Source organism: Carassius auratus, chromosome 17, assembly GCF_003368295.1.
Source record: "Carassius auratus strain Wakin chromosome 17, ASM336829v1, whole genome shotgun sequence".
NCBI classification, from domain to species: Eukaryota; Metazoa; Chordata; class Actinopteri; order Cypriniformes; family Cyprinidae; genus Carassius; species Carassius auratus.
In genome coordinates, this window is record NC_039259.1 from 23117408 (window position 1) to 23574668 (window position 457261).

General features: G+C 36.4%; 11 protein-coding genes, 2 long non-coding RNA genes and 6 other non-coding genes across 31 annotated transcripts; 14 read left to right on the top strand and 5 right to left on the bottom strand.

Moving 5' to 3' along the window:
• Window positions 1-3850: 3850 nt before the first annotated feature.
• Window positions 3851-124122, top strand: LOC113116905 (histone-lysine N-methyltransferase SMYD3-like). The gene is made up of 10 exons (XM_026285205.1): window positions 3851-3901; window positions 4002-4065; window positions 9812-9952; window positions 39291-39298; window positions 91337-91396; window positions 101124-101175; window positions 109193-109358; window positions 117875-117884; window positions 123037-123134; window positions 124020-124122. Exons 1-10 carry the CDS (start codon window positions 3851-3853, stop codon window positions 124120-124122), a joined length of 753 nt encoding a protein of 250 aa, XP_026140990.1.
• Window positions 124123-127376: 3254 nt separating this feature from the next.
• Window positions 127377-214913, bottom strand: kif26ba (kinesin family member 26Ba). Of its 3 annotated transcripts, none has more exons than XM_026286459.1 (15): window positions 214504-214913; window positions 213884-214273; window positions 186476-187093; window positions 176860-177029; window positions 154990-155173; window positions 145538-145750; window positions 144526-144619; window positions 141171-141433; window positions 138882-139065; window positions 137098-137257; window positions 134754-134916; window positions 131244-134637; window positions 129789-129991; window positions 129565-129715; window positions 127377-129353 (listed from the first exon to the last, which is right to left on the bottom strand). In XM_026286459.1, exons 1-15 carry the CDS (start codon window positions 214558-214560, stop codon window positions 129205-129207), a joined length of 6393 nt encoding a protein of 2130 aa, XP_026142244.1. In that variant the 5' UTR covers window positions 214561-214913; the 3' UTR covers window positions 127377-129204. The 3 variants fall into 3 exon arrangements, with proteins under 3 accessions (XP_026142244.1, XP_026142243.1, XP_026142245.1); XM_026286458.1 differs by having other exon boundaries at window positions 134745-134916; XM_026286460.1 differs by lacking the exons at window positions 176860-177029; window positions 186476-187093; window positions 213884-214273; window positions 214504-214913 and adding an exon at window positions 159441-160237 and having other exon boundaries at window positions 134745-134916.
• A 1837-nt stretch (window positions 214914-216750) lies between these two features.
• Window positions 216751-219055, bottom strand: drc8 (dynein regulatory complex subunit 8). The gene is made up of 7 exons (XM_026286461.1): window positions 218997-219055; window positions 218611-218695; window positions 218404-218476; window positions 218240-218319; window positions 217480-217522; window positions 217239-217305; window positions 216751-217072 (listed from the first exon to the last, which is right to left on the bottom strand). Exons 1-7 carry the CDS (start codon window positions 219016-219018, stop codon window positions 216954-216956), a joined length of 489 nt encoding a protein of 162 aa, XP_026142246.1. The 5' UTR covers window positions 219019-219055; the 3' UTR covers window positions 216751-216953.
• Window positions 219056-220045: 990 nt separating this feature from the next.
• Window positions 220046-230065, top strand: LOC113117649 (heterogeneous nuclear ribonucleoprotein U-like). Its single transcript, XM_026286462.1, has 14 exons — window positions 220046-220612; window positions 222684-222798; window positions 223602-223675; window positions 223896-224035; window positions 224122-224221; window positions 224318-224430; window positions 225018-225281; window positions 225354-225473; window positions 225549-225677; window positions 226056-226224; window positions 226857-227129; window positions 227242-227480; window positions 227917-228012; window positions 228179-230065. Exons 1-14 carry the CDS (start codon window positions 220219-220221, stop codon window positions 228227-228229), a joined length of 2277 nt encoding a protein of 758 aa, XP_026142247.1. The 5' UTR covers window positions 220046-220218; the 3' UTR covers window positions 228230-230065.
• Window positions 230066-231137: 1072 nt separating this feature from the next.
• LOC113117650 (ADP-dependent glucokinase-like) lies at window positions 231138-240683 on the top strand. The gene is made up of 6 exons (XM_026286464.1): window positions 231138-231408; window positions 232917-233076; window positions 235572-235762; window positions 235895-235991; window positions 236091-236227; window positions 237664-240683. Exons 1-6 carry the CDS (start codon window positions 231216-231218, stop codon window positions 238332-238334), a joined length of 1449 nt encoding a protein of 482 aa, XP_026142249.1. The 5' UTR covers window positions 231138-231215; the 3' UTR covers window positions 238335-240683.
• Window positions 240684-241235: 552 nt separating this feature from the next.
• LOC113117652 (proteasome subunit alpha type-3-like) lies at window positions 241236-247688 on the top strand. The gene is made up of 11 exons (XM_026286469.1): window positions 241236-241381; window positions 242098-242180; window positions 243371-243494; window positions 244342-244443; window positions 244852-244925; window positions 245027-245099; window positions 245440-245505; window positions 245885-245931; window positions 246877-246944; window positions 247344-247408; window positions 247489-247688. Exons 1-11 carry the CDS (start codon window positions 241361-241363, stop codon window positions 247531-247533), a joined length of 768 nt encoding a protein of 255 aa, XP_026142254.1. The 5' UTR covers window positions 241236-241360; the 3' UTR covers window positions 247534-247688.
• A 288-nt stretch (window positions 247689-247976) lies between these two features.
• Window positions 247977-273352, top strand: LOC113117651 (AT-rich interactive domain-containing protein 4A-like). Of its 4 annotated transcripts, none has more exons than XM_026286465.1 (25): window positions 247977-249869; window positions 250815-250864; window positions 251210-251320; window positions 252456-252521; window positions 252933-253023; window positions 253165-253244; window positions 253375-253469; window positions 255022-255154; window positions 255944-256023; window positions 256240-256316; window positions 256409-256575; window positions 258591-258663; window positions 258877-258971; window positions 259350-259447; window positions 260495-260750; window positions 262355-262626; window positions 263660-263836; window positions 264819-264903; window positions 264996-265188; window positions 267154-267216; window positions 267860-269035; window positions 269575-269679; window positions 270063-270269; window positions 270662-270808; window positions 271546-273352. In XM_026286465.1, the coding sequence occupies exons 2-25, from the start codon at window positions 250859-250861 to the stop codon at window positions 271647-271649; spliced, it is 3957 nt and encodes a 1318-aa protein (XP_026142250.1). In that variant the 5' UTR covers window positions 247977-249869; window positions 250815-250858; the 3' UTR covers window positions 271650-273352. The 4 variants fall into 4 exon arrangements, with proteins under 4 accessions (XP_026142250.1, XP_026142251.1, XP_026142252.1 ...); XM_026286466.1 differs by having other exon boundaries at window positions 250818-250864; XM_026286467.1 differs by lacking the exon at window positions 247977-249869 and adding an exon at window positions 250463-250584.
• On the top strand, window positions 260896-260978 carry LOC113117975 (small nucleolar RNA SNORD53/SNORD92). The gene has a single exon (XR_003294271.1). It is a non-coding gene; the product is annotated as a small nucleolar RNA SNORD53/SNORD92 (small nucleolar RNA).
• Window positions 262774-262855, top strand: LOC113117976 (small nucleolar RNA SNORD53/SNORD92). The gene has a single exon (XR_003294272.1). It is a non-coding gene; the product is annotated as a small nucleolar RNA SNORD53/SNORD92 (small nucleolar RNA).
• LOC113117974 (small nucleolar RNA SNORD53/SNORD92) lies at window positions 263998-264079 on the top strand. The gene has a single exon (XR_003294270.1). It is a non-coding gene; the product is annotated as a small nucleolar RNA SNORD53/SNORD92 (small nucleolar RNA).
• LOC113117973 (small nucleolar RNA SNORD53/SNORD92) lies at window positions 269836-269917 on the top strand. The gene has a single exon (XR_003294269.1). It is a non-coding gene; the product is annotated as a small nucleolar RNA SNORD53/SNORD92 (small nucleolar RNA).
• Window positions 273353-274452: 1100 nt separating the features above from the next.
• Window positions 274453-275495, bottom strand: timm9 (translocase of inner mitochondrial membrane 9 homolog). Of its 2 annotated transcripts, none has more exons than XM_026286837.1 (4): window positions 275428-275495; window positions 275117-275210; window positions 274928-275023; window positions 274453-274820 (listed from the first exon to the last, which is right to left on the bottom strand). In XM_026286837.1, the coding sequence occupies exons 2-4, from the start codon at window positions 275153-275155 to the stop codon at window positions 274686-274688; spliced, it is 270 nt and encodes an 89-aa protein (XP_026142622.1). In that variant the 5' UTR covers window positions 275156-275210; window positions 275428-275495; the 3' UTR covers window positions 274453-274685. The 2 variants fall into 2 exon arrangements, with proteins under 2 accessions (XP_026142622.1, XP_026142623.1); XM_026286838.1 differs by having other exon boundaries at window positions 275117-275207; window positions 275428-275478.
• Window positions 275496-275974: 479 nt separating this feature from the next.
• Window positions 275975-379919, top strand: kiaa0586 (KIAA0586 ortholog). Of its 5 annotated transcripts, none has more exons than XM_026286470.1 (33): window positions 275975-276304; window positions 276393-276696; window positions 276781-276842; window positions 276949-277009; window positions 277332-277401; window positions 277484-277658; window positions 277761-277964; window positions 279054-279192; window positions 280022-280171; window positions 286012-286138; window positions 316029-316233; window positions 317553-317663; window positions 319597-319820; window positions 327919-327991; window positions 328383-328658; window positions 330735-330909; window positions 331115-331288; window positions 336969-337165; window positions 337666-337767; window positions 342159-342245; window positions 344985-345163; window positions 346487-346596; window positions 348465-348643; window positions 348726-348870; window positions 348968-349166; window positions 350191-350465; window positions 351377-351453; window positions 351842-351967; window positions 352447-352621; window positions 355275-355399; window positions 356232-356307; window positions 374598-374654; window positions 379524-379919. In XM_026286470.1, exons 1-33 carry the CDS (start codon window positions 276296-276298, stop codon window positions 379670-379672), a joined length of 4797 nt encoding a protein of 1598 aa, XP_026142255.1. In that variant the 5' UTR covers window positions 275975-276295; the 3' UTR covers window positions 379673-379919. The 5 variants fall into 5 exon arrangements, with proteins under 5 accessions (XP_026142255.1, XP_026142256.1, XP_026142258.1 ...); XM_026286471.1 differs by having other exon boundaries at window positions 276500-276696; XM_026286473.1 differs by having other exon boundaries at window positions 276605-276696.
• Window positions 290523-293377, top strand: irf2bpl (interferon regulatory factor 2 binding protein-like). The gene has a single exon (XM_026286476.1). It carries the CDS (start codon window positions 290675-290677, stop codon window positions 292658-292660), a length of 1986 nt encoding a protein of 661 aa, XP_026142261.1. The 5' UTR covers window positions 290523-290674; the 3' UTR covers window positions 292661-293377.
• Window positions 379920-396879: 16960 nt separating the features above from the next.
• dact1 (dishevelled-binding antagonist of beta-catenin 1) lies at window positions 396880-403441 on the top strand. The gene is made up of 4 exons (XM_026286477.1): window positions 396880-397468; window positions 399333-399462; window positions 400290-400445; window positions 400979-403441. Exons 1-4 carry the CDS (start codon window positions 397163-397165, stop codon window positions 402847-402849), a joined length of 2463 nt encoding a protein of 820 aa, XP_026142262.1. The 5' UTR covers window positions 396880-397162; the 3' UTR covers window positions 402850-403441.
• Window positions 403442-424434: 20993 nt separating this feature from the next.
• On the top strand, window positions 424435-425988 carry LOC113117939 (uncharacterized). 2 transcript variants are annotated; one of them, XR_003294240.1, is made up of 4 exons: window positions 424435-424492; window positions 424599-425113; window positions 425357-425480; window positions 425608-425988. It is a non-coding gene; the product is annotated as an uncharacterized LOC113117939 (long non-coding RNA). The 2 variants fall into 2 exon arrangements; XR_003294239.1 differs by lacking the exon at window positions 424435-424492 and having other exon boundaries at window positions 424503-425113.
• A 1794-nt stretch (window positions 425989-427782) lies between these two features.
• LOC113117940 (uncharacterized) lies at window positions 427783-429336 on the top strand. 2 transcript variants are annotated; one of them, XR_003294242.1, is made up of 4 exons: window positions 427783-427840; window positions 427947-428461; window positions 428705-428828; window positions 428956-429336. It is a non-coding gene; the product is annotated as an uncharacterized LOC113117940 (long non-coding RNA). The 2 variants fall into 2 exon arrangements; XR_003294241.1 differs by having other exon boundaries at window positions 427797-428461.
• Window positions 429337-431770: 2434 nt separating this feature from the next.
• trnal-uaa (transfer RNA leucine (anticodon UAA)) lies at window positions 431771-431853 on the bottom strand. Its single transcript has one exon. It is a non-coding gene; the product is annotated as a tRNA-Leu (tRNA).
• Window positions 431854-436312: 4459 nt separating this feature from the next.
• trnal-uaa (transfer RNA leucine (anticodon UAA)) lies at window positions 436313-436395 on the bottom strand. The gene has a single exon. It is a non-coding gene; the product is annotated as a tRNA-Leu (tRNA).
• Window positions 436396-457261: the final 20866 nt, after the last annotated feature.

A 457261-nucleotide genomic window follows, 5' to 3' on the forward strand; every position in this document is an offset into this window, starting at 1 on the left:
ACCCTCTTACTGTTATCCAGCCAAAGTGGTTGTGATGATTTTGATCAGAAGAATTGAGGATGGAGTTGTTGGATGCCTTTGGAAAGCATAGCCCTACTATCATCGACATTCGACCAGCTGCAGACGAAGACCACAAGATTAGAATAAAATGCAGTAATAGTAGGATTCTGTACTGTACTCCCAGAAGTGTAAGGTGATGAAGTTGAACATCAAAAAGAAAGATGCACTGTGAGTAGGGCAAAATGGTATGGAGGAGGTGGAGTGCTTCACATACCTTGAAGCGAATGTGACCCATGATAGAGGTGGCACAGCTGACATACAGAGGAGAATAGCTCTGGCCAGTGCATCTTTTCACAAGTTGGCCGAAGAATTTTATAGACCAAAGTGACATTGTTCAAGACCTTGGTACTTCGTACACTACTGTATGGGTGTGTGGAACTTGGAAGCTGACTAAAAGGGAGGTGAAAAAAATGGATACCCTAAAGAATAAGTGCCTCAGAAAAATACTGGCAACAACATGTCACCAAAGAGAGGGTACTGGAATTGGCAGAGACTGAGAGAGTCCGAGATGAAGTGAGGAGGAGAAGATGGACCTGGATTGGACACTTGCTGAGGAAACATCCAACTAGTGACTGTGCTATTGCCTTGGATTGGAGTCCAGAAGGAAGGAGAAGAAAAGGACTGCCAAAAACAACATGGTGTAGAACTGCTGAAAAGTAAAGAGATGGAGAAAGGTGGCCTTCATGGGAGAGAGCCAGACAAGCAGCCAAAGACAGGAAGCAGTGAAAAGCAGAGAAAAAATTTGCATGCCTTATTCACCTCCTGGCACTGAGAGGATTAAGGTTAAGGTAAGGTCTGTGCTTGCCAACAACGGTTTCTGTACCAAGTACTAAGTCATGTTTTGCTTGGGGAACAAATACTTATTTCACTCACTGAAATGCAAATAAATTTCTAACTTTTATATGTGTTTTTATATGTGTTTTTTCTTGATTTGTTGGTTGGTTTTCTGTCTCAGTTTGTTCTGTTTCTTCATGCCATTTCAGACAGACAGGATGATGATGAGCTTAGATGTGTATAGCACTGGCTGTTGTTTTACTGGATTATTTCTATTCATGGCAAAATCAATGTTTGGAAATGTAAACTGATATTTCCTATTGACACTACAGCAAAAGATAGAAAAAATTACTTTTTAAAAAATTACATTTTTTTTAGATTGTGAAAATAGTATATATATGATATATATATCACACATTAAAAGAGTAAAAATGTTATAGGGATGGGTCAGAGGGTCCATTCGTATAGAACTCCACTATAATTTGTGTCTGACACTCTTCAGCTTCTTTTAGGAGATTGACACTAAAAATCCCTCTGAAGTGATTTGTCAAGGGCCTGTTCAAAAATCACACCACCTCCAGACACCAGGGTGGTAAGATGAAGAATCTGGTGGTATTTCATACTAAACTCCCTGTGATTATGTTCACTCAGGAAGGAGCAATATAGATAAGGGCAGAGGAAGACAGACACACACTTTTTAGTGTTTTGATTGTAAGTATCTATGGGAAACATCACAATATATACAGCACAGGAAAGATTATGAATCATTTTTAATTCAATGCATTTATTCAGTTATTGCTTGATTTCCCCATGCAATTTGTTTGTATGGTGAAATGTTTAAAACGATCTGTTTTAAAAATGAACTCTTGACTGCATCAAACAGTAAAAAAAAAAAAAGAAGAAAAAAATTGTAACAAATAAAGCTGAGACATAACTACGTACACACTAAACACTAAGTGTTTAATATGTTTGACTCATGCATGTTCAGACGCAACATTAGCTCATTAAACTCATTTTATTTTTAAAGAGATTATTTGACATTTATAGATATACCTTAACCTTTTGTGTTCAGTATGTTCTATGCATCTGATCTCTGCATGTTAACCACATTCCTCACTTCAAGCTTATATGTTATAGACTAAGCCCCAAAGCAAAGGTGGTCATTAGACATATACTTTAAAGCAAGTGATGTTTAGTCAGGACAGGAATGCTTCATTATAAGCCTTGTAAATCAAACCAGACTTTCTCCTTTTCAGCCTGAAGATGTAGTTTCTTGAGAAATACACAAAGCACTGAGGCTGATGTTAATTCTGTCTCCTTTATTCTTAACAGAGGTATTGCAGCGTTCAGTGTCAGGTAAGAGCTCTTCACACAAGCTGTCATCAGAGAGCTTTCCAGACAAGATTATGGTGAGGTCTTTTTTCAGCGGAAAGATTACTTTCAGTTTTTCCACATAAGGTTTTGCACCTAGTGCTTTTGACAAATGCTTAAAGTGATATGCACTCACATGAGATGAATATTCCAGTCATATCAGCAACCTAGATAAAGCTATTTAATTTAATTGTATTTAATTTAATGTTTTGTCTATGGCAGAGACCTTGCAATGTAAAAGCAGCCTAATAGAGCTGTTTATAATATTAAATAATAAATGTTCATAGCAGAGAAAACTACGTTCTCCTTCTAATATTTTTCTTTACTAGACTATTTACTAGAAATAGAATAATTACTTGAAAGAAACATATGCATTGTTCAGTTAACTTGAAATAAAAAAAACTGACGAGCTACATACCATTGTTTTAAATATATTTTTTTGTATCTATTTTAAAATGTAACTTTTTTGAATAGATTGCATTTAATCGCACTTTCATGTAAAAGAACAATAATTGTGGAATTGAAACTGTGTTCAGCAATCACGATTTCACACATAAAACATGAAGAAAGTTTTGCATTTAAAATACATAATTTTAAACAAAAACATCTTAAATCAGTAACACTCTGTAATGCATTAAGTTGATGTATTTTAATTATGTTTACTATAAATATCAAATATTTTTTGCAGGTTTCTGTGGCAGAATGGAAAACTATAGAGTGAAATTCAGATATTTAAATGTCATGCACGTGTCCTGTGGAATTTGATACAGTCATTTTGCTTTATGTAGAATTTTACTGTCTATCAAAACTCTGTATAATGTCATTAAAATTCTTCAGGTTTTTTCTTTTCTTTTTTTAACCGGCAGTTATTGGAAACTCCTGCATGAGGTCCAGTGTGACTTTCCGTCAGAAGTATTTGGTGCTTGGAGCCATACACCTGTGGAACATGTTCACATTCACAGGATTTTTCTGTATTACTGTCCTTTAACTCTGTAAAGCCTGACAAGTTAAATATCGAGGAGAAAAAATATGAGCAAACATTTGGTGCAGTTGCTTATATTTATATGGCCAAAAGGTAAGATCCGCTCAAAATCTGGATTTTAAGTCAATAACGTATTAATTATTGTTCTGCTCCTCACACAAAGCTATCGTAAAACTTCAGAAGAGTCATAATGGACTTTGTCCTTCCTTATTTTTCACGCTATGCTGTTTTAAAGAGCAGCATGAGCGTTCTGCTAACCACAGAAGAAAGTCATTCAGGTTGGGAAATGACGTGAGGTGTAAATCATGACAGAATTCATTTTTGGAGTGAAATATCTCTTTAATGTGTCTTTCACAAGCTCTGCAGAAGTCTTTACAGTTCATGAACATCCAATCTTTCAAAACTAGACATCATGCTGCTCTAAAATAGCAAAGCTGTCACTTTCAAACCAGTGCCGTTCTCTCCAGGCAATCATGGTTGTCAAGTTTGTCTTTGTCTTTCTGTTATAGTAGGGCGGTCTTTAATCATAGTTCCCTCTAAAGGGAGACCACACAGAAAGCACGTTCTGATTGAAGATGTGTAACTTCATCATATTTATTTGTTTGTGAAAACTCTTTTATTTGTTCTATGCTTTATCCTCATGTTCACCCTTCAGAAGCAAGCATGGCCGGATCCCCACCGACTCGCCTGGTGGAGAGAATCTTTTTCAAACTGGTATGAGATATCAGACCACTTCAGATCCATTAAAAGAGTGTTTTGCATTTAAAACTGCCACAGGGCTTGAAATTGTTTCACTCATTCTGTCTCTTTCTAGCTTAGCCAATCAGAAAGTGACCAAGAGGAGCTGTACTCGATAGCCGAGCAAGAGTCACATAATTGTGTTTTTAATTGTATTGCACTGACAAAGCAAGTGGATGTTGCTATATTGTGTATTTTAGCACAACTGCAAGACTGTGTTGACCAATCAGCATTGGTAGCGGTTAATAAAGTAAAAAATTAATCATTAAAATACTGATAATAATAACATCTTAAAAATATCTTAATGTTCAAAAAGCATCCTAAAACTGCTAAATCTAGTTGGCTTGTCTCTCAGTCTAGTCTGACTGGTTTTAGAGTGGTTTTGGGCAATTTTTAGCTGCTCAGACCAGCTAATCAACCAGCTAAACACCTTGGCCAGGGTGGTAGAGTTTATCTTTAACCAGTCAAATCTAGTTTAGACCATCTAAGTCCAGCAAACCAGCTAAGATTGGTTTGAGAAGAGCTTTTCTTCAAGGAAATACAAAATGTGCTCTAATTAAAAAATGTAGTTGTAAATAGAATAGTGCTGTCAAACGATTAATCAAATAAAGTTTTTGTTTAGATAACATATATGAGTGTACTGTTAATATTTATTATATATATACAGTATAAATACACATGCATGTATATATTTAAGAAAAAAGTGTTATACAGTGTTATAGATTAAAGATATTTATATATTAATATAAATATATAAATGTAAATACATGTAAATATTTTCAAAATATATACTGTATATGTATGTTTGTGTGTGTATACATAATAAATATACACAGTACACATACATATATTATATGATTAATCGCAATTCATTGTTTGACAGAACTGAAATAAAAGAGTACGTCTTACTAGAAAATACTAAATAGGTAATTCAATTTAATTCAGTGTGTTTCAAATGTTTTTAATTTTAATTTTGTATTGGTCTGTTGTGTACTAATCTTTATTTTTAAAGCTAAAACAATAAAATCTTACAAAAAGAAACCTGAGTCAAATTTAATTAATTTAATCCAGTAATCAGGCATCACTCCTGAAATTCATATGAATGTATTGCCAATATTATGTAATGAAAATGAATTTCTGGAATTTACTGGTAATTTCAAATAACTTTAATTCAATATTGGCAAGAAATTATAAAGATTTCTGCCAATATTGTCCAAAAATACACTTTTGAATGTTGCCTTTCAGGTTTCACAGAAATGGACAATGTCCATTATCTTATTAAAACCCGGACTTTTTTTGCGTCATAAAAAAGTTCTATACAGAACAAAAGGCTGTGTTGTTAATGGACAGCAGTAAAAAGCACTAACTTATCCTGTGAGGTTGAAAGATTAGATTTCCTATGATGGAAGGTGATTAAATGTCAGAACCTGGCAGGAGTTTATTGTACCATAATGAATTTTCCTCTCTTTCTTGGTGCGGACCCTCTGTGAAACCTGCCCCGCGGCCACCGGTTTTTGAAAAGTAATTGGCTATTTTGTCACAAAGGGCCTTGGACTTTTCTTTGGCCTGACTCTTTTCTATTTAGTCATAAGTAATGTGCAGCCATTAGAGAGGTAATCCCGCTGATGGTCCTTAAGGAAGCAGTTGGCACCCCTTCTGAACTTGTGCTTTCTCATCACACTAACACCACTCGCTCTCACCTCAAAACCAAGGTCTCATCGGCTCATGTATTATTTCAGGAAATTCATCAGCTCCTCATTTTTATGTCTAGATTCATATGTAGCCCAGTTCCTTTAGACAAACAGAAGAGCGTTTAACAGAAGAGTGATTCAGCTGGTGGTCAGAAGAGGGGGTTTTCAGTGGCTGATTTAGAATTGAATCCTTTTATACTGTATTACAGTTAAACGGTAGCAAATGAAATGTGCAAAATTGCAGAAATTAAAGGAATCATTCACCCCAAAATTGACACAACAGATTTTTATGTCAGTTGTAAGTGGTCATGAGACATTGAGATGTTAATGTAATTACTTGCCGTATGTTCCCGTGAACTGTTTTCATTGCACATGTTGAAGAGAATGAAATCTCCACTTCCAGGGCAAATTATGGCAAAGATTATGGCAAATTATGTTTTTTAAATACAATAATTTATTTATTTACGGATATCCAGACTGCTTTGTTTTGAACTCTCTCTCACAACAGACACGCAAGAGAAGACAATGCTGAATAAAGTCGTCGTTTTTGCTATTTTTGGACCAAAATGTATTTTCGATGCTTTAAAAAATTCTAACTGACCCTCTGATGTCACATGGACTACTTTGATGATGTTTTTCTTACCTTTCTGGACATGGACAGTAGACCGTACACACAGCTTCAATGGAGGGACTGAGAGCTCTCGGACAAAATCTAAAATATCTTAAACTGTGTTCCAAAGATAAACGGGTTTGAAACAACATGAGGGTAAGTTATTATTTACATAATTTTGCTATCTGGGTGAACTAACCCTTTAAGTGCCCTTTTGTCAAAGCAAAATTTCCTCTAGTTTTTTTTTTTTTTTTGTAATAACATTCACTTTTGTGAATGCCTGCCCACGCCCAATCATAATACTAGTACAATTTATTAATAATAATTTAGCCGTAAATAAAATGACCAACATGATGACATTTCACCTGACAACGATTCCTCACTTCACACGTGCATTTTTTAATTGCTAGAGGTTGTTTTCAACACCGTGGCAACTGGTAAGTGGTGTTTCATTCTCAGCGAAGTGATTTTGATGTTTATTTACTTATTATTATTTTACAAGAACGATGTGTTGTGAGAACATGCAGATGTGTTGTTTATATTGCTGTGTGTAGCCTGTAGTGTAAAAGTAACGCTAGCGTGCTGTTTGAGGAAGAAAAGTTTCAGAGGCATCGAAGGGTCTGGTCTTTTTTATGTTATTTGACTAAACTATTATTATATTAAAGTACTTTAACACGTAGAGTGCCTTAAAAATAATTATCACAACACTGCTAAGGCTTATTCAGATTTTCTCATTCTCTGAATTATCATTATAAAAATAAAAGCAATTCAGAAATAAATTAAAATATTTTTATATTTTAAATGTGACGCAAATATTTTTTTTTCTTCTACAATAGCAACAGTATACCAGCAAGACCACTTTAGCCTGTAAACTCAATAATATCTCTCTGGAAATAAATGTAAATTTATCAATGTCAATAAATAATAATAATACGTAATATACCTGATATCAAAGCGCAGTGTGAAGGATATGAATAACAAATGTAGCCTGTCATTTGTTTACGTTGCAATGGTGTTCAATATTAGACAACTACAACAGTATAATAATATTAATCACTATATTCCAGTGTATCAGTTTTTTTATGTTTTGTATCAATATTTAAGGTGGACTTATTGATTAGGTGTGAGAGTAGTAGTGATGATTAAAATAATAGATTAAATAATGCTGAAATAGTAAATTGACCCAAAAGTTTGAGCATATTGTTTGCAAACTGCAATTGATTAATTCATTAAAAACAAAGTAGTTGATATTCTGTGTTGTTTTTGTTGTTTAGTAGCAGTAATATGCAGTTATTAGCCATGTCCAGTGTATTTTTTGTTGGTTTTCATAAGATCCCCCTTGAAATGACCAGGACCCCCCATTGACCCCCCCAATCAAAATTGTCTGAAGTCGCCACTGTCTGTAATGCTTTAAAAGGGTGCATTCATTTGATAATAATACAGTTCCACCTCAAGTGTGTACATGTAGTGTTATGCTCTTTTTGGAAATTCTATTTGCATATTGTTTTTCCTTTCAGCATTTTTATCTGCTATGCTAAAATATGCATAAAAATTCATGTATGGAATCCCAGCTAATCACATCAAACCTGGCTAAACATCTCAATGCTGCTTTTTTCTATTAAAAGCAAGTGCAAATCAGATATGAGACCTATTTCAAAGACAAACATTTTTATAACTCCTTTACATTTAATCTCATAAAGCATCACATGTATGTATTGCACAAATCGTATACAAACTTTTTACTACCAGGATATTGAAATATATTGTAAAACGTATTTTTCGTTCCACAGAAGGGTTTGGAACAACATAAAAATGTGAAAATGGTCACAAATCTTTAATTTGGGGTGAACGATCCCTTTAAGGAGAGCAACACCTGCTTGAGCCTCATAATTCCACACACGTTCAACCTCTCGTGCTCCTGAGAAGAGGGAAGTGTGTAGATCCGTCTGCTATCCAGCCTGATATTTTCTTCTCAGGAGAGGTTTCCGACCCCACCGCCTCTCATTTAGTGCCTGCTACTTTTTGGATTTTTGTAATTGACAATCTATCTATGAAAATAAATTGTGATTATCGTTTTGTAAAGATAGAAGAGACACTCGGGGAAGACATTCCAGATTTATGTATTGAATCTGCAGAGTTTTACTACTGTGTGTGTCTGTGTTTATGATGGTGAATGTGTGTGTGTGAGAGCGAGAGATACGAGCCGTGAGCTGTAGCCACGGGTCAAGTGTTCGCTCTATCTGCCGCTGGAGCAGTGAACACACTGAACTTCGTTGATGGTGCGTTTGGAGGAAATTAATCAGAGCAGGAAGGTTAATGAAAAAGCCCATATGTTTGACAAAGCTGACATAAATCACACATTCTTCCAAAGACACACTATCATGCTACAGCCAGGCCTCTTTTTTTTCCAAATACACACTAATTGGAAATCCATTTTACTGGTATAGCCAGAAAGACAAGCAAAAATGTTTTTTGATGTATCTTCATCGGCTAAACACACAGTAACAGGTGAAAACAAACACACACAAAAGCCTTTTATCCTCCTCTGGTTTCTTATTGTGCGCTTTCGGCTCTTATGAGCTTCATCATCCTTGATCATCATTAGTCTTTTTCACTGCTTGTGTTCGTTCAGCTCAGTGTTGTTGTTTTATATGCCATTGTCACTGATAACATAGTATGTGAACTTTTTTCAGGTAAATTAGGTTTCTTTCTGTTTTTTTGTTTTTCTATACCCAGTGTTATCTATGAACAGCTACTAGGATGATACATTTTCATTGAAAATAATAACCTTAAAATAACCAAGTTTTGTAGGTGGAACTTTGGTTGCAGAAAGTACAGATACATATAATTGAACGTAATAAAATTAAATAAAACAGTAATAATAAAAAGAAAAGACACAAAATGTAAATGTAAATATGGTAATAAATTATGGAGAAGAAAATCCATTATAAATGTTCCATTATAGTTTTACATAAAATGTTCTATTATAGTTCCATTATAGAATTAGCTTGTATTTACTTTTTTGAGTTTTCATTAAAATTTTTAGTTTACATTTTCATATTTGTATGAGCTTTCATAGTTTTTAAGTTTTTATTTCTATTTAGCTTCCGAATTAATTCAGTTCTAGCAATTTTACTTAAGCTTAAACTTCTTTATTTCAGTAATTAAAATATTTTTAACAGTTTGATTTAATTTATAATGACGACAATGATTTCATCATACCTTTTTGTACATTTACTATGTTAATACAGTGTTGTGTAGAAAACACACACACACACACACACACACACACACACACACACACATATATATATATATATATATATATATATGTGTGTGTATATATATACATATATGTGTATGTATGTATGTGTGTGTGTACCATGGTAAAATGTTTTTAAATGTGTAATAGAACCTTGTTTGTATTATTTTTATATTATGTTTATACCATATTTTTGCTCATGTATACTATGGTAATACTATATCATTATAACACTAGTTTAGTTTAATATTTTTTTGAAAAATATTTCTGCTTTCATATGTCGCTGTTGTTGAATATTAAAGCTCTGGGTTCTGTGTGTGCAGGTCTTGCATACATGAACGAGGAGAAGAAAGAAGGCCTGAGGCATCTCAGCACGACGCTACAGGTTTATCTCAGTGAGGAGAACCACGATTTGTCTCTGTTTCCGCCTGGCCTGGACCCCATCAGCCTCCTCGCCAGAGTAAGTGTCCTTTCGTTGTCATCTGTGGCAGTCAGCAGGGGTCGCGCTCTCGGATCTCACGCAGTGTTGTGAATAGAGTCAGTGTGTCACGTCAAGCACATACCGCGCCGCTCGGTTATCACCCCGTCCTCACATCACCTGCTGTGAACCCATGCTGCTATTTTTTGTCTTTTATCCTCATAACAGCGAACACGTTGTTCATAGATTCTAAATGAAGTCATTTCTTGTTCAAGGTTGAATTTAATTTTAACTTCCAGGAAATAGTCAAAATAGATTCAGTTCAGTGGAATCATTAAGTAGGATCACATCCAGAATCACGACATTCCTGACGATTCACATCTTAAGTGGCCGTTCCCATAATGTGCCGGAGGTGCCTGCTAATGTACTAGTTTATTTACAGATGTGTGAGATGGTGTGTTTGGATTGGATCTGTGAGGGTAGGTTTTATTTGCTTGTTTACCGCCCGTCACTCCGTGCTGTAATTGTGAACACGTTGAGTGAAAGATGCGTTTCAGAGTGAACACGGTCATCTTCTCTTTAGGATCGCATGTAAACACAGAAGGGGTTGCGCATCTGGCCCGTAACAAACAAATGCCTGTTGCATGTGAACACAAACACCTGTTTTATATGAGAGACAGCCAGCAGCCATCTTTCTCTTATAAAGCATCAAAGACCCAAATGTGGATTTGATAAGCATTTCTAATCCAACACTAAACACCACCGTAGGGCAAGTAAAACATGCAAAGATCATCGAATAAAGACGCTTTTGCATTTGTTGACCTTGATTTGCAAGTTGTTGTTTTATTTGTTGTTGCAGATTTTGTTAAAATATTGTCAAAAATGAATGATTTAGAAATACTCTTTTGGGACCAGTGTGTCGCTTTGCACTTGACTTTTCTGTCAGATGTATAGGGGTAAAGAAACATGTGATGGAGAGGAAGTGCACCAGGACTCGCATATAAATCGTGCTGCCATAATGTGAATCTCTCTCTTATTCAGTAATCATTATTCTCAGCATCTCTGCTCTAGATTATGTCATGTAGACCTGCGGGCGGCAGCAGGCTGATACGGGTCTGACCCAGATACATGACCTGAACCGACTGCTCCACATAGCACACCTCAAGAAAACACCACAGTCAGTAAAGATGACTTTGAATGACTGCTAAACTTTACTGTTTCATTAGAACAGTCTTGTGTGTGTATATATATATATATACAATTTTAAAACTAACACTAGCTTATCTAATATTTTTCTATTCTATTCAATTTGTCTTATTTATTATACAGTTATAAAAACAAAACCTTGCTAGGTGTACTGCGTTTAACTTGAGTCTTGTTATTGCACTTGCATTTCATTGCTCTTTTGTTTTGTTAAACGTAAATCTATATATACAAGGTGTTTTGTGTGTGTGTGTGTGTGTGTGTGTGTGTGTGTATATATATATATATATATATATATATATATATATATATATACACACACACACACACACACGTGTATATTGGTCCGTATATAGCTATATAAAATGTATGTATGTGTTGATATATTTATTGTTTTTGTTGAATGATTTGCAAACATTACCTACTCTTACAATGGATTTTCTTTTTTTTTATCTGAGGAGGAATCTGGGCTTCTGTCTTAACTTTCTCTCTCTCTCACTCTCTTTCATTCTTCTACGCTTCATTAATGTGATTCAGTTAACTCCTGGATGAATATTTATTTTTAGGTGTGGGTGGAAAACAAATGTGCAAACTGGAAGAAGTGCGCTGCTTTTGACCCTGACGGCTGATATATCTCCCTGTTCTGCATTAACTCAGCTCGTGAGAGTTTACTCTTGTCCCAGCTTCGTCTTTAGCATTACAAACATGTTCAGCCATGTTAAACCAACACCCTGCCCATCACCGAATCAATTAACCAGCGTGAAAACAAGCAGCCGTGGTCCAAAAATGATTTCCATTTCAAATCAGACCGATATTCTGTGCCATTTGCTGAAACTAATTGCTGAAACTAATTCTCTTATAATAATCAAAATTCATCCCTTACATGCAGTGGAAGCTCCTCAAGGGTATTTGAGATGTTTGTTGGCAGCGTAATTTATTTATTTATTCATATTAAGCAGGAATTACCCAAGAACTAAAGTAGGTAGGAGGTAAAATCTCCAATTACAGTAATCAAACTGAGTGAGGGATGTGTCAGAACATGTGAATTTAGATTCAAGTCCAGATCCGGAGGGATGTTCATTCATGCCATTCACATTGCAGAACTGAAGTGATGGTGAATCTGCAGCTTTGATTAAAGTTTCAGAGAATGCTAATGTTATTGTCCAGAGCTTTAGTGTAGTGATCGACCGATGTATCTGTTTACCGATATTTTTCCCGATATTTAAGCATTTTTCCATAATCGGGTATCGGTTTTGTAATATCGGATTCGCCGATTTACGGCGCCATCTTGTGGCCGTTTTGAGATTTCCGCCATTGCAGCCCGGGCGTCTGAGGAGATCAGTCAACAACAACTCAGTGCACAGGTAAATATATGTTCTACTTGGTTTGCTTTAATTAATCAACTTTATTTAACATAACAGACATGCAAAAATGAGATCTGAGACATAAATTCCTGATATAGTTAATTTATGCAGCTTGTTTCTAAACAATTGAGACGAACTCATTGAGTCACGTAGTGTAATTCATCATGTCCTGCCCCAATAAAGACGTATCTTTACATGAATTAAATAAAACAGACATGAATGAGTGCATGTTGAAAATAAAAGCGTTGAATTTAATTCTCTATCTGTTGTATTTGCTCACCATTAGTCTAGAAGAGAAAGTTTGTTCATATTGCTTAGCAACTGACGGATGATCTGGAGGCTTAAGCACGGCCACTGAATGAAACTTTTGACAAGATTATCTTGTTTAAACACCCTAGATTATATTATCATTTACTACATAACAATTATTTCGCTAATACACATATAAATATATAGCCTACCGCTTTGTGGAAATTAATTATTTATTATCTCCATGCGCGATCGCGGTTGATTAAATTATAGTCAAACAGCACTTCGTCAGTTGGCATTTCATGATTTAACGTTAGATTGAATCTAGATCATAAAATGCCAACTGACAAGTGCTGTTTAACTTTATATAGTCTCGGGGAAAAAAGTTCGTTCATATTGCTCAGCACCTGACTGGGTTGATGATCAGGAAGCCTCAAGCAATGCCACTGAATGAAACTTTTGACAAGATTATCTTGTTTAAACACCCTAGATTATATTATCATTTACTACATAACAATTATTTCGCTAATACACATATAGGCTACATATACCGCTTTGTGGAAATTAATTATTTATTATATCCATGCGCGATCGCGGTTGATTAAATTATAGTCGAACAGCACTTTGTCAGTTGGCATTTCATGATCTAAGGTTAGATTGAATCTAGATCATAAAATGCCAACTGACAAGTGCTGTTTAACTTTATATAGTCTCGGGAAAAAAAGTTCGTTCATATTGCTCAGCACCTGACTGGGTTGATGATCAGGAAGCCTCAAGCACGGCCACTGCATAACATTTTTGAAGGAAGCAGGCTTACAGGGCAGAATGCTGAAAGACTCTGTTTTCTACACTAAAACCTAGTTCTGCTTAACTGGGAGTATTAAGTTACACTACTATATAGCTATGCACTCCTAAATAGCCCTCCCGCCCCCACCAATATGTTAGAATCATTTTTGTGCTTTATTTTTTTACCTGTTTTTATTTTTTTACCTCATCAAAGCTTTTATTTTAAAACAAAGACACTTAGTAACAGTGCGCTTAAATTTTTTGGACTCAGACCCCTCTATTTATTTGTGTATAAATATAATGGGTTTTTTTTTGTATGCAAGGAGGGAGTGATTGTTATAAATAAAATGTTTTTTTCAGCTCATTTGTGTTGTAATAATTGTCAGAAACAGAAGTATAACAGTAAATAAATATCGGTTCTGCATATCGGTTATCGGGTACATAAACATACAAATAATCGGTATCGGTATCGGTTATAAAAAATCAATATCGGTCGATCACTACTTTAGTGTATACAGTATTCGGTTCTGTTCATTTTTGCATATGTGTGAACTCAAAAGAGAGCCTTTATAGTCAGACTGAACAGTTCTGATTAACTGAGCTGATGGGTTTTCAATATTCCAGAAGAAAGTGATTTGAGTCACAGCAATCTGTTAACCGCTTTATAATGAGAACTAACTACCATCCTATTTATCACGGTTTTGTTTTCTTGTTATTGATGCTTGCTCATTACGGTTAGGGATTTGAACAAAACCATAAGTATTAAACCCTGGCATGTAGTTTTACATACGTTCTATATAAGATCTAGTTTTCTTTGACAGCAGATGTGATATCATCTGCTACTCTGCTTTACCTTGTTTTTCCGTCATTCACAGCTGTTGTATTAAGCAGCATTAATATTTTATGTCCTCTTTTTTTTGTTTTATTTGTCTGTATTTTATAATGATCTGATGTGCCCAGGTGAGTTATCTGAGGTACCAAATCAAAGGAAAGCAGAAGTCCATCTGTGCATGACAGACCCAAATGAGGCAGCATTTATCAGTGCCGTATTAATACATAATGGAGGAGCTCTTCATGACATCACCAGCAGACAAACAGGTCCTTGACCTGAAAGAGCACCATCCAATTTAAATATTAGTTGTTTGTGACCAAGACTAGCCGACTAGAAGCAACTGTATAAAGCCTGTGTATATAATACCACATAAATTCTATAAAGCCTCTATTCATTAAGGCGTCCTCTTTTCATTGTATTGGCTTCTTGATTGCGATATTTGAAACATGCATTTTCAGTAAAGCTGTATGTACTGGCCAAAAGCGGTAACCAAAAGACCATGAATTTAAGAGGGTTGAATAATTTAGTAGTGCCTTAGAATTAGAGTAAACATAATAAAGCTATTCTTATTGCATTATTCATTGTAAATGTGCTGTATAATGTGTGTTGTGTGATCTCTGAATGAATGACTGGAGACAGTTCGTTTTAGTGAATCAAACACCTAACAAATGACTCTTATGAACCGGTTATTTTTAGTGAATCAAAAACACAATAAAATGTGTAGTCCAACTCCTTTACAGATGACTTATAAACTGGTTATTTTTAGTTAATCAGAAAATACTGTAAATCTTGTAGACCGACTCCAGAACAATTGTCTCATATGAGCCACTTCTTTTTAGATAATTACAAACATACAGTACAACATTTGTAGTACGACTTCTGAACAAATGACTCTTATGAAGAGGTTCTTCTTAGGGAATCAAAAACATATAATGAAACGTGTAGTCTGATATCTGAAGAAATGACTCCTATGAACCGGTTGTTTTTAATGAATCAAAAACATACAGTAAACATACACTCTCATTAACTGGTTCTTTTAAGTTAATCAGAAACATACAGTTAAACGTGTAATCCGTCTCCTGAACAAATGACCAATTCTTTTTAGTGAATCAAAGACCAATTTTGAGATCAAGACCAATTTTGTTTGATTCCAAAACAAATGTTTCTAAAGCTTTTAATAAAAAAATTGTGCAAAACATTGTGTACTTGCAGACAAACACTGTACATTTTATCAGTGGCAATTTATAAAAATAAATTAAATATGTAACAACTTTTGTGTATATTTTGTAGGCCTATTGTTGCTTTATATATTATAGACAAGGAACATATCTGAAAAGTATTAGCAGTTTCCTTTCCTTTCCTGTCCATCTCTCAGTATTTAACACCGAACTGTGCTCATACTAGCTTAGATGAGATTTGGCCATCAAACTGGACTGAGTCATGCTTTATTCATCATCCTTCCCAGCAGCTCCAGTGCTCATGTCAGCAGATTTGCAAAAAATCTTCACCTTTCCCCCCCAGTTTCAACCCGAGAGTCATATATGGATCAAGAGTAAAGGAAAGATGATTTGTTAGATGACATCTCTCCTCTATCAGAGCTGTGCAGAGTCAGATGCTGTCACTGAACATATGTTTCAGTTCTGACATTAAAGGAGCAGAGGTCAGAGGTCACACTGACAGGGCTCTGGGTGGTCTGGCCCTGGAACTTAATAAGAGAACCCCATCGTTACTGTGTTTCTCTCATCTTCCACTACTTTTTCATAGCACCCACCAATGACCCAAGTGACCTCAGGGTAATGTCTGATTATTCTCTGTCAGTCTGACTGTGATTTCACTTCAGGCACCTTAGCTTTAAGATCCACTGTTGGACAAATGACTGAAGTCATGATGAAAATCCATCTGCCTCTCATTTAGTTTGTATCTGATCATTTTATCTCCTGTTAGATTAATCTTGCAGAACATAAAGACAAAAACCTGGCAAACTTTATCATAACATGACAGATGTTTTATATACAACTCTGAGTCTGGAGACTAAGACTAAACCATGGCTGTCCTGAAGGTTTAGTCATTGTATTGCTTGGAACATTAAGGTCATTTTGCGTTCCAACCTCAGACAATATTAAGAGATTTAAAGCTGTTTCTGTGGTCACCCAAAACTCACTTCTGCTATTGCTTTCTTGATTGTTTTGCCATAGAATAAACCTTCAACAAGTCTTGTATACTTGGGAAGATATATTTCTTTAAACATTTTAATTGTCTGCATTGTAAGTACAGCTAAGAAAGCCTCCCTCCTTCCATTCATCCATCCATCTGTCCCTCAAAGTTTTTGAAAGAAATTAATACTTTTATTCTGCAAGGATTCATTACATTGATCAAAAGTGATCTCGCAGAAGTTTTCCATTTCAAATTTTCACCTTTATTCGTCAAAGAATCTTGAAAAACGCATCACAGCTTCCACAAAATTATTAAGCAGCACAACTGTTTTCAACACTGATGATGATACAAATATTTCTTGAGCAGCAAATCAGCATATTACAACGATTTCTGAAGGATTGTATGGTTTCTGTAGCCTTGATGAGCAGAAGATACTTAAAGAAGTTTTTAAGAAACTTTTAAATCTTCAAAGAATCAGACATTCAACTCAAAACTCTATAAAGAACAACAATGACAAGAAGAACCTGCAACCACATATAACTGACTTCTTTGAATCACATTGAAATCAATTGTGAATCTCACAGACAGACTGCGCCAACAGGGGGCAGCATGCTCTAAAATATCTACAGTGTGTGTGAATATATATATATATATATATATATATATATATATATATATATATATATATATATATATATATATATATATATATATATATATTATACAGTTTGTACATAAACAATTGAATATACTGTTTGTTTTGTATGTTGGAACTCTTGGCCTTGAATGTCTTTGTGTCTTCTGGCTATTGCTGGCACACTGAGGGTGTAATGTAAAAGCCTCCTTTTCTTGCATGTAAAGTGTACATGTTGGCATTTGGATGTGTTTAGTCTTCATATGCAAATTCTTTGCAAGTGTTTGTTAAGGAATTGTCCATTGGAGTGTAACTGTACCTGTTAATTGAGATTTTGTGTTTGTGGGAGCCACAAGGATAGTAAAACCTGAAATTAGCTTAATTGGACCAGCCAACAGTGCCCATGAGGAAAACGGCTGAACAGACATACTAAATGATGCCTTAATGAAATGTATAAATGCTAAAAGGTTTGTGTTAAAGGAGTAGTTCATCCAAAAATAAAAATATACTCCCTCTCAGTCCATCCAGGAGTTTGTTTCTTCATCAGAGGTTTGGAGAATTGTAGCATTACATCACTTGTTCACAAATGGATTATTTGCAGTGAATGGGTGCCATCAGAATGAGATGCTTGATCTGTGTATATTTCTCCCCTGATTCAGACAAAATAAAAAAAAATGTAAATTAAACATTTCTCAAAATCCGTTCTGAAAAAACAAACAACAAAAAAAACTCAATTACATATTGGAAGGCCTGAGGGTGAGTACCTTTTCAGCAATTTATTTTTTATTTTTGGGTCATTCATTCCTTTAAGGTTAACAGTAGGTTTAGAGGCTAGAAAATAGCATTAACTCGGAAAAAAACAATAGAATTCAATGGAAGATCCAGCCACATCATGACAGAAAAACAAACGTGTGCATGTGTGTGATGGGCTTCAGTCTAGAGGAGGATGTGGGTTACTGGAAGGAGAGCCAGTAAAATGGCCCATTACTATTCTGAGCACTGTGTGCGTGTGCATCAGTGCCTTCTAAGGAGGCTGACACACGCCTGGTAATTCCAAACACATTTTTATATGGGATTTTCAAAATCACTCCAACTGTTCCTGATATTTAATCTCAGATTGTGGTTAAAGTCATTTATTGCATATATTTACCATCAACAAATTTTGGCCAAGTGCATCAATTTTAATTGCCATGCATATTGGTCAATATCATCAACAATACCGTATCACATTAACGAAAGGGCGAAGATCGACAATCATATCCAAAAGTATCTTTCTTTAATGTACTCAAAGTCAGTCTGAATTACATTTACAGCTTTCTTTCTCACCATGCACTGAATCAGCTGCTGTATCCTGCTGATATGGAGCAATAAGCAGCAGATATTGAGCTATGACAGAGTTTAATTATGTCCTCCTGCAGCAGACACACTCTACAGACTCTACAGCTGCATCACCTCTCAGAAACGCCTACTCCATTCCTCATCCTGACCAGACCGTAACCCTGCAATACACACCACAGAGGCATTGTGCTGCATCTCCGACAATCACCTCCTTCCCACTGCAGGGAAAGATAGAAATGGGAGAGAGACAAACAGTAATTCATGTGCAAGACAGGCTTCCGAGACTCCTGGGATTGGTGCACAAGGCTTCAAGGCAACATGAATTCAGAATTTACTTTCTGAATAAATGTGCCAGGTCTTATTGTGCATGAATTTTTGTTGCTATGGCTAGCCTACCTTGCCATTTAAAAGCCTTGTGTTTTTTAGATACACATGATAGGCTTATTTATTAGGGACAATGTTTCGAGATTATTCAATTTGCTAGATTAACTTCAAGTAGCAGTTGGACTTGCATTTAACTCATATAATTTATTTCTGTTTTTATTCAGGATTTTGCAGTGCATTTTAAATGACTATTATATCAAATAAAAACATAATTTATTTGATCAAAAATATAATAGAAACAGTAATATTGTTAAATATTATTACAAATTAAAATAACTGTTTTCCATTGTAATATATTTTAGAATATAATTTATTCCTGTAATGCAAAGCTGAATTTATATCAGCCATTACTGCAGTCTTCAATGCAACAAAAACATTTCTTATTAGTGCTGCTTAATATTTGCATTGAATTTTTAAGATTTTTTGCTCAAATAAACAATTAATTTGAAATTGTAATGTTTTGCAGCATTATACATGAATTTATAGTCACTTTTGATCAAAAGCATCCTTACTCAAAAGTATCTTCTTTACAACAAATACCTTATTGAACCCAAATTTGTAAATGGTACTGTATAAATGATTATTCATGATATAAAAAGTGCTGTAAAAAATGGTTGTTGAAGATTAGTTCATAACACCTAATGCATTAACTCCCATTTCAGAACTGAATCTTGTTGTAAAGTGTTACTGATGTTTGACTATCATAGATGGAAGATCTAAGATCTAAGGACTATCATAGATGGAAGGACAGCAGGACAGCAGTTTTGTCCTGGAGAGCACAGGGAGAGTATTGATGAATGTGTGCCGTGTGCTGCTCAAAGCAAAGCAAACACTAATGGATGGGCTGTCCTCTCTGCTGTACTGGATTGCCACTCTAAGGTGACTGGTGTTTCCTTCGTGGTATTCAGGGCATGCTCTCTCAATCTGTTCAACATCTGGACACCATTATGAGTTTTGGAAGTGATCTGATAGATGTGCATTGGTTTTTAGTCCACCAATTTACCTTGATACTTTCCACTAAATTTAGCTTTTTTATGTCACAGGCTATAGAAAGTCAAAAGGGTTTGTAACGACATGAGGGTGAGTAAATGATGACAGATTTTCAGTTTTTGGGTGAACTGTCCCTTTAAGAAAAATCTTATTTCAAATGTAAAGGCAAGTAGATGAATTAATTTTAATTTCCCATGTGTCCTTTCAAAGGGCCCCGGTAACATTTCATTTAATCTTCACTTTAAGTGTTGATTGTCTCTTGTATCCGCTGAGATTGCCAGACACTATACAGGATCTCAATTAAAGTTCATAGTCAGGACCGATCGATCATACGCACACATAAGCTTATTGTACATTTTCCTGCCTGCCATCTTGCTCTAGATCAAGTGATATTTTCATTGAAATTATACCTCCATACTGTACTCAGGCCTTTTAATATCTCTTGTCCTTGCAATGACACAAGTCTCTCTAGAGTACAGTCTCTCTTCCCATCATCCTAAACAGTTTCTCGCACACACCTCGTCTGTTCGGACCCCTACAGTGTTTTCGTCTCTGCGTAGCTGTTTCACAGCACGTTTGCTTCTCTCTCACCCTCGCCTCTACACGTAATAAGATAATTAGTGATTTATGGTCGCCTTGCTTTGTTTGCTTGATTTTGACGCTTTGGGCAGAGGGAGTTGAGCTTTTTTGGCAGCATTCTGAGTTTGTAATTAATTATCTTTTGACGTTTTTCCTTTGTAACGAGCCATTACTGTAATGTGCTGAAGTGAGAGCGGAGTGTGTATTTAATGACTGTGTAGCTGTTGCTTTATACAGCCTTTCCTCTTAATTTAGAGCATCTGAAGATAGAGTATGTGTGTATACAGTGTGTAATGGGAATGTTCAGAGCTGGTCTCAGCGAGAGTAATAGTGCTCAGTTATTGTTGCATTTTTGTTCTGCTTTGTGTTTTAGACTGTCTGTCTATATACTATCTATCTATCTATCTATCTATCTATCTATCTATCTATCTATCCATCCATCCATCGGTCAAAGGTTTGTAGTAAGTAAGATAAAAAATACTTTTATTCAACATGGATGTATTAAATTCATCAAAAGTAACAGTAAAGACATTTATAATGTTGCAATAGGTTTTCATTTTAAATCCTGATTAAATAATTAGCATGGCTTCCACAAAAATGCACCAGTTTTTTTAACATTGGCAATAATGAGAACTGTTTCTTAAGCGGCAAATCAGCATATTGGAATGATTTCTGAAGAATCATGTGACACTGATGACTAGAATAACGATGCTGAAAATTCAGCTTTGCATTACAAAATATATTAAAACAGAAAACAATTTAAATAAGAATAATATTTCAAAGTGTTACTGGTTTCTCTGTATTTTAGATCTTTTTTTTTTTTTTTTTTTACCTTGGTGTGCATAAGATATATTTTTTTATACATTATAATTCTGTTACATATTTTATTTTATTTTATTTTATTTTGGGGTACTGGAAAAATATTTGGAATTAATTATTAAGGCTCAATTTTCCTGTTTTTATGTTTAGGTCTAATATTCACTTAAAGTTAATCTTTAATAACATATTTAATAATTCAGTAACAATTTTAAATGTAGTCTTTAGAAAATATCAGATTGAATATCCATCTATCATACTATACATTAAAATGTTGTAATGCCACTTTTAGCATTTTTAATTAGTGTATTTTGTTTTATTTACAGTTCAGAATTGTATTATTAGCCATTTATTGTTAATCGGCCACAGTTAACTGTCCATCTGTCTCTCAATCCATCTGTAGGGTAGTATAAAGCTGCAATACATTCATATTTTAAAAAAGTGACACTTCATCTTGTCAACATCACCTCTCACTTGTTTTCTGTTTCTTTTTCTCCTCATTGTTCTTGTGTATGTGAATTATTTATTATCTTTCTTAACTAACTGCTGTTTCAGTTGTTCCCACAGTAGACAGCACAGCATAGAAAATAATACAATAGGAACAGCAGTTACTGCATAGAGTGAAACTGCAGGACAAGATTAATTTCATCTGTTTAAAGATTTAGTTCTGGCAATATTCCATTTTGGGGATTTGATTTTGAGCGGGATGTCAGATCAGGCTTTTATTTTTAAATATCCTCCAGCCTGGTTCTTCGGTAATGAAGTACTCAGTGTTTGTTTATGTGCGTGTGTGTGTGAAGTGTTTATATTCAGATTGTCTTTTCCCATGTCTCGTGTGTGTGTGTGTGTTTGCTTGCGTCAGTGAACTGTCTGCAGTGCCCATAGCGCAGTGACAGATGCCAGCTGTGTGTCTGAGGAGAAGCTGAACACTGGCCTGTTGTTTCTGTCACATCTAGCCCCGCACACAGCTTTAACCCCACTGACACAGACCGTGAAAACCTCACACACTCATGTATTTGATGGCAAATGAGTTCATGTAACTTTGGAGGGCAACACTATTTTTAATCATATGTATGTCTCTCTGTAAAGGCTTCAGACTATCTATCTATCTATCTATCTATCTATCTATCTATCTATCTATCTATCTATCTATCTATCTATCTATCTATCTATTTATCTATCTATCTATCTATCTATCTGTCTATCTATCTCTCTGTCTATCTATCTCTCTGTCTGTCTGTCTGTCTGTATCTGTCTGTCTATCGTTCTAACTGTTGTCTCTATCAATTATAATATATTATATAATATATATATATATATATATATATATATATATATATATATATATTATATATATATATATCATCATCACAAAATGTTGGATGCTGTACTGTAACTGTTACGTCACATACTGTACAACGATTCAGTTATTATTGACTTTGCCAGACAGGTTTGTGCATATTCATAATTATATGCAACTTTATCATAATTGGTGCATTCCGTTTTTTATGCCAGTTGCTCATACAACCGCAGCATGTAATTTCTCCATCAAACTAATTTGAACCATAAGTCATGTAATTTTCTTTGTTAAAGACTGGTTTTGTCCTGTAATATGGCAATTTCCTCTTTCTGCTCTTTCCTGTGCATGTTCTGAATTAATTTCTCAATTTATCAATCCAGAAAAAGGTTTAACCCTTTCTGCCCTGAATTTCAGTGTAGCTTTATGTACTGTAGCAAGCACAATAATAGGCCTAATTATAAATGTTTTAAACCTAATGTATATTATCAAGGAAAGCTTTTGTTTTACATGTAAAAATCTCCTTGTGTCATGAATTTCAGTGTGAGGTTTGTGGTGAACATCCTGGGAACGAGACATGAGGTGATACACAGTGATGTAACTCTGCTCAGTGCTTACAGGTGTCTGAAGGGAATCACATCAGCAGAAATGAAATAAACAGAGCTTAATGGGGATCAAAATGATGTGACAGATCAGAGATCTCACACAGGTTTAGAACGAGTGTGTGTATCTCCCAGAAGAGCTGAAAGAGCATTATTTTTTAACTGTATGGTGTAGTTGCACTCTAGAGAAGCAGTGCAGCTTTATAACCATGATTGTGTGGCACGGAGCTCAAATCTCAGAGGTGTTTTTAGGGTTGAATTTATGACCTTGTATGAAATGTATTGACTGGGATTGTCCTTAATATGGACACACATTGCTCTATTTTAGAAAAGGTCCACTTCAATTCTTTGTGTGTGTTTTTCTGTGTGTTTTAGGTTTTGTTCGTTTTTTGTTATTGTTTTGTGTGTGTGTGTGTGTGTGTGTGTGTTGTTTGGCTTTGTTTTTTTTTGTAACATGGTTTATAAAATGGTTTTGTATAAGTACCATGGTAGATATATATGACAGTGGTATCATATTCCATGTGGTACCATTACAGTTCAATGGCACTGCCACAGATCTTTTTTTGTCATAGTTCCTGAATTCTATCGCTACATATTAGAAACAAAATTTACCGCACTTGTAAAAATTGCCAAACCTTTACCATGCAGTGTTCTGCATATATTGTTTGTAATGTATTAATATTATTATGAGTTCTGACATGCATTACCTACAAGCATCCAAAGCCACAGCCAGACTGTTACCATAGAAACCAGCTCTTTACATGGCATCAACTCTCTCTCTCTCTCTCTCATTTTCAGCACCTGCTAAAGGTCTTTTGTTTCACCCATTGTTGTTCATAGGTTACAGTATAGGGCAGATTTATTTGTTTATCTTTCTTTGTTTTATTACAAACATTTGTGCACGATTTGTGGTGGCATGACTTTGGTACTGAATAGATTTATATGATACCACATATCCATAGATTCCATTTAATGTGAATTTAGTTTTTCTTATAACTAATTTCTGTATGCATTTATAAAAAGAAATGTGCCTTTTGGCGCATGCCAGATTAATAAGCGCCATTGATTCTTCTAACAAATAAAAACACTAATCTTTTTTTCAGTATAACTTAAAATTAGGAGGTACAACATAAATCAATTTTTGATTAGACTGAGGAAAAACCCATCATGCCAGCAGTGCTGAGCATTAATTTCCCATCTAACTCTGGGCTGCAGCACAAATGCCATTGGTTACATGTTAATTAGCTTAACGACAGGCTTAGCTTAATAACTTTAATGCTATTGTTCGGGCTGTTTTGCATCATTTTTATAAAGACGATATAAGACCCTATTTGTTTAATTAACTGAGCATTTGTGTAGTTCATGTCTACTGAAATGAAGGGGCAATTTACTCTCTCTCTCTCTTTCCCTCTTTCCCTGCCATTTGTAAAATTTTCCAAGACTGCATCTTTCATGGAAATGAGTTTTAGCTGTGATAATCAACCTTTCCTTCTCTGCATTTAACTGTAATTACTGTGCAGTGGTAGTGTATTCATGATCAGTAGGAAAATATCACTTCTATTCATTAAAAATAGCAGCATTTATGCAAAGCGCCACCATATTAAACACGATTTTCCTGATGAATTCATTCAGTTTGCTGACTTCTGTATATAGTTTACAGTGTATATGTAAATGGTTCACCAAAGTTTGTTGCATAAATGCAATCTCTTGTTTTCTTTGTACCTTCTCATTATTCGAACAGCCTTCCATCGAGAGCATCATCTCAGTGGTGTTTCATATTTTAGCAAATGCATCTCCTTTGAAATTGGTCTATGGAGAATTTCTGTGCTTAATTGAAAGATATTAGCAATGAAAATGATCAGATGCTTTTAACTTTCCCAGGACTAAAGCTATTAGATGATGGACGTCTTTTCTGTTTATTAATATCTGTGTCATAATGGAACCTTCAAGTTTTCCCATGCCTTAGTCTCAAATGAAGTTAAGACAGAAAGGAGGTTTAAAAAAATGTTTTAAAATGCTGTAATATTAATGCACTGTGATTTTTTTTTCTTTTTTTTTTTCTTCTTCTTCTATTATGTTATATAGAAATATATCTTTCTCTTTTATTTGCATTTTGAAAATGGGATGGGTGATATAACAAAACATTATTTAAATGTTATAATGTTAATGTTATATTATTATCACAATATTCTCTGCAGTTTGGTAATGATTTAATATATCAAAATAAACTAATTTACATAAAAAAATCCAGAAACATGCTAGGCCTATCTTAATGTCTAAAATTAAGATGGGTCTAGCACACATTTAAAGAATTGTTGTTGTACATTGCAGCAAGCGATTAAACAATGGTTTAAGAAATCCATCATTTATTCCCAAAAGAAAATAAAGTATATATATCTCAAAATCATTGCAATAAACTTGGAGTATATACACATATACGTAGTTAAAAGGCAAAAGGCATAATTTTCTCTGAATGTACTGTTCAGACAAAAATCCTTCCAATAATAATAATTTCTGTTTCATTTCTCAGTGCATTAAAACCCATGTTCGTTGCTAGAGTTAAGAAAAGAGTCTTTGAACTTTGTAAATTTATGTTCTAGGATATATTTCTTGAACAATTTCCAGTATGAGCTTAAGAACAAAAGCTCCGGTCAGATCAGTGCCAGGATACTTGAACGGAAAACTGAATAATGCTAAACTCCCACAGTCAGCTTTTGGCTTAACTTTACTCAAAGATCCATCATGTAACACAAAAAGTTGGATTTCCATGTCTCTAGCGGTGGACCACCTCAAAACCTGCACTGGTTAAACTCTCATACTGTTGTAAATAATGAAATCTTGCAGTGTTTCATAATGATTTATCTGAGAAACCCAGTAATAAATTGTAAAAAACAGAAACGTTTCCACATTTTCTCTTTCATTTGCAGAACTTTGCTCTCTATTCCTTGTATAAAGCTGTTCAGTCATGACATCAATTTATGGGACAATTCGGCCCATAAATTCTGCCCAGTTCCCTCAGCAATAATGGTTTCATAATTCACATTTGAGATATTACTGATTGTAATTCATGTTGTAGAACAACACATGAAAGTCATTTCAAGTAATGTTCACCACGTAACTTATTTTATGCCAAAATCCAAAGCAACTATTTTAAAAAACCCATTAGAAATTCCAGAGGGAGCATATGGTTTTAAAATGCGAATTCTCTTCCAGATTTTGGGATTACAAACTGAACAGCTTTGTTGTACCACATATATGGCATTTCCTGTTAGTTTCTGCCATCTGTTTTTCCTGGCTGGTCTTTTATAAAGGGCAGGTATGGCTTTCTGTCTCGTTTTCCTCTCACATGTACAGTAGCCTCAGCAGAAAATCAATAACCTTTGATTCCAATCAATGTTTCATGAAGATTTTCTTTCATTGCTCATACTAATTGTATATATGGGAGTGATAGCAAGAGAGATGCTGCTTCAAGTTTTCTCAAAGGGCTTTTTCCTTCTTGCACAATTTATGGCAGGTCTCCTTCTTAATGGACTTGGAGAGAAAGCAGGAAGCAAAATGATCTTGAATATGGCCTCCGCTTCTTTAGGTCACTTTTTGTCTGAACCTCGCTTTTATTTTATTTTATTTTATTTTTTATCAAATTTCTATTCCATTATCATTTCCGTATCCTTATGTTATTCCAATTCTTATATGACATCCTGTCTTTTGCAGAACACAAAATGAAACGTTTTGAAGAATTTTCACTTGTGACCAAAGGCCATCAAGCTTGACTGGGACATTAAAGCAATTAATAAACTTTGCGTCAAGAGGAACAGAATGTCATTATTCACTAATAATCATCCCCTCTCCCCAGTTTCATTCACATTTAAACTTGGCATGTCAAAACATGTGAGAAACAATTCCTTTATGTGCTAAATTTGATTGCATGTATGTGCAAATGATATCGAAGCACCTGAGAGAGACTATTAGCAGAAATGACAACTTGACACATTTTTGCACTTATACAGTTATATCGCTGCATTGAAAAACCTGCCGGTAAAGTGTCATAGAAGCATCTTAATTAAGATTTTACACTGGCATTGGTTCATAAGTGACACTAGAGACACATTGTTAATTGTGATAGGACAGATGGAGTAATCTAGATTTAGCAGAATAGCTTTTCTCATCAGAAGTCTTCCCAAAAGACCTCTCTGTACTTGAATTCTAAGATCCAAACCAGACAGCAGTAAATCATTAGCTACAAATGTCCAAAAAAGCTCCTGACAGGATCTGTTTGCAGAGCTACAGTTTAAATATAACTGGGCCAGGAGCTCTGGGGTTCTTCCTGCCTCAACACACGAGCTTCTGTTTTTCTTATGAGGTTGCTCATCACATCTCGTCCTCTTCCAGCGGCAATTCATTCGTTCCTTCATCCTGAGATAATTCCGAGGCTGTTATCCTCCCCACCTTTTTCCATCCTGCTGTTCCGGCTCTCCTGCTGAGGGCTCTTGAGATGCTTTGAGGGTGTCTCGCAAGCCTCGCAAGCCGGAGTTGCCTTTGGGCCACCACCAACATCTCAAACCAGTAAAAACCCAGGAGACGAACATCTTGTTTTATATATATATATTTAGCACATGCACATTTTAATAGTACACTCCTCGCTTTATGAATTCACTTTTCGTTGAAGTCTGCGTGGGTTATTTCAGGTGAAGTTAAGTGCCTGTTTATAATAATACAAAAATTATTTCTTTGGGTAATAGCACTCCATTTTGAAAAGCCTTACTAGAAGGTGAAAGTATCTTCACAGGAAGCTACTGTACCTTTTTTAAAAGCAGGTTTTCACCCAAGCAATTGTTAGTAAATTTCAGAATTAATTACTAGGTACCACATTGAAATGAATGTGACATTTTGAAGTAGAATGAAAAAAAAAAAAAATTATTGTAAAAGATAGTTCAGTAATTGTATTTACTACTTGGTAGACATAAATAGATCTTTTTTTCTGTTACAGTATAACATTTATTTATATTCAACTTTTCCCCTGACTCTGCTCCATCCAAGTTTATTGCAATGAATTTTGAGATGCATGCAATGTTGCATTTGATTTTTGATGCAAGCAAGGTAACTTAAAGGGGCAGTTCACCCAAAAATGAAAATTCTGCTGTTCCAATCCTTCAAGACCTTTGTTCATTTTATAAAGGTATTTCTGATGGAATCTGAGAGCTCTCTGACCCTGCATAAAACACAACTACCATATTCAAGGCCCAGAAAGGTAGTAAAGACATTGTTAAAATAGTCTATGTGACATCCATGGTTCAATCTTAATTTTACAAAGCTACAAGAAACTTTTTGTGTGCAAAGAAAATAAAAATAATGAGTTATTAATGACATAATTTTATTTTTGGATGAGCTATCCCTTTAAAGAGCAGAGTTTTAATTTGGAGTGAATGCATGATGCTTTAAAATGTGGTCTAGGTTATCTAGGTTGCCAGCTCACTTAGTTTGGGAACAAAACCTAAAGTGTTCTTCGTGTGTTTGTTAATATGGAGTGTGTTATATGGATCATCTCTCTCCAGAGCTGGTCTGCCTATGTACTGTTGTGTGTCGAGTGCTGTCGTGTTTGGTTGGGCATTTGGATGTGATTCATGCTTAAATTGGCCTCCTTCCCGGTGTCTCACACGCACATGCATTCACGCACCGGTGCTCTCTTTGGCCGGACCGAGCGTCTCTGGAACAGAGATGTCACGCTGTTGAGTGCTATGCCATGCTATCTAGGGCCGTTATGAGGGTGTGGAGGTCTTTTGGTGCTCTGCCCAGACCTACAGAGAAACAAGCAGCCGAATGAAGAGCAAATATCTGCCGAAATGAGCAGAGGGAACATGGCATTTACAGAATTACACTTGACTGTTTTGTTTGCCAGCATGATGGTGGCCACAATCATTGGCTCGGGCTTAAACAACGCTGCCAAATTGCAGAAAACCTGGAATAACATAATATAAACTTGAGGATGTTGTTTGTCCGGGTGTCATGAAGAGGGATCCACAATAATCCACTGCGTCCAACAGTTTGTCATTGTGATTGGCTAACATCTATCTGCTTCATTCTCAGATCGCCAAGGCAACAGAACATTCATTCTCCACTTCTTTCAGTGCTCGCTTGCATGTAATAGCAGCTCATTTCCACATTAGAATAAACCTTTCTTTTAGAGTCCTTTTTTTTCCTTTGTTTTTCTTGCATACTAATTAAGTTAGCATTTCTAAACTGGGCTTTAGTTAAGGCAAAACTCTAAAGGCAAAACCATTGTTTTTCAGAAACTGGTCAGTTTTGTAATGTTGGGCCATTTTTCTTTTATATCTCTATAAATCTTATTTCAGGCTAGTAAAGAGAAAGCATTCAAAATAGACATGTATGTGTTTATTATATTACACTTCATCTACTGCTTTTGCATCTGAAGATTTCAATTATAATGCATTGTTTTCTGAAAATGATTTTTTTCTTATGCACTGAGCCATTTTTACGTCAGTTCCACTTAACATTCCATTTTTTTCCCTATCTATATTCTAAAGGTTTTGTACAGAAGTGTTTGTCCATAATTTGACATGTTATACATTTTATATAATTGTAACATTTTATTTCTAAAAACATGGTTCATGATTTTTTCTTTCCTCCTCCTGGCTGTTGACAGTTTTTTTCTGATTTATGGAGTGATAAAAAAACAGATATCCAAAGTGTTTTGGAAGTATATGCAAATTAGTGCATATTTTGTTAGATAATGCACCATTTGCATATTTAAGCATCATATTTTGTTAAGAAAGCTTGGAGTAGAAAACCGTTGTCTTACTGTACTGTGATTAATCAACTTGTGGAAAATAGCGTGATTTGTCTATTAGTTATAATTTTTAACAGGGGCGTAGCACTACATTCTGGGCCCTGTATACTCTCAATGTCAGTGGGCCTCCTACACATGCCATTGTACAATGTGGGTTAGCAAAATGAAAATTCAATTTTGAATGATTTTTTTTTTATTTGTATTATTTGAATATAAACAAGTATAAATAGTGTTTAAATCTATTTGGCCTACTTGTGCTCAAATACCTTTAAACCTCAGGCTACTGGACTGGCCAGTGCTGCTACTGCTACCACTGGTTGTTTCTGAAACTGGTTAATGTTGGCAACCTGACGTTAGCTGGCCTGACCCATAATTTACTTAAAGCAACAAGCAGTCTGGTTGACAAACTAAGCTAAAGATTTAACATTAGCATACATACATTAGCAGCAGCTGTCTGGAGTTGACTACGTTAATTTAATTGGATGTAGGTGGCGCTAAGGTGCATAACAAGCAAACTCAGTTCACCTTTTGGAAAGAAAGCAGTTATCAGCTGCTTCCCCTCATTCTGCCTCCTTTCGTTTTCCTTCCTTCCTGTCTTTCTTTTTTTGAAAGCCCGATTTGGGCTTTTTGCGCAGCATGATCAGGCTCCAAGGCTCTAGACTCACTGCGTTACTTGTTTGCCGCCGGCTGCCGTCTATGGGCGGACTAAACCATTTCGGGGTGGGGGGGGTCCAGAGCGTCTGGGACTGAGTTCCTTCTCTCAGTTGGTGTTATCAATATATGACATCAATTGGAGGGCCCAATTAATTCGAATTAGGCTACAAAAAAAATAAAAATAAAAAATTTATGAGATTTCAAAGGGCCCTCTCCCTAGATGGGGCCCTGGGTAGTCAGGTCCACTTTTCCCCCCACTACCACACCCATGATTTTTAATCAACAATAATCCATAGTGTCTTTGCTCACTAGTTAGGGTTGTGCATGGACTTCATTGCTTACAATTTTACATTATAACTATAATGTTATATGCATCTGGCAAGGTAATAGCATTCCTCTTGAAGGAAGCACTGATGTTGAAGGAAATCTATAATGATCCGGTTAGTAAAACAGACTCTTATTGGCACTATAGCTTTCAAAGAGCAGTATGTGGCTCTTCACTAGAGACCCTTATTTCTCATTGGTCGATTGTCACCGTCTCCATGGAGATTTGTCAGATAGAGGGACAGATAATAAGGAAGTGAGAGTCTATTGAAGTGAAAGTCTGAATGGGATTTGATAACGATTCCTACTGTGAAAAAAAGATGAGAAATTATCCCATAGTGTGCTTATAGACACTTTTCTTTATTAGATGCTTTTAAAAACTGCATTAGTATCCATAGATACAGAACTGATCTGCCCTTGATTAACTGTGTATTTTAGCTCACATATAAATGGACTGATTTCTTTCAAATACACAGGATATTCAAAGAATTCTTGGAAGTGAATTCTGGAAATTTCTTTATGATCATTGTATTAAAGACACTGAGCTTGGAGTGGTCACCTTTTCACAATCTCTGGTTTTACACTTTGAGGGTGATTAATTTAGGTTTGTTAGACTATATTAACATGACCTTCCTGTTCGTTGACTAGGCATTAGTAGAATTAGTCCTGGAGAGTTTGCGCTTATTCGTTATTAATGTGATTTTGAATGATTGACGTCAGATCACACTTCTCCGTTCTTACGTCAAAATATTTTCATTCTTTTAGAGTTTTAAAGATTGCTTTACAGATTGCAAAAGACGAATTGTGGAAATAAATACCACATTTATTTGACTTCACAGACTTCAAGACTTGAAGAAAGAGTTCTGAGTCACAAATCAGTGTGAATAAATTTGTTCTAAAAATGGTTTACCTGGACAATTCCTGGTGAAATAAAACTTTATCCACATTTCTGAAGTAAAAAGTGACGTGACATTCAGCCAAGTATGGTGACCCATACTCAGAATTTGTGCTCTGCATTTAACCCATCCAAAGTGCACACACACACACACCAGAGGGCAGCCATTTATGCTGCGGCGCCTGGGGAGCAGTTGGGGGTTCGATGCCTTGCTCAAGGGCACCTAAGTCGTGGTATTGCCGGCCCAAGACTCAAACCCACAACCTCAGGGTTAGGAGTCAAGCTCTCTAACCACTAGGCCACAACTTCCCAATGAGCACCAGCCACCAGTCCATGAGAGTCATGGCCATTTGACTAAACAGTGGCTCTATTCATGCAAAACAATTGTCAATGACATTCAATCCATTTATATATTGGTATTTGTTTGATTGTTTTGTTATAAACTAATTCTAATGTTACTTATCTTATTTTACTTACACTCAATCCAGATGCACAAAATTGAAAAAGTTTGCATCAGTTTTTATTTAATTTAATTTAATACTTTTATTCTGCAAAAATGCTTTAAATTGATTAAAAGACAGTACATGCCTTTACATTTTACTAAAAAAAAATCATGTAATTTAAATTGTATGCATTAACATGCATTTTAAATTGTAATAATAACTGCAAAATTGATAGTGCACTTTAAAAATGGTCTCTTTAGTAATGGAAAAATGATCAAAATGTTCAGCTGAGCAGTTAATAAAGAAATAAATACTGTTTTGAGTTGGAGTCTTTAAAACACAATGCTCTCTTGAAATAAATTGTCTCTGATGAGAATGAATTTAAAGATGAACAAAAATCCCCACTAGGAAATTGTGAAGAGTTCACTTCTCTAGTTGATCTCAATGATTAGTCGGTTGTTGAACTACATCCTAACCCATATTTAATGGAAAATTACTTTACTATTTTATATTATATCCATGTTTCTTATTTGATAGCACCCCTATATTAAAAACAATAGCCTTTTGTCATCTTTGGGATATTCAATCACCTCTTGCTTGGAATCGAAAGTCGTGATTCACCTTGGAGATGGTTGGTTTGGTTGAAGGCTTATAGATCACTTTACTGAATAACATTTTTTTTACATTTCCATGCACTACATGGATGCAAAAATACTACTACTGATCTTCAGGTCTCAGCATATGGACTGTTTGCTGAAAGCCAGGACTGATTTGATTAATTCTCTGACAGAAAAAGCCACTTCAATGCGTGTATTGATCTAATCTAACACCCGTATCCATGTGTAACTCTCACTAGCATACATCAGCACTTTCAGTTCTGAGGAAGCCAAAGGAGAGCAGCCTTCCGGAAATGAGGGCTCCATCTTTAAACCCACCGAGACCACAAATGCAGCGCTACTACACTTAGAGCTATGAGAAATTAATTGACTCTTCTGACCACTATCGGAGGGATCCAATAGATGTGTGTTGAGGTTAGCACTGGTGTGGGCCAGTGTTGCTTTAATGATGCAGGGGAGGTGCGCTCTTCTGCTAAGCCACGATGCGCCAGTACTCATGTAGCCGAGCCGAGAGGAGCAAATTAGAACAGAGAGCTGACGCAAGAATAAGGACATGGTCACAGTTTGGTCTTCCCAAGGGCTTTGGTCGGATCAGTAAGGTTGTTGTTGTTTTTTTCTGTGCAGAGAAGAGGGTCATTTAGCTCTTGCTCTGGGTCTTGTCTCCTCTTTTATTAGTGCACCTCATTGATCACCTTAAAACGTCCTTCAGTTTGTTGAGTCCATGGCTAATTAATTTGAATTTCACTCGGACGTGGAATTGAATTGCTAAACACCCCACAAACACAAAGGGACTGTTCTGAGGCAGTGCCAAAGGACTGCAGATGCCCCTCGTAATGTATAATGCATAAAGCATATTGTCAGATTGGAGAGCAGATAGTTTTAGGATATTAATTTCATTTTGCAGGCAGTGCAGTCAAACAGACCACTATTTCACTTAATATAGTGACATGCTGCAGATCGCTTGTATTTTTTGCATGTGATGAATGAAAAAATGCTCATATTAAAATTACATACATTTTTGTCTAAATAAATTAAAACAGGTTAAAGGAATAGTTTACTCAAACAGATTTTCTTTTAGCATTTAAATCAAATTTAGCCTTTAAATCACTTGCTCACCAATTTGTTCTGAATTGAATGGGTGCCGTCACAATTAGTCCAAACGGCTGATAAAAACATCGCAATAATCCAAAGGTAATCAACATTACTCCAGTCCATCAATTAATGTCTTGTGAAGCGAAAAGCTGCAGTTTTCTTGTTAGAAACAAATATATCATTAAGAAGGTTCAAATTTAAAAACATTACTTACATCTAAAATATAAGCTCTCTATCCATAATGTTGCTTTGTCCAGTCACTTGAATCAGGAGAGAAATAAGCACAGATCAAGCCCCATTTCCAAGTGAAAATAGTCCAAAGAGTTCTAAACAAATAATGGCGCTGGACTTGGTGTTAGATGACAACAGGGTATGGACTTTTTCACTGGAGGATGTGTTGTTATGGTATTTTGGCCAGAAGCAACTGTTTAAAAATTAAAAAACTTTAATGATGGATTTGTTTCTTATAAACATGCATATTTTCACTTCACAAAACATTATTAGATGGGCTGGAGTTGTGTTGATTATGTGGATTATTGTGAAGTTTTTCTCAGTTGTTTGTACTCTCATTCTGACGGCACCCATTCACTACAGAGTATCCATTGGTGAGCAAATTATTTAATGCTGTTCTGATGAAGAAACAAACTGAAGAAACAACCACCTTGAAGGTGAGTAAATTTTCAGCTTTAAATTTGGGGAGAACTAGTCCTTTAAGTCAGTTGCTTAAAGTTAATTTAGGAATCACAGAATTATAATGTACAGTAAGAAAATTGATATTCATTTTGAGATTTGATTAAATTTGCTGGTGATGTATTAGGATTTTGAATTGATGTGCAGAAAACAAAAGTGGAGCGATGTTGGAGAGGCTTTGACATCTTGATCAATAGTGTTTTGACGTTGGTGGTGCGTCTGTGCTGTAGGCTGTATGTTTAATCAGATCTCGAAACATGCAACACATCAATCATGTGTAAAGTTGATGATTCTGGTTCTGAGTGATCAAATTCAAAGCATGTTATCAGGAAAACTTTGGTGGTCCTTTTTGATTTCAGCCAGGATTTACAAACTTACATGAACCAAGATACATGTATGATGATCAAATCATTATGGCTAGCCAAAATTCTGGATATTAATTGATTAGGAGAAAATGGAGACTCATCCTGTCTAGACAATATTTTTAAAGAAATTAATTATGCCAAAGATGCTTAATTGTCATTAACAGACACAATGCAGAACATTCTTAATGGTCCTAAAAAGCTTCCAAACATTACGTTTCTCCTTTTAAATGTTCTTTTGATTTTTGGAGTAAGTTTAGACTGAGACAGCTTCTTGAAAGGCCGTGTTTTAAAGGGCATGGGGAAGAAGAAAGCACATCGTAAAATGCATCATAGCATATTTCTCTCTCAAAGAGAGAAGAATTAGTTGGATTGGACTGGATTGGTCTTTCCTCATAGGTTGTGCAATGCTAAGCCTCAATCTAAACGGCTTTCTGGAAGATGTCTGCTGTGATGAATCAGAAATCATAGTAGAGTAGGATTTGTTTATGTGTGAGTATGTGATTATAATTTAAGTCAAGCTGATGATGTGTTGCCCCTTTGCAACAATAACAGTTTTGGTTATGCTTTCCTCTTTCTCTCTTTATCACCTTCCCTCCCTGTGTCTCTCAGACCCCCTCGGCTGTGTTTCTTGCACATTCTGTCCTGCTCTCATTCTCTCTCTCTTCACTGCAGTGCCTCGGGGTCTCAGCAGCGATGTGTTTTATGAACAGTTCAACCAGGGGAGGCAGAAGAGGGAGGGAAGACAAATTAAACCTCCAACTCCACTACATATAAACTGTTTTGGCATCTCTTCACCTCCCATGGTTCTTAAGTTCCTCCGTACCACACACCAATCTTTATTTTCAGAGTATAAATAAATGCCTGATGAATGCTAGTTCAGTCAGTTCCCTGTCTTTATTTTTATCATTTTTTAAATTTATTTATACAAGTCAAGTGTGATAATAGACCTCTCTGTCTTGAAAAAAAGCTAATGTTTTTTGTCTGTCTGTCTTCTGTCTGTATGTCTGCCGGTCGGTCGGTCGGAGACGTCTGTCAGTCGGTTGGTCTGTCTGTCGGTCTGTTTGTCGTTCTGTCTGTCTGTTTGTCTGTCGGTCTGTCTGTCGTTCTGTCTGTCAGTCTGTCAGTCGGTCTGTCTTTCGTTCAGTTGGTCTGTCTGTCTGTCGGTTGGTCGGTCGGTCAGTCTGTCTTTCGGTCAGTCAGTCTGTCTGTCTGTTGGTCTGCCGTCCATCCATCCATCCATCCATCCATCCATCCATCCATCCATCCTCTACTACAGCATAAATGTAGATATGAATAGAATAAAAAAAATATCTTCTTTTACTTTTTTATATATGTATTTTAAATATGCAATATATAAAAATTCCTTTGCATATTAAACTTTGCATTGTGCCAGGTTAGGACCTGGTATAATGTCGAACATTGTACAATAGATTTTTGACAACTGACAGACAGACAGACAGCACATGATGATGTTTATGAGGCATGTGAATACTGTCAGTTTTAGCCTCTGCTCTCTGATTATGCGAGTGCGGTGAGCTGGGTCTGCCTCCATGTCCAATCAGCAGTGAGTGCTGTCATCTCTACAGCAGATAACACTGCACAACCTCCTGGAGAGGAAGAGAGGACAGGGCTCGTCCTTTAGGAGGAGAAGGATTATTTCTCACTTGCTCGCTCCCTTGCTCTCTGCCTCATAGTTGCAATAAATTAGAAGATAATTAATGCATCAAGGTTTCTGTCTTTTGGCCCTAGACTGAGATATAAATGTTGGCATATTTGTTAGTGAACAAACAGTTTTTATATGTCTCATTTCACCATTTTGATGAGAAAATTCTGTACAATGCAAAGTTATTATGAGCAAATAATGAGATGAACAAAGTGTTTTGTGATTTTATAGTATTTTATTTTAAGTAAAAAGAAAAAAATGTGTATGTCTGGCTTAAATATCAGTTTTGAGTGAGCCACACTTAAAGTAGTTACAGTAGAGACGGTGCACCAACAACAGATTGAAGCTTAGCTGTCTATTATGACAGGAGAGACTCCAATATAGAGACGCCCTCATCATTAAACGTTAGTTTGGACTGCCCTCTCACCCTCCTTTCCTTCATAATAACACTCCCTCATTCCTGCCCTTGAAGAGAGGGCATTAAAAATGAGGGTTAAATTATCTGCACCTGCTATTAGCTTCAAACCTGGGCGTTTCAGCATAACGCATGCATATTTTACAGATCTATTTCATAGGTGTTAATCGGCATTAATTGGTCCATTAGGGGGGATGAATTTGAATTTTAAGGCCATTCCTTTGTGCCTCGTTTAAACGGCAGTGCTAATCAAAGCCAGGTATTATCTCTCTCATCACGTGCATTACTAGAGTTCAGCTTCTCAGAGTTCAGCTTCTCAGATAATATGGTGTTAAAAAGAAGGCTTGATCATCTTAAAGACGGGGGTTTTTTTTTACACATGACTTAAAGCAAGCAGAATTAATCTACAGAGTATAATATAAGGGAATATTTCGATATTATTAATGAGGGAATATTATATTGTATTATTTTACTTTTAAACCTTTATATTTATTTTATTACATTTTAGATATGAATATTTTTGCAATTAATATATAATGTCAATGTTTTTATTTTTAATACTTTACTTTTTTTTCCTGTTTATAGCTTACATATATATATATATATATATATATATATATATATATATATATATATATATATGTTTATAGGTATACCATATATATTTCATATAAAATACTTAGTATACTTTTTTTTATTTCTATAATTTTTGGTCATTTTATTATCCTATCCTATAAATGTTCCATTAACTTGCCAGGTAGATAAGTTAATCTCATAATTGTTTAGAAAATGTATGTATGTATATATATATATAAATATAAATATATATATATATATATATATATATATATATATATATATATATATATATATATATATATATATATATAAAATATAGTAGTCAGAAAGCATTCATATGCTGCTAGTGCTATTTGCAGCCTTTTTCTTATCCAATACTCATTCTTCTTCCTGTCCCATAATGCTTTTTCTTAAAAAAGAAAAAGAGAAAGAAAGAAAGCTTTGCATCAATTATTCAGACTGTGGCTCTTATTGATAAAATCACTGGAGGATGTGATCCCCAGTTTAATGTGGTCCTGAATGTCCACCCTCTCCTTCATAAAGACTGCAATTCCACAGAGCTATGGAAATTCAGTTTTTGCTTTACATATTGCTAACTAAGCCAACCTTCCTTCTGAACTAGAGCTGAGCAAGACCATGGTGTAAGAGAGAGAGCAGTAATGAGCCAACCCACACTGAATCTGTCTAGCATGGACATATTTCAAACTGGCTTTGGGGGGAAATGTGCAAAATTCTGCTAAATGGATTTCAAAATGTGTTGAACTGAAAATACTACGCTCTTATTGATACCTGAAAGCATTATCAAATTGCCTGAAATATTAATAAATGCAAGGTTTGGGGGATAGAAATTGTGGAAATGATGAAATTACAGTGAGCTCTGCATGTGCAGATTCTGTGTTGACCTGGTAATGAGGGCCAAACCAGGCTGAAAATTATTTGGACGTTTTTTTTTTTTTAGGAAAGAGGTAGGCAGCGGACAGAGAGAAGAAATATAGTGTATTTTTTCATATTGTGAATTATTTGGTGAGACGTGGACATGTTAAGACTGTGGAACTCTCTTTTTCTCTTTTCTCTTTCCACTAAAACCTGAAATACACATTTCTTTCACGTAGACAAGCAGTTGATTTGGAGCTTTACCTAAAATATTGTCTATGCCAGCCACAATAAATATGACCGTATGGAAATTTCAACATGTTTTTTTTCCCCTGCATGCACTGACGCAATTAATGTCAGCATCTTCTCTCTTGCCATGCTCGTTTTCTGTCACACTTGTGTACGATCCCTTCATTGACAGTGCCCCATTCCCATTCAGTGCTTCTGTGTGACAGCGGTGCCACTGGAATGTTCACTGTAATGCATCAGATCTGTGGAAGAATACAGGAATTATGCAGTGTGAGACACTCTTCTTTTTCCAGGAGTAAATGAAGGATCGTTTGTGCTCCTAAGTTGTTTTTTATGTTTAGTCGTAAAAGTTATTGATGGTCATGGAACTGTAGCTGGTCAGAAAGTTCTATTTGATTTATGTGGAACTTAGTAGAACTCTGTACTGTTATATGACTCTAGTGACAAGGAGTCTTCCAAGTGCTCAAGTGGGTAATGTGAGTTTAAATCCAGCTTGCAACATTTTCCAATCTCACATTTACTAAAACCATGTTCAAATCCGGCTTGCAAAATTTCCAATTCTACTGTCCTCTCATTAGGGTTATTAGAAAAAAAGAAAATCATATTAACCTAATATTGTAAATACATTATTAGAATTTAAAATAACTGATTATGTGTAATTTATTCCAGTTATTCAGCATCATTATTCCAGTCTTCGGTTTTACATGATCCTTTAGAAATATTAAATATGTTGATTTGGTGCTTAAGAAACATTTCTTAATAGAAAGTTTAAAAGAACAGCATTCATTTGAAACTGAATCATTTGTAACATCATCTCTGTCACTTTTGATACAGTAAATTGAATGCATCCTTTCTGAAAGCAACAAACTCTTATAAAGCACTTTTATAAACATATACATACTTTTGAATACAAATACATATACTAAAAGATGCATACATGGATCCTGCTGATCTTTGTTCAGTGAAGCCTTCCTGTCGTAACTGGCTGGAGTGGTGACTGTGACCTCACTGCTCCCTGGGTCAACATTAATATCCAGAGCTTACTCCAGCTCTGTGAATCAATAACTGCTGGAGAGGACATTCTTAGCTTGGGAAGGAGCCCACACTTCTCTCTCTGATGGAATTTCATCCCTGTCAGATCTTCCAGAGATTGCTTGCGCTGTGCTGGTGATAGCAAAGCCCCCTCAGCTATGAGTCCAGAGTCCTCATCACAGAAATCCAATGAGGGGGTCACACTGTTCCAGCCTCCATCAAATACGGGGTCGAGAGCATAGAGGACACAGAGTAAACCCAGCCAGGGGCTAAACACGAGTGAATGTCGTCCTTGTACAACAGAGTGTGTCCTGTTCCTGTAGGCATGTTCCTTGTTTAGATTGACTGGTGCTCACAGGATGTAATCCTGTTACAGGGTTTTACATAATGTTTACTCTGATCACACTTTCAGTAGTGAGAGACCTTACTTGATTTTCAGAAGCAATTTTAAGTTTCTAAATCATTCTGTGAAATTAGGGGTACCAAAGTAACTTAAGAGAGAGTAATCTAATATGTTAAGTTTATAGTTAACACATCAACAACCTAATTTGACAGTATAATTGTCTGTGTAATTTTATATATATATATATATATATATATATATATATATATATATATATATATATATATATATATAGATATATATATAGATATATATCTATATATATATATTTATATATATATATAGAGATATATATATATAGAGATATATATATAGAGATATATATATAGATATATATATATATATATATATATATATATATATATATATATATATATAGATAGATAGATAGATAGATAGATATATATATATATATCTATATATATATATATATATATATATATATATAGATATATATAGATGTACACACACACATACTAGTGTTTTCAACGGATTAATTGCGATTAATCACATACAAAATAAAAGTTTGTTTACATAATATATGTGTGTGTACTGTGTATATATATATATTATGTATATATAAATACACACACATACAGTATATTTGAAAAATATTAACATGTATAAATGTATAAATGTATATTTATATAATTTATATTATATATAAATTGATTTAATATTTAAACATATTTTTCTTGTAACTCAATGTAGTTTTAAAGGGATAGCTTACCTCAAAATTTTAATTTGTCATCATCTGCTCACCCTCTTGTTGTTCCAAACCTGTATAGCTTTGTGTTTTCTGTGGATTATGAAAGTAGAAGTTAGACGAATACTTTAGTTAAAGACTAGACTGCTGACCCTGGCAACAACAGCTTATATATCATTTTTTATTTTAGTTTTATAAGCGGGCTGTTTCAAATACCACATTCGACATGCTGTGTTGAAGCAAAGTGAACTGATATCAGTACTCTGGTAAAACCAGTTAAATATAACATCAGATGTGTTTAAGCATAAGCCGAAAGACCTAAAAGCCAACTTTTCTACCGAGACCCCCAAAAACATCACCTCCCACCAGACTAAATATGTCTAAAGAGACATAAAGCAGATATTATTCTTCAGACAGTGTTAATTTGTTGTGTGCATTCATCTGTGATTCGAAATGTGCCCCTTTATCCCCAATTAACACTGAGACACACACTTATCTGTTTCTGCTTATTTGCTTAGTTTCACACTATATGAGGAAGAGATGCTTATTTTCTGTGCAGCTGGTATATGTGTGCTTCGTCAAGCAGAAATAAGGAGCTCTACCTCTCTCTCTCTCTCTGTCCTTCACCAGCTTACAAAGTCACCAGCTCCATTATGCAATATCACTCCTCAACCTATCAAGGCTTTATGTATGAATTATGCGAGGTAATGTTGTGTTAATGGCTATTTCAATGCACTCTTTCACTGTCTGAAAATTGCTATTCAAACATGGTGCTATTGGCAATAAAGAGAAAATATTGAAGGAACTTGTAAGAAGTCTCTTATGATATTTGTCAAGGTTTCATTATTGTCATTTTACCCTTTTTGTGTTGTGAAAACTAAAGTATTCGATTTAATTTTGAACGGAGTTTTAATATATTTTGAGAAATTTTAGTTTTATTAGTATTTAAAAATAACACCTACAGAAGTTAGTAAACATTTACTATTATTATTGTCAAGATTGAAAACAGTTGTCCAGATTCTTTGATGTATAGAAAGTTAAAAGAAACAGCATTTATTTGAAATTAATTATTTTAATCCTTATTATTGCAGCCTTAAGTATTAATTTATTTAAGAAAAAACATTCTACTCACCCTAAACCCCAATCATTTGAGAGATAAGTATTTTATTTATTTTTTCTGAATTTTGCACAATGCTTGCTACCTTCTAGCAAGGACAATCCTGTTTTCCATTATCGTGTCCGTCAAAAAATGGGAGTGAGATGAGGGTCTTCTGAGGAAGAATAAGTGCAAGATTTTCAGTGTAGCTTAAACAGGAAGCTTCACTTCATCATAAATACAGCTTAAGTGTAAAGTAGTACTTTTCCATGAGTTATACCAGCATCAAACCAGTGCGAACAAGCCTTAAGTAGCATTGAAAAAAAGTAATACAATTAATATTGTTCATATATATCATGCCTATAATATATAAGAACAATATTATCCTATAACATTTTGTGTTTATAAGGGAACTGCAGAAGAAAGAAATGATGCGTTAACAGTGTATGTGTGTGTGTGTGTGTGTGTGCGTGCACTTCGCAAAACTCAGAGGATCACTCTGATGGACCATTTTCAAAGTTTGTCCTCTGTGATAAATGTGGTCATTATTGAGCAGAATGGAAAAGCAGACCACCGTCATTATCCACACTCAACAGGGAGCCATCCCGTTTACTCTGTGTGTGATTTTAGCGAAACATCTTCAAACGTTCTTATTTTTGGCTGCTCCTGATGGTCCTCAGAGGGACTTTCTGATGAGAATGAAAAACACAAATATGCCATTAGAAACACACTGTCATTTGGCTCAGCAAAACAGCTCCTTCGATGCCAAACATAACTTCCTAAGAAATAGGGTTCAGGTGATTGTACAGATTTTTAAAGAAGTCAGAGAAGAGTTATTTCATGCAGTGTCATTAGGTGTTTCAATGGCTTTTCATGAACTGAGTGAAATGTTTCACGTATTTGAACTCCATTAGATTAGACATTAATATTGATCAGGCAGGCTAGTTACTTTTCACACATAAAAGAAAAACAGAAATAATTCTTGCAAAGCAACAAACAGCCAATAAAATCGATTATTCTAATCAGCTTTGAGAAGTAGTTGTCAGAATCTTTATTTGACTCTTAATGATTGGATGGAAATGAACTGCTTGATTAATTGCTGTTGTGACTTTTGGCTCCATCGGTATGTTTTGATCCAGGATTTCAGTCGCGACTGTGCTGTGTTTTCTCTCTTCTGTGCTGCTCAATACTGGATAGACTGAGTTTACTATTGTGCATGTTTTCTCTCCTGGGGATGGACGTAAAGGTCAAAGTCGATGAATAGATCACGGAGAGGTATAAAGTTTATGGCACTGAATTAGATGCACTTTTTTTTCAATCCAGTGTGTGTGATCGGTTGCAGTCACTGAAGACAGTCATTCAGGTGTTGTGTGAGGTGTAGTCGACTTAGAATTGTTAGTTGGAGGGACTCATCTAAAAGACAAGTAAAGTGATCAACCGTAGTTTGTTTATCCAGGTTCATTCCACATATGCTAATCGTTGATCAGTGTGGGTTTTTCAGCTATTCATCACAGAATCCTGAAAAAAAAAAGTTTTCACAAAAATAGTTAGCATTTTCAACATTGATAATAATAAGAAATGTTTGCTGAGCATTTCTGAAGGATCATGACACTGAAGACTAGAGAAATGATGCTGAAAAATCAGCTTTGCCTGAAATGCATTTTAGATATATATTAAAAAAGTAAACAGTTATGTTACATTTTTATTAATATTTTCAAATATTACAGTTTTTACTGTAAATGAATCCATCCTGTGTCTGTTTTCGGCTGGGGCTGGGGCTTTTATTTAAATGGAGTTAAACTTGAGGTATAAATGGTTCGGAGCAATCATCCAGTCCCTCCTGAAAACCACCGAGGCTCACCCCTTGCCAGGGCCCTCCACATACCCAGCCAAATGTTCCTCCCAGTACCATCTCTGTCCTCAGCTAGACCATACATTTTCATCCTGATCCAGAAGAGGAAACTAGGGGTGAGGAGAAGGGACCTGTCCTGAGGGACCTCCAGAACGCCCACCTCCCCTGTGGATGTTGTGGCGTGAGGTCATGCCTTCCGGAGGGGAGCTAGTCAGACTTTGTCCTGTGTTTTTTGCTCATGTCAATTGTTTTCATTCCTGGTGTTGCCCATTGGTTTTGATTCCCAGGTGTTTCTTGTCTTCACATTATCCTGTTGTGTTTAAAGTGTTCCCTGTGTTTAGTCCAGCGTCTGGTCTTAAATGTCTTTTGTGAGTTCCTGTGTTTTCCACGTCTTTGAATTAAAGTTCCATGTTGAAGAAATCTCCTGTGTCTCCTTGCTCCCCGACCCTGTGAAGCATGACAACATGTGTATATACAATGAAGTTGTTGCAAATGAAATGTGGGGGAAAAAAAAAACTGTGAAAAGTACACTTGTTTTATATAACATTTTGCTTTTTTCCCATTTTATCAGAGATAAAGGTAACACTTTAGAATATGTAACACCTATTATTTGCTTATCAGCATGCATATTACTAGAATATTAGCCATGTATTAGGGCTAATTAAGAATATATTAATAAGTTATTCTAGGAGGGGACTAGGAGGGGAAAACCAGTTAAACATAATAGTAAATATAATATAAAATCTAATTAAAAAATTTATAATTTTGCAAATCCAGCAAATCAGATTTGTGCTTGTCCTTTTGAGTAATGTCATCAGATGGTCCAGGAACATTAAATGGGTGCTCCATTTGAATTTGAATAGAGACTATTTTGGGTAGAGACTGTAAGTGCTCCAGAGAACTCAAGGAATAAATCTGTTTTCAATCACATTTATCTTAAATGTCTATAAAACCCAATACCGTCTGTTTTGTCCTTGTGAGATGGCCTATTGATTACTGTTTGCTTATGCAGTGAATCTGAAGGCAAACTCTTTTTGAGCATCGATCATTGTTATATTAGTGTTGTTCTGTGAACAGTGGGTGATATATCACCATTGCACAGATACAAGAGTATGGCTGATTTGATAGATCACACACACTGTATATACAGAGGGTGACCTTCAGCATTGACTTCAGATGCTGAGAGTGAGTTCAAAGCTCTGTGAATCCCTCTGTCAGAAGGATGGGACTAAATCGTGTCATGCTGTAGCTGATGGGAGCTTGTTATAGCCCCACGGGCCGCTTCAGAGGTAGAAGCAAGGTTATGACACCAGTTAGAAGAAACTTGTTGACAACTTTTAAATGTTTGTAGACATTTGCAATTTTAATGCACTCGCATTCTTTTGACAAAAATGTCTGCATTAATGTTCATTCATAAGCTACATGCATAGAATGGGAGGTGGATAAGTCGGTGGAATATGTGTTTGATGGAGCGCGAGTCAGAGAGGTGGCGGAGGTGATGCGAGCTTTGATGGCTGTTGCCCAGCAACGCAATCCATCTGTCTGACTGTCGGGGGCTTGAAAGGCCAGGTATGCTTTGTTTCATTTATTCATGCCACGTTTACCTGTTACTAGGTAGAAAAAAAACGGTGGACCACAGTCACAGCTCATTTTCCAAGATGAACATATGCAGGTTTTGAATTTGTAACATGAATAGAAACTGGGCAGATCAAAGGGGGAAAAGGCATTTGTATACAACAAAATTATTAGACTATATAAAAATGTATAATTGCTATACAGGCTTGAGGTACTATTGCATTTATCAGACTGACATGTACAATTGGTTTATTTGTTTATTTGGTTAGTTAGTTGGTAATTTATCATTTAGCCATTTGGACATTTATTTAGCTAGTCTTTCATTTATTACTGTTTGTTAGTTTGTTTATTCATTAATATTAATTTCATCATTTTTAATTCCTTTTTAAATGTAATTAGCAATTTAGTCATTTATTAATAATGTATTAATTAATTAATTAATTCATTCATGTAGTCATTTATTTAGTCTTTTATTTATTCCTTTTTTTTTTTTTTCATTAATTCATATATTAGCTGTAGTCATTTTTACCAGTTTTTTTCTTAATTAATCAGTTAATGTATTCATCACACCATTTATTTATTACAGTGTTTATTTATTTAGCCATTTAGTCATTTATGTATTAATATTTTAATTCATTCACATTTTCATGTATTTATTAATTTGGTTATTTATTTAATTAAGTAATGTATCATTCATTTATTCATTTAGATATATATGTTTTTATTTTAGTATTTTAATAAATAAAGTAATTTTATTTAAAATTATATTTTATATTATATTTTGCATCATGTTTTAGTTTTTATTTTATTTTTCTATTTTTATTTCCTTTTACAAGTTGCTGTGTCACACATTTATTTATTTATTTGTACTTTTTTTCTGTATTTCCCCACACTTTTCTGTTTAGTTTTGAAATAGTTGACAAAAAACATACCTCTTTTAAAGAATACAAATTTTTCGAAAACACGCAAAGCAAGGTCAACTTCACATATTTCAGTGCAGACTTGTTAGGGAGATTTTTGACTCAATAACAGTGTTATCTATATGTTTTAACTTGTTACGTGTATTTGTTTTTTCGACATGCTAAAATCCTACACCCCTTCTGTCCTGTTACATTGTTAGAGCATCTTTCATCATTTTGTCTGCAATTGAAGAACAATCAGTATAGGCATATTACCTCTAGTTGTTAAATGCCTCTGAGATACTCTGCTGTTGACCCGTGCTTAATTAATTTGTGATGGCAATTTGTGAGCTGCTAGCACAGGCTTGACTTGTTTGCTTATGCTGAAATATCCACCATGCATTATTTAGTGTTTGCAAATCTAATAAGCATGCATAGACTGTAATGGCTATAAAGAGGCAAACATTCCGTAAAGAAGCCAACTAACACATGACCAGATGAATTCTCATCATGAACACATTGTGAATTTTTGATTGCATATGCCCAAATCGTTTTTAAAGGGGGGTGAAATGCTCGATTTCACTCAATATCCTGTTAATCTTGAGTACCTATAGAGTAGTACTGCATCCTTCATAACTCCAAAAAGTCTTTAGTTTTATTATATTCACAAGAGAAAGATAGTCTGTACCAATTTTTCCCGGAAAAACACGACCGGCTGGAGGCGTGACGTGTGGGCGGAGCTAAAGCATCACGAGCGCCAGTAGGCTTTTGCGTTGAGACATTACCGTGAGGAAAAAACCATCATCCAAAACAAACCATGGCTAACAGTCAGATATTTATGATCCAGATATTTATGATCCAGAATCAGATCCAGAGGCTGAAATTTAACAAGAGCAGCAGCAGCAACGACGTCTCTATGTGGTATGTATTGAAACTGTATATATTTGCTTAGCGGTTTTGAAAAATGACTAAGTTCCACTTTATGTCATCTTTTTTTTTTTTTTAAGGTGTACATGTGGAAAGTGCAGTTTGATGACAACATCGCATGTTGTTTACTTGATGTACTTACACGCCGATAGTTAAGTTAACAACACAGAGATATTTGAAGCAGTTTACTCACCGCATGTAGTTCCAACACACGATCGTGACCCTTTTTCATTGGGACTGCATCATCCTTAAGAAATAAACGATGTGCAAATCCGGCGTCAAACTGGGCCTTGTTTGTAAAACAAGCATCTTCGAAATGCAGGGAACAAACACAAACACTTGCACAACTCCGTTGATGCTCTGTAAAAATAAACTCCATCCACTGGTCCCTTAATGCTGTTTCTCTTTTGGTAATCTGTGCAGGGTTGTCTTGCCCTGGCAACCAAATAGACACTTCTTTTGTGACATTTCGCGACGCTCTCGCTCTGATCAGTGAATGTCTCTGTTGTGCTCTGCTATACGGGAGCGCGCGCTCTTCCGGCAGACGTGCCTCAGGACCCATATAAGGAAATTCCGCTCCATCTAACGTCACACAGAGCCATACTCGAAAAAAACTTTCCGAAACTTGTGACAAACCAAAAGGAGTATTTTTGGAACAGAAACGTACAACTTAATTTTTTTAACTTTGTCCATGTTTAGCATGGAAATCCAACTCTTTAACAGTGTAAAAAACTCAGTATGCATGAAATAGCATTTCACCCCCCCTTTAACATGTCATATACTGAAAGTGAGGCATGGCATTACTTTCACCAGAGTTCAGATTTAACAAACAAACACTTCTAACATTGTTTTACATGCTGCCTTGAGGTTTCAGTCTTGTCATTTTAATGTGCAATTATGCATGATCCTTAAACACAATTTTTCATATTTAACTGCATTGTAGCTGAGCAGGTTAGTGCTTCTCTCTGGAGATAATCTAAAACTGGTGGTGCTTCATAAAATGGCTTTGCATGTGCACCCCCCCCCCCCCCCAGAAAAAAGTGACATTAAGCATTTATGTGCTAATTCTGTTTATAGACTGTGGTAAAGCTGTTTAATTAAATCAACACACTTGTGTAGGCCAGCCTCGTCTAGCTAATATATTACTCCCTGATTTGATTGATCTTCTGTTCTTTCCTATAGTGAGAAGTTACGGTACACTGCTCAACTTAATTTGAAATATAGTACCCAACATATTCATCTTAGAGTAAGAATATAACAGTCTTTATTTATAGCATTATTTATTTGTTGCCATGCAATTAGGATTTTGTTTCAGAGACTTTTAAGCCATAATTACCACAGGACAGTGTCTAAAAACCGATTACATGGACGATTTCTGGAGTTCACTTTTTTTTGCTAAGGGCACAGTGGTGATAGTCTGGGATCAAATAGGTGATCTTTTAGTACCTAGCCTTGAGTTTTATACAACAACTCCCTCAATAAATATAAAAATTGAGGATATTTATTAATTAATTCATTTTATATGTATTTTTAGGGGTGCCCAAACTTTTTAATATGATAGGCCAAAATTCAAACTTATTTAATATGGATGGCCATGGGGTAAATATTTTTTTTTTAATATTATATCCAATTATATTACATGGAATTTTATCACATTTACATTTTTTTATTTTACTAAATGTAAATATTTTTGTAATTTTTACAATTATTTAATCAAATGAACTTGTTTTTACATTTCAATGCAAAAATAAAAACAATATATATGTGTGTGTGTGTGTGTGTGTGTGTGTGTATATGTGTGTATATATATATATATATATATATATATATATATATATATATATATATATATATATATATATATATATATATATATATAAATCTCATTCAAATTAGAAATTAAGAATTTATATTAAATTACTTCAGTGCAATGTTTATTTATATTATTATAATTTTATACCTGTTCCCCTCCTCTTTGTGAAATGGAATGGTAGACGCAATTTATTTTTTTCTAAATATTAAATAAAATATAAATATTATTTAGAAAATGTGTTTATGTATAATATTTATGTAAATGTAATAATAATCAGTTTTTGTATTGTATATACTGATCTATTTCTTTTTTCCTGTGTTATGGTGCTTGTATGCACCAAGGTCACTAGAGAAAATGCATTTGTTTTTTTTTATACTCACGACCGAGAGCAGCTACAGTAAACCTTGACTAGGCTAGATTAGGCTAAAATCACTCAATCAGTCTTTTTTGGAAACTCATGTCATCACAAAGCAATCACCTCTCCAATCACATGACCTGACAGGAAGATGGCAAACAACCCCCAATTCACCAAGTGCACTGATGGCTTAATTATGTTGGCCATAATATTTCATCCAGTCACGGCAGTCTGTCTTAGACACACCAAGACCATTATTGTGAATTATTTACACTGTTCCAGAGCCTTATATGTGACTGCTGGCATGCATGAGGTCCCTGTAGGTATACTGACCCCATAGAGGATATCTAGCCATGTTTGGAGTTAAATAACCTCATTTAGCCATTTATTCCCAGCTATGACCATGCAGGATGTTGCATATGGAATTCTTGGATAGCATTTTGCAACCATACTATACAGAGAGCAAGATTAGAATTAATGTACTGAAAATAGTATGCCTGAGGTCCTCAAATGGTATACTACATTTTTGAAGTATGCATCTGTGCATGCTCTTTTGCAAAAAATATAATATAATATAATTTCATTTCATAAAAAATAAAAACACAAATTAAATGCATGTCCCAGATAAGTGGTGTATACATATTTCTTTAGTTGTTTGTTTATGTTTTTTTTTTCTTCTGATATTTACTTTAAGTATATTTATTAGTAGCAGTGAATTTTCAGGTGATGAGATGATAACATTTGTATGTCGATGCAAACAAGGGGCAATTTCTTTTTTTGATTGTCCTAATTCGATTGAATTTTTATGTCCCAATAGTGTTGCACTTTTTTAATAAATGCACGATGGTATTGAGATTTTGAGTAATTGCCCTCATCCATACACATTTAGCAACACCTTTAACCCCAGGCTGACACTGCGATATCTTGCCCTCGCGGCATCTGCTCGTGACTCGGTGCGGTGGATGCTGGTGGACAGCAGTCTGTCAGGCTGGGCTTAATGAGTTTTTTAGTAAATGAAGAAGTGAATGAGGCTCTATATTTAACACAAACACTGTGACTGTGGGTCGTTTTATGCAGCTCCATTTTGCATTGTTGCAAAGCTTTGCTTCACCGCAAGATGGATGAGGGTAATTTTTATGGCTTTGGGCAGCAGTTTATCACAAGGAAACAAACAGAAGGCCTTAAATCACCATGTATTATATAAAACGCTACAACACACACACATGTACAGGAGAGGCACGTGTACATGCACAGCTCCACTCTTCACATATTGACATTTAAGTGCATATTTATAGATTCAGGATCCTTGTATCATAGTTACAATAATCACAGATATTTGCATACAAGTTTTGGCATACATGGTTCTAGTGCTTCCGATTTAGTGTAAAATAGGTGAAATATAAACCAGTAATTGAAAGATAATAGATCAGTCACATTTCAATTTGCAAATATATTCAACAAAGAAGGCTAATTGCAGTTCAGAATGTATAGTAGTGTGTTTGCCATTATTATGACAATGTTCGCTAATGAGAGATGTAATATTATTTAGAAGTAGAAGAGGACTGTGGCTTGAACCCGAGGTCTTCTCTATAAGGAGCTCACCTTTATGTTCTGTCAAGGCTTAAGACCTGTCTGTGAGTTATGTAATAGTACATGATGACCTGGGCCAGACATCTGCAACATAATCATTCTAATTTACTGCACCGAAGCTACAAAAGCTTCCTGTCGTCTAAGGCATCTTTGTAGGCTTTATCTCAGACACAGAAGTGATAATAGCTTACAAAAGTCTATATATAGATTACATTGTGCTGCTGAGAACTGGTGTCACAGCATCCTTAAATGAGCTCAAAATCATAGTAATAATCTAATGTCCATAATACCATTTTCACCTTTACCTGAACAAAGGAGACAATACTAGTAATTACAGAGGCTGTGGAGGATGGCACATACCATACATCCTGCACAGACCTCTTAGTCTACATTGATTTGCAGAATTTGCACATAATGTGACTTATTAATGCTAAGCAAATCATGCTCAGGATATTTATTTTCTTTGTAATAAAATTATCAAATTACTGATTACTGATTACTTCTTTTAAAAGTAAACACTTTACTTTTCTGATTACTTTATTTGAAAAGTAACGAGTAATTAGTTACATTACTATTTACATTACTTTTTTCTCCATGAAATCTATGAAATCTCAGCATACACGCTCCCAATAAATATTTGTTATTAAAGCATCAGCATTCACATAGCACTGATATTTTTAACTAAAGCAAGCTGCTGCTGCATCCATGTATTGTTATTGCAGAATGCCAGCAAAGAGCGCTGCATTTCTAATTTTTAAAAGACATCCCAGTTCATTGCAATCTCACAAATCTCTTTTATAACACTAAAAATATGTGCATAATAAATCTTTCATAATGTATACATAATTTTATAATGAGAGGTTCGTGGGCACGCAAACACTTGTTATATCCTAGAAACTCTGTATACGCTTGCACCTGTTAATCGTTTATATTTTATAACAGTACATGTACTACATCCTTTTTTACAATCTCTAGATTATAAAACATTGCATTATGTCAGCAATGTAATGCAGCAGTAACTTATAGAGACTGCGGCTTGTAACTATACTCTCATTACTATTTTGAAAATTGTAACGTGTTAAATTACTCTGTTACTAAAAAAATATAAAATTACAGTAACGTGTTACCAAGAAATGCATTACTGTCCAACACTTGCAGGCTATAGATGGTTTAGATACTGCCGGTGTAATCGATACCACTATGTTTATTTAAAAGGGGAGTCATCTCAGCTATCATCAGTAAAGTATGGAGTGCCATAAGGATCTGTCCTAGGTCCTCTGCTATTTTCAGTATACATGTTGCCCCCTGGTAATATTATTAGAAAATACACGATTAGTTTCCACTTTATGCTGATGATACTCAACTATATATCTCAACAAGACCAGATGAAACTTCTAAATTATCTAAGATAACAAAGTGTGTTAAAAATGTAAAAGATTGGATGACCAAAAATTTTCTCCTATTAAATTCGGATAAATCTGTCAGGGTTTGCTATAATCTTTATTAAATAACAATCAGTTAACCAGTTAAGCAATAAAAAAAAAAAATCTGTTCTAATTCTGAAAATCATTTACTTACCTTCATATTTTTTGAAACCTATATGATTTTCATTTTTGAAACACAAGCATTTAAAATAAAAAAAGGTTTTACATTTTACACGTCTAACTGTTTAATATATATATATATATATATATATATATATATATATATATATATATATATATATATATATATATATATATATATATATATATATATATATATATATATCATGTCTCAGTGTTTTTTCTATTCTGTTGTTTAGCAGCAGATGATGTGAATTTCTGCATCATTTTCTGAAAGAGAAAGTCTGTAAATATGTGTGTGTGTATGTATATATATGCGTGTGTGTTAACATTTTGTACCAGGAGTGTGCTAGCAAATATATGGCTTCAGTGCTAACAGACATGGACTAAAAGCCATCCAGTTCTGATATTATGGGGTCTTTAAAGAAACTGGCATTTAAAGTCAGACAGGCACAAACACACACGCACACTTGCTTTATCGCATCAGTGTTTATTACTACATTCAAAGTGTCTAGGCCGTTTTGTGTGGAGCTTTCCTGAGGGATTATCTCCATTAGCATGCATAGCCTCCCAATATCAAACCACTTTTCCCTCATTGATCCTTGCTGTGCATGAAGGCTGCCAATTTGTTTATATTTGCATTCAATTTTTATATAATACACAGCAAAAAACGGTCAGCTGGGTGTAATTGGATTGGGCGCTGTTGGGCTTTCATATGTGGTCGCATTAGTGATTGCTCAAGTAGCAATGACCTTGGGCTAAACAACGCTCGCTTCCCTGTCTGACAAACCTCGCCGGCCCTTCTTGACTCGTGCCTCCTCGTTCCTTTTGAGATGCAAATGGGATCAGTGAACGTCCCATGGGGAGGTTTGTTAAGCTAACTCTACAGCGTACAAACATTTAGCACGTGTCGGGGCATGAATATGTGCTCACCTTGTGCTCTAATGGGGCAAAGATTCACCCAAATCTCATCAGGGCTCAAGAAATGCTGTTGTCAAATGTTACAAGGAGATGTTTATACAGTACTGTCATTCGAATTGAGGCTTAATGAAGTGTTAATCTGACATGACATGGACAATAAGGGTGTATTCACACCTGTCTTGTTTGGTCTGGCTGAATCGAACTCAAGTTTGTTTCTCCCCATGGTGCGGTTCTTTTGGACAGGTGTGAATGCAGAACAACCATATCTGAAGAGGTGATCTCAGTCTGCTTCCAAACGAACTCTGATACGGTTGAATGAATGAACCAATGAATGGATTACCTTATGGATGACCTGTATTTTAAGACAGTAAATACTACAGTACAATATTGTACATTATACTGGTAATGAGAATGGACTGCTATTCAAAATGTCTTAATAGCCTAGATAGATAGATAGATAGATAGATTGATTGATTGATTGATTGATTGATTGATTGATATGGGGGTATAATATGACTGTTATTTTATTTTGACATACTTATGAGTCTCACCAAGACTATTTGATCCCAAGTGAGATTTATTTTGCTTAATTACTTGTGAATAGAACATTCAGAACTGTTATTAGCATGTTTGGTTTATTGAAGTGATGCTGCCTGATGCTGCTTAAAATAAAAGTCACCTTGACACTTTCTCTGGCCTTCATACAGCAGAGAGAGAAAAGCAGGAAGGGAAAGAAGAAAGCCAAGGGGGATCCATCTAAAATTAGCTGCTATGAGAACAGCATCTTGATGGAGGAGTTCACAAGGTTCTCTATCTAATCCAATCAATCTACAACAAAGCCAGAAGTTTCCTCCAAACTAAGCACACCGAATGAAAGGAGTGAGAAATGTTTGATGTGTGAGTCCAAGCACAGCAGAAGAAAGTTTGCTGAAACAGACTCTTTTTCTCTCGTACTGCGTTCGCATGATGTAAGTTCTCATTACCAGAAGCATGAAATGATCAAAAGATTCATGGAGCTTAAACTCATTGACTTTAATCCTGTTGTTTTGTTTTTCCAACATCATTTGACCTGAAAAGCGTTGGTTTTTGAAAATGTATGTGGAATGGCCGACGGGCATTGCCAGAGCAATGTTTTCAAAGGCTAACGCATGCACCCTCGGTGGCCCCAGTGCATCACAGGAGCATTGCATTCTTGTTTTTGTTGAGTCATAAACATATACATACCCATGAGAACACAAGAGCTCACTGTCAGAATGACTAACTTGGTACAGTCATGCATCTGCTTCTGCACTGTTGTTCAGTTTTATCGGGGCGTGTTATACGAGACACAGCCATTTCGTCTGATGAAGTTTTGCCTGTTTAGGCTGTGATTGATTTTACTGGATTAGTCTGAAAAGTGAAGATAAAAACAGCATAGCTCCTTAGTGTGACCAATAAGTGACACTGAAACCTATGTGAAGGGTGAGCATGATTTCACCAAGTACAACATATTCCTGGATCAACATCCTTGTTGATCCTGGAACAACATTCCAATTAACCAATCAGAATTTTGATATAACTTTTCAGGAAATATCTGTTTTAAGCTTAAAATCTGCATCTTTTTTAAATAATGGGTAGGGTTAGGTTTAGGGATAGGAATTAGGTTCTATATTTTTGGACATTAATGTTGATCCAGGATCATGTCTTGGCAAAATCACGGCGATCATAAAATGTATACATTTGGGTGATAGTCACATTTAAAATAAAAAGTTGACAGTATTTTTTTCCATTAAAAAAAGGAATTTTACACAAAATTACGTAGATCTCAATGGTTACCCAAATATATGTGCATTTTTTAAATGCAAAATTGACTGTTCTTGTTTTTCTTTCTTTCATGTACTTATTTATATAAGTAAAATATGTAATGTGTGTATATATATATATATATATATATATATATATATATATATATATATATATATGTTAAATTAAAATGTAACATTTAACATGAAAATTTTACCCGACACGTGGGAGATTATTTAACATCATCATTAGATTACGGGATTTGAGGATAATTGTATAATATACACATGAGGGTCAATGCACTCTAAATCCCATAATCCACCAAACTCCAATACTGAAGTCTGTTATTAGAAGAGAACCATTCAACATTTCACTCTGAATGCATTAAAGAGGCTTTACTGAAATGCATTGTGGTGCTTCAAATATGCTGTCCCTCAGATAGTCTTCCAATGTAGAAATGTGATACATGCGTACATGTGCATAGAATGTGTTGCACCTTTGTACTGCAAAAACTAAAGATTGGTGTGGCTATTGACAACCTGCTTTTACTCTGTCTTGGTAATGATCCTATAATGAAGTTGAATGAAGTTGCATGCAACATTACGACCGACAATCAATAGTTTACAGTCCTATTGTGTTACAATTAACCTGATCCCCAGAGACACCCTAAAGGGCAAATGATTTATTCTGTTGCTGTGAAGAGTTAACAAAGATGAAAAAAGTGCATTTAGCACCATCAGGCCATTCAAAATGTAAAGATATCCTCTGCAGTGAATGGGTGCCGTCAGAATGAGATTCCAAACATCCGATAAAAACATCACAATAATCCACAAGACCCCAGTCAATTAGTTAGTGTCTTATAAAGTGAAAAATAGTTTTTTTTTTGTTTGTTTGTAAGTAACTAGTCCACTATTTATACTTTTTTAACTTAAAACCATTGGTTTTGGCCAATATATGAATCCATAATCCATAATAATGCTTCCTCCAGTAAAAAAACAAACAAACAAACAAACAAAAAACTTTCCCTGTTGTAATCTCACATCAAAATCTACCAACATATTTACTTAGAACTGTTTTGGACCGTTTTATTTTTTTATTTTTTTATTTTTATTTTTTTAACTGGAGTGGTGTGGATTACTTATGTATTATTGTGTATTTTATTAGCTGTTTGGACTCTCATTCTGACGGCACCCATTCACTGCAGAGAATCCATTGGTGAGCACTGAGCAAGTGCTGTAATGCTGAATTCCTCCTCATCTCTTCAGATGTTAAAACAAATCTTATCTTATCTATCTTGAATGGCCTTAAAGTGAGTCAAATTTTAACCTTTGGCTAGTGAGTATTGACCTAGCAACCACCCAAAACCTTAATAACCACCTAGATGCATTTAATAAACATTCAGACCTGACAACCATCCACAAAATTCTATTATCACAGTGAAGGGGTTTTGTGTTGGCAAACAACCTGATTTTCTTTAGTGAAATACTGAAGATCTAATTAATTTATTGTCTTGAAAGCAGAAAAGCAATATATAAAAATCGGTGTATTTATTATAGGAGGGATTCATTATATGATGCATGTGTATGGTATTATCTAAACATTTACTCCCGTTGGTTTCCTGCACCGATTTGTTTCTCTGAGCATCCATCAGTGCTGCATTTCTCTGGAGGTTTTAGAAATGATGAGATGTGCAATAACATGCCTAACATGGTTTAATAATCCTGCAGGCTTGCCCAGTGTTGCTGAGATAAATTTCCCAGTGCATTGTGGCAGCAGATCAACCAGCAAAACCCAATGGAAGACCTCATGTAAATTTCAGTGCATAGAAATCCACAGCAATGTGTCCAGCTGTTGAGAGATCCTTTGGGTGAAAGTCCTGGAAGCTGCACATATATTAATAGTCAGGTTTCTGACAGGTACATGAGAGCATCACATGTACTGATGAAGACGTGACGAGCAGAACTGGTTCCCTGGATGTTCTTATGTCAAACGAAGGCCTTTGAGGGGATTTACGGTTAAATGCTTCTCGCTCCTCTACATTAACATGAGCATATGTCCATATGGTTAGGAGTCAAACTCCCAGTGCAGAGTCACATGACCATGTAGTGACTGATGCATGAATACACGGTTAATAAATTATATAATTTGATCTATATTGGAATTTTATGAACTTAAAACTCTGCTATTAATAGTATTAGATCAATCTTTGGGTTGGGTGTTCAAAACCATATTGATTAAGTTGGGATTGTGAAATCAATGATAAAGATTGGGCTACTAAAAAAAAAAAAAAAAAAGATGGGGCCAATATACAGTGTGAGGCTTTCTTACCACACTGTTTTTGTAGAACATGATTTAAATGTTTTACTGTATATGTAACTGGTAAATTATGAAGATTAAGGTTTTGTTATGTTTTTATTCAACCAAAAGGTGTTAAATGAAGTATTCTATTTAATTTTTTCCAAAATAATAGCTATTGGATGAATGCTTCGGGCCAGTGGGCCAGTGGCTCAACTAATAGCAACAGTAAAATACAATGGAAATCAATGGCTACAATCAACTGTTTGGTCATGAACATTCTACAAAATATTTTATTTTGTGTTCTGCAGAAGAAAGAAACAACTTAAGGTTGAGTAAATCATGACAGAATTGTAATTTTTGCATGAATGACCCCTTTAGGTCTTATTTATATGGCTGTATATTATATTAATTTCTTATTTTCCTTGATAGCAGAAATCCTAAAATATTTCATTTGTATTATTTTAACCTCTGACATGTTTTTACTTGCTTTGATGAAAACTTACTCTAAAAAGGTGGCACAGCTTACCCCACAGCCATAGTTAATCAATTAGACTTTGAATTTGTGACTTCAATCTCTATTCTACTATTTTAAATCTTAAACCGCTACACTGTAATTTTAAGAGGAAAAAGGTGTTTCAGACTGTTTGAAGACATTCTGGAAATCCCAGAATCCAGTTCTCTTTTAACAGCCTAATCAGTTCAGAGATCTGAAACGGTTCCCCTTCATTTCCTCAGACAACCGAGTTAAAGTAATGCCGCTCATCTCTCTGGACTCCCACAACATGCGCTGTCTTATGGGAGAATGTGTCCTTAATAACCGACAATGAATTCTGCTCTGTTGTATCCAACAGACTAACTTGAACATTTCTTTTGATATTTCATTCACAGCCAAGTTTTCCAATCCAGATTTTATTCTTTACCCAAATGGTTTGATGTTTCTCGTAGTCTTTGTCAGTCACCCTCTGCATTAATGGAGTTTCAGGTTTTTGATCTTTTTCATTGCCTGTTCCAAATATTAAAGAACTATGTGTTTCCAAAGAATATTTGATGTAGTATTCATCAGTGCGGATTCTACCCCATCGTTAATAGCAGGATTTGTGCAGATTTACCCGTAAAGGCTCATCTGTCTTACTCATCTGCTTCCTGTGATTCTGATGCAAACATTTCTTTCTGCACATCTACCGTACCTTTAAACACTCAGTGAGACATGGTTTGAAGAAAAAAACAGAAGCCACCTATTAAAATAAATCTACTTAATCTTTAACTAAAGATATTAGTCTCTTAGTCTCACTACAAGTGGATAAGCTTCATTTTATTAGGAAAAGCAAAAAAAAATAAAAAAATAAATGCATTTGTTTTACATAATCCTTGTGTCTTTTTCTGTGTGAAGATGTGAAGACCACAGATGTATCAAATATGTTGTGACATTTCGCTTTGGTTGGTTTGAAAAGTGATAGTAGGTGATTGAGAGAGCCCGTGGAAGGTGACTTGAGATGACTGATGAATTGCAAGCATCATTGAGCAAGTGATTTCCGGATATTTTCTGTATTTATCCTCGGCCTGCCAGGTTGGAACTCACTTTAGCACAGTTAATTGCCCTTTAGGTCTCATTCAGTTGCTGTTTTCTGGATTTCTTTTAGTCACACGGTTTTGCTTATCAAAATAAGGACTGTGATTGTTCCCTGATATGGCAAGCAACTACATTTCTGACCTTTTATTTCCCCCTAAAAATAACTATTACTTGTTGCCAAAATGATAAATTACATTGTTGTTTTTGGTTTAAAAATGTTTATCTACAACAATTACTCATGCTCTAGTTACAGTAAACTCACAAAGCAGGTCTGTGAAACCACTCAAGAGCGTGTCATTAAAATTGCACTTCAATTCTTAATCTAAATTTGAATTCCAAAGTAGATCATGTTTTCCCAAAGAAGAAGAAAAAAAGAGCACTTCATTGTGAATACATATATGCATAATACAAGTACAAAAGACTAAAAGCTTCAAAAGACATTAGTGTGAGGAAAGCTCGGTCTGATTTCTATCATAGCTCCACACTTGGCACTTGGAAGTCTAGCGAGGCTTTTGATTTAAGTTCAGAGGGAAATGTGAGAGGGGGAGAGCTGCTGGTGAGACGTGTGCCGTTTAATGAAGTCGTGCTGGAACGCCCATGATTCGGGATCAAAGCCGCTTTGTGTCTAAAGAGGGCTAAACTGACAGGATGTCGGCCAGTTTCGCCCCTCTGACACTGAGTCCAGAGGAAATGAAGTTTTTACCTTGAGTGACTCAAAGGAACATGTTTCATATCACACCACCCCCTGCCATCAAGGGGTGTGATCCAACTGACCCAAGTTCTGTAATTATTTAACAGGAGATTGGAACATATTTCTATTTTCAGCATTACATTAATGTTAATTAATTAATTCTGTATTCATTCAAAACTTTATTTTAATCACAAATGAGGTTGTTTGAGTCCACCTTAATTAAATTGTCTAAGGCTTTACATTAAAATGTTGTATAAGCAGTGTACATGCAATTCTATATGCCACAGACCAATTATTTCGACCATTTAGACAGATAAACTCAGATCAACATGTCAGATAAACATGCTTAGTATCTAACAATTAAATGCAATTTAATTAATGATGAATTAATGAATAATTGAAGTAAATTTTTTTAATTTTAATTGAACATTTTTGCAAATAGGTTAAATCTTGCTAGTTCAAATCTCTTGCAAAAGTTTATTTAATTATTTTATTTATTTACTTGCAAAATACATTTAAAAAAATATAAAAACTTCACAAAATTGATAAATCAGTCGGTATTTGTTATATATATATATATATATATATATATATATATATATATATATATATATATATATATATATATATATATATATATATATATATATATATATATATATAGTTATTTAATTTGATCTAGTATTGTTTTTGTTTTGTTTTTTGTATGCGTGTTTTTATTTTAGGGGCTTTTTTACCATTAATATAAACTTATATGAAAGTGAAAAGAAAAAAATGAAATGAACATGATTGAAAAATACAGGTCAATGCATCTGGCATAGAAACAGCCCAAGTCAATGATTATCTTATTTAGGTATTTATTTCGTAATTTTGTATGAGAAATTACACTCATTTTGTAATGAAACCACTAATAGTTTTGCCCTTGATTTCTTATTGTTCCCCTCACCTCTAGTGACTTTTACTTAATTGAAACAACTGTTGACTATCATCCCGGTCGACTAATTTGACACACAGGGAGATACGCAGACAACCTTATCAAGACACACCAACACCCTGCTAATAAATCATACTGGGGCTGTCAAACGGGAAAAGGCCATCCAAATGTTCTTGCTAATTTTACAGATTGCCATTTCGAATACATCAGCTCCGGCTAATGTAGGAGCTCTGCTCTCCTGTCAGTGGCATCTACTACTGCTAGCTGGAGGCTGTGATCAGGTGCCTGATGTCAGGGCTTATCCGCGCCGAATGGTGATTGCTTTAGAACGGGTCTTCGGCAATAAGCCTGTGCCATTTGTTCAGGTAATGCAGGACAAGTGGAGTAGCCTTTGCATCTTGCAAGACTCAATAAACTAATGGAAGATGTTTTCGATATATAGGAGTGATTGCAATGAAACTGAGCAGTGGTATTTGAGATAGGTGAATTACTTACATTTGTGTGTTTTAATGGCATCATCTTGGGCTGGATGTATTATTATTATTATTTATTTATTTATTTTTGAAAATTGCTTTGTAGAATTCTTTATTGTTTTCATTCACAACAGTGATATCACAATTTAAATAATGGAAAATTGTCACATAATTGATCTGAGGATGCCAACATTTCATTAGCAATGGTGAAGTATTTCCTGCATAGAGACCGTTCCCGTGAGACATCTTAATTTCCCTCTGATTCAAAGGAATGAGTAAAATATATCACTTAAGAGTCTCTGATGGGTCATGAACTATGTTACTGAGCTGTCAAATTTGTTCAAATTTCAGAAATGGGGTATCAAAAGGAATAGTTCAGCTAAAAAAATTGTGACCAGTTTTCAAAAAAGCACCAGAAAACTCTTTAAAATAATAGCTCACACAAAAATTAACTATTACCCTCAGGCCATACAAGATTCTGAGAAGTGTAATATTAAATTCCTTGCTCTCCAGCGGATCCTCTGCAGTGGATGGGTGCCATCAGAATGAGAGTCCTAACAGATGATAAAAATATCAGTATGATCCAGTCCATCAGTTCATGTCTTGTAATCCACTGACATAACATTATGTTTAAAACTGTTTTTGCTTGCAAACTGTGCTTGATTTCTCTGTGCATATTTCTCTCCTTATTCAGACGAGGCAAATTTTCAATGGAGGAAGTAGTGCTATGGATTGAGGACACATAGTATTGAGCTAAGAAACAGTCTGAAGTTAATTCTTATGACGAATTTGTTTATTACAAACAAACAGCTTTTTAACTTTTCAGCTTTTCACAAGACATTAATTGATGGACTGGAGTCGCATGGATTACTTGTTGTGGATTATTGTGATGTTTTAATCATTGGTTTGGACTCTCATTCTAACGGCACCCATTCGTTGCAGAGGACTGATACTTGATCGGTTATGAGACATGTAATGCAATCATTGCCTTCGATATTGACTGTTTTGAATATATGTAATATGCATTCAGAATTATTTCAATCCATGTGCACTCCTTTTCCAATTCTCTCAGTCTTTCACTTTTCACAGCATTGCTCTATTATTGTTCTCCATGGTGGACTGGAGGCGAGAAATTGTTTAGCTAGTCATTTAAGCATCATGCACGGCAGGAGTGTGAGTTGGATGCTGTTTTTCATTATTATGGCGATCCATTCTGAACTGCAGCCTCCAGACTGTGTGTGTCTGTCTGCTATACTCAGACACTGACCCTGAGCTCGTAACTCACACACCATGGCCTTGCCGTTGTTTGTGTGTCTAGCTGATGCCGAGAAGCATTAATCGCTCCCCAGTGCTCCAGTTGTTGCTGACCAGGTTAACTGCCCCCTCTTTCAGACCATTTACCCCTCGCCTATTCCCCAAATAACCACTACAGTTTCAAGAGATAATGCATCGACTGCTGAACAGTGCTTAATGAATTTTGATCGCTATAGCCACCATCAGAGATACGCTTTTGCTTTATTGATTAAAGGCTACTGGGATAATTTTACACACACATGAACAAGAAATTTCATAGATGGATCACTGGGCTTTATCATTAGCCCCCTTTTAACCTTTCTGCATGTGTAGTTTTGAATGTAATATTGGAAAATTTGATTATTCTTCCTGTTGTGTCAAATGATAACCAACCATCCAAGAGAATTGAACATGTGAGTAATAAAGCAATGGGTGGCAATTTGATTTAAAAACTAGATATTTAAAAGCAAAAATCTTTTTTTTTTTTTTTTTTTTTTTTAGGCAACAGAAATGTATAATATTAGCCTTTAAGAAATTTGTAAAATTTCAAGGGACAAACAAGAACTATTTTTGTATTATTCTGTAATTCTATAAATTCAGTAATTTATTTTTACATTTACAGAAGGACTGTTAAAATGTTGCAGAATGAGTTATGCAGGTTGTTTAGGTCCTTAACCTGTATAAGGCATTTGAGCCAGTTGTATTTCATATTACTAAGAAACACAATTTAAACATATCTCAAATCACTTCTCTTTTTCTTTTCATGTTATTTCTGGTGTTTTAGTATGTCTGAGGCTCTTCAGCATCTATAGCCATGTTTCCTTCAGTTGTCAGCCTCAGCCAGTAGAACATTATTTATTTCCAGTCCAGCAGTATGGTTATGTGAGCTGATGCCTACTGATTTCCTTCATCCTCATCCTCATCCTCGGTGTGTGGGTCTCATCGAGCGTCAGAATGAAAGGCTTTGTTCTGAGTCACTCTGTTCAGTGGACGACTTCAAATGAATGAACTCATTGGTGCAGTACAAGGCCAAGTATGTAACACTATTCCGCCAACTCATTTGGCCTAGAAACATCGATGATAGCATTGTCAGTACACAGAGGATGAAAGACACAGTAAACTCTCATGTTGCCAGATTTTGGACTAATGTTCCACTCTGCAGCTTAATTGAATATTATGGGTACTAAACATATTAAGCTGAAATCAACTTTATTACCATGATAATATGATGTAATACACCACAACATAAATGTAAATAAATAATGATAATAATTTAGATTTATCCTTTTTTATTAATATACTTATAATGGAAGTGAATGGGAAACATTTTTGAGTATTATAAAAGCAATTAAATTTTCTGTTGAAACTTGTGTGTGTGTGTGTGTGTGTGTGTGTACCTTTTTTTGCACTTATGGAGGCACTTATGAAATTGAATTTTTATAATTTTATGAAAAGCACATTTTATAAAAGCGCAATGAATCCTTCTATTATAGTTTGCACATTTTATTGATGTATTAGTACTGTATTATTTATTTGATTATTTATTTATTTTTTCAAGATAAATACATACATTAATTATAATAGAATGAATCGGAACAATTTTTTAAAGAAAATGTAAAAATTTTATAACAGCACTTCAATGAATTGTTCTTATAAAATTTGTGTAGTACCTATTTGCTTTTTATGGCACTGAATTTTTAAAATTGAAAAAAAAAATTTGACCCCATAATCATGTCTATTGTTGGTGCCTCACTGTAACACATATTTTTGCTTTTTTATTTTTTAAGAAAATAAAAGAGACGTAGAAAGAATTTTTTGTTTCAATTACCTTTATACTACAGATGTTTAATTTGAATTGAACCTCTTAATATATTTAAGTGTCTCAAATAAAGTTCTGAATATCTTGATTATTTGATGCCATGATTTTTTTATCTTGTAACAGTACAGTATATGATCTTACATTCCTATGTTTTAGCAGAGACCCTCTTCAGTTTACAATCACAGTACATGTCCAGATCTCCTCTCCAATCTTGCCTAGAGGATCTCAGACCTGTGTGTCATCGGTTATGAAGCAATTTTAAAAAAAAAAGTGTTATCTTCCACAATTTCCATGTATCTGATCCCCAGCGTGGTTGACACTTCTGATAATGCTATTGTAAGGTACGGAGGTCCAGAGAGAGATTCACTGCAGATCAGAAAGCCACATTATGAGGTTATTTACTGCTTGGACTCTTTGCCCTTTTCACTAAAGGTTGACTGGCTCTATTGTTCTTCCACGTGTCTTCACAGACAGGAGGGAAATTAATGTTCAAGGCATGTGACGGACAGGTATCTGATGAGTCAGAACACTGTGATTACAATCTCACTAGACCCCTTTATTAAACACCTGTCAATCAAACTTGAGTTCTACAAGTGTAAAACTGTCCACTTGATGACAGCCATCAGAAAAACTGCATTAAGCATGAGCATTTCAAGTTCTTCAACCTGGCAACTTGTATGGTGATGTATTGTCAGTTGTATATGCTGTGATGTTATTAATGCGTTATATGAGCCAGTGTATGTATTGCTGTAGGGTTTTGGCGCTGTGGTATCTTGTCTTCTCTGCTCTGGTTTCTGTGTTTGCACTCTGGAAAAGCTTACAGCAGAATCTGACTCGAACAGGCTCTAGGGAAATATTGGTCAATTTTGGAACCAAAGGAGAACACAGATGAACACACACATATATACAAACGTCTCAAGCCTTCGAGTCTTTGTACCGTGACACTCCATGAAGGTCACCCTGAAAGGCAATGCAATATTCCTGCCTAACTGCATCCAGAAGCGTCCGACTCAAAGAGCCAATCTGGCCTTTAATCTTCCGAGAAGAAGTGCACATCGTTCCTAACCTATTCCATCAGCTGTCCCTCCCCCATTACCTGCCACATCTCCTTCCATCCCCTGATCCGCTGTCCGGATTAGACAAAACAACCTTGCTTTTGCTTTGGATGCAAATAACATCAAATGGCTCTTTTCTGTGCAGGCGTGCAGTTTCTGCTGAGAAAGCAGTGTTACATTGTTACTGTGTAATGGAAGTCTTTTGTGTTCTTTATTTCATTATTTTATCTTCACGGTAGAGAAGATTCAGTCACATATCTAAGTCAAAGAAGTAGTTAAAAACGGTTTATTATTATTTTAAATATACAAATTAAAATGAATGAAAAAAAATATAATATAAAAATAACTATTGTTTTCTTAAATTATATATTAATTTATATTTATTGTATATAAAATGTATTTGTATACATTTGTAGATGTAATGTAAAAAAATTAAGTATTTATTTATATATAACATTTAGTTACAATTTATATACATTAATGAATGTAATATATTTTAAATGTATTTATTTATATAAATATGTATATAAATTCTAAAATAATAGATAATATTTTTGATTACTTATTTGTTTGTTTTATATAAAATACATAATTTTGTATGACTACATTAATGTACTTTATATAACATTCATTTATTATATATACAATGATAAGTATTAACATATAAAAAGTTTATACATAAATCTATAAAATATATACATTATAAATATTAAAATGATTAATTTTACTTAAATTATATATTGATGTATAATTATTTTATATAAAATATATAATTTGCACACATGTATTTATTTATATATAAAACAATATATTTATTATATAATACAGAATATTTATAATGTAACAATATTATTGATCTTGTTTTTAATATGTATATTGTTTTATATATAAATACATTTATATTACATTAATAATTTAGTTTTTTACTTAAATTATATGTTGATTTATATTTTTCATGAAATATATAATCAAAATATTATATAAATTCAATGTATGCATTATTACAGTATTTAATATAGTTATTTTACAATTTTTAATATTGATGTGTGTATAATATATACACACATATATATATATATATATATATATATATATATATATATATATATATATATATATATATATATATATATATATATATATACAGTATTGTTCAAAATAATAGCAGTACAATGTGACTAACCAGAATAATCAAGGTTCAGTGTCTACCTTTGACTGTACAAACTCAAAACTATTTTGTACAAACATTTTTTTTTTCTGGGATTTAGCAATCCTGTGAATCACTAAACTAATATTTAGTTGTATGACCACAGTTTTTTAAAACTGCTTGACATCTGTGTGGCATGGAGTCAACCAACTTGTGGCACCTCTCAGCTGTTATTCCACTCCATGATTCTTTAACAACATTCCACAATTCATTCACATTTCTTGGTTTTGCTTCAGAAACAGCATTTTTGATATCACCCCACAAGTTCTCAATTGGATTAAGGTCTGGAGATTGGGCTGGCCACTCCATAACATTAATTTTGTTGGTTTGGAACCAAGACTTTGCCCGTTTACTAGTGTGTTTTGGGTCATTGTCTTGTTGAAACAACCATTTCAAGGGCATGTCCTCTTCAGCATAGGGCAACATGACCTCTTCAAGTATTTTAACATATGCAAACTGATCCATGATCCCTGGTATGCGATAAATAGGCCCAACACCATAGTAGGAGAAACATGCCCATATCATGATGCTTGCTCCTCCATGCTTCACTGTCTTCACTGTGTACTGTGGCTTGAATTCAGAGTTTGGGGGTCGTCTCACAAACTGCCTGTGGCCCTTGGACCCAAAAAGAACAATTTTACTCTCATCAGTCCACAAAATGTTCCTCCATTTCTCTTTAGGCCAGTTGATGTGTTCTTTGGCAAATTGTAACCTCTTCTGCACATGCCTTTTTTTTAACAGAGGGACTTTGCGGGGGATTCTTGAAAATAGATTAGCTTCACACAGACGTCTTCTAACTGTCACAGTACTTACAGGTAACTCCAGACTGTCTTTGATCATCCTGGAGGTGATCATTGGCTGAGCCTTTGCCATTCTGGTTATTCTTCTATCCATTTTGATGGTTGTCTTCCGTTTTCTTCCACGTCTCTCTGGTTTTGCTCTCCATTTTAAGGCATTGGAGATCATTTTAGCTGAACAGCCTATCATTTCTTGCACCTCTTTATAGGTTTTCCCCTCTCTAATCAACTTTTTAATCAAAGTACGCTGTTCTTCTGAACAATGTCTTGAACGACCCATTTTCCTCAGCTTTCAAATGCATGTTCAACAAGTGTTGGCTTCATCCTTAAATAGGGGCCACCTGATTCACACCTGTTTCTTCACAAAATTGATGACCTCAGTGATTGAATGCCACACTGCTATTTTTTTGAACACACCCCTTTCAACTAATTCAACTAATTGCCCAATTGCACAGCCTTAAGAGCGTGCATATCATGAATGCTGGGTCTTGTTTGTTTTCTGACAATCTACTGAACCTACTGGTAACTTGTTTGCCACATAGCAATAAAAAAATATACGAAAAACCTTGATTATTCTGGTTAGTCACATTGTATTGCTATTATTTTGAACAATACTGTATATATATATATATATATATATATATATATATATATATATATATATATATGTATATGTGTGTGTATATATATATGTATATGTGTGTGTATATATATATATATATATATATATATATGTGTGTGTGTATATATGTGTGTGTGTATTTATTTATTTATATTGGGCAAATTGGGCAGAGTGAAAGAAAGCACTCTGGTCATAGACTCAGATGATGAATAATTCCAGGCAGCGTCTCTTTGTACTGTGCCATTGCGTTTGCTAGCAGAGAGCTGATGAAGTCGTCTATGTGATATTCATGTGCAGCTGTACAGTTGTGTCTCATCTGATGTACAGTAAGAGTTCTGGGACAGAGCTGAGCGTGCAATGCTATAATTATATTTCATGTATGAAAGGCTTATATACCATGGGTGGTGAAATACTTTCCCTAATGGATTTTCCCTCACTGTAAAGTTTAACAGCGTCAGTCATCATGCTGCTAGGTCCATTACTGAAGCTTATTAAACTTTTTATAACCTTATAAAAGTTTGTGGAACCTGCACACCTTGCACATGCTCTCAAAGAATGTTTATGGACTTCATTATATGAAAATGTGGGAAAACCTTTACATACATGAAGGAAACATATTAACAATGTTATTAAAATTTACCAAATTTATATGCCTACAATTGTTTGTTAATTATTCTCATTGTGACTAAAACGTGGTCAAAAGTCATCATATTGTATACTAAAAATAAATGTTATTTTTGTAGGATTTTGTTTTAATTAAATATTTTTTACATTTGTTTTAATGACATGTTATTTTCATGACCAGCACATTTTACAAATCAGTTAATTTTAGTATCATTGAGATATTACTATGGTTTTTATTTATATTATAAATTTTTACTTTTTTATGTTTATTCTTTCTATATATTATTTTTTGAAATTTTTATTTTTGCTTTAATTTATATTGCAGTACATCTAGTTAAACTAAAATAAATGAGAAATGTTGCCTGACACTTTACCTGAAATGTGTATAAAAGAAAAAAAATATGTATTTTTATTTTTTAGTATATTTTAATATATTTCAGATTCAGATATTTCGAATTTTTTTTATATGGTTAACATTATTCTCATTAGTTTGAAAATGTAATTTAATTTCATTTAAAAAACTTAATTTCTCTTTTCAAAAGTAAGACAATACAACAAATATTATTCTATTTAGTTTGTAAATTTAATTTCATGAAAAAACTGAAACATATTTTCTTCAAAAATATTTAAAGTACAAATACTTTATAAAATGTATTAATAATCTACAATTACAATATGATTATTATTTAGATTAATAATAATAATAATAATAATTACTTTAATGAAAATTAAGGTTGAAAAGGTGCTAACATTTTTTTGTCAAACTTAAATTAAATCTAATTTTCTATTAAAAATCGAATTATTTTATGATTAAAAAAAGTTCAGTATATTTGGAGTCATTTTTGACAGGTTTCATGAGATTCAGCCAAATATATTTCTGAATGATGTTCTCTAAAGTCTGAAGCCTACAGTAGTTGTGGTTCTGAAGTGTTTGTGAGCAGCATGCACTTCAAGGTACTTTGCTGTGCTGATGTACTTTTAGCACTGCCACAGTCATTACATCCATCCCAGCAGTCAGGGTCACTTCCAGGCCATCCAAACACCAAGTCTTCTTTCATCCCATCACATTTATGTATGAAGACAAAACAGCTGCACTCACTTGTAAAGTATCAACATCTGTGTCCTACTTTAAAACCCTCTCCAAAAAACTGGAAAATGCATTGGAGCAGCATGGCAAGTGCATCCACATCCAAAAGTGCTGGACTCTTTCTCCTTGAGCACCAAACTGGGTCAAGATAAGAATCCATCATCATGGAGAAGATAAGTAGCTGCTCTGTTTTATCCTGGTTTTTGACGCACCACAAAGTTTTGTTGTTGTTGTTGTTTCGACGTTCTTTCTCTGGAACGTGTGTTTGAAGTGCTGCTCCTCTAATGTGGTGCAGGGCCAGATATGGGTGCAGACAGACAGCCAGGCGTGATGTTGAATCTCTCCAAACCACAGGAACATTGTCTTCTGGCAGACATCCATCACCCTCAGCGCTGTCTGGCTCAGAGCAGCTTCATTACTGCCAAAGTGCTTTACTTCCACAGCGCTGCGGACAGGCTTGATGCCTGCTTCTGTCAATAAGGCATCATATTTGAACTCCCTGCCAATAATAACTCAGCTTCTGTTAGGTGCAAATGGATGGAAATGTGGTTTGTCAACTCGGTTTCACAACTATTCCTTGCTGATCTGTTTTCTGAGCAAATTTATCCCTAAAATGTAACTATATAATTGAAATGTTATGTGTTAACACAGCACTGATATAATATATAGACTTTATGCTGAATTATAGATGAAAATGTTTAAATAAACAACATACAATGTAATGCAATTTTTCCCCATTTTTAATAGGTTTCTAGATCTAGATTTTCCTTAACATAAAAATCAATACAATTAATATAATGCAATTTTAATTATTTAGATGTATTTTTCCTTTTTTAAGTTCTTAGATTTTTTTTATCTTTTAATTTATGCAATTATTATTTAATTCTTTACACATTTTAATCTATTATAAATAATATATGTATTTTTATTAATTAAAATTTTTTCAAAAAGTTGATACATTTAGATTTTCTTAAATACAGTATATAAATCAAAACAAATGACACGATAAAATTAATTTTTATTTAATGTTCTGTTTTGTTTTGTTTTGCTTTGCTTTTGTTTTTTTGTTTTGTTTTGCTTTGTTTTGCTTTGCTTTTGCTTTGCTTTTGTTTTGCTTTGCTTTTGTTTTGCTTTGCTTTGCTTTTGTTTTGCTTTGCTTTGCTTTGCTTTGCTTTTGTTTTGCTTTGCTTTGCTTTTGTTTTGCTTTGATTTTGTTTTGCTTTGCTTTGCTTTGCTTTGCTTTGCTTTGCTTTTGCTTTGCTTTGCTTTGTTTTTTGTTTTGCTTTGCTTTGCTTTGCTTTGCTTTGCTTTTGTTTTGCTTTTGCTTTGCTTTGCTTTGTTTTGGCTGGTGTGGTAATGTAATTGATCAATAATAACAATTGATTGATTGATCGATTGAATTATTGATTGATAGTCCCCTCAGAATAAGGTTTCGCTAAAGCTACTGCAGTTTATGAACTAGGTTTTGTTATTCTGCGCAGCAGCCAGAGTCCTCTTCTTTCAGCTTCAACACAGCAGACATTTCCCAACTAATCTTGTTGATCCATAGTCTGAACAAATTTATCCTCGCATCTTTTCAACCTGTCAGTCAAAGGCGAAGATCTTTATGAACACAGGGCTGCTCAGACGTCCTGAGGGAGTGCATTTCTGCAAGCTTGTACGTGGAAGAGGCAGTGTTTTAAAATCATCCAACCCTTTAACCTTTACAAGTTCATTTTAGTCAGCTAACACGTTTTCCACTGGTTTTGATTTCATTTTTCTCCTGATGTTATGCGGTTCGCTGTGGTGTGTGGCCTGTTTTTCCAGCCCATTGTGAGAGGGGTCGTGAAGGGTGGATGTGGGCAGCTGGTATGTCCCGTCCACCGTCTGGGGTCAGAAAGCAGGATGGTTTCAGGAGCGGGCACACGTGTGCTGCATCAGTGCTGTGTCAGTGCACCTCAGTGAGAATCACAGTTTAACACTGTTTATTTATAGGCTGTGTATTTCGCCATAAATGCATCTGGATTTTTATAACAGTATCAAAGTTATCAGTGTTTTACAAGTTTTAACTTAATGTCTAAAGGCGGCGTCGGTAACAGTTTAGTATAAGGACCAATTCTAAATATTCACTAGATGCTTATTAGCATGCCTTACATTGACTTTTTATTAGTGTTTCTAAAACACATATTCTGCAGGAAAACATATACTACATCCCTAATATTACCAATACCTATACATATTCTTAACAACTATTTTATTAACTATTAATAAGCAGCAAATTAGCTGTTTACTGCGGTAAAATCATAGTTAATGGTTTGTTAATAGTGATTAAGCTCCTTAAAATTAAATTTGACCACGGCATCTGTAAATTAAATAATGTAATTAGAGATTTTGAGTTTATCGAATGTGACACATAATTACTTTATATTTTTAATAAGTTGTTAGATCTCTATTTTTCAATACAACTGATGCATTTCTTTTACTTATTTTATGCTTTTAATTTAATTTTATTATAAATTATTTGTATTGTATTTTTACTATACATTTTTCATTTTATTTAATATGCATTTTATTTAATATGTTTCTAGAGCTTGATGTTTTATCAATAACAAATTATTATTAACTCTTATATCTCTTTAATTATTATTATTTGTATTTATTTTGTTATTAAATTTTAATTGCATTTTATTATATTTATTGTATTCATGTTATTATAAAACGTATTTATAATAAATGTATGTTATTATAAAATGTATTATTATAAATGTACTTTATGTCCAACATAAAGTGTAAAGCAATACAATTAATATGATGCAAATATAATTATATTTTACTATATATGTATATATATATGTATATATATGTATATATATATATGTATATATATATATATATATATATATATATATATATATATATATATATATATATATATATATATATATATATATATATATATAATTAAGTTTTTATTTATTTATTTATTTTAAAAATATATATTTATTCCAGTAATTGAATCTTCTCAGAATCTGTCTCAAAGGCCTCATTTGTCTACGTTCCTCCTTGTTTTCGCAGACTGAAATAGACTTGTTTGAGTATTACGTCACTTTTAAGTCCCATAATAAATGATTGCTCGCAGCTCTGTGAGTTCAGATCATCTAGTCACCTGCCTTTGCCAAGAACAGTCAGTGCCAGACAACATCTCACCCTCTGCTATGAATATTAATGCCACACAGGTGCCAAGCTCCTAAAAGACTTTTAGACTGTTTTTCAGGCCTACTTTTAGAAGAATCAAGATCAATCACCCAAGTACAGCTTATGTGTCAGATATCACTTAAATGCATTGTCATGCAAAAATCAGCTAATATATAGTTGCTTCACACTTAGGGGACTGCAAGTAATTGCAAAAATGGCTCAGTAAAGTAAACTGTGTACTGAGAAAAGCTCTTACAGTAGAGCTTGCTGTGTGGTTTTATCTTTATTTTCTAAAACAATGAAATTCATGTATTTTACCTGTGACTTACGTGTTCAAATAATGGAGAGATTGTGTTTGATAGCCACCCTCCCGGGGACCGCAGTATTGAGTTGCTCTTTATTAATGTGTTGCTGGACTGTTGGCATTTATCTGTATGCCTGTCATTTCTGCTTATTGCTCTGAGGCCTCAGTTGCAGAGCGGTGTGTGCATGACTGATAGCTGCAGTGTTTATTATTTTAGTCATACTATTGTACAAAGACACGTGTGCATCGCTGTGCTCGCTGTAGGGGTTTTCAAGAATAAAATGCTCTCATAAATGACTAAAGGATGTACACACTATTCATCTTCAGTTGCTGATGACAGGTTTAAGATCTGTTGTTTGGTCCTCACACGTGTAAAGTAGTTGCTGCTACCTCTCTTGAATTTGTGATGGGGAGTTAGCAGTGATTAGTTAACTGATGGGTTGACCCAGAACGGGAATGCTGACCAACTTAATTTACGCCACTCATCAAAAGAGGTGTTGAAAATCCAGTCTGTGCAGAGTGAAAAGGAGTGAAAATGAGGCTGTTAAAGATAGAAATACAGTCTGTATTTCCGTACCGTATTTTTCCAGACTATAAGTCGCACCTGAGTATAAGTCGCATCAGTCCAAAAATACGTAATGATGAGGAAAAAAACATATATAAGTCGCACTGGACTATAAGTCACATTTATTTAGAACCAAGAACCAAGAGAAAGCATAACCATCTACAGCCACGAGAGGGCGCTCTATGTCTTCAGTGTAGACTACAGGAGCACTGAGCAGCATAGAGCGGCCTCTCGTGGTTGGACAAGAAAAGATATAAAAATTTAATTTAGTTTTATTCGTATTTATTCATAGAACTTTATTATGATGTCCTGTAAGGTCCTATTAATTAATATTGGTTTATGCATTTACTAACACTACCTTACAATGGGCAATACATTGTTGTAAAGCTAATAAAAATCCAACATGTTCATTGTTACGTAATTCTTCAGCCCAATTCAATAATATGCAAATTAACATACAATTTAAATTTTTTTATAGATTTCAATAAGGTATTAATAAATGTTGAGATTAACTTAACGATTAATAAATGCTTTTACAAAGTTTTTTTTTTCATTGTTAGTTCAGGTTAACTAATATAATGTTAAGTTTTACCCATTGTCTTTTATTTAATATTTTGTTTAGTGTTGTTTTGTATCTAAGTGTTTTTAACCCTCTCAGAAAATGGCATGAATAATATGTATATTATAATAAGTTGCTTTTTCTTTATATCAGTATAAAGCGATATAATTAATATGATGCAGTTATTTTTTATTTTATTTTTATTTATTTTTATATTAGTATATTTAACCCTCTTAGAATAAGTTTTGATGATTAAAATGCCATGATTAAAATGCATATTGTAGTTTTTATTTATTTTATTATTATTATTATTATTATTATAAAGTTGCTTTCAGCCCATAAACAAAATGTAATTCCTCTTAGAATAAGTTTTGATCATTTAAATGCCATGAATAAAATGCATATTGTAGTTTTTTCATAAATAGCATCATTATTGCTATTTATAATTTATTATTATTTATGTCTATTTCATTTGCATTACAGAAATATAAAATAATATAATTTATAAAATATTTGTATTTGGAAAATATAAATTATTATTTTTTAGAACTATAATTTTATTACTGCAATGCAAATGAAAATATGAAATAATATAATTTATAAAATATTTGTATTTGGAAAATATAAATTATTTTTTTTTTGAACTATAATTTTATTACTGCAATGCAAATGAAAATATAAAATAATATAATTTATTAAATATTTGTATTTGGAAAAATATAAATTATTATTTTTTGAACTTTAATTTTATTACTGCAATGCAAACGAAAATATGAAATAATATAATTTATAAAATATTTGTATTTGGAAAATATAAATTATTAATTTTTTTAACTATAATTTTATTACTGCAATGCAAATGAAAATATAAAATAAGATAATTTATTAAATATTTGTATTTGGAAAATATAAATTATAATTTTTTTGAACTGTAATTTTATTACTGCAATGCAAACGAAAATATTAAATAATATAATTTAAAAAATATTTGTATTTGGAAAATATAAAAAAACAATTGTAACTATAATTTTATTACTGTTACAATTATATTGTAGTTTTTTATTTTATTTTAATTATTATTATTAAGTTGCTTTCAGCCCATAAAGACAATGTAATTCCTGCACTGCTGTATTTTTGAGAGTATCTGATTTGTTCAAGTGCCCACAGAAGCCTCACACAGACAGACAAGCATGCACACTTTCTCTCTCGCTGTCTGGTGTAGATAGTTTATCTGATCAGAGCCCTCTTCGTTCCAGTGAAATCTGCACATCAGCGCTGCCATAGTGCTGATAAGATGGACTGTTGTCCTCTTTAGTGCGTGCTATTGTCATATCCAGTTCAGTCCACGAGACTTTCATCCCGATGAAATCAGTCACTCCAACTTTAAGAGAATAAAGCATCTGCTGACATTGTGTAACTCTTGTCACAAATACTTATGTCAGAAAGATGCTTAAAGAGTTTCCTAGCATGTGAATTCAGAGTTCTAGCTCCATACAAAGTTTTATGGTACTGTACCTCCACTGTACATACAGTACAACCAACATGATTGGTGATTACACATAATTAAATATGACTTATATGCCACTCTGTTTTGTATTTATGACAACATATATTCAACAATAATAATAAATGTTTCTTGAGCAGCAAATCAGGATATTACAATGATTTTTGAAGGACCATGTGACACTGAAGACACTGATGGTCCCTTGTGTGGGTCGAGCCAGAAATATTCCACAACCAGGAAGGGTAAGTGCGTATCACTGACCCTATGAGTCCCGCTGACAGGATCTGTCATTAGCTGTCTCCTTTCATTTCTCAAGTTCAAACAAAGTTCAGGATCCCATCAGAAAGACAGAATTTGACCTTGCGCTCCAGCGGCGGCACCAGTGATTTCATGCTGTGTGCTCTTCATAAAAACCAGCCTCTGCTCTCTGGTCAATCTCATCCGGAGCAATCAGTCACATGTGCTGTGGATTCTTTCTGGACCTACTGGAACATAAAGTTAAAATAAGCAACATAAAAATGATTTTTCTTGTTCTTATATGTAGAAACACAACGAGCTTTTGGAGGACACCTCTAGTGTGGCCTGCTGAGATATGAGTATCTGTGCTTCCTGCAGATCGGGGCATAAATATCCTACATGAGGTACAACTGCATTTATTAGACATGAGCTGCTTTTTCCAGAGGCATGCAATAATGTCACATGTATCACTGCAATGTCCCCAGACCTCAGTCATACATTTCACGCTTACTCTGTGCTTCATATAACACAAGAACATTAACATATAGAATAGCTGTGTTTTCGAACGATCTCATGAAAATTGTCAAGAAAATGTAACGGTTGAATATTGCCCCAAAATCCAAAGAAAAATAAATAAAAAGAAAATTGAATTTGCATAAATGGTTAATGGCAACAGCTTTTTCAAAAATATATGTTAAAAATATGAAATTATTTTATGTTCATATTGCATATTATTCATAATTGTATTTACATTTAATTATATTGCATATTATTCTTATTATTTTACAGATTAAAATTTTTATGTTTGATTTATATTGTAAAATCATTGAGGTTTGGCACTAGCATTTAAATTATTGTATTACAATAATGACAATAAAATTCATCATTATTGCTATTTATAATTTATTATTATTTATGTCTATTTCATTTGCATTACAGAAATATAAAATAATATAATTTATAAAATATTTGTATTTGGAAAATATAAATTATTATTTTTTAGAACTATAATTTTATTACTGCAATGCAAATGAAAATATGAAATAATATAATTTATAAAATATTTGTATTTGGAAAATATAATTTTTTTTTTTTTTGAACTATAATTTTATTACTGCAATGCAAATGAAAATATAAAATAATATAATTTATTAAATATTTGTATTTGGAAAAATATAAATTATTATTTTTTGAACTTTAATTTTATTACTGCAATGCAAACGAAAATATGAAATAATATAATTTATAAAATATTTGTATTTGGAAAATATAAATTATTATTTTTTTAACTATAATTTTATTACTGCAATGCAAATGAAAATATAAAATAAGATAATTTATTAAATATTTGTATTTGGAAAATATAAATTATAATTTTTTTGAACTGTAATTTTATTACTGCAATGCAAACGAAAATATTAAATAATATAATTTAAAAAATATTTGTATTTGGAAAATATAAAAAAACAATTGTAACTATAATTTTATTACTGCAATGCAAATGAAAAAAAATCTATAAAATATATACTATAGAGCATATATTCTACTAAATTTAAATTCAAAATTTTGACAAAACATTCTTTCTTTCTAATAATTTAAAAAATAATATTTGTAAAATAATGCTTCTCAAAGGCCACATTTGATTATAGTTCATAAAAATACAGTGGTTTAAAAACGTCAGTATTGTTCTGATGATAATGAAGTCTGGAAGTCAAACATCCTCTTCAATCTGAAATCACTTTCACTCCAATGGAGTTCGTATCCTTGTTTTGAATCTGTAATATCTTCATCACATTGCATTTTGATTCTGAAGCCTTTGAACAGAAGTGGACAGAGAGATAGAGACGTCCCAAGGCCCCTGTTGTCCCCACATGACCTCTCACCCTCACGGAGAAGTGACGACACTGATGAGACATTTGGAGTTCATGCTGCATGAGAAACTGTATGAAACGTTCAACCTCCAGCTCAACCTCCACTTCTTCCCTCACTGGAATTGACAGCCTTCACACTGATAAGAGCAGAAGATTGTAGACCAAGGTGAAACAACTTACTGTCATGACGAGACCACTGGGTCAGCATGGTGTCCTGAGAGCCCACTTCATGGTCAGATTGAGCATCATCTCACTTAAGGATATTCAAAGTCACATACATTATGAATGTAAAGTGATATAGCGAGCAAGAAGGTACGAGGTCAGCTCTGATTGGAGGTTAGAAGATTTGACTTGAGGCCAAGCTGAAAGTGCGTCACAAATCACCATCAGAGACATTCACGAGAGCCTCCCATGATTCTTGGAGCTTCTCGGGGATATTATATATTTAACAGACTCATTACTCTCTCTACACGCCCCGAGCTTCCTCAGACTTCAGCATGGGTAGAATGAAACACATTAAATGTTCGTGATTTAAAAACGGCTGATTCATATTGCATGCGCTTCGTCCCAGTCCTGCTCATTGGAGTTGGCGTTCTTAAGTGTCTCTGGCTGTAATCTAAGAAGCTGTAAGTGGATCCTAGAGCCCTGCGGTCATTGATATGTCTGTGTGTAAGAGATAATTCTGTGGATTGATTTAATTCTCTCTCAGAACATGATGATTATGGATCATGACTCTCTCATCATGCAGAGCTCAAGATTTCCAGAGCTCTGTGTTGTGGTCTCGCCTTGTGGTGAATGTATATGGTGAATTTGTGGAGCTGTTCTGCTTGCAATGGATTATTGTAGTGTATATTATAGTTTCTGCATGTCAGACTAATATAATCTCACTCTAATGTGTCCAGTTGGATTGAGTTTTGTGCCTTTTAGTCAATTCATTTTAATTTTGAGGCTATCCGTTGTTAAATATTTCACCTTTCAATATATATAAACTGTATTTTCTGGGAAATGCACATTTTCAGAATGCACACAGGGTCGGAATTGGATTGTTGAGAGAAAAACAACAAACAAACATACAAACAAAAGAAAACAGACAGGCTTAAGTCACTTTGGTGTATAAAAATATTTTATTATTATATCTTTTTTACCATTTAAAATACCAAATATTAAACATTAATTTTACATTAATTAAAATTAATTTACAATAAAACAAATAGTCTGCAAACACTATAAACATGTTTTTTTTTAGTTCACTACACATTAAATTATAAAAAATATAATGTATAAAACAATCATAAAATATTAATATAAATGACAGCTTAAACAAATGTAAGTGTGTTTTATTAAATAATTTATTTATTTATATATGTTTGATAGTTAAAAAAAAAAACTTATATTCTGGAAAATTGTCTATATATTAAAACTACATATAAAAAGTAATTATTCTATATTAGGATTTGTTTAAATAACTGCAATAACTGCAGTTCTCATTCTTCCTTGCTCTCACAAAGTATTATAATTTTTTGTTTTTACATTTTGGAAAATATTTAAAATTTTTAATAATATTTTTTATTATCTGAGTATACTTTTTAAATATAAAATATAATAAAAACTGTAATAAAAACATTTATAATAATAATAATAATAAAAATTATAATACTTATTTTTTTAAAGTATTTAAAAAAAAAGTATGAAAAAATATTTCTAGAATAATATTTCTGGAGAAAATATTTTTGATAATTATGAAAAATATGTATGTATCTTTCTTTCCATGTAAATGATTACACTGTGCATTATAATGCATTTTGTAGTAAATACCTGCACCTGCATGCTTTAAAATATTATGTGTGGCTATGTAGCTAAAACACATTGGGCAGAATATTTATTCATGAAAATGCAGTTCAGATAAATATTTTATTGAGAAGATAATTACACACACTGCGATTGTTTTAATGAGTCGCACAATGAGGACATGATTTAACATGAAATAATGCCAGATTACTCCCTGACTTTTCACTCCAATCTTTTTCTCTAATTGAGAATGCCGGCGTTTATTCACGCTGCTTGTAGATGGTCTAATTCCTCCTCCTTGTTTATTGTATGAAGTCTGTTCCGCCATCAGTCTGCAGTATTAAAAATGCTTTAAGCCATGTCTTCATAATACAAATGTCCCTTTCACAGCACGAGAAGCAAAACTGTATTAAACGTGAGTCCACAGAGTCATAAATAAGCCTCCTGTGAAGATGAGGTACGCCAATAAATCTAGAAGTGCATGTTGCCAACCCACGTGAAGTTTTATTCTTACTCTAAGCCTCAAAGATGCAAGGTAATTTCTCAGTGATGTATTGGCTTTCTGTGATCTAGTATATAGTTAAACAAGAATGTGGGGAGTTGTAAAATACTGTATATCCCAGCATCTTTGCATAAGGGGATACCAGGAAATACGATTGGCATCTGTTTTGAGTTTGAAGTTATTGATAGTATACACCATGGATTTGTATGCGTTTATACATCACAAACTGTATGCATAGTTATATGCTGTGTTTATTTACAAGGACGGGCTGTTTTACCTCTAGCACACTGGAGAGTTACATTAACTTCAGAGGACACTGTTGGCGAGGTAATGATTTCCTTACCTCTTGAAGTAGGACTTAAAATAACATGTTCTGTTGGAAACTCATTCAGTGTGTCTGTGTAGCTTTACCTCAGATATATAGTTTGGATTGGATCTCATCCACTTTCATGTTTGAATAAAAACTATGATATTTTTGGCAGGATGTGGATATTCCCTTTTTCCACTCACACCCTGCTGTGGATGTGATTTATTCCCCCGACTGTTTGATTCCCATCATTGATAACACTGACAGTGGCTCTTTATTTATAGTTTGTGTATATTTGCACACACACTCACACATACTTGCATTTGTGGTTTACGGTGACTCTCCATAGGCGTGATGGTTTTTATACTGGACAGACTGTATTTTCTATCACCCTACACCTAAACCTACCCCTTAGAGAAAACTACTACCAATTTTTGGATTTCATAAAATACTGTTTTGTATGTTTTTTTAAGCCTTTTGTTTTACGGGGACACAGGAAGTGTCCTCATAAGCCATGTTTACATTGTAGTATGTCATTATACACATTTGTGTCCTCATAAACCATATATACCAGTACACACACACACACTTTGGGGGTGGATGTCAGTATTTGGGAGGCATAGACCATGATGGCACAGATGGTGATGTCCAACCCTGAGATTTGGGAGTTGTTTCACACACACATAACATAGAGAATATTTTAATTTTTATTCTTATTAATCTGTATTTATTTAACATAAAATAATATAATAACTATATAATATATAATTACAATAAACTAACACAAAACCCAAATTCTGAAAAAAAAATGATTTTTATAACGATGTTTGTTTGTTTGTTTATTTACAATTATTATATTATTATAGAAATGATTTATTACACATATATTAAATTATTAATAGTTTCTTTCTTTTTTTTAAGTAGAGATAATTGTACTTGTAATTACTATTGAAATGTATGTCTCTAAAGGCACCTTGAACTGTGGAAAGGTGCTAAATAAAACTGTACAGACAAACAAATTATCTGTCATTTATATTTTAAATTATTTTCTATTTTACACAGGGTTTGTTATAATTACCATAGGCTAACCCAAAACCTTACCTCTGTTTTAATAATATATATATATATATATATATATATATATATATATATATACATACATACATACATACATACATACACACACACACACACACACACACACACACACACACACACACACACACATTATATATATTATATATAATAGTATATATAATACATAACACATTATTTATTATTTCAATATTAAATATTACTTTAAAAATGTTATTTTTATTTTATATAAGGCACATTATAATAAGACTCTCAAAGCCTAATCTCTGTAAGAAAAAGCACTTTGTGTGTGTGTAAAACTGTGCTGAGGTCTGATTTTGCGTTCATGGATCATCTGTTTACAGCAGTCTGTGCAGTAATGTGCTGCTATCAGGTGAGAAATACCTGAGATTACAGCACATCGCCACAACAGCTCTCACACACACAACACACTGCAGCCTGCATGTCATAGTTTAACAGATCGTTTCAAAAGGCAATACTCAGTCCTTCTTCTTCCTTCATATAGTCACCTGACACAGGAGCCAATGCTTCTCTTTTACCTTTGGAGGAGAAATACCACAAAACCAATTTCACAGAAGTTCTCCGAGTGGAAAAGGTCAGCAGGCAGGGAGTCTGTCTCTTCTGTTTTGGCCCTTTACAGAGGAATTTTGATAGTTTTAATCTTGTTGCTTCCAGGGTTATAATCAACTTTAACTACAGCTAAAACTTAAATTGAAATAAATATTTATACATACAAAATGACAAAAAAGGATTCATAGAATTTGAACTAAAATTAACATGAAAGCATAAAACATAAAAGATAAACTAATTTCAAATATGAACAAAATAATGATAGTTTCTCAGTGATGACTTGATCCCGCACTGGATGCAGAAGGAGATGCAGGTCCTGTCGCCGTGGGCTACGGATGTCACACGGTCCCTCAGATGTCAGAGCAGACAGGTGGAGATGCCTTCATGTGAAAACAGCCTGCTGTTTCTCACTCTCTCTCACACTGAGACACACACACACACTGATTCATCCTGCAAAATGTCCTGCCTTAGGAAGTAAACTCTGATTATGTGTAAACGGATCAAGATATGTTTTTACTGGAGTGAAAAAATATACAAACAGACACATTCCTATTCTAAATAATAACATCCAATAAAAGTTATATTAGCAAAATGAAGCTAAACTGTTACTGTTTGGCTAATTACAGTTTTTACCATCAATTTATTAAAAACTAACACTTAACATTAATAACACTTTAGAATAGGTAACACATATTCACTGTTAACTGAGAGTTTTCCATCAATAGACTCCTAATTTGCTGCTTATTAATATTTAAGTTTATGTACTGGGTCGGGTTAAGGGATCTAGAATATGGTCATACAGAATAAGGCATTAATATGTGCCTGTAAATAACCTAATAACCTGCCAATATGCGAATAATATGCATGCTCATAAGCTACTAGTTAATAGTGAGAATTGAACCTTAAAATAAAGTGTTACTAAATTTCTTGATAGCCATTCGTAAGCTTTAGTTCTTAATTGTTATGATTTAATATCAAAGATTAATATGAAAGATTATTGCGATTTAAAAAAAATTATGGTTTTAAAATTAGGCTTTCATATATTTTATGGAAAAAATACTGTAAAACAGGAATGTTACAAAATGTTAAAATAACTGTTTTCTGTTTTAATATATTTTATCATCTTCCAGTGATCCATAGCTGAATTACTTTAATTTTAGTATACTAATCTAGTGCTCAGTTATCAATAATGGTCCTAACAATGTAAAAAAAAAAAAAAAACAGTAAAAAAAAATTACTCTTTTTACTGTATTTTAAATATTTTATCATTATTTAATATATAATAAACTATTTCATTATTTAAGTTGCTTTTTTATTATATAAATATCTAATTTTTCATTTAGGCATTGTTGATTAATAATAATATAGAAAATATAGTCAAATAAATCATATCATATTTAAAAAAAAAAATGTTGCTCACTCTCTTCATTCCAGGCTGTGCTATAAGAGCTCCGATCTTACTGTAGTGTTTTTGTAAAGGCGACCCTCTCATCATCTCCTTATTTTAGAAAGCTCAAATCCTCCCTCATGTAGATCAACCTTAAATGGTGTCTACAGTCCATCCAACCACCCAACCAACCTTTATTTATACCAGCGGGCGCTGTGCCTGCTCCAAACTTACATTAACATTTTTGGCAGCTCGCCCTGTATTCCCAAACAAGAGAAAATCACGGCTCGCCATAGTATTAGCGCTCTGTAAATACTCGCTAATGGCCTGTTTTTTTTTTTTCAAATCATCCATGAACACATCATTTCAGTTATGAACACATCTCTCTCAGACTGCTGGCTCTTATTAAAGATGGTCTCCTGGAGGTACTCAAGGACCCCGGTCTGAATTTCAGATGTTGATGCCGTGCTTGAGTGCTTCTTCCAGCCGGAGGATTACGTCAGAGAGGAGCTTGATGCATCTAAACTAGCCAGCACTCCTCTTGTTGGTTTAATTGGTTGTTTTTCCACTTTTTTTCCCAGCTTAATTCCCTAGCCATTTAATAACAGTTGTGCTGCCTAATGGCCTGAGACTTACTACTGAGACTGAAAAGCCCTTGTACAAACGTAACTAGGTATGTACATTGTGCTGCATTTAGATGAGGGGGCCAAGGAGGCATGCTGGGATACAAAGACAAAGACCTCCACAGGAAGTACTGTCGTTTTGTGCACATGACTATTTGAATTAGCTTGTTAGCAAGGATGTCACCGTGTATTCAGGACCGGAGATTTGAGGAAGAAAAGTGATCAACCTGTAAATATTAAATATTGGAGGAAAAATGTGTCCACAATAGTGCAATCTTGAGTGCTTTATGTGCTTTCATCGAGTAGCGGAATTATCATGAAATAATTATCTCTGATTTCAAATCATGGAATCAAACAGAAATACTTGCAGGGTTTGTTGCTCAACATTAAACTGCTGGAGTTGTGGCAATCTACAATGTTTTTAAATTAAATTAATTACATTTATGCATTTAGCAGACGCTTTTATCCAAAGCAACTTACAGTGCATTCAGGCTATCAATTTTTACATATATGTTCCTGGGGAATCAAACCCCCAACCTTGCACTTGATAACGCAGTGCTCTACCAGTTGAGCTACAGGAACACTAATGGCCTGGGGTTTTTTTTGTGTTTTTGTCTGTGTGTGTGTGTGTGTGTGTGTGTGTGTGTTTACGTGCCATGCCAAATAGGAGAGGTGAGAAGAATGAGTATACAGATAGTAATTCAAATTTTCAACTTATCATTTGGTATTTATTTAAATATGGCCACTTTTGAACCTGTAGACTTTTGGAATTTTTCTTACTAATTTATTCACTCACAATGTCTAGAAATTGACACACATGCTTTATGTATTATTATTATTTATTTTATTTTATTTTATTTTATTCAATATTCAACCATATATTAACTATATTTACATTTTTACCACAATGTAATTCCCATTACATGGATTTGACATGGCATGAAATTATATATATATATATATATATATATATATATATAATTTTTTTTTATTTATTTTTTTTACATTAAACATGGTATTTCTTTTCTTTCCTTTCACTTATTATTATTTCTTTCTTTATTTATTTATTTTGTCACTTAATTTTAAGGTCCAATTCTTGTCATTAACCTTTTGCCTCGGTAAACTCCGGTCCTTGTTTTCTGCTTATCAATAGTTAGTGAGCTAGTTGTTAAGTTTAGCTATTTGGTAGGGTTAGGGACGTAGAATATGCTCATGCATGGCTGGAATACTCTATAGGCCAATGAGCATCAAGAATGCATCCTGCCCATTTTATAACTCACTTTAGATAGACCTTTAAGTTCTGTATAGAGTGATAAAAGAACTGATGTATCCCCTCGTGACACAATTTAATTTTCTCCCAAGATTGTCTAAAGAAAAATTAGCCCAAGTCAGAAACCTAATGTCTCCCCAAAGGCTACAAGTGTATAGATTTTTCCCAGTGTCCGTACCTCCAGTGGAAAGAGGAGACAGCCTTTGATTAAAGACATTCTCTCTGAGACCCGGCGTGTCAGATTCATCTGAAAAACACTCCTCACGTCTCAGGTCCGTGAGCCGCGGCGAGACCCCTGGGCTGCATTGCAGATCTGAGGGGAGGGCAGACCAGAGCAGAAACCTATTTATTATATTGAGTGGTGGAGGCTCCAAAGCCTCCTCGAAACCAGCTATCCTCCTCTCCATCTCGCCTGGATCCTGCCATCGTGATGGAGCCACCTGCTTTGATCCCGGCAGAAAGCAGATGTGTTGATGAGACGGAGACAAGACGGTGGTGTTGTTCTAATGTGATTCTGTTGCTGGCCATGTCTTTCTTCCTTTGTTTTTTCCCTTTCTTTTCTGTTTTCGATGGGCAGCCATTCAGTACATGTAAAACAGCCATCGGACAAAGATGTGCACTGTTATATTTCCCAGGGAGCCTCTTTGTTTTTGATGAGCTCTGACAGAGTTCTGGTTGCTGTCCAGGGAGCGTTTGCAGTTTGAGTTGCGTGTCTTCTGATGTGGATGGCATTTTTTGGGCTGACAGTAACAGCCTTGTGCTTTCGTGTCAGCAAGCTCGGGTTTTGCAGCTGATCATAATACTCGTTTAGTGCTCTTTCTGTCCTTGGAGACAAAGCCAATGTGACCGATGTATGTGTCTGTGATCCAGGCTTTAAAAAGAAGATTCCCATGCACAACAGGGCTGCATTTATCTAAAACTGTAATATTGTAAAATATTATTACAATAATAAAAAAGGTATTTTCTTTTTATTTCTGTAATGCAAAGCTGAGTTTTCAGCATCATCACTCCAATCTTCAGTGTAACATGATCCTTCAGGAATCATTCTTGCTGCTGAAGAAGCATTTCTTATAATCAATAATTTTGAAAACTTTTTCAGTAGGAATTTCAAAACTGCATTTATTTGAAATTGTAAAAAATTTAAATAAATATAAATTAATTTGTAACATTATAAATTACATACCCCCCCCCCAACAAAAAATTAATAAATAGAATAATAAACCTAAAAAAAAATAATAAAAAAATCCCTTAACTCTACCCCAAACCTAAACATAACAATGTTATATTTAATATAAAATTTATTTATGCCATGTATCAGACATTAAACTACATAACATTAAAAATATTTCGAACCACTAATCCCACTCATACAAACCATATTTTCCATAAAACAAAAGTACTGGGTGCCCTTTTAGTTAATAAAAGTAATTACTATTACTTCTGGAGCCGTATAATGTTTTTTTTTTTTGGGGGGGGGGGGGGGGGTTATGCCTTTTTTGATTTGGGTATAATAGAGTGACGACAGGAAAGCATTTGGTGGAGAGAGGGGAGCGAATCGGCAAAGGACCTCGAGACGGGAATCGAACTACACACCAATGCACTAACCTCGAGGCTATTGGCACTGACAAATGTAAGTTATACTGTATGATAAAAAAGAACACTTTCTATAGAAAACTTTTATGGTGGTTTTCTGGAGCTTAAGGGCACTGTATTCATTTCATGTAAAATTGCAGCATAAACATTCCGCATTCCTCCTAATTCCTTGTTTTCTGCTGAAGAAAGTAAGTCATACACTTTTGGAACAACATGAGAATTAAAATTTTTTGGTGAACTTTCTCTGTAAGACTGACTTGAGCAATTTTTGAGGGTTTTCAGAGCATGTATGTGGCAGCGTTGCTTCTCCATTGTATAGTTTGCAGGAATGTGAACGAACACTGTTTTGGGATTTGATGGGTCTCCAGTGCAGATGTGAGTAAGTGCCTTTGACCAATGACTTTCTAAATGCTAGCTATGTTTATAGCTGCCAAGTTCTGCACATGACTTACATTTTTCCATACCAGTCAACATCGTTAAAGTCCAAGTTTGCCGTTGTAAAAGCAAATGCACACAAGCTTTGCGTGTGATGTGTTGCATGTGCAGATGGCACACACTGGCAGGAAATGTGGAGGAGTGATTCACACCATTGGTAACAGGTCTGTAGTACAGTGGGTGTGATGTCAGTGCAGCACGGGGCGTCAGAGAAACTGAGCTCTGTAGAATGTCTCCTTCAGGTTTCAGATATTAGATTTCAGCACGGATGGCTGCTCTGACTTTATACGTTTAGTTTGGTGTATCACACTGGGATGTGTTCGTATTGTATACGTGTGTATTAAGATGGGTTGTTATTGTAGGGACCACAGTAACACTTTGCCCACTTTAGTTCCGTCTGGTAGATAGTGCTATCAGAAAAGATGACTAAGAAATTAAATAAATAAATAAATAAAGGATATATTTAGGTTGATTTTCCCATTTCTAGGTCTATTACTGGAAGTCCGAACATGGACTGATTTGAGAAAATGCTTGATAAACTTTCCAACCTGGAAGTCTGTCATAAAATTATTATCCCCTGTGGCATAATTATTTACTTTATTAGAATTTGCATCAAGAGAACATTTCAAATTTTGACGATTACATTTGAAGAATGTAAATATAAAAAAATATTCAATTACTTAAATATAAAATGTGAAATTAAAATTTTTAATAATATAATTTATAATAGAAATGTATGCAACTTGAAGAATAATTGGAATTACAAGTAAAATTAATTAATTAACATCCAAAACTATTAATAACACGCATGTCATGGGGAAAATGCATTTTGATTAAAATCATATCAAAACATCACAGTCTTTATGGTCCTTAAAATAGGCATTGATTTGATGCAAAATAAACTTTATATATATCAATATATATATAAATATACAAATGCAAATGGATACAGTGTGTTCTTATGTTGGACAAAGATCTTGCATTTACTTGGGCAGATGTTAACACTTTTTTTTTTCTCTTTGCATTCAGTTCTGGATGGTTTCACATTGGTTATTTATCTCACATCTTTCAAATCCATGTTTGTTTTTTGGCTCCTCTTGAAATTGCAAGAGGTCATTTGTCCCGCATTGCATGATTTTATTTCCAGTATGTGGAAAACAATATATGAAAAATGAAGTGACATATAACCAAAATAGAGTGAGTGGATATTTCTGAAGCATGACTCCGTTTTGGCTTTAGTTTCAAATGGAGGCTGACTTTCATGCTTTTTTTTCCTGCATTGCATATCTGAACAGTATTATGATATTGATCAGACTGACTACAGTAACAGTATCAGATAATACTAATAATCGTGATTCTTTAATATATACAATTGTGCTGAATGATTACTATATATTTTAACCGTGGATCCATTTCTCGAGTGTGTAGTGCAGATGCATGGAGCGAGACGCCTCGAGACCTCAGACATACTGTATGCACACAAACAGTGAGTCCGCGGCCAAGCAGTCGTTCAGTCACACCTTTTGAAACCCATCTCACGCTCCCCACATGAAAGACTCTGCAATGGCGCCACATGAAGAGCCGCCAGTCTTCCCAGCAGCTCCGCACATATATTAGCCATTAATTAGTTGGGCATGTGCCAGAAATATGTTTTTGACGATAAATATAAAGGCAACATCAATGAAGACTCCTCTGTGGGTGTTTTTGCCTGTCAACGGTTTCATCTCTTTCTTCTTGTGTGCGTGGTTCTGTTTTCAGTGTGTTTAAATCGATTTGCATTAGTCAGAATTTGACACTCTTCCCTGGCACTGATGTGATGTTTGCGCTCGATTGGGTCAAATTCGAGGTCAATATGCCTGTGGTTATGAATATTATAATGCAATCTCAATGGGTTCAATAGATTTTTCTTCTTAAAGGAATATTTTACCCAATAAATAAAATTGCTGAAAATATACTCACCCTCAGGCCAGATGTAGATGAGTTTGGTTCTTCGTTGAAACGAAATTTAGCATTACATCACTTGCTCAACAATGGATCCTCTGCAAGTGACTGGGTGCCGTCAAATCCAAACAGCTGATAAAAACATCACAATAATACGTAAATAATCCACACCACTCCAGTCCATCAATTAACATCTTGTGATGTTGACATAGTTTACCAAAACATTTGGAAAATGGTTTATTCACCCTCAGGACATGTCAATCTGAATATTTTTCTTGTAGCTCTCTAACTGCTTTTGAGTATTATATATACTGATATATAATTTATTATTTTTATTTATCTTTTATTTGTATTTATTATGCTCACTAAATATTTTTTCTTTTAGTTTTGTCATTTGCTTTTGTCATGTGCTATAGTTTTTTTTTATATTTCTATTTAGCTTCATATTTATTTTTATTGACTTCAGTATTTTAACTTATTTTATTTTAGTTAGTTGCCAAGGCAACATTACTCATTTTGATTAATTAAATATTTATTTTGTTATATCTATTTAGCTTTATTTTTATTTAAGTTTTAGTATCAGTAATTTTATTAACTTAAAAGTTATTTTGTTTTATTTTTTTATTTTAGTTTTTAGTTTTTCATCTATTATTTAGATTTGATTTTTCTACTTTACTTCAATTAACAAAACCTTTTTTTTTTACTTGATTTAATTTTAGCCTTTTTTTAACAATAACATTACTCCTCTCCAACCTTTGATGAAAAATCTGATGCAAGTTGCAATGTACTCAAATGAAAATAATATGTGTGAGTTATATTGAGTTACAATATAATAGTTTCAGACGATGACTCAAATTTCTGTTTTTAAAAGCAAGAACGTCTTATTTAAGAAACACAACTGATGAGGGTCATGTAAACACAAAAACCGAACTAATTCTAAAGGGCTTCCTTAAGACCAGTTCAGCTCAGCTAACCCACCAAATAATAGATTTTGAACATAGACAATGTTCAAAACATCTCGTGAACGAAATAAGGGCAAATACATGATGACAGATTTTTTTATTTTTTTTATTCATGGGTGAACTTTCCCTTCAAGAGCATAGTCATATTAAACTATGATTTATTTAAACATCCAGTGGCATCTTCGACTCCACAGCACAATCGATCGAGTTCATTTTTGGATGCTTTTTCTCAGTGTTAATAATTGATTGTGTTGTAATATTTGAAATCACAGACTGCTGTGTTCCCCCGTGACAGCAGTGCTCACACTGTCTATTTATGAGTGTGTTCTGTTTGCTTTTCTCCTTCCACACAACTTATGTATCCTGCAGAGCCCAATCTAAAAAGTCATCAGAATCACTGGTGCCATCCTCTGCTTTCTCATTTGGGTTTGTTGTGACTCGTTTTGGATGCATTTGCCCCATCTCTCCGGGAGATGGACTCTGTCCAGCTGGAGTTCTGCAGCGCACCGTCCTTGTGTCAGTCAGGCCAAATACACACTCACACACACACACACACACAAAAACACTCTTACCCAACAAGCCCCTCGTGCTCTTCCATGTGGGGAATGAAAGTGAACATCTGGGATCTGGTTGAAATCAGAACTGCTTATTCAAGTCTGGTATCACCAAATCATGAGATCATTTAGATCTGCATAAGCGTTTTTGGCAGGCTGCATAATTCTTTTCTCAATGGGAGGAAAAAGACACAAATATTCAAATGATCAGCAGAGAACTAATGATGAGAGGAGAATGTTAGGTCCTCAGTGAGACACAGAGATGTGTGTTTTACATCCGTTTTCATGTTTTCACACGGGTGACCTTTAACTGTTTCGGCATCAGTGATGGAGAGCTGCAGGTCGTGGGGGTGGGGCTTTACCCCAGGAGAGTCACATGATCCAGCGACATCCCAGCATGCTTTCCACTGAACATAGATTCTTTGCGAACATTATTAGAGCTAGTTGCTAAGAAAAGTGTCCCTGTTAATATTGTTCATACGAACAAACAAATTAACTTCATCATACAATAATTTAGTGAAATTATATTACATAAAAAATGTAGTTGTAGTTCAAATTAATTAAATTTCAATAATTAATGTAATACATTTTAATTAATAATAAAATCTTTAGATTGTTACATAAATTGAAAATGTTGAACTTAAAATAATTGAAAATTATTCCATAAATTAGTTATTATTAAAATATAGAAAATATGAATATATATAAAGTACAATTAAATTATACCAGATGAGTGATACAAAGGGACATCCCAGCATGCCTTGCTCTGAACCTAGACAAAATGTGGACATTAGTGCTGATATTTAATAAAAAAAGCATCACTGATAATATTGTTCATACTTAGAATTAATCAAATAAAAATAAATAAATGATTAAAACAATTCCTCATAAAATTGATGAAAAAGTGAAATAATTCGTACATAAAAATTCAAATAATGTAAAAATAAGTTATTACATATATCAAACAATTCAATTATACTTAAAGCAAATTAAAATTATATATTGAAATAAATGTAATTAATTTTAATTCATAAAATTATTCTAAAATTAAAACTGATTATACTTAAATGAATTAAAATGACTTCATACATATATATATATATATATATATATATATATATATATATATATATATATAATATAGAAGATATTGTAGATAGATTAATTGTTTAATTAAAAAAATAATATATGTAGCAAATTTAATAAAAAGTAAAATGACTGGAGAACATTATTGAAGTATACACAATGCTTATTCATTATTTTAGGCATCATTTTAACCACAAATAAACATTTTTCAACCCTTAGGCTTTCCCCCCAAATGATAGTGTGCTTGTTTATGAAGGAGACAACTGCAGTGAAAAGCATGCTTGAGATGAAATATTAAACGGGCTCTTCAGAAAATGTAATTTAATTTTACATTTACAGTTTGTAGCACAGTGCTTTCATTTTTCTTCATTTTAAAAATGACTTTACTCACAATACTCTTGTGTTTCAGTTGAGGCACTGTTCACCATGCCCAGCAGATTTGTGTGACAGAAAACATGTTTGTATTATTAGCTCTGCAGTCATAAAGAGGCATTCTGACATGAGTTAGGATTACATGCTACGCTTTGCTCTCTGCTACTGAACACGCCTGAGGGAAGCTCCCATTCACACACGAGGAGCCGAAGGAAACCGAGCACAAGAAACGAGAATAATTACACATAAACAGACATTCGGCTTTCAGTGTCACTAAATTACAACTTGCCGAGACACATTGTGAGTGCTAGAATAGAGGGGATTTCCTCGGCAAATTGCTTAGTAAGAATCTTCTGGGCTGAAATGCATCTCAGAAGAACCATGCCGATGCTGAATAAAACAGATGGAGAGTAGTTTATTTAGTATTGGTATATTAGAAATGTTCAATGTTAATGGTATATACAATGCATGCGAAATTCTCACAAATAATCGATGCAGCTTATATTTTAGCCTTCTGTAGGGTTATTTGATGGGTCTGTCTTACATCAAAAATGACAGGAACTGCATGTGTGCATACTTTTCTCGTAGAGGGTAATTGTAATTAAAATGTGACAGGCCAGTGTTAGAGCCGCATCTCGTCACACAAGACCCAGAGATGAACTGCTCTTAAATTACACTTTTATCAGCACTGATGTCTCCGATAATTAATCTTCATGACCACAGTTGTCATTTTTTTCACCTACAGATGAGGTCTAGATGGGGTCATGATGGTACGGGGGAATTTCCCGTTACTAAAGGACTATTAAAATACAACCCAGTGGCATTTCTTCAAGACGACATTGAATGACATCCACAAAGCACTGTGCTTCTGATGAAGTAGAAAATGTAGAGCATGGCATGATTTTATCCGCTGGGATTTGATTGATTGTTAAATGTTAGGTTATGATATTATTATTAGATTTTTTTTTAAGGCAGGTATTTTTTTTTTCTACATCTCTACTCTTAACCCTATTAAAGTCCTTTGGTGTTTTAAACTTTGGCATAACTCTTGCACAGTTTATTCTACAGACCTGAATGATATGTCAAATAAAATGAGTGAAAAATCCTCCAGTCATCCTTTCAACCACATATGATATACATTATGATAAAAACAGATCACCTTCAGTATAAATGTGTGTGTTTGTGTGTGTGTTTGTATGTGTGAAAAGTTTTGTAGAAGACTGGCGATATGTAGGTAGCACTGAGGTAGCAATGTTTTTTTCTCTATTTGGTTGAACAATGAACAGTGCATCCATTTCTAAAGGATAACAGGGTGTTTTATCCCTGTCTGTGTTTCTCTGCTCTGCTGCTGAATGCGAGAGCATATCGTGGCATGTTTCAGTCATCAGCCGTGGCGACTCCAGTGTAGCACTTGTTCTCTGGCTGGATGTGAAGCGGTGGTTTTCTGCTAATCCCTGTGGTTGTGTCTGGAGCTGGCTTGAGGATTTGTGCTGTCCTGGACTCCATGCTGACACTCAGAGCCCCGTCCGGACACGGTTATCAGGGGAAGAGTGTGTACATGCGGCGCCCACATAAAGCTCCAGCAAACCTGTGGCCAGCGGTCTGTTGAGCTGTGCCCTGACGAAACCCAGCAGCAGAAATCCATAAAGATTTTACAGACGCCCTACCGCATGCAGACGCTGTCATCCGTGAAACCCAGGAACATTTGGGACTATTTGTTTCCCACTTTAACACCCCGTTCAGGTCTGGGAAATTCTGAGGGATAATTGGGTGTTTCTTTAAGGTCCCAGGGGTTTATTAAAAGTAATAGAAACTATTAAAACTAATTGAATAACTTTATTCTATTAGATATACAACTGACTATTATGTGATTATAGATTTTATTGCGCTATCCTTTTTTAATCTTTAAAATATTAAATATTAAAATATTTTAAAACAATAATAAAAATAAACGTTCCAATATAATAAATCAGTATTTATTAGTGTATATAATGTGTTTAAATATGTATATGTAGATATGTATATATATTATAACACTCCCTGTTTTGTAGTAGTTGTATCAACATTTGCGACCAATTCTTACCAATTGCCAATGCTTTTTATTGAAAAATTTGAAGTTTTAATAAAAGTTAGTGAAGTGATACAGCAGCATCAAGTAAGAGTTTAAGATTAAATATGGTGCAAGTAATGTGTGAGGAAAATTTTAAGTTAAAATTTGATGTAATTTTTTTTTTTTAATTATGCAGGACAAAATAAATTTTTTATATGTTTTATTATCTATCTATCTATATATGTGTTTGTCTGTCTGTCTATCTATGTCTATCATTTATTTATTATACATTTTTTGTCAAATTTGTTATTTATTGTCAAATTATGCAAAAATGAAATACAATTTTTATTTGTTTTATTATTTACCCACATATCTATCTATTTATATTTATTTGTTTGTTTTTAAAATAAACTTATAATTCATTGTTTATTTCAAGTAATAGTATATAATATATATAATAATGTAATTTTTTTGTCAAATTTGTTTTATTATTTATCTACATATTTATTTATTTATCCTTTAAAGAAAAGTATTTATCTGTTTATTTTTTATTTTATCCATACTCATTTATTTTATTTAATATTATTATAATTTGCGTATTTATTTATTTATTTATTTTATTTTATTTCAAGATAAATGCTTATGAAATACTGCCATTTTATTCCAAAAGTGTCTAAAATGTTATTTACACCACCAAAATTTACATCTCATGATACATCATTTGAACTGTGATGGGAATGTCCAGTGTTCATACAGACGTCTCAGAACAGTGTAAATAAATAGCAAGCCTCGTATAAACACCGTTAGCAGACAAACTCAACTAGTCTGAGTGTGTTTTAAGAGAGTTTATTTATAAAAGTCCACACGCAGGGCCAAAAGCAGTTAGCGCTAAGTGGGTGACGGTGACATCATATCCTCGTATCAGTTGTGTCAGTCTGGGCTGTTGTGAAAATGCAGTAAACTGAGCTGTGTTCAGGTGTTGAGGGTGTGTTTTCCGGCACTGTTAATGGCTACCCTCACACTGTTATTTGGAAACATTAATAAATGAGCGCAGCGGATTGCAATTCGCCTTGTCTCTTGATGTTTCAGGCTGCTTAGCAATACCCATGTATTACGTTTTGTAGAAGATAAGAGGAATGCATCCCCTTGTCCTCCATATTCTCTCATTACCCAGCTCTGTTCAGCATTATTTCATTCTTTCGCTCGTCTTCTGTTGACAGAGCTCGGCGCTTACGGCTACAAGCACAGACTTGCTTTAATGAGATATATTTTCTTTCAGCATTACTTAGAGACCACATGTAAAGATTGTGTTTAGGCCGTGTGTGTGTGTAAGTGAGGAGCGTCGGGCTCTTAAGGGCTGTTTATGGGTGAATAATCAAAAGCACAGATTAAGGGAGGATCATAAAAGAGGGTTTCACTCAGGTTAAATAGTCTGCTTTGAGCTAAATGTCTTGTGTATGTGCAGACGAGGGCTTAGTTAACAGCTATTTTCTGACAGCATTGATAAGCTTAAATTGGTCACATTTTTTTATATGGCTTAAAGGAGACATGTCTTGGAAAACAGGATTTTCTTTGCTCTTTTAAAACAAAAGACTCCAAACTGCTTTGTAAGCGAATGCAACACAAAGCTCCACCCAGACCATTTATGGGAACTAAGCTGCAAAATTTAGTAAAATAGAATTCAGACATCATAAACATATGCACATTAGCATATGACCGCCTACATATATACTTCAACCTGTTCGACTAAGCAGAAACCTGCTTTTCTGATGAACAGTGTGAACTGCTACAGCATGAGATTAGACAACCGTAACAGATGTCGTTTATACATAGAAGTTTTAAAGGTACAGTAACTGTACAGTAGTTTAATATGACCAAAATGGTTACGTAAAACTAAATAATGTCAAAAAATTATGTTTTTGGTGCACATGTTTTTAATTTAAATTAATGAAAAGTTATAATTGAATATTTATATATCTGAACTAAATTATTGGATACCCCCAAAATTGTATGTTGTTATGTTGTTAAGTTATGTTATGTTTTTTGTTATTTTTTTGTTCATAAATCACTGTTCACTTGAACCATTTCTGAAAAATATCTACTTTTGTATTCTGCAGAAGAAGGACAACTATATGGATTTAGACTTGATGATTACAAATATGAAGGGGAAACTTTAAAATACTTTTTAAAATGATCTTATAATTTATTAAGTAATAATATATAATAATGTTATAATAATAATTCATACATACACACACACACACACACACACACACATATATGTGTGTGTGTGTATGTATGTATACAAACACGTTTATATATATATATATATATATATATATATATATATATATATATATATAAAATGAGCTCACATTTGATTTTACTTATGTTTTGATTTAATGTATTCTTTTTGAAATAATAGCTGGCTTTAACAATATAATGAAAATGTGCTAATGTGTGAAGCTTGATCATCTGAGCTCAGAGGGTGTGGCCTGTTGCCATGGTCTTTCAACAAAGCCATTTCATTGGCTAATAATCTGATAATTTATGATGGCTAATCGCGGGAGATTGCATTATTACGGTCTTGAAAGGAGAGCAAAATATCTCAGATTTAAACATAAAATGTTTTCAGAAATATCTAGAACCAGCCTCCCTGTGTGGGCCATTAAACTGTCACGACTTCTATATTCACCATCCATGGGAAACATCTCTAGTCTATGAATATGAGCCTCTGGGATTACAGAGAACAAACACAACCAGAAAGGCCAATGTTGAAATTGTTGTTTAGATATGAGCTATGAAGACTTCAGATCGGATGTGAGGCAGAATCAAGGCTTCAGAGATTGTTGTCGACGTCTCCGAGAAATTATAACGATGCAGAAAGATCGTCCCGTGAGAGCGAGGCCCGTTTGTTTACCGTCGGCTGGGTGGGCCGGCTCTAAGCCTGCTTTATATGCTGTGCTTAGGCCCTGCTGAATCTTCCCCAGACCATGACAAACACAAGTAATTTGTTGCTCTGGCTTCTTGAATGACTTCCGATGCATTAGCAGAAGCCTGGAAGAGCCGGACAGCATGTATTCCTGTCCGCATATAAAGGATAATTGTGCTTTCGTGCTTGATTTATAATTGCTGTGTTTGTTCTGTCATGCTTGCGTGAATGTAAATGCATGCATTCAGCTCACTATCTTCTGAAATCTCACCAAAAGGAAGTATAGCTGACATAAAGAGACTTAAAACATGAAGTTTGACTATATAAATATATGTAATATGTTTGAATTGTAACATTATAACTAATATAATCACTAATAAAAACACATTTACATTGCATGCATATACATACATTGGAAGAATTATTCATTTGAACGTCTGGTTTGACCAGATGGATGTTTGTAAATGTAAAAATAGCATTAGTAAATGAACAGTGTGACATCAGCATCCACATACACCACTAACAGCATCAGCAGTGAAGATCTCACCTAAGCACAAGGGTTTTAAAAAGATCATCGGTGTCACATCAGTGTCTTTCACTGCTGTTTTTCTCGCTTTGTCGCTTTCAGTTTGTTCTCTCCAGAAAGGCGGCAGGTTACATCATATCACATTCAAGAGGACAAATGTCCCGCTGGCAAACATGTCAGTTTGCTTGCTTTCTGTGTCTCCCGACAGTAGCAGCTTGTCTCTTTAATTAATTAGTTATGCCTGATTTATGTTGTTTTAGCCGTCATTTTTATTCTGCCCTGACCCAGACGAACTGAGTGAAAATTATAAGCAGTGTTCTCTGCTGTCACAGTGCCCTGGACTGAATATTGCCATTTGCAATTTTTTTAAAATACTTTTAAGCCATTTCTTCAACATTAAATGGAATTTAAATGACTCATCAAACATGTTTTCCAAACACATTAAAGTTTAGAATTTTTTTTTGTGATTTTTTATTAATTCTCACTCTATTGTTGTTATTTTTCATTTAATTTTAGAACTCTATTGTTTTTTGTTTATGCTTTTCATGTTTTTATTTATTTATTTTATTATTTTTATGATCGTCACATGGTCTAAATATTTACATTTATTTATAATATAAATATATGTTATGTTATGTTATGTTATGTTATGTTATGTTACGTTACATTGTTACGTTATGTAATGTTATGTATTTAGAGCTTTGGCTCTGTCAATTTAAACTTTTATCCCAATTGTGGATTTATTTTTTATTTATTTTTTTTTCATAAATCATTGTACAATTGGTACATTTCTGCAAAATAGACACACACCGAACGTAGTTCCAGGCAACTTTCTTGGCCACATTACAGTTTAGATTATTTTTTAATTTTTTATTCTCACTCTATTATTGTTCGTTTTAATTTAACATTCTTTAGTTATTTTAATTATATTTATTGAGTTTTGTAGTCATGAAAATTTATTTAAGTTAAAGATTTTCCAAGTATGTCCATTAACAAAATTTAAAAAAAGTTTTTCATTCAGTTTTCGTTAGTAATCATAATAACACAGTCTCCTTCCCCAAACTCACTCCATGTGTTGATTGAGCCAAAAAGTTGAGATGTCCGGCCGCTCAAATAAACATTGTAATATTTTCATAGTGCCATGCAGCCGCAGTGTTTATACTTTTAGCCCACAAATAGATTCCTTGCAGTTGTCTGTTCATATTAAATTGGTACAGGAGAAAGTATTTTAATTGCCATCAAATTCCACACATCACACCGCAGTTTCCCAAGTGCAGACACTTAATTTAACAGAGCCTCCTTCCAGATCAACTTCACTACAATTCAGTCATTTGTTGAATAAATCTAAATGCATCATCCTGCATGTACATTTACTGCATTTAACATCCACTCTTACTCAGATCGTCCTGCAGAACTCTTTAACAATCAGTCCTGACTAATCGAAGCACATTTAAACCTATTTGCCTGATCGCATACATCCGTCACACCACCAGCAGAGATCCAAGATATTCATATACATTATTCATCTACACCTGAATCCATTCGGCGGATCTGTGGCTCGATGTGGTTTTTCAGCCTCAAAGAAAAAGAAACTCATCATGCAGCCGTTCTGTTTATTTTTGCTCTGAAAGTTTAGATATTCCAAAGTAAATCAGGAAGTCATGCTTAATTTAGCTCTGACAGGGGGAGGGAACTTCGATAGAGGAAGTGAACTGGAGAATGAAATTACCATCAAGCTCTCTGTACACAGGAAGTAATGAGAATTCACACTGTAGGTGTAGGATATATGACGGCAGAATACATGAGCGCTCATCGTTCCACAGACTCTGTTTACACACACACACACACACACACACACACTCACGGAGCGATTATCATTCATACACCCACACACATCTGCACACTGTACACACGCTGCTGTTTGCCCATAAGGGTCATACTCATTTTGTATCTGTTTTTCGTTTTCTCCTCTTCCTGTTTCTGTTTTTTTCTGTGTTTACTCATTGTTTAGTTTTATGTTCTCTGCTCTTCCTCTCTGCCTTTCTCTCTCTCCACTCAATAACTCATTCATTGGAATAACTGTTTTCGATTCTCTCTCGCTCTCTATATTTGACATCACAGAGGTTTGGAAGTGAAATTGCTTTCTGCATACTATTATTTTGCAGCATGTTGCAGCAAAAACGTTTACAACAGTAATATGCTGCACTGTTGTCATATGACCTTACAATAATGCATATTTGATTAATCAAACCGTGTCCAGCTATCTTTGGAAATATATGTGGTTCTTTTACATTTAAATCCAATTGTAAGAGAACAATTACTTTAGGCATTGCAATCAAATGAGTCATGTTAATGTTAATGTTGCTTCTGATTTATTTGTCAAACTACCAGAAACAACAACAGTTTTTTTCCGCCGTATGGGGAAGTGGATGGTCAAGCACATTGCATTATTGCAGCTTTCTGATGTTTTATACTGCACAATTTAAGAAAACGATATGTCTGCACTTATAAATAATACTCATTGAAATTAAACATTTGATTAAATACATATAAATTTGATATTAATATTCTGTTGACACGGTATGCATTTCTTTAAAAAATAAAAGATAGTTTGTTACACCAAACACTTTTGTAATTGGATGTACATAAAGAAAATGGATAATAAATAAATAAATCTTTCCTAAACCTCTAAAGACACAAAGTCATCAGAAAATGCAATCATTGGTCAGATTCTCCTGAGTCACCTGTCACAGTAGATGATGAAAATGATTCAAACGATTAGCTCCTAATAATTCAACGCCTTAATAATTCAGCCTTTTCCACTTGATTATAGTTCTGTTAGCAGCCTTGAAGATGGCTGAACACATAAACACAAACATATGCATAATAAAGCAAAGCAGACACATCTTCTATTTTGTTTACATCCTGCAGAATTGAACCAAAAAGGAAACCATGGGGTTTTCAAATGTTAGCTCACCAGACAGACTTTCATTACTCAAGACAAAACTTCCACAAAACATCGACTACGTTCCCAACCCTAGTGAGCTGCCATTGTGTTAATTGTATATCTCTCTTAGATGATTCTGCTAGTTGTCTGGGCTTTTTTTATCTAACCATATCTAATCTCTTTAGCTCACTATAAGCTACACCGACATCCTCGCGACCAGCAAAGAGAGACGTTCACATTTAAAGGAGCAAAACCACTTCCTGTGTCAGTGCACGTGCTGTAGCACTAAAGACAAGGTGAGCCACGTGAACAGCCCTTCAGATCCCTTCCCTGATCTTTCTCATCCTCCCTTTATCCTCATTTTTCTATTCCTCACACTTTCACCCCATCGCCCCTGGATAAGGCTTCTCCCTGCCTCGCTGTGTCCTGGCGGGATCTCTATCTATCATCATTGTTCTCCTCCATGTTCTGTTTTCCGCGCTCTCTTGCTCTGTGTCTGTTCCATTCAAGCCTCGAAAGCATCTGATGATGTGTCGAGTCTGTCAGACCAGCCCTAGACCATCAGCCCCGGGGAGCCCGTCCTCAGCAAGCCCTGTCATCTGTGATCATCACTTCGATGACAGGAGCATGTCAAGAATAAAGCTTTGGATGGCATGCATGGGAGAGACAAGTACAAGAAAGCGGATGAATGAATGGAGTGTGGAAAGATGGGAATTATGAGGTGAAGTGTGTAATTTCAGCGATGTTAAAATGCTTTTCCCCCCATCTGAACAAACTACACTAAGTAAACAATTTGTATGTTGATTCCCAGAGAATTGTAAAGACTCTTTTTTTTTTCACTTCCATTTGGTTGAAAAATACAGCTCCATTTTTTTATTTTGTATTTTTTTTTACCAATGCGTTTCTGAATTTGACTGTGTCCCAATTCACATACAGTCCATCCTAAATAGATTAGATGCAACATTAAAGTTTATGGATTCTTCAATTAGTATTTTATTGTATTGGTTAGCTGTACTGTAATTTTTGTTGTATCGATTTATTGTTTTGTATTGCTACTGAATCTTTATATTTTATTTGTTTTATTTGTAACTGTTTGTAGTGCTTTAGATATTAGAAAATCTCATTATAAATAAAATGTATTAATATTAATTTTCATTATTATTATAAAAATATATATTTATATCTTTATATATCTTTAAGTATTCACTCACTCCACCTTAAAAGAATAATTCACCTAAAAGTAAAAATATGGTCATTACTTTCTCACCCTTATTTTGTTTCAGACCTGTCTTTCTTACTTTCTTTTGCAGAACACAAACATAAATATTTTGAAAAATGTATCTGTATGTTGCTTTGGCCATACAATGAAAGTCAAAATGGTGCAGTGTTATTTTGGACCCTACTGACTTTTAGAAAATATCTTCTTTTGTATTGTACAGAACAAAGAAAGTCATACAAGTTTGGAACAGCATGAGTGAATGATTTTTATTTTGGGCTGAACTATCTCTTTAAATGCATTGCGAATGACATACAGAATTTGTGGCACGTGTGCTCAAACATGTCACTGGAACACACAAGTTCCCTGCAGGCTTATGTTGTGATTATTTTGCACCTGCATGCAGGCATCCCATGCTAAATAACTGTGCACTGAGCTCAAGAGAAGAGGCTTTATCCCTGCTGTTCACACCTACACAGACTGACCTCTGCTTGAGTCATCTGTCAGATACTGCAGATAAGAATAAACGCTCTTGCTCAGGGCTGCTGAGATGGAGACTTGGGTTTCATCCCTGCCTTCATTTCCTTCTGGGTCTGAATCCAAAACAGTCAAAAGCTTTTTTCAGCTTGTTTTTTTTGGTAAGGTTTGGATTTTAGGACACCTGATATGTCTGGTACAAACTATGTTCATCCTCCTTTCAGTCAATCAACCAACCAATCAAATGTAAACCATTACTTAAATGAGTAGAGGTCTCTGCCTAGGCACCAGGATTTTGTAGAGATTTTGTATTATGGAAATATTAGTTTAATATATAATTGAAAATAAAAATAAAGTAAAAATAGATGTAAATTAATTTCTTAATGAATGTTGTTTAATGTGCATACAGCATATTAGTGTTCCAAATTTGCGATCTAAGAAAAAAAATCTCTCACACATGCTCACAAAAGCTTCATTTATTTGATCAAAAATACAGCAAAAACAGTATTCTTGTTAACATTATTACAATCTAAAATAGATGTTTTTATAATTTTAATATTTTTTAATTTTTTATGTGACACAGCTGAATTTCCAGCATCATTACTCCAGTCTTCAGTGTCACATGATCCTTCAGAAATCATATTATGCTGATTTGCTACTCAAGAAACATTTTATTATCACTTTTGAAAACAGTTGTGGAAACCATGGTACATTTTAAGGATTCTTTGACGAATACAAAGTGAATTTATATAATTTATTTGAAGTATCATCTTTTGTAACATTATAAATATCCTAACTGTCACTTTTGATCAGTTTAATGCATCCTTTTATTAATTTATTTAAAAACAACCATACAGACCCCAAACCGTTCAATGGAAGTTTTTTTACAATGTTTACAAACATTTTTGCCTCAAAAATATTCTTCTGAAAATCTGTACAATAAAAATCTAGTTAGTGTTTTTCTTCTCTGTTTTTGTTGTTCAGCACATTTCTCGGCATCACACTCCATCAAACCCCCTCATTGTGTGTGTGTGTGTGTGTGTGGAGGGGGTGCGTGAGGTAATTACAGGTGAGGTGTGTAAAGTGTTACACTGATGACATTATGATGAGAGGTACTTGTTGATTCACCACCGGCTTTGCGGTAATCTGACAACCTGTGTGAGTGCAATAGGACACACTGACATGCTAAAACAAAAGCAGCTGTATGTGCAGTAAAGTACAGAAGGATGCTCAGGTTATCACCTTCCCAGAACCTCCGGAGATGTGATTCAGGCTGACAGTTGTGTGGGGGGTCACAGATGTTCTTCTCTTCATGAAGGCTGTCTGGCCATACATTTCTCCACTTGTTTTCTGTTGTTTAGTGTTAATTGTTCTTTCACATTTACACCATGATCTCCTTCACAAACCTGCTGATTAGGGATAGGCCAGTATCAAATTTTTATGTTGCGATTAATTGCAAATGTTTTTATCACGGTATATGGTATTATCACAGTATTGGAATTTAGTTTTAAAAAAAAGTCATAAGACAGTATAACAGGTTAAATAACTTAAAACTAAAATAACTGAACATTTAAATTAAATAAAGCAATACAGAAAAATATATAAAGTTAAACGTTTTACACAGATTAAAGTGCAAAAGAACTATAAAGACCAATCGGTATCACTTTATAATAAGACCTCATTAGTTAACCATTAACATTCACAATGAAGAATAGCTACAGAAGTTATTCATCTTTGTTCAAAAATACAAGTCTTAGTTCATGCTAGCTCATTAAATAACACTGCTGCAACTTTCGCTTTTAACAATGTGTTATTAAATATTGTAATACCTAAGATTAAAGGATGTTTGTAAAAATTGGCAGTTTATGTTAACTAATGAATGAACCAATGTTAACTACTGAAGCCCTAATTTAAAGTGTGAATGAAAAATTAAGAATCCAAACACTTTCAAACAATATCTAGAGCATGTTGTAGTCCAGATTAAAAATAAATAACCTATTTAGTCTAAATATTTAAGTATTTGGTACTGTGATGAACACCATAGCGAATCCTAAAAACTGAATGGCTATTTAAATATGTTTTAGAAAGTAGCGCAGCTGCTTTATTTATGGGGTTTCAAGGCTGCATTTTGAGTAAATGTGTTTTTATTCAACGTGTCTCTCACGTGTTCCCCATGTGCTTCTCATGTGCTTGTTTACGTCAGAGCACACAAGCAGCATACAGCTGTATTGTGCATTTTGACCAGTTGATGGGAAAATTATTCTTAAAATGCATTCCAAATTCGGAATAATTTGTAATATATAATTATTCACGGTATTTAGAAGTGCCCACGATAAAAAATATTGTGCATTTTCATTACGGTGATATATAGCATTACTGAAAACTGGCACATGTCTACTGCTGATAATATCGACTGTGTTCCATTTCACATGTCATCAGTTCTAAATAGTATACAAGATATTTTGGGATGCATTGAAGGAATAGATCCCCCCAAAATGAAAATGTGATTACCCTCAGGTCATCCAAAATCTAGATGAGTTTGTTTTTAAATTAGAACAGATTTGGATAAATTTAGTATTGCATTTCTTGTTCATCAATGGATCCTCTGCAGTGAATGGGTGCCACCAGAATGAGAATCCAAACGGCTGATAAAAACATCACAATAATCCACAAGACATTATTTGATGGACTGGAGGGGTGTGGATTATTGTGACGTTTAATCAGGTGTCTGGACTCTCATTCTTTTCTTTTTGTGTAAGCTGTACCATTAAGGTGTCTCAAAGGAGGTGCGGCGGTCTGCGGAAAATTTGAGAGAAAAAAAGTTTACATGTTAAGTTAACAAGTCAAATGAAATGAACTATTATTATTATTATTATTATTATTATTATTATTTACAATTCTGCTTTATGAAGGGTGTCTTCTATATATTATACACCTTTATATTTGGTTAATAATTTTTCTGATAGTAGATAGTAGATTTTTCTCTACTTAAATCTGCATGTTTTTTCAGTGAATATCATAAGCATGTATATAAGTTAATAAATATAATAATGTGTAATATATAATAGTCATTTGCTGAAAAACCATGGATATATATGCATGTTTTTTCAGTAAATAATTATATTTATATAATGTTTTACCCAAACCTATATACAGATATTCACTGATAAATAATGTAGTCTCTTTTTTTTGTTTCTTCTCCTTTTTTTTGATGGCTGAACATTTTCTTGTTGTATCCTTATGAAGTATGCACTTTTACCAGCAAAGTGATTTTAATGGGGACTATAAGAGGATACACTTGATACAGCATTATACTTCCTGTCATGTTTTTTTCACTGAAATGTTTTAATACGCAGTGCACTCTAAACAGTGTTGAAATGAATAATATGATTATTGAATTTACACTAATAAACAAAGCCTGAACCAATTTGAATCCTGGCTCTCTCCTGTAATTAGGCGGTTTACGTTAACAAGAAAATGGCTTTTTCATTGAAAAGGAGCAGCAAATAGAAAAGTTTTTTCTTTGTGCAAGCAGATGTATAATTTCATGCTTCAAAGCCATCTTATAACTAGAGATCTGACTAGAATGTGAAATTGATTCAGGAGAAAAGATGTTTTCTGATGTCAATAAAGAAGAGGGTTTGGTGTGATTGACAAGTTGCAGCACGTTTAACATGTTTCATGTGCAGTTATAGTGATTTCAGCAGTAGAAGAAGAGGATTGTGGATTGTGAATGAAGTTAGCCTGTGGGTTTTTGGCCTCTTATGACATGCACATATCTCTCTCCTGCATTTCGGACAGCCTGCACTCTATCTGATAAATGATTTATAAAGCCTGCATAGTTTTTATGGACTGAGTGCACTGGAACAAAAACGCATAACAGGACACTATGAACAACTTACTGTGAATATCTGATATCATTTGGTCTCTAAAAATACATTTCGTTTCTCAACCTTTGGCTGAACAATACAAATATCTCCACAGAGTTACAACTGGCTTCATGAAATATCTCCTGCAGTAAGTTTGATGCATTTATTTATGTTTATGGGGCATACAATTTATTTTCTTCTTTTTGTCCCATTCATACATACATTCATGGTTGTCGTTCTCATCCAGAACTATTTTTTAGCAACATTCTGGAATGTTGTCTTTCTTTATGCTTGTGAAATATTTTTCCTGTTTTCTGTTTGGGATGTTACAAATCATGTCTATATTATGTAGTTAAAGACTATTTTACAAAGCATTGAGGAGACCATCATAATTAATGATAGGCCATATTCTGGTCCTGTAAGGTTAAATGCTTATAGAATAAAAATTAAAAAAGTCAAGCTCAATTGATCAATGAAAACTAAAAACAGTAAAATACCATGTAAAAAAAAAATTCGGTAAAACATTAATATTGTCAAATATTATTACAATTTAAAATAAATGTTTTCTGTTTTAAATGCAATTTATTATTTATTCCTGTGAATTTTTTTTTTTTTTTTGTGGAAGCCATGAGACATTATTTTTATTTTTCACTTTCTAATGAACAGAAATTTCAAAATGCCAGAAAAAAATACATCTTTTGTAACATTTTAAATGTCTTTACTGACACTTTTGACCAATTGAATGTGTCCTTACTGAATAAAAACAACAATGAACAAACCCCAATGAGTAATGAAGAGTTATTTAGCGAGAACGGCACAATGAAAAGGTGCTGTTCAGGTCGAAGCAGTTCTGCGAAAGACTTTACATTGATTCTGTGTGTGTTGTCAGCGCTGTGACTGTTCACCTCTGATGCATCACATGGCTTTGATGTCTCAGAGGCACTTATACGTGTTTCCCCAGGGGCCACACAAACACACACGTCTCTCCGCAGGGCTTTGAGTGTCTGACAGACCCCCCTATGGCTTCGACTCATCACTTATCCTGAAATAAAGTTGCCCTCTCAGAAACAAGCCCGTTCAGTCTTCACGCACCTCACGGCTCTGTAATCTTGACAGCTTCTCTCATTCTCCTTTGAATTTTTTTGTTGTGTTGTAGAGAGGAAGCTCTTTGATGTTTGATGACCCCTCCCCCTCATTATCCTTTACAATTTAAGCATCACTGCACCACACTGACAAATTTGAGCCATAATTCTGTACAAGTTCACATTTCTTTGCTCAAACTTTGGTCTAGGACAAACCTGAATGAGAACAATAGCAGCATTTGTGTGCAGTGAAGAATTGTGTAGAGTTGTGATGCATGGAGTATAATGTAATGTTTTTATTTTGAAATGTATATATGAATGTAATTATAAATTAAGTACATTTATAAAATACTATTTGAATAAATCTATTTTAGAAACATAGAAAGCAAATAGAGTATTTATTCACACCTAGTAAGAGTGTAAATAAATTAATAAATTATTCTGTAATATCTGGCATATTTTGATTGTACATTAATTAATTAATCTTTGTAGTGTTATTTAATTTTGCTCCTGTTTTTTTTATAATTAAAAAATAACATATCTAAGACATATGTATACATATCAATGCATTTTAATATAATACAATTACAAAATAAAAAAACCTATAAATACATAATATTTAAAACCAATTTTAAAATAACTTTTATGTAAAACTTAACAATTTTAAATATAAATAAATATATTATGAATTTATATAATAAATATGTACTTATTCACAAACTTTGTGCTTAGTTTTGTTATGCAATTCTTGCTCTTAATTAATTTTTTTCTTTTAAATTACATACATGTATTGTATGTAACAAACATAATCACAGTTAATACCAAGAAATACATTTATGAAGTAAATGATATTTAAAAATATATAATTTAAAACTTTATATTTAAAACTAAGCTAGTACATCTACTGTTTATTTATGAGATAAATCAATAAATTGAGGCAAAGTGTTATGTTATTCCTGCTATTGCTTCTGCTGGTTAATATATATATTATAAATTCTATATAATAAAATTCATTAATGTGACATTATTTTGCGAACTGGACTGTGACATGCTGGCTGGAGAGAAGACGGCATTGACATCCTTAAGAGAAGCCATCCCTCACCTGGAGCAGCTTCAGTCGGAGCAGTGCTTCCTTTACAGCTGAATCGAGGGCTGACACTCGGTGGGCGAGAACTAACTATATCTGTGTTGCAGAGTGATGTGAACTAGCCTATAGCAGTTTTGCACTGGAAAAAACAGCTAGTCTCTGTAAACTATGCACGATACCGTAGTCAGACACTCAAGTGAAAGGTGTGACGACAAAGCTGTCAGTTCTGTCAAGCTCGCCCATAGCTCTACCACACGTGTCTGATGTACTGTATGAAAGAAAAAGCAGGGTGTCTTCCCCATGAAATAATACATTTATTCATTTAGCTGACACTTTTATCCAAAGCGACTTACAATTGCTATATATGTCAGAGGTCACACGCCTCTGGAGCATCTAGAGGTTAAGTGTCTTGCTCAGTAACACATTGGTGTCTCACAGTGGATTCAAACCCGGGTCTCTCACACCAAAGGCATGTCTTATCCACTGCGCCAACACTACCAAATAGATTTGACTGTTTAATCAAAAGTCTGGGAGGAGTTGCTGCAAGAGAGCCAGGCTCTTTTGCACAGATATGCTGATGTCATCCCAGGCAGGAACTTCTATGTGCTCAGGCTGCTGAATCTGGCCATGGATGCCTGCATTAGTCTGGATGACTATGAATACAGCAACAGAGCTCTGGAATCTTACAAGTGAGTGTCTGCAACAAAAAGTTGTTTTCTGTTTCTTTACTGACAGATTTTGCTGGTAAAGCCCCATGGAATACACTTCCATCACATCCTCAAATCTATAAAAGTCCCATTATGACTGTGACTCACATAGACTCGCTCACGTCTGAAGACCAAAAACAGACAAGTGCAGATCTAGTCCTCCGAAACGCTAGACAGTATCGAAGAATAAATCCCTGTTATAGTATTTATCTCTAATAAGAGATTTATTCATTACCATTAGGGGAGTTTTTAGTTATTTTTAGAAAGCTTTCTGTGATTCAGTCTCATTTCTTTTTCAACTATACTTATAGTTCTGGTGAAAAATGACCTTTAAATTCAGAGATATCCTTAACAAAATGGTAACCTTAGTTTTAGCCAAAGTGATGTGATTACTACACTTAGTGGTGTTTACTATTTAGTGGTGTTTACTAAAACTATGCTACCTTTTGAATGTTTGATGTCAGTAAGATTTTAAATAAATTGATACTTCTGTTAAGCAAAGATGCATTAAATTGATCAGAAATTACAATCTAGACAATAAAACATAATTTTGAAAAATACAAATAACTTCGAATAGCATCATGGTGGCAAGATTTGGCAAATACCGCTTTGTTATACTAAGTTTTGCAGTACAGTTTCAGTGTTTTAACAAACTATGTTTTGGAGGAAAGCATGGGTGTTTTTATATGGGATTGTGCATCCTGGTTATGAAGTATGTTGCCTATCCTAATACCAGGGGTCTTAACCTTTACCAAAAAAAAGCTTGTTCAGCTGTGTTTAAATGGGACAAATGGATCAATTTAGGAAATGGCAGACCCCAGGTGAAATGCACCACAGGAAGGTATTCATCACAAACTACTACTGAATCAATGTGCACAACACCAATCTTAGCATTGTGCACTGTAGCCACTATCTGACTTCCCATGAGACGTTGTAGAACAGGGCAGCGGACGCACAAAGCGCTCTTCTTTGTTAGTGCATTCCTGTAGTCTACTAACACAGGAGATCTGGAGGAGGTTTGGGACTCTTCTACTGGTGTTTCATTTGTGGTTGTTGGAAAAAGCTGTTTGGAAAGGTCTCTTTCCCAAAGTACTGAGAATAATACATACCTCCAGGCTAAACGCAAAGAGATTATTGACTTCAAGCTCCTGCAGATGTCAGTTTGTAGCAGCGCTAGACCTCCAGTGACTTCCACTAAATCCAAAAGTAGGCAGTAAAGAAACAGTCGGATCAGAGCTTCAGAGGCATTGGACCTGAAATTACCCAACAGCTTTTCCCCTGTCAAATGGGGGGCATATGAATATGGTTGTTATTTTTCTACTGCGCTGGATCCCATCTTCCCATGTCAGCTCATGCAAAGCATGAATAAGTTTTTATATTGCCTGTTGGATTCTTATTCTCTAGCTTTATACTGCGTCTGATTAATGTTTATGGTGCCGAGGGAGGGCTGCCAATGCAAGGAAGAGGAAAAATGCTCCTAAAATGGCTCTTTAAATGCCGAATTGACATCGAGATTGATGCTTGCCAGTGTCAGCGGTGTTTCTGCTGTTAATACAACAAGATAAATGCACATTATAAAGAAAGATAAATACCGCACACCAGAATATTTCAACCACTTGGTTGCATATTTTTCAAGTGCTGATAATTGCTGCTTTCACAATGATTTCTTTACTTGTCTTCACAATAAATGCTGTTATTTTGAACGTTCTATTTTTTAAAGAAACAAAAACACTTCTTGGTTGTCTCAAAAATATTAAGCAGCACAGCTGCTTTGATACATTGATAATAATGACAAATATTTCTTGAGAATCAAATCAGCACATTAAAATGACTGCTGAAGGATCACATGACACTGGAGATTGGAGTAATGATGCGGAAAAAAGTTCAGCTTTGCATCACAGGAATAAATTACATTTTAAAACGTATTCAAATAAAAAAAAGTTATTTTACATTATAATAATATTTCAGAATATTACTGTTTTTACTGTATTTTTTGTCAAATACATGCAGCCTTTCTGTGCATTAGAGTTTTCTTTCCAAAACAACAACTTTTGAATGGAAGTGTATGTTGCATGCAAATAAATATCAGTTTTGTCCGACTGCAGCAACTTTTGAAAGGCCGTCAGTGAATAAAAAGCATTATGCTCTCAGAATGGTTTTTAGCACAGCACATTACAGAAATAATGTCCATACACCCAACCACCCGCTTTATTTCATTATCATTGAACATGCCCTCTTTATTCACTTGAAAATGGAGTTTAAGAGTCATCAGGAGTCATAAAAAAACAGTAAAAATCACAACATGGCCATGGAGGCTGTGAAAGCGGTTTTGTTTAAGTGACAGCTCCAGTCATCCTGTAACGCCGGGCTTCATGACATTCCATTACAGCTTGATTCATTATTTGTCATGCGCCTTTGTTCTGCATTTCAAAATTGTGAGGTTCATTATTGGCCTTGTCTGGGATCCCAAATTATTTCTGGAATTAGCTGGTCCTGTGTCCGCCGTGTGAATGCTTTCTAAACAGGCAATTATCAGAAGTGGTCCTGCCCCCCTCCTCTTGTCATTCAGGATACAAGAGGTTTGGAAAGAGATACTGGCTGACAAAGCAATAATAGATCATTCACATCACAAGAGAGCTTGAATGCCCTATCACACAGGAAGAAAATTAAATTTGGTTACCTTAAGAAACTTATATATTTTTTTATCTGTGTGGTGTGATTTGTTTGCAAAGGAACTGGATCCTGTTGTACGTGTTGCATGTTAACTAAGGTCTCTGCCGGCTACTGCAAGATAAATAGAAATGTATTTATGCACCGATTCTATTTGGGGATCAGTCAGGCAGTTTAGTGAGAGCCACTGAATTGTTTTAATTGCTCAAGTGCCTAATATATGCAAAGTGATTCATTAGTGTATGCTGTTTTTAGCCAGTCTTTTTACAGTAATTAATTTGATTAGAAAATTAGCATTGCGGATTCTCATTATTTATGTATGACAATGCTTTGCATTTTACTTTGAACTTTTATTCAGTCTTTAAAACCTAGACCTAGGAATATCCAATGACTTGACAACTTACATAGGAGGTGATTAGTCTGATCTGTGTTTTGCTTTCACAGGGACCAAAATTAATGCTGAGTTTAAAAAAAAGAAGAAGATAAATTTGCTTTTGCAAGTAAAAAAATAAAAAAATAAAAATGCTACAAAAAGCATAAAATACTTATATTTAAATATATTTTTGTATATTATTTATTATTTTTTGATAATTATAAAATAATGAAATTCGCTTCATGTCTTGTTATAGGTGTAGATGTACAGTAATATACAGCACAATATACTGTGTGTTTACATATATTATTATTATTGTTATAAAAATAATTTATTTTTCTAATTTTATATTTATTTATTTATCGAATAACACAAATTACAATTTCACTGCTGCTAAGAAACTTTTATAGCCAGTGAATTTTCTCAACCTTTCATCTCCAAGAATGGCAAAAAAATAAATAAAACAAGTTTACTTTTTCTTGTTAAAATATCAAACCTTTTTAAGCACTTTCTAAAGGTTTTATCAATTAAGAAAACCTGTAGAGAAGTGTTTCTTATAGAGTGTAATACTCTATATATTTTGCTCCTCACACTTGTGTTTTGTCAAGTTAAAGTCACGCTATATGACCCACTTACACTGCAGCCATCATTTTAGACACATCACAGGTTTCTGGTGCCTGCTGTTCAGCCTGGAAGCAGAAACTATTTGCATTTTCACATCCAGGTGACTGCGCTGTCAATAGCTCAACTGTGGTTCGCTCATTAACAATACATTAGAACATGAATGTTTTGGATTCCTGTCATTCAGTCATGCAGAATGGATACATGGCTTCATTCCTGTAATTATGGTGGTGTTTTGGCAGGTTTTGTTACAAAAATTCACTATATATTGCTCAAAGAAAAAGGATTTTTTCATCATCAAAGCAATAAAAGTTTTATATTTTGTTTCCCATAAAAAAATGTCCTGTGTCCTTTTTTTTTTTTTTTTGAGCAAAAAACAATAGCTTTCATACATTTTTACCATGATTTACAGAAGACACCCACTAAAATGTCATATAACAAAAGATTAAGATTTATTAAGATTAAAGGACTATATTTAAGGATCTATATTTTAATAAGCAGGTCAGAATATGCATACTGTTTCAAAGACACTTCAGATATAATTATATGTATGTGTAGACATCAATTAATAATAAATAAATAAGTATAAATAAATAAATAAATACAAAGACAACATATATATAAATATATATTTGAACTCAATAGTATGAATTAAAATAATATTTTTAATTCATATAATAATAATATTCCAATAATTTAAAGTATGATAAGGAAAAAAAACCATGCAGAAGAGAAGAATGTTTGTTTTTGAGGTTACAGTCTAGTTAAAGGTCACTTGCTTAAGCATTCTTCCTTACATTCCAGTCCAGTTCAAATCCTCTATTAAAGTGAGACAAGCAGCCGTGTCATTAATATGCAAATTAGAACATTAAGCAGTTAATCCAATGAAGTGGAAGAAGGAACATTCCTGAGAGTCCGGCTCCACACGATGAACCTTCAAGGGCATCCGGGTGCGTGGAGTTTCCCTTCATTCCAGCAAATCTCTGACCACTCGGCTTTGACAGTTTCGGATCTCTGCATGGGATGTTTGTTGGAGGTTCAAGAGTGATTTCACTCGAGTGTTTATGTTCTTTGTCTCATCGCCTGAAGTATTGCTTTGCCTCTAACTAGTTATAGTGCATCTAGTTAAGTTGTAAACAGCACATTCTTTAGACCTGACTCACAGCAAGTTTATCATTTACATGCTAAGTTTTCTGTTTCAGGCCAGACAAAACAATAGAAGCACGTGTCCAGACTTCACTAGATCACTTTGTTTTTTTATTATCTAGTTGAAATCTCCAGGACTGGTGGAGGAACCTGACTTGAACTTTTCTGTCATTTCTCATTAGATTGCAGAGTTCATGAATATTTAGTCAAAAGTTTAGTTTTTTTTTTGTTACTGTGCCCACAAAGGCATTTTTACACAGTGTATATATAACTGCTGTAGGTTAGTTTTCATCTGCGTTTCATGAAAATTTAATTGACTACTGACCAAGTCAAGCTTAGTCACTTCTGGGGCTTTTAGGGCATCACTTTTATTTCATGGCCAAATGTCATCGGATCTATTCACAGGAGGTTCAGTCATAGTTCATCAGTCTACACAGTCTGCAGTCTTTGCTTGAGGCACCTACGCTGATGTACAACATAATACTGCTCTCAAAGAGTTCAGTCTATTTCTGTCTCCAAATTGTCATTGAACAATGATGTAATTTTAATGCCACAAGCGACACCAATTAGAATTGCAGAAATATTGACCTATCTCCATCAGCATGTTGCTCAGAACAATGGATCACCTGAAACTTCCTGGAATATCTATTGCAATGGCATTCAAACCTTTTTAATTGTACCCATATACATCTTTAAAAGAAAAGTAATACTGAGTAACATTATTGATCTAACTGCACTGATAGCATTGATTCAGAACAAAATTGGAACTGAACTGAGCTGGAAAATGGCACTAACTTTTCAAAACATTATTAGACTGATTTTGAATCAATATCTCTGACTTTTACCAAAATTGAACTTGACACTGTTATTAAACATAACTGAATCAACACTGATCTAAACTGAGCTTAGTAATGGCACTATTGTCTTTTGTAGAGAAGCATCACAGCTGAAATTATTCTGATTCATAATTGATGGATTTTGACCACATTAACACTATTGTTTTGCTGTTTATTAAAGGAATAGTTCACCCAAAAATAAAAAGTGTACTCACCCTCATGCCATCTTGGATGTAGATAAGTTTGTATCTTCATCAGAACAGATTTTGAGAAAATGTTTTCATCAGAACAGATTTGGAGAAATTTAGTATCACATCACTTGCTCACCAATAGATCCTCTGCAGTGAATGTGTACCATCAGATGGAGAGTCCAAACAGCTGAAACAATAATCCACAAGTAATCCACAAGACTCCAGTCCATCAATTACCCTCTTGTGAAGCAAAAGGCTGTGTCTTTGTAAAAAAAAAAAAAATAAAAAAATCAAGCCATCATTAGGGCGTTTTAACTTTAAACCATTGCTTCTGGCCAAAAATACCAGTTCATTATCCATAATGTTTTTATCGGTTATTTGGACTGACGGCACCCATTCACTGTAGATGATCCATTGGTGAGCAACTGATGTAATACTAAATTTCCCCTAATATGTTCAGATGAAGAATGGTCTTGGATGGTCTGAGGTTGAGTGAGTTTTGGGTGAGCTATTCCTTTAATGTGAATTAAAACAATCTGTATTGTATAAAGCGCTATGTACAGCAAAATAAAAACTACATCTTGAACCCACTACACACTGTCTCTGCAGGGCAATGCTGTGAACTCTTGCAGCAAATACAGAGACGCTAAAATAATTTCACACATTTAATGGAATTGCACATCCATTTCCACTATGTTGGAAAGGCAAAATGTGCATTTAGGAAACATTTGCACAGTTTCAGCACTGTTATCAAATGTGGATTTATGCAGATCCAGCAGTGTTCTCAGCACAAAGCAGAAGATCCCGGGGCATTTCAGCTGCAGGAGTCTCTCAGCACTCTGTTCTTATCTATAGCTCACCTACTCAGTCTTCTATGGGGCTGAGATGCTCAAGGACAATTCACACCTATTTTATCAAGCCAGATTGGCCTGATGAAAACCTATGAGCTTTAAATATTTCAAGCTGTTTGAAGAAAACATTTTGGAGCATAATTATCAGTTGTGCAGATATTTATGTTTTGCCTATCTTCATTGCTGCTTTGTTCATGAACCCAGCTCTGGTTGGATGTGCACACTTTTCTCGATCTTTTACACTTAATGTATTCAGTCATGCCAATTAAAGCCTAATGATTTTATTGAGCTGCTACTGGTACAGTTTGTATATTTTACCTACTGCCAAAACACCAACAGGTTTTTAGAGAAGCTCAGAATTCTACACCAGTACTTCAGAGATGCGCATTTCTATTCATAGATGCTGTATGAAACAGGGCTGTTATATTTAAATATGTATGAAGAAACTCTTCTGCTTAGTGTGCTGCTTTTACCACAGATTTTTAGCTCTGTTCATTGCCAGGCAGAAAGACAAATAGAGGCCACTTTATTTCATGCATGTTGACCACAAAGTTAGAATTATTTTAAGCATCAAAAATACAATTTGGTCCAAAAAATTCGTAATTTTTGCTATTTTTGGACCAAATTGTATTTTGGATGCTTCAAAAAACTGTAACGGACCCTCTGATGTCACATGGACTACTTTGATGATGTTTTTCTTACCTTTCTGGGCATGGACAGTATACCATGCACACAGCTTCAATGGAGGGACTGAGAGCTCTCGGTCTAAATCTAAAATATCTTAAACTTAAACAGATGAACGGAGGTCTTACGGGTTTGGAACGACATGGGGGTGAGTTATTAATGACATAATTTTCATTTTTGGATGAACTATCCCTTTAAGTAAGACTTAAAAATGTATGAATATAAAAAAACAAAAAGCTGAAATACTTTTTGGGGCAGCTGTATATTACATTTAACATGTAGTATGCATGTTGTTCATGTTTTAAAATGATCTGAATTATTACAGTGCTGATATTGTCGGCCTTTAGTTGCACTGACAGCTTCCTTCAAGCCCTTCCTTTGTCCTCGTCTCACTGTCATGACTCAGAAGAAAGATTGGAAACTTAAACTTCTGCTGAATCGGTGCCAGAACTTCATTGCTAGAGCGTGTTCTCCACTTCACTTCACTTAGAAATGAGTGTAGGCCGGGGTCAAAGCGAACCCGATCTTGCTACACAACACAGTTATTTAATTAAAATGCACCTCAGTGTTTCAGGTTCAGAAAATATGAGTCGGTTGTCAGCGGTTTAGAGAGGAAATGGGTGTGTAATGTGTGAGAGGGACTGTTTTGGGGGCACCTACAGCATTGCTTCATAAAACAGATAAAAAACAAAACCACACACAGTTCTGAGAAGCTGCCAGAACGATCCGGAGGCCCAGGAAGGCATTAGTGACACTGAGACCGCAGCGTGGGAGTCTGGGTAACAGACAGAGTGCTGACTATACCAAGTATTACAGTACAGGGAGGGAAAGGGATGGGGTTCAGCAGGATTGGTTTGTAATGGAGGGCTTTGTTATGAGTCTGAGGGGTCAGAGATGGAGTCAAAGGTGGATGTGTGAGGGACAGGGCGTTTAAAGGCGATGTAAAAGTGAGCAGGCGGTCAGAGTGGTCATGTCATATAGGTGTAACCAAGCATGTTCCCATGCTCTGGAGCTGAGGGGTCACATAAAGGGGAGATGCAGAGACAGATGATTCTTATACATAATGTGTTCATGAATAAAAATGCTGTATTTTTAGCGGCAATATACAAAATGCTTTCAAAACAAGATTTTATTTTGTGTGACTGCATCATATAATAACTATTAATTAATACTTTTGATAATGTTCATCGTCTAGCTGACTACGTCTTGTATTAATTTTTTTTCTAAAATCCTGTCAAACGTGCACAAACTGACAGTCACCACGATAAGCTACTACTAAATATTGTACAAACATAATTTTCTGTAAAGTTGCTTTGTAACGATTTGTATTGTTAAAAGCGCTATACAAATAAACTTGAATTTTAGTGCTTAAGGGTTCATCTTTCATAACTCAGAAAGCTTAATTGAGTAGTTTAATTAAAGTTTCTAAGGTGAAATCTGTCATTTCTGCGAAAATGGTACAGCAAGAAAAGGTTTCCTGAATCCTCCTCCCTGTCTGCCATTGGTAGATGACTCTGCCCCAAATTTGTTGTTGTTGTTTTTAAGAACAAGAGATTTTTTTCATGTTTTCATTTTATGTTTTCAGTGCTTTTTTGTTTTTATTTCAATTTATTCCAATTAATGTATTCTTTATATTGTTTTATGTTTTATATTGCATGATTATATCATTTTGTAGTAAAAAAATATGCATAACCTTTATTTTATCTTCAAAATGTTTATGAATAATATAAAGTCATTTAGACATTTTAAGAAATTAGTTTTTCAAAGAGCACACCTCTTTTAATGTACATGGTACTTTTCTTTGATAAGTAATTGCATGGTTTATTATATAATATAATAATTATAATAATAAAAATATAATAATCATTTGGACTTGGAATAATTCTACAAAAAAACAAAATATTTGCTTTTATAAATAAAAATGTATCATGTTTGATTGTGGAATCTGAGCATAGTTTGAGAAGATATGTAAGTTTACTGGTGGCTTCACAAGAAAAAAAAAAAAATCTAAGTGCGATATGTTTCCAATTTATCAGTTAATATTACAGATGTTTTTAATTACTACTTTAAGGGTTAAGAATGATGAAGTAAGTAATGTAAACAAGTTGTCCCGTACTGAAACTACAGCCTTCTTGATCCAGTTCAGAAATGCATGTGTATTCAACACACGCCGCCATTAACGTTAAAGAGTCTCAGTGAGTGATTAGACATTGATCAAGCTGTCGTTGTATATGGATGAACTACAGCATCAGCACTACAAACAACCTTTGCATTGACTGATGCTTAGAGACTGATATCACATGACAAAAGCACTTTTAATGCATTAAGATGTAAGCTGCAGATTACAGCGCAGGGCTTTGTTAATGTGCCGGCCAGATTAATGATAAAGACTATGGTTTTTCCTGTGCGTGGTGCTTCTTCACTTCTCATGAACAAGTTGCTGTTTGTGAGGAGATAGAAATCACAATTTAATATTCCTCCAAAGTGGTCCCAGCAGAGATAGGGCTCTTTGTTCTTGGTAATGATCCAGCGTGGAGATGAATAGAAAGGCTGAGCTTACACTAATGGGAGTGTTAACAGGTTGCTGCGGTGTGCCTCCCCTCCTCTGGTTGTTGCTACAGCAACAGAAAGTGGCGCTCTAATAGTGATGATGGTTGAGACCAGACCAGTGATGGAGGATGGACTTCATCAGAAACATGCAGTAGATGTGTTGGTCAGGGTGATTTAGTTGTTCAAAGCTATTTCTATTTGGCTTCTGACTGTGGCAGGTTTCACTGAGGTTTCACTGTGTAAGAGTTGTGAGGTTGTGAATGCATTTGCACTGTGTTTCTTCTCACAAATCGTTTTCTTCTCATTTGGTATATATCAACAGGCCTATCTATCATACTATTCAATGATGTGCAGGAAACGTTGCTTAAGGGAGATTTTAATTAAAATAATTTCAATTTGTATCAATGGTTTTGGCTATTAAAGTTTGAGTCTTGCATCATTTAGGCTAATATGAAAAATTATAATAATCTCAGTCCTACTGTATGTCTCATAAATTAATGGTCATTTTTGCAAGACGAATACTGAAAATTTTAAATTGGATTGGATGTTAAAGTAGCCTACTCATGTTTTTTCTGTAATTAATTGTGTTTGAAAGTCGTGGCATTTGGCAAGTATGGCAACCCATTCTCAAAATTGGTGCTCTGCATTTATCTCCCACCCAAGTGCACACACACAGCAGTGAGAAGTTAACACACTGTGAACACACACCCCCCGAGCAGGGGGCAGATATATCCAGCGCCATGTTCCGTTTGCTAACGGAATCATCATTATTATTATAAGATTATATTTAAATAATTTCACTACTGATTTGCATGTTCTCTGATGTTGTTTAGTGATAACATTGACATGCATGTAAACAAATATAAAATATTTTGTATGCAGAAAATGTAAATGCATTCATCTTAATTGGCCATTTTTATGATTTCATTAATTATTATATTTTTGTCAGCTCATAAACCCTCTGCAGTTATTTCATGTAATCTAGTTTTGGAAACCCTGAAGCAATTTGATGTTTAATGCATTTAAAAAAAAAATTATATTTTATTTCTCTTAGTTTTTTCAAAGGAATGCAAAATAGTCAGAATACGTTCCCTAAAATAAGTCATCTGAATTACATGATACACAGAGAGAGAGAGAGAGAGAGAGAGAATGTAATTCAGGTTACTCATTTTATGTTCTGATTACTTGTGGATAACTTTTCAGTCTGTACTGCTTGAACTTCCAGGGCTTGTGTTGTGTTCTTTTCTGACAGTTGTTTAAATATTTCTCAGAACATAATTTCACATCCATCAAGTTCTTTCACATACCACAAGCGTTTATCCTTGTGAAGCTTTAATTCTTATCCTTTTGTTGTAGCATTTACAGGGTCTGATATTTCTAGACATTTTTACAACTAGCAAAATCACAAGGGTCTTTAAAACGAAACCTAAAGAGCTTAAAGCATCAGTCTCTGCTGGATAACCTTGGACCCATAACCCACTACGATAAAAATCTGCACTGTGTGACGAAGACTGTCCCGGCTGACGGATATTTCACAATACAACTGTGTCCAGACAAACCCCTGAGAGTTTTAAAGAACTGTAAGTTTTCATCTTCATCATTGCTTTTACTGCTAAGGGTTTGAACTTTAAGTGAAAGTCAGTCAAGGCCATGAAGACGAAATCTGCACAGCTTTACTGAGCTCTTTGAGTTATGATTTGGAACACAAAAGAAACAAAATGCAGAACTGTATGCTTTTGGTTGCATATTCTGGAAGTGCTTCATGTTACTGCAGTAATACCAGTTGCAAATGATGTTAAGAAATGTTTAAGAAATACTTAAAATCCTCCTATGTTGTTATCTTTCTCTTTGTGACTTCATGTGGTGGTTTTAGAGTGGCAGACAGTCAGCCTGTCTCTGGTTTGCCCGTCTCAGCAGCGGATCACTGTAAGCCTGGCCTGCTGCCCTCGGCTCAGTGCGGATGAATGGGAAATGTGGATTAAGGCTTTTCTTTCTTGCGCTCCTGACAGGGAGCATCTCCCTCACGCTCCTGCGCCTGGAATATGCTGATTTTTAGCATGTTTCCTGCCAGGTTCACCTGACACGTTCAAACACTATATATAAAAAAGTAATAGAAGAAATGTTGAATTCTTCAGAGACAGATGGAAGATACAGCAGTCTGGTACAGCAGTCGTCTGGTGTATTTATTTCTCCAGGGGAAGTTTTATTATTTCTACTTGCAGATGCTGATCTAAAGTACATTTCTTTACTACAGTTTCCCCTGGAATGACCTGAAGTTTAGAATTAAAGGTGACATATTATGCCCCTTTTTAGATTATGTAATGTAAGCATCTGGTGTCCCCAGAAGGTATTTGTAAAGTTTCAGCTCAAAATACCCCACAGATCATTTATTATATAATTATTCTATTTTCAGTGGAAGCAGACACACACTGTTTTTCGTGCCTGTTTCTTTAAATGCAAATGAGCTGCTGCTCCTTGCCCCCTTTTCCAGAACAGAGCTGCAACATTACAGCTCAGACCTGCTAAAAACATTTGTTTTGGGCCAGCAATACCATGACTGAGGTGCCCTTGAGCAAGACATTGAACCCCCAATTGCTCCACGTGCCCCGCAGAATAATGGCTGCCCACTGCTCTGGGTGTGTGTTCATGGTGTGTGTGTGTGTGTGTGTGTTCTCTGCTGTGTGTGTGCACTTTGGATGGTTTAAATGCAGAGCATGATTCTAAGTATGGGTCACCATACTTGGCTGTATGTCACATCACTTTCAATAATTCCACTGGTCTCTTGTCTCCTCTGAGACAACTCAGGACTCTAAATAGTGTTCTGTGCAAAGGCAGAACAGTACTTTCACCATGGCATTATAATTGGTACACCATTGTCGCTTACAGATTCAAAATGATGGAACCATGGATAGAAGTTTACAGATAAAGGGGCGGTCATTTTATAATGAGATCACCAAGGAAGTAGTCTCAAATAGTCAGACCTTCAGACTGATGACTGAAGGTCTGGAATTTATGGCAGCTTTCATTGGCCATGGCCCGCCCATGAGGCAGTTTGACTGACATGTCAAACAACCAATCACAGTTTATATCATTCAGCGTCACATTTCGGCGTGTGGAAATGTCACCACAATAACAGACCGATGTGTAAAACTCTCAAACATATTTTAAAGATTCTATGCCACGAACATTAAATATTTCACATACTTTTGAATATCCAGCGTTTAGTTGATCCTGATAAGCACTCATTGTCACATTTGTAAACTTGATGGCTTTCTTCTTTCATGAGGGCGTTTGGCACCACAGCATTTTTGTTTCAAGGCAGAACTGACACACAAGTCTCCCAGAAATCCTGTATAATTCAGCCAATCGATGAGGACTTCGAGACTCCTGAAGTGTTTCCACTTTTGTGTCCCATATTCATCAGACGTTTAGCCAATGGTCCGTGGGCGTGACGTCTGAGGCTGAGACTACCAAGGGAGCGAAATCTGACATGCTTGTAGAAAAAGGCTTGCCAAAACAAAGTTACTGGGTTAACCTATTTCATGTTTCCTTGTTTGGTAGATGCACCAAGGACATGATTATATCACTTAAAACCTGCAAAAGTCAGATTTTCATGATATGTTACCTTTAAGTGAACTATGATGGTACATATTATGGTGACCATATTGGTAACTACAAATATAATATGTTACCATTTATTTTGCCAGTGCTACAGTAATCTTGTGTTTCCTAGCACAGAGTGATCCTCATCTGTTCAGAGCGGTGGAGCTGCTGTGGGTGGGGAAGCTTCAGCACTACCTGAGCAGACTGGAGGAGGCTCAGGGGAGCTTCACACAAGTCTGTTAGCACCTGCTCTTTGGCCCTTTAATCAACTGCAGAGAGATCAGAAGCATGACGAGACCCTCAATGGTCATCGGCTGCATTCTGCCCTGCAGTCTGATTGTTGTCTAAACGGTGGAATGGATGTCTCCGCACTGACTCAGTCGGAGTCAGGCAGACTATGTGCAGATGGCAAAATAAGGAAATAATTTTTGCAAAATGCTTTACTATCTTGATGCTTAGAGGTTTATTATCTTAATGCTTAAATCTAGGGGTGTCCCCGACTATGGATTTTCATAGTCGAATTGGAATTTTCAAACCTTTGAAATTGGGTCAAAATTTAATCAAGTCAGACATTCGACAGCCAAAATTACTAAAGTTAACACACAGAAAATGTGTAACGAACACCTCGCAGATACAACAGGGGTAAATAATGTTTTATTTTTTTATTAAAAGATCAATATTTACTCCAATCTTTTATTTATAATATAATATAATAGGTCCCACTTTTTATTAAGTGTTCCTAATACCTGTGTAACTACATGTGTACACAGTTTAAGTACATACTGGTACATACTATCTACAGCTGTAATATTTCCACACATGTAACAACATCAAATTTACAGAAATTCACAGAAATATAATAAAAAGCACCAAAAGTAATATATTAATGTAATATATTATATTTTATCTTTTTTTACCTTATAATGGAAGAAGAGCGTTAATATGCCACATTTCTTTTACTAAAATTTCACCCGTGACGCTCTTGGTGCAGCAGCCAAATCCCACAGTAACATAACGGCTGCTTTGGACTCTCACAGCTCCAGTTTCAATCCTTTAAATGAATGTTCTTCCCTCATATGACAATCATTTAACTCAAGCATCTCTCCTGCTCCCGCTCCGGCCTATGACATCATGAAGGTGACCCACGGGACGGCTTGCACCCAGACTAATGAGGTGAGGAGAAAACTGAGCAAGTGCCAGACTGAGCTGGGTCGAGTCTAGGCTGATTTGTGCCATCATACAGAGAGCCACAGCCCCAAACTCCTCTTTCGCTCTCTGAAAATACTTTCACACACTGGCTGTCAATCAATACGCAAATGGGATGTTTCTGGATGGTTGTGTCTGCCACCTGCTTTTGTGCCGCTGTGTATCAAACCAGCTGCTTTAGAATTCAACTGAAAAAAAAAATATATATATTTCTTTCTCTGCTTCTTCTACTGCACTTGCCAGAGGAAAAAAATCTACAGCACTCTGCTGTGCTTTTTCAGTCCATTTCAGATTGCTCGTCCCATTTCAGATGGTTTTTGTTGTTGTTTTTCAATTCATTGCACTTTTTTTCTATTCTGAGTTCAACTCGCTGTCCCCTTCACCTTTAACACTCAATCCAAAGTATAATAATAATTATTAAAAAGAAAGTCATATGTCTATGTATTTTGACCCCAAATGAGTGGTTGCAAGAGGAAAAACCATGCTATATTTAAATGATAAACTTAAAGGTAGGATACAATGGTGTTTCGTATATTCAGAGTTGTTCACAGTGTTAAAGAGATGGATTCTCATGCTAAACATGGCCAAAGTAAAAAATAAAAAAAAATTTAGAAGAATGACTGAGAATTTCTGTGCCAAAAATCTTACTTCCAGGTTGGTTCAAGTGTCTGCGTTTTTTTTTTTTTTGATCGTGGATCTAATGACGTAGACGAGAATGGAACTCCTTATATGAGCATTTCTCCCGGAAAAGCGTACTCGCGCACACGTTGACCAGTGGAGAGCGATATCGCACACATCAACGCGCTTCAAAATCGCAAAAAAGAATCGCAATGCACATGGTTTGCTATTAAAACATGGAACCGTCCCTGTGATAAAAGACCCCATTTGAGTAAGTTACATTTGCATCAAATTTCTGTATTTTGTTGGAAATCAGCCCATTAGTGAATATATGTTAATGAAAACAACACAAAACATCAGTATTATAGCTCCGCTCACGGCACGCCTCCAGGAGCTCGGCTTTTTCCGGAAAGAACCGGAAAGCTGTATTTTTCTTTTAGAAATGTGATCAAACTAAAGACTTTTTGGATATATGAAGGATGCAGTACTAATCTATAGAAACTCTAGATTAACATGAGATTGGGTGAAACTGTGTATGTTACCCTTTAAAGAAATACTGTCACTTTTAAAATGTGTAGTCATGCAGCTGTTACAAAGTCTGAATGATTTTTTATAAACATATGTGATTTAATAGTACTTAAATGCATCTTATTGAGAATTTAGTAAATCCTTACATTTATATATTTCTTGTTGTACTGGTCACTTGGGAGAAATAAAATGATTCAAATATGTGTTATTCTTATATTATTTAAAGTTTACATTTTAGTAATTTTGTAGTTATGCACTATATATACATTAGTTTAGGCTTCCCAGATGTATTCAGATGCCATTTTTGTTCACATCATCAGCTGTTGTGAAAGGCAACACCTTTTCAGCAATAACTGCTGTGATACATAAAAAACTCCATACAGCACACACCTCAGATTTGTGCTTCAGCTTCTCATCATTAACTTCAATCTTCAGAGTTACCCTGGCATGACCATGCTTTTTGCTCTGATTTCATAAACGTATTTCAGCAGCTGCTTTTTGTTCTTATGCTCTGCTTTTACCATCTGGGCTGTGTTATTGCAGTAAGTACTTGATTTGTAATGTGGGTCAATCCTTCGTTTCAGTAAATATTCCCCTCATATGCCTTAATATGTTGAATCAAATACTTTTACAGTTTTTTGAAAATGTGAAACACATTAGTAAGTTTTCACACTTATCACAGTTAAGTGGATGTAAGACATAATTTAAATAAATTCAATACTCTGGTTTGAACAGATGCTGCCATTTACATGCAAACATGAAAAACTGGCATTTCATTTAGAAATGTTCCAGGTATTTCACTAATCAGAATGCTTTCTTGTGGTCCATTAATAAAGTGACTTAAATGTGACTTTCTTTTGTTATATACAAGGAACTGGCCTTTGTTAATAATATACTTTTTGTTATTAATAATATACACATCCTTCAGGAAGTGATGTCATTTTAGTGATGTGTAAATAATCAAATTATTAATAAAGTTAGTGGCTGAGCTTATACTGGAAATCTATGTAAGATAGAATTATGTCTTTGGTTGGTGTAGATCAGCACAGATGACACTTTTCCGGATATTTTTCCAGAGCGTGTTATTGTTGCTAAATCTTTTTAACCCTCATGAGTGTCAGGATACAGATAGACGGGATTACACGTCTCATTCCACCTCCTCTCCTCTCATAACTCTGGGACCACTAAAGCAAACAGCTTTTGGAGGTGCACTTCTCTGAGATGAGATAACATCTTAAAAAATGTCATTCTGTTGGATAGAATGGGGCTTAAGAGGAAATAGAGGAAGTTAGTATAGAGCAACGACTTGTCAGCAGTCCAATCTCTATAACACTCACACTTTGTTAAGCCTATGACATCATTCCTAACAAAACGTGAACGAGTCCAGCCACAAGTCTTTTTCTGTCATGTTTCACCAAAAGTCAAATAGAATAAAATTTTATTTTTATTTACCCTCAGGTGCTGTGTGCATGGCAGTCAAAATCGTTTATGAAATGAATGTACTATACTTAAGATCAATAATATTTTAATAGTATACAAATTGACTGAACAGCACCAGAAGTTTATGGAAAATTAGGTTTTATAACCAATAAAAGTCACTATACACACACACACACACACACATACTCAACATTTCTTTGTCAGTTCTAAATCTAAAATTAACTAAATTAGATCACTTTTATCACAAAGATAACTTCTACACTAAGCATCAGGATCACTGATAAGATGTGTTATTATCTGTATCTGTCCTGTCAGGGTGAATTATATACTTATAAAGCTCCCTTGTGTTCTTTTGATGTCTGATATGATTTTCTATCGAACTGTATCTGTGGTTGATGGCTGTTCATCAAAGCCGATGAAGATCACTCTTGTCTGCAAGCAGATTAAAACATCTCAAATTAAGCTTAGGATATACTGAATTAAAATAATGAATAAAAAAAGAGCAACTGAAGATTGCTTTCATTCTTTTTTTTTATCAAAAAACCCATAAAGATTTATCCTGCAGATATGCAAAAAATGTGGGCAACTAATAAAAATAAATTCTATATATTGTATCGCGAACTGTTTTAAGAGAGAATTCAAATTATTTTTGTTGTCACTTCAGAATAAGGCAGAAAATACAATGAAGCTTCCAAAACATCCTTTATTTACATCAGTCCATATGCCAATCAAACTCTCATTCAGGCTGTGTTTTTCCCCATAGAACAAGAAATCATGCTGACTGTCGCAGTATTAACATGAAGCAATATGTTGACAACTTTCCTCATCTTCCCTCAAACATCTATAATGCCAAACTGTCTTTGTCTTTTTTGTTTTTTCCTTTCTATTCACATGACATTAAAGCGCATTTAGGACGATATTCTTTTACACATTGTACCGCATATCACACAATGCATTACTTGAAAGATCCACAGATGCTGAAGAATGTGACGGGTTGTGATGAAAAAAACGTTTCATGAATAAACATGGAAATTGCTTGATCTCTTGTCACCCATGATTTGGCGATAGATGCGTTTACAAAGAAATGCAAAAACAATACCTATATAATATATAAAGAAGAACAAAAGTGAAATATAGAAGTATATTTTATATATATGGCATGAATTTAGCTACTGTACAATTTAAATGCATAGTGCTTTGCAGGCTAAATAAATTATAGAATATAAGCATCTCTGTCATACAGGCCTCCTGAGGTAAAAAATAAATAATATCCTTCATTCATTACAATGCCAAAAGGTCAAAGGGCAGCAGGAATGTCACTCCCCTTTGCTTTTAGCGAGGATCAGGGCAGGGAAGAGGAGTGAAGCGGGAATGGAAAAGCATATGAAGTCTTTAGTTAGTACCAGAAACAGGCTATATACTCAACGTTTAGGGCTGAAACTGTCTCAAGCACCATATATCTACTGTATATATATATAAACAGATTTATACCAAAGTGTCAGAACACTTACAATGAGACCACATAGAGTTAAAGCCAATGACCAGACATATGCACCAATCTGATCTGGAATGCAGCGCAACAGACTAAATTTGAAAGTTTTTATAAAAAATTGTATTGGGAAGTTACACTTTAAAAATGCCCAAGAAGTTGGCATGCGTTAAATTTTTTGTTTCTTATTGATATTTAAGATCCTTGTTGGTCCTGCCAGACTGAGGATTCTTCTCGCCTCTCAACCGTGACACACTGGAGCAGCCGAGCCCGAGGCGTCACATTGCTGAAAATGCCACCATAACCGCAGGGGATGTGAAAAATCAATGAGCCATTGCAGGAATCATTCTTCTAGATGTCGTGCTGCGCTATTTCATGGAATACGAAACACTCTGTGTGGTCTCAGTGTGTCCAAGAATACAAAAAATTATATAAAACACACGTAACAGTTCAGTTGAATGTGACTAGTGTATAACAATACAAATACAGAGACAGAATCAAAGAGATTAAACATAATTTAACAAGCAGTATTTTCATTTTCTTTTTCTTGTTACTTTTTTAACTTTTTTGTTTGTTTGTTTGTATGTATTTTTTTTATGCTAGCACCATCTGTACACAAACATGGATTTTTGCCCATAGATTTCCAACATATTGAAGTGTTCACAAGGCACTTGTCGTCCTTTTTGTTGTTTTTCATTCATCTTCTTTAACGATTTGTTCTTTTATCCACTTATGGCAATATAATTAGTTTGTTCACAGCAAGCGAGCAAGCCATTTTCGCAAACAACGACTCCATAGTTCCAAAGTGCGCATCCATCTATTTTGGGACAATGCTTTTTTTTTTCGTCAACTCTACAAATGTCCAACATTTTCCGCTCCCGACCAAAATCCATTTTAGAAAAAATATTAATCCTTTATATTTTCCCAATCATTTCAGCCATCATTTTATTGATTAAACTTGCTCACATACACCCTGCTGAGCCTTTTCCACTTTCACTTGTCCTTAATACTTGGCAAATTTTTTACCGTCGCCGACAAGTAATGTCAAAGCATGTGATCATCATCAGATGAGCTTTGCAGAAGTTCACCCGGTTCTCCAGTCGTTCCGTGACAAACTCCAGAGCTTCTAAGTACTCCAGAGAGTCCACTTCAAACGTCTGCTGAAGGTCAACTGCAAAAGTGAAAGAAACTGATGTTAACTGACAGAAGTTAAATCAAACAGTCAAAAAAAAACAACAACCTTTTTTCATTGCCTGCAGGTTGCATAGCTATAAGTGAATTTGCTATTAATTTTGTTTTGTTCATATATGACTATTTCTTGGACTTGAAACGGTTCACTAAAGTACCATTTATATCAACCCAAAATTGTGCAAATGGCTTACATTCAGTGGTCCATTTCTCTGGCTCCAGCATCAGATGTTGTTTGGTTTGCTCTAGTTCCTTCTTCAGCCAATCGTACTTGGCTCGCACCTCTGAGATTCTCTGTTGCCGATGCTCTAAAATCTTCAGTTTGGCACTAAAGTATACCAGTTCCTGAGGGCACAACAACAATAAGTATGAGCACTCTCAGAAGAAGTGCAGTTGAAACACTGCTGCTCCCTCTTACCTTATTGCCTACGGTTCGCCTCCTCTGTAGACGTTCCACATCATCAATCTCATAAACCTTAATCTCGAAAGGTTCAGCTAAACCCCTCTGTGTGGGCCGGAGGGGACCATCCACCCAGCGTACCCCTGGACTGATGACCGGCTTTCTCACTGGAGAGGAGGTGTCTAAGGTGAGGTTAGGGATTAGACGGCGTCTCTGGGACCCTATGGATGAAACGATGTCATGTTATGAACACTATGTAAACATATTTTATCAATCTTGTTTTGTAATGAAACCAGGTAAAAAAAGAGAGTTTCAAAGTGTGTTACAGTGCTGAGTCAAAGTTTAACCTACACAAATCTGCACTCCTACCAATTTGATGCAGACATGTAATCTGATTTATCTGACCAGTCTGGAGGAACGAAGTCTACAATGAGGAATTTGCTAGAAGTGGTTCCCTTATTTGCATAGAAATTGACAGTTCCAAGTCTGCTGATAAGTTATCTGATTTAAAAACCAAGGAACAAGGTAATATTAATGTGTTTCAGCTTGTCATTTGGTCTAAAAAAAACCAGCACCAAAAAGGTCAAACTTTCAGTCTTCCCTCATTGCCTTGGAGATAGAGTGCTCTGAGTCCAGAAGAACATTAGCAGTTGGCAGTTGATGTAAATTTTAACTGTACGTTGTGGTTTCATATCCTTGCAAAGACCTTTTCATGTAAGGTATTGAGTAGTATACATGATTACAATACTACTTTTCTTTGCGGTTTAACGTGTACTTGTCCAGCTTTTGTGTCTGTTGTTCCAGAGCCAGGATTTAAATTTTCAGTTTTCGCACCATGCAAAGGTTTGTGGTGGCAAGAAAAAGAGTGACATTCTTTGCCTAAAGAGACAGGAGAGGAGGTGGGTATTCAGGAATTTAGGCAGCACTAAATATTGAAAGACCACCCACAGCTAAGTTTGGCAACTGCTATCAGTCGGTATCATAACAGATCATCCAAGCATGTACGGGGAGTAGAGCTGTTTAAAAAGTTTTGTTTCTTCCAAGTATAATCTGGAATGAGTCCTGAAAGCTTTGTAGTACAATACATTTTCTTGAGCACAGTTCGTTAGGGATTACATTAATTTTGCTGAGATCTTTGTATTGCTGAACTGTAGAAAGATGGATGAAAAGATGAGCCACTGAATACACTTGTCAGACTTTAGAAGCAGACTATAAATACAGAAGAAAAAAAAATAGAAATAGAAAAATTATAAATGTCCGTCAGGGTGTGTGTGTGTGTACGTTGATATTTTGTATTGCACAACAATTAAGTAGTAAAATACATAACTACCAATAAATACCATAACAGTTTACTTAAAGCCTTCAGGTATAATAATAAAAGCTTTAAGTTTTACCAAATTATTATTTTTTTGTGTTGCATTCTTGATTTTAATCATAAAGAATCATAGTTTTAAGCATCTGATATTTGCCTACCTGAATTACTTCTTTTCTTTGAATTCTTGAGGCTCCTGCGACCACTGACCGAGCTGCTGTTTTCACTCATAGAGTCCTGAGCGGATGATGTGCTTCCTGTGGCCTCACTGTCTCGTATCATACTCTCATAGCCACTGCTGCCACCACTGTGGTAAAACAAAGCAGTTTTTCCCATTGCAGGAGGAAGCTCTCCACTTAGCACACTGCTGTTGTCACTGGCTTGTCCGCTACTGCAACGGTGAGGCCTTCTTGGGGCAGTAATCTTACTGTAAGGTGAGGGCAAAGTATGGGCCACTGGCCTTTCCTCTCCTTGCACTGCTGCTCCTCTCTCTTCGGTGTCCGAAGCCCCTCGTCCTTGGGCAGCACGAGAGCTGGCGCTACCTTGTAGGAGCTCAGAGATTCGTCCATTCACTGCTCTTAAAGGTAGCTTAGATGCTAACCCTGTCCCCTTGCTGCGACTTAGAGACTGGGTTGACCATGAATTTTGGTTCTGGTTCTTTCCGTTAGGAGGCAAACTTGAGCTTCGGTTTACTGACTGTGGAAGAGATTTGGTGGAGAAACTTAGGGTCTTAGTGCTGGAGGTTGATAAGCTTCGAGCTTTGGGACTTGCCATAAGGAGTTTGCTAACTGCAGAGATTTTGGATTGACTTGCTTTGGGTGATTGTGGTGCATTATTGTTACCATTTGGCCCATTGGTAGGTGATGAAAGCAAACGGGTGATGCTCCTACCTGTCCTTGGCATTGTACTGTCTTTTGCAACTCCTCCTTTAGAGCCTAGAGAGGTCAAACTTTCCGCCCTCTCTAAAGAATGACACTCATGATGTGCCCCATGAGACCTTCCTAAGGAATTGGTTCTGTTTGCTAAATGCTCAAGTTTGGCACTGAACAGTCTGCTGCTCTCTACATTTGGTCCTTTATGTTTACCACCCAGGTCTTCAGGTGTGCTGCCAAGGAAAAACAGATGATGGTTTGATGTCTGAGAATTTCCTGGATTATGCTGTGGACTTGCTCGATTCCTCTGGTCAAGGCTAGACTTCCTTACAGGTGGCAATGGTGGGATTCCTTTCTGACGAGCAAAGATACCTTGCCTCCCTGCTGAACATCTTCTTTCGAGTGTGGCTCTTGGACTGCAGGGAGTGGAGGTGGTAACCCCAAGGCTTTTATACTCTCCACTCATGTAACGGTATGTAGGGTCTTCCAGATCGTCCTGCTTATTTAAGCGATGCCATGCACGAGGGAGACTACCCGTTCTGAGGATGTCTGCACAGTACACTTGAGTTATGCTTTCGGGTGCATTGAATACTATCTCACAGCCATCCACCACCCGGTTCATGGAATCAGGGGAACATGCTGCTTCACTCGAGCTGAACTTGTCATCTTGCCATTTCTTTTTTAGAGATTCCGATGTTCTCTTCTCTGTCTTGACATCACATACCATGTCCAAAGGCTTGGTCTCTTCACATCCCTCCCTTTTCATCCAAGGGTCATCAAAATTTATCTCACTTGAGACTGGAACAGGTGGGGATTTGGGATCTTTGACTAGCGGGGTTTTGTTTTGCAAGTCCTGCACAACCATTGGCTTAACAGCAGCACAAGGGTGAGTTGTACTGTTGGTTTTAAAAGGAACATAGCCACTTGAGGTTGAGGGCAGCTTGTCTAGTTTATGTTTAGTTGTATTTACATCAATTTTATTGGAATCACTCTCTTTGTCTATGTTTTTTTGGTTATTTGACTCAGGGTCTATGTCTCCTTCTTCTTGAATTTCTAAAAGCCTATCTTCTGCTATTGCCTCACCTTGTCCAAAGCACTGTTGGGCAACAAAGCTATGACATGAATGGTCACCATCACTGCCAGTACTCATTTCACTCAACCATGAGCTTATTGAGGAACGACGACTAGCCTGGGCGTCCCCTTCGATCTTGCTAAGAGGCAGGAATTTAGCAATGTTGACTTGTGAGACAGTGGCAGGGGTAATGCAAGGAGCAGTAGTGTAATGCTCTAGGTCTTCACTCATGCTGCTAATGATACTAACAGGCCTTGAACCCGATGCCATAGCCTGCACCGAGCAGTCACTGTTAAAGCTGATAATGCTGGTTGGTCTGCCATTTTCCATCACCCCACTAATTGTCAGCTTTTCCACCAGGGTAAACACCAGCTCATCCTCTCCACTGGGTTCCAAAGGATGCTCCAGTGTAACTGTGGCTGTGGTGTCCTTCACATTTTTCTTATTGTCCAAAGGCAGCTGGGGAACATCATCACACAATGTCTCAGCTGATCCAAGGCTATTGGATGATGAAGATCTCTTTAGGACATGTGGGCTCATCCCCACCGGAGAGGTTCTAGACTCAGGATTAAGCAAAGACTCTGTAGATGATTTTCTAAAGTCTTTATTGAGATTATGTGAGGAGTGCGGTGGTGTGCTAGGCATTATTCCTTTCTGGGTGTACACTTTGCAGCGTTGAGAGGGAGAGGATGGTGGTTTGTACTCTGAGGTTTTAGTAAGACTGGCAATCCCCAACCGTGGAGAGCCCATAGGACGAGGCTTACTCTCACTGCTGCTCCCACCACTGATGGATTCTCTGCTGTCATGTAAACTGGAGCTCTTGGCTCTATGAAGAGGAGTTAGTTGCCCAATACCGCTGCTGCCAGACACGCTTCTGCTGCTGGAGAGTCCACAACTGCCTGTTGAAGACTGTGTCAAGCTTTCTATTATTGACTGAGCAATCTCTGCTTCTTCAACCACCTCACGGATCTCCTCCAGTTGCTGGTCAGATATTCTCTTGGGAGAACTGGACTGCTGACCCCCTTTTACTACTTGACCATAGCCAGGCTCAAATTTGGCAGCTCTGTTGGCAGGGACTTCTTCAAAAGGAAATTTCGTAACCTCTTCTCTTCCATCAATACAGTCCAGCCTCTCTTGGAGCTCTGCAAAAGTGTTGCACTTAAGACAGTCTTTCTCCTTTTTACCTGGCTCAGCACCTTCCTCTGGCAAAGGTGGAAGTGGCTGGGGATGAACAGTCTGCAAAGGTTGGACAGACTGTGAGACTTGAACTAGTGGGGCTACAACCTGTTGAGATGGTTGTGATGTCAAAGATGTCATGCTAAGATCTGCTTTATTTTTATGTAGGGATGGGATGATAGGAACAAACTCTGGAGGACCTTCGTTGTCTGTTAGTTCTTTGTCTGAGAGGGCGGAGCCGTTTGGACCTACATAAATAACTGTGTCACATGACTGTTCACTGCTAGAATAGTCTTCTGGGTCACTGGAGAGGTGTAGCAGGGGCATTTCTGAATCAACAACATTTCTAGAATGAATGGTTCTCAGCTGTGTTGGGCGACGCATTCTTCCTTCCTCACATGAGCTCTCACCACCAGAGGAACTGGATGTGTATTGCTACAGAAGACAAAAAAATACTGCATTTTAAACAAATAAACATAGAATACAATGATGCATCATTCTATACTAAAAGAAAGTTCAATCAAAGAAGGATAGTGTCATACCACGCTTACTTTAGCCTTCTTCTTCTTCAGCCTAAGAACACGAGAGGCAATTTGAAGGGTAGAGAGAGTCTCTGAGAAGTTGTTGGGGGACGAAGAAATGTGGGCTATCATGGTGGTGCGACAATTCATGTTTCCCAGGGACTCACGTAGCAGCATGGTTAGCTTACTATCTCTGTAAACAAAAAAAGGGAAGAGAATTAGCTGGCTAATCTCAGCCTCTGGCATCGCGCCCATGGATCGTTGGCTGAATGTCTGATGCATATGGCACACAAAATTGTAAACAATTGAGGAGTTTCGAAGTCTTCATCTGATTGGTTGAATTATACAGGATTTACTGGAGATGTGTGTGACACATTATTTTACATTCTTCCTGGAAAAGAGAAGCCATGGCGCCAAACCCCCTCATGGAAGAATAAGAATAAGGATATTGTGTTGCTAAATGCTGGATTTTCAAAAGTATGAGAAATATATAAAGTTAGTGGAAATGGACTCTTTAAAACACGTCCAATAGTTTTACACACACAGTCTCGTTGTCGGGACATTTCCACATCCCTAAACATAACACAACACAAAATGAAACGAGACTGGCTGCTTATCGCGTCAGTCAGATGGGGGGACCTTGGCCATTCAAAGCACCCAAGTTCCCATGATACTATTAGCTGGCAAAATTAAAGTTGTTAAACCAAATAATTAAAAGTGAAAATACTTGATTTGTAAAATAAGTTACCCATTTCAGAATAAAATGTATTTGGAAAATGCTAAATGCATTCAAAAATCAAAGCTTTTGGAAATAACTCTTGTTTCAATTAATACATGCAACACTTCTAGCAATCAAGCTAATCATTTAATGCAACCCACTTTAGTAATGAGATTGGATAGACCCATTTGGGCATTTTGCATTTTATTTGCTGACCTTGATTCTAAAACCTTGGCTGCCAGACAGTCTCTTTTTACAGAGAAAGAGAGACTTGGATTGGCATTTCCTGTTCTGTCTGGCTTCCTCATGGCAACCGTCAGAGGTGACATATAAAGCTGCTTATCAAGGATGAGTCAGCTACCATTATGATATGCACATGCACATTCTCAGTTCTCAGAAATAAATGACCTATACAATCATTTGAAGAAAAAAAAAACATTATTACAGAATACAACAGAGTGTACAGTAATATAATTACTGTGCTTATTAGCTTGAAGTTGGATGATGTGCTTAAAAATAGTTATTGAAATGTGAAGTCAATCTTAAGTGGTTATTAACAGTGATCACATGAAAACTGAGCACAAATTATACAAGCATAATTTACTAACCATGATGTAACAAAAATAAAGTTATCTGAAATATCCCATTTAATAACATTAACCCCTTGGCCAAATATGTAAAACACTTTATACAGATACAGTTACTACTACAAATATTATTCCACAAACTGGACAACACATTCTAGTGTGAAATCAATAAGTAATAATTAATTTATAATAATTATGAACAATATTGTACATTTGACATTAAACCAGAGAGGTTAAGTCATATAATTAGAGAGATCTTTTATTAAATCACTATCTGAAATTAGTGACTTGTGTAGATTTATATTCAATTATGATACATGCATATTAATTCAATTTATCTTGTGCAAATGTTGTATTCCTCCTAAAAGGCCCTAAACCCTAATTATATCTCAGCTCCCGCGAGCTGTTGCATTTCCAGCCTTAAACCTCATGATGCTCGGCAATGTAAATTTGGCATGATTAAATTAGGAACCCATGGCATAAAAATGCAAACGTGCCTTGAGGGAGCTAAATGGAAGCGCTGCAAATTTTTGGAAAAAAAGCTGCTGGAAGATGCAAGGCACCTTCTCAAATTTGTCTGTTTTACTGAAATTAACATGCTGCTTAAAGAAATAAAACAGCAGTTGCAGAGAAATGATCCGTGTTAAGAACGTTCCCAGTGAATGTGAAACTGCATCTGTCTCTATGGCTGCTTAGCACGAGCTAATTCACTTAGCTATTACCCCTGAGGAGCGATAAAGGTCACATTCTCTCTGCAGATTCAACATAGCATTAGAATCTACCAATAATTGCTCACATCAAAGGCTGAAAAATGTCAGTTTGTATATATTATTCATATGAGGTGTGCTTGAGAAGATTTAACAGCATGCAACACAGATATGAAGGCTAAACATGTTGCATCTTTAATGAGTTTTGCAAGTGGTGAGATGACTTCACCCATAACAGTATAAGCGTAATCTTGTCATTGAGGTTACAACATATCAGCAGGAGAGTGAGAAGTCTTACCCAGTGACTTTTTGACTGAAATTACTGTATATGATATGAGCAAAGTTAAAGGTATAAGTCTTACTTGTAAGGGATGTGCTTGCTGCCATTGACTAAAGCCAGTATGACGTTCCCCAGGGCAGACAGAGAGAGGCAGAGTCCTGTAGTGCTGTCACGGGTCTTACTCAAAACCTTAACACAGCTGCCTAAATCAATGAGGTGCAGTCGGCTCCTGCCTCCCGACACTAAGCAAAAGAGCCACAGAGTAAGAGTTAATAATTAAACTATAATAGGTGATTCTAACCTTTTTTCATTCATCATTCTCTTAACTAACATATTATATAAAATTCTACTTTATGGATACTTTGTACTTCAGGGAAGGCACCACTGTAACAATTTGAAGTGACTCAAGTAAATCATGTGTTACACTACCATTAGTAAATTTCTATTTTTTCTTTTCTTGTTTTTTTTTTTTTTTTTTTATAAATTAATAATTTTGCTCAGCAAGGACACAAGGTCACAGTCGAAAGTAAAGACATTTATAATTTTACAAAAAAATTCCATTTCAAATAAAAAATGTATCAGCACTTCCACAAAAATTATTAAGCAGCACAACTGCTTAATAAGAACAGTTTCTTAAGCAGCAAATCAGCATATTTGTAAGGATGAAAGATCATGTGAAACTGAATACTAGTAATGATGCTAAAGATCCAGCTTTGCCATCACAGAAATAATGTAAATTATTATTATATGACACTATTATTTTAAACTATAATAATATTTCATAATATTACTTTTTCTTTTTTTTTTACTGTATTTTTGGTCAAATAAATGCATGGTAGTGTACGTGTTATTAACAAAATTCCCTCAAAAAGGTAAAATTCCTGGAGGCAAGTATTGTTTATATATTTATACATAAATACATATATTTACACATAATAAAATAAGTAATTTTGACACTGCATTATGTCTTGTAACTGTTAGTGAAGTACAGGTAGTACCACTGACTAAGTTGGTTAATATATTTAAAAAGTTATAAAATAAGAAAATATCAAGCTTGCAAAGAAACTGGAAAAGAATTAGAAAGTAACAAAACGATGTTAGGTATAAACACTGTCAGCAACTTCATGATGAGCATCTAATTCCATTATGAAGTGTTATTGTGACCTAATGGTAGACTAATAAAGATAAATGGAACTTATTAGTGAAAACGCAGAGCTTAATGAACCTATATTTCAAATGGTGACATTATATCTCTGTGTGTTTCTATTATACAAATTAACATTAGCTATGGAAACATCCTGAGTGAATTTCATGACTCTGCTTACATTAGCTTCATTGTACACAGTTTGGAGGTAATTTGAGTTTCTCAAATACCCTAAAAGCCCATGCTAACACATCTGGTTTTACTTTCTATTCACTCTCAGAAAAAGGCAGGACTCACTTGTGCCAAACAGAACATTTTCTGAGATAAGAGAAATTAGCTCGTTCTGCAGAAATAGCTAGATTTGGCATGACAGCTTTTAGATCAGATTGTACATCTCACATTAACAATGCAGTTTTTTTTTTCTGTTATCACACCCCTCTCTAAGATTATCAGCAACAGACTATTTATAAACCTCACAGGCATTTGGAAGTATAATGAGAACATTCTAAAACAACCGTGGAAGAGAGCAAATACTGCTGATAACACAAGTACAGCTGATCACCAACTTATTTTGTGCTGTAGATGCAGGTGTACAAACTTTAAAAGTACTTTAACCAGCTAAACTTGCAATAGCCAAAATAGCTCAAAAACCAGTTGAGACCCCTGCTGTAGTTCATGTTGAGTCTCTTCTGAAACTCTATCTAACCTGTAATGATACTCACTTCCACCCTTGCCGGTCTTTTCCATTCGATACTGGTAGATGTGTAGGGTGAAGAGCATGTGAGAGTTACGGTGCTCCTCTTCGTCATAGTCTGGCTTACTGCTGTAACGTGCAGCAATGGCAGCGTCCAAGAAGAAAGCAGCCTTCTCAGCTGTAGGAGCGCGCAGTTCACTCTGATTCTGTAACTGTGTAAAAACAGAAAGGATGCAAATGTGAATTTTATTGCACAGTTTTGGCTAAAAGAGCGTCTGGTTTGAGAAACAATACTCACTGTGTACTAAAAATGCAGAAATGTTACAATTAGGCCGATAAATCACCAAAGGCAAGACTTTTACTTTGACAATATATTTTTTTCATATTTTCAATCAATTATGTCTAATTAAGTAAACATATAAAATCAATACAAAAATAATAAAATAAATGAAAGTGTTTTTTAAAGTCTGCTATACTGGCTATCGACTACTTAAAAAAAGAAAAAGAAAAAACTCCATATTGGTCGACCGCTATTAACAACACTAAAGAAAATAAAAGAAAGCATAAAAATGCTGCGAGTTTAGCTATGTCTTAATAATTCAAAAGAAATTCTTCTATTTGTTATTGGGCAATAATTATATCAGCAGAGCCTCGGGCATCATGTCTGAAGCCGGCTCGGTGTGATAAGGCTGACTGTCACAGGAACAGGAGAAGTGAGGGCATTACAATCCATTGCTGTGAGGTATCAGTCCAAGATGAGATTAGTGCACATGTCTGAGGATTACAGAGACAGGAGTTGTCTCTGCTCGACTAATCCTCTCATCATGTATTAGCATTTTACTCAACAATGGCATCTTTATTGGAAGTTGATTGCCAAGACGTTTTTTTTTTTTTTGTTAGTTTTTTTTTACACTGAGGTTATTCCCAGAACAAGGGCAGTTCCTTACAGGCGATAAGTGGGCCAATATTGTTAAACCTTTTTCTCCCCCCAATTTAATTATCTGAGACTATTTGAATTAGCAATAAAAAGAAAACCATGAATCTTTGAGATCATGTCATAAATAATCTTAAAGTTGAAATGTGTAATTTCTACATCACTAGCAAACAGAAGAGTAAAACACTTTCCCTGCCTACCATACACTTTCCCAGTCCTGCCCTAAACTGTTGTTAACGTTAACTCTTGTTACTGTTAATTAAAACTCAAACTATTAAAACTAATTTTCGGAAAAATAAAATAAAAAATATGAGATGAAAAACTCAACTGAGGGCTCTATTTTAATTATCTAAGCGCATGGTCTAAGCGGACAGCGCAGGTGAAATCAGGTTGTGTCCGAGTCCACTTTTGTTAGTTTAATGACGGGGGAAAAGTCGGCACACCTGGGCTCATGGTCGAAATGGGTTGTCCCTATTCTCAATGAGTAATGTTTTTTGGTCGTAACGTGCAATCAACCAATCCGAGTCTTATCTCCCATCCCCTCTAAAAGCCAGTTGCGCTTGCACCATGGCAGGTTCCCTATTTACATGGCGGAATGTAACTTTTCAGTTGTAAACATTTTGTTTGCTGCTCTGCGTTCCTGTGTGTGTTGTGCACTTGCCTATAGGTGCATATTTCTAAAGCGCTCTTTAAATAACAAAGAAAAAATATTGTCTATTTTCAGTTCCTTGAAATAGCAACGCACCAACAATGTGCCCGAACATACCTCTTTTTTAGACCAGCATGCCCTTGGGCACACAAATGGGTGCAAATGCATTTACTATTTCAACAACGCAGCGCAGGACAAGAAAATGAGAACTGCATCGGGCTGAAACTAGCAAACACATTTGCTTTGCGCCTTGCGCCACATTGTGCAGGGTGTATGATACCCTTAATGTTGCTTAATGTTAATTACTGAAATAACTTACTAAAATTACAAAAAAATTAACCTATGAAATAAAAATGTATTAAAGCTTTGTAGAAATAATAAAAAGTAAAATGACAAAATCACACAGCAAAATTACTGAAACATAAACTCAAAAATTAAAACGAAAACTGAAAATATAAAGATAAAAGCTATTTCAAAATAATAATAAATATTATAATAGTATGTAAACAATAATAAAATAACACTGGCCTGCACTGGTTATAGCACTGGTTGAGACAAAGTTAAGTTTTTCATAGTGCAACAGTTTTTACTTTTTTTTAGGGAAATCAAAAAGTCTTATTTATAATATTTACAATATTTGAACATTAATCAATGATTATAATCCCTTGCATTAACAATCTACAGTATAATTCAAGACATTATAACAACATTAGTGATCAGAACGACTATTTTACCTGCATCCCACAGATGGGGTCCTCGCAAAGGTAGACACCTGGAGACTGACCGTCCTGCAAACTGCCTGTCGCCACCTCCGACAACAGATCTTTCAGGTTCTCGTCCTTTCCCCAGACCTCCACAGCCGACACTCGTACGGAGAAACGAGCGCCTGTCTTTTCCTTGCACTCGTTGATCAGTTTGAAGAGCCAGGAGATGGCACACGGGATGATCCCTAAACTCTGCATGGAGTCGTCCTTGCCGATCATAGTGTAGGATTTGCCTGCGACCAGACCGAGAATCGAGTTAATGATGAATCGCTTTGCATACAATCACATCTCTTGCGTTATGAACAATTGGCAGGCCTTTCAAAGATCAGAACGATAGTTAAAATAGGTCAGGTGCTAAAAGCTACATGCAGTGCCTTTTTTGGCCTCGGGAGCATTACGCCAATACGTGTGGTCTATTTCACACTTTCTAATATGATATTTAGCTTACAGACCAGCACTCTGGCATAAGCCACAGTGACAGATGTCACACACACGCTAAACAAACACATTCCAATACAATTAAAAATCCATTAAAGCTGGAAAACTGACAAGATTAGCATAATCATGCTTAGAAATACGGTCAGAAAATGCACCGTGCCTAATCACGAGAATGTTTTGTCTGCCTTAAATGGGTTTTTATTTCCAGAAAAGCCCTCAGTTTGACAGTCCACTGACATTTGCCATATGTCTTAGTGTGGTTGATTAAGCACATGCACCGTGTGGGCAGCACTGGGCATTAAACGCAGGTTCACCCGCAGGACCAGAACCAGAACAACAGTCTGTTGATTGGCAGTGTCCCTGAATTCATTTCTGGACATTGCCCTCAAACACAGTCACATGAATAAATACCCCTGCTGTTGACATGAAAGGGGCCACTAAACAAAGCCATATGTCACAGCACACATTCAGACCAGACTGAACTTCAAAAAACCGATTCCTCTAGTTTGGGTGGGAAAGAGAGCGAGAAAGAGGAAACAGAAACAGGAATCCGCCGAGATAATCTGCTGAAATAGGACAAATACGCTCATTTGCACAGTTCATTCAAACATCACAAAAAATTCATAAAAAAACAAGCCAGTCTTGCATTGGTGCAGTTGTAGCAGATAATACATTTATTCATGATTTAATATGACACACCTGGAGCAGATATTTCATACTTTGTATTTTAAAATGATGGTTTTTCAAAAAATTTCACTTTCATGTTTATTAATAAAGTGTTTACTTTTGTGGCAGGCTCTTCATTTCACAATGGAGCTGTTAATGGAAAAACCTGGATCAAAACAAGTTTATCAATATACCTTTATATTCTGTTTCACTCCATATTTTCTCACAAAGTGCTGTTTTAGTGTTATTTATATACTATAATAGTATTTATTAATATCTTAAAAATAGATTTTATTTTAATATTTTCACTTTTTCACTTTAATTTGAGTTTACATTTTAGTCATTTTTATGTTCTTTTGTTGTTTTATTACTTTTTTCTAAACTATTTTCTATTCATATTTCCTTTTTGTAGTACTTCAGTGTATTTTATTTCAGTTGATTTCTGGTTTTTAAAATTTAAGTTTCCATCTAATATTTACATTTTATTTCAGTTCAGCTATATTTTAATCAATGAAAAAAGTTGCAATGGGTTTTAGTTTTAGTTCAAAATCACAACACTGATTCCACCACTGATAAAAAAAAGACAGAGGTAAATAAGGACTACACTAACAAAATGGTATATAAAAAGATTATGGTTTAGTTGCAGATGGTTTTTATCAGGCAACAAAATAGTTCAGAAAAAAACATAAGTGTGCATACATTACATTTACATGATTACATTTATTATATTTTATTTTTAATTTATGTACTTTTAATTTTATATATATATATATATATATATATATATATATATATATATATATATATATATATATATATATATATATATTTGTATATTTATTTATTTGTTTATTTTTGTGCATTTTCTTTTCTATTTTAATTATTCATTTTATGTCCTGGGTAACAGATCAAGCATGCTCTGTTGAAAATGGTCTTTCACATCAATTAAAGTCACTGGGCTTTTACTACCAGGCGAAAATAAGACAGATGCTCCGTCGCAAATGAACTGAGAGCCAGTAATTCAAAAAGACTGAATGTAGAGTGGCGTGATGGGAAGGCAGAGCTTATGAGATTCAATTACTACAGCATCTCTCTTAAAAATTTTACACACACAAATCCATTATATAGGCTTCAACTTGTCCTTCAATTTTATGGATTCTGACTTATTGCAATAAAGCATAAATAAGCCTCCAGGCTGATCAAGCAGTTTCAGGACAGGAGATAAAGCTTCATTCCGCTAGAGTATTTTAATATTCACCATACGTCCTCTGCATCCTCACAACCAGCATGACATACAGGATTTAGAGGTCAGGCAGTATTATGCATGATTAATATTGTGCTCTCTAGTTGATTTGAAGGTCAAAAACAAATCTCAGTGTTCAAGCAAGATAAATCTTAACAGATTGCATCTTTGGTACTCCCGCACTTAAGCACCAGTGGTGCACCTCGCACCCCTCAAGTTCACCATGAATCTTTTGTTTCTTGTTTTATACAACCACTTTTTCAAGCCAAATGTCCAAGGTAATAACTTCTAAAGCACTAACAAGCCAGTCTCTGGGTTATCATGGCTAGTTAATTAGCTTTGCACGGCTGACCAATGAAATCACCGTAGAATGCTTTTCCAATGATGTATGAGCCAGTCTTTGGCTTTCAAGTAAAGGTTAATGGAAACGAGGCATCTGAGGCATTACACGCTGTCATCAAATCACTGACCAGCAACCACAATGGCATTTTTCCATTGTTTTCCGAGCAAACGGCTGGTTACATTTTACACTAATCTTCCAGAAACAACAATGGACAATGACGGCGAAACAGGGTGAGATCATATTGTAGTCTGCCATGCGTGCTATAAAACTAATTCCATCTAATTCACAGGATATGAACAGCTGAGTATGGGACCGTCGGGGAGGGAATGGTTATTTATTGAACATAAAACACATCTGGGAGATGGAGATAGAAACATCACAGTGTGACATTCTGACATTCTTTAAAAAGCAAGAAAAATGTCCGCCTTAAAAGCACTTACAAAGTATTAGTAAAGGGCAACTGAAGCACTTTTATTTGTGATGGGCTGATTTATTAGAAAGACACTATAGTCTCTCTGAACCCTATATATATATATATATATATATATATATATATATATATATATATATATATATATATATATATATATATATAATTTATTTATTTATTTAGGTCACAGCTGTTGGTCTTTTACCTAGTTTGGAGTGTCCGAAGCAAAACACACAGCCGTCTGCTCCATTGACCACAGACTGGATGACCTCAGCCACAGTTCCCGCACAAACCTCTGCCTGCCAGGAAACATAGAACAGCCAATCAAATTCATGCAATGCAAAACTGAAAGGAAAAACTAGCATAACTTAAAGAAAATATTAAATAATTCTGACTTTTCTGATTATATATATATATATATATATATATATATATATATATATATATATATATATATATATATATTTAAACAAGCAAAACTTGAAAAGCAGCACTGAATAACACATTAAGACTTGTTTTGAGAGAATGTGCAGTGTATTTTATAAAAGTGTCTTCTTGCACTAGCAGATATTTTCACTTAATAGAAATGTTTTGCTCAAAGTATAAATGTAAGTCACTTTAAATAAGTGTGCTAAATGAATAAATGTTATTTTATTTAAAACACATTTTATTCATTTATTTAAAACTTCTTAAAAAAAGAGCAGCAATGACTTCTTATCCATGTTTTATCAACTACCCAGTAATGCTTTGTGGTTAAGGATCAGGGTTGGTAATCAAAAAATCCCAGAAGGGATGACATACTGTATAAGCATTAAGCAACTCCCATTTTGCTTTAAACCTTAATCAGCATTGTAAAACACCTCAGGCTGCTCCAGAGGGACTGTCCATTTATTAAGAGCATACTGTTGCTTTGTGCAATGAAACAATACATTTGGTGACACAAGTAGCAGAAATGACAACACAGCATGTTTAATGTTTAGCACAATAGTTCACCCAAAAATGAAAATGTTGGTATCATTTACCCACCCATATCATTTATCATTTTTGTTTTTCTCCATACTATGGAAGTCAACGTCTACTGTTAACCGTTTGCATACTAAAATATCTTTAATAGAAGAAACTCATACAGGTTTGGAGCAACTCAAAAGTGAGTAAACCAAGACGGAATTTTAATTTTAAGGTGATCTATCCCTTTAAAACTTGCAACAATCCCTCACCTGAGAGGCATCATGGGAGAAAGCCGCATCAAATGCGAACATCTTTGGAGGAACCTGGTTGGAGCTGCCGCGTTTCTGAGTTTGATTCTGCTGAGAATTAGCCGCTGGATCCATGATGGTCATTTGTTTCTTACGAGAATCAACCTTCAGGAAGGAGCTGGACTCTGCCGCACTGGCGGGCGATGAAGGACATACTCGTACCATCACTTTAACCTGCACAGAAACACAGCAACATCTGCTCAGTGATGCAGCATTGCAAAGCGTCATGTCGCTCAGCAGCAACCTCTCTGCGAGTAAAACCACAACCTACGTTTCTGTGAACATAACAACATGCTGCTTGAAGAAGAACAAGCTTTTAAGTAGGTTTATAGCTTTGTCAAGAGTTGACAAGATTGTGGAAAGTTTGCATCTCCTTTCCGAACACTTTTCCTCTAAGAGCACCTTGCCAAGTGGTTTTGAACAAGTTTCTAAGACTATAAACCCCCCAAACTTTAACATATTTATACCATTACTCATGCTTTTGACAAAATTGTGTGCAGTGATACTTAGAGAGTTATTCATAGCTCTTTAATATTTCACAGTCAAATATGTGGAGACAGCAGGCAAGCATTAAACCTCAATAATGCTGCAAGACGCAGGTGCAAGATTAAGGAAAAGGTACACCAAGTAACTTCAGCTGAAGTTTAGTTCTGAGAACTTATATTTACTAAAAAAGTTTCTTTAAATAAAAGAGATTAAGTTGGACTCGGACATATGGACTTGTGTAGAGTCCATATGTCTGGACTGCACATCCACCAAATGTTAGATAAATCTAATCTCTTACTGAACGTTTACTTGCTACTTGAAACTCATCCTGCAACTACATTTAAGTGATGTACAGTACTGTAATAAATCATCTTATATAACATATGTACCCTTCCATATCAAGTACATGCATATGAGAGACATCACACCTAGTGCCCTGTTTATAAGCGTGTGCATGTGCTCAGTAAAACCATCATTGACTGAATGTAATTACAGATTAGTGGACTAGAACACACAAGTAATTGTTGGAGCCCTGCAGAAAGACGGGATAAATCTTGGGTTTCCTGCAAAAGTCATCTTTCACCATTCCTTTGCAGTCTAGACATAGTGGTTATACTGTAAATACTTTGTAAATACTAACAACATAGATTTTCAGGACACCAAGGCTGCATTTAATAATAGAAGTTTTCTATTATTATCTATTTTAAGATGCAAAGCAGAATTTTTAGCATTATTACTCCAGGTTACACTTTATTAATATTATTTATTTATTAAGCTATTTATTTGTTTATTTATAACACCATTCATTTGAAATAGAAATCTTTTGTAACATCATGTATTTATTGTTGTTTTGAATTAAGTGGCCCATATTCGCTATGCTAAATAAATAGCCCCGGATGAAATTATGACCTATTGAATGCATCATCCCGTTTATAAATGCCTCCCAGAAATAAATGCTCCTTGGTTCTCTATAAACTGTGACTAATACGCTTTCTCTCTGAGTCCTTGCTTGTTATGGAGATACGGAAATGTGGTCACAGAGCAGCTCAAGGGCCAGTTAAAACATCTGTCATGCTGTGAAATGTTATTACTGAAATCAAAGCATTGAAGATTACATTTCTAGTTAAGCACATATTTAAACAACATTTCTTTTCTGACCATAGAACAGTAGAGCAGTTTCGTCTGTCTTCACAATGCAAAGCCAAAATCAAAGCAGCAGACATAATTACCACAGAAATCCAATCTCGACGCCATATGGATTAGCAACTATAATGCCATCATCTTTACATTGATAGACATTTTGATAAAACAGGAAAATCGCTTCTCTAGAGTATCAGTCACCCAAGCAACAATTTTTTTCTTAGGCACTGTGATTATTGGTTTATCTTGATTGTTTTAGTGCACAAAGATAATAAAACAGCATCTCTCAAGAATTTTTTCCTTTCTCATTTATGGATCAATAACAGATGAGATCTTATAGAGGAAATTTCCATGTTGTTGACTCTCGACAGGGGAAATAATCCTATAATAGTTCAAGTGGATTTCACTAATCTCGGTGTATTAAATGACAAATATTTTCCATTTTATTTTCAGTGATAAATCAGAACAATAGCTAGAATTAGTTAATATACATTATACTTTCCTTTCCTTAATGAAATTAAATATTTATGTTAAAAAATTATAATTTTAGAAATTTATGAAACCTCAAAGATGTGTAAAAGTAACATTATATAGAACATTATTATTATTATTATTATTATTATAGCAAATGATGTGTATAATAATTGTGCATTAAACATAAATGAATTTATATATATTATTTAAAATGTATTTAAATAATAATAAAAATATATAAATGGAATTTCAACTTGTCAGCTGTATCTTTAGCAGAAATAAAACAAAAAATACAAAAGAGAAATGCTGACATAACAGAATAAAAAAAAAAGAAAAAACAAATTAATTAATAATTTTGTCTGATTTTGATGAGAAATCCATGCGATCATACTGAAATACCGACTTTTTTATTGCAAACTTTAGTATCTTGGCAAATCTGAGCAGAACCGAGATGCTTCTAGTGTAATTCTAGTGTAAATTGTAGTATGTAGGAAACTACAAGGAACAAGTTAAACTGTACCTTTTTGCTTTTCCTGCATTGAAACATACTTCTAGGAATGTCATTATGGTGTGTTAAATATTTAATCCTGGTGTTATTTAATAGCAAAGTGAACCCTGCCTACAGTTTTTGCAGATTCCACCTGAATTATTCATGAGGTGCATTGTTAAGGACACATCACACACAACACTTCTGGACGAACCTGCTGAATATGTGCGCACAAATCAGGACAGCTCTTTTGTAGTCTGGGAAAAGAGGAATGCCTGAACTTTGACGCTGTAATGATACTGTCATTTTATGCATTGCCGCCTGTACATCACCCTAATCCAAGTGGCAGCATTTTCAGCCATGGAGCTACAGTAAATCCAGTACGATTTATACAAGCCAATACGGTCTACTTTTGAGATAAACCTCCTCTCTGAGCAATAGTGATAAGTCTCAACACCAATAGCCTCAAACCGGCTCAGATCTAATAACGTGCTGGCAGACAGAATTTAATGAAAGCCCTTTCTACACCCACAGTCCCTGCACTACAAAGAGCCATGTCTTTTTCTGTTCTTATAACCAATCCTCACAGGTTTGTTTAGTCACGTCCGGCATCTCAAAACCCATTAACACAAATAGACTTCCTTCTGTTTGGTGATTTGCAACCCATTGCCTGCACTGAGCCTCTGAGTTTCAGAAGCAGGAATAAGATCATGGTTGGGGGGGTTGGCTCATTAGAAAGCATATGCGGCAGGATGGAGGAGGAAGAGGTGGTGGTCTCTCTATGAGCTATCACAGCTCTTGTGGGTGAGAACAGTTTGGATAAAGCAGCACGACTAATTAAAGGAGATGCTCTCTTCTGGGTTATTACAGATCTTTAAGAACACTGGAACGAGAGCTAAACCCACATAGCCTACTGACTCAGTGGTGCCCACATAGCTACTACTTGTCATAATTACATTATAAAACCTAATTTTATTCATGCATAGATAAGATATAATAGCCCCCAAATCTATTTGGAAACTTGAATGTCACTGTAAAAGTTAACAAAATACCAGATGAAATATGCAAACAAACGCTGTTTTTCTCAATTCTAATTTAATTTGCTATTACCTTGAATCAAATAGTCTCAAGGTTATTTTAGGACATATATGAACTTGTTCTTGAAGTGCTTGAAGAGCCAGCATAGACTGCATCATTACCTGTACTGTTTCCCTGTACCTTAAAAAAACGTAATCTTCTTCATCACCAAGGCAAAATACTGAATTTTTTTATCCAAAGTGGTCAAAATGGGTCAAAAAATGTTGTTGTTGTTGTTGTTGTTTTTTCTATCGAGTTGTTTCGGTGGCGTACACACGTAAGCAAACATACAACGGGACAAGACTAGACTGATTCATTGACAAATTATTCTAATGATTCAGTTCTTTTAAGTGAGTCAAACACATGCTGTGCGGCAAGTGTAGTCCAATCACAATCGAATGACTCTTAGGAGCCGTTTTTTTTTAGTGAATCAAAAACATACAGTCCAATCAGTGTAGACCGATTCACAAACAAATGACTCTGTTTATTTTAGCAAATCGAATCAAAAACATGTTGTGCTACCAGACTTTAAAAACTGAACTGACCCTTATTAGTAGGGTGACCATATGCGCCGTTCATACGGGACATGTCCCAGCCAGGATTTTAATACTGCCTAAAATATCCAAGTTTTGGCTTTTTGTACTGTGCAGATTGATTGTTGTGAATCATGAGAGCTATAAAGAGCAGAGCAGACGGCTCCTTATGCTTTTGAATCGTTTTTACATGTATGTTCGTTCGTTTGACTTTAAGGATTGTGGCGCACTTTGTTTTTGATTTTTTTGGATTTGTGCGCAGAGACCATTCAAGTCAATTGAACACAAACACGTGCGCATATTTGCATAGCTTTGATTGTTCCCACTAGATCTCACCTTCTCACACGCAGCCCGACGATTGGTCGACTATGTACAATACCTGCATGTTATTGGTCAAGCTGCTCTGGATGTTTAAGGCATTATTAAAATGAACGGCGCATATGGTCACCCTACTTATGAGTTGGATCTTTTAAGTGAGTCCAAAATATAGAATGAACAGTGAGCCGCTTTTTTTAATGAGTAGTTCAAAAAGACAAGTTACAGCCAGATTTAAAACATTTTGACCTGAAATTAATCTATAAAATTAGTCACTGAATAAACGCCTGACATCAAAAACCAATTACACCTTAAAAAAATAAAATAAATAAATAACTTGCAGTTCAATAAGCGATGCAAGTTATCATTATAAATTTTCAGTGATGCCCATATCAAAAATAAAAATGTTTACAATAAACATTGATTGATCGATTGACTCATTTGTTAATTAACAAATGAGTCAATCAATCAACCAGTCAATCAAAAATCATCTTGGTTAGCTTGAGGTCACTTCCAAGTGAAAACATTTGCACACTTGTGGATTAGTTAATGCCTTATGATAACAGGTTCATTGCTTATTATATTTATTTTGTTTCTGTAAACAAAACAAATACACATGCTATGGTTTATTCCATGATATTTAGAGAAGAGTTAAGAAAAAAATTGTCATGGCGAAATGCCATTTGAACACTTTTCATTTCAACGATTGATTTGATTTATATCATCATGGCATTTGAAGAATGGACCGGGGATGCACAGATCTTATCCAGCTACTTATATGTGCTTGTAGCCATGCAGAGAAAGCAAGCTTCATATGTTATAGTGGGCTGAAAGATCCCATCTTGGATTACTCTGTAAATCAATAAACCTGCAGTTGATATGTCCATTATAATAGATATAAGAGCAGAACAGGACTTTATATCAACCTTTAATCTGTTATCTTCCAGGCAGGGTCTGCAAAGTTAATTAAAAAGACATTTACATGTAATATAAAGTTATGAATCATTCGCTGGTGTCACATTCCCTTGCGGTGTAAACTGATATTCTGTTTTACACAGTTAAATTATCACAGGAATATTGGGATGAATATTTCAGACTACTGAATTCCCATGTGTTCTGCTCACTCCGTGATGCCTGTGAGGTGTTTTTCTTTAACACCTCAGTTTTAGAAAGCGCTGTTAAAAATTGATTAGCCACTGAATATCATTTCTTTTTTTTAGGTCAGTGCCTGTACTGTCCAGAAGATTGATGAATCTTTTAAACTCTCAGGATTCCTATAAACCACCAGAAATGTACTAGAGAGGAGTAAGGATGAAATGGAAACAGTCTCAAAGATGAAGAAACAGGACATAGGAAAATATAGACTTGCTTTGATCTGTTAAACTCACTGGACACATGTACAAATTTAGCATCCAGACGTGTCTGAAAGACATCCATCAATTGCTTTATCATTAGCAAGATAATGGAGAACCCATTGGTTTTTGCTCTAGTCACACTGTCAAAAAACCCTGATGGTGCAAATCACCATCGCCATGTGAACTGGTGTGAAACGGCAAGGCAGAAGATGAAAGGGCAACATCATTCACACAAACATTTAGAGCGAACTCCTAATAATATTCACATCATCATGGAAGCAGAATGTCACATGTAAATTTGCCAGAGTGCAGAGCACAATTTTATTTCAGATACTGTTTTTATTTAATTAGTTCTATTCGGTACAAATACGAATGATATATCTGTCTTTCACCTCTATCTCAAAGCCGATCACTTTCTGTGAGCACCACAAAAGCAGCCGTATAGAGCATCTACACCCATCAATATCTTATCGCACAATGTTCTTATATCCAAAGGCCACTGTTACAGCCTTGTCCCTTGAGAAAGGTGACATTTTTCTGTTGCAAATGCCAGAATTTGCATTGCCCACCATCCTGCTTATGCTCCGGTTGACTGGAGAACGATTAATTTTAGTTTGCCAGTGCAACGCACAACATGCAGCCTAAATGTGGGTGTTGTTTACAGAAGAACTCAAGCTGTTCCAATGCAAGATGACTCTTTATGAACTCACTGAAAGTTCTCAATAACAACTCACAATGTGGTTAATAATGAGTCTCTCAAAATCAGCTTTCAGACGTCACGGTTTTGTTTGACAGAAGATGCTTTGGACAAACCCACATCCATATGAGATGGTTCTGTTAGGTGCCAGAACTAGATATCATGACCCGAATCAAGTCCAAACACAGAGGAATATCCCCCATCCTCTGTTGTCTGAGAGGAATGCCAGATATGCTGGTTTCCCTGCGATGCACTGGAGATCAAGATCAGCTTTCACCATGCGGGGCTCCTCTGCTGTCAGCGCTCGCACCAATGCATGCGTTTGACGGATTCTGTCTGTACCAGAGCTTGGTTTTAAATAGAAAAACAACAAACTGACAGAGAAAGCAGTGATGTGAATGCTTTGCTGACTGAGCATGTAAATTGATAAAGGAATGCAGCCATAAAGACAGGACAGAGTCAGACAGAGTGAAGACTTTCCATTATATTTTGTTGAGGGTACTGAAATTGCTTTTGCAGTGTATAATGATGCTGGTTTACTAGAGATTCAACTGAATGGTTTTCTGATCTGAAGTGTATGGATGAGACAAGTACGACCAGGCAGAGTGGTTAAGGCATTTGACTCAAGTTCCAACCCTTGTGGGTTTGAGCCCCACACTTGGTAGATTGATGTGAGCTTAATACAGAATAGGGTCATTTGGCTGTTTGAGTTGTTAATGAATTAGTTTCTCAAAACTGGTTCTTACTGTAAGTACCTTTAAATGGACAACTTTCCTTGTCTGCTGGTGTTGTGACCCTGCCTGTTTCATTGATCCCCTACTCCATTGCAACGCTCATCTGTTACAGAAGCATTGGACTTACGATCCAATGGATGAATGTCCCCATGGGTTTAAACCCCAGTCCTGGAAGATCAATGTAAATTTCCAACAGAATATAGTAAAGTTGGAAATGGAAATTAATTATTTGTTTTAAGATCCAATAGACAAATGAAGCTTCAAACCCCTGCAGCTAAGTTGTTTGCAATATTGAGTTTTGGTTATTAAAGGGTTAGTTCACACAAAAATGAAAATTCTGTCATTAATTATTCACCCGATGTCTTTCTAAACCTGAAAGACATCATTCAGAACACAAATTAGAACGAGTTTAGAACGAGTAATTAATGACAGAATTTTCTTTTTTGGGTGAACTATACCTTTAAGTTGTTGAATATCCTGTCTTTGTATTCATTCAAAATTGATTTTATCACATTTGAGGAACAAATCAGGATTTATAAAGGCAGAAACTGACATGAAAACAAAGATTTATTGTGTTTTATTGTGTTAGTTAGCTGTGTTTTTTAGTTATTTTAACCTAATCAAAATAACCCAAATGCAGTTTGATTGAGATTAATTGCAATGCACAATGAAAAAACATGATTTTAGACAACAAAAAAAATTAAAGTTTTAAAAATTAAGTTATCTGTAATCTTATACTAATAGTTCAACTTCAACAAACTGAACCATAAAGAGCATATTTGTGGGAATTACATTAGTAGACACACTGCGTTTGATTTTCTTTAAAAAAAAAATTGTTGTACATTCACATTAAGGATCATTATATTTACATTTTAACCAATGGGCCCCTGGAAGGTTCTGGCTCATGATCTCTTTTCACCATTGTTCTCTTGACCTAGACATTCAACTTCAGGACGACTGTTCCTGTTATAAACACCATGTATTTCCTTTCTTTAGGAAAGCATCTTCTAAATGACTGCTACTTAATATCAACAATACATCGAAAGTCTACGTTCCTCTGAATGCATCTTGCATCTTAAACCACTCCTCACCTGCATCTCTCTTACAGAAGAACACTTTCACCTGTGATATCTACATGTATTCTGCAGAAAACATTCTCTCGCATCCGCCCCATATGTTCTGTAATGCTGCCAAAGCGCAAATCTCATGCCTACATTTCTCAGCTAGCTGCGTTTTATGATGCCTGCATCACAAAACTAAAACTGAAGCTACTTTTATTATGTTCAGTTCACAATTTCAACAGCATTTCGGCCCAGTTTACACTTGGATGTTAAAGTAACAGATTGTCCAAAAAGCTAAATACTGTCATCATTCACTCACCCTATTTCAAACATGCATGACATTTATTTCTCCTGTGGAACAAAATGCATGAAATCCATATAAAATGTATATCCTGTAAGCACCTTTTGGGAAAGGACCTCTATTTGTGAATAGATATTAATGCCAGGCGTAAAGGTGTTTATTTTCTTATTTAATCATAATAAAATGTGTCTGTTTTGCCTCTCTTTTGTTGCTCAGCAGACTCTTAAATGCATATTAGAGAAGCTATTTCTAACCTACAGCCCTGTATATAAATACCGGGGTGGCCACGTGGTTAAGATGTTGGACTTATGATCCTATAGACAAATGTGTTAGACTTGTGTTCGTCCCCCACTCCTGGTATCAAAGCAATGTCTTCTATTCTACTAAAACTATAAACAGTAATGAAAAATCTCCAATACTTCTGTCCTAGAGCAGATGGTTAATTTGAACTGATGAACTGATGGACATATCAGCCACAAAACCAGATCAGGATTGGTTAAGTGGTTAAGGTGTTGGACTTAAGATACAATGAACAAATTTTCTTGTGGTTTTGAACCCCACTCCTGGTAACACGTTTTAAATCAGACAGTGAAGTGAGAGTCTGTGGCAAACTATAGTTGGTATATCTGTAAGCATTTACAGTATATATGATCATACAGTATGTTGGGTGAAAAACTGACTCAATGAGAGTAAATACTAATAAAACAACAAGAGCTAAACACAGGTGTTTTGCTACATTATTAAAGATCCTACCTTGCCCATGCCAGGAGTGTCTTTAACTTTGTTGACTGCCCGTAAGAGGCAGGGCGGAGCAGGGGGCGGAGACACCTGCAGGATGCCGCTGAAGTTGGTGGGAAAAAGAGGCGGATCACATGCCACAGGGGGTGCAGGGCGCTGCTTCTTCTTCTTGGAGGATAGATTCAATTTCTGGGCAGCCCTGAGGATAAACAAACATAAGCAAAGTTAAAACTAGAACAGATGTGTATGTGTGCATAAACGCTGCAATCCCTTGGCTGTTTACATTGATTTTGAGTTTTTTGTTTGTTTAGGGAAAGTGGTCTGTATTGCAAGTTTAAGATGCAGCTTGTAAAGTTCAAACGTAACAATGCAGACCAAATCTTATTTTATGAGCAATCAAGTGAAGCTGCACAGTTTACATTTTTCTGTTCGTTCCTAGTGTCCATCTCAAAACAGATTGATGAAGGTTTGTTGTTAAATGCTATGTCAAGCCATTAGATGCACGTCACAGCCAATCAGCAGAGAAAAGAGACATCTGTAAGATCTTCAATGCCACAACAATAGCATTTCCAGCATTCCTTTACTGTTGAATTTTCACAGAGAACAGGCAGGATCTGAACTTTCTCAGTGAGAACAACAGAGAGAGAGAGAACAAGACGAAAGAAGAGTAGTGATGTATATTTTTATATATTCGAGTTAAAGCTGACTTATTGTTTTGAAATGAAACCCTAAGCCATGCAGGTGTTGGACTTAAGATCCAATGAACCCCACTGCTGGTAGACAAATGAGATCTAAACTGCTTTTACATTGTCAATAAATTAGAAAAATCTGTCAGTATTTACTTGTCCTTGAATTTTGTTGACTATTCCATCACTGATCACCAATTCGACTGAAGTTTAACTTTGTCCTTACAAATTTTAATTTCAATCTCCGTGCATCAAGAAAAAAAAAAAAAATCACATACACAGTGGCAACCAAAGTAATTGAGTTGATCCACCTTCACTGGATGACTGTACTTGTGGACATCAGGTGAAATCCTTGTGTATTTAGAGCTTGAAGAGATATTGAGAATAGCTTTGACTCGGGAGCAGGAGAAGTGAGGGTCGATTGATTCTAACTGTGGTCTCGCATCCTGTTAGAGACTGTTTCAATTGGCTCTTAGAGAAGTATTGATCAACCAGTCCAGCATTTTCACCTGACCAAACATATCTGTGCAAAGGCTTATCACAGCCTCATTTAGACTCCCAGTGGATCAGGGATTGGATGGTGGAGGCTGAAATTGCAGTTAAAAAACTGAAACACCTCAAGTGAAACAAGGATTTTGGTGCAGGAATGTAGAGAGAGGTTATTTGAAAACATGTCATGGGGATAATAATTTGTTTATTTGTTGTTGGGGACCCAGAAAAGGACTGTAAAACATATTTTCCATCCCCTGATCTCTTTATCTAAAAAGATTTATTATCTGAGAAGTCATGTTTAGGGTGTGATATCTCAAGAAGTATGAATGCTTGCCTCTAAAGAATAATAGAAAAAGATAAGACAAATGTGTTCCCTTCAAGTCCAAACGGTTGCTGTATCCTCAGGCTAAAAAATGTTTCATAATGGGTCCTTAATGTGGGGTAAAAAAAAAATCAATTTACACCCATAATTATGCCCATAATAGGACTAGGACACAAATAAAAACGCCAATCAATGCTTATCTTAAGCATAAGCTTTGATTGGCTTTCTCTTGTGAGTCGCTATCATGATCAAAATGTGAAATGTGAACATTTCAGATAGGAAAAGTACAATATTTTGCCAGTTTTCAAAGATCTTGTTTTATATTGTAGATGCACTGCTTCAGGTGCATGAAATAAATGACTAGAATTACAATACTTACAATAAAGAATTATATACAAAAAAGATACCAACTAAAAAACCTAATAGTGTGTATAACAGACAGATTAACTGGTTCTCACCATGAATAAGCATTAAGAAGATAATAAACAAACACACAAAAAGCCTAGAAGGATTATTATTTTCAATGTTATTTTTTCTTTCAACTTTTTCCTTTTTTTCAAAGCTGTGGCTTTCCACTTTTTCTAATGAAACAATCAATATTAAAACCTTTCCATAGACTATTTTAGTCTGAATAAATATTCAGTTGTGTGAACAAATATTGTAAAGACCTTAGTGGTAAGAAAGAAAGAAAGAAAGGTCAACCAGTTTTTCCAAAAAGACAATGCTGCTCGACAACAGCAGGATACAGTAGCCCACCTACCAGATGCACACTAACCAGCCTTGCAATTCAAGCTGGAATAAGCAGTTCTTTTCAGCAGGAAAGACAATTTAGCTGCTCTTTCTGTTTGGGTGCAGTTTTTAAAGGTCTTGGTGGTGCATCTAGCAGTGATGCTTTAATGAACTCTCAAAAATTAGAGATATTGCACATAACATGACAGGGCAGATCTACACCCTAAACTTCAATACAGACATCATCACAACCTCCCTCCCAAGGGATCTAGAAGATGGATCTCAGATAAGCAGAAGGAAAGTGTCAGTTATTTCATTTTGCAGTCGTAGTACCTTCAGGCACAATCATTCATTTTGAAGCTCTCCACCTTTGCCAACTTGTGCAAATCTATTCAAGGTCAGAAATACAGAAAGGAAAGAAAAATAGCTCACAACACAGACATCTATAGTAGCCTAGGTCTCCTGGCAAAATCACTTCATATCATATAGAAATACACCTCAGCCTCTGGCAATCGTAGAAAAACTCAAGTGCTTTGGTTCAGAACTGCTATTTGATAAATATTTTGTGAACTGATCCCATTTCTGTCGAGAGAAGTGGTTACTGTAAGGGAAAAAATTGAGGCAACAATAATAAATACCCTGGCAGATAAGAGCAGGTGAAATATAGCTGGAAGTAATAATAACACTCAGTGTTTGTGTATGAATCAGGTCTAGAGATACAGTTACCGTGCAAGCTATGAAATCATCAGACTGAATGCGTTAGACGCCAACGGTATGAGCAAACCTTCTCAGAAATTAGACAAATTATCACCTGAATTAATTTTCAGGGATATGAAGTGTGTGTTTGTGTGTTAAACTTTTGCGTAACCCCCTAAGGGTTGTGACAAAGTACATGGCTGTGCTCCAAGATAACGTGTGAAGAGCAAAGTAAGGTAATTATTGTGACACTCATTAGTGTCAGGAAAACAGTTTTCTTTCTCACACACACTGTTAACAAACACACTGACCGAAACCTTAATGAGCTGGCAAGGAAAGTCTTGTAAAGTTTGACACAAACTGTTGTTTCCACCATGTGCTTCTAATTTGAGCCCTCTTGTCCTACATAAATAGCATACCATTGGTTGTTACCTGCCTGAGACAGACCTGAAGAGAATAGATGGAGATTATTCTTGTTAAAAGTCAAAACACATCAACGGGGAAATTGTATGAAAATTAGGAGGACACTTTGCTTGAATTGGCTTGATCCAAACTCAGGCGAGATTGTGAATGTGTTATTTTGCAGAGGCGTTAATGAGATTTCCTTAAATAGCTTTTTAGATGAACACTCTGATTAAGAAAACAGACAACATCTTTCCTTCTCATCATCTTCTCCAGAAAAGTACAATTTATATAATCCTTATGTCATCCTAACCATATAAGCACATAATGCATTATATAATCCAAATAAATAAAAAAATTTGCCATTCAATTAAAGCGCAGTCACAAATATATACACAATAAACTGTCCAAAACACACTGCCGTGATACTAGAGAGTTCTGGGTTGTTGCCGTGGCATCACTATAAAGTCGCTAAGGTCTTTTGTTTGTCAGCATGTTGCTATGGAGTTTGTAGGGTGTTCTGGGTGGTTGCCAGGGCATTGCCAAAGGAATTCTGGTTGCAAGCCTGTTGCTACGGAGTTGCTAGGGTGTTCTTGGCAGTTGTTAGAGAATTGCCATTCATTTACTAAGGTCTCCTCCCTCTCAGTATGTTGCTATGGAGTTACCAGGGTGATCTGGATGGTTGCCAGGGCAATATAATACATTTGCCAATGTATTTTGCCTGTCAGCCTGTTTTTATGGAGTTGCTAGGGTGTTCAGAGGGTTGCTAGGGAATTACCAAACAGTTGCTAAGGTCTTTTGGATGTACGCATGTTGCTACAGAGTTTCTAGGGTGTTCTGTGTGGTTGCCAGGCACTGCCAAATAACTTTTGGTTTTCAGCCTGTTGCTATGGAGTTGCTAGGGTGTTCTAGGCGGAAGCTAGGGAATTACATAAATCTACCACATAGACTCGACTCAGATATCCTGAGTAATGTATATCTAACTGAAGTAAGTCCAAATAAAACTATACAACAAATGAACTCAAACACATGTAACTATTTCAACTGCAATGTTAGAGAATACGTTCCGTCTTAGCAAACACCACCAGCAAGATATTTCAATCCACTGAGGCTTGAGAAAAAGATTACTTGTCTCTCACCTGTCCATCATTTAGAGGGCCTGAGGAGCCCTGAGTGTCCACTTCTGTCTTCCTGTCCGCTCTTAAACAGGTGTCCTCCAGATTGAATGTGGAGTCTGACAGCTCATCAGGAATCCATTAGCTCTCCGTGTTGTGCTATTTGTGGATGGTGGATAATGTTGAGCGCCCCTCCTCTAATGTATCCACACCAGATCAACTGAAGCGGTTCCTCGGCAAGGAGCGGATAGCTTTGTCCCCACACCTGAGCACTCCTGACTGCCTACGCGCCGGCTCGCCAATCTCATCTCTCCCTCTCTCTCTTTTTCATTGCTCTTCCCTTCCTCTCTCTCACACTTGACCATATCTTTCTCAGCCTCTCTCCTCCATGTCTCTGTTTGGCTTGTTCTTTTGATTACATTGTCCAGGAAAGGACATCCAGGCTCAAAACGAAGCGAGACCGGGTGAAGACATCCAAACAGGAAGCAGGGAAGACACAGACAGGAACACCATCACATTGCTTCCTCTCAGCCCCTGTGCTCAGCTGATAATGTCTGCTATTCAATCCTCGCAACAATCTCGTTCTCTCTCTCGCTCGCTCTTTCTCACTCTCTCCATCTGTAACGTACCTCACACTTCTCCAAGGATTTCTTTTCAACACCACAGGCAACAGTAAAGTTGGACCTAGAGCTCACGCTTTCCATACTGTTCCAGAAAATCATACAGCTGTGGCCACAAACTAAATGACACTAAAATAATGTCCAGGGTTCTGAAAGGGGATGTATAATATGAAATGCAAAGCCTTGGAAACTCTCTTCATGTGTAGGCAGCTTAAGAAGAGACATTTAACTGCAAACTGCAATGGAAGCTGAAGATGTGCACCTCGAACAAGAAAATTAAAAAAGGAAAAGTGAAAAAAAAAGGCAATATGATTCATTCATGACTTCCCAGCTAACAGGGAACATTCACAAAACTTTCAGTAATCAGTCAGAAATAGATAAGTCAGAAATTGTATAAAAAACTGAGACGGCACAAAAGATTACACTAAGGTCATGGCAAGCCTAGGAAGTAAGTGACTAATCCACTGGGTCAGACCTACCCAGCAGGCTAATAATGTCAGAATGAACGTCAGTTCTCTGTGTAGCCAGAAACTGAGCTGAACTTCACTATTAGTCTTAAAACAACCTTCATCTCCTCGAATGCAAAGGACTCAGAACATCCTTAGACATATCTGGGTGATGTCGTTTCAGTCCTGCGGCACTGGAAAGAAGGAAAGCCTGCAGCCAGATTTCCCCTGCAGTCGTGTTCTGGCGGCGCTTTGTGTCAGAGGGTCTGTCGTCTAATTTCCCTGTCACTTTTCATACATTCTGCTCTGAACCACAGTTGCAGAGCCTCCGCATTGAGATTCAACCTCAAACACAGAGCATGAAAGGGGCAGGCCACAGCGTTCCCATTGCTATAGCACACACCCTAGAGATTTAACATAACACACAACATTACATATCGCTTCTAATTAGTCAGCATTTCACCCATATGGTGCAGATTAAAGGGGATTCGCTTGCATAATGAGAGTAAGCGGGGACGAGAGATAAGCAGGCAGCGGTTCAGCCATTGATATACATATCTGTTTCATATATGTCAGCTTATTTGTGCTAATGAGTCTCATTAGCAAAAACAATTAGAACCGGTTCATGGTTTCAGTGGAAGAAAAATGTGACTTGATGACTTTGCATTCTTGTACCATGAACTCAAGTATGTACTTTGTTAGTAATAGGAAAGTGTGTGTAGCAGGACTCTGGATGAATTAGCATACTAGCACACTATTTTTGTATGACAGAAACAGAAAGAGTAATATGCATGTATTTATTTATATATATTTTTTTTTTATCATAAACTTCCATATTGATCACTGTTTTAGCTGTGTGTGTGTGTGTGTGTGTGTGTGTGTGTGTGTGTGTGTGTGTGTGTGTGTATTTGGATAGGACATTTAGGACACAGAAAATGAGAATCAACACAAACTACTTGTGGGCAAAATTTGCCAGTAAAACATGCACATATACAAGAACTCTAGAAAAGCATATAATTTGGACAACTGGCATATTTTTAGCATATAATGATTTGGGATGCTTAAATTCTTATCTCTATGGTTCAGTAAAGATAGTATGTGAATTAAGACACGGCACTGTAGCAAATAGAACTCGCAGTGGTTATTCATATTTAAATGAGCAGAACTCTGCAGCCAAACTCTGGCCTCGGGATTCTAATTAAATGCCTCACTCAATTAAAAACTTGACTGACACTATCTCTTAGCCTCTTTTATATGCACACTTCTGACAAGGTTTGGGTTTTGGGCCTGGTCTGAAAATTAATCACTAATTTATTAGCTTTCTGCACAACCCCATTGCTAAACGATGCCACGGTTCTCTGATGTCGACAGATCCTCTGCTAATGAAGTTGTTTACTTTAGTTAGTATCTGGAATACCTAATGAGCCATTATGAGTTAATTGACTGGGCTGAGAAGCATTTATTTTTGGGGTCTAAAGTCAGCTCACTCGGATTAAACCAAGGGTTAATCAAAGCAATCCAATGAGAAATGACTTCTTCCAAACCTATTTTTAACTATCAAATTATTTTTTTCTTTTATCTCTCTCCTCAATGACTTTGTTGCAGTAGTACTTTAAAAAAATAAACTTAACTTTATTTCTATTTTCTGTTATTAATAGTGACTCAAAGATTCTTTTTCAGTATGGTTTTTTTTTTTTGTAGTTCATTCTTGCATGTGGTTTCATGTAGCAAGTATTTTTCACACTCACATTAAAGACGAATAATTCAACTGTAAGTGCAAAAGTCTATAGATATATGAAGGACTGTCAAGAGGATGAAGATGCTAAAATAGAGCATAACCAGAGGAGTTGTACCAGTATAAATCATGGCGACTCTAACTTGTGGAGCTGTGCAGCTCTTGGAGGCTGTTTCTGCAGATAAGGTTCTTCCAAACAAACCAATGAGGCAGAGAGCACTCTGAATCAGTATTCTGCCTTAGTGAGTCAGCACTGGCAAAGCCATCCTTGTGAAAATCCAAAGAAACAGCCTAGTCATATATAATGATATAGAAATGTGAATCAATATAAACAATATTCACTGTAAATAATATTAAATAATAATAAAATTATAAAACATAAGGAGAAATATAGAGTATAATTATATACAGTATAATATATATATATATATATATATATATATATATATATATATATATATATATATATATATATATATATATATAGATTATAGATTAAGTTATACTCTATATTCTTATACTCTATACTCCTGTTTTACTCTAAAATACGTTACATGGATGCAAAATGGGTTGCTTCTGTTGAGCTACAAAGGCTGCTTGGGAATCCGAACATTTTTTAGTCTACAAACAAGACATAAACGCATAGCATAAGTGGTGCTGAGGTGAGCTGAGCCTCCTGAAGGCCAGATCCATTACTGCTGACTGCAGACCGACGAACACACCAGTACTGAATGTGCTGTTACTATGGTGACGCTAGTTAACAGCTGACAAAGGGACTGACTGATGGGCATATGTGACTCAGACGCTAAAGGACAAATGTAGGAATGCAACATGGTTCTGATGTTCAGCTTACTGAAAAGGCTGTTTTACCAAATAGAATTAGCTTAAAATGATGCTTAAATAGTCATTTGGCTATTGGTATTTATAATAGCTACTGGAACTACTAAGAAAAAAGAATAATAATTTTTTTTCTTTGGAATATCATGCACTGAACATCTGTGCACAATAAGACCTGAAACATGAATTTAAAGTAAATAAAGTCAATTTTTTATAAATCTTTTATCAGGCCACTGAATATTTGTGTTGAGAAACATATTGTAGATCTGGAGCGCATGCAGAAGAACATCAGACTCAATTAAGACCAAAGCCGCATTCATTTATAGTACCAAAGATCCTCTGCTTCAAAGGCTCCAGGCTGTCCTCCAAAATTAAAAATGTCAGCCAAGGCAGGAAACACGGGAGTGGGAGGCAAGGGCTTGTTTTAATTGGACAACATGCAAGTTCTTAATGTTCGATAATCATGAGTTTTGTGCCAAAACCTAGTGTGCTGCCTACATAAGCACCATTTTAAAGGTCCCCTTCTTCGTGATCCCATGTTTTAAACTTTAGTTAGTGTGTAATGTTGTCGTTTGAGTATAAATAATATCTGTAAAATTTTAAAGCTCAAAGTTCAATGCCAAGCTAGATATTTAATTTAACAGAATTAAAACAAATTTAACGCCTACAAAAAACAACCCGTTTGGACTACAGCCATCTAGTTCCTGTAGTAATGACATCACTAAAACAGTTTTTTTGACTAACCACCGCCCACATGAATTCACAAACAGGGGGGCGTGGCCTTGTTGCGCTCCGACGGAGAAGAAGAAGGAACAGCTGTTTGTTTTTGTCGCCATGTCATTGAAACGCTGTTTTTTTTTTATCTTGGAGTCCAATCATCTTTGTTTGGGCTTCCCAGGAACGCTGTACTTGGAGATTAATGGTTACAATTTATGTTTAACTTGGTCCCCGAAAATTATAATCCACATGTAACATTATATGCAGCAGATTTTGCCGAGGACAACTTTCTCAATCTCAATCAGTTTAATGCCGGATTCGCACAAAGATTATTCCTGAAAGCAGTTCCCTCTTTGTCTGGAGAAGGCGTTGTTTATGGACCACAACTGGTAAGTGTATTTTATTATTTAAGTTGGTGCGTTTAATAGTTTCTGTAACGTATTACACAAAGGGCAACGCTGTTTAGCTTTGTTAACTAGATGTTAGGGCTGTGCAAAAAAACGAATGCGATTTTCATGCGCATCTCGTCAGTAAAAATGCTCCTGTGACTATAAATACATCTCCAGCAAGTGCGTTCTAGCCCAATCACGTTACCAGGAGGGCAGCCTGTTCTCAGCTGCTGTCGAATCACAGCACAGGTACCGCTGGACCAATCAGAACTCGTTACGTATTTCTGAAGGAGAGGCTTCATAGAACAAGGAAGTCATCAGCCCGATTTTGTGACCGTGAAAACAGCGGTATACAGATAGGTGAACTGTGTGAAAAATACTGTGTTTTTTTACACGCGAAACATGAACACATGTTATATTGCACATTGTAAACACAATCAAAGCTTCAAAAAAGCGCGTAAAACGGGACCTTTAAGACATCATAGGAGACTGTTTTAAGATACTTCATTTTGGCGAAATTCTTATAGGGCATTGCGGCATGAATCAAAATAGGTGATTTATTATAAAGTATTATATATATATATATATATATATATATATATATATATATATATATATATATATATATATATATACAGTGGGGATCGAACGTTTGGGCACCCTTTGCAGAATCTGTGAAAATGCAAGTAATTTTCAAAAAATAAGAGAGATCATACTAAATGCATGTTATATTTTATTTAGTACTGTCCTGAGTAAGATATTGTACATAAAAGATATTAACATTTAGTCCACAAGACAAAATAAATGCTGAAATTATTAAAATAACCCCACTCAAAAGTTTGGGAACCCTTGGTTCTTAATACTGTGTTCTGTTACCTGATGATCCACGACTGTCTTTCTGTTTTGTGATGGTTGTGCATGAGTCCCTTGTTTTTTCTGAACAGTTAAACTGAGCAGAAGATTCTTCAGAAAAATCTTTAAAGTCCTGCAGATTCTTATATATATATATATATATATATATATATATATATATATATATATATATATATATATATATATATATATATATATATATATATCAAATTATAAAATATATAGAGTCAGAAAAAAAATATTTAGAATTTCTGTGTGAGCTGAATTTTCCATTGAGATGGTGCACAGGTTTGCTGCCTATGTAGAGTTCAAAAGCAGCCACTTATAAATGTACATTTCACTTGTTGCTGCTTAGAAGTCAGTTGTCTATGTAGAACAGCTCACTAACCTTTGGAACAAAGTGTGGGTGGAGAGTTTTTGCCATGCCTCTCTCCTATAATAGCCACTGGCAGTGTAAGGGAATTATGGGGATTGTAGGCATTCTTACCCTCTATTTAAATTTAATTAGATCAGGGAATGGAAAGAGGACCTGCAGGCTCTAATCTTAAATCCATCCAGGCTGACCTCTAGAGGTCAATTTCATGCCTCTGAGTGATAATGCTGATAGTAATTACCATGATTATCATCAGAATTATCGCGGCTCTCATCGATGGCTGACTCCGGGGCTGTTATATTATTAACCTCTGTGCTTAAGCATGTCATTTGGCCGTAGCTTGTTAGATAGTAACTCAAAACGATCACAGGGTCTGACTGTCCTGGTGAGTCAAATCATGTCTATTAATCACGGGGCTGTGGTCTAATTGTCCTCTATAGCAAAATCAATGCTAATAGGAGACCAAATGTGAACTGATATTCCAGTTTGGGACCAAATGTACTGTAAAAGACTGAAAATCAACCAAATAAAGCCCCTAAATGACCATTACTCTGAATATTAAGTTGGATGTCTGTGATAAGTAATGTCTGTGGTGGTCATGGTGCATGAAGAACTAATAATCATCTCTGGCTCTATCCTGCATTTATAATTTATGTCAGGGTCATTACAAGGCCTGGTGTCCACTTGTCAGTGCTTTGTGACGCTCTTTAAGTGATCGCTCACATCCTCTCACAGCTAAATGGATGGGATCAGGAGTTAATTGCTCTGAATTTTAAGCAGCCCCTCCTTTCTGCCAAACAAGATGAATAGGAAAGGCACATTTGAAAGAAAAAGGGGTAAAGTCCATCACTTCCAGCTTGAAAAAAATCATTGTCATCGTCACAAACTCTGAGTGTGTTTTTGTAAAATTCATAATCAGCTTCATTAGAAAATGCATTACTTATCACTAAAAACGTACCGAAAAATTGTTTGTTCTTTGTTATTTCTTTCACAATCACATGGGTTATTAATGTGAGGCATTTGGTGTGTATTAACATGTTGCAATGCAGTTGCTAGGGCATTCTGGGTGATTGTCAGGGTGTTGCTAAGTGGTTATAATGGTGTTTGCACACCTAAAGTGAAATTAATTATTAACACAAGTAAATTACATACAAAGTTGATGCAAATAGACACAAATTCATGCCATGTGATACAAATGATGTGAACTGGGCAATGCGTTTGTCACAAATGTGAAATATCTGCCTCAATCGGAACTGTTCCGAAAATTTCAACTCGAGCAGTAAATTTGCTTGACATGCTGTCGTGCAAGACAATCAACAAAGAGCTTATAGAAATGTCTGGTTGTATCAGAATTAATTAAAAAATTTCACGCAAGTAATCTAGAGAGAGTAAAGCAATGTAAATATTCACTTTGCTTTTGGTGTGACGTGTGAGCACACCACAGGTTGTTCTGAATGTTTTTGTAAAGAGTATAACTGCACACTCACAAGTTCATTCTAATGATATAATATAATAATTTTCCACAGCAAGCACTTTGTCAAGGAATATTTTTTAACATGTTGCATTGCAGTTGCTATGGTGTTCAGAATGGCTGGCAAGGTGTTGCAAAGATGTTCAGATGTTCAGTTTAGCATTTAGGGTTTAGCATAGGGCTGCACGATATTGGGAAAAAATGACATTGCGATATTTAATTTTTCTGCGATATATATTGCGATATGAAATCTAATCGAATTTTTTCTTACAAACAAAAATGGAGTGAGCAGATTTACATTCTCATTTTAAATGATTTAAACATCAACACCATCGTGTCAATTGATTAATATGCGTGAGGGAGAGAGAGCAAGACACCGCAAGACTCCCTCTCCCTCTCTCTCTCTCTCTCTCTCTCTCTCTCTCTCTCTCTCTCTCTCTCTCTCTCTCTCTCTCTCTCTCTCCCTCTCTCTCTCTCACGCGCGCGGACTCTCTCTCTCTCTCTCTCTCGCTCTCTCTGCGAATCACATTCGTCAAGGGCCGGGGAGCAGCTGGCCCGTAGAGTTAATGAATAACGGATCAGCTACGACAGCCTACATCGCACATCCTGCGATGTGGTTATCATGGATTCGTACATCGCGATATCAATGCTTAAACGACATATCGTGGAGCCTTAGTTTAGTAGGTTGCCAAGGTGTTGATAAATAGTTCCTAAAGCATTCTGAGTGTTTTTCAGTATGTTGTTATGTGGTTGCCGGGGTGTTCTGGATGATTGCTGGGGTGTTACTATGTGGTTGCCAAGGTGTGCTAAGTGGACGTCAGGGTATTACTATGTTATTACCTAAGTATATTGCTGTGTGGTTGCTAAGGTGTTCCGACTGATTTTAGAATGTGCTAAGGTGATTTGGCCAAAATCAGTGAAAGCTTTATAGTCCATAAAGCAACAGCTGCCTCCCCTCAAAAAGTCACAAATAAAGGAATAAAACATATCTGAAATGCTGCTCTGGATTAAAATAACAAGAATAGGCTAATTTAGAGCAAAAGTATCTATATATACACACATGCTGTAGTGAAATGCCTTCAGGAACAGGCGTCTCCTGAGGTGAATATTTATGGAATAAATCAGGCTGTGCTCTTTAGAGGGACACTAATGAAAGCTCTCACCCACAGCCAGAGCACTTCGGCAGTTCGATCCATCATTCCAGCGTGTGGGGGGAGAGACGGCTGCAGAGGAGGGGTCACTGCTGATGTGAGGGCTTTCTGAGGCGACCCTGCTTGTTTTAAGGGCCACGGTGAAGTAAAATGGTAAGGAGGTGGAGCGCTGCGAGGTCCAGGTCGAGGGGGGTGGCACTTTAGCTCCACGGAGATGGAAGCACAGGAGAGTTAATGAACGAATTGACACGCGCTGCACATAGTGACAGTGGCAGCGGTTCCGCATGGCTGCTCACATTATATCATCCCAGGGGTACGCTCCCCACACCCCACCTTCATTTGTTCACACAAACCATCTGTAGCACAGTGAAAGGATCAGAATACAGTGCATGGAATCTGTTTCTGATTAAAGCTTCTTCTTCAGGGGGAAAACGAGAATGCCAGTATTAGAAATGAACAGTAACAAAAAGGAAGAATGTAAATCGGCTGTTCTGAAGGGAAATTTAAGCAAACATTTTATGCAGGCAGGCAAATGTAATCAATTATTAAGGAAATAAATATATAATGTAAAAAAACCTTAAATTATAAAAATACAATTGTTTGTATGTGAGTATATATATATATATATAGACACACACACACTTACATATTAACTATCTATCTATCTATCTATCTAAACAGACAGACAGACAGACAGAATTCTTTATTTGTATATGCAAATACTGACGTGTTAAAATATGATAAATATTGAAAATATGCCATTTTAGGCAGGCAAGGAAATCAGGCAATAAATAAATTTAAATTATTATATTAAGAAAAATTAAATAAATGTAGGCAATAAATAAATATAAAATAATAAATATAAAAAATTAACAAAAATACAAATGCAATTGTACATATGTAAGAAAATAACTACTTTAAATAAATGTCTACTTAATAAATAATACAAAAAATAAAAGTGTGTGTTTATTTACATGCAAATACTGTTTTTTCAGGAAATAAATAAATAAATAAATATTTGTTTTTGTAATCTATTTCACAAATATATGGTAATTTAAATGTAATTCTAAAATTATAATTGCATGTATATGCAAATACTGACATGTGAAAACACATAGAAAGCTTTTTATGCAGGCAGGGCTCTGGGGAGGGTGTTTAGATGGGGGTACAGCAGGGCTGTGAGGGTGGAGGAGAAGCAGATGGATTGAGAAAGAGGAGGAGAACGACCTGTACTGGAATTGAGCCATAGCTGAGATGTCAATTTACCTTCTGCACGAGAGAGACCCATTCCTGTGCCAACACACCTGGGATGGCACACCTGAGTGGTCCAGGGAAGATCTAGAAATAGATCTAATTGATACGGCTACATTCATGGCTTCTGAAAGCTGGCAAGATCACCTTCCTGCACAAGAACCTTCTTAAGGAGTGTAAAAAATTGGAATACCACAAGCAAATCTAGGAATATAGTGTTCACATCCTTGCATAATCCCACTTTAAACAACGGGATGAAAGATTACTAATACAGTAACAGATAAAGATCTATATAGGAAAGCATGGAGAATATGATACAGAACAGACACAGCCTGAACTCTAGATAAGAAACCACAACACTGAAAGGCTCTACAAAAACGTTAAAAGAACACATCCATATGGGCTGCCCACTATACCATTTTAGGTTAGTGTGTCCTTACTTAAAGTGCAGCAACTGAGACCAGGGATCAGGGGAACCGCAGGAACAAATGAGAGCCACAGGAACGTGACATGGCTGAGTGAAGCCGGGGAAAGCAGAGGAGGGGTTGTTGAAAAGTCAGGCATGGTTTCGCAGGGGTGACAGTTGGCCCCTGACTCCAGCGAGCAGGGTTGATGATAGAGTCTCTCACACAGGCAGATAGCAGCAGAAGTAAGATCAACTATTCATCCTGTGCCAACAGCAGACAGCAACTCACAGACTGGAAAAAGCTCTTATTAAAAAGGTCCTCATATCGATATTCATGTTCAGGCATAAAATAAAATAAAATAAAATAAAATAAAAACTCTTAAAATAACTATTATTAAAGTTTCTTTATTTTAACATGACAAAAAATAGTATTAATTGTTTTATTAATAGTTTTACAGTTGAAAAAAATTCTAAAACATAAAATAAATTCACTTTTGAAAAACATTCCCAAAACACCATTAATAAACACCATAAATAAAATAAAATAAAATAAAATAAAATAATATAAAATTCATTGAATCATTCCCTCAACTGATACATTAAAATCATTGTTCATTCAAGTGTATTTCTTCATTAATGAGTCCATGAATCATTCATTCAAAGATTCGCTCAAAAACAAATTAATTTAAGTGCAATTAGTCACTTGAAAATATGCAACAGTTCTGTCAGTTGCAATGACTTTGTTTGCAATAATTTTTGGTAAATGTAAATTATAAATGTTTTTATAATAAACAACTGCAATATATAATATACTTTGATACACTATGAAATTCAAAGAGAGATGGAGAGAGAGAATCACATTTCAAAAGAAGAACAGAGTATGTTTCTGGTATCTGGAAAGAAGGTGTGTAAATTACAGATGCGCAGCTGAGTTTGACATCCCTGCCACATCTTTAACTGAACGCATCCGGATGGTCAGGTCATGACACCTGTCCCATAAAGCACAGCACTCTCTCAGGAAGGCATGTTACGACGTCTGTAAATTTTCAGGTGCACAGAGTGAGGCCAGAGGAAAAGCGCAAGGGGTGTGTCACGGTCCTGCTTCAAACGAAGAGAAAAATGTGTGCCAGGTGTACACACACACACACTTTGGCAGGATCGTCTTTACCTGTCAAACAACAGGCTGAGACACATATATACACAAAAAAGGGCTGTCCTTCATGTAAACCCGCACCTTGGGCTAAAATTTACAACCTTCTTTTTGCACTGCCGAAGGAAGGCTGACATTGTCTGCTACATGAGGGCACGGTGGTTATAAATCACGCGGCACACTTTCTCCTGCTCCTTTCCTTCTTTCACTGCTATGAAAGAAGAGATGAGCAGCAGACACATGTGGAAGAATGCAGAATCAATAGCAACACAAGAAGCATGGGAGGACCATTTAAAATATTTAAAACTATATAGTCAGTGGTTTTTAACAGGTTTTACGAGGGCCAACCCAAAACATTATCAAACAGTTTGTCATAAACAGAAATTTACCTATAATTTTATACATATATAGTGTGTGTGTGTGTGTGTGTGTGTGTGTTTTATTTCAGTTAACATTTAATTTCATTTTAGTTATTTGTTTATTTATTTTTAGTTTCAGCTTTCGTTACCAACAATATCCCAGGTGGGTAAGCCTATGTATTTGTTATTTTCCTAATAATTCATAATTAAAACTATAGTTGTAGATAGTTATTTGCATCTGCTGTCTATGGCACACCAGTTGAGAAGCACAGATCTAGTACATTCACTCGGTCTGGTTTCTGCCAGCATGGCTGATATGAAGCCAGTAAATCACACTGGACGCCTCTTAACCTCTCTGTGATCTGAGCATTAAAGAAATATTTACAGTGTTTGAGCAATACATCTACAGTAAGATCCCTCACAGGGATTAAGAGTGCACAAGCAGTCTAACAATTCATTCTGCAGATGAGGCTTAATGGCATCAATCATATTTGTTTATCCCTCATGTAAAACCATACTACATCTCAGAAACAGAGGCGCTGCCAAGTGCTTTCTACTGTAAATGTTTTCTGCCCATTGACACGTTTGATAGACGGCTATGAGAGATATAAAACAAAACAAGGAAAAATTTAAACTTTTTTTTTAACAGAAAATCCTCTCATGAATATTAACTATAAATGGAAAGACATTAGCATTTGAGCAGGATATTAATCATGTTCCCAGGCACTAATTGGATAAAACAACCAGCCAATCAGCAGCCAACAACATCAACAGACAACTAAAGTGATTTAAACAGCCAATCAGGAAGCTGAAGGTATTCTATCACAGACCTGACACTTGTTCTTCATCTAAATGTCAAAAAATGTACTTCCATTACTTTCTTTTACTTCTATAATCCATAAAGATGTGTGTTTTAGGAGTCCTTTCATATGTAGAGTAAGTAAATGCATTTTAATTCAAGATTACAAAGTCTTTCTTTGGAATAACATGCACCTGTAATCATATCAGATTACTTTGTTTTTACCGTACACACACACACACACACACACACCTTCAAGCTCTCTAGCTCACTTTTCTCTCTAACATATAAATTAGCCTGATGTCTGAATCTTAAAGTGAGCTAGATTAGTATCTAATATCACCCAAATGGCATATCAAAGGGAAATGTGTTTCCTACTAAAGTTGAAGCTGAGGTTAGCACTATACCGTCACATGTCTTCACTTTCAAAAGGGCTTTGCTTGCCCTCACCTGAGGACAACGAATCAAACCGCAGAGGTTTGAGATTGTGACAGGAAGATTAGTGATACCTCAAAGCCATGTTAAAGTCTCCGTTTAGAAACACGCTCAGGGTATGTTCTCTGACAAAGCGTGTGAAAGGATTCTGGCTGGGTATTTCTTAAGAGTTGCATCACAGTGCTTCACCTGGTGTCCGACTGGTAAAGTCCTGCTTTTCCTGTACAACCATGTGACTCACTGCTTACCCACCATAGTATGGGGCATTGTTGGAGAAATTAACTAGCTAATCAGCTGTTTCCCAAACGGTAGTAGCCTAACTGTTGCACATCCATCATTTGAATGTACTGTAGTTGCACATCACTTATTTGAAAAAAGTCTTTACACTAAGCATGTAGGATGAAATGTATGTAATGAAATATATGGCTTTTACTGCATATTAGCCTGCTTATGGTGCTCAAGAGCATTAACTATTTAGGGAAACACCAAATTACTCAGAAACCTGAGAAATCTGTATTTCCAACCAAACAACTTTGAATAGTTGAATGTTTTTAACAACACAACTTACAATCAGTATTTGCTTTTGGGCAACACACCCTTGGACAGCTATTTATTTATTCATAAAAGCGGACCTTCTCAAATGACAATTCACCAACTAGATGAGTAAAGATTTTGAACAAACTTTAGTTTGCTTAATAAAGTTAGCTTAATAACTTAAAGCAGTTGGGGAAAAAACACTGAAGTTTGAAAATCATGATAGACAGATTAGACCGTTATCTAGATAGATAGAATGTTGCAGCATGATTTAAAATTTTTGAACATAGTTTAATATGATTTACATGTTGTTTTAGCATGATTAGCATGTTGTTAACATAATTTGCATATTGCAAATATGTTTTAGTATGTTGCTAGTATGATAAAGCATGTTGTCCTTGATAGTCATTAAGCTTTGCTAGTGATAGAAAGCTGGTCCCTGGACCACAAATCAGTAATAAAGTTACATTTTTCAAAACAGCTGAATAAATGAGCTTTCCACTGATGTATGGTTTGTTACGATATGACAATATTTGGACGAGATACACCTATCTGAAATTCTGGAATTTGAGGGTGCAAAAAAATCAAAATACTTAGAAAATCACCTTTAAAGTTGTCCAAGTGAAGGTCTTAGCAATACATATTACTAATCAAAAATTAGGTTTTGATATATTTACGGTAGGAAATTTACAAAGTATCTTCATGCAACATGATCTTTACTTACTGTCCTATTGATTTTTGGCATAAAAGAAAAAAATTATAATTTTGACCCATACTATGTATTTTTGGCTATTGCTACAATATACCCCAGTGACTTAAGACTGTTTTTGTGGTACAGGGTCACATTAATTAAAATCGTACTTACTATGACAATTCTAAGGCTTAGATATTTTCAAAGTAGTCCATAAAGACCAGGCTATGTCTTGTTTTTCAATACAAATATCCAAACAGCCTTAAACCATGATACATTTGTGGGAAGTCCTGGCCTAGTGGTTAGAGAGTTTTTCTCCTAACCCTAAGGTTGTGGGTTTGAGTCTTTGGCTCGCTGTCACATGTATCATACATGTATGGTATAGATAAATGTATGGTATACAAAGAATAGGTGAAGTCTTGTTTTCTGAGAAATTAAGCAAAAATAAGTTATAAAAAAAAATATATCTGCCAATGAGGTATGAAAACATGTTTTCCCATTATTATTTTAAACCTGATGGCAAATATTTTTCATTTTGATCAGTTTCTAAGAAAACATAACTTTTTTCTTTTTTATTCTGTGATCAGAAAGTAAGGTAAACAAACATTCCTTCCATATTCTAGTTACGTTTTTTTGTCATGGAGTCATGGAGATCTGTTGAAACTTATTTTCTGCTCCCTAGACATTTACATTTATAAAATATGCTGACATATTATATTGTGCTCCATTCTAACTGGACCTAAAATTTTCTTTACTTGCTCTTAAAAAGGTCTTCAAATGACCTTCATAAAACCTGCACAAACCCTGAATAGCTTTAATTGAAAGGTGAGAATTCTTCCTTTCATTTTTGGCCTGTCGTTTGGCACAGTGGGCACAAATAATAAGATGGAGGAGAAGAAGATAAAATCACAGTGCTACCACAGCTGTAGCCCTCTGATACAAATACATTCATAAAATCCAGCTGTGTGTAGTAGGCCTGATTTATTACAGGCTCTCACGAAAACGAGAGGTTTTGAGGTTTCACATGAGCCATCCGTCTCCTGCTATCTTCCAGCGCTCTCCTCCTCGACTCCAGCTCTGATAAAAGCCCATGATCTATATCCTCGCCCCCTCCCACGGCCCCACCGAGCGACACAGACCAGAGCACGAATCACTAGACAGAGGAGAGGATGTATTTCCCATAGTGCAGTATGACATAATGTGTGTTTCAAAAGACAATGCACACAATCATAGCAGCAAATGATTCACACTAGATCGGATGATTCTTTATAGAAAGACAGCTATGGGAAAAAGTCACCCAGTGATCAGAGCATCTCATATGACACCATTAACATGACAACACCTGCCAGTGTCTGTGCATTTGTGCAAGTATGTTTACATATGTGAGAAATGTCCTGTTGACAACTGACAGCTGTGACGATGAGTGTGAGTGAAGGATCCAACTCGAGAGGACATGCAAACACTCTCAGTGTTTGACCCCAAATCCCTCTACACCCACTGTATGACTGTGAAGCGACAGAGTTTTTAGGCTGACTGCAGATGTGCGTCAAGCTTATCAGGTATTCAGACCATGGTACATAATATTAAAAAAAGAGCAGATTGTTGAAGGGAAGCTGTCATTTCTTAACACTGCGCTCTCTTTTAGTAGGAAGGACTCATTAAAGTAGATAAAAATCTATTACTTGTCTACTTGAATCATGCTTTTAAATTATATTCAGCGACTTCTGCTAGAAAATTAGCATGCTAACAAAACAAATCTCAATGGTGATACAAAATTATTGGCTGCTTTTGTGAGATTGGTATTGTGCTTTTTCATTGGACAACATTATATGACCAAGTGTCACAGAAAGCTGTAATACATTTTAGCTGAGCAAATTAATATTCATGCTACAATGGATTATTTTCATTTGAACTAATTAATCTCATATGTGTCCAGTCATAACTATAGTGTGTGTACGTCCTTATTATATTGTGTCAAAAACTATATATTGAGTAGTATGTACCAATACCAGGTTCACTGAAAAAAGGACCTGTAGCAACATTTATACAAAATGATATTGCATTTCTTTCAATATAATTTCAATATATTTCAATATATTAATATATTGAAATCAATATATTAATATATTGAAAAATATATATAAATGTGTGACTTTTTCAAAGTGAAATGTCCAGTAAGTAGTGCTAAAAAACAGGTTCAGTTTTACTGAAAACAGATAAATCTTGCGAAATTGTATTATAAAATGTATACGTGTCTTGTAATTTTGAATACTTGAAAATTTGAATACTGTTTTGAGTTTGAAAATAACTTACCACCTAAACTAAACCCTAACCTAAACCTATCAGATAGTGTTAACAACAGCAAACATGACCTAAAGAGCATTTGCTGTAGAAGCCATGCCATTTTAGCTTCAACAAATCTTTGAATTCTCTTATCGTGACTCATAATTTATAGGATTCATACTTGAGTGTTACATATCCCAAGTGCAGTGCTGTACCAGGTGTGCTATCAAGCAAGTTTACTATGTCAAAAAAGCCACACATATGGAGCTGCTTATGTGATGCACATGTGAAAATCTATTAGTTTACAAATCATTGCAAGTTAAAAGCATTTGAGGTCATAATTTTATTAATGAAAATCTGCCACTGTTCTCAGAATTTATGTGACAAGGAATAAAATACTTTTTTTTTTTTACTGCCACTAGTGTGAATTGTATTTATATGTATGTGTTTTATAGTTTTGCCAAAGAAATGTAGGTAGAGGCACATTTTTCAATCGAGTTTATGTTGCCAAATATGCAGTATGCATGAAACAGTAGACCAAAAATTACCATATGACGTACAGTCCTTCAGCTGAGTATGCATCCAATGGTCACATCACTATTCGATGAAGCCATAACAGCAACATAGCACTGTAGGTCACATGACAGTGCTAATGTTCAGTCGAAGAATCGTTTTTGGTTCCCTAAAGAACCTTTCTGTGAAACATTCTTAAAATAACCTTTTTTTTCTTCTTCTTCTTAGTGTGAAGAACATAAAAACATTTTTCCACTATAACTAATCTTTTGTGACATGGAAAGTTTCTATGGATGTGAAAACTAGGTGAACCTTAGATGCCAAAAAAGACACTTTTTTTAAGAGTGTAGCACAGAATTGTAACAAACCACAGTCCGCTAGGTCATGTGACATCAAGCCCAGAGTCTTACCTGGCAAAGAAGGATGCAGCAGCGGAGGTGCCACTGGAGGGCGCTGTGGTGACCGTGGCAGGAAGTGGGGCAGCAGGGCTGTTGTACGGACTGGGCCGGTCAGCATTGTAGCGATTGAGCGCGGCTTCGTTTAGACCCTCCCGGTTGCCTTCTGACACCATCTGAGAAATCTGTATGCAAGTAAACATGGGTATTAGAAAGTATCTGCAAAACAGCCAACTAAATGAGAGCAAATGGCTATATTTACAGATAAACAAATGCAATAAAGCTCAGGTAGTGTTCTCAGTATTTTATGTCCCCCATGGCTCTTATTTCACAGATATGCATGGGGAAAGGGGTGAAAACTCTTTCTATTTGTGTCTGAACTACAGCAGCGTTTCTGGAAAGTGTCCTGGGTGAATAAGTTTAGCGCAGAATCTGCCAGGCCTTCAGATAAACAACTCAGCTTAGACGTGAGTCATGAGAAACAGTCCTGATAATTGCGCTGTGAAGGACCCACGGCACGGCTGGCTTTCTTAAACAAGCATTCAGCCAGACCCACTCAGGGAGATTTGGAAATAATCCGGACTCCCTCCCCTGCCCCAGCTGTAAATAGATGGTGAGGGCACTGCTGTTGCTGTGGGCCGGGGTCTGTCGTTTCACCCCAAATAAGGACACACGGGTCCCCGAGGAGGATGAGCTCTGGTGTACAGTCAACCAGCAGCCCTCTATGTGTTTACCCAGAATGCTTCACAAATGTAGGAAAGTCTCACCCAGATAAGCTTGGATGGACAGTGAGAGAATCCAGATCTGTGCATTTGTCACTAAAATGCCCAGCATTAGACGACAGTTGTGCATGCATCACAAGATGACTTTTATGTATTTTACATATGATTTTATTAACACATTTCCACAAAAGAGTAGTTTCCACCAAATATATTGTTTAATTACACTGCGTGATGGAAATTACATTTTGATCATTATTAATATTTTTATAAGCCTTATTTCACTGCTAAATGCATAAATACATAAAATAACATCATATTTTCACAATTAATACTTTGATTATTCCTCACAAGGCCAAGCTCTTCAAGACACTATTGTTCTTAAAAATACTAGAGCTATGTTTATTATAAATTACATTATTATTAGATTGTATGCATAATAATAATAGTTACTATCATATACATTTTAATATAGAGATGAATGTAAAAAAATAAAGGTATTGTAACAAATAAAAATAAACAAAAAAATTAAAATTAATGTGATCATTATAAAAAATTATTATTAAAATAAAATGATAATTTCTCAAATGAATTTTATGAAAAGAAATAAAACTAAACAAAAAAAAAACTTAAAAAAAGGTGTTAAAACTGTAAGAAAGAAACAACCAATTATGATTTGTGTTATATATAATCTGCTTCATGTGTAAAATAATCACATTTTCCCCATAGCCCCTTTTATCAAACACAGACACTTTCTGCAAACAGGCCAACCAGCAACAACAGTGACTTTCACACTTCAGAGAACGAGAGTCTAAACTGAGCTGTTCACAGCCAAAGGCTCATGGTGTCTTCACAGCCTCGCATGTGTTATTTCAGTCTGGCTGCAGGTATGGTGGCAAAATGCACAGCCGTCTTAAAATACTCCGTGATAGCACATGACTGACAGGTATATTTAGCAGCGTTTGCACTCGTTACAGTTCCTTAACGCTGCATTGGTCTGGGCAGACATCCATGTGACCGAGCACTGGATTTACAGTATGTGTGTTCGCATTTGACAACTGCAGTAGCTGTTGGAGTAAAATGTATGGAATGAAATGTCACGGGAATAACCACAAACCATTAATAAACTTGATAATGTGCAGCTAATAATGAACACTATATTGATCCTTTGCCAACTAAAAATCAATATATATTTATATAACAGTGATCATCATAAACAATATTATCCTACGACATACTGAAGAACGTGTCGATCTAGAAGGCTCAGTACAGAGGGCAATGTGAGAAATATTAAAAAGCTTTTATCCCTTATTAATGAATGGATTAGGCTAGTACACAAAGCTAAATCTTGCTCAAACGATGATCTTATGAAATAATATTCATTATCTAATTCTAATCACGCAAATCTCCCTCCCTAAGCCAAGCCAGAACAATTATGGAAACTAAAAATGGGTGTTTCGAAGCTAGAATTATGAGCAAATTAATATATGTAAGCCTATTAAGTATTCAGAAACAGTCGATCATGACAGATCATTTATAAGTCTTAAAGAAACAGTTCACACAATAATGAAAATGTGCTAAAAATGTATTCATCCTCAAGCCTTCCAAGATGTAGTTGAGTTTGTTTCCTCACCAGAACAGATTTGGATCCTCTGCAGTGGATGGGTGCCGTCACTCTCAAGCCATCATCTACATCTTGGATGGCCTGAGAGTGAGTAAATTTCAGCAAATTTTCATTTTTGGGTGAACTATCCCTTTAAAGGTACAGTGGCAAAAGAGTCTGTTTAATTATCAAAAAAATCTCCATAAAACTAAAGAATGCAATAAAAGTGTACAATATGGACTTTATAAAAAATACTTCACAATCTTCAATAAATATTTGTTTTCCATGAGGCAATTCTATCTCATAGCCAGTCAGATCATCTGGGAACCGACGGCTGATTTGCCATCTGTTGTGCAGGAATGAGAAGAAGGAGCATTAAATACCAGCAGTGCCAACAGCACAGATTGCACCTCTCGGCCCATCCTCCCATCATCTCTCCGTCTATTCTCCTCCCTCATTTACTTCTCCTCTCTCTCCTCTGTCTGTTAGTAGCCCTTTGTTTGCCCAAATGTAATGCCCCTATCCATCTATCCATCCCCGTTTGACATTAATTTTAACCTTCATACTGCGCTGCTGGTCCATATGGCTCTGTAAAGCTAAATAAAAAATCATAGCATTTCTGGTATCAGTCAGATAAAGGTTATTCAAAGATCGACAGATAGCCGGCTACATGGCAAGTCTCCTGTCCAAGTTCTCCAGTTACAAATAATGCAGGTAATAATGCAAATAATGCATAATGTTAGACAGTTTTCTTACAGTATTTTTATATGAAAAAAATAATATGTTTAGGCTATTCCATATTTTTTAAATAAAATAAATTAAAATAAAGTCAGTTTAAAAACCATCCCTAATAAAAGTGTTATTAAACTATAAAAAATGTATAAAAATAAATTAAAATAAACGTAACAATGCATGTTAAAAAAACATGTTGTTAAATTATAAAATAGAATAAAACTGTTAAAGAACCATGCCTAATAAGAGTGTTATTAAAGTAAAGTAAAGTAATGTAAAGTAAATGGATTAATTTAATCAATGTTAGAAAAACTGTTAACTATAAAAATATTAAAACAAAAGGATTGTACATATCCAGGCAAATAAATGCTAATGCTAAATGCTAATCAAGTCTTTTTTTGAAAACTAAATGCAGATTAGGATCCTGTCTTTCATGAACTTGAAACTTGAGAAGATAAACGTGATATTTAATGTCATAGTTTGTTGTAAAATTACAAATACTAAAGAGAGGAATCTCCATATTGCAGAAATATCACTCAAGTGATTTATTCAAGCAAATTACAATGCCCTGAGCACAATGATAGCAACTTCATCACAGATGACGAATTGCCAAGTACGTCCCTGTGCGTGTGTGAAATCAATATCCAGCGCTTGTAATTTTATGGATGTCTCATTTCATGTGTTTCAACAGCAGGATGCCCACTGTGACTGCACCAGCTCCAGGTTTACATGAGACCGGTGCCAAGTGCAGCTGTGATGGATGAGGAAGGTAGAGAACATTTCTGAGAATGGACATTTCCTGATGCAGCAGAAATGCCCAAGAGAGGAACAGAAAGATCTAAAAGAAGCCCTTGAGTGGAGGTTTCCTTCCACCCCATTCCCCAGCGGCCCCCTTCACACCCACACATCTACACCCTCATTCATCATAATTAAAGCCAGAACACACTGCACTGCCTGGATATTCCTCTCCTGGATATGTTAACTATTCTTCACCATCCCCTGGGTGCTCTCTATATCTCTGTGTGACAGATCACATTCACTTCTCAATTCAGATGGGATGGAAAACTGGACTTACAGTCCCGGATAGGAATAACACACTGGAGATATAAAAACATGGGATATGTTTAAGGGGATGGCACATATTTTTCTCTGAGGTACAGTATAAAAAATACAGTACAATACAGTAGTTAGTGTGCCCATCCATCCAATAATCCATCTTTCTATTTGTCCATCCATCCGTCCATCATCTTTCTGCCCGTCCATCCATACATCCATTCTCTGACCTTTATATATTCATTTTTTAATCATCACTCAGTTTATCTGTCTATATGTCTATCTATCCATCTGCCCATCTGACAATCCAAAAATCAATCTATCTTTCATTCATCCATCTGTCTTTCTGTCCATCTATCCATCTGTCCACCATCTTACTATCCTCCATCCATTCATCCATCCATCCACCTTTATATTCATCTATTTATCTGTCTATCCATCAGTCTATCTCTCTATTTGTCCATCCATCCTTCCATCCATTCATCCATCTATTCATCAATCCATCTTTCTATTTGTCCATCCATCATCCATCCAACAATCAATGTCTATCTGCCATTCATCCATCTCTTTCTGTTCATCTATCCATCCGTCCATCATCTTTCTATTTGTCCATGCATCCATAAATCGATCCATCCATTTACCTTTATAATCGTATGTCTATCCACCAGTGTATCTCTATATTTGTCCATCTATTCATCCATCCATCCATCATCTTTCTGTTTGTATATTTGTCTGTCGAACCATCATTCTATCACTTTTTTATTTTTCAAACAAAGTTTTTTCAAGTTCAAAATGTACATTTTTCTAGTAAAATTTGTCATATGAATTTCTTCAACAATTTCTTTGAAGTTCTACATTTTAATTCATTTTAATTTAAAAATTCTGCATCATGTTTGCTACCTCGATTTAAATCAAATTCAAATTTGGGAATTTAATTGGCATTTAATAGACATTCTCAATCCAATTCCAAATGGCTGTTGTAAACATACGGCAACCATTAAGGCAAGACACATTTTGTTGTCAGTGGTGACTCGTGCAGTTCTCCTGTTCTTATTTTGGCAAGATTTACATTGATTGTGACATGAAGGAGTATGAGTAGCGAGTAGCCAGCTAGCTTGACCTAATGAATGTAAAATAGGGAATATTTGTACTCAGTTTGTGTACGATCTATGAAGTAGAGAAACTCTTTGAATGAATCAATTTAATAGCTCTTGACAGAGCAAAGTAGACCCCCTATGCCTTACAGAGGCTCTCTGCCCATAGCATAAACTCCAGCCAAGGAACCAGTTTAACAGGGGACTTTTTCTCAAAATAATAAACATAGATTCAACAGTTTATATAAAAACATATTCAAGACTGCAGTTGCCTCGTCATGCCTTTAAATGGTTTTGTGATGTAGGCCCGGACAGAGACTGGAAGTGTCTGTTGGGTGGGAGCCACATTCCTCCTCCAAGGAAAGGGATGTAGGTTTTAGAAAAGAGTCCTCCTTGAGGAGATTTTATAAGGGATAAGACCAAGTCCACATGGAATGTCAGAGCTCTGTGTGTGGCACACAAACTGTTTTTATAACAAGGTCCTGCGTCCAGGGTAATTGTCACTATCGGAGTGACTCTCCAACACAAGCTTAACGGCTTCCTGTCCACAAAACCAGCCCTTTGGGCAATGAAAAAGAGCGAGGGGTGGGGGCGGGGGGTAGATACAGAAAATAAAACACATCTTAGCCAAAGTAAACAGAAGTGAAAAGCAGAGGAGCCACAGAAGACTCATTGAGATGGAGAGGGAGATACAGAGCTCAGCTCAAGGAGGAGAAGAACAGACAGAACAAGGGAGAGCTGAGAGACGTGTGTCTAAAGGAAGACGAGATTAGAGTGAGGTGAAGGGTGTGCCCCATCTACAGCCTAAATGACTTCCTTGTTCCACCATGCTGTTTAACAATGATGCAATCAAGATTAGACCCACCAAACTCAGACCATGAGAAACTTGTGGGACCAAATCAAACACTCTGACTGTAACACACATTCAAGAGCAAATTCTCCGACAAAATGCTAGCCTTTTAAGGAAATGTTCACCCCCAAATGAAAACTCCGTCATTATTCGCTCATTATTTATTCTGTCAATAATTAATAATAAAATATATAAAAAGTAAAAAATACTAAAATAAGTAAATAAAATGCAGGTGTACGTTTATAAAGCATAAAAAGATAAAAATACAAAATATGAAAGTGTCATATTTATACAATTATTATTAATAATCTAAAAGTATTATACATGTTTACGTAATAAATAAATATAAAAGAATGAATTTGAAAGGATCTTGTATGAATTATAAAAGAAAGATTTTGAAAGGAACTTTAAAAAAAAATCGTAAAATGATAAAAGCATCACATAATTCAGAAAGTCATTTTTTCACTGCTAAGGTAACTCGAGAGCAGCTTGCAATTCAAATATGGCGTTTTGGAGCAAGTTTGACGTCAATAACATCAAACATCCATTGTTCTCGAGCATCTCTAAGCTAAATATCATAATGTCAAACCCAGTTAGTAAATAATGACAGATTCTCTCTCTCTCTCTCTCTCTGTCTCTGTCTCTCTCTCTCTCTTTGCTTAAAGTATTCCTTTAAATTCTTAGATGTGCCTGTGTTCAATTACAGTGAACTTTCTTTCAAAGCACTTAAATATGTGTTATTATAAAATGGATAGATTCTGACTCAACGAGTCAAGGACATTCAAGGACGTTGTCAAATGCAAACAAACCTGAGACCACATTTTTTATATTATGTAATGTCTTATTGCTTTAACACTTTCAAAAGCTTCGAAATAAATAATTTACTCCTGATTCACTCAAGATGTCAACATTTCAGAGAAGTTTTTTTCTGATAGATTAAAATCAACCTGTTCTGGATTTCTCCTTCTCTCTCAAAAACACATGCACTAACTAACACAATCCCCCAGTCTGTGGATTCAATATAAAAGACTATTGTTTGTTTAAACCACCACCAGAGCTTCCAAAATATCCCCTCTAGGTTAACAAGAAAAAAAGGTAAAGCCACACTTGGTCCAGATTGGTCTTCTATATGAAGAATTCCTATATGAAGTGAGTTGAGGGCTATGTATGACAACAAATTGGTGTTCATGTTTCTGTACCAAATAACATCTGTTCAAAATATGCTTAGTACTATGTTCTTGGTATAAATGTAATCACTGGAAATGTCCTATGGTATGATTGTGACATCACGTTATTATTTTCATTCCTTTATGGTTTCCCTAATTCAAATCAGCAGTTACTGCAAAGCTTCACCTTGAATCTGTGCATTCTGAGCAGAAGCAAATGTTTGAAGCTAATTCTGCAGATGTAAATGAGTGGAAAGTCTCATTGAGAAACAGACTTAAAAAGCATGCACAACTGCCTGAAGCAGAGCCATACAACAACAAACTCCACATTAAATATGCATGACAGATACAGTATCTGTTTCTCAAAATAAATCCCATAATGCAATGGGTTTCATTTCAATACTAAAACATATTTACAAACGTCTACTGTATATACACTACTTACAAACCCTACAATTCTTGTCGTTGTCAGATGAATCCCACACCTCTTGCAAGATCATACACAGGTCAAACTCATGACCTGCAACTGTAATTAGTTAGTTAGATCATTCTCATACAAAAGTGTCTTTGTTTCAAGACCCAAGTTCAGTGAAAGGACACATTTGCAAAACATTCCTCTAAATCTACATGGGATTTTAAAGACTTAATTTTTAAATTGAATCAAGGAACATTTACCCACTCAGCCACTTAAATGAAACCAGATCAAAGCATCGATTTTCAAACACAGCCACCTGAACATTCCTTAAGAGATTCCTGTTTATGTCTACCTATAAACAGCCTGTGTTCACATTGGATTCTAAATGGTTTTGAGACTCTACTGCATGCTCACAGGGGAAACATTTAAGTGCATATTCCTCTTGTGCCCCATGATTGTGCCTGAAAAAAACACACACACACAAAAAAAATAGTAAACGGCCCATAGCTATGCTCATGATTCAAATGCAGTTGCGGCCTCTAAAAAAAGGTTACTGCTTTCAGAGGGGAAAAAAATTGCATGCTTCTTTGGTTAATTTATAATACATTGCAAGATCATTGCAACAGGATTCAATATGCAGATTCATCCAAATGTTGTATTTATATAATGCTTTAAAAGTATGTACGTTAGTCTGTACTAAAAGGTATTGGAAGGAACTAATGAACTTAAAATACCACATTAAGAATGTGTTATTTCTATATGCACTATTTTGATTAACCAATTATATGGTATATGCATTTTTTATATTCTATTTAATACTGTTTATGCGCTACAATATGTTATATTTAAACAAATATATTAATCATATGCAAAACCCATAGACATAGAGAACAATTTTGACAAGTGAAATGAACTTAAACAAATATACCCAAACTAAGTAGATGGGATTAGTGAACAATACATAGGGACCCTGTAAATTGGAACGCAGCTCAGGAAACATTGATCATCCTGACAACAACAATTTGTTTTTTTAAGTTTCAAATCTCCACAGAGCAGCTGATTCTATGCTATTCAACATTCCCTTGTACTTAATAGAGTCTAAAGCAGCTGACGCTCCCTGATAAGCCACTGCGACTCCAGAGAAGACATCTCTCTGATGAGATCTAATCAACCTGCTGTGACTTAATTCACTTAGACTTTACTAAAAAGACTCCTGAGTGCCTCAGTTCACTTTACGTCAAGTTCTTTTCCTATTAAGACTGAAGACTGACAACATACGCCAAGACTGAATTATCCCTCTTAAAACAAAATCTCTCATTTGGACCTTATTCAAATGCTCGTTCAAATATGACATGTTGACTCTTGCGGGTAGAAATGCACTAACCTTGGATCTCAGAGTGAAATAACTAGGAATTAGGTCTCAAGTGACTGACTGTCACTCACCTGCCTGCCAGGAATTATTGTTTGCTCTCCAATGATATAATCTAGATGCCATCTTATTACAGAGAGGGGAGAAACTAAATGAACTAGCCTTCCAAGGTTTCCAGTTAACCAAAAGAACTAGGGCTTTGTCCGAACAAATGAATCAAATAGATTTTCTCGAAAGGGTTCGCTCAACCCCATGCAGTCTATATAAAATGTAATTCCTTCTGCCCGATACATTACCAATGCACATTAGGCCCAGAGGCTCTCCCAAAGGACTGCATCATCAGATTACAACATTAACCACAATAGGCAAACAACACCTCAGTATATCAGGCATCACTTCTCCCAAAAGGGGCATCCCAACCCTCCAACCATGAATAAAAAAAAAATGAGCTGTCTTGATAGCTGTCTAATTTTAGGCAGCATCCTAGCTGAACCTCAGATAGATAGATAGATAGATAGATAGATAGATAGATAGATAGATAGATAGATAGAGATGCAATACTCTAAAAAGCATGAAAATACACAGCAGATAGATTGCTAGATAGATGGATAAGGCTTCACATATGCCTACCTGATATGGATAGAGTGTGACGCCATTGGCTCTTGACACGTGTCCAGATGTCCAGGTGCCGTCCATGTACTGGTGAGCTTGGAGTGCGACAGAACTCAACACAGTTCCATTAGAGTTGCTGGGGCTACTGGGTAGATGAGGCTGTTGGGGTCCTGTGGACTTTCCTGTGTGGCCAGGCGAGTTGTTCTTCTTCTCCACACCATTGCTCACCCCAAGAGTGTTGGGTTTGGATCCATGTTTGGGGTAGGCTGGGTGGTGAGAGCTGCCGCCGTTGCTCGCATTGGTGGTTGTTGGGGTAGAACTGGATGTGGTGGCAGAAACGGTAGCAGAGGTGGAGGAAGCTGGGGAATGATTGCCTGTAGGGAGGAACGCCCAGTCTCGAGGTGGCGTGGGACCCTGGGGGATGCTGCGGGATCCCACCAGGGAGGCCAAGGATGGAGGAGAGCCAGGAGATACATCACACTGCTCCAGACTCAGCACCATGTGGACAGCTTCCTGCTTCAACTGACTCAGGTGGGTGGCACACACATCACAGCGACCGTCACGCTCGTTCCATGCTTTACGTGTGCTGTTGGGCACCTGCAGTTTATCATGGAGCAGCAGGGAGAAGGAGGGATCCTATGGAGATAGATGGAACAAAAAGGGATAATAGATGATTGTGTCACATGTACTCTTAAAAATTGCCATAGCAGTGCCATGAAGAACCATTTTTGGTTCCTCAAAGAATCTTTATTGAACCATTATTGTACCAATTAATGACTAATTGAAATCTAAGGATGATGTTATATTCACCAAGCATTAACGATGTGCACATAATTTTTGTATAGTAACTTTATGCAGAAAACAGTTATAATGCAAATAACGCCTTTGTTCTAACGCTTTGTCACTCTGGATTTGGTCTGCTCTTTATTTTTTCTATCTTCCAGGCCTTCATTTGCATAAAGCTGCCAATTATCTGGCTTTGGTGCATCATCACACCATTTGCTTAAGCATTCCATGAAATGAAGATCATAATTATGTTTTGGCACATGCTCACAGGGCAGTGTGAAGATGCAGGAATGATTTTAATTAGATTAATTGAGATACGGGGAATGACGTCATCCTTTCCTAGGGAAGAAACACAACTTGCAATGACTTAGTGGACACTCAGAAATAAATATAATTAATCTTTCATTCTGTTGCATCCCATCTGTGTATTGTTTTTGATTAAGACATTGACTTAAAAGCTACATTACACAAAATAGTTTCACCACAAGGAAGAATTAAGTGACTCACAATCTAAAAAAAAAAAATTCTTTCTTATGGCCCAAGTTTATCACAATTCACAGTTGGAATTTCATTTTATGTAGCTCATCATAATGATTAGATGGAATCTAATTAGCATCCCCAATGCCGTGACAGATACTTGACCTTTTTAGCATCTAGACAGTGCTTGTTAGACACTATAGTGGAGCATCGTTCTCTAACTGCAGTAGTCATGGAAAGGTGTTAGCGCTAAACTATGCTCTTCTGACTGGACTTCCATCAAGCATAATCAAACCTCTACAAATGATTTAGAATGCAGCGGCATGACTGATCTTCAATGAGCCCAAAAGAGCCCATGTTACACCTCTCTTTATCTCCTTGCACTGGCTAATGGTTGTGGTAAAATACAGTCAATTTGGATTTAATTTGTTGCTTCCTTGGCTGACTTCACATAACTTTACCAATTTTCAACACAGCAGTTGAACTGAATATGTCGGATACTGCATCATGGGTCTCTGACACATCATAGACTCGGAGTTGGCGGGGCTGCAGTGGGGCGGAAACACACTGCAATCCATCTGCTCTGGGCTTACAGTGTCCTTACCGCACCTTGTACCTCCCGTCAGGTCTGGCAGGACCCTCTTGGCTGGGCACAGGGCAGCAGTCCAGCTAATCAAAGCCCCGCACACGAGCACAGTCAGTAAAGGAGAGAGACTGAAGGTCTGTTCTGATTAAAACCACACATTCCTGCTGTCAGTGTAAATCTAGAGGCCGACTCTCATCTTACACAAGCTGCTTTGTGTATCCCTTCCATCCTCAGCCAGCGTCCCCTCTGCCCCATACATTGCACGCGGTGACCTCTGCAGTAAATGCCGCTATTTTAGAGCTAACTAAAGCCAACAGGTAGCACTGAACCATAAGGTACAGACCTAAGACATTTATCTCTGACCATGCTGGTGGTTCTGTCATGCAGGTCTGGTATGTGTCCATAAAAAGAAAATGCAACCGCACATAAGGTGCAAACTTTACCCAGAAAGCTTGTCTTCCTCATTTTGAATGCATTCTAAAAATTGCAATGACTAGTACTGTGGAAAAGTGGTCCATGATTCTATGACAATAGTTTTGAGTAGTTCAACTTAAGGCAAGACACTACAAGCATCTAACTGATACAGCCATTCAGTTTTTTTCATACATTGAGCCATAAATCTCCACTTCAGTAGCACTTAACTTTCAAGTTATATTTTTAACTATATATTAACTATAAAGGTTTTTACAGATGGTTTCATATATCATTTGCCTGTTTTTAAGCAACATTGTATTCCTAAAACATGGTGACAACTGTCATTTGTTCTGGCTGTTGACAGTATTTATAAATGTATTCAGTGATAAAAAGAGATATGCAAAACCTCCACTGTAAAAAACCTTTAATATATCAATAAAATTACAAGAATTTTGAATCTGGCTTTATCAAGTCAACAGATTTCTGTTCTGGAAATGTATGCAAATGAATGCCTATCACATTTTATGTATATATTTTATGAATTCAGTCTAGTGGATGTAACCACAGTTTGACTGAGGGTCTGTGAAACTCAGTGGCAACACTGTATCTGTCTTCTTCAATGTCAGCTTTTCAAAATCGGCTTTTAAACTAACAGCCAAATATATTCACTACCTTTCAAAAGATTGGTGTCACTTTTTGTAAGATTTATTTTATTCTATTTTCCCAGCAAGAAAACTGATATGCTATAATATATATTTTAATTTCCACCAAAAAAATAAAATAAAAATAACATTGATAATAATAAGAAATGTTTCTTGAGCAGCAAATCAGCATTTTAGAATGAATTCTGAAGAATCATATGATACAGAAGACTGGATTAATAATGCTGAAAATGCAGCTTTACATCACAGGACGAGATTACATTTTAAAATACATTCAAAAACTTAATTTGTAATTATCATTTTATAAAACTGTTGTTTTTACTGCATTTTTTAGTGTAATTTAAAAAAAAATTATGTTCACTTAGGATGTCTATAGGAGCTGTACATGATATATTAGTATGAACAGAAATAGTGTTGTAAATATTTGTATAAGGCAGACAGAAGTGATGTGGAATATGTCTGTGGACCCCACTGACACACTGACCTCTGCTTCCTTTGCCAACAGGAAATAATCACTCATTCACTTGAAGTTCTGTTGGTATAGACACAAAATGTTTATCATAGCTAGTTATCTTTGAAGTTAAGTCAAGCTTTGTTATATAAAAAAAAAAAAACAAGGTTGCACTGGAACTTCAGCTTTTTCAACTGTGGCAGCAGAACCTGCATTTCTGTAATTCATGCAAAGCCACTGTAGATATTTCTTCTTTCAGGGTGGAGACCCAAATACCAAATCCTAAGCCGTGCCACTTTAAGACTTAACCAAAAATAACCAAAAATAGCAGACTTTAACTCAGTTTAACTGTAAAAAAGTGACCTCAAATCCTCTTTGAAGGAAAAACAACTTTGACTGATGTTCGAAAAGCTGCTTGTCTCACATTTACGATACATTTTGATTGCTGAAAACCAATGCCTTACAGCGAAGAATTAAGCAATACTTGTGCTTATCTAAATGGAAACTGCTGCTTGCAGGCATTTCACTTATTAATACGAGAATCTGATTGTCACATTCCAACCAAAATGCGATAATCAGTAAACAGAGGTGTTTAATGTCAAAGAAAGTCATGAAATCCAGTTGCACTGAGTGGTTTATACATTTGATATGAATAATGGAGGGCTTCTGTATACATACAAGTGGAATATACTATATATTTATTCTGAATAAATATTTATGAAGCAGTTCAAGTGACAAATATAGTGATACAAAGCATGCACACTTGTGGAAATGTCTTTCTGCATTTTTACCATTTGCACGAATAAAATATTTTGCATTACAGCTTTGCATGAAGAAACAAAATATATTTTACTGGGGCCATTGAGGTTGTTATCATATTAAAACATAGTTGCGGAAGAGGTGAGCACTTAGTAACCGCCATGAGGGTTTCCAAAGAAACCAGATTTTAGTTAGTGAACATGGAAGAGAGCTATGCACTCATTCAAGACACATCCGTGCAACGTCTACAACATTTTGCAGTATTTACATTATTACCTACTACATACATTTATTAAAAATAAACTAAGGCTGTCAATAGATTCAAATTTTTAATCACGATTAATCACATCCTTTTAGGGTGACTGAGACTGAGATTACATTAGGAGGACAAACAGAACTAAAGCTAAAGCGCTCTAATGGATGCAGCCAGTCATTCTCTAACCAAAAACAGACAGAGTGCATCTGAGAGAGGGGGAAAGAAGCCTCTTAAGACTGCCAGATGGACTGAAGCCCTCTGGTCCAGCGCTCTGCTTTAAAGACGCTTCAGATGAGGGCTTCGGAGAAGTGTTGATTGGCCAGTCACCATTCATCACGATGGGAACTGGATCCAAGTTTGAAGAAACGGCTCATATTCCTTAGTGTCGATTTAGTTTTGAAAGAGTCTGGATGGTTATTAGGTCCTAATTGGAAGCTTTTACTCACTGCCAGTCTCAAACCACATTCACCCACTTTAGAGGACAAAGCAAATGAGCAAAAGTTAGGCCTGCATCCAGAGCCTCAGGTTTCCTGTTCACTAGTCAATTCCTTATTTCATTAGCAGGAACCAGAGAGAGCGGCAGCCATTATCAGGCTGGTTATGAAAACATTGAAGTCATTAATACTGCTAGCAGAAGCCCTGACTGAATCAATTAACCATCGTCTATATGGGCCGTCCCTATGGGACAAACATGGAGAACAAGGGGCAAAAGTCATGAGCTACATAGAGGGAACAGAAGATAGACTGTCTTGCTTTCTAAACTGCGTCTTTGTGTCTACACTCCAGAAAATAAATACTCCAAAAGGGGTGGTGGGGGAGGGGTTCACAGTAATGCCATAGAAAAAGAAAAAAAATTGGGGTATCCCAAAGAACATTTCAGAGAACAGTTCTTAAAAGAACCATCATTTTTTGTGTGTGACTGTAAAGAACATTTACACAAACAATTTAAAAAATATTTTGCACCATGGAAAGGTTTCATGGATTCCATGCATGCCAGTGAAGAACCTTCATTTTTAAGAGTGTATGGAAGTCATTAAACGTGAACCAGAAAGAGCTCAATATCTGATATTGTGTTGCAATCAAAAATAGGGGTACAGAATGATCTTATACATTGGCTAACAAACAGAAGAACATTTTGGACTTCACACATCTCTGACAATGTTCAAAATGCTGTAGATCTTCTAATGGATTCAGGAGACATATCAGTGCTGCAAATCATTGTTGTGGAACATGGTCTGGTTCGCTTACTGATTTTCAATCAAAATGACATGACATCATCTGACTAATGGTATGCTGCTTCTATACCCGCTATCTGAGCATATCAGTCAGACAAAAGCCTCTTTCACAGTTGTGCTGGTATTTTAAAACTGATCTCCAATTCTCCCAAAAATCTTTTGTGCATTTTACAGATGAGAGAAAGTCACACAGGTTTGCCACCAAATAGGGGTGAGAAAATGATGACAGAATTTTCATTTTTGGATGAAGTAAGCCTTTAATGAAAGAGGAAGATTCAATTCAAAGTTAGTGGCCTGTTTAACCCTCATTATGTTTGCCTTCGAGGAATGTTAGATGTGATCCTTTGACTAAAGAGATTTTGAACATTTCCAGATACTAAATTAAATGGATCATGTGGTGCATACCAGTGTTATAATTAACTAAATGTTTAACCATTTTAAATCAAAGTTGAAAAAAAAATTATAATAATGGTAGATGAAAAACAAGCTTATTTTATTTCAGTTCACTTAACATGCTAACACTTTTTTATCTAAATACATCTAAACATCTAAATACAATGTGTGTGTGTGTGTATATATATATATATATATATATATATATATACTAATTCAAAATATTAATACTATAATACTGTATAAAAATAGAGCCAACTCTCCTCAGGTGAGTGTATTTGCAGAAGAAACTCAATGTATGTTACAAGAAACTAAAGCAAAGACTTGCTCTCATTGCTTGTTTATAGGTTTTAATCATATAAAAGCCCTTAAAAATGTTGGTCTCTGCAGATGTATTTCCTTCATCAAGATCCTGTAAACTATAAACATGTAAAAACCTGGAAAGCCATGTAAGGACAGAGTCAGTTTTTGCAGTACCAACATATTACCTGATGTTGCTTTTGGCTAATGTGGTGTTCGCTTGGTGAGTGGCTTCATTCATATTGAGGTTTCACCGGCCATTCATTTTATTTCCACCTTCCTCTGAGTGTACACAACATATCCATAAACCTCACAAAGACGCTGTTTAGTTTGACATCCTTAACCAACCTCTTTGCCTTGACAATTATCCTACATCAACAAACCCAGAGGTCTCTTCAGGGACCACCTCTCTATCTGCCCCCACAGAACCCACTCGTTCCTTTGGGCCCAAACTGCTGCCAACCAGATAGACAGACGGCTATTGATAAGGGCACACAGTACGCTTACAGTCCCATACACATGCATCTGAGTTTCAGACAGCAGGTTCAGTGTAGGCAGAAAGGTAGACGTGCTGTCAATAACTGTCAAAGTTGAATTTAAACTCAACTGAATGGACAAGTGAAGTTTGAAAGCGCACACAGCATGAAAACCCAATCCAAACAAACCTGATCCATTTTAACATGGAACATCCTGACCGAAAACACACTCAACACCAATTAGAAGTCCAACTCAAAGTCATTACACTATAATAACTATATATTAAATTATTATTCATTTTCTTCTGGAAAAAAAATACTGAAGATCTAAATTAGGTTGACAGCATTAAATGACACCAATACCTATCCAAGTTATAATAAAACACATCTGTTTTGCCTTAATTTTGATTCAGCCAAGAGAGTCATAAAATCAACATGGTTCTCGATTGAAATTGAGCAGCCTATTTTTAAACAAATTAGCTAGAAAGGGATGCAAGCCAAGGATTCAACACAAAAGCAAGGGGAAAATCTGTAGCTTCCACTTTCTTAAATGTCCAGTGTTTTCAAAAGCTGGACTGGTTTCATTAAGAGTTGGGTTTTGTGCCATATTTTTTATGGAACGTATTTGTTACAAACTTATTATAAATGAAATGCTGCACTGAGCCCACAGCCCACACACAATTCCACGTCTGTTCCAACTTTAAGCGAATACATTGACAGCATCTTATAGCTGATAGACAGTTCCATCAGACATATGACTCACATTCTGGTGATCACTTTTAACATCACCTACCTTCAGTGTCACATGATCCTCCAGAAATCATTGTAAAATGCTGAATCTATTGATTAGTTTATTATTTACAGTCCAGCTGAAAATGATAACTAAATTTACTGAGGCATAAGGCAGTAAATAACATCATATTTCCACTTTGGTTGTCAGGGTTCTGTCACTTCAGTCTAGTGGTTTTCATGTTTTGTGACAGCCCTGATACTCTCCTCCTGTCATTGTTTTCATGTGAGTGCGCGGCTTCGAGACCGCTCGAGCTGTGCGCTCTTGTCTGCGTGTCCTGTTTCATGTTGGAGCGTGGTGTTCGGATCCCGGCACTCATGTCTTGCTGAGTTTCGGTTTCGTGTCGGGGAACGAGCACTCGCGCTCCATGTTCTGTTTTATTGTGGCATTGTTGCACACAGCTCGAGTTATCGGCTGTGTGCTTGTTATATTTTGTCTTGTGCTGTCGCACGCAGCTTAGTTTTTACTGGCTGCGTGCTGTCTTGTGTGAACACGCGGCGTATGAGCTTGCTCATTAGCTGCGTGTTTGTGTCCAATTCAAGCACATGGTTTGCGATTGGTTTGCTGGCCATGTGCTTGTGTTTTTTGTTTTGTGTGAGCACATGGCTTTTGTCTTAGTCCCTACGTGCCATGTGCTCTCGTCAATTGTCTTGACCCCACCCATCTTGTTACCTGATTATTGATGTAATTCTCCCCACAGGTGTTCCTTCGTTACCCTCCTTATTAGCTCCCTATTTATTGTCCTTGTGTTTGCAGTCTGGTTGCTCGTTCGTCGTCTAATATTTGTCGGTGTATGCCTTGCCTTGCCTTGCCTTGCCCTGCCTTGCCTTGCCCTGCCTTGCCTTGCCTTGCCCTGCCTTGCCTTGCCTTGCCCTGCCTTGCCTTGCCCTGCCTTGCCTTGCCTTGCCAGTCAGGTTTGTCTGTTCTCCCCCACGGGGTAGTTTTTGTTTGTTTGTTTTATTTTTATTGCTATTAAAGAGCCCTTCTCTCTGCATCCTTGAGTCCTCGCCTCATCCCTCTACCCAAACCCTGACAGTACGAACGAGCAGTATGAGGACTCAGCGGAAGAAGGGTTTGCACTGTCCACCAGCCTCCACTCTCTCCAGCCCCCACTATCAGCGCATGCTCCAGTTTAAGACTTTGACCTCTCTTCATCAACAGGGTACTGGTGTGAGGGATTTTGCCCTGGAGTTCAGTGGGACTGCAGAGGGATTGGAGGTCAATGATGCGGCCCTCAAGGACCTCTTCAATTACGCTCTTGATGAGCCTCTCAGCTGGTGGAGAATGAGGGGGCTGGACCACCTGTCGTTTGGGGAATTTGTGGAGTTTGTGGCACGTTCCCCAGCTAAGGAGGCTGCAGTGCTGCCTGTGGTCCCCGTCAAAGCTGCAGATCCACCTGTGGTGGATGAAGGAGCTGCAGCACCCCCTGAGGTGACTTGCGACACTGCAGAACCCCTAGAGGTGGCCGAAGAGACTGCAGCACCTCCCTCTCGTAGACGGAAGAGGGGTAAGAAGAGGAATGGCTCTACCCCGCCACTGCCAGAGGAGCCTGATGAGGCTGCAGCGCCCCCAGAGGAGCCTGATGAGGCTGCAGCGCCCCCCTCTCAGAGACGGAGGAGGAGGAGAAGAAAGGCTTCCTCCATCCCACATGGCCTGGAGGCCATTCAGGAGCCCACTGCTGGCCTGGAGGCCATCCCAGTCATGCCCAAGCTCCTTGCCCTGCCGGCGCCGCCCAGTCTCCCTGCCCTGCCGGCGCCGCCCAGTCTCCCTGCCCTGCCGGCGCTGCCCAGTCTCCCTGCCCTGCCGGCGCCGCCCAGTCTCCCTGCCCTGCCGGCGCCGCCCAGTCTCCCTGCCCTGATGCCGGCTCTGTCTAAGCTCCTTACCCTGATGCCGGCTCTGTCTAAGCTCCCTGCCCTGATGCCAGCTCTACCCCTGAGGAGTGCCTTGCCGGCTTTGCCCTCCCTATCCGTCGGGGCCCCTGTTTGGCTGGAGGCCTCCTGGTCTCTCCGTCTGGTTCCACCCTGGTGGTCTGCCGGGGTTCCTGTTTGGCCGGATCCTCGCTGGTTCGTTCCTCCGGCTCCGCCCTGGTGGTCTGCCGGGGTTCCTGTTTGGCCGGATCCTCGCTGGTTCGTTCCTCTGGCTCCGCCCTGGTGGTCTGCCGGGGTTCCTGTTTGGCCGGATCCTCGCTGGTTCGTCCCTCCGGCTCCGCCCTGGTGGTCTGCCGGGGTTCCTGTTTGGCAGGATCCTCGCTGGTTCGTCCCTCCGGCTCCTCCCTGGTGGTCTGTCGGGGTTTCTGTTAGGCCAGATCCTCACTGGCTCATCTTTCCGGCTCCACCCTGGTCCACTGCTGGGACTCCTGGACTGCCTGAGCCTCCTTGGCTCAGCCCTCCCGCCCCTCCCTGGTCCCTTTAATAACTGCTTGGGTTTTCATATTGCTTGACTGGGCTCCCTTCCCTCCCTCCCTCCCCTCCCTCCCTCCCCTCCCTCCCGTATTTTGTCTGTATTTTGATTTCCATGTCTTGTGTTCTGTTGTGTACCGGGTTTGTGTTGCCATGCCTGTGCTGTCTCGTGCCTGTCTTGTTTTTGGGTGTTCTTCGTTAGGGACGCCAGGTGGCGTCCCTTTTGAGGGGGGCTAGTGTCAGGGTTCTGTCACTTCAGTCTAGTGGTTTTCATGTTTTGTGACAGCCCTGATACTCTCCTCCTGTCATTGTTTTCATGTGAGTGCGCGGCTTCGAGACCGCTCGAGCTGTGCGCTCTTGTCTGCGTGTCCTGTTTCATGTTGGAGCGTGGTGTTCGGATCCCGGCACTCATGTCTTGCTGAGTTTCGGTTTCGTGTCGGGGACCGAGCACTCGCGCTCCATGTTCTGTTTTATTGTGGCATTGTTGCACACAGCTCGAGTTATCGGCTGTGTGCTTGTTATATTTTGTCTTGTGCTGTCGCACGCAGCTTAGTTTTTACTGGCTGCGTGCTGTCTTGTGTGAACACGCGGCGTATGAGCTTGCTCATTAGCTGCGTGTTTGTGTCCAATTCAAGCACATGGTTTGCGATTGGTTTGCTGGCCATGTGCTTGTGTTTTTTGTTTTGTGTGAGCACATGGCTTTTGTCTTAGTCCCTACGTGCCATGTGCTCTCGTCAATTGTCTTGACCCCACCCATCTTGTTACCTGATTATTGATGTAATTCTCCCCACAGGTGTTCCTTCGTTACCCTCCTTATTAGCTCCCTATTTATTGTCCTTGTGTTTGCAGTCTGGTTGCTCGTTCGTCGTCTAATATTTGTCGGTGTATGCCTTGCCTTGCCTTGCCTTGCCCTGCCTTGCCTTGCCCTGCCTTGCCTTGCCCTGCCTTGCCTTGCCCTGCCTTGCCTTGCCCTGCCTTGCCAGTCAGGTTTGTCTGTTCTCCCCCACGGGGTAGTTTTTGTTTGTTTGTTTTATTTTTATTGCTATTAAAGAGCCCTTCTCTCTGCATCCTTGAGTCCTCGCCTCATCCCTCTACCCAAACCCTGACATTGGTATCTGTGACTGGCTCAGATTCTGCTCTGTTCCTGATTGTGTTTCACACGAGAGTGAAATCACAGCTCTCTAAACCCACAGCAAATCACCTCCACTGCCAAACATTCATTACTTCTGTATGAACTCAGTCAAGACCCGTACAAAGGTCTCCGGATGGGCAGCCACAGTCACACAGCATGAGAAACCCCAACATTAATCTCCTCAGCATCACAGAGAATATGGACAGAACCAGATCTTTGGAGAGATAGAGAGAAAAGCCCTGCACCTGGAATACCACATTGTACAGGTTTATTTGCAGGAAATAAATGGCAACATGAGTTGCTTTTGAAAGAGTTCAAGTCATATTTAAAAAGATACACATAGGCCTGCTTGTGTGTGCATTGCACATGAGCAAAACACATTACCTTTACTGCAATGAAAGCAATAAAGAACACTGAGAAAAGACTGTGTATCTTGAGATAAAGAGTTGAGGCCTTAGATTTGCATCTATTGTTTGAAGTTTGTGTAACCACATAACACAAACACCAATTTGTCTTTTATGACTTTTAAAAAACGACGTATAAAGATAATGAAAGTATCAATCCTAAATCAAGATCTTAGTAAACAAATGATCTATCTATTTATTTATTTATTTATTTAATAAATTCAGGTCAATAATTCATGATTAATCTAAAAACAAAATTTACACACACTTACATATGCAACAAAGATGTTTTACTGCGGTTGCCTTCTCATTAATGTTTACATGATATTTCATATTTCATGCATTGGAAATTAAATTCTGTCATTTAATAAAGAGTGTAAATTAATTCTCTCACACAATTTAACACCGTCTGAACTAAAAAAAAACTGTGCAATAGCAGCACATTGTCATGCAAAATAATTAGTGAAATGAATGCAAAATAACTAAATGTTGTTAGCATATATTGCTCAATCATACATGCATTTACAGAGCTACCTTAAAGCCACTCTGAGCATCTAAATCAGCATATCTAAACAATATAATCAGGAATCTTAAAGGCCTGTCAATCATTCATCCTGTTTTGGAGAAACTGCATGTTGTTTAAGAGTGGCTGTGGAAGTTAGCAAAACACTGCTTACAGCAGCTTTAACAAGCATTCAGGACCCTATTAACATATCATTTATTGATAATATGCAGCCTCACTATCTGAGTGGATGTTTCCTCCAGGGGATTTGTGAACAATTTTAACCTAAGTGTGGTTTCACCTCTGGTTAGCCTACATATACCCAGCTGCCCAAGCAAAGAGGATTGTGGTTTAGAGAAAATCAGATCGCTTTTGCTGTCTGGATCTACCTGCTGACACGAAGGTCCTCGAAGAGCTCAGAGTGCCCATAAATACATGCCATTCGGAGTCATTTCCACAAATCTCCACGTAAGCGCTCATGGGAAAACACACAAAGAAAGAAAACATAGATTCCATTTAGCTAGCTCACTGATGCCTGGCCAATCAAACTCACAGATTTAGGTCCACTAAAGCCACTTAGACATTTTAAACTCCTAAATCTTTAGTCATTTCCTTATGAGCCCTGAGCTCATGATTCAGCAGTGATGTCACTTCATTCCTACATTACTGTGCTGGATGCAGCCAAATTCAGTTGTTTTTAGATGGTAACCTTCATTCTGCAAAAAAGTCTCCTGGGTTAGGCTGTGCTGGCCCACATATGAGGTTTAGTAGCTAGAAAATATGTTAGATATATCAAGACTCGTTTTATTACCAATAGGAGAAAATTAAACAACATTAATTAGACATTTCATGTCAGATTTTGATTTGAAATATGTTTAAATGTGAATGTCACAAGCAGTTTTTGAGATTTCAGGACTTCCCCTAACAACTAGGTAGGAATTGGTCTTGGATGGGAAAAATATCTACCAGGGGTGTTGCAAATAATACTGATACCAAAAAAAAAAAGAAAAAGAAAATTCAGTTCATTTATAATGACTTATTTTATTTGACATGCACATGCTTTGTTTAGATTGGGTTCGTGTTGAAGAGTAATTTATTAATATAATGTTCTCTCTCTTAAAATGTAAACAAGTGTACATACTATATTTTTTAAAGAATTGAAGTTTGTCGACTAGCTTATCATTGCAGTTCAATGAGTCTGCTGTTTTACTCCTGGACTGAAGTTTCTGTTTATATGTAGACTTACATCTCATTTAAGTTTAGTGGTCAAGCACAAATATATTTTGTAGTGTGCAAGTTACATCGCAACTAGGTTAAGTTATAACTTAAAGGGTTAGCACACGTAAGAGAAGAAATTGTTGAATAAAGTCGTTATTTTTTATTTCTTTGTGCACAAAAAGTATTCTCGCAGCTGTATAAAATTACAGTTGAACCCCTGTTGCGTTGCTCTCTATGCAGAGTCCGAAAGCTCTCGATTTCATTAAAATGAACATATGGGTTTGCAACAACATTAGGGCGAGTAGTTAATGACAGAATTTTCATTTTGATGTGAATTATCCCTTTTAGCACAACTGGTGCAACCTGCCCATTTTTTTAACGTTTTTTTTTTGTGCAGAAAACCTTTTTCAATCACACGATGCCAATGAAAAATGGTTGGCGTTCACATAATGCTAATGTAAGCATGAGGACACGGCACACGCCTCATTTGAAGTCTTGACATGTAGATCCATACCAGTGATTGCTGAGCGTGCATCCTACAGAGAGAAATTGCATGTCATTTATATGCTACACAAGAGTAAAAAAAACCCAAAGATCATATAATAAGATTGGACAGGCTGCAGATGTTTCTCGCCATCAGGTAAATTTTCCGCTTTCATATGAGACACCGATTTGCAAACCATCAAAAAACGATGCGTTTCAAACCAAATCCATGTCGGCACCCCTGATGTTTGTTTGCTTTCAAAATCCAGATTAGGAGCGAGAGATAAATGGAGAGAGAGAAAACCTAGATCACAATCACTTAGGTCTCCTTTACAGCAAATGCTATCTACCTGCATCTCATTGCCAGAAAACTGCCATAAATCCACACTTGGCCAGCAGCTCTTTTTGGCCCTGCACCCCTCAGAGGAGGGATGAATAGGAAATTAGAGCTCGCAGCAGCTCAGGGATCTGACACAGGAAATGGAGCTAGTCATAGAGTTCTGCTTTTATCGTCCTGTAATAAGTTCCAGCTGGCTGCACATTGAGGGTGCACCAGTGCAGTATATGAGATCAATGCACACTATGGAATACACACTCACCTCTAGTGGGCTCCAGGATTACAATCACAGATCAGTTTCGGTTCAGTAATAAGTGTGTTCAATGTGCTTACACTCAAAATGCATATAAATAAACACTGGATACACATTGGAGCTGGTTAAGAAATGATTAATAATTGCTTTTTTCATTTGAATGATCTTTATACTGATTCTTATAATCCTAAAACCGATCTATTCCAGTGTTTCCTGCATTGGTTTTCAGAGGTGGTGCATGAACAAAGACATGCACGTAACTGAATTTACCACTTTTTATTTTACGCAGAACTGTGAAATAATGTGTAAGTTATCCTCAATGGGTGTACACACAATTATATACAGTGCAATCAGTGTAAAACAATTCACAGCGATTCAAGTTCCTTTAGTGAATTAAAAAAAAGAGTACAAACAGTTACTGTTTAATCTGTCTGACGGATCCTATCAATATCAAATAATCATTAGTGATATAATATGTAATAAAAAAAATTAATATGTATTTTTATTAATTTTTATTAATATGTAACTTATCTATGTTTAGCAAAATGGAAAAAAAATTAAAAGTTTTTTTTTTTTTTTTGGTCTTAAATCAATATTTATATCCAACCATAAAAAGCATTTCTCTAAAAAAAAAAATGGAAATACACAGCAAATTTGTATTATAGCCCATTTATTGAATCAAAAATGTATATTATTAAATACAAAACACTACTAATATTTAGGGATTTTATCCAAACATTAACAAGTAGTGATTAAAAATAACTTTTTCATATTTGATTTCCTATTCATTCATATTTTGCTATTATATTTACCATTATATTTACTCCTTTTGAGGATGCTTTTATCCAAAGCAACTTACCAATGGGACATTTTTTACGGAAAAGACACAATCAGGTTAAAAAAGCTATCCAGAAAGGAAATCTTTTTCTGAACTGGCCATCGTTCCAACTACACAAATGTCTCCACTTGCCAAAAACACAGGGACAAGCAAGATAAACAATGACAATAAATGCCTAAGGTAAAACTATCTTTTGGCAGCCAGCATTTGGAGTTTGCAGTTTTAAATAAGGATATACCATGTTTTTTGTTTGTGTGTGTGTGTGTGTGTGTGTGTGTGTGTTTGTGTGTGTGTTGTTATTTTATTTTTTTATTTTTTTTGACAAATCTGAGAAAATGCTAAACTATTTAAATCATGATAACAAGATTTTAGCATGTGATGAATATGACAATGTTAATATATGTGAACTTGGACCACAAAATCAATCATAAGTGTCACTTTTTCGAAACTGAGATTTATACATCATATGAAAGCTAAATAAATTCCCTTTTTTTAGCAATGCATATTACTAATCAAATAAAAACAAAACATCTTCATGGAACATGATCTATACTTAATGTCCTAATGATTTTGGCATAGAAGAAAAATAAATATTTTGACTCATACTGTATGTATGATACTAATTTAAAATACTAATGTATTTTTGGCAATTACTACAAATATACCCCAGTGAATTAAGACTAAGGTTTTGTGACATGTCTGGTCTTGGGGGAATAGATCTGCTACACTGCTGCTGAATTGCTGCTGCTGTTGGTTATTGCTGTAGTTGTAGATTATTGCTGCTGCAAGCTAGTACAAGAACTTGCTACTGCCAATGCATATGGTGATAAATTGCCATGAGTATTTAAAACATACTGCTGCTGGACAAATAGCATGTAAAATAACCTATAGCAGACCTATACAGGTGGAGCTGGGCAAGGTGGAGGGTTTCAGAGAATCTCAAATGAATACGATAATGAATATGAAACGATAATGAATGCCCTCATGATACAAGCAATAGACTATAGACACTCAAATCTCAGACATATCACTCCAACCAGACTGCAAATAAACAACAGACTTCCAAGTTTTTGAGGCTAAATTCCTTTGCGGTTTTGTATTTGGTTGAACTGTGTGTCCCGCTGAGCCTCACAGCAGTAAATTTGCCTGAAAACTATTTAAATATGATTGGATAAACCAAGAAAAGAGGACTACATCCAAAGATCATTCACAGTATAAAGACTCCACGCCACTCTTGGCTTTCCAAAGTGCTTTCTGATCACTCTGCGATCTGTTCTTCATTGGCAGCAACAGAGGTTGTCCATGCTGAAAAACTGCATCAATTAACCAACACACAGATAATCTCAACTGAATCTCAACAAGAAGTCTTATCGCTGACAAACCCTCCTCTAGTTGTTTGAGTTAACTCGGGCATGATTGAAAAGAGACAGACCCGTCTTTCCTAACACAATTTGCCGTAATAGATTAATGAATCTCAGCTGAGTGCTGCACTTCCCAGTGAAGATGCTCATTTATAGCCACTGACCCGACTGGATTGATGCGGCAGGGTAACCTCTCATGAAAACAGGCCTCTACAAATAGACCAAAGACGTGTGCATGTTTGTGCGGACCGGAGGTCATTGTCAGGGCAAAGATGAGTGATTTAGACAATATCACTTACTGACACAAGGATCAGCACTGGAGTGTTTGGGAGAGGACATAATCTAGCCTGTCAATCCTTTCTTTTGCATTGGATAGAAAGGGTCAATATGAGCTCAGTGATGAATGTGTTTTCACTAGACACTGTTAACGGTCAATCATCTCCTCTCTAGTGTTCTCATTGATGGGGTGAGAGTGCCAAACAGACACCTGGAGTGATTAACAACCTCCATTTAGAAATGAGAAGCATGAAACAATGCATCATCTATAGAGATTAATTACTCTTGAGAGCTTTAAAATGCATCTGTGTTTTTATGGCAAATGCAGCACCGACAGGCCGAACAGCAAAGTTAGCTTCGCATGATGAGCAGGTAGAGAAGATTCTAGATGGGAAACATAGAACAACATACTTATTCCACACACAAACTCACCTCTCATTTCTCTGTCTGTAATAGCAAAGCCAGAATCAATTTGCACATGCAATATACAAGTAACAAGGAATTTTGAGGATGTTGTCGCTAATTAGACATTATTTATAGCACCAACCACTCACACGCTGCTTCATTATGCAGTGGCCTAATGAGGCTATTGTAACCGAATGCTGGAAGTCTTAAAATGGATTCATTGCTTGAAATATATACTGGTTTATATTTACATATACTAGAAGCAGTGATTTCATTAAATTCTAAATCCTTACCTTAATAGACAGACACACAGATATAAAGCAGCGCAACTGTTTTCAACATTGATAGTAATAATAAATATTTATTGAGCAACAAATCAGCATATTATAATGATTTCTGAAGTATCGTGTGACACTGAAGACTGGAATAATGATGCTGAAAAATCAGCTTTGCCAACACATAAATAAATTACATTTTAAACTAAGAATATTTTACAATATGACTGTTTTTACTGTATTATTATTATTTTTAGTTTTTGTTTGGTCAAATAAAAAGCATAAGAGATTTTCATGAACAAAAACTCCACATGTTTTACTATAGCTTCTGTCAATGGATGGATGGATGGCACAATAAGAAAAAGCCACCTAATGCTCATCTTATTTATTTTATTTTTTTGCCTGTTGTTAGTAAGTGACTTTGACACAGAGAGAGCGATGGAGGACAGAGAGAAGGAACTGAAAGGGTGGGCGGGGCTTGCCTGCCTGTCTGCTCCTTGATTGATTGGACAGATTGTGGGGTTTCATTAGGACTCTAAGCACACACCCCGGGTGAGATCAGTAGGGAGGATGTGTTGTTCATTCCTACATACAATCACAATCACCGAAAAATACACAGGCTATTTAAGATAAACGGACCCAGCAAATTAACCCCTGAGAGTCACGGTCTGATAACCAACAGTCTCCTGTACTGTAGCTTGACATATCACAACCACTGCTCTCATGCACATATTAGATCAACAGAGCTCTATGGGCTATTTCTATAACATATTTGAAATGGCCTGTTGCTCTACCAACCACACATTAGACTATAAGCTTGAGCAGAGGATGCACGTGAAACATCAGCCTACATAGCAGGTTATTTATTTCATTTTCTATTGCCTTCACTGATCAGTGGGTTTCAATTGACCCTGCTATTGAGCTGTATTTTATTACTATTATTGAGTATTTGAAATGGTCCGAGGTCTGCATGGCCCGGCTGCCTTCCTGTGTAAACAGGCAGGAATAACACTGCCCGGGAGATTTTCCTCTGTCTTTCTCTCTCGTGACTCTATACCTGACAAGCTGCAGTGTTAGAGATAACACACAGTTTAATACACAACCCACACTGAGTCTCAGCCGCTCAAAGTGATGCTTATTTAACACAACCACCTCATCTGCTGTAGGATTCTGACCCTGACCAGCAGCACTAAAATATACTGGAGCGGCGCTTACTTTAGTAAACCAGCTGGTAAATAGTCAACCCATACAGAGCAACCATTACTGATGGAAAAAAAACTCCAATCTTAATTAATATGCCCTGTTGCCATGGTGATGTGCTTTTTTCTAAAGGGATTTTTGCATTCATTTAAAATCAGCATCATAGTATTCATACTGAATATAGGATATTACACATGGGGAAAATATCCACCTTCCCTTATCGCCATTCGACAACTAAATGAAAAGATGTAATTAGATAATTTCTAAATAATAAAGCAAGCATAGAATGGTATTTATGACTTCTGTAATATTATATATATATATGAGATAATGTATATTAACTTCCAATATATGAAACTGAATACTCAGTGGGAAACCTAACAATATTTGATTCGATCATGAAACGCTAGATATAACATCAATCAGCTAATTTCTATATATTAAAAATAACACATAATAATAATAATAAGTATATTAACTTTATATAAATACATAAAATATATAATTTTATATATTTTTATATTTATTATTAAGAATAAATATAAAAAAATAAATCATCATTTTAGAGGCTGACAAAATTAAGTTTTGATGAAAGACTACAAAAAACTTTTTACTTTAAAATAATAATCTGACATGCAAAATAAAATGAGGGGCATTTATTAGTCAAGTACATTTTGATTTCATGCTGTCTTTAAACATGGACAGTTGTTTGCCTCTCTCAGCAGTGATTGTATTTACATGCACGCTTGCTAAATGAACACAACATACAACACACTCAATCACACAGTCTTTGTGTTGTCATCAAGGGCTTATGCTATTTCTATGCCCGTGGGTGTTGTTTTCTTCATATTCAGTTTAAAATTACAAACTGGCATGCAGAGCACTCACATGTGAGCCGTTTCTATTAAAAACAAACACACACACACAATGATACACACAAATATGTGGCCCTTCTCTTCACCCTACGGCTGTCAGCACTGACTTGGGATGTCAGAGGCGATGCTACCTTAAAATAACACAGTGATGCTGTAGATGAACACAACAGAGGCCGGTATTTCAGGAGTAAAGGACAGAAGCTGCCATTGGGTCATTCTTTGATCGCTCAGCTATGAACCAAAAATAAACTAGTAAACAATTTCAGTTAACCATTATAATGCCAAATCCCCCTTTCTTTCATTTAATCTGCATTCCATTTCTTATTTAAACAGGTAGTTGACCCCAAAACAGATTTAAATCATTCTATGATTCTCTATCTTTTGTTCATAAATTCATCAGAAGCATGGAAAAAAGAAAGATAGGTAGATAGATAGATGGAAATCCAATTTCAGTTTACGTCATAGGAAATAGCAGACTGTTTGGACACTTCTAACAAACAGAATTGAATTTACCCAAGCTGGCGCACTGAATACCATTATTAACTGCAGATTTGGACTTTCAGAGTTCAAAATTGAGGCTGCGGAGGTTCAGCAAAGTATGGCACAATATAGCAGGCCTATAAAACGGAATAGAAAACTGTCATTGAGTAATAGTACAGCCCATAGTAGTGCTGTGACTAAATGATGTTTTCCTGTATTGGGAGAGTATGTGCAGTAATTTTTCAAGAATCTAGGTTCGAATCGAGCAAGACCTCCCATGAGCCATTTTTCTGCTTCCATTCACTCTTTCCTCATCCCCATTTCCCTCTCTCTCCCTCTCTTTGGCTCTCTGACATTGATAAATTGCTCTGAGCTGTGCAGGTAATCCATCTTCTGAGACCCCAGAACCAAATCTTCGGGTCTGAGAGTGTTCTCTGCCTCTGTTCTCGCTCTCGTTTCCCTCACATTCCCCTCAGCTCAAGGTTACCGTGCTCCGTAGTGCAGCTCAGAAACCATGCGACTAATTGCTTCAACCTGAGAGGAGAAAAGAGAGGACAGGGAAACACAGAGAGCGAGAAAAAAGCTAGATACACAGAGAAGAAGAGCGAAAGAGCACAAGAAAGATGTATGGCGGGTCTTAAAAGCAATCTGCCACCATAATGTAACTTAATGGAAACTGCTGACGAATAATTGGAATAGACACATATTATATCTATATAAAATTATAATGTTACAGAAGAATTTAAAGGAAAGGATTTCTCAGTGTATATGTGTGTGTGATGAACCTGGCTGTGTGTGTTGGCAGGTACTGGTCCACTGGGGCATGTGATAGAGATGGAATGGGCAAGGTGACATTGTCCTCACATCACACAAAGCGCTGCGCTACATCATAATTTGGACACGTGCTACAGCTCATCTGGAGGTTAATTCAGTTCTTTATTCATAATAACGAGTCACTCTGTTCCTCTACTGCACGTATGACCTCCAGCAAAGCGTAATATCACCTTAAACTATCACTACGTGTCAAAAACCATTAAAGGTAAATAAAAACAGTGTGAATATAATTCATTCTCTTACAATGTCCTCGCAAATCTATTTTAGAGCCAACCTTGGATAATCAGATGCTTGTACAGGCAATGGCAGTCAAACATGGCCACGAAAAATCCAAGTTACTAAGCTGAATCTATAAAAAAAAAAAAAAACTAGTCATGTTAAATGATTTATAAATAGTTAGTATTTATTATTACTAGTGATTAGTAATAATTAGTAATTTCTAATAGGTTGTTTTTTATCTGTTTTCTATGGGACAAAACCCATTTTATCCGCTGGAATGTGAGAAACAAAAGAAAGCTCCAGTAAAATTGATGTCTTCGGATCTAACACATCTTTGGCTGTCTCTTCCTGTCCTCCTGACCTTTACGATGCCCTCGTCATTCACAGCACAATTAACCCAGCTTTTCTCTCGGGCTGTGCTACACCGGTCTCACTCATCCTCTTAACCTTGTTGATTTTGCAGAGGAATGCACTTAAACCTCTCGTAAAACATGGCATTTTAGAATGAATGACTCCATCTGTTTTCTTTTCCCCATCTCTCGCTGTCAAAAGGTGTGCGTTTCCCTTGAACTCAGCCAAACGAAGATCAAACCCCTCTATATCATCTATGTGAATTCATTCAGTTGATTACATGTCATGTCAAAAAAACTAATTAAGTACCTGTTAAAAGCTGCACACATAACAATCTAGTGTAAGTTTTTATGGTGAATTATTCTGTAAACCAAATTAATACAGGTAGAGACAGAAGTTTAATAGAAATGTGCAATATAGATGGATAATCAACATAAAATAGACCAATCACAATTCATTGTGCAAATACATGTAAAAATGAAGACCAATCACATTTCTATATGCAAAAGCAGGTAGTGTAATGTTGAGCCAATGGAAGATTTTCTAAACTAAATCTTAAATCAAAAATAATTACATTTGATAAATAATGTTTATTTATTTAATGATTGTTTTATAATACATGTATAATATTTATGAATATTGAAGACTTAATTTATTAAAGTTTAAATGGTGTCTGTTAAATGGATTGGTTTGAAAGTTCTCTATTTTTTTCCTCTGTATTTTATATATATATTTTCTTTCATCTAGTGTTCTTATCAAGAGTGTTTTTTGGAGGCCAGGATGGAAGGTTGCTTCAAAGCTTCAAAGGAAGGGTACCAGGCAACATCAACTGCCTCCATGAATGAAACAGCCCTATTTTTGTGTGGTGGGGCAATTAAAAAAAATGAGGTGGTCAGTAGGGGGGCAGAGGCCTTAAAAGCAGAACGAATGGCCCTCTCCACATGTGTGTAAAACCAGTGACCGCATGAGAGATCACAGGGGTGTATGACAACAAGGGTAAAGTGGAGTTCATGCTGACTAACACTGCTAATGAGAGATACTTTACATATGGTTTACCACAAATGAGGTTGAGCACATGTGTTCATAAACCCTGTAGGTGCAACAAAAAATACTGTGTTACAGTATTCTATATGTACATAGAATAATTCTGTAAAAAATAGATATTAGATTTTTTTAACAGGTGTTTTACCTGTATTTTGAATGTTGTGCTTTACTGTCTGTAAAAATTCATGTTTGTTTGTTTTTAATTTCACATTTTTATGATTTAATTAGTTTTTACTTTTCAACAACTCACAAACGTCCTGTACAATTGACCTCCAGTAGTTCACAAACCCTGCCTTACATGTCCTAGAAATTGATTTGTGTTCGAGTTGAATCTGATTCTTTAGGAACTTTCACTCTCAAACTGGAGTTTCTATCATCCTTTATAAATGAACTGAGCACAAAAGACATGACATGGCATTTAGTCAAAAATGTCACTGTAAACAACCGCATCCAGAAAGCTTTGAAAAATAAAGTGGCAATTCAATATTTAAAAGGCCACTAAACAAACAAATGCAAAATGCATTCAGTTGGACACAATGAAAAAACAAAGTGCACTTTTTCTGCAAGTCAACGCTTGCATTGAAACATTCTTCAAAGGTATCTAGTGAGTTTAAGTTGTGAAAACTTTGTGCATACTTGCAATACTTTCCTTGTGAGCCCCAAATCCATACTCTGTAGTCTGAAACCTACACATTCAACACATCAAACCATCCAGTCTCCAGAGATGCATTTCACAAGTCTGTCGAAATCTTTCATTCTATTTCCACACAATGACAAAGCCACGAGTGACTAATGTGAACCAGCACTGCTGATCACTGGCTCTACCGAACCAGGCGGTATCCTCCTTCAAGGCAGTTCTGCTTTGATCATGGAGAACTTCGATCTGGCTCGGTCCAGCTAATCCCTGTGAGATCGATTGCCCATGTTCAAGAGGGAGAACCTGGTGTTTTCTGTGACTTGGTTCTGGGGTGGATTACAGGCCTTCATGCTTTGGGGGAAGTGCTGGCAGTGATTACGGGGTACAGCAGCAACCTGACTGGACTCTTGAAATACAGTTTTGAGTTCCACTAAAAAACAAACCACCCACTCCGCAAAACCTACAGTGGGTTTAAACATCTGCTGCATTTGGCACTGTGAGACTAGTGTTTATGGGTCATGGATGCTGTTCAGCATCATACTGATATAATCATTATCTGAGAAAGTGTTGTATTACAAATACACAAACAAATCTAAAAAACATTCCCCAACATCTTCAGGTTGACATTCAGCAGAATGTCAACCACCTTTCATAACACCAAGAGGTGGGGAAAATGTCAAATTTTGGTTGCAAATTTTCAAGAAAATGTGTTGCAGACCCACTGTTTGATTGATGTCAAGCAAATGGATTTGACGTCAAAATTGAATGTTTGCTTGCCATCAAGCTTTAATGTTTGACAGTCAATTGTTGGTTGGAAATTCATACTGAGCCATTTCAAAACATAACATTGTTGTTACATCAAGCTCCGACTTATGACAAGTATTGAATTTTAGGCACTGAATTTGACATTGTGGATTTTAATCAAACAACTTTCAGCAGAAGTTGCGTTCTTGTGACTCTATGTGAATAATTAATGTCAACATGATATTGGCATGAAAAGTTTGGAAGACACTAAATTTTGTATACAGAACTGAAAACCAACAAGATATCATTATCTACTGATGTTATATTTTGTGTGGACATTAGTCTGATGTTTAGCAGACAGTGGGTTTCAGTTACTTAATATCACATCTTAAAACCAATCAATTTGACGTTGACATTGTCCTGACATTGAATTATGGTCACCCGACATCAGAACCTATATTTAACCAAATATCAAAATTGGTGGCCTGCTGGAATACTAGTTCAAAAGAAGCTAAACCAGTTTAAAGCCCTGCAAAAGCTTCAAGCTGTAATAAAGCAGCAAACCTCTGCCTCTGCATAAAAAAATGTAACCAATCAACATTTCATACCCATGAAAAGAGCAGGTATTTAAGACTAACCCTTACTTGCTGTTAGACCTTCAGCTGTAAAAAAACAGAAATTAATGGTTCATAAAGCACTGGACCATGTTGTGTTGAATCCAGACAGTTTCAACCTATAAACAGTTCTGACTTACATTGACTGTCAGCAATTCTCATGTTGTAAGCAGCTATCAGGTCACCGTCTTTAAAGCCGCAATATATTATTCACAGTCATTTCCAACAAGAAGTAATTTGTGCCCCCCAATGAACACACCAAATCCTACAGAAACATGCATGTTCAGTTCTCCCATCGCTGAGCTGTATTCATATCTGCCCTAGTAACACCATTATACCCTAGCGTCGAGACAAAGCCTGCCGCTGGACAGGAGGGAGTGCCATTTACAGTAGAACGCCTGCTGGATCGAGCCGACGTCAGCAACCCCTTCCCGTTTATTCCTATCAGTCTGCAGTGAAAAAGCGACCTCTTTATATGATAATTCCTTGCTCACCTGAGAGGCATAAATAGAGCATTAAATGTGAAATATGTATGAAGCTCACGCCCATAACGTGTTGCTGCCGTGGCAACAGTGCTCTGTTTGAAATGGGAGCTGTGTGTGCATGGGATTGAAATGAACATGCTTCTGTTCAGCGCGTGTAATCTAAAGACGAACCCCAGGGGACATTCACAACGCAGCAAGTCCCACAGCACAAGTTCGGTGAGCTACAGCCTAATACTGTTCCAGTGTTCTGCGTTCCATTTACAGCTGGATGTGGCATATTCTTACTTCAAATGGCAATAGAAGAATCATATTGGGCTCCAAAAGAACCTCTCAGCGAATTGTAAGAGAAAGAATATTTTAATAATCTGAAGAATCCTTTTCCATAATAAAGGATCTTTTTTTGCCATCTATGGTTGAAGGTTCTTTGGGGAACCCCAAAAATGGTTCTTCTATGGTATATGTTTTGTGCAATGGAAAAGTGCCATGGATGTTAAAGGTTCTTCATGGAACCATAGATGTAAATAAAGAACCTTTATTTTTTAAGTGTACATTTTTTAGATCGTCAACAGAGTGTCCATGTTTTAAACACTTGACTCTGCAAATGTTTGCATCAAACAATATAGTTAAATAAGAGTTATAAGATGTTCATCAATCCCCTTTAGTCTATTGCACTTTTTTCTTCTAGAAGAAAATTAGAGAACTGTACTTTTTCCAGAGTGCAATGGAAGGCAGCATACTGCAAGATCTCCAGATGGATCGTATATCAGAATGAGGCTATACCCTTCAGTTCATGTCACAACACTGCTCAGTAATCACCATGTGGGTGAAGATCCTGCAAAGAAATGCCCAAACACTCAGTAACGTCTTCTTTAAAATTGCCTCCGGCTTTAAGAACGCTCTCATGGCCACCCTGCTCTCCAGTGATCCCCTCTCCTTCCCATCAGCCCCTCCTCCTCCAGCTTGTTTTAATGGGCACCTCCAGGTCACTTGCAGCTGGCAGAACTGGCCATAAAATCTAGAGACCAACAGCAGGTCTGAAACACGAGCCACAGCCACACCAGATCAATGGTGCTCTTTAAAAACAGCAAAATGCAACTTTTAGTAATAATAATTATATTAATACACAAAAAGAGGTTAACGATATTGACTTAGATGCAGCCCATGATGAGATCTAAATGCAGATGTGATGGTTTGGACTACTGAGGGCTATTTTATTTATTTATTTATTTTATTTTTTTTGAAAGGATAAACGGTGCAATTATTGAAATGAAGAACATAATAGATGCCATATGTTTGTGTTCCTTTAATTGAAAGCATTGCAACTGTGATCACGTTATAGTTCATAACATCTTAACACAAACAGAGGAGCTATATAGTATGTATATAGCAATACATAGAAATGATTACATAGTATAAAATATTGTACTGATACGGAATCTTCATATCGCATTGTTTGTGAAAGCACAGCGCCCCCTGTTCTTCATAATGGATATTTATTGAATTAGACAAACTATGCGCTGGATCCAATGGGGCTCAAACAAAACCATTGATCAATAATCTAAAAAGGTAGGGTTTGTCCGTAAAAACCTTTTCTTTCTATGTGCAAATCATACTGCCGTGTCTGCTTATACACAGCCCCCGGTATTAGACACTGAAAATGAAATGAGCACACGTCGAAACTTGATATTTACGCACACATGCATCCAATTACGCACTACATATTTACCTATTTATATACTTTGTGCTTATGATTTGAGTTCTTGTGGAATCAACACCAAGTTCTGGTGTAGTAGCCTACTACCAAGTGCTCCAAGACAAACCCGAAAAACTAATCATAAGGGATCATTAATCATAAATGCGCTTCTCTGAGCGCTCGTGCTCGCCCCCAAAGCCGCATCGTGGTATGACGTGTTTCTTTACACAGTCTGTTTCACTTTACACTCTTCTTAGACCAAAGGAAAAAGCTGTTAGTCAGCAATTAATTTCGCCCCCTTTGGCCAGTTTGATCATGATCTCAGACTCCTGCAGCGCACTGGAATAATAGCGATAGTGGATCTGTAACACGCCGCAGTGCATTAGGATCAGCACTCCGACCCTCGTGCAACATTTCTGTGTGTTTTCAAACAGTTTAATGCAAAAATGTTATTTTCTTTCTCTTTATCTATTTTATTCATTTTTTTGTAAGTTGCGATTCGTTTTGCTAGCGAGAAGTGAGAACAACCATACTGTGATAGAAGGCAATTAATCGATAAATAGCAGTGCAAGACTCATTTAAATTTAGTTTGAAATCTTCCCTTTGTGCATTTCTTGGTTAGCTACTCCAAGATTTCTTGTCCAAAATTACGCACTGCAACACTGGAGTTCATATGTCACACTTCAGCATGGACCTCCGATATCATTTGTATCTGCATGACGCATTACCATGTCAAAAACTGATTTCAGAATATGCTTATGCGACTTATCTATCATTCCTACCTTGCTAGAGTAGGGTCCAGGAATGAGTAGTTTTAATGCCTGTCTCTTCAGCTCCACCAGCCGAGCATTGCAGTTCTCGCACCAGATGCCCCGATCAGAACCAGGTGAGCTCCCGCTACCCGAGGCTGGAGAGCCAGTTCCGAACCCTGGAGATCCGCCTAAGGAACCGGGCGAACCGGTGCTGATTCCAGGAGATATCGTCACAGGTGAGCCGGAGAAAGAGCCCGGGGATGATATTCCTGATCCGGGGGAAGGGGTTCCAGAGGACCCAGGCATGGAGCCCGCGCCTTCAGGGACAGGGCGACTGGCGCTCCGGGACTCCTCATAAGCCTTCCGGTACCAGGTTTCAGGAGAGAATGATGCTGACTTCGTAGGGGATGAATCGGTCATCTGCAAGAAATCATAGTTGAGGATGAAAAGCAGTGATTTAAATATTATTGTCTGGGTTACAGATATGGTAAATGTGGAAAAGTATGCAAAGTGGTTTATTAATTTGCATACCGAGTTTGACGTTGAAATAAATTGCTGTTTTTCCTCAGTTAAATTTAATTTATTGCCTTGAATATGCACATCCCTTTACATAAAATAGCTATAATAAATATAAATGTAATCAATCTTACCCCATATTTTCTACTCCTGGTCCCAGATCTGTCTTTATTCCCTGTTAGAGAGGTCATGATAAAGCCTGATACAGAGGGACTGTTGAGATAACTGTGCTCCCTGTAACATCCACAACCAAAAGATCCAAAAATTAATCTCTGGTCAGTTCAGTAACCCTTCTGAAGTCCAGTCTCAGCGACTAGAACCATGCAAAAATCTGTTCATCTTCCTCAGTGGAATATGAATTACAGATGGTCCAATCTGAAATGTCCAGCAGTGGATTAACCCGTTCTTTCTTATGCTCTCTGATGTGTTGAATCCATGTGCAGTGCTTTAGATTTCACAGCATCCCAGCACAGGCGCATTTTCCCATGCATATGGACTTGTGTGAAGCGCAGGCTGACAGCAGATCGGGCTGTTGGAGGACTGATCTCTGCGCTACTCTCACACATCTGTCTCTGGGTAGACTGGCCACGCCTCCTCCGCGCCTCTCAGCGAATAGCATATCCAAGATCTAACGACTGACATGTGGGAGTGTACAGTTGTCCACACGCTGAACTAAACTACAATGACCGATTTAAGCGCAAGTTTTAATTATTTAGAGTCAATTTCGATATTATCGAATAACTTTCGGAAATTCTATCAGGTTTGTTCTGTTAGAAGTTCGTCTCACTCACGTATATGAACTATGTGAAACATTAAACTGATTTAGAGCATAATAACAATATAATAATAATAGCAATACATAGTAACAGCAATATAAAAAAAAAAACAATAAAACATTTAAAATTGTATACAATTCTTTTTTTTTATTAAAATATCATAAAGTTCAAAGCTCAAATGTAAAATGCATTTTTTGTATACATAAAATATGAAACCAACAAGAAACATTTGCAAGTCATTTTGCAATATAGGCTATGGCAATATTTCTAAATTTATCAAATGTTGTTTTGAATTAGAATGAGAATAAATAGCCAGTACTGTTTTGGTTGCATTGTTAGTTCAGCAGGAATTTGGAGGGACATTTAATAACCATGGGTAAGCAGCGCCACCTAGTGCTCACACATCTCAAATAAATTCTCCATCTACAACCCACTGCTTCACATGAGACTCTAACAATCAGAAATGAGCAAATGACTATCAGTATTCAAATTAAACAGTACTGCTTTATCAGTCATATATAATACGATACACAGACATATATACATTTAGCATAAACAAATAGGAAACGGTCATAAACCTAAAAACTTACTATTGCTCAGAGTAATAGTCATTCTATCCTTTTTGGACCATTGAATCTTCACCTATACTTTATGATACATTAAAAAAAAAACGTTTACAAACATTAACCCCCCCAGAACCATCAGCTTGGAAATACATGAAAATTAAGACTCTTAATAATGTCTTTAAAGCAAACAGTGATAATCATGTAGATGTGGCAGTGGGACGTCTATCCTGTAGCCTGGTTATGAAGATGAGTGTCTCTCAGCAGTGAGGTCCATGCCCGCTAAGACTTGAAACAAAGAAGACGACAACCAGAAGGTGCACAGTAATATGCTCATGCTTATAAGGGGAGGGAGGGTTGCAAGCCGTTTGAGCATGCTTACCTAGCAGTGGTGCCATGTATATATGTCCCGTGTCTAATAGGAGAGTGGTAGTGTGGAGCAATGACAGCTGACCGCATCAGCTGGTCACAGCCTATGCCTCCGTGGCCGGACTGAACTAACGCTGCGCTCGATTTGTGGAAGGTGTGTAAAGTAAACTCATAAAACACATTTTCAACTATACTGTAAAACTTGTGCTTTTCCGTCAAGTTTGTTTTTTAAAAAGCATGTAATTTCATGAAAGGTTAGATCATAATTCGCCATGCCACCAGTGTGCAACTTTTATGATTGCATTCTGTTAAGGCCATCATAAGTAATGTGCTTCTCTGGTCAGTTCACAGGGGGGCAGTTCTGTTCCCGGTCTCTCCTCCACACAGATGCACTCATGGGGCACAGGTTAATTAGGAAAAATGAGCTGCAAGATTATGCCACCCCTTCACAAACCCTGTGGTGTTAGAGCCTGCTATTGAAACTGACAAAAGAAGGACACCACACACTGACTTTATAATGAAGCTCTCAGACACACACCTGGCCTTAGAAAACCTCCCTCATTAATAGCATAAATGATTAATCTGTCTATAATATACACTCTTATTCTTGCACACATTCTCCACTTTAAAGGCTATATGAATAATTATGAATAGGGTAAAATATCAAAGTGTGTAATTTTGACAAACTATTTATTTAGCAAAGAGTATTAGGGCAATATGAGCACTATTAATGATACATATCATGGTTAAAGAGTCTAAATAAATTGTACAGTATATTGTTTATTATAGTAACTGAGATGATTTTGTTTATGATACCTTGATACAATAAAGCTATAAAAAATACTTATTTGTTCGATCTCATCATGCTGTCAGCCATCATCGAGTGTCATCAAAAGTCATCATGCTAACAAAGTCCTTGTAGAGAATGACATTTTTATCAGGATCAACCGCTGCAGACAACATTTCATCCATCTCTTCCTGTGTGAAGGGCTCTCCTTCAAAAGAAAGAAAGACATTTCTAAAACTTCTGAATTACTGAGCTTGACATCTTTGTGGATTCCTATTGTTAAATCGTCTGACAAATGAGCATTGCACAACAGATTTCAAAATATTAGAAGCCATACTAAAATAAAAAATCACTACAGTTACACATGAACATACCTTCTTGTGTTAAATATTTAGACAGTTCCTCTGGTTCCAAGTGTCCTTTTTTCTGTTGATCTAACACCTTTAAAAAGAGATAACAGCACCAATACATTAATTCATTCCATTGGTCTAAGGTCTTTATCTTTATATCCAATTTAAAGTTTCTGAAGTTTTTTTTCTCTGTAGTGCATTCAAGGTAAATTCAAACAAAAAAACAAGAATAGCAAAAATGTTTAGTTGTTAGAGCATTAAGCACCTCAAAGGCCTGAAGGAGCAGGTCTTCTGTGATAGGACGGAACCTGTGATGAAAAAGAAACTAAAATTGTCAACGGATTTTGTCACCAAAAATTTAGAACGTGGTCAATCTAGGTTTTACAGCTTAAAACGCGTTATAACACTTTATTGCAAGTTGCAAACACACAATCATTGCTGTTAATAGTGTTCATATTTTGTTTGCTTATGTCATTAACTGAATTTTATTGTACATTTCTGCCATATGTACATCAATTAGAAATTGATAAGCTACTACTAAATATATGGTAGAAACATAATTTTCTGTAAAGCTGCTTTGCATCGTGAAAAGGCTACATAAACTGGAATTGAATTGAACTATAAAAAATTTTAGCATATTGTTTAGGCATATCTGATATCTTGTCCTGTGCATGTTTTCGGATGTACAATTTGTAAATGTCTAAATTGTTTGTTAAATGTGCACACTGACAAGGTGCTTTATGACCAGTGTTATTTTAAAATTATTTTATATAAGTTTAAAGTATTTCTATTATTTTCAACTAACTTTTAGCTTAAAAATTTAGTTTACGTTTTAGTATTTTTAATGTGCATTTGCATATTTTTAATCATTTCAAAAATATTTGTATTTAACTTCAATGTATTTTTATTTCATTAATTGTATTTCATTAATTTACTTCAGCTTATTTTATTTAGTTGTCAAGGCAAGTTTTTTTTTTAATTTATCTAGCTGATCCTAATCACTTCACTCTCGGTGACAGTCTTACTTGCGCTCCAGCAGGATCTTAGTCATAGTTGGAAGAAACTTCTCATAGCGTACAAACCCAGTGGGCTCTTCTTCTTCTAGCTGTAGAAATATAGACACACAGCATAATTACTCATCTAGTCTACCCAGCCTGAAAATGAATTGAATGTAAAACAAACCACTGACCTCAGCAATGATCTCATGCAGGTCAGCTTCTGATGGGAAACAACCAAGTGAACGGATGATGGTGCCTATTTCCCTTTTACAATGACAAATATCCGAGTTAAACTAAAGTAACCCTCATTTGTAGGACATAAACAGTATCTGAAGATAATAAGTTACTAAATTATAAAATAAATCAAGGATGGTGACATTTGAAAACTGAAATGTTACCGGACATCAACAGTCTTGTTGGATTCGTGGTCAAACACGTCAAAGGCATTACTTATCCTCTTCTGAGTTTCTGTTATAATAGTTTCTGACAAAAGGAAATAATGTATTTCAGAAAATGTTACAATGCTTTTTTTAGACGTCTAAGTTACTTCTTTATTCTATGTATTTAACGTTAAATTAATTTATTTTATTTTATTTCCGAGCATCCGGGCAGTCTTGTGATGTCGTTTAACGTTACTTTGCTACTCAACGTTAACTATCTATATATTCGATAGGTTACACAAACCATTTAGTGGATACCAACTGCACTAATGACAACTGAGCTGAAATGCTACTCTGTATATCGTGAGCTTGAAGGAGAAGAAAGTTTTAAGTTACATCGTTACCTGCGTTGTACTTGTCCGCCATGTCTAAAACATTGGTTGCTAGGTAACGTGAACACGGACTGGTCTGGCGCTTATTTATTCGTGACGTTGTTACTGGAGTATTGAAAATAAAATGTCTCACATTTTAAAACAAAAAAATAAATAAAAAATAAGTATCATTATAGCCTTCAAGAAAATAAAAAAGACATTTATAAAATAGTTTTTACTATATATTTGCCATATCTTAAATATATGTATTAATATTTATTAATTAACTGCATTTTATGTACATATGAAAACTGACTGTAATTGTTTAGAAAACCAAATTTATCTTAAATACATATATAATACACTTGTATAATATTATATATATATATATATATATATATATATATATATATATATATATATATATATAGGATATATAGAAAAGGTTATACGAATTGTAGTTCTGTAGGAAATTGTTCTTTGGCAATGTTGATATGTTTATTTACTACATTTATGTGCTCTTGTGGCTTTGAATTATGCAATTTTTTCAGCATCTTTTAAAATAATATGAAATTATCAATATTATAAATATTAAATTAAAATATTTTTTATAAAATGCATATAGCCTTTAAGAAAATAACTAAATACTATATATATATATATATATATATATATATATATATATATATATATATATATATATAATTAGCCTATAAACACTTACAATGGATAGTATTTTCCTTATCTGTACTGTATTTATTTATTTATTTACTGCATTTTCTGTACATATGGAAAGTGACTAATTGTTTTGTAAATGTTTTGAAAACCAAATTTCTCAAGTAAGAAAAAGACTGGGCTTTTGTGGCATTGGAAATGAAAACGATACTACAATATTAAATAAGTATTTAATTTATTTTCCAGTAAACCATACATAAAACTGTATATTTACTTTACCATATTTGTTTATTTTCATTTTCTGAACATATGAAAGTGACTATAGTTACCTGAATACTGATCTTCTCTCTAATGCATATGCCATAGCTGTAGCGATATTTACGGTATTCTGCGCGTGTATCATGTGTATTACGGTAGATTAAATAAGGCTCAGCTGGCCCCGTTCTGCTCTGACTGCTGCCCATCAGTGACCGCATCGAGCGTCTCCGGACAGTCCGCTCTTAACCTGCTCTGCCTGGTCATATTTCATACATTTGAGCAATAACGTCTAAAGATACATAGAAAGGATCAAAACGGCAAGATGAGCTCGCTGAATGTGAAGAAGCTGAAAGTGAACGAGCTGAAGGACGAGCTGAAGAAGAGGAGTCTGAGTGATAAAGGGCTGAAGGCTGAGCTGATGGAGCGGCTGCAGGCCGCCCTGGATCAGGACGCGCTGTCCACCAACGGAGCTGAGGGACAGTACGAGGACGGAGACCTCGAGGAAGATCTGGCTGGAGAGAGTATGGAGGCTGATGAGGAGGATGGAGATAACGCGGAGGATGAGGAGCAGCAGGATGATGACATGGAGGAGGAGGAGGAGGACGCCGGGGTGGATAAATCAGATGAAGATGAAGATGTGCTGCTTAAAGAAGACGATGAGGAGATGGAGAAATTTGACGAGGATGAGGTGGCTCTCGACATGGGCCCTGGCGAGGGTGAGATTACGTGATGATGCTTGTGCAATTCATATTTTATATATTTGGGCTGCTATGGTAGAATAATTCATTGTGACAGCCGAGACGAGAGCATTCAGGATTTGATGTCATTCTCCGGAGCTGATGCTGCTGGTGTCCCAGTTGTGTTCTTTTGACTTACTCCTCATGCAGTTAACAGAATACTAAACGAATTCACATTACAGTTACATTAATTGCAAAAGACAAAAATAAATAAATACAAAAAAATATTTTATTATGTTTTAACATTTAATTAATAAATTTTTGTTTATTTTTCATTTTTATTTAATTGTATCTCAAAATTTGATATAATATTGCCATATTTATTGGCTACAAATTAAAATCTACTTCTATATTCATGGTCAGCCATACTATTTTTAGTTTTTAGGCATGCAGATGAAAGCTTGTGTAGATGTCATATATCATGCTCCAGGAGATGGTGCCACTGGTGTACTACACGTGTACATTTTACTTTATTTTAATAGATCTAACTTTATAAAGTGTCATGCAATCAATCAGTAAAAAAACAAATAAATGTGTATTTTTTATTTTATTTTTTATTCATTTAATGTTTATTTTTTTATTATTCATCATTTGCCCTAAATGTTTCAAACTTTAATATTTACATATTTATTGGCTATATGTAAGTTAATTTAACTCAAAAGTAGAACTCTACTTCTATATTTATGGTCAGCATTACTCGTTTTAAAGCATGTAAATGTAAAGCTGGTGTAGATGTTATACAATATATCAAATTGAACGAGAGATTCTTCTGATTCAGGAGAAACTAGTTTTTTTTCTGTCATGATTTGCATTAAACATTTTCTTTTCAGTTCATAAGTTACTGATTCAAATCAAATGATGTGCAAATTTAAAATCCTGGCATTTTCAGGCACAAATGGGACCGTTACCTGAGAATGACCCTTAATAGTGAACACTGGTCTTTATTGGCTGAGCATAGGCTCTCGAGGATCTGAGCTGCAACAGGATGCTGAAGACACAAATGATAAAAACTCCAGATGGAATCTGTGCTTAATGATCTCAGTTCATTTGTTTTACTCTGTCTGCCCCGAGTATCCAAATGAGGTCCTCATGTTAGGACATTGTTATTCTTTGTCTACATTTAGCAGATGCTGTCTCCACCTTGAGGTAATGTGATGTTAGGGGTTCGAGCTCAGTATCTTTCTGGACTACCAGCCTAGAAATGCAACCATTAACCTTTAAATTTATGTTGTCATTAAATTAATATTAATTCCTATGAGAGTCTATTTATCATCCATATTTACATCTAAAATGATGGCATATTACTCATAATAATTTTGGGTAACACTTTAGAATAAGGTTCCATTAGTTAATGTTAGTTAATGTATTAATTAACATGAACAAACAATGAATAATACATTTATTACTGTATTTATTCATCTTTGTTAATGTTAGTTAATGAAAATACAGTTATTCATTGTTAGTTCATGGTAATTCACAGTGCATTAACTAATGTTAACAAGCACAACTTTTGATTTAAATAATGCATTAGTAAATGTTGAAATTAACATGAACTAAGACTTATAAATGCTGTAGAAGGATTGTTCTTGCTTAGTTCATGTTAACAAAAGTAGTTAACTAACATTAACTAATGGAACCTTATTCTAAAGTGTTACCTAATTTTGTTCTGTCAAGCACATTGCACTCATAGGGAAAGAGGTGCATGTGAGTTTTGCCCCTTACTAAATGTGCCTTCAATATTTGCACACACTGTAAGACCTTTCTTCAAGATGCATGCAATGTGAATATGAAAATGTGTGTTACTTAGCTCAAAATTGCACAGTTTGCTGATGTCTTGGCAGCAACCTCCTGTTTGTCCCCACTACAGTGTGCAAACTGCACTGTAAGGCAATGCTCCTTTAATTTAAAACATGAAATACTGGTAATTGCAGTTCATGCACAACCAAAATAACTAGGAATCCTCTAGTAATTATATGGACCATCATGTTACATCATGATGCGTCCAGCGGGGAGGTACGCCTCCTTATGATTTATTGTTTTATTTCCAAAGGAGATGCGGACAAAGACAAGAATGGTGAACAGAAGAATAAGAAGGGTGTAAAGAGGCGCCGAGATGAACATGGAAGGGGCTACTTTGAATTTATTGAAGAAAGCAAATACAGCCGGTAAGAAATGTGCAGTCGTCCTCTGGTACTCCTGAGGTTCCACTGCACCTTAAAGATTTATTTTAGAGCAGTTTTGGCAGTAAAGAGCCAAACCTGACATGCTGTTCCACATCAGTGCAAAGAAACACACATTTTGACTGACTGTTTAAATGACTTTAAGCTTATAATCTGTCACCTCATAACAAAGTGGTATCTTTTCCTTAAGAATCATGTTTCTAGGTCAGATCTTGGGCTGTTAAAGGAAGGAAATCTTTATCTGATAATGTTTGTGTGATTTATTTCCTTCTGGTGTATTATCATTGGTTTGTATGTATCATATTAATATAGTTTTATGTTTTTGATGGTTAATTGAATTTAAATGTGTTTTTATTTATTTATCGATGATGTATTGCCTTTTCTATAATAAAAATAATAATTGATTATTATTATTATTATTATGTTAAATCAATAAGTAAAAGTGAAAAGTGTTTTAACTTTAAAATATTTCAAATGAAATCTTATCTTTTTATTATTATTATTATTATTTATGAACTAGTTTATTACCATGTACATGGTTAAGATTGTACTATGTGTGTATATCCCAAATTATGGTCACATTTTCATGATTTTTATTTAACAGTTTATTAGAAAATAGTTCATATAAATATGCAGAATTATTGCGAAAAGCAAATGTTTTACACCGCTAAAAATAGTCCGTTGGAACATATTTAAAATCCAAACAGAGCTCAATGGGATCTTCTAATGGCTCTGAACTGAATTTGACTGAATTTTATAGTTGTTGTTTTTTTGATGGTTCCCTTTAGGGCAAAGTCTCCCCAGCCTCCACTGCAGGAAGAGGACGAAGAGTTTGATGACACTACTGTGTGTTTGGACACCTGTAAGTATGATGATCCCACACAAATTCTGCTCAGATATAGGTTTAGTCAAATAAACTCTGAATAGCGTAACATGCAGATTATATTTCTATAAAGTCTAAAATGTTCAGTGAGGTTTTTAAAAGTTTAGAGTAGAATATTTGTTCTTCTCATTTGTTTCTCTAAACATTTGCAAACAGGATTTAAAGCCACTAAAAAGTGTCCGTCTCTTATGTTCCACAGACAACTGTGACCTGCACTTCAAGGTGTCCCGGGATCGGTATAGTGCCTCCTCACTCACGATGGAGAGCTTTGCTTACCTGTGGGCCGGGGGACGAGCGTCTTACGGTGTGGCGAAGGGCAAGGCTTGCTTCGAAATGAAGGTTAGAGCACTGCCTTAAACTGATCTATACTATATATAACTGTCCTGTCACGCACTTAGCCTTGTTTTTGCATATCTTTGCATCAGATTATCGAGAAGATTCCTGTAAAACACATTTCCAGTAAAGGAATTGAGATTCATGACGTTCTGGTGGGTTGGTCACTGGCCGGTAGCTCTCTTCTGCTAGGTGAGGGTCTTTGATTTCTTGCAGGAATCTATTGGAGTTGATATAATAAATTCATCAGGTCATTTGAGTGTTTTTTTGCCCTATATATATTTACAGGGGAGGAAGCACACTCTTATGGCTTTTCATCTAAGACCAAGAAAACCTGCAACAGTGTGGCAGAGGACTTTGGGGAAGCTTTTGATGAGAACGATGTTGTGGGTTGCTTTATTGTAAGTATCAATGCTTAGTTTTAAATCTCTGTGCAATTACTAATTGTTTTCATATTGTTAAATTCTGGGGAAATTAAGATTTTATTTATTTATTTATTTTTAAGAAATTCATTTTTTTTTTAAACACGGCAGCATTGTAATCTTACAAAAGATTTATATTTTAGATAAATGCTGTTCTTTCTATTTTATATTTGTCAAAGAATATTAAGCAGCACAACAGTTCTCAACATTAATATTAAAACTGTTTCTTGAGCAGCAATTAGAATGATTTCTGAAGGATCATGTTACACTGAAGACTTGAGTAATGATGCTGAAAATTAAGCTTTGCATTACAGTAATAAATTGAATTTTAAAATATATAAAAATAGAAAATCATTTATTTTAAAGTAAATAAGAAATAAAGTATTATATTTATACAATATTTCAATTTCTTCAATTTTAATTTCTTTTTTTATATATAAATATTTGTTTAATATTTCAGTGTTTTAAGTTCTCAACATTGTGAATGAAATGTTCAGCAGGTGTGGTGTGTCTGTGTACTGTTGGTCACTGTGCAGTACATCATAGTTGCTGTGTTTATTTGGCAGAACTTTGATGGTGAAGAAGTGGAAATTTCCTACTCCAAGAATGGCCAGGATCTGGGAACAGCTTTCACAGTCAGTAAGGATGAGTTGGAGGGAAAGCCGTTCTTCCCTCACGTCCTCTGCCACAACTGTGCGGTTGAGTTCAACTTCGGCCAGTGTGAAACCCCATTTTTCCCCCAACCTGACGGCTTTACGCCCCTGCAGCAGATCCCTGTGTGTGATCGAATCAGAGGACCGAAGGGTCCCGAGACCAAGAAAGACTGTGAGGTTGGTTTCATACCTGAAACACTGACATGATAATTAAAGAGCCTCATCTAAATCTGCTATAAATCTTCAAAGGTGATTGTCATGGTCGGTCTGCCTGGATCGGGAAAAACCGAGTGGGTTACAAAGCACACCCAAGCCAATCCTGGAAAATACAACATTCTTGGAACAAACACAATCATAGAGAAGATGATGGTGAGTGCTGACATTAGATCATTTTTTAGACAATATAAAGATCATATTCAGTGTTATTTTTCTGTTGAAATTCAGATTTCCAGTTTGAAGCGACAGATGAAAGATGTCACAAAGCTTTCAGCAATATCTCAGCGTGCTCCCCTCTTCCTCGGGAAATTCATCGAGATCGCGGCACGGAAGAAACGCAACTACATACTTGACCAGGTGACTAAATATAATCTCTAGTGTATAAATACTTATCAAAATCAAAGCATATGTGACCCTTGACCACAAAACCAGTCATAAGGGTCAATTTTTTTATTGAGATTTATCATTAATTTTATTGAGATCATCTGTAAGCTGAATAAGCTTTCCATTGATGTATGGTTTATTAGGATTGGACAATATTTACCTGAGATTTAACTGTTCCAAAATCTGGAATCTGAGGGTTTAAAAAAAATCTAAATATTGGGGACCAGGGTCACATATTAGAATCTCTCTATAAACCTTGCTCTTAATACATTTATTTTTCATGTCATTTCTTCAGTGCATGATCATTATACCATCTGCTGAGAACACTGACCTCTAAATATTTCCCTTTAGACTAATGTATCAGCACCAGCTCAGAGAAGGAAAATGTGCCTGTTTGCTGGTTTCCAGCGTAAAGCAGTGGTAGTCTGTCCGACAGATGAGGAATATATACAGAGGACTCAGAAAAAGGCAGAAACAGATGGCAAAGATGTACCGGAACATGCAGTCCTAAAAATGAAGGGTAAAAATTTTTTCTTGAGCCACCGTGCAATTGTGTTATTTTAGTAGTCTTTAAATGCTATTATGGTATTTACAAAGTTTTAGTAAGTTATATTAAGTTTTGTACCAAATATATAGTTTATTTTTTATTCCAGTTGTATTTTTATGTCATTTTATTACTTCAACTTAAACTTATTTTATTCAAATTAGTTGTCAGGGCAAAAATTATTTTTATTTATTTATTCTGAAGTCTTATATTTTATTATTTAAATTTTCTTTCTGAATTTTATTTCAGTGAGTAGTTTTATTAATTAGTTGTTATACTAATTTTAGAAATTTTAATAAACTTTTTTTTTCAGTTAGTTGCCAGGTCCAAATTTAACTTATAAGCTTTATTTTTGTTTATATAATATATTGTTTTAATCTTTATTATGTTTTTTATTAAAGTTTTAGTTCTAGTAATTTTTGTATTTTAACATAAACATTTTTTTTCAGTTACAAAAGCAAAATTAATTTTTAAGTTTTACATTTTATTTTATGAAACAAGTTTAAAAGTTTAAGTAATACTTTTAATTTTAGTTGACCATAAAAACACTGGTGTGCAATTCACAAAACTCCCAAAATGCCTCACTATAACACTGTAATGTTTTGCAGGAATGTACACGCTGCCTGTGGAAGGTGAGTGCTTCGGTGAAGTGCTTTATGTGGAGCTGCAGAAGGAAGCTGCTGCCAAACTTCTTGAACAATACAAGGAGGAGAGCAAAAACTCCCTTCCTCCTGAGAAGAAGCCCAACCAGGGAGGGGTTCAACCAAAGAGGGGAGGCACTCGGGGACGAGGAGGCAAAAATCTGTTCAACCGTGGTGGAGGAGGACAGGGTCAGAGGGGAGGACGAGGAGGCTTTCAAAACCGAGGCAACTTTAGGGGTGGTACGCCATTTCAGATGAGCAAAATGTTTCTTTTTACTCCTTATATACTTGTTTGTATAGCAGTATGTGTATAAATTCAATAATACACTGTTGATTTTTAATTGTTTGTCAGTGCCTGGACCTCGTGGTGGGTTCAGCAGACCACCAAGAGGCTTTCTTCCTCCCCCTGCCTTCCGAGGAGGCTTCAACCGGGGCGGTTTCAACCGCGGCGGTAGGATGCCTAACAGAGATGGTGCCCCCAGGCCGGGACCTGGACGTGGCAATATGGTTAACATGGGCAACAGAGGAGGAGCCATGAACAGGGGAAACATGGGACGAGGGGGAGGGGCTAACCGGGGCAACTTCAACCAGGTGAGAGATCTGTGATGATGTAGACTAGTTTTATGCCTTGTCCAAATACCCACACTTGCGGTCTTGTGAGGATTTTCAGAAAACTGCAGTTGAAGATGTATTTTGTAGGCAGCGAAACCAGAGATTTTTGTGATGTCAGAGCCTGTGCTGTAATCTCCGCCTACTGGAAACTTTTTCAGGCTTCTGATTGGCCAAAATGGCTTTATGGATGAGAGTATATCGCCACCTGTTGGCTTGGTATGCTCTGGACAGTGCTTCATAGCATGCTTTCTCGTCTTCATATGGACAAAGATTTTTTTTTCAATGGAAGGAAAAACTGTTTATAAAAATACCCTGAGAGTCCAACCTAACAGAACTGTTACAAGCATATTATGTTTTGTAGTTTATTTTAAAAGTGCATTAAGAGCATTACTACACAAACATTCTGTTTCCACAGAAATTCAGAGGTCGAGGAGGAAATAATCGAGGTTTTAAAAATGGCAACTTTAGCATGAACAAAGCACAAGCTTTCAACCAAAGCTGGCAACAAGGGGTAAGTCCCTCCAAATAATATTTAATATTATTTATATAATGAAGTACAGATATAATTTATTTATATATGATTTATTTTTTTATTTTTTTATATATAACATTTGCTCAAACTATTAAAATGTAATCACATTTCATCCTTTAATTCTCTGTATCTTTGTCTTCATTAGTTCTGGAATCAGAAACCATGGAGTCAGCAGTACCATCCTGGATATTACTGAATCATAGCTCTGATGAACTGATATCACATGAAGAGCATCAGCTTTAACTTCAGAAGTCAAATGTTCATTTTATCTACTGTCTTTTTGTTTTTGTACAGATTTCAATAGGACATTTCATATTGGGAGCTTTCAGAACTCTACAGGTGACCTGTTACAGTTTTATAAGTTAATATTTTACGTTTGTCTTTGACCGCAGGTTCGCGTGACATTGCGGTTTAATTCAGGAACCTCAGAATTACTTCAGGTTGGGATGTTTGTCTTTAAAAACAGGGTGAACAGGGTTCAATTTCAGGGTTCAGAATTTTATTTAATTAGACTCGTGTGAATCTTTGTGTAGCAGTAAACCTCCATAACATAAAGGTTGTCAAGGCACTTTGCAGTTATATGAAGAAACTCTGTCCTGCTGCAATAATATTTTTATTTAAAAGAACATGAAACATATAAACTATAAACTAAGATGCTGAAATTTGGAGTAAGTCTTGTATATAAGGTCTAGTCAGCTTTTGCAGACTGTATAAAGAAAATGAACATTTCAATGACAGTTGTGTGACAATGTGTATGTATGTGTGTGTGTGCGTGTGTGTGTGTGTGTGTGTGTGTGTGTGTGTGTGTGTTTTAAATCTATTCATTGGATTGGAATTTAACTGAATTTAGAAAGTGTTGATTTAAAAGCAGTCCGTTGCCTTTACAAAAATGAAGTAGGTGCTAAACAATCTGTATCTGTAAAATCTGTCCAGTGTAGAAAAGCAATGTCTTGTTTTACATGTTTTTTTTTCAGTGTGGTTAAATATTTTTGAGGACAAGCAAGGCTTTATAAAACCATTTTCTGTAGGGAACAATAAACATATTTTTTTATTCTTTGCCACTAAATATAAAAGCAAAAATATGCTTTTATTGTTTTGGGTTTTGGATTTTGCTTTAAGTGCATTTTATTAAAATAAATTTAATGTATTATTTTGAAATGCGGCTTACTGCTCCTTAATGATTTTAACTTCGGTTGAAAATCCTAACATATTATTATTCTTTTCTTTTCTTTTAAGTGTATGCCTGTTTAACACAACCTTAGATGTGACACCAATTATTAAAGGCCTGTAAAAATTGGTAGACTGCTTTAAAATTATAGCAATCAACTAGAATTTTGAACTACATCATCTTACATAATAAAACAGTGATAATACAATTATTTTATAATAGTGCTGTCTTTATAGTTAAGCTCTCAAATGATGCCAGGATGCCATTGTGGACTGTTAACAATAGACTGATTTTCTAATGCTTTAATGGAAAAAATGTAATTATTGTAACTGCAAACAAATGCAAATATTAACATGTTCATAGGTTTCTTTCTTTTATCTAGAATTCCCACAAAAGAAACACTATTGCCTAGCTATTCAATTTTACTAATAGGATGATTACTTGTCCTTCTGTTCTTCAGTGACTGAAATATGCGTATACATTTTTATTTATTTATTTTATTTTGCAAAAAATCTAATGTCAGGATTGTTAAAATGTCCTCTATGTTTATGATGCAATGACAAATGTGTTCAACCTATTGTTGGCTAAAGAAATGTCAGATATTCAGAACATATAATGTTACTACTTTAAAAGTACTGTCTGGTCTTAACTGAAGTTTGTCTTGATGTTATATTTCAGAAATATTCAGTTTAAATCATAACACTTTGTAATGTAGAACTTTTTCCGTCTTTCTTTTTATACCTTGCAATGTTTTGTATTACACCTTTAATCAAATGAGAAAAAGATGAAATTAGTAACTTATTCCATGCATTCTCTTGGAAATAAATTGTTTTTAAATTATAATAAAGTTTGAAGATAACTGTCTTTTGTGTATCATCTATCTATCATGTATCTGTCTGTCTGTGTGTCTATCTATCTATCTATCTATCTATCTATCTATCTATCTATCTATCTATCTATCTATCTATCTATCTATCTATCTATCTATCTATCTATCTATCTATCTATCTATCTATCTATCTATCTATCTATCTATCTAGGACTAAGCAACTAAGCAAAATTCCAGAAACTATGCCATAGGCATATCCATGCAGAAATATAACACTCAAGCCTTCTGTTTATGTATAGCTCTGCCTCTGCCAGATGAATAAGATGTAGTTACACTGAAACCAGATCCATTCATGGCAGGCTGTTTGCTGAGTCAAGCACAATCCCAATGAGGAGCAATATCACATTTCATGCCTGTTTGTAAAATTTGTAACAACATTACAAAATCCTTCAGTGTGTTATTTCATCTTTAAATACTTATGTATATATGCGTAGTGGTCTGTAACCAATTAGATGTTGGACTTTTATTATGAAACAAAACTATCGGATATGACTCAGTTCTTATAAGACCCACTGAGGGGAAAGTGACATTGGGAGGCAAATACACAAATGTTGTACAGTCTATTGTTCTTCCTCCAGAGGGCGCTAGCCGGCTCAAATATCCCAAACCCATATCAACCCCCATTCAAACCTCATAACGTTTTTTATTTATTTATTTACACCATTTAAATTACAATAAAGTAAATATATCTATTACATACACGTGTTTTTTGTATTTACCTAACTTTTTTAAAACTTCAAATCTTCAATAAAACAATCTCTATAACATGATTAGATTTTGATTGGTCCATCCGAATAGCGCGGAGAAAGGTAACAAATACCACGTGACAACGAGTCTACGTGGTCTTTTAATAGCAGTCCAAATAATAATATTTAATGCAATACCTACATGACAAATACACAGTTTAAGTAACAACTAAGTAATTATGGAGAGAGAGAGAGAGAGAGCGAGAGAGAGAGAAAGAGAGAGAGAGAGAGAGAGCTTAGCTGTGCTTATATTGAAATACTCACGCCCTTCTATCCTCTTATATTTTTATTCTTAGAAAAAACATCCGCCCCCTGATTCATCATTACATAGTCGCTCAGGAAGAAAGAGAGGAGGCAGGAGTGTGTTTATACATCTGCAATGGCCATTGAGCTGCGCTCTGGTGTCAAATATGGCTTGTTTCTGTCACTTGCAGTGGTGTTGGTGGCGTATTGGTTGCGCTCGCCGGACAGCTCGGTTCTGGACGACAGACTGGACGCGGTTCTGTCTTCACTGCTGCGCGCCGAGCAGAAAGTGGGCATGAACGGCGTGTCCAGACCGCGAGTGGCTATAGGTACAGAGTACAGACTTTTGAGTGCACTTAACAGCATGCAACAAATAATTATGATATGCAGTGCATAGGCTTGATTGGAATAAATTCTGCAGTTCTCAAAGTTCAAAATATGTAAATATTATAACATTACTTACTTTGTATTTATTTTTTTAGATAAACTCATTATTTAAAAATATATATTTATAAGTGAACTTTAATAATAAAATATTAACTAATTGACGTAATAATACAGTTATACCTTTATATACTAGATTTGCATCTTTTGAGTAAAGTATGAATTTTGCAATTTTGCATTTCTCAAAACAATACAAATGTATGTAATAAAGTTGTATTTTTAAATTAACAATTGTACACATTTAATGTATTAATATGTATTGATTTTTAGTTTTTGTGACTGAATTGTATTGGTTTCTTTTTTAAGTTTGTATTAATTATTTACAGTACAGTAATAATTATTAATTTGAACTGGGGTTATTATAGTAAACTAAAACTAAAACCCTTTAAAAAATAAATAAATAAATAAAAAAAACTTGCTGAAAGAAAATAATTTAAACTTGTTTAATTTCATCTAGTTGCCAAGGAAATGTTTCTAATTTGTATTTATTTGAATTTTCTGTAAATAAAAAAACAATTAATTGAAACTATGTAAACATATATATATATATATATATATATATATATATATATATATATATATATATATATATATACACAAAAAATTACATAAAAACAAAATAAAACTACAAACATTTTAAATGAAATTATAATAAAACAGATTAGGATATAATTAGGATACTATTATAGTTTTAATATATATATATATATATATATATATATATATATATATATATATATATATATATATAAACTATAATAGTATCCTAATTGTACTAAAATAACAGCTAATTATTTATAATCAGTTTGCCACATTTTTCTTGGTGTTCCTATCTGCAACTGCACATGTTACTATTTTATCTGATAATATGGCTTGTTTTGCTTCTAAATATTGTTATCTTAAAGGATCAAGCCTAAGCTGATGTTCTTTTTTTTTTGTTGGTTTACACTATAGAAACAAGTGCTGAGTACTTGTGAGGTAAAACAACTTAGACAACCAGGTTTCAGCCTTGTTTACCAAACGTCTTCAATCATTAACCTGAGTCACATACACAACCCATTGCAGTACTATTATTTTACTTGTTGCTTACATTACAGTCAATGCAATTGGAACCCTTGATTGAATCTTTGTTGATTGGATTGATAATCAATCAGCTGAAGTTCTGTATGCACTGACTCAGTTAAGTTAACATGATCACTGATTTCATTGGCATCTGTCAGTCTATTGCGGTCTGCTTTAGTGTGTAGTCAACTATGCATGGCATTGAATCCAGTTTGTTCAGATATTGTATGACCTATGATTTATATGCGTTTTGTTAAATAGTCAGGTTCAAAGATTAATTTTTTGTAATATTAGATTATTTCAAGTGTGTCATCTCACTGTCTCTTATCAGGTTTTGGCGGCTGTGTGGATATTATAGTTGATGGAGTGACACTGCTGAACAAAATGGGTTTGAAGCCGACAGACCAGCCCCTCCATCATGACTACATTGAGAACGCCGAGCAGCTGGCACAGAGTTTCGCTTACTTTTTCTCCCCCGGAGCTGCATCAGAGTGAGAGACGTTCAAGCATGTTCACAAAGCCCTCAGGACTGTACAGATTGGGCAATGTATCATAATACAGCTGTTGTGATTTATTTCATTTGAAGCCCATTTAATTGTAAAAAGTTTGCATAGCTTAACTGATTGCAATCTTCCGTTTTGAGTTAGTTGATAATTAACAGTTGGAATTAAAACAAATTAACTGGTTTCAAGGTGAATTGTGATTTCCCCACTAATTTACTCTGGTAATCACAGATGTAGGTCATTACATTAACTATAAACAGCTAATGTTACATTAATGAAATAATATTAAATATGGATAATTTCATTTCAAAGGATAGTTCATCCAAAAACAAAAATCTGCTAAAAATGTACTTACACTCAGGCCATTTAAGATGTAGATGAGTTTGTTTCTTCATCAAAACAGATTTGCATTACATCAGTTGCTCAACAGTGAATGGGTGCCGTCAGATTGTAAGTCCAAACAGCTGATAAAAACATCGCAATAATCCACAAGTAGACCCATGAGTCCATTAATAAACATCTTGAGAAATGGAAAACTGTGTTTGTAATACAAGAAATATTTTAAGAGGTTTTAAACTTTAAATTGTTGTTTAAATATCAGTCCACTATCTAATATTGCTTTTTCCAGTGAAAGTAAATCAGGAAAGAAATACGCACTGTTTGTAGCAAAAAGAGGAGAACAGATGAGATGGAGTTTTCCACTGGAGGAAGCATTATTATGGATTGGCATTTTGTCCAAAATTTAGTTTTAAGCTAAAATGCCTTAATTATGGATTTGTTTCTTACAAACATGCAGTTTTTCACTTCATAAGATATAATTTGAATAACTGGAGTGGTGTGGGTTACTTGTGGATTATTGTGATGTTTTTATCAGCTGTTTGGACTCTGAATCTGACGGCACCCATTCACTGCAGAGGATCCATTGGTGAGCAAGTGATGTAATGCTACAATTCTCCAAATCTGTTCTGATGAAGAAACAAACTTGTCTACATTTTGGATACAGGGTGCACAAATGTTCTGTATTTTCATGTTTGGGTGAACTGTTCCTTTAAAGTGTTAAGCCGAAATTCGTCAGACCCTCTTAGTTTTGTTGTGCTGGCAATATGGCAGCTGCGTCCTGCAACAGAATTCACACTTGAGAGTGGAATGACGGGCTTCTCAAGATAATATTGCAGTTATGTTGAGACGCTGCATAGTGCTGTTTGAGCCGTGTCTGAGTGGAGTGTAATTTACAGTTACTACTGCCAAAGTGACACAGAAGCTTTTGGAGACGTGAGTGCTTCTGGTTCTCCTTTAGATAATAACCATCAATCATAGAGGCATTTTTCTTTTCATTCTTTTCGGCTGGAGAGCCTTTTAAACTTGCAGATTCTGTAAAAGCTTTTGAAGTGCGTTTTGTACGAAAATATGTTGAAGTTGCAGTTGTCAAAACACCGCTATTAAAACAGTGTTCATTTGAACAATGATCCAATGAAAGTCCAACCAATCAAAAAATTGTTAATTATAATTAAATGCAATGAAAATTTCACTTTTTATTTGTGACCCTGGACCTCAAAACCGGTCTTAAGTCACTTGAGTATATGTTTAGCAATTACCAAAAAAAAAAAAAAAAACATTGTATGGGTCAAAATTATTTTTTCCTTTATGTCAAAGGTTATTAGGATGTTAAGTATAGATCATGTTCCATGAATATATATTGTAAATCTCCTACCGTAAACATATCAAAACTTCATTTTTGATTAGTAAAATGCATTGCTAAGAACTTCATTTGGACAACTTTAAAGTAGATTTTCTCAGTATTTAGATTTTTTTGCACCCTCAGATTCCAGATTTTCAGATAGCTGTATCTCAGCCGAATATTGTCCGATCCCAATAAACCAAATGTCAATGGAAAGCTTATTTATTCAGCTTTCAGAAATCTTTTTGTGGTCCAGGGTCACATATAAGACTTAACCTTGACTCAATATGTTGCACCCTCAGATTCCAGATGATTTAAATAGTTGTATCTCGACCAAGAATTGTCCAATCCTAATAAACCATACATCAGTGGAAATATACATATTCTTGGTCTTAATGTGAATGATTAATTACTGGTTATGTTGTTACAAAAATCAATCAATCTATCAATGTAGAACAAATATTTAATAAACTGGCTGTTGCTGATTTTTGAGATTCTACACAAACCTATGTTCTTATGATTTTTTAGTTTGTTAGCAACTATTCATTACATTGTGAAACACATTTTCTTAATATAAAAATCACATTACTTTTTGTGGAACTAACAGTGCTCATGGAAACGAAAAATGTGTTGACTTATACTAGCTAATCTGTTATTACTAATGCATAAAAATGGCATGGTACATGCATAATACAGAGCTAAAAACAACAGTTGAATGTAAACAGTGAGTGTTAACTGCTCTCCCATCATCAGGCACCTGCAGTGTTTGTTATTCAGCTGACAGTGTTTTGGTTCTCTTCTGTAGGAGGTTTGTTATGAATGACACACTCTTCAGTGAGCTGGTAGAGGCTTCTCGAGAGTTACCAGGGAACAGGTGGTCAATAGGAGGAAATGCACCTGTCATGGCCAGCAGGATGGCGCTGGAAGGATGTGATGTGCTTTTAGGGGGCAGTTTCAGCACAGACTTCACAGATATCCTCTCACAGCGCATCACAGGTGCTGTAATGCTCTTACTTTCAGCTTTATGCTAAAAGCCTTATCTATTCAACATTGTAAATATAACAAGAATGCTTTAAAATCTGAACTTCCATGTTTATCATTGCATTGAATTATTGTGTCTCTCCTCAGTGGCTGGAAACACAGTGGATGAGCCAGACATCCACCTGATCCTGGAGTATCCCACAGGTGCCACATGGGGGCCGTACACCTCCCGAAGGGCCAATAGGTTGGCTGATTTACTTTAAGATTTTACATCTTAACTGTACTTTCATTTGAAAGTGTCTGTGAGTGTTTAAAGTGTTTTATTTTTCTTGCATTGCTGTAGGTATATTGTCCATAGCGATGACCATAATCCATATCTGGACTCCATGGAGCAATTTCAGGAGAAGCTGAACAGCTTCAAACCAGATCTGCTTGTTGTAGGAGGATTACAGATGATGGACAGCTTCCCTTTCAAAAAAGGTAAGTGAATATAGACACACAAGGGCAATAATTAAAATTAACTTTCATTAATAACATTTACAAACATCATTGCATAATGCTCAACGAATCAGTATTTAATTCACTTTCAAATAACAATATAAAACTTTTTATTTATGTATTTTATTAATTATAAATGTCATGTGTGGATCAGTGGCAGTTTGGAGGTAAACTAAACTCTGTACTGTCACGTGGTGAGATTAGCATGTTTTCCCAGCTGCCCCTGGGAAAGTAGACTGACTGTAACAACTTGAAGCACTCAAAGTGACTTGTTTTCTTTTCCGTCTGCCTTAGAGGGAAATTAGTTTTACCAATATCTGCTGTACATTTTCACAGCTTGGTAACTGTTGGTAATCTGTGTTTTAGGAATCTTTAGATATAAAGGTGAAAATGCTTAAAGTGTTTTGCTAATTGCAGCTGGATATAAAGAGTAATAAAACAAAGACTGTAGGAGTACATTTTATAAGCGAATACTAGGTTCATGTTTAATTAATTGAGAGATTTGCTTCAAAGTAAAAACGTTTCAGTGTGTAAAAACATTCTTTAAAGTTGTATATCAATTTTTTTAAATTGAGTATATTTCACAAGAAATTACTATTTCAGTCTTTTACTTCAAAATGTAGCCATAAAAACTAGTGATTTCTGAGTAAATGTTGTTTGTATGCCCTTTTTTCAGTGTACTTCACTCTTAATCTTCCATTAACCATTTAAGTATAGGGATGTAATGCTTAATTCAACTAAAGATGAGATACAAATCACAATACTGATTTTCCCATATGATTTTCTTACATTTTTTTTTTAACAGAATGAGATTTAAGGCAAATTATAAATGAAAAAGTGTCCTTTTTTATAAGTCAGATAACATGCTGCAGATTTAAATATGTCAAATAACAAAACTGTGAAATGTTACAACATAAATATTACAAATAAAAAAAATTTACGCTTAGGCTTTGTCTGTCCTCTTTCCATTTAAACTTAGAGCCATTCACTGCATTTTAATCACGGTCCAAACAAAGACCAATGAGCAGTTTCTGATTTAAATTAGATTGTATAATTTCGAAATTTGAAGCAAAAACAGACTAGTCTGACATTAGCTTTGTGAAACTATAGTACACACAACATCTAAAGGATACTGAATCAGATACAAATTCACTCTCTGACAGCAGGTGGCGCTTATGGAACAGCAGCTATACAGTGTTTCCTTGGTTACAGCTGTAAACAAAGCAGCGCTGCAGTTATAAATGCTTCTTTATTATGCATTATTCAAAGGCAATCAATTTCCCTCAGAGATACAATTGGTGGTGGGAGTTTATATAAATGTATCGCGATTCATTTAACATCTCAACCGACTTGAATTCAGATGACTTCAGTTGGTTCATTAATTCGGAGAATCTATAATAACTCTCTGTTTTCTATAGGTGAGCGTGAGGCTCTGCTGGGAAAGCTGGAGAAGATGTTGTCCTCCGCGTCCCCGCAGACCGCTGTCCATTTCGAGATGGCCAGCTTCGTAGATGAGAGTCTGATGTCAGATCTCCTAGAGTTTGTTCTTCCTCACGCCGACTCGTTAGGCATGAACGAGCAGGAGCTGCCGAACCTCCTGAGCCTTTTCCGCGGCAGCAACTTGACCGTGCTTTCCGACCCCAACCCACGCGTAGCTACAGTGCTGGACCAGATGCGAGAACTCTACCGCCTGGTAAACCAGCGCCACCAGGAAGCTGGAACGGGTCGGCCGCTCACACGTCTTCACCTCCACACGCTGGCTTTCCAGGCCATCATCGTCAAACGTGGCTCCAAGTGGAAGAACACGATGTCGGCCACGGCCAAAGCATCTCTGACCGCCAACCGCCATGTCTGCGGCTCGCCAGACATCGATCTCAGTAAAGCGCGACTGATCATGGACGAATCGTTCTCTGTTAGCAGGCAAGAAGGAAGTCCGAGAATTCCACTCAAGGAATCTCGACCTATTTCCTGCTGGGATGAGGACGGCTATGAGGTTTGCGTGGCTCCTGTGCTGGTGTGCACTGAGGTGTACCAGACTGCTGGAGGAGGAGACAACATCTCTGCTGCTGGGCTTGTACTACAGATCTGAACAGGAGTCGTTTGTTTTTGTTTTTTTTGTTTTTTTATTATTTAATTTTTTTTGGAAACACATCGAGACAGATTGTGTGCAATACAAACGTTGGGTCCAGCTGATATAAAGTTAGATGAATCTCACAAAACTTGTCAACAACATATCCACATTATATTTCGCCCTTAAATCACAAGAAACAAATGAGAGATTTTGCTTTTATACATTTTTTGAAATTGATAATTTTATAAATATTATTTTCTTAACAATTAATCACATTTTTTAAATCTAATTCCCATTTCTGCGTTGTCTTTGTGCAGATTTTTAAATTACATTTAAAAATGAATAACATTTAATTACATTTGAAAATGTAATTACATAAAATCATTTTACTACAGTATTTTTTATTGTAATATAATAAAAAATACTGTTTTATAGTAATGAGAATATGATGAAAATGCAATGTCATGTCATTACATACATGAAAATGTGCCTAATTGTCATGAAAATAATGTCAATGCCATCATTTAAAAAAAAAAAACATAATAATTTAATTACGCTAAATATCATTTTTGATTTTTTTTGTGTGAAATATGATCTGGATACTTCATAATGAGATTCACAGAGTTATCCCACCTATAAGTCATATGTTTTTGTTTTCTCCTTGTTTTTCTTGACTCCTATCCAGAACCTTTATGTCTTAAAATGGCTTCGTAATCATTCACTTCACGCACATTAATCAAACGGGGGCCAGTAGTCTTGAAATAATATGCAGAAGAATTTATGAGCACCCAGAGCTCATTATATTATGACTGAAATCAATCAATGCAGATGCACAGTAGCCTACTATGTTAATATCAAATGGAAATTAAGATAAATGTAGCATGACTGAAGTGTTATGGGGTCCATATTTTACCTAACATCCTATCCCAACCATCCTCATTGGTGGGACATTATTGCTTGCTTGTTTTATGCTCCACCCACTGAAGTCCGTAGCAGCATCATATTCCACTTTAGCACAAGGGATTGAGCAGTTACACATTATCACAACCATGGAAACAATTTGAATTAAACAACAAACACCTTTTAATTAAGGGAACATGGCTCGATTTTTAACTCTAGAGAAGTGGAATGTTTTAAGGATAGTAATTTTAGCTTGTGTGGGTGTATCTCATGAGAGAACGTGTCCCAGTCATATTTCACCCCAAAATATAAAAGAAATATATGATAGTGTTCTCAAATTGAAAATAATTGGAATTACAACTAAAACTCAAGTCAAAAAACTAAAAAGACAAAAAAGGAGAGTTGTGTTATTTCTGTGCCTTTAGCATTATAAAAATCAAATGTGTAATTTTAATTTAATTTATTTTACAGTTTGACGTGGCCATGCTTTCATGACATTCATCTTAGTACTTTAGTTATGTTTGAGTTCGAACGAGGAACTATTCTTGGCATCGATGCAATAGGAAGCCAAAACCACTTATTTCCTCATGTATTTATGTAGTGTTTTTACCTCGCAGAGATATCATATCTGTTATAATCCTAGTTTTGGTGTAATATAGTGTAATCATCTCTTTTAACAGATTCAGAAACATCTAAGCAAATCTGGGCCCTGACTTCCTTGCAGTCACATCTTCCATCAGTCACCCTGAGTGCAAATTATTACCTACCTCCTGTGCCTGTAAAAATATACCCAGCTTAATTGATGTCCATCAAGATTATGTTGTATACCTGCATTTATTTATGCGATGGATACATTAGAGCTCTTGGCTGTGCTAGTGTAACCCGGTATCAGACAGGAGATGGATGTTAAAGATGTCCCACCCTATGAGAGATATCAGAGTGAGGGCTTTAAAACGCTCGCCAGCTGATATATGAAATATGTCTCAGGGATTACAGTAGCCTGGATGTCTAAGATCCACAACACTTGAGTTTGAACCAATTTATCTGTGACAGAGAGCAGCTGGTGTGATTCTAGATGAGATCTGAGCCTGTAGCATACTGACCAACTGAAGGTCCGGTCGATTTGAAGAATCTTTTGTGCGGAAAAACAGCAATAGATGCTTTTGTTGTGAATGTGATTCATGTTTTTAACGTCATAACGTCATAATTCAAGAGGGAGTTAGGTGACTGATATTAAGGGTTTATGCATGTATAAAGCAGTTGTAGCATTGGAATTGTTTATTACAGGGTGGTGGAAGAGTATTGAATGTTGTGCTGGAAATGAGTTGTTATGAAATGCCTTTATCTCTTTCTTTCCTTCTTTTGTCTTGTTCCTGTGTGGTCTGTCAGCTGTTCTGAAGGGAAAAGACTCAATTTTGAATGACTTTGGATTTGTGTGTAATAAAATATTACATTCCATTTATGGTACACTGCTGTGTATTTCTGATTATTTTATTGACTTTCGGTCATTTCAGTTGCGAATATAAATATATACACGTAAATACATGTATATTTTCAAAATATGTATGCTGTATACGTGTCTTAATACACGCGCACACACACACACACACAGTACACACACGTTATGTTAACAAAAACGTTTATTTTGGATGCGCTAATGCTAATGCCCTAATTAAATTATTAAAATCTATATGAAGATCGTGTTAGATGTGTAAAAAACGATGCACAAAGTAAGCCTATGTCTGAAACTGCTAAATGTATATACTTACATTAATATATATTTATATAAAAAGGACACCTTTATTATGTACACACTCTGGTGTATGTACACACTGTTGTGTTAATTTAATACTTCTTTCATAGTATATTTATTTTGAAATTACATAATTAAATAAAGCTGTGGTTAAAATTTCCAAGTGTAAAAATACCGTAAAGACTAACTTTTATTTTTTTGTGTCAAACTTTTATCGTGAAAGACTGACCGCTTGCAAGCTTAAAAGAATCTGATTGGTCGACATGGTGTCCAATCACAGAGCTCGTTGATCGCAGGTGGCAGAGGGAGAGCCGATGCGCTGTAGAGTCTGTGGCTGCTAATGCTGAGCACTTAACTTACTTACGATTATAGTTGATCACATTCAATTACAATGAGCTCCATTGGGACCGGGGTGAGTGGATTTAATGATAAAAAATGTATCATAGTGTTTGAATGAGATCTGATCCGAAATGAGCGATTTAAATAATCAATGCGTGCATTGCCTGTGTCATTCTGAAGCTAACAAGCTAATGCTAGTGTGCAGGATCTACATTAGTGGGGGGTTTTTCTTACCCAACCTAATTAAAGTTAATAAAGAGTTTTCATATATAAGTAGTTTAAGTTATTCTGATATACATGGGTTAATTGTGTATTTTTTGCACTACTTTGCCCCTGTTGAGTCACTGCTCGCTAACAATGTGAATGATAGCAGTTCAAATGAAAAGTCACCGCGGAGGTAAAGTGAAAGTAAATGTGTTGTGCACGTTTAACATCACACTCTTGACAAACTGTGCATCAGTAGAAAGTTTAAAGATTACTGACTAGGCTGAATAAACTAAAAAAAACTGCAAAGCAATAATAATAAACACAGCTGGGCATTAATGATGAGACATTGTTGCAGTGACAGTAATTTTGTCATTTATTTCAGGAGTGCAAAATAATAAATCTGTATGAGTAATTTTCAGAATAGAAATAGAAATTGCACTTTTAAAGATTCAAGCTTCAATATTTGACCACTGTTTTGATAAAACATTGTTTTATTATTATTGCAAACTCTTTGAATGGTTTATTTTTATTAAATGAAAACGAGTAATAATTGTTGACAGAATTTCTCTTTTCCCTCTCCAGTATGATTTATCCGCCTCCACCTTCTCACCTGATGGAAGGGTATTTCAGGTCGAATATGCCATGAAGGCTGTAGAAAATAGCAGGTAATTAATTAAATACTTTTTCACTTAAATAATTTAAGCCAGAAACATGTACATTTTGACGTGCTGCTCTGAGAAAGGCTTTACCTTTATTTGAATAATTTATTTTTTAATGTTTCATATTTGATGTCTGATGAAAATTGAAGTACATATTAAGTAGGGGTTTTCCGATAAGGACTTTTGAGGCCGAACACAGGAAGCAGTATAGCTACTTCAAAGTGCTCGACCGATATGTGTTTTTGACAGCCGATGCCGATATCTTGGAAAGCAGGGGTGCCGATATAATTTATTTTTCTAATATTTAAGAAATTTGATCATCTGTATCATCATTTGACAAATGGATTAAAAAATAAATGTGTAAAATAAATATACTTATACTTTAGATGACTAAGTATTTTTTCACATATAAATATTTAATAAAAATATAATTAAAAAGCAAGTAAACACTGTAACCAACAAGGCACAGTATTCTGGGAAGTTTGTGTGCATTGGGAATCATTTTCAAATAATTAATTAATTTTACATATATCACAGGGAATATACGTTAATATGACAGTGGGCAAATGCATAAAGCACAGTATAATTTTCACGAGTTTAAAGTTTAAATCATTCAATTCACACCGACTAACTGTCACACAGAGAACACATGATCATGATGGATACACATACACACTTCACAAGATCTTACAGCTGGGTTCGACTGAGTTTGTAAGGTTTGTGAAAATAAATGTTTTATGAGAAAGTATTATGTTTGCGTTTCAATTACTAATAATATAAAATCAGTCATTATATAACTTTTTGTATACATGAATTCCTTCAAACAATTCTATCAGATTATTAGACAGATTTAGTTATATCCGTATTAGACAGAACTATTAACAAAGACGGCAAACGAGGGAGAATGTGAACACTGTGTGCTCTCAGCGCTGTCAAAATAAAAGTTTTTTCGACTTGGCAGAAAAAACTTATCTGCCGATATTTGAAAAATGCAAAATATGGCCGATATATCGGTTGACCACTTCTACTTTATAAGTTATGAAATGAAAAAATCTAAACTGTACCTCACCTTCAGCATTACAATTATTTCACCTGCTCCAGACAGAGACAATATCGGCTGATAGTGATCGGTAGCCAATCAGTTGGAACACCCCTAATATTAAATTAATAATAATTGTTTTTTTGCCGTTCTTTAGCACAGCAGTTGGGATCCGCTGCAAAGATGGAGTCGTGTTTGGTGTAGAGAAGTTGGTTCTTTCCAAGTTGTATGAGGAGGGCTCCAATAAACGCATCTTCAATATTGATCGACATGTTGGAATGGTAAGAACACTGAGAATGTTTAAACAAGTGCTCAAAACATGTCCAGTTATTTATCATTAGTAACTTATTTTTACTACTCTGGCAGTAAATTATTAGATTGCAGTGTCACATTATAGGTGCTAGGTTCCATTATAGTACTTTAAAATCAATTCCATCCATGTGATTATTTACATTTAGTGCAGTGAAAAATAATCTTTATTTAACTGAATTATAATAGTCAAAAAGCTTAATCACCCATCAAATTGTTCTCATACCTTTGTTTGTAATTGAATTGTTTGTTGACATTTAATTATTTTGTATAACAGACTTAAAATATAACCTGCTATTAAGTTTGTTGTTAATAAATACATAAATGTGTGTGTGTGTGTGTGTATATAAATAACCCTAACCTAACTATATATAAAAAATTCTCTCAGGCTCGCCAAGGCAGTAAAATACAGTAAAAATACATTTATTACAGTGGAATATTATTAGAATTTCAAATTCAAAGTGTCATTTATTACTGCAATGGTTAAGATGAAGACTGGAGTAAGGGCTGCTGAACATTCAGCGTCACATGATTATTCAGGAATGATTCTAAATGCTGATGGTGCTCAAGAATCTTATTATACATCTATTTTACATATTTCTTTCAAGATTCTTTGAACAGAAAACCAGAATTTATTTAAAATACATGATATATATTTTGTAACATTAAAACTTTACTTTCTGTCACTTTTCATAAATTTAATGTGTCTTTTATAAAAAAAAAAAAAAGTATTAATTTATTGAAGAAGAAAAAAACACTTTTGTTTGGGAGTGTAAATCTCTACACATATGAATCTCTGTCTGTCTGTGTGTCTTCTAGGCTGTGGCTGGTCTTCTGGCAGATGCACGATCGCTTTCAGAAGTGTCCAGAGAAGAGGCTTCAAACTTCCGCTCCAACTATGGCCATGACATCCCACTGAAGGTAAGATCAGACCAAAATGAACATTCTAACGCCATTTACTCACCATTAGTCATTTCCTCACTCCAGAATGACCAATGTGATTCATGTGCTGTGTCAAGTTAAGTCTTATATGTGAAAAAAAGTTTCCCTCTGAAAGCTGAATAAATAAGCTTTCCATTGATGTTTGGTTTATAAGGATCGGACAATATAATAACTATTTGAAAATCTGGAATCTGAGTGTGCAAAAAAATCTAAATACTGAGAAAATCAACTTTAAACACTAAATTTGTCCAAATGAAGTTCTTAGCAATGCATATAACTAATATATATATGAAAAACAAAGAATGGACATTTTTAAATCAAACAGGTAGACAATAAAGAAATCAGATCTTTCTTGTCATTGATATATTTTTCATATTTTCCAAACAGCATCTTGCAGACAGAGTGGGCATGTATGTCCATGCTTACACATTATACAGCGCTGTGAGGCCTTTTGGATGCAGGTAGGTCTTATGCAAAGTTTCAGTAATGCATTTTCATTTGCATTATCATTGCATGATGCAAGTTTCATTTCTTATAAGTTTTGATGTTTTTAACCTTTCAGTTTCATCCTGGGATCTTATGATGAAGATGATGGTCCACAGCTCTACATGGTTGACCCTTCTGGGATTTCATACGTAAGAGCTCTCTTTGATAAACTAGTATCTCTGTTAATCAGGACTTTATTACTTACTATACACACTTTACTGAATTAATTTCTCATTATGTAAATCTTTTGATTTAAAGGTTTCTGCTTAAATGAATGTAACTAGTTTTGTAGACAAATGTAAGTTTGAATGTATATAAACTACAAATGTACTTTTGTAGTGATAGAAAAACACAGCAAAAAAGTGTCCAGCATACATGTGAACTCCTTCCAATATTCAATGACCGTGTAGATTACACAGTTTTTTTTATTGAGCCGATCCTCCTGTACATGTATTTTCTTCATCATTTAATATTTGTGTCTGTTTTTAGGGTTACTGGGGCTGTGCTATTGGAAAAGCCAAACAAGCTGCCAAGACCGAAATTGAGAAACTACAGGTAGGTGTTAATATATTATTTATAACAAGTTATAGTCATCATTTTGTAAAGGCTATATTTCTGTAAATGTATCTCTAGGGCTGCAGGACACAAAAAGCCACTGCCTTTCATTTATTATCATACTTTCGTTTTCATTCAGTCTAACAGATTTGTATCTTTAACAGTACAGTTGTGGTGTTTACTATAAGCATGCTTGGCAGTCTTTTTTTGGAACATGTTCAAACATGATTACTGCAGAGACAATGTCATTTAAACTTGAAGTAGCAGCATTTTTATTTGACATTTTCAAAGCGACTAATACATTTATTTAGTAATGTTTTCATTTTAATGTCAAAAGATTAAAGTGGTTAAACTTGTAAATGTCAATTTTGTATTTCAGATGAAAGAAATGACCTGCAGAGAACTGGTGAAGGAAGTGGCAAAAATGTGAGTGTGATTTATTTATAACTTAGAATTGAGAAGACTTCAAAATCGAATGCATCATTCATAGCCAACACGAGAGCAGCAGAGATCCATGAAAACAAACCATATACCAAAAAAGTCTAGCCCAGCTCATTTTTCTTCTTATCTGTTAGGTTGCTGAGTTTACAGTAATGTTGGTTTGTAATGAACAAGATTCCCACACCTTTTGACCGATCAGTTTCTATGAGCTTTTTGCATTAGATTCATAGTTTTCTACATTAGCACTTTTTGAAATCATCTTATTAGGATTGCATTCAGAAAACAAAAACTGTTTCTATCCAGAAATATTTATACATTTAATAGTTTAGAGTGAGGCATAAGTTAAACAGTGGGTAAAATAAGTATTGAACACGTCACCATTTTTCTCAGTAAATATATTTTTGGAGGTGCTGTTGACATGGAAAATTTCACTAGATGTTGGTAACAACCCAAATAATCTATATATAAACAAATACATTTAGAAATTAAGTTGTAATAAGATGTAATTACACAGGAAAAAGTATTGAACTACTGAAATCTATTTAACACTTTGTACAAAAGCCTTTGTTGTTAATGACAGCTTCAAGACACCTCCTGTATGGAGAAACTAGTCGCATGAACTGAACTCTGTTTTCTTTGTACATATGGATTACGTGGATTGCTAACATTTGGTAAAAAATATCAAGTCAGCAGCACCTTTAGAAATACATTTACTTAAAAAAAAAAGTGGTGTGTTCAATACTTAATTTACTCACTATATATTATACACAATAGAAATAAATGTTATTATATGTATGTTCCATGCCTTAAACTTTTAAACTTCAATGCTATTTCCAAGTTTTCCATGATTGTGGGACTCTGAATAAAACCCTTTATATTTACAAAATGTAGTAACTATTTTTTGTGTATGTGTCTGTCATCTCTACTCAGTATCTATATCGTTCATGATGAGGTGAAAGACAAATCCTTTGAGCTGGAGCTTAGCTGGGTTGGAGAAGGTAAATGGCAGGCTTTTTTTTTATTTATTTTTTTATTCTACTTCCGTTCTTACATTTACTGGTTTTAGGAAAATAGTTGTAATACTTAATACAGTCTAGTTCATGAACCCTATAAATGTAAGCAACTTAAGTTCTTCTCTACTCCATTTGTATTCAGTGCTGAATTTGTCATAGAACCCTTTTTATTATTTTATCTATTAATATATTAATTTATTTTCAGTACATTTTTAATGTTGGAAGTTATTTTTATAATGTTATTATAATACTTATGGTATCTTTTAGATGTTGACTTAATGTGTCACTCTTACAAGTTTTGTTTTATTTTATTTATTTGCCTGATTTGATATGGTCTCAAAAGCATAAAATATTTGATTTATATATTTTTGCCCCTCTTTTTAGTCACAAAAGGAAGGCACGAGCTTGTCCCCAAAGACATCAAAGAGGAGGCTGAGAAATATGCTAAAGTAAGTAACCGTTCCTCTGGTTATAGTCATGACAAAAGCTCTCTTCAGCATGGCTTACTGTCATATTTCTGCCCTGACAGGAATCCCTGGAGGAGGAGGATGACTCTGATGAGGACAACATGTAAACTGTGTTGCAAACCGACTGTGTACCATGTTTCAGACATCCTGGCAACTCTCAACTTTACTGCAGAGAGTACAATTTTTTTTATGTTTCGTAATGGACTATTGTAGTCCTGTGTTTTCCTTTCAGACTTGACAATAAATGATTTATAAAAGAGAATGAAGCTCTGATTCAGACTCCGAAATTGCCATAATTACCACTCATTAGTCGGACAGCAAGCTTAGGCAAAGGATCCACCTTCTCTTTTAGAAATTCTGTGATGTCAATTAAATGATATCTATGCACACCCTTGTCAGAAGAACGTGAATACTACTAGGTTCGGCATAAGACACTAAATACAACATGCATTTGGGTGTTGATCATTGATCAACAGTTTATCTGCAATACATTGCAAGGACTTGACCCTTTACTTAAAGTTAGACATCAGCATATGGAGCCTAAAAGCAAAACCCAGTATGTTTTAATTTACTTACAATATGATGGATAGCAATTTTATAAGCCAAGCATACCTACATGTTAAAATACTAGTTAAAAAGTGATTAAAAGTTATAGTAAAACAAAAAAAAAAAAAGGAACCAAAAGCTGAACATGTTATTTTAATGAACATACTTCCCATTACAGCTGTTCTGATGTTGACATGAATAAAGACTCAATATGAATAAAGATTTTACACACGTGGAGGTACAAGTATAGTGTTGTGATCAAAGTTAAAGACCATTTGTCACTTAAGTTTACTACAAAAAACTAGTTTCAAAAATGTAAGCTGAAGCATTTAAATGAAATGATTATGAAAAGCCTAAATTCATGTACATGTTTGACTGGCAGTGCATGCAGTTGCTTTGGGATCTTTGTAGCGTTATCTTAGCATTAAAGGGCCAAAGCTTTGTATTTCTATTTCTTCTACTTTTAGCCCTATGTGTTGCAGATTACCTCTTATGTGATACAAAGAGTATAAAATAGGAAACCTCAAATCTGGCTCGTGAGATCCACTTTCCTGTAGAGTTTACCTCCAACTTTGATCAAACTCGTCTACCTGTGATTTTCTCATGATCATGAAGACATTGATTAACATATGCTCAGGTGTGTTTGATTAGGGTTAGAGCTCAACTCTGTGGGCCAGATTTGAGGATCCCTGATTTATGTTAGGTGTGCTCACTGATTCATGTACAAACTGATTAATTTATATGGAAACTGACAGATTTATTGATTGATACACAATATACACAGTCATTGTATACAAATGGATCAACATCGCAGAAGTAACGTTATTATTTTCTGATCCTGTTTAACGTTACACATTAGAATTATAAATTGTAATAGCTATTAATACCAGAAGCATATGATTTTATCAGTCCAGTCGCGTTTGCTTATGTATATCAACACTAAATCAAACACATTTACAAACACACACTTAAATCATTAAAATATCCATACACAGTGCTATATCTGATCCTATTTCTGATCACGATGCTTCAATGTCACGTTTAAGTGAGTAATTCAGCAACAATCTAATCACGCATAAACATTTGAAATCCCGCAGGTGTCACTGAATAAGCATCTAACACGTGCTTACTGTGGCGCTCTGTTCCGGTCACGTGGCTAACAAACCCATGACGTCAGACGTTCTCCTAAGCAACGACATGAAGACGCCATTACCGTTGCCTTCAACTGACCTTTTCTTAACGACCGCGCTGTAGTATTTATTGGTAAAACATTTGTAATACGAATCAGAAAGAACACATTTAAGCTAAAACTATGCTGATGATATTCGGTCTGACTAGAAAAGCAGACAGAAGAAGTCACGGGGCTCACCGAGAAATCTCACGGCTCCGAGTCCAGAATGCGAAAATAATAACGTTGGGTACAAAATGGCGAATGTTCTTTTATCTTCGACATGCGCAGACTGAGCAGAGGCTTTCCCTCTGAAATGAAACTCCGTTCCCATACCTCCTTTCAGCCAATGGGCTTCGCAGTCGGGACGCTTCTGAGTCAATTCGACCAATAGAAACCGTGGACAACACAGAACAGGAAACATGTAGCCAATCGGAGACCGGGATGGGTTTGTTGTATTTAGCAACAAATAAGAATCAAAGAACACCAATGAGAAAGCGTAATTCGCAGCGCCGCTTTCGTACTCCACAATCAGGTTACGCGCTTCAGTTTAGCCAATAGAATTTTGCCAAGCGGACGGCCAATCGCAATGCTCGGAATTTGCCCACAGTGGCCCCGGCAGCCAATAGGGATCCGAGAAACACAACATCAGCTCAACAGCTTGTTATTTCGTCTATGCCTTTGCAACCTAGTCGAATGCTGAGCCGAAGCAGTCATATATAGGAGCATGTAAGTACACACACACACTCATATATATATATTTCCACACAACCGATTTCGCATCATTAAACCCATATATTCTCGTCCGTTTTATGTAAACTCGCTAGTCTGAAAGTTATCCAGTCATATTTGTCGTTTTCCCGAGGTTTCCAGCGAAGGTATTTAGGCGACGAAAAGAAAAAAATTGAATGGCATAGCCTAGTCACAGCTAGTCGGCTTGTTTTCTCACAGGATCCGGGATTCAGCCGATGACTTTTTCTTAAACTAACCACTTGAAATCGACCTGTTTATAGCCCAAAACTTGTAACTGAGTCTGAAGGGAAAAGTCACCTCACGTAAATGTTGCGGAACTAACCCGACGAACTGTTTAAATCGCCATAACAGCTTCACTATATTTACCTTAACCGTCACAGTTTGATTGACAGGCGTCAGTAACAGTCATAACTGTCAGTTTGTCGATCTTCGAACGCGATACCTCGGCAAATACAGTGTTAAGTGAGGGAAATGTGGGGTTAGTGGATGGTGGAGGGGCTGACATGGTGCAGGACGGTGTGTGAGCTATGATGGCGACGTGACACACACACACACACACACACACACAGTGAGCGAAGCGGGAAGGAAACACGCAGGGTTTGAAGGGGTTATGTTTTCCTTCAGTGACTCCGTGCTTTGTTTTTACACCACCAAGATGCCGCAAGTGGCTCAGATTGGAGGTAAAGTCACGGTGAGGAAGTTAAAGCTGTGTTTTGATGGGTTGGTGTTGTTTATTTGATCATTTTGAAGGGAGGAGGACGAGAAGTGGCTAGCCGCGTTAGCTGCTTTAGCATTTTCTCTGTTGTGTGTATTTGTTTTGTGCTGTCAAGTCCTTCACACGTATACATATGACACGTTTTTTAGCACATGGGGCCAGATCGTGACTCTGTTTCTTTATGTGTTTGTGTTGTTCTGTTTCAGCAGTCAAAACCTATCGAGCTGGACTCCCTCAAATAGCCACCAAGATGAAGGTGAGTCTGTGGGTCCTCTGCAGTTTTTAAAAATGAGACGCCTCCCCAAACGAAGCCTAACAAGCATCTGGAACAAAACACATAAATTAATAAATCACACACAAATGGGGGTTTTATAGAAATTGTGACCAGAAACACTCAATAGTTAAATGATTGAGGTAACTTAGTCAGACTAAGAGCTTTCAGAATAACCAAAGGGTAGTTTTCATAACATTTGAGTGCTGTTACTTTTTAAAGTCTTCTTATATGTTTTTTGCACATGCTTTTCATAACCGTAACTATGCACAAAGAAAGTGTTGGTATGAATTTGTCTGTGCACCTTAATAATATTTACACTGTTCACAGGTAGCAGATGAACCTGCCTACCTGACTGTAGGGACGGATGTGAGCGCGAAGTACCGCGGTGCCTTCTGCGAGGCAAAAATCAAGACTGTTAAACGCATGGTGAAAGTTAAGGTAAGCTTCTGATATAAGTCTATCTGTTCGTCTTGTCAAGTCAGTTTTATTTGTATAGTGCTTTTCACAATTCACAATGATTTTAATGTTTGTAGTATCTAAATGTTTTATAGTCACAATTTAGCAGACTATAGCCAGGTTATAATATATGTAATTTTGTGATGATTAAACAATCACACAGTTAAGATTTACCATATGTTAAATATTGTTTTGAAACTTACACTTTTAAAAATTGGTCCCCATCAAGTAGTTCTTGAAATGTGTTTCGTCATTCTAACAATCTTTTTAGAGCTGTTTCTGTAGTTTTAAAAAAAAATTAAATAAAAATTGCCATTTGTGAAAGAGTAAGTTCAGAGTGCAGTGCATCTTATCTGTCAAGCCAGTGTCAGATGACGTGAAGGATAAACAAAAGTGTCATATACAGATTGGTTATTATAAAAGGGTTGTGTTGCTTTGATGCAGAAGGGTTTGATGCACCCCACAATGCAAGATTTAGTAACAGAGCAGGCTTGTAAAAGAAAAACAGGAGGTGATGATTCTGCTTTGTGAACTAGCTCCGCAGACCATTCAAGCATCACCTGTATAAAAAAAATCCATCTTTCTATGTAGAGTAGTCAATAAAGTGGAAACTTATTTATGTTGTGAGAATGAACAATAAGCTTACAAAGGGCTTAATTTGGATCGACACCTACCAATCATAAGTGTGTTGGTTTTAAGGTTAATCCACACACTTCTGTTTTCGCTAGACATCGTTGTATGTGATCAGTGTTTTCTTTTTTTCTCTTAAGATCTTAATTTGTGACAGTTCTTGTGTAATCCATCTGAATGATATGACTGTATTATCCGACTGAAACAAGACAGCCTTGGGTAAAACAGAGTGACACGTGCCTGAAGTTTGTGTTGCACATTCTTAAGTTTGACTGCAAAGAGTTTCTGGGTAGTTGCTCTTCACACTGTACGTAGGCACTCACTAAGAAGCTTGATTGAGAGAGATCGTGAAGAATACACCGTCTGTTACAAAACCAGATTACTTCACTTTTGCTGAACCATACTGCTATTGTCTTCCCATCCATGTTGCTCTCAGCATCATGCTTTGCTGAACTTTTTCTATATTTTATACCATTTCTGTCTGCAGGTTATGCTTAAAGGAGAGAGCACTTCACAAGTCGTCCAAGATGACCAAGTCAAAGGACCCTTAAGGGTAAGAGAGACATTTTTTGGACCGTGACACTGAAGTTTATTCAAAAGAAGTTTCCTGTAATGCTTGTAATAAAGTGTCTGGTTATTTCTTACTCATGGAACACAGCTCAGTTGTAGCCATGTTTAAACCAAACTTTATTCCATGCCAGGTAATACAGAATTGTCTGTTAGTATTTCTTTCTGGTCGAAACTGTGTCAAAAGTACAGTTATGGCTGGATTACTGTTTGAAGAGACAGAATATCTTGTGCACTCTTAATTATAAGGCAAAAGTGCTTTATATCGTACACAATGTTCAATTGTAAAATAAAAGTTTAAACAGTTTTTTTTATTCTCAATATTGTATAAATTGCTTTCTATTTGTGTGGCAAGTTTATTGCATAAAGTCATAATGCTATATATCTCTGGTCTCAGGTTGGCTCAACAGTGGAAGTGAAGAGCCCAGAGGGTAGACTTAGCGAAGCTATCATCAGTAAACTCACAGATGCCAGCTGGTACACTGTGGGTACGTACAGACATAGCTGACTAAATCTCCCTTGAGTTGCTCTTATTGGACCTCTCTCAGGCCCAATAATTGATTTTCTCTAAACTAAACTTGCAATTTATATTTCAAAGTTCTTTTTTTTTTTTCTCATTCTTATTGCAGTTTTTGATGATGGAGATGAGAAAACGCTTAGAAGAACTTCACTGTGTCTTAAAGGCGAAAGACATTTTGCAGAGAGTGAGGTGAGGCTTGACGTGTTGTCTGCATCATGTGTCTTGTAGTTAACGCTTCTCTATTTTTTTTTTTTTTTTAACCTATCCCTTTTTTTTTTTTTTTTAAATATTTTTTTCTGCCCATTTCTCTCTATAACAGACTTTGGACCAACTGCCCCTGACAAACCCAGAGCACTTTGGCACTCCAGTCATTGGAAAGAAGACAAATCGAGGTAGAAGGTCTTCTCAGGCAGTGTGAGTATTTTCAGTCCTTTCCTCTTTGTGCTGTCTATCTTTATGTAGCAAATGTATGTGAATATTATTCTTTGTTAAATAGGCCATATTCCTCTCAATAGGGGTGGGCGATATGGGAAAAAATATAATCACAATTATTTTAAATATCACAATTCAAGATTTTAGCACAATTCTTTGTCATGTTGTTTTTACTATTTTGCAAGTTGTCTGAACATTTCAGCCAAACTAATTTCCCTATTATAAAGACAAAGCCTTTCAAGGTACAAAACAAAAGAATGGCAGATATTTAGGCCAAAGAGGGTGAAGATAAAAATCTTTGTTCTTATTTTTTAATAACCAAGATAAAAGAATGACAAAGATGCACATCACAACTAAAGATAATATACAAATACAACTTTGTTTTCAGACACAATAGGTGTATTCAGCAGGAGCATTCAAGAAATTGAATGAACAAATATAGAAATAAAACACTCAATAACTGATTCCTAAACTAACTGTATTAAATTTCTTCAGTCAAGAGCAGTGAGTGATTTTTTTTTTTTATCTTTTGTATTTTGTTGTTTTATTAATGTTAAAGGAATAGTTCACCCAAAAATAAAAAATTCTGTCAATTCTGTCATAGTGTTTTGGTTTTATTCCACCACTTACTCACTAAAAATTGGTTTTAAACCTGAATGAGTTTCTTTCTTTCTTCTGAACATAAATGCTATCTAATATACAGGCACATATGTTTTTTTTCTCAACTGTTTACTTTCATTTTAGACAGAACCAACTTGAGTCTACTTATAAACCTTGTGTGTTTTGACAGTATTGGCACAAACGATAACTTGGTTTAATAATCAGGCGCTCTGATGTGTGTGGCACTCTGAAAAAGCACCGGTCAGACCAGCGTGCAAATGAAACATTTAAAAGCACATGCAGATAACGAGAGAGTAATTCTACCGCTGAGTTAAAACTGCTGTGAATGCATGTGGTGTTGTTCAGTATATGACGGAGGCTCCAGAACTGCAGCTGATAGTATGAGTGCTCTATCACGATACTACGATATTTCTTCAAAAGCAGATCGTGGAGATATTTCTATCATCCACGATCAAAAATCGTCGTATCGCACACCCCTACCTCTCACAGTCCACACATCATGGGTTCTTGCACCTAAAACAATTCTAACTTTGTTTTATATTATAATTTGTCCACTTTCTTTTCCAATTAGGCTGTTGCTAATGTAGCTTTAAGATTTTCTGAAGTATATGTGCAATAGTGTAATTCATACTGAGCTTGTTACAGTACACTTCAGTTTTGTTGTTGTGCTCTCAAATTGTAACACTTAGGTCGGTTTAAATAACAAATAAAAACTTTGAATTAAAGAAGGCACGATATCCTGATCCCCTGGTGCATCCTGAGCTGAAACTAGCATTATTTTGGGAATATTATTGTTCAGTTTCCATTATTTACTTTCCTAAATGCAAAAAATGCAGTATAGCTTTTCCGATCAGAGTTTTAATGTGAAAGGGAGCATGTTTCAAATGTTAGTGTTCTGTTTGATGCAATGCAGTGCAGAAGATGAAAAGGAGTCTTCATCGAGTGAAGATGATGAGGATGACAGGAGGAGGCTTAATGATGATCTTTTGGGGAAAGTTGCCTGCGTACAGAGTGGCTCCGAGAGTGATTCCTGGCACTATGTCCTGGTGAGTCCTTGATTCGATTACAAAACAATACATTTAAGATTTAAAAACAAGCTAGAGAGATTATGCATGGAGTGACTAAAGTTCTGAAAATGCTTATTATTTACTCTTCTTCATGCTGTTTAAGCCTCTATGCTTCTTTCCATGGACCACAAGATGAAAATATTTAGCTAAATCTTCTCACAGCTTTTTCATACAACACATTTCATAGTGACAGGTTATAGGACCGACAAATCAGCATTAACATAGTCTTGATGGTTGAGAGAATAGTTCTTAAGTCATGTAATGCTTGGTTTGGGGAACAGACTGAAAGATTGCCCTGTAAAAATAATGCATACAAAAATCTGCACATACTGGTTTTAAAACATGAGTGAACATGAGAATATTTTTTAAGAATATAGACCAAGCCACTCTGGGGATGTTGTATTGTTGCTGTTAGAAAGTACTTGCTGCAAGTTTGTTGTTGTAGTGTTTACAAAGGTTGTGAATGGAATTGAAAAATATGTTGTAAACAGGGTTGCAAAGGGGTGGAAAATTTAGGAAACTTTCCAAAAATCCCTGGAATATTCCAAAAAATTCTGAAAAAAATGTAAAAAAAAATCTGGAATGTTTCCAAAATTTACTGGAAACTTTCAACCTTTTTGCAACCCTAGAGTTAAACAGATTAGTTCTTTCAAATTGAATGTTTGTCTATGAAGACTCTAATGATGAATTCATTGATTACGGTTTTCCAAAAGCGTATTTTTTATTTTAGTTTTTTGAAGAGCTTTAATACTTCCTTCCTCTCTGAAGGTGATATCTCCAAGCTGCAATGATGACCTAACTGTCAAAAAGGACCAATGTTTAGTTCGATCATTTGCAGATTCCAAATTGTGAGTAACAAAAAAAGTGTCTCTGACTTTAAATGACATTTGTTTCCGTTTATTCCATGTCTGTTAGCTTTCCTCATTAAGCCATTTCACAGGATTTTTAATGTTGATGCTTTGCATTTAAAGTAAAATGATTTTTTTGTTTGTTTAATAATAAGAAATGGAAACATTTTCTTATTGTTGTGCTCTCTCTGATTTATCACTGTTTGTATTCTGCAGTCACACAGTGGCACGCAAAGATGTTCAGGAAGTAAACATTGGCACCCTCTCCAAACCTGAGTGCTCGAACAGAAAAGGTACGGGACCCAAAATCAGTTGACCCTTCATTGACTTAATGCTTCCAGTTCAGAGCGTGATTTCTTATGCTCCCTTTCTTTTCTCTTTCCAGGGTTTGAAGCAGCAAAACACTTTCTACAGTCCAGACAGGTCCCTGACAACTGGAAAGTGGACTTGAGTGAGATTCTTGAATCCTCTAGCAGTGATGAAGAAGACGATGATGAGGAGGGTGAAGAAAAAGAGGGCGAAGTGGAGGAGAAGGAGCCAGAACCAGAGGAAGTAAGACTCCAGTTCCATTTGTTTACCTTGAAATGGTGTTTCCTTCAAAAGTTCAACTTATTTATCAAGTGTTGAAAAGATGTTGTGTGCTGCTGATGTATTCAGAATTTGGTGGTGCTGAGAATTGCGGTCTTGTCTTTGGAACTTGTGAGCCATGGTTATTTTTGATTCAGTGTTTCAGTTTATGCTCCTATTTGGACACTTGTTTCTTGGTCTCCTTGATTGGCTTGTAGTTTTGCTGTGATGCTCTGATTAAAGGGCTTCCCAGAGTTGGGCACCAGGCGTACTGAGGTAACACGAGGCTATTTACGACCAGTGCCGATTGAGAGAATCCCAGTGTTGGTATTTATGTTGATTTGTGAAGACATTCCCGAAGCCATTTACATCTCATGTTCTCGTACACCTTGATTAAGCCCACTAAATGGTCTCAGCATGTGGGAAAGCCCCCAGGCTCTGGACAACAATGTCTCATTCTTCCTGCTCCCCGAGTTTGGACAAATGGCCATTCGCTTGGTTTTCGGACACGTTCCCATGGCAACTGCTCGTTCCATTGGTTGTGAAAAGGCTGCAGGATTGGCCCAGTGGAGGTGTGCCAGTTCTGATGGTGGGCGGGGCTGAGCTCATCTCAAAGAGTCTTCTCTCCTCGCTGAAGAAGGTCAGGCACATTGCACAGATATAAGGCCAGCATGTGAACAAGATAAGCTGAAAAATTTGTCTGAAATGATAGGTTGTTTATTTTTATTGAATTTTATCTTGTGAAAGCCAGCACTAGGATTTTGTTTAAACTTTGGATGTGTGCAACTACACCTCATTACACTCCGCTAGTTGCCGCCTAATCGGTCTTAAGGAAGCCCTGTATAATTTGACTAATTTGAAAATTAGGTCATTTGATCATTTAAGCATATAGCTTTGTAAATTCTTATATTTTCTGTGTTGTGAATGTATTAGATCATTATGAATACAGCCTAACAGATGCTTGACTCAGCAAAGCGCTTTTGCTGAGCTCTCTTTCCTGTGCAACAGAGAAGTCTCACTTTAATGCTAAAGGCAGAAATTAGGATATGCAAGGTTTCAAATTAGTGTTTAAGATGTATTGCAACACAACCTTCAGGCAATGACACCCCCATATATTTGATATAACGTTCCATATGTTATTTTAATATTTAATATGTTTGCTTGACCGTTATAGCTCTTGATTTCTTTGTGGAAGTCCATATGGAAGATGCCTGAATTAAAATGCTTTAAAATATAATTTTTTCCATCACTGCTATTATGTATGCTTGTATGAAACCACAAACCTAGTGTGATTAGTGAAATCCCATTCAGAAATCGATGGTTATTAGCTGGTTCTTTCTGATAAATCAAAAGTGCCTCTGAATCAGTAGGAGTGGTTAAGAAGTTAATCTGACTTACTCTCTTTCAGTCACGTCCAACTATGACAACTGCTGCTGTGTTGTATATGTAAGGCTAGTGAGACTTATATTAGTGTAATTACTGACTGGTGGTTCTTATGACTATGTAATTAAAGATGCAAAACAGACTTTTTTTAATAAGTGATGTTAAAATCCCATAAAATGGGACCATTTATGTTAAAATATATGCCATGCATTTAAAAACTTTAATTAAGAAGTAACTGTCTTTATTTAAGCCAATTAGTTTTTTCTAAATAAGTAAAAGAGTTGTAAATAATCAATAAGAAATCAGAATAGTTAAATTCTCCACAAATCCTATTTGCTGCTTACAGGATTTTAGCTTTTTTTTTTTATATATATAATTTATATATATATACGAATGATCTTTTTGATTTGCATGCTAGAGTCATGTTTTTACAGTTTGATTTATTCGAGAGAGGATCAAATTGTTTGGTAATTGATCCTCAGTCAGTGATCGATTTAGATATGCACTGCAAAAACTACTTTGTTGTTTATGTGGCCTGTGAGTTTAAAAAAGATGGTAATTGATAATTTAACTGTTGCCGAATGTCAAATTCAGACATTGTACTTTCTCTTAAACAGCCCGATGATGAGCCAGACCCAGAAGAAAGGGACCACTTTCTACAGCAGCTTTACAAGTTCATGGAGGACCGAGGTAATGCCTGCACATCACCCGTTGAGTTATAATTAATACAAATTCAATGGGGATTAACAATCTTCATGGAGGATGTCTTTTATAGTCTTCGTGTGTGTGGCCTCAAAAGTTCAATGATTTTATGTATTTTTTCCCAAAAGAAGAATCTCATGACTAGTTCTACAGGGCACATTCTCAGTTTAACGCTTCTCTGCACCTTTGCTTTCCTTCCAGGGACCCCAATTAACAAACCTCCAGTGCTTGGCTACAAGGATCTCAACCTCTTTAAGCTCTTCCGACTGGTGCATATTCACGGAGGCTGTGACAATGTGAGTGTTCTTAGTGTTCCCACCATCTGTTTATTGTACTCGGCAAGTGGGGAAGTGAGACCTTGCCAAAAATATGAAGCGAAAGTGGCCGCTGATTGAATTTATGAAGTTCACAGAGCTGGACTGAGTTGAAAAATTGCTTGTTTATCAAATGCGTGTTCTGTGAATCTTATTGAGGTAATTATATTTGGGAGTTTGGACTAGTGATAATTGGGAAAGCGGTTGAGCTTTTTGGAGTGATGTCATGTTTCTCTAAGCTGTCTGATCCCAGGGTGCGGTAGACAGATGTGCATGACACTACCAACTCTGTGCAGCAACAATTAGCACTTTTAATCATCAAAAAGATTTGTGTGATGAGATGGTTTGTTTTGTTTTTAGATTGAAAGCGGCTCTATTTGGAAACAGATTTACATGGATCTTGGCATCCCGGTTCTGAACTCGGCTGCCTCGTACAATGTGAAAACGGCCTACAAAAAGTAAGTGCATGCTCTCGCAGTTCCTGCTGTACAGGACTGTATTTGTTTACTCAGCAGCCAGTGTTCTTCTCGTGTCGTTGGCAAATGGAGACAATTTTCCACTTTGGAAGGTGACTTTTGCTGCACTGTTAAATTAACATTTTGAGTTGTGTACAACTTGATGTTTATGGACCGCATATGGGGCATGCTTTCAACTACAGCAAACATGTTCTTTTTTTTTTTTTTTTTTTACTTATTCTTCAGTTTAATCAAACGAACAAAAAGCATGTTTACAAAAAAGAATCTTAACATTGAATGCCTAGCAGGAAAGTAAGCAGTAACACAAGCATTTCAGACATGCAGCTGCGCTGTTAAGATATAACTCATGTAATGGTTAAATAAAAAAAACAAACCCAGCTCTTCTGAAAATTGACGTCTTGTTAAACAAGCACAGGGTCAAGTATGATGATAACAGAAAATGGTTTCACTATCTTGACTGATGTCATGTCAGTGTTTCCCCACAGCCTTACACTCTTTGTGGCGGCACTCCCCAGCCCCCATATATAAATATGCTAATTATTTTTCTGCCAGCAGGAGGTGCTATTAGATAGGGAGAGATCGAGGTTTCTCAGGTAACGGCTGTAAACAAAGCAGTGCTGAGCTCGCAAACGCTGATTTATCAGGCATTACTTGCAAAATGGAATGAAAATGACATTGAAAATTTTCTGAATCCAGTCGGTTTTTCTTCTGAAATACAGTGATATAAAAACACCTGCGGTGGTTTTGGATTTTGAAAATTGCAGTGCTTATTTTTATTTAACGAAGTCAAAGCATTTTGGAAAATCTATTTGTGGTGGTCAGTTTTGATATCGTGGCGGCCCGCCACAAATAAATCAATGTATGGGAAACCCTGCATGTGATGTTACAATTCTCTTGGCTGTCTCGTTATCCTCTGCTTGAGTAAAAAAAGAAAAAAACCTTGAGAGTGCACATTTTAACTTTTTTTTGAAAATGACTCCTCCTTGATTAATATTGTTATCATTGGCAATTGTTTGACTTGAACCTCAGGTACCTGTATGGATTTGAGGAGTACTGCCGCTCCGCTCAGATCCAGTTTAGGACAGTGCACCACAACGAGCCACGACCAGAACGCCAGCCGGAAGTGCAGTGCGTTAAGACTGTGAAAAAAGAGAGTGGAGACACAGACGAGATGATGCAGCAGGTTACAGCGGAGCCTGAAACTAGCGAGGACAATCCTGCGGCAGATGCTAATGAGTCAGATACTGAGAGTGAAAAGGGACAAAAAGATATCTGCTCGCCCAGGGTGAGTGTCTGTCTTTATGTAAGGCTGCTATCAGGATGTCGTATTTCATGCTCAAAAGACCTACCAGCTGCAGAGCAAAAACACTTATATTACAAGTGTTTTTTTTTTTGGTTTTTTTTTTTGTCCTTCAATGAGTTGAAGGAAATGTACATGATGATACTAGAGAATGGTTTCGCTTTCATGACCTGATGTCATGTGATGATACACTTCTCTTGGCTGTCTGATACGCATTTTTGACTTTAAATTGATTTTAAAGGCATCTGTTATTTTGGGTTTTTAAACCAGAAAACATCCTGCATTTAAAGGAAGTTCACTCAAAAACTCACACTCATGTGTTTTGAATGCTGCTTGTTCCATAAAATGAAAGTAAATGTTGATGTATGTATGTAAGTAAGTAATATTTATATTTAAATTGATTTAAAAAAAAAATGACTTTTTTTTAATTTTTATCCTGGACAATGAAAATATCTGTAGATCTTCTTTTGAAGAAATATCGTAGTATCCTGCTACAGCACGCCTTCGTCTCAAAATACTGTAATGTTACAACCATCAAATGTTAGCAGTAGAGAAACACTCACGGGACACTGCACTTATTCGCCATCACAAAAGTACACAATTTGCATCAGCTTTAAAGCCTTGCCAGTCAAACATTTCATTCGCATGCTGTTCTGACATTTCTCTGAGTGCGTACACCTGAAGCCTACAGCACGCGCTATAAAAGCCAGTTAAAGTGCCTAATTACTGGACAAAGTTATGTTTTGCATCTGATTGAGCTAATACTGTCAAAAAACGCACTGTGATTACATATAAACACAGTTGATTCTGTCTAAAGTGAAAGTGTACAGTTGAGAGAAAAACAGATGCAGGTATATTAGATGCATGTAGGTCTTAAAGCGACAGTACTAAATAAACATGCTGCCGCTAAAGGTAAAGTTCACCCAAAAATCACTTAAGACTCTTGACTGAAAAGCCTTAATACGGTTGCTTTAATAAGAGTTGATGTATAATTTATGTATATAGTGTAGTGATTTATTTTTAGATTTTTTAATTCAGTTTCTTGAGTGCTACTGCTAAATACACCTACTGTACCTGAAAAATATAGCACTGTTTGTTTTATTTGTATATTAAGTGTATTTGTGACATGTAACCTATCTTTGTTCTTATTTTTTAATAATAAATACAAAATAATGACATTTTTATCTTCACCCATTTTGGCCTAAATGTCTGCAAATCTTATTTTAATTTTTAATTTTTAAGGCTTTTTTTTTTTAATGGGGAAATTAATTTGGCTATACTGCTCAGACAACCATCATGACAAAGAATCATGATAAAATCATATTTCTGGAAAAAAAACTGTAAGATGATATTTTTGCCATATAGACCATCACTAACTACAATTAAGACATTTACTCTACTGCTCTTGTTATTTGTGAGTGTTTAAATGGTTATAATAGTTCTAGAACATAGGTTATCATAAACTTTCTCTTCAAAGAATGTGACTTGACTTTTAAATATTCAAAATAACCAGTTTGTGTAGGAGCTTCACATTCCTGTATTTTTCTTCCTATCTAAAATATCTTGGTTGTATGTGTGTTATTCCTCAGGGCCGGCGGCGGTGTACAGTGACCCCTGTGAAAGTAGAGGCGAAAGAGCCTGTGAAACAGGAGAAACCAGAGGAGGAGGAGAAGAATAAGGAGGAGACACAAGGTGGAGGAGAAAACAGTGGAGAGGAGCAAAAGGAGAAATCTGATGGGGAAACCCCTGGGAACCGCCGCAGCCGCCGCCTTGAAGAGTCTGATAAAGATACTGATGATGAAGAACATGAGGATGAAGAAGAGGAGGAAGATGATGGCGAGAGATCCAGACTCAGAGACCGGTATCTCACTATCTGTGTTTAACCTGTTAAATGTTTTGCTGTCTTGATTCACTTTTTTTTTTATGGTACAATCCTGTAATGTTGTACTTAATGTAATTTAAACTCTGAATGGCTCTCTTTTTGGATTTGAACCTGTCCCAGCAGAGTCAGAAATGATGATACCAGAGAATGGTTTTGCATACATGACTGATCTCATGTGATGTCACACGTCTCTTGGCTGTCTGATTTATCTCTGCATTTAAACAGAAGAGATGGTGTTAATTCATTAGTAATTTCAGAGTCACAGTTGCCTAGATTTCTTTGAGACATTTTGTTGAAAGGGGCACCTTTTTGAACTCCACTCAATTCCTCATTACAAACTGATATCTTTAAAGTTGGTCTTCAAATAACTTGGTTAAGTACCTCTAAATTAGGTGATCATACAAAAATGTGCTTGTTAGGATGGCAGTATTGTAATTTCTGAACCGTATTCTAATTTGTGCATCTTAGATTCTATAAACTGTGGTTAGGCTGGGGGACGTTTTGAGTAGAGATGTTTTGAAGGAAGTCTCTTACACTCACCAAGGTTGCATTTATTTGATTAAACAGTAATGTTTTGAAATACAAATTTTTATATATATATATATATATATATATATATATACCGCATTACTCGCGATCCTTCATATTATAATATAATGCTGATTTCATGGTCAAGTAACATTTCTTATCAATGTTGAAAACAGTGTGGCTTAATATTTGTGGAAACTGTGATTTCATTTTTAGGATTTTTTTTTTTTTTTTTGATGAACTCTGAAAGTAAAAAAAAAAAAGCATGCATTTGAAAATCTTTTTTTACATAGTCAATTTCTTCACTGACACTTTTGAACAATTTTTGCTTTCTTGCTGAATTGATTTCTTAAAATCTTACCGATGCCAACTTTTGAATGGTAGTATATGTCTATGTAGTATGTCAAACAACAAAAGTCCAGTTTTCTGTGAAATGGTCTTTCTGTGTGGATGAAGAATCTAATCATTTGTGTTTGTCTGACAGATATGAGAGGGAAGAGGATGACGGCTGTGAGGACTATGATTCTTTGACCGGAACTAAAGTCAAAGTGAAATATGGCAAGGGGAAGACACAGAAGATCTATGAAGCTAACATTAAGAACACAGAAACCGATGATGGAGAGATTCTTTACCTGGTGCATTATTACGGCTGGAATGTGAGGTGAGGGGTTGATGTTAATTCACTTGTCATAAGAAAGGACTATAAATAGTAGATAATGACCGGATGCATGTGAAAATTATGGATGGATTTTGCCTGCAGATATTTATTGAATATTGTATGAACTGCCCAAATTCCGCTGAAAATTGAAGGATGTATGGGGTCAAATATGATGATACCAGAGAGTGGTTTCGCTAACTTCACTGATGTCATGTGATGTTACAGTTCTCTTGGCTGTCTGATTAACCTCTGTCTGAAATTCACTTATGTTATAATAAACATTTACACCGTGACCTAACTACACATGACACAACAATATTCCAGTGACAAGCGATTTGGGAGTCCACACCAAACGAGGCGCAATATCGTGATGCGAGAGAATCGATCAAATATCACAGCCAATCAAAGCATATGTGGGTGGGCTCCCTCTGGAAGCGCTCTGCACTCGCAATGAAATGGATAAGTTTACAATCTAATGATTAATTGATGATCTAATGATTAATTGATGATTTCACATTTTTAACATATATCTATGCTCTAATTTATTTTCAAGATCTGAGGTAAACACTCTATTGTTGCTTTCAGTATGGCTATAAGGTCATGCAAAATGATATTTAAACTCATATTAGACACATTTAACTTTTGAATAAAACACACCTGAGATTATCACTGTCATATAGTTTGTATGTTGTTGTTTCAGCTGCAACATTGTGGAAATAGAAACCTTTTCTAAAATAGAAGTTTCACGCATCGCGGCTAGTTGGGACAAAAACATGGAAAAGAAACATTTTATAGCATGTCACGGCACATGTAGTTAGGACGCGGTGTTAACCCTTTACAATTAGAGATTCCTTTATGAGATTTCATACCTCTCAGACAGCATGTTAAATGCTCATTGTTCATTTATAAGGATTAGAATGGCTCTATTGTTCATCTTGTGAATCAATGCAATATTCTTCAAGAGACTGTTTTGTCTCTGTAACAGATATGATGAATGGGTCAAGGCAGATCGAATAATATGGCCTGTCGATAAGGGTGGAACAAAGAGAAAACAAAAGAAAAAGGTCAAGGTGAGTGACAATCTTTCTTAAAAACAAAAACAATATTTATCTTTTGAGAACCTTGGGGGACAAAATATTTTCTGTGCTTACCTTCTCCATAGAATAAAGAAGATGGAGAGAAGGAGAAAGAGGATGATAAACAGGCCAAACAAGGGATACGGCGAGGCCGTCCTCCACTCAAATCCACCCCTCCCAGCACTTCCCACAGTGTGTCCAAGACCCCCAGCAGCGAGGGTCGATCCAGCAGCAAGACCTCACGGCCCACAGATGCCTCTGCCCTGCCAAATGGAGAGGGTAAGATTTGTGAATAATTTGTGTGATCTTGCAGCTGAAGTTCAGGGGCCTGTACCATGATGCTAGATGAACAAATTCAGAGTTACTGGATTAGTTTCAAGTTGACATAAGCAAAACCACTCCAATCCGGCTTTGTTAGTATCATGATGCTGATCATCAGCTTCCTTTGTCAGCTCAGGCTTTGATCCTGGGTTTGTGGAGCATGTGCACATGAATGTGTGACATCACTGGCAAACAGCCAATCACAAGACTTGATGAAGGGCTTAGCTAAAGGTTAAGAGATTGTGAGTGACTTTTTTTGTGTCAGACATGTCATTTTGCTCACATCTGACTGGTCTAAATAGAATGGTAATAACTTTTTTTTTTCCTGTCACAAAAGTAACAGAAAGCTGCATTTTGCCATTTCTAGTTTCAATAGTAAGACTAATGGCTTGGTGGGTTTTGTTCAACATTACTATTGTTATAAGTTACACTTAGGGATGCACCGAAATGAAAATTCTTGGCCGAAACCGAAAACCGAAAAAGAGAAAACCAAGGCCGAAAACTGAAACACCGAAATAAATTATGCCAATTATTAGAACCATTGCATTTATTGCTATGACCGTGTACTAACTTTACTAAAATTAAGACATTGCAATTGCATAAATTAATATTAAAGTTTCAAAGATAATTACAATTACATAACTTATTTAAAAAAAACATAAAAAAAATTAATTACAAATGATGCAAATATTTATTAAGCACATTGCAACAATGCACAGTATAAAATAAAATTCAAAAAAAAATTTATCCCACTCATGTGTATATTTAATAATAATGTACAGGCCTACTGGCCTGCAGAAAGGTTTTAAAATGAACAGTTCTCTCATAAAAACAAAGTGCATTTAGGTGAAGTGCATTTGAAATTTTTCTATGTAGGACTAGAAAGTGCATTACTTCTCCAGTTGGCAAGACTGTTATCACTTCTGGGGATGGGGACTTCAGAAAGATAACCATCTAGCTGTTGAGCAGTTGAGCTTGTCACCTGCCTGACATTTGAGAAATATTTGAGAGAGTGTATTTAAATAAAAATAAACATTTTTATCAAATTAAAGCAGAAATCTAGCAGAAATCTAGCAGAAATATGGCTACAATCTGATATTATGTATGTATATATGTTTGTGTGTGTGTGTGTGTGTGTAGTAGCCCTAAGAACAAAATAGCCAACGTATTATTATTATTTGAGGCACTTTCTTGCAGAATTCCACTGAACATATCAGACACCGAGGGTGCATGCCACTCGTCTGGTGCAGAGACCAGTCTTTTATTCTGCACTTGGCGCTTCTCCGTTTCCACGCGGGTTCTCCGCATCCAGCGCGGCCTGGATCATTTCTCGTGCGCGCTGCCTTATTTCCGCATACAAGTAATGGTCTTTATAACGCGGATCAAGCACATTCGCGAAGTGCAGAGGATCCGAAAAGATCTAGGTGAGACGTGTGCTAACAGACTCTATACGACTGTCCTTTTCTTTGTTTTCACTTCGTGGTCCGTCTTAATATCTTTATAGGAGACGCTTTAGTGCTGCGAATAAAGGAATACGAAGAGAGAGAATGTTCTCACTGGTGTTAAGTGAATGTCGCGTGGAGCTCGTGGTCTGCGCTTTGCAGGTGCACGTGCAGGTCGCGGTTTCTGTTTGCGTCATCACAACATTTCGGCCGTGTTGTTTCGGTGATAAAAGTCTATCGGCCGAAAACCGAAAAGGCCATTTTCGGCCGAAAATTTTCAGTGGCCGAAATTACGGTGCATCCCTAGTTACACTTATACTTATGTATTTGGCATATGCTTTTGTGTATCTGAAACAACTAATAGTGTATTCAATGTGCACATTTTACCAGAAAATGTGTATGTTCCCTGGGACCCCATTTCCTTTGCTAGTGCTTTAACACTTTTTTTTATTTTTTATTTATTATTATTATATTTGAATAGGCACCCCTCGTCGGCGAACGAGGAGAACTTCTGGGATGTATGATTCGGATAGAGGCTCTAATGGTAAGAGCAGCTCACATCGCTTGGAATCAATAGAACAACATCACCTGCTGAAACTGATAACTTGATAGTTTTTATTTTAACATGGTTTAAATATGGTTACCGTATTTTTCGGACTATAAGTCGCATCAGTCCAAAAATACGTCATGATGAGGAAAAAACATATATAAGTCGCATTAATTTAGAACCAAGAGAAAACATTATCGTCTACAACCGCAAGAGGGCGCTCTATGTCTTCAGTGTAGACTACAGAAGCACTGAGCAGTATAGAGCGCCCTCTCGTGGCTGGAGACGGTAATGTTTTCTCGTGGTTCATTTCTCTCGGTTCATGTCAAATTAATTTTGATAAATAAGTCGCACCTGACTATTAGTCGCAGGACCAGCCAAACTATGAAAAAAAAAAGTGTGACTTATAGTCCGGAAAATACGGTAATATTTTAAAACAAACTTGGATAGTTTCTCAATATAAAATGAATGGCCAGCTATCATATGGAAATACATTTTATATATGAGAAATATATAAGCTCAGGTAAGGTAAGCTGAACTGCAGTGACTAGCATCACTAGTTTTAAGCATCATACCTAATGGTTAACTCTTCATGCATATTGACTTTAACGTAAATTCTTCCTTTTATTCATGTTTTTAGATTCCGGGAGCTCCTTGGATGATAGTGAGTGCGAGGAATCTCCTGAGAAGAAGCTGGAATGGACTGAGACAACAGATCCACCCCTGACAGCAAAACAAGATGCAGCTGAGTATCTCCCAGAGGACAGCACAATGCCAGAACCTGCACAGACTGAGCCCGAACGTCCCAGCAGCCCTCAGGAGATGCCCAACTTCAAGGAGAGTGAGAGCAAACCCGAGGAAGACACATCCCTGCTCCCTGTTGAGTCTGATGACACATCTCCAAAACCAAGAGGGAAGAAGCCTCGTTTGAAAGAACCAGGGTCAGAGACTCCCACACAAACACCTGCTGGTGCTAATCACACCGAAACAGAGGAACCCTCCACTCCTCCGCGACCTGCAAAGAAATCCCAGGAAACGCCACACAGCAGTCCTGTAGAGAGAATAAAGCCGGTTGAGACAGCCGGCTCAGACACAGACTCCGCAACAGAGGACATCGACCCGCCAGAGCGAAGTACTCCAGTGAAACGCAAAGCCACTGAACAGCGAACACCGGAAAAGAAAATTCGCCTGGAAAGACAAGAAGAACCCAAAATGCTTTCTCCGGTTAAAACACCGCTGCTGGAGAAGAAACCTGATCCTGAGAAGAAGACCGAGGTGGTGCAGAAACCAGAGGAACACCCTTCTCCAACATTATCATCTCCCAGTAAAGATATCGAGATGAAATCTGAGATGCCCGCTCTTACCAGAGAGGTGCACCCCATAGTGGAACCTCCTTGTCCACAGCTGGAGGATCTTACAACAACCTCAAATGAGGAAATGATGCCACAAATTGGCCTTGAGGCGCTACTCTGCCATGAAGTGGACCTTGACGATCCAGAGGAGAAGGACAGGCCCTCTGGTGAAGAGTTACTGTTAATGATGAAAGAAAAGAAAGCACAGCCTCTGGAGACTTCCGACCAACTTCCTCATGTCCTGGCTACAGTGGGACCTCCACGTCTGTTTTCCCCATCTTCTGCCCCCAGCCCGGACGAATCTCACAGCACTAAGAGTGAGAGTGATGCCACCATCGAGGTGGACAGTGTGGCAGAATCACAGGAGGGGCTCGGGGAGAACGAGTCCACTCATAGCTTTGATGCTAGTGCAAGTTCAAGCAATTCCAGCATCTCACTGCAGGATCGAGAAGGAAAGGAAAGAGGTAGGTGAAATCTTGATGTACATTTAGATAATGGCAATAGCTGACTTTTGCAACCTGGTTTGAAAGAGTAAGCCATTTGAATTGGAAAAAAATAATGTTTTTATAGAAAAAATCTAAACGACGGTGGGCAAGTGATGTCACCGGTGTTGTGGCTTAACACCGGTATCATCGTCAGCACCGTCTATTGTGGCAAGCCTGCTGCTGGTTAACAATATACTCATTGTTTAGCTGATGAAATGTGCATCCAAAAAAACAAAAAACTTTTCTGTAGCAAAAGATCAAGAAAATACTTCTTGAAAGTTGACTTGTGATATGTGATTAAGGACCTTTATAAAGTGCATCTTGCCGTAAAGACTGCAAGTCAACCCCTCACAGCCTTGTTTTCACCTGTTAAATTCAATATAGCGTCTAATATGAATGTTCTATATATTGTCTATCACTATATTTGCATTTTTATGTCAAAGAATTGATTTGACCTCTTGGCCGCTCTTGTTCTGTGAGGTTTACTTGTTTGTTTTGTTCCTAATCTGAATTTTCAGGTCAGAAGAGGTTATTGGATTGCACTACTGTCTCGTCGGCCAAGAAGCAAAAACGCAGCCAGAAACGTTCAAGCGCAATATGTAAAACAGAGAAGAATGGAGCAGGTGAGTGTTTTGAAGCAAGTTCAAAGCCTTGAATGCATTTATGGATTGATGCCCAAGTCTGGGTTTACTTTTTCTATTAGTTGTTTGCTATAAACTGATAATGAAGTTTTTGTTGTTGTTGTTATTAGGATGTTTATTTTTTATATTGAATACATGTTAATATGATGATACCAGAGAATGGTTTCGCTAACTTGACTGATGTCCTGTGATGTTAGACTTCTCTTGGCTGTCTGATTAACCTGTTCTTCATTTCTCATGCTCAAAACTAAACATTTTAGCTTTTAATATCTATTTGTGAACAATGATAGCTTTAACCGTGCATGATGGATCATTTGTTTTGTTTTTTGTCAAACCTGATCAAATCTCTGTCTGTACGACTCAAGGACACAGCAGTGACAGTGAGGACCTGTCAGCCATGGACAGCTCTAATAAGCTAACCCCAGTCAAGAACTCCAGCCTAGCCAAGAGCCAGAAAATTTCTCGGTCGCCCGGTCTGGTTTCTCCTAACAGTAAAGACTTGGAGAAAGACAAGCACAAAGAGAAGCAGTCCGTCCCTTCCCCCCGCACATACAAGTGGTCCTGCCAGCTCAGTGAGTTTCCAAACTCTGACAAAGTTAATGCGACATATTTTGGTTTTGGCTTCTCATGCTTTGCTGTCTTCAGATGTTATATAACACATACTTAGTAGATACATGCATATTGTACATTTAATACTTGTTCTTTCAATTTATTATGCTGCCAATTAACACAATCCAGACTTCATTAGAAGGCTTTGTTTAAGATGCAGTTTAACTTTTGATTTGCATCCAAGGTTGGTTTGTAGATCGGATTATGTAAATACAATACATTGGCTCATTTTCAAGCTTGGGAAATAGTTAACTGTACCCAGATGTCTTCTAAAGTGGATCCATGCAGCTGTAGTTGAAGTGTCTGTAGTCTCTTACATCCTGTCCTGACTGGTTCCTGCTTCTTTTTTTCACAGCGGAGCTGGACAACATGACAAGTGCTGAGCGCATTTCATTCTTACAAGAGAAGCTACAGGAAATCAGGAAGTACTACATGTCACTCAAGTCTGAGGTGGCTTCCATCGACAGGAGGCGGAAAAGGTTAAAAAAGAAGGAAAGAGAAGGTAAAAGTGCAGTTTTAAATAGAATAATTTGTTCAATATGTTTTTTTTTTTTTTACTATATATATTTTATAAATGACATTAAAGTTTACGCCAATAACCGTATGGGCATTTTCAGATCTCATTTCCAGCTCTCTCCCACTTTTCTTCCTGCCTCACTACTGTCCTGTCTAGGGATGCACGATAAATATCGCCCCATCTTGTCAGTGGAGCAGCATTTTCTACACCGAGCCAGTGAACAATGACTTTGTGTAGTAAATGCTGCTCCACTTGAGGTCACACACATGTCAAGATTTTCTGCTGATTACAGAACCAGCATTAATGATGAGATGCGCATTAAATATCGAACAAAATTTATTTTAATATATATATTTTTTTGGAATAATAATGAAATTAAAAAAAAAAAAAGAAATGGTGTTCTCATTTCTCAGTTTCTTGTCTTTTGTGACCTTATTATTGACCTTTGACTTAATAGTAATAATAACTATTACTACTACTATACTACTACTACTATTATTATGTATGTATTCTTTTCTAATATTATTATCATTATTATATTGTTATTATTAAACTGATAATAATGACAATAAAATATTTATTTAATAATAATAATAATAGCTATGATTGATGTTGTTTTGTTTATTCTGTTCATCAGGTTTACAAATTTTGAAAATTGTACTTAATGTTCATAAATGTTAACAGTGATTGATTTTGTCCATTTTTGGTCTTCTGTTCAACAGTGTCCCACACCACAGCGTCCACATCATCAGGCTCGTCCGACACAGGCATGAGCCCGTCTTCAGCTTCCCCCACGCAGAACACTGTGGCCGTCGAGTGCAGGTGATGTCACGCCCATGTCTTCTGCCCCTTGTCAGCATCCTGCTGCCTCCACGGAGGCATACTGACGGGCCAGAGCAAGCAGCCAATAGCACTCGACTGCCCTCCGCCTCCACACCTCTTCTGATCCCTATTGGCCACTCCCACCTTCTGCACTTTGTAAACTGATCCTGCCTCCTCGCTCGCTGTCGCACTAGGGAACAGACTCCACTTGAGGGTTGAATGTAATCTATGAAATCAAAGCTTATGATTTCTCCATCCAGAATGAAAATGACAGCACTTTTCACTTCGCTCTCTACAAACGCTAAACAGAAACCTCCTCTTACTGCTTCTGCGCAGCAGGGACTGAATTTAGATGCAGTAGTCAATCAGTTCTACGTTTCTCTATCAGAACATCGTCTCAGATCCCTAGGTAATGGTCACCTTAACCAGCTGGACATGGTTATTCAAAGAAAGGTCAATTGTAGTGCGCTTGTTCCATCAGAACTGCCAAAGTACACGTGTTACAGCAGAGTGCCCTATTTTGGAAAAGTAGGACAAAGTCAATTGCAAACGGGAATGTAGTTTACTGAAAACTGCAGCCGGCGTCTTCCACTTCTATCTTAGTATGCGAGCACAGAGAATTATGCAAAACCTATTTTTGTTGTCTCTTTTTAAGAAAATGAAAACTAAAAAAAAAAATACTACATAACATGTTTACAGTGGAACACGAGATAAAACTGTTTTCAGTGGACTAATTTCCTTTGCAAGTGTATTTTGTCTTTTTATATGTAATTGCAGAGTTTTTATTTTAGTATGGAAAATTTCAAAAAGTATATATCACAGCGGCGAAGTTATTTAATGAAAGATTTCTAGAGCTGAAATTTTTGTGTAAATTAAAGGTATTATCTTGCAACTTGTTAAATATATTTATTCAGTCCGTGGACAGCGTTTTTTGTATTTTTTACAAGATGAGAATCACAATCGTCCCACGTTCGGTCAGTGGGGTAGAAAGAGTATGAGAACTTTGTCGGGTCGTCTTGAACCCTGGAATGTGACGTCACAATTTGGGTAACTACTGTGCAGTAAACCGCATCTTACCCTGTTTTGTTCCTCCATCTGGGCCCGAAGCTCCCCCGATGGAACACCAGAAATTGGTGACCTGCTTTTTCCTCGCCATCCTTGTTTATTGTCTGGTACTTTATAATTGAATCCTTAATTCTCATTTTCATTTTGAGTTCTTGACCAATTAAATAAATGAGTTGCTTCTCACATGAGTATGTTAAGCCCAGGGGTTTCTTACTGATTGTTCCTTTTTGTAAATAGATATTTCAAAAACCATGTATTTGAAAAATACATTTTACACAAACTGTAAAAATGATTTATTATTTTTTAAACCGTACATCTTTGTATATTGATTTTCCTTTTCTATGTCAAGTTGGTAGAAGCATTAGCACATCTTTAGACTGTATATACTCAACCGTTTAGGAACCTAAATCCAAGCTGTCTATACCGTGATGACCCATATGTTGGACATTTTATGCTGTGGGCATCGATTAATTCACTGCGATGATAAAATTGTGAAAACTTGCTTCCCTGTGACTTCAGTTTATTTACAGATTACTGGATGAAGAAATGAAGGCATTAGGTTCCCGAGCAAAGCCATTGTATCTTTATGTAAAATAAGAAGAGGTCTTCTCATTTCTAATAAAGTTTTGAAATATTCAGAAATATTGTTTCTTTGTGTTTAAGAACTGGGTAAAAACTCACAAAAACAACCAGGGGAACATTAACCTATTTGGCAAAGAAAAATGCATTCCTGTGTTTTTAGAGCAAAATAATGGACATCATTAGAATTTTCCTTCAAAATGTAATTCCACTATTTTATTACAAGATAAAATCCACATGGCTTAAAGGGAGTATAAACAAAAACTACCAAGATGTGGAAATACTTAACATTTAATTTCCAGTTCACTCAACTTTAATTAATGTCACAATGCAAAATTGCAATAAAAAGGGGCAGAAATCTCTTTATTTTGGACTGAATTATGACTTTTATGGCCATGTTTCTGAGATTCATCTAGCCAGTCAATACCTATAAAATCAACGCAGAACTTACACTGGAATTGATAAGTTTAATGATAAAAAGTTCAATAATTTGATGAAAATGTATTCTCCCTCAGGCCATCCCAAAATGAAGATTAGTTTGTTTCTTGGGAACAGGTGTAACTGAGTTTTACATAATTTGCTCACCAATGGATCCTCTGCGGTGAATGGGTGCCGTCAGAATGAGAGTCCAAACATCTGATAAAACATAATTCATAAGTAATCCACATGATTTCAGTCCATCAGTTAATAATATCCGTGAAATATGAAATGCTGTTTGTAAGACGCAAATCCATCATTAAGATGTCTTTAACTTAAAACCATTGTTTCTAGCTAAAATACAAGTCTACTATCCATAATAGTCGATTGATGTGAGAAGACAACAGGGAATTGATTAATGGATTAAGGACTGATATTTCGGCCAGAAGTGAAATTTCAAAGTTAAAACTATTTGATGGATTTATTAAAAATGCAGTTTTCACATTACAAGATGGAGTCTTGTGGATTATTGTGATGTTTTTAACAGCTGATTGGACTCTCATTCTGACGGCACCCATTCACTGCAGAGGATCCATTGGTGAGCATTTGATGGAATGCTGAATTTCTCCAAATCCGTTCCCATGAAGAAACAAACTCATCTACACCTTAGATGATGTGAGGGTAAGAATTTTTGGGTGAACTATTCCTTTCAATCCCATTAGCTAAATTATACATGAGACTGAATATCAGAGTTGACTAATATTTTATTTTGGAGCACATTAACATAAAAACCATCAAGATCTTTCGTGTTTTAAGGAAGACCAGCATAGTGGTCGAAACGAGAGTGTATGTCCTTAGGGAAACCAAAATTCCCAATGATCCAGTTAGAGGACTTCTAACACTGTTCCCAGTGCCTGCGTCCTCTGCTCCATGCTGGAGACTGTCGTAACGGTCTGGGGTTCAGTCCAGCAGCAAATGATCATCGTGGCTGTCCTAATAAACCAGCTTTAGCAGCCAGTGCTTCATTCTGCTGGATGTGATACTCCTGAAAGCGCATTGAGATCCTCTGCGTCATCTTCAGATACTTCTGTAAGCAGCTCTCAGAACATGTAGTCTGGAGAGACAAGTTACAATTGAAATCAAGTTACATTACTAATTTGGTTATAAATGATCGATTTATCCTCTTGCAGAAATAGAAGCACAAACAACATCCCCACACACCTCTTCTGGCTTGACTTCTCTTGTAGTGAAATCTTTCACACAATCCATGAAGCAGTTCTCTGTCAGTTTATTGTAGGTTCCCAGAAATTCTTTGAACTGCAAAATACAAAGATGGGCAGTAAAACAGCTATTTAATCATCCAAAAAACTATAAATAGAATATAAATGTGTATGGTTATGTTCTTTTTACCTGTTTGATCTGGTCTGATTCAGTGACCTGAGCTGCCATAGTTAAAATACAGTGGAGATCTCGTCGTTTTCATTGATTGACAGTACAGAGGCTGCTACATAAATACATGTTTTTTTAATAATAAAGGCCTTTAGCATTATATTGTATGTACATTTATAACACTAAATATTCGAAACATGCCTTCAAAAATAAATATATTAATAAACGCTTTATAATAAATAAGATACAGGCGATAAATATAACAAGAAACAAAACGCGTTAAAAATAAATAAATAAACAAACAAAGAAAAAAATGACATTAAATCTTTTACCTTTGCTGTCAGAGCTCAGGATGTGAAGGACATGTGAGAACAGAACAAACCGTTGCTTCACATCGGCAGATTCGTAACTGTCGTTACAAATGAGAGCCCTTATGAAATAAAAAAATAAATATCGTTTTACATTTGTATTTTTCTGTAATATATTTGTACATAATTTATACATACATTTTTTTATTTAATTTTAGTGTGTAATGCACATCTTGTTGAAAATGTGCAGACATAGTGTACAACGACAAACGTCCCTTTAAATTAGCATCTTATATTTAACATTAAAATTATTAAATATAATGTTTTATATTCTCAGTAATTTTATGATTACTTGTGCTACAGGATGCAAAATCTTCTGAAATTTCTCAGATTTATTACTTATTATTTATTTATTATATAAAAAATATGTGAAAAGGCAATTATTTATTATTTATTTTTATTTTTTTAAATATAAACATTTATTTGTCATGTTTTCCCAATATTCTATGAAAGACCAAATGGGGGCAGCAGTGTCATGATTGGAACACAGGGAACTTTTATTTTGAAATCTTTCGATCGTGTCCTTGTTTCCAGGATCACAGTTGTGAAGTTTTGTTGTCAGCAACAACCGACGCTGAGAAAAAACAGGATTTACAGCTGAAATAAAACCTCCTTTGAATATCACGTTAAAATACTACGAAATTAAGTCGGGGTTTACTGTGAATTTAACAGAAATGAGAGGCTGAAGCAACCGGTTTCTTAAAAAAAAAAATCACCAGCGGCGGGAAATTTAAAAACAGTAAGTTACTGACAACAACACCAGAGTGAATGACGTGTGTCATCATCTGAGGATATCTCACGAAATAAAGGCAATAATCGTTATGTTGACGTCATGTTCACGGTAAGACTGTTAGAAACGCCTGAAAATGATGAAAGCTTTTGACAACTAACGACTGGGCCTGTACATTGTTATTATCCTCTGTTTAAAGACCGACAACAGTGAAAACAAAAGTCTTATTACTGATAGAAAAGTGGAAATGGAGCCTTGTTGTGTGTCTGTGGTCAATAACACGAACTTAAACGACTCTACATCCAGCTCTGATGCAGCAGATGTGTTAATTCGTTCAACCAGAGCTGCTTTGGGTGCCAGCAGAGAGGAAATACAGCATGAGGGTCATAATAAAGTTAATATTTACATTAGGAGACTGTCAGACTCTGAAGATATTCATTCTGTGAATGAGAGAGAAATCCCACCTGTCCACCAAGTGAATATTCCTTCAGCTTCAGATACAGGTAACACTATTATGTTGATTGTAGTTAAAATGTGACATGCATTTAAGGATCAATAGAATAAATTATTTTTTTATTTGAATTCAGCTGAATCCCATGAACAACATCCCAGTGGATCATCAAATCAATTTGCTGACATTTCTGACAAAGTGAGTTTTTCCCCCTTCCTACAGTTATATTTGGTTTGTTTATAAACAATTTAAACTTGCTGAAGTTGATTAATGTTTTTTAAACAATTAATTTTTCTTTACATAGACCTCCAGGAACAAGAAAAGTAAAATTACAATCATGGAGATGGCAAACTCAAAATCGATAGGTATGATTTCTATTCCGTTCTGTTCTGTTCTACTGAATTCAGTTATATTGGTATTATATTCAAAGATCAGAAACATACAATCATGCAGACAGAAAATGTGAAGCCAGATGTTGTTATTTTGTTTTGAGCTATATTGGTATTATATATAGAATATAGCTTAAGCGAAATCATACAAAAGGAAAACTTAGTCAAAAGGTATGAATTTGTATAATTGCATTGTTGTTTTGAATTAAAATAGTATTTTATGTATTCTATTGAATTATATTGGTATATTTTTAAATGTCACTAATGTGAAACTAATTGAAATATCTGAACACCTTAGGTGAAGACATGCAAATTTCAACATACTCTGCTGACGGGAGAGGAGCAGTTTCTGCCGCCCTCAAGAAAAGGTAATGCCTGATTTCATTCAGTCACTCGTATGATCAAACATGGTTATTATTTTGTACATGTGAATATTTCTCTGTTTCTCAGATCCCAAAGTGTCCCTTTAAGACGTAATGTGACAGTACAAGTGTTGGACCAAGACAGATCCCAAACTCCAAGAGGCCAGTCAGAGCCTGCTTGTCCATTAGGAGATCCTGGGACTTCTGCAAATGTGGCAGCCATTACAGCTGCTACTATTGCCGCCACAGCACCACTTATCAAGGTAGACATTATTAGATTCATATAGCATTATAATATTGCGACATTCTTAGAGCAATACAGTATGATAGCATTGATTTTAAACTGTCTTTGTTTGGCCCATCAGGCTCAGAGTGAGATGGAGGCTCAGATCGCACTGGTAACTGCTGAGCTGAGGAGGCTGCAGGCGTCAGAGTCCAGTGTCCCGCTGGAGAGAGCTCAGAACAGTTCTGTTGGGAGAGCAGCCTTCCTGGAGGAACAGCTTAATCTTCTGACGCAGCAGAGACTGCAACACCTGGAGACGATCCAATGTCAGCAGATCCAGCTGCAGGTAAAAATGGCAAGACCTCTGTCTCGACCTGGAGATGCAGAATCTGGATTTTATTTTATTTTATTTTTTAGTCAGTTTATTTTTGTTTTTATTTATTTATTTATTTTGTATTTATTTTTGTGTACTTTTGCTTTTATTTTATTTTGTTTAATTTCATTGTTGTATTCTTTTTTTGTTATTGTTTTAGTTTTTATTTATTTTTGTATTCTTTTGTTTTATTATTATTATTTTTTTTTGGAGTTTTATTTTTGTTTCATTTAATGTTTTGTTATTTTACGTTGTTTATTTTTTTCTTTCCTTTTCTTTTCTTTTCTTTTCTTTATTTTTTTAGTCTACTTATTCAAGTCAAGGATTATTACACCAAAACATTCATTCAACATTCAAGTTTTCCATCCTTGAACTAAATATATTTGCTACAGTATATATACTCTGCAATGATAGGCTGATACATATCATACTGTTCTTCAGGGTTGCTTAGTACCAAATACTGAACAGATTATGTCTACATAGCACACTGAGCATTTTTATTTCAAGAAGACTTTAGTTGCAGAGATCTGTTTTAAGGAGTCACATGCTGTTGTATTGCATCTTCGTTTCAGAGACTTGAACAGATTCTGATGAAATATTAATCCTATAAAAAGACATTTGTAGAAATTATTTTGTAAGAGTGAGGTGCATTTTGAAAGCCTCATGACCTACATGACATGAGATCATGTACGGAGGGTGTAAGAATGAACAATGTGTACTTTGTGTCAGGTCATATGTAATGTAAATGCCTCTGGGACCTCTGGGCATCTAATAAATAATTGTGGAAAGCACAGGGAATAACATAAACAAAGCTAATAATACATATACAAAAAGTGACCTATACGCGTTTTGGACAGTGACTGATAACAAAACAACAAAACTATAAGAACGGTAACTTCGACAGAGACCAATTCAGATGGTTAGTTGGCATCTCTGGCTTGGTTGTTTTATTTAACCTCTGAGCATTATTCCTGCAAGTCTGAGAAGACTCTTCTCCACTGCAGTTCATAAATTGATTGTGTTTATCAGCTTATGCATTTATCATATCTCCTCTATCTTCAGAATCGCCTCCTGGGATCGGCTCTAGATGTTGTAGCAGCTCGGGCGAACACAGACTCACAGTCCACCCTGCACACAGGCTCTGTCACTCAGATCTCAGACAGTCACCGCGTCAGACTCTCTGCCACTGATAAAACCTCTGGTGAGTATGTATACATAGATTTCTCTTTTTACAATCTATAATCACCATAAGATGATTGTGTCTCATTCACCATGCCAATAAAAATTAAATAAATTATGTTTTAGACCTGATTTATACTATTTTTCCTTCTAATGATTATTAATTTCCCCCCCTACTGGTCATATATCAATACAGCGATAGATGATAAAAAATATTTGGACGGACACTTAAAGTGTTAGTTCAGCCATTAATTAATTTTTGATGAATTCTGAGAGTCCTCTGACCCTCCCATAAACAGCGATGTAATTAACACGATAAAAGTCCAGAAAAGGAGCTAGGACATCGGTAAAATAATCCATGTGACATCAGGGGTTCAGCTGTAATTTTACGAAGCTACGAGAATACGTATGCTTGTATGCAAGGAAAATAAAAACAACTTTATTCACCGTTTCGTCTCCTCTGCGTGCCCTGGTGCCATTTTAGAGAGTATCCACTGAACGTAAACAGTGTATGCTATTCTGTGTCAGCTGCGCCACACTGATACATTGTTTTCATAAAAAGTATTCTTGTAGCTTCGTACAACACTGTACAACTATTTGAATATCTGGAATCTGAGGGTGCAAAATAATCAAAATATTGAGAAAATCACCTTTGAAGTTGTCAGTGCATATTAGCAATCAGAAATCAAGTTTTAATACATTTATAGTAGGAAATTTATCAAATATGTTCATGGAACGTGATCTTTACTTAATATTTAAATGAGTTTTGGCATAAAAGAAAAAATATATATATATATTTTTTTTAAAGGGTGCTGAATATTGTTTTTATGTTGATTTAATTTCTCCTGCAGTCTTAAAGGATGTGCTCCGAGACAAACAAACAGGTGGCCATACAAGCCCCCTGGAGACCCCTGCACCACGTAAAGTCATTCCTAAACCCACCCACTGGACATCATCAACAAACACCATCAAACCTCAGAGATCGTCCCTCAGAAACCAAGGTGGGTTTCTCTTCTGCATCATTTACTCTGTGTCTGTTTATTGGCTGAAAGCAATTTGATCATTGCAAATATTTGCTTCAGAGCCTAGATTTTATGAGTAGCTGCATTATATTGAGTGCACTTTTTTTTCGGTCCACGACCCAATCGGAGCACAGTTCTGAAATATTGTTCATTGGTTAATAGATCTTACAGTCTTACAGTGGTATTACAGTAGTATGGATGACATTCAAGTTAAAACCACTTGATGGCAGTAGCGTCACTACTGAATTTTTGCCTTTGCACCACAAACAGAACTTTCCGGTGCCTTTATATCATTTTAGCGTAGATTTTAGATTAATCAGAGGTACTGATGATAATCCGTAACAGCATACAGTTGTTTTTCTTGTTTTTTTTTTTTTTCCCAAGTCCAGTGTGGTTGAAATTAAAAGCTTTCTAATATCATTCTGGAAAAATGAAGCATGTTGTACAATTTGTTTAAATTATTATTCAGTAATTTATTTACATGCAAAATATTTTTTTTTAGCTATATCTGGTTGTAATATAATATGCATGCACTATGGTTTGGAAAGTAGACAGAGCATTTTAATTAATTACTGCTGCACATATTTTGCAGCATTCTATTTATTTATTTTTTTGGTTATGTCCATTCTTATCACTACTTTCGAATGGCTTTCATTGTTGCATCCTTGGCTACAGGCTTTGGAATCCATTGTGCTTTGCCCTCGCCAAGAAACTGCCTGCTTTTAGTTTCCTGTTTAAGAGACAACAATGATCAGCTCAGCCCAGAACCTCATGTTCTCAAACTCCAAAACCAGTCATTTATCCCCAAACAAGCTTTTTCCCTTTAGACACCATCACTCAACCAATCTGTCACTCCTCCGGATTGGATTGAAGACTCGCTTTTGCACTAAAAACCAATTAAGGCAAAAAGCAGTTGTTGAAAGAGGTGTCACCGCCGAACAGCTGTGTAAATATGAACAGTTCAAGCTGTTCGTCTCAGTCACGCTGTTTTGCTCCTGTCGGAGAAAGCCCAGGCTTGTTATTGGAAAAGCTTTGGGCATGTTAGCACAAGCTGACCTGTTAACACAGCTGCTTTAGTGTCTTCAAGAGGTGCGCGTCATTAAACGGGCTGAATTACCCTACACAACTGTGACTACACTATAGGCCACACTTGCTTATCACAAACAACATTCCTGCTTTTCCATTTCACCTCACTCTTTCCTCTTTTTCCACGATGTAAGCTCAGAAATCACATCTGAAACCTGGGAGAGTTTTCCTGCTGCGGCCCCCTCCGTGTCTCCCACGTGAACGCCGGATTGCTTTCCCAGACGCCGGAGCTGTGTTCTCAGGCTCGTGTTGATGGATGTGTGTGGGAGAACAGAGAGTTAATTATGGCGCGCGTGTATTTTTCCTGGAGTGTGAAACTTCAGTTCTGGTGTTTCGACCTACATACATACACAATGCGCTCTTCCAGATTGATTATTTCATTGAGTTTGATGTCAAATTTAGGGAATCAGCGAGTGTAAACACGAAGGTTTCAGGCTGTTGTGCGTAATGATGTTTATGGAAATTGGTCTCTGTTGGATGCAATGACAGCCTTTATATACTCATTTCAGTATGTAAATGTATTTTTTTTTCTTGAAAATAACACTTTTGTTTAACAAATATGCATTAAATGTATCAAAAGTGAGAGTAAAGACAATAATAATGTTACAAAAGATTCAAATAAATGCTGTTATTTAGAACCTTCTGTTAAAAATTTGTTGCAGAACATCGATTTTTAACATTAATTTGATAAAGTTGAGAAGCAGCAAATACACACCCAGAACGATAACTATAAAGATAACGATATTACTGTTATTGTTTCGACCTACATACATACACAATGCACTCTTCCAGATTGATTATTCCATTGAGCTTGATGTAAATGTTAGGGAATCAGCGGGTGTAAACACGAAGGTTTCAGGCTGTTGTGCATCGAGACTTCAGCAGTAAGATGTCTGGTGCTTCTGACTCCATTTTGTCACTTGTGCACATCAATCTGGTCGTCATGGCAACCCGGCTATTTCGGCGGCAGCGTTGCTCCATCTCTCCGGCTGTCAGACCGTTTTCTCGCTCTATTCAAACGGGCTATTTTTAGCCAACCTTCCTTTTGTTTCTCGTGTACATCATCAAAGCGGCGTTAAATACATGCAGAGAGGAGAAATCTGGAGCGTGAGGTGTTATGTCGTGTAGAGGATGCTTTTATGTTTACTCGTTTATGAGTAATCCACCAGGATATTAGGTGTGTTAGTAATTATCTGAGCTCATGCACGCTTTGGTCAAAAGGTAAATTTAGCAGCTGTTACTGTGTTTGGGGATTTTTATTTATTTAGGTTTATATGAGTGAGTAAGAGAAATGAAGACGATTTATGACTCAATTTTAATAGTCGTAATAAAAATAGTCATAATACAGTTAGTAAGTGGTTGTATTGTATTTCTGCTGTTTGGTTATAAAAATGAAAAAAAAAACTGTTTATTTTGTAAAATATTGTGTCAAACACTGGTCAGTTGTTAGCTGTAACCAATCATCTTTTTATTTTAAGTTTTAGTAATCTTTTATCTTTTGTATGGTTCACTTTAATGGTCCTGTGGTGTGACAAATGCGTTTTTAAAAGCATCAATATTCCATGTAGTCACTCAAAATAAAAGAATATTAGGTCATAAAACAGCATGTTTTGTAGTTATTTAAGATGTTTACAACAGTTGCCAATAGACATTGCAGTCACTGTTTGAAATATCATTCTTTACTCGTCTTTTTTTATTTGTTTAGCCTTTGGGTCAGTCCAATGAGTCCAAACCGGTAGTGAAGATAGTAAAATCAAATAGGTGAAACAGAAGTCAAATCATGTAGTAATGAGCGGAGAAGCCTGCAGATTTTACATTAAGGGTTATGAATATTGCAAATGCCCTCAACAGCAATTTTTGTGGTCTTACCTCATCAAAGATTTAAGGGGAGGAATTTTAGCTCGTACTACACAAACACTAGCTGTGTCCAGATATGCAGTTACCCTAATCTTAATGAGATGATGTCATCTTTAAAATGATCTGATTTTCTAAATGTTTTATATATGTATCTACATTTGATTTATTTATGACGCAGTACTGTAAAACCGTGAAATATTATGTTAGTTAATACTTGTGAGGCAAAGCTGAATTTTCAGCATCATTACTCCAGTCTTCAGTATCATATGATTCTTCAGAAATCATCCTAATATGCTGATTTGGTACTCAAGAAACATCTATCATTATTATTAATGTTAAAAACAGTTATGCTGGTTAATATTTTTGTAAAAATGGTTACTTTTTTTCCCCAGAATGCTTTGATAAATAGAAAATTCAAAACAATAGCATCTATTTGAAATAGAAATCTTGTCTACAACTAAATAAAACTATTAATTTCTTTAAAATGTTATTAACCCAAACCTTTTAACATATAAAGTTATAGTATAGTATAGTGTATATAATATAATGCTTTGATTCTTTAGGTTAAGCAGATAAAACTATATTCACATACATTGTCTCTGTATATATCTATATATATATCTATATATATATATATCTACACACACACACACATATACACTAGCATGTTTTATTAACACCGTGACCTACATTGTGATCCTTTTGTGTTCACTGTACATTTTAAAAGCTAGAAAGCTTCTTGTCACCACTTTCACATCAACCAGCAGATACCAGGAGAGTCTGTCTGCCCCCCGCAGGGATGCCCTTTCCGATATAAATGGCAGACTTTATTATTAGTCAGTGCCCTTACCTGCCGAGACCTCCATTACTGTTGATGTGCTCTGGGGGGTGGGTCACATGCCGTGCGTCACAACTTAATAGAGCAGCACATACACAGTATCCGCCCCTCTGCAGAGCATTCAAATTTATTATGGTTCTTTGTGTCCCATAGTGCACTTAATGCATTAAAGAAATGCATTTGTTCAGAGTTTAACCTGCACAGGGTGCCATGTTTAAGACCTGTGTTCCCGCAGTCTGGCATTGTGCGTCTGGCAGCACTATAACGAGAATCCGGACCTTGGTGAGGTGCCAGCTCCATGTTAAATGCTGAGTGTTGTTTACAGCTCTGTGTTTGGAGTAATTATAAATGCAGCCACTGGTCCCGACATTACAGCTGATGTTTTGCAGCTGTGGACGTGTGTGGGTTTGACGTCACGCGGCAGCTGGGAAAGGGGATCGGAATCTGTGTGGTAACGCTGGCAACCGTCGTATATAGACCTGTCAGGAGCTGTTGTTTTCATCTGTCACCGTAAACAGTCCCAGAATGCACTTGGAAGAAAATACGCCCCAGAAAAATGATGACTGCTACAGTCTGGTTAATGAGGTTATTGCTTTGTTTTGCATGTTATAATATATGTTTATTGAAATGGGTTTCTGTTGGGTGCAATGACAGCATTTTCAGTATGATTTCGTGGCCTTTATTCAGTCGTTTCAGTATGTAAATTGATTTTTTCCTTTTTCTTGAAAATAATACTTTTGTTTAGCAAATATGCATTAAATGTATCAGAATTGACAATTATGATGTCACAAAAGATTTAAATGAATGTTGTTCTTTTGAACTTACTGTTAACAGTTTTCGCAAAAATATTAAGGAACACACATTTTTAACATTGATAATAATGAGAAGCAGCAAATTCACACCAAGAATGAAAACTATAAAGATAACGATATTAGGGTAAACACCAGTGAACGATATCGTCTGTTTATTCTCATTGCATGCCGCTTTAACTTCTCAAGCTCATTATAGCAGGATGGATTCTGATTGGGTGTAAATGTTTTTATCGTTCATCAGCTGGCTATATCTTTATCGTTGTATCTACTGTGGACTCTGCTATTATTTAATATTGAGAAGGATCATTTTTTCTTTATCGTTACCGTTATAGTTATCGTCCTTGATGTGAACGGGCCTTTAGAATGATTTCTAAACATTTCACGTCTCGGATTCATCTAATGAGCTGATGTAGGTTCAATCACTAGACATTTTACAGCACAGCTTTTTTTTTTTTTTCGCAATCACTGACAGCGATGATTGTTTTTGCATGTCTGCTTGTTCTCTCACAGGAAACGTTGCGCGGAGGGTCTGCCATATATGAAGCTTTGCTTGCCGTTGAGTCATGAGACTTTAGCTGCACATTTAACCGTATTCAACAAGCTTGAGGGCCTCCTGTTCCCCGTTAGCCCAGGTCACCGGGGCCCACAGGAGGTGGCGCTCATTGTGGCTCTTCTGTTGTTGCAGTAGGAGGAGGCCCTCCTTATGGTGCCTTTTTGACCTGAAGGAAATGATTATGGTCAAGAGCTCTACTGTTGTTTTTGGAGGATTGAGAAATCCTTGTCCTGGGTATTTATATAGCTTTGTATCCTTTTGTCTGCATTCCACAGCGCCGCAGGGAGAACATTCCACTCTCCGGTCTCCTAATAGGGCTCAGGCGAGAGCGCCGGGATATTTTACCTCTGCACGATATGAGGTTTCCCTCCTCTGCGTACTCAATTTGACTTTTTCCATTTACAGTCATGGGCTGACAAACTGTAAGAATAGCGAAAGAATAATTGCTCGCTTGTGATCAGAAACACCTGGCACGTATCACACATTTATGGTCTGGGTTATTGGCATTGTGCACTAGATTTGTGCAGAATTGATGACTAGCCGAAACACGCGGGGCCTTGTTAGAGTCGCAGGCACGCAGCGGTGTGTCTTCTGGCAACGATGAGCTGGACTGCTGACTGCGGCAGGTGTCTGGTGCCCAGGCTGATCACTGTGATATCTTCTCTCTTTGCAGGAAATGGCAGACTTCAGGACCGGAGCCCTAATAACCGGAGATCTCCCGAGAGATGCGCCTTGCAGTCTGTCGGGGTAAAGAGGTTCGCCATGGCAACAGCTGACAACGGCCAACCAGAGCGGTCCAGGTAATAATAGATCTTGTTTTCAGAGCAGGAAGGCACACAACCCTCGGCCTTTCGTGTTTCGCCGTACACAGTGCGTAACCATAGTAGTGGACCTTCATAACTACTTCTTTTCCCAAGCCAAAGGAATGCTTTTGTTTTATTTATGGCGCTCGGTTAGGCACATCTTGTCTTTTTCGTTTAAATACACCCTCCTAATGTTCCATAAGCAAGTGTCACTTAAAAAATGGAGGAAGCGCAAATGTGTTTTGCCCGAGCGTCTCTCTCTGTGCAAGAGGCTTACCGCAACTTGTCAAAATGACAGTATGAGAAGCAGTGCGTAAAACTGAATGTCTTTGTTCTTGGCCTGTGATGTAGCAAGCAAGGCTCTAAATAATACAACATGTTTTTGGATCCTGTTCCGAAAGCTTTATGCACTGCGTCTGCGAATTCATATGGGCCTCCTCGAAGAAAATTTGTCATGAAGACCAAGATCATTCACATTGGAGTTTATATGACTGTCATGGGGCAAACAGAAGACAGTCTGCAGCTGTACCTAAAAGTATCATGGATTTTTTGGGGTGTGTTTTTTTTTTGGACGTGCAATAATAAACATAAATATAATACTTAATGAATTAGAGGTTCATTGGTAGGCTTTAAATGGCTGATAAACATACCAAGGTTTGGGGTTAGTAAGATTATGTTCTAAAAGAAAGTAATACTTTTTCAGAAAAGATGCATTGAATTGATCAAAAGTGAAAGTAGAGACGTGGAATGTTACGAAAGAGTTCTATGTTAAATAAATGTTTTAAATGCACAACTCCTTTCAACATTGATAATAAATATTTCTTGAGCAGCAAATCGGCTTATAAGAAAGATTTCTGAAGGGTCATGTGACTAAAGAATGGAGTAATAGTGTTGAAAATTCAGCTTTGATCTCAGGAATAAATGACTATTAAAATATAAAGTAAAACATTTTCTTATTTATATAAATATTTCACAATATTGTTTTACTGTATTTTTTATCAAATAAATCCAGCCTTGGTGAACATAAAAGACTTCTTTCAAAAACAATAAAACGATCTTACTGACCTTACCAATTTTTAAACGGTTCAGTGTAATCGCAGAAAATAGGATATATTTTAATATTTTAATATTTATTTAGATTTTACATGATACTCAATACTCTCTCACACCCAGACACACACACGCTAATAAAATGTGCGTTATCTATTAACAAAACTGGCTGGTACTGATGCTATGCTATTTCTGTTAATCGAGTCAACCGGTGCCAATAAAAGTGTAGCCAAAAAGGTCTGAGATAATAGCAAATTATATGCTAGACTCATCTGTCTTTGACTAACATAAATATGGTAATCATTCCATTTCGTGTGTCAAGGTATCATAAGTCCATCATAGTATGTGTATTAACATATGTGGGGTAATGCTTCAGATCTGTCTCTTCAGTAAACCTGGCTCAGTATTTGTACTGTTTTGTGATTGAAATGCAGTTTGCGCCGGTTATGTGAAAACGGAGCGTTTTATAATGGTAAATTAGCTTTTACTACCGCCACTGGCGGTTCAGCAGCTGCATTTTCCATTCTCTCTTCAAGTCAATATTCCTGCGTAACAGTAAGGTCTGTTCTAAAAAAAACAAGTGAGGGAGAGTGAAAGTCATACATCTGCAGGTTACCGAGTGTTCGACACAAGATGTGCACACACGAGCAGCTCTGGGAAGTCTCCGAGCAGCCTCTGGTTCCTATGGCAACTGCGGGGCGGTCTCTATCGACTCCATCTGAGAATAGGTAAAGTAAATCTGCATGCATCTGGCCGCCCGCCAGCGTCTCAAATGAAAGAGTACTTTGAATGGCTGCCAAGTTTGGAGGAGGAGAGAGGCTGTCAGGCCTGCTTAATGTTGGCAGTTTGTACTTGGCAAGACTCGCCTTTTCCCAGAATCCCTCACTCTGGCAGCCCGCCAGCCACTTAGCGGAAGCTGAGAGTTAACCCCTGCGATAAGCTGGTGGAAGGCTGAACATGGAAAACTTTCCATGCAGTGTGTGTGTGTGTGTCTACACATGTATGTGGCTCTGTGTGTGTGTGTGTGTGTGTGTAGGAGGGTGGGTGGGTGAGTGATGTTCTGTTCAGGGCATGTGTCTGTGTGCATGTGTGTGAAAGAGAGAGAGAGTGCCAAGCCTCAGGGTGATCTGTATTCATGAGAAGACTACAGGGACAGAGAAACATCTCTCAGTGAAAGCGAAGGAGGGTGAGATATCCTTTACAGGCTAAAGGATTCCCAATTTTTTTGCCCATAGAATGATATTTATGTATTTTTGTACTAAATATTTTCTTTCCAGTATAAATATTTGAGTTCTACTTGTGGTCATGTGTCAGACAGGGACATTTGCGTGTTTTTAAAGTCAAAACCTGAATTCATTTTAAAGTCAAGTGACTCTCTCCAACACTGAAGATAATTTGCACAAACACTGTTTCTTTATGACGTTAATTTGGGGCACAAACCAAAGGCATCAGGCTCATTCACACCATCTGAGTCACAAGCACGGAGCAAGAATACTGTGCAAATTGTCCCCGGGCTTAGAAGCTGGAAGACGTTCTGCCTGACATATCAGTAGTGGATATTTCATCCTTTTGACATACAAATTTAGGATCTTTAGTGCTCGATTTTTTTACTGTATATATAATTTTCATTGTAGAGAAAAGATCACATCCTCAGATTTGGCTGATGCCTTACTTGGTAGTTATGTTTTTAGCTTGGATAAAGCACAGCTTCTTTCTGTGCCAGCAGAATTCAGGGATTGCAATAAATGGCATTTCTCCTCTCCTCCAGACCTCCCTTGATTTTTTTTCTTTCCTTTCTCTCGGTTTTTCCACCCTCTCGTCTTGTTGTATAACAGGATGAGTTTTTCTCTTTTTTTTCTGTTGTTAAGCAGAGAACAGACTATGGGAAAGGGGATTTTAGGGGGCAGGGCTGTGAAAAATGTCTGATTTGAAGGTAAACATTCAGAGGCTGATAGATGCAAAACCCTAGAAATCATATATTTATCAAATCACTTAATAATAGTAGATCATTACGTCGTTACATTTACAGTAGATGTAAACATTGTTAATGTTTAAGGAAGTCTGTTTAAGGATGTCATGGGGCTCAGATGTTATTTCAAATGCCCAGGAATGTATTTTGTTTAAAATATGTCCATAGTACTTTTAGTTTTTTGTTTAAATCACACATGCATTTTGCTAGGCATTTTTTTTAACATGATCTTGCATTATTAATAGTACCACAGAATATCAAGTGTATGGAGATTTTAGAAGCAGTCAGAACAGACACTCTGGGAGAAACGTGAATACCTCAGATTTTCCACCCACAACTCTAGCTCTTGTATTCTGAGAGCAAACAGCCAGCGAGTTATGGCAAGTAGCTTGAGCATTTACTCATTTATTCTTTTAATATTATTTTTATAAAAATGTTTTTTCATAAATAAAAAATACCTATTTTTAATTACTAGTATGTGATCTAATATCCAATTTCTATTTCATCAGTAACTTCTCATTTTATAGTAGGCTTTTCATTTTCAGTAGTGGCTAGTATCTATTAGATTAGTCTTTTATAATTCAGGGTTGCCCATACATTGATTTATTTGTGGCGGGCCACCACTATTTCAAAACTGACCGCCACAAATAGATTTTCTAAAAGGCTTTGACTTCGTTGAATAAACATGAGGACTACAAGTTTCAAAATCAAAAACCGCCGAAGAAAATAAAATTTGATGCCTGATATATCAGCATTTGTGAGCTCAGCGCTGCTTCGTATACAGCTGTTACCGGAGAAACATCTATCTCACCCTTTCTAATAGCGCCTCCTGCTGGCAGAATTTTTTTTTTATGTTTATACTTATTCATTAGATACTATTAACCATTGCTACTGGTATCCCAGTAGTGACAAATAACTATTTTTACGGATAAGCAATTGCATGTTTTTTATTTTTCAATTTCTATTGATTTATTTTTGACATTGACATGTATGGAATCTGTTTTTCATATATTCATTTAATTATTCATGGTGTCCATTCCAGATTTACTAGTTACTATTCCTTAGTTCCAATACTTATTTATTAGAAACTATAGATACTAATAACAACAAATGTTACCTTTAAAAATGGGTTACTTGCCACTAATGTGATAGTGATTACAAGCAAAAAAATAAATTGTATATAATGAATAATTACTGAACAGATATCGGATTTACCTAAAAGTGCTAGTAACATAAGAATAGATACTGATATTTTTTTTGTGTCATAAATGTTAAATCGGCTTGCCGTACATGGTGGCGGTGCGCGTTTCTCGGTCCATTCAGAAGATTTGTTAGGGAGTGGTTAGCGCATGCGCACTCGCATGGCAACAAGTGGCTTGTCATTTGTAACAGAAAAAGCAACTGCGGAACGTGGTGCTGACGTCACCGGCCCAGCCAGGTGGCATTCCGAGAAGCAGAAGAGGCGCATTCGCCTCCTAGTAACCGTATAACGGATCCGAGAGGAGCAGCTCAACATGTCTTCGGCGCAGGTCTCCTCGTCGAGGAGACAGTCGTGTTATCTGTGCGATCTGCCGCGCATGCCGTGGGCAATGATTTGGGATTTTACGGAGCCCGTGTGCAGGGGTTGCGTGAATTACGAGGGCGCGGATAGGATCGAGTTTGTTATCGAGACCGCGCGCCATCTGAAGCGGGCTCATGGCTTCCAGGAAGGGAGATCCCCGGGTCCTGCGCCGCCGCCCGCGGTGAAAGCACAAGCCGGCATGTCATCCAAGGAGTCGGTGCAGATGAACCATGTGGACGGCTCGTCAAAACAACAACAGCAGCAGCAGCAACAACAACAACAGCCCGGCTTGGACCGATACGCGCTCGGCACCGAGAGATCACGCTTTGATTATTCCAGCATCGGAGCGCACAGGCTTCCGAACGGACTCGGCGGACCGAACGGTTTCCCCAAATCAGACGACGGACCCCCCGAGTTGAACCGACAGAGCCCTAACTCGCGTCGGAATCACGGGCTGGTGGCAGTATCGGGACAGATGAGCGTGCCGCCGAACCTCCTTCCGCAGACTCTCCTGAACGGCCCACCGTCAGCGGCGAGTATAGCCCAGCACAGCCTGTCTGGACGAGTCCCTCCAGCCCCGGCCAGCATCGGACCGGCGCTCGCGCTCTCCGAGCAAGGTAAAAGACCCGGTTCTGTGTCCAGCACGGACCAAGAGAGAGATCTAAAAGAGAAGCAGCGTAACGCAGAGGCTCTGGCTGAACTTAGTGAAAGTTTGAGGAGCAGAGCAGAGGATTGGGCAAGCAAACCCAAGATAGTGAGGGACACACTTATCACACTTTCCAATTGCACTCCGTTTGATGTGAGGTTCAAGAAAGATCATTCCCTTCTAGGTAGGGTGTTTGCTTTCGATGCTATTTCCAAGCCCGGCATGGACTATGAACTGAAAATCTTTATTGAGTATCCCAGTGGATCTGGTAATGTGTTTTCCAGTGCGTCCGGTGTGGCTAAACAGATGTACCAGGACTGTATGAAAGACTATGGCAGAGGGCTTTCCTCCGGCTTTAAATATCTGGAATATGAGAAAAAGCATGGCTCTGGTGACTGGAGGCTCTTGGGCGATTTGCTCCCGGAGTCTGTGCGTTTCTTTAAGGAGGGGCTCGGGGGTGAAATGCTGCCCCAGCCTTACATCGATGCCAGCTGCCCTCTGCTGCCTTCAGCGCTGGTCAACATGCCCCGGGCTGTGGCATCAGGCAGTGCGCTCAGGACTGGCGTGCGCAAACGCAAAGCCTCCCCAGAACCAGACTCAGCGGAGGGGGAGCAGCAGAGACAGCAGTGGATGGCGAGTCAAAGCGAGGCGCTCAAACTGACCATGGCGTCTGGCTCATTTGCAGCCTCTCACGGCGGACCTCCGCCCTTGGGGTCAGTGCACTCCAGTCGAGCCACCCCACCTGAATCAGCTCCCCAGAATGGACAGTCCCCCATGGCTGCGCTCATGTCGGTCGCAGACACTTTGGGTAACGCGCACTCACCAAAGGACAGCAACTCAGTGCACTCTACCACATCCACCCGACACAACAGTAGCAGCCCGGTCTCCCCTGCCTCGGTGTCTGGACAGCGGCGTTTGGCCTCCCGGAACGGGGACATCAGTCTGACAGGGACACCTTCTCAATCGGGTTCGCATCAGGGCATGGATCAGGTGCACCCTCAGAACATTCCAGACTCACCCATGGCCAACAACGGACCTTTGTGTTGTACTATCTGCCACGAACGTTTAGAAGACACACACTTCGTCCAGTGCCCGTCAGTTCCCAACCACAAATTCTGTTTCCCGTGTTCCCGGGAGAGCATCAAAGCGCAGGGTGCCACTGGAGAGGTGTACTGCCCCAGCGGAGAGAAATGTCCCCTGGTAGGGTCAAACGTGCCTTGGGCTTTCATGCAAGGCGAGATAGCGACCATTTTAGCCGGGGATGTGAAAGTAAAGAAAGAAAGAGACCCTTAAATATAAATATATATGCTTCCTGCATCCGAAACAGACAAGTGAAGCGAGTATATTTAAGGCTGTGTCTTAAAACCTATTGAGCTGCATACTAAGACAACATTTATGGGCATTATAGATGCATTTGAATGCCTAGAAATGCTTTCTAAGTGGGCAGCACACTTGTTATTGAGAGACAGCCTACTTGTGAATATTGAAGTTACAAAAATAGTCCAGTGTACAGAGACATTTGTTTTCCTCCACGAAGGAGGAGGCTGTGTGCGTGCAAACATTTTTTTTATGGCACTTTGACAGTTTACGTTAAGGTTTTTATTCAATTTCATACTTATTTTCCACATCTACATGTACAATCCCAAGCAAAAAAAAAATGTTATTAATGAATACACTTTTTTTTGTGGTAGGTATAACAAATGCAGTCTAAAAGAGGGCATTCTTTGTTTCTTGGCCCCGTCTGCTTTTTTTTTTTTTTTTTTTTTTTAATATGATCTTTAAAATAGCAATTTTTTGTTTGTATCCCTTGGTCTGAGAATACAGATATATTTTATTACGTGTTTTCATTCTCTCTTTTTGCTTTAAAGTTGCACGGACGCTTTAGTGGAGCAAAAAATACTGTAAATGAAAAATGAAATGCTCTGTTTGTTTATACATATTTCTGTAGTAACAGAAGACTTGTAACGTGCCTTGGAGCTGAGTAAATTGTAATAAATTCATTGATATTAACTCTTTGTCGCGTGTTAATTTGTTCAGGTTAGAAATGTCTTTGATATTTGGATTCCGCCTTAATGTCTCTTTGTGAAATGTTTTCGATTTCAAAAGTGTTTTATCAAGCTTCCTTAAAACAAAATATATATTGCTTTCTTATATTGTAGTAGTTCATCATTTTCATTGAAATAAGAGCCAAATGATTCTTTTTCTAATCCCTTTACAGTGCTATTTTTATTTTCCCTTTAAAAGTTATTTGAAAAAATATAGCTAAAGTACTCAGCTAAGCACTTTTCTCCATTGTTAAGTGCAACAGTGGATCGAGTATCGCATATCCGTTTCATTGCTTTTGTCAGTGTCTTTTGCATTCATGTCATTGTATTTGCTCCAGACAGATGTAGTCCTGCTACACTGACCTAAAAAGTCAAATGTTTGATGCAGCCACAGGGTAGGAAACATCCTTTTAGCAGTACCTGATGGGTGTCACATGGGGTGCAATGCTTGTTTAATATCTTCAGTTTTCTTGTTACTCCCTTAGCAACAAGTTCCATTAATGACTCATGATAGAAGCTGTTTTACTGCATATGCAGGAGGCATTAAAATAACGCACAATTACCCTGCTCTAGCACACTGTGTCTTAATCTGTTATGCCTCAATTTAGGAGCTGTTAGCTGTTCCCTCTCTCCGTGTGTCAGAGTATTTTGGTGCGGGCAGGAAAGCTGAAGAGGGAAAATGCTTGCACATGCCTGAGATGGCCCTGGGGATGTATTCCTCATTTAGAATTCAGCTGGTTGGTCATGTGACTTGTCAGTCGTACTCTTGCATTGGCTGTGGGAGCGAGGGAAAACAGTTGGTGCATGGCTGTTGCCATGACTCAAACGAATGCTCTTTCACAGAGAAATAGAAGGTGGCACAATTCATTCATGGCAGCCGGCCATGCAAGTGTATCCAGACCAAATAACGGGGGACGTTAAGGTCAGAGAACAATGCACATGCCAAGCTATCTAACTGAAGTGGGCTCTGTGCTCGAATTCTCTGGAGGCCTGTGGTGCACATCCTGTAGATCGGAGTCATTTAAGCGGGAGCTAGAACATTTTTGCACTTAACAATTATGTGTGTGTGCATTTTGCCCTATAAAGGACCTATACAACACTTTTTAAAATGTTTTTTAATCAGCGTGTGAGGATGTTAAATACATTGTTGTTTAATACACATAATTCACATATATACTGCATATATATATATCACACACACACACGAATTTGCACACACATATTGTTATTTGCGTATATAGGTATTTGAATCAAGTCGTGTGTGTGTCTAATATACTGTATATGCATCACTTTTGTCACAATTTGGTGTATGTTTCTTAAAAGTAATAAAAAAAATTGATATATGAGATGTTCAAAGATTTTGAGCAGAATAACAAAGGTTTGTAGAAACATGTAGAAGTACAGTTATAAATTAATGTTTTCCTCCCCTTATTGAATCATGCAAAATTTCCCATGCTTTAATAAGTTCCATATATTGAAAAGGCAATGGCTCATATGAGAGCATAATAGATTAGAAAGGCAGTTTAGTTCTATTTTTTTTTTATAGTGCTTTCATAATCCATCTGAAGCCAGTGAAGGGTTTGGCTGTCGTGCTTTGTGGTGCATTGCAGTGATATTGTCGCTGCTGCTCGGTCTGTGAGGAATCAAAGGTGGGGTGTCTGGTTCAGGATGGAGTGGGCTTCTATTGTCATGCTAAAACTGACTTGGATTTGAGGTGCCCTTGGATCTCTCTGTAATCACCTGGGTATCAAGTTTCAGTGCACATACAAAGAAAAAAATAAACAGATACACCAACCCCACCCATTAGAGAAGGCGGGGGTCTGGCTTCCTGTTTACAACACACACACTTCTGTGGTGTCTTGAGTGTGTGTGTTAAATTCTGCACCTTTTCATGGAATGTTTTGGGACCCAGACAACAGAGAGATGAGGAGAAGAACCGTTATTGGCTTCCTAATAGCTAAAATCTCTGTAAATGCATGAATATTTAAGGTATCTCATAGCGTGTGATTATGTTGAGTGGCTGTGTACGGATAGAGATGTTTTCTGTAATGATATCAAGGCAAGCACAAATCTAATCATCTAAACCTTTGTTCTGCTAGATATACATTTTTATGTGCGGTTACAATGCATTTATAGTGATGCACTGATGTATTTGAGCTTTTATGATGGATTAATCTGTGCTGCAGCAAATATCTCAGAATTAGCATTCATTTCTAATGTGGTTGCTCATCTGTTTCAGAACATTTATTTTTGGTCGCGTTGTAAAATCACTGCAGTCTGTCCACCCTTCACTAGCCAGGGAAGCCAGAGGCTTCTTCCCCTCCTCCCAATTCCCTTCATCCCCATAACACACACACACACACACGTCTCTCTCCCTCCCTCCCTTCAAGGAAGAAGTTTCCAGCGGATAAAAATACAGCCACTCCAAAGGTTACGCTGCAGTGCCATCGTTGCCCATGGTAACAGCCTTGTTCAAAACATCATTTATTCAGGAATGTGCAGACACAAAGAGTGGAGAGGCTCAGCGTTAACCCTGCGTGTGCCAGCATTCGACTGTCTGCACACCAGTATTTTTAGAAATGCTCACGTCGTCCGTGTCATTTTGGATAATAGTATTTTTATTTTATTTTTTTTTTGCTGATATTGTGTCTTCTTGCAACTGGAATAACAACTCAGAATGTCATATATTGCATCAAATTACTGTGGCTGTAAAATCTCAAAATCTAGGCAACAGCCGGTAGTTCCCGCCTTATTTATTTTTTAAATTAATTTATTTTTTTAATGGTTCGTTACACTCAAATGTACTTTACAACAAAGCGTTTAGTTTCATCACCGCTTTATATATCGATTGCTGTATGCAGTGGTCTGTTATTTTTCTTAATTTCTATATTGTGCAACAATAATTGAATGCTTTAAAGTCATTACTGAATTGGATGAATGAAATGAAATTAGATTGAGGCAAGACTATCAGGAAACCGGTTAGAAAACCATTATTATTCTGGATAATGGTGGAATAGAAGTACAATCAAGCTCAGAAACGTTGTGTCACTTTTTTAAGATCTGTCACTACTATTCTTTCCATTTTGTGCCATTATTTAGTATGAAGTTAGGTTTGTTCCTAGCTTTTAACCTATTGGTTCATATTTATATTGAATAACTTTTTATTTTGTTTTTTGACCTTTTTTAACCGTTTTCCTGTTAGTCCCACCCAAATTTCATTCCAATGTTGCAAACAAACAAAATAGTTTTAACTACCAATATTGACGAAGCAACCTGCAAAATGGCTTATAGCGTCTGTGCATATTAAACTAGTATATGCAAAAGTATTTGACCAATTCAACCCTGTATTTTTCCCCCATCGCATTAATGCGTTTCTGACTGTGATGTGGCATTTAACACTCTCCGCTTGTGCTTGTTATTTAGCGCCAATGGAGGTGGGGGTATATGTGCAAAAGGGTTATTCCCATTTTGTTTTCATTCACTGTGCCTCCGAGCACAGCCATTTATAGACGGTGATGTCAGCACTATCTTCCATAGCCCAGGGCCTCTTTGGCACATAATGTATGCAATCTCCGACATTCCATTCCTGCCTCGCAAATAAGCTGCGGGCTACAGCAGGCGTGTGCTTCCCCCCTCTTTCTGCAGATATTAAAGGCACAGAGGGGGAATTGATTTTCTCCCGCTTTTCACTCCTACTGTCTCGTTTAGTTTATTTTGTGTCTGCTTTTTTTATTTTCTAGCACAGAGAAAATAATTTTCGAATAGTGTGTTATTGTTAATATGATTTAATGCATTATCCATCAAATCTCAGTATCAGGTTTTTTTTTTTTTTTTTGGTACATTCACTCTATTTTTAATCTGTCTCTATTTTTAACAGTTCCTTATATAAGAACATGTGCCTCACAGAACGGACGCAGCTCCTGTCTACCCTTGACTAATGGCATGTGGGTTGTAAAACAGGGGCCCGTGTTGGCAGCGTTTCAGATGTTTTTCATTAGCTTGTAAAGGACATCAATTTTCGAATGGAATTCCAATTTGCATTTCAAGGCCAGTCCCTCCTTGAGGGCTAGAGCCTGTTACAGCTTCCTGTAGATTCCCGCCGGAGAAGTACTGGGGTGGGGGGCTAGTTTGGGGGCAGGGGATTGTTTCTGAGCACATGAAAATGGACTATGGGGCACCATGGAGACTCCGTCTGTCTTGAAAAGCTTGCAGGCTGGATTGTTCAAGGATGGTTTCACTTGATTGATCTAACGTGTTGAACTGAATACCCGCTGAATACCTGTCGGAGTGTGATTTTTGTATCTTTCGACTCTTTCTCGTGGTGTCTGACTCGCTTTTGTGCATTTAAATAACCTTAGTGCATGAAATGACGTATTTTTTAACCTCCATCGTATTTTCTCACAAACCATTGACTGCTAAACATTCCTTGCTTTGTTTTCCGTTTTGAAGACACACTGGCTGGTTGGAAGGCAAGGGTTAATCTGTAACCCATGGGCTGTGCGGCTCACTGGAGAAATGTAGCCCCCTTTCATTCGATGGGTTGTTTACACGACCGGCAGCCATTTTAGACTGGAGCTCTGCTAACACAGAGTGGTCTCAGGTTTCTTAGGCTTTCACAGTGCAGCGAGTTCAGTCAGCGGCTTGTTCTGTCATCCATCTTCCATCGGGGGCCCTTCCCCCCACACACATTCACACACACACACACACAGTCTCTCTCATTCTACAATCTGGTCACCATCCGCTGTACTCAGAGAGCTGTATGTTGTTTATAAGTTCTCTGTTTATTAAAGCAGTTAGCCATGTGGGGCCATACATTATAGAGATTGTTCCTCAGTGAAGGGGTTTTATGACGCATAGCTGAACTGTTTTATTATATTGGTGCAATTACAACAAAAGTCGTCTTATATTTTATTTTTTGTTCTTTTTCACTATTGCACCTTCTCAAGACTTTTCTTGTGTCTTGTTCTCTCGTTTGGCCTTTTTCTCAGTCACTCAAGCCTCTCTTGTCCTAAATTTGAAAGCGCATGCTTTCACCGAGCTGTTAAGGGATCAGGATTCTGTGTCTGCATTAGTATCTGTCTGTCTGTCGCCTTGATCATGTACCAAAAAACACAGATGATCTTACTGGACCAAACCATCAGTATTAATAGCAGCGAAACTCCCATGTAATGAAAACCTTCCCAACGACCTTGTGGTGAAACCAAAGGTTGTCATCTATCTCAGATGCAGCTGCGAGAAAGGACAGTGGGTGTGGTTTGCCCACTGAAGGGACTAATTGGAGGGTTCTTAAAAGATGATGTCATTTCCTTGGCTATGGGTCTTTAACTTTAGCACTGTTGCTTTCCCATCGTTCAGGACTTTGAACTATTATTCCAGACCTTCCGATTGGATCTGTGTAAAAACAACCCCAGCCCATCATCATACCCGGAGTGCTATCATTTGGTTTGATTATGAAATGAGTAAGACTGATCAACCGAGGCCTCCTGAGCTGTTTGTTACAGTCACGTCAACAAACACATCCTTTATTTCTGAGATAGATTTAGCCTTTTCTAGAATCAGTAAGCTGTGTTTGGTACTGTTTGAAAGCAGCTCATTTGTTTCAAATGATTTTGTGAGCATGCTGATATTTGTTCATGCGTTGAATTGATCAGACTTTGACCTTTTCTGTTTGGTTTGATCATCTAATAGGCAAGTGTGATCAGTTCAATGTGCGAGTAATCAGAAATTACACTATACATCATTGAATTTAGCTGTTTTTATATTTTTTTGGAGATCTTGGCATATTTGACTTGAAGCTTGTTTCATGGTGCACTGACCCCAAAAATGTTTTGTGTGAAGAAAATAATTTTTATTTTGCGTTGCATTTATAAGAATGAGAAGGGAACTGTGATTTAAAGGAATAGTTCACCCTCGGGCAAATCGAGATGTAGATGAGTTTATTTCTTCATCACAGCAGAGTTTTAGCTTTTAATATGATTTAATGCATTATCCATCAATTCTCAGTATCAGTTTTTTTTTTTTTTGTGGTAAATTCACTCTATTTTTAATCTGTCTCTATTTTTTAGATGAGTTTATTTCTTCAATGGGTGCTGATATAAACTAGAAATGTATGAATAGAATGAATTCTAGATAGCTAGAAGTGATGGTTTGAAGTTTAAAACGTCTTCATTATGAATTTGTTTTGACTCGCACCCATTTACTGCATCATCCATTGGTGAGCAAGTGATGTAATGCTAAATTTGTCAACATCTCCAATTGTCCTAAAATTAATTTTGTTTAGAAAAAATAGAATCTTTTGTCTTGGTGTAATATGTGACATTTTTAGTTAAAGGTTTTTATGTGTAACCCCCGCCCCACCATGATAATAGTTGTTTTCCCTTTGCAGACACGTCAAGAATGGAATTTTCTGAAATAGCATTAATATTTAATACAACTCATTTCAACCGCTGAAGGCATGTACTGTAGCTGCTCACTATTAGTTTTTCCCTGCATTTTATTCCACTCTGTCTTCCCCCGTTTTGTTGACTGTACATTTTTGCAGCCTATCCATCTGACGCCTGCCATGTGCTGTGACTTCAGCTCCTCGCTGCTGATTGGTTAATAGAGACATTGACAGTGCTGCTGCCCAGCCGCCATCAATACCCCCAACAAACTGAGGTGTTTCAGATGGGTTCAGCCTTAATCTTCTTCTTTCTGTCACCTGGGCCCAGTGTGAACCCCGCTCGCAACCTCCCCCCTCCACCACCACCAGTAGCCCATCTGTTGCGTGAATGAGACCCGTGATGGTGCTTCATTACTGAGTGTTAGAGGAATGTCAACAGCTGTACCAGACTTCCCTTCACACTTACAGACTTGAAATAAGTAAAGGGGAAAAAGTCTGTAAATTGTTTTCGCAGATGGCTTATTTCGGGCTTGATGGTGATGATGTTCACACCAATCTTGAAATGGTATAACACAGGAATGCTATTGAAATCTGACTAAAGAATGAAAGGAATGTCATTGACAAACTCTTTGTAATATTTTTTACAGGCCCTGTTGCTCTCAAGTCATGACTGATTTTAAAACAGTGAGGCCATTGATTGAATTTCCTTTCAGGTGAATCAGTATTGAAACAATGAGTCTTAAGTATTACTGTTTGCAAGTAAACCTCTTTGTTACACGTGTGTGTGTGTGTGTGTGTGTGTGTGTGTGTGTGTTTGAGACCATGGATCACAAACCAATTTTCAGTTTTTCTAAATTTAGATAAAGATGTTATATATATAGTTATGTAGTGATGCTTGCCTTATCTTTGCTCCTATTTTACATGCAGCCATTAGTGGAGTAATATTACCAAACCCTGATTGGCATCTTCTCTGACATTTTCCACAAATGCCGTGTGGGGTGCTCTGTAGTCTGGCATGGCATTAGATTGTGTGGCTCTCCATGTCTTCAGTGTGATTAGGGGATGGAGTCTGTTCTTTAAATAGAATGCCAATGAAGGATGGCATGGTCTGATTGGCAGTGGCAATGTATAATTCAGTTTTCAACCCCCAGGATTCAGAGCGAGTCTGTGTTCTGATTACTAATCAGCAGACATGGTAACTCACCCCACCTCCTCTACGGCGAGAGGCCGCGACCAGCTATCAGCTGCTGTGTCTGTCATGAACTGTTGCGTGCCATTCTGGAGAGCTCCACTAAAAGAGGCAGGAGGGAGTGAGAGAAGATGGCTGTTACCATGGAGAAGGAGACGTGGGGTGATGGTGGTTGGTTGTAAAGTCTAGGTCTTTTCAGTCTTCTGATATCTGGGTTTTTTGTTTCCTCTTCATAGAGCCCTGCGGTCCATGGGAAAATGTTGTGGCATTTTTGCATGTGGATGGCTGCAGTAGTAATCTAAGATTGCATCTGTCAGTAGTTTAGCTTGTAAGGTAATATCTTTTTATAGCATCCAATTTATCCCAAACTGTTTGAGGTGCCCTGTGAAAAATATCCTGTTAGATTTACAGTAAAACCAGCAGCTTTGGTTGCCGGAAATTCACAGTGGTGACATATTGATTCATATATATTTCACAACTTGATATTTCAGTGATGACCACTATAATACAAGAGGTTACAATAAAAGCTGTATGATAAAACATAAACATAAAACAAGATCAGTACTCACAAAACACCATCAGGGTAATGAACACCAATAAAATAATGCAATAAACAGTAACTAAATAATAGAAAATGTAACATAAAACACCTTCATGCACAGTAACGATAACAAAAATAAGAAACAAAATTAGTTAAAATGAACACTGTATAAAACATACCTAACACAGGGACTTTTATTTTCAAGAACAATACATTTGATAGTATTTTACTGTAAAATAACATTAAATGTGATGTTAAACCATTTACAATTTCCACCATAAATGGTCATGTAACTTGGTATAACATTTTCACCAAATTATTTTCACATCATTCTTCTTCTTTTTTTTTAATTTTTTATATTCGTTAGATAGAATGGGTGAAAATGCATTTATAGACTGTCACAGCAATCTGAGGCTCGGTAGACTTTATTTAGCAAGTAATCGCCACCAAACCTTTTCTTCAGGAAATCTTAAAAGTCAAGTTGCATTCAACAGCTGTTGTTTTTTCCACGCCAGTGATTTTAGTAGCACTCTAGGTGTGATGAAAAATTGTGGCCTTGATTTTATAAAGTGAATGTTTTATGTGTATATTTTACTGTGGAGGTCGATTTCTGGTCAGCATCCATCTCTCACTCTTGTTTTCTCACTGGTTTTGGCCAACTCTCTGCTATTCATCATATATCTCACATCTCATTGTGATTTTGTTTTTGTTCAGGAGCCTAACCCCTTTTTTTGTTTCATCTATCTGAACCGTTCACATTTCTGGTAATCAGAACCAGAGCCCGCTCCAGGAGTCCGACGTCCCACAAGCCCAGGAAGGAGCCACTTGCCTGGGGTGAATTCTGGCGGTTTGGTTGTACTTATTCACATTCCATGGCACATTTTTTTTGGAAGCGAGTTTGAAATCTCGCTGAAATGTGGGCCAGAGAGTACACTGTATCCACTACATCTTTCTAGCTTTCCTTTTTTCCACTTTCCACTTGTGTCCTCAGCATTTTACAGCTTCCCAGAAAACGTTGCCCAGCTTTTCCCAAATTTAAAACCCATTACTGAAACTGAGCCAGTGGCTAAATCAACCTCGTGTTCCCATGTTGTCTACACGATAATCAGATATATGTAATATCCACCGAGGGAGTTCAGAGCACGGATGAGTCATAGCTAGTGCAGGTTTAAATCAGAGCGCTTCATTCACACCCCTGAATGCCTGCATCTCTTTTTAAAGGTTGTGATTTGCTCATTCACACACTTTTGCTGGATCCGCTATAGTCAGGAGGACTCCTGCTGGTTAGTATGTGGTGTTGCAGGTTACCTCATGGATTTTGGTTTTTGTTCAGAGTTAATTGCATTCTTACTTGGTTTGAGCTCTTGAATTGTCTATTGACTGTACTATCTCGTCCCTTTTTACTTCATCTAAATCACCATCAAAAGAAGCCACATCGAATCGACATTTCTCACATATCTCTGAAACACACAGGCACCACCAAGACGCCTCTTTATTGATTATTGGTTTAGATGAACAAGACAGTTCCCTACAAGTTCACCTCCTTAAATGCCATCGAAGTCAACATGAAATTAAAATTGATTGTATTTACTTTAATAATACATATTATTGGTGTAATTTTGAGATTCATCATGTTTTCATTTTTTGCTCTCAAAAACGGCTTTTATTCCATCGACCCAAAGACCTAATTTTTGTTCTCATTCCTAATGGATAAATTAAAATCTTTCTATTTTCAATAAATTTTCTTCATTGAATATATTATGCACCATATTATGAAAGTGCACTCTTTAAAATATAGCTAGTTTTCAAACTGAGGTTTTTATAACAGTACCAAAGAAGAACCATTTTGGTTATAAAAAGAACCTTTCAGTGTACAAGTGAACCTATTGTGCATTGGAATTTTTCTCTGGGTGTTAAAGGTTGATCATGCAACCATTGATGCCAATGAAGAACCTTTATTTCAATTTTTTTGAGTAAAATGTTGACTTTGCTTTTATATGCATCATATGATGGAAGTACACTCTTAAAAATAAAGGTTCCAAAAGGAGATTTTCACACCAATGCCATAGATGAACCATCGTTTGGTTCCCCAAAGAACCCTTCAGAGAACCTTTATGCACTGAAAAGGTTCTATGGATGTTAAAGGTTCTTCATGGAGCTTTCAATGCCAATTAAGAAGATTTTTTAAGTGTAAATTGTTGACTTTAACAGCAAATTCTCCAAAGCGCCACTTTTAAAACTCATTACCTGCACTGACCACGCGCTAGACAGTGAGTCTAATGTATTGCAGTCTGTGTGCTAATGGCAGTCGCCAGTCCTGGCACAGATGTTGAGCCGTAGAAGAGAGCAGTGTCGCCCAAATTCCCTGTTCCTTCACGGTGATTAATGAAACCCCAGCTCACCGAGCTCCTCTCTCAGCCTCCATGGACCGCTTCGGTCTCTCAGGTCCCCGCTGTATTTCCTTCATGCTGTCAGATTTATACCAGGGTGTAGTGCATATTTATGAAGTGCACTCTCCATTTGCACTCGCGGCTTGTTTTTCTTACATTTACTGTCTATGGCTCTGGATATTAATCATACGTCACTCACTCCCTCTGCTGCAGCTGTTGCTGCCCTTATGGACGTACACCCGCCGCATAATTGAGCGAAACGCTCCAGTTCTGCAGGAAGTAGGTCTAAGGAGCCATCTTTTACTTGTGGTGAATGTTAACATTTAATTTGCTGCTTTTGAAGGACTTTTTATTTTCTGCTTTATGCGAAGCGTTTGTTTAATATGCATATAGCAGCTTTCCGTTCCACCCCTACTAATAAGATCGTACTGAAACTAATTTCCAGGTTACCTTGATGTACTCAATGCACGCCTACAGCTGCATCTCAGTTCTTATTATTCTAGTCAAAGTACAAGATGTGGATAAGTACCCCAATTTAAGGTGGCTAGATGTGCATGCACACAATAGCTTGTGCTACAGTTTTTAAAGATTTGAATTGAAATGTAATAATGAATTTTAAGGTCCCCTTAGCAAGATGCTATTTCTTACATGCCACTATTTATATTGTAAATACTCAGACTTTTTCAACCCAACATGAAAATTCTGTCATTATTTATTCACCCTCATGTTATTCCTAACCTGTATGATTTTTATGAAGATATATTTTGATGAACATGGCTGAAACATTGAACCCCATTGGTTTCTATTGTTAACAGTTCAAAATATTGTCTTCTGTGCTCTACAGAATAAAGAAAGTCATACTGGAGTAAATGATGCAAGAATTGCATTTTTGAGTGAACTATCTTTTTAAAGCTGTATACACTTTCCATTCACTAGCAAAGTAGGTTGAATATAAGTGAATGGGACACCTTGTTTTTAAAATATGATCCTACATACATTTAGGTAGAAATAAAACTGTAAAATGGGATGTAGCCCATGGCTTTGCACATTTAAACGTTACCTGCCAGTTATGCAATTTTAGGCAAAGACTTTCTACATAACCATAACCTGTCTCCTGAGATATATTTCTTTTCACATAAAATTTAAACATAAACACATAGTTGACCCAAAAATAAACACACTGCCATCTTTTCTTCAAGTTTTTCCAAATATGTATGATGGATGACGTGTTTTTGTGTGGTGTTCAGTTTTGAAAATATCAACTTCGGTGTTCCGAGTCATAGATTATTTTTATGTGAACACTCCCTTTAATGGCTGTTATGAATGTATGTAAAAACAAAAAACAAAAAAAAACAATAGTTACCCTATCATAACTACAAAATAAACCCCTTCAGGATTGTACAAGACCAACTTACTGTGCATTAACCCATTACATATAGATGTGTCCAGTTTAACAGAATGAAAGTGGACTTCTTTCGGGTCAAAATGATGTTCTGTTAGGCTTCTCCTACCGTTTATCTCCCAGTTCGAATATGGTGTTGGAATTTTAAACACGACAACACGGTAACAAAAACCATGATGTGATTCCTTGTTGTCACTCCTTCTGTCTTCTGCAAGTATTTGCTTCAAATTTCATGTGACATAGTGAAGACTGCGCGTGATGTAACATCATATTTTCAGGAGAGATGCATTCTTTTTGACGTGAACTCGTCTGACTGCCGTGGGTGCCGTGGTTACTGCTGCCGGGAGACGTTTCGGTCTGTTGCCCTTTCCGTCAATGGGGCAGGCCGTGGGGGGAGGAGCCCTGTAGCGTGTCATTCCGATGTGACGAGCAGAGATGACACGGGCAGAAAATAACCTCCATTTCAGCCCCAAACGAACCCTCTTTAACGTCTGATGGAACCAGCCAATCGCAGCTGGCTCTGTTGCTAGGTGATGGCTCTGCCGCCCCCGTGCCCAAGTATGTTAATATGAGGCGATTGCATACCCCGAGACCAGAAATCTTTCAGATGTGGGTGTGTTGGGGGTTTGTCTACAGTGAGAGAGAGCGGCCGAGATGATGAGGAAAAAATGCCAAGGCCAACAGGCAGAATTATAGGGGATAGCTGCTGATGAGAATGAATCATCGTGGTTGGGTTGGTTGGGTTTTCTAAGCAGGTGGTGGTTGTACATAACCTGTTTTAAATTTAGAGATCAGGTCACATAAAAAAAAAAAGATCAAGCTCTCTTGTTGTTTCTCTCCATTCGTCTCTTAATGGAATAACTGACCCAAAAATAAAAATCTGTCATTACTCACCCTCATGTCATTCCAAAACCTACTCTTTCACATACTACTTTTAAAATTAATATGAAAGCAGGATGAATTTAGATATTGGATGTTTTGCTTTTCAGATATTTTGCTTTTCATTTCAAATATTGCATACACAGTGTGTTCGTATTCTATTCCTGTTCCTAATATGATTGCTATTCTTTTGATTTTAATCAGTGTTAACTTTGTGATTTTTCCATCGATATCATGCAGTTCCTCTTGAGCGCTTTCAGTTTGTGGACCTGCATGTATCCTATCCTGTTGAGATGCTGTCCTGTGTCGTCAGCAGGCCAGCAGGCAGTGACGAACGGCTTGTCAGAGTGACAGCCACCAGAACAAACACACACACAAACATGTATGTGCTTGCATTAATATGCATGAACCCTGCACACATGCCCCTGGCTGTTATTTGGGCAAAAAAGACCTTTACATTAATCAAAAAATGCATGAGCTTTGTATTAAGCGAGATAAATATTAATGAGCAAGCGTGGTTTGGGATGGGTGGATGTAGTTTAATAACAAGCGTATGTGCGCTGGTGTTCGCTGAGGAGGATGCTGGGAAGGCCGGCAGGGTGCGGGCCAGTGAGCTGAATACTAATGCGGCTGCATACCTTTGTTCTGTTCTAGCACACGCGTTTCTCTGGAGTCATTCACATGCGGCCTGAGCGCACTGGAAGAGCAGGAGAGGAGATTGTTGGCTGTGGACGGACTAGAAACACAGTCTTGTTCCTTCATAGAGCACGTAAATAGCACTGGATTTGCTATCACGTGCACAGTTGTCATTGCAGCACCTTTTGTGGAGCAAACGTTACTATAATCGTTTGTGTTTTAGTGTATTTCAAGGCATTTTAGTAGTTGGTTTATGTTTTTTTTTACAGTGGCTGTCTAGCTGTTTTATATTTTTTCCATCAGTTCTGAGAATATGCCTATAGTCAAACATTGACTATATATTTTTGTAAACCATTACTACCTAAATAATTTTTTTTATTGATTTTCCACAAATTGCAAATCACTATAGACAAAAACAGCAACAACATATATTAATGTGGAGCTTAAGAAAAGAAAGAACAAAAACAAGCAAAGTAAAGCGAAAGGGCGAAAAAACAGCTCAAAAGTCCAAATTTCAATATATTGATAGAAGTTCTCATCATACAGATTCATAAATCCATAAAAGTCCATAAATTTTCATCCATGAAATCCAAACAGCATAATATTGGCAATCCCAGGGTCCGAATAATTTACAAATGATTCTAAATACATTTTTAAAGACATATTTGAACTAAAATTGTATTTTATTAAATAAAAGCAATAATATGAATAATATTGCTTAAATATAAGCTATATTTCTCAGTTTTAAAGTTTATGTCCCAGCTAATATCTCCCATGAATTTAAATTTCACAGACATGACACTCAGGAACATGTGATCATAACAATATTACTTCTTTGATTTAACTAATGCACATGTCCTTTTGCTAGCCACCTTGTGAAAGGACACTTTGTAAAGGGTTTCAGTTCATTCACTTGCTTTCAGAACAGCCTATAAAGAAACTGTATTGACCGATCAGGATTTTAATATTGTACATATGCATATGAAAATGTGCAACATTTGATGTACTAATATGTCTTTGCACAAGCTTGTTGTGTTTACGTGCACTAGACTGCGACATGTGTATTCTCCCCACTGTAGCCGGGTCATTTCCAGGGGGAGTTTTACCACATTAGTGGACTCCAGTCTAAATGTCACCCAGTACTGAAAGACAACTCCTCCCTGCGCTGACCTTGATCCTGCTGAAATGTCACGGTATCCACCCCGCCTTGACATTACACTGGAGAGAAGGGACTATATTTGCACATGAAGACTCTTGCCATTAAATATCCCACACAACCATGTGTTGAACTTTCTATTTGTTTGGCTTTGAATGGCCCCTTGTTACTTTTACTCTCTCTTATTTGTCTATGTATTACACACTGCTGGTTGCAATCACTTGTAGACTCCCTGTGTTTGATCTGCATAGTTAACTGCAAGCGACTCTTTACGTAGACGTTGCCAATAAGGAGTCATCTGTATGAGTCATTTTATACAAATAGGCTTCCTTATGTCATCTGTGCACAGTTAATAACATTAGAGACTGGAATTAGCATGTTGACAATTGAACAACTGCAGCCTAACTATAGTATTGTCAGTTTGTTTCTTTGTAGAGTACAGACCAAAAGTTTGGACACATCTTCTCATTCAAAGAGTTTTCTTTATTTTCATGACTATGAAAATTGTTGATTCACACTGAAGGCATCAAAACTATGAATTAACACATGTGGAATTATATATGGAATTGTAAATAACGAAAAAGTGTGAAAAGCTTAAAATATGTCATATTGTAGGTTCTTCAAAGTAGCCACCTTTTGCTTTGATTCCTGCTTTGCACACTCTTGGCGTTCTCTTGATGAGCTTCAAGAGGTAGTCACCTGAAATGGTCTTCCAACAGTCTTGAAGGAGTTCCCCGAGAGATGCTTAGCACTTGTTTGTCCTTTTTCCTTCTGTCTGCGGTCCAGCTCACCCCTAAACCATCTGGATTGGGTTCAGGTCCGGTGACTGTGGAGGCCAGGTCATCTGGCGCAGCACCCCATCACTCTCCTTCTTGGTCAAATAGCCCTTGATGCCTTCAGTGTGACTCGACAATTTTCATAGTCATGAAAATAAAGAAAACTCTTTGAATGAGAAGGTGTGTCCAAACGTTTGGTCTCTACTGTATATCTTACAATTGAATGGCTTTATGCAGTTAAGTTCTCAGGTGATTTCAATAGAGATTACCTAAACAGTACTGTTTTACATGTATGCTTAAAGTTTTTTAAAGTTTTATTTTAAAAGGACACATTAAGTTAATTAAAAGTCTTAGTAAAGATTTTCCTCATGCGTGCGCTGCTGCCTATTTTTGCCTTGGTCTTTATACAACTGCCTAAGTTTGGTTTCGGAACAGAGTTAAAATGTCTGTTCTGGAAGAACATGAAAAACGTGTGTTATGTGCGCACAGTGTGACGGAAACCTTAGAGGAGTAATTCAGAGGAGAGTTTCATCATTCTGGTGTTGGATTCAGCACTGTCCTCCTCTCTGTTTCTCTCCTTCAGGCCCAACTGTGTTCTGTCCTGTAAAATTGCTTTTAAATTACATTTCTAGGTTTCTCCCAAGATTTCTTACACTATCTCTGGAGGACAGGAAATAAATATCCATTTGGAATATCCAGTTTCAACTGCTTCTGCTCTGTGGACACTGACAGTGAGCTGGACACAACATTCAGGTCTTTAGCCCTCACTGTTCCCACTATAGAGGAGAAATTTTAGAGATTTATGCAGATTAGGGCTGCCATATTTTGCAGTTAAATACCTAGGGAAAAAGTAAATATAACCAAGGGATAAAACCATGCCAACCAAGAATTATCTATTGGGACATTTCCCAACAAATATTGACATATGCAAAAACAAAAAACAAAAACAGAACATCATTAATAATTAGTCTGATTAAAAATTCAACCCTAATGAAGATGCATAGTTGACTTCCTCCTATATAAAATCTGCAATTATTTGAGAGGATTCTCCTGCAGCATTTCTATTTGGAGCACATTTATACTTCTGAAATCATAATCATCTGAAAAGCGGATATGATGAAGAGTGTTAAGAGAAGCAGGGCGACCTGTACAAATCATGATAAATGGGTGTGGACGGTCCGCGCTCACCCATGCTGTGCCGCCGGAGCCTCGGGCATCAGGTGGCCAGATTTAAATAGCGAGGGCCGAGGCCACATCTGTTGCGGCTGGTCTGGTGGAGAGAGCCGGCGATGCTCGGTCTGTGTGTGCGAGATGACATTTAGATAAGCGGGGATTTACCCAGCAGCTGTACAGACGCTGGTTGGCATGATGGATGATGGGTCATGTTGCCTAATGTACAGCACAGAAAAATAGCCATGCTCTGTTGCTGGAGTGCTCGTGTGGAGTTTTTTGGATGCAGTGGCTCTGTTCTAAACCAGAATAATCTGTAATTTGTTTATCTTGCGTGTTTGTGTTTCTATAACAGCTTTATGTTAATCAGAGACAAATGCACAAGCTTAGTTCTGAAGTGCACCAACTGTATTGTATGCAATATAAAGTGTACAGTATACTGCTAATTCAGTATGCAGCAGTTTTTAAACCGTATTATGCTTTGCTGTTTACACATGACCTCATTTGACATGTTGGTGGTAACCCAGTTTGGGTTAAACTTTAAATAGTCAAATAATTGATCTAATTTTTATATTGAAATCAGTTGATATTGCTTCTAATCTGTTGGAAATAGTGTTCCATTTGAGCACATTGTATTGTTGGATACAATATTACAAACATTTGACATCCATACAAATATTAGAATGCGGAACACAATTTGCCGTACATAACTGCTTGCTGCAAGAAGTATGAGTAGTATGGTAGTATGCATTTTTTTAGTATGTAGGCTAGTGTATGTAGTCTGAATTTGGAACTTTTACTATTTCTTGCATATAAAAATATGGTAAAGAGTAGTATGCTAGTACACAGTTCAAATCCAGCATTAGTCTCATGTACAGTCATATGTATGGAATTCGATGTAGTCTTTCTCTTCTAGAGGCTTTGGAATTCTCACTACTCATCCTAGTTCAAACTACTAATATTTTTGCAGAATGTAAATTTTGTACATTATAAATGTTGTTTTTTAGTAAGTTAAACATTTTTAACACAACGCCTGTATTTTTTTTGAATATTAATTGATTTTGCTAAGATTGATTAATTGATTATTTTGTTAAATAATGATTATGTCTGTCATTGAAACTTTATAAATAATATACTGAGTAGTCGGAAACCCTGCTGATTATAATTTTTTTGTTACCCCGGTCTGCCCCGCTCTGTGTGAGGTGCACCACGCCGCAGTGAATAACCCACCTGCCCCTGACATTTCACTCTTCCGCTCACAAATAATATCTCTTCACCAGACCGCACATTTGAAGCTCTTGTGGCTTCCTCCTGCCACATTACTGCAGCCCACTCTTGCTTTTCCTGAGGAATTGAGGTAAGAACAGTGGGAAACCTCGCACTTCCTTCACCTTCTGCTTTAACCTACTCAGAAAGAGGTTTTTCCCCTTTCGTTCTTGCTCTAGATCTGCTGTGACAGACAAATGAAGCCCGACATGGAGCGCTCTGATTGGTCGGATGAGGAAAGCACATCTTCTTTTTCATTCCTTGTTCTATTTTTTGCTACGAAGCTTTCCATCTTTTGGATAATAAATCGTTCTCTCTATAGTCCTCACAAGCTTGAGGTTTGGCGTCTCGTCGAGTTAAACCTCAGGTGATGTCTAGATCTAGATGATAAACCCAAATGTGGCACACATTGATAAGACGCTCTACTTCCCTTTCAGCTTACAGAAAGTCGATATTCAAGTTGGGAAATACTCGGAATGTGTAACTATGATTCCCGACAATCTGACAGGTGTTACCTATTGATTATGTTTTCATATTGGCAAGCAAACAACCTTTCAAATGACTGTGATGGAGTAAAAAAAAAAAAAATCTATATTCCGTCTGGCAGCACATCATAGGGACATCCTTGCTCATTTTTTAAAAGATTCATATCAATGTACACACAAACATGGATGCTCTTTAAACGCCACACTCTTATCTTCATTGAAGGAGACATTAGCATCGCGTGACCTCTAGCAGGGCGTTCTCCTTCCTTGCCTTTCCATATCTACAACCTAATCAGTTTGAGCGAGATCAAAAAGCCCAACATCTCCCTCTTCAAATGGATTAGCTCCTTTTGTGGGATCTTAAGGCTGATTGAGGGAAGCGTGCTGTGTGGAATACATCAGGACAACTGCCGCCCCATGCAGCACTGCTCTCGCCTTCATGTTTATTTATTGCAAAGCCCATAAAAGGCAAAAAAAGCACCTGTTTCCTTTCCTGGCTTCCTGGCAGCAAATGAAACCTGGGGACAGAAAGGCTGCTCTGATGAGACGGATGTCTAATGCATCTGCCTGTTGTGCATCTGTTGCCAAGCAATGGATCAAACACAGCACTGTCTCGGGTTAACGTGGGCTTTTCAACATCAGATGGGTAACCCTGAGAGATTTCGCATGTTTCGTCTGTATCGTATCTGTCACTTAAGGGCAATTTATGAGACCTGTGATGTTTGGAAGCATCGTCTGTCAAATCAGAATGAGCAAGATGTTTTTATCAATAGCTGAAATCCAGCTTTTTTATATATATATTATTGTAGACTGACCTGGTTTTGTTTACATGGTTGTTTTTTCTGTCGTTGTTTTTATGTTTTCATTTATATTAGTTTTCTTTCATTTAATTTCTTTAAATTTATTTATTTATTTTAAATTATTTTTCAGTCAGATTTTACGTTTTTATTTGTAATAATATAATATAATAACAATAATAAGTTTTAATAAGCCTATTTAAAACAGTTGCCTTTCTTCTGTTTATGGGTGGAGAAAAATAATACTAGCTACCAGTAATAAAACTAGGTTTTAACATTTAATCTGTGAGTGTTGCATAACTCATCACCACAATGTAAGGTGTTATGGATGTTTTCCAGTGCATTACTGTGTTGTAATATGCTAGGGTAATATGGGTGGTTGTTAAGATACGATGTGTTGTTCATAGGGGGTTGCTTATAATGCCTATAATAGTGCCTATTAGTGGTCTCTTGATATGGCTCTGGTCCCTCATTCAGTACGTTAACACAGCTGAGTTAAGGCCGCTCAGAATTCTGTTTAAAGACGTAATGCTGTATGAAAGCCAGATTAAATTATGCCTTCTCTGACCCACTTCAACCCCTAGTTTACTTTCCAGTAGACATCTATAATTGCTGTGTAAATGCGTTCATGCCACCTCTGAGCAGCATTATATAGTGTGTGTAAAGACTCCTAAATGCCACTTCAGTAGCAGTTCTGTGCCACCTTTTAAGCATGTTGCATTAAGTTTGGATCGCTCTCCATACCGAGGTACCATTAATGCATCATATTAGATTTGCTACTTACGAATAGAGGTTTGTTCTAAGCATTCTAAGCATTATCAGGTTGTGCAAGTTAAAAGCACCACAAATGTTTCATATTCTTTTTAAATGTCATATACCTGTTTATATTGTACAGGGGAATACTGAACTTGCTATCCTGCACAGTTTCCTTTAACACGCGCGCTCTCAGTGCCTGCGATGCATAATTGCCTGACAGTCTTCTGCCTTCTGTTCTTTGTGCACAGGCAGAATGAATGGCTCTCTGTGTGTGAAGTGGAGTAAATAGATACGTTTCTGTGCACATCGGAGTGTTGCTGAGAGCGAGTGCATAGAGGTTTGTTAACTGTTTCATGCTGCAGAGCCTCAGAAATATCAGATGGGAAGGCATGCGTTGGATGGCACTCTTTGTACACCATGTGCCTGGCTCTTGAGACTGGAAGCTGTCTATCTTTCAGCTCTGACCTTTGTTTTGAACGCAGCTCTGGGAGCAGTTTCTGTCCCTCCCTCTCTATCTCTTTGTCTCTGTATCTCATTTCATTTTCTCCCTTGTTCCAGTTTCCTACTCGTCCATTCTCTTTTTTTTTCACGCCTTGTGATTCCTTGCCATCTCTTCCTTGTTTGACTTTCCTTCTCCTCTTTGTTGTGCCACCAGCTTCTCTCTCTAAATAAAGTAATCAAGCTCAGCACTTTATTTTCCTCTGTGTGCATTCTCACATGACAGGTTTCCTTTCTCTCTCTGACTTTAAAAGAGAACATGGGTCTTTAAAAAAAAAAAAAAGCCTGTCCAAGGAGGTAAGAGCCAACCTGTGGGAAAAAGCAATCAGAGAAACACGAAACCCACATTAACCCACAGGACGACATTTATCTCTCAGACCAACTCGGATCATGCCTCTAAAGACGGGAAGAATTTCATGGGCTGAATCTCAAGAATTGTCAAGGGCATGTCCAGGTGAAAAAAATGAAAAGAATCAAATTATATTTTTAGGACAATTAGAATTTTTTTGCATTGCATTTAAGCACATTTCCCCCACAAATTCTCATTTGAAAATAAATAAATATTTTTTTTATTAAAACATACTATTTATGTAAAATTTACATATAAACAATAAAATAATAATAATAAAAATTTTTTAAATAATTATATGTATATAATTATATGTATATAATTATATGTATATAATTATATGTATAGATTCTGTATTTATGTATGTGTGTGTGAATATATATATATATATATATATATATAGAGAGAGAGAGAGAGAGAGAGAGAGAGAGAGAGAGAGAGAGAGAATGTGTGCAAAACTTAAAAATAATGGCACACACACACTCCAAAAAATCTTACTGATCATAAATACAGACATTTTATTTATGCAAAACTTTGTTTTATGTATTTTCCCTTTCATTCTGAGGTGAAATATGACTTGTTTTGGTGATTCACTTCATAAGATTTGCAAACCTGCAGCAGTCTCAGTGAACAGATTTTAACATCCTGTTTAAATAACCTCTTTTGCTCCCAGCATGTCAAGGAAAGTAAGTGCGATCTGCCTAAAAAGTGTCTTTTGTATCATTTTAAATTGGTTCGCATGATCTTGGCATACTGAGCCCGTCTCTGGGTGATTAATTGCCGCAACATTAGACAAGCTCTGCAGTGTTGGAGAAATGGCCTTCACAGTAACGTTAGATGAGCTGGCAACCCAACACTCTGAAAACAGTCCAGACTAAAAGCCCTTGGCTGGAACCCGATAAACCCCTTCAGCTGAGGACCCTCAGGCCCCTTCATTACAGCATACTGACGTGCCAGTATAAATACATATTTCTGCTTCAGTCTGAGCTGATCGGGTTTTACGCCTGATGCTGCTCATGTGAAATGTGGTGTAAACACTGAGCTGTTCAGACAGACAGCGGGGAGTGCACGCAGAGGGCACATTAACGGACGTCCTCCGGCAGCGTTTCAGGGTGCGTGCTCATCCTCCTCGGATGAATAGGGTGCGCATCACTGGTAGACGACCTCAGTGTCCTTTAGCTGAACTCCATATGGTAATGCACAATGCAGTTTAAGTACACTGAATCCTGAAAAATCTGTTGAATTTTGAGGTAATCACCTGGTATTTAATTGTTACCTTGTGTCAGTTCCCAAATATACTGATGGTCAATAGATAATGCACAATTAGTTTGTTTGTTTTTTTAATATTTAGGGAACTTTCCAAGCCTGTTTGAAATTAGTTTAAGTAAACATTTTGTAAACTGTAAAGGAAATACACCTTACACACCTAAAAAAAAAAAAAAAAAAAAAATTCATTTTGTGCAGAATTTCTCTAACTTACATTTACTGAATGTTCTTGCACGCTATGCTAGAATGCATGATTTTACACTTTTTTTTTTTTGTAATAAAAAGATTCAAAATTGTGTTAAACATTAACTCTAATATTGAGCATCTTTAATTCTCAGCAAATTTGTGTTGTTTAATTTTATATTAGTTAATTGTATTATTGGCTTTAACATCAGCCTCTTTTGAAACAGGCCAAATTAAACTTGGTTTGAAAAAAAATCATTAATTGTTGCATTGATTTATAAGTGACAATTTATGTAACAATATTGGTAACAAATTATTTACACAAAGCAATGTGACCTCATTAATGAAACGCATGGAAAACTAATTTGTTTATTAATTAATAAGAACAATTAAATAAATGATTTATAAGATAATTATTATAATAATTAAGATAATTGCTGAAAAATGATAGGCTTTATAAATGAATTTGATCTATCGCTGTCTTTATTGTTTCAGGAAAAGCCAGACGCCACCTAAAACATCTGTTGCTTTTCCTGGAAGTGTACAACCAGAAGAGCCAGCTTTCATGAAACCACCAAAGGAACAGGAGAACCAGGCAGAACACACATGTGTGGCGCCTTCCAGCTCGGCTGTGCAGAGAGCCAATGAGATGCTGCAGGATCTGGGGCGGCTTAAAAATGAGATGAGGAGTCTACTGCAGGTGAGAGCTTCAGAAATCAATGCTAACTTTCACACTCTGATAGTCCTGCTTTAGGTTTAGTTACTAGAATAGATCTCTGCAGTGGGATTGGCCAACCCAATTAAAACTTGAATTGCTGTCTTCTACTAATTTGTCAATATTCTCAAACAGATCGATGACTAAAAAGTGGCTTTGCACATCTAAATTTTGGAATCAGCCTTTGTGATATATCTTATCTGTCTATCTATCAATCTGTCTGTCTAAAGTTTACAGTATGTGTGTGTATAGAAATGGTTTATACATCAAAGAAGTTTGTGTATTAAATTGCATTAAATACTTTTCAAATGAAGGTACTTTATGATGTGATTGTTTGATTTTTTTTTTTCATTTCCAGTGCACTAGACGCAAACCACACAATAAGATTTGTGCAGCTTCACAATAATAAATAAAAATCAAGGCTCAAAATAGTCATTTTTGTAAAATATAGACTGTCTACTGGTATAAATGGTATAGCAAAATCTCTACCAACGGGCAATTTTTTACTGTCACACACTTGTATATATATATTGTGTTGTGTGTGTGTGTGTGTGTGTGTGTGTGTGTGTGTGTGTGTATATATCTGCATACACAATCATACCCGTCCTGTCCCACTCTTGACATTGATCAGCAGGTTTCTGGTCATTTAAAGTGCCCTGATGCCAGTCGAAGGGTTGAGCTCTGCATTGAGTTAATCTAATTGGAGAGGAACCATTGATGAAATCAAGCCGAGACACGGAAACCAGACATTCGTGTCTCATTGACCAGACACCAATTTTTCCAATTGTTTCTTCCCTTTGCCACCCACACTAATAAATTACAGCGCCTCTCCGTTCTTACCAAATGTGCCCCTGCCTGTTTCCATCCATTACTGTCACCCTCGCTCTCCCAATAAGCCATTGAGTTTCCAGGCACGTCTTTTGCGACTAAAAAATTCCATCAGCCCAGAATAATGTAACATACAGCAAATGACACATTAGCATATAATTGAGGATGCAGGATTTGAATGCTCTTTGGCTGCTGTCAGAGAAGCGTTGTCTGTGTATCTCTCTCTCACGCAAACTGAAACAGCCAAGTCACTATTCTTGCCGTCTATCCAGTTTTTATGTAATGTCACTCACACTGCAATATTCCATCATTTTTAGGCCATTTTATGAATACAAAAGTGTTGTGCAGGTACTAAAATATTTTCCTCTGGTACAAATTATTACTCGCTGACCTGTATTCTTTGTATATATGTGAAGTCCAAACTTCATTTTGTAGCTTGCAGCTAAGACTCTGCATCTCCGTCCTTGTCCTTCCAGACTGCTGATGCGTTTCCTGTGCAGAATGCCAAGTGGACCCAGAACAGCAGGAGCAGCCATCTCGCCCCCTCCGCCACGGCCCCGCCTCCTTCCACAACCCCCGTCTCCGTGGTAGGTTCCCATGGCAACCCCATCCTCTGCAGTTCCAGGTTTACGAGCCTTCTCCTCTGTGCAGTTTCTATCCACAACAACAGAATGACACAATTGTACCCTTTGTATCCTGCAATTTCAGCCCTGCTGTTATTCAGAGACCGCTCCGATAAATCAGTGTTATCACTCGTTTACACCTGGGCTACAGAATAAATGTGCGGCACCCCTCCCAAATGCAGCCACAGCAAATTTTGCGGGATTCGTTTTGTATGGATTGTTTCTCTTTTTTTTTGTCAGTCAATAATTGCATCCAATGATTTTTTTTTCAAATTCTATGTGTTCAAAATGTTGAACTGTAGAAATTACCACACTATACTTTTATGTATCTGTTTGTCCATCCATCCGTCTGTCTTTAGAACAAATTTATACGCACAGACAGCATGATAAAAGCAGTCATGAAGCTATTTTCTCCTTCTCGGAAGGCGACGATGATGTAGTCACAACATCCGGTAATATTGGCTTTCCAGATAATGTGTACTCCCTGGACCGTGCCTCACGTAAATACTGCCGTGTATTGTGCATGTTATTTTTAACAGACATCAATTTCAGGATATTCAAGTTATGTGGATTTGATCGTAAGGTAATGATGTTTTTTTATCTGACAAATATTAAGTGGAGTGATGCCCATGTGAGTCATGTGGTTAGGGGGAAACTGATTTTTGGGTGATTATACAATGTGCTGGAGACGTTCTAAATGCTTTTCACTCTACCATACTATTGGCAGATGATCTCGTAAACATCTTGTGGATGTGCCCCCATGCCCTCTTTTGCTTAATAACACTCAGTATATCATAAGAACAGAAAGTACTGCTGTAAGAAAATCTATCGAAGCTCCTGATTAATAGTATTCTGGCGCCTCCGATGTGGCTGAATGTTTGACAGGAGCACAGGGTTGAGGTTAGAGAGTCCCTCGTCAAGGCGAGCCTGCCAGAGCAGCATCTGCCGGCCCATGTAATGGATTTATGGAGCTCTCAGACAGATTTATATTCAGGAGAGGATGAGAGGGAGAGACAGCCAAGGACCCTCGGCTGCCCACTTTCGAGAAGGAACGTGACACGTATACTACAGGGAAAGATGCAGCAGTTCGGGCGAGATTCACACCGGGCTAGTGCAGCGGTCACCTGTATTTGATCTTGAACTAGCACATTTCTAGTTTTCTAAAGGAATTAACACTTTCATTCAGCAGGGGTGCATTGATTTAATCAAAAGTGACAGTAAAGATGTTACGAAATATTTATATTTGAAATAAATGCAGTTCTTTTGACTTCTATTCTTAAAAGTTTCAACAAAAATGTAAAGGAGTATATGGGAAATGTTTCTTGTGCTGCAAATCAGCATATTAGAATGATTTTTAAAGGATCATGTGACACTAAAAACTCTGCTTTGCATCAGAAGAATAAATCACTTTTTATAATAGATTAATTTAGAAAACAGTTATTTTAAATTGTAATAATATTTCACAATATTTCAGTTTTTAATGTACTGTACAGTTTTTTGATCAAATAAATGCAGAGACATTTAAAAATATATATTGGAATAATATTTATTCTGTTATTCTAATAATAAATATCACCAGTCAGCTATTTAATAAGAATAAAATCTGTTTTGGAGTGAGACAGATGAAAGTGTTGGCAAAGCAAATAAAAATCTGAACTACTGGCTTGTCAGCAAAAAAAATAAAAAAATAAATCCTGATCATTGAGCCCTGAAAATACTTCTGAACACCTTTGGAAAAAAAAAACAACAGCACTCACCCTAATGGCTCATAGCAGCATTCCATTAAACATATTTATCATATTTATTCCCTTACAAAGACAGTTTGTTTTTCCCCTCAAAAAATACACAGTCATTTAAATGCATCAAATATCTTTAAATCTTTCCTCCTCTCTCACAGCCCCCAGAGCCAGCTGATGCAATTACCATCAGGGCTGCTCCTTTAAACAGACCCAGCATTCTGAAGAGCATCCAGCCGCCCACATCCATGTTTGAGGATGCAGGACTGGTCCTGAGGCAGGTCAGGCAGAGCAAGAAGGTTCTGGAAGAAAACCTGGAAACCATTCTGAGAGCCACAGACGGAGAGGTGCTTCACACGCAGTTAGAGGCACTGTCGAAAAACAGGTATGAGATGTCCTCGTACACAAAAGTAGCAGAGTATTGTACAGTATGGACACTACCTTGATCGTATTGGTCATTTTTTTGTATAAGAATACAGCGATCACTGAAAGCTAGTACTGCCACAGTGCTTTTTCTGTAAAGGGTTGTCTTTTTTCTTTTCTTTTCGACTTCTTTTCCTATGAGTGTTGATATCGGGGGAAAATCCAGCACAAGAAATTGCTAGTCGTAAAGTGTAGTGCTGTAGCAAATTTCCCTGTGCCTCTGAGAGTGCTGCTGGTTAACTTCTGCATGTTTTCATGCTTCTGAAAGTTTGGCCATGCTGAGGCGGTGAACCGGTATGCGATTTTGATTGACAGCTGGCCTCAGAGCACACTCCAGGCAGGAAAGGGCGAAGCCAAACGGAACCATCACCGTGATTGGCATCTGTCAGAGGAGGCCTCTACCCCGATACTGCCAAAGCGATGCTCCATCTCAATATATTCCCCCTGTAACATCACCTCTGAGAGCAGGGCACGCTACCACCTGAGGTTAACAGATCTGCCATCACATTAAACCCCACACAGAACATTATATTAAAGTTTCTAACAAAAAGGCAAGCCACGTGGGTTTTAATCAAATTCAAATGCTCGCTATTCTACAAAGATTATCACAGTTATTAACTTATGAAGTTTATTCATCTTTGGGCAAGTGATTCGCAGTTCAAATACATCTTTCCATCACCCATTTTTCTTTGAGATGAGTGTGTGACTTGTTGTCAATCAGTCCTAGTCATAATACAATTAATGGAATAGTTCAACTACAATTTTTATTTTAATTTATTTTTTGAAGAATATTTATGCAAATCTTTCACAGAACATTATCTATCTATCTGTCTGTCTGTCTGTCTGTCTGTAAACAATAACATGTTTAGTTCTGTAACAATGTGATAGGTGATTAGTAATTAGATATGAAAAAAGCAAAGATAAAAAAAAAACACTATGAAAACGTCATTTTAATGAACATTTTCATTAAGAATATATAAAACTATAAATATCTATATGTATGCAGCACATTTTTCCTGGTCGACATCAGGTTGAGAGTAAATGATGACAGAATTCTTGGTATGGATAAAGCTTGTGTAAAGACTCTTCAGAAATTGCCTTCTTTTGTGTTTCACTGATAAAAAACAAACACATTCTGGAATGAGTTGAGGTATGACACTTTCGTATTCAGGTGGGTGAAGTCAGACCTGCACCTCGGTCACAGCATGGTGTCGTCGGTACAGACTCTTCACAGGGAGATTATGTCACTGTGAGTTAGGAGTTCACTTTTGTTTGTAGCTTTTAAAGCGGGTAACGCTCAGAGCCAGGCGAAGCGGTTGTTAGACGGATGTTTTTGCTGGGATAGAGTCTCTCAGAGAGCAGTAACGCTTTCTAGCAGGAGGTCAGACTCAATCTTCCCATTCTGCCTGCTCTCAATGTGACATTACCCCAGATCCCCCAGGCACAGAGCAGCTAATGGCTTGTGATACACCACGAGCCATAGCCGCTGCCCACATCATGCACATTTCCAGAGATACAGAGAGATAGAGACGTGGCAGCGGCAGAGTGCTAAAGCAGCAGTTTAAAAACTGAAATGGAGAAGGCCGCCCCAGGACTGCTGTCTGTTATAATGATGCGGAGGCTGTGAGAGCAGAAAGAACAGCAGTGTTCTCGCTCTTACCTCAGGCTCAGAGCAACGTCAGTGCTGGAAAGATCACAGGGAGCCGTTTGATACCCAAATATTTTACAGTATTGTAATTAGTGGTCGACTGATACATGCTGGGCTACAAATGTCTGAGGCCACTAGTGAAAATGCTTCAGTTTTACCTATTTTTCTAATTTATTTCTAAATTTGATAATTACAAATTAAATTGTCAGCATGACAGATTTAGTAGAATGTTGAATTTGTGACTCCTGTTGCTTTAACCACAGCAGCATTCAAGCTGACACGAACAAAACCTGATTTCCAAATTGAAAAAGAGTTTTTGAAGCACAAGGTGTCACGCCCATGGAATCTGTGTCTTCCCCCGTGTTTGATTGTGTAATTTGGTCCAGGTGTGTGTCATTATCTTCATTTGCTCCAGTATTTCAGTCCTAGTCTGTGCAGTCTGTCTCTGTCGGGTCTACCAAGTTATGTTTGTGTGTCGTTCCTCGTTCCTGTTGTGGATTTTCCCCCGTGTTTGTTCATTAAAAGCGTCTCCTGCGTTTCCTTCCGGCAGCGAAGCGTAACACAGGGTTTCTTTTTAAATAGATAATATTTATTATTATTTATTTATTTATGTATTCTTATTGTTGTTGTTTTTATTATTTATTATTTGATGATGATGATGATGATGATATTAATAACAACATCAATAAGTGGTTTTATTGATGATGACCATAACATATATTATTATTATTATTATTATGGTGATTATTATTATTATTATTATTATTATTATTATTATTGCTGTTATGGTCAGCATCTTCAGTAACAACACTTTCATCAATTTTTTGATATCTAATTTGCTAATAATAATAATAACAAATTTGATTAGATAAAAAAAATCTAAAATCTAATTATAATAATAATTTATTATTGTTTCATTTTTGCAATTTGCTAATAACAACTTTGTTTTGTAAAAATACAATCTGTAATAAAATAAAAAATAATAATAACAGCAACAACAAAAATACATTTTAGTATGTGCTAATTATAATAATAACATTGTTTGTAATTGTTGCTATTGCTGATAATAAACACTTAAAATAATAATAAATTATTTTTAGCATGTTTGTGTCTCATTTGCTAATAATAATGATGGGAATGATTTTTGTTGTTTTTGACAATGATGATGATGATGATTATATTTTAGAACTGAGAGGGGAAAGCTAGCGCTTTTGTTCATTTCATCGTTTTTAGCTGACATATTTTACATATATTGATATCATTTGATATGGCTGATAAATATCATCTTACTTTACATATCAATAGTATCATAGATCTAATCAGTAATTAAATATCGTTTTAAATATTAAATATATAACAACGATTGTCATATGTTCTGTATTTACTTGAAATGATTTTGTCCTGTTTGTTTTGTTGACACTGTGCTTTAGTTTTAAGCTGAAAGCTTCACCACAGCTGCTTTTTTGTCCCCTCCGACACCTCTCAAACCCGTCTCAGTATCCCAACTCCTCAACCAAAATGTCAGCCTCAATGTTAATTGTCTCCAAAATGGCAGGCGCAATCAGCCCGGCGTGTGCATGAAAACACAAGCGTGCTGATTGATGCGGCTGCCTCTCCCTGCTCTAATGGCTTTGATCTTTTCCTCTGCTGAAAGGTCGCAGGGATTGAGGTGCCAGATGCTGTTCTGCTCTCCTCCGTTCACCGGTTTAGCCCGCGCCGCAGCGAGAGAGCGCTTCACGTCGTGCTTCATGCACAGGGCTTGATGGATTCTTTCATTTGAGGAAGTGACACTGCAAAACGAGTCTGAAGTTCGATTTTATTCCCGCCATCCATCGCGGTGAAATATTAATGAGGGCATTTGCAAACGTGAAACTTTCGGTTCTCTTTTTATTCTCCTTTATTAAACACCGCGGCCCCCCTCCGAAAAAGTTACACCTCACACTTGGGTAAAGGCAATATTTTCTCAGTTTGAGTTTCAATGACTTTGTAATTGTAATTATCCCATGTACTGGAAATCTCATGAAGGCTGTTGCATAATTCAACAGATGGCAGAGACTTTGGCTTTCGGAGTCAGTAGTGAGATTTATGACTCCTCTCGCCGCTTCGAACTGACTTTCTTGATGTTTCCTGCCGTCTCCGCTCATATTAGTTATGGCTTCTTTCCGTCAGTGGCTGAGGCTTGGAGTTCGACCTGTATCATCTTACATCATAACTTTCAAGTGGAAAGACGGTCTTATTATCGACTTATGTAATTGTTAGTTGTGTCAACTGCTCCTCAAAGAGCACTCGATGCTTCTGGTAATTACCCTGGGAATTACATCCATTATTAACCTCAGAGATTATGTGCTTTTATCGTTCATCGGGGACCAAGTGTTTGGGTTTGATGTCTGCTGAAGTCACTGATTTCTAGACTGTGACGCTCCTGATATTGTGTTGAGTATTTTGCTTTGAAATCAGTTCGCTTCTGTTTTTATTCGTTATGGATCTTACTGTACTTTAGCAGTATATTACCAGTGGTTTTATGTGTTTGTGTTGCCAGTGCGTCATCTGTGCTAAGAATGTGCAAATTTACTGCACATGCAAACATTTCTGTAAAATCTTTAAATATTTTTGAAAGAAGTCTCTTATACTCATCAAGTTTGATTTTATTTGATTTAAAAATACAGTAAATGCTGTAATATTGTGATGTTATTATGATTTACATTTTGCTGCTACGTAAATCGTAGCATCGAAGTTTTTTTTTTTTTTTTTGAAGAAGAAGAAATTAAAATTAATCTGTCTTTCCTGAATAAAAATATTAATTTCTTAAAAAAAAAAAAATACATAAATAAAAAAGTCCATCCAAAATTCTGAAAATCAAAATTCAGTCATTATTTTCTCTCACCCTCATGCTCACCAGAACGAAAAAGCCTACACATGCAAACAAATTTGTACTTGGTACCTGATTAAAAATTGCTTTATAGTTTTATTTTTTCCTAATGAAGATAAATGATACATTTTCATAGTTTTTTTTTTGTTGCATATTTAATTACTAATCATCTGTCATATTGTGTAACACAACTAAAAATTTACTTTTTATAGACAGACAGACAGACAGACAGACAGACAGACAGACAGACAGACAGACAGACAGACAGACAGACAGACAGACAGATAGATAGATAGATAGATAGATAGATAGATAGATAGACGGACTCTTCTGATATTTGTCCATCAGCATTGATTGAGGCTTCTTTTCTCTCTTTCTATATCCTCCAAGAGTTTTTACATGTTTCACTTTGTTCTCTCCAGATCTCTCATGAATTTCTCAGTTTTTTTTTTTTTTGCAGAGGGAATGTGAATAAAGCAAGGTGTTAAATAGTCTTTACGGCTCATTTTCCACTTTTTTCCCCTCCCGAGAAGCCCAAAATTATTTGATAATAAGGAGTTTAAAGGGGCTCATTTGAAGAACGGTGAAGTAAATGGCGGGTAGTCAAAAGAGGTTAATTGAAGGTCATTCTCGGCGCTCAAATCAATTGTGCTCCATTTGGAATCACAAGTGTCTTCAAGCATCATCTGATTAGGTGAATCCATCACACGGCAGACGCTCGGCAGACACACGGGAGGCATCGCGCTGTGACAGGGCTTTTATGGGCAGCCAGGGCCTTCATCTGAGAGGCTGTTTGTGTCGAGAGCGGCTTGTGAGATTCTGCGGGCAGCTGTGTGTGTCCTTGTGTCCTCTGTTTTTCTGTGGCTAACTTTGTGTGTGTGTGTTTGTGGACAGGGTCCATTGGATGTTGGGTAAGGATCAGATGAGCTTTATTCTCTTTGTGTTTTTTTTTATTCCATGGCCAGATGTTGTAGGTCTCAGCCCAGACTCTGACACTTTCTCTCATCAGCATCTCTACCAGGCTCTCGCCTCTGGCTCCATTGGGAGGCCTCCCTTTATGCTGCATTGTGTGTAATATCCATCAACCCACAATCCAAACTCTCTTCCTAATTGCACATCGGATCGAAAAGAGTAGGTTTTGATGTTATGGGAAAAGCAATGACAGTTTCAGTTTTCATTGATCAGTGGTAGGGATGGATCATCCATTAAATGACTAGTCAATTAGACAATATGACTACATTAGCAGTTGTTATTAATAATAATAATGATGATGATGATAATATTTTTTATAATATTTAATTATATTTTTTTCTATTTTCCTTATTATTTTACAAATATTTAAATATTATAATATATGTTTTAATAAAAATAAGTTAATAATAATTATTGTTATGCTTTTTCAATATTATTATTATTATTATTATTATTATTATTTTATGTATGTTCTTATTATTGAATTAATTTTTCATTTAATTGTATGTGTGATAGATTTTTACATTTTAAATGAAAATAATATTAATATATAGATATTATATATATATTATAGATATTATGTGTAGATATATGTTATTCTAGATAATTAATTGTACATATTTTTTAAATAGTTTGAATTTTGTTTTTTAAATATCCTTTTCTAGTTTTTATAGTAACTTTACCTTTTTTAGTAATTATTTAAAAAAATATTTTCATATTATCTATTTAATATATAGTAATAATAATAACCGCAATTATAATGATGTTTTTCTAATTATTATGTATTTAATTAGTATGTGTTTATTTGTATTTAATAATAGTTATTATTTTATTTGTATTTGTTTTATTGGTTTATTCATAAGCTTCAGTGCATTAATGCTGACATCCTGACAGCGTTCTATACTTCAGCAGCTCAGCTAAATCCTATCTGAAAAGTTACAATTCTTCCCATTTAAATAAGTGTTGTTGTTGCCAGACACATTTAGATGACTGTCTTTGGCATCACGCCACGCTGTTTTTTTTTAGCATCCCACCATGAGTGTGGCATTTTAGGGAAATATGTTATGTTGCACATCCTTAGTTGTCCCCCATTCCCCCATCTCTTGGCTTCATGAGCGTCACCTTCAGAAACCCTTGCATTTTTTCCTTTAGGTTCTAATGACATCCCTTCAATGGATTTGCACCATTTTTTTTTTTTTGGCATAGCATGAACTCTGGTGTGCCCTTAAACACAAACCCACATAAGCACACACTTCCTTTTTCAGCTCTTATAAACCCTCTGAGCAGAAATTCAGAGATAAAAAGAGGAAAAGGGAAGCAAGCATTAGATACATGGGCTGTTGGCGGTTCAAAGCAGCAGTTGGACGGCATGCTGGGATTGTCACTCGTCTCCTCATCTCTATGATTTATACAGTGCAATAAGTGATGCGGAGATGGGCTAACAGGCCAATAGACAGCAGGACATTAGCATAATGTGTGCAGCGGAGAAACGCTGGAAGACTGTTGCGTCTTTAAACGCAGTATGCCACATTTAGATGAGCTCTGCCTGCAGATGTCTTCCCTCGTTGGGACTGGGGATCTCAGGCATTCAGAATATGAAAATAATAAAAAACTATGCTCACAGAAGTGCAAACTGTGTTTATTTATGACCTTTTTATGCCAAATTATGTACTGCATCGCAAATCTGGTTTCCAATCCGTTCAGTTAATTTAGAAGATTAATCTAACTGTAATTTTACAGTTGAAGATTGGATGCACGCATTTTGTTCATGCTTTAAAATACATTTATCTCTGAAAGAATTGAACTTAATCCAGGATGAATTTTTGCAGATATAAATACCCTATAGTTTTACAAGTTACTGGAACAAATAAACATTTTTCTTTTTTTATTTAAACTAAATACGTTTTGTCGTAAGTTCAATGCATGAATTGGAAAATGTACAGTAAGGTCTAATAGATCCGGTATTGATCTCTTAAAACCAATCATACATTTTTGATCATAAAAACTGCATAAATTAATATAGCACATTGCCTTCAATAATAATACATATTGTACAGCCCTAATATTGACATTAACATTCAAAAGTTCAGGTTTAATGTTTTTGAAAGAAGTCTCTTCTTTTACCAATTCTCAATTTATTGGATTAAATAATACAGTAAAAACATTATTTTACCTGTCACTTTTGATCATATTAATTCACCCTTTTAAATAAAAGTATTAATTTCTTAAAAAAATAAATCAATGTAAGTCTCCATTTCATGCACTGCACACATTAAATCCATTTAAATTCTCTTTATTTAGCTTGGCTTTATTCAGCAATTCATGATTGAAGATTCCCTTCCAAATACTAAACGAAATTTACAGCTCGAGGTAAATTCATCTCTAAAGTAGCTCAAAATTGACCCTGATCCTTAACCACATACAGCACTAGAATGACTAACCGTGCCTGGAGCAACACAACAAGGTTTCCCATCAGCAAAAGTAGCTCTGTTGCTCAAGTTTATAGATGAATCGTTTTTTCTGTCATGTCTTTGAAGACGTTGACGACTTGTCATATGTCTCGTCCTGTAGAGATGTCCGTGAAGAGCTGAGGATAAAGAAGACAGTGAATGCCTGGATCAATACACTCAGCAAGGACATTCAGGTGAGTTGAACCGAAAGATTTAGTCTCTTTTTCTGCCTTCAAATGCAATCTGGTGTTTCTGCACAATCTGTCACTGTTCTTTGTTCTCCAAAATACTGGTTTAAAAGAGAAAATATTTGAATAATCATTAGTGCTTTTTGCCTTTTATAATGCTTGGCACTTGGTGGTCTGCAATTGCTTTTCCAAGTAATCACGTTTATGATTATTTACCTGGCAGACAATAAAACGGACAAAAACTCACCACAATAAAACATCAGAACATCAGAAATGTCTGCTTTTTTGTTTATGTCTGTTTGTTTATATTACAGTGCACAATCCATTGAGCACACATTCAAGTGTTTGTGACCACAAGGTCGTCTGTCTCTCTCTCTCTCTCTCTTTGTCTTGGCAGGACGAGCTGGCGAGGGAGAGCTGTGAGAGGTTTGTGGAGAGGAGCGATGCTGCAGTCTCTAAAGTGGTGCAGCAGGGCCAGGGGAGCAGGAGCGGACGTGTGGCTGGTCCGAGAGGGGGAGGAAGAGGAAGAGGAAGAGGGGGAGGTGAAACCTCTGCGGCAGACAAGAAAACCTCTTTGAGAGGCTCAATTAGAGCACAAGCAGAAAACACACTGGCACACGGCAAACAACCCGCTCCGTCTGTCAGAACCAGACCTGAAGGGAAGCGAGAGTCGGTGAGCGGGATTCTGTCAGTGTTATCTAACGTAGTTCCAAATGTGTTCACAGTAACCAGACTCCTCTGATGATCCGTTACGATACCTAATGAGTTGCCTACCTAGACACCATATTCCTGACTCTTCCAGATAGGAGGCTTTGAAATAGGATACCTCATCTCGGTCAAATTCGAAGAGGGACGTTCAAACAGAACCTGTTTTTGCTTTTAAAAAGGGTAGACACCACACATTAGTATAGGCTAGATAGAAAACATGGCAGGGTCTCGAGATATTTTTATGTTTTAACTCGACAATGCATCTTTAAAAAATATTGCTCATGAGGGTTTTAAGGTGTTTATGGAAAGTTAGAAAAAATTTAGGAACAATATTAATTAGAAAAAAATGAAAATTTTCTTTTGGTTTATACATATCTCTAATAATAGATAGAAAAAAGATACACTTATTAGAAATATACTGTGTGTGTGGGTGTTTGACAGGCAGATAGACAGACAGATAATTATTAACATTATAACCAGCCATTCGAAACTACTTCTATCAGCCAACCCAAAAATATCAGAAATAAACCAGATTCTCAAAATCACTTTCTTATTAAACCTAATTCTGAATTATTGAATGCCTTTCAGTTTTACAACAGTCAGCCTCATCCAGTATTTGCTGATAGCAATATGAAAAATAATAGGATAGAAATATATGATTCTGTGAAATCAGCATGTTTTTGGGTTCCTGGCATTAAAGGTTTGAAAAGCCAGGCTTATTGTATGAAGGTTCCTTTACGTTTGGATGATTATGATTATATGACACTAGAGCTTTATAATTGGCTCTTTGGCTGTGGTCCAGATCATCTGTCTGTTCTATTGAAACTGATAATGAACTGTAGGATCTGCTAACCTGTTTGTTTGCAGTGTTTATTCCTGTACGTGCTGTTTACTTAGCACCGTGACCTGACAAGCTCACAACACTCCCAAAATGCCCCATCTGGATGTAAACACTGTAGCTCAATACTTCTTTGTGTCTCAGTGGCATTTTCTCTAAATGAGCCGCTTTGAGCACCCATATGTTGACCCGACACTAATTTGCTAAAAATAAAGAGCGTGAGGACGAGACGCGGGCCTGTCTTATCTTTGTTTGGCACAAGCCTGGTCCTGTTAATGGCCGTCCACGTTGCCCGGTGTCTGTGTCTTCGATTCTTAACCTAGCAACACATCCAGTGGTTATCTGAAGGTTGCTATGTGTGGAGGCCGTTCAGGCATTTAATTGCTGCTATCGGTAAACGTGCAGTCAATCCAGACAACAGAGCACACAGTTACAAAAGGCTGAGTGTTATAATGCTGGAGATGTTCTGGGGTTGCCATGAGTTTAAAATGAAGTCCAAATGGCGATGTCTCATTTGACATAAGCAGTGTTATCATTTTCTACTTTTTAAACACATAATGATCCGTATTTCGGTCGTTATATATTTAGTATATTGTGTCATTATTGCTGTAGACATGAGTCTTTGTTTTTTATGCATATACATTTCGGTGTATAGAAGTATAATGTGCCATATTTACCATAGAAATTAATGTATTATAGTATGAGTATATTATATTCACCATATATATATAAGTGCATGATTATAGCATAATCATAGTTTACCAAAGATAAATATTACTATTTCAAATAAATGCTGTTCCTTTGAACTTTCTATTCAGATAAAATAAAATCAACAAATAAAATAAAATAATCCTGAATCTTGGTTTCAAAAAATATGAGTGAAACCTGCTGAAAATTCAGCTTTGCATTACAGGAATAATACAAATGTAAAAATATAGACGAAAAAGAATGCAGTTTTTAAATTGTAATACAATTTTGCAATGTTTTTACTGGCATTTTTTTCAAATGAATGTTGCTTTGGTTAACCAACGTGTTTTACTGTAGTTCACCATGTTTACTGTACAGTAGATATGAATTTACTGTTTCATAGTATAAAGTACCATGTTTACTATGCAAATAAGAGTCTCACAGTATGAAAGGCAATGTTTGCTATTATAAAAATTGTTAGACAGTTTGCTGATCTAGTGTATATTATTCGTTCAGGCTCAGCCAGTTGTGCCAAAATCTCAGGATGATCAGGAGTATCTGGCGAGGCTGTATGGAAAAGCCCTTTATGATGGCCATCGACGAACACTTAAAAAAAGCCCTTACCTTCGATTCAACTCCCCCACACTGAAATCCAAACCGCAACGACCAAAAGTAGTAGAGACTGTCAAAGGTAAGGTGAAGGTCTTCAAGTAGAAATGGCCATTCTTCAATTCTCTTTTACGTTTTGTTACATTATATGGCTTTATTTTTTAATAGAGACACTTGGTTGGCCATACTGCCCTGTAGCTTCCAAAATAGTCTTGAAAAAGAACCCCTAATTTTGCCTTTTCTGTCCAAGTTCTTGAATGTCACTCCCTTTTCATTCTCTTATATAGGGGTGAAGATGAAGTCATCTAAAACCCAAACTAGCCAGTTTGTGGACGTTGTTCCTGCGCAGCAGTCTTCAGTCTCTGAGCCCCATTTCCTGTTCAGCCCCAGTGATCCTGACCAACCGCAGCAGGCTGGTTCTCCAGTGCGAGGTTACCTCATTCCTATGGCCATACCTTTAGGTAAGCCACCATTAGTATGCACAGAAACCATTCACTGCTATGCCTGTGTGATTTAGGAAAGGGGGGATCTAACTACATTTTTTTCCGGAGAAAAATTATAATTGTGAATTAAAATGCTGGTTTGCTGTGTTTGTAAAACCACACAATTTGGCCAAAATGTTGTGATTATATATCAATATGGCTACTACAACTACAACTACAAATAATAAAAACTATTATTATTGTTGTTATTATTATTATTATTAAGTAAAATATTAACTTATTTAAGAACAAAAAAGCCAATAATATTTTATTTTACATTTCAATTCTAACATTTACGGTTGTCTAAATTTCTTTATTTCAAATGTTAAATCTTTGAGCATTTATTTTGACAAATAAACACAGGAAGCCCTTAAAACCTCTCTTTTGTTTAGTAAGCTGAGCTCATTACACGTTTGGGAACATGGTGCATGTTGTGTGCATGTTGTGTCAAAGCTCATATTATTTATTTCATTAAATCACAGCCTTTGTCCTTTGATAAACGCACTAAGCCGTATTGCAATTTTGGTTTTATTTCAATTAATCGTGCAACTCGTGGTCCATTAAGACAACGTTTTTTATTATAATGGGAGTTTTGTCGTGTTTGTAACTTTGAGTTAAGTGATTTGAGACCGAATCTGCATCAGGATTTTTTTATGATGAATAAAGACCATATAGCTGCACACGTCACTAGGATTTGAGAAGCATTCCTGTCTTTTGATTGCAACAAATATACACAGCACCCATAATGCAGTGTTTGCTGTCCGGTGTCCCTTAAACCTCTGACCATTCTGAAACAAAGGCGTCCGATGCGGCGTGAATAGTTGCGACAGCCTCCACATGCTGCAGTCATAAAGTGAAGTCTCTCCTCCGGCTGGCTCCAAACACACAGGAGCATTAAAGAATGGACTTAATTGGACACATTTCAGGGGTGTGAGTTTAGCTCTTAATTACGGCTGCCTCTCCACTCATTAAAAAGCCTTCCTATGCCGCTCTCGTTTAATCACTTCACTGTCAGGGACATTAATGCCTTTCTATTACGCTCTCATTTTCCTGCTTCCAATCACTGCTAGCTTCGTCTCAGGTCCGACCTTGTGCGGTTGGAGCTAATTCTGTTTATTAGCCTGAACAGCCATATGTATGAAAACACCGTCATGCTTTACGAGTGCTCTTTTTGGGGCAGTAATTGCAAATAGCCAATTGAAAACATTTTGAAAGCGTTCATATTATGAGTTGATTAGTTTCTTTTATCCCCCACCCCCCTTCTTTTGAGGATTACGACCTCCTGGCGCCGAAACGATCCATTAGTTTGGTAACAGCTGAATTGCTGTTGTTAGTTTCTGCAATGGACTGCAGAGGTTATTAAAGGTATTGCACAAAAAATGGCAATGACAAAGCACCTTTGCTCCGCTAAAGCTGTTTACAGTATTCAAATGTTTCCAGAATTGTGGCTCAGGGTCATGAGAATGAAACTAACTGGCGGAAAATGGCCTAGTAATGTTTGAAATGGCAGGTGGGCTTTTTGTGGGCGGTCGCCCGTATGCTGGACTGACCTCTGATCTGAGCCATGCTAGAGTGAACAAAGACTTGCTAATCACATCTGCAATGCAGTGGCCCTGATCGCCGTCGTAGACACTGAACTCCCTTCATGGTTACATTGAAGTTCCTTTCACTGCTAGATGCATTATCCGAATTTCGTAAGGAATAACTGCAACTACAGTGCTAATGTAGCTAAAAAGTTGGAATTAAACATAAGCTCTTTTTTTTTTTTTACATAACACTGATGTCTGAAATAGGCAACTATTGCAGAATTATTCCTGTGATGAGAAGTTGGGCCCTTAAAGCCTGTTCACACAAAGGACAATAACTATAAAGATAAAAATACAAATATAGTTCTAAAAACTTGATCTCAGTATTAAAGAATAGCAGAATCTACTGCACAGCGGCATTTAAAGCTGAGAAGTTTTTGCTACTTTTGCAAAACGTGCTTACATGTTTATAATTAACAGATTTTCTTAAGATGACTTACTGTGAAGAACCTTTATGAAAAAACGTTTTAATACGACTCAACTTTTATATGAGAAGGATTTTATTTTTTTATTAGTTTAAAAAAAGGGTAGTATTTAGAATTAAGCATTGTTTTCTTCCAAGCTTTTCTTGTTTTTTCTTGTAGCATTTTCTCGACATATTTACATAAGCTGAAATCAAAATAATTCCCAAAATGTTTAATCATTATAATAACAGTAATAATAATTCTCAGAACATCAGAAAAAAACACATTTTTGTTTGTAGGATGTAAACCACACATGCATAATCATATCATTAAAATTTGACTGGCTAAAAACTTTCACACTGACCATCTGACCATCCTTATTATTGAGCGATGCCGGTTTAATTTGGTCTTCTCAGCAGGGATGTTTTTTTTTTTTTTTTTTTGGTCTAAATTTAAAGTGCTAAGTAAGTTGAACACATTATTCTACACTTCAGAGCATCTCCTTCTCATTCCCAAAATCATGTCAATATCAGGCCCGTCTAACTTTCATCTAACGAAAGTGAAGGATCTCCTGATAACTGCTTTAATACCCCACATCTTTTACCAGTCGAGGCGATTCCCAAGGCATCTTAATCGTCCACCAGTGTCATCCTCGTGGCTGTCCTATTTCCCATCACACCGAATGTGTGAATGAAACCCAAGCTGAAAGTTCCAGACTCTCATTAAAAACTTCCCAGCCACTTCTGTATTTGTATCTGTGAAGGAGAGAGCCCAGACCGGCCCAGCCTGGATTGGATTGACTCACCAAGGCTCAGACTGGGTCTCTGGAGGGCTGTAGATTAGAGCTGGCCTAATTTCCCTCTCTTCCGTGACTCTCTGGGGGCGGCAGTGGGAATTGCGGAGCACCCCATGGGAATGGTGAGAGAGCCTTTCATCTGCTGCAGATGTTCGGTGCGGCTCATCCACAGAAGGCCCCCCGAGTCTCAGTTACACGCGAACGACAGCAGGCGAGCTCTCCACAAATCTGCTTAGCAAGTTCTGCACTCCGAGAGTAGAAAGTGGCAGTCGAATCAACAGCAGTGATCAAGAGAAGTCAGAGTTTATACAGTTCACAGCTGCATTCCCATTTTCAGTCAAAATCAGGAGCTTTTATGATTCTTTTCTTTTCTTTAAATAATAACAGGGTTGTTTTATCTATCTATCCATCTGTTTATCCATTGTATGTCTGTCCGTCCATCCATCCATCCATCATCATTCTATCCTTCCATTCATCAGTCCACCCATCCATTGTTCTATCTAGCTATCATTCTATCTGTCATTATATCGACCTCTTTTCATCTGTCTATCTGTCCATCCGTCCGTCTGTCTAATAGTTAATGTTAATTCCTCGTCCTTGCATTCAGATTTGAATTGCAATTAATTCTCATTTCAGTTCTGAATTAATTCTGCACGACTCTGTATAATGAACTGCCTTTTTTCTGTTCTTCCCCAAATGTATTATTGATAAAAAAGGAATCCTTGTAATACACACACTGATTGCTGCTCTTGCATGGCCGAGATGCTTTTATGGCTCATGCTCACCACAGCTTGCTGTCTCTGAGGTGAATTCCTATACTTTATTGATTGTAGACGAAATTGCTCTGGTGGTATCCCCAGTGGTGAAGACGTGACTTCATTTGTTGCCTTAAATTGCATGTGGTTGCAGAAGCGGGGCGTGTGCGCACATTTTTTTGTGTGTTTATTTCGTTTTAATCATCTCATCATTGCTCTCCCCATCTTCTTTCCCAGGTCTCCCGCTGCAGTGTCCTCGGGTCCAGTAAAATCAGTGATTTACAAGTTCTTGGACATATTCCCAAGCATTTTGGGGGCTGTGAATTCTGTCCCTTCATTCGGGTCTTTGTTTCCTTGCATGCCTTGCGGCTTCTCTGGTTTGCGAATAGCCCATAATTGCATCTCTTATTGTCCATCACTGTGCTAATCAGTCCGATCTAGTTTCGCATTTCAGAGCGCACTCTCTCTTGAGGTTCTTGAATACAAACGCCTCCTTTCAAGGTTTCCTTCAGCAGAACCCACGTGTTTGCTATCAGAAGTATTTGTGCATTCCAGATGAGTCAGTGCTTCTTGCTCCTGAGCCACTGTTTGGTTGCCCTTCAGCCAAATTATGGAAATCGTTAAGCTTATGCTTCCCCTGCTTTGCATGGAAGGATGGGAAAAACAGATTGCGGCGCTCGCAGCAGATTTATGCTAATGCCAGCCTCCTCGTTCGCCGTTAATGTGCCGAAGCCAGACTCACGTCTCTATGTAATGGGGCATGTGCATCTATAACCTGCCTTCCTGCAAATGAGGATGACACAAACCCACGCTAACGCACTCTGGCTGAACCCGTTTCTCTCGCGGTCCCTTTGCAGAACAGATGCCAATCATGTTGGCTTCTCACTCGGCCAGATGTGTGCAAATGTGTTTTGGGCTGACACGGCACTTTAAAGTACTGTGGATGTCCTTTGCAATCGCTCTGCAGTGTGTTGAGGGATAGAGCAATGAATGAGTAGGTGTGTGTGCATGTGGGCTCCATCTGCAGGAGTGCGTCTGTCTTTAATATGCCTCTTGCGTGAGTATTGGGGTTTCGTTGTGCCTTAGCCTGTAAACAGCGTGTTGATGTTATCTGTGCTCCAACATGTGGATGGATGTGCAGACTTTAGGGGTTTGGCAGACGTGTGTTCTGTGTATTCCTAGTGCACTCACGCATCCTGTGGAAAAGAGGGGGATGGAGTTTTTGTTTAACGTTGCCTCTAGTTGTTCTCGTAATGTTTCACCCTGCAGACATGTTTACGTATTCCCAATGCCTGAATAAAAAGATGACTTTTTTTCCCTTTTTTTTAGTGTGTAGGTAAGTAAATAAGCCATCATTTAGTAGACCATTTCATCCAAAGCACAAAATGGTAATGCACAAGAGCTCTTGAGGCAATGCAGATTTAATGTTGGTGCTTTCTGAAATACATTTCATAAAGCAAGGGAAATGCATGTTTTAAGAGAATCTATAACTCATTGTTTACAATCTCAGATCAACCACATGTGTCTTTGTAGGTAAGCCTAATTATAATTTAGGTAAATTATAATAATTTAATTTAATTTTTTTACAAAGAAAAATCTGTTTATTTTATTTAACTTAAAGCTGCAGTCCATGACTTTTTTTATTACAATTATCCAAAATCAATTTTTATCAGCTATAATGATAAGAACATAGAATATTGATATTTTTGGAATCACTTTTAAAAAGTGTATTTTTTCTATTAGAAGAGCAATAAAAAACTTTGACTTAAATTTATTTTAAAGCCGCAGATGATAAAAATGCAGTGCAAACTTCTAATAAACAGACCGGTATTGTGTGTTGGTGTGGACACTAATATTATCATCATTATTGTCCTTTTTGTAGTTATTGTTTGTTGTGTGAACAGGCAGTTCAAATGGGAGTTCTCTACTATAGTTCAGTCTTTTCAAAACACAAAACTGTAATGTACAAGACCGCTTCAAGCAATGCAAATTCAATTTCACATGTCATTACTTTCTGAAACACAGTTCATTATACAACACAAATGTGGTTTGCTATAGAACCTATAACCTTTCGGTTCCAATCCAGATTATTAACCACTTCTCCATGTGTCTCTCTAGGTAAGCCCAGAGTGGACAGCCAGGCCCCGGTACCTTCACGGGTCATCATTAGTGACAAACCAGCAACCGTAATTACCTCCTTCCCTCCCATCGCTGTTCCTGAACCCAAACCTGCTCCTGCTATTCGGAAACCCAACACCATTTTGCTGGAGGTCCAGTCAAAACCGAAGAAACGGACCCCACGGCTCCAAATACAGGCAAGATTTCCTTTCAAATAAATGCTGTTCTATTAAACATTGCATTCATCAAAGAATCATTGCAATTGTTCACAGTTTCCACTAAAATATTAAGCAGCATAAATTTTCAAGTTTTTCTTTTTTACTTTTTCCATCAAATAAACATAACCTTGGTGAACATAAGAGACTTCTTTAAAAAAAAACATATATATATTATTTTATTCGGTCACACCAAGCACAAATTGTAGAAAGGCAGCGTATGTTTGTTGCATCAAGCTGCATAGCTTCGCCCACAGTGAAATGTCATTAGTCCAAAAATCCCAAATATGTTTTCTTTGAATATAATTAGATTTTGTCAGTCATATTTTGTCACTACCATATTTCACTTTCTTCTGGAACATAAAAATAAGACTTTGCAAACTTGCATTAAACATTGAAAAATGTCACTTTCCTTCTGCACTCTGCATAGCTTTTGTTCCATATGCTGTTTTTATTCACATGGATTTGTGTTGTGTTTGCAGGTCCAGCCTGGTGTGAATATTGAGAGTGGTCTGTGCAGCCAGCCGGGTTCCTCTACGCCATTGATTCCAGCCGAAACCATCTTTCCTCCACCTCCAACCCATGTAAGACCCAAATCACAAAGAACACTAAGACAACCCTGATTATTTGAAAATGAAAAGGTTTCATTGGCCTTAGTAGCACTTCTCCATATTTCTGTTTCTAATATGTCTGCAGGCTTCCAGATTTATCATACACCCAAGACATAAGTCATCTAACATGTACATTTGCTTGTGTGTGTGTGTGTGTGTGTGTGTGTGTGTGTGTTCATACACCAGCTGGTCTCGGCTCCGTTCTGAGAATGGATGGATATTATGCCATTAGATTTTGGCTGTGCTTCAGCATGCTGTACCTCTATAAGGGTCAATTTTCGTTCCAGGTTTGCATTTCTCATCGCACTGCCATTGATTTTTGCCAAGGCGTGCATGCTTGTGCGCTCGTGCTCTCAGAACCTGCCCGAGCGGATGAAGATGGATGAGGTGTGTGCGTTTGAGTGTGTATATGGAGCTGAATGTATAATGTTTCAGGAGGGACTTTGCCGCCAGCGTTTCTGCTCTTACTCCTCCAATCCCGACCTCAGCCATTCACATCTGGTTGCTAAGCAACAGATGCAGCTCCGTTGCTTTTCTGTGGGTCCGTTAGCAGATTCTGAGCGTCTGGGAGGACAAAGCCTCTCTGTGGTCTGCCTGCTGCTGTCAGCTTTAGTATAATCATTACAGCTCACTGGAAATAAGCGTAGATATGCATCTTCTACATTCATGCTAGAATCTGTGGAGTTCATTTGTGAATACATTACCTCTTTTAATTGTGCATTGAGGTTGAGTTCGCGATTAATCACATTCGGAGAAAATTTAAGGAACACTTTAAAGCTTTTGACGGTTTAGAATATTATGAAGATGCATCCTAAATATATATATATATATATATTTTTTTTATAAAATAATACATTTTTAAACATTAGATAATTTAGAATATTGTAAAAATTTTAAGTGTCGCATTTAACAAAGTTCTCTACGTTAATTCAATACTTAATTTTGTTCTGTTTTATATATATATATATATATATATATTAACATTTCGAAGGAATTTTCATATTAATAAAAAGTAGATGAATTTTTATTAGACTATTTAGTATATAGTAATAATTTAAAGAATTTTATTTAACATAGTTTTTTACTATAGTTGTATATTTTCTAAATATTTATTAATACTTAATGTTATAAAAAAATAGATATACATAAAAAAAACAATATTAAATGAAAATAATTTATGTTAAATACTTTTATATACGTATATAATATATTAATAAATACATTTTAAAAATTATATTTGTAAGTGCATTTTACTGAGGTAGAATAGTTAAGTCAGGCGTTTGTGTGTGAGAGAGAGAGTGAGAGAGATTTACTTCACATTAAAACACATTTAAAGCTTAAATACAAGCACACAAACGTTCATCAGTTTTAATTTTAGATTAATGGCAGCCATAAACATGCTCGTGATGTTTTAAAAAGAATCATTGTTATTATTATAATTATTAATAATAAAAATTAGCATTAAAACATTAAATACAGATAGCTTACAAACGTATGTCTCCCCCTCAGATCCTGGTCCTGATGCAGCTCGGCAGAGGCAGCATGTCTGCGTTCAGCACTCTGTCTGTGCCCAGTTAATGCCCATGACTCATCAGACTGGCAGAACACACACACACACACACACACACACACACACAAAGACACAGGCAAGGACAGACACACAAACCCAAAGATCCTACAGTACGACACGCTTTGAATGATACACTTCACTCCCCCCAGGCCTGAGGCCAGTCAAACACAGGGAATGAAATATGACTAAGAAGTCTCACAGTGCTTGCACTTAAAACATATATCTCTGTCCTCTGAGACTTGACTTTTCCCGTGCATTGCCGCCATCACTGGCTCATACTTGTTCAAACCCCAGTTTTGTTCTTTGAGAAAATATTGTTATAGATTGATTATTGTAGACCTTACATACTACATAAGGGAATAATTCACCAAAAAATGAGAAATCTGTCTACATTTACTCGCCCACATGTCCTTCCAAACCTATAGGACTTTCTTACATCTGTGGGACACAAAATGCGAATAAGGACAGGGACTGTCAAGGACCCAAAAGGCAACATTATAAAAGTGTATTCATGAACCGTACCGTATTCCAAGCCCTTCGAAGTCATATGATAAGATCAGTCCATATCTATACCATTCACAAATGAATCAGACCAGTTGTGTGAAATGATTCCGTTTGTCTTGAATCCTTCCTTTTATGTTCCACAGTAGAATGAAAGTCATCCAGGTTTGGAACATAAGGAGGAGTAAATAAGGACAAATACTATACAAAGGAACTATTCCTATCATTTGCAATTCAGCTGCTAAACAACCAATTGCTCTTTTCATTTCCCGCTCTTTTGAGTGTTTGAACATGCAAGTGTGTGAGCAGAATAGTAAGTAATATTGTGTTTCTGTAGCTCACTGCAGCACATTTGCTGCAGTCTCGTTTGTTTCCGCATCTCCGATCCCCACACACACACACACACACACACACACACAACATGCAATATAATTAATAATGTCGCAAAAAAATAATAATAATACAGCAAACCCAAAATAACCCAGAACTGAGTTACTAGGAAAGTAGAGATGTCTTGTATCCTCCTGAAGGGGTTTATTTTGTGATAATGACTGACTGACTGTTACACAGCTACTAACTTACCAAACCAATGGATATGAAATATTGATTTAAATCTAAATGATTTTATTACCTGTCTTGAGCAGAAAGAGACTGTAGAGGGGAGAGCTATTAAACTAGCACAGCTACATTTCTAAGTTAGGATTCTTTAAGATGTTTTTTTTTGTTTCTGTGAGAAGTTTCTTATGCTCACCAAGATTATATTTATTTGATCAACAATATAGTAAAAACAGCATTATTGTGAAATTATCCTTAAATATAATACTCCAGTCTTCAATGTCACATGATCCTTCAGAAATCATCCTAAGATAATTCACTGCTCAATAAACGTTTATTATTATTATCGATGTTGAAAACCGTTGTGCTGCTGAATTCTATGTTAATTAAAAAGTTCAAAAGAACAGCATTTATTTGAAATATGTATTTGTCGTGTAACAATGTCAAGTATTTTACTGTCACTATCGATGCGTCCTTGGTGAATACAAGTAGTATTTCTACAATCAAGTATCTATTTCTTCATTCACTATCCAGGATAAAACACAATAAATAATTCTCCTCTATAAATGATATTGGTGACAAAAGAGCTTTAAAATGGTGTATAACGCTGTCTGCCTCTCGTACTCTCATTCACATGAGCAGACCAGCTCTCTCCGTTACCATGGAGACATGGCTTAGCTGCATGAGACAAAGACCTGGAAAACTGATGCGTGATTTTCTCTCACACACACACACACACACACACCTCTTAAACAGTTACAGTTTGTGTTCTTGCACTAAATGAGTCATTGAATCTTTGTAAGGATGCCCTGTAAGGACACCCTTGAATCTTGTGTAAGAGCAGAGGATATGACATCGGTTGATGAGACAGCGTTTTATTGTGTGTGTGTGTGTGTGTGTGATCAGCATCACGTCTGTGACCACTGCCATTTAAGGATTCCTTTAAGCTATATCAGGACAGGAAGGTGTTTTTTTTTAACCATAGTTCATATTCTTTCAACATTTTCTTACCCTCATGTCAATCCAAACCTGTATGGCTCTCTTTCTTCAGTGGAGCACAAAAGAAGACGTTTTGAAGAATGTTCATGCTCCTCTTTTCCATTCAAATGAAAGAAAGCCTGCGAAGATCAGTGACTGTAAAGCTCCAAAAGAACACCATACTAGCATCATAAAAGTAATCCTTATGACTTGTGCTCTATATTTAAACTCTTCAGAGGTCACAGACTGTAATTCTTCCATCATTCTTCAACATGTCTCGTGGAATTACATGGGGGTGAATAAACGATGGCAGAATTTTCATTTTTGATTGAACTATATTTCCATTTTATCGCAACTTCAAAAAAAAGGAATGACAGATCTCGTCTTAAGCATTGTGACGTGAGTGAAACGTATTCTTAAAAAAAAATGTTGATTATATTTTGGTGAGGTTCTAAACAGACTAAATGATTTGGAGAAATCCAGCATACTTCACCAAAGTGTTATTTCAATTTCGATTAAACATTCCAATCTATTACATGCTTTCAGAAAGCAGATAGGGTGAATTTCCATTTCATAACGACTTTAAATAAGCGCTACCCTACTTTATGGTCAAGTATCATCTTTTGTTTCACCCTGTCATCATTATCCTTATTAACTCATGCACTTACAACTTTCTAATCTCCCCGGCCGTTGATGAATTTTGTAATTTCTAGACACTGTATTGCTTCCTGACCTCTGTCTCCATATCATTGCCTCCCAGGCTGCCGAGGAACCGCATGCTGGTGAAGATCAGGAGGAAAATATCTTTCCCGGAACCAATTTCTTGTCCGTAGCCGACATCAGCCAGGTATATTCAATTAAAAGCACATTTCAACCCACACACTCACTCCAGCTCGTAACGTAAAGGTCATTTCACAACCTGAGGGTATCAGCCCCGATCCACTGTTTCCTACTTCATTCCCATTTGCATTTCGACCCAGCTACAAATGCCCATTCTCCACATCTCCTCCTACACAGAAATATTGGCCATCAATGGCTCAGCACTCCAGTAATGAGATTTTCTGAGCCAAAGGGTGAAAGAGAATATCGTTTCCTGTAATTAATGAAGACCAGAGAATGGATGAGACAAGAGTTTAAAATATCATTCACGGGTTGGGGAAAAATCTAATTACAATATACACGGTTAAATTGGGCTTTCAGTGAATTCATATGGAAGGGGTGTGGTGCCATATTGCCGATAATAGTCTTTGTTCCGTTCAGGAATTCTGCTCTCATCACGGCTCGCTCAAGCATACACACAGAGACATAAGCCCCTTATATTTACCGCTAACAAGAAGCACAGGACGCTCGGCATATTGGGCATTAGGCCGACTCTGCCGCTCGGTCGTACAAGGGCAAGGCGTCAGTTAGCACCGAAATAGCAAAGCAGTCATTAGGCGGGAAGTGGACGCAGGCAAATCTGTGCTGTTCTCACAGGCTTTTGTGGAAGGTGGCTGGGAAAAATAGTGTTTATAATGAGAATTTTAAAAAATCACATGAGCTGTTCCACAGTGACCCCTTTTGGCCTGAGAGGGAACGTCATCCACAGATGAAGCTGGGTTTGATCTGATTCTTGGTGAACAGAGGCTTGCGTAGGAAGGAATTAATTTTGCATCAGTGAACTGAGAGAGTAAGCTGTTCTTAGATGTTTGGCATTAGAATTTGAGTGGTTGGATTTTAAGAGGTTTGCCTCATGTTTGCTGGATGCAAGCATATATATTATGTGCATTTATACTTTTTGTTCGTTCAATACTTTAGCAAATTGGAGGATCTATGTCAGTGGTTCACATTCTTTTTGACTAATGAATATTGTCCAAAACAGTCCAACTTATATTAATTTCTGATGGTGTTTTTTGTTTGTTTGTTTTTTTTTACCAAAACTAGTAATATATCAAAATAATAAAATATAATAATTTCTAGTAGTGGCAATATATAAATTACTTTAAATATAAATAATTAAAAGTAAAGTAATTATAGAATTTACTGAATGAATACTGAATGTTTTCCATGGTTCACAATCTTTATAAGTAATACATTTGCATGATTTTTACAGTTGTTTGTGATTTTTGAATCACAATTATCAATCAGTAAATTTACTAACAGTTTGCAAATTCTCAATAAAATAGTTTAGAGCTTGACATAAATAGACATTATTTATATTCAGTATATTTACTTTATATGATTTTATTAATTTGCTTTCCATGTGTAAATAACACACTTTTTTAATTTATCCTGTATCGATGTTTTTCAAGGCCATGGGAACTAAAATGACAAGTGTTGGGGGAACAAATTAAAATAAGAAATATTTTACTTCTGGATTTTCTTGATTTGTCATTTTGATGATCTGTTTTAGCTTATTTATAGCTGGTTTTGTCTTATTTATTCCTCTTGCAGGTCGCTGGTTGGGACCCCTGCTCTATGTGCATCCCTTATTATCAAATACTCACAATTTAAAGTTAGAGATTTTAACGAATCTATATAGTAGCACAAAGTATTGAACCTTGTCTTGCACCATGTGTGCTATGTATAATTCATCTTGACCTAGTGGATGACAAGAAGTGAGAAAAAGTTCCAATGACTTGCATTGAAGGATGGAAAAGAGCAATATCTAGAGACAGGAAAGCTTTTCATGAGCAAACATTACTCGTATGTTCTTCAGATTATGTAAAAATCTAGCGTCTTCTGTCTGTTGGCAGTAGTAGTGTGACTATATAAAGTCCTTCTAACTCTTCATTTTGACTCTCTAATTGTTCTAAATGGCAATTAAGATCGGAGTTATGAGTCCAGAAATGAAAACATTTTCCAAACAATGAGAGCAATAAAAATCCAAGCGCGTTGCACAGCAGTTGCATATAATTAAGCAGTTTTTCGAGGACTGGCATGTATTCGGCCCACTTGTAGTTTTCCCAGCGACCAAATAAAGGCCACAGCTACTTAAGTCCAGACCCCGGTGAACAAGCTCGCTCACTCTCTCTATCTTTCTTGGACTGCAGGCACGGATCCTTGCCAGCTCCTAAAATGTCATTCCTCTAAGTCTCCAGTGCCTCAGCTTTGGCTCGGTCAGTTCTGATGGAGCCATAAACTTCAAACGGGCTCAGCGCCCGGCTGGCAGAATTCATTTCTCTCTCTTTTCCTCTGGCGACCGGCCACTGGAAATGAGCTAATCGCTCCTTACACAGACCTCCCTGAGTCTTGGCCAAAGGAATCTGAACATTATCCAAACCAATGACCGAAATGTTGAAAGCTGGCTCGCGGATCCAGCGATGGAATTATACAAGACAAACGTCCCCCTTTCTCTCCAGCCTCCCTTTCTGTTAAGACTGTAATGACCGCTGTGAAATTGCACACAGACCAACATATGTTAGCCATTACAGCACAGTATATGGTGTGTACTTTTATTTGCCGTCATTTGCCTTGAAAATTCAATGTCTGATCCAGTAAGCTATGTGTAACAGATTGTCAATAAGTCTCGTAGAAAGCCATATGTTGGAGTATGTATCATAAAACTGCTGAGACTCCAGTTTTCTCAATGCTGTGTTAAATTCAGGAAACACACGGCGGACTTCCAGACTCTCCTATAGAGCTCAGCGGGCTGCCATCTCCTCCAGCTGCTCTGTATCACGGCCCGGCCTTTCCTCCACAACACCCCCAGTCCACGCCTCTGACCGAGCCCATCCTGAGCACCATCCAGCAGAGAGAAACCCTGGAGAACAGGCTGCTGGATTGGTGAGACTCCACTATCTCTGCAAATATCATCTGCTATTATGACCACAAATATGTCATGGTTTACACAGAAATATTAGGCAGCAGAACTGTTTTCAAAATTAATGATAAATGTTTCCCAAGCCCCAAATCAGCACATTAGAATGATTTCTAAAAGATCACGTGACTCTGAAGACTGGAGCATTATTAAAATATTAAAACAGAAAACAGTTATATTAAATTGTAATATTATTTTACAATATTACCGTTTACTGTATTTGATCAAAACAATGCAGCTTTGCTGAGAATGAGACTTCTTTCAAAAACATTTTTTAAAATCTCAGTGGTAGTGCCCATACAAAGAGCAAAGCTACATATATATATATAGACATACACACATACACACACACACGTTTGTTTTTGTGAAAAGTGAAAAGTGTGAAAAGTGGGGACATTTATTGAAAGAATTTGTTAAATTATGCAATAACATGATAGAAAACTTTGAATCAGAATTGATGCAAATATTTTCAGTCAACATCCCATAGGGGTAATGGTTTTTATAATGTAGAAACTGTATATTCTATTGCCCTTCACCAACCCTACCCCTAGCCCTAACCCTAACCCTAACCCTCACAGGAAACTTTGTGCATTTTTACTTTCTCAAAAAAACTCATTCTGTATGATTTATAAGCGTTTTGATAAATGGGGACATGGGTTATGTCCTCATAAGCCTCATAACCCTCTCCTTTTTATAAATACAGCAGAGATGTGTCATACCCATGTCATTATATAGAGTTGTGTCCTGATATGTCACAAAAACATGCCCACACACACACATACACATTGATTGATTGATTGACTGATTGATTAACTTATTTCTATATTTATTATGCAATCCTGAAGCTTATGCAGTAGAACATGGTGCTAGCAACACAAAAGGTCATGGGTTTGATTCCCAAGGAATGCAAGAATTGATAACGTACATATCTTGTGTCTTGAATGCAGTGTTAGTCGTTCTGGGTAGGAAGCGTCTTCCAACTGCATAAATGCAAATGAATATATATTTATATATAAATACAGTAAATAAGACATAAGGCCCTGTTCAGTGAGTTTGATACACTTTACTCCAGTTTGATCTTTGAAATGCATGTTTTGTACATCACTTTGGATAAAGCTACAGATCTACTTAGTGACCGTTTCCTTACACACTGAATGTTCAGGCCAACTTTGAGTTTAATTTATTGTTGTATAAGTTAAAGTGGTTAATGGCTGGATTGCTAATGACATGTTATCATCATCATCATAGCATGATGCCACTATAGCACTGTGTTGTCATCTCTCTCATAGGGTGGAGCAACAGCTGATGGCCAGAGTGATCACTGGAATGTTCCCTCAGCCCGTCCAGACCGATCCAGCCAGCCAATCAGAGCCAGAGAATAGTGTGACATCAGACATAGGTGAGAATGTGTTATTTGTAATGTTTCTGATTGTGACTTTAGGTTTTATTTTACATTCCGAAAGCTCCCAGTTTAATAGCAATGAAGTTTGTCTGTCTGTTGTTCAACCATCATTCATCTTCACCAATTTACCAATGTGTCTGGTCAAATCAACAACACAATCAATAGCGCATGACATAAACCAGCAAGAATGGCGAGCTGCACCATGTTCCAGTCTATAAGCTCATAATTTTGATTCATAGCGTCTACGAATGCAAGCAGCACATTTGTCAAGCGTGTCAGCACGCAGCAAGATTGTATTTCCTCATTAAAATGCGATTGCTTGTGCTCAGCCCCTCTACTCCTCCTCCGCTCCATCCTTCCGTCTCTGTCGCGTCACTTCTGTTCAGTCGGCGCGGAGGTCCTGCCTCATTAATTCTCACTTTTGTTTAATAGAAAGATCAATGATGTATCAAATTTGCAGAGGAGGCTCGCGGCAAACTGTAGTCAGCATATTCCCAGACTGACTGGACTCTTCCTCCTGTAGAGGAACTGTATATGTGTTTGAACACAGACAAAAGGAAATGAGGGCCCTGCCAAGAATGTCAGTTCACTATATTAGCTTGTTAATAGCACCTGCCCAAAATGCTTAAGGGTGCAAGATTTCAAAATAGGCTGGATGAGAGGTAAAGTGAGTCTCAAATTAGTTATTTGAAATTACTTTACTGGCAAACTCAACTTGCCAGAAGGGCTTCATGGGAAATTTCTGAATATTGTGGGAATGCCAGATTTGCAGATATTAAGTGTAGGCATTGTTATTATTTGGAATTGTTTTGCTTTTATGACATTGACATTGCTGAAAGTGCTAAAAGGTCAGACCTGTGGCCTAGTGTTTTCAGATCCTATCCCATTGCCCATAACACATTGCACTTCTTTTAAACCTGTCTACTGTCTTTATCAATCAAAATGTGGAAAAATTCATTATTTAGGCAGTATTTAGAAGTTTTGTGTTAAAAAATCATATTAGCTCAATACTCCACCATCAGCCCTGTCAGTGGATAAGTAGTAAAAATATTAATTTTAATAAAAATTCTTTTTTTCTAAATGACAAAATAAATTTCTGCTTTTGCATTTTTATTTTAATAAATATTGTGTAAAATAAGCTTTTGCTCAATGTTAGCCCTTCGCTAAGCTGCACCCCCTTTGGTTCCCATGGGGAAAAAAATCTGAATCTAAATCGCAATGGGTAATATTCCTGAGTTGAAATGAATTATAGATTCTGAAAAAGTATTTTTATCTTATTTTTTTATTGAAAGAATTTGTTAAATTATGCAATAACATGATAGAAATTTTTGAATCAGAATTGATGCAAATATTTTCAGTCAACTTTTTTCAGTCTCATGTGAATTTTTTTTATTTATTATTTTTGAATTAATTTATTTTATAATTTGTTATAATTTGGATATTTTATTTTATTTTAAAATAGCATCACTAATGTGAAAACGATTAGATGGCAACAGTTGCTGAGTTAGAATTTGTCAGTTCATTTTGATGAATTTATGTGCCTTTTTAATAAAAAGATTTATTTCAAAAATGTGTTTATATTTTTCTAGTATTTTTCTTGTATATTGTGTTTTATTCTTTTGTTGGTTTTAGTAGTTTGTTTTGCTTTAATTCAACAACTTGAAAAAAAAAACGCTTACTGTAGGAAAGAGTGGATTCTGTTTGTGTCTTTTTTTGTCATCAAATTACATCATCCTGTCCTTTAGATATCAGTATTGAAAAACCGTCTTTCCACTGCTATGTACAGTATTTTAACTGTAGCCTTGTTAACAGAAGTACCCATGTACAGCAGATGATCCTCTGCTCTGTGTGTGTTTGTGTGGCAGTGGAGGCCGCGGGTGGTGGTGGTCTTCAGTTGTTTGTGGACACAGGGGTACCAGTGGACTCTGAGCTCATAAGACAGTGTGTAAATGAAGTGCTGGCTGAAACCGTTGCAGTAATGCTGGGACAGAGAGAGACACAGAGTGAACCCGCTGCCCCTGTCCAAACACAGGATGCTCAGGAGGTACTGGCATCCAAACACACTCTCATTCATCCAGGATGAACTTTAATACCATAAATGTGGTAATATTGTGGTAATATTGCAGAAGGTGACTGAGGTACCAACACCAGCACCCACTCCTGAGCCCATTTCCAAAGACCCGCCGTCTCCTGTCAGAACCCCAGATCTCTCCGAGCAGCTTTCTACAACTCTGTCTCCCAAAGAAAGCCATAAGAAATCTGCTTCACCAGGTCTGACAGTGATTTTATGAACATACCAAATTACTCCCCATCTATCTGTAAAAGTTTAAGCACAGTTGTTCACTCATCAGTTCTGCCTTTGTCTCAGGTCCAGACAGAATTCCTGTGGGCACACCGACTACTACACCAATCCCATCTCCCACCAGGGTGGCCACACCCTCTCCTCCTCCAGCCAATCAGAGCCCAGATTCAGCCAGCCTCCAGAATCACCCATGGGGACGAACAGAGCTCCCCCTGGAGGAGGAACAACCACACAGCGAGAGGCAGGAACAGCCATCAGCACCAGTGTACGTCTAAATATTATTGCGTCATTCTCCTTGCAGGAAATATTCATTCAAGGGAAAAAAAACATGCACTAATATTCATTTTATTTGTGTAGAAGAGCAAAGGCTGGTATTAAAAGCTATGGTTCATTATGTTTTAGGTGTCAGTAGAGAAACTGTTTCTACTGTTTCATTGTAGAATTTTGTGAGGCTTAACTGAGGATGTGCTATATAGACCCGCAGTGCCCCCTGCTGTTAACAACAGTAAATGTATGACTGATTCTAGAAACATGGAACAAAATATGTCCCATTTTAAAAATGACATACGGTAATTCCATTTTTTAAAGTATGATATGATCACTAAAAATACAAAGGTGGCATTTTAATTTTTATCATTATTTTATTACAATTATTTAACATCATCACTCACTACCATTTCTCCTGCCTTCAGACAATTCTTAATGCTTCACATAGAATAAAATACAGACTGAACCTAAGGAAAGCAAAAACATAATTACATTTTTTTTTTTTTTAAACATTTTACTTCTATAATCTGACAGAATTTTTTTTTATTATTTATTAAATATGGGATAAAAGCTGTGTCCCTACTTCTTATAGCTGAATTAAAACATTTAAAAAATCTAAATATCGCAGCTAGTCTCCATCCTACGAGTCAAATTTCCATATTTCACCTGCTTTGGGTTCAGCAAGACCACACAGACTCATTCATTCTTTCATTCATTCAATCATTCTGATTTATTTTATTACGACAGTTTAATAGGTCTAGCAAAACATTAGTTTAAAAACCACCTGTCATCTCAATTAACTAAATTTGTTAATATTTTAATAAATATTTAACAATATTTTTGTGACTCCTTTTGATCAGGTGTAATTTAGTGTTTGATTTTTAGATTTTTCTCTGACCTTAGGAATAAAAGTTGCTGCTATAGCACCTTTACCACTTTGACATGTTAATGGCAGTGTAGACATGGAGGAATCTGTGCTCAGCGTTTCACTCACTAACACCCTCCATCTCTCACACACACAGTGTCATGTCAGTAGCCCAAGAGGACGATGAGGAAGAATCAGTCATCCATCCATCTTCACCTCTCCCCTCCAAACCCACGATTCCCCCACCTCCTCTTCCTCCTGTGAGCCAGGAACCTCCTCCTGCGGCCCCCCCTGAATCCTCCTCCTCCTCTTCCTCCTCAGAGGAGAGCAGCTCTAGTTCCAGTGTGACTGTCACTGGGACGGAGACGGCAGCCAGACACATCTCAGAGGGAGAGCTGCTCCTCACTCACGGCCAGATGGCAGCAGTCAGAGGTACACGATCGGTGCAGACAGACTGATCCAAAACCACACTGCCTTCATAAGCAGCTGCCTTCGAAGGACAAAATGGACTTTTAGAGATAAATGAGCATCTCACAAACCCACAAATACAGCAGAGATGTATTGAAATACAGTATTGAACAGTATATAAGATTTTTCTCTTTTTTTTTTGTCAAAAATACATTAAAAAGTAATGTTGTGAAATATTAAAACAGTTTTAAAAGTAAATAAATACAAATCAAAGCTAAAGTTTCAGCAGCCATCACTTCAGTGTTCATTGCTTTTAAGAAATGCTGATTTGGTGCTTAATTGAATTGATTATTATTGGTGCTCAGTTATTAAGAAAGGTTCGTATTATTATCAATTTTGAAAACAAATTTGGTGCTTTGTTTTTGTGAAAAATGTGATACTTTTGAATGATTATCTGCAGTTCAAAGGAATCGCATTTAATTTGAAAAATAAATCTTTTGTATCATTATAAACTTTTGATCAGTTGGTTGCTTCATTGCTGAAGCTTTTTAAAAAACTTTTACAATTAAAAAACTTTTACAATTAAAAAACTTTTACAATACAATTTTGAGAGATGTTTCTTGAGCACAAATTAAAATGATTTCTGAATTCAGCAGGAATAAATTACATTTCAAAATATATTCAAATAGAAAGCAGTTGTTTTGAGTAATATTCCACAATATTACTATTTTTACTGTATTTTTAATCGAATAATTGCAGCTTTGGTGAGTATAAGAGACTTCTTTCAAAAACATGAGAAATATTTTATTCCAAACTTTTTAATCATATATATTTGTTCATTTTTGCCTTTAATACTCTGTAGTATGCCTTTGATTCCAGTATTTGTTGTTGAGTTATAAGCTTTCTTCTATGCATTTTTTTTTCTTCTTTCCAAGTTCTGGAAGAGGAAGGAGTCATTCTGCCTAATTTGATGACCAGCCTGAATAGTTCTCTACACGGAGTCCAAGATATGGTGAGTCTTAGCCACAGAGCCAAAAACTGTTTCCTTGCCATTTATTTATTAAACCAAATGGAATGAAATAATAAGACAATTTCAGCTTGGGGTTTGAGCTCTTAGCCAAAGGTTAGAGGTTCAGTCCCAAATGAGAACTGGGTAGACAGCCAGTAACACAGTTATCGCTGATATAACTATAATCTGTCATAATTACCATTGTGAAAAACACAAAATCAGTATTTCTATTGCATTTTGGATAGTGGAAGTATGGGAAAAAAACTCATACAGTAATAGAATTCATTATAATTGTTTAACAACACATTGTTAATAAAATAACACCACACATATTTTCCAGTTATATATACATCAAATTAAATCCACTGACAAAACTTTTTTTTTTTGTCAGGACTATGATCTGCCCAGTGAAGGTCAGGTGATCAGAGCCCCACACGTTCCTGCTCATCATGATCCCATCCTGTCTCTGTTGGCCAGAATGGAACGTGGCCCTGTCAGCCAATCACAGCAGCCAGAGGTATCATGTGACTTGACTGAAGCTTTCACATTCATCAATGATGACCAAATCAGGAACAAATAATTGTTTTTTTTAACTAGTTCTTTTGAAATATTTGGTAAAATTAATTTCTTTGTGAAGCTTATATGCAGAACGTTTGTAAATTACTCCATTGTGTGTGTGTGTGTGTTTGTGTGTGTGTGTGTGTGTGTGTGTGTGTATACATAGATGTAAAGAGAGAGAGATGCAGCTCTATATTTTTTTGTATATTATTTTAAAACTGAATAAATAAATATATATATATATATATATATATATATATATATAATCATTTTTATTGTTGTTTATTATTAAATTTGTTTATAATTTTTCTCTGAACATTTCTGCAAACACTAGCTTATGTCTTATTTATGTTTTGCGAGTTCTGCTCTTATCCAGTAGATGGTGCTAGAAGATCTTAAAAAAAGGACATATGCTCTTAATTCATCTCTCTTTCTCAGAAATGGTGGGAGGAGGAGAGCAGTGGAGAGGTCAGTGAGGGTCAGAGGCCGCTTCTGACGGCAGCAGCGGAGATTGTGCTGACCGGACACTCACTCATGGATCAGCAGAGATACACAGAGATCTCACCCCACGCCACTCTCACATCACCTGGACAAGTGCCTGCCGACCACACGGGTATAAAACACCCCTCACACAAACACAGCCTGCACTTTTACCATAGTAAATAAATAAATAAACCTTAACTCAGAATTGGTTGACCTTTTTTATGTCTTTTGCCTTAAGCAATAACAGTTAAGCCAGTGTGACGTGTAAAAGGTCTCTATGTGTGACACATGAACTGTAAACATATAAACGTCATTTCACTTTTTTACGTTGTTGTTCTTGTCGCCATTAATCTCTCGTTTTGCCCATCAACTCCTGTGGCCATTTGGGTGGCCATGTCCCCTTCCTGTATATCTTTGGCGGCGTTACTGGCCCTCTGTGGGGCGTCTCTAATGGGGCATATCTCACACTCCCCGTGTTATATGGACACAGGGAATTAAGCTGTTTTTGCTTCTGATTCTGTGTGAAAGAGCAAGCTGAGGCTGACAGGGAAACCAGGCGGTCTGGATACTTCATCAGAATTCAGGCTCAGGGAAGCAGGCGGAAATGAAGCCCACTCCCACTCTGAGCATACTCTTACATAGCCTGTGAACGCCGTCCAAACACAACCGCAAAGACCCTGCACGCTCCCAGCTAATGTTTATTCGATTATTCCCTGCTCAATGTGCGTTCTTCTGCTGAAGCTGTGGATTGAAGTAGAAATTGACTAATAATGATTTTAATTTAATGCTGGAAACTTAGATGCAGAACTGATTTGTAGTTTTTTTGTCCTTTTATTTGTGCTTTTTAATACTATACTAAACAAGTAACTGAAAATTACCATTAAATCTATCAATAATAAACTATCTGCATTATTAGTAGTAGTAGTAGTAGTTCAGTAGTCATTTATTATTGATGGAATTTAATGGTTATTTATTAGTTGGTTGGTTCTGCATTAATTATAATATATTATTATTATTATTATTAGTTTATTATTGAATTAATTTAATGGTTATTTATTTATTTAGTATTGCATTAAAAAGCAGAAATAAAATAATAGATTAAAAAATTCTAATTAATCCTTCATTATTAATTCTAAGTTAAGAAAATTATTTGATATTCCCTAATAATAATGATAATAATAATTTATTATTATTATTAGGGAATATCAAATAATTTTCTTAACTTTCTGTCCTCATTAATATGAATTTTATAGAATCATATTAATAATTATTATTATTGTCATCATCATCATTATAAATAATATCAATAAATAACAAATTAAACATAAAATTTATTATACATAAAATTTATTATTTGATATAAATTAATATTAATACTAAATATTGTATGTAATATTTATTATTAATAAAATATTTATATATATTTTTTTATTTTATAATTATCATATTATATTTATGGTACGTTTGTGGTTATTAAAAAATAAAAAAATTAATGTTTGTGTTGGGACATTTAACTGTTTAGATTAAAATGCTTAAAAGTTTGTCAAAGGTTGAGTTTACCTGAATATTGGTCAAATACTGATTGGGGGGAAAATTATTTTATTAAAGAAAAAAGTCTGTGTTAGGCTTTTTTTGGAGTAAATATTAGTTTCATATCATGTTCAGGCTTGAAACGCTGAATTTGAGTTATTGAATAAAACCTGTGATGGGCTTATTTGGAGTCAATGTTAGTTTCGGGACTTTTTTTGGACTTCCCAAAACCTCACACTATAAAGAAACTAAAGTAAGTCAATAAAGTTATTAAGCAGAGATGTGTTAGAAAACACCAGTCTGTGTTTTAAACGTTTGCTGTTAATAGTGTACTTAGACTGTCTGCTGTCCAAAAGTGTGTGGACAGAATATGTAAGCTATGAGTCCCGGGCAAAAGAAGGCCTGTGTAGAATCCAAACCTCTTCCTGTGTTGGCCTAAACCAATATTTACTCAAAGCCAAGATCGCTCTGCTCCCAGTAAAAAGAGCCTCAGTGTTGCTTAGAGACTAGCGCTGCCAAAGAAAAAACACACACCCCAGCAGCACAGACAAGAGTTCATCCTTGACGGAGCCAGAATTTAATGCTATTTTGCTTCCCTCTCCACTGCAATAGAGTTCCCATAACAGAGACAAATCAAAGCTGCTCGAAACATCACGCTAAACCTGCCCAGACCGTTGTTAAATGTGTAAACATGTTACAGGCTGTCAGACTGCAAGTATACTTCACAAGAATGTGTTGCTGTATACCGTATTTTTCGGACTATAAGTCGTACCTGAGTATAAGTCACATCAGTCCAAAAATAGGTCATGATAAGGAAAAAAAACATATGTAAGTAGCACTGGACTATAAGTCGCATTTATTTAGAACCAACAACCAAAAGAAAACATTACCACCTTTAGCCGCTAGAGGGCGCTCTATGATATCAAGTGTAGACTACAGAAGCACTGAGCAGCATAGAGCGCCCTCTGGCGGCCGGTAATGTTTTCTCTTAGTTCATTTCTCTTGGTTCATGTCAAATTAATTTTGATAAATAAGTCGCACCTGACTATAAGTCGCAGGACCAGCCAAACTATGAAAAAAAGTGCGACTTATAGTCCAGAAGATACGGTATATGCATAGGTTATTGATAAGAGTGATAAGCAGTATGGTATTTTTATTGAGTTTGTTGTTCTTGAGCACATTGAGTATTTGCAAATCATACTGCACTTTGCATGCAGTCTGAAATATTTATGTGTTGGATCCATGATAACCAGGTGCTGTGGTTGAAGACACTGGCAGGTCAGTGAACCTCAGGTCATCAGAGGAACAGAAGGATGCTGAGGTTTATCATCATGTGACCACTGTCTCCTCCGCTCAGCTGCAGGACACTCAAAATCAGGCAAGTGTGCCACTCCAATCTGACCGAAACAGAGCCCGGTGACAGTGACAGAAATCTACTGAACTGTCTGTCAAAAATTTGTTTCAATAACATTTCAAATTAAGAATTTATTCTGAAAATTATCATTAAAAAAAGTGTGTATGTTTTAGATTATATTCTGTCAATATATGTACTGCTTCTGTACAGTCACTGGTTCTGCCCCTCAAATCCGATTGGCTGAGAAACATTCCACAATGTTTATATTAATCTAACAGTACAGGGACTTTTATCTTCTAGAAAGATTGAGACCCAGTAGTGCTTTTCTGTGATTGCTTAAAGGGATAGTTCACCCAAAAATATTGTATCATTTAATCTTTCATCAGTCAGCAGGGACCAGCAAATGTTTAGTTACCAACATTTTTCAAAATATATTTTTTTGTGTTCAACAAAAGAAAGAAACTCATACAGTTTTGTAACAACTTGAGTGTGTAAATAAGTAAATAAGAAACTATCCCTTTAAAAAACATATTGTAAAGTGGTATGTGTGTGCTGGTTATCTCTGTAGTATTTAATGATATCTGCTCAGACGTGACCTCTGTCCCTTCTTCTCTCTTAATTACAAAAACAAAGCGGTCTCTTTAGGGGTGTGTGGAAACTCTTGAGACCCTCATTAACCCAGGATTTTCGGTCTGTAGGTCGCCCATATGTGGGGATTTACCCCCCTGAATGAGGGAGATTAAAACAATGCTTTTCCCCTCTGTTCCTGTATAATCCCTCTGCATACAGTGTCCACCCGACGCCCCTCTTCTCCGCTATTGTGCTTGTCTCATCTCCTCTCATTTTTTTTGTGTAGAGCTCCCAGTCGGCACAGGCGGTCCACAGACCTGCACCAATCCTGGTGAGGCAGTACCAAGACAGAGAAGAACCAGGTACAAATACATGTACACACACAGTCCCTAATGTTTACAGTCATAAGTGGTCTGAAAAATATCTGTTTGCTCCTAAATGTTGCAAAAATAAAATGGTGTGCAAAGTGCTTTAATCTTTGGTACTTTTTCAATATTTTTTTCCAATCCAAGTTAAAATTTCATGCTTTTATTTATATTTATATGAGCACAGCTCAGGTCTTCTTCAGTAAAATTGTGCAGTTCGCTTTGCAGCCTCTAGATGGCAGGGTACCTATAGGGCAACACTGTCTGCATTGTTCTTTATCTTGGTCAGAGCATGATTGTCCATCTCTGTCTGAGCTGTGTGTCCTCATGTCTGGGTGTCAGGGGTCCAGAGATGCTGGAGTCAGCTTTATAAACTTCAGTAAGGTGTGACGGAGCTCAGCAGAAGACACATGTCTTTGTGACAGCCGCCGCTGAGATGGCATACTGTATGCATCATTCAGTTTGAAGGTTGGGCTGAGCCTGCAGGACAAGCTTGGATAAATACCTGCCTCCCTTAAGGACAGGCTGAGTGTTTGCATGCATGCAGAAATACATACATGTGTGCAAAATAAACTGTCATAGTTATGATGCCACAACCATAAACACGTAAACATGTAACCTTGGGCTGGAGTTGAGTGTCTGTTGGTCATTAGAGTGTTGTGTGTGTGCAGATGCAGGACAGAGCTGCAGATTAGACATAATGAAATCTGTGCTGAGAACGTCTTTTCTCTCCCCAGTGCTTTTTATTAAGTCTTACATAAGAGAACATTGTGAACTCCAGTGCACGTCCTGAACTGTTTACCCCAATTTGCTGACAAAAAACACCTCTATCTCTACAGCTGCCAATTTTCCCTCTTTCGTAAATTGTTGCTCTTGTTTCCCTGAGGTGAAATTGTATTACATTTTCTCTTGCAAAGCATACAGTTTAGACTGTGAAATTATCCCTTATCTCTTTCTACAGTACTGATCATTCTATCTATCTATCTACAGTTGAAGTCAAAACTTACAGAATCTGCAAAATGTGCATTATTTTACCAAAATAAGATAGATCATACAAAATTAATCTTATTGTTTTAGTACTGACCTGAATAAGATATTTCACATAAAATATGTTTGCATATAGTCCACAAGAGAAAATAATAGCTGAATTTATAAAAATGACCCATTCAAAAGTTCACATACGCTTGCTTCTTTAATACGGTGTTGTTACCACAGCTGTGTTTCTTTGTTTAGTGATAGTTGTTCATGAGTCCCTTGTTTGTCCTGAACGGTTAAACGGCCCACTCACTGTTCTCCAGAAAAATCCTTCAGGTGCAACAAAATTTTAGGTTTTCCAGCATTTTTGTGTATTTAAACCCTTTCCAGCACTGACTGTATGATTCTAAGATCCATCTTTTCACATTAAGGACAACTGAGGGACTCATATGCAACTATTACAGAACATCAAACGCTCACTGATGCTCCAGAAGAAAAATAACATGCATTAAGAGCCAGGGGGTGAAAACTATTCGAATTTGAAGATCAGGGGTATATTTAACTTATTTTGTCTTTGACTTCTGGGAAACATGTAAGTATGTTCTGTAGCTTCTGAAGGTCAGTACCCCCACCCTCACCCTCACCCCCGGCTCTTAATACATTGCTTTTTCTTTTATCTTTCTGTCAATCTCAAATTTGAACGTTAAGTACTTAAAGGTTGTCAGTAAAACTTTAGAAGTTTTTTTTTGTTGCATTTTGCATTTTGGATTTTATAGTATAATAGACAGGAAGTGAAATTTCCCTTCTAGTTCTAATTATAATGAACAAAAATTCCTTTTATAATCACTTGTGCATGTGAACAATAAGCCCTAATACTGAGTGACACTAAAGTAAACCTTTAAAAGGGGCCTTTTCTTTGACTTCTGTGTTCTGCATCCGTCATTCTTTTCTCTGCCATTTCACTCCTTCCTTTTTTAATTTCTCATTTCTGTGTCCTCATATGTATTTGACCTATAGTTTATCCAGACGTACTCCTTCAGTGCCACCTGTCGCGTGTGATCAGTGTGTGATGAGAGCCAGTGTGTGCTGATGGGTGAATGGACGTGATTAGTGTTTGAACGTCAGCTCGTTCTGTGTCATTACATTTGCTCTGAGGATTTTCCTTTTTCTCTCTCGGTGTGTAATTTGACGCACCAGTGAAACAGCAGAAAACCGGAGGTGCACCTGTGTTTGAGCGCCTGCAGTAAGTTTGGACATTACGTGCGTCCACATGTGCATGAATGCATCTGTTTGAGAGCCCTTGTTTGGTGTCCATTTAAAGGGCTAGTTGTTTAAAATGAAAATTCATTAATTTACTCGCCCTTATGTCATTCCAAAAAGAAGATATTTACAAAAATCTCTAAATTTTTTTTGCTTATATTAGGAAGGACAACTTGGAATTAGGAAGGTTCCAAGTTGTTTTGGACCCCATTGACTTCCATTATAAGGACTCAGGTTTGCAACAGTATTCATTTTTAGGTCACTTAAAAAGCAGATATGTGCTGCAGTTGTAGAAGTCACTCGTTGTTTTGCTCAATTACACTGATGTTTTGTTCTGGTTATGAAACTAATTACAATAAACAGCCCGTATACCTTGACAAAAGCCTCTCTGTTAGGTTCTTTCTATCACTTTCTCATCAATGCTCACACAAGCAACCACTTGTGAGTTTATAAAGGAGGTGACCACACTGAAAGTCTTCACAGTGCAATTCTATACTGTAAGTACATGACATTTAAGCCTTTTAGTCACAGCTTAAGCTCAAACGAAGGGCCTTGAACAAATAGAGCTTCTGTGACTGGGATCTGCACCTCTGGCCGATCTACAGATGGGCCATTTGTGTTGGCTAATAAAAGGCATAGTGTGGTACTGTATGGCCAGATCGGTTCAGACATGACCTGGGCAGCGTCCCCTGGTTATACAGCTGCTCTCTCCGATGACTATCTCTCTATTTCTCTATTAGAGAATGACTGCTCTGTTCAAGCGTCCCAGTTCAGCTTGTAGCCGTGACTTTGATGGGGAAAAGAGATTTAAAGATGCTTAAATAATAGCGGTCGGTGAAACTCCTTGAGGATATGGCAGATGAAGTCTTTGTAATTGGGGTTTATATAATTTAACTCTGCTACCATTTTATTTTTAGTATGTATTTTATTATATATATATATATAAATATATAACAGGGAAAGTGCTCATTAATCAAAAGTAAAATGCTGTAAATAGAGTTAGCCCCAGTGGCTAATTTTCATCTGTAGCCCTTTGCTAGATTTAAAAAAGGCAAAATAAAAATCTAAAATACCATATATTAATGGCAGTATCATAAAGGGAAGAAAAAAATCAGTGATTTATCAGTGATTGATTTATTGATAATTGATATAAAATTCCAGTTTTACATTTACGATTAATAAATATGAGTGAAATCTGGCCAGCTCAATGTTAGACTTTTCTGGTAGTGGCTATTTAGTAAAAAAATCTAAATGTGAAGGTGATGTAGGATATTTTTTAATATATATATAGTTTATAATTAGATTGTTTTGAAATCATCAGACACTTACTTAAAGTTAATATTTAATAATAAATGTAATTAGTAAAAAATTGTGTTTTATCACAAAAAGACATTTGAAAATGCATTGTTTTTGTCCATTTCTGTGATGTGTATTGAAAGACATGGCACCTAGAAACGGAAAGTTGCACAACTCATAAAAGGATCTCTGTCCCGAGGTGAAAGTGGACATCCGTTGAACACTGGGCTCTTGTGTGTGAAATATTGGCCCCTCTGTTAAGCACAGGAAAGGGGTGAGGGCACACACACACACACACACACAGCCTGCCTCTCGAGGGCGACGCAGATAAACTGTTTCCAAGCTGCTCGGTCGCTCTGTTTTTACTGGGATCAAAACATCATTCAAGGAGCTGTGCTTTGCAGGAGAACCGTGTTAACCCCTGCTCTGTGTGAACTCTCCTTCTTCATCCGTCATGTCCAGTTCTTCACTATAATGATAACATACATACTGCTACGTGTGCATAGGCAAAGTATACATGTGCCAACTGTAAACAGTGTACTGTGTTTTTTCAGCTACTATGCACATAAGTGACTTGTGACTTGCAAGAATGTGGTGCAGAATCTTAATGCTGATTTGAGCTTGTTGTTATGCAAAGCATGCAGGAATAATCACGCTTCGATGAAGTCACCATGTCGGATTGGGCTGGTGTTTCTTTTCTCATTTTAATAGGCTTATTGTTGGTGAGAGGGTGTGGATATTTTCTACACTTATATAGTCATTTTTGCACTAAAAGCATGCTTTAGCTTTTACTTGATAGTAGAAATTGCACTTGCACAAAGTAGATGGTCGGTTGCCAAGGACAAAGGTCAAATATAATGTAATATACAGAAAATTCAATTAAAGATCACAGAAAACCTTGTAATAAGTGTGTGTGTATATATATATATATATATAATTTTTTTTATTCCTTTTATTCCTCAAAGATGCATTATACTATAGTGCCGTGAAAAGGTTTTTGTCCCCTTCCGGTGTTTGTGTGTGTGTGTGTGTGTGTGTGTGTGTGTATTTGTCACACTTAAACGATTCAAATCATCAAACAAATTGTAATATTACACAAAGAAAATGCAAGTAAATACAAAATGCAGTTTTTAAATGATGAAAGAGCAACACATCATGCTGCGATCTAAAGAAATCCAAGAACAGATAACACAAAGGCTGTTCTCACATTTGCCCAAATTCTTGATTATCCCTAAGTCTTTTGGGCAAAAATGTTCTGATGAGACAAAAGTTGTACTTTTTTAAAGGTGTGTGTCCCGTTACTTCTGGCATAAAACCAACACAGCATTTCATAAAAAGAACATCATACCAACAGTCAAACATGGAGGTGGAAGTGTGATGACCAGTTTGTCAGTTTGTGACCTCAAGCTCATGCGCACTTGGGTTATGCAGCAGGACAATGATCCCAAACAAGCCAGCCAGTCCACCTCTGAATGGCTCAAAAGCAAAGTTTGTGGTGGCCAAGTCAAAGTCCAGACTTAAATCTGATTGGGATGTTGTGGCATCCCACTGCAAAGAAGAGTGGGCCAGAATTCTTCCACAGCGATGTGAAAGACTCTTTGCCAGTTATCAGATACACTTGATTCCAGTTTTGCTGCAAAGGCTGGCACAACAGGTTATTAGATTAGGGGGCAATTACCTTTTCACGTAGTGCCAGGCAGGTTTGGAAAGCTTTTTTCACTTAATGGATGAAATCATTATTTCAAAACTGCATTTTGTATTTACTCAGGTTATCTTTGTGTAAAATTAAAATTAGTTTGATGAAAGTGTGACAGATATGCAAAAAAAAAAAAAAAAAAAACGGACACGCCTCACATCTCTGTAATCAAAAGTGACAGTAAAAACATCTACAGTACATCATAACAAACAAGAAATGCTGTTCTTTTGAACTTCCAAATCCAAGCCAGTATATTAAAATGATTTCTGAAGGATCATGTGACACTGAAGACTGGAGTAATGATGAAAATTCACCTTTGCATCAAATTACTTTTAAAAATATATTAATGTAATTGTTTACTATATCATCTAATTATCATTTGAATGGTAGTATGTGTTATTGTATTTGTATTATTTTAATGTCAATGTCAATATTCTATTTGAAGGGTCATATACGTAGAAGTTTATGGATTTTCAGTTTAGCAAACATTATGGACTTCACTGGAGTGAACACTTTTGTGTGTGTAATGTTATTTGTATGTTTTTTTTATTTATTTATTAGAATTTCACTGCATGGTAATTTACCCTTTACATGTGTAGCAGAAATAATTCATCTTTGTCTTTATCTGAAATCGGCCTGATATCTCTATGATGTCCTCTGAAGCTGGTGTTACTCTATAAATGGTTGCATTATTAATGTTTTTGTTTCAGTTTGAGCTCGCAGTGTGGCGTGATCTCGTGTTTCCTCTTCAAACAGCGGTCTAATGCAAACAAACAGTACACACACTGAGACGCTGTCTCCGCTTTTCACTTCTCATCACACGGCTCCTCACGGGGAGGCTGCTTTAAACAGAGATGAGAGGAGATTATTTACCCGATGTCTGCTCTCAGGTTTATGGTGAAAGAACGACAACTTGAGTGTGTTTGTTTAAACAACTCACCTATTGGCTGATAGCCGACAACTTATAACGTATTTGTGTATGCGTGTACAGTTTTGCGTCATCCTAGGTCTAATATAACTGGTGTTGTTTGGCCTCAAAATGTTAAAAGAAAGAGTTTAATGGACTGGTGTGTTTAAATTATATACAAACTTTTGGCAAAAATGCTGTGTGTTCTTCCGTGGCAGCTGAAGAGAGTTGACGACAGCTTTGGTGCTTTAAACCCCAAGCCACAAACAGGCCTGAAATTTACGCTAGGCTTTTGCCATGTTATTCTATTAAAGCAGGAAGTAAAGGAATAACAATCAACCCCAATGAAAGAATAACAAACCAGAGAGAAAGTTGGATTCTCTCTTTGTCTTCACGCAGACACGCACCGACCCATCCCCCTGTGGTACTATGGGCCGCTCAGACGTAGACTCATGGTCCAAGAGCTCTGGAATAACATGCTACATAAACAAGCCTGAAGAGCTGAGGTGAAGACAGCCGGTCTTAGATGAATGAATAGAACAAGACAGTAAAGACAGGGAAGCTTTCGAATGTGGCCTTCTGCTGCAAATAAGACTCGTCTGGTCCAGATATGTCATCTCTGTGAACCGTAACACTCTCGTGTTGATCTCTATGTTTGTGAAAAGAGTTGAATACTGGCCTTTTACTTAGAACAACACAGAAAAAGGGCGGGAGAAACCATCTTACCCTAAACAAAACAACGGAGGGCTGCAGGCTTAACAGGACTTACTGAGTGTTTTTATTTGCTCTGCTGTTGGTAGTCACGTGAATAGTCGACTTCACATTTCCCACAAAAATACTGACGATGATGATGTTTGCTAGATTTTGATAGACTCTTTCCCGCCCAGTTCTATTTGACCTGAACAGTGAAAGTCAGCTCTCCTGTTTTAAAATGCTCTGGAAGCTGGAGATATTCATTTTATGTTTGTGTGCTGTCATGTAAGAGCGTCTGTACTTTAGAAAGCGTTGTTTAACTGAACCAAACACTGTATTTAATTTGTTAAAATTTTGGAATTTAATAGTGAAGTCTTGCATTTGAGACAAAGCTGCCAAGAGAAAAGGGAAAACGTATGTCATATGAGTTATGACCATGCAAATCTGTAGGCTATTGCAGAATTTATTTTCTGCTATAAAATGTTCTGTTATATACACCAATGACCAAATGTTTTGGGTCAGTAAGATTGTTGAATGTTTAAAGTCTCTTATGCTCCCTCAAGTTTGCATTTATTTACTAAAAAAAAAAAAAAAAAAAAAAAAATGTATATATATATATATATATATATTATTTTTTATTTTTTTTATTATGTAATTTATGTCTGTGATCAAAAGCTGAATTTTCAGCATCATTACTCCAGTCTTCAGTGTCACATGACCCTTAAGAAATCGTTCAAATATGTTGATTTGCTGCTCTTGAAACCTTTATTTTAAAATATTTTTTTTATTACTATTATCAGTACCAAAATTTTCTTCAGAACTTGTAACAGTTTGTACTTAGCCATCACTTTCATCAAAAAACAGAACCATATTTTATTTTTATAGCATCTGTAGTAAAAAACAAACCAAAAAAAAACGTATCTGTAGTATTTGCCATAGACTTCAGTTATTATGGTAAAATGGTGTTGTATCATCTGTAAATAGCATGCGAGCAGCAAAGTTGAATTTGCATTCAGACTGTTGTCTTTTTCTGGTCTAAAGGGTTTATTTTGACAGCAGGGTGTGGTATGACAGTGTCAAGTGTCTGTGTACGATGGGTAAGTGATGACTGTAGTCGCTCTATTTGTCTGTAGTTCCACACTGAGTTCTTATCTGCAGTTGACTGACAGAGACTCGCCTGGCCAAGTTCTTGTTTATTGTCATGCTCCATCAAGTTTCCCATCCCCTGACCTGCAGATGCTGCAGAGCCATTTCACGCCACAGTTACGGCTCGCCACCCTGCAGAGTCACAGCGGCCGTAACACAACCGTCACAGGGTTCAGCGGACAAAGCTCTCAGATCACTTCTGAGCACTTTAATAGCTTTTGTACCACTCAGTTACAGGGATTTTGCAATGACATATTACGTGTTGTAATGGTTTGCAGTAACATTACAATGGTTACAGAGCATCCATGTGTTTGCAAAGAGCAGTATTGCAACACTTAACTTGAAGTTTGTATTCATAAAACAATTTAAACATATTTGTAATGCATTGAAAGCATAACAGAGCAACAGTGTTTACATACTTATAAAAATCAACCCACCGATTATTTATTCTAGTTACAGTTGTCTATTGCACATTAATAAAAAAAATAACATTTTAATTAACAAAGCTGTATCATAACTACAAAAAGCAAGTTTTATCAAAACAAACTGGATTTTGACTTGACAAAGTCTTCTTTGAATGTATAAAAAAGTTCTAGAAGTCCTGAAGTTTGATAAAGCAAGTTTTGTAAAAAAAAAAAAAAAAAAAAAAAAACAGAACCTTGGCTTGACAAAGTCCTGATTAAAATAAAAATTGTTGTTGTTGTTTTTTGGGGGGAGGGGGGGGGTTGTTTGAAGAGTCTTGAAGCTTAAGAGGCAAGTTTTGTCGATGGATGGATAGATTTGAAATTCAAAGAAATTCATTTAACCATTATTTTTAACTGAAAAAAATCTTGGATCTAGGCTGGATGGATGGATGGATAGAAGATTAGATAGATTGATTCATTCATTTATTCTGATCTTCAGAGAAAAGAGCAAGCTGTGCATTTTCTGTAGCAGTGTTGCCAAATTGGCCAGGGTGAGTTGTAATATGTTGTAATATAGTAATATGTTTCAACCGCACTACTGTGTAACTCTTGGAAAAAAGTTTCTGACCTTCAAGATTTCAAGATGTGGAAAACAAATCAAGATTTGAATTGCACGCTTAGAGTTTCTTCTTCTGTAGTATGTTTATCAGTGCTCTAAATGCCTGTGAGGGTAATTGTTTGTGCTGTTTGTGTCTCGTCCAGTTGTTCAGTGTAATCTGAGGAAGGCTTGAGAATCTGATGTCAGTCCGTCCAGCTGTACTGACATGTCTGTGTCTCTGAACAGCTGCAGAAGGGCTCTGAACCAGCAGGCATTCCACGCCACTCACTCAGGCCACGCATATCATTTTATTGTGTCTGTTCAGGACCCTGCATGTTTGAAGTTCCTTGTCATGCCCCAGTTACAACGGTCCTGTTACATTGACACCAACTGGCCAAGTGCGGCTCGGAAAATGCCATGAACAGATCTGGGAAATGGTGATTATCACCAGCTATAAATGTGTCATATTGCTGCCTCTTGTGCTTTTTCTATCAAAAAATAAATAAATAAAAAATGGCAAAATATAGTAGTTTCTTATAGTAGTTATTGTTGTACCACATCTGAAATCCTAATTGATTGATGTTCATTAATTAAATATTTATATATATATATATATATATATATACATATATATATATATATATATATATATAAAATCTGAGGTCATAAATATCTTATATGTACCTAGCCTACATTTATTTGATCAAAAATATGGTTAAAATGTTATGAAATATTATTACAATTTCAATTAGCTTATTTTTTTAATATATTTAAGTGTAAGTGTAATCATTTTTGGAAATTTTTTTAATTTTTTTATCTTACACTTATTATAAATTCTGTGTTGCGTAATAGTTTTGTGGAAGCGTAACGTTTTAAGGATTCCTTGATGAAAGTAAAAAAAAAAAAAACATTTATTTGAAATTGAAATCTTTTTTTAACATTAAATGTCTTTTTAATGTCTTAATTCATGGCTGAATCAGAATTGAATCAAATTAAAGCTGCGGTAGGGAACTTTTGACGCTCTAGCGGTTGATAAACAGAACTGCTTGCGTCTTGCGGAAGAACATCGTAGCCGGAACTACTTCTCTCTGTTTATGTCTATGACGAATCACAAAGGTACTGGGTTACTCCGCCGCGGTACCCCCGAAGCAATCTAAAATAGTCCCAATATAAACACTTATTATAGGTGCACCCTAGTGATTCAGGACAAGCTAAAAACACGGTTTGGAAACCCAAACAAAGTTTTGAACACAAACAAAGTTACGGACCGCAGCTCTGATTGGTTATTTTTTACCGGGAGCGCATGACTTTCTGCAAATGGCAATAGGACCACTGGGAGGAGCCAGAGGAGCTTGATTTTTTTTTTCACAGATTATCTGTCTCATATTCTACTGTCAGGACATAATGACAGGTTTAACAAATATGTAAAAAATATATATTTACAAAAGTTACCTACTGCAGCTTTAATTGCTTAAAAATTCTTATTGACCGTAAACTTATGAACGGTAGTGTATAATTTGTTTTTTATTATATAGCATTATATGTATTATTTTTCATATTCATATTTAAAGTTTATATAATCGTTTTGTAATTTAATGTAATTTTATTTATTTTTTCCTTTCAAATCATGGTCCAAACCCTTGGCCAGATTTTCAGTGAATAATGAATAAATAATGACAGGATTTGTATTTTTTTTCCCAAACTACAACATACCTTCAAGTTGCAGTAAGCGGTTCATAAGTTGACTTTCTATCGCAAGTAAACACTGTGGCTTGGTTTGAGTAGTTTGGGTTGGGAACTATCCGTTTATCTGACCAATAGCAGATGAGGCAGAGTTTGGGAAACCTGTTCAAACACACTCATTATGTTTTGAATCGCTTTTGAAATGCCTTACTGCAACTTTCAGCCATTCAGTCATGAACACGAAGTACACATTTTGTTAAAAATTCAATGAAATTTCCCTAAACAGGCAAGAAAACTCTCACTCTTTTTTGTTTTGAGAGATGTTACAGCAGGCGTATCGTGCTGCCCGTCTCATCCTGTCAGGCGTGAGATCAGGCGTAGCGATAAGGTTCCCCTCACAGATGGATGAGTGGAGATGAGAGGGATAGACTTCTGAAAATGAACCGGGTTTGAGTGGGGCTGTGCGCTCCAGTAGTCATCACCTCTTCACCCCTGACTCCTCATCTGCCAGACGGAGAGAAGAGGGGGGCTCATCCCTGGAGCAGGGCCGCTTTGATCAGCCGAGCCAGGCAGAGGCGCTAAGCCACGCGGCAGAAGGCCCTGTCTCTGCTTTCACAGGTGGAGGAACAGCCTTTCATGGGAGCGCTCCCGTTACAGTGCGCTGAGGTTTTGTAGGGTTACAGCCTGGGTTTGTGTTTGATGTTTGACTGAGTGGAAGTTCCAGCCGTTCTGTCTGAGCAGATGGACAGATTTGTGTCCTCCTGTATGACGCATGCCACTTTACAGGAAACGACAGGCTCCTAAGTTCTCCAGCTGTTGGAGAATGCAGAGATGACTAGTGTTTTGGATGTGATTAGTTGGTGAAATGCTCTCTGTGGTGGACAGTTCTGGCTCTGAAGTGGCGTTTGCTCCGAAAAATATCTGATAATGATATACGATCACAATCCTGTGAAATCAGCTGCATTCTGTTTAATCTGTAGTTTACATTTATTCAGCAAGGATGCATTAAATTGATTATGAGTGACGGTGAAAACATGAATAGCTTTATATTCATCAAATAATCCAAAGGAAAAATGGATCACTGTTTCCACAAATTATTTAAGCTGAACACCTGTTTTAAACATTTATAATAGTGAAAAGGTTTATTGAACACTAAATCACCATATTCAAATTATTTCTGAAGGTTCATCATGGGAATAAATTAAATTTTCAAATATATTCAAATAGAAAACATTTATTTGAAATTGAAATACTATTTCACAATTTTAATGTTTTTTTTTTACTGTATGTTTAATCAAATTAATACTTATATACTGTATATAGAGAGAAAGAGAGAGAGAAAAAATGGCCAACCCCAAACTTTAAAAACTATTTTAAAATATTATGTATAAATATAATCATGCAGTAAAAAAATTAATAAATAACAGTTAAAAATGATTTGCCAGATAAACTAACACATATGCTTATGTTATATAAGAAAAAATGTAAATATAAAAAATGCTTTTATTTGATATGTTTACAATTTTTGTTATTATATTAGTTTTTAGTTAGTATTTGAATAGCAAACATCAACTGTAGAGGCAAAGAATATATATAGAGAGAGATATATAGATATGATTGATGTATATACAAGCAATAAGGCTTCACACTGCTTTCTGTTTCATGCTGTAAAGCCTGAATTCTTGTGGCTTATTATTTTATTTTATACTGGTTATTCAATTGCTTCAGCACTTTGACAAGGCTCAGTGTTTCATGTTAAAGGGGAGTGTTTGCAGCTAGAGCCAGACAGTCATGAGTCTCTCTCCACTCATCTGTTTCCTATCAGACCTGCTCTCACTGCCAACCTGTCAACCTTACCCTCTCCCTCTCTTCCTCTACTCTCTCCATCTCTCCTCTCCTCCCTGCGGGTGTACTGGAATGGACCCCAGTGTCCTATCAAAACCCTGGCTCACACTCGATTTCCTATGACCAGCCCAGCATCTTGAATTTATCAGTGCGGTCACATGCGCCTGCTGCTCCAATGCAGATCTCAGGATGACGTCCAAGAGCTGCCACCTAACATCATCTCTGCTCCATTCTTAAGCTTTACTATCCTAAAAGGATGTCCCACCCTGCATCGCAACAGATCTGTGTGTGTGTGTGTGTGTGTGTGTGTGTTTGCCAGCGAAACATTTCAATCACCCATAGATGCCTTACCATCACTCCCCCTTATTCCAGATAATTTTGGCTCAACAGACAGATGCTGTCCTGTTCACAGATGGCTGAGAGTCCGGGCTGCTCGCCCACAGGCGCACCCGGGCACCCCTCAGAGACCGCTGGGGCCCCCACATACCTGCGATTCGCTCGGCAGGCCTTAAACAGAGGAGCATTCCAGACTGAAACGGTTTGATTGGAGCTGACGGCTTACTTTTCAAAGGCATGCCTGTTAATGACCAGATCTGAAGGTGTGCTAAGCCAATATAATGCTTAACTGGCTGGGGCAGATAGTGAATAGGTTTCAGGTAAACTGTCATGTGATCTCCCTCAAGTCTGCTTGATTTCAGGCCTGCATTATAGAGTTGAAATGGTCTGTGGGAGTGTGACGCTGCATGAGAACGCAGATCTAACGGACAGCTGGCGGACACATCAAGAGAGGGTGTAGACAGTCCAAAATCATCTTAAAGGAGCTTTGTGGGATTTCTCTTATTTTTACTTTAAATTAGCTTTATCCAACTCAGTGCAAGCCATGGGAGAGTTTCTAAAATGCTCTTTTGAGATAGTTAAAGAGATTATATCATGAGAAATTTTGTTTTCCATGAACTTAAAAACTTAAAAGTAAAAGTATATGTTTGATGTTCCATGAAAACAAAAAAAAAGTTGCTATAAAAAAAAATTACATTCAGAAAGATGCAAAGCAACAGAATTTTTTTTTTTTTTTTATAGGATTTAATGGATTTAAAAAAAAGTAAATTGGAAAAATAATTACAAAGAAATGGCAAGTAACAATAAAATGTGACATTTTTTACTTTGTCTAAAAGGCACAGGAGCAAAAATGCCTGATCAATTTGATACAGGAGATGGGAATATGGTATATAATAATATAATGTTTTTATTATTTGATTGTTTTTTATAAAAATGAATGTTATATTATGGCAGTACAGCAATGCTAGCATGAAATGTCAAAATACTAATTAAATTAAAGTTAATTATGGCTTTTGCGAAGCAAAAAAAACCCTCATTTGAATAGCATAAATGGACCTTAATACAGAGAGAGAGAAAAATATCTGACCTTTTTTGAGTTATTATGCATGTTTGATTGTAAAAATAGGAATGTAGATTGTACATTTTAAGTATAACTTACAGTATATGGTGTGAAATTAAGCTTATCACCAAAATGAATTCTTCATTTTAGATTCAAATTATGATGATTATACTATTTTAACACACCATTTCACCCACTTAGCTAAATGATCAAATCATTTTAGTTCCATTTCTAAAGGTCATCTGTTGCATATTTTCTTTAGCCTATTGTAGTATCGTCAGAGTAGTGTAAAAATAGGACTTAATTTAGTATTCTAGAGGTAAACATTGATGGGCTGAGTGAAAAAGGACGTCTGTTGTTTTCTTTTGTGTTAAAGGAAAGCTCATTAAATCAGAGGTTGGCGAGACAAAGGCCAGCCTGGCGGAGCTCTTTCTGGAGCAGAGCCGATTTCTCAATTATTTTACCTTTCTGTTTGACCTGCTTTGAAACTGGTCCACATTAGGTTTTTTTTATTCTCAGCCATTTTAGAGGCTCGGTCTCTGAAGGTCCCCGGGATTCTCTTGGGAGATATAACCTACTTATCTAAAAATAACCATCAGTCCAAAGGAGTGTCCACATCAGTTGACTGTCTATGGCTTTATTCTGGCATGCTTTTGAAAGCCCTGATCAACGTGGCTCCTGTGAAATGCATCTTTGCTGGATGGAAAAGTTGTGTTAATATATTATAATGCAGTGTTGCCAGAAAACTGACTCACAGAAATCCCTCTGTAGCAGAGTTGAGTTGTTCTGCTGCGGTCTAAGTGTGTGCGAGGTTACTGTATTTGAGAAGATTCATGTTGCAGTTTTTTAACCCCTTCAGTTACGCTGGGCTATTATAATTCATCCAACAGATGGTGGGGAAATAGTACAATAAACCTTCCAAATATCATTAAGCAGAATGTAAAACAGTTAGATTACTAGTTTGGGTAAATTTATCTAGGTCACATTTCACCACAATATCAAAAGAAAAAATGGTATTATATATTCTGTTATTAAATATTATGCTAAAAAATAAATATACATAAATGCATACACATTTTGCATGATTGTTGCCATCCAATTGGTGGTGGCAATATTACATTAAACTTCCTAAATACCATTCAATGTCCAGATAACATTTCACTCCAATGATAAAAGGAAAAAAAAATTCTTAAGTAATAAAAATGCGGTTGTAGTGTGTTTTTTTTTTTTTTTTTTTTTTTTTTACATTTTCACATAATTAGTTTTATTATTAAAATATTATTTCTAATTTTAAGTATGTTGTCCCACACATTCACAGTACTGTTTTCCATCTAGTTTTTATTTAATTAATGAATTAATTTTATAATTTATTTTCTCTTATTTATATTTCATGTATTTATTTTTCATGTTTTATATTTTATAATGCAATTTAAAAAGTTTTACAGTTTGGTGATGAGAACTTAAGGAGAAAAGTTTTTTTTAAGGTATCCATGTTAAAGTGTAGTTATTTATTTATGTACAGAGTAATATTAATTAGCTACGTAGTATATGGTTAGGGTTAGGCTTAGTTACTTGCATGTAATTATGCATAATCTATTGTTATTACAAAACATCACAAGTACATATAACGTGTAACAAGGAAATCTTAAAATAAGGTGTAACTGAAAAGTTTTTAATTATCATGAAAATAATCTCACGACACAAAATAATCAGTTCTTCTCATTGTACCCATTAGAGACTTCTATGTTCACCTGGCACATTTTGAATAGTAATCATTGTTGTTTTAGGCCTTTGTTTTTTTTTGGGGGGGGGGGGGGGGGGGGGGGATACGACCTGGTTGTGCTCCTGACAAGGTTTCATGAAATTCACCCCTGGGCCGATATGACATTTAAAGGATTCTTATGACCCACAGTGGTCTTAAACACTGGCCTTGTCTTTGTGATGTTCTGATACAGTGTCCAATGCTTTTAAAGAGGCCTTGGAGGGAGAATGGGGGAGGTTTCTCCAAATGAAGACAGATAAGATCTTTCTCTGTTCTCTTTCACTCTCTCTCTCTCTCTCTCTATCTGCGGCCCTGAGCAGTGGCCTCGCTGACCCTATCTCCTCTCGGCTCCTTGACCCCTGTGTGTGAGGTTACGGCCCAGCTTCTCCACATGGAAGTCCTGCCTGCTGTCTAAGCCCAGCTCTGTGCTCCAGCATCTCCAGCAGATCCAGAAGAAAGGAGCATTGAGAGGCCGTCCCATCACCCAAGCCCCCCTCCTTGGATGGACCAAGAGAGGGGGGCATGAAAGCTCCTCTGGCCGAATGCAAATCCAACCAAACCCTGCTGCTAGATCTCTTTATCAAGAGATCTACAAAGAAGGACGGTCCACGTGACCCCGGTTTCCAACCGTACACGAAGCCCCTCCCAATCCAGGCTGCGGTTCCCTCTCTGGGGTGTAGGGTGGGGCCACGTGGACCCCTATCCAAAGGTCGTAACCTCTTGACTCTCAATTAGCACTCTCTGTATTCAACGCTGCTCTTGTTTCTGAGGTCTGGACTGATGGAAAAGTGGAGATGGGTGGTGGGCGGCACTTTGCAACACAATGCTTCAATCGGCGGCCCATGCGGCTCTCCTGAGCGGTGCTGTAAACAAGCTCAAAGAAAAGGATTAGTAAAGAGCCACTGAAGGCTTTGATTGACTTAAGCTGTCTTTAGGGGATGGGAAGTTTGACGGGGTTTTAAACGCTCCGAGGATGACCCCAGCTCCACCTGGCCTCATGAACGGAGGCTTGCGACTCAGCGGGGTTATGTCAGGAGGTCTCCACCTGTGGAAAAAATCCCTATAAATCAAACTCGACCTGACGTTTATCCCAAGGAACAACCCTTTGGCTGTATTCCACAGAAATGGTGGTATTTAATAGTAATTAATTTACGGATCATTTGTCTGGCTTTGACACATTGATTCATGTGTGTGCATTTGATGAAAGAAATCATAGCCGACTCTTTAAACACACACCTTGTTTCTTAGCCTTGTACGAGATTTATCTTGTTTTAAACCTGCATGCCCTCATATGCTTGATCTGGGATCTTTTTAGAGCATGGGAACGATACGGTGATGTCACTCTCAGAAAGTTTTCAGCTCTGTAGTCAGCACTTCCTTTACATTAAGGAAAATCATCCATCTCATTTGGCTCAAGCCCAGTCAGGTCATGATTAACTAGCCAGCCTCATCTTTGTACTTATTCTTTGTCGTTTCCCGTCATTAATCTTGGATTTCCGGATTCAGTGCCAGTTCAATTAGATATAAATTCAGTTGGAAATTTTTGCTTGTAAAAAGTCAATTTATTTGATCAAACATACTCTGAAAAGTATTAACATTTAAAATAACAGCTTTCTATTTTATAATGTATTTGAAAATTTATTTGATAAGCTGAATTTTCAGCAGCCATTACTCCAGTCTTCGGTGTCACATGATCCTTCAGAAATGATTCCACATAATACATTTTTGGTGTTTTATATTTATAATTCTATGAAGGATCCATCAAACTAATTAAAACAACAACACCTGAGTTTTTTTTATTTATTTTTTTAGATCATTCATTACAAGTACAACCTAAAAAGACTCCGCAATCCATGAATCAGCATCATTTGGTTTTGGCTTATCTTTTTGCTTTCCAAAAATAACCGGTTTTAAAGAGCTATTTGCTTGTGAATCATTTAACGCTAGTCCTGCTCTGTTTTTGATTCACAAAAAGAAGCCGCTTAAAAGCTATTTGTTTGTGAATCAGGCACTGGTTATGCTGTTCTCCCTTTTTCACAGTCGAACAAGGTTGAGATTTTAATTCACAAGATCATTGTGTCCCTCGCTTGAGGATAAAGAACATTTCACAAAGCATTTTCCTAAAATAACCCCATGCACAGTCCTCTTGTTTTATGCCTTCCAGTGAAGTCCTGTAAGTTTGGGTTTTAAAGCATGTCTGACATTGGCTTGCAGCAGGGAAAGTTTGAAGGTGAATGGCTCTCTTTAACATCTTGTCATGCCTTTAGGGGAACTGAGCGGAGTGTATGTGTATACATAACTCCATTCGTGTGTGTAGTCTTGTGTGTGATTCTGTAGCTCTAGCCCAGCTGTGCTCATGTGATGCTCTCACCTCATCTTCCCAAAGCACAGAAACACATTCCATTTTTTTTTATGCAAATGAAGAAATTTGTTGAGGAGTCCCTCTTTGGTGAAGTTAAATGCTGTCCGAAATTCAACACTTGCATGCAATTAAATAAAAAAATGCATATGAATATTATTTACGTATATTATTATTATGCTCTTTAAGTATTTTAAAACCATTAAAAAGTCTGTCACTACAGCCTTGCAATTCGATTTATTTCACCTTGTGTTTGTTTCTCCCCAGAGTTGCCCAGGTTGAGGAGACTTTCAGATGACACGTTTTTTGGGGACAACGAGAAAGGTAGTGTAAATAGTTTCTTGATTGCTTTCATACGTGTCATTTCCTTTATTTGATCACATTCCCTCTTAATTAACTTCTTTCCTTGTTGTTGTTGTTGAGCTATTTCACACAGTACAGCACAGAGACCTTTCCAGAGGTTTTATAAAACACTGCCAGACAGCTTCATTCTTGACACTCCCAAATCTGAGAGCGGAGAAAAGACAGAGTAGAGTAAAGTAGAGTAGATGTAAGAGGTCAGGAGAGGGAGGAGTTTGACGTATCTGTCCATCCTGAGAGCTTCAAATGGGGTTGAGAAATCTGTTAAGTGTTTGCAGGTGTCTTCTTAAAGGAGGTTTGAAACATTCAGACATTGAACATACTGTACACTCATGACTCGTTTTTTTTTTCTTCCCAATGCTCCATTTCTGTGGAATGCATGCATTCCCAAACTGTGTCAGGTTTGTGCCTCTTTTATCACCTCCATGCATCTGTTTTGTTCGTCCCTGGATCTCTGCTTGAAGGATTTGGCTTTCTGCAGCACCTGGCTACTTTCACTATCTCTGAAGGTCTTGCGATAGTTAGTCTCTTTCAGCAGAGTTTTCGTTGTCCGTAGTGTGATATTTTAAAGCTATGTCGACGGATAAGGTTTGACCTTACCACCTGGTCCTCTGTAAAAACATACCAATCTCTCCTCTGTGAGTTCTGCCACTGCTTCGAGATTTAAAGGGATAGTTCATGTGGAAATGAATGTTCTGTCATCATTTACTCACCCTTTATGTTGTTTCAAACCTGCATGACTTCTGCAGAAATGTTTTTTCTACTTGATAATGCTGCCCAGTTTGGAAAGACTTATCTTTTTTCTGTCATTAATATATAAGGAGTACGTAGGACCTTGAAGACCGTTTGTGCCAGATGCTGACTAAAATGTATTGTGCAAGAATAGAAAATGCAAAAGCATAAATAAATGATGGAGCTTTTAGGGTGTTTGTCTTTTGAAAGACAGCGCCGTCCTTAATGGATCTATAGTATCGGTTCTTTGTCTTACAGAAGCCGGAGAGACATATTTTGGGTCTAAACTTTTTCATGCTCCCGGGTTTCATCTTTCACTAATGTAATATTTAGAAGAATTTTGTGTTAACGTTTCTGATGTGTTCTGTGTGTATAACAAGATGAACATGAAAACTTAGAAATAGTTTTCTCATAAATTAAAATTCAATAATTCTCGAAGATATTTTTTATTGTACAGTAGTACACTTTTCAAAATAGGTTTTTACACTAATGCCATAGAAAAACCATTTCTGGTCCCCAGTGAACATCTCAGTGAACCTTTCTTAAAATTGCGGTTTTCTTAGTGTAAAGAATATTTTAATAATCTAAAGAACCTTTTCCACTATAAAGAACATTTTGTAGAATAGAAAGGTTTTATGGATGTTAAAGGGACTTCATTGAGCCAAAGATGTCAATAAAGAACCTTTATGCCAGATTTTTCAATAATAACAACATTGGTTCTCATGACCTCTCATAACACATCTGAATGTGTTCATGCACTTTTCATCTCTTCATTTCTAAGTGAACTTCACCTTTAAAATCCTCTCTTTTTGTAATCATGTCCCCAAATCACCCCTGGACACCCGGCACTGTTCAGACTGTCAGAGAAGTAAGACAATTATCCCATTGTTGCAGTGGTTTGATTTTTGTTCCAATCCTAAACTCACCGAGCATATGCAAAAAAAAAATTAGGCAAATGTATTTTTTGTTTTGCTTGGTTTCAAACCATTTTAAACTCCCAACCGCAGAGTAGAGTTATGTAAATGTGTTCCTTTTTACGCTAGAGGCCATTTTTATCTTCTTGAGGTTGTATGTTTAAAGAAAATTATTGTTTGTGAAGATTTGTACTGATATCTTTTCAAAGCCTCTTATTAAGTCCTCCAGTTTCAACAATCTGAGACTTTCCCAATACACTGACGTCTCTGTAGTCTTCAGCCAGGCCGTTTCAATGGCACGGTAATGTCTGCTTCTCGACTTAAGTGTGATGTTCTTGGCTGTGTAGTCAGGGTCTTTTCACACAGATGTGAATGTTTGTTAAAGCACACATTTTTTTTTATTTATTTTTTTATGTTTTTAGAAAACTTGTTTAATAACCAGTTTGTCTTATTTATTTATTTATATATTTGTGAAACTTATTTTACTGTTTTGTGCCACAAGTGGCTCTGAAATTGCAAACTCCCTCCTCAAGACAGTCATTTTAGAAAACACTATTAGTCTTTTAAATAGATATTGTTCCATATTCATCTGCTACTCTCATTTATATAAACACAAAGTCTACTTTCTTTGAATGTCTTATTTAAAAAAAAAAATAAGTAGGTGTTCATTGAATTCTGTTTACTGATTCATGACACCCACTATCGCGCTCACTTGGGTCTGAATAGCTCTGGGCGGCTTACATCTACTTCAACTCAAAATACGTTTCTGTTTCTGTTGGTGGACAAACTCCCACTCTCTTTTCATCTGTCTATTCCTCTGTTTTCATTCTTTCCCTTTCACTGCTTTCATTTGCTCTCTCCCTCCACCCTGAGGTGTTGTAGTCAGTCTGTAGTGTTTGTAGGCCACAGGGTTTTCCAAAAAGAATCTGTGCCAAACCTGGCCCATCTGCTCCACAGAGGCAGTGTTCACTGCGGACAGCCATGAAGACACAAAACAGCAAGCAATCATGCCCCAAGGACTTTTACCTTTGAATATTTGTGTGTAATAACATTACTTATTCAGTCCTTTTTCGCTTTACAGTACGACATGAAGGTCATCACATCCAATGTGAATGAGTTTCAGCCTCTTCTCAACGTCTTAAAGGGACAGTTCACTTAAAAATGAAAATTGTCATCATTACGTTTTTCTAAACTTTTTTTAAACATACAACACAAAAACAGATGTGTATAGGTTATTTTGCCATACAATGCAAGTGAATGCTGACCATGTTTGTCAAGCAACTTACATTTTAGTCTTTCCTCACACAAAGCTATTGCATGGCTTTAGAAGAATTTAAATATGGTTTATGATTTATATGGAGTTCTTTTGTAGTGCTTTTATGTTTTTTTTTTTTTTTGCCCTTTTTAAAGCTGGATAGTCATATCTTGGTTGTTGCATGAACATTCTTTCAAATTTCTTATTTTGTGTTTTATGGAAAAATAAACTGATACATGTTTGGAATGACATGAGGGTGAGTATATGATGACACAATGTTTATTTTTGGATGAACAAACCCTTTAATAAGGATATTGCCATATTTCTGGCTAGGCTTGTGCTTATTAGCTTTTTATTGTCTTGTTCAGGTTATTTTGCCAGTGCTGGCAAGGCAACAGACAAAAGACAAATCACAGTCCAAATTATGACGAGTCCATATTTTCCACGTGGAAGTGCATCACCACATGGTCTTGTTATTATAGTCGATCCATATCAAATGTTTAGATCTGTAGGGGTTTTTCTTGTTATTATATTCAGGTTATGATTCAGTCGTTAGGCGTGAAGTGGCTTTTATTAATCATCTATTGAACCAATCTGATTGTGTCAGTTTGCTTTGAACGCACTCCAGTAAAACCATGTGCAGGCTGTTCAGTCTGTCCAAGTCAATGAAGCTCAATATTTGTGGGAGGGAAATTATGGGAGAGGCTCATGTTAAGGGAAAAAAAAAATTCTTTAGGTCTCCTAGTAAATGTTCTGCAGTTCAAATGGATGTCTTGTGGATCAAAGCATATACAGGAAGGGATTTTTAAAGGAGACATACCATGGAAAACATTACATTCCTTGCTCTTTTGAAATAAAAGAGTTTGATTTACTATATAGATGTACTTCAACATGCTCCCTCCAATGGGATCATAATAGCAAAAAGATTTATATATGATAAACCACATAAAAATGAGATCTATTGTGTATGTGTGTGCATAAAAATATGTAGGTCTCTTGAAGGATCTTGGAGACGTTGCCACAGTTCTTCTGGATTTAGTGTGTCTCAGTTTGTTATGTTTTTTCATGATGATGATCAGATCAATTAATGGCAAAATTAATGTTTGGAAATGTAAACTGATATTTCCTATTGACATACTACAGCAAAAGATAGAAATGACTGACTTAAACCCATTTTTAGCTGGTGAAAATACTAATTTTGGCCATCACTGTGTATGCTACTGAAACCTCAGTCTTATTACAAATATATATTCGCATATTTGTTTTAAAAGTTAAGCAGTGCAAAAAAGCTTGTACTATCAAAGTAAAACTCTGTAGTCATGTAGAACATATCCTCTTTATGCCGTATTGCTGAGCTTGATTTTCCTCACCAGTCACAGTTCTCGAACAAGATAGAAAACACAGGAAAGAGCATCAGTTGTATGTGTGTGAGAGTCCCTGCTGATCTCCATCAGTGTGTGCCCGGCGGTCCCGCGAGGGTCTCTGTTCACTCACACTTCCTCTCCTACACGCCCCATTGATCTGGGTAAATGCCCACCCAGCCTCTGCCTGCTGCCCCCGAACACAGAGGAAATGACCGATGAGTGTTTGTTTGTGTGTGTGTGCCAGTGTGACGGTTATAAAAGATGTCCTAATAAGCAGCTGATGTCACTGTGTTCAGATGATGGGTTCACACTCCCATGTCATTAACTGAAAAGCCTTCATTATTTGAGCTTAATAGAATGACTTAATTGCATTGAAATGTCAGAGCTTTTTTAGCAAATGTAGCACTTGGAATGTGTTCTTTCCCAAGGTTTTCATTTCTTTGCACAAAATGACCCTAAACTAAGTTCTGTATGATTGATATCTTGTTTAAATGATGTTTTTGCATTGTTGTAAGCTTGTTGTTTCACCTGCTGTTGTTCAAATGTTGACTCATCCGTTTTCCCACAGGTGAAGACGTTTTTCTGCACACCGAAGGAGGAGGAAGTGATGTCAGAGTGATGTCGGTGAGGCTGCCGTCAGTCAAACAGGATCAAGAGTCTGTCAGCCTCAGCTCTGTGGAAGGCGATACAGACTCTTCTGCTAATGATGTGTATTAACAACGATGACCCTGTGAAACCTCTCTGACAGGAAACTGCTAAGTGCCTCAAAGGAAGGAGATGTTCTCAGCCTTAAATTATTCACATCACAGAACTTGAATTCATTTTGGATGACAGTTAGTGCAAAAGATACAATGAACTTTCTCTAATGTCGCTTGCAGTAATGTTATATGAAACCATATGTGCTGTTGTTTGCTGTATGACTATATTTTTAAACAAATAAATTTGAAACAAATCAGTATCGTCTTGAACTTGAAATGCTTGTTTGCATTTTTTTTACTTTTTAATTGAACTTTTCATAGTTTCATCCCATTTCTCCTCAGGTTGACGTCATTTGTCGGGTTCTTTCTGTCCAAGCGGGACTGTTCTCTGTCATGGTAATGGCAGCGCAGTGCATTACTTCATGAGAGAGGTTTTTCACATCATTAGTCTCAGACTGCTGTTTCTCCCATTAAAGTGGGAGATAGAGAGAGATAGCCACTATCAGATGCTGCTGATGATGCCTGTCTAATAAGCATCCTGTTTCCTTTTCAGCACTTAAGACATGATAAAGTCTGAAAGAAGTCTCGTGGAAGCAGACTTTTGACTATCGCCATAAAGTCTGGTCCATTATACAGCTCATTCTGGCTTAGAATCACCTACATTTTTGCTGTATTTTTACTCTTTTGCTGTACTAATAGTAAGCCAATATTTAGTAAAATGACTAGTTGATTATAATTGGAATGCAAAATTTTAATTGGATTATTGGAAGAAGTGTAGAAATCAGAATCTCTGTCCTTCCAAAGCTAAGAAGTACTGATGATGACTCTAGGGAAAATAACAGAAATGCATGCAGTAATTTAGAAAAAGATCTTATATGTGACCCTGGACCACAAAACCAGGCATAATGGTCTTTTTTTATTTATTTTATTGAGATTTATACATCTGAAATCTGAATAAATAAGAATCTCTGTTAGGATTGTAATATTTGGCCAAGGTACAACAATAAAAAAATCTGGAATCCGAGGGTGCAAAAAAATCTAAATACTGAGAAAATCGCCTTTAAAGTTGTCCAAATAAAGTTCTAAGTAATGCATATTACTAATCAAAAAAATAAATAATATAGTTTTGATATATTTATGGTAGGAAATGTACAAAATGTCTTCATGAAATATAATCTTTACTTAATATCCTAATGATTTTTGGCATAAAAGAAAAATCTATAATTTTGACCCATAAAATGTTTTTTTGACCATTGCTACAAATATACCCCAGTGACTTGACACAAAAATCTGTGCTATTTGAGCTGTAAAATGGTATAAATAAGACATATAATCTAGAGATATAAACTACTTGGTCTTAATTTCTAGTTTGCACCATGTACAATGTGCTTTTCTGTTTTATTTGTGTATAGTGTATTGTGTAAACGTTACAGGGTTTACCCACTTTCCGTGATCCGAAGGTGGAAATGTGGATATAACGGATATAAGACAAGGTTAGTAAGCCATTTTATTACACTAGCCTCATGTTAACATTTATAATGTTTGTCTTGCGGCAATTTTAATGTTTATTTTGGGTCAGTACCCCACAGACAACCATTGAAAGTACTGTACTTTCATTATTTTGTTTTTACCAGTGCATGTACAAGTTATTTTCTATGATATTCAAAAGATCATACCATGGAAATTGTATTTTATTTCCCAACAGTTCAATAAAATCCTGTAAAATTGTTTAAAACCAGCCAATCAGATTAGAGATTTTAAATAACCATTGCGGTTTTTGGCTTCAGTATGCATCAGACAGACAGTATGTGGTCTGCCAGTGTACCATCTGACACTTTAATGGAAGTATCTTGATCCATCTTGACCTTGGTGCAAGAACTCCCAGCAGATTGTGTTCAAGAATAAGATAATAACTAGAGTATTGTTGTTTTCAGCCTGGTGTCAGAGCACTATGGCACAAAATAACCCTCTATCCACTTTTCTCTGTTTTTCTGCAGGTATAAAAAGAGGAACCTCGTGGGGAGGAGTGGAATCTATATATAAAGAGCTCATCTGGGAAAATGCTAGGCTTTCACAGCTGTAGAGCAGCCAATGGAGCGATAAGTGTGTGGATGATAAGAGCAGGCAGATCGGGTCTGGAAATGAAGAAGCTGGTGTGATGTGATGCTGACCAGAGACACGAGCAACTCTGTGATGCACAGCTGCTCTGAAGAAACGTCAAGTATTTATTCATGGGAGTTGCGGTAAATGTCTATATGCATCTGTGATATGCATCTTAATTATATTTTGGTTGAATTCCTACAGAAGATATTTGCAGAAAATGTTTGTCAGAATATAATACCATCTAATTATTAACTACTATTGTGAAGTGTACACAATACTATGAAGTAGTTTTGATAATGACTGTGAATACCATGAATAAATAGTGAAACATTTATTAAATTATTAGTTTTTCAAATATTAGTATGCAAAATTACTTAACCTCGTTAAATTGCATGTATTTGCCATCTAGTTATGATTGAAAAAAAATAATTTTTAGTAAAAAATATTTAGTCAAAATTACTCGTATATGGTGAAATGAAAAATGAAAAGGTCAGGTAATGAAACGTCAATCAAGTGCATTCAGAAATAAAGTATTAAATGCATTTTTGTAAATGCATTAGGTCATTGTGATATTGAGTGCATACAAAAAATTTGCATTCAATTTCCATGCATACATCTTAAAAAAAAGTTCAGTTTCTGCATTAAATTAAGTGTGATCAAATTGGCTGTAGAAATGATTTCAGTTTAAATGATATTAAACTTAAAATTTGACTTGATTTAGACTTAAAGTTAATGAAAAAGCATGTTACCGTGACTTTTGTTGATCATACTATTTTTTAATGTACAGTGATACTGAAGAAACAATTGTAGTATGGTCACCGTAGAAAAGTATAATTTACTTTTTTAGCTTATAAAGTAGAGTTTGAAGACCAGATTAGTAAGGGATTCTAAGTAAAATTCTGTGGTTATACTTTTGTGATCCTTAAAATATGAAACTCTTATTTGCAAGAGTTAAATGAATGTCTGCTTAATCAGCATTATGCCAACTGTATATTATGATTTAATCTTTCCATTTGGTTAATGATATGTAGCTTCTGTACTAACTATATAAGCAGCTGTGTGTGTCCAAACACTAAATGATCAACCTCACTCTAATGCATCCGAGAGCTGAGGTCAGTTGATTGGATTGTAATGAATATGCCAGAAAACCGCCAGCACAACTGGACCGAATTGCAAAGAAAAGAAGAAGGCCTCAGAAACCAAACGCTGGCCTAAAATCACTCAAACTTCTTTTAAGTGCTTTCTAAAGATTAGGTTTGTGGGCCAAGCTTTGCAGTCAGCTCATATCAGTCCCACCCCAAAAAAATCCTCTTAAAGCCCTGTTAGTCAGCTGTTTATCAAAGCCAGATGTGTCGGGCAGGAAGCCGCTGGAAATTAACCATGACATTGTCCACTCTCCTCTTGAAATGTCCTGTAGAAGAGAGAAAACTCATGTAAAATCCTTCCCCCGCCGTTTCCATCAGAGACTGGCGCTTAAACCTTGTGGGAATTGGCACAGATCGGAGTGTCTGTTTGGTGTGTAATGTCAATAGCTGGTTGAGTTCAATCGTGAGCTGTGATTGGATGAAGACGCTTTGTGCATTTGATCATAGTAACTTCAGATGGATGATGCTTTCGGTAAAACTCTTGAATTGTTTGCATTTTTCCCTGCTATTCCATCTGGAGGTAAAGGATTGCTTGAGGAGCACAGGCAAAACTATTAAAGGGTTGTTCATACTGACAGTGATTTGCAGCGACAAAGTGACCAATGTGGTTATGATTTGAGGCAACTAAAGTGACGGGTTAACTTTATGCTAATGCACAGTCATTTGAATTGACGGTTTACCAGAAAGTGGAGCTCATGTGATCCGCCTCCTGATACAGTTTCGGATTTAATCGCTGTCCTTCAGAGAGCAGTTTATACGCACATTAGGGATTCAGAGCTGCACTGCGGTTCTGCAAAGCATTTATTGGGAAATTATGAGGGTAGGATAATAAAATAGATTAAAAATATGCACATATATCAAGGCTCTTTATGCCATTTTGAGCTGCTAATGCGTGTGTTTTATGTGTGGGGGAAATGAATGGCTAATTGGTTCTGAGATACCACTTAGACATTCATACTTATGAAACAGCTTTGGGATTTCATGACCTAAAGACCTCAAGAAATGTTTTATTTTATATTTTTTATTTTGTTTTGTGAACTTCGGTTTATTTGTATTTTACTGTATTTCATTTTATCTCGTTTTTAACAGTGAAATTGATTTATGTAATGTTTTCTATTGTATTTTTATTATATTTTTATTTTAGATTGTGAACTGTTATTGAACATGTATTTTTACTTGCATTTTATTTATTTATGAAAACAATATAATTTTACTTGTGGAAATTAACTGCTATTAATTGTGTGTTTTTGTAGCATTTTATTTTATTATTTTATTTTTATAATTTACTTTATTAAGAAATGTCTTATTCCCCATGTTGATATAAAGTATGTACAACATTTTATTGTATTATATTTTATGATTTCAATCTAAATTTACTTTTTCATTTTATTTTATTTTATTTGGTAACACTTTAGAATCGGTAACACCTATTAGTTGCTTATTAGCATGCATATTACTTGATTTTTAGCCATGTATTAGTGCTAATTAGGAACATATTAATGCCTTATTCTACTTGACCTTATTCTACATCCCTAATCTTACCCAATACCTTAACCTAACAACTACCTTACTAACTATTAATAAGCAGCAAATTAAGAATTTATTGAGAGAAATGTTGTAGTTAATAGTTAATAGTTAACAAGTGTTATCTATTCTTAAGTGTTACCTTTTATTTTATTAAGAAATGATTTCCTTCCCATGTCGATACATGCAACCCTAACAGGATTTTAGTTGAGTGGACATACATATATATATATATATATATATATATATATATATATATATATGTATATATAACAAAAGAAAATATCAATAACTTCAGCTGACAATGTTTACAATACCAATCATGTTAATAGATAATGTTGTCATTCTAGAAAGCACTTTACTGTATAGATTTATCAACTATTTTGGTTTTGCTGGAAACCCGTTCATCTGCTAAAAGTTCAACTTTTAGAGTTGCGCTAGCATGCATATGCCATCAGGGCTGGACATAAATGGACTGAAATCCTCAAAGACTCCAATTTCATGCAATTTTTAAATGTTACATTAGCACAGATGCTTTAAAGTTGTAGAAGGAAGAGTCTTACGCCACATATCTGGGTAATAAGTAGGACATCCATAGACCTGTTTTACTATCAGTGACATTGACCAGCTCCAGTAAAGATTTCTTGCTTTATTCCACTACAAAAGCAAGGTGACGTTGAGTAATGGTGTTTGGGGTCATGATAAAAAGCACAAAGAACTTCCCTGCCCTCTCAGACCAAAGAGTTTTAAAAGATAAATGGCTTTCTTGGAAGATTTAGGCCAGTTGAGTGTGCCACCGCTTTGTTGTTGTGCCTCTGGTGATGAATTACTGCCGTTAAGCTTCAGGATGGTGGGGATTGTACCCGAGTGACCCTCAGGACTGAACACCTGCCAAACAGATCAGTCCCTCACGTCAGACCATGAAGCGTCCACCTGCTGAAACACTGTCCACCTCTGTCTGTCTCCTGGACATCTAGTCTTTCAATAAGATACTCTATAAATCACAATAGAGCTTTTAGTCTGTTTGATGGCAGATTTTGGTTTGTTTTAGTTAGTGTGGCCTATACTAACTCATTGGTTTGGTGGATGGAACTGTTTTTTTTTGGGGGGGGGGGGGGGGGGTGTATTTTCATTGAGATTTAATTTGTATTTTAGTTTGTTATGAGATTGTACTTGTGGAAGTCAACTGCTACTTTTATTTTATTCTATTTGATATATCTAACCCTAACTTTATTATTAATTGCATTTATTTTTTTATTTTTTTGTATTATATTTTATGAACTCAATCTAATTTTACTTCTGGATGAACACTTCTGCTATTAATATTTTCTTTTATTTTATTTTATTGAACATTTGCATTATGCATTTTTGAATCAAGTGTGAAAAATGTTTTAACATTGATTACAGAGAACAATTTTTTGGATTTGAATTAATTTTATAACAAATTGTTTCAGTTATTTAATGTATTAGGCAGGCTATCGTGAAAAAAAAATACTGCATTAATATAGGTGTTTGTTCATTTATGAATAGACAGTTTTTCATTGTAAATTCATGTTTTCTTGTGATGCTATTGTTAATTTATTTGAATTCATACATTTTGAAAGTACAGTATGTTAATGAATTCAACCTTTTAATGAATTTGAGTAATTTTTTAATTTTATGTTAATGAATCAAACCTTTTTGTAAAGTATTACCACAATTACTTAATGTCAGTTGCTTGCCCATATGAAATAATTCTCACAACTTTCAAGAATGCATTTGATAAGTCTTTAAGATTATTGTGTTATCTTCAACAGCTCGAGTGTCTCAGCACTGACGGGGAGTTCAGCTCGTTTAATGAGACTATTAACTTCTCCTAGTCAAATGTGAGAGTTTGTTTGGACACAGTGCAGATTTCTTGGCCAAGTGTTGTGCCGCTGGGCTGAATGAATGTTAATTGGTGTTTGGGAGGGGTTTGATTATCTCGCTCCGGGATTTTAATGGAGCCTCAATGGATAAGAGGACCGCAGGGGAGGATGGGTACTGGACACTGGCCAAACGATTCTCCATCAGGCTGTGAAAACATGAAAAACCCCTCTCTTAAGACATCCAAATTCTCATTTGTTGTTGCTCTCGCATCGCAAATACGACTGCAGCTACAATGTGTTTGCTAATGGCTCCTCGCTCGGCCTGAGATTAATTATGCAGTGTAAGGTTTGGCGTCCAGTGGAGGGCTACAGATGGAAGCTGTCTGTGTGTGTTTATGGAAATCAGGCTGCGTTCACACTGCCAGATCAGATGATGGATGGACATACAGTTTCCTTGGCTAGGACGGACGCATTGTTCCAGCCATAGGAGTACAAGCGAGTTAGAAAGCATTGATTTGTGTGAATAAAGAAGGGAGCGAGAATGTTGTTGTTTGACCGTAGGTGTTGATGCTCTATTATCAATTATGCAGCCGTGAGTGGTTTGAACATGCAGACAGATTCCTTCTGGGAGTTTAACTCAGCAGAAATGCAAACGAGATTGATCTGAACCCTTCTGCCGCTGCCGAAGAGCTTGAAGATGTGCAAATATGTAGTGTTCAATAAGCTATCTGCCATTTTAACACTACAGCATTGTGTTCTGTGTCTATGTAGGTGTCATCAAAGGCACTGATGTCCGTTAGATTTTTTTCTGAGGTAAAGGCTGAGGGAAGCAGATGTCTCCAGATGTTTGCTTTGAGTGCAGCCACTGACCCTCAGCTGTATCCTCAGAGCCAGAGATGGCAGGAAGTACAACCCCCATATCAAAGCATCAAAGAAAGACAGCTGTTTCAGCAGCTGTACAGATCAAAAGAAGTGGACATGAACTTCAGTTTCTGACCGTTTGGCAATACAATAACTGTTGCTAAAGAGTGTTTGTAGTGTGTTGCTGTGGATGCTTGCTGGTTCAAACTGAAGGGATGTCTGTTCATGTCATTTGTAGCCATAACTATATGTGATGATTGCTCTACTAAAGAAACTTACTAAAACAGTTTTTAATGTATTCTAATTGTATTGAACTGAATTGAAATGAAAGCTAAATACCACACCCATCTTTATTGTTAATATCATTTCACATCATTTTTATATGTATATACATCTGTCTGGCACATTTTTAACATTTATTTTATTTTTAAAGTGTAATTTATTTTTGAAAAAGTATTTATTTACTAAAAGTAAGTGGAAAATGTATGCTTATTTTCAAATATCTTTATTGGTAATATCTCTCTGGCACACCTTTAAACCTTTTTTTTAATTACTTTTTACTTTTTATTATTTTATTTGTACTGAAACTGAAAATGCACATCTGTATTTATGTTATTTATTTAATTGGGTAAATATTTCTCTGGCGACCGTTTAAAACTTTTTTTTTTTTTTTTACTGAATTGAATCAAATGCATATTTATTCCCACACATCTTTGTTTATTGTCAATATATTGCTGGCATAACTAAAAACTCAGTATGAGTCCCTTGACATGGTGTTTAGTCTTGGTAATTTCATTCCTCGACAGAAAAGCAGATGAGTCACATGCATGAAGATCATAGCAGTTGTGGACGTCTCTCAGTGTCTAAGACTGTGAGATTGATGGTGGTGCAGGAGTGTGCGTATGTCTGAGAGAGCATTAATTATTCAGCAACGCTGACAGCTAAAGATTCTTACAGGTAGAGCCAGAAAAACAAAAGCAGGTTTGAGACTATTTCTAATACCTTTCCAGAAATCCTGCTGTTTTCTGCTGCTTTCTTATAGTGGCTTTACTCTGTGTTTGATCTGTGCCTCGGGCAGTGAGCCAAACTAGACAGAAGAAATCCCTGCATATGCGCCCGCAGGGTCCCAACTGCAAATGCAAGACGCTAATTATCATGAATTGGGATTGTTGCATTCCCCAGTCTATGAATGCAAATGAAGTGGTTTCTCAAATTGTCAAAGAAGAACAAAGAACTGTTGTTCAGTTGTTTTATTTGTCTGTGCTGTTTTCCAAAGACTGAAATGTGTTTCCAAGAAAGCCAATTGTTGTTTGTCACCGCTATAAACAGATCTTTGTCCAATCATACAGATATTTTCCGCTTCTGAAAGCCATGTCCTCAGGAACCTGCTCGTAATTAGTTTTTCCGGTTCCACAGATTTAAGGTGTATTCGTTCCAGGTGACCTTTGTGAAATGCGGCAGACGAAATAAACACATGAAGACGGAGCCAGTGATGGAAAGAGACTGGAGGTGAATATCGATTAAATGTGTGTTCAGAAAGAAAGATGCTCACCATCAATATCAGATCGACCGGTCTCAGATATAGAGGCATGCTGTGAAGACTGACTTCAGTCACAAAAACTGCTCTATTCCTCTCTCTTTTTCATCTTTTTTAGTCTGAGTGTCCAAAATAGAATTAATGTTGAATGCTTTGTGGTCTCTAGGTACTCTTGAAATGTTTCTCTCTCATTTTCCACCTCTTTCTCCCTTTCAATACACTCTCCATACGCTATTTTCTGTGAAATGATTAATGGTCTAAAAAGACAGGACTGGAGGGGAGAGTCTTAAAACTTTCATGAGTTTTAGGTTGACTATTGAAAGCTCTCGAAACAAGGGAAACATATAACACGGAGTTTGATTTAGAACTTGAGAATCGGAGAGCTGGGGTTTTGATGATTGTGGTACCCCCTCGCCCCCAAAACCCTGTAAAATATTTACAGCATAAAAAATATGCAGTCCTCATTGAAGTGATTTCTGTCGAATGAAATCTGAAATTGCTTGGCGCTAATAAAGTGGTCTTGGTGGCACATAACTGTTTCTCATTGGGCTCCAGACTTTCCCAGCAATGTTTCTAGTGGTGAAATAGCTGATATTATAAACTCGACTTTTACATTTATTTCTAAGAAAATGCAAATGGTGGATCGGATGGTCTAATAGATGGTTAGCACAACCAAACCAGTTGATATCTGACATGCAGGATCCCACATGTTCTTGAAATATGTACTGTATGCATGTATGTATCCACAATTCTCGTTTGGCATTGAAGAGTGGTGTTTATCTGGTTTATATTTTTCACCTGATGGACAGCAGAAAGACATCAGAGTGGCCAAGCAGCTCCAAGGAAAGCAGACACTAATCCATGAGCTTTAGAGAAACCCAGAGTCAGGATTGAAGTGGGACACGGGAGGGAGGCAGGAAAGCCTCACAGTTTTCCTAACACGAAGCAGATCTTAAAAACGTCAGGCCCTAATAGAGTCCATCTTTTATTCTGTGAGGCTTGTGAGGGGCCTGCTGCCGTCTCTGAGGGCCGTCGCCGGTCCCCGCCTCTAACCGCAGACCCTCACGGGCTCTCTGCAGATGTTTGTTTGATCTGGCCTTTAGAGCGCTGGAAAGTCCAAGTTATTTTTGGAGCCACAGTCGCCATTTAATTAAGGCGATTAAGGGATACCGCCAAAGACGAGGAAGATGGTGATTTACGCCTCTGCTGGTGTGAGCGATGCGATGCTGAGAGAGAACCGTCGTCCTGAGTAAACACATCTCGGGGTAATTGACAGCGTGATGAAAGTGTGGACGGCTTTGTGTTTATTAGGAGCCATTCTCAAGTAACCGAAACGGAGAGAGCGAGGAGCCTTAAAATAGTCAAGGTTATACTTTCATAGTATGATTATACAGTCAACTCCCATGTGCTTGATTTCATCAGCGTATTATTTGATTTATACACGGAAAAATGGGTATATTTGTTTTGTGGTTTAATGGTCTCGGTGCCAGGCTGTGATGGACACTTAGATCAATCAGGAGAACTGTGAATATATTAATCCTGATTATCCTGTGGTGGATAACTGCCATGTGATATGAATGATATTTTAGAGTTATTAAAATGTGAGATGCTGATAAGCCCACAGCTGCAATGTTGATTTATTAATCCACATGGACCGTGACAGCATGAATGAATGCACCATGTAACCTGAATTTTAAGCCTATACGTGTGTTAAATCCAGTTAGCTGAACTAAAGAGCTGTTTGGTTTTCGCTATATTTACATTTATTAATTTAGCCAATACTTTTATCTAAAGCAACAAAGGAGAAATACAACCAGCAATTCATCATAAAGAGGCCAGTAACACTGTGTGTGTGTGTGTGTGTGTGTGTGTGTGTGTGTGTGTGTGTGTGTGTGTGTGTGTGTGTGTGTGTGTAAAAATAATAATTATCCTCTTGTCATGGCAATGGCTTGTCAGTTTTTATATATATTGGTTAATATTTATTTTATTTATTTATAGTTAATCATTATCACAAAAATAAATCCAAACATGACCACTGAACAAAGATGAGAATTGTCCCAAAGGGGTTTCTTTTGCAATAACGAGTGGCTGATTGTTCATTATCTTGCCCATTGTATTGCTGATTTCCACATAAATTGATAAAGAGGACAAAAATAATTTTTCATTTTACATGTTATTAATACAGTAGGTAAATGTGCATTACAAAATTATAACCAATATCAAATACATACATGAACTTCTTTATCTTGCTCTTTTCACATAATAAATTGTAGCTTTTTTCTACGGATGATGACCTTCACAGCAGTCGTTTTCATTTGAAAACACCCATCATGTCAAACCCATTTCAAAGACCCAGAGGGACCCAGAGCACCTTTATAAATTGAGGATGTGTGAAGCCTGTGTGGCGCCGTGAGTGTGTTTTAATTATGCACAAATCACCAGGATGAATGATGGAGGGGTGGAGAAAGGATGCAGGAGGACTGGTGGCTGATAACAAGTTGCCGTGACAACCGTATCCACGTAACCTCCCGGTTAAAGCAAGTGCTGCGGGGATTAGAAAAGCAAAGCAAAGTCAATCGGCATTATCTTCACTGTTGAGAAAAGGACCACTGCGTTACACAAACTAATTTCCTTCAGATTATAGATCCGTTTCACCTACTGAACATGAATTTATTTGAAAATCCTTTGAAAGTTCAGTTTTGGCTCTTAAATCTGTGCCCCTACACTTTAATTATGTTGAATATGTGAAAGCAAATAAAAATTTGGATCTGTCAATAAGACATATGAGACATATGGAAACCAGGCCAATTACGTGGGTTGTTTGACATTTGGAAGACAGCAGATGCATCCGAAGATGCAGGATATGAGCTATGAAGTTTTCCTTTGTGAAGTGGGCCATAAAGTGTTGGCTGCATCGTTTGGTTTTATATTTGGCATTTCGTGTCTGTTGTCGTCCGTACTCAAAGAGCTCTCAGGCTTTGGTGGAAATGCTGTTTATCTCATAAAGAGTTTCTTTCAGATGTTTCAAAGAAAGCGTCACATCTTGAGTCTAAGACATGGCACCAGAACAGAGAACTGAACTGTAACAGCATCATAGAAGCACAAATGGAGAACATCCGTGGAACACACTCAACCCTCCACATGACTGCAGCAAGCCTGTATACTTCGAGTATACTTTAATTTTTTTTTTTTTTTTTTTTTTTACATTTTATTGCATTTACATCTTACATAACTTTTGATCAATGTAATTATTGCTGAATACAAGTATTAATTTCTTTCAAAAAAACGTTATATTCTCCACTTTTCTTGTTCTGCTGCATGTAAATCTTTCATCACAGTCATACAGACCAGTGTGTACTTGCTATGGAAAAGTACTCATATGTTCCCCTATAATATGTGTAACGAGTGCCTAAATGGGTGTGAAGGGGCTGTTGAGAGTGGTCTGTGTGACAAGAGGGGGTATTTGGCTTTGTGCAGGTCCACATTACCCCACCATTAATAGTCGTAATGATCCGCAGGCTGACAGTAAATAGATGCTGGAGTCTGACCGCTATTGAGTGAACTCTCAACAGAATAAAAGAGCCTCACTTCTCACATTTAGCTGACGCTGTTCTCTTTAGCTGAAATATCACCTGCTCCATATTCTCCTTCAGGTAAATAGCTCTATTCTTGGTTTACTCTTGTTTGATTTTAAAGACCTTTGGACCGGATCACAGCCAGTTTAATGTACAAAGGCATAGCTGGGATTTCATAAGTGAGAATTTGTGTGGTAAGAAGTTGTACGAGTAAGCAAATCTGTACAACCTCTTGGACGATGTCCTGACCTCAGGCAGCTCAGCTCAGATGTCTAGTTAAGTTTCTGCCAGGACATTCTGTACAGATGATTTGATTAAACTTTTGACACGACACATCAGTGTCCCGTGCAGCCTTTATTTTAATCTGATCTTCACTCTTTCATAGGCTGAAGGTCAAAATCACATCTCCACATGTCCCAACGGTACGGTTTCTTTTTCAAATCTGTTGTTATTATAGTAGCTTTTGTTGTTTTTGTTGAAGTTGTAAGATCTCTGTTATTAATATAAAGGATTCTCTTATTCCATATGTGTTGTCTGAACAGCAGTACAATCCCAGCAGCATGTGTAAGACATATCAAACATGGCAACCATGCTGAACTTCATAATAGCCTAAAGGCACTATATGTTGGTCTGAATTATGGCAGGATCCACATGGGACACCCGTCAGTAGCAGCCGGACTGATTTTGCATTAACATTCATCTGAGTATTTTTGCCTCTTTGTTTGCTGTGCATTTTTTTTTTTTATTTGGGAATAACTCACATTATTAATTATATTTTAGTCTTTCCAAAAACATTATACTGAAATGTAAAAAAAAAAAAAAAACATTAGCAATAATAATCGTTATAACAGTATAACAGACTACTTACATGAAATGAATGTCAATATCAGTTGTACCTCCTTATCTCACAAAATGTTTCTTATTATAGAGATTATATTTGCTTAGTTTAATGATCAAAGCTCTGTAGTTTTTTGTTGGGGGAGTCATATAAAACATATAATGCAATTAGATACAATGATAATTGAAAATTGAGAAATGTATCACCATATAAGTCAAGTTTTAACATGATATTTCTGAAAATGATGAATGGGCAATCAAGTAAATCAAAGTTGATTTAGTCCAGTAAGTGTTCATTTTGCAATATTACTAACATTTATAAAAATCAGTAAATAAACAAGACAAAAAAAAACGTAAAAAGTTAAAAAAAAACTTGCTAAAAAGTATAAACTATCCGTGAAAGGATAGAAGGCATGTAAAACATTTTTTTATCTTGTTAATAATTTAGAAACTTGTGTGGGTTTCTTTCTTCTGTTGAACCCAAAATAAGATATTTTGAAGAATGTTGGTAATCAAACAGTTGACAGCAGTCACAAAGGCTACTAATAACTATTTGACTATCAATATTCTTCAAAATATGTTCTTTTGTGTTCAACAGAATAAAGAATCTCATAGGTCTAGAACAAGGTGAGGAAATAATGACAGAATTTTCATTTTTGGATGATCTATGCCTTTAAAATAATAATCTTTTTAGATGTGTAACCACAAGGCTTAAACATAAATATTTGCATGAAACTAGTGTAATGCAAATTGAAAAAATTATTGCCTGTGGTATTCCACACCATCTCTGGCATGCTGTCGATTGCCACAGACAACAATTTTGTCTTTGTCCCTCAGTTTGTATAAATGAAAAACATTTGTTTTGAACCCAGAATATTCTTTTGAGCCTTGTTTTGTCTGAATAAAGAGATATGGAATTAATTTTTAAACGAAGCCTTAAATGCTGTGTTTTTTTTATCTTTTGTAGTGTCAGGAAAGCTCATAGATTTAGTGAACAAAGATCTGGCCTTGAGTTTGATCCAGCATCCCTCGACGGTATTGATGAGTGCATGTGGAGTTTCAGCACATGCGGTTTCTCACAGTGTGTGGTGAACAGACAAGCTCTTCCTTTATAAATTACAATCACAGACTAATGTTGACACTTGCATGTACCATCCACTTGACAGCGAAGTTTCATCAGGCTTCTAAATGGAACATTTTCCAAGTTTTGTTTCCACCACTCCAGGAAAACTAAAACAAACACCTAGAACTAGCCCTGTCTGGCCGGTTCCCACAATCTCTGGGTGTAAATTTTACATAAGAACATCTATATGACTGATGTGTTGTATAAAAGCGCTCTCTGTGTCCAGCATGAAATAAGATATAGGTGAGGGGTGACGAATGCTATCATGCTCATAAATCCTCACGCTGCATTTGCACAGTTTGTCCCCACAGTTCGGCATCTGTAACGCTGTAGGCTTTGATGTATTTAGATGTATTAATTTATTCCCCATGTTCCTGCCAGTCCTACATAATGGGGTCCTGTTCTCGTTTAATGGGCCTTACAAAATTCATAAGGTAATTACTGTGAGTGATTGGATTAGGTTAAAGCACAAATGTGACTTTGTACTAGCATAAGGCTACTCTAAGGGAAAGTGTCTGGCTTTTTTTGGGTCAGATTTATGGGAAAAGATTTACATAAAATAATCAAGGGTTGGCTACAAAAACAGTTCGATTTATTTTAATGAAGACAAATGCACACTTCTCACTTCAGCGGTTTTGTATCATATTGGAACCAGTGAGCTTTCGGGGGGAGGTGGAAAGCTGGCAATGGATGGAAAGATTTATCCTGTTTGTCTGAGAGATTTGATTCTGGTGGCACAAAGACTACAGCCTTTGATCCAATTACAGTGTATGTATATCCCGGGTCACTTCCTGTCCCGCAGTCGTAGCCTGAGGTAGCGGCTCGCAATCTCGACTCTGTCAAATTATTGAGTTTGTGCCCTTAAGCCACTCTTTCTTTCCACATCCGTGATGGTGTGTGTATTTTTGTGTGCTTGTGTAACCGTTCGGCCAGGGCTAATGTTTCAGAGGGTCACCAGCTGTGTTTCAAACATCTGTTCCTCATAGAAGCAGCCATGGAGCCCATTTCCTCGATCCCTGTCGTGTTTAGAAAGAGAGATTAAGCTTTGTGCCGTCTACTGAGGGTCTCCTCCTCTCTTTGACTCATCTTCACCGCCTGCTTAGCTGCAAATCAAACGAAACTGTCTGAGCCATTGGCTGATGTTGATGGACAGGGGTTTGAGGGGTGCAGTGTTTTTCATTAGACACGCAACTGCAAACCCCCTTCTGTGGAAAGAGTCTATCCGTCAGAGCTGTGAGCGCAACTAATGTGTTCTGATAAATAAACACAATGTCTCTTCCTTTCTTTAATTGGAATTTAGATATTAGAATCCATCAATTCTAGAAATGGTGGGTATTTTGTTTTTTTTTGATTGGTAAAGGTCTAAATTAGAGGCAAAACCTGTCTAAAAACCACACCTTTTTTTTTTAATCCAAACTTTAAGTTGGCTTTGAATCTGCCAGAACAATTACATTCTGGATATGTAAATCCTTGATTCATTTCACAGATGCATTTTCAAAAACAAATCTGTCTGTTTTGAGTTCTCCACGCGTCTGACTAATGAGCTAGTTGAGAAGTGTCACTTCAAGCTCTTATAGAAGCAGCTGTGGAGTCTATTACCAGAAATAATGTTTAAACATATGTTTTACAGATCCGTCTTTTAGAAAACCTGTAGATCATTCTTCATTTGAGTTCATGTATATTCACCTACATCTTAGTGAACTGTGAGTCTATTACCTATGTGTGTATCTATGTTTGTTTGTGTGTGTGTGTGTGTGTGTGTGTGCGTGCATACAATTAAAAATATATATTTTTTATATCAATTTAATATATACATACAGTACACATACAGGTACACATAAAAGTGTTTTTGTTTTAACAACAGTAGAGGGCAGTCATACACCTGAGTGCCTTTTAATACACTTTAAATATCTTCATGGTCTTAATTATCTGAAATTCATGTCTTTATCTGTATTGTTATTAAATATTTTATTATTGTATACACAACTTATGCATTGTGTTATTAAATTCTTGTATATTTTCCTGTACTTTTAGACATGATGCAAACTAAATTAATACTATTTTGAAGAAGTTTATATATATATATATATATATATATATATATATATATATATATATATATATATATATATATATATAAATTACCACCTTGATATTCTTTAATGTAAGTATCAAGTTAAATATATCAATTAGTAATCATAAAGTAATCATAAATCACCTGATACCATTACCTTACTATAGTTCTTTTTGATAAACTGATATATAAATAAAACATATTTATATACAAAAATAAAATAGTTTACTTGGAAATCTTGTAATATTTCGTGTTTTTAAGCTTGTATTTGCATATTAATTTTAATGTGCCTGTCAGTGCTACAAACCGGGTTGCGTGCGTTTTTATTTAGTGTCATGATTAAATAAAATACTAAAGTAACAAAACTTTATATGATTTTGCATGTAATTGCGAGTAGTAGTTACAGGCCATCTAATGCAGGTCTTAATGTTGTTTTACGGAATGTAATGTATTGACATCTTGCATGAAAAGGACGCTACCACAGAAGATGAAGGGGTGAACTAGGTGGGCGTTAGGACCCCGTCGCATCCTCAGCAGCAGGGTTTCCTCTGAGTGTGTTTGTGAGTGTGATTGAGCTCTTCACTGCAGGACACATTCAGATCCCAGTATCATCCGGACTGCACACATCAACGCTCTCTCTGTCTGTGGATTTGGACTTTTTATACTGAGCGTCAACAAGGACAACAAGCGTTTAAATGCCATTTATATAGCACAACAAGTTATTTTCATTTTTTTTATTTTTCTCTGAATTTTGGGGTTATGTTTTTGTTTTAGATGATTACTTTTAATACATGGAAATTATCTGACCATGTCATAAGTGTTTTTCAGATGCACTTTGTTCATGAGAAGAATCTCCTTAGCGTTGTTATCGCTGGATATTTAAATGAATGAACTGCCAGAGATGCTGCTGTCCAGGGATTATTGCGCGCTCATCATGCGGGATCGGAAGGAATGCGAGGCGCGCGGTGAAGTGGAGCGGGTTCGAACCCGAGAGCGCCTGGACGCGACTGTCGCTGGTCTGACCGAGCTGGAGTATCTGAGACAGAGGCAGGAGCTGCTGGTCAGGGGTGTGTTGAACTGTCAGGAGCGCGCGGGAGAGGACAAACCCTGCCTTACCGTGGAGGACAGCTATCTGAACACTGAAGAAAAACTTCTGGAGGAGAATATTTTATTACTTAGAAAACAATTGGTGAGTAACGGAAACGGATTATTTGTGATTATATGTAGGGCAACTTTTTTCATGCATATATTTTTGAAGAAAAAATGCATTTCTTTAAAAAAAAATTGTAATTGTAATGAAATATCTCTTACAAAAATACTTTGGCTGTACCATACTACAGTGATGGTAATACTATGTACTTTTGTATATGCAATACAAAATGTCATGTACCATTGTATTTGCATTGTATTCCAAAGTACTTACAAAAATACCACGGTACTACCAGGGTATATGTCCATTTTGTAAATGATGATAATCCCACAGTTCTATAGTATTTATGAAAGAGGCATAGTATAACCAGGGTACCCACCACTGTACATTTTTGAAAGGGAGGTCACATAACTAAGCTGAGAATAAAAATGTAAGAATTTGTATGACTTTGAAGGCAATTAAAAAAAGTAAAACATTTTATGTTGTGACTTCAGTATGGCATTGAGAACTTTTATGGGCCTAATTTCACATTTAGTTGTATCAAACTAAATTAAAACCTAAAATCTATTTTAAATTTAGAATGCAATAAAAATGTGTTTTGCCTTTACAGTCATGTGGTGATTATAGCTCAGACCCTATACTCATTAGAATGACATTAAAGCAGAAAGAGACCCATTTATATCAAACTTCCTGGAAGCTGTAGAACATCCCTGAGTTTCTAATGCAAGTCTACGAGGGGGTCCGACCGGCCTGAATGAGATTAGCTGATGGGTTTCAATGGAAATGAACTTTTTACAAGCACAGCTCAAGCCCCCTGCTGCTTTAGAGGATGACCAAGATTAAATTTAACAGTTGGGCCAAAGACACCTGGTTCCACTTGAGGTATTTGCAAACATTCCCATTATTGTAACCCTACGGGTTGTGGTTAATGTATTGTATACAGACAGGAATTACACGGTTTGGATTTGTTTCCTGGCTTTGCTAAAGCCTCAGACATGTACACAAGTGGCTTGGGCCTTCCCCACTTGTTTATCTTGAGGGAAGTTTGTTTGCAGGCCTCACACCCAGAACTACATTAAAGTTAATGCTAATTTGGTGATCATATAAAGCCTAATGTCCTTAAGACATTCCAATAACAAACAACCAATCCGCTGTGGTCTTTGACTAAGCTTAACTAAATGAATTGAGTATAAACCAGAAATTTAGACAATGTCATTCCAAACCCAGGCCCAGGCCATCAACAGTGGTCTGGGGTTAATTTGATGCCGTTTCAAAATAACCGTCGGTGTGCTCTGCAAATGGCACTCTGTGTAAAAATGGTCTGCACAGCCTAGCATGCTGAGCGCTCAGGGCCCATAAATCACACGCAGCCCGCCTGTCAGGACCAGGCTTTTTTACAGCCTCGGTCTGCAGCAGAGGAAACGCCATTCCACTGCTCCATATAGCCTGGAATCTGCACTGCATTACTTCCCTTGTCAGCAAACAGCAGTTAAAATTTGCAGCAGATAACATGCCTCTGATTATAGGTCATTTGAAGTAATGTCCGTCTGCTTTGAAGGCGCTGCATTTTGCTCAGTCTGGCGTTTCACCACGCTTAATTTGGAATGCAGCACATGATACGGGTGTTGTCAGATGCATCCAATTGCTCTCAAGCGGTTTGTCAAAGTCGAATGGTTATTCCCATACGAGGTGTGACTCTAATTTAGTTCATTACATCTGTCTGATCAGTGTCTTGAGGCCCCCGGCATTGAGAAATGCAATTGTTTCCAGATTGTTGTTAGGGCTGCAGGGCAAATCTTCTAAATGAAAAGGCAAACAATCTTAGCAGTTAAAGCTGCTAAACTACTAGACATGCATGAAACCTTGTGTTAACATCTTTCCAAATTGTATTGTTTCTTTATAGAACTGCCTCCGGAGGAGAGATGCAGGTTTGATCAACCAGCTGCAGGAATTAGACAGACAGATCAGTGACCTGCGGTTGGACACGGAGACTTCGCATGAACATGTGGAAACGGACAGTCGGCCAAGTTCAGGTTAGTATCTGCTGTGAAGCACTGTGTGTTTGATCATCAAAACAATCTAAGCAGCTAGCGTAGGCGGAAAGGATTTCCAATAAAACAGATTCACAAGTACCAAAAAACATTTTTAATGATTGTTAATCTTCAACAACCACCCCAGGGAGGTAATCAGACGTCCTGTTCAAATTATATCACTTTGCACAAGACTTCTTTATGTGCTGTGGGCCTGTAGTAGCTTGTGTACCTGCAAGCCCTAAAGTCTGTTGGAAACTGCTTAGCTGTTTTGCTTAAGCACTAATTTGGTAATACGAACAATCTGCAGCCTGTGCTAGAGGCCTGCTGTAGCTCCAATGGTTTACATTCCAAATACGAGAGGTCATTTTAGTGCTGGGACTGACTGCACTTTTGTTGGAGGAAGGTTATATAAAGTGGAGATTGATTACACATGTCTCTGAAAGTCTCGATTGTTAAAGTGGGCTTCTAATGTGAAGATGGAGTTCTTCAGTCTTTGAGTTGGAATTATTTTCTTCACAGCCCAAAGGCATACTTTTGTTTTAATGTGAAAAGCTATTTTGGTGTTGTGTGTAGTAGTTGTAATGGGTTTTTTCCTAACTTCACCATTTTAATGCTAATATCAATTGTGATGTATGGAGATCTGGTTCCTAGCTCTTTTTCCTCTTGCAAATGGATACCTTCCTGGTAGCTACATTATTCAAATTGTAATTGGAAGTAGGATCCAGAAAAGAGCTCAGTTAAGAATGGAAAGGCACAATCTTTGCATTGTCACCTCATTCCTGAAGATGTCAAATTAATGTGTTAATCTCTCGCCTTCTCTACCCCAGGCTTTTATGACCTAAGTGACGGTGCTTCAGGATCCCTCTCCAATTCCTCCAACTCTGTCTTCAGCGAGTGTTTATCCAGTTGTCGTTCCACCACCTGCCTGTGCACTCCCCTCGACAGCTCGCTCTGTGCCTCCGAGGGAAGGCTTAAGCCTGCAGGTGAGAGTCTTCTTGTGACAGTTTGAGGTTTCTGGGTCATTCCAACAGGTCTTAAAATGCTGTTCCCTTCTTTAGATTTGTTAACCAAATGCAGTACTATTTACTTAATGGTGATTTCTTCCTCTGGCTTAAAAGCTGGTGTGACAAAGAAAGGCCGCTTTGTTTGTGTGTTTCTAGTTTCTCCAAATGACATCAGGTTTTGTTTTGCATTACTCTTAGCAGAAAGCGTTCTGTAATCACTTAAGCCTGACCGTGCAAATAGAGGTGAAACGAGAGAAGTTTGGTCCCAGATAGAGATTGAAACAGTTTCACAGCTCTATTGATGGCTCTTCCAGCCACACCTATAAGCTAGCAACAAAAGGCTCATTAGCACATGGAAACTAATTAACCACCCACCCAGCTAAGCACTAGAAACTCTAGGTATTAGAAATAATCTGCTCTCACAGGCCATGACATCGCAAAATTAGCTGTTTTAGTAATCTGATGTTGTCTTTTCTTGTAGTTTTAACTGTTGTGTCCTCTGGGATTTACAGATGAGCTGGGCAGTTGTGCCGAGTTTGATTGCCATTGCGAAGACTCGAGTTCTGGAACAGTCCGCCAGTCTCTTTCTGCATCCTACTCCCCTTCCCCAGATGGCTCCTGCGATGGCCTGTCCAAGTTCCACTGTGACCTCATTGCCAAAAACGGTAATGATGTTTACCGGTACCCCAGCCCTCTTCATGCAGTGGCTGTCCAGAGCCCCATCTTCTTTCAATCCATGACTAGTTACCTAAAGGACGATTGTAACATCTCCAAGCCTGGTGAAGCATCGAGTGATGAACAGAAACCTGAGCAGGTTGTGGGCAACCAGAATTCATCTTGGCATGCCTCTCAAACACCCCCAAACAAAAAACTGGATAGTTATATCTTTGGGCTACTTCAGAGAAGGGCGCAACCCTTGAGGACCAACAAACCCAGAACAAGCATCAACACTGACCCCTCCAAGAGCATTTTAAGGCAGGCTAGTCTTTGTTCACGGGCCCCTGCTTCTGTCCAGGCCCAGCAATGGACCTCTGACCTCAAGCCTAACTGGCAGATGTGTTTACAAAATGCATCAGCAACTAGCACTGATCCAAGCACAGCTTCACCCCAAAGACAATGGTCTGCTGAGTCCAAGGGAGGAACCCTACAAAATAGAGCATACTTTTCTCCAAATCAGCCACAGAATGGTTACACACCCACCACTGATAATAACACTAGTTGCGTCTTGAAGAAGAACATTTCTGGAGCCATTAAAGGCCAGCCATTAAGTGTTGCATCGAAGGACTGCCAGGATTTAGGCAGCCCAAATGCAGTTTCCTCTCCCAAACTCAACAAGCATTCTTATTACACTGTGGAGGATGATAAATCTGGACAGGCAATGAAAGCAAGCCCTCTTAAGAGGAGTGCTAAGGCTCAGGCTCCAGCAAGTTGTGGTAAAGATGGGGAACAGCTGGCTCCAGAGTTGCTCAGCCTTGGTTCTTCTTCGCAAAGTCAAGATGAGGGAGGTCAGCTGGTCAGTGGCCAGTACATCCCTGCTCAGAAACATAATGTAAATCTCCGCAAGGGTGGCACCAAGAACAAGACTGTCAGAGTGAAAAATTCCACCAGTGCCAAAAGTAGACCTCAAGTTTCTGAGCATGTTTCCGAGACTGTTCGTGACAAGAATCGAACAGGATCTCGGCGGTCTCGACAAGTGGACGACGTCCACCACTTGCACAGATCCTCCAAGAAGGCCTCCACAAAAGCCAAGAGAATCCCTGCCTCCATCCCTGAAGGACGAATCCTGGAGAAGCACAACAGTTCCTCTGGGGGTCGATCTTCTGCCCAGAGACACCACGGACATCACCGGCATCATGAGGCAGTGTTGGCCAAACCCAAGTACAAGCGCAACGACTACCACCGGCGGCCAAGGGGTCTCCATGAGATCCCATATGAGGAGGCTTTCAAGAGGGCTCACCGCAGGCAAAAACGTGAGATGCTGGGCCACATGTCAGCCATGTACTTGCCGTCTAACGCACACTATACCAGCCCCTACGCCTATGTGGGCAGTGATTCTGAATATTCGGCAGAGTGCGCATCCCTCTTCCATTCCACCATTCTGGACACAAGCGAGGATGAGCGCAGTAACTATACCACCAACTGTTTTGGGGACAGCGAGTCGAGCGCTAGCGAGGCAGACTATGTAGCTGAGAGCAGCACTAGCAGTGACTCTGAGGGGAGTGCAGGGGTCAACTGGCCCCAATTCAAACAGGCTGGTACAGGATCCCACGGAATGACATCAGCACAGGCTAAGGCATTTGTCAAAATCAAGGCTTCCCATAACTTGAAGAAGAAGATCTTACGTTTCCGATCAGGCTCGTTAAAACTCATGACCACAGTGTGAGAGACTTGAGGAACACTGGGATCAGTTAGGATCCAGCCAATCAAATTGGCTTCTCTCCCTTATCACACAATGCAGTGCCTAGATAGAAATCAGCTGCATGGCCTAAAACTGCCTGTCGGTCGGCTGGGAACTCAAGTTCTGTCCAGCACAATGCCTTCCCCTGCACTTTTCACCCCCTTGATGTCATTGTCATTGTCATTGACTTTTTAGTTTTTTTTATTTATTTTAAATTCAGCTTTTGCTGTGATGCATCTGCATAGCAAGTACTATGTAAATGCATTGTTCATACATGTACTTTTTTAAAGATATTTATAACTTAATATATTTGGTTAGCCATACATTGAATAGGAAGTATGACTGAACTGAAGCAGTGTATTACAGACACAGTCCATCTAAAAAGTGTCCAGTGCTACCAAGACTAGTTCACCTGCTGATTGTTAAGGGCTTTTGTTAAATGCACATTAAATATGCATGAGCAACAGCTTCACCATTTACCTTATTAGCTGTAAATAACCCTTTTGTAAAATAAATGTTAATGTATGTTGATTTCTTGTGTCTTTTTATTCTTTATTAAATCCCATTGTTAAAATCATTCAGTGTCTTTGTTTATTTGATGGTTGTAGCTGGTTTTCTATGTACTTTTGAGTATTTAAACATGTTAAATTAGCATCACATGTACTAAACAACCCACCTCTGTATATTCTTATGGCCTGGATTCAAATCTTCTAATGTGAAGGGCATTTTAGACCACCCCAAACCCATTTTTAGAGACCATAGCAGTTAAAAGTGCCATCTACTTTTAATCTCTGCATGGATTTAGCAAACAAACAATTAAAGTTCTTCCTCTATGCCATGCCAGCAAACTCACGTCAGATTCAGCAATGCAGTAGGTCTCCTCTGGCACTAAAGAACATAATGAAAACATGAGGATCAAATGTTGCATTTATTTTTGATTTGGATGCATTTTTGCTATAGACATATCGACTGTTGCTCAGATGACCTGGAGAGAAAAATAAATTAAAAACAGAGGACAGATATCAGAAAATGTTTCTTAAATATTTAGTCCAAGACAAAAGTTCAGACAAGTAAACCTGTTGAACTCAAGACTGTTGTCCTTAAATGAGTATCTGACCTTTCATATTTGGCTTGTGTCCCTCACAGTCACATTGGAGAGATTTCCCCTTCTGTTTCCAGAATCTAACAGAGATGGCCTCCTGGAATAGGTCTGGCTTTTTAAAGCACATGCATCTGTTTAGATTACTGCAGCTGTGTGAAAACCAGACTGTGTTCTCCTTTTTCTGGCGTTTAGGAGCACATGGCTTTTCCTGCCTGGTTACAAGACGTTTCTTTATCCGTGCTGAGACCACAAAATCTCGTAATCGGAGCCTGTTAGATGATAATTTATTTAGCATGCACGATAACCAATAGATATCCAACATACTGTAAAGGAGTATTGGAAAATCATTAAGATTGTGTCAGATTTCACGAACATCCATGTGCATCCATATTGTGGTTGCTAAATATTTGGCTTTAAAGTTGTTGTTTTTTTATGAAATTGAAGATGATTACCAAAAGCAAAAATAAGAAAACATAGTATAATTTTCAGAATGTTTCGGTCATTCTTTCTAAGAAGTTATCTGGGAATTTAGATGTCTGCATTTTAGTGGTTTTGACTGTAACTGTGTTTTCCATTGTGTTTCTGTGAAAGTACGGGCAATGAAAACCGAGATATTTTGATCTGGTTGGTATTATTCATAATAAAATCAAATTAACCATGACAACTTAGTATAACTTAATTAATGCACCATGTTTTTACATTAAATTTAGGGTCAATGTTGTATTATTTTCTATGTATTATCGCAATACCATATTTTTGGTTCAGTAACAAAGATACAATTGTATATGAATATCATGACCGTATCGTCTGACTCTGGTATCACCTTAGTGCTTTTCTGTAAAGGTTTAATGTTAGTTGAGGGATCAAACATGATTTTTGCACTATTTTTAGTGATAAGTGTTTAGTCTATCTATGTTATTAAATAACATTACAATGAAGGCCAAAAGACGTTCAGATTTAGCAGTGACCTTGTTTTTTCATCCTGATGAATCTGTACTATCCCTGTAGCTTGCATTCTTGCAGAGGGCAGTTGTGGTGGCTCTGGCGCTCAAGGTCAGTTGGGTCCAGTGGAGAAGGTGGACTGGGGCCTGAGACAGTGGGTTATGAGAAGCATGCAGTCGGTGTTGATTTAGCCTTGCTTCTGAGTTACTCTCCAGGGCCCAATGACGCTCTTCAGGCCTGTCAGAGATCATGCTCAGATCAATCTTCTTTTGAAACCAGCTCATCCAGCCAGGTCAGCGAGAGGCCAAGTTGGTAAACTTAATACATGGACAACTGGTGGATAACCCACGCAAAACAATCTCCCCACCAGAAACCAGGGCACTCTCTTCTCGGACTCATTGTCAGGAGAGAATTTCTCAGAAGTATCTTGATTTCAGCCAGTGAAGGTGATCAGATGGCTGTGGGGCTTTAGTGTTGTGGTACGTCATATGCTCTGCAAGCTTTGCCTCATACAACCAGTAAATAGATCTTCACCTCTCTTAAGCCCCAGGCTTTAGTTTTATTGCTTGTGTTCGGTATTGATTAAAGAGAGCTTTAAAGATTTCCAGCATCATTGCATTTGCAAAACCATATATAAACAACTGATGATGTTTTAATATCGTTTACCTTTATTGTGATGCTAACCTAAACAGTGATGAACTTTAATAATAAAAATTTAAGTCCCTCCAATTCCAACCCCCCATTTATTTTATATTTGATTTTTTTTCACATTTATTTTATATTTCTTCCATCCGTGTGTGTGTGTGTATATATATATATATATATATATATATATATATATATATATATATATATGAACTTGGAATGACTTGAATACAGTCTAATATGTATATTTATTTATGTATAAATTTGTTTGTTTATTTATGAAGATTTAGAAATTGAAAAAAAGCCTTTTCTCTCTGGATATAGTTTGTGTGACATGCAAAAAAAATTTGGTCAATTGGTTAACCATAGTTTGGTTACCCATGTTTTTGGTTCATTTTCATATTAAAGTGTTTAAAACCACTCAAACATAGAGATATTTGTGGTTACTTGTTTTAAAAGCATGTCTGAGAAAATAAGGGATGGCAACAGTTGTAAATGTTTAACTGATTTAAGGAGCTTTTTTTAATGTGTTAGTGTATTCTTAATTAATTCCCCAAACTAAATAATCACATGAATGAAGACATTTGGGTCAAATCCTGATTAAGATATAATATGATGTTCTCTACACTATCGTTAATATCAGAATGAAGACAGGTTCTTCATGTCATCAGTTTCACAATCGGCTTATTTTTATAATGTTCCATTGGGATCTATAGGGATGTTAGGGATCGTTTGTCAGACAGGACAGTAACATGGAACTGTTTTACATTGATTTCCACTTTATTACTCTAAATTATAGTTCTCGGCCTGTTTCAGATTTGCTGCGGCACATGAAAGGCTTGTTTTTCTTTCTCTTCCAAATGTTTGGCCTCATCTGAACTTCTGACTCTGGAGTTAATGAAGACAAAACAAATAGCCGCTTTCTAGTTTCCATCATGATGGCGGTTCAACAGGCACTAATACCCAAACACTGTCACATTAAGCTGAATAATGCTTTAGCCACAATGCAGTGTCCCACCCATTGGCCTTTCCCTTGCCCCTTCTCAAGGATCACCGAGACCCTGTTAGAGTTTCCATAGATCTACAATTTCATCTGCATTCAGTCAGTGCTCGCATTAGCATGAAGAGGCCCCATAGCGAGCATCTTTTGGCTTGTTTTCTCCTTGAACTTCTTGATTTCCACCGATGGCTCTCCTCAGGTCTTTCTTGGTAATTATGGCTCTCTGTTTGTTCAACATCTCTTAAGTGGTGCGTTCATCAGGATCAACGACCCGGCTCTGAGGAGTGACACTGGCTTTGAGAAGAACAAGAGATGCTGTGTATGTGAGAGAGATACTTTGTTTGTGAGACTTCTGACTTCCCTTTCCCCGCAGCGGTCTTGTCCTCCTCCACTGATCTTCAAACAGTCACCAAGAGTCGTAAAGTTAAATGGGAGGAAATGGATGACAGATATGGAGATACTGGAAGTGTAAATCAAAAGGGACCAGACCCAGACCGACCACAACATCTCCGCCTGTGTCCTGACCCCCTTCGCCTAGATCTGGATGTGGATAAAAGACTTTAGGGTGATGCAACATGTCTCGTCTGGGTTGTTAAACGAAGATCTGGACAATCCATAAAAGCTTGAAAGCTTTTCAGTTTTAACTGGCTAAAAGCGTACATGTTCAGAGAGCGTATGTGACCCGGGGTGTGTAACTCTGGCCCTGTTTACACCTGTTATTAACATGCATCTCAAATGTGTCTCCTGTGACCGACCCCTTGTGACCTCAGTTTGCCCAAGTCTCAGATTTCATGCTTACATGCATCACTTACTGCTGGATATTGATAAAGCACAAAAAATGTAAATACTTACATTTTATTCGTTATATTATATTATATTATATTACATTATATTATATTATATTATATTATATTATATTATATTATATTATATTATATTATATTATATTATATATAAAATATATTAAGCTATTAACTAAACTTTCATCATTCTTTTTTATATCTGGCAAAAAAGATCTATGATGTCTCATATGAGCTTTTTTATTTAAATAATGTTATTTTTACATGGTTATTTTTACATGCATTTTACATATTTTTACATATCCAAATGTTCTATTATAAAGACACATCCATATAATCCATATATGGATTAAAATTGATTATGCTTGTATTTATTATTTACATGTATTTACATAAGTTTACGTTTATACAATATAATAAAATTATATTATATAATTTGTATTGATTTATGTCTATATACAAATTTACCATTTTACATTATTTCTTGTACTCTTGTCACTTTGATATTTTGACAGTTAAAATGTTATTTTTTAATTATTTTGACATTTTTTATTTATTTGCATGTCTATTAATTATGTTTGTAAATGTTTTTTAAATATATTTTTTACATTTATACATTTATTACATTAATCATTTAATTTATATAATTTATAAAATTAATCAATTTATGTGTTACATTGCATTTCTTTTTAAACAGGACTTCAAGTTATTCCATTTACTCTTGGCTTCTTGAGATTTAAAGTTATTTTTAAATGAAATCATATTTTAATGTGATTTTGTCTATTTATTGTATATTTCTATATGGCATATATGTCTATGCCTTTTTTAATGTCTCACCAGCAAATTCCCATTATTACATGAATAATAAATAATAAAGTATATTAAGTTTTAGAGCCATATATTATGAATATAATATCTGTTCATATTAGCATTCACACTACAAATATGATGTAGTCAAATGTGTTTCTGACTACCTCAGAATAAGATTTTAATGACTGAATCATTATAATACCATGTAACAGGGCCTCCGCTGACAGAAAGCAGTGACATTATTATTATTATTATTATTATTCTGCGTCGATGCCACACGCTCCTTGGAGATCAATAAACACCCCCACGAATCCCATATCTGCAATCTTGGAACCTGTAGGAATCGCTGTTTAGCAGCAGCGCCCCAATACGACAGGCCATAAGTCACCCGCAAACAGATAAATGCATCTCTATTTAAATGAGCTCCTTGGCTGACCTCGAAGAAAGCTCTGCAGGCTTTCGGTGGGAGAGATGTGTGTGTAATGGACGAGAGCCGAGCAGGTGATTATTGTGAAACACATTGTCTCCTTAATAGACATTTTTCCCCCTCTTAGTTTCTCCCCGGTGTGTCATCAGAGCTCGGGCCCTGCTGCGGCCAGCCGTCGAGGGAGGGGTCGTCTGCACCCCGAGGGGAGATACAGGGCTTGTGGAGGTCACCGGAGCCTGTGGGGAGGGGAGGGGAGGGGAGAGGGGCTGGTGGTCTCAACAGGACACTACACTTCATTTGCATGTAATCAGAGATGTTGAAAACAGGCTTGAGGGAGTCAGGGGACACTTTTGACCACCTATATTTGATGTGGACTTTAAGGGGGAGGGATGGAGGGACTTTGCTTTTCAATGAGTTTCAAACACACTTAATTAGGTTTTTGCATAATGAAAGCTGCAGAATGGGGCTGTTGCTATGAGGCGAATGCAAACACTGGAGCTGCTGCTCATTATGTCAAAAATCCCAGCTATTTGTTTGATCTGTGTACAGGCGGGAGGCAATTGCATTCGCATGGATAACATTTTGCAGCACAACCACAGAGTGATTCAAAAACAGGTTGCATAATCCTCCTCTCTTTCTCTTCTCCAAGTTGCATAATTGTCTGAGGGTATACCTGGTTCAACTTGCCCTGAAGAATGACATTTATGGTACAAACAGCCCGAAGCTTTTTAAAAGCATTGATGACTTCCTCGATAAGCCCAGAGAGAGTCATTAGGTTGTCAGACTGATCCACGACTTGCACTCAGTGCTCAAAGAAATAGCTTTGCCATGCTTAATGAAAAGCTAATTATGACCATGTTAGCATGCTAACCTTTTTTTTTCATTGTTGCTAAGGCTATGTTATATAATTTGTTTGCATAATAGATGTATGTGTGCTGTGTATATTTATTATGTATATATAAAAGCAAATTCACACTCATGCATGTATATATTTCAGAAAAATGTTGTTTATATATTCAATACATATACAATATAAAAAAGACATGTAAATACATGTAAATATTTTCATAATATATACTGCATGTGTGTATTTATGTATACATAAATAATATAAATATTTAGTTTATAAATAATAAACTAATATGTATATATGACTTAATGTGTTTATAATTATGAAACAAATAATTTGATTTGTAATTATAATTTTATTAAATACATTACATTTATTTTACTTAATTTTTTTTTAAATTAGCATTTGTACTTAGTGATATAACGGCCTATAATTAAAAATGTAAAATATTTTATGGATTTATTTTTTATATATTTATATTTACATTTATACATTTAGCTGACCTTTTCTGGAGGGAGATCTAATTTTATATTACATTGTCCAGTGCTAATTGTTACCTGGAAGCTTCCATCATTCTTTTAACAAAGAAGTTTTACACTAGTCTGTGTCTTCATGCAAAGCAGCTCGGCCTGTATTTGTTTAATGTGCTAATTTTAGTCATGCAGTAAGCATTGACGCTGTAGTTTGTGGAGCATGAAATGAGTCTGTGTTGTCTGGACGGTCAAACAGGGAGAAACAAACACAGTACTGTTGTTTGAGAAGAAGGTCTGCTTGCGTCACCTGTGCGTATAGATGACTCAGTCAGGAACAGATTGAACCGACAGCACAATGATAGAAACTACACCACCTCAAACATATAGAAAGTGTGGAATAAATGAACAATTAAGTTTAGTCTGCCACTTAACAGCCTCCATTGTCATCTTAACATTTAGGGACTTTTAAATCTTAAAACTTATCAGTTCAAATCTTTTACTTTAAAAACATTGATGTGGTTTGTTGAGAATACTACACGTGTAGGAAATGGTCTGTGGACAAATATAATTCAGATGTGCTGCACATGATCTAATGGTCTGACCATCAGGTTTCCTGTAATCTGAAAGCCTGCTAGAAAAACAAACATCTGTAGGAAAACATTTGTACTCCATCATTCAATCTTGTTTTTACCACCGTAAATTACCTTAAATACAGGCATTGACGTCTGCCATAATGAGTCAACAGAGGGGATGGGGACGGCTAACAGCCATAAACCTGCCTGATAGAGTGGGACTGAGTGTTTTAACCTCTCTCTCTCGAAAACAACAACAGCATAAGAGTCATTTGATGGTGAGCTGCGTCACTGATCGTTCCTCCGATTCACTGTTTGAGTGTTTCTGTCTGTTTCTCCCTACATACACATATCTCCTCTCCTCTCTTCTGTCCTCAGACATGCCTTTCATTATTATAATGAGAGAGACTATACGGACTAATGCTCTCTCTCTTTCTCTCTTCTCCAGAGCACTGAACAGAGGAAGTTGTGTCTACCACTCTAATGAGAATTAATGACGGTTGTTATTTCTACCATATCAGCTACTGCGGTTTGGCATGTAATTTTACTTAGAAATCACAAAATTTGCTGTTGATGCTGTTTTTACACAGAATGCTTACAGAATAAAATCACAAAGGACATGTCTTTAATATCTCAGTTGTTTCTCCTGGACCAAGCAAATTGAGACTTTTGCTTTTCTTCCCTATTAAAAAAGTGCACAGTAGTCTGGTTTGTGTTAATAGGTTTATGTATATGTTTATATTGCAATCTGAAATTTTCGTCTAAAATTAGCATTGTTCTCAGACTCCTATTTTTATATTCAGTTCTTTCACTTGGCTTGGCATTGAAAATAATCTATTCATTGCTATTAAAGTGAAATTACTGAACCTACACATGAAAGCCTGAGAAAATTTCAGGTGGCACTTACAGGCTTTTGCATCTGAACACTTTACATTACATATATCCAAAATAAAGGTTTTTGTGTACATAATACGTGACCCTGGACACATGTTTTTAGAAATCTGAATAAATAAGCTTTCCATTAATGTATGGTTTATTAGGATCGGACAATATTTGGCCAAGATATAACTATTTGAAAATCTGGAATCTGGAAAAGTTGTCCAAATGAAGTTCTTAGCAATGCATATTACTGATCAAAAATTATTATTTTTGATATATTTACAGTAGGCAATTTACAAAATATCTTCATGGAACATGATCTTCAAATAACATTCTAATGATTTTTTTGCATAAAATAAAAATCTATAATTTTGAAAAAATCTATTAATGTTTTTTTGGCTATTGCTACAAATAATTCCCAAGTGACTTAATACTGGTTGTGCTCCAGGGTCACATATATGTATGTGTGGTTTGTTATATATATACATATGTAAATACATATTTTCAGTATATACTGTATGTGTGTGTACAAATGTGTGTACAGACTTCAATATAAAAAAATTTATAGTTCTATATGCTTTTTACATTGACACTTGCTGGAAACATAACTGAGCAAAACGAGCAACGATACAATTCTGCACTGATTGATTTGATTTGTTTTGTTTGTCAATTTGTCAGTTTTGTTTTGGATACGAGAGCCTGTTTGAACATTATTTCACGAGTTTCTTATAATTCGACTGTTAGTAGTCTCTGAGGTGTCTTTCAGCTCACTAACAATTGGAAGCCATCTTCATCCTGCACTGTTTTCTATTTAATGACCAAAAGCACTGCAGATAATTCAGAGTAGGAATGCATCTCATCACAGACATCCAGGATATTCAGAGAAATATGAGGACAGATGTGCACTTACATCTCTGAAGTGGACACTTGAGACAAAACTGTCACATTGCTGTGCAATTTAGTGCTCCACCAGTGGAGCTGTGGGCGGGATAGACGTCTTCCCATTTGTCCATCTGAGATTGATGCTAAAGATAGACCCCAAGGCCATATCTACAAACACATTGTACAGAAATGTAGATATATTTCCTGTCAAATATACTCAGTGATTTAGATTTTTGGCTTCAGAGATTAAAACAAAGCAGGAACAAAATCCCTCTCTCCCTGAAGCAGCACAGTTAATGTCTTTGAGCGTTTGCATGTCACATTTGAAACCATCCTTATTGACTCGCTGTGGTATTTAAATCTGTTACAGTGAACAACTGTGCGCTGTGTGGCACGCATCAGATGGCGCTGATTGAAGCCTCTCGTGAACTGGCACTCCACTTCTGGCACCAGAACAGAACGCAGCCGCATATGGAACATTCCATTTGTCAGAATTATTTGCAGCGCTCGGAGATAAGTGCTGTGTGCATGTTTCAAAGATGCCTGATGGAAGAAGTCATTAGCTGTGCCATCTGTAATAATGTGGGAAAATTGCAGAGGCCCTTCTTAGATCACGCACACCATGACACCATGCAACACACTTCGTGCAGGTGAAGAGAGATTTACTAAACTTCTGAATTATAAATATATTTCTGCACTTTTTCCAACAGTTTGAGGTTTCCTCAAAACTTTTCGCTCGCACAGACAAATATTAATATGCATCTCTTCGGAGTGTTTGATTCTCATTAGTCAGCATTGTGCAGACAAATCTTCAGAAAAAATACTTCTGTGCACTCTCTTTATTTTGATATTTCCAAAAATGTTAACTAAAAACAATATTTCATGCTTATGTGTCTATTTATGCACTAAGCAGACCCTATAATAAGTTGGCCAATATATGTGTATCTATGTTTAAAAAAACAAACAAAAGAAAATTACTGGTAATTTTCTGCAAAGACATTATCCAGTAATTTTTCAGTGTACCCTAAAATACAAAATTCAAAAACATCTGTGGTATATATTTTACCACAGGTGTTTTTGAATTTTGTATTTTATTGTATATTTTATATATTTTAGGGTACACTGAAAAATTACTATATATATATTATTGTTATTATTATTATTATTATTATAATATATATATATATATATTTATAATGTATATTTTCATTATATATATATGTATATGGTATATATTGGTTTTTACCTAATTAGCTTCAAAACAGCTAAAATGGCCCTATGAATATCATTCTACATCCAAGCATCAGATTTTAGGAATATAAATTGGTAATGAAAATTAAATACGTTCAAAGTGTTGCTAACATTTTTCTCATGCAAACATCCAGGCTGCTTTATAGAGAAGATGTTTCCACATTCCAGTCTGTCCACAACAGAAATACTCTGTCTGTCAGATGGTCAGTGCTGAAAGGCTCTCATTAGCTGCTAAAGTGAGACCAGTTTTAATGTTAGCTACTCAAATGACATTGTAACTCATCACACTGTCCAGTTTAGGCCGGCAGAAAGCGATACGAGTCCAGAAACGGAGCAGAATGTTGGCGCCCTGATGCCATGCTAAGATGTTTACTACTGCCTCCAGCTTTAAAAGAAGTCATTCTGACATTCTCAGTAAGAATAGAGATTGTGAATACATCTCCACCAACTCATTCACACCATGTTCACACGGTTCTTAAAGGACTCAATCGAGCGGCTCACTCCCATTCAGATGAAATTAGGCAGAGTTGTTGTTTTCCCTTCACCTGGGCGAGACCTCGAGGTTTTCCTTGTAAAATCAATAAGACTTCATTTACAGTTGGGCTGGGTTTTGTCTGTCTTTCATGCCTGGACAAGAAAACCAAGAAACAAACCAGTTTATCTGTAAAAAGGAGCTTGAACGTGTCTGTCATCAAGGCTTTTGTTGACTTGTTTCAAAGAGGGACAAAGCACGATACAACAAACAAAAAACTGGTCCTCCTTCTATTTCACTTGGGCTTTTAGAGATTCAACTAATCATTTCTGTAGCTAATGTGATTACACTCACATCATGATTTTGCTGAAAATGTTCTCTAAATTACGGTTTTAGTGAAGCTACTTTTGTACAAGCAAACAGCAGTATTTAACAAAGGATTAAACTTCAAAAAAGAAGACAATGTTTAGGATGATTATGCATATTAATTAAGTGAATTACTGAAAAGTGATTTGGTGACAGAAAGATTACTGATTATCGCTCACTTGTTCATGCAAGATTTTGATTTTGTTTATACTTTAAAATCTCCTGTTTAATTCAGTGAGTTGCTTGATGTTTTTTGTGATTCGTTATCAAATATTCTTAAACTGAAATTGTTTTTAAACAACTTTTTTTATTTAATGTACCCTATGAGAAGGCCTTTCATTCACTGATGCACAAGAGCTGTGACCAGGCTTTAGACATTTTCATGTCAAATTAACTAAATGCATTAACTGTGTTAAATTTAACACAGTGAAACATATTTAATTAACCTAATAAGTTAATGTGTTTACTTCGGCAGCCCTAATGTTCACAGGCACATGTCACGTACGCTTGCTTTGATTGGTGTTTTGGTTTTGGCTGCTTTCAAGTACAGTAGACCAGTCACAAAAGTGGTGGTCTTTGCTTTGAAGGGCTTATGTGACTAACGGGAGAGAGGATGAGGTGAGAAAGTGGGGGATGACAGGAAGACACTGCTGTGATGGAGGTAGAGAAGGCGGGACGTCCCAGCTGGACCCGTCTTTGAAATGGGAGGGGGGAAACAGGGAAGAAAGGATCTAAAAAATAAATAGGGAAATACCAACAAGTTGCTCCACACAGGACTCAGAGGAAGTCTCGGAGAAGGACTTACACTCCATTCAGTCGTAACCAAATGCATGTGCCTCCGCTTTCAACTCTGTGCAGTACTTTGTTATTTGTCTATTAGCATTAGAGGCTCAATGGGCGCAGTTAAATGGAGTCCTCTTTTGCTACAGTGGTTTCTGTGGGGTTTAGCTCAAATGAAAAGGCAACCTTGTGGGCTGAAGTGAAAATGAATACAGAGTTAGAAAGCAGATATGAAGCAGCTTTGAAGTGGCCTGTAAAGATTTTGGCCCGTCTTAAGAGAAGCCGTTTCTCAAATCCTGGCACCCCACACGTTATAGTTTTTACTACAATTGGCAAACTCCAGGAGATCTGGAGAAATGAAGATCTGGAATAATCTTTTAAGCCTCGCTTCAAGTCCTTTCTTCTTGCATAGTCCTGGAAAGCTGTTTTATTTTTGATCCATCTATAATAGTGTTTCACACTACATGTTAGGTTTTAAGAAAGAGCATATCCAGACAATCGGTCCAGTCGTATTGTTAAAATGATATAAACGCTGTTTCATCTCACTCCAGCTATCCTTCCTCCACCTTTATTTTCCTCATTAGGCCTATTGGGAAACTTTGCTTTAGAATCCATTCCCAAGCTAAAGTCCCTCTGTTTTGAATTTCCAGACTAGTTTAATTTTTGCACGATTGTTTGTTTATCATATTTAATTAAAAGTACAACTATTTTAAGTAAGAGTTTGGTTAGATTTAAACTGGGTTTGAACTTTATATCACAATTTTGAGATGCCATTTCATATTTTGCACATTTTAAGAATTATTCCCCAGGATAATGCTAGATTAATGTCAATTTTTTTTGCATCTTCTTGTTTTAAATAAACACACAACTATTAGTGTCCCTGGGCATCATGTTGTAGCTGTTGTTTTTGACTCCTCTCTCATATCTCCCCAGGGTTGGATGACAGCTGACCCTGAGCAACAAACGCAAGTGCAGGAGCGACACGGATGGCTACATGCTAAAAAAACTGAGACAGAGAAGTTAGAGGCAACCTGATGTGTATAAAACGGATCCCCACCAGCTCATCAGGGTGTTCGTCAGTGGTCAAGATGTGTGTCTGTGTCATCCCTGAGGTTATCTGTTCACCTGGTTTCCAATCAAAACCATCTGAGACTCACTTACTCACTCACCATAACACTGACACGACTCTAGCTAAATGCTTAGTAATGTTCTTAAAGTTAAAATGATGACCCTCAATTTAATTGGCCATTAGATCTGTGGTTGCATGTAATTATTTAGAGAAAACATTTAGTGGCTTGTCACACAAAGAAAGCACACACACACACACACACACACACACACACACCCTCCCTCTTGCGGAGTGATTTCCCAGGGGATGATTCAGAGGTCACAGAAAGGCCATCCATAACTGACCTGATTATGAGTTCCTTCTAACTGTTGACTGCTTTTATAAAATTTCCCTGCCCTTTTTGTACCATGATGTCCTAAAAAAAAAGGTTTTGATCTTTCTTTCTTCCTTTAATATTTTTTATTTTATTTTTATTTTTTGCTGCTTTTTGCTGTTTTAACCAAAGCAGTATAAATGAGTATATATAGTATGAACTATTATTTAATATTCAGTTGAAAATGTGAGTGGTGTTTGCTCAAATTTAGGGTGTTGCTATGCATTTAGTGTTGTGTTCTTAGATGTTTTTAGTCCATTGCTATGTGGCTGCTTTGTGTTTTCCCTCAGAAATGAGTCATATTATTATAATAAATTATCACAATATGAAATATTGTTGAATACAGTCATTATTTTTGTTTTGATAAAATCAAGGTTGAACCACTGATGTCACAAGTTCTATTTTAACAATGTCTTTTCTACCCTTTTGTCTGTGGAGGGTCAGAAAGCTCTTGGATTTCATCAAAATTTCTGAATTTGTGTTCCAAAGATGAACAAAGGTCTTGTTGTTTTGGAATGACATGAGAGTAAGTAATCAATGAGAGATTATTATTTTTTTTTTTTCATTTTGGGTCAACTAACCCTTTAATTTACTACTGAAGATAAAAATAAATATAATATATTTCGTTGAGTATTCACGGAGTTACAGTTCATTTTAATGACGTGTTTGTACATGACGATCAGCGCAGACAAAGGCTGCAGACAGCGCACCTTGTTAGTTATCTTTATTTTATAAGTGCACAAAGGTTTGTTGTTATTATGTCTGTATCCAAAAAAAGGAGACCCTTTACAGATTCGATTGATGTATTGCTCTTATCTGTACAATTAAAACTGAAAGTGTAATTTAAGTTCTTTTCAGGGTTATCAGGAGAAAATGACTCAAAACGCGTATCCGCGTTAATCGACTTCAGAGGGTTAAAGTTTTGGGGTTTGTTAAACTGTATACTTCTCTTATGGTCACCAAGGTCACATTTATTGGATCACAGCAAAGTAAATATTATTGGATTATTTTTTTTAAATCATGTTTTTTTATGATGTTATCATGTTTTTATTGTGTTAATTGGCTAGTATTTTGTAGTTATTTTTACCTGATCAAAATAACCCAATTGCAGTTAGATTGAGATTAACTGGAAGGCACAATGAAAAACACAATTTAAAACTCTTATTATTTAGTATGTTTAAATGTACTTTTGCAATTTTTTTTTTTTTTTTTTTATGTATCATATTTCAAGCCTTTGAAGCGCAAGTCACTGCCTGGCATCTAATCATTTACGTATATAATATTCCAGTGTCTTTGCCTTGTAGCAAAACATGATCTTGGCTGCCTAAATGAATTTTCCAAAGAACCAAATTCCCTCCTGGCCAACCTGAAAGGAAGTCGCCCAATTAGAAGTTGCCGCTAAATAAAAATGGAGGCCCTTCTCATCGTAAGAGCCCAGATGGTAAAACAGGCTTACCTGTCTCCACAGGCCTCCTGAGAGGAGCTTGGGATAGAGAGCGGCCCACAGCCAATTTATCCACCCCTCGTCGGGTTGCATGTGCTGCTGGTGAAATGCACCCTGAAACTTTCATGTTCCCTCGACTGGAAGTTAATTAGGTATGTCTGTATCTGGCAGCTGGGGCAAGTCGTGACATGTCACCAACGCACCATAGGGTTATCAGTTGCATTTGGCACTGAATAAAAATGATAGAAATATGACTCACTGACATTGTCTCTTTGGTTGTTTTTAGCGTGCCGTGAGCTGATGAGTGATCGGAATGAATCATCGAACAAGATCACAAATGATCAATCAATGATGTGATGGTCTGCCGCCTCAGTGGCAGGAGATGAAGCAAAGACGTTGGCAAGCAGGTACGTGTGAGATTGACAGAGAAATACTACCATTAGTGTTTGTCATCCTAGAACTATTGTATATAGTAAATATCAGTTCAAAAAAGGAGGGAAAATAACTTTTGTGAAATATAAATGAAGATATTCTGAAAAATGTCTCAATGTTTTCTGTCCATAAAGTGTATCAAGTCACAGATGTTTGGAAACCCGTTGACTTCTACTGTATGAACAAAAGCAGTTAAACATTCTTCAAAATAGAGAGAAAGAGAGAAATAATAGAGAAAAAAGTCATACATTTTTGGAATTACATGAGGTAAACGATGAGTAAAATATGACAAAAAATATGGATTCATTTCATAATGTCTTTTTCGGATCGTATTTTTTTTGGCCACCTGATTATCAATTGATGGACAGAAACATCTCAGGTTTCATAAAAACATATCTTAATTTGTTTTTCGAAGATTACCCAAAGTATAGGGTTGGAACAAGATTAGAATGTAGTAAATAATGGAATTTCCATTTTTGGGTGAACTGTTCCTTTAAGGCTCAAGGTTATCTCAAAGAAGGGTGATAGAGACTGAATCCAAGTGGGCTGTATTTCCTCTGTCTGATTTTGGCACGTTTGTGACAGTGAGCGATGCCTTCTGCCAGCTGTGTTTAAGCATGCACAAGCTGTCGCCAATCAGAGCAACTCCCCGTGTGTTTCAGAAGCAAGGTGACCGGCCTTGTTATTATCTCATCAAGCAAAAGGACAAAAGACGACTGCATGGTTGCAGTCATCCATGCTTACTGCGGTTGCCTTGGAAACCAGCTGCTCAGCAGGAATGCTTGAAGTATACAGGCAAGGGCCAGTGGGGTAACCGAAGGGGGGGGGGGGGGGGGGCTTTACACCCCTCTCCAAAAATGGAGATTAAGCCCATTGAGTATGTAACGGTTCAAGAGACTGATCAGAGCCACAGGTCAACACAAACTGAGCTGTTTGTTTTGCAACTCTTGAGCTGACCGAGCAGTTTTCCTGCATGGAAAAGTCTCATGTTAGGAAAAGTGGGTTGGCTGGGAGAGGAAGCCGTTCTTAATTTGTAGTACCCACTACTGCATGGCACGCTGCAAGTCAAGCATACTTTTTCCACTGCATGAAACAGGCTAAATGGACGTCAATAAAGACCATTAGAATAATTCAAGTGATTTAACAGAATGGGAGAAGCTAAAGCAGACCGAGAGAGGTTTCTTATTTGCACCTAATCCCTGTAATTTTAAATCCATCAATCTACTTCATATTTCAAGAGTTCCCTTCCATTCTCAGGCTACAGGGTTCAGAGATTGAGAGGGGATATGCATTTCCAGAACCCTCCTGAAAATAAATCACACCGGCTATAGGCTAATTCATGAAACAAGAGCTGAGCGAGTCATTTGTAAAAACCATTCTTGCATATCCAGTTGTGTTCACTTGAGTGGGACAATTTGCACGACCAAAAGTTTGAACAGAACTTTGAAACTTTCTATTCATCAAAGAATCAGCTCAACTGTTAAAAACACTGGTAATAAGAAAAGAAGTTTCAAATCAGCTTGTTAGAAGTATTTCTGAAGGCTGGAGTAATGCTAAAAACTAATCTTTCCCATCACAGGAATGATTCAAGAAGGACATTTCAGACGATATTACTTCTGGTGTCAAATAAAAAGGAGGAAAGTTGAATGCATACTGTATGTGTGCTCTGTTGCACATGTTGATCATCATGTCATATGTTCATTGTTTGGGATGAATAGAAAAGGCTAATAGATAGCTTTCTCCAGTATAATATAGTAGAGCACAGATCTTATTGATTCAGTACTTCCATACTTTTGCCAGCTCTGCAAAATATACATGCTGCACCCTGCAGAAACAGTATAGGTAGTATGCTATTCCCATCTGCAGAGCTCACAAGCTCATACGTCTCTATATGGCTTTGACTTGAGAACTGAGGTACAAACCAATGCCTTACACAACACTTGATGATTAATGGTATTATCAAGTTCACTCGGTGCCTTAAAATACCCTCCATGAGACAAGAAGCGAAGGCTTCTAAATCATCCTAAAACTGCATTGGCCATTAGCCAGGACAAGAAATGGGTCTGTTTAGATGTCAGTGGTATATTAGGTTGGGTGGAGTGGAAAACAGAAAGCTTTGACACTCAGAGACATAAAGATGGCAAGCGATAGCATACATAGCTGCAGGCGAGAGATGAAGACGGAGATTGCTCCGGGGAAGGAAATGAGGTGGTCAGAGACCACGCCACATGCTAATCCTCTCTTTCCCGGTCTGACTGCACCAGTTCCCGTCTCTGTGTCTGTCTCGCAGGCGAATGGGAACGGACCTGGTGCTCTTTCAGCGCCAGCACTAGAGTGCTCTGGCCATGTTTTTTCAATTGCGCTGATGAGACAGGCTGGCTCCTAATAAACGTAGCCTTTGGTTTAAATGACAGGTCTAATTTCACATATTGTGATGAGAGACTGTGGAAAAGCATGGCACACTCTGAGACATGCGAAACGGTGCCTGAGTCATTCAGATCCTTCTAGATTAATTCCATTTCCTGTGAAGATTAATTGTGGCGCAGAGCTGTTATCTGATTAGAGTATTTTGGGGAGATGTTTATAATTAGTTTGGGTGTAATCTCATTTCACAGCACCTCGTGGGGAGGCAAATGTTTTCACAAATTTATCTGTATAATTGGTCTAGGTGTTAATCAGGTTTGAAGATACCTGCTGGCTAGATAAAACACAGAATAGACCTGTTCTGCATAACATCACTGAGGAATTGTGGGTAAATGATACTACTCAACATTCTTTACATTATACAACATTATCCACTGTGAAATAGATAGTTGAATAAGTCATATTTGAAGTTAATATTAATTATTATTATGATATTATGCACTACATTGATTTTGCCACTGGTGATTTGCCACAACAGGAAGTTGTGGGAAATTATGGAATAGTTGTCAAAGAATAAAGGAGTAAGCCATTTGTTCTTATGCAGTGAAGTGGTGTACCTAAAACTTTTAATTTAATTTAATTTTATTATTTTATTTTATGTAATTAAATTATCTTTCTGGTGACTAACAAACATGGTTTGTTTCTCATGATGTTAGATGTACAGAATTGCAATTTGAATTTGAATGTAAGGACATAGAATTACAATGAACAAAAAAATCATGTAGTTTTATTTTTGGGAGAAAAGCTCAATATGTCAGTACTAGCTTTCAGTGATGACAAAACACAAAAGACCTTGAGGTTTTTATAGGCCTTACAGACAGACAGACAGACAGACAGACGGACGGACGGACAGATGGATGAATGAATAGATAGATAGATAGATGATAGATAGATAGATAGATAGATAGATAGATAGATAGATAGATAGATAGATAGATAGATAGATATGTTGTTCACTGTTTTACTAGTGATAACTCTTCAAAGTTAAAGACTCTTTAAAGTCTCAGTTCCACATAAACCAGTGTTTGACCAAATGTAGAGCTGTCCACCAGACAGATGGTTCTTCTTGTGTGTTTCACTTCCACACTCTTCCTTCAGCTCACGCACAGGTTACAAAGAAAGACTCAAGCCTCAGACACACGCCAAATGAAGTTCCACTGCCATAATATTTGTCTTGACACCCAAAGCTTCCTGAAGTCTTTTTGAAGGAAGAGATTGGAGGTGTCATCTGTATGGCACATTAAAGACCTCTGGCTGTTTATTTGTTGTCAGATGGGAAGGCAGGGTGAGAAAAACCAGGCCTGTCCTGCTGTTCAGCACCCCACAACCAAAGGGAAGTGGACCTTTATTGGTGACCCCCCCCAACCAGGGCACACTCAGTTTTGCCAAATTTACGGATGCTCCTGGACAGTTCAGTCACAACAAGGGCCTTTATTTGGGGCTGTGCGATGTGGCAGATGTGCTTGAGGAAAAGTTGTAATTGAAGGTGGTGAAGAGAATAAAAACACCTAATGAATGAGTTTCATTTGCATATGTCTGGATAATTACTAATTCCAAGCAGCTAATGTTAATCATTTTTAACTAATGGATAGAACAAAGGTGAGGAAATATGGATTTACATTTAAATTTTTAATGCACTTTCATCACAATTCTTTTCAGGATGGGTGGGCAGTCAATAAACCAGCACAGTTTCCTCAATGAGGTACCGGAAAATAAGTGTGGATTATTCTGTGGACACTGTTAAAACCATCTATTTGAGCTGTAATAACATGCCACTCAAGCTATTTCCTGGCAACAAATCTCCGCATGATACAAAATGCTTGCAAGAAAGGGAAACATGGCCAATCACTTGGCATCTGAATGCAATGGCTTTGCTCAAATACGTTTAGTACTTTGAAGCAAAAATTCTGATCTACCCCTATGTATGTTGTTTAACATTTGACTAGTATTTTTGAAAATGTGTTTAGGTCTTAAAGATCAGATACTGAAAGATACTGAAAGAACATTACTTATCAAATTGTAATCCGTTACTGATCGAAAATTAGGCGATATGACAAATGTTTTAGTTAGAAACTTCACAGAAATTAGGTTAATATAATCAGACATTATTTATTTATTTATTAGGATAATCTTATTCCATATAGATTTCAAAATGAAAATAAAATATATTCCATTCAGTGTTATTGGCAACATGAAGTGCATTAAACATTACATTACATCAAGGTTTCCCAAACTGGGGTACGTAAGAAACTGCAGCGGGGTTTGTGAGTTTAATGAAAATATAAGTGGTACAGTATTTAGAATGGAACATTTAAAAGATGAAAAAGAGAAATTAGAGAGATTGATAAATATGTAATCATGTAATCAATTAAAAAAGTAACTGTAGTCTGCTTCCAAGTGTTTTAAAATGTGATTTAATCTAATTACGAGTAGTTAATTTTTGGAGTCTGATTACATAATCCAGATTACATGTAGTATACACAATATCAATTATTTTAAGGTCTGGCTGGTTAGCATAGCCCAGTTAGTCCCTGCTGGTAGATGCTTTAACTACAACATGTGGACCAACTAGCCTATGCATTGCCAAAAAGCTCTTCCTTTATTTAACTGGTTGCTTAAGGAACACATCTGCAGAGCAGCTTCAGTTTATAAAGATTGAATTGGCCTACCAGGAGTGGGGTTTGAACCCACGAGGACATTTGTCCATTGGATCTTAAGTCCTAGCTGACGAAGGATAGTCCGACATAATTTCAGAAATGTTGAGCAATGTCGAACTGCGCAGCCAATCGCATCGAAGCGCTATGACATTTGGACCAATCGCGTCGAAGCGCCTTAACATTTCCAGCCAATCAAAAAGCGCAATTTATAACATTATCTTGACATTCGTGACATTTGACCAATCAGAGAGCAGGGGGATTTCGACGGCACGTTTCCGCGTCTCACCGCTAGGTGGAGGGGTCAGCGCTTCTAGTCAGGTGTCAATCAAGTTGCCGAACCGTGCCGAAGGTGTACGAAAGAATGACATCATCCTCAGGGGGCGTGTCAGAGAGGTAAAAAAGGTTAATTACTCAAGTTTGTGACCTATGACAAGGGTCATTGTCGCGTAGTTCGACATAAAAAGTGGTACGAGATTTGTCAATGGGTGAGTGTTTGTTACCTTTGCATTATAGATGTATAAAAAAAAAAAATAATCGTAATCGAACATTATTAGTATCTTGGTTTAGTGTATTTGCATAAGAGAACAACACATCAGGCTTCAGAACAAACATTTACCTGGTCCCATTCATTTGAACGATGTAATGTGATGGTTGTGTTATGTTATGGCTTTCAACAGGGCAAACCAGAGTGTGTAATAATTGTTTATAGACATTTATGTAATGTTGCAGGTATTTTAAGAAATGTTCCTGTCTTGTATCTTTCTCCTCTAAATAGAGATACCAGTTGTAACATTATATATAAGATAAATGGGACTTGTGTCCTAGAAATGAATGAATGAATGAATAAATATATGAATTTAATGAAGTATTTTATGCTCTCTTAAGGGACTCACTTTTATTGTGCATTATATTTGTTATAATGCTTACAGATAGAGAAATGTCAGATGCTGTCTCGTGGCCAAACAACCTTGCTTGGAGGTGTGCTGAAATGCATGTTTTTTTTATTAGTATCATTAGTATATTTACTGAAAAGGTTTCTTTCTGAATTATGTATTAAGTTTTTTTTTTTTTTTTTCGTCTTAAGCCTCTACTGGACCAGCACAAAGGGTGGTGGAAGAACCTCATGATGCTGAAACAGCAAAGAAGGCCATGGAGCAGAGTCAGCCTGACCCCCAGCCTCATCCCATGCCCCTGCCCCGTCCCCAGCCTACTGCACCTGTGGAAGCAAGAGTTGCAACACAATTTTCAATGGTAAGAATTACTATTTAACTTTTTTAATAATACCACTTAAGAATGTGCTCAATTAAAATTCAAGAAAGTTCAGAACGTAAGATGAAGAAAAAAAGAAAAAGCAAGAATGCTATGAGATGCTGGCTGAGACCTACTAATTGTCACCCCTCTTGTACAGTGGGGGCACCTGTTGTCTGCTGAATGGTCAGTTTGAATATCTCAGATTTGGTTTAAGTCACATGGTCAAGGATAAATGTAGAATGTAACCTGTTTGCTTTCTCTCTTGAGACTAGACTCATGTCCCTCATGGCATCCCTCTCAATACTTCTCATGTGTTAAAGCTACATTATCTTTCTTTCTCAATCTCAGGTAACATACCACATAGACGCTGGCTATTATTAACTGTACACATTAACAATTATTCCATCATGCAAATACTTTGTAGTAATTTCAGGAGTCAATACTGCTAATAAATATGGATGACACTTCTATTCAGAAAGAAATGTTTTTTAACAACCTGCATTTACTAAAAAAAATTAAATTAATATAAATCGTAATTCTTGCTATTATAACACATTCTGTCTTCTCACATTTTTGATTTACCAAACCAAGATTTACTGGCTCTCACATTGCTGCAGCAAAGCCAAATCTTAGTGTGGTCAGGAGACCTTCTCAGGTTGAAGACCAACCCAGCGCAGCAGTGTCTTGTGCCTCTATACCAAGCAGTACTGTCTCTGTAAGTAATGGCATAATGTATAAAGTATTCTATAAAGGCACTTTTCACGTTCCATTCTGTACGAATTATTAAACTTGTTCAATTTTTCTTTTAATACCAGAAAACCATATTTTTGTCAATGTTTCAGGGTGTGCCAGTGTTCCAGGGTCTACAAATGGTTCAAAGACTGTCAGCGGTCCATAGGATGCCACTGTTACAGCCTATTTTGCAGGGCACCAATTCACAACCAGCTCCACAAACCATGCCCAAGAGACCCTACAAGGCAAACACTTGCAGGAAGTGTGGAAAATTCAAAACCAGTGCAACGGGACATAGCCAGTACAGGGGCAAGGTGTATATACTGTCCACAGACTGAGAACATTACAAAAGAAAAGTGGTTAGAGTAAATCCGGAGAACCTTCTCCCAAATAATGTATACACTGTATATTTTTATTTATTGTTGTGTGTATATAGTTGTTTAAATATAGTTCACTATTGTTAATATTTGTGTCTAACATTATTTTATTTAACTTGCTTTTTTAATCCTATTGTTTGAAAACTTCATTTAATATTCATTACTTTTCTGTTAGCATAATTGTAAAATAAATAAAAAAACAAATTGAGAAATGTGTTTTGATTTCTACATTTATTTTCCTTTTATTTCCTTTTTAATTTTTTTTTTTGAAAACTTATATAAATTTAATTTGTTTAATATTCATTACTGTTATGTTGGCATAATTGTAAAAAAAAAAAAAAAAAAGAGAATGATTGCTTTTTTATTTGTACTTTAGTAAACATTTCATCAGTACACTGCAACAATAGAACGTATTCCTATAAAAAGATAATTTGCACTTTGTCATTTGTCACAGACATTTTTAAGCATAATAATGACTATTTTTGCATCCATTAAAAATGACAGATTTAAAGGTGTCTTGAATGAATGTAACCTTAAAAAAAATCTGATTTAATATCAATAAAATCACAACTAATAACATGCTTAAAATAAATATGAATACAACTACACATAATAACATGCTTAATAACAAAAATAATACAACAACTACTAAATAACTAATAATAACAAAACACATTTCCATTGGTGTATTAAAATGTAATAAAAAAATATCAAACAAGCACATATATACATTTAATTAACCTTGAAACTTCATTTATTTAAAGCAATTAACAATAAAACAAAAAGTTGTCTTTAGCTGGATTCGAACCCGGGTCGAAGGGAGCACCTGCAATAGAAAACAGTGTAATATAAATGCGCGAATTTACCGCAAGAAGAAACCGGAAGATGTATCACTGCGCGCATGCTAAGAAAGATCCGTCTTTGAACATCAAATTTCACCCTTTCTTTTCTTCATTTTTTCTTTCTCTTCTTCCCCTTCTCTTTTTCTTCCTTCCCTCTTTTCTTCCCTTCTTCCCCGTCTTTGACGGACTATTGTTCCCCAGCTTAAGTCCTAGCTGACGAAGGATAGTCCGACATAATTTCAGAAATGTTGAGCAATGTCGAACTGCGCAGCCAATCGCATCGAAGCGCTATGACATTTGGACCAATCGCGTCGAAGCGCCTTAACATTTCCAGCCAATCAAAAAGCGCAATTTATAACATTATCTTGACATTCGTGACATTTGACCAATCAGAGAGCAGGGGGATTTCGACGGCACGTTTCCGCGTCTCACCGCTAGGTGGAGGGGTCAGCGCTTCTAGTCAGGTGTCAATCAAGTTGCCGAACCGTGCCGAAGGTGTACGAAAGAATGACATCATCCTCAGGGGGCGTGTCAGAGAGGTAAAAAAGGTTAATTACTCAAGTTTGTGACCTATGACAAGGGTCATTGTCGCGTAGTTCGACATAAAAAGTGGTACGAGATTTGTCAATGGGTGAGTGTTTGTTACCTTTGCATTATAGATGTATAAAAAAAAAAAATAATCGTAATCGAACATTATTAGTATCTTGGTTTAGTGTATTTGCATAAGAGAACAACACATCAGGCTTCAGAACAAACATTTACCTGGTCCCATTCATTTGAACGATGTAATGTGATGGTTGTGTTATGTTATGGCTTTCAACAGGGCAAACCAGAGTGTGTAATAATTGTTTATAGACATTTATGTAATGTTGCAGGTATTTTAAGAAATGTTCCTGTCTTGTATCTTTCTCCTCTAAATAGAGATACCAGTTGTAACATTATATATAAGATAAATGGGACTTGTGTCCTAGAAATGAATGAATGAATGAATAAATATATGAATTTAATGAAGTATTTTATGCTCTCTTAAGGGACTCACTTTTATTGTGCATTATATTTGTTATAATGCTTACAGATAGAGAAATGTCAGATGCTGTCTCGTGGCCAAACAACCTTGCTTGGAGGTGTGCTGAAATGCATGTTTTTTTTATTAGTATCATTAGTATATTTACTGAAAAGGTTTCTTTCTGAATTATGTATTAAGTTTTTTTTTTTTTTTTTCGTCTTAAGCCTCTACTGGACCAGCACAAAGGGTGGTGGAAGAACCTCATGATGCTGAAACAGCAAAGAAGGCCATGGAGCAGAGTCAGCCTGACCCCCAGCCTCATCCCATGCCCCTGCCCCGTCCCCAGCCTACTGCACCTGTGGAAGCAAGAGTTGCAACACAATTTTCAATGGTAAGAATTACTATTTAACTTTTTTAATAATACCACTTAAGAATGTGCTCAATTAAAATTCAAGAAAGTTCAGAACGTAAGATGAAGAAAAAAAGAAAAAGCAAGAATGCTATGAGATGCTGGCTGAGACCTACTAATTGTCACCCCTCTTGTACAGTGGGGGCACCTGTTGTCTGCTGAATGGTCAGTTTGAATATCTCAGATTTGGTTTAAGTCACATGGTCAAGGATAAATGTAGAATGTAACCTGTTTGCTTTCTCTCTTGAGACTAGACTCATGTCCCTCATGGCATCCCTCTCAATACTTCTCATGTGTTAAAGCTACATTATCTTTCTTTCTCAATCTCAGGTAACATACCACATAGACGCTGGCTATTATTAACTGTACACATTAACAATTATTCCATCATGCAAATACTTTGTAGTAATTTCAGGAGTCAATACTGCTAATAAATATGGATGACACTTCTATTCAGAAAGAAATGTTTTTTAACAACCTGCATTTACTAAAAAAAATTAAATTAATATAAATCGTAATTCTTGCTATTATAACACATTCTGTCTTCTCACATTTTTGATTTACCAAACCAAGATTTACTGGCTCTCACATTGCTGCAGCAAAGCCAAATCTTAGTGTGGTCAGGAGACCTTCTCAGGTTGAAGACCAACCCAGCGCAGCAGTGTCTTGTGCCTCTATACCAAGCAGTACTGTCTCTGTAAGTAATGGCATAATGTATAAAGTATTCTATAAAGGCACTTTTCACGTTCCATTCTGTACGAATTATTAAACTTGTTCAATTTTTCTTTTAATACCAGAAAACCATATTTTTGTCAATGTTTCAGGGTGTGCCAGTGTTCCAGGGTCTACAAATGGTTCAAAGACTGTCAGCGGTCCATAGGATGCCACTGTTACAGCCTATTTTGCAGGGCACCAATTCACAACCAGCTCCACAAACCATGCCCAAGAGACCCTACAAGGCAAACACTTGCAGGAAGTGTGGAAAATTCAAAACCAGTGCAACGGGACATAGCCAGTACAGGGGCAAGGTGTATATACTGTCCACAGACTGAGAACATTACAAAAGAAAAGTGGTTAGAGTAAATCCGGAGAACCTTCTCCCAAATAATGTATACACTGTATATTTTTATTTATTGTTGTGTGTATATAGTTGTTTAAATATAGTTCACTATTGTTAATATTTGTGTCTAACATTATTTTATTTAACTTGCTTTTTTAATCCTATTGTTTGAAAACTTCATTTAATATTCATTACTTTTCTGTTAGCATAATTGTAAAATAAATAAAAAAACAAATTGAGAAATGTGTTTTGATTTCTACATTTATTTTCCTTTTATTTCCTTTTTAATTTTTTTTTTTGAAAACTTATATAAATTTAATTTGTTTAATATTCATTACTGTTATGTTGGCATAATTGTAAAAAAAAAAAAAAAAAAGAGAATGATTGCTTTTTTATTTGTACTTTAGTAAACATTTCATCAGTACACTGCAACAATAGAACGTATTCCTATAAAAAGATAATTTGCACTTTGTCATTTGTCACAGACATTTTTAAGCATAATAATGACTATTTTTGCATCCATTAAAAATGACAGATTTAAAGGTGTCTTGAATGAATGTAACCTTAAAAAAAATCTGATTTAATATCAATAAAATCACAACTAATAACATGCTTAAAATAAATATGAATACAACTACACATAATAACATGCTTAATAACAAAAATAATACAACAACTACTAAATAACTAATAATAACAAAACACATTTCCATTGGTGTATTAAAATGTAATAAAAAAATATCAAACAAGCACATATATACATTTAATTAACCTTGAAACTTCATTTATTTAAAGCAATTAACAATAAAACAAAAAGTTGTCTTTAGCTGGATTCGAACCCGGGTCGAAGGGAGCACCTGCAATAGAAAACAGTGTAATATAAATGCGCGAATTTACCGCAAGAAGAAACCGGAAGATGTATCACTGCGCGCATGCTAAGGAAGATCCGTCTTTGAACATCAAATTTCACCCTTTCTTTTCTTCATTTTTTCTTTCTCTTCTTCCCCTTCTCTTTTTCTTCCTTCCCTCTTTTCTTCCCTTCTTCCCCGTCTTTGACGGACTATTGTTCCCCAGCTTGAGCGCAACGCCTTAACCACTCGGCCATCCTGGTCCTTGTTTGGTATCAATCACCCCATTGTCTCTTCCACAGGAGCACTGTAGGAACGCTTAAACAGCAGAGCAGCATTACTGTATGAACCCACAAAGCATCTTTCTCTATGGTAAGCCATTTAAAAGTTGATCTGTATGCTAATGCCATCAAATGTATAGTTTTCTTCTCGAGTTTTGTTCTAAACGTGACCATATTTACTCAGATTTCCCATATTACACTAGTAAATGATTGAGTGTTTACCCAGCATATGCATGAATGTATAAAATGCAATGATCTGACATAATTTCTATGCATTTATTTTTTACCAAGTATTGGAAAGTTATTATGGTAACCAATATGCTGGGTACTGAATACATATTCTGAATGATTGGATTTGATCTCATTTTGAACTGTTTACTTGCAAAATGAAAGTGTGGGCAAAAACAAAAGCAAATTATAATTGTGTGCAACAAAGTATTAAAAGAAGGACATTTAGAAAACACAGTTATGCCATAATCTTCAAATGAATGCCTGACTTATGTAAAAGTAATGTGACACTAGACCTTAATGGAAAAATGTCCATGTGATATAATTTATTGTTTATAAATCACATGAAATTGCTTTTGAATGCAATGAAATGACTGCATTCATTAAATCGTCCCCAGTCTTGTGGGGATGGAAAGCACACATAAGTCAGTAACCATGGTTTCTGATGACTTACTATTGCAGGGGTGTCATAGCGACAGAGAGATCTACACTGACTCTGTAGAAGGTGTGGATAGCATCTATATACAACTTGTCAGTCGCTTGGCTCAGTTCGTTGTGTTTCTGAAACTGCAGGTGTCCCTTCTGACATGGCTCTTATTAGCACTCATATAGAGAAGTGCTCATGTGAGACGAAACCTGTTTCATCAGGAACACACAGCCACGGTACACATGGGAGGACAGGGAAAGAGGTTTCTGAGAAAAAAACAAATATCTGGTTATTAAAATAACCTTGGCACACTGGCAAGTTTGACCTTATGTGAATATTTTACCAATATTCTGTCTTTCCTTGCTTAAAAAGCTCAAGTCTGGTGGGTGTTTTTTTTTTTTTTTTTTTTTTTGTAGGTTTTTTTTGCAAATGCTTTTATCAAAAGTATTCAACCCTTTATTTTTATTACTACGAGTGGGGTTCAAACCCAGAAAAACATTTCCCCATTAAATCTTAAGTTCAACACCTTAATCACTCAGCCATCCTGGTGACGTTGTTGGTGTTTATACAAGTATTTCAGAACCACTTTGTTGATAACCACAACATATATAAATGTTGCAACTAACAGAAGTGTGTTTCAAAAATGTATCTATTGGGTCTTAAATCTAATGCCTTAACCACTCGACCACCCAAGATGTGACCACTGTGAGCTGTTGTGTTCCCTTTCCAGTTACTTCAGAAACCAAGTTGTTACACAACCACATAACTATGTTCTGTTTAAAAATTACATTGGTATACCAGGAGTGGGGTTCGAACCCACGAGGACATTTGTCCATTGGATCTTAAGTCCAACGCCTTAACCACTCGGCCATCCTGGTCCCTTTGTTACAGGGAAACCTTTGTTCCTTCTTCACGTATCTCTTAACCATTGTGGGAAACCAGTTTGATATAATGCGACCAGATACAGTCAAATTAATATTTTCCATTTAAAATCACATTGATCTACCAGAAGTGGGATTTAAAACCCTCTAGGACATCTGCACCAGTTGGATTTGTCCAATGGAACTAGTTTGTTGGTAAAACCACATCCAGTCTCATGACTATGTGGGGCAAATTAGTTTTCCTCCAAATTAAAAAAATCCAAACACTGGATTTCTTAACAGGTTGTGCAGCTGCTCAGTGTGTGTTCTTATCCGTCCTTAATGCGGAATGAACGCGTCCCCTTAAGCATCTTCCCCATTTGTGACACGGCCGCGTTTGGCTTTGATCGCCTTCTGCACGGCTCAACAGGCAAACACTTTAATTAGTGCTTTATTGACTAATGCTTTTCTCCAGGCCCTGTGTCACTAGCTTTACCGGCCAGCAGCCTATTCTTTGTGGATTAACCTCTTTCTATGCACAGTTTAACCAGCCATTGTCCTGCAGTAACGTGAACTGTTCTTGCAGGAGGTTTCGACACAAAAGCCCTCAGTGCCCAGGCAAACCTCAAAGAGCCATCATCCCTCCATCTCTAGCTCTTCAAAGATCCTTCATCATTCTGAATCCCTCTGTTCCTCCTCGGCCCCTCGTTTAGGAGCAGGACCCCAACGGCCCTCACCTCCCCCATGGACCAGCACACTTATTTCCGTGTCTCTTGGGAGCTTGGAGCTCATAAGTAAGACCTGGACAGCTGATAATGACTTTGCAGCTCTGGGGGAAGGAGGTTACTGCTGCGTTTTCGTGGTTATGGCAGTGGTGGTCTGTGTGTACATGCAGGGTCCAAAATCAATACTCACAGAGCACTGGATGAGAATAAAAAATGGCTTTTGGCAAATCAAAGGGCATTTTTTAATTATTTTTTAGAAATGCAACATCATAGCGGTTAAAATTGCAATGTAAGAAAAACAGACTGACCTTTTTTGTCATGCTTAAATGAAAAAAAAAAAGATCCAAACAGTTTACTAATGAAAAGTAATTTATCTTCTGACCACTTTTACCATAAATTTAGCAAAAAATCCAAAAGTTGTATTATTTTAGTTATGTTTTAGTTATTTGTGTGTGTAACTTTAGAATTCCATGTGGCATCTTATTCTTGGTGTTGAAAACAAGAAAGAAAATCATAATGGGTTATTATGTTTTGTGATAGATTTGTTGTTTCACCTGATGGGACTGGCAAATAGGAGTGGTTAGTTTACTCCAACAAATATTTCTTAAAGTAAATTTCTGTTTTAGATGCACACTTTAAAGTCATGGCAACAAAAAAAAAAAGCTGATTGAACACACATTGACCTTTCGTGGCAATATGTCTCAACAGAAGAGCGGTGATGTCACATTATATGGGGTAAGTTGTCAATTTCAAAATTAAATTAAGGAAATAAAATCCTGAATGGATCACACTTCAGCTAAAATGTAAAAGGTAAAATCTAAAAAATTGATAAAAAATATAAAGATATATTACTAGACCTAAATAAATAAAGCTATTAACAATAATAAAAAAATAATAAATATGGTATATAAATTATATATACAATTTTTATGAGCTTTTTTTAGATTCATGGTTGATATGTTGACTGCTATGTTTATTGATGGTGTATAGCATCTATTGGCAGACCAGACATTGTAAAATCATATGATTCGGGGGTGGGGGGTGGGATTTATCCTCTGTTTCTTATCCTAACCTCGTTTCTGCCGAACACTTCTTTTTAGTGGACACCTCCTTGTGTGGAGTCCGAGCAGCCCTTTCATCTGAGAGCAACTCTAATGATTCCTTGTAATGAGCAGACCTTTGCCATGCTAATGAGTGTTCAATTGTTCCTGCTTTTCCATGGCTTCTCCATCAGCAGGGGCAGCACTCTTGGATGGGGGCTTCACCGCGTCCATCTCCTAAAAACCCTGCTGGATCTTATTGAAAGGGGGGCAAGATAGCCGCCTTTGAAGCACAAGCAGTCATTATCTTCTCTGAGGGCTCTTGTTGGGTAATTGCGGTGGCTTTTTGGTGCGAATGATTTCTTGATATTGTAGACGAGTAATTCTCAGCATGAGCCTAATATTTTTTTTTTTCTCTCTTCTTTTGTCTGTCATACCTGACAGGTCACGGGGGAAGGGTTCGCTTACCGCAGGGTGCTGCGAATCAATATAACACACTACTTCTTTTCCAATAAATGACACGAGATGGAGAAAGATGAGTTCGACAGACTGAAGGGAGCTGGTTTATTGGAGACTCAATAACTTGAGCTATTTATATGTGCAGCCTCCTCGTTTCCTTAATGACCTCTTTACCTATTTCAGGCCACCTGAGAGCTTCAGTCTGTGTTGAACGGGGATTGAGTGGAGCTCTGTCGTAGTTCTTGATCTTTCTACAGTTACATGCCTGAAGAATGCGCTTAGGTTACTGGAATACCAGTGTTTCTAAAAATGAGTCTGTGCTCCCCCCGAGAAGGACAGTGAGAGATTTACACAGCTGGTCCATGAGCACAACACAAACTCACAGTTCATTCTTTCTTTCTCTTTTCAGTATGTAGTAACAGAGGGTGTTGGGTACACATTACATTCCCTCCAGCAGTACTCACCCCACATCTGATTCCTGCGATCTGGGTGGTTTGTGTGTATATTGATTCATCCTTTCATCAAATAGCAGGAGTTATTTTTGTTCCTTTTTTTGGCCCATTAGATGTTTATTCCTTTTTAAATGTATCTAAAATAGAATTTTGTTTAAAAAAAAAAGAAAAAAAGAAAAATTACTTGTCATAGAGCAAGCAAAGGATAATGTAAAATCTGTACAATCTTTAAAATAAAGATTCTTTTTTTATATTTATGGTTCCATGAAGAATCTTTAGCATCCGTGGAAACTAGTGAAGTATAGGGTACTGATAGTTTCTTATTGATGACTTTAAAAAGTGGTAATATCCACTTATCCAAAGTCTTATGTAGTTCATATTAAAATGGGAAGTTGGGGCAGGATGTATCGTGTTTTTTAAAACCATCAACTGCCACACACTTTAAAATAAAAGAATGATTTTTAAATTAGCTTAAAGTATATTTTGTATGTTTTTAAGTGTATACTGGAATATTTACTCTACTAAACTGAATGCTAACAAAACAACAGTTTTCATTTCCTTTCAGTCTGTCGTGTCAGGGGGCTTCTGGTTCAGATTGTTCTGTGTCAGGCCTAGTAAAAGCAGCTGCATCTTTTCCTTGTCGAAGAAGAAAGGAAAGGAAAACACACGCAGCCCCCGCCAGTCCTGTGGGTCTGGCAGGGTCATAACCCAGCACCTGAGCTAATCATGGACATTATCAAAACAGCAGGCTTTCTGGGGTCTGTTTATTTATGCTATCCGGGGTGGCCCCTCGCTCTACCCAGGCCTTGCCCTCGTAACAGCACCTGGAGCAGACAGTAAACACCTCCGCCTCAGCGCTGGACGAATGGGGTGCTAAAACTGAACAGGAAAGTGAAAGAAACCTTAAGCTGTGAGTCAGGTGTGTCAGTGAACATTAGAATTAAAACATCAGAACAGATGATGGTTTTACCATAGTTTCCCTTTTTATTGTGATTATAGAGGGTCCCAACAGAACATGCTTAAGTACTATTAGCTTTTATAAGTGCTCACCAACAATGTAATATTAGTTAATTATTTTTATTTTTTTAGTGATAGAAGAACCATTTTGGTTCCCTAAAGAAACCTTTCAGTGAACAGTTCTTAAAAGAACCTTAGTGTAATGAACATTTTAATAATCCAAGGAACCTTTTTCCACTATAAAGAACCTCGTGTTCAATGGAAAGGTTCCATGGATGCTTAAAATTCTTCATGGAACTGTAGATGCCAATAAAGAACCATAATTTGTAAATAAAGAAAATCCTTTCTCTGATTAAAATGCTGTATATACTCCTGGAAATACTGTTGTAATTGAGATCAGTTTATGTTTGTCTTGCATCCTCAGTATCACTTCTTATCCTGTTATTTGTATTTATTTATTTGTAAAAATCTCTTTAACTCTTTCACTCCAGGAAATGAGATCATTTCGAAGGGAAAATAACAAACACACATCAAAGTATTAGCATTGGATTTTGTTGTTGTTATTGATTGAATTTGATGTTTTTCATAAGCACATTACCTGTCCATTGTCCTGCATCTCTATATTCCATTTAAAATTCTCTTCCCTACCCAGAGTGAGATTTGAACCCATAAGTACATCTGTCCATTGGATCTTAAATACCACACCATTTTTTGACTCATTGTGCATCAAGCAATTCTGATCACATGCTAAATGCCCATATCTTTTCTTATACAGGTACTTCAATGGTTACTTTGAGAATCTAGTTGGTTGGTAGCACTGATATGTTTAAATGTGGCAACATTTTACCAGGAGTGGGGTTCGAACCCACGAGGACATGCATCCATTGGATCTTAAGTCCAACGCCTTAACCACTCGGCCATCCTGGTTGTTTTGCCTAGTGGTTATCGGGTTCAAATGTCACGTCACTTTGAATGTCTTTGAATGTCATGTCACTTTTAAATTGTCATTGATCTACTTAGGAATGGAGTTCAAATATACAAAGACATTTGTCTATTGGATCTTAAATCCAGTGTCTTAACCACTCTGACATCCTGTTAAACTCTGTTTCTTATGAGACTTGGAAAAAGTAGTTTCACATTGTTATTTACGTTACTTGATGTCTTTGTCAGATGTCATATGTCACGTTCTGGTCTATCCAAGTGCTAGAGCGGATGAGTTTGACTCCAGGATGCAGTTCGGTCATCTCTGTGAGTTTATCTGAGGCACGTCTTTGAATTCCTCTTGAGGAAGATAAGAACTGCAATCTTAACCTGCTCTCTTTTCAATCTGTCTCTGTCTGTCTGTTTCCTCTTTACTCTCAGTTCAGCTCAAAGTGCACTATATATTGCAAAAAGAAGTTTCACACAGGCATTCCTGTTTTTTTCCAGCAACAAATAGCCAAAAAAACTAAATGAAATCAAAAGCTTTATTTCTCATGTGCAAAATCTTATAGAATGTAGTGCACATAAATGTCCTTCATATGTCACATGTCACGCAGCAGTGATTGTGAGATCAGTGCTGAAGGACATCTGCTCTACAGGAATAACAGCATGACATGTGTCCTTGCTCATGTTTTTTGACTGGAATTACTGTAAAGGCAGAGTATATTTTATAAGCTACTCTGGGTTCATAAATCAAACCAAAGCCTTTTTCATTTACTCCTCTTTATAGCTCTCCTCCAAACAGCTGTAAACAACAGTGTTTTCTGGAACGTATCAGTTTATTGATTGAATCTTCTTAAAAGAAAGCTCCTTTCATTATTGCCACACCAGTATATCTGTCAAAAGCTTTGGGTAGAAACATAAACCATATATATGTGCCCACAAAAAGGTCTTTGTGCTTGATTAGAAGGGGTTTCATGGAGCAGCTGTTGTTCTGTTGCACATTGTTTGCTGAAAAATTATTCTCATTTCACTGCATTTGATATACTTGATGCGTGTAAACCAATTATATTTGTCCACTGTATCAGTGTTAACCTGTCGATGTTAGTAGTTTATCAGGAGGTGTTGGAGTTCTGCTAACCAATTTATAATCTAAAAACATTTTCTAAACATTCTATTTTGGTTGTGAGAATGTTCAAATTTCAGAGCGCACAGAACAGTAGGCTAGTTTAAGTTTAATGGAATGTTTTCCTAATGTTCCCAGGAAATTCATTTGTAATATTCCCATAGTGAGTTGTGAAAATTGGTTTCTAAAGGCTATCCCATCCACTTTACTTGAACATGATGAATGATTTTTTTAAGGGAATTATTAAAAAATATGTACCTGCCTGTGCTTGTGACTAAATTTTTGCAGAATGACAATATGTTGCTTCTTGCACGTCTTGCAATACTTTTAAAGTGAAATATCCCGTTTGTGGTGCTAAAAGCACATTCAGTTTTATCTGAAACAAATGCACATGAATCTAGCAACCTTGGTCTCATAAATCATGGAAATTTGGAAATAAAATGTTGCGCAACTAAATATCTAACTAATAGTGTAAAGAAATGCAAATGTGAAATAAACGCATATTTGCTGATGCAAAATTTTTATGCCTAACTTTTACACACTGTAATGTATTTGGAACATTCCTTATATGGTGTGATGTCTATCTTGCTTGCAGTTGCTATGCTGTTCTCAGTAGTTGCTAGGTGTTTACTAGTCAACTTGATGAAGCATGATTTTCTAGTCTCTAGATATAGCTCAGGTTCTCCAAGCTTGTAGGATTTTCTTTTTCCATTTTGACGTCCAACAAGGCAAAAATCATGTATCTGATTGTTTAGAAATGTAATAGAATACTATTCAAAGCTATAATTTGTTTTCATAGGAATATTAAATGTAATACAAAATAGTTTAATACTTAGAGTTAACGATTTGTTCATATCCTTATTCCTAAGTGTTAGCAACAGTAATAGTGTTTTATAGAGACTTAGCAAGCACTACTAGGAAAGGATGTGATGGTGAGGCACAGAGCTGAAGGGAAGCAGGAGGTATATACAGTATGTGTGCAGAGGGTCATATGTTCATTACTCACAGTCGGTCAGTGGCTGCCGGCCAGCACATAAATATCATCAGGACATCAGGACAGCGTGCCAGGGTGACAAATGACTGCAGCAGTCGGGGAAGAGACAATATTTCAAGGAGGAATAGCAAAGACGTCACACTCACAGTCTCTCACACACACTCAGTATGCTGACCTTTCCCACACGAGGACCTATGTGTGTGTAATCTCAGGTTGCACAAGCATAACAATCTCTACTACAAACTCAGCATTCTGCTCGGCCGTCTCGCCTCGCCGTAAAACAAGGGTGCAATAAATGCTTGAGTATTTCAAACGCCTGAGACGAGAAGCTTGACCTTTGATCCTCACGATGAAGGACAATATGAATGACTGATTTATATTCAATACAGCTCACCTCCTGTCTTTGTGTAAAGCTGTTGCACTGAGAGAAAGGTCAAAGGTTAGTGAATATTCCTTATATTTTAAAGGATATTTCATGATAGAGATAAATCATTCATTATACATGCTTTTAATAATTAATGAACTTTATTTAGCTATTTTGATGATCTTTGAAATGGTTCTTTCATGAGTTCTTCCTGTTTAATTGACTAATTTAACTATTCCTTATTTATTCTTTATAATTGCTAAGTAGGGAGAATGAACTTAAATAAAAAAATATAAATAATAATAATAATAAATAAATAAATAAGCATTCTTTTGATAAAATAGCTCTTTTTTGATGTTCTTTATTTATTATTTAATTAAATATATTTAAAATTGTATTTACTTTTTTCTATTTTTACTTTTATTCTTTATTTTCAATAATAATAAACTTTAATAAAATGAAACAAAACAAAATCAAATAGTTCTTTCTTAAATTCTGCTGGAGATAATTGATAATTTTTGTAATTATTTGTTTACTATTTAATCACATCTATTTTACTTTTTCCGATGGTTTACTCTTTTTTTATCTTTAAGTAGAGAAATTTAAATTTGATAATGCATATTAAATTACATTTACATTTTAAACAAGATTAAATTAAATTGTCCTTTTGAGAATTTTTAAAACGGTTCTTTCTTGAACTTTCTGTTTTAGGGATGTTGGAGATCATTTATCATTGTAATGATTATTAATTTATTATTTAATTATGCCTATTTTACATTTTATTCTCTTTTTCTTTTTTCTCTTTTTTTAGTAAATAGTACATTAATTAATTGAACTTTTCTGTTTGAGGGATGTTGGAGATTTTTTTTTTTTTTTTTTTTTTTTTTTTTCATGTTTGGATTTTTTTTAAGGAACTTTCTCTGGATCCATTGCATATGTGATCAATGGTTTCCACAGTGATTTCTCTTTCCTGGATCCTTTGAACTTTGGCCCTGACCCCTGGAGGACATTGGACCGCCTGCAGTAGTATTTTATCTCTAGGAGATTCCTTGTTTCATCTTGCCTCTCTGTGTTGTCTTTGGCCTCATCCTGCAGTTTGTTTGTGATTTCAAACAGAGCATATGATAACAGGGTTGAGCTCTCTCGTGATACAGAGCTCTGATAAGGGTCTTGATATCAGGTCACACAGAATCAGGTCTGGTTATCCCACAACTTGACCTAGACAAGGAAAGCCCTTATTTTATTATCTGATTCCTTAAAAAGATTCACATTAGGAGTAAGAATTAAACATGAGGTCACTATGATCTGCTGATACTTGTGTGGGTCAAGGGATTTTTGTGGTCACATCACCAGGCTTTTATAGGGATCTTTCCACACACATTCCTGCTCTTTTTCATTTTAAAGTCCCTTATTGCACGGAGATGTATCTCAGGCCACATCTGATTGCTATCGTAAAGTTCATGTGCAGGCTTGACATGCTCTCAGTGCTTTAATCACATGTATTCAGGTCAAGGAAGACAGATATTCTGGTATTGGGATCCATTTTCTAACATGCCCTTTTCCCAATTAAGCATTTTATTTATTCAGTGTTTCATTTTTATCTATTTACCTATTTAGTTATTTTGCTTATTTGTATGATTTCTGTATAGAGATCACATTTTGATACATAAAATAAAATACAAATAAAATATTGTGTATTTTATAAAATCCTTTTTATTTTATTTTATTTTATTTTATAAAATAAATTAAAATTAAATGTGCACTTTATTTTATTTTATTTTCAAAATGCAATCTCCTTGCTTTAATATAAAAATAAACAGTAAAAATTTAAAATAGAATAAAAAGTAAATAAAGTTAATAATAAGTAAAACAGATATAGTTAAGCAATAAATAATTAGTATTAGTATTAATTGTATCCAACATCCCTCTACAAAAAAAAAAAATCTACAAAGAACGACAGAAGTTTTAGAAAGTTTTTTCTTCCTGTTTTTTTTTTTTTTAAGAATAAAAATATAATAAAATTAACAAAAGTAAAGTTTAGGACTAGATTTTTATTTTAGTTGTAAAGTGACAGCTTGACGACCCTGTTTCTTTAGTAATAGGGAAATTATGTGGTAACAGGCTCTTGCATGCAAAATGCAAAACAGATATTACATATATATTGCTAAAGATTTCTAACATTCTTAAAGAGTAGTTTAATTTAAAACAAAGTATTTAAATTACTGTTGACATCAAGTAGAGTGCTTTAATGCTTTGAACTGTCTGGTGGTCAGGACCGCTTGTTGTTGTTATGGCAATGATATTAATCAGTGATGAATGTGTTGACATAACTGCATGCATCTGTTCTTCAGCCGTTTAATGCCCCTATCAATGTTGTCTCACCTCTACTCTTCATGTCCTAAGGGCCTATCTCTCTTTTTCCCCCAACCCACTTTCTCTTTTTATTTTGGCAGTTATGTAATAACCAAATTAACTTAAATTCTTTTCACATAAAACAACCGTCTGAATTTGATCAGGCAAACCACAAACTTTGAGTCAAACATAACTAAAATATCACATCAGCGTCTCTGGCACAACATTTGAGCGTCGGTTTCTTTCTGTTGTTCCATCGTCATGACAACTGTGCCATCTGTCTCAACAAGAAGTAGATTGGACAGAGATATTAAATGTCCATCAACCATCACTAATATCATATCTCACAAACGTTCTCAAGGCTCTTTTGATTTCAAAGAGACAAAAAACTGCCAAATGCACAAAGGAAAGACCCAGTACTCTCAAATAACACTGACATTTTCCACAAACGGTCCAATTCTTTTTTTTTTTTTCAGAAAATGTTTAGTCGAAAAAAAGAGACACATATGATGTTGTTTGATTATAAATGAGTCTTATTAATTTTTACAAAAATTATATGTAGTACATATTATGGCAAGAAAAATTATAAATATCACAACATAAATTCTCACATACGAAAATAAATATATTAAAAAAAACTGTGTAACTGAGTAAAATGTGTTTATTGGTTAAGTTTTGATTGATTTAATAATATTTTTAATCTAAGATCATTAGGTAACAGGCCCAATTTTAGCCATAATTCAACTGGCACAAACCAATGACAATCAACTTTATTCTAAATCACTCTGTTTTTTGTATTAAGAACTAATTCTTACTGCAAAAAAACAACAACAAAAAAACGGGATTTGTGTTTCGGAGGGTTTATAAAAGTAATAGGACACCAAACCATACTGAATTTGTGGAATGTCACAGCAGCTTTACGAGTTTTGTAAAACATCTCACACTTTGCAATATCAAATATTTTAGGTTACTCATGTTTCTATGTGAAGAGCCAAAGACATTTTAAGTCTATTTCTCATGAAAGGCTACTTTTGGTAATAGGACTGGAACTCTTAACTAGTTTCTCTCTCCCAGAGATCGGCTTTGTATGACGCTTCAGGTACGGCGGACAGCAGACAGAACGGCTCCAGACAGCTTGTTAACCTTGAAGCCATATAGAAACAGAGATGTACAGGACTGCTATATGTGGCCAAATGAGCTGGAACCGGCAGACCCTTTAGACCCCCGTTCAGTCTATTTTCATTCCTCTGTATGTCCCGATGTCTCAATGGGAAAACGATACCGGCCATACATTCTCCCCAGACCATAGCCTCTGTGTTCAGACGGCGATTTGATAATATCAAACCTGACATCATGGAGGCAAACCAGACAGAAGGGAAAAAATTGACTTCTAATAACTTTCTCAGCTGTTTCTCATAGAATTATGCTGGAGAAATAAAAATAGACACGAATGACACAATGGCTGAGATACTGTAATTGTGAAATTACGTATATTGAAATAGTTTGATTGCAGACTTTGATATTTTGGCAGTTTGAGACATTGTTGAGATCTCTTCTGACACTCTGAAACTTGAGATTACAGGGGTTTCTTTCTCAAGAAGAAACACTGAGAAGCTTTGAAGAAACAGTGCATCCAAAAACAGAGTAAGTGAATAATGACAACATTTGAATTTTAGGTTTTCTATTACTTTAAGCAAAAGTCTTGATTTATGCTCTTATTTTTGTCTGGGAGGACAACTGTGGTTATAAAGATTGCATTTGTGAATTTTCTTATGAGATGAATAGGTATGTTAACAAAACAGTATGATAACAGAACATTACAGAACAGTCAGACATCAAGACATTTTGCTGTAAGAAACGGCTCAATTAAATTAATGGTCATAATGGTCATGAAACAGAATTATGATTATGAATCCTTTGTAATTTCAGACAACACTGTGGGTCTCATTATGATCTTCCTCCATACTTTCATTTTCTAATATCCCTCCCGCTGTCCATATTTTGCCACACAATTTGGCACGGCATGCAAAAGCCATGCTATTGCATTCCTCTCTGCCCTTATACTTTCCAGCTGCTTGAGAAACCCTGCTTGCAAATTCATCTATGAAGATCTTATCAACTCGACTGTTTACTTTAACATGCAATGCAGCTGCAAAAATCCAAGTATGCATCAAAGCAACCCAATCTGTCAAAACAAGCAGCTTTCCTCTTCGCACGATGACTGGAGACGGCGTGAAATTATAAATGGGCTGGCGGTCTGGGATTCGAACAGAGGAATTATTATTTATTCATACTGGAAGTTGATTTGAGGGTACTGGGTATGTGCCGATTTTAATGGCTCATATATTTTAGGTTATTACAAAACTGCATTAGATGAAAAACACACTTGTTTGCGCTGTTGCTAAACAGCCTTGCTAAACATTTCGGCTTTTTTTAATTGTCAAAATTTACCCCCTATGGTCTTAGAATCTTTCATCTGTTCCCCAAATTTATTTGTGCTTCTTTTTAGCTCGTTTCCCACTGTCAAAGCCATAATAAGCAGCGCTGTTGTTTGTGAACAAACTGTTTGACAAGTGACATCTACGCTGTCATTGCAGACCTTGGCGAGAAAAGGGAAACAGCAAGAGTTTGCGCCACTCTTTCACTCACAAACAATACGTCGGCTGGAAATTCTCCTGGCATTGAACTTTGGACAAATGAGACATTATGTCTGGCTACAAGCTATTGTCAGCGTGAAAGAGAGGCAAATTCAATGTGCATGTCAATCACTTGACTTTTAACCAGTGGGTCTTGCTTAATGCGAATATAAAGGGATGACAACCAGATGGTCACTATTAAATCTAATCAGTCCAGTGGAGGATGAACTTGACTCAGGAGTGGGTTAGCATTGGAATTTAATTCTGTATTTACCAATTATTCTTGCACAAAAGTGATTTTGTAAAGAAACAAGCTACTGCTAGACAGGTTTTGTGTATTGCATGAGTCTACAATTGATTTCTAGATGCAGACCCCACTCTGAGTGCTCTTTTCAAGCCTGTCTGAGACTTTTAAAGCATTGTTAACATTGGGAATAAAACCTGTTGATATTTCAGGGCGACGCAAATGGGTGGTTTGAAAGAGACAAAGATGAGAGGGGCCATTGCCTTTTTGTCTGGTAAACAAAAACAGATCTTGGCAAATCTTTGGGTAAACATCTGTAAAGTTAACGAATCACATGTGCAACTTTATGTTTGGGTGAATAACAAGTACTATGAAAACTTCCCATTTCGTAAATCGCCACTAAATAAAGTAGTTACCCTAAATCCATTGTCGTGTAACCTATTTGTTCTAGTTTGAGGTTATTCACACATGGATGTTAATTGCACTGGATGGCTCGCTGATGACGCTGTCCTGAATAAACCGTAGAAGGGTGGTTGTTCCTTTTTTAGAAACACACTTATCAACATCTTGTCAGCTCCTTTTATAATAGGCCTTTTGCCTTTTAGGGAAATGAGACTTGCTGTTTAAGTCTGAATAAGATTGTCTGAGAATGTGTTTTGGGCCTATGCTGGATCCCAGATGATTCATCGCCAACTGCAGTGCAGTTTGTAATACAAAAACAGCTAAATGGAAAGTTGAGGATTGTTTCAGTCTGTCTACAGGATGAAGATATGCAAAGAGTCCCAATTTGCATACTCAGAATACACAATAATAGTATGTAGTACGCTGGTGATTGGAGTGTTGTAATGGAATTATACATTATAAACAGCATATTGATTGTGCAGGCACTTTTGTTGTACTACCACAACAAAATACATTGTATAAATTATTTATTAAGGATAGTATGCAAACATGGATGTGTGCAACTGCACTGGAAGCTTCATTATCAAAAAATGGCACACTTATTCTGATTCTGGAAGCAGGAACGTATGACTCATTGTCTTTTAATCTTTAATTGCATCTTGATGATGAGTTCTCATTCCCATGTATGCATAAGAAGAAAATGCATGCTTGTTTCTATTAGTACCTAGCATCAGCAAACTTTAACTGCCTCTTTTGATGTGTGAACCTTAAATCCTGGTTCCTTTATGAAGAACCTCACATCTGTGTAAACAAAACCATGTGCATATGTCATGTGAACTCTTGTGATGCTCCATGTATGAAATGAAAATAAGGGAGTCTGGCTTTTTAGTTCACTTTGATTGATTGTCTGAAAATATTACAGGGCTCATACCATATTTATTCACTCCATAAACCTCTTTATAGGTCGGCGGTCTGTGTTCCATCGTCCGTGTTTAGTAGTGATGTCACCACTCACAAACCACATCCATTTATATAAACCATACCGCATAATCGTATATGGAAAGTCATTTAACAGATAGCCACTGTGCTTCATGAAAGAGGTTTTCCTACTCACTAATTGCAAAAACTCATTCATACTGATAAAATATTATAGATTTCAGCTGAGCACGCTGAAAAGAAACTCAGCACTGTTCTCCAGGACAGGAAATGAAAGCAGCGTGAAATGAAAGGAGTTAGAGGCAGACAACTTTCCCCCATCTTCCGACCCTGGCGGCTGTGTGTTTTCACAATGTTCTCTCTTGATCGATCGCAAGAACATCGACCAGCCGGCCAGTTGCTCTGTCCCCAGCTGGTATAGTTTTCTTGGTTAACCGCAGAATTCAAAGTACTTTATGGTGCTGAAGTCAGGGGCAAAGTCTCTGTTAATCTCAATTATGAAGTCAGAGCTGTCATCATACCCTGACCCTAAGGAGAACAGTGCAGGACTTATAGCCTTATAGCAATATAAATTGTTTTAATTGTTCAATGAGTGCTCTTTTTAGTGATATATATAGGATAGAGATATAAAGAGTCAGACCAGCCCATAGAACTGTCATCAACACCAGTAGGTGGTTTGTGTTTTATGCTGAGTTCAGATTCTTCAAACAACCTCTAGTGATCAAAAAACTGCAACAATGCTTTTGAATGCAACAATTTACAGCAAAGGCTCTTGTTTAATTCATAGGTGCACAAAAAACCCACACAAAAAATGTGTTTATCTTTAACAACATGTTATCATAAACACAATCAGCCCACGATAGCACTGATCCTGAAACAAAAACTTTACTAACTTTAGTAAGAAAATCACTTAAATATAATGATTATTTGCGGTTCAGTAAGCAAGTGGTATATGTTTATTCAGTGGCCGTTCTGTTCGGTTCAATTATTTGAAGGATTTGTCAGACTGATTTAGCTCGTCTTTGTAAATTATTCATTATCGGAACTGGCTCATTAGAATCATTTGTTCTGGAATCAGACTACAACGGTTACATGTGGTGTTTCTGATTCACATATGTGAACCGATTCAGAAGAGTGATTAGTTTAGGAATCAGACTGGTCATGCTGTATGTTTTTATTAAACCAAAGCTCATGAGAGTAAATTATTTGTGTATCGGGCTACACTAGCCATACTGTATATTTTTGATCCTCTTAAAGGGATAGTTCACTCTCAAATAAAATTTTGGTATGTTTTAGCTTACCTCAAGGACATCCAAGAGTTAGGTTTCTTTGTTTCCACAGTATTTCCCATTTTGATATTTTTAGGTCAAACCGTTCTTGTCTGTGACTCATATAATGGAGGTCTATGGTCACCACCTCAAAGAGCATGAACAGAGGAGTCAAAATTAAACAACTCCCCATCGTAAGTACAAATTGATGACCTAAGACACGAAACGAGTGGTTTGTGTAAGAAAACGAACAGTATTTATATAGTTTTTACCTCTTGTACACAACCACATCCAACTGATCTGAGTGCGCGAGTGCTTCCTGATGTGACGTGTGTGCATGCTCTGTCTTAGTCTGCGCAAGCGCAGAAAGTCCCGGAAGTGATCTCTCGCACATGAACGTCACTCATTTTTTACTGTTTACCACACGATACACCACCAATCTGCACTGTCTGAAATATAATGCAGTAATTGTAATTAATTAATTTGTTTATAATGCACCCTATAATTGTTGCGATTATAATAAAAATACAACACATTACTCACTCTAATGACAAATGCAATTGGTTCACTCTGGCATTGGATGTCGCCTCCAGTTTATACGTGGCAAACTAACCACAATGTGCAAAACGCTGCGTCCCAACAGCGGAGAATGTATGATGCAGGCAGGTGTATGATGCGATACTGTCAATGTCCTCGTAGTAGTTGTTCCATTCATGACAACATGTGTTCTTCACTTCTGTTGGCATCTCACAACACTTGCTACTAAAACACCACCAATTTTGAAGAGATCTCTGTCTCTCTGAGGCTTGAAGACGTGCTGCTGCAGCGGATCGCTCCTGAGTACTTGGTCTGTGTAATCTGGTTCAAATAAATAAGGTTGTGAAAAAAATTCAACGTTGTTTATGGATATATTGAAATCGTCTTACATTGCAATTTCCTGTATGCCTAAATATGTTTAGATCTTCACAGTGAAAGGTAACACTTCCGAAATCTCTGTGTAAACCATAGACAATAAGTGTAAACAATGAGTGATGTACTTGCGCGAGAGATCACTTCCGGCACTTTCCGCGCTTGCGCAGACTAAGCCAGAGCGCGTGCACGTCACATCAGGAAGCACTCGCGCACTCAGATCAGTTGGATGTGGTTGTGTACAAGAGTTAAAAACAATATAAATACTGTTCGTTTTCTTACACAAACCGCTCGTTTCGTGTCTTAGGTCATCAGTGTGTACTTACGATGGAGAATTGTTTAATTTGGACTCCTCTGTGCATGCACTTTGAGGTGGTGACCATAGACCTCCATTATATGAGTCACAGACAAGAACGGTTTGACCTAAAAATATCAAAATGGGAAATACTGTGGAAACAAAGAAACCTAACTCTTGGATGTCCTTGAGGTAAGCTAAAACATACCAAAATTTAATTTGAGAGTGAACTATCCCTTTAAAAAAGTAATACAAATCATTTGTTCGTGAATCAGGCCATACTGGTCGTGCGACTCGTGCTGTATGTTTTTGATTCACTAAAAAGAGTCAGGGTTTTTGTTGTAAATGTGAGTTGCCACGAGGACTCAATAGAAAGACGTTTCTTGACATTATTTCAGGGTACAATGGCTTTTTTATTGCACCACATTTGATACAGACTGCAAATTCAGATTCACAACACTGGTAAAATATCATTTCATTTGCTGTGGTGCAGAAAAACACTGGTACATTTTAGTGGATCTTCCCATGATCTTTCCATATGGGAATTTACCACTCAGTGTGTAAAATCTATAGGTATAACTGCTCTTGCATTCAAAACAAATGGTGTTTTAATTTGGCTAATGGCTTTCAGATCCACCTTAACCAGAGACGATAAGAATCTCATAAGGTTAAGGGGGTAATCTAACTCCCAGCATGCCTCTGACATTTACAGTTATCTCAGATTGGACTAAATAGAAGACTGCTGGGTAGTCAGCCCACAACTATTACATGCATCTAAGCTGCCTAAAGCCCTGTTAGTTTACCAAACAGAAGAAGGCAACTTTATATAATCCCCAAATAGTAGCTTAGCTAGGCACCACATGGATTTGAAGTGTTAATGTAAATTAAACCTTCTAATGCCAACCCCGTCTGTGATATCTGCAGTAAGCTGTTGGATGTTTCACATCATAAAGTAATAAAAATATAATTTCTTTGTAATATATTTAGCATACAAAGTAAAGGCATACATACATATATATATCTTACCATAATTTCATTATAAGGAAATACTAAAAAAGATTTATGTGTTTATACCATTGTTAGACTTAAGCCATATGTTGAAATGCACAATCTTCCATAACCAATTACTGCACTCTCAAGTGTTCAATTAGTGGTTGTTGTACCATATAACTTAGTATTCACCAAGTTCCTTGTTCAAAATTCCATGATGCAAAGCCATGAAGCAAATCTTCAGTGTGTAATTAAATGTGTGAGTGCTCCCTGCGGACTCAAGGTGTTACTGAGTCATTGTGTTCTCAGTGCGGAATAAACCTACGCACTCTTGCTGACCTTGGGGACCGCAAGGTCAGCGCTGATGTGTTGTGCTGTTCGCAAGTCAGTGCGCAAGCCTTGTGAAATCATAATTTGTGCAGAGATGCCCTTCACATTTCCAATTTCTTCTCTCTCTATCTGTCGGCACTCTATTATGGATGGAGTTGCTATGGTGATGCCATAGCACTTTCTGACAGCATTCACAAAAGGGCTGTAAAGTGTGTATTTTAGGTTCTGTATTTCCACTGATAAATTACAGTTCTGCAGTGGAGAGGCACTGGATGAATGTGCAGTAATCTCTCCCTTCTGAAAGCTGACAGGGTGTCTGGCACATTCATTTTGTGTCTTTTAAAGTAGCAGTGACCTCACAAGATAGTCTGTACTTAAAGGAATATATGTTTCTTCATTCGGTTTACAGTGGTATATATATACACACAGATAAACACTGACATATAGAGTATATTAAACCAATAAGAACCTGACAGTTGTCATTACTGGATATTTCAAAATGACTTTGAGCCAGATTTAGATTTCAGAGTTGGTACTCTCCATTTTATGAATTTTTTTTTTTTTTTAAATATTTAAAAGTATTGAAAAAATTCAGATTTTTTTTTTGTGTGTGTGTGTGTGTGGGGGGGGGGTTATATTAACATATAATCTGACATTCAACATTGTTTAATATAATATATTTTTAACTAATTGTTATATTATTTAATATTAACATATATGATCTATCATCCAGTCACATTTTAGATTTGGGACTATACATTTTATGAAAGTTTTAAAAAAAATGTAATATTAAAAAGCTATTTTAATTATTTTATTTTATTTTTATGGTTTTATATTAGCATATTATATTATATTATATTATATTATATTATATTATATTATATTATATTATATTATATTATATTATATTATATTATATTATATTATATTATATACAAAGTTATTTTTCTATATAATATATTTTTAACTTATTGTTGCATCATCCATCCAGATCTATCCATTCTACAGTATAAATGGGTTTTAAAATATTTAAATTATTAAATTATCATTAAACAATTTTATATGTTTTTTTATTGTTTTATATAAATACATAATCTGGCATGATATTTTTATGAGTAATACATTTGTGATATTTGTATGATTTGATATTGAAATATAACCCATCATCCAGCCAGATTTTTGAGTTGGGACTGACCATTTTATATTTCGTTTTTTTAATAATGCAATTTTACATTGTATTCTGATATTTCAAGTTACCTAAATGACTATTTTCATTAATTAATTATCAAATCATCCATTGAGATTTTAGAAATATTTTTTTTGAGTAGTTTAATATGTTTTTCATATGTGTGTTTGTTTGTTATATTTTTTCTTCTTGCCACCTCTTGGCACTCCTCCTCAAGGGGGATGATTTCATTACAATATTAAAAACTACACATGAATCATTGGTTCCAGGCTAAATGTTCCATGTGTGTGCCGCCTTAGGGGACAAAGGAGTTGACACTGATACGAGCGCAACACACACACCTACGCAAACACGTGTTCCCTAGAGCAGGAACCTGTCAGCACAGTGCAGGGACACCTCTTTGTCACCATGTGGTCAAATCTCGCTGGTTCTGCACCGCATGTCTTAATCTAACGGATCAGAGCGCTCATGCGAGCCCTGATGGCTGAACATTTGGGTGCCTTTTTATTTTGAGGATTAGGGTTCATTTTCGGGACACCCTTTATTTGATCGAAAATGCCATTTCCCAAGACAATGGGGGATGAGTGGAAGCCATGTCACTGCGGCCGACCCGGGATGATACGACTCATGTACCCTCGCTAATTCCATTACTGGCAAGCAGCTTTGATGGAATATGTTGACTGAGGTCAAATTGGTGTTAAACGATATCTAATTGTGTTAAGCAGAGAAATATTTCAAAATCAGTAACTAACGTTACTCTAACAATGACAGTAACAATTAAATGCAGAATCTACTAGATATGTACATTTTCTGAAGAATATGTTAGTGGATTTATTAGACCAAGTGTGAATTTGCCCCTACAAAATCTGCCACCGTGATGCTATGGCTGGTTGCTAGGGTTTTTTAGGTAATTGTTAGGGTGTTCCGGGTGTTAATTGGTAGTTCTGGTTGGTCACTGGGTTTTTTAGGTGGTTGTTTCTATATGATAAATACACATATGTCTGCAGATATGGCTCATGTTCATCATTAAGTTGGGCAAACAAACTACAAAAAGGCCTAAGTGTCTAAAATTTGAAGCAATAATTGTTCATCCCCCTCAAACCCCCTATGTGTTCCCTTAGTGTAGCATTACAAAGACATGGACAGCCAATGTAGTCCAGTGTTTTTGTCATTAAAGGCAGATAATAGGCTATCTCAGAGTCTCAGTTCCCTGACTGACATCCCATTCAGCATCAGTGACATGAGTCAGCCTCCTTGGTTTATCTGTGAAAGACATCTGCACACTGGACAGGTTGATTGACCGCTCGCTCTCTATCTCTCTGTGTGCATGGCCATGCACGGCCGTAGCCAGGGTTTGAAAAATAGTGAGATCTGGGATGGGGTTAAGACTTGTGCTACAGTATAATAACCCCTACATATACAACTCATTATATCATACACTGAACACTTGTGTTTGTTTTCTATGTTTTGGAGGGATGAACATTGTTAAATTATACTTATTGCAACAACATTTGTTAATACTTTACTACAGATTTGTTTATTATTCATGCAATAATATAGTTTTCATTAATAACCATATAAATGAAAATGTTGTCTAGTGCTCTTATGAATGTTTTAGCATGATTTTCTTAAAACTGAACTGCTATACTGAAAGAAATAGCATAGACTTCTTCATGGCTAGTGTTTGCATATTTAATTGTATTCTGTAACCTACTTGTTCTACAGATCTGTATGGTAGTTTTAAATGCTACTATTTCTGATAGAGTTATTAACATTACTTACAGATAATAAAATTATTTTTGTGTTTTCTTTTGTGTTTGCTTTCTTCCTGTCCATGGATTTTTACTGTCAGTTTATGTGCTGGCGATGCTGTATTGACAGATATTGACATCTAAACTAATAAAAACTGAAATTAGTTTAAATCTTGTAAATAAGATAAGATAAAGATATCGCTAAACTTAAACTGAAAATTGCCACTTTATTAACTTTCTCCAGTGTCAGATTAAATATTAAAGCATTATAAAGTCCAAAGACGCTTATAATAAATGCATCTGTTATAATACAATATAATAGCGGAGGTTGTGCCCGTGCTCTCACTCACAAGTCTATCAAGTGTACTTCACTTGAACTGTCTAACCTGAATTATTCATGCAGTTACTCATAAAATCTGCAATTAAGTCATTCACATAAATGTTATTTTTGAACATGAAAATGTTACCTCATAGCTGGCTATGGCGATGTGTGCATGTGTGAGATTTGGGTGGAGACAATGTGAGGTTGCATTATATATGCAGTCTCTTGTCCTCTATCCAGCGGCAGGTCAGATTCAACCTACTCAGCTAATGTTTTGCTCCGGTGAACCATGTTGATGATGCCTGCATGGAGTGGAAACATATCGGCATAAATGCAGCCTCATCTCACTTTAAACTGACTCATCCAATTCTCTTTTTTTTATTTGGGCGGGGAGGGGTTACAAATGTTTGCATTATTTAATCTCACCGTTTTAATCTGTGCTGCAGCCCTTGAATGTAGACACAGTTGGATATCTTGATTGTCTCTCCATTGCTTTTGTTTGACAGCTTGTTAGCTTTGTTTTTGTCTGTTGATGTATGAGTATTTGCTCTTCACATGCGTAGCAGTGAAGCTCATTAGTGAGACTTTGTCACTGCAGTCTCCAGCCGAGAAATATGTTGATTACAGTATTTAATGTGCAATCAAGGGTCAGATATTTACTGTATGTGGTTAATGAGGGAAAACTATTTTTATGTAACTATAATGACTGCAGATTATAATTAAATGCAGGCTTTTAAAGGAATTGTTCACAAAAAAATGAAAATGAAATTATTTTCTCACTCTCATGACATTATTATTATGATTTATTCATTTCTTTTACATGGCACCTGTTTTCTTTCATAGTGAACATGTCTGTCAAGCTCCAAAATGGAGATAAAACACCTTGACAGTAGCTTACACATATGTATGTGTTCAGTTCCTCACACAGAGCTATTATTGGGGGTAAAACTCTTGGATTATGGTGCTTTCATTGTGTTTTATTTTTTTGTCCATTGTTGAGCTTGAAAGACGTGGTCGCTAAGAATTTTCCTTGTATGCAAGATAAAACTGCACAAATATTGTTCAAATTTCCTACACAGTATGTTCTATGGAACAAGTGATAAAATACAGCTTTGAAACAACACAGGTTGAGTAAAAAAATGACAGCGCTGTCATATTTGTATGAACTCTTTCTTTAAAGAATGACTAAATGAACAATGAATGCAATTAACATTTTCCTAAAAGTATTATCTATTCTAACTATTCAGAATATGAAAAGTCTCTTCAAATACTTCCAGTTTGGTTCTTTTGAAAATGTTTTGCAGGATTCAAGGACATAAATGTCTCAAACAGTCCTGAATAGAGGCCGGGCACTAGACCTTGAGAACTATAGCATCCCTTATGAAGGGGCGAACAAAAATGCCATCATCATATGATGCAGGAGTAAGTGCTAGCGCATGATTTTGATGACATTTTCAACATTCCCAGAGCTTCTGCAGAAGCAAAAGTAGTTTGTCACTGTGCTGTCAAGTATTTTGCCTTTACATGTTTTTGTGGCCTCAAACATTCTAGAAATGTCTTTGTGTATTTTTTTTTTTTAATTCTCAACCATGCACTGAGGGTGTTTTTGTTCTGTTTAGTATCTCACCCAACTAACTTAAAAGGTTCGACTGTCATTAGCAAACCAGTTTTTATGGAAAAATATGGAGCTTTGGTCAGCAATATGCTTCTACTGTTCTCTTCAAAGCCCAGACTGCTGCTTTGAGTCTGGGACACTGCTGATCATGCATAAAGGGTAAATAAATTATGCGTCATAGTGGTTTTTAGGTGAATGGTCAGCAAATGAAAAATGCAGAATGGGTTCCAGCCCATGCAAGGTCTGATTGCCATCCCTGATGAGAGAACCGTCTGCCTTTAGAATGCATTCGCCTTTGGTTTGGTTTCTCAGTTGCAACGATCATTTGACTTTATCATGTGGGTTCCCCTCGTGCCGCAGAGGCGTTCCGTCTGCTTCTGCCATTAAACGCCGGGCTTCCAACAGGAACACAGAGTAGCCAAGCATTAGATTGAATGTCGTGTTTAGTTAAAACCCTTTCAGCCATCTCTGAAGGAGAAATAAACCAACCCGTTTTATCGTTCAAGTCTTGGAAACAAGCTTCAAACTAATTTCTTTCAACTCTAATTCACTTGATCACAATCTTCCTACAACACCAAGAGCAAATTAACTTAATTTAAACTCATAAACTACATCAGTGCAATCCAAGATTTGTGAAGTGTTTATGTTATGTTTCATGTCTGCTTTTCATTTTTGCAGTTGGATCTCGATGATGTTTTGTAAGTCAAAAAATAGGAAAAATAGTTTTTTCACTTGTTCAGAAGTTGCATTTCAAAAATCTTTGAAAGAAGTCTCTTATAGGGTCAAAAAGGGTGCATTTATTTGAACAAAAATACACTAAAACAGTTTCATCAAAATTATGAATAACTGTTTTCTATTTTGAAGTATTTTAAAGTGTAATGTATTCTTGGCCTAGAGGCTAGATAGACCTGATAGATAGTCAAAAGAGGCTAGATAGACCTGTTTTATTTTCCACTAACATGTAATTCTGATTACCTCAGTAATACGCAATCCAATTGATTTGAGGTATATAGAATCATTTATATCTGAAAAATGGTGTCGGAACAAGATTGGATTTGGTTTATAGGTGCAGGGATCAGAAAGCTCTCTCTGTTCTTGTTGAATATAAGAGCATATAAATGAATGACCTTCCAGCAAAACAAAGAGCAAATCCAGGGAATGGCAAAGAGAGCGCGAATATTGCATTTACGAGGCCAGCTACGCGTATACAAGGAGGTTTTTGTGCAGTTGTGGTGGAGGTAGAGCAGACCTGATGAGGCTCATAATTCAGATATGAAATCCAGAATAATGTTTTGATTCTCCTGGGACAGATAAGAGACCTCTCGCACAAAACAATTAGACACTGCTTGTTAAGCTTTTTTATGTTTGGACATGGTGAAATAGTTCAGATAATCAAACAAGCCTAAACAAACATGCTCTCTTTACGCTAGTGCTCAGAAAGATGCTTATAGGAAATTCCAATAAAGCTGTGGTAGTGTGTATTTTGGAGGAATATTCTACAAAACATCAAATCCCTAAACATTAGCTCATAAATAATAATACAGCTGCATCTTTTCCATGTGAAAAATATTCACATTGTCTCTTGTTTTCACTACAGCAGTGATACTGTCCAAAAATATACAGTAAAGCGTTCCTAGACTGCACTAATCACTTTCACAGGCAATTCTTCACAACAGTTCTGCCAGATCCTACCAGATCCAGTTACTCAGACTTTATAAATGTTCTGATAAAGGCAGGTGCTGATGATCCTAATGATGTTAAGCTAAGATTCAGTGTTATAATTTACAATACTAAACAAAATATTGCATTTCAACATATAATGAGGATGGTAGAAATGTTGACAAATAAAGCAAGACATTAATGAAAGACATGGGTCAGTATCTGAGAAATCCATCGTTTTATGCCTGCTCAGAACAACTGAAGATAAACATCCACACAGAGAATAATTCTCATGTTTATTAGGTTCTTAGACTTATTATCTTATCAAGCTCAATCAGTTGTCAATATTGGTCATCACACATTTGACCCCTCATTTTCGCCAACCAATCACCTAATGACCTCTGAACCTGCTGCTTTACAGTCCTTGATTGACCCCTAGTGTTAAAAAACTGATTTCGGGCTCCTTAAAAACATTTCCTGTTGGCCAAGCATTTGTTATAGATGTCAGTGAACCATTATGCAAAGATTTACACCCTGCATAATGTAAGATAGACCATATTTCCTGTTAAACATCTTGATTAAATATACAGAAGATTTGGGAAGCATGTGGTTTGCTGTACGTTGCACAAGCATTCTTGAAAAAAACAACAGAATGATTGAAGCTTTGTTCATGAACATTAGCATGTGTTTGATTTGAATTAATGCCAAATTGAAGCGTTTAAGGCTGTCTTGTAAATGCTGTGGCATATTTGAACAAAGGCTTTATACAAATCTACATTAGTGTAATCCTGCATCACTGATGCTTATTTACAGAGTAATCACGCCATCTAGTGGTTATGAAGTGCATTCACCTTCAAATATTGCAAGAAATGAAATCTATTATACTTAGATTATTGCTGATTATATTTGATGATTATATCCTATGAAGACTTTTTTTCTCCATGGTTATGGTCTTTTTATGATGGATAAACCAAATGCTATACTGAGGTTTCTTATCCTCAGTCATGTCATCTTAAATGCACTGTACAATATAATAACGTAAAATATAATACACCAGTACAAAATAATGTTAATTTGACTGTCCTTTTTAGCTAGTAGGATTTATATGAAATCTATTTTGGTTAAAAATGGATTTTAAATGATAAATCCATATAAATTAAAATCAGTTCTGTATATCAGAAATATATTCATCATCTTGCCCTCTATAGTTGCTCATAAAATGTAACATTTATAATTGATTTAAGGCTGGCTCTGATTGCTGTGCATTATTAAATCAGAACACAGAATAACCTGCTGACAAATACAGCTTTCCATTAATATTTCATGATTAATAAGGTAAAATGTATGCTTCATAGTTCACTCATGAAGAATTAGGATCTGCATTTGTAAAAAAAAATTGTGCCCATTGTGACTTTTCAAAAAACATGTTTTCACATTAAGTAAAAGCTGAATTAGCATTACAAACATTACCATACGAACATGAATCAGTGATA

Excerpts from the sequence above, each read along its gene's own strand:
- LOC113116905 (XM_026285205.1), top strand. The coding sequence starts at position 3,851 with ATGGCCGGATCCCCACCGACTCGCCTGGTGGAGAGAATCTTTTTCAAA. Across the intron at positions 91,397-101,123 it reads TGGGGCTTTACCCCAGGAGA|CTCACTATAAGCTACACCGA; the intron begins GTCACATGATCC and ends TAATCTCTTTAG. Across the intron at positions 101,176-109,192 it reads CAGCAAAGAGAGACGTTCAC|AAGTCTGGGAGGAGTTGCTG; the intron begins ATTTAAAGGAGC and ends CTGTTTAATCAA.
- kif26ba (XM_026286458.1), bottom strand. The coding sequence starts at position 214,560 with ATGACCTCTCTAACAGGGAATAAAGACAGATCTGGGACCAGGAGTAGA. Across the intron at positions 145,751-154,989 it reads ACACTCCTGGCATGGGCAAG|GTTAAAGTGATGGTACGAGT; the intron begins GTAGGATCTTTA and ends GTTTCTGTGCAG. Across the intron at positions 141,434-144,525 it reads CTTCGGACACTCCAAACTAG|GCAAATCCTACACTATGATC; the intron begins GTAAAAGACCAA and ends GTCTGGTCGCAG.
- drc8 (XM_026286461.1), bottom strand. The coding sequence starts at position 219,018 with ATGGCGGACAAGTACAACGCAG. Across the intron at positions 217,523-218,239 it reads AAGATCCTGCTGGAGCGCAA|GTTCCGTCCTATCACAGAAG; the intron begins GTAAGACTGTCA and ends TTTTCATCACAG. Across the intron at positions 217,306-217,479 it reads TGCTCCTTCAGGCCTTTGAG|GTGTTAGATCAACAGAAAAA; the intron begins GTGCTTAATGCT and ends CTCTTTTTAAAG.
- LOC113117649 (XM_026286462.1), top strand. The coding sequence starts at position 220,219 with ATGAGCTCGCTGAATGTGAAGAAGCTGAAAGTGAACGAGCTGAAGGAC. Across the intron at positions 222,799-223,601 it reads GAAGAAAGCAAATACAGCCG|GGCAAAGTCTCCCCAGCCTC; the intron begins GTAAGAAATGTG and ends GGTTCCCTTTAG. Across the intron at positions 228,013-228,178 it reads ACCAAAGCTGGCAACAAGGG|TTCTGGAATCAGAAACCATG; the intron begins GTAAGTCCCTCC and ends TGTCTTCATTAG.
- LOC113117650 (XM_026286464.1), top strand. The coding sequence starts at position 231,216 with ATGGCCATTGAGCTGCGCTCTGGTGTCAAATATGGCTTGTTTCTGTCA. Across the intron at positions 231,409-232,916 it reads CAGACCGCGAGTGGCTATAG|GTTTTGGCGGCTGTGTGGAT; the intron begins GTACAGAGTACA and ends GTCTCTTATCAG. Across the intron at positions 233,077-235,571 it reads TCCCCCGGAGCTGCATCAGA|GAGGTTTGTTATGAATGACA; the intron begins GTGAGAGACGTT and ends TCTCTTCTGTAG.
- LOC113117652 (XM_026286469.1), top strand. The coding sequence starts at position 241,361 with ATGAGCTCCATTGGGACCGGG. Across the intron at positions 243,495-244,341 it reads TTGATCGACATGTTGGAATG|GCTGTGGCTGGTCTTCTGGC; the intron begins GTAAGAACACTG and ends TGTGTCTTCTAG. Across the intron at positions 247,409-247,488 it reads AGGCTGAGAAATATGCTAAA|GAATCCCTGGAGGAGGAGGA; the intron begins GTAAGTAACCGT and ends CTGCCCTGACAG.
- LOC113117651 (XM_026286465.1), top strand. Across the intron at positions 258,664-258,876 it reads CAAGTTCATGGAGGACCGAG|GGACCCCAATTAACAAACCT; the intron begins GTAATGCCTGCA and ends CTTTCCTTCCAG. Across the intron at positions 267,217-267,859 it reads TTCGGATAGAGGCTCTAATG|ATTCCGGGAGCTCCTTGGAT; the intron begins GTAAGAGCAGCT and ends TCATGTTTTTAG.
- timm9 (XM_026286837.1), bottom strand. The coding sequence starts at position 275,155 with ATGGCAGCTCAGGTCACTGAATCAGACCAGATCAAACAG. Across the intron at positions 275,024-275,116 it reads AATCAGACCAGATCAAACAG|TTCAAAGAATTTCTGGGAAC; the intron begins GTAAAAAGAACA and ends TGTATTTTGCAG. Across the intron at positions 274,821-274,927 it reads GAGAAGTCAAGCCAGAAGAG|ACTACATGTTCTGAGAGCTG; the intron begins GTGTGTGGGGAT and ends TTGTCTCTCCAG.
- kiaa0586 (XM_026286470.1), top strand. Across the intron at positions 350,466-351,376 it reads CCAGATGGCAGCAGTCAGAG|TTCTGGAAGAGGAAGGAGTC; the intron begins GTACACGATCGG and ends CTTCTTTCCAAG. Across the intron at positions 355,400-356,231 it reads TGCAGGACACTCAAAATCAG|AGCTCCCAGTCGGCACAGGC; the intron begins GCAAGTGTGCCA and ends TTTTTTGTGTAG.
- irf2bpl (XM_026286476.1), top strand. The coding sequence starts at position 290,675 with ATGTCTTCGGCGCAGGTCTCCTCGTCGAGGAGACAGTCGTGTTATCTG.
- dact1 (XM_026286477.1), top strand. The coding sequence starts at position 397,163 with ATGAATGAACTGCCAGAGATGCTGCTGTCCAGGGATTATTGCGCGCTC. Across the intron at positions 397,469-399,332 it reads TATTACTTAGAAAACAATTG|AACTGCCTCCGGAGGAGAGA; the intron begins GTGAGTAACGGA and ends GTTTCTTTATAG. Across the intron at positions 400,446-400,978 it reads GGGAAGGCTTAAGCCTGCAG|ATGAGCTGGGCAGTTGTGCC; the intron begins GTGAGAGTCTTC and ends TGGGATTTACAG.